The 464271-nt window shown below is 41.4% G+C and overlaps 6 protein-coding genes, 1 long non-coding RNA gene and 1 pseudogene across 33 annotated transcripts; 4 read left to right on the top strand and 4 right to left on the bottom strand.

Moving 5' to 3' along the window:
• The first annotated feature begins 22856 nt into the window (after nt 1-22856).
• On the top strand, nt 22857-140563 carry RHBDD1 (rhomboid domain containing 1). 4 transcript variants are annotated; one of them, XM_035006988.1, is made up of 7 exons: nt 22857-23023; nt 48472-48980; nt 50235-50367; nt 83602-83690; nt 87039-87095; nt 93796-93939; nt 104686-106245. In XM_035006988.1, exons 2-7 carry the CDS (start codon nt 48548-48550, stop codon nt 104775-104777), a joined length of 948 nt encoding a protein of 315 aa, XP_034862879.1. In that variant the 5' UTR covers nt 22857-23023; nt 48472-48547; the 3' UTR covers nt 104778-106245. The 4 variants fall into 4 exon arrangements, with proteins under 4 accessions (XP_034862879.1, XP_034862878.1, XP_034862880.1 ...); XM_035006987.1 differs by lacking the exon at nt 104686-106245 and adding an exon at nt 140251-140563 and having other exon boundaries at nt 22858-23023; XM_035006989.1 differs by lacking the exon at nt 104686-106245 and adding an exon at nt 111645-112706 and having other exon boundaries at nt 22858-23023.
• An 11004-nt stretch (nt 140564-151567) lies between these two features.
• On the bottom strand, nt 151568-272771 carry COL4A4 (collagen type IV alpha 4 chain). Its single transcript, XM_035006986.1, has 49 exons — nt 272543-272771; nt 270743-270860; nt 255852-256004; nt 254676-254718; nt 250667-250744; nt 234778-234912; nt 232973-233017; nt 232202-232318; nt 228845-228913; nt 224194-224229; nt 222773-222835; nt 222397-222432; nt 222138-222179; nt 218158-218238; nt 217292-217345; nt 216966-217025; nt 216049-216093; nt 215660-215713; nt 214826-214895; nt 214178-214282; nt 210515-210679; nt 208327-208416; nt 207100-207263; nt 201892-201964; nt 200822-200928; nt 198972-199155; nt 197488-197556; nt 196477-196584; nt 195771-195989; nt 193808-193969; nt 192358-192528; nt 191633-191776; nt 189430-189537; nt 188106-188287; nt 187209-187272; nt 183234-183308; nt 179012-179119; nt 178299-178406; nt 172184-172255; nt 170903-171031; nt 170699-170812; nt 169396-169551; nt 167167-167274; nt 166082-166090; nt 163025-163150; nt 156778-156894; nt 154809-154997; nt 152762-153048; nt 151568-152406 (listed from the first exon to the last, which is right to left on the bottom strand). Exons 3-49 carry the CDS (start codon nt 255911-255913, stop codon nt 152143-152145), a joined length of 5067 nt encoding a protein of 1688 aa, XP_034862877.1. The 5' UTR covers nt 255914-256004; nt 270743-270860; nt 272543-272771; the 3' UTR covers nt 151568-152142.
• Nucleotides 160604-161330, top strand: LOC118011982 (60S ribosomal protein L31-like). The gene has a single exon (XM_035006991.1). It carries the CDS (start codon nt 160925-160927, stop codon nt 161300-161302), a length of 378 nt encoding a protein of 125 aa, XP_034862882.1. The 5' UTR covers nt 160604-160924; the 3' UTR covers nt 161303-161330.
• Nucleotides 272772-273115: 344 nt separating the features above from the next.
• COL4A3 (collagen type IV alpha 3 chain) lies at nt 273116-401412 on the top strand. Its single transcript, XM_035006985.1, has 52 exons — nt 273116-273353; nt 336556-336612; nt 338645-338734; nt 341919-341963; nt 342613-342657; nt 343396-343458; nt 344130-344183; nt 345397-345423; nt 345968-346042; nt 348181-348243; nt 348401-348436; nt 350536-350577; nt 350794-350871; nt 352580-352642; nt 353040-353099; nt 354548-354592; nt 355097-355150; nt 356092-356133; nt 358190-358274; nt 359496-359531; nt 361731-361895; nt 364716-364808; nt 365511-365606; nt 367798-367868; nt 368691-368873; nt 371010-371178; nt 372815-372907; nt 373561-373665; nt 375713-375810; nt 376345-376495; nt 376845-376958; nt 377921-378088; nt 379535-379624; nt 379924-380058; nt 380772-380870; nt 382060-382149; nt 382480-382619; nt 383076-383202; nt 384451-384531; nt 384862-384960; nt 385192-385239; nt 388254-388439; nt 389085-389215; nt 391808-391880; nt 394142-394213; nt 394301-394426; nt 395244-395342; nt 397435-397647; nt 398281-398458; nt 398809-398923; nt 400309-400481; nt 401275-401412. The coding sequence occupies exons 1-52, from the start codon at nt 273267-273269 to the stop codon at nt 401357-401359; spliced, it is 5013 nt and encodes a 1670-aa protein (XP_034862876.1). The 5' UTR covers nt 273116-273266; the 3' UTR covers nt 401360-401412.
• Nucleotides 345600-408527, bottom strand: LOC118011979. Its single transcript, XR_004679581.1, has 6 exons — nt 408431-408527; nt 398249-398329; nt 396832-396973; nt 388235-388458; nt 347260-347330; nt 345600-345774 (listed from the first exon to the last, which is right to left on the bottom strand). It is a non-coding gene; the product is annotated as an uncharacterized LOC118011979 (long non-coding RNA).
• A 131-nt stretch (nt 408528-408658) lies between these two features.
• On the top strand, nt 408659-440684 carry MFF (mitochondrial fission factor). 24 transcript variants are annotated; one of them, XM_035006967.1, is made up of 14 exons: nt 408659-408828; nt 412115-412226; nt 412986-413163; nt 413875-413949; nt 414079-414299; nt 415244-415413; nt 421546-421634; nt 424234-424308; nt 425566-425643; nt 428998-429156; nt 432491-432523; nt 434086-434145; nt 436934-437018; nt 439834-439972. In XM_035006967.1, the coding sequence occupies exons 5-14, from the start codon at nt 414119-414121 to the stop codon at nt 439963-439965; spliced, it is 1062 nt and encodes a 353-aa protein (XP_034862858.1). In that variant the 5' UTR covers nt 408659-408828; nt 412115-412226; nt 412986-413163; nt 413875-413949; nt 414079-414118; the 3' UTR covers nt 439966-439972. The 24 variants fall into 24 exon arrangements, with proteins under 24 accessions (XP_034862858.1, XP_034862857.1, XP_034862853.1 ...); XM_035006966.1 differs by having other exon boundaries at nt 413875-414001; XM_035006962.1 differs by lacking the exon at nt 413875-413949 and adding an exon at nt 409733-409856.
• A 6485-nt stretch (nt 440685-447169) lies between these two features.
• Nucleotides 447170-458332, bottom strand: TM4SF20 (transmembrane 4 L six family member 20). The gene is made up of 4 exons (XM_035006580.1): nt 458150-458332; nt 452891-452956; nt 449235-449386; nt 447170-447517 (listed from the first exon to the last, which is right to left on the bottom strand). The coding sequence occupies exons 1-4, from the start codon at nt 458330-458332 to the stop codon at nt 447229-447231; spliced, it is 690 nt and encodes a 229-aa protein (XP_034862471.1). The 3' UTR covers nt 447170-447228.
• A 346-nt stretch (nt 458333-458678) lies between these two features.
• Nucleotides 458679-459738, bottom strand: LOC118012633 (annotated as a pseudogene).
• Nucleotides 459739-464271: the final 4533 nt, after the last annotated feature.

The following is a 464271-nucleotide window of genomic DNA, read 5'->3' as shown; positions in this document are numbered from 1 at the left end:
CTTCTTCTTCTTCTTCTTCTTCTTCTTCTTCTTCTTCTTCTTCTTCTCCTCCTCCTCCTCCTCCTCCTCCTCCTCCTCCTCCTCCTCCTTCTTCTTTTTGAAGTAATTCCTCAAACTGAGGATGGCTCATGATTTCAAGGTCCTTTACTTAAAAACAAACACAGGGATGCCTGGGTGGCCCAGTCGGTTAAGCGTCTGCCTTCGGCTCAGGTCATGATCCCAGGGTCCTGGGATCGAGCACCGCATCGGGCTCCCTGCTCAGCAGGGAGTCTGCTTCTCCTTCTCCCCTCCTCCCCCTGCTCCTGCTCTCTCTCTCTCTCAAATAAATAAATAAAATCTTTAAAAAAACAAAAACAAAAACCACAACTACACAACTGATTAGAAGCTTAGGAATATGTGTGTACCAGGAACATGTGAGTTAATTTGAACTCAAGACATTTGTAATTACATCAATGCCTCTGGTGTTGCCAGAGGGTCAGCCACATCAGAATCACCTGGGTGCTTCTTAAATGTGCAGCTTTTTCTATCCCACCCCGACTCTACGAAATCGGATGCTGTCTAGGTTAATGTGTACTTCCTCCATTGAGTTTTACGTGTGCTAAGATTTGAAAACGACTCATCAGCTTATACCTAAAACCATATATTTTAAATGAAAATATTATATGAAATACATAAGGACTCACCTTTGGTCAATAGTTTTATTCTGAAATACTCTACTGCAGTGACTTAAAAAAATTTTTTTTTTGGTAAAGATTTATTTATTTATTAGAGCGAGAGAGCAGGGGAGGAGAGAAATCTAAACAAACTCCAGGCTGAGCACAGAGCCTGACATGGAGCTCGATCCCACAATGCCAAGATCACGACCCCAGCCGAAACCAAGAGTTGGCCAACTAACTGACTGCACTACCTAGGTGCCCCGTGACTTGAAAACTTTTGACCATGACCCCCGGTTAAAAATATTTACAAACACATTGTACATCAAGCCCTGTACAAATGCAGGCAAGCAACTGAAATACAACCTACCCTTATGCCTTGCAGTGCACTCGGATCTTTTTACTCCTATCTCTCTCCTTCGCATGCTCTTCTTCTTTTAATGTTTGCTAAGACCCACTAAGTTAGTTTCCGAGCACATTAAGGTGTCACGATCTGCAGTTCGGCTCACTACATGAGTATTTCTGAATTCAAAAGCAAAACAACCACCACCTCTAGTTCCTTGGTTGTGCTAACCATCAAGTCTCTTAAGGAGGAAAGGCACATGTACTTCTGATGGATTCTAGTTCATTTAAATTATACTATTTTTAGTATGAACCAAATATGATTTTTCCACTACTTTTTTTCTTAAGCTGAAGCCAATCTGTACCTGCTAAGCAATGAAATCTGCTACACTCAAATTTTCCATCTATTTTAACAATGGAAATCTAAATACAGGTAAAAGGCAAATTAAGAACACAAAGTAATTCAATTACTATTTTCTTGAACATTACAAATGTTTATTATCAGTTCCCAATTTTATTCTCTTGTAATATTGAGTTAATGTCATTTACCTTGCACTGTGTATAAAGTATTTGGGGGAGAGAGGTGAAGTAGACATAAATGCATGTAAAATATACTCATATACATTTATATTTTATTTTCCACCAGTGTTTGGATTGAGGTTATATAGGAAAGGGACTGTCCTTTTTTGTAAAGGAGATGTATTTAAAAATGAATTACTTATTAGTAATTTAAATTGGTCTTATCAACATTAATTTCATTAAACTAGTTAAAATGTTAAATGTCATTTTGTACCCAACTTACCAAACATAAATTTCTCCAAGTACTAGGAAATTCCATTTTGAAGGGCTAATTTTCATTCATTCACTCAACAAATATTTATTGAACATTTACTATCTGTCAGTCACTATTTCAAGTGCTTGAGGTACAGCACAAACAAAGCAGATAGGTATCTGCTCTCAAGGAACTTATATTCTAGTAAGGGAAGACAAATGGCCATAAAACTAAACATCCTAAATGATTAGAACATCTAGTATGTTAGAAGGTGATAAGTGCCATGGAAAAAAAATTAAATCAAGATTAGGAGGTTTGGGAGTGCTGGTAGTAGTAGAGGGTTGCAATTATAAGTAGATGGTCTACCCAGGTACGTCTCATTCAAGAAGGTAACATTGAGACCCAACAAAGGTGAGCTAATAGCCAACTGGAACATGGTGAAGTGTTTATGCAGAGGAAGTAGCCAGTGCAAAAGGCCCAAGTTTTGGAACATGTTCGCCACATTCAAGGAAACGGTGAGGAAGGAAGAGTTGCTGTGGCCAAGCAGGGGAAGGGAGAATAGGAAGAAGAGAGATTCAAGACAGCACAGTAGATGAAATCATAAAAGATCATGTGGGTCATTTTAAGGACTTTGGTTTTTACGCTGAAGGAGATGGAAGCCACTGGAGGGTGTTTCACAGAGCATGGGCAGAATCTGACTTATATTTCAAAGACCCATTCTGCTGGTTCTGTTGGGAACAGACTGTCAGGGGAGAGGGGACAGGAATGAAGGCAGAGGTGGGGAGACCTGTTAAATGGCTATTGCAGAAATCTAATCAAGAGGTGGAAATTCAGCTGGCAGTGGAGATGGAAGGAAGTGGTCAAATTCTGAATATATTTTGAAGGTGGAGTCAGCAGGATTTGCAGGTAGTTTGGATGTGACATGAGAGAAAAAGGCCTTTTTAATCTGTGCATCCAGAAAGGTAAAGTTTCCATGAGCTGAGGTAGTGTGTCAGTTTTCTATTAGCGGGTTAACAAACTGCTTCAAAGGAAGTCTCTTAAAATGTCAACCGTTTCATTATGCTCTAGGATTCTGTGGGTCAGGAATTCAGTCAGGGCTCTGTGAGGTTGGCTGCCTCTGTTCCATGATGTCTAGGACCCTGGATAAGATGGAATGACTAGTTGGGGGCAAATTGAATGGCTGGAGCCTGGAATCATCTGAAAGTGTCTTCACTCCTATGTTGGGCACTTGGATTGGGATGACTGAAAGTCTAGGTCAATCAGAGTCCTTACACCTGCTCTCAACATGTGGCTAGAGCTTCTCTCAGCATGAAGGCTAAATTCCAAAGGATCAAGGCTGCAGATGGAGCACCCCAAGAGCAAACATGCAGAGAGGGGTATTCCAAGAGAATCAGGCAGAAGTCGTGTAGCCTTTTATGACCTCATCTCAGAGATCATAGAGCTTCACTTCTGTATGTACTCTGTTGGTCGAAGCAGTCACCAACCCCTGCCAGATTAAAGGGGAGGGAACCTGGACCATATTTCTTCCTGGGAGGAATAACAAAGAATTTGTAGCCATTTTTTTTTAAGTACCACAGATTAGATGACTGTGGGTAAACAGGTACAGGGATGATTGGAAGATCAGGAAGATTCAGTTCCTGATTGAAGAGAATGTTGATTTTCGGATGCTTGTTGAACCCGTAAGTGGAGATATCAAGTAGGCATTTGTATATATATAAGGTTGCCGTTGAAAAGACTGGTCTGGGCAGAAGATGTAAATGTGAAGGTTGTCAGCATATGTGGAATTGAAAGCCCATGATACTGGACAAGACCATCAAGAGACAGAAAGTAGAGAACAGAATAGTGCAGAGGAACCAGCAAAGGAGACTGAGAAGAGCAACTATTACGGTTGTTCTCTTTAAGGAGAAGGGAAGGTACTGTATCAGGGAGAAGAAACTATTGAGTCAGTTGCTGCTGATGGTCTAATCAGAGTAAACCTTGGAATTGGCACAGGCTTTAGCCTTATTGTATTTGTGTTATATATGAGCATTGACCTCAGGTGCACACAACATGCTTGGGGTATGATTTGATTCTTCAGGGAAATCACTAGTGTTCAACCCACTCCTCACATGTATATAGTACAGTAAATGTATATAATAAAATCTGTAGGGCTTACATGGATAATTATGGCAACACATTTCATATTTCCTAAATAACTCTAACTTGAAAAATTGCCATGAGGATAAAGGTATTGGTATGTTTGATGCTATATTAGATAATTCTCAACAAGGACTTTTACCTTCTTATCTTTGAAATCTAGACTTCTAGACATTTCTTAAAATTCAGACAGAAGGAGGGAAGGGGGAAGGGTGATGAGGGAGAGAGAGCCATAGAAAAAATTTCCAAGAGAATATGTCCTAATTTTTTTTACCAAACTTTTAAATAATATTTTTAGATGAAAGCTTATTTCTAGAAATTTACTTCTAGATTAATCAAATTTTACTGATTAAAAAATTTCCCAAACAAATGATAGCTCTCCCCTTTATCTTGAATTACTGTTAAAGATTAATGGAAAGTAATGCAGTGCATCCAAAAGGCAAATATTAATACTAGCACTTAATTTTAAGCTGGAAAAATAAGAAATAAAATCTTATGTAAAATAAATCTATACCAACAATATAATTATGTAAGATAAAAATGACTGTGTCATCGATAGGCACACTATTTACCAGAATAGAAACCATACCTCTTAGAATCTTTATAGAACTACAAAATATACTTAAACACAGTTTTGTGAATTGTGAGACTTTATTATGATTTTAGTTCTGCAATTTCCCCACCATAGCATAAAAGTAAAAATAAAGAAAATCCATGTAATTTGTTATATGTCCGCTGTGAATGACAGTTGACCCATCCTTCCTCTACCCAATGATGATCTGCTGACTCCCCCATGTGACCTTGCTTATGCAGACATTTGCACAGATGACCATACTTCCCACAAAATTGCTTGCTCTCTTTCTGTTTGGACAAGGTTGATCATGGTTTCTTTGTTGGTTACTGAGAGTATTTAAAAATTAACAAAACAAAAATATTTTCTTATCTCTCTCAACAGCTTCTTCACTTTCTTATTCCCTTTTCCTCCTCCTATCACATTTCAATGGATTTTGAAACAGTGCACTATGTGGTAGTTCAGGACCACGGAGAGCGTGACCAAGGGGGGCGCTTCCAAAATACCCTAGTCATGTAGGTGGAAGAAGAGATGATTCTGGAATTGTTGCTGGACATCTTTCACTTAAAGGACACTATTATAAAGAATAACAGTGAAATTCCGACTCCCTGATATTTAGGAGGAATGATTTCTCTGGACTTTCTACCAGCTTTCTAAATGTCTCATTTGAATTCCATCTAAGGAGAAGATACCAAAAGTATGGATAGCCAGAAGTTGCCAGTGTAAAACATCTTTTGAAGTTTCGTGTTTATACTTTGCTACATTTTCACATTTCTTTTCTTTTTTTTTTAAAGATTTTATTTATTTATTTGACAGAGAGAGAGAGATCACAAGTAGGCAGACAGGCAGGCAGAGGGAGTGGGAGAAGCAGGCTCCCTGCTGAGCACAGAGCCGGATGTGGGGCTCGATCCCAGGACTCTGGGATCATGACCTGAGCCGAAGGCAGATGCTTAACCATCTGAGCCACCCAGGCGTCCCCATTTCACATTATGAGACCCACCAGCCTACCATTGAAGAAAATTAAATCATACAGAGATTCACAGAGTTGTAATTGAATAGTTAGAGCCATGTGTGCAGGGTCTGCTCCCAGGTCTCTAGAACTGCTCTAGAACCTGCAACTCATCTTTCAAATCTGTGAACTACTTAGAATCCATTCAGTTATTATCCTCCCCTGTCTTTTAATTTTCCTTAATCTAGTTTCCCTTGAGTTTTCTTACTTGCAACTGGATATGTCCTACTAATGCAGATAGGCAAGATTTAGATAGACAAATGAGAAAAGGGATAATTCTAGGCTAGGAGCAAAGAAGATTACAGGAAAGGAGGTAGGAATGTAGCTTGGGGTTTTCTGGGATAGTGAGAAAATTGGTTTAAGAATATTGAGTGTTTTTTAAATAGCTTCTTTATACTAAACTGAGTAGGAGTATGAATTCTTTCAGCCTTTTCAGAAGGCAGTTGAACAAGAGCTATCCAAGTTTCAAATGCATATACCATTTGATCCAGCAATTCTACTTCTAGAAATGAATTCTAAAAAATAAATATGTAAGGATATTCATCAAAATGTTCTTTTGTCATAGAAAATAACTGAAAACAACATACATGTCCATCAGTAGAAAATTTGTTAAATTTACATATTGAAATACCACATCGCTGTTGAAGATAATTCAGTAGATCTATAAGTGCCATTATGGAATCATCCTTACAGGGAAAAAAAAAAGGTAAGATGCAAGCTGTATAATAAATGCTATCATGTATTTTTTTTAAAAGAGCACATGTATATTTTCATACAGAAAAATTCTAGAAGGGCAAATAAGAAATCTTAGCATGGTTTTCTCCGGAAGAAGGAATTTTTAATCCCATGTTCAAGCAATCTAAGATTTTTTGCTTGTCTTTGAAACAACATTCACATATTACTACTTGAATTAAACTACTATCACTAAATATAACAAGGGTAGAGCAATGAATTTTAATGATATATAATGGTTATTGCTTGCTTAAGAATTTCTATGTAGACATTGTTTTAAGCCCATTAATATATTATTTCATTCGATCATCACAGCAACCTTATGAAGAAGAAAACATTTCCTCAAATTGCACTTGGGGCTGCTGCAGGTAAGGGGGCAGGAGCTCTGAGAGGCATCATGCCATGATTCCAAACTGGCTCCAAAACCCTTGTGTTTATTCTTCTTTTTGCCACCCTGAACTGCCTCTGACTTTGTTGTTGTACCCCTGAGGACTTATTTCTGTGGATAAAAACTAAGTCTCCAGGGTGCCTGGGTGGCTCAGTGGGTTAAACGGCTGCGCTCTGCTCAGGTCGTGATCCTGGGGTCCTGGGATTGAACCCTGCATTGGGCTTCCCTGCTCAGCAAGGAGTCTGCTTCTCCCTCTGCCCCTCCCCCTGCTCATGTGTGCTCCCTCTCAAATAAATAAATAAAATACCTTAAAAAAAAAAAAAAACACCTAAATCTCCCTGTAGTCTATCAATGATATCCAATAAGGATTCTCTTCATAATGGCTAATTAAACAAATCACTAAATAAACTTTTCCTTCTGTACCAGGTGTGTGTGGTGTAGAGATTTTCTTAAACTGACAGCCAAGGTATACACAGCCTCATAAATTTTATTAGAGAGCAATATATAGTAATGGTGTCTCTCTCCAGCAGTGGATGACGTTCGGTTGTTTAATCAGGATAATGACGAAGTTAGACTTTCATATTGAATAGATAGCTCTTGTAGTTTTGAAGGATGGGTAGAAGAGAGGAGATTGGAGGCACAGAGGTAGTTGACATGGAAATTTCTTGGGCATCTACCCAGCACTAAGTTTCCCCATCTTTTGCCAAGAACACCCTCATATTCCATAGGTCAATTCATAGAATGACTATTAGTTTAGATCTCAGATCTGGACTGCCTTGGGTCAACTGGCTCTGCCACTTACCATCACTGTAAATGCTGACAATTCATTCAATCTCTCTCATGTTTCAAGTATCAGTAACATGGGAATAAAATAGTATTTCACTGAATCATTGTGAGGTTTTAAGCAGATAGAGCATATATTATGAGTGCTCAGTAAATATTAGTCATCATCAGCATTATTATTGTTGTCCTCAACCATGTGTTTTGAATGGGATTAGTCCCACTACTCCTCATCTCCCCCCGCCCTTCAATCCACACCCCATCGCAGAACAGAGCCTACCATAGAATGGTGAGGATCACAGAAATCCTGTCCCTAAAGAAGGGGCAAGACTTTGTCAGTTTGACACTCTTAACTTACTTTATTTTTCTTAAATATCATCAGACACATTTTATACTTATTTATTCTCAAAAAGTAGAGAATGTGTGTGATTTGTTCACTGTTGTCTTTGGGTGAGCAATAAAGAAAGGTGGCTGGGGCGCCTGGGTGGCTCAGTCACTAAGCGTCTGCCTCCCCTAAGGTCATGATCCCAGGGTCCTGGGATCGAGCCCCGCATCTGGCTCCCTGCTCCACAGGAAGCCTGCTTCTCCCTCTCCCACTCCCCTTGCTTGTGTCCCCTTTCTTGCTGTCTCTCTCTCTGTCAAATAAATAAATAAAATCTTTAAAAAAAAAAAAAAAGAAAAGAAAAGAAAAGAAAGGTGGCTGAAGAAAGCATTCCTGGAAGGGGACTATATGAACAATGGTGGGAAAATCATGAAGAAACACGGGCATTCCATGTGGGCCGGAGTAAGGAGAACATGTGGCTGGTCTATAAATGAGATCATGCGTGGAAAGTATTTAGCACCCATTAACCATCATGACAGCCACGATAAGAAGTGGCAACTACAAAGTCTTTGAGAAGAGTGTCCACTTCATTCAAGAATTGTTCAGGACATTTAGTGCCATGTCCTTGTTGTATACCAGGCACTTGATACTCAACTGTAGGACAGAATGCCATTACATATCCTTGAGTCCCACAGAGAGGACTGTGAATGCAGATCGAAGAGTTTGGGCTTATTTCATTCATAAAGAAGAGCACTGGGTATGAGAAACAGGCGAAGTGACATGAGCAGACCCAGGAAATAGAATAAAATGGGCGGGGGTAGGCTAGTAAGGAGTCCATTTCAACAGACCTAATGAGATAATGTGGGTTGGGGTTAGGTCTGTGGTGGTAGAAATGAAGAAGACGGAACAGATACAGAAAAAATCCAGAGGTGGAGACAATGGGCTTTGAAAACAGGTTGGATGTCCGGGACAATTGCGAGAGAAGTCAAAGATGACTGGAATTTTAATCCCAAGTGATTGCGAGGCTGGTGGAACATCTGATCACTTTTTTCTTTTTTAGAATGAAAGAGTCTATTACTCATAGAAAAGGCAGGATCCAGAAGTCAACAGGTTTGCGCCAGTTCCCTATCCCCCCAAGTCCACCAGGGGAACACAGGTGGTTGAGATGGAGGCTGCACATAAAGGGGCGGTTGGGACAGGAGAAGAGCCCAGGCCCCCAGCCCAGCAAGCAGCCAACAAGCCACCCTCCCATCCTTGCTGTCCCCTGGAGTGGGCAGTTAGGGCAGTCATGCGCACATTGACCTCTGTGGTTGCCTGTGTGACCAGCTACAGAAACTGCTCAGCATCAGCAATTGGAGAAGCCTGCAGGCTGACCACTCAGAATTTTTTGAGACTTCTTCCTGCCGGTGGTGGATGCCCTCCCAACACCATTATTTAAAGTGCATGCATTGGATTACTTGTTAGGTTTAACTGGCTTGAATTTATTTTCTTTTCTTGGCCCAAACTCAACCAAATTAATTTTTTCTTCCCACGATCCTTATTCATGAACTCTAATTGTTAGTTACTTTGAGGGCATTGGCTGTCTTCATGTAATTTCCCATACACATAATGTAATTATGTGACGAATTAATTTCTGCAATGGGCACAGTTGAAATTATTTTTCTAATTTCTAAAATCACATTTTATCATGAACAATTTCCTAGAATCTGCCTTCTGGAATCCCACTTCTCATCCAGTTTGGGGATTCTCTTTTCTAAAATAAAGATCTGCATATCAGATAATACAGTTACTATACATTTCATCCAAGCTTTAAAAAGGCATTGGGTATTTTACTTTTTAACTCCTCTAGGTAACACAGAACTCTTTTGGAAATTTTTATATTGTATTAATCAAAGCATATCAAGGTTGATCGATTCCAAGACCATGAGCTTTACCTACATAATAGAAAGCAAAATTAAAAATTAGAACTTGCAATTTCTATTCCACTCCATTAATTCTAGTTGAAGTTATTTCTGCCAAGTGTGTTCTGTGGAAGAAAAAGCTTATTTGAAGACTCGTCACTCTATCTGTCCCTCTTCTTTATCCCAGTTGCTCAACAAACGGAAGCCTGAGTTTTCCATAAGTTCTTCAAAGTATAATTTCCAGGATTCTGGCATCCAAAGGTTAATTTTTATGTCTCTCTAAGTTATATTCACGGGTTCTTGAGACATTAAAATAAAAGGTCAATCCTTTGGGGTGAGGGGAATAGAAAATAAAAGAGGCTATTTATAGTTTTAAGTTCTTTTTATAAATTGTTCCTGCTCTGTGTCTCTAGTTTGTGAGGGGATGCTGATGGCTTATCTATTAGTGTGCAGGTGGGGTGGCCTTTGTCAATGCGTCTGGCTTCAGCTAGGAGGTGAATTCGATAACATTATGCTGACTTGCAGGCTACAAAGCCTCTGATGAAGGGTCATCACATCTGATGCCTGATTTTATGTCTGTAACTAACCTTCTTTTCACCTTCTTCCCCATGGACTTCTTAACTTAGTATTTCTAAAGATATTATACAGGGCCATCTTGCTGACTTAGAGGAGGCAGTGACAAATTTAATGTTACTTCACCTCTGCAAGGGTGAATTCAAGACCCATCACTGTGTCCGGGATCCTAATAGCATATTTGAATATTCTGAACTGCAAGGCTGGTTGCGTTAACTAGAATAGCATGGAAATGATGGGAAAAGACAAGCTGTACAAGAAATTATCAGTTTATCTTCTGGAGAAGGTTACCTTGGAGGCCAAAAATTTCTTTCGTCTAACAATGGGTGGAATGCTTTAAGAAGCAGCTTATTTATAGTCTCAGCTAAGTGATGAATAATCTCTTAAACTGGGCCTCACACCCAGGTTCTGTTGTCGACAGGGTATGAACACCAGATAGAAAACACAGGTCCAATACCTTTTCCTGATCTCAATGTTTTTAAAAGACAACTTGCATTTTGGTTCACTTTTCAGTGAAACAAAATAACAATTTACATTTCAATTGTGGTTTTCCCTAGACACTAAAATGTGTAGTTCATTGAACGTGTCAGTCTATCAGCATTTTCTGCAGCTAATGTTTCCAGTGTCTAAAATGGTGTCACTCTGACACTTTCATGATACTATTTTCATCCTGGATAAGAATGCACAATGAGATATATACTCCTTATAATATGTTTACTTCCTGAATTTAAGAGCAGGTGAGGTCAGCAGTCATATTATTTGACAATGGGCTCATTTGGTCAATGTCATCAAATAATTTTCTAAGAGCTAAAAATTAGTCAAATTACTGGCTTACCTAAAATGCCTAGTGGGTTAAAGTAAGTGATTGTTTGGTTCAGTCACAGACAGCGTGCCTAGTTGACAATGTTGTAATTAATACATTATAATAGTCAATCAAAAATTACTTACTGGGCACCGATCAGGTACATTACACTGATACTCAGTAGGGAGCCAAGAGGAAATAACCCACTAAGACATTAGCTAAATGAAGACATATACTGAGCAACCATAAACAGCAAACTAATGAGGTAGACATTTGTCATTATGAAGTATCAACCTGTAACTTTGGAATTGAATGACCCAAAAGCACAGACGTGTTCTGGATCACCCAACCAAACAGGGATCCAAAGGATCCCTTTAAATCAGAGCTGTCCCTGCCTGGAAGAATAGAGAAGATACAGTCGTGTGGGCTGGCAGGGAAGTGACCACACAGCCTGCAAATTCTCAAAGTGGGAAAACTCCATTAATGGCTGTTAGAATCATCTGGGGATTGAGGTGCTTGCACAGATTTATAGGAGCCACCTGAGACCTAATTAGTGTAAATCCAGCATGCGCATTTCAAATAAGCTCTTTAGTTAATTCCGAAGGAAGTGGTGTATAGTTCACGTATCAAGAAACACACAGTATGGTTTCATATAGCATGCTAGGCCTACACCATCTTTCCTGTTTGTTTTGGTAAAGTATAACTCAAGTGCATTTTTAATGTTATCTAAAGGCTAGTAAAGAGATAAAAGAACTCAGAACCATGAGATCATTTTCAGGTATTCTTTCTATTACTATTTGCCTTATTTCCTTAAATCAGAGGTGGTAACCTGGTAGCTTGTTGACCAGATGTGGTCCAGGGTGGTTTTATAAATTGGCCCAAATAGCATTTTTAAAATTAATTGTCAACATTAAATATTAGAAGATGATCCATTAAAATTTGAAATTCTAATCTCTCTTTAAAAATCAAATGATCTGAAAGCACTGAGCCCCAATTCCCAAATGGCCTCAGTCAGCAAAAATGGAAAAGCAGCTGCCCCTTTGGATGGCCAGTTTGCCATAGTCCCATGGCTCCAGATCATCTCCCTGACTCCATGGCCAAGTGTCAGGTGCCATTTATCACCATCATGTGTCAGGTTCTTTCCTCCACCCAGCCCGCTTGACTCTGTATCACCTGCCTACCTCCTCCAGGCACTGGAGTTTGCAACCTCTGTCTGAAGAGTACTTCAAAACCAATTGCTTTTGAGCAGTATTTGATGATGAAGACAGATATTCCACGTTCCGACTTGTTCTAGTGCCTTCCCCTGGGATGGCGAGACTATGCTCCTGGGCAGAATCTGGGCTAATTCATTTAAAGATTGCCCATTAATCAAAAGAAGGTCTAATCTAACTCAAGTCTTTCTAAGAGGTTACACAATTTGCCACATCTAATAGATGTGCATATTTTATTTTGTGAATATTTTTTGACAGCCAAAAGAAAGGCACTGCTAATAGAGACCGTTGGTTTATAGGAAATGCAGTTGGTTAGAATCATTTACCAAAAAATAAATTAAGTAATTTTAAAAACTACTTTTAAAAACTCACCTTAAATCAATCACATGTGGTTAAAAGCCCAAAAATATTCAGTAAGCAACCTGTTTTATATTTCTTCCATAAAAATATAGTTAAAATATGTCATATTATTTCTCAGTAGGGACTTCAAAATTAAACAATATGTTGCCTTTGCCCAAGATTAAATATAACCTGGCACTGGAAAAATCAGCCTTTCTTTCATTACTTTTTGTCCCTTGATCATGTGCACTGAAAATAAGTTTCAAGAAAATTCAAGGTAAAAACCTGTTAATAAAATAACAAGTCGAGGTTTAAGTAAGAAAACTACTTAAGCTGGTATTTTTCTCCTACAAATCAGGTCCCCCTTGTAGCTAGGGCAACTGAAGATTTGTGGACGAACTCATGGTGATTTAGGTTTAGGTGCCGAGTCTCCCACTTTCTGTCTTTGTGAACTTGTATCAGTCATTTTGTTTCAGAGCTTCGAGTCTATAAAAGGAGAGAATAGTCCTACTTCAGAGACTTACTAGAAGGAGAAATGAAGTTTGATGAGTGAAGTGCATGGCCCAGGTTCAATAAATGATAGCCTTTATTTTAATCAGTGATTCTTTTTCTGATACCGACTAAACAGTATTTCCGAAGGCCTGGGAAAAACTCCCCCGAAAAGTCACTAGTCAACCCTTGTTTCAATTTGTCTCTTAAGGAGTTTGTTCACGCCACAAAAGGAAAAGGCGAATGAATATATTATCTATGACAGAGCGTTGTTTAGGCTAAGACCTAGTCATCACTCCCAAGACTCATGCTGATTCTTCCGTTAATCACGAGCATATTCAAAAGAAGGCCACAGAGAAGTAAGTATTTGTTTTAAAGATTAACTTTTAATTTTTGGAAGTTAGATCAGAAAAGCTATTAACACAAATGGAAAAAGGAGCTGGTGGAAAGTTAGCTGTTGTTCCAGAGAACAGCGTTGAAGAAATGGGGCCTGTTAGCTGGCCCAGGAAGGTGGGTACCCAGCACCCCCAGCCTCAGTCAGAACTTTTCTGCTCTTCTTCTAGCCTTTTCCTCCTCAAAGCAGAAAACTGAGTATGAATAATGGAAAGGCTGATATTACAGTTAATTTTTTCTTGAACCCTTAACTATGTGCCAGTCACTGAGCTATACATTTCACATGCCTTATTTCCGTTAACCCTGGAAGGAATTCTTGCCCCAGGTAAGAGGTTGGTCAGATCACTGAGGCCTTTGGCCAGGGCTGGGACTGAAGTCTGGTTTGTCTGAATTCAAGCTACTTATGAATGCAATAATGATTACTAGTGTTTTCTGTATTTTTTTAAAGGCAGTGAAAGAATTTTTGGTATTTTTTCCTGTTACATTAAAAATAATCAGTTTATTCTTTGAGTTGGTTTTGCAGTTGTTGACTTTGCTTATATATTTTTCTTTTTTCCCCCTATGACTTAAAGGCTCTCAATAGATACAAATGTTTTAAATTTATGCTGATTTATTTTTCGAGTTATGCATTATCTATAACTTAGATTTCTTTGTCCAGAGCTCTAATTGCCTCCCATCATAACACAAGACATATTTATTAAGTAATTGTGAGTTGTACTAAGTTTATTGACTGCTTCTTGGTTCTATTTTCTTCATTCTAAAATATAGCAAAACTATATGTTTTATTCCTTTTACTTCACTATTAAAGTTTTAGTTAAACTCGTGTGCATTTTTAAGTGTTGAAAATTATGGTGATTTTTTTTTATTATTATTATTTTTTTAGATTTTATTTATTTTGATAGAGAGAGACACAGCGAGAGCAGGAACACAAGCAGGGGGAGTGGGAGAGGGAGAAGCAGGCTTCCCGCTGAGCAGGGAGCCCGATGTGGGGCTCGATCCCAGGACCCTGGGATCATGACCTGAGCCGAAGGCAGACGCTTAACGACTGAGCCACCCAGGCGCCCTATGGTGATTTTTAATCTGTATCTTAAAACTTTCCTTTGGCTCAGCAACTTTTACTTTTAGTCACATTTTATATTTTTTGGCTACTTTGATTTTTTTTTCTAGCATGCTGTTTATTTTTTTCTTCTGCATCTTAGAATCTTAAAATATTTAAGCTGAAGGAGAACTGAAGTAACTTCATGTGATTCCCTCGTCTTACAGTGGAGAAAATGAAGTTTCAGAGGCTCCACATAGCTAACTCAAGGCCTCATAACAGCAGCAGAGCTGAAACCATATTCTGTGCACTTTCCAATTTTTGTTGCTTTCTTGCTTATTCTGAGTCAGAAACATTAGAAACAAAAACCTGGGGGCTCCTGGGTGGCCCAGTCCGTTGAGCGTCTGACTCTTGGTTTCTGCTCAGGTCGTGATCTCAGGGTCCTGAGATGGAGCCCCACATCTGGCTCCACGCTCAGTGTGGAGTCTGCTTAAGGCTCTCTCTTTCTCTCTCCCCCTCTGCCCCTCGCCACACTCAAATAAATAAATCTTTAAAAAATTAAAAAAAAAAAAAGAAACAAAAACCTGTATCAGGCCTTCAAATAGCTTTAAAGGTTTATATAATAATAATTTCTACCACAGGCTGTTAGACCCATACCCACCCCCACTTTGCCCCATCCTTGATATCTTGTTCCTTATGGATTATATTACAGTCATTCAATCAATTAATTTTAAGGTTCTGGGCTATTAGTCAAATGAATTAAATTTTGTTGGAATGTTTGTTCTTTTGTGCACATGTAGAAAGAAGTTTAGGAGTCATGTTGGCAGTTCAGCCCAAAGGGTCAATTTGCATTTTATTTTTTTTAAATCCAGGTTGTGCTCTACTTAATAGTCAAATGTATGGTCTAGAATAGAATGGATGGCAACATTTCCTCACAACTGGGCCTCATGGCACTTGGGTGGTTTGCAGTGTAAAATGGATAGAATAGTGTGCTAGATTGACCCTGCAAATTTAAGATTAATAACCTTTTCTTAGAAAGCAAATCTTGTTCTAGGAAATGCATACAGAAGCAAAGGACCATCTTATCTGCAATTTACATTAAAACAATTGAGAAAAATTGTGTGTGTACATATATTAATATACTAATATTAATTTATATATAAAGACAGGGAGCGGAAGAGAGAGAAACAAATGTTAACACTTAGGACATTTTGTGTACAACTTTTCTATAAAGTCTGCAATTATTTCAAAATAAATAAAAAAGTAATTGACAACATAAAACCTTGTATGATCTGATATCCACTTAATGGCTGGCACACTTATAATTTAAGAAAAATAAACAATTACCTGTAAAAAACCTTTTCTGCTTACATATATATAGTTAATGTTCTCAGACAAATGACAGTCTTTACTTAGGTGGTTAGTGCTCAAAAACACATATCCCCTGGGAAAGACATGCTTTGATTGGAAATCAGTTGTGTTAAAACACAAAAAGACAAATCTAAATGAGGTAAAGTGGAGCTCTCTGTCATTATAGGTGATATTGAGAACTCCTCCCACCCCGTGCTCTGCCCCGTGGTTTCTATTTTTCCTAGCCTATTGTAATACATTGGGTAGAACCTTAGCAATAATTTTGCAAGTTTTTCAACTACGTCTTTGGTCCCTGGATCCCTCCATCTGAGATCCCTCCGTGTCCAGTTCCCCCTGCCCCAGGCACTACCCAGGACTGCCATGTGCTGGTGGACAGGTGACCCATTGACCTTTCACTGACATTCATTCTCTTCTAAGTGTTCCCTCAACAGTGCTCCATTTTAAACGTTATGTTTGAGTGTGGTTGGAAAGGCCTTTTAGAAGTGATTTTCATTATCAGCAAGCAGTGGTTGAGGTAAAGCTGTGTGTACGTGGGTGTGGACAGGCTTATTATGTGTCCAGGGTAAGTCCTGAAATCACTTGGGCTACAGGCAAATGGGAAGTTGGCCCAGATACCTGAGTCACCTACTACTGCTATGATCATAGCCTCATTTCCCATATTTTTTTTTTTAAGATTTTTTATTTATTTATTTGAGAGAGAGAGACACAGCAAGAGAGGGAACACAAGCAGGGAGAGTGGGAGAGGGAGAAGCAGGCTTCCTGCCGAGCAGGGAGCCCAGTACGGGCTCTATCCCAGGACCCTGGGATCATGACCTGAGCCGAAGGTAGACGCTTAAGGACTGAGCCATCCAGGCGCCCTCGTTTCCCATATTTTGATGCAAATTCCTTTTTGGATATTTTTTTTTCCCCTAGCAAGAAAATTAACAGCTCTTCCTTTTCTAAGAATTCGTTATCTAAGTTTCTCATAAAGTACATGTTCCGTATTCATGATACATTCTGCCAGATTTGAGGAGATGTGGTTTAGGGAGTCTCCTGTGAGGTCCCAGATAGCACATAGAAAATATGATTTGGCAGATCGGAGTCAAACCATTCATTGTAGTCATGGAAGCATCAGAATTTTAGCTGATATTAAAACAGAAAGGCATTTGCAGATGTAATAGAAAAATACTAAACTGTTAAAAATAATTATTAAAATAGATTATTTAGGATTTATTATTTGAAAGAAACAGGGACTTTCAAACAATATTCTCTACTATCCTGTAAACATAAAAACAATGGGACAACTGTAAACCCAATTTAATTTTTAGATAATCATGAGTGAAAACAAGATTAAGGAAGATCTATCCAAAAACAATAGAAAAACTACTTTTCAAAGTAGAAAAATATGGAAAATTGAAAGAAACACAATCATTCAAAATAATTCCGAAATGGATAGTGAATGGTTGTTATTTCCATTTTTAACAGTTTAGATAATTAATGAAACAATGAAAACTTTAAGCATGTATACGAATAAAAACAAAATTACCTCTTACATAGATGATTCTGCATCTAGTGGCATACAGTACTGGATATTTAATATTTAGAAGTAAAAATAATAGAAAGTTTGAGCCATCATTCCCTTTACCCACTAGGTATGTGAGCTTTGATATATTACTTAGACTCTCTGACCCTCTGTTTCCTCATTTTTATTTTATTATTCTATTTTTTAAGATTTATTTATTTATTTTAGAAAGAGCAAGCATGCACTATTGGGGGGAAAGGTAGGGGGAGAGGGAGAGAATCTCAAGCAGACCCCCGCTGAGTACGGAGCCTGACATGGGGTCGACCTCAGGACTCTGAGATCATGACCTGAGCTGAAACCGAGAGTGGGACACTCAACCTACTGAGCCACCCAGGTTCCCCTCCTCATTTTTAAAAGAGAGGTGAGGTGCCTGGCACACGGCAGACGCTCAACAAATGGTAGCTAATAGTAGTTATAATGACAGTGAACATGTATTGAATATTTGTGTAACAGGCACTTTGGTAAGACCTCAAAATGTACTAACTTACATAAGAAGTGGGGGTCATAGTGGTGGTAAAAGTGAGATTTTGTAGGATGTTAGAGGATTAAGAAAACAATTTTACAATTTACCAAAATAATATTGAGTTGTACAAAATCAAAATCTGTATCTGAAGGTCTTAGCAGGAGTAGGTCAAGGGTTGAGTTAAAGTTCAAAGTATCTTTTTTTTTTTAGATTTTATTTATTTATTTATTAGAGAGAGAAAGAGGGAAAGTAGGGGGAATGGGCTGAGGGGAGAGGGACAAGCAGACTCCGTGCTGACTGCTGAGCCAGACACAGGGCTCAATCCCACGACTCAGAGATCATGACTTCAGCCAAAACCAAGAATCCAATGCCCAACCACTCAACCAACTGAGCCACCCACGTGCCCCAAAGTTCAGGGTATCTTGAGATAGTCATGCTAAAGGTGCTTTAAAGAGTACTCAGCCTCCAGCTCTCCCGCTGAAGCACTGTCATTCCTGGTGCTGAGATGATGATGGTCTCCAACCATTTCCAGATCTCCTAAGAGTCCAAGTCTCAAGAGAGAACCTTTGACTAACAGATTCCATGTTATATTACTGTTCTCTAGTGGTTACTGGGGTAGGGACAAGGAAATTTAGGTTTATTTATCTTCTATGATGGGAGGGGATTACTTCTTAGACAAAAATTTAGACAATACATGAGGAGAGAATGAAGTTTTATTGGTTTAATGCCCCAATACAAGAAATAAAATTATCTGTTTATGGTACGATTGGAATCAGGAAGAGGTTGATCTAGGGGCAGGAGTTTAAGCATTAAATTGTAAGTTTTAAAATACCTGCAGAGTAACATGAATGATTTTAGTGTTATCACAACTCTTCTCAGTCACAGTAGACTAATTGAGAGTTGATTAGTGAAAATTCATATGCAATTATAATAATGTCCATAATAATGTCAGGATAATTAACCATCACAGGTCTACTGCAAGTCCATTGCTATTTGTGGTTTTAGTATACCTTATTACCACCAGAACTTTTCTCACTGGCTGTAGAATAAACTCAATCATGATAGATCCTTAATTCTATATTCTTCCTTTAAGCCAATAAAAAACCATTTGAATTCTAAAGCACACATTTCCATATAAAGACTCAAAGACAAGATCATTATAAGAATTTCTAAAACATGTTAATTGACTGCATAAAAATGCATTATTAATGGGTTTTTTTTAAGTAAGATTTAACATTCTCTATCTTACATCCATATTCTATAGCTAACCTTTCCTGTTATTCTCCAAAATTCTCCATTCCCTTTAGTCCAGTATATACATTGTAATGCTCATATACCAAGAATATTGGACATCATGGACACCTTTTTCATCTGTTACTACTGATCAAAATAATACCCTGGTTCAAATAATACATATAGCATACACCACCCTAGTGATTCCTCACAATATTGTTCTTACTTTATTGTTTCCTTTTTGGCCGAGAATGCTCCATTTCATTCATGCTCATGGGTCCAATGCTACTTCTGTATCAAGGATACTATTCAAATGTCAACTCCGCAAAGCACTCCCTCATCTCTCCAACTCCTATTAATATTCTCTTCCTCTGAAGTCCCAAATCAATTGCACTAAACATAAAGAACAGTTAGCTCTTGGGACACATGTGTGGCTCAGTTGGTTAAGTGTCTGCCTTTGGTTCAGGTCATGATCTCAAGGTCCTGGGATCAAGCCCCACATCTGGCTCCCTGCTCAGTGGGGAGTCTGCTTCTCCCTCTGCCCCTTGCCCCATTCTCTCTCTCGCTCAAATAAATATAATCTTAAAAAAATCTTTAAAAAGTTAGCTCTATCTGGCTTCATTGAAATTTACGTAGATCCCTTGGCTCCTTTTTAGGACTAGACTTTCCTAGAGTATGGCATCCATATCTGATTGGTATCCCCTGACTCAAGAATTATGCTGTGAACATGGCATGTGGATGGGTAGGCCCTGGGTAGTTTGCCATGCTCCTCCTTTATTAGGCCTTGTGGATGACTGGCCACACGTGTCCACAGACTGGTTATCTTTTCTCTTTAAACAGCTTTGTTGAGATGGAATTTACATACCATAAAATTCACCCATTGTGTGTGTATAGTGTCCCTATGTAATTTTTAATACATTTGTAGAGCTGGGAAACCATCTTCACGATCCAGTTTTAGAACATTTCCATCATCCCTCACAGTTCCCTCCTGTCCATTTAGTTAACCTGACTCCCACCTCCAGTCCCAAGCAACCACTGATCTGTTTCATGTCTGTATAGATTTGCATTTTCTGGGAATTTCATATGAATGGAATTCTACAATACATAGTTTTTAGGGTCTGCTTTCTCTCAATTAGCATACTGTTTTTGAGGTTCATGAATGTTGTAGGAATAATCAGTAGCTTGTATCTTTTTTATTGCTTTATCCAATCAACAGTGGATAAGCATTTGGATTGTTTGCAGGTTTTGGTTATTATGAATAATAGCGCTGTGACATTTGCATTCAAGTCTTTTGTGGACATATGTTTCATTTCTCTTGGGCAGATTCTTAACTATGGAATTGCTGGGTTGTATCGTAGTGTATGTTTAACTTTTTAAAATAGACCTAGGTTGTTAATAGATCTGTTAGGGGTTGAATTGCATCACCCAAAAAGACATGTTGAAGTCCTAACCCCTAGTACCTCAAAATGTATCCTTATTTGGAAATGAGGTCATTGCAGATGTAATTAGTCAAGGTGAGGTCATTCTGGAGTAGGACTGGCTCTTAATCCTCTATTAGTAGTGTCCTAATAAGAAGAGGATAGAAAAATTTTAAAAATTATTTAAAAAAAATAATCCAGTTGTTATTTGCTCATGGTGTTGTTGCTTGATGTCCTCTCTCCTTCAGGCCAGGTTTTGAAAGCTGAAAATGACTAATCTGCCTTCCTGCCAGCAGCAATCCTACATTTATGAACTGTATAAATGTTGTTACCACAACTTCTCTATTTGTATGCAAGGACCACATTTTAGGAACATTCATTTACGTCAAATGGCTTAATCCCAGGTATTGTTGCTCTCTTACAAACCTTTGATAAAATTAGAAAATTGTTCAGATTAGATGGGTCTTGAATATCATACACTATGTGCATAATGCTGCTTTTTCTCATGATTAAGATAATGAATACTTCGAGTGTTTAGGAATCATCCTACAAAGTAATGTAACAACTGCATAAATTTAATGTTAAAGGTCTTCTTCTGGCACTGATTCTTTGTTATTTGTTCTATTATTTGCTATTAAAGCCCTGCCTCAGTGAAAGGATGTGCGACTGCCTCATGTTAAAGATGTACACTTATTATCTAAGTGATGTTTGCCAATTTAAATAGGACTTGAGTATACAACATGCTGATTTCAATAGGAATTTTAAAAAGTTCTGGTCTACTGAATGAATCATATAGGACAAAAAAGGTCATTTCTTAAAAGGTAGACTTCTTCCGTCCTCTTAAATGTCTATGAAATTTATCACAGATAATATGTGAAATGGAATCTAATTGCCTAAGTATATTCTTAACCTCTATATATGACATTTTTGAGATTACTGTATTGAGACTTCTTGACTTGTGGCTCCCTTAAAATTACTTCTGTATTTGATGGATTAAGATAAGAACAAGAAAAATGATGCAATTATAGAAAGGTGCAAGGGGTGCGAGAGAATGGAAGATAGGATTAGTATTAATTGAATTGATGCATATGATCATGGATCAGAAGGATAAACGGAGACCTCTTCTTTCTGAAGAATTACCTTTTTTCCCCTTAGAAAAGTCTACAAAATACTTCTATAGGCAATTCATCTACTCCACATCCCCCTTCAGTTGACTTTCTAGGAATGCAGTTTCTCATTGTGGGCAAGCTTTCCGATCAGCATATTGTTTTCAGAAGAAAGAGGTAACTTGTAAGGCTCAAAGAATAACTTGCAATTTCCTAAGAATCCTTCCTGTCACTTGAAAATCTGTTATATTCCCCTGCCCCCTGTACATGAGCCAAATTTTCATCTAAATTCCAAACTCCAAAATAAACATTTCCGTGAAGAGTGCTTGCAATAAACAAAACAAAAGACAATCAAAACTCTTCCGATTTAGGCAGTTTCTAGGTAGCCGCGCTAAACACAGCTGCCACAACTTCCAATAAACACAGAACAGGATACCACCACCTGCATTTGGAGCCCTCCTTGAAAAATGCGTGTCTTCCTCCCAGTCATGAGAACATTCCATTCCAGCCAGTATGGTAGCTTCTGCATATTGCAGAAATAAATAACAGCATTACTGCATTTAACTCAACCCGACTCCTACAACTAACCCTAAAACTCGTTCCACAGTAGAAGCAGAACCCCTAATTGAAAGAGCATCAAAGGATACTTCCATCGAAATACTTCACACCCGAAGCCTTTAAATGGGCAAACAGACTAATAAAGGCCGGCTCCAACCTAAGCTTCGGGGAGTGAGCAGCACGCCCGTGACCTTGTTTGGGTGGCCGCCTTTCTAACTGCGGGCTCGGCCAACCGGAAGGCCGCTCGCCTGCCGTCTGCGCCTAAGCCGCGAAGGTGGGGGGAGCCTCTGCCTCTCCCCCCAGCACTTCACAGCCAGTGTCCGACTCCGCCACGCAGAAGCAGGACCCCACGGCAGGGATGAGCCAGTTCCTCTGCCGCCACCAGGCCCACTCGCCGCCTGTCCCCACGTCCAGTCCCTGGAAAGCAGGTCGCGCCTTTGCTTCACGTGTGAGGAGGCGATCACCAGTTATTTATGGCAGGAAGGAATATTATCCTCGTGTCACTCGGAGCCGGGGGGAGGAGTCGAGGGTGCAAGGCCCCCACACGGCTGTCTGTGGTGAACCCCCACCTTCCGCGGGACCCTCGTAACCTGCCCCGAGGAACCGCCATAGCACGCGGGGGGGGGGAGGAGGGGGAAGAGCGCGAGCGCGCAACTGAGCATGCGCGGAAGGAGACTGGCCCTCTTGCTTTACGTCCCCCTCCACCCCCCGCCCTGCCGGCCCTGCTGCGCGAGCCGCGTCGCCCTCGCTCTCTTCTCCCCGCCCCGCAGGCCCCGGGGACCAGGAGCGCTGGGTATCTGGCGCCCGTGCGAGATGACGCACATGCGCGCGAAGACGTGGGGACGCAGGCGGGCCGTAGAGAGCGTGAGTTTCCGCGTCTGTTTGGCACCCCGTGCGTCGTCTGTGCTGCGGGGTGTCTCTCGCCCTTTTCCCAGGGCCGCGGCGCGGGGCGCTGAGGGGATGCGGGGCGCCAGTCGGCACTTCCGGGGCCGGGCTGGGGGCCGGGCTGGGGGCGCGCTTCCGCGCTCCGGGCACCCTGGTCAAGTCCGGGAGCCCGTGGGTGCTTCCCGCAGCGAGTCGCCCTGGGGTCCCATCGTCTGCACAGCGGCCTCTTCTTGGGGCTGACCGCCCCGGGAGCTACGTGCTAGGAGGATGGGGTTGGCTCTGTGGGAGTTTGAAAAGACTCCTTCGGAAAGCAGGAAGTTGAAAGTGACGTTGCGTCAGCAACAACTTGCAGTTTCAGGCGCCGGAGGGGTAACTTTGTTTCTATGAACAAGTGTGTGGCGAACACAATCCTCACTAGTGGTATTTCTCTTAATAGGGGATAGGAAGTCCGCATGTGGATTTAACCCTTTTTCTAGTCACACCTTAAAAAGCCTGTCCAAAAATGGATCACATGCTTCATTTTTCCAAACTGCATAAACTTTTGAAGACTCAGGATTGCTATTAGAAGGAATTTCTGCATTGTCATGATTCAGTCATCGAGTTGTGTAGGTCTTTTTGCAGGACACTCAGAGGCAGCTGGATTTTGCTGCTTTTAGTCTTAAAAGTCTAATGTCTCACATTTATGTCGCTTTTTTTTTTTTTTTTTGCCAGCTCCAATAAAGTATAAATTTAAAGACTTATAATTTGCTGCTCACATGGCAGCTTGGGGAAGCAAGTAATTTTACAAAGAAGAATAGCAATACACTCCTAATCGTCCCAGGACTACTAGCATCAGCATCACCTGGGAACTTGTTGGAGATGCAAATTTTGGGGTCTTATCCCAGACTTAACCAGAAATCTATTTTAACAAGATTTGCAGTTAATCCACTGCACGTGGGTGCTAATGTGAATATTGCTGTCGTGATAAAGAGGAGAAGTCACAGAATGGAATGTGAAACCAGGTGAAGCCTTTCCTAGGTGTAAGACCTTGGGATCCGTTAAAGGTTTCTTCGTAGGGCTGTAAATATTCAGTGTGAAAAAGCAGGGAAGATAAGTTTAACACTAACACATGTAAGAAAACACTCAAAGATGAGATGTTATTTAATAGCTTGTTAGAACTGCATAAAGTTAACTACTTAGATCGTGCTGAAAGGATTTTCATGGTGTTCAGTTTGAGTTGAAGTTCCTGAATATTATGACCATGGCTTAGAGGGCATTTTATTTATTTCTGGATTCTAATTATAGTCTATATAGTCAAGATTGTTGGATGCAGGATATTCTGTTGAAAGTTATAGCAGTATGTTCTAATACCAGTGCTATTGGGGCTGCAGTATTTTTTTTTTTTTTACAGGTTGGTTGGTTGGTTGGTTTTTAAAATATGCCCCATGCCCAATGTGGGTCTTGAACTCACCACCGAAGATCAAGAGTTGCAGGCTCTACCGACTGAGCCAGCCAGGGCCCCTGGAACTGTAGTATTTTTTTTTTTTTTTAAGATTTTATTTATTTATTTGACAGAGAGACAGCGAGAGAGGGAACACAAGCAGGGGGAGTGGGAGAGGGAGAAGCAGGCTTCCCGCGGAGCAGAGAGCCCGATGCGGGGCTCGATTCCAGGACCCTGGGATCATGACCTGAGCCAAAGGCAGACGCTTAAGGACTGAGCCACCAGGCGCCCCTCCTGGAACTGTAGTATTTTTAAGAATGAGATAAGTAATTGTGTTAAAGAGTAGCTTTTAATTCTTTGGCCTTTTGGTCTTTTCAGCTTGATTATACCTTCTCTTGATCCAGAACTTGGTAAACAAGTTGGGTGGATAACCAGAGATAAGCCTTAGCCATAGAGCTGAGGGGTGTTAATGACTTGCATGCAGAAGCCTACGCTGAAGATGTTTCTGCCCTTATCTTTCTTTCCCATGTGTCATGTAGATCCAGGAAGTGGAGGAGGCCTCATGGTAACTACTCCCTATACCCCTGTTTCCTGGAAGCATCACAGGAGCTAAGTTAGCTGTGCCCTTCACCTGCTGTTTTTTTTTTGGATTGTCAGTTGCAGGGTTTACTTACAACTTTTCCCTTCCCTTTTCCCGGGGGTGGGGGGTGGGGGGGGTGTATTTTGGATTTGAAGCAGTTGCCATAAAACCTAGACTCATTCAATTTTGAGAAGGATCAGTGCCACACCATGGCTAAACAACATGTCACTTTGATTAGAGCACACTGTTCCTGAGCCACACCATGGCTCTTAGATACTGTGGGTGAGAGTTTTCGGATAAACATGAGTCACTTTGGATATCTGCTTCTGTAATAAATTTGTTAATACTACCACTAAATTAACACTGTCCCATCATGAAACATTCATTTTTCAAAGGCCCTAAACAATTTTCTTGTTCTCTGTGTTAAAGAGGCAGATCTATGGCAGTGGTTTTGGTCAGACCTTGTTTTGAACCCTGCCTATACTACTTACTGAGTTCGTTAAACAGATTAACATCCTCTCGGCCTTAATTCTCTCTTTTGTAGAGTAGGAGTCATGGTGTGTGCCTATCTCAGGACATTGAATTAACTGAAAGTGCAAAGCATGTCTACCATGTGAAGGCAGAGAGACCCAATAAATGCTGCATTTGGACAGGGGGAAAAAAGGTAGTTATCACCCCAAACCTAACTTTACCTCATTCATTTCCTCATACTATTTTTATAAATGAGGTAATTTTGTTATTACCTAACTGCACTGCTTTTCTTTTTAAATGCTAAAATCCTGGAGAGTCAAAGCTTTCACGTTGAGAGAAAGCAAACACATGGAAAAAATTAAAACTCTAAAACCTGGTAGAAAAACACTATCTTCAGTTTTATCACTGTAACAGAACAAATTCCATAAAATTGTTTTGGGTGTTTATTGGAAGGTCAAGGTCAGGGGATGATTAATATTTAAGTATCTTCAGTTAGTTAACCAGGACAGTCCACTATAGGGGGGACACTATGTTCCAGGAGGTGGAACCTCACTGAATATATGCACTGTGCATTTATCTTCCATTAAAAAAAAAAAATTATCTCCTGTTTTTATGTATATATATTATATAGATGAGCATGGAAAATACTTGAAAGGAGTCATACCAGGTCATAGTTTTGTTTACTTGGCAATGTATTATAATATGGAGATGGGGATAAATAATCTGTACATTTATGTAAAGTTACATGGGTGCATGTATATATAAACATCCTTTAAAAAAAAGATTTATTTATTTTAGAGAGAGAGAGAGCATAAGCAGGAGAGGGGAGAATCTCAAGCAGTCTCCATGCTGGGTGTGGAGCCTGATGCTGGGCTCCATCTCATGACCCTGAGATCACGACCTGAGCCAAAACCAAGAGTCGGATGCTCAACCGACTATACCACCCAGGTGCCCCTAAACATTTTTTTTTAATTTATTTTTAAGATTTTGTTTATTTATTTGAGAGAGAAAGCACGAGCGACTGGGGGAGGGGCAGAGGGAGAGGGAGAGAGAATCCAGGAGACTCCATGCTGAGTAGGGAGCCCAACACAGCTGGATTTCACAATCAGGAGATCATGACCTGAACAGAACTCAAGAGTCGGACACTTAACTGAGTCACCCATGCGCCCCTAAACATTCTTTTAAAAAAACATTTAAAAGATAAATAAAAGCCATTTAAAAGATAGAAATGATGCTTTAAGAAGATAGATTTCCTTTTATGCTTTAGGTCTAGTCACATAAGCAGTGGTCCTTAGATTTTTTTTTTTTTTAAGCAGGGAACCCTTTTTAGCAGAATCTTACCCAAAAAGCTCAGGAGCTGAGAGGCTTTAAGAGAGGTTGAAGGGCACAGTTCTGCTTGCTGGTGCTCATCTTGAACTTTTTGCAGTGATACTCCAAGGCATGTCCCCAGAACCCTGGAGTCCAGGGCACTGGGTATGAAACTCTTCATCTGTGGGATAGAAATCGTCAAGAGACAGTTATATCTAAAAAGTCATGGCATTAAGAATTATTGTGAGTGGGATTCACAAACTTGTTCTGAAGACAATTCCCAGGATTTTCGGCAATGTCAAATGTATGTGTAACTTCTCATGCAGAGGAGTGAGTGGTTATTTAAAAAAAAAAAAAAAGGAAAGGAAAAAATCCAGTCTTCAATATGACCCATTTTTTTACAAAAAAGAGGAGTTCTATGAATGCTTTTTGAGAAATCATCTCAGGGGTTTTTTTTGATCCCTCTAAGCCATGACAGCTGTATCACTGTTAAAACTATTTAATATTTTAACTGGATATTGTTTAGCATTATAGATGACTCAAGGAAAAAGAAACAAGAGGTCAATGGAAATATATTACCTGTGTTTATTGTCCCTCTGTTTTTTTGTTGTATGAAAGCAGCTGGTTTGCAATTTGTATGGTAAAGGGTTTTTCTTAAAGAGTTAATTTTTAGTTAATAGTGAGCTTTCATAAGAAAAATAATCTCAAACGCTATTTGTAAGGTTGTTATTAATAGGGGTAGTAGTAATATCACATTTGTCTTTTTTCACACATTGAGCAGGGTTTCCTGGTGACAGCTGGAGTGTGGGGGAGGGGGAGTCACTTTCAGTCAGCCTGCTGCTCGGTGCAACATCATGATGGCCATAGTTCAAAGCCTGTGGGATAATTTTGGCTGTATTCAGAGAATAAAATGTGTCAAATTTCTGGGAAGCAATGGATAGGGCAGAAGAGCCATATAAGAGCCCTTTGGGATCTAGATGATAGTCAACTAACAATGTGTGCGTTCAGGTTTGCTTGTTGGTGTTATTTTACCATCTAGTTTCTTGGACATTGTTACATGCACATCATAATTATAAAGCAATAAAGTCTAGTTCCATGGGGGGAAAGGCTCATTACTTTATGGAGAGGAAGGGAGATTGGAAAACAAACTTTGGGAGTGTGCTACGTGCTTTCACATAATGTGCTATTTCATTTATTCTTCACAATGACTCCAGTAAGTAAGTAGAATTTTTCTCATCTCTGGATAAAGAAGCAGAAGCTCAGCAGGATTGATTATATGATTTGCCTAAGGCCACATACTAGTAAACGATGGCATCCATATTTGACCCCAAATCTGGCTTCAGCTCCAGGAATGTTCTCATTATACCAACAGCTGTTTCTGCATGGTGTAAACTTGCTTATGCATTTTTAATCCAAAGTCACAATATCAGGATAGTTATGAATGAAATTTAATACATATTACAATGACTTCAACCTTATAAATAATATATAGGGGAGTGTGTATGTGTCTGTGTAGGGTCTGTGTGTGTTGGCAGCTACTTCTAATTTTGGATTTTTTTTTTCCCTTGAGGGATTCTCTTGGGCAACACTGAAAGAAACTTTGCTACATTTTTTTATGTTACAAATACTAGCAATTTGCAGTCATGTGGTTGTAATGAATCAGTTTGATTCTAAGTTGGAACCAATGTAGGAATAAATATTGTGCATACTTCCCACCTAGTCCCTTCCTTTCTACCAAAGTGTTCAAGATTTACTCGTTTCTTTCAAGGTATGTTAATTTTGTATTAATAAGGGACCTTTTGGCTTTCCAAATTTTTAGCTTATAGCTATTATGTCCACCAAGTGATGACTTAAATCCTTTTATTTTTGTGAGATTACTCGCCTGCTTTTGATTATGAGTTTCACAGATCATTTCATCTCCTTCTGCATTGCCTACAGGATAATGGCTGCTCAGTATTTTCATTCTTTATCCCACACCCCATACAAAACCTTAAAACTTATTTTGCTATTGTCTAAACATTCCGTGCACCTTTATATGCATTCCTGTTTTCGTTATCACACCATAATGTCTCTGTTTGTATTTCTGCTCTCTAGGCTTCTAGGCTGTGGTTGCCTGAAAGGACAGTACCTCTCCCTTCATAGGCATTCCTGTTTATTAAATGAAAGAATACAGACAGTGAGATATAAAATTATCTGCTTAATGCTTTTACTGCTATAGTTTCACATTCATTGATTTTCTTCTCCGGGGCTTATAATTAGAGAAATGTGATGAATTACAGGATGGTGGAACAAAGGGGTAAACCCACAGAAAAGCATGCAGGATAATTCCATGATCTTTCTTTTTTTTAAAAGATTTTATTTATCTGACAGAGACAGAACACAAGCAGGGCGAGTGGGAGAGGGAGAAGCAGGCTTCCCACTGAGCAGGGAGCCCGATGAGGGGCTCTATCCCAGGACCCTGGAACCATGACCTGAGCCAAAGACAGATGCTTAATGACTGAGCCACTCAGGCGCCCCTCCATGATCTTTCTTAATAGCCTTTAAGAAGGCTATCAGGTTGAAGGAACCTCTTACTCAATTTCTTTCCTCCTTCTTTCCTTTCCTTTTTTTTTTTTTGTAGGTGAATCTAAATGATTCATTGTCTCAAAGTCTAGTCAGAAGTGTTCAAGTGACAACATTTTATTAAGTGTAGAGAGTAATCTTATTTTCAATGAAGAACAAAGGCAAGGAGTATGTTTTGAAAATCAGTAATTAGATGTATTCTTTTAAAAACCTTGTATAAACAAAAGACAAATTTTAGATCATACATTTTTCCTTCTGTGATTACATTTTTCATCCAGTGTCCAAGTTTAGACACTTAGTTTATGGCTTTAAGAGGACTTTGCCTTATTTATGCAGAAGTTGGCTCTTGTGCTCCCATCCTTAGCTGGGTGCGCTCTTCTTTCTCTGGTGATAGCATGGCCATAGCAGACCTTTGCTACCACTTATATAAACAGCATGTTTTGGTTCTCCCATGAGCTCGAGTGCTGTACCAGGAGACAATGAGAGTTAGTAATGCTTGATATAGACTAGAATCTGCTTGCCAGCCCTTTGCAAGTGTAGTGGTTTGGGTAGTGTTTTGAAAACAAAGGAAAGTAGGTTAACTGTGGTATCGGGATAGCTTATTCAAGAACAAGAGATTTACTGGAAGTCTGTGGATAAGCTCAGGGAATAGACAGAAAACCAAACAACCAAGCCTTGGTAAAGGGTAATAGCTAGGTGAGCTCTCAAGGGTTGGGTAGACTTGGTGGACTTGGACAATACTTTAAGTTTAAAGCTCTGTCCACTCCAGATGTTGTTGGTCTTAGTGTCTCTGCACAAGTTTTAGATTCCAGGGAGAGAGTTATTATGTCAGCTCTGGTCACTATCACCCTTGAGTCAGTGTGGGAAAGGGCACCTTTGATTGTTGGTCCCTCCCAGGACCATATCCAGTGAGGGTGGGAGGCAGCTTCCTGTTCCTGCAAGAATGAGGTATTGTTGCTGCTGGGCAGGCCAAAACTCCAAACTGCCCCCACCACCCAGTGATTAATGGACGTACTGTGTGCTTTGTGGGAACATGAACAGCATCTCTGAAGTCAGCCATGTTCATCTCCCTCTTGACTAGTTCTTGTGCTGGGAGGATTTCAGTCACATACATAATTCCCTAACAGTTCTTACACAGAGATTCAGTGGGGGGATGGCTATCATTTTTTTCATTGACTTTAGGCAGATAAACGAAGAAATCTGGTGTGGAGCAAAGGTGAGCATGGAATTGCTCGAATCCTCCTGAAGGGAGTGATGGTGGTTGCTGGCATTGCTGCTCCACGTGTGTCTCCTGGTTAAGGGCCTACGTCTGAATGGCTGTCAGTCGGAGAACTTTAATGAGCCCTCATTACACTAAGACGTGTAGTCTGAGAGAAGGAACTGGCTTATGATTGATACTGGAAATCATAAGTGCTGATGGATCAGAATTGGAGTTGACACTAATTGTCATGGAGCAAAAGTCAAGATTATATACAAAATCCAGTAGTTTCATTTTTACCTGTATAAAGATAATCTAATCATTTCTGTTAAGACTGTAACACTTTAAAAAGGTGGAAAAAAATAAAAACTTTGTCATCTGATTTAGAGACTTTTTTAATCCTAAAATGGAGGCTCATTAAATTCTCAAATTATCAGATAATGTTGACATAAACTCTGGTTTGAGACTTTATTATAAAATTTATTTTAATTAAAAAATGATTTCTGCTTTCATATACATTCCACATACCCCATCATATTGTTTTTAAAATGTATGTATACTTGAATCATATGCAGTTTAAAAATAATGGATCACAGAAAGCCCAGAAAAATGATAATTGGTTACTAAGTTGTAAAAATACTTTAAAGCTATTTAGAATCTTTAATCTTCAGTCTTATTTTAGTTTGTTTACATGGATAAAAACACTATTATTTCCCAACTTACAATTTTATATATGTAATCTTATTTAATCCTTGCAAAACCAAACGAGCCTGCCTCATGTCCTTTTGCAGGTGAGAAACTGGCAAACAAATTTCTAAGGCATATTGTAGAATTTTTAGCAAAGACCATGCCCTTAACTACTGTCCTATACTGCATACGTTAATATTGCTGCCCCCATATATCTTTTTGACAAAAAGCATTGGGACATTTCTCTTCCCAAAGCCTATCTGTTTACCCTGTTTCCTGACAACTTCTTTATGTTCGGAAACTGTTCAGATGTGTTGTTATTAGCCATCACCTTGAGCTTGTGTTTGCTGTGAATGTTCCTTCATTGCAGCAATATGCCCTGTGAAGCCTTTTGTCCTTTGTGTCTTCTTAGAGTAGCCTGACAGCCTTTCATGTTGAGCTCAGCAAGATTGCTTTTCATTTAACAAAGATGAGTGTTGCTTTCTAGGTGAAAAATAATTAAATGGTTTTAAAAGATGTATTTGATTAACTGGAAGCTGATGTGTGTAAATTAATTATACCTGTAATGATGTCACAGCCTTGTCTTTTGTTATTAACCAGGTAATTGACCAGAAGTTTGGAAGCTTATTGTAACTGACAGTTAGTGGTTTGACCTTGTATGCTGTCTAGAAGTGAAACATGCACAATGCATGTAAATGCAGTTTTTTTCATTGAGCTGCGTGTATTGTCAGAGCATCTGATCTTGCGTTCTTAGTTTTACTCTTCCCTCTTTGCTGAAATTGGTACACTCAAACTATATATTATACTGATTTCTCTGACGAAAAGCATCTGGCCAAACACAAGTGTGGTCTATGTCCTTGAGTAATTATAATCAGAGATAAACATGGCACATTAAGGAAATGTGGTCAAGTAAACAACTGCCAAAATTAAAGGAATCTTGATTTTAAATTCCCCACGTGAAGGAAGGTAAAACAACTTTTGGTAGAGAAGACATAAAGGGGAAAGGTAAGGGCATATTTGATAGGTTGAGAGAGAGAGTTTGTCCCCTCTTACTCTAATTTGTCTGAGAAAGGTCAGGGCACATGGTATTCTAAATCTTTGAGTGATGGGAGCCTCTAGCTTCGGTGAGTTTGGTTAAAAGATAGGATTGTAGGAGTGAAACGGAGTGAAGTGTGGTAATAATGACTGACAAGCAGCAGTTCTTAAGTTAGCCATCCTGCCTCCCATACACTTTACACTAGCGTTATAGCAGCTCTGCTACGATGAGACATAGGCATTCCTGAAATCACCATGCTGTGCAAAATCATGCAGTAAAACCACAGAGTTTATGGTGCAGATGGTGGCAGGAGCAAAACACTCACAAAACTTTGTCAGTGGCTGGGCGCCTGGTGGCTCAGTTGGTTAAGCGACTGCCTTCGGCTCAGGTCATGATCCTGGAGTCCCGGGATCGAGTTCCGCATCGGGCTCCCTGCTCAGCAGGGGGTCTGCTTCTCCCTCTGACCCTCCCCCCCCATGCTCTCTCTCTCTCTCATTCTCTCTCTCTCAAATAAATAAAATAAAATCTTTAAAAAAAAAAAAAACTTTGTCAGTGGTACATTTAAAAAAAAAAATGGTAGCACAGTTACACATGTTAAGTGGTTAAGACATACAAAAATACTACAATAAATACGGCATGTTGCTTTCCAAAAATCCTGAACTGTGCAAGTGAAAGTGGTTGTCAGGGGATTGCAATTTATAAATTATTGTCAAGTGGTAGAGTAAGGATTATCTGGAATTGGGAGGCAAGTTGTAATTGCAGATGTGAATGGGTGTAACTCCTAAAATACTCTCTGAACTTAGGTAGCTGGTAGATGTTTGAGGTGTGTGAGTATGTGCATTTGGTGAATTTCTTTGTAGTTTGCTTCAGCTGGGTGCAGTGTTCTGCTTTCATCTAATGCTTTTTGCAGATGAAATCACACATAATCAAATGGGAAATTTGCATTATGCTTCAGTTGTTCCCTGATATATTAATTGCATTTGAACAAATTTGCTTGTTACAAAACAAGCACTATAGCAGAACTGACCAGACTAGTTAACTTACACTTCTCTAATACAGTTCAAGCATTTATGGTCACAGCACATGCATGCTGTTTCCTTTCTTAGAAATATCTTCCCTCCTTTTATCTTTCAAAGCCTGGTGCAGGCGAGGAAGTTTCATTAAGGTATTCTCTGAATTGGATTGACTTAACATTTCTATAATTAGCACATATTTGTACATTTGCCTATTTCCAAAAAGTGTTGGGTTTAGAAATGACACAAGACACAAGTAAAGGGGGGATAAACAACCAAATGGCTAAGTGGTTCTTAGCAGAAGAAAGCATATCCATTTATTAGGAGAAATTAAGTTTTTTCTAGCTCTGATGGGATTTTGCACAAGGAATAGTAAGTTTGATTGTATAATGTGAAGTTGATTCCTATGTGGCAGTCCCTTGGGGGAGATCGATGTCAAGGCTTCAAATAATATGAAGGTGCATTTCTATAAGAGTCATTCTTCAAAGGCAAAGTGACATGATGTGACCATGCAGCTTTTGAAGATTTGGTAAAACACAGGGCTATAAGTTGGGATAGTGATCCTTTATTCCAGCAATTCTTAAAAGGTAGAAAAGATATTTTTGCTTCTACATGACTTCATTCCCAGATTAAACCTTACTTTGTAGGATAGGACTGCGGGTGTGTGTGTGTGAAAGAATGCCAAGCAGGGTGCATTTCACTGCCCCTCCCCCCCGACCCACCTTTCCAGAGGCCTTCCCAGCAAGGTGCCTGGCCCTGGTGGGAGAAAGAGAAGGCATGGAGGCTTTTGTTCCTCAGCTTCTCTGTTTGTATAGCATGTATATTCCAAAATGAGAAAAAATGACATTTGGGTTATTGTTACTTTTTTGTTTTTAACTTGATTCTTAAATTGATTTTTTTCTTGTTTCTTTTGGCTCTGACTGTGATAATTTCCAAAAGAGGTGGGGTATTTGAATGTTACTTTGTACTACTCTCTTAAATATAGATACACAAATTGACTTGTATCAAGAAAACAATTAGATTTGATAGAGTAAAAGTTTTCTGTAGTAAGATTTTCTGTGTTTGAAATATTTTCAAAATACATATACATTTTGACATGTTTAGTGGAAGTCACCAACTGCCCTTTCTTGGGAAAGACTATTCTTCAGGCTGAGGTTATGCCCTTCCTAATTTTTTTGGTGGTTAAAGTATCATATCTCTTATTAAAAGACAGTGGGGTGACTTCCTGTTTCAGCTCTGACATGTGTAGAGTTTAGAAGTTGTTACCCTGGTCCTCACAACAGGACAAAGGCTGAACAACCTGAAAATCAAGACTTCTTAGATACATCAGAGAACTGAGGACATAGGCAAACTCACTCCCAAATCTGAAGAGGCTTATATCGAGAATCATAGACAAATTTGTGTAGGGGAGGAAAAATTTCTGTTCCCTTCTGTGCTCCTGGGTTCTCCAGTTGTAGCCCTGTAAACCTGACTGACAAAACACAGATCAACAAAAGAAAAACAACTTTATTAGCATTTGGGGGTACACAGAGATGAATAACACAAAGGGATGGTTAGAACTTGGGCTTATATAGCATCTTAACAAAAGAATAGTACTTTTTTGGAGAAGTGACAAGACTAAAAGGACTTTGAGTTTCTATAGGAGGCATATATGTGGGGGAACTAATGGAAGATACAGACTAGTTAGTAAAGTTTGTTATGTAGATTCCACAGGTGGCAGATCAAAGGTTTGTCCCTAGTGATTAACTTTTGTCCTTCCTGGTAGATAGGGACGGGAACACCTATAAATTCATGTCCTGCTGTTAGGTAAATGAGAGGGCAAGGACCTTTACTTATATCTGCTTCTTCTCAGTTGCCTTCAGCTCAGAAAAAATGTTTATGCCAAGTGACATATATTGGTGGCATATTCTGCTACCCTGCGATTAGCTTACCTGGATCTGGGTCCACTGAAGGTAGTAACTAGTAGGACCATTTAAGTGGTAATTTCAGTGACTTTCTGGAGCCTAAGTGTAGGCTACTTTGAGAGTTAAAAACACTCAACTTTTCTGCAGAGACAAACCTGACTCATAACTTCATTTGAAAAACAGGGACTCTGGAGCTAGATTTTATTGTGGTTAAAATTTCTGCTCGTCTATAAAATGGGGAAATAATAATAATAATACCTGTTTAATAAAGTTTAGAGGACTGAATGAGACACGTGAAATAACAAAACTAAGACAATTTAGTAATGAGTTTGGTATCTTTATCCAAAGGAAAACAATCCATGGATTTGGGGGCAGGGGATATAATACTCAACAAGCAGTGGATCACTCTTCCCTGGGGATTTTGGGCAAGAGAGAATGGTATAGGATATTAGAAGAGGCAATGTGGAAACAGGGTATGGTTGGCTAGGGGGTAAGGGATTTCCTTATGAGGCTGGCAGGTCCTGTTTTCTAGAGTAAGATGAGCTACCTAAAACCAAAAATGGAGGATTGGTATTAGTGTTTAGATTTCCTTGACAGTGAGGCCTTTCTTGTAAGTATAGACTGACTATGGTTTAGGTTTGTGATATGGGCTGGGCCATTGGTACGGCCTCCATCTGTGGGTCTAGATCTATGAATTAACTTTATCAGATAATAGCACACATGTCAGGCTTGAGAGCAGTACTACCAAAGATGAACTAGTAATATGTGTGTGTAATTGTAGCCAGTGATTTGACTTTTCTTTTAGACCTGTATTTTAGAAAAACTATCAATCAGTAGAAAATGAGTATTTCTGTTTTAAGTCATTAAAACAATAGCTAAGATTTAATGAGTGTTTACTGTGTGCTTGACATTATTTTAAGCACTTTGATGTTTTCAGTCATTTAGTATGTACAGGAATCCTAGGATCATGTTTAGCTATTGTACTTACAACCCCTTTTACGTAGCAGGAAGCTGAGGCTTAGTTTAGGTGACTTGCATAAGTTCTCACAGCACTTAATGCTAACGCCAGTCTGTGGGACCAATTTGGACTCTGGAGCGTGTGCTCTCAATCCCCAAGACACACTGAAAACATACAGTTTTCAGAGAAAATGATAATAGTTTCTGGTGACATCCTATTGACAGTGGTGGGCCATCCATTCTGAGAGCAGTGTGGGACATGAGTGCTTGGTCAGGGAGCCTGTCAGTGAGGAGCCTGGATGAGAGCTGGGCTCTGCGACTGAGGAGGAATTGAATGGGTTGGGGGTTATGGGGGGGCGGGGGAATGTGTCCTGGGTCCGGGAGTGATGCCAGCAGGGCCCTGCCCACATGCCCTTCATGCATTCTGACAGACTTGTAGCCTCCAAGACCTGCAGTTCTTTGCCTGAGTGCTTTCTCTGGCCCCTGTCACTTGCTTTGCCTGCTGTGGGAAGCCACAAGTGACAGGGACTTAAGGCAGACCCTCAGCCCTTTGGGTGATAGCACTGGGGCATATCCATACTAGCTCCCAGATTTCCCAGTGAAATTAAGCCCCAGGCACCCATCATGACGGCTTGCTTGATAATGCACACAGTTTTGGCTGTTCTGCCTTCCCTGTTTTGCTTTCCCACTCCTCCACTAGTCAGTTGGCTTCTAAATAAATTACCATAAATCCCAAGTGTGTCACCTCCAAAATAAATTACTTGCACAGAGACCCTTGTCTTAGTGTCTGCTTCTTGGTGAAGCCCAAACAATGTATAATAATACCAAAACAAACTGCTGTAATCATCAAGAGTGTGCTAATTAAATCCTCATAGCAACCCCTTTTACAGATGGGGAAACCAAGGCTTGGATTGATGAGCTAGTTTGCTCAGGGTAACTAACATAGCTAATAAACAGAACAGCTGGGTGATCTGATCTAAGGCAGCCCTCGTAACCACCGCTTTTGCTGAGCAAAGACCTAGAGACAAGCGTGACCTGATCGGAAAGTAGGCACAGAAGAGTAATAGAAAATAAGGTCAAGTACTCAGTGTTTTAAGTTTAATAATTACAGGGGCCTAAGGGGAGGGTCTCTTGCTCTGCCATTACAAAGCTGCACAAAGAGGTTCTTCCTTTTAGTGGTTGCTTGGGTTGGATTTATGAAATCAGAAGGCCCCCACATTATCTAGACTTTGGCACGTTGGTGATTTTCCCAGAGTTAGGAAAGTGCAGGGAGGAACAAGGCCTGACTGCCCTTCTCAGGGGCCACCATCCTGGTCTTGCACATGCATGTGCACGATTCTGGGCAGGTTTATAGCGAAGGGGACCTTTACACTGCCCCCCTTTCCTGATGATCTTATCCCTGAGAAATCTAAGGCAAGGTGACTTAAGAGGCCCTGTGTCTGTGTATGATTTTCTGAGCGGCCCTCCCCGATTCCACTGAAATTGTTTGAAAGCCATCCAGCAAATGGGCAGCGGTAACGGAGTAGAAGTATCTGTGTGCATAGAAGGACTCCTGCTTACTACAGAATCATGTTCTGCAAAAGCAGGGTAATTCTGTAGAACTATTTTGTGTTTCTCTAAATCTACATCCTTTATCACCCTGTGGGGGTGAAACACTGTTGCTTCTCTCATTATGTGCATGGAATAATCAGAGCAACTTTTGTTTTTTTAAGATTTATTTATTTTAGAGAGGGGAGGCAGGGAGAGGGAGAGAGAGTCTCAAGCAGACTCTGCTGAGTGTGGAGCCCGACATGACACTTGATCCCATGACCCCGAGATCCCGACCTGAGCCAAAACCAAGAGTTGGGTGCTCAACCGACTGCACCACCCAGGCGCCCCAGAGCAACTTCTTACCTCGTTTGAAACAAGAAACAGTTGTATGCACTTTGTCTTTTTCTTTCTCTGAGCCTAATTCTGCCTCGCCTATGGTAGATGGTCAGTATGTTGTTTGTTGACTGATCGCATAGGTGACTTTGTTAAAATTTAGCCTCTTCCAGGCTGAGAAGGAGTTTAACTTTCTTCTGCCAGGCCAAATGGATGGATTTCTCCCTGTGTGTGCATCTCTGTGTCTCTTTCTCCATCTGTATATCAGTCTCCGTGTTTGATGCGTGTGTTTGGGGAAGATAGATCAGTCTTATGACTAGACTCATACTTTCTGAGCTTTATGTGCCACAAAGCAGCTTGATGATCCAACTCAGCCTGAAGAAACGGCCCATTCCAGAGGTTGGTGTTCTTGGACACTCAGAACCCCAAAGCAAGGAGCAGACCTAGGCTGAGTAAAACCAGAACAGCTAGCAGAAGTTGGGGACAGAGTGCTATCTCATCAAGAATAGTTTCTCTGGTTCCTTTTATTTATTTATTTATTTATTTTTAAAGATTTTATTTATTTATTTGACAGAGAGACAGACAGAGAGGGGGGGAACACAAGCAGGGGGAGTGGGAGAGGGAGAAGCAGGCTTCCCGCCGAGCAGGGAGCCCGATGTGGGGCTCGATCCCAGGACCCTGAGATCATGACCTGAGCTGAAGGCAGTCGCTTAAACAACTGAGCCACCCAGGCGCCCCTCTCTGGTTCCTTTTAATCTTCATTATGCTTTTGACCTGAAGTTTTCAAATTGCTGGGGGGAATCCCCAGAATATTGCTCAGCATGACCAAGGCTTTGTCTTTTCCTTTCACTTTGACAAAATCCCTGGTTCCTTGGAATGTATGGTGAATCTTAATTTCCTCTATTCTGTGTAAATAAATTGGCACCCAAAGCTCTTCTGTTGTTACTGTTCTTGAAACTATTTTAAAGCATTTCCTAAATCTGAAGTTCCTTTCCTGAGTCTTTTGCCTTTATGCGAAGCCAGCTCATTGTTCCCCAAAGCAGAGACTTTTCCACAAGTTTGATGACATGTGGCCCCATGATAGAGCCAGAGGAGACAATGATCTTGATTCTCTGGTTCCTAGAAGGGCTTGGCCTAGTTCTGCAGCCTCAGCTCAAGTACTACTTCAAGAGTTATCTCTTGACCAAGATCACTGAGTCAGATGGGACAGTGGAGGAGCTCCGGGCGCTGGTAGACAGTGAGGGCAGGACAGAGACCCAGTAACCCATCAAGATAATCCATGATCACCAACACTTTCAGCCCTGGGTGAAGCCTTTTCCCATCCTCAGTCAGTCCCTAGTGAAGTAGAAAAACTTGGTTTTTGTTGTGATAGTGTTGGTGGCTTTCTGTGTTTTCTTGTTTTATCTTTTACTTCTTTGGCCTTTCTGTCCCCTTTCTTAATGGTGGGGCCGGGATGGAAGCTGATGTCTTCTTTTTAAACTTGTGTACTTTCTACTGCACCATATTCCCTCTTAGGTGAAGCTGATGGAACCTTTGCCTTAAGCACTCTGAATCTTATCACTTCCTGAATATTGTTAAGAATCCACAGGAAAGAACAGATTATCAGGTCCTGACCTGACAGTTTCTTTTGGTGATTCCATTTATTGCAGTGGGCATGTATTTCTGTGGCTCAGAGTAGATGATTGTATTATTTGAAATCACTTTCCCATCTTTAATTGAAACTACTCTTTTCATAGCTACCACCTAGCTCTGCCTCAGTTATTTTTGTGTTTATAAAATAAATTTTATTAAAATATCTGCATGCAGCGGCTCCAGAAATTCTGATGGCTCTAGAATTTCTGTATCTAAGGGTCTCAGAAGTAGAAATCTGATTGGAAGTGGGGTGCAGGTTTGGGAGCTAGTAACTAGGGGATGCCTTGAAGCTGTGTTTTATAGCAAGCATGCTGTTTTTAATTAGATTTATGTTAATTTAAGGGGGGATGATCATGAAGATTAACTTTCTCCACCAGTGGACACTGTCTCCATATTTCTGAACTATGCAAGTCTTACCCATTTTTTTTTTTCCAATCTTGCTAACATACCCTTCTGCCCTCAGCAACTTTATGGTTTAAGCCCCAGAATTTCTTCACATTGGTTTGTTTTCTAGGAATTTTACTTTAAGATGCCTTTTACTTCTTTTGAAGTGTTAAAAACATAATTGTCTCCTTATAATAATTTTTTTTAAAGAGACAATGTATTTCAGTGACCCTCATTGTTGAAAGCAATATCTGACTTAAAATGTATTGCTCTGCCTTATTGCTCTTGGTGAGATCTTTTCATAAAAGGAAGCCCTTTGCTAAATGGTTAAGTATTGAAATCTTCACACTTTTATTCACTTTTTCCTCATTATTATTTAAATTAGTTCTAATAAAATTTTACACTATGTAAGTAGCGATTGAACTAAATATTAAACATTGTTTTATTCCCTTTTCGTACTTTTAAAAAGTTCTCCCAAACTTGAGTTTACCCTCCAAGAAGCGTTTATGTGAAAGAAAAGTAGCTGGCATTTTCAGAGTTCCTAGGGTAGTGAGTTAAGTTAAAAAATATTGATTATGAAGTAGAACTTTGAACTATTTTCTGGCCTGCCTCTAGATCACAGCCTAGAATTTTCAAAGATTTTTATTTAACCACTTGCAGACCTTGGAGACATTTGGTATATGCTGTGGACGTGCAGACCTTTTAGGACAGCTTCTCATAGGAAGGGTCACAGTAGTGGGAGAGAGCACCAGATAAGCAGTTCCGCCTGGTGGGAAGGGCTGGATTTGAGTCCTAATAGTCCAGTTTATAAGCACTACCATCTTGGTTTATCTATACGAGAAAAATGGAATTTCTTTCTCTGTCTCATGGTTTCCCACCAAAACTGCTGAAAGGATTTCTATCAAATTGGGCAGTTGTGTTTGGAATGGGCAGACTTAAAATGCAAGCTATGGGATGTGTGGGAAATTTGCTTTGGCGACCTCTGGTGATGAGAGTGCCCCAAGCCTGACTGTCCATCTGTGGAGATGGCCACTAACTAAGTACCTTGGACAGAGAAAGCCGAGGGCTGAAGTTTGAACATCCCCAGAAAGTCTCGAGGGCAGAAGCTCCATTGAGCTGCTCCTCATATAGGTAGCTCTAAAGAGTATGCTTCACACAGGTACCTGGACAGTTAGGTGATTTTCTTGGCAAGTGCTGGGTAGACCAGCTAGTGGATAACATGGAACTAAGTTTGTGTTCAGACATTTGTGAGAATTATATGAAACAAATTAGATATAAATACTTTGAAAACTATAAATAAATGTGTTAGATATTAGTTATTATTGTGGAAGTATGTAAATATTATAAGACTTTGAATCCTAGGCTGAAATGCTTCAAGTTGATCAGGTATGAGGGTAAAAATTTAGTATCTGCTAACATCAATAGGGTGCTTGTTAGGTTTCAGGTACAGTCTGCATGGATGACAAGTATTAACTCATCAACAACTCTATGAGGCAAGTCTTATTATTATTTAGTATATATTTTATAAATGGGGAAACTTAGGCACAGGCTGACTGAGAATTTGACCAAGATCATACAATTCCAAGCAGTTGAGTCAGAATTTGAATGCAGGCCTTAGGCTTCGGAGTCCATGCTGTTCACTACGACACTCTTCAGTCTTATGAAGATGTTGTAGAGAATGCCATCATACATGAGAAACAAGATGGATTGGGGGCAGGGGATAATACGATGAGATTGGATTTTCAGCAAATCTAGTCAGGCATCATATAAGTGGATTGGGGGAAGAGTGTCCAGTGATAAGTGTTTGACTTTTGGTGCAATCTGTCACTGCATGGTATATGCCCTTATTAATGGTTTCTTACTTATCTGGAACATTTTGTTACTTCTTATGTTGTTTTAGTGGTCTCAAATCCCATCCCCCTCAGAGGTCAAGGATTCTGCCTTAATATTCATACTCAAGGCAGGCTATTCTAAACAACAGTTGGGCAGTGTCTTATTAAGGTATGCAAAATCTTACATTTGTTTTCATTGGGAGAGATGGTAGATGAGGGAAAAGAGGAAGGAGGAAGTCTTGTGTCTTAAAAACTCTATGTCTGGTAGCTTAAAGTCAAAACGATTTAGCCGGTTGGCATTCGGGAGATAGCCTAATGGTTATATCGAGCCATGTAAGACAATTTCTCATGTAGTTGTAATGATGAAGCATATGAGGGTGGAGAACCATTGAATGGGTTCTGAAGTCTCAGAAGCCCTCAAAAGGGAAAAGTGCTTTCAATTCCCAGTTTCTTCTGGAAGAGCCAAGTTGTGGATATTTCCGTGAGTGGGATGCAATTACTGAGAGTGTCACAATGTTCATGACTAGATCCCCATTACCTTCTTAATATAATTTGATTCCTGTTTTCATTTTTTATTCATGAAGTCAATTTTCATTCACTTGACTGTTTTCATTTCTTTGGATCTCTCTGCCTTTAATATGAAATAGGAAAACAGAGTCCTACTCTGATTCTTTGACCTTAACATTATTGTGGTTCATGAAGCCACTTAGATCCAGATGGCTAGAAGAAATTTGTCATTTATGTGCAACTTGCCATTAAACAATTATGGTACTCTGACAAAGATTCCACCCAGGACCCCCAGGACTCCCCATTTACTAATCAGCCTAGGTGGATGATGCATTCTGGTAAATTGAACATGGGGTAGTGATGTGAAGCCATACCATTCGCTGTTACACTTAATATTTATTAAGTTTTAAAAGCATAATTTACATGTTACTCATATGACTGTGTATTACATTTAACAACCATATATTGCCTATGAGCTACATAAACTTTGAAATTTCATATATCTGAAAAGAGGAAACAAATTACTTTGCAAGTGTTCAGTTAATTATTGTTTTTTGCTAAATGCAAATACATATGACACTGTACCATTTTCTTATTTTCAAAAATATTTTGGAAATGTACATTTTCTAATTGGGTTCTCTCGGGACCTAAGGAAGCTACTACCTTTTAGGACAAATAAAAGTATTCTAAGAAATTTTATTGGAAGAACAAAGAATTTTATTATTTTGTGCCAGACTAAAATGCTCCCATCTATTGGCCCTATAGTAAGAAGTAAAGAAGACAATCTTGTGTTTGGATTAGAAAAGCCATGAATGATAGGATTCCTGAGAGAGTTAGGGAGTGAGAAGAAGTAGTTGAGTCCAGTGAATTCCCAGAGAGAGTTCATTCTTAGAGAAAAAAAATGCATTGTGTTTTGTGTATATTTTGACCAAGTTAATGCAGTATTTACAATGTGCTAATTTGTTGCACAGCTCTCATAAATTAAAAAGCAGAGGATGCTTTTATGTTTAACATGATCTGCTATTTCCATAGCATTTTTGCTTTGTTTGAAGCAATAAAACATACTAACCCTCTGTTTCTTTCAAAATTTTACAGTATTTATCGTCAAATGAGTGGGCCCAAGCCTATGACCCTGCTACTGAAGTACACTCACATTCACTCTTAACATGTCCCATCCAGGGGTATGGCAGTGCTGAAATCCTGGCAGGTGAACCACAACAATTTCTTTGTGGTTCCGTCTTTCTTTCTGAAGCTTTCTTTTGACCTGAGCTTGTTAAACTGTTTCTCAGAGGGGGGGGGGGGGGGGGAGAGAGAGAGGGCATGAGTTTCTCTGTATGGTTTTGCATACCTGTCAATATGCGTGTTTATATTATATTTTAAGCAATGAAAATTTAGGCATTTGCTCAATGTCATTAGTCATTAGGAAAGTCTAAGTCAGTACCACTTCACACCTACTCAGTTTGCTAAAACGAAAAAGGTGGATAAAAACAAGCAGTGTTAAGGATGTGGGGAATACAAAATGATGCCGAAATTTGGAAAATGGTTTGGCATTTCCTCAAAGAGTTAAACATAGAGTTACCATATGACCCAGCAATTCCACTTCTAGGTATCTAAGAGAACTGAAAACGTGTGCCTACCAAAAAAATATATACATGAATATTCCTAGCAGCATTATCCATTCAAGTCAAGAAGCAGAGACAACCCAAATGTCCATCAACTGGTGAACGGATGAACACTGTTATTATCAGATGCCCCTTTGGGGATATAGGGCATTTTAACTGAAAATTGAGACATTTACCACTCTAGTAAATTCTAATGATGAAGTATTTTGTGCTTTGTAAGTAGAATTGAAAATCACTGTAATTAGATTTTTTTCCCCTTTTTATAAAACTCCTTTCTCTCCCCTTTGAGACACATTGGTTTCCCAAGTTACGATTTCAGTTTCTTTTGTTTGTTTTAGCCACTTAGCTTTTCTTATTACATACCTGTTTAATTTTTAATTTCTTATTAAAAGTAGATATGGCTATTTTTCCTTTCAATATTTCAAGAAGTCTTCCATTTCTCTCTGTCACAACTTTGATACAGTGCTATCTAGTGTGTATTACTACATAATTAAAATGCCATTTTTTAATCAAATAGTTCTGGCAAAACAACCTATTAAATACACTTTACATGGATCAGAGGTTTATTTCTGTAAAGTTGAGATAAATGTTATAAACATTCTTCTGGAACTAAAATGTAAATGGAATAGTATGCATAGTGCTATGGGGAAGGTCGCTACAATTGCAGGAAAAATACTTAGAAGATGAACAGATCGTAGTCTTTTCAGTCAGTCTTATTTATTGTATAATGTGGATATATTAAAAAATACTCATTTTGAGTCCTTGGGCAAAGAACTTGTAAGCACTGACTATATGCCAGTCATTGTACTAGGCTCTGGGTAATTAGTGGTAATCAAAACAAAGTGATTCTGCCCTTGGCCATTTCTGCTGCAATCCCGGAGCTCCTGTGTTGGGAGCACCTTGTGGAGGGAGCACCGTGACTGGGGCAGAGACCAGAGGTGGGCGGGGTAGTGGTTGTCACAAGTGTGTGGTTATGGTGAAGAGTTTGGACTTTATTCTAACTGTAATGATAGGCCATCGCAGGCTTACTGCAGGGAATCCAACTTCAGTTTTACAGGGATTATTCTGGGCGGTGGTGGAAAAATGGTTGGTGGATTGTAGGAGGATAAGCAGAGAATCCAGTTAGGGAGTTTGTTGTAATCCAGGCAAGGTATGACTGTGGCTTAGATTGGAGTAGGTCTCAAGAGCTAGAAAGAAGTAGATTGACAGAAACTGTGGACGAATTAATGAAGTGTGGTGGATGGGATGGGAGGATAGGAGGGCGATGAGGGTAGAGGACGGGTCAGGGATGTTTGCATCCTGACTTGAACAGCATCTCTGACTTGAACAGCAGGGGAGCGGGAGATTCTGTATCCTGAGATGCTGAACACAGAGGAGGAACAGAATTGGAAGGGATGGGTCCAGCGTTCAGCTTGAGGCAGGTTGAACGTGAGGGAAGGATGGGTTTATGAGCTGGGGGAGTACAGGGACTAGCCTGCTCTTCCTTGGGCTGTGGTAACTGCTTTATGGTCCGGGTACAAGTTAGAATAAATAAATCACTTCCCAAACCAAACAGGCTGAACTGGTTTCCAGCTTATAGATGAGTTGCTATAACCGATCATGCCTCTGTGGTCTCTCTTACAGCTCAGCAGTCTGAACGTTTTTATATATTTGATGAGCAGAACAAAACAACATTCATTTACAGTCAGTGCTGGCTTATTGTGATCTCTTCTCTTTGGTATTCTTAGAACCCTGCCTGCTGGGCCCACAGGGTCAAGTTACAGATGTGACCTTCGCATGGACCACATGGATTTTCTGTGACCCTGTTAGAGGCTGCATCCCTCACTTTTGAAGGCTGACTTGATAGCTTATTTGGAAGGAAAGTGAGCCGTAGAGTTGGTATGAAATATGCCCATTTATTTGTGCTACTGAACACCCCAGACTTACGTTCTATCCACACTGGTACTCTAGTGGCCTTTATTTGTAATCGTGGAGCCCAAAATATATTCTGCACTTCTCAAATTGGCTATGGTTCTGTCTGCCTTCCCATTGAGTATACATTTGTTGGGAACGTGAACCACATCATTTTATTCATCCTTTGATTTTCTATAGCCAATATTTTTTTTTTTCCAGCAAATAGAAATGGGTCATTTAGGGGCTGAGATAGTGAGGGTTTCTGTTCTTTGTGATACCTCTGCTGTCTGGCATGAAGACCGGCATGTGCTTGGCACTTGATATTTATTAAACAGATGAGTGACCTAAGGAATGGCTAAGTAGACATTTTGTGAGAAGGTGGGGGTAATTCAGTTTTCGGAAACCAAGAGATCAGACAGGCTGTATTCTTCCAATAAGATTATGCCCCTGCAACCTACTGAGAAATCAAGGGTGCAAAATAGAAATTTGGGGAGCCAAATGACAAAACGAATTTTAGAAGCCACGAGAGTAGAATTGCATGAGTGTGTGTTGAAGAGAGCAAGAATAGAGGCAGAAGGAAAAGCAGAGGAAGGGGGATTGCTGGGGGGAGAGGGGGTGTGTGGCGCTGCAGGAGAGCACAGGGTCCCAGGGAGACAGGGACCTTCACCAGCCGAAGGTGGTGGTGAGAGGGATGCTCAGGGAAAGGAACCACTGGATTTGGGCAGAAGTCAAGCAAGTGCAAAACGAGCCTGGGTGCAGTGTGAAATACTATTGAGGAAGTTCCACTATCTTTTTGTTTATACTGCTCATCACTAATGATTCCCATCGCGGTGGAGGGGGGTCATTTTTCTTAAGCAAAGACCTAATTAGTTTTGATTCTGTGCTGTGCATAGCCTGGCATCATAGGACACTATTTATACTGAGATTGAAGGGTTCATTTTGTGATTTCTTGTAAGCTGATTACTTAATGATCAAGGCCAGATTTTTCCATTGCTCCTATTATAGGTATTGAGGTTTGATATTAAAATTATTTAGGGAATGTTGCAAAAAGAGTAATTGGAGATTTGAAAATCGACTTGAATGTCAATGTGAAAAATATAGACTATTTCTCTAAAATAGCCTGGGAGCTCTTCAGTTGAGATTTTATTAAGTTCTCAAGTTCCTGAGAATGCTACAGAGCTATAATAATAAGCCCATAGCAATAAAAAAAAAAAAAAACTTGGATTGTGCTAATAACGGGGATGTACACAAACGCATACATACATTAATGTGTAATTTTTTCTTGGTCGTTTCTTAGAATGCATATGGGAAGAGGATGGGGGGAGTACCTTTGAGCCTTATTAGGATGCTACCATTTGCAAAGCTTTTTCACGTAGGTGAGATTACCTTAGAGTATTGAAAAGTGTAGCCACTGTATATTTAGCATCTGCTTCGTTCCAGACGTGTTACAGTAATCCTGGGAAGGAGGTATTATCATTTCTAGTTTAAAGTGAAGAAAGTGAAGTTCAGAGAGTTTAAGTAATTTGCCCTAGGTCTCAGAGCTTCTAAGTAGAACTGTAACCATTTTTGCCCCCAAGCTCACATACCTTCCAGTGTCCTGTCCGAATGAGAATCTTTAGGGGATCAGATAAGTCACATATTTGGTTGGGAGCCCAAGAAGCTCCACAGAGAAAAACCACTAGATGAGAACTTTTCCCAGCATCCTGACCCTAATCTCCCTCTTGACCCATATCTGCAACTGACATTTTTCTTCTTCCTTCCTGTTACTATGGAGAAGGCTGGTTCCCTCTAAGGACTTGATTCTTTTTGTGTATCTTTTGCATCTTTAGTCTGTGTCTCTTTCTTTGCCAGCTTCTTCCCATAAGCATAATCGAGGCCCCCACCAAAGCAAATACCTTCTGTATTGGTTAGTAATTGCTGCATAACATAGCACTCTAACACTTGGCAAAGCTACAGACTGATTTATTTAGCTCACTGTTCTGTGGGTCAGCAAATTAGGCTGGGCTCTGCCGGACTCAATTTTGTGACGATATAAAGCATCCTAGCCATTGATAACTGGCAATATGGAGTAGAAGATAGTAAATGCTTGCATTTTAAAACCTGCCTGTGGAAGTTTAAAAACTTTGGGGCAGACTGTATTGAATATATCAAAATTGAATATTTCTTTAAAAAAAATTAAGGGGATAAAGAATCCTGTTCATCATCTGGAGTAGAAATCATTATTAAATATTTACACACTATCTTTGTAGGGTTTTTATGAGGTTACCAGCTTATTTATAAAGAAGACAAGTCTTTTTTTCATGGCATATTTGTCAGAGAAAGCATACCCATCCATTAACTGGTCCTTTGGGATTTGGGAGAAAATTCCTATTTTAGAATGTTAAATGAGGAAGGATGGCAGCCAGCATCCTGATGTTACTCTGGAAGACACTAAAAAAAAATGTTTCTGTCAGATGGGAGGTGGGATATATATAATGTAAGCTCATCTTTAAATGAGTATGCCTTATCAGTTTATTAAGTCTTCATTGATGGATTTCCATGTGCATTTTGTGTTTTAGGTTCAGCTGCCTATATATCTTTCCCGATTCCTAAAACCTGATCACATTTTCCCAATACTGGGTTGATAACCTAACCATGCAGCGGAGATCAAGGGGAATTAACACTGGACTGATTCTGCTACTCTCTCAAATCTTCCATGTTGGGATCACCAATATTCCACCCGTCACCCTAGCAACTTTGGTTCTCAACATCTGGTTCTTTTTGAATCCTCTGAAACCGCTGTTTGAGTCCTGCCTTAGCGTGGAGAAGTGTTACCAGCAAAAAGACTGGCAGCGCTTACTGCTTTCTCCCTTTCACCATGCAGACGACTGGCATTTGTATTTCAACATGGCATCCATGCTGTGGAAAGGAATAAATCTAGAAAGAAGACTTGGAAGTAGATGGTTTGCCTACGTCATCGTCACATTCTCCCTACTCACTGGAGTTGTGTACCTGTTCTTAGAATTTGCTCTTGCAGAATTCATGGATGAACCTGGCTTCAGAAGGAACTGTGCTGTAGGTTTCTCAGGTAAGGCAGACACATTTCTAAGGGAGCATGCATGAAGACAGTAAGGGAGGTGTAACTGTTGTCATTTTATGAAACGGGGGTCCCTGTTTGGGGAGCGGACTGAATTCTGAGTGGCTAAGGATCGCTGGGGCTTGGATTTTGGAGAGAAGGATGATTGGAGCAGAGGAGGGACATAGATCTTGCTATTCTATTTTAACGCCGCATCATTCACTCTTGGACAGTTTGGACCAGGGTCTGCTGCAAGGTAGTTTTGGAGGAGATAGTTCTAGAAATACACACTGGCTCCTTAATGGTGGAAAGACCCACTGGTGTATCTGTGATAAGGAATTCTCTAGAACGATGGGTATGCCTCTCAGTAACAGCATTAAAATACACGTACGACACCTTACCATGGCACGCTCACTATGTTTAAGGGACCATGATAGTCACTCTGCCTGTATCTCGGAGGACGGAATGGCCATCGGGGCCAAAATGAGGTAGTCTAAGAGTTAGAATGTGACGGGCAGGAGGGAAATAGTGCTGGAACAGAAGGAAATCTAACTCTTCCCTCTACTTTCCCTGCCATCTGGCACCCTTTCCTTTAAGATACATCCTCGTGCAGGCAGTTGTGGGAAAGAAAGGAAACATGCCCTGCCCTCAACATGTCTTTGCATAGAGGTTCGAAAAATACACATTACTGCTATTTTTTTTCATGGACTTAAAAATCATGATGCATAGGGGCACCTGGGTGGCTCAGTCGTTAAGCGTCTGCCTTTGGCTCAGGTCATGAGCCCAGGGTCCTGGGATCAAGCCCCGCATTGGGTTCCCTGCTCGGTGGGAAGCCTGCTTCTCACTCTCCCACTCCCCTGCTTGTGTTCCCTTTCTCGCTGTGTCTCTCTCCCTCTCTGTCAAATAAATAAATAAAATATTTTAAAAAGAAATCACATAGCAAAAAATTAACAATGCTGATGTGAACAGTTAAGTGGCATTTAGTACCATTTCAGGTGTTTTATTACCATTTTACATGTATATTTTCTAGCATACTGAAAGTCAGTATGAACTTCTGCATTAAGAAACATCAAAAGAATGATTACCTTGAACATATTTGTCTTTCTACCAAAAGCTGGGTTGACTTGTAAAGAAGAGAGTGTTTCAAAACAAGAAGGGGGATTAAGTCAAATAATCATTTTTGCTTTCAGTTAGTTTTCTTTGTTAAGTGTGGATTATCTCCACATTTGGATTGTTGATATTTGTATGCTCTTTATTCTCTTCTAGGAGTTTTGTTTGCTTTGAAAGTTCTTAACAACCATTATTGCCCTGGAGGCTTTGCCAACATTTTGGGCTTTCCTGTACCCAACAGATTTGCTTGTTGGGCAGAACTTGTGGCTATTCATTTCATCTCACCAGGGTAAGTGTTTACTCCCAGAGAATACAAATGAAGAACCTGATGTTCCATGGAGAAAGAATTGCAATAATAATGAGGTGACCAGTTGGTTTTTTTTTTTTTTTTTTTGCAGTGAAGTTTATTCTTTAAGGACGGCACTGAGCTTACTTGTTTCAATGTCATTCCTGAGTTTGAATCCTGTCAACTACTGAGCCCTGTGATTTTGGTCACTGTGCCTTATCTGACGTTCAGTGCCCTTACCCTTTAAGTAGGAATAAGAGAACCCAATATACAGATTGGAGGATCTGTATCAATGAGACTATCTATTCATGAATTCTAATAATAGTAATGCAGAGAGGCACGTAGAAACCACATAATCATAAAGATAAAAAATCACAAGACACGTTGGTCCAGTGCTTTTAAGGCATCTCAGTTGTGAGGTGTCTTGGTGATAGAACTCTTTAAAAAGACTTGACTCACAACCTCAGTATGTAAAATGGATCAGTGATGCACTCTTTAAGGTTGAGAACAAGCATGGGGCCCCATTCCCTTCGCCTTACCCCCTGTGCTCTAAGCAGTACAGTGGGAGAACCATTGATCTAGATGAATCCCTTCCTTTTCGGAGGAGGACAGGAAAAGTCGTGAGGTTAAGGTACTTTCCAAACAGCTCCTGGTAGACACTAGCGTAGTAAGGTTGCAGACCTCCTGACTCCTGGTCTGGTGCTCCTGACTGGGGTGCTATGCTTTCCCACTTTGGTTCCTTTCTCTGCTTTTGTTTAGAAAAGGGAGGGTGAATTGTGCTTTTCTCCCACCTCCCACCAGTTTCCCTTCTCTTAGTCTGTATAGGCTACTGGAAGCACATGGTTTTTTGTTTATTTTTACTGTAAGCACCTAGGTACTCTTTGGAGAAGGAGGAAATTCAGGAAGATTCAGGAAGAAGTAAGGAGGTGTGTTTTTTTGTTTTGTTTTGTTTTGTATTTTTGGCCACTTTTCAGACAGCAGTTTTATTTTGCTTTTGGTTCGTGTGGGTGTGTTGGGTATTGGACTCTATTTGATAATTTTCTCTTTGTGCTGTGCCTCAGCGCAATAACCTCCAGAGAGAGTCCCTTCTCTGATGCTGACTTCCCATCATGGGCAGCCATTGGCAGCTGGTCTGCAAAAGGCAGGGATGTGACCACTGAGCACCACTCATTTGCAACTGTATTGTTACCTTGTGACAGTTCCACGAAGAAAGCCTAACAAAATCTTCAAAGTTTTCTTTGAAAAAGGGCCCAGTAATGTCTGTCCCTTGTCTGAACAGGCCTCTCTATACCTTGTCACTCACAGTTCCCTGACTTGCTTGATGTGACTTGGTTCTCTGTGTAGACGCGAGACTCTTGTTTGTGACCGCAACACCCAACATTCATATTGAAATCACTCCCTCTGATACTTGAACTTTTATTCCACGTCCATTTGAATGGCTGTGCCTTTAATATTCTCATGCAACCATTTCTGAAGACTCTCAATCATCATGCACTTTATTTTTTTTTTAGCGCCCCCCCCCCCTTCCCCTGGAAAAGGCATGGTTGCATTTTTATGTAATATGCTTATTCTGCATGGAGGGACCTGATATCCTGAGCCTGGGAATTACATGAAATTTCCTATCTTTGAAGTTTGAAAGAATAAATCTCTTTTGGTGTTTTAAGATTTGACTACTTTGAATGATAAACTTCTGATACCCAAGCATCTGCTTCTGCCTGCGTCTACATAAAGACCAAGCTAAACACTGGTCCAGGAAACTAAGAAGTGAGTGCTTCTTTGAGATGGATCTTGGAAGAATGGGAGAGACCAGGGCTCTCTTTGCTCTGCATTGTTGCTCTCCTGCTGGTTGTCAATTAGATTTGCACTGGGAAAACACTGTAAATCTTTAGAACAAAGCCCGCTTTATTGTCAGACTTAATGAGCTGCCCTCTGGGGAGAAAAAAAAAACCTGCCAAGCAAACATTTGGTGGACCTCTGTGTTTTATGAAAGCCACGGAATTAGTAATTTCCCCCAGTTACAGCGTCTTATGGAGGCAAGCCACTCCAAACAGCTGGCCGTTCGTTAGGCACTGTGAGGGGCTGGACTTGACCAGCGGAGTGAAGGAATCACACTCATAAGTGGTGCTTTCGCTTTTCACAGTCCTTGTTTGTACCTTGTTTTCCGTGATTGCTGTGCCTCACATGGTCCTTTCATTCCCTGGCGTGTCCTGGGATCCTGCTGGGGAGGGGCCTGTGTTTGAAGAAGTGTCCCTGCCCCTGAGGCGGCCCAGCAGGGACGTGTGCCGGCCCCTTCAGGAGGCTGCCTCCTTGTCCACTGGCTCTTGGTCCTTCCTGCCTCCTCCCCGTCCTGTTGATGGAAGAGAGGGGGTCTAATGCCAAGTGTTGCCTCCAACCTCTGCAGTTTCTCATATGGACCCAAGGCTATTTTAGTCCCAAACTGAAGCTCAGAGAAATGAGTGTTGCCCACCATGAGACAGCCCCTTAGTGACCCTGCTGCAGGTCAGTGGTCACGTGTGAAGGAGCTGGGCCCGCCTGCTAGCCATGGGACCTAAGGGAACTCCTGCAGCCTCTCTGAGCCTCATTTTCCTCCTCTGCCCATTGGGAATATTACTTGCTTTCTCTGTTTGCTAAGTCTGTTTTAAGGAGTCCAAGAGGTGGTCTAAATGAGGGTGTTTATAAATTATAAAGTACTTCACTCATCATTTTTATTATGAGATAAGTCACTGGGAGTGTGTAGTGTCCCTGAAATGAATCCTACTTCTTTTTATTCCTAAAATCAATAAAGTAAGTCAAACAGAATTTTGTTTGCTTCAGTTCTGTCTCTCCCCTGCCCCGTTGTTCCTGCTTGACTTTTCCGCCCAGAATGGCAGTTAGCAGTCTAAAAATTCCCTTGGGCTACTCATAAACACAAATTAAGCAGGCCATGGCTGCATTTAGACCCTGGGAGATTCTTCCGTGTAATATGGCTGTTCTGAAAACATTAGCCCCTGGGCTTTGGTACTGCTTCACTGCTAATGTCTGATGAGAGGAATTACTCTGACTCTGAAAAACTTCTTGGTTAGATTGACCAAGTGAAAGAAAAATAGATTTAATACATTTTTTTACTTATTTCAGTTTTTTAACTGTAAAAATTTTCAAACATAAAGAGAAGTTGCTAAACCATTTGAAAGTAAGTTGCAAACATGAGGCTAACTTCACCCCTAAGAACTTCTAGCGTGTGTCTCCTAAAAATATATTGCTTTATATAAACACATTACTGTTGTCATATTGAAGAAAATTAACAGGAGTTCCCCCAGTGTTGTTTAGTGATTAGTTTAGATTTAAAATTCCCCGTTTTTCAAACATCTTTTGTAACTGTTGTGCTTTTTGGGGGGAGGGGGGTAGAGATGTAAGAGGATTAGGATATAGTTAAAGTTCGCACATTTGATTACATTTTTTTGTTCCCTTTTACTCTAAGGCAGTCCTTCTACCTTTTTATTTTCCTATGACATTGAGAAATAACTCATGGGATAGTTGTGAAGAGACTAGATTTTGTAGAATGTTCCAACTTCTAGATTTCTTGTTTACTTGTAGGGTTACTTAACTCCTTCCTTTAGCCCCTGCATTTCTGTAAACTGGGAGGTAGGTACAGAGGTTTACTTACATTCAGATTAAACTGGGTTGTTGGCAAGAATACTTCATAGGGGTGATGCCATAAGCCTACCCAAGACCATATTGCATCATGACAGGAAGGACATGATGCCTGATTGTCCCTCTATTAGGAATTCTAAATTTGATCAATTAGGATAGTCTCCGTTGTGAGGATACATCTGTCCCTTTGCAACTTAGTAATCTGTGGGGTGATAATTGGACATCATGCAGATAGCTTGTTAATAACCTTCTATCTTTTCAGTATATGTTAGGGGGAGCTATGAAGAATGATTTTCTAAATCTATCATTCCTTCTACATTTATTAGGTGGGGTTAATCCAGGGTTAGAGGTTAAGACCCAGAGGCAAGGGATTGAGGAAGATGAGTGTTCTGTCAAGGGAAGATCTGATTTTGGTAGGCTTGAAGCTATTCAGTTTTGTGGGTTCTTTTTAAGAAAAAAAAAAAAATACAAAATTGGAAACAAAAGTAAGAATTTTAAATGACAATACAAAGCACAACAATTTATAAATTTTAAAGAGCTGACAAATACCATAAACATTATAAAATCCCTAAAAGTAATGTAATATTCTGTTAACTCCCTGGCAGGCCTTTATAATATTTTCCCCCAGGTTTGGCTGAGTGCTTTTGATCTCTTCTTCATCTGACAGTAATTTGGCAATAACATTTCTGTAGAGAGAATAGCATGGTGTATCAAAATTAATTTTTTATCGGAAGTTTAGGAGAACTTTTACAGCTTTTGTAAATTTTTAGCATTGTTTTCTGATTTGGAAAAAATCTCCATCAAAGCGTTTTTACATAGAAGCTATAAAATTTCAGGGCTTTTCAAGATTATTTGTGCAGTGACCAATATCTAGTGTACTTTGAATGATTTGAGTGTTGTCCCTGATCTTCAGTGGCATGGTAGGAGATTCACGTTTTCTTCACTGATACTAATACTTTGTGCCAAATCAACAAGAAATTTAAATATTAAAGCTCTTCATTAATTGGATTACCAGAACTCTTAAGAGCCTATTTATTCCTTCAGTTTACAGCTTTTGATTTGATTTGAAAATATTTTTGAAAGCTACAAACACAGGAATTTCAATAAAGTTGATTTTGCATGATTCTCAAAAAAGAAGCAGAAAATGGATGGCGCATTTATGATTGCAAACGCTGCGTTACTGAGTAGATTCCTGGCAGAAGAGAGTTTCTGTTTCATGGCTGTTTTTACTGTATATTAGTGGGAACTGAATTCCCCCATTTATAGTTCTACATGTTTGGTGATCGGGAGAACTTTCCAGACACTGGGCTCTGACACTACATTGGTGGTGCTCCCTGCCCCAGGACACTTGAGAGTGCCGAAGGACTTCTGCCCCTTGGCCTCCTGTTACAATTCAGGTTAAAGATGCAGAGTGGGCCTTAAGAGGATTTCCTGAAGCCATTACTCTGCACCGAAATGACCATGAACCTTGTAAATAAACCCCACAGAATCCCAACTAAATGTAGGTTCAACTCAGCTTCCCTTTAGCTGAATCCAGAAAATGTCTATGGCCACACCAGTGCCACCTGACAAAGGAAGTGTTGGAGTACACAGAGATAGCAGTTTTAACCAGTGTGGTTAAGATATCCCACTTTCACAATTCTGCAAAAGTATATGACCCTATGAACACATTGCTGGGACCTCTCTCATGCTCTGAAGGATCCCTGGCAAGTGAGAGGCCTATTGCTCCGTGAGTGTCTTGGCAAATTCACCTGTGGATTCTGTTGAAAGGGTTGTCCCAGTGATGCATATGGGGAAGGGAAGGGAACTGGAAAGGTCTAGACATGGTGGACAAATGGAGGGGTTAAGACCTAGGAGGTTTTGTCAAGTTTGGAATTGAGAGAGCTTTGAGAATAGGAATTGGCAGTCAGAAGACAGGATGTTAGGGACGCCTGGGTGGCTCAGTCGGTTAAGCGTCTGCCTTCGGCTCAGGTCATGATCCCAGGGTCCTGGGATCAAGTCCTGCATCGGGCTCCCTGCTCCGTGGGGAGCCTGCTTCTCCTTCTGCCTCTGTCTCTCTCTCTGTCTCTCATGAATAAATAAAAAAAAGACAGGATGTTGGAGTTTTTACTGGTATGTCTGTGTAGGTGTGAAACTGGAGAAATGGTGGCTCATTGGACTCAAAGAGCTTAAGAGATGGTAGGGTTCAGGTGTTGGCTGGATTATCTACATGAGCAATGATATCACCCGGGGTAATTATAGGAGATAGGGTAGAGATGAAGATAGTGAGATTATTCCAAATCCTCCATGGATGTCAGGAAATGATACTAGAGACAAATAGCAGACAACGTCTGTATTAGGCTCCTATTGTTGCTGTAACAAATTACCCCAAATGTGGTGACTTATAATAACAGAAATTTATGCTTTCATGATTTCTGAAATTAAGTGTCCAAAATCAGTAACACTGGGCTGAAATCAGGGTGTTGGCAGGGCTATACTTTCTCTGGAGGCTCTGGAGGATATCCATTCCTTATCTCTTTCAGCTTCTTGTGGCTGCTGGCGTTACTTGGCTTGTGGGCACATCACCCAAAAGCCACCAAAATCACATTGCCTTCTCCTCTTCTACCTGTGTCCAATTTCCCTCTGTCTCCCTCTTATAAAGACACTTGGAATTGCATTTAGGACTCACCCTGATAATGCACCATAATCACCCCATCTCAGAGTCTTTAACTTAGATGAGGACGTGGATATATTTCAAGGAGTCATTATTTGGCCTACCACACCATCAAAGATGGGTAGAGAAGGTGGTGAAGACCCAAACTCAAAATACCGACCAAAAGTGTCTGGGCCTCTGGGAGTGCATCTCCTTTTCCTTTCTTTGGCATACCCTTTATTCTTTTCTCCTGTGAATTCCTGGATATCCTTCAAAACCCAAATCAAATGATAACCTGTTCTGTGCTGCTTTCCTGGATTCCTCCAGGCAGAGTTAATTCTTTATTTTTGTTCCAATAGTGTTTGTAGATTTCTCTACCATAAGCACTTTCTTCATTATAATTTATCCTTTTCTTTTCCTTCTTCTCTAAGCGAGGAGCTTCTTGAGACTAAGCATCTTTCCTTACTCATCTTTGTATCTTCCTCATCCGCCTGACACATAGTAGGCACTGAGTAAATATTTATGGTTGAATGAACATAAGTTCACTGTGAATGGGCGTCATCCAGTCCATGGAGGGACTGAATAGAACAAAAAGGTGGAGGGAGGTTGAAGTCTTCTCTTTCTATCTGTCTATTTGGACTGAGACATCAGCCTTCTCTTGCCCTTCGACTGGGACTCACACCGTTGGGGTTCCTGGTCCTCAGGCCTTCAGACACAGATTGGAATTTACACCATTGGATTTCCTGCATCTCCAACCTGCAAATGGCAGATCACAGGACTTCTAAGCTTCCATAATCATGTGAGCCAACTCCTTATGATAAATTTATATATAAATTACATGTAAATATAAATACATACGTTATATATACAATAGCTAAATATGTTATATATCCACCCATCCTATTGGGGTGTTTCTCTGGAGAACCCTAGTATAGGCATTGAAGGGACCTGTAGTTTCTGCGGTTACTTTTGGTCTGAAATCTTCTGATGGATTCCTTTGTGACATATGTCAAATATTTTAATTTTATTACTTTTTCAGTTGATAAGGTGGACCAATATCTCATTGTTTTAGAACTTGGTATCTCATTCAGTTGTACGGAGGGAGTAATCTTGAGCAATTTTGAATTAAATTTTGAGTAAGAACAGATTTATTTCTCTTGTGCCTTTGCTTTTGGGGTTCTTGTTAAATATTGACCTGAATCAATGTGCTATCCCTCGCTGTCCCCCCGCACAACTTCACAATTTAGTGAAAGAAACACATACCAACAACTAACTGAAACAAAGCAGAAGGCAGAAATTTTAGTTCAATAAAAGCACAGGAACAAAAAAGGATAATTAACTCCAATTTGAGAAATCTTTAGATTTGGTGGTAGGAGTCTAACTTAAATGTTGACCTAGACTAGAGAAGAAACCAGAGACCAGAACTAGTGCAGGGGCTGAGAGAAAAGAACAGGAGGGAACACATGGGGGAGAGGTTGCTGAGGCCAATTCGATGGTCCCTGGGGCATAATCATCATGACTTTCCTGTATGGGGGACTTCCTACCTGCCAAGTACCTTTGTAAGCTCTGTATCTATTATCTCTTGTATTTCTTCACTTACTTTGCGAGGGAGGAGTAATTACTTCTCTCAGCAGATAAGGAAACTGAGGCATGAACATTTTTAAATACCTTATTAAAGTTAGTCAAATAGGGGCGCCTGGGTGGCTCAGCGGTTAAGCATCTGCCTTCGGCCCAGGTCATGATCCCAGGGTCCTGGGATCAAGCCCCGAGTCAGGCTCCCTGCTCAGTGGGGAGTCTGCTTCTCCCTCTGCCCCTAGCCCTGTGTGTGCTCTCTCTCACTCTGTGCTCTCTCTCTCTCTCTCTCAAATTAAATAAATAAATAAATATAAATAAATAAATAAAGTTAGTCAAATACCAGGTAATAAATGGGATAGTCAATGAAGTTAAGCTTCAGCAATCAGGTCTGTGAATTCAACCTCTAAACCAGTGGTTCTTAAACTTTTTGGTCATTAGAGAAACTTAAGGTCTTAAAAATTATTGGTGACCCCAAAGGACTTTGGTTTATGTGGATTACATCTATCAATTTTGACCATACTGGAAATTAAAACTGAGAATCTTTTTAAAAATTAATATTCATAATAATTCACTTAAAATCATAACCTCAATTACTAGTAATAATTCATTTAAAATAATAGTAAGCCTAACCCAATATATGTCCACATAAATAATATTTTTTATGGAAAGTAAGTGTATTTCCTACACCGCAAAAGGGGAAATGAATGGCAATAAAAATTTTTTGCAAAACTCACTGATGATTAGCTTAATAGAAAAAAATCTGACTCCTGTATTTGTTTCCCCAGTTAATCTGTTGAGCTATATCATTTTGGTGAAAGACAGTTTGGCCTCACACAGATGTATGCTTAGAAAGATTAGGAGGGAGCATTTGAATAGCCTTTTCAGATAATTGTGGATACTCTTCTTTGTACCATACAAAAACTTGGCTAGTGGTACTTTCTTAAAGGCTAACAGGTCCACGGAACACACTTTGAGAACTGCTGCTGTAAGCGCTCATGCTGCCTCTCTAGTCACGTGAAGGTTTCATAGCTTGTATGAAAGGAAAAGTGGTGGCATAGAACCTGGGCAACTAGAATCTTTTCCAGGGATGCTTCATGCAGTCAGAGATGGGAGAGGGAGGGACGCTGTGGGGTGTGTGAAAATATACATAACCACTGAAACTGCTCAGTAACACTGTCAAGGTGAGCAGTTAACTCTTTGTCCAAAGGAGAATGGCTACTTGTCCCTCTTATCCTGGAGACTGACTATAAAATCTGCCTGTGTTCTATGTGGGACAGAATCCCTTAGACTGCATGGAACGTCCATGCTACACTGAGTTCTCTTCTTCCATCTGCTTACAGTTTGTGGTAAGTTGCTTCTGGCATATTTGTCTAAAACACAACATATGGGTTTTTTTTTTCCCCCCAGTAGTACTGAGATGGGGAACACAAAGGAAGAGGACAGTGATCAGCTTGGCTATGTTGCATTTTAAATGCCATTTGACACCCATGTGGATCTACGTACGTGGTAGACTGTTGGTTCTCTGCCTGGGAGTTAGGAGTGAGGTTGGGGAAGAACTGTTTAGAACATGACTATGACACCATCTACTGTCCCATGTCCTTCTAGAACTTGACCCCTCCACCATCACGAGGAGGGGTCCAGTTCACCTCCCCATGAATTGGATGGTTTGTGACCCAGTGTAATCAGTAGATGGCTGCAAAGGGGCCTCATTACTTCCAAGGCAACATGTTTCTTGCTTGGTGAGCTGAAATACTTGGCCCTGGGGTCCATGTAGGAAGTCCAGCTCCCCTGATTGCATCATGAAGAGGTGGCGTGTGCCATGGGAGTGGATGGCCTTTAGAGACAGCCGTGGATCCACCTAGCCTCAATGTTATGGAGCAGAGACTGTCCACCCCTCCGTGGTCTTTCTAAATTCCTGAATGTGAGTCAAAGAAAATGCTTGTGTTATGCCACGGCATTTGGGCAGATATGCTCCGCAGAACCTGTCATGACAATAATGAGTTGGATGAAAAGGGGGAAAGTAGAATGAAGAACAGTGAGTACAGAGGACAGTATTTGGGGAGTGGCAGAGGTTGGAGGGGAAGCAAAGGACAGAGGTGTGGGGCAAATCCATGCCCAGATGCTGGGCTGCCCTGAGTCATAGCAACCTTGGCCAGCAATAATGGGGCTTTAAAAGCAGTGGTTTTCAACTGTGGGTTCTAACCCTTTAAGAGACCCTGAAATCAGTTTAGTTGGTTACAGCTGGTATACAGAAAGAAAAGAAGGAAGTGGGAGGTGGGGGGAGGACTAGAGATATTAGTGTTGGATACAGTAAGAATAAGTATTATATCCAGGAACCCTAGCTGTATGTGTATGTGAGCTAGTTCAAATCTAAAACGTATCTTTATTGTGGGACCCTGTACAAATTTCAAGAGATACTGCTTAAACTAGAGCGAAATGTGTATGTTTAGGAACAGTGTCATTCATTGTCCTCAGCGGTAATGAACTGCCAGGACATTGGTGGCAATGAGAAGAACAGGCTGTGATCACAGATTTTTACTAATTTATTGTCTTTAATTAGAATGAGTATTATTTGTTCACGAGGCTTGGTAAAGGCTGTACCAGCTCTCAGGATAGTTCTCTGTATAGAAATATGTGCTAACAGATTTGGAGTTCACCTAAACCAAACCTGCTAATCACAGTTGTTCAGTCATAAACAACATTATTAATAAAATCCTTTGAAAATCGAAGGAGGGGGGTTATTTAGAGCAAAGCAGAAAATGAGGTAGAAGAGTTAACACTTTTTCCCAAATGAAAGCATAACATTCCTTTCTAAACTGTTTAAATGTGGAAATATTTCCAAGAGCTTAGTAGAAAATAAAACAAAACCCAAATGGCTATAGGGTCAAAATATACATTGGGGGGGAGGTTTGTATAAACAAGCAAGTGACAAATAAGTAATTCCAGTGATACCCAAATTAATCGTGCTAGGGAGAGAAAGCTCCTTCAGACATGGCCTGATGGATGAGCCTGAGAAGGAACTGTGGTCCCTTTAGGGTTGGGGCGGTGTTTTGGCAGCTCATTGAGAGGAGAGAGGGATTCATGTTTTTCAAGGGTGGGTTAAGTTGTTTTTCAAGAACTTATGCCAATTTCTTATATCATTTTTGTCTGCAATTGACCTGCATTCGGGATCATTATTTAAAACATAAACTTTTTTAGTAGGTCTAATATAATGTTGCCAGGTTGTTTCGTGTGTGTTTGTGTTTATGTATGTACATGTATATGTGTGCATGTACAAATCTGTTTATTCATTGTCCAGGATGAGCATTTTCTGAAGTGTTGGTGTTCTGTTTATAATACATACTCACAACTTTCGTTTGTTTCTACTGGGCTGTTGCATTTTTCTAATAAGCTTGGATGACAAATGTTTATAGCATTGTTACTCACCTTCTGTTTTATTTCATGGAAACATGTTTTCACAGCCTATTAAGGAGAGCAGTTTGAATCAACATTCCAGGACTATTCTGAGCAGATTTTGTGAAGTAGGGGAAATTTTTCTTCTGCATTCCTTGGATGTCCATTTATACACTTCCTCCCTCCCCTCTTTATAGGCTCCCATAAATGAAAGTTATATGAATCATATAAAAGAGTTAGTTAATTTGTCTGTCTCCCAGGAGGGCTTATATTTGAACAGAACTCAAGGTGAGAGCAATACTTAACCAAAGCAATGATTCCCTGGAGTTAGATTTTATGAGAAGAGAATGAGAAATTTTGAGGCAGGGAACTTTCCCTGCCTCTAGAATTGGAACTCCTTGAGGGGAAGGGGGTGTATAAATCATCTCTCTGGCTCTGGAGTCCAAGCCTGTGGACAGCAGGGAGACCCAGTCCTGCCCTGGACCACTTGGACAGAGTGAACTTTGAGCTGCATAGGAGACTTGGGGAGAACAGAAAAGACAATTTCATCTGACTACTGAGTTTTCTTTAGTTATTCTTTTCTAAGAGATCTGTATAACGATTTCTTTTAAAAATTGGTTAAATTACATAAATAATTGAACTGAAAAACAGCAGCTAAGTGGAAGTGTGACCTAATTTCTCAGTTGCTAATCTTCCAATTATCTGCATACTCATTGTAGAAAAGTTGAAAATATGTCAACATATGATGAAGAAAACAGATTGCCCGTGGTCCCTCACCCTGAGAAAACTACTCTTAGCATTCATTCTATCACACACCACTGCCCTCATACACAATTATGTTTCCCACTTAATTCCTGTAACTTGTAAGCACAGTTTCTTCAAAAGCCTTGGTTTTAATGGCTGTGTCAGGATTCCTGTTGTGGTTCCTTGAGTCTGTTTTCTCATTCACTAATTTTACATACTAATTTTACTACCTAATCATTCAAATTACAAGTGAGGATGTCTGTCAGCGCATTATTTGCAAGTCTTGGCTCCCAGGCCTGAAGACGTCCTCGGAATCGATTCCCAGAAATACAGTCAGTGAGCTCAGGCTTTGACTTACTTTCATGGCTTTTTATACATATTACCAACTTGCTTTCTGTTAAGTTTGTTCTGGTTGATAGTCCACTGACAGCCTACGAAGGGGCCCACTTCCTGGCCAGCCTGAATAGTCTCTTTGGTGGTTTTTTTTTTTTGAAATTTGATATATAACAAAAATTATTCCATTGCTATTATTTACAACAGTTTTTTTTATTAGTGAACTAGGACAATGCATCATTTCCTTTTCCTTTTCAGTAAGCTGTGTTTTGTTGTGTGTGATTTGTCTGTGTCCCTTACATTGTTTTTAAGAAGTTGTATTATTGAATACCATGTAGTTCTTATTAGATTATACTGAGAGACCTTAAGTACCCAGTACAATCTTATGTTCTATAAATAATAACAGAGACAGTGGTTTGTTGTTTTTTTTTTTTTTAAGATTTGTTTGTTTAGAGAGCATGAGTTGGAGGGAGGAGCAGAGGGAGAGGGAGAGAGAATCTCAAGCAGATTCCATGGTGAGCTCAGAACCCGACTCAGTGTTCGATCGCACAACCCCAAGACCATGACCTGAGCCGAGATCAAGAGTTGGACGCTTAACCGACTGAGCCACCCAGGTGCCCCCGTAGACAGTGTTTATGGGGACTTTTTTTCTTGCTGATATTAATGGTTGAAGATATTTTCTAAACTATAGCTAAGAACAGAAACTTCTTTACTACAAAAATAAATGATATATGATGGAGTGTTTTGGAAGACTGAAGACAGGTTTTATTTACTTATATATCTTAAATAAATTTTATTTTTTAGAATGTCCTTAGATTTGCAGAAAAATTGTGAAGCTCTATAGAAAGTTCTCATATAATCCATACCCATTTTCACCCATTTGACATCTTAACATTAGTATAGTACATTTCTTATAATTAATGAGCTAGTATTGACACATTATTAACTAAAGTCTGTACTTTATTCATACTTTCCTAAGGTCCTTTTTGCATTCCAGAATCTCATCTGGGATGCCATATAACATTTAGCCTTCATATCTGCTTAGATCCCTGTGTCAGTGTCAACGGCCATGACAAGATACCATAGATGGTGGCTTAAACAACAGAAATTTATATTCTTACAGTTCTAGAGGCTAGACCCCCAAGATGAAGATGGTAGCATGACCAGTCTCTGGTGCAGAATCTCTTCCTGGCCTGTGGATGATTACCTTCTCACTGTGTCCTCACATGGTAGGGAGAGAGAACAAGAGAGGGACGCAGGCTTAATCTTTGGTCTCTTGTCCTCTAAGGGCGCCGATGCCAGCATGAGGGCCCCACCCTCGTGACCTCATCCAAACGGACTACCTCCAAAAGGCCTCATCTCCAAATACTATCACTTGGAGAGTTAGGGCTTCAACATAGGAATTTGGGTGGAGACAAAATTCAGTCCATAGTAGCTTCTCTTGGCTGTGATAGTTTTTTTTTTTTTTTTTAATTTTTAGTGAGTAGTTGTAAAATATTATTCCTAAATGTCTGTGTGTATAAGCATTAACTTCCTTTTATTTGCCCTCATGTGATTCAGAAGCTGTGTTCAGCTAGCCACTAACATGACTTCTAAGCAAGTTTTAATTTAGGTGTATGAACCCATATTGTTTTCTGTAATTGGACAATCTTGCTGTAGTTCCATTTTAAAATGGGGAGGGGAGTATGAGAAATTTCCCTCCCAACCAGAGTGCACCAGAATAGAAGCTGCCTGCTGTCTGTAAATTAGACCTTGCTTGGGGCCTTCTTTACCCAATTGGCTGGCTCAGAATAACAGAGAAGAGCAGTAGGTAGAAATAAGGAGGCAGCTGGTTTTCCAGTTGAACATAGAGTTGTCTGGAATAAGGCTCACTACCCAGGTTAAAACTAATTGGCCATCATGCTGTGATGTAACTGTGGGTGTGTGGATGGAGGCACCCACCAAATCTTAAGTAACTAGACTTGTTAATGATCAATTCTGGTGACTTGGTGACAGGTGCAAGACATGGGTTCACGGTGTTGGATGTCTCAGGTAATAATGACTGGGGGTTGTTTTAAAAAGGTATTTTTAAAAATTGAAAAGTTATATATTCTGTGCTCAAAGGTGATATCAATAAGTTCATCTTATTAAATTGAAGAGCTCTGTGTAATGTGTCTTATCGAAAAGGGATATTTTTTAATCTCAGAAGTTGATTACCAAATGTAGCAATTATTTTGACTTGATTTTCATTTTACTAGTATTTTTTCATTAAAAAAATAATGAACTCTGTGAAGCACATCTATTTCCCTTTGGAGTATTTGGAATGCACTTTGGGCTGTTTGGAATTTTTTTTTCAGGAGTCACTGTTGGAAATAAATGTTATACAATTAAGTATTCACTCTCAACTAATAAGCTGATAAATCACATCTCTGGAGATTTCTGATATATTTACTGAATTCCCTTTCTGTATAGGAAGGGATGTTTTTAAATAGAAAGTTCTTTATATTTGCTAATTTCTTTCTTCCACTTCTGCAGTCTTAAGTGATTTTTAGTTAAAAGTCATGGGAGTTAAATAGGCAAGAGGACTGTTTTCCATTTACATTCAGGTTTGGTTCAAATTATGCAAAATGAAGGCAGTCAGTGCTATGAATTGAAATCATTAGTGCATCAATTATTCTGTGATAACCAGCTGAGAACAGGCTGCAGCCTCCTTCCATTTAAAAGTTGGCTTCTCATTAGCTTATGTGAGAGATAAAATAATTTGATTCTAATTTATCTCTCTTTAAATGAACATTGTTCCCCTCTGAATTCAAGAGGAGAGCATTTTAATTTTGTAGTCATTTATAACACAGGTCAAATAAACAAGTTTTATTTCTAGCAATATATGTCGCCTCTGTTATTTATATCAGCATAGTTCTTTGATTCTAAGACACACTTTTTTTTTTTCTACACCTTTTTAGGACCAAATAGGCTACAAACATAATAAAGATACCATCAAAAATCAGTAGGGAAAATAGAGTTATTTAGCAAATGGTACTTGAAAAATTAACTACTTGGAAGAAACTAAAGTTAGAGCTTTACCTCACTACACTTCAAAACAAATTTCTTATAGATTATGTTTAGACTATTTTAAAAACATGTAAAAAATATCTAAGACTATGGGAAGGAAGTTTTTCAGTTCTTGAGTTGGGAGAAAATTTCTAAGCATAAATGCAATGAACATAATCTCAAATGAAGGCAAAGCAACACATTTTTCTCTGGATCCTAATAGGTTATATGGTAAAATAAAAGGTAAAAAGGGCATAAATTAGGAAAAAGAGGGTCACTTTTGTGATGAATAATACTACAAGAAAAATATAGGCAAATTGAAAAAGTTCATCAACAGTTGACAGAAAAAAACATCAGTGGCTAATAATTGTATGCCATGAACATTGTTAATCAAATAAAGGCAAATTACAATAATAAGCTATTTTACTAATTAAATTAATGAGATTAAATAATTATCACTGTTGTTGAGGATTTGGTGAAATGGGAGTATACATAAACTTCTGATGGGATTCCATATTGGTACAAACTTTCTGAAAAGTAATCTGATGATCTGTATCAAGAGCTGTAAAAAGTTTATACCCTTTAATTCAGTAACTGTCCATCTAGGAACCTGCCCAAATTATAAATAACCAGAAATACAGAAAAAGATCAGTAGAAGTATACTTATTGTCATGAAGTATTGGAAACCACTTAAATGTCCAATAACAGGTAAATAATTTAATAAATCATGATGCAATAGAATATTATACAGCCATTAAAATGGTATGTTCAGAGGTTATTTTAATGGAATTAAATATTGGAAATATTAGAATTAAATTTGAAAATCTGTGAGATAAGGGTAGAAAGTAGAATGCAATGTATTATGTGTAATATGATTTCAATTTTTTTCCTAAAGAATAGTCACAGAAGGGACTAAAAAAAACCTGTAAGAATAGGATTAATGTTTAATTCAAGGTTATGGAATTGTTTATCATTTTTTCTTTTATCTTTTTTCCTAAATTCTCTATAGTGAACATGTATTATTTACAGTAGAGAAAAGGAGTTATTAAGATATAAATATATAATAGCATATTTTCATGAGTATCTTCATATTGTCATCAATCTTAACTTGCTGGTCTCCTGTAAGTTCCAGGAGGGCAAGAATATCATCTGTCTATCCCATTCACAGCTTATCCTCAGTGTCTGAGTTGGTGCCTAGCACATCACAGTTACTCAGTAAATGTGTTTGTAGAATAAAGCCAGAGTGTAGGGTGGCTGGCCCGATTAAAGACAAAAGGCAAAGTGTAAATAGCCAGGTAATTGCCCCATGTCCAGAAGTGTAGGATGGGTAGTAAAGAAAAGTCAGATCGAAAATCTGAGTACAGAGCTGGAAGGCAAAGTCTAGGATTCAAACAAGAGAAGGGAAAATAGGCTTCAGAAGACTGAAAAGGCAGCTCAACACCCATGCGAGAATGGATGAAGTGCCCTGCCTCATCCCACATGGAGACTGCAGATGCCTGCATGAGATGGACAGGCGTTGTCCATGAGCCTACCAGGGCGCCTTCAGTCAGCTCTGGAAACAGGGAGATTTCATAGGCCATATTCTGTGATCACAAAGTAATAATAAAGACTTAAAAAACTAAATATGAGCCAAAGGAATATACAATCCCAACAATCCTAATCACTTGGAAATTTAAATAACTCCCTGATTTAAGAGGAAATTAAAAAAAGAACTTTATGAATGAACAGTTAAGAACACTCCATATCAAATCCAGGGGCTGTGGCAAATTCTGAAGTGGTTTTTTTTTTATAATACAGCAAGAAAGTTTACAGAGTAAATAACTTAAACCCTCAATTTAAGAAGCTACGAATGGAACAAATAAAATGTTAGAGGAAGGTAAAGATGGAAGCAAAATTTAATAAACCAAAAAGGGAAAGTATGATAGAATTGATCGTTGAGGAGTCTTGTCTTTGAAAAGACAAATCAAGTAGGCAAGCCTGTGGCAGGTTTGACTAAGAGAATTAGAATTAGCTGAAACAGCAGATATGAAAAAGGAAATGGAAGCATTGGTGTGGAGGAAGCTAGCTCAACTTCTGGAAGGACGTATGTTTGAGGGGAAATATCTTCTCCTGGTTTAAGAGGTCACCGGGTTTCTGGCGGCGCCTGGGTGGCTCAGTTGTTAAGCGTCTGCCTTCGGCTCAGGTCATGATCCCAGGGTCCTGGGATCGAGCCCCACATCGGGCTCCCTGCTCAGCGGGAAGCCTGCTTCTCCCTCTCCCACTCCCCCTGCTTGTGTTCCCTCTCTCCTCGTCTCTCTCTCTGTCAAATAAATAAAATCTTTAAAAAAAAAAAAGAGATCACCGGGTTTCTGTGTGTATGTTTTCATTAAAGTTTTGGACTGGTATTATTAAAGCCAGATTTTCTAAGAGAGAGAACATGGAGATTTTGTGATCCAAGGAATATTTCATATATGATTTGTTAAGTCTTTGAGTTTCTCTGATGTATTCCAACCGCTACATCACTGTTGCATCCAAAGCCATAGAGTTGATGAGCTCTTACCGAGAGAACACTCATTTGTAGAGTCCGTTTACCCAGGACTCCCGACCCTGTAACTATGGAGGGAGGATTTCCCAGTGTAACTGACATTGTGCAGATTTTGATGAACCAGTTAATTTTACTTTAAGGGTGGTATAGTTTCACTGGATAATATATACTGAGTGATTTGAATTCTGAACGAAGGGCCACATTCCCCCCCATTTCTCTCAAGTGATTTTGTGAAGTGTGATACACCGGTGGGTAAAAATCTCTTAAGACTTGTTAACGAAAGACAGTGTGTACAGAATCTGCTTTTCTAGCACATATTTTTATAGATGTTGAAAATGCTGTTGTCAAACAGTATTTTAAAAACTGTCAGGTGTGTGTGTGTTTTTCAAATGAGTTTTAAATAATTCAGTACTTATGTGGGCGGCAGAAAAATGACTTTATAAACTTGCAATGCTCTTTTGTACTGAATATACAAATAGAGTATATAAATTAAAAATGAACACTATCCTATCCATCTTTTTACTAATAACCAGTGTAGTAGTGATAGAAATTTGCTGTTACTAATGTTTTGGGGTTTTTTTCCCCCCCAAAAAAACCCCCACAGAAAATGGAGGGTTTAAGGTGATTTCTTAAAGTCATTTCAGCATAGACACTACATGTGTGCATATGGAGAATAGGTTTCTTTTTTTTTTTTTTTAAGATTTTATTTATTTATTTGACAAGGGAGAGAGAGACAGCGAGAGAGGGAACACAATCAGGGGGAGTGGGAGACGGAGAAGCAGGTTTCCTGCCGAGCAGGGAGCCCGATGAGGGGCTCCATCCCAGGACTCTGGGATCATGACCTGAGCCGAAGGCAGACGCTCAACGACTGAGCCACCCAGGTGCCCCGAGAAATAGGTTTCTGAAAGCAAGCCTTGTCTAGTTTATCTAACTTGATGGTGACTCATGGCAGCCTCTCTCCCTTTGTTTCCCTCCTGTGAGCTGCTGAATGAGGAAGGATAGAGTAGACAGGGAGGATGGTTTGCTTAGAAGAGCCCCCTCCTTCAAGAGTCTAATTGTGTGAAAAAGTAGGGGTCATAGATTATTATGAATCTTAGCCACATTTCTCATAGACTCATTACTCAAAACTTACTTTTCTCCTGATCTTCCTGTCCCCAGTTTCTTTTTCTAAGGAGTGACAAAGCCAACCTTGTTTATGTGAAAAGGCTGGATGGAATGCACAGTACTTGCCAATAAAGAATTGTGGCTTTTCTGAAGGCAGAACAATTTTCTTCATTGTCATCATTATGAGTGTTACTTGGTTTCATTTTCTTCAGTTGAGTATTTTGTGCTAGTCATAATCGTATTATTCATGTTCAGGAATTATCAAATCTCTGAGATTCTCAGAGTTAGGAATTAGATCACTTTCATGGCAAAAGATTGAAGGTGTATTTTCAGGGCTTGGGAGCCAACTGAGTCATAGCCACAGAAAATGGAGGGTTATGGTTAGATAGTAGACACAGGAATGGTGAGAACACCTGTCTTGGAACGGTAAATTGAACGCTTTTTGCATTGTAGCAGTCATTTTAAAGATTTGATGAAAGAAACAGTAGAAGTTCATTTAAAATTCATAAATTCCACTCCAGCTTCTCTGCGTACACTGCCGGTGATTGCTCTCAGGCTTCTCGAGCACGCTGATTATACGCTGTTTGACACACATCATTTGTAATGTATTTCAAGTGCCACAGACTGACTTGTCCCACGTATTTAGTCTGGAAGGATTCATCAGCGCTGTTGTTCCCGATACGGGTGGAGGTAGACTGTCTGCTTAATGAGAGGGGTGTTCTGCATGCGCTCCATATTATTCCAAGATCTTCCTCAGAGGGCTTCGTCTTTAATGATGGCTCAAGTCTGGGTTTCATAAATTTTTGCATGTTAATTGCAGTTGAGTTTTCTTAAGGTCCTGCTCAGGATCAGTGGTAAAAAGAAGACTGGATGGGGAATGGGCAGCAAAAGATCTTAGAAAATAGTAAAGGAGATTAAAATCACCTGGTGAAATAGAACTTTCAGTAGATTTGAAGAAGGTGCAGACTCTTTTTTGAAAAAGATCATTGAGGAATGCAACTTAGAAATCAGAGTAGATTGATTGATTTTTGGGGGACGTGCCTTGAGGGTCAAAACGTGACCCATAGTATCGCTAGACTTAAATCACATGAACAGTTATCTGGTTCCTAGTCATACTTTTGGAGTCTCATTCCGTGTTCCTCATTGCATATTATACATCCTAGTTAAACTTTCTTAGATGTACGGTGTCTAAGGCAACGTCAAGCAGAAGGTGTATTCATCAGCGAGGGCATCCTGGGTATGGATCCATTCTTGAGACCGCCTTTCTGCACACATTTATTGACTGCCGCTCCCACTTTCTCCTGGCTCTCCATTTCATAACCTTGGCCCTTGGTTTTACTTCTCTAAATCTCAGTTCATCATCTGTGAAATGGGACCAATAATAGTACCTGTCTAATGGACTTTCTGGGAGAATTAAAAAGATACCTTGGGGAAAGCCCTGAGCTCAGTGTCTGGCTCCTCGAAAGAGCTACCCCCACTTCAGTGCCCCTGAGTTGTCTTCTGTGGCTGCAGGAAGAATAACTGAAGCTAGTCCGAGCATATCAAAGTCTTCCAGAGCTATGTGAGTCCCGCAACCCCCTTGGAAGTATGTGCTAACAACTTACTGAATAAAATATCTATGAATTTCAAAGAGCTCCTTCATAGAAATAGCAAATAGCGTTTCTCAGTTAAAAAAGTGAGATGTTTGAATTTTTTTCTCACATTTTGCTTGATACCTACAATATGTCAGGCATTATATGGAATACTTTTATATGTATTTTCTCTATTAATCCTTTCAATGTCATTATTATTATCTCCTGCACATGAGGAATGGAGCTGTATCTAATATAAGGGTGTAGGTTCTGAGAATTAGTTCAGTGACATGAACGTCTGGGTTAATAATTCTTCAATGTGGTGACATTCTTTTGACTCTGTTATTAGGATCATCAAGTCCTCCATTCCACCTGGAGTCTTAGCTTACACTGGAAATGAGATAGTGTATCGCAGAATTCCCCTTCAGACTTTGAGATCTGTTGGTTCTACATTGCCTCTGTCATCTTTGGACACGTTCATTGCGATTCTCTAGTTATAGTTCAGAGAAGCCTGGCTCAAACTAACTTGATCAAAGGAAAGGACCTCTGTTGGCTTACATAACTAAAATTTCCAGTGCTGCAGGTCAGTGTTTTAGAGACATGAGATATGATGGAATTTGGGTGTGCAAGCAAGGGCATCAGGATTTTGTCTCTTCCTGTGTTGGCTTCTGTGTTAGTTATTTATTGCTCTGTAATAAATGCTAGGTGTAGTGACTTAAGCGAACACACTTTTTATCTCATGGTGTTTGTGGGGCAGGAGGCTAGGAATGGTTTATCTGGGTCTCTGGCTGCCCGATTTCTCACAAGACTGCAACAAAGGTGTCAGCCGGCACTAAGGTCTCATCTGAAGGCTTCACCTGGGAAGGATCAAGCTATGTGGTTGATCAAAGAACATAGTTCCTTGTGGGTTGTTGGATTAAGAGCTTTGCTGTCACCTGTCAGCCAGGGGCAACCTCAGTCCCTTGCCACTGGAATCTCTCCAAAGGTTAGCTCAGAGTATGGAAGTTTCCTTCATTAAAGTCAGCAAAAAAAGAGTCTGCTAGTTAGGTAGAAGTTATAATCTTACGTAACACAGTAGTGGAAGTGGCATTCTGTATGCTGTTTTGGAGAAAGTCACAGGTCCCACCCATGTGCAGGAAGAGAGGATTGTAAAAGGTTTGAATACCAGGAATCAGGGATCATCAGGGCCCATCTTAGAATCTGTCTACCACAACTTCATTCTTCACATGCAGAAGCTCTCCCACATGGTGGCAGAGTTGACCACAGGCTCCTGTCTTGCATCATCTTAGGGTGAGTGGCAATTCTAGAGAAAATAGAGTAGCATATCTCTCAGCTTCCATATATGTACCTGGAACCTACCAGTTGGGATTCTTGGCTGAACACATTAGAAATCAGCTCCGGCACACTTAACCACAAAAGGACTAATTGGAAGGCTGTCGTTTTCTAGAATTGCTGAGAATACTGAAGCACTGGGCTGGAAACACCTGAGAGAACTAGATGGACCCTGGACGCTGCTTCACTGGCCTCTTGTCACTAGATTCTCAAGATTCAATGCAAGGTGTATCTCACTGGCCAAGTAGAGGCCCCCTGCCTGTGGATGAGCTGCGAGGAAGAGCGATGAGGGGTATCTACCTGCCTTGGACCTCCGTTGGAGGGGGGACTGTTTCTTTGACTGTGGTAGTGCTCTCAGACGAGCTCATATGGGTCTCACGGCTTCCACAGATGTTCAGCCTAGCAGCTTGCATCGCGTACACAGTCTCCTCTCCTAGGCTATTTTCAGAACTGTGTCGCTGGTGGAACCGTGCTCCTGTGCCTTCTAGGCATCCCAGCAGAGCTGCTGTGGGAGCCATCTGGGATAGCAGTGGCACGCCCAGGTCTCTGAGTCAGACAGGAGGTGGGGCATCCAGACTCAGAATTTTGATTCAGTCCAGATTTAACCACAAGTAGAGTTTGATTTTTCTGAAATTGTAGGCTAACTTTAGGATCCAGTTTTGTGTCCGTCTTTGTGTTGGATCTACGGATCTGGGGATTACCTTAACTCTACTGTTGTCATCTTTGGCCATGTATATATGACTTTCTTGGGTATGTATGTGGGTACACTCGCTGAATCATCAGGTTTTTATAAGTCCGAAGAACTTGTAGATCTTTTGAAGTCAGCTCACATGCTTCCTTGCATGAATTTCCGAAGTTATACTTACTCTCTTGCAGCATTACAGCAGACTATATTACGACCAACTTACCAAGAAGGGAAACAGATGTCACTTCTATGGGGTAATTTGCAGGGTAGAGAGTGTTGCCGATACTCAAAATGTTTTTCTTATTGGCCTGTTATGGCAGCTGTACTCTCACCATTAGAATTTGAACTTTGGCTTAAGATCAGGAGACCTCAACACATTAACATCGCCTAGGGAATTAACAAAACCAGAAAATAACCAAACAAAATGACGTCAGGGTCCTACTTCTAGAGCAGTTTTGAAGAATTTCTGGGGGTGGAGTCCAAGGAGCTGTAACTTTTAAAATCTCTTTAAGAGAGTCTCATGTCCAGCCAAGGCTGAGAAACAGTGGCTCTAGACCCCCTGCTGGCAAGGGCAGCCCATCTACTTGTGTTACGGTGGCTAGAAAGAACGTGTAAAAGTCATTTCCATGGTTCACAGTTGAGATCATTCCCTGCCGCCCTTTCTTCCTTGTGTCTCCCTGTGATGACCCCTGTTAGTCGAGGTCACTTTTGCCAGTCTCTTCCTGCAGTCTGAGAGCCCTGCTAGCAAAGGGCCATGGGATTCTCAGGTATCCATGCTGCTTCTGCAAACCCCTCCATAAGGCTGAGCTCACAGGAACATCTATTTGCTTCATAACAGTAGGACATGTTAAAATCAGGCTATAAACAATCCAACTTCTCTTTCATTTTATATTTACTTTCTGGAGGTGATGTGCAAATAATCATTCATGTGGTATCCAGAAATATTTTTGTCTATAGTAATAGCAGATGGCAGAGCATTTTTCACGTGCCAAGTTGCATTCACTCTACCACAGTGCAATGTGGAAGTGATCATGGCCTCTTTCAAATATTCTAACTCCCCATGTGCCTTTCAGTCGGTGGGAAGTTTTCTTGCATATCAGTTCAATATGTTGTAGATTTACTTGGAATCGTTGGAATCTGTGCATAGTGTAGTCACATGGGAAGTACTTTGGAAAGAAATATTTTTGAGGCCTAATGAGTAAAGGTCATCAATTCAACAAACATTTAATAAGCATTTACTCTGTGCTAAGCCCGTGGTTTTCCACTGGGATAGGTGGCTTAGTCCCCAGGAAGGAGTTTGGAAATTTGCTGGGTTGTGTTTTGTTATCATAATGATTAGCGGGGGTGCTAATCATTGGGGCATTTGATACGGAGGGGCCAGAGGTCCTAACTGCCCTACACCGTGCGGGACAGTCCCCTACAAAAATGATCCTACGTAACTCCCCTGCCCCCACATCTGTCGAGAGAACATTTATGTAGGTGAACAATCTGTTTATGATTATCCAAGCCTAAAACCTAATTGTGCTTTTCATATAAACACAAGATTTGTGTTTTGTTTTTTTTTGTTCTTTTGTTTTTTGTTTTTCTTGGCATGGATTTAATATACAATGACTTTTTCCAGGAAAATTGTAAATTGAATTGTAAATGTAACTTAAGGGAAAATTATACTTCGCTCTTTTTGGAATCAAAAGTTATTTTCCCTCACATAAAATCATGTCACTGATGGAACCCTGCATATGGTCTTTGAGTCACAGAAAGCCCATCTGTATCTGCCTGCAATTATTAATCCTACCTTCATGCAGATTCCTTACATTGGGGCCAGCAAAGGACCATTTTCTGTGTCTTCTGGTGGTGATATGTGTAAAATCGTTCCTATTATTTCATTCTATCACTTGTGAAATTTTTTCCTTATATTACAGCCAGGGCATTATGTTGAGTTGAGATTGTGTTTGTGTATGTGTCTGTGTTTTAAAAAGTATGTGTTTGTTTGTAAATTCCATTTCAAGAAAACAGAGGGAGCATTACAAACTGTTGGGGCTTAAGGGGGCATTGGCTCTGATAAGGTTGAGAGCCATTAGATTATGCAGCAGGGCGACAGCAGATAAATCAGCAGACAAGGAAAGGCCTGGATGCCAGGCAAATGCAGAGGATACTTTGCAGGAGCCAGAGGAGCAGCCCTACCCTGTCCTGCGGGAACGCACTGGCCAGGAGTGTGATTAGGGAGGCCGTTTTGCTAGGGCTTAGCTGGGTGAAGTGGAGGGCAAAGGGAATATTACTAACCAAGTCAAGAAGGGTGAAAGCAATGGCTCAAGCTTGGCGTGCAATAGGGCTGGGGGCTGGCAGTAGAGAGTGGAGCCTTGGAGGCAGACAGAGGCACATGGAAGATGCAATAAGCCTCGCTTGTATTTTATTCTGGAAACACTGGGGAGCTACCAAGAGGCTTATGGATTGGGAGGAGGCTTGCTTGTTAGAGAGAATGCTTGTCACAGAGGTGAACCTGAACGGGGCTGGAGCAGGGCACGGGGGACTGAGCCAGGGAGAGGCCTGAGCTAAGGCGGTGGCCTCTGGGAGAGCCAGGGAAGGTGCACATTAGTCCTGAAGCTGTGTCAGACCCAGGATTCAGTCCCAGGTGGTCTAACTCCAGTTCTGTGTTCTCAGACACTTGCCTGGATTACCTGAGGGGCTAGGGTGTGTGTGGGATGGTGCAGAGCAGGCGGAGAGACTTTTGGCACGTGATAGCTACTGAACAGTGAATATGGGAAATGAGGGGCAGGGAGGTCTAGGATGTGTCTGGTCATGTGAAGTGTCTGGCAGGGAAAGGAACACAAGCCTCCCTTCTGGAATTGCATTGACTCTTTCACGTCCGTGCCCCAATTAAGTGTGTGTGTGTGTGTGTTGGGGAGGGGATGGTGGCTCATTTATTTCGCGTGTAAAATAAAACTTACCTATTGCTTTCAATTTATTTGGCACACCTTTCATTTCGTTTTGAAAATCTGAGTAACCACAACAGACTCTTAAGAAACTTAGTAATACTGCCGAACTACAGATTTCATCTGGAGTGCTATTTAAAAACACTTGCTGGTGCCAAATGGGGGAAAGCATTCTTCACGATTTACCCTAACAACAACGAAAATATTTAGATTTATCCACCACACTGATGAGAGTAATACTGTTTTTTAAATGAGGGCCTTGCCCAATTTCTGTGCCCTTTATATTTGAAAAATAATAATGCAGTCATTAAAACAGTATTATAAGAAGTTTGGAAAATAGAGGGATGTTACTCCCCCACCACACACACACATTATCTGTTGCTGTTTTAATGTATTTCCTTTAAATCTTATTTTTAGGGGCTCCTGGGTGGCTCAGTGGGTTAAGCTTCTGTCTTCAGCTCAGGCCATGATCCTGGGGTCCTAGGATCGAGCCCTGTGTCGGGCTCCCTGCTCAACGGGAAGCCTGCTTCTCCCTCTCTCTCTGCCTATCACTCACCCTGCTTGTGCTCTCTCTCTGTCAAATGAATAAACTTAAAAAAAATCTTTTAAAAAGTAATCTTATTTTTTAGGTATATGTATATTTGTATGTGTATAATGTGTTTTATGTTATATTCATAAAGATATAGTGTATACAGATAGTCCAGAAATCCAATAAAGTGAGATATGAGAGCAATATTTTGAACCATCGTTCCCCTCAGTTTCTAACTTAGTACCCAGCTACCTACTGAATATGATACTAGGTGTCTTTGCTTAGTTGTCTTGCAGGTATCTCTCCATAAACACATCAATACCGAGCCTTGAATTCTCCGCACCCGGTCCTCTCCTCTTCCCAGTCTCCCCCATCCCAGTAATGGGTTCCACTATCCATCTTGTTGCACAAGCCAGCGGCCTAGATTTCTCCCCTTCCCACACCCCCCACATGGAGTCCTTCTGCAATTGCGTTCTCTTCTCTCTGCTGCCAGAATACACTCCGCCCCACTCACTTCTCTCCACCTCTGCTGTGCCCACCTCCTTTCAGCTGCCATCATTCTCCATCTGAGCTACATTAGCCTGCTTACTGGTCTGTTCCACTGGCCATTCTTGCCTCTCTAGAGTCTGCTCTCCCCGCGGTTGGAATAGAGCATTTTTAAAATTCTCCCATTTAAAATTCCTCTACGGCCTCCCACTGTACTTAGGAAACAACCCGAATTCTTCCCCATGCACGTAGGCCTATAGGATCTGGCTCTTGCCCATATTTCCAAATTCATCTCAGGCCGTAGGATGTCCTTATGCTACCTCACGGTGCTCCAGTCACCTGAAAGATACCAGGTTCTTCCCAGCCTCACAGCTTTTCCCTGCAGGAACCTCCCCCCTGCCTTGGGGCATGCAAGCTCCAAATGCTATGGGTGTCACTTTATTTTTCTTTTTAATTTTATTTATTTATTTGAGAGAGAGAGCGCGAGCACGGGCAGGGGGGGAGGAGCAGAGGGAGAAGGAGAAGCAGACTCCCTGATGAGCAGGGAGCCCGATGCGGGGCTCGATCCCAGGACCCTGAGATCATGACCTGAGCCGAAGGCAGACGCTTAACCGACTGAGCCACCTAGGCGTCCCATATGGATGTCACTTTAAATGTCACTTAAGGAGCCATCCCAGACCACTCTAGGAAAAGTAGACTCACTTCCTTATACTTAGCACAATTTGCAGTTAGGGAAAGAGAGAGAGAGAGAGAGAGAGTGTGTGTGTGTGTGTGTGTGTGTGCATGCACACACACATGCTCCCACCAGCTTGTAAGCTCCATGAGGCAGTGACCATGTTTGTCTTATTTATGCAGTAACCAGTCAGTAAATATTTGATGAATGAATGAATGCTACCTTCTTGAACCAGCTCATGAAATTCTCTTGCTGCCAGGCTGAGGGGCATGGAATTGAGAGCGAAGGAATGGCTAGGCATCATCTATTCTCTCAGAGGCTCTTTTGTAGAAGAGGCTTTTTCTCCCTTTGCAATACCCTTGTTTTTCTCCAGATCGTGTTTGTCTGGGACTCAAGTAAATGTCAGTGGTCAGCTCCCAGCCCTAGGCCGGAGGTTGGTGCCATGTTTAATAAATCAACATGGATATTAGAGGTTGCATGGCCAATATTGCAGTGCCTCCCTTGAGAGGGAATATAATATTGGAAGGGGGAATAGTTTTTACTTCTGCAGCCCAAGGTGGCAGGAGGGGGGTGTGCCAGGGAATGTGGTAAAGAGAAAGAACATATAGACCCAAGTGTCTCCCACATTGCCATTGCCAAAGACACACAGTGGCATAGTGGTTGGAGCAAGCATCCAAGACAGAAACCAGACAATTTAAGATCAGTTTATGTTGGGAAGAAGCAATCCTATCAAGGTCTTTCCGAGTGGCATGACTGTTCAAAGTCTGAAAACTTCTTGCCACATCTTCTTGTTGTAATGCCAGTTTATTAAGACCATTTATTAAGATCCCCAAACAATGCAGAACTTCTGATCAGTGCAGTCCCTGCCTGGTATTAACTGCTTGTAATTTACAGGAGGAAATTATGGGACATATGATATGATAGACCACTCCTAGCTGACTGCTTCCTCCCTTACCTTGTTCTCTTGCCTTGTCTAACATTGTATCTCCATCAAACTCTGTAATCCTTAATGAGGTCATTTGCTCTGCATACACCATGAGATTATGTCTCAGAGTCATACATTTTCTGCTTTCTGAGCTATGCCTGAGATGGAAGCTTCTTCAGCTGTGGAAGGAATTTGCCATTTACCAGAGGAGGACCTTTATAGCTTGTCACAGCTTTCAATCATAGCTTTAGCTTTTGATTCTTTAACAGTGGCACATGGGAGCAGGAACATTTTGCATAACCACTTAGCTCAACCTTCCAAGTCGCCTCTGAAAGGAGTGAGGGAGCAGTTTATGCCGGCATGATAGGAAAGAACACTCTGTACTGGTGTTAATAATATCTGCATATAGTTTGCATAACTGAAATCCACAATCATCTTCTTTCCAGCCTTATTGAAATATATTTGACATGTAACACACAATAATATCTATAATATCTTCATCTTAGTTTTGCTTCAGAATTACTTTTCTACCATCCCTGTCCCTTACAAGTAATGTGTACCAACATTGGTTTGATTTTAACTTTCCATTTTTTTCTTTTAGTTTTTTTTTTTTTTTCCCCTACAAACACGAATTGAGCCCCCATTCTGTGTCTGTGCTACATCTCTGGAGGTCCAGAGAACAAAAAATAATGGCTGAAGGTTTTTCAGAGTTGTAGAAAAACATGAGACCTCAGATGGAAAAATCATGGCGAATCTCAAGGAGGGTAAATAAAATAAATCTACAACTGGAGTGACTTGGCATAATGACAGTGTACCCAAAATAAATAGAAAATCTTAAAAGCCCAGAGAAAAGACAGATGAAGGACTGTGCAGCTTACATTTCTTAGCTGGAGCCGTTGATCCTATGCCTATCATTCGAGTAGGAGACTGAAATAAAGACCTTTTCAGACATACAGAGAATGGCAGAATTTTTTACCCTCAGACTTAAACTAGAAGAATGACTAACAGGCAGACTTTCGCAGGAAGGAAATTGAATCCAGGAGTAAGTTACGCTATTACAGAACAGTGGTGCCTCAGACAGATTGGGCTCATTAATAACCATCTAAACAAAATGGCTGCCTCTGTCTTAGGATTTGAGGACAAACAAGATGTTTTTCCAACTGAGTGTATAAGTACTTAGACTTGGCACTGAGGTTTAGAATTCCTGTGTTTGTGATGAATGATTTTCACTTCAGGCAAGGGTCTGGAATTCAAGCCATCCATGAACATCTTAAAATTATAGGTGACATATTTTGTGCATGTGTAATTTTTCTGCAGACGGGATTCATGGCTTTCATCAGGCACTTAAAGGGGCTTAGAACCTGAGCAAGCTTAAGAACTACTGGATCAAGAAACTGTCCCCTATTGAAATGAAATTACATTGGTACCTGCCCCGAAGTTGAGAAATGATGACCTGAATTTGAATAAGGATCTCTGCAGCACTCTTGAGACCCCAGACAAATGATATTTCTTCTCCCTGTAGTCCATCTGTGCAGTGCACAACCTATGTGTCTGTACATGGCCGTGATGTGTCTTACAAATCACAGTAAGGGTTTGATTATAGCTCTTAGGATTTCTGAAGGGAGTCAGTATTGAGCTATCAGAAGAAATAAAGCTTCTAAGTGACCACTTTGGGGATGTAATCATAGGTTTAGTGCTGCTGTTTTGTTAATGGAGAGCATGTTTTGTGTAACACATTGTCCAGGTATGCGGGATGGGGAGGGTGTTGTGTTCAATCACTCTCTCTCCTGATGAGATTTGATGCTAAAACAACTATTAATGGGTGACCTTGCATAACTTGTGTTTTTATAATACAACTGTAATGTATGCTAGAAATGTGCATTTTGTATGTAATTTTAATTCCACCTCTCCACTCCTTCAGTAGTTACTTGTTGAGTGCTAGTGTCAGGCTGTTTACTGCACAAGTAAGGTCATGGGTATAGGGTTGAATATGGTGGTGCTGTCCCTGAGGATTACTTTGAATTAGGATGGAGGGTGGCAGGCCGTCACCAAATCCTCAGTCCCGGTCTAAGACCCAGTCAGGTCCAGAGAAAGCCGTGTTGCCGAGAGCCTGACGCGTGGGGATCAGCCCGTGGGCGTAACTCCGAACAGAGCAGCGCGCACACTTGGAGGACAGCAGTGGGCTGTCCCAGACCGCCAAACAATTAGGTTATAACTCAACCATGGGCCTCCTCAGACAGCACAGACATCAAAACGTCTGCTTTATGTGTAGAGTGATGATCACAGTAAGACGATCTGCTTCTGAAGCCGTTAACGGTCTTCCTCCAAAGCCCAGGCAGGGGCCTCCTTGTGGCTCTGCAGCACCCCAGGCAGGGATGAAGCATCCTAGCGCTGGGACGGGGGCTCCCTGTCCTGCTGGGAAGGAGACAGTCTCCAGTTCCATTTCCTCTGTCAGGACACAGGTGTCTCTTCGAGGGCCCAGGAGGTGGTTTGTCAAATGCTTAACAAAGGTATGGAGAAAGTTGATATGCCTCTTAAAATGGGCCTGGATTTCCTTCTTCATTGGCGGCATCTCCCTTTTTTTGTGTGTCATGTTGGGAAATTCTCAGTTTGAGTTGATCAGATCATAATCTCTTCTTATTTTAGAAGAAAAACACCCATAGAGAGCTTAAATGTAGGGATAAGGACAGCTAGGGTTTTGAGATGGGGCTTTTGTGAAAATTTGGAATTTGGGTGATAATGTAGTCTGGTCTCTGGCCAGCCAGCTTTCCATCCCTGGTTATTCGCAATTATATTAGGACAATTAGATTCTAACTCAAACTTCTGCAAACTCATTTAGAGAGATAAGAAATTCATTTCACTGTATTGTACTCTAAATTGTAAATGAGGCTCAGGACTGGTTGTTTAATAGGTTGGGGTTTTAAATTGAAATTTTCTCCCATGTTATTTTATGTCTATATGATTCACCGTAAAGATTGGTTTAAAAAGTTTAAAAATGTTGATGCCGTTTTGTTCTCTTCAGTTAAATCGAGGTTACTATTTTTAAAAAATTGATTCTGGCTTCTTCTTTCTATCCCTCAAACTACCACTTTCTTTGCCATTCCTAGCACTATTTGAAGAGTTTTATGTAGCCTAAAAATAGAGTAAAATAAGCACAATTTTATTTTTTTTGGAAAAGCTAAAGAAAAGCATAGTTCATGCTATTCTTCCCTGAAAAATGGGAGCCCAAGCGTCTGATCCCATGTTTTTATTATCAGGTTACACATACTTTGAGGTAAATCTATGTGATGAAAGTAATAGCTCTCTTGACCGTGTGCGTGAAGCGTGTATGTGCATATGCATGCAAGCACACATGCTGTCACTTGCCATGTGTGTGGACGTTTGCAAGAGCTTGTTTGAGCAACAGTGGGTTTGAATTGGCTGATGGAATGAACAGCAGTGCCTTCCTGTCCATAGAAGGCTGCCTCTCGTCTTTTCTCTAAAGTGTTTCATTGTCTGTTCTTTTCCTGGAAGCCAACAGGTCTTTTTGCTAGCTCCATGACAGGGAGAATGACTCGTGGCTGTCTTGCTTGTGCTTCTCCAGGGTCTTTGCCGCAGGGAGAGGGGAAGTGTGTTGGCTCTGATTCTAGGTCTCCTGGTGAGGCAGGTGGGGGTGAGGGGGCAGAACATCAGCCCCGAGCTCCATCACTGCCATGGCTCCGTGTGTGCTCTGAGTTGAAGATGTAATGGGTTTAGCTTGCCTTCTGGTCCTGGGACACTCGGATCACTCATTTAACCCACATTCGAGTGTCTGTCCTGTGCCAGGCACAGCCCGAGGAGTGTGCAACACATGAGTGAAAACCCAAGATTCACTGTACTCCTGGAGCTTACATCAGCTCCTTAATAACTTTCGGTTGCCCCCACTTCTGGAGTGAGGGTCATTTCCCCAAGCTGTGGAAGTATTCGTGCACTTGACCTTTTTTGTTTTTGCTTTTAGCTCCTAATGTAGCATAACAGATGAGTAAGAAGACATCATTGCTGCCCTCAGGGAATTTGTAAGAGAGAGACAGACATGCCAGCGTGTAAATGCGTCACGACCCAGCAGGCCGAATACAGGCTATAGGAAATGCAGAGGCAATGACTGGGGGAAGGTGGAAGGAAAGAGGGACATGATCTTTGTGATAGGGGTGCCTGCCATTCAGCTCAGCCTTGTGGTCACCTGCGAGCACATGGGGGTCTGGCAGTGGGCCGAGGAGATGGGCTTAGTGGGCTATGAGGGTGGAGGGGAGGGACGAGCAAGGCCAAGTGCCCAGAGGCCACGACTGTAAGCAGATGGGTCAGAGTGTCCCCGGTTGGTGGTGACATGACATCCCCACTGTTCTAGAACAGCTGACGGCCGTGTGAGATGCACTGAGAGCAAGAGCTGGGGGCAGGGAGATGGCGAGATGATTTTCTTTCATTTATTCTTTTACTCATTCAACAAAGACTTAGCTGGGGCTTGCCTTGAATTTATAAGCTTGAGTTGCCAAGCTTAGATGCTACTTTAAGAGGAATGGAGCCAATTTAATGCCCTAACTCATCTTTCAAGCTAGAAGTTTACAGCTTTGTTTCTTTTTGATGAGTGACCAAAAGGTACCTACGAAGACAACTTCAGGGGGACGGGTGTGGACATTCTAGTCTCTCTCCTCTGCTGGGTTTCTCCTGCTCTTTGCCTCACTCGTCAGCGGTGAATAAAAATGCAGCAGTCTGCTCTACTACACGGATAGCTAGTGGGCCTCACAGTGGCTGCATAATTCAAGATGTAATTCAGAGAAAACTGGTTTCATTTATGTTTTGAGATAAGAGCCACAGAGAAAAACTGGAAGAAACAGAATGTGTTGTCTTGACCAAACACTTCCATTGCTCTGGAAGGAGCCAGCCCACTTCTCTTGGCCAAGGAAGGACACTGCATCTTAAACACGTGGTGGTTGTTATTCATTGTACCTTTTTTTTTAAGGTAGGAAACGTTCTTTGGACGGCGTTAAATGCCGCACAGCATAAAGGACGTGATACGGAACAAAGCCTGCAGACTGTGACAAATTGACATGCCCCGGACTAATGAGAAGACGGAGTGTATCTACTCAGAGGCAGAACAAATACTCACAAAGGGTCTCCTTCTCTCCTAGGACTTCCTTCGCTGGGCATCTGGCCGGGATTCTTGTTGGACTAATGTACACTCACGGGCCTCTGAAGAAAATCATGAAAAAATGTGCAGGTACAGAACAAAAACACCTTTGGCCTGACAACGGGCTGGAAGTTCATCTTAATTTTAACGGAAACAGAGGCAACCCGAGGTTTCCCTGTGGTTCCGCTTAGGAATTCCCTAATAGGCTCTTTTTAAACCAAGAGGCAAAACAGCTGGTGCAGTTCCTCATACTGCTCCAAAGAAAAGGCAGCAAACCCAAATTGTAAACCTGAAGCTTTCTTAAGAGACAAAGAGCAGTATGTTTACCTTCAGCAGTAACGGCACTCACAGAAAACCGCAATTTTCTTGAAAATACAGAGAACTAAAGTGGGTTTAAAATGATGCATTCTTCTGTAGTATTCCACGAATTAATATATGTGCAAGGCAGAGTTAAAAAAGAAAAACAAATCTGTACTGAAGTGCAAGGCCAGTACTTGAAAGAAGTCAGAATGACCATTAGGTTCTCGGCAGGCAAGATGAATATTCATGCATGGCTAGAGCAAGTCTCCTATTGCTTGAAGCATGTCTCCTGCTTTTAAAAGTTTTGTTGTTGGCTGTTTTGTTTTGTTTGGCTTTTTTCCCTGTCAAATTGATGCTCAATGAAAATACTTTATTTAGAAATATATGAATTTCGGGCGCCTGGGTGGCTCAGATGGTTAAGCGTCTGCCTTCGGCTCAGGTCATGATCCCAGGGTCCTGGGGTCGAGTCCCGCATCGGGCTCCCTGCTCCTTGGGAGCCTGCTTCTCCCTCTGCTTCTCTCTCTCTCTCTCATGAATAAATAAATAAATCTTTAAAAAAAAAAAAAAGAAATACATGAATTTTTTAGCCCTCTTAATTTAATATGCTATACTGGCTTTGACTTATAGGAAAACTATTTTGCAAACACTTGTTTTATAGACCATATGAGTTCCAATATTTCATCTTTTATTCATGGGAAATCTTCTGAGACTATTTTACCTTTCCTTGAACCATAAATAATTTGTTTTCACAGTTTGTGCCGGCGACTGGTATTCTTGAGGACTATATAATATTCATGATATTAGAAAGCTTTCCAGGCACTGTGCTGCCATCTTTATTAGTGGGTTGTGTTCACTTTCAGATGATTTTTACAGGCTCTGTTGCCTCTAAACACATTCCCATTTTCCTACCTTTGCTTATTACTGTGTTTTCAATGTGTGTGCTTGGAGGAGGCAGCGGGAACTGCATTTATTGAAAATGTCCAGTTCCATTATATTTTTGATACAACTTAATTGTGGAAATCTAGTAATGAGCTTTGTTGCCCAAATGCTCTCTTTTCGAATAAAGGAAAGGAAATGATTCTTGGGAGTTTAATGTTCTCTTTCATTTTCTATGTGTGTCTGAAGTTGAAGTGGTCTGTAAAGCCTTCTGCAGACATTTTATGGAATTTAGGGGAGTATTTTGATTTTAAAGAGGATTTCCCCCACAATTACACCATTTACACTCTTAGCTTTCCTTCTTAAATTAACCTTGCCTACCTTCTATGGAGACTTACTTTTTACATCGTGTCCTTTTCAAAGTAATCCAATAGAAAATTGGACATGAAAAGTCGAAACAAACACTCAGTGCTATTTACAAATAGCCCGAAATCTCTCTGCCTTTTTTTTTTTTCTTTTCTTTTCCGGGGAAGCCTGAGAAAGTTCTAGAGTGACCTGAGAATTGAGGCAACACAGGAAGCCTGTGGAAAAGAGCCAAGTGTACCAAGCTGTTGTCTGACAGCTCCTGTAGAAAAGCAGCATTACGCTGAGGGTGTGCTTCTTGCACCCACTGTCTGTCCCTTCAGCAGAGCTGAATTGACGGTCGGTCGTACTGCCCTTCTAGGGACAGAGGAAGAAGAGTAAGAACCATGGCTCCTCTAACAGTCTTGTTGGGGGCAAGTCCTCTGGATAGCCAGAGCATCTCTGCTGGGATGGGGCCTCAAAGCCCAAGCTCAGCACCTCAGAAGGCAAAGACCCTCTTAGGTCAACAGAAACTTCTCAGGAACTGCAGAAAGAATTGAAGAGTTTCAAGGTTCCCCACATTCTGTTCCCTAGAGGGCTAGCCCCAAACAAAAGGGAGTTTATTTATTTATTTATTTTTTAAGATTTTATTTATTTATTTGAGAGAGAATGAGAGAGAGCACATGAGAGGGGGGAGGGTCAGAGGGAGAAGCAGACTCCCTGCTGAGCAGGGAGCCCGGTGCGGGACTCGATCCCGGGACTCCAGAATCATGACCTGAGCCGAAGGCAGTCGCTTAACCAACTGAGCCACCCAGGTGCCCAAAAGGGAGTTTATTTTAACAGTTGTTTAGAAATCATTTGAAGTGACTTGGCTTTGTTATAAAGAACCTCCTAACTGTTGGAAGGATTATCAGTTACTTATGGCTGTTTTGTTCCATTGGTTGATGTGTCTGTTCTTATGCCAGGGCCATACTGTTTTGATTACTATGGCTTTGTAATACAGATTGAAGTAGGGAAGTGTTAGGACGGCTGCTATCAGAAAGACAGGAAATAAGCAATGGTGAGGATTTGGAGAAAGGGAAACCCTTGTGTACTGTTGGTGAGAATGTAAATTGGCACAACCATTGTGGGACACAGTATGGAGGTTCCTCAAAGACTTAGGACGACCTTATGGTATAGCAGTCCTACTTCTGAGTATATATTCAAAGGGAAATGAAATCAGTGTCTCAAAGAGAGATTCGCACTCCCAGGTTCATTACAGCATTATTCAGAATAGCCAAGAGAGGGTGAATGTCCATCAGATAAATGGATAAAGAAGATGTGGAGAGAGAGAGAGTGTGTGTGTGTGTGTGTATGATGGACTTACTCAGCTATAAAAATGAAAGAAATCCTATCGTTTGTGACAAAATGGATGAACCCAGAAGACATCATGCTAAGTGAAATAAGAGAAAGACAAATACTAAATGATCGTGCTTATATGTGGAATCTAAAAAAGGTGAGCTCTAGAATCAGAGGGTACAACAGTGGTTCCCAGGGGCCGGGGACATGGGAGAAATGGGGAGATGTTGGTCAAAGGGTACACATTTCTAGTTATAAGATGAATAAATTATGGGGGTCTAATGTACAGTATAGTGACTACAGTTAATAATATGGTCTTGCATACTTGAAATTTACTGAGAGTAGATCTTATGTTTACACACGCACAATATGGTAACTATGTAAGGTAATAGGGTATTAACTTGATTGTTGTAATCATTTCATATGTGTGTGTATATCACATCATCATGAGATACACTTTTTAAGGATTCATGTTACACAACCTGAATACATGCGGTTTTTTATTTGTCAGTCAGACTTCAATAAAGCTGGGGTGGGGGAGTCCTTAGGGCTACAATTAAAATGTCTGTTTCCTTCATTTAGGCATTTTTTCCTTCAATATGCATTATTACGGACATCAGGACCACTTTAATAGTTCAGGTAAGCACTTATTTGATTTAATGCATTCTATCTTCAAAACTCCTGGTGTTTGCCGCCATCGAGCTGTGAAGGGTAATACCAGCTTGGCTGCTGTGGAGTCGTCTGCACTTACATACTCATGCCACTACCATGCCTGGAAGCTAGATGGAGCCAGACCCCAGGGAGATATTTGGGTGAACTGGTAGAGAAGGCCAGGGAAGGAGGTCACTCTCGCCTGAAGGTATTGTATGATTGGTATGAGGTCTCTCAACTATGGTAAGATTCAGACTAGACCTGGGTCCCTTGATGCTCAGTCTGCAAGTCCAGACTGCCTGCTGAGTGTTAGAAGTCAGTTTCTGATCTACGATTCTCCACATTCCACCCCACCTACACATTCAGGAAGAATCACGCCTAACCTCCGAGGCTAAGATAGGCATTCCTCTAAGAGTTGATGCCATGTGACTTAAAGAAGAGAATATATTTTTTCTAGATGTCTTTGCAAATATGTAGAAGGGACTTCCTGTTCAAGCATCTGCCCTGTTTTAGACGAAGGCCCTTACATTCCATGCTGGGGAGGCTGCCCTCCAGTTCCCAGGGCCAGTTCCAGCAGGTAGGAGTTAGAAAAGCCGTAGGCTATGGAAGTCTGGGTGTCTTTTATAGTCATTCCATTGGAGGACTGTTTGATCCCTCTAGCGCTTGTTTTTAAGTCCTTTAAGGTGGGTCTAAAGTAACTTTTATTCTAGGGTTAATTCTGTGCTGCTATTGAGGTATCACTTTTCTGGGATCTCTCCTAAATGGGCTCTCTGTTCTGGTTGGTTGAAAAGCGAAGGTCTCCCAGCCCCACCCAAGCTCCTAGAATTGTTCAGCTCATAGCTCTTTGTCATTCTTTGTCTGGTCCTGTGGCACTTCACTCACACATGTGTGGCTTAATAATTCAGCAACATCTCCAGGCAACCCCTGCAGATTTCTGAAGGTCTTTCTGTACACTTAGTTTTCTCCTTTGCTATTCTCTGCCCTGCAAATTTCAGCTCTGCTCTAGGAGTCTGTTGCATCTGCTGTGTCCCCTGTCCCTATACCACAGTCTAGAAAGTACCTCCAGGCTCCTTTTCCTTTCTCTCAACATTCAAAATCTTGTATTGCCTGTTAGACGATGTCTGAAAACGTTTGTTTCATATATGTTCTCCAGTTTTCTAGCTGATTATGGTGGAAGGGCTAGTTCAGTCCCAGTTACTCCTTCTGGCAGAGGTAGAAGTCTAGTTCTGCAGTATTAGCAGTGTTCAGCCTGAGAGGGAGGAGTAGTGCAGGTTAGTGCAGGTTATTCAGAGGAAGTGGAGGGCAGGGTCTTGAATGAGTAAGTAGAAGTTAAGGAAAGCAATGGGGAAGAAAGGGCTTTTCAGGCTTTTATTAAAGGGCCTGTTTGAGATTATCCAGAATGTGCTGGAGTGCTACTGAAGGATTTAATCAGTGGAGTAATACTATTGGAGTTACATTCAAGCTCTGTTTTTTATGTAGTTATAAAGGCTTGGATCATGATTATCAATCCTGGCTATATATATGAATCTCCTGAGGATTTTTTTTTCTTTAATATATTCATGCCTTGAATTCATCCCAAACCAATTAAATTAGAATGAGGGTAGAGACAGGAACTTGGACTTTTTTTTTTTCCAAAGCTTCCCAGGTGATTTTAATGAGATCAAGAACAGAGGCCTAGATGATGGGGTTTACCTAGACCTGGGGGCCACAGAAGTGAATACTGTTGATGCCCAAGAAAAGCCTCACTTCTGAGGCTTTTGCCTCTGCCAATCTGAATGATTAAAACACTAGAAATGTGGTCTTGGTGCAGGAGAGGAATGGTTGTTGGACAGTGCCAGCTCACCTAAAGAGAAGGGTGATGATTAGTTATTGACTAAGCTGATAAATACACTCATTTTGAAGAGTGTCCATTCCTTTTTGTTGTTGGTCCTGGACACCAAGCTTACACTGACTTAAGTATAAGAGCTTTATTGGCCTACGTGACTAGGAAGAGGTGAGTTGGACAGGAAGACCATATTGGTTCTCTCTCCCATTGTGATTTCTCACTTCTTATTGACTTGATTTTCTCCACTTCACAGGGAACATGGCCCCTAACACCTGGAAGTTGGTAGAGGATAAAGGGCTTTTCGCCTGGTTGATTTATTAAATCCCCAAAAGTAACAGAAATGTTCCTCTGGACAAAGAGAAAAAGAACATAACTGTGCACATACATGCCTTAAACTGTTGTAGATTCCCTAGTCCTAACGTCTTATGTGACAACAAGGAAACTGAAGTTTGGAAATGTTAAGTCATTTGGCTAACATCATACAAATAGTGATAAAACAGGGAACAAAAATGCAACTCACTGATTCCTAGCCTCTGCTTTTTATATATTACAGGGATAGGAGATGGCCATTCTCCTGATTTATCCTTACGAAATAGGACAGTTCCCCTTACTGTCTTTTAGACTTTCCTTTTTTTTTTTTTTTTTTGCATTTATTTAAAAAAAAAGGAAAAAGGGAAACATCTTTTCCTCCTCCGTGTGGAAGAGGCATAAGCCTAGCAGGCACAGACCATAGAATTAAAGGCAAAAATAAAAGCCCCTTTTACCTTTCTCTCTTATCCCCTGTAAGATTACCATATTTATATTCCTTCCTCTGAAGTGACTGGATTTCTTCAAAAGCAGAGCTACATAAGGACAGGTGGCCCTGCTAATGTTCATCTAGGGAACTTGTATGAGAGCATATGTATCTCTTACAAGTAATGATTTATTCTTAATATGGCCGTCCTTAGCTGGAAGAGTCTTTATAGGTCAAAGAACCTCATGAATGTTTAAAAAGCTGTTACCAATTTTTCTAATCTTGGTGGTGTTTCTTGATCTCTTTTGCCATGAAATCCTGGTATGTGTATAAGGAACAGATGGAGTAGTTAATAGAATAATGATAACCAGAATTTCTTTTACTACAGAGCCAAAGTATATAGCTACAAAAGAATATTAAACTGCTGTTCATTGCAGGATATAATTAAACTTACTTATCCTAAGTGTTTGATTGTTGGGTTTTTCCAACCGTGTTTATTATGAAGATTTAAAAATATCTGATTGGGCCAGAGGAACAGCTGAAGAAAATTTTTTGTCCTAGGAAACCTTCTCATTATAATAGATATTGATAGGAGTTTTGATCTTCTTGATGATTTATGACTGATGATATAGAACTTTTAACCACACTAGTCTTTTTGACTTAACACGGTGAAGCTTTCCCTTTTTTCCCCCCATGTTTTGTCTGACAAGTACCAAATTAGATTTTATAATATTCAGATGTTTAGAGTTGTAGACCTTATTTCATTAAGGTCATGCTGTGTTGTTTTTTAAATAAGAAATAACATGAAGAAAAGTTTTTCTGTGTCAAGAAAATATTGCCTCAAATTATAGCGAATTTACCTGGCAGTTGAAACTCTATAGATGTATGCAGTATTTCTGATATCTGTATAGATGGGTATTCAGAGCTTTGGGGTTATTTTGGGTTCTGAGTGAGCTGAACATTTTCGAGGGTAGATAGGTAGAAGTCCTGCTTAGACCCTTCTATAATAGAATGACTTTCCACAGGGGTTTGAAAGTGGTAATTGGCACTCTTAGGGAATTAGGCAGTCTCTCTGTTCAGGGATTGCTGAAGCATACCATGGTGTTCAGCGACTTTTCCATAAGTATTCTGTTATGTTTTGGAATGGTTGCCCCTTTCTTTTGTTCTTTGTGAAGTAGACATATTGATTGTATTTTAACCATTTGCCCTTATAATAAAGGTTTTTCGTTGTTGTTGTTTTGGTGGGAAATCTAGAAAGCAGTATTTGTAACAGTGCCATAGTCTTCTTTACTCTCAGGATACGAAACTTGCTGGTGGGTGTTCCCCAACATAGCAGTGGAAGCTAACTTTTTTTTCATGGGTCTGTTGAGTAGAGACCAATTTGAGGAAGGTTGTTGATTTTTAAATTGGAATCCAGATCCAACTTCAGTCCTACACTAGTGTGAGGATTTGGGAAATTTACTTATATCCTTCCCCTGTTACAAATATCATGATGTTAATATTCTGACATGAGAAACAGGAGAGAGAATGTGGAAGTTGGGTTATTGGAGGTATTTAGTAAATTCCCACTAATTTTTACTACTTCGGGAGCAAGCCTTGTCAGAATCAGTCCCCCAAATCCTGAACAATTTTATTTAATGTTTATTTAAATCACTCACTTTGTGACTTTCAAGGACATTGTAAAATATTACCAAAAAAGAAGAGTGTTGTAATAATCAGTAAGAATGGGCAAGGGCTCTGAATAGACTGCTGTCCAAAGAAAGATGTACAAATGACCAATAAACCTGTGAAAAGATGCTCCATCTCATTAGTCATCCAAACCATAATGAGGTACCACTTACACCTACTAGGATGGCTATAATTACAAAGATAGATAGTAAATGGAGAAATCTGAACCCATTAACATAGCTTTGTGGAAATGTAAAATGGTACAACTTTGGAAAACATTCTGGCAGTTCCAAATGGTTAAACATAGAAGTTCCATATGACCCAGGAATTCCACTCTTGGTTATGGACCCAAGAGAAATGAAAACATATGTCCATACAAAAACTTGTCCATGAAGGTTTATAGCAGCATTATTCACAAGAGTCCAAAGGTGGAAATAACCCAAATGTCTTATCAATTGATGGATGCTATATAATCATGCAATGGAATATTATTTGGCCACAAAAAGGAGTGAAGTACTGAATCATGCTACAACATGGACGAACCTTGAAAATGTTATGTAAAATGAAATAAGCCAGACACAAAACACCACGTGTTCTATGATCCCATTTATATAATTGTCCAGAATAGGCATAGATAGCTATAGAGACAGAAGATAGATTAGTGGTTACTTAGGGCTGGGAGGGATGGGGGATGATAGCTAAAGGGTACAGTTTTCTTTTGGGGGGTGATGAAAATGTTCTAACATTGATTGTGGTGAGGGCAGAACTCTATGAATATATACTAAAAGCCATTGAACTGTACACTTTAAATTGATGGATTATATAGTATGTCAATTATGTCTCATTAAGGCTGCTCTAAAAACATAACCAATAGACACATATAACATGACAGATATTTATTATAAATGTGTATAGTTACATTAGATTATCAGCTGAAACTAGATCAGTGTGTTTTATTATCATTTCATTGTTTATATGAAAATACTTTTGGAGTACCTGAAAATTCTTATGGGAAGGAGTTAAACTGTTTCCTTTTTAATCTTGCATTTTATTTATAACCAGCACAAAAGTAAACTTTAAAATAGCCTCAGGACAGGGGCGCCTAGGTGGCTCAGTTGGTTAAGCAGCTGCCTTCAGCTCAGGTCATGATCCCAGGGTCCTGGGATTGAGCTCCACGTCCAGCTCCCTGCTCAGCGGAGAGCCTGCTTCTCCCTCTCCCTCTGCCTGCCACTCTGCCTACTTGTGCTCTCTATCTCTCTGTCAAATAAATAAATAAATAAATAATCTTAAAAAAAAATAAAATAGCCTCAGGACTAATTATCAAATATTCTGAATATTAAATCTTAATTAACCAGATTCTGCTGTATACTGTTCCTCTTTTTGGTCTTGTTATGTGTGTGTGTGTGTGTGTGTGTTTTCCTTTAGTCTTAAAGCAATAAGAAATTTAGACTCAGGTGTGTACTCTGTTGATGATATGGAGACCTATGACACATGACTCAAAGGGTAGGAATGTTCATCAACAACAAAAAGCACATTAATTAACTATTTGAAAACTCATCCCCAAAGGATATGATAATGGAAGAAAAGAAGGAATAAAGCTAAACAGACTCTTCTCTCTCATTACACCAGAATTAGACTGGTAATCTTTTGGGGGAAAAGATTCTCTTCCAAACAAACTACATAAAAGTGGGCAGTTAAAGAAGATGTAAGGAGTAAACTCAAACCAACTTGAAAAGATTGGTGGAAACACCTTGCAAAAGTGAACTCTGCTCTGTAATTGACCTTCATTAATGGTATATGTAAGTCTGATACTTAAAACATTATTTAGTGAGCAGGTTGTTTCTTCTCTCATTTTATCTAGCAACCAATTTCTTGAAAGTGCTATTAATAGAAACTATGTTCTTTGACATAAAATTATAATTATAGAGACATCGCCTTGTATATCTCAATGTAGTTATTACTGTCCAAAGTATCACACCCAGCACAGAAATCCTGCAGTATCTGCATTAAATGTTAATCTGCCTCTCATAGTATGGAGCCACCAGACAGAAATGCTTGATCAACTATTATTTCAACCATTCCCTTGACCCTAGTCAGGACTTTACAAAAAATACTCCAAGTAGTGTATAGCTCTAAACTGCAAGAATCCACTCCAGATGAAAATAGCTCATACCAGCCCCTCTCCAGTACCCCTCAGACCTTCTAAATTAGTATCTTCTTCCTCTTCAGCTCACAAGGACTCACACATGTCCAGTCCCACGCTGGGCACTGTTGGTGCAACAGTGATAAAACTGTCATTGCCCACGGTCATGGAGGAATTCTCCATTTGTCATCTTTTCTTATTTTGATTATTACTATACTCAGCATGATGACAGATTATTTTATTGTGTTTGCTTACAAATGGGAAGAATGGCAAGAACAGTACACAGCCGTGCTCTATAACCTTTCCCTTGTGCCTGTAGGCTACTCCAGGTATCAAGATTATTACCCATATGGCCAGCCAGGTTACTCTGAAGACATACCCAGGAACTATGATGCATACACAGCAGGACTGAGTGAGGAGGAACAGCTAGAGAGAGCATTAAGAGCCAGCCTCTGGGACCGAGGTAGGAATTTTGCGCCCTTCACTTATTTTAAAGCATACCTCACATGGTGAGATGGTCTGAAGAAGGACTATTTGTAGCAAATTAAACTTTAAATAGTTTATAAAAAGGATATGTAGATGAAAAAAAATGTGTGCAGATTGTGATTACAAAGAATGGGGTGTGATGCCATATTCCCAGCAACCTAAGCTAATAAGGTGCCAGACTATGTATGTATTGTTAAAGTTGTTCTTTTTTAGGCCTGCTGCGCTCCTCAGTGCCTTGGCATTAAAGTTAAGAAACTTAAAAAAAAAAAAATCTTAGGTGTGTGAAAAAAGGAGTTTACTTTGGACTTCGTATCTACAAAGCAGGCTGTATGTCACTGTGTATATCAAAGTGTTGCCCGCAAACCTTCCCCAAAGTCACATGGACAGCTTGGTAGGAATTCAAACTTAGGGTTCTACTCCAGACCTACTGAACCGATCTCTTTGGGGGCAGAGCCTAGGAATTTGTATCTTCAACAGGCCTTCCAGAAGATTCTTTTATAGACTGATATATGAAAACCACTGTATTTATCGTGCCATCTTTGGCATGGGGTTGACTTACTACTGTTATTCTTGTTTTAGTAGTGACAAAAAAACCATCCATTCGTTCAGTAAGCATTTATGAAGGTCTTACTATGTTTTGCGGTCTGCGTTAGGTACCATAGGGAATACAGACAGGTAAAAGATGTACTCTCCCTCAAAAAGTTCACAATCTCAGGTAGAGGAGTTGCCTGCTAGATGCATGGACATCTAGATGCATGGACAGTGGACAGGTAAGCATAGTATCGGGTGCTCAGGTGAGAGCGCTCAGCTACGGGAGGCCCAGGCTAATTGCTAGATCCAGGGAGAAGGGGTGAGCTCTTCCTTCACTAGACCTACCAGACTCTCACAGAAGACTCAGACCTTCAAGAATGTGTCACATTTACAGAGATGTGGGGAGAGTCAGTATCACACAGACAGGAAGTAAGGATGTGGTCAGCCAGCCCTCACTTTGGAACGGAGCCTTAAGAGAAGAAGGGGAAGAAGAGTGGGGAGCGAGGCTTCGGCCTGATCACAGAGGTCCTAGAATCAAGTAAGCCAGGTGGAAAATGGACCTGGTATGTCCTGTAAGTGCTGGTAGGGTCCTGCATCGGGAGTGATGTGACCAGAGCTGTGCTTTATGAATCTGGCAACAGTGATTCCACAGACAAGGACTGAGCACCTGTGGGGGGCACCGGGCATTATGCTAGATGGTAGGAATGCATACATTATGGCAACCTGGCCTCTGACTTTAGAGAACACAGTCCAGAGCAGCAGCGTCCTGGAGGTAGAATGACAACAGCAGTCTGAACAAGGAATAAAAGCCCAAATGAGGAAGGGGGCAGGGGCGTGGTGGGGAATGGAGAGGAAGAGATAAGTCAGTATTCCTTGGGTAAAGAGTATCAGAATTATGGTATATAAGTCATCTATTACTACGTAACGAATCACCCTGACATGGCTGAAACCAATAAACATTTCTTCTTGCTCTTGAGCATATGGGTCCGCTGGCCAAGCTTACAGGATCTTGGCCTGGCCCGTGTGCTAAGGGGTCTGCAGGGGGTCGCGTGGAGCTGGCTGCTCTGGGATGACCCCACTGACTTGCCTCACTGACTGTCATTGGAGGTGATGGTGGAGGTGAGGCCGCACGCCCCACCTCGTCCAGCAGGCTGGCCCAGGCTCATCTGCCAGGCCTCAGGCCAAGGGTTCCAGGAGAGTAGAGACAAGCAAGCCTTGTGCTGCTGCCACGCCAATGCCACTGGATTTTGCTGCTAAACAAGTGACCGCCCAGACCCATGGGATTCAGAAACACACTCCGCCTCCTCATGGCAGGAGCTGCAAAGAGTATGGCTAGAAGGAAAAGTAGAGAATTAGGGCCATGCTCGTGGTCACTGTATCGCATATACTCAGTGGTTTAATAGTATCATGATCGCAAGCAGCCTGCCTTAGCCTTCCTAAATTTGGGGAGTAGGGCCCCAGAGCCTGTACTAAAATAAATTTTCGTGGTTTTATTCCTATGCACACAGCAGTTTAATCACTACTAGGTGAGACAGGGAATATTACGGGACAAGTAAGGTTGGAGTAAATCTACTGAGCATGGACTTTGTACCAAGCTTCATTTAGGACCCCAAAGGGACAGTGGGAGGGAATTTTTTGAGGTGATGTAACTATTCTGTATCTTGATTATTGTGGTGGCTGCGAAACTCTGTGTTTGTCAGAACTCACCTACCTGTATATCACAAAGACCTGAATTTTCCTATCAAGAAATTTTAAAGAGGTAAATAAGAATTAATAAGGAACCCAATGAAATAACTGGTAGTCCTGCAAAGACCATCAAGGACTACAAAAACCATCACTTAGAAGGTTATTGAGAGACAGAACAGTGATAATGTATCACCTCATGGTGAAAGTGCTAATAACAAAGGGAAAGATGTCCCTTTGCAAGGGAGAGATTTGGCAGGTCGCCACCTAAATGCCGTGATCAAGCTCAGCGGTATTATCAGTGAGCTGGCCTGTTGCGTGTCTCCTGGTACGATGCAGTCTGAGGAACATAGCATCAGGTTCTTGCTATAAGTGTTTAACCTGACTCTGAGTCTTCCAGTGTAAGCGTCAACATACTGGAAACACATGGGATAGAGGAACAAGCTGAGTAACACCATGGAGAAATAATCAGACAAAATATGGGATTTCTGCAATTCAGTGAGACTGGTCTCCTGGAGGGGAAAAAAAAATCCATGTCAAAAAGAAAAAAACAGGGTGTGGTTTTTATTAAAAGGACATAACAACCAAACATAACATGAAAACCTTGGAAAACTGACTATAAAAACATTTTTTTATAAAACGGGAATTTTGTATTTGGGTAGATATTAGAAGTTTTTAGGGAAGTAATCGGACTTTCTTGGATGTGATAATGGTGTTGCGGATAAGTAGCGGAATGTCCCTTATTCTTGGGAGATACACACTGAAGTATTTAGAAGCAAAATAATGTGATGTCTGCAACCTACTTTGGAAGGTCAGCCAAGGCAACCCTGTCCTGTCTCTCTCACCAGCCTATGCACAAGTACTGTATTCAAATAAATATGGAAAACGCCGCAAAACTGTGAACATATAGCAAACTATACCCCGTTAAAGATCCAGAATATCACTGGTATACTAACGATTCTAATTAGTTCTGCAATTAGGAAACCAATTTATTAAATTAATGTTTTCTAAGAGCATATGGAACTAGTTCCAAGAAAACTGACCTAAGGAGACGTCGTGAAGTGTATTATATAGTAACAGGTGGCAAGAGAGAAATTAGCTTTACAAATTGTTTATATTAATTTCAGTTTTATTTTCTTTAAAACACTTTGTGATTGCCTTATTAAGAACAAGAAACCAAAGAGACATTGTTTTAAAGACCTTAAAAATTTTTTTCCCTATTCTTATTTTTTTTATTTATTTTTTTTATTCTTATGTTAATCCCCATACATTACATCATTAGTTTTAGATGAAGTGTTCCATGATTCATTGTTTGTGCATAACACCCAGTGCTCCATGCAGAATGTGCCCTCCTCAATACCCACCACCAGGCTAACCCATCCTCCCACCCCCCTCCCCTCCAGAACCCTGTTTGTTTTTCAGAGTCCATCGTCTCTCATGGTTCGTCTACCCCTCCGATTTCCCCCGCTTCATTCTTCCCCTCCCGCTACCTTCTTCTTCTTCTTTTTTTTTTTTCTTAACATATATTGCATTATTTGTTTCAGAGGTACAGATCTGAGATTCAACAGTCTTGCACAATTCACAGTGCTTACCAGAGCACATACCCTCCCCAGTGTCTATCACCCAGTCACCCCATCCTTCCCACCCCACCCCCCACTCCAGCAACCCTCAATTTGTTTCCTGCAATTAAGAATTCCTCATATCAGTGAGATCATATGATACATTAAAGACCTTAATATTTTTTAGCCTTTTTTTCCCTATGGAAAAAATACTTGGTTTGAGTTTTATTTTATAAAATTCTGACCATATATACATACTATTCTGTACCTTACTTGCTTTCATTCAGTGTTATTTTGTAATCAGATTTTCATACCACTAAATGTTTTGAACGTACAGGTCCTCCGTGTATTATCTTAGATTTATACCTAAGTATGTTTTTTGGAGGGGGAGGTGTGCTATTGTAAATAGTAGTTTTTTAAAAAAATTCTATATGTTGAGATTATTACATATTTTTTCTTCTTTTTATTAGTGTTCAGTGGAGTGTGACCTAGGTGAGCAAGTGCTCCCATACCTCTTTAGACCTCTGTTTAGTTAGTTGTCTGACTGCTTCAACTCGTGATGGGTTGAGAAAAAGTTACTAATTTGCAGATTGTCTCACATTTATGTTTATTATAAGATAGGAGTGATGCTCTTCCTAGCTTTCTATACCCCAAAGGGAAGCTGGAAACATTCCTTATTCTTCATTGGGGTTTGAATCTGTCATTCTTAGTACATTTATTTACTACCTTTTTTTTGTTTTAAGTAAAGAAGATCTTTCCCTTATGAAGTAGGTAGAATCTATAGTCCTTTTTTAAACGCCTGGATAAATGCTTAATTTTTTCTCTTTGATTTCTAGTTTTCAGAGTAAGAAGTTAGTGTAATAGAGTAACACTGAGACTTCCGAGGGCCAACTAATAGAAATTCATTTGGTAGAATGCCAGTCCAGCAAGAAACATCCAGAGCCAATTAGTTTCAAACTGTTCTTTAGTTAAATATATTGGAGGAGTAAATTAAAGAATCAAGGTAGCACCTTTTTAAGTTCAGAATTTGCTGTTTTCATGGTCCCCACCAGTACCTGGCCGTACAGGTCCAGAAGCTCATGCCGGAAATAGTAATACCAAAGTAGCCTTTGTAGGAGAAATCTCGAAATCCCTATTATTTCAAGGAACATGCACGTTTACTATTATCATCAGAAATCTTGTCTTGTTCTGTTGGCAGTCTCTGCTTTTATAAGCAAGTCCAAGAGGCAGCTGATACCACAATAATAGAAAAATTCTGGAAAAGAGCCATCCCTTTCTTTGAGTCAAAAGGCAGATGCCAAGTAGGAACATTAGCTCATTGCATTTTCCTCTCCCCACTCCCCCACATCCTCCCATGTATAATTTGTGCCTTTTTTTTTTTTTTAAATAGCCTGCCACCAAGTTCAGCCAGTGGCTGGGTACAAAGCTGTGTCCTTCTCAGCTCCTATCTGCCAGCCTGGAGCATGTGTATTGGTCAAAGCTGGAAATCCTTACTGGCAAGTGGCATAACGTGTGCTGATTTTCTTAGACTCCTCTGCAAGGCAAATGGACACAGTCACACTTTGGCTCTCTCGTGAAAATCAAGCAGCTCTGTCTCCCCGCACCCCCTCCCCACACTGTACAGTTGGGGTTGCTGGTTAGCCATATGTGAAACTATGGTGGAATGGACTACAGAGGTCTTGGCTCCAGAATGAAACTAGTTGCTGCTTTGTCTCTCAGTCTTTGGATGTGAAATTACCAGGGAAGCCATTTTGGGAAAAAAGAAATATTTAGGTTCCAAATTAATATCGTGCTTTTGTTGTTAACAGATGATTTGACAGAATCTTTGAGTCTTGTTTATAAGCATCATGTGTTTATAGGGACCAATTGAGACACATTTTAGGTAAAGAAAGAGAACTACTGTACATTCTTCCTTTTACTGAAGCTACACAAACGTATATAAGAGCAGCATTTGTCTTGTTTCTTTATTGTGTGGACATTTTTGAGAAAAATGAAATGCATTATGTTCGTTCTTTTTATCTTTCCCGGTGTGGTACAAAGGGAAAATGATGGGAATGTCAGTGGCCTGCATTCAGTCCTGGCTTATTAATGAACTTAGCTTTACTTGAGGTGTGAATGACTGAGTCTAATCAGACCTTTGTTTTATTATCATTTTTTTATAGTAAAGAGTTGAATTGGGTACTCTCTTCCTTTTCCATTATTCTGTGGTAATGGACTGAGAAGGAGGGGTATAGCAAGAAAGAGGTGGAGGCACTGGGAACCATCAGGAATATTGGCGTGTGGCACGTAGATCTCAGGGCTCACGGATGGAAGACCGTTTCAGGAATATAAATTGACACAGCTATTGACAGCAGATCTCAACTGATCCATACGTAGATTACGAGGTGGTATCTTATTCGGTTGCACAATTATATGGTCCTTCCTTGGCCCAGTGCAGGCATAATGCAGTTGGACCGTTTTTTAACATAAGCAAATGTTCGTGGCTGGCCTGCTTGGCTTCGAAGAGGCATTGGAGGCCAGGACAGAGATGTGCAGCTAATTCTGTGTGACCGCTTCACTTTTTTTTTTTTTTTAAAGTAAATTGCTGTGTTTTCCCCTAGGAAAAGTTTCTATGTAATGAAAAAGTACCATCTGCCAGATTGTCTAAAAGCAGTTTCATTGCAGAACACTTCCTTTGGATTATGATTCTCACTTGCTACTCTGTGTTGGAGATACTCACTTCAGTGAGTGAAGTTTCATATTCGAGACTGTGTCTGGATGTCAAATTGTACACATAAAGAAACATAAGTATATGAGTTTTAAAATCTGTGAAACAACATGTGAATATCCCAGCCAGGGAGAAAAATAATAAAATGAGTGGGACAGAGTTCTGTGTAGGTCCCTATTGTAAAGGAGCCCGCTTCTCTTGAGATCCCAAATTTTAAAATATTAACCATAGCCTGCCGTTACTGGAATAACAAAATAGAAATAAAGATACATGAAATTTAAACATATTTGGGAACTTGACAGTAATGGTTATATGTATATTTATAATTTTTCCTCTGCTACCCTCCCACAATCACCATTTATTGAAAGCATTATTCAGATGCTAATGAGTAGATTTAACAATAAAAGTATAAACACAACACTAATGAAATAATTCCACCCACCCATGTCCCCGCCATCCTCCCCACACTTGGAGACTGCTTTTGGGCTACCAAATCTTAACGGTTTCAGAAATATTACCTTGCACACTCATGTTGCTCAGATCATCAATTCATTCTGTTACTCAGCAAATCTGCATTTGAGCCTCTTGTGTCAGATCCTGTTAAGCATTGTAGGCTACAGAAAGGAATAAATCCTGTTCTATCAGACCAAAAATATTATTCTTTTTGCTGAACAATAGGAGATTTAAGTGACTTACTTCACTTCAGCGAACCAATATATTAGATTCACGAAAGAGATATAGTAACTCTTGAAATATTTTTAAGAGAGAGCGACAGAGAAAGAGAGCACCAGTGGGGAGAGGGGCAGGGAAGGGGCAGAGAGAGAATCTTAGGCAGGCTCCCACTGGGCCTGCCCAGGGCTCAATCTCAGGACCTTGAGATCATGCCTGAGCCAAAATCAAGAGTCGGACACTTAACCAAGTGAGTCACCCAGGTGCCCCTAGTAACTTTGAAAATGAGTTGATCACTTTACTTAATCCATCTGTGAAATATTTCAGCAACCATGATTCCCTAAGTTATATAAGAATTTTATAGACTATCAAGTTTACTAATACAATGATTTGTATACTCAAGCTCTCTATACAGTTTTTAATCTCAGAAGTAATTGACGTGTATATTCAGTCTTTCATAAAATCAAATAATTGCAGAAAACAATTTAGGCCTAAGAAACTCTTGTTGTTTCTACAGAAGTGTATTAATTTGGAAAAGAGATATCATAGAGTGCTTTAAAATTACAGTGGATCTTACGTTCTTATTAATCAAACAATTAAGGGTATGAGGAAGTTTCTAATCCTGCGTATTTATACTAAAATATAAAACAAAACAGTTTTTTTTTTGAGCTGAAGGCTCAGACTTTGTTACATAGACTCAGTAGTTGATATTTTCAGTGAATCGGATTTTATTTTCTTTTTATTTGAGCCTTTATAATTCCTCTTTCAGCATTATAATTACACATCAAAAGTATATATAATATTTTGCATGATTGTGCCTTAATATTCCATCTTCATCTGTGAGTTGAACTACAACACCAGTCATGAGTTTGGGGTCTGTAAAGAGCCACATCGTTGAGCATATTAAGCACATGACTTCAGTTTAAATCTTGGGGAGGATGTGTTGTTGTGATACTTTGCTTAATTTATTTAAATTATTTTTAAAGTCAGTGACGAAGAATGAGACAAAGCAGCACCATTTTCAAATGTAACTGTGATATGCTGGCAGTGAGCATGACCTTAGAGGTCATCATATCTGACACCTGCTTTCCCCCAATGAGGAAACAGACTCAGAGAAGCCCTTCACCATCTAAATACATGTCTGTGAGCTTGGCCTCGGTTACTGTTGACAGTGTCCTGCCCTGGGGACGCAGGTGTAAAGTAGGCAGGTGTGAGGAGCTTGGAAGTCAGGACCTCCCTAGAAGGTGCGAGATTGAACCCACATTTCTAGGGCTCCTATGAGGCCACCCTAGAGCTGAACCCCTGCGTGAGCCTTCTGTTCTTGACCCCAGACAGACTTTCAGCTTTCCCCTGTCGCCAGGGGCAGAGTCCACCTGGCCTTCCAGGGAAGGGGGAGATGGGTGAGGAAGTGTGACAGGTGGCTCTCATGTATGTGTGCTAACACCAGTTAAGATGTGCACCGTCATTGCTGTGTGGGTCTGCTTTTGTTTTGCCGTGGGAGGGGACAGCACTCAACTCCTTTTCTGGAAGTTCTACCTGAATTCCAGATGTCCTAAGGTAGATGGTGCTGAGGACCTGAGACAGGTGATGACGGGTACCTGAGCTCATCTATCATGGTCTTTTATGATTTGGGCAGCATTTGTCATTCTAGTTATAAAAAGCAATATATATTCACTATGGAAAATACAAATAAGAAAAGAAGACAAAAAAATAATCCATAACCCCACCACCCAGAGAAAAACCACATAACATTTGAGGTGTATCCTTGCAGCTATCCATAATATGGGCGCCCAAAAGAAAGCACCGCAAATGCTTTGGTGAAATTATTTCCAAGTCAACAAGAATTAAGTGCCTGTCCATGGTGCTGGGAAGGTTCACATACCCACACTGCGCTACGAAATAAGCATTTGTAGTTAGCTTCGTTTTTCAGATTGTGAAGAGGTGGCACAGAGAAGTTAAATGATTTGCCCAGGGTCACATTCTAAGTTGTAAACAACAGACAAGGAGGCCAGACTTCTCTGTTCCTAGTTGGGACACTTTTGTATCATACAACAGACCCTTTTTAGAAGAAGCTTTTCTAGGCTGCCGCCGAATTGTCAGTTACAGTAGAGACTGCTCTCCATGTAGTCAGGACGGTACTGAGCTGGAGTTTTGTTTGTGCTCTGGGAGGTGGATTGGCTGTTGTGATCTTCCCGAATTCAGAATTCTGAGAACTGAGATGGGTGTGGCTGCTCAGGAACAGTCTGGGCTACATTTAGAAAGACTATTATTTCTAGAATAACAAGGACATTTCTCTTACTGTGGTCCTCACCTGTCCATAAATGATTGGCTAAGTTCTTTTGTTTGGTTGGTTTTTACACAAGAAAACTGCATCTCAGGTACCTTATAGGACACACACACCAAAAAAAAAAAAAAAATGCTTACTGTACACAATCATAAATCATCTGCTTGGCTGTCATTCATTTCTACAAAAATTTGTAGCATATGAGCATGAAAATATTTTTAATACAGACACATTAGTGACATTTTAATTAAAGATATTTGTATCGTTCATTTAAATAGGGCTCTATTTTTGTTCAGTAGCTTTCCTTTTTGAAGAGAAATGATTCAGAACAAAAAAGAATGTGTGCTCACATTAAGTGTGGCTGAAGACATCAGAATTTTACATCAGGCTGTTACACATTTCTCCCGCTCCTTGTGAGTGGGAATTATTCCCGAGAGAATTTCTAATGCTGTCTGCTCTGCCTCTCAAAATCCTCTGGCTCAGAGTCGTGCAGTCTTCTATCCATTTTGTTGTGTTGTGTTGCTAGTAAGAAAAATCAAGAGTCATATGTTGATTTCCATTTATTAGAGAATCACAAATAGCTTTCACAGTGGTCTAGTTTCATCACATGGCAGTTCTCCAAGGGTCCAGAACTATTTATAATTCTGTTGTACTTAGTTATGGAGAGCCAGATGTGAGAATCATGCATAATATGTATTTATATATCTTCATGAATCTCAATTAGGGACCAGAAATCTTCCTGTGTCACATCTCTGTTATTTAAATCTATTTTTATTATAACACAGGACTGAAATTGTGCAATGTTATGAAGATTACTATAAATATTAAGCTGATTAAAATTACATTGAAATCATCTGCTTTGGAAAAATTGCAAATGGCCTAATCATGCCACGATAAGGGACAGAGTAATAAATCATGATGTAGAATAATACTCAGCCATTAAAAAGACAGAGAGGCAGGTTCACGGTGTATCAGATGAGAAGCAGGGATATAAGCAGTATTCTTAGTAAAAACCCATTTATTTTTGGAAGACCTAGTAAATGTGCTGTAAAAAAGATTGGGATAATATTTAACAAAATGCCAATTATCCTTATTTCTCAAGAATAAGATTATGGTGACTTTTATTTTCTTGTTTTGGCTTAACTCCATTTTCTAAAATTTCTGCAAAATCATGTGGAACCTTTAGAAGGAGAAACATTATTATATGAATAATAATTCATTATTAAAATGAATCTATGCATTGCTAAAAATATTCAGTATTAGCCATGCCTTCTCTGATGTTCTCTCCAGGCCCCATTCTGTTGAAGGCATCAGGTTGCTGCAGAAAAATTCAGACACCTCTATGTCATGCATTCATGCTCCCAACCTCTGCGGGCTCCTGATGGGCAGTCAGAGTGATGGGGGAGACTGAGAAGAGCCCAGTGAGATCCTGTCTCCCCTTTTCCTTTTTGCTTATCTCTTTTCCTTCTCCTCTCTATTCTGAACCTTCCAAGCTAAAGTTATCCATACCCTGCAGACAAGAAGGCCTGCTGCTCCTGTCATCAGTAGCTAGCTCCCCTGCCTACTGTAGTGATTTCCTTCTTAAGGTCCCAGGACACACTGGATTCCTAGTTTGTGGCTGCTTTAGCACACAGGTTAGGAACCATGGCACCAGGCAGTTCCATTTTACCTGACAGTATGTATATGAAATGTAAAGTTTCGTACATTTTATGGAGAGTGGTCCTTTCCTATCTGTTCCGCTTCATCTGAGTGAAAGGTTGTGTGGTAGTTGGAACGCAGAGGTTTGGGTCACCAGGGAGAGGAGAAGTATGGCGTGCTTTCTGTGGAAGAGCATTTTTGGGGGCGCCTGGGTGGCTCAGTTGGTTAAGCGACTGCCTTCGGCTCAGGTCATGATCCTGGAGTCCCGGGATCGAGTCCCGCATCGGGCTCCCTGCTCGGCGGGGGGTCTGCTTCCCCCTCTGCCCTCTTCCCTCTCATGCTCTCTGTCTCTCATTCTCTCTCTCTCTCAAATAAATAAATAAAAATCTTAAAAAAAAAAAAAGAGCATTTTTGTATTGCAAAATACAGTTTTGTGTTACCAGAAAACAGTATGGGCTGACTCTTGAATCACTGCATTTAGAATTCTTTACAAATCAACCTAAACCACCCAAAGCCCAGTAGTTTTTAATTTTCAGCTCAGTGAGACTAAAAAGAAACAGTTTGCTTTTGGCTACAGTGATGCTGAAAGAAAACAAAATGCAGCTAGTCCTTCGACATTAAGGGAGATAAAGTGTTTAATAAGTGTCTTCTAGAAGAAGTGACATCTGTATAGAACACCTGCTGTCTTCATTACAACTTTAAATAAGCTGCGTCTCTGGGGGTTCGCAGGGCCCTTCTTTTGGCACACGCTGCGGTGACAAAGATAAATTCTAAACCCCCAGTAATTTGCTGTTGTGTAGAGGATGCTTTTTGGTGAGACAGTTGGGGGTGCAGAGGGGACTAAGCCCCTGACTTAGATAACTCAGGCCAGCAAGGCCCATTTTGAGCATAATTTTGACACGATGACGGTTGTCAAGTTACAACATTTCCTAGCCCTTGGTAGCCCTGATGATTTGCTAATTATCATGTTAATGTTTTCCGTATCACAGAAACATGTAGACCATTCTTCTTGGTATGTGGGCATCTGTTCAGTGGAATTCTGGATTTCTTTGTATGCTGTGAGGAAGGGACCTGAGGTGTGCCTACACTGATGGCGTGTTTCTGCTCTGATTTTACTCATTATGGTCCCCTGCATATAGGGACAGGTGGGTGGATGTGAAAGAGCTTCACGGGAGAGCCTTTCTCCGGAGGAGATTACATTTTGGCAGATTACAATCGAACCAAAAATGATTTCCATCAGCAAAGGTTGTGAAAAACCATGTGGCCCCGGAAAAATAGCATTTAACCAGCAATGTGGTTCATCTTATTAGCCCGAGGAGAAAATAACTCCCCACCAAATTCTACTCGATTATAGATAAGATTGTTTAAAGCCCAAATCAAAAACATCTGCTGTTTTTTTAGCTGCATGAAACTAAAGCTTTGTCCCCCAAAGCAGCAGCTGTTTGTACAGATGCTGTGTACCCTGTGTCTCTTAGACCTTGACACCGTGCGAGGGGGACATCTTCAGAGTTAATGAGCAATTAGGACATTCTTTCCTGTCAATTACCTGGCCGAATAATGAGATCAAATGAGCGCTGTCCTTAAAATCACCCAGACTTGTATTTTCTAAAAAGCATGCCTTGCTCTGCTCTTTGCAGTTCCATGAACAGAGAAACAACTCCTTAACGTGAAAATAACTTAAAAATTGCACCTACAGCAAACAGAAGACAGAGTCATACAGAGAGGATGCCATTCACTCAAGACTCAGAATTCAGGGATCTTCCTCCGGAGTAGTGACGTCATAACATCTGCCGTCACCTTACGTGTCATAAAGTTCAGCAGATGGAACACGTGGGTAGTGAGCATCCTTTCTCATATGAATGGCTGTATCGTATCTAAGTTGGGGGTGATCTGGGTTATGGACCCTAAGTTTCAATTAGTGGGTTCCAGACCATGGCCCATCTAAGGATTATGGTTGTTCCCCTGAAAGTGATGAGTCGTGAAGGGTTTGAACCAAGAGGGGAACAGAGAAAATGGATGAAGACCCCGAGCTGAGAGGATGGCCCATTGGAAAAACCAAGTTGTCTGGGCCTGCAAGATATTTTTCACGTGGAGCCCCCAAGTGGCGAGCTAGGTGGGAATCCACTTGTGAAAGGTCCTGTACGTGGTGTTTAAGGGTTTTGTAGCTGGCCCTGGGGATGGTGGAAGCCAGGGAGAGTTTTAAGTAGGGGAGCAATAAGAGCAAATACGGATTTGAAGGTCACTGTGCTGTGTGTGAGGATCGGGTTGCAGGGGGAGAGATGGAGTTTAAGTGAGTCCTGGCATACCAGGCACCATTGTAAGTGACCTGCATCTGTGTGTATACGTGCGTGTGCGTGTGCACGTGTTGATCCAACAACAATGAGGTGAGTTTTACTATTTACCGATTCCAGAGAAGACGAAACCAAACGGATGCTGACTGAGGTCACACAACTAGTAGGCGGTAGATGTGAGCCCAAACAGTCTTGGCTCCAGAGTCTCTGGACTCAGTCACTGTTACTTTCCCTCTCGTACTGTATTGGTAGGGTTGTCATCACCATATTTTAATTAATAATAATAGTACTAGTATTCTATGAAATGCTACTAGTACTTTACTAGCTTAGTGAATTCTTTTTTTGTATTCATACTCATTCCTATTGGAATGAAATTTTAGAAATTTTAGTGAATTAGAGCTGTGTAAATTATTCATCAAAAAGTTTCAGATTAAGTTTTCCAAAGAGAGGTTAATGTATGTCTTCTTGGCCCACTTTAAGCTTTGTATGGGAATGTGTGTGGCAGATTTCATGGTTGAGTCTTTTCAGGGCCTGCAGTGGATACATGTGAGAGTCCAGGGGATATGAAATCCCAAAATGTTTTCCAACCCACAGGTAACATCAGCTAACTGTAGATGGAATCTCCCAATTCAGTGGAAAGACAGGAAAGGCAATATTAAGAATAAAGGAGAGTGGACTTTTCTGAAAGATACAGCTCACCGTCAGCAAGGAGAACTGAATATATTCCTAACTGTGGTGACCTCACTTGGTTTCTGAAAACAGAATAACCATTGTTGTCCCGTGTGTTTCCGTAAGTGAATGGTGACCGTGGGTGCATCCAAGGATTGTAATTCAAGAAAGACCAAACATACAGTTGACTAGTATTTAAGTAACTAGAGGAGATGGTTTAGAGATTTTGGTGGTGCTTAGCTGCCCTTCTGTTAGAATCACATTGGGACCTTTTTAAAATTACGAGTCGGGATCCACAGCTGGTGGGGTTGGCCTGAGGGAGTGTGCACAGAGATTCTTTGTAATCTTGCCCAGTCTTCAGGTGGAGAGATCCTTGAAGACCAAGGTGAGAGGTTCCCATTAATCTCTGCATCGCTCCTTAAGGAGCTCTAACAGAAGGCAGTGAGCGCTTTCGTTTTTTTAAGTTGGAGGTACAGATAATACCACCCATTTCAATAGTACCTAGATTTCTAAATTCTTTATATATACTTTTTAGAATGTATGGAAAACGCATATTGTGCCACATAGGGGCGAGATAACTCCCCTTGTTCCCCCAAAATGAAGATGAAGACCACATTTCCTGCCTTCAGAGAACTTGGTCAAGAGGGAGAAAGAGGAAGGGTGTATGGAGGGAGGGAAGTACTAAGGCATCAGCAAAAATAGCTCTTATTTAGGTGAAACCATTGTTAGTAAAAGAGAAGAGGGAAGGCTGGTTGGGAATGTTTAGGGATGTGAAGGATGGAAGAAAGGGTGGTACATGGTTTCTTGACATGTCTCCATGACAAAAAAAAACGAAAAAACAAAACAAAAAAACAAATATTAAGCCCGTCTTATATCACATACCAATTCTTATTGGAAATCTTGCAATTAAGAAATTATAACATGTTTGGTTTTTGTTTATTTTATTCTCCAGACTTAAATATTACTGAACAATGCAGTGGATTTTAGTGATTATTGCTCGTAGTCCTTCTTTGTATTATTATTTTGCCTTTTAACATGTTTCTTCTTAGAGGAATGAAATTTACAGGCCTTTTCATGGTTAGGGAAGTTGCAGTTCACGAGATCACCAATTAGAGATGATTCTAACCTGACGGGTCTGCTGTGCCATTTAAAGAGTTCAGCTAACACTCCCAGCAACTGCAGAACTGTTCGTCTGTGGGCCCCGTGGCAGTGGTTTGGCCTTATGAGAATCACCCAGAGTTCTTGTTAACATAGTGCTTCCTGGGATTCTAAGTCTGTAAGTGCGTTAGGAATGGCCTGGTCCTAACCACCTTGGCAATGTGTACCCTGGGGAAAAAGGTTGTTATTGGCTAGAGCTTCATGGCTTATCTATCCTGGGGCTTGTCCTGGAATCCACATCATTACACTCCCCTCTTAGAGCTGTTTCTACTCTATCATGCAAGTTCATTTTTAAGCATAATGTGCAATCAAAAAAAAAAAAAAGAGTTCTTTGATGTGCAATAATGCACATTCTAACCATTACTAAAGATTCTCCACTACCTTAGAGGATTGTCAGGAGGATCCTTTGGTGCCTGTTTTGCTTCGAAAGCAATTAGTGAGCAACTAGAGTAGAGGTGGGAAGATATATCCTTAAAATAAGTTTTAACAGGTTCCAGTGGTTAGTGTGGATCAGCTTCCTTTTTAATATCTTTAGGAACTTCTGTGGATTTTCTGTTATCTTGCATTTAACAAATAACCTTGTGAAATGATCCAGAACATTCTCCAACTAGATGTTCTCTTCATATAGTATTTTGATGCTATAAACTTTTGACCCGATTGGTTTTAAGGTATTGCACGATGTTTAGACAAGATTAGGTGTCAAACTTACCACATTTTATTAGTTGTCTAGTTTTATATGTTTTATTTATTTATTTTTTTAGTTTTATATGTTTTATACAGAAATAGATTTTCAATTGAAATCAATTGTAGTACCGACATCTTGCGATATTCGGAAATAGAAAACCTTTGGACTAGGAGAGATCTTAGCAGATAGATGCCCTCTTCAGTCATTTCTGGACCACTCCCTGCAGCACTGGTGAGATAGGCCATCTTACACTGTCAGAAATAGGAGTCCCTGGAAGGACCTTGTCAAATAAAACACAGAATGATTCGCCTTTTGTGGGCTGGTGCCAAGTTGGTACTTAAGGGAATTAAAAGTGAAACGATTAACTGACCCTAATTTAACATTTTATGGCATTTTATGGTAGTTATCAGGTAAAGTTTAGCCAACCAGCCAGAACAAGCTTTTGCCTATCAAGAATTGGATTACTATTTTTTTAAAGATTTTATTTATTTGCCAGAGAGAGAGAGAGAGGTTGAGAGAGAGAGAGAGCACAAGCAGTGGGGAGGGGCAGAGGGAGGGGGAGGGTTAGAGAGGGAGAAGCAGACTTCCCACTAATCAGGGAGCCTGATGTGGGTGGGGCTCGATCCCAGGACCCTGGGACCATGACCTGAGCCGAAAGCAGATGCTTAACCGCCAGAGCCACCCAGGCGCCCCTGATTACTATTTTTTATATGTAAAGGGAAAAAGGAAAAAGGAAGCAGAAAGAGCTTAGTGTCTGTATACCCCTCAGTCTGTGGTGAAGCTCTTTGCAGCCTTACTTTCCCACCTCAACACAGTCTGGGTCTGGGCTTTGCAGTCAGTCAGGCCCCCAGTTGGAATCCCAGCTGTCCCTCCTTCACCAATGAGCAGGGTCATTAAGGGATTTATGGAGATTTGGTGGCTAGGGAGTTAAGCCGTGCTCAAGGCCCGTGGTGGTGGCTGCCACCTGAGACATGGATGAAGGACACACGGCACAGAAGGCACTCACTCTAGCACCTCTTCTTGCCACTTCGCTTTCCTTTCTTCTTTGCCACATGTTTTCTCTCTCCACTTATCTTAGATCACTTACCGAAACCTTTCTTTTGGCATCCATTTCGATTTCCGAGATTTCTCCCAAAAGGTAATAATGGTAATGAACACTTAAGGCACTAACATTTAGCAAGCCTCTTACAGACCACGCAGAGCATGTACATTACATGCTTTTTTTTTTTTTTTTCCGTTTACTATTCACGAGAACTTCCAAGACAGGCACAGTTGAGGCTCAGAAATTAAATGTAATAGAGTCAAGGTATGAATCGAGACCTGTCTGACTCCAGAGCTCTTCATCACTGTGCAGGTCACTCTACAGATCTCCTTCCAGGAGTCTTCACTTCTGTCTCTGCCCCCATCCCGGATGGCGAGTGTTATGAAAACAGTAAGAGCTAGTACATGCTTCACCTGGGTGCTGCTCGAAGCCCCTTGCGTGTATGGCCTCATTAGAAGCTCACCACAACTCTGGACAAGCTTGGGCTCTAGTCCCATTTTTCAGGTGAGAAAACCAAGGCACAGAGAGGCTAAGTAACTTGTCTGCTTACCCGGGGTCACACAGAGTTAAAAGTGGTGTTCCAACTCTGGTTCTTTGTCCCCCAGCTGTCTTTCCCCTCTGTCTCAAGCAGTTCTTAAAACTTATTTTACAGTAGGTCTGACAACTCAGAGAAGAGACAGGAGCTCCCTCCTGCCTACCTTAACCATCCTGGCTATGCTTTCCAGTTTTCAGTAACGTGCACATTCTTTCCTTATCCTTGCCACAGTCCTTCCAAAGGAGTGATGTATCAGCTATTTCATCTAGAGGCTACACGGAGACTAATGCCTAAGCAAAGAAGAACAAACAGCAAATTCGTTAACTAGGAACCTACTTACAGTCCATTCCCAAGGCTCATTGTGTAGCCGGTGCCTCCACATCATTTAGAGCTGCTAATAAATGAAAGTCTTTGCATCTTTCCAAGTGTCTTGATATTTACAAGCCTCGTATTTTACCATAGGAAGCAGCCTCAACAAGCATATTCATGTGTTGACAGTTCTAATTAATATAAGTAATTAGTCCTGACAGTGGAACCGTGAAAAGAAGACCCATTCATAAATTTGCTAATTATGTTACTCTGCTCAGACTTTAATCGTGGCCTGGTCTTTCATCATTTCTATATATGGGCAAAAGGCTGTCTTACTAAATTCTTCCAACTTTCACATTTACTTCTGGTAAAGGAATTTTGTCAAGATGAATTTATCATTAGAACTTAACTCTCCAGCACGCGGGAAGTAAACGAGAGGATGGGAAAGCAAGGCAAGGAAGGAGGGAGAAGTCAAGTGCATCCATAGGCTTTCTTACTATCTAAACCTTGTGCCTTTTTGTGTACTTGTTTTGATGCCTTTTCCAAAAACTAAGTTGGTTTTGTTTAGGCCATTGGGATGTTTCTGGGACAGAAAATTTGAAGATAGTTACCTTGATCCCATAGTTGAGCCCTCTTCTGTCTGTTGTAAATGGCCTGCATTTTCAAGGAGCTTTGCTCTGGAGCAGGCTGTCTTTAGCAGTATTGACCTTTTGGGCTGGATAGTCCCTTGTTGAGGTGGCAGGGGGCTGTCCTGTGCATCATAGAATATTGAGTAGTACATGGTCCCACCCACTGGATGGAGTGCACCTGCCCGCCTAGTTGTGACAGCCAAAAATATCTCCAGACCTTGTCGACAGTCTCCTGGGGGGCACAGTCACCCCTAGTTGAGAACCACTGCAGTAGAGAGAAGCTTTAAAAAAGAAATCAGGTAGAAGTTGTATTTAGGACACTTGCCTAGAAAGATTTATTTATTTATTTTAGAGAGCACAAGCAGGAGGGGCAGAGGGAGAGAATCCCAAGCAGACTCCACACTGAGCACAGAGCCCAACGTGGGGCTCAATCCCAGGACGTGAGAGTTGAAACCAAGAGTTGGACGCTCAACCAGCTGTACCACCCAGGCGTTCTTCTCCCAAGGCTTCAGTTTCTGTTTGCATGCCAGCAACTTCCAAATTTATCCCCTCAGACCAGAGGAAGCTCTTTTTGAGCTTCTGAAATTACATATAACACACTCAAGGACATTCCAAATGCAGCACGTACAAAACCAAATTCATAATACCTTTCTACCTCCGTGACTTATTCCTCATCAAGTGTTGTCAGTAACCAGGTCCTGTTGGTGCTAATTCAAAACATGGCTCACGTTCTTCCAGTTCTTCCCACATGCACTAGTCTGAGCCAGTGCTGTCTGCCCAGAAGGTAGGTGAAGATAGAGAGGTAAAAAAGCCAGATCACGTAGGGCCTTTTAGGCCAGTCTAAGCACTTTAGTTTTCCTGACATGAGACCATGAGAGGGTTTTGAGCAGCAGAGTAACATAATTTAACTTTTTTAAAGGATCACCTGGGCTGCTGTGTTGACAATGGTCTGTAGAGCAGCGTAGTGGGTTGAGTGGTGACTCCCAAAAGACCCCATCAGAATGTGACCGTATCTTAAGTGTCTTTGCAGATGTAACTAAGGTAACGATCTCAAGATGGTGGACCCTAAACCCAATGGCAGATCAGTCCAAGCAAGCGGGGACCACAGCTCCCATCAGACAGCTGCCCTGGAGGAGATGCAAAGAGGTCAGCTTCTGGGTACATTTTGAAGGTGGTGCAGAAGGATTTTTTGACAGAATAGTTGTGATGGTAAGAAAGGAGAGAGAGGGGACTGAGGTTTTGGCTCAGGGCACTGGAAAGTTGGAATTTCCATTAACCTGAACATGCAGAGAGAACAGATCTGTGGGGAAAAAACAGAGTTCAGTCTTGGGCCTGGAGAGAGTGAGAGGCTTATGAGAGCTACACGCAGGGATGGTGAGGAGGTGGTTTGTAAGAGGCCAGATGATAGGTGTGGTCTGGAAATATGTTTGCAAGTCCTCAGCATGGCATAAATGGTATTTAAACTCATAAAACTGGATGGAATCTCCAAAGAGGTGAGTGTAAATAGAGAAGACGATCGAGGACCGAGTGCCTGCGCTCCGACATGAAGTTTGTAGAGAAAAGAAGGTACCAGCAAAGGAGAGTGAGAAGAAGGAGCCAGCAATGTGGGGAGAAAATGGAGAAGAAGAGAGGGTGGCTCCTTGAAGATAAATCCAGGAGGAAGGAGCGCTCAGCTGTGCCAGATGGCCCTCGTAGTCCTTGTGGGATGACAGCTGAGAAATGGGCCCTGGATTCAGGAAGGCCAAGGTCAGCAAGGGCCTTGACAAGAGCTCCTTAGGAAATGAACAGTGGCTGGTGCTATAGATTCTGCTTTTGTCTCTTGTTCCATCGGAGTTAGAACAGGGGTCCTGTGCTTTTAAAGGCTCGAGTTTCTTAACCCCCACCTCTATCCCCGATAACTAATGAAAAGGAACCTGATACCTGACATCAGTTGCATTACTGCCACTGGATCCCCCAGCCTTAGCTGGTGTTCAATAAGGAAACCCCTGATGTTACTCCTCCTGGAGCTACAGGAATGGTCCATGTGAGAAGAAGCTTCATCACAAAGCGGTTTTTGCCTTTGACTTGGACCATCTGGCCTTGTGCTTTTCATTGTAAGGTTAATACATGCAATTGGTCTTTTCTCTGCCTACAGTACCTGACTATATATGGAAAGGGTCTTCTAGGGGGCTTGTCAGTAACTGAGAGCAGCACTGTCCAACAGGACTTCCTGCAGTGATGGACATGGTCTGTGTCCTCGGTGTCCAGTCGATTAGCCACTAGCTACTTGTGCTGAGCCCTGGGAATGTACAGCAGTTCTCCCTTATCCTTGTACATTCCGTACATTCCAAGGCCCCCCATGGGCGTCTGGGACCGCAGATACTACTGAACCCTGCATAAACGACGTTTTTTCCTATACATACATACCTATGATAAAGTTTAATTTAGAAATTAGGCTCAGTACGAGATGAACAACAATAGTAAAATAGAATGATTGTGACAATAGACTATAATAAGAAACTAAGTGAATGTGGTCTCTGTCTCTCTCAAAATACCTTGTACTCACCCTTCTTGTGATGATGTGAGCTGATAAGATGACTACGGGATGAGGTGAAGTGAAGGGAATGACGTAGCCTTGGGCTGCTGTTGATCTCGTGATGATACATGGTTCACAGCGGAAAGCAAAACCACGGACTACTACTGTAGTCAATACAGCTGAGAAACTGAATTTTTAGTTTACTTCATTTGAATTCACTTAAGTGTAAATAGCCATGTGTGGCTAGTGGCCACTGGACTAGTGCAGATCTAGAGCACGGTTTCTCAAAACGCGTCCTAGGGAACCCGTTAGAAATACAAATTCTGGGACACCACCCCAGACCTGCTGAATGCCCCACTAAGCAGAATGCCCCATCCGCAGAGTTCCTGAATTAGCAGGGCTGGGATGGGGGTCTGAGAATTTGCTTTGCTGACAAGTTCCCAGATGATGCTCTGATGCTGGTCTGGAAATCACCTTGAGGCCGTGATCTAGAAGATGGATCACCTGTTTATGAGGTCCCCAGATCCCCCAAAACGAATCCCATGAATGCCACATAACTAATATTTGAAGTCAGGACATCCCAAATGTACCCTCTGCACTCCCTGAAAATCTTTCTAGCTGTTTTCTCATGAGCTAGTAACAACGAGTTTCTGGCTCACAGAAGGGCTCCTGAGTATTTGTTGAATTAATAAAGAGATGTATATCCTTAGCCTGGGTAAAGTGTCTGAAGTTGAGATCCCTTATTCCTGCCTGCCTGTGACTTCCTGTATGGGGTCGCTTGTTGGCATTCATGATAACCTGCTAGTCTGTTTCCACTTCTGTGATCCATAATTCCGCAACTTGTTTTAGGAGAAGCCATTGTCGGTATAATTTTTTACTGTGTATTTTGATAAATTTTAATTGCTATAATGCTAAGAAGGCAATTTTTGATAAGCATCGTATGGCCCCTGCAGGGGGCTCATTTGGAAACGTGTCTTTTTTTGTTGTCACATCGACAGGGTAGAAGGAGAAAGGTTGTAATCATCGTTCAGTGCCGCAGGCCCAGGAATGTTAACTGTCCTGCGTGCAGAGGATTGTCCTGTCCGGCAAGGAGAAACCAGTAACCGGTTTGTAGGTGACAGAAATCTCCCCTTGGTGAAATCACCTGTAAGGCTGTGACCCTCCTTTGCTTGTCCTTCCCCGTGAGCATCTTGTCATCAGGTTTACTTGTTTCACAGGAGGAGGAGGCACTCTCTTCTGCTCTTGCATTACATAATTTAATTCTTCCGTGAATATTTATTCATACTTAAGGCTAAGTACTGTGTGGCTTACAGAGAGGCCCGAGACCTGGGCCTGCCTGCAAAGAACTTACAGTACTAGCAATGAGCTAGAGAAATGGCTTAAGAATTATATAAATGACAGGAACATCATTTAGAGGGAGAAACAACCAGTGGGAGACACGTATTAGGAGATTCATTGCAAGGAATTGGCTTATGCACTGGAGGGCGCTGAACAGGGTAGTCTGAAATATATAGGGCATGCCTGCAGGGCGGGCAGGCCGAAGCTGCCATCCACAAGTGGGATTTCTTCTTTTTCAAGGAAACCTGAGCTCTGGTCTTAGGGCCGTTCTGGATTATGCCCACCCAGGTTATCTAGAATAATCTCCCTTAAAGTCACCTGGTTATGGACTTTAATCATATCTATTGAATACCTTCACAACGGCACCCCAGTTGGGGTTTGATGGGGTAACTACAGACCACAGCTGAGCCCTGTTGACACATTAAAAAATAGACCATCACACTTAGAGGCTGAGTGTTCAAGGATCCTATCTTGACAGGTGTGGCATTTGTTCCAGTCCTTAAAGAGTGGAGATTCTAGGACTCAGGGATAAAGGGAGGAGGCATTCTAGAGAGCACCACTATTAAATATTAATAAAAATGAACAGGGGCGCCTGGGTGGCTCTGTCCATTGAGCGCCTGACTCTGTGGCTCAGGTCATGGTCTCAGGGTCGTGGGATCGAGCCCCACATCGGGCTCCACACCCATCGTGGAGCCTGCTCGAGATTCTCTCTCTCCCTCCCTCTGCCCTTCCCCACCCCCCGCACCCTCTCCCTTTCTCTCTCTTTCTAAAAAAATAAAAATAAAAATGGACAATAAAAGATACCAAGACAGGAATGTACAATTGGTGTTGCTACATTGGCTAGTAGGTGCTCTAGGACCTTCCTGTGAACCTGATCTCCGTTTGCTCACTTAAGGGTCGAATGCTCATCATGACTGTCCCCTAGGATGGAATGAGATGATACTTGAAGGTACATTTTGGAATCAGTAAACACTACGGATGCTAAGGTAGTTTATAGTGATGATGGAGTATTTGCATGTGAAGTTCGGTTAAAAAAAAAATGTCTGAGCAGGTAAAACAGTGCCTGATTATTGTGGACTTTGCCTAAAATTTGCAGCTTTAACTCAGGGGGAAGAAAGGTATTCTCAAAAGTTTGTTCTAAATGGACTGAAAGGAAATAAAAACATTTCTGTGTACGTAGCTGCACCTCATTGTCGAAAAGACACAGACGCCATTTGCTCTGGGCCTAAGACGACTCAACATTTTTTTTTACAGAAGCGGACCTCTGTTTTTGACACGATATTGGGGATGAAGAAGAGTCATTTATTATAAACTTATTAAATACTTTGCCTAAATAGGGAAAAAGAATTAAACCATTTCCAAGAAAGTTGTTCCAAGTTTCTTAGGTAATGGCTGATGGAGCCAATTGACTCAGTCACCAGAGAGAATTCCAGAAAGGGATGCTCCAGTGAGTGCAGTTTGACACGCTGCTTTTTTTTCTCCTTTTTCCAGAGCTGTGCTCTGCAAACCAAGCTAATTTTGCCAAGCAAGTCCCCCCCCCCCCATTGTTCAAGCCATATACATTTTGAAGGAAATTTAATCCATATGTTCCCGAGTCACTTATGCCTAAGTCATTAAAATGTTATTTTGTAAATGTGATTTCATGTTTGAAGTCGTAGTAAAGAATTTTTAGGAGATCTTCCCTCTTCATCGCGCTAAATTTTTCTTGGTTTGTTTTCTTGTTTTACTTAAACACACTGCCCCTCATCTTAACACACCCTGTGGTGAGCCACAAAGGGAGTCATGAAGCCAGAAGGAGGGTCTAGTCTAACACGTCTGAAGCCACCAGTTTTCTCTTCACACGAGTTGATAAATGTTGTCATTTATCCTTCAGTGTTTTCTGTTGTGTCCTGGGCTGCTTTTAACCTGGTCGTATCCCACCCCTGCTCTCTCCCATGCTGCTCCCCGAACGGGTGCCCACGAAAAAGAAGAGGGAAAAGAAGAAAGGAAAATAATAGAGCCAGACTGCCTCCTAGGGTCTGCTTCTCCGCTGTGCCACGTGATCATTTCTTCCCAAAATGGAGTTCATTTTCCCCTTTTACCTACTAGCATTGCCAGCTGGGAGGATTTAGGTGTTTCATAAAATGTCTACAAAAGAGAGAAGTAAAATTGAATTCAGGAGCAGCCTATGGCTTTTCATTCTTAGGGCAAGTAAATAGTGGTGCCTGCTTAGGGCTGAAGCTAATTGGTTTCATGTTTTTTCCAAAAAGTTTGTTTTTTTTTTTCAACCTCTGTCTCTTTGGAGTCCCGTGATACGGACCAAGATCTGTCTGTGCATGAAGCATCCTGGTTTATGTGTGTCTATCCATCGTGAACATCTTTTTAGGGTTAGTAGAGATGTGTCCATCCTGAGACCCAGTCCTTCAGAGGCAGCAGGTGCAGCGTCAAACATAGTAAGAGACATTTACCACCCAGGGGTCCCCAGATTTCAGGGGGTAACAATTTGACTTCTCATCAGTTTGAACTTGTGAAATACTTCCCCGTCTTGTTTGTTTGTTTGTTTGTTTGTTTTTATTTCGGTCCTCAAAACTGCCATGAAGGCTGTGGTTTCTGGGTCGGTTGTTTTTTCATAAGGGAATTAAGGTTCAGAGAAGTTACTTTCTCAGCTCTTTCACAAGGGGATGGTGGCTGTTGGTGTGTGCCTAAGACCCCACTCGACTATGAGCTCCGTGAGAGCAGAGATGTCTGTCCATCATGTGGGGATGTTTGAAGACTTTGTGGGCTTTTATTTTTGGAAGTCCTACCTTATAGCATGTCAAACATATTAAAACATATGACTGTGGGACTTTTTTTAATCCGAAGGTGACTCTTCATCTTTCTTCAAAGCTCTAGGATCTGGTAGCGAGTGACCTATTGAACATGGTGGAAAGCTAGAGAGAGAGAGCTCCTTTCTTATGAAAGAAAGAAATACAAAGGGACTAAATGAGGAGGGGTGAGGCTAGGATTATCTAAAAAGCCATCCTTTTCTTACTCAGACCTGATTTCACCCTAGAAAAGGGGTCCATGATTATGTGGATGGACAGTGGGAGTACTTGCTCCTCACAAACCTCTTTGGAGGCCACCAGAGTATACATGAACTAAACTCAAAAGCCTGCAAAGCTGGTGGATGGGCTGAGTTTCTGGATTAAGGCAGAAATGGTGCAACTTGCCCTCCATCCATGAAAATTCTTTGGGATTCTGTCATTCAGCAAATACTCATTGGCCACTTGCACTAGCAACACCACAGTGACCAGGACAGACTTGTCCAGAGGGTCTGTCTCTCCACACTGGATCAAGCTCTTGCTCCTCAGGGTACCTTTTTTGAAGTATATTTGACATGTCTTGCTTTTTTATTGCTCATTTTTTGCACATGCACAAGTGACCTTGTGTATTCCTGAATCCTTCTGTATATAAGCGAAAGCTAGAATGGGGAAGGAAGCCTATCGCATAAAAATTGGGCGTGTAAAAGTTCAGTTTCTCCACTGCTAAATTAGTCTTCTGTATTTCTTTTCAAATCTCTTAGTAGACCTGGCCTGCAGAATAAGAAGATGCAGAGCCCTTCTTGAGTTTATACTGGGCCTTCTGGCACTGCCCTTCCTCATGGCGGTTCCTCCCTGAACTCCAACCCAGAGACTCTTGTTCACTTTCAGTATTTCCTTTCTGCATGCATGTATATACCTATATGGTTCTTAAGTGACCTTTTCCTAAACTCATTGAGGGCATTTAATTTGTGGCAGGAATCCCAAAGCATATTCTCACCAGAGAAAGAACGAGATTTGCCTGCCATCAATTTAAGGATAAGTGGGTACCTGAGGGGAGACGTCTGGCCTCTTTGTCTAAGGAAATTGGGAAGGTGGTATTTTCATATTCCCTTTTCTACTCTGCTTCCTCATATTATTTGCAATAGCATACCCAAAACTATCCCCATTGGAAGACTGGTATTTATTTATTTAGAGTAAAACTCCATGGCCTTGGGTGTATTTCCCAAGCAATTCCTAGATGTCACCTCTCCTATTGACTCTTTCGTCCCTGCCCAGTCCCCTTCAGCAAGAACTTCTCTAATATGTTATATTCGAGTTGTTCTCTTTTTAGAGAAGATGGTAAATTAGACCACGAGGAAACAAGCCTGCAAGTTCTAGAGATCATCGTTCTCGAAAATGTCTTTCATGACTGTCACCATTATTGTCTTAAGGAGTGAAAACCAAATTAGAAGAATGTAGAGCTCCTTCATTCATGGACAAAATTGCCACTGATTGTATCCCCCTCCAGAATTTCTGTGAGCCTTAGAACATCTCTACCGTCAACAGAGCCTTTGGTCCTAAAATCATAATCCTGACCATTGACCCTCCTAGCTGCTCCCTCTTGAGAGTCCCATCTTTGTTCAGGTACTAGATTGGCCGCCGGGCATGTGCTGGACTTGTGGGTTTGCGGGGTGTGTGGTGGGGCTGCCTCACAGCCTTGCCACACTTTGGCATCCTTACCCAGGAGCCTACACCTTGACGAGTGACCAGAGTCAAAGATTCCTTTTACACGGCACTGGGTGTAACAATTTGAATAAATAGTTAGGATTCCGACTGTCATGTTTGCCCAGCACTCAAAAGTTCTGAACATACTTTGCTGTCAAATATAGGTCTGAAGTTTGGTTTGAAATTAGCTGCGCTGTTTGCTCGCTATTGAACCAGGTGGGAGGAGCAGTTCGTTGAGGAACACAGAACTCTTTGATGGGAGGTTCACTGCCCACCAACTGCATGTTTGAGTATTTGTGGCCTGACATCAAAGAGAAGTTCTAACAGAGTCGGGTTATGTGTTATGTGAGCAAGGCCAGCAATGCCCTGTGGCCGGCTGAGCCATCAGAATGACCCCTTTTGCTGGAAACCTGGTTGCAGCACATATATTGTTTGAGTGCTGACTCGGAGGCATGTCTGTAGTCCGTAAGAATGAGGAGGGCGAGGTTCTAGTTCCAGAGTTATGCAGTTTAGCTGAGGGAGCTGGGAAAGTTTCTTAGCTTTTGTGAACTCTGTTTCAGGATCTGTAAGACAAGGGGGTGTCTAGGTGGCCTCGTTAGCTTTAGAAATTCTCTATACGTTTAATACTGGTTTTCATGCACTTTAGGTCTCATGGATGTGAACATATGTACTCATTTAAACCATATAGCCGTATTCATCTTAGGTTAAATGGGCTCCTCAAGAGAAGAAACTGTACCTTATTCGTCCTTAATCTAGAATGGTGCCTGACCCCCAGTTGGTGTTTTCAGTTAATGTTGGTCATATAAATTAAGGAAAGAGGGGAGAGGCAAGTTGCTAAAATTTCAGACTGCCTCAGAAACTTTGGTAGAATTAGAAATTACGAGCGCTAAACCAAAATAAAGGAGGTTAGGGGGATGAAAATGAGAAAACTAGCTGTGTTCTCTCTTGGCTGTCACTGGCTGGTAAGGCACACTCCTTCTGTCCATCACTGCGAGAGGGTCACGTCACATGATGCACGTTCAGTCCTTCACTCTGCACCGGACGCCTGGAAGACACACAGCAGAATGTCAGCTCTCATCGTAGGAAGAAGGCAGTGAGTTTTCTCGTTAGCTAAAGATTATCAAACGAGGTGGGTCACCACTCAAAAGAACTGAAATGTGAGAGCACGTTTCCTTCCCACCAAATTTTACTAGACTTAACATTTGGCTCACAGGATCTTTTCAGGGTCAGTCCCCAGAAGGGCAGGTCTCTGGGCACTGCGGTGAGGGTGGAACTCAAATGTGGTTCAGCTGAGCCAGGACCTGACCCCGTGGTGTTGTGTGAGCGTTGCCTTTTTCGAGTCCCGATGATCCAGGTGGAGACTTCTGTCTGGTCTCTTGTTCATTAATGAAGATGTTCAGAAGAGACATGTGGCCATTTGATTCTTCTAGTTGGTTGAAAAATAAATTACGAGTTTACCCTGGAAGTGATTTGCAAAGGCTACCCGTTAGTGACTGGTACCCCTCACTGAGGGCAGTGTGGTGGTGACCCATCTGGAGCCAAGGGTGTTGTCCTGTAATTGGAGCTTGCTCCTGTAAGGTGCCTGGCCTCACACGTAGGTGACCAGGTGCCTTCTTTACCATTTCAGGCCATGTATCTCTTCTAGGCTGTGTTCCCACGGCACACATGAGGCCTGGGCCCACATATGGACCAGCAGCAGCGCTGGCTGCCCCAGCTCATTCAGTGCCGTGACCCCGCGGAGGGCGTGGGGAGAGTCGGGTCTCCCGGTGGTGCTAAGAAAATTGTGTTTTTAAAGCTTCCAGTACGTTCCTTCCCTTTAGTCAGCAGTTCCATTTCTAACATTTGAGCTTTCAGACCTGAGCTCATGTGGGGTCTCCCAAGGTTTAACGTGGTGCCCGGAGGATAAAGGAGCATAAAGAGAGACTCTTTCTGACAGGACTGTGTCGGACACCTGTGGAGTAGATGCCCTTGAGGCCCTCCCTCAGGAACAGTTTGCTTGCCTTCCTCAGAGTGGTCAGCCCCTCGAGGAAGGGCCCTTCCTCCTGGAGCGAGCCAGTTCTCAGTTTTCCTGACATGTTCTCATTTCCCCTGGAGCCCTCAGAAGCCAGGCCAGTCCCACCTAGATAACAGAAACTGTTGGTTAGTCTCTCTCTCTCTTTTTTTTAAGAATTTACTTACTTATTTAAGAGAGAGAGAGAGAATGTGAGCATGAGTGGGGGGAGGGGCAGAAGGAGAGGGACAAGCAGACTCCCCACTGAGTGGAAAACCCAACATGGGGCTCAGTCCCAGGACCCTGAGATCATGACCTTGAGCCGAAGGCAGACACTTAACCACCTGAGCCACCTAGGCTCTTGATGAAAGGGGGTGGTTTGGGAAGTCTGCTTGGATGCAAAGACACTGTCCAGTGTTGTCTAGTGCAGAAGGGCATGGAAATGGGTATATTTCTACACAAACAAGGAACCCTTGAAAATCTGTTAGTCTTGGAATTTTCAATGACAATCTAAACATAGTCTTAGATACTGCTTTTTACGGGCACATTAGAAGTTGTGGTGATGCTTATAGAAACTACATATGATTTAGGGAATAGTTGAAAAGAGATGTTACACATAAGCCAAGTTTCGCCATTGCTGACGGGAAGCGAGAGCTGAAAACGTCCCCCTGTGGGCTCTGCTGAGCGTGTCCGGCTGCAGGAGTCAGCTGACTGAACCCGGGGCGCTGTGTTCCGTCTCTAGGTCTGAGCAACGGAGAAAATACGAGAGCAGTCACACTAGTGGGCTCGGTTTAAAATAGTCAACCTTTCCATCTCCACTGGCATGGCCGACCTGCCTGGTTACAAGTCTCAGTTTTTTGTTTGGAGACTAAACGCAGTGTGGATTGGAACAAGGATGAAACCTCCCAAGTCTTTGGCACGAGGGATGCTGTGAAGGTGTGACAGGACTGGCCGCTGTCCCTTCAGGGCCAGCCCAAACATAGCTTGCAGGCAGGGCCTTTGGGGGCAGCTGGTACCCTCCACTCATCCTGGATCTTTGACATTAACCCCCCCACCCTCCATCCAGAAACACCATTAGACAAGAGAAACGAGGATGCCAAGTCACCGACTTCCTAACTCCAGCCACTGTGGCGAACAGCGACAGTGATGATTTGTTGTGAATTGCTAAGATGTGTGAGCCCGACCCACACCCACCCCACCCTCACCCCTACCCCCTCCACTTCTCTGATCATGGCATCCTCACTGATGCAGAATGTGCTCAGGCTGAGTGCCACCTCCACTTAAGCTCTTCTAGAACATTCTTCTCCCTGAAAGGAAGTGAAAAGAAACAGTCTGAATTCATAGATCAGGTTACTATATCACTTTGGGGGGAGGGGGGCGGTGAGAAAAGAGGATCAGGAGTAGTCGCCTGGTACTTAGGGGTTGCTTTGGTACAGGAACTGCAGGTCCGGAACTCCAAGCAGCCTGCGGTGGGGTGGCTGGAGCGTGGACTTCTGGCCTGGGGCAGGCGGGCAGTGGCGATAAGCCTCATTGCCCCCAGTGCTGTTCTTGTGATTTTGATTCCACCCGGCAGTATTGCATATATAAAACTTGCAGCTTCATTCATCCTGCCCCTCCCCCCCTTAAAGAGGCATGTAAGAGGCCCCAAACCAGTAGGGCCCTGGCGAGAGGCCTCACATTTGGTACAAGACGCAGGTTCCGACAAACTGCACTCGGAAAACAAGCGGCTGCTCTCCTGAGGCCCCCATCCTTGGGGAAAAGCGACTTTTGTGGGCATTTGGGTCCATGCCTTTGTTTTCAAAATGAGGCACTGAGGCCCAGTGAGGCGAAGGGACTGTCACGAGAATTTGTGTCTCTGGTTTCTCAGTTTGGACTTATGTCTGCCCTTCGGTTTTTGCTCCTTCCGTTTCATTTTGCATTCAGTAGAGCCTTGCCTTTAGGACTGCCTCCTCTTTTTCTCTGTAAACATTCATATGAAGTATATTTGCTTTGCTTTTCAGCCTTGTCTGCCCTCCGTGTGTCCAAAATAGCCAGCTGGAATTCATGAGAATGTTATGTCTTCAGATGTTTATAATCTGAAAGAATCCCTTATGGGTTGTTTTTTTTGTTTTTTTTGGTTTTTTTTTTATATATAATAAAACTACTTGGATGTCAGTATTTTATGTTGGAAAGGCGAGCCAAGTTCACAATGCAGCAATTACAATGCAATGCATTATGTATAATTTGTAGCACGCCCGCCCCAGGAGCGATGGTAAACCGTGAAATGCCGTCCCAGCCCCACAGCATAATTAGCAGGATCAAACGCTGTGTAGAGAGAAGCACAATAGTTGTCGGCCGAGGTCAGTAAAAGTGAGGAAAAGTTCTGATAAAAGCGGTACACCCCAAATTAGATAAAGAGCAGCCCCTAAATCAGGCTGCAAATATGTCAAAAGCCTTCCCTGCTAATTGAAGAAACCTTTTGAGGTTTAACAGCTCATAAATTTGCACTGGGAATGCCCTATTGTTCTGAGGTTATAAGTCTTGTCTTTGAAATTTAACAGTTGTACTTTTATATTGCATTCCTTCAAGAGTACCATTGTAAACATGAAGGGTTTGCATTTTAACATAAATTTGAACAATGTGGTTTTAAAAGGGTTCACCACATCAAAGGGAGGCTGTTTGGGCATGTTTTATAAATTCTTTTTTTCTACAGTATTTAAAGCTGCAAATGACTCATAGAAGTATGTTCCATTTATATCAGTCATGTTGGTATAATGTCCTCATCGGGGCTTTTTACTGTCCTTATTTTTTCTAACGTAAGAGCATCTGAAAACAGGTCTAGGCCTTTTGCCAAGTCAGTTGCCCTTAATCTACTATCTTCAGACCCATAGAAACAATTCTGGAAATGTGGTTATACTTGGTCTAAATAGCAACGAATTCTGTGCCTTTCATGGTCATCTTTTTTTTTTTTCTTAACTCAAAATATCCAGTGTATCAACTTGCAATTTCTTCCTTTTTCATGTACCAATTATGGCCCCTCCCGTGCCCTCATAGCCTCCCATTTTAAAAAAAACCCACTAATTTTTTGCTGAGCCACTGGTTAGAGTGAAGAAAGTTGGATGTTAAAGGGAAAGATGTGGGTGCTGGTTTCCAGAGCAGCCTGGTGGTATACAGAGAACAGCAGGCTTAGATCCAACCCCTGGTGTCCAGGCCACATTATTTGCTGACTATGAGACCTCAGGAAATCGCACACCTTCTGGAGCCTCGGTTTGGCCATCTGTAAAATGAGGACAGTAGTTACTCCTCTACCCGTCCCTGCCTCCCTCTCTCTCATTCGTGCATCCATTCGTTCATTTAATCACCCCTGGAGAGAGAATGTGAACACAGCCCCTCACTCCTCTTAACCCGCAGAGCTCACAGCCCAGTGAGGACATACATTACTGAACTAATGAGTCCTGTCAAATTACTAATAGCAGCCTCCTGTGCTTTGAAGGAAGGGGACGTGCTCCTGTGAGAGCAGAGGGCAGAGGACCTCCTCACTGAGAGTTCCAGGGAATGCAGTCCCTTTCCTGAGGATCCAGTATTTGCTGGGGAAGGGATAAGCGGTGAGTGGGAGGTGATGGAAGGCAGGCGTCCTGGGCTAGGTACAAATTTTGATGTTTATACTTAAATAAAAGGAAGCCCTTGGCAGGCAGAGGATGAACTTGATGAGGTGTGTGTTTTCCAAAAGCTCTCCCACAAACTGTGTGGGGAATGGCCCATAGGAAGACCAGAGAGAATGTGGGGGGATCATTTAGGGGCTGAGACACCAGTCCAGGCTCACAAAACAGGTGGCTCAGGCTGGGTTGGGAAGAAATGGACGAGTTCGGGAAATGTTCAGGTTAAAATGCCAGGATTTGGTGGTGTGTCCCAGAGGGGCAGCGAGGAAGAGGGAGGTGTCCAGGATGACTAGGGTCTGGGTATGTGTGACTCACTGGCTGTGGGGTGGGGACATTCCCCGGATGGGGCAGCCTGGAAAGGGGGGTCATTAGTAAAATAATAGGCACCACTTACCCTTGATTGTTTGGGGCCAGGCACTGACATCCTTTGATTCGTTCATTTCTGAGCACATCTATGCTGCACAGATAAGAAAATCAAGGGTCAGGGAGGAGAGTAACTTGACCAAGGACACAGAACAGGGAGCAGAGGTGGTATTCAAACTGCAGTCTGTCTGGCTCCAGAAATCATTCCCTCCCACTGTCCCCTACCAGAGCCAGGTAAACCACCAGTGTCTGCTCCAGGTGTGACAAGGGAGCTGTGGGTTACGTAGGATGAAACGCCTAGAAGAGAAAATAAGACAGCTGGGCGGTAAGAACAGACCTGGCTCCTGGTCCTGCATGAACTGGAAAACAATTTACCCTCTCTGGGCTTCTGTCTCCCATCTCCGAAATGAGCCGATTGGATGCCACCATCCCGAGTGACACCCCCCCCCCCCGCTCTGAAAACCTGGGATTTTTAGGATGGTCTGGACGCATCTCACACAGACTCTCCTGCCCACACTTGATCGAATCTTCAGAGCTTCCTCCTTAAAGCCATGGACAGGCCTTCCAGGAGGAGCTTTTAATCTGGCTGTAGCACACACGGCCCACACTTCCAAAAAGGCTCAGAAAGCAACATAATCCTTTCCTTCATTGAAATCATCCGTTTTCCAAGATAAGCCAAGTTTTAGGCTCCGAACTTGGCACTCAAAGTTCCAAAAATTTAGTCCCGAGGTCTCCCTTAATGTTCATAAAGTAAGTTTTATTTTACTAGAAATTATTAACAGACCTGTAAGAATAAGTCACTGTTTGTTGTTACTGAGTACCTCTCAAGAGCAGAGGCCATTTAGAACCCTTTCTGAGCAGTTCTAGGTCAGTTCAAGGCAGTTCGAGCCAGGCTGTTTCAGGGGGTGAGAACAGTCTGAGAAAGCCCCCAGGTCTTCCCGAGGCTGGGAGGGGAGGGCTTGTTTATGAGAGATGCTCCTGTCACGGTGTGTGTGTGTGTGTGTGTGTGTGTGTGTCTCCAGATACACTCGCCCACGCAGAAGCAGGTGCATGCGCAAACACACACACTAATGGGGCACAAGATCAGAATGGGGTGTGGGTAGCAGTGAGCTAACCAGACCTAAAAGAACACACAAAAAGTGGCAGTTAGGCCCAGGGTTGGCCTAAATACCATCGAATGCAGAAGCAAGCATGGTTTTAAAATGACCGTCATACTTGTGGGATAGTTGATCACATCCCAGAAATCCATAAGCAGCACAGTTCAAGGTGGAGAATTTCTCGGCTCTGGGGCGCAGAGAACAAGGCTCCTGCTGGTTTGTGTCTTTCCCCCGATGGCCTCTCTCGCCCGCCTATCTCCTGGGGCTGATCCGCTGGGAAAGGCTCGAAGCTTGTGCTGTCCTCCCCTTCCCTGGTATGGATGCCTTGGTAAGAGGAGCTTACCGGTTTTCAGAGCCACCAGCCATCACCATTGAGAATTCACGGCTATCATACTTTCGACAAGGGTGCCTCATCCTTCTTTCCCTTATTTCCACCTCCTCCCTCTCCTGCCCTTTTTTTTTTTCTTTAAACCATCGGGGCACAGTACTCACTGTTTCATCTGCTTGTGGCAGGGTGCAGAGCTTGTTTCCTGGGGAGGCCCTCCGCCTGCCCCCCCCCCCCACGCCCCATGGACGTGGCCTGCTCTGTGGTGGGGTTTCTTAGAGCAATCTGACTGCAGGCGGCGTTCAGCTTTTGTGAGAGCTCTAAACCACGATGTTCCCCATGGCCATCAACAGTGTCAGGGACGGTTTCCTAGGTCAGGGATTGTTTTTCAATTCTGTGTTGGTATCAGTATCTCTGGACATGCGGTTATGCACGAATCAGGCCTATGGTATTTGAAAAGCAGAAATAATTGGAATTTTTAAAGTGTTTAAGATGCATTCAGCTGGGATGTACGTAATCCATCTCCTATCTTGGCCTGCTTCTGGCTACTGAATGTTCTCTAAAGTATGGTGAGCCCCAGAGCCCAGGAAAACTTCAGGAATTTCATAGAGGAAACAGGCTGAATTGTGTTCTGAAGCCTTGGGGTGTGTGGCCTCCCCTCACCTGTTCCTCACCTATGAACATCTCAGGGTTTGGGAGCTGGCTAGCGGCCCAGGCCAGAAACCAAGATCCCCAGACCTTGAAATTCCCTACCTGCCACCATTTATCTTCGTTTCTCTCGGTGCCCTCTGGCCCCGCTGTTCTGGCTGGGTCATCCTGACCCCCTCTCTGCTCAGCGCCAATGGATAGAACATCAGTTGGTTCTTTGCCCATTCACCAGACATTTGTGATGCACGCACCATGTACCAGGCATCAGGGACCCAGACGTGAACCACTTTGTTCCGAGGACTGGGGGAGGGATGGTGGGCCAGTTTCCGCAACTCTGATGTTACGACTCATAGAATCTCCCGGGCAGTACTATAATGGTATTTGTCATATTCTTCAGGAGAGCTGGGTTATGCTGATATCTTACACATCATCCAGGATTGAGCACAAACATCCCATGAAACCAGCAGCATCTCCGGCTCATGAAAAATGTGACCAAAGACCTCCTTGTACGAAACCAGTCGCCATGCTGGTGCTGATGGTCAAGGCCAAACGACCCCCCCACCCCACCCCACCCCACCGCCCAAAACACATTTTGGCATTCTTTTGATCCAGGTTTCTCCAGGTGGGGCCAGCAGCTCACTGTAGGTGCTTGAAGGAAAAAAATGCAGATTCCTGTGCCCCAGCACAGACATTGGCCTGGCATTTCCCAAGTTACAACCTAGAATCTGCCTCTCACCTAGCTCCTCCACATCCAGGTTTGGGACTTCCTGTTCTAGATCCAGTATCTGGCCTTTAGTGCTTCAACACGCCATGTTTCTTGCAGGACTGGGTGACAGGGAAGCGTTGGGTAGCTGTGGGGCCTGGTACCTGTGGCCACCGAGCCTAGGAGTCAGCTGTCCCAACCCCCGTGCCTCCCCAGGCCCCGCAGCCTCATTCCTCCTGACACGCAGGTACCTGCCCTGGTTGTCCAGGACGACCTGGATTTGACCCCCGAGTGGTCGCTGTCAGCAGAGGTTTCCAACCTAGGTTCCCTTGTCCCTTTCCAAAGTTCTCCTCACACTGGCTCTCCATATTCTTTTCCTTATTCCTTGATTTCTTGGGATGACGTTTATTTGTATTTTCATGCCCAAAGGCTAAACAGTGTTTTTCAGAAGATTGAGGTTTTTTGAGTGAAATATTGTCTAATTTTAAATGGTCTGTGATTTCAAAAATCAATGAAAACATTATTGGAAGCCTTTGCTTAAAGAGCTGGAACTTGAGCTGTCTCTGATTTGGAATTCAAGGCAGAGGGAGTGAAAAAAAAATGAAATAGGTCTACATGTCATCCAAAATGCTTCTCTGTACCTCTGTGTGAACAGGGGCTTTGAAAGCCAGAATAAAAAACAATAGCATTGGGGACTTTGTTGTTTCTGAGTGAAGGACCTCTCCCTGAGCATGAAAGGGGGTGGACTATGCACCTGGCATCTTACCCCTTGGATCCGGGGAGCTGCGGGCCAGGCGGTTATGGACCCACCACCTCAGGCTGGGCCTCAGCCACCAGGAAGCACATCTCCGCCTCCCTCAGATCGCTGAGGGCTGCCCAGCAGCCGAGAACGCCAGACCACCAGTTACCAGCTGCCAATTTCCAAGACCCCTTCATGGCCCCTCTGGGCCGTGGCTGGCCAGGATGGCAGCTAAGTGTCTAGGGTCATAGTCTAAGGAATTAAAAACATCCTCCAGGGAGGAACCATCGATGCTGGAGTTCTTTGCAGACTTCCAGAACTCAGAGAATACTCCGTTTATAAATCCTGGTCCTGCACACTCTGAACCACCGCATCAGGCACAGGCAAGAAGGACCCCGAAGGCCCTTCTTGATCTCACTTCCTTCCTCCTGATATTCTGCTGGGGCGGTACGAGGAGAAGGGGCAGAAGGAAAGAGGATCAGGGGCAGGTATAAATGGAGGCTTGGGTGAAAATGTGGACCTGTAAGCAGAACCGCTTTGATTAGGTTTTAAAATAAATCGTTTCTAGCATCACTGCATCCAAGATTGCCTTATTACCACAGATTGTATCTTGTATCTGTTTATCTTTTCTAATTTGGAGTTGGGGTGAAATAGATCATTGCAATAAAAAGCACTCTGGGATGCAAGACAGCAAGAGTAGATTCTGAGTTTAGAGCTGGTTAAAATATGTCTCCACATGCACGTCCGTACCCGGGTCTAACCCTCTGAGTGCCCCGTCAGTGCCCTCTGCTCTTGAAGAAGTCTGATGGGACCTAGAAGCTGCTAGATGCTGGCAAATAATCCCCGCGTTTCAGACCATCGAGACAATAAACAACTCCTTCATGTTCAGTGCAGCAGCTTCTGTAGAGCCCATCTGTTTCAAAATAACCCCGATTCTGCTTACGATGCGGAATGCTTTGTGGACTGGAATTTGCCCTAGTTTTCGTCAGCCGACTCCGTGTCACAGGCCTCTGGGTCCACCTGCTGGCAAGTGTAAAAACAGGACCGAAACCCGGGGTTGGAAGAGAAATCCAAGCTGTAGCTCCGTGGTTCCCCAGAGCTAGTGCAGGTCAGAATCACCTGGGAGCTCATTAGAAATACAGTGACCTGGGTTCCACGCCAAGCCGACGGAACTGGAAACTCTCAAAACAGCTGGTGCGGCGATTTGCACACTTGCATCAGTATGAGAAAAGCACAGCGGTTCAGGGACCTGCAGCCTGGGGACAAAGCCTGCTGGAAGTCCCCATGCCTGCTCCTCCCATTTTATCCTGGTAATGCTTGGTGGCGAGAGTCAATGCTTCATTCCCTCAGAACTCATCAAAAAAGTTTAAAAGTGGAGGAATCTGGCAAACACGACTGAACCAAGTGCTCAAGGTTACATACATGACGTGTGATTAGTCGTGTTGATAGCGGGAACCCCAGATATGATCACGGAAAGGGTGCCTCACCTCTGTGGCCTTCTTCCTAAGACCCATAACCCCAGTCCAGACATGAAGAAAAACATCAGACAAACCAAACTGAGGGCCATTCCTAAAGGCTTCCTGGCCCATACTCCCCGAGATCATCAAGGTCATAGGAAGCAAGAAAAGATGGGAGAAGCTTCCACAGACCAGAAGGGGCTAAGGGGACATGGCCAACTAAATGTGCCATTGGATCCTAGTACGGAGAAAGAAAATTCGTGGAAAAACTGGTAATATCCAGATGAAGTCTAGAATTCAGATAATAGTCATTCACCTATCCCTGGAAATGAGTCCTTAGTTTTGACAACCATACCATGGTGGTGTTAGATGTTAACATTAGTGGAATTGAATTGTCTGTATTATTTTTGTAACTTTTCTGCAAATCTAAAATTATTCCAAAATAAAAAGTTTACTAAAAGTTAAAATGTCAGAGCAGAGGGGCACTGAAATAGACCAGCTGAGTTGGAGGACATTGCCAAGGAGCACAGCATGGCCCATTGTGCGCTCAGCTGCCGGAGGTCACAGCCAGGCTGGCCACCGGGGGCAGGCCGGGTCCTCCAGCGTAGCGGCCCAGGCTGGGGACAACAGAGGAGGAGGCTGTGGCCCGTGTGGCCTGTTGCGCTCTCCCATCTTAGGCCAACCAGATGTCTCACTGGGAACCACACAAGTCTCGGAATCTCTGTGCAGAGGGTGAAATGTCTAGTCCAGCACCATCAAGGCACAGATGAGCGCGAAGCCTGGGGAGGAGAAGTGACTTGTCCAGGGTTCTGGCGGAGTCAGGATGTAAACCTACGTCTGGTGAGGTGTGCTCTTCTTCCACAGCACTTCTCAGTGATTAGATACACCTCTTACAACAGAATCCCTTGGGTGCTCATTAAAATGCAGCTTCCGGGGCGCCTGGGTGGCTCAGATGGTTAAGCGTCTGCCTTCGGCTCAGGTCATGATCTCAGGGCCCTGGGATCGAGCCCCGCATCGGGCTCCTGGCTCAGCGGGGAGCCTGCTTCTCCCTCTCCCTCTGCCTGTCTCCCTGCTCATGCTCTCTCTCTCTGTGTATCTCTGTGTCTCAAATGAATAAATAAAATCTTAAAAAAAAAAAAATGCAGCTTCCTAGGTTTCCTGCCAGCCCTTCCCCCACGGGTGAGCTTCTGCCCGAAAGATAAAAGGCCAGAGGGTCAGAGCTGACCCAGGGCTGAGGAGCCCGGAGACTGGTGCAGATAGCCATTTGGACCTGGGGAATCCTTCATGCCTCTGAGAGTTCCTGGAGCGGGGTCCAGCAGAGAGGCGGGCTGGGTGGGTGTGTTCAATATCTGCCCTCATTCTGAAGACCAGTCAGCACGGGCCCTGAAGCTTCTGAGAGGACTGTGGAATTCTCATTTCCCGAAGAGTGGGCCTCTTTTTTTCTAGCATTGTCCACACTCGTGTATGTATGTATGTGTTTGACCAGAACCCCTTCCTCCCTTGCAGATGGGAAGTTCTACCTTCAGTTTCCTTTTTTCTGTTGTAAAGTGTGTGCTCAAATCTGTGTCTCAGGACGAGGCCCACATTTGGTTTCTGTCATCCCAGGCAGACACATAGGGTCCCTCATATGTACCAGACAAGGAGAATACAGAAGTGAGAGCCAGCCTCTGTCCCCAGGGAGCACTGTGTCTGGCTTTCCAAGATTTGCGTGTGTTTGTCCAGCGAATATCCCTGGATGATTTTGAATTGAAAAAAAAAAAAAAAAATTCAGTCCCAAAGTACATGGATATTCTCAGAGATAGTCAACCTCTTCAGTTCCCAAAATCAGCAGGTAGGATGGGTAAACTGAGACACCTCCAGATTGCTGACCAAATGGCATTTTGTTTTAGATCAAGGGAAATATGAAACATTCCAAAGCATCATTAAATGTATGTAAAAGGTGTTTGAAAACCATTGCTACCGTCATGAAAACCCATCTTGCTCAAGTATGAAGGTGGCGATGGAATTTTCAAAGGTTTTAAGACAGATGGATTTTAAAAAGAGGAAAGTCTTTTAGTATTAAAATTCACATTCATTCATTAAAAAAAAAAGGCAATCCAAGTGTCTGTCAGTAGATGAATGGATAAAGAAGATGTGGTCTCATATACAGTGGAGCGTTCCTCAGCCATAAAAGAAAGGATGAGATCTTGCCATTTGCACCACATGGATGAACCTAGAGGGCATGATGCTCAGTGAAGTAAGTCAGAGAAAAGCAAATGCCATATGATTTTACATACATGTGGAATCTGAAAAATAAATGAATAAACAAGCAAAAAGCAGAAACAGACCCATGAATACAGAGAACAAACTGATGGTTGCCGGAGGGGAGGGACGGGGAGGATGGGATGGGCAAAATGGGTAAATGGGATTGGGAGATCCAAGCTTCCCGTTCTGGAAGGAACACATCATGGTGATAAAAGGCACAACCTAAGGAATATAGTCACTGGTATGCTAGCATGGTGACAGATGGTTGCTTCACTCTGGTGAGCCTAGCATCATGCACAGCATTGTTGAATCGCTGTGTGGTGCACTTGAAACTGGTGTAACATTGCGCGTCAACTAGACTCTAATTAAAAAGAAAAGCCTCGTGTTCCAGTGATTGCTGACTACAGGTGGACACTCAGCCTCTCCTTCCTCCCATGCTGCTCCTCCAGCATAGTGAGGGAGAAAGTGCACCAAGAACTATTTCTGCAAGAAGTTATAAACTGTTCTCTGTTAAAAAAAAAAAAAAAAACTTGATAGGGAACTACCAAGGCTGCCCTTGAGCCCTGGGCCTGTTGCTAAAACTACATGCGTCATCAAAGGAAACCCTAATCCCAGATCCCTCCAATTACCCAAGAAAGGTTACTGCTGGCCGCGAGCCCTATCTACGGCAGAAGGCAAACTTCAGATCCTGCCTCCAAGTCATGATTAAAGCAATAGTATTGTTTAGGTTTACAGAGTCTGGTTTGGGATTAAGGAAGACAACTCACACACCTCAAATCTGGAGCAGAGTAGAAAGGGATCCATCTGGGTTTGAGTCTTGACTCAGCCACTCACTGCCTGACTATGGGTCCTTGGCAAGGTACTTGAAATCTTTAAACCTCAGTTCCTCTGTCTGTAAATAGATGAGGAAGTTCTTACTTGGAGGGGTAAGTAGAGTAAAAACCACATAGAGCAATATGGATCACAAACAAAACAAAATGAAGCCACTCACAAAGGTTGCATATTATATGAACCCATTTAGGCCAAAAATAGACAAAGGAATCCACACCGTTGGAAATCAGGATAGTGGGTATTGTTGAGTGTGGAGCCATGACTAGAAGGGTACACGTAGAGGTTTGTGAATGCTGGAAATGTTCTGTATCTTGATCTGGATATTGGTGCCACATGTTGAGTTCATGAAAATTAATTAAGCTGTGCACTTGTTTAAAAGTAAAGAGACTAAGCAGGGTGAGCATTTAGCAATGGTCCAGCAGACATCCCTTGTCTCTGGAACTTTCTCTTTGTTCTAGAGGTCAGACCATACATTGTCTATACTGCAAGAAAACAGACACAGTAGACCCAATATTTTAGGTTACTTGAATTGCTAACTGGGTAATACTCTATTTATTTTAAGTTCATTGTAGCCATAAAGATTTCCCAAATTAACTGACTTGAGATCAGAGAGAAAAGGACAACAGGTAACGTTGTAGCAACTGAGTGGGTCTCCATTTCAAAGCTTCTACTTTTGAGATTCCAGATACTATTATTTCAGAACAAAGAAATATCCCCACTGTGGCTGACTTGATTGGTTGAGGAGTAGAAATGGGATTATTTTCTCTCTCAGGTCACTTCTAAATGTTACCTTTCCTGTAAACTGTAACAAAGCTTCCCTTTGTATGGAGTTAGGAGGTTTTAGGTGAATTTCAAACTCCTTTTAAAGAGATAGATGGATAGAGAGATGTTACAATTAGTGACTCAAAAGTAAAGTGGTCTTATGAATATCTCCCCTTTTCAAAGAATGTCTTGCCAAATTGTTGGACTTGGAATTTCTTCCACCTTTTTGGTCTTTGTCAGTTAATGACTTAGCAACCATCCTTTCAGAAGGCATTGTGGGAGCTTTGTAATTCATGGAATTCTAATAAAGTAACCTTCTTAAAAGAGAGAATGTGGGTCCCATGCTTCTGCCCTCATTTGACAGTAGAAATCCCTGAGAACACTGGTGATTTATTTGGAGGTTTCCTGGTTAAAAAAAAAAAAAAAGTGATTGCCTCTTTAGCTTCCTAATACAAGGGAATGATATGCTATCCTGTGACTCACATCAGTATGATTTCACTGAATGGTATAGAGTGCTCATCAGATCATGGGCCAGGTCTGTGAATACCAGCAAATTAAACATCTCTATTTACAGGGCTGGCGGACAGGAGGGAAAATGGCTATCAACTCTTGGTGCTCTTTTTAGCAATTCTTATCTGGATGAAATTGCTTCTCCCTTTGATGTAAAATGCAGAGGTTACTGCATTATACATAAGGGTAGAGAACTGAAAATTTTTCCATCAAGAACCACGAATCAGTAAATCTTATGATCGCACTTCTGGTGCTATAATTGAGCTAAATCGACTTAAAATGGGCACTGTTCCTGAGGTTCTTTGAAGCATGCTCACCGTTTCTTTGAGTTACATTGAGGACTGACCTCCATTTACAGGGACGCGGAGGCAAGGCTCATAAATACTAATATTCTGTACCAGGTTCACCGGAGCAGGGCTGTCGCAGCCAGGCCTGTAAATGTTCAGTGCATGCTCTTTAACTCGGCAGAGAGAAGGAGGTCTTGGCTGGGCCACCAGCTTTCCCAGTGACTGCAAGGCTCCTCCGTGTTACAAAAGCTGCTGCGAACGGGAGGCTATTCATCATTACCTTTTGTCGGTATCTGTTTCTTAGAAAGCACATCTTCAGTAAGCAGCAACTCCACATTTTGTACGAAACCCTGCCAAATGGGCTTCAGACAGAATTGGGCTCTGTCTTCTGAGCAGTCACTGTTTTTGTCATTTTATTTTGTATCTTCTACCGAGTTAGTTCATGATGCTAACGAGTAGACATCTGACACATGATTCATGATGATGTTAGAGATGAAAAATGATAACATCCAGCCCTCATCAGGCGCTCACTGCATGCCTGGCGCTCAGCTAAGCATTTCATGAGCAACATTTCTCTTCTTGCCTCTCAACAATCCAGGGAAGGAATTCCTCTTTAGTCCTTTTTTATAGATAGGGAAACTAAAACCAAATGTAGGTAACCAGTCTGCTTCAGGATGTGCAGTTAAAAGTAGAGGGGTTGGGATTTAGTCCCAGGTGATGGGACCACACCGTGCTGAGAGGGACCCAGCAATCACCTTGCTGCGCAGCCTCCCCTCACACATGAGCCCCCACCCCCGCCCCCGCCCAAGAAGCTGCAGAACAGAGACTTGCCTGGGCTCTACCCTCTGGTTCCAGGTAGGGCTGGAAGCATTGCCTGATGCCCTCCCAGCACTTTCCCATGACGCCCCCGGGGAGCGGATTGCGTCTCCTCCTACCACCCAGCAGAGGCCTGTCCACATCTTTTCCAAGTGCTTAATAAATGTAAGTACATATCAAAACCACTTCTAAGACCCTTTGAGAAATGCCTGCAGAGCATCCTGGAGGCTGCGGAGGGAAGTGATAGATCATGTGACACAACTGAAAACTATAGAAACAGAGAAGCGCATTTAAAAGTGAGTGAATAGCAGGGGATTGGAAGACAGAGCTTAGCTGAGACTTGAATGGGACAGCAGAGGCCTCGTCCCCAGGGTGGCACTGACTGAAAGTAACGACGTGACAAATGGTGTCATCTTTCATGACTGACATCAAATGTGTTACTGTCTCCAAAACAGCAAAGATTAATTTACACTTGAGAACTTTCCAAAAAAATTAAGCACTGGGATTAAGGACAGTGTAGTGTTCAGAGCCTGAAATGAAGCAAATAAGGCATTCTTCAGAGAGTGGGGTGGCTTTGATGATACCAGAAACACTGAGTTTGAAGGATTTTAAATACCCACAACATCAGGCCTGATTACAAATCAGGTGTTGTGGTTGTGTTACTGTTAGAACCAGGGCCCTATGCTGGTTCTGGAAAGCCAGGAACTTAAGGGGACCCATGTGGGAACGTTGTAGTCGTGTCTGTGATGACAGCAGAGTCCTGCCGAGTCGACAGCTTTCAGCTGGATCTCCTCTTTCCAGATCGCATGAGCTCTGCACATACCCATCTAGGTTTGGGCAGGAGCGCACGGGATGGCAAAATGCCAGAGGTGATGACAACGATGTGGGGTCGTGGGGACAGTGGGTGGGAGCCCCAGGTGCAAGATTTGGCTGCCGCTTGGGCCGGCTTCATGGCCTCATGTATGTCCCTAACGCTCTCTGAGCCTCAGCTCCCTCGTCTGTAAACTTGGGATCACAAAATTGGGAGTGCGAGCTGACTGACCTAGGGCACCTTAAAAGGGCTCTGTGAGCAAGAGTGATCATTGCTCCTTGATGTGGTTATTGGCTTCAATACGTGGCACTTCCCTTGGCTCAGCCCCATTCTCCCCAAATGCCCTGTGAGCGGGTCCGAAGTGCATGTGTGCAGGCTGCTCATTTTGAGAGCTGGACCCAGGAGCCTTCACAGTCCGCAGCTCTAAGTCCCTCCCTCCATGGAAATGTTCATTCTCGGGCTTTCTCTTGCAACACTGTGATTCACTTTGGGAGTCTGAGCACTCCTGCAGCTTCCACGGGCTTGTGGCCCGTAGCCCAGACTCAACATGCCACATCGAGCTTGCCTCTGGCTCTGCCCACAGCTCTCCCTCCCAACACAGGGCTCGATCTCACCACCCTGAGATCACAACCTGAGCCAAAATCAAGAGTTCAGATGCTTAAGCGATTGAGCCACCCAGGTGCCCCTTTCTGTAATTTCAAGGCATTTGCCTCTTTGTTAAAAGAGAAATTCCTTTTTAAATATATACAGTCAAAACCGTATCCAGTTAAACTTCAGTCTTAATAGTATTCATAAACTCTTTATGGTGAAAGTCTTATAAGCCCGTTCTGTGTTTGAATATCATCTTTAATGAAGGTTGATGAATCGACATAGGTTACACTGTCCCAAAAACTCTTGGAGGAGAGTGTAGCCAGCAGGAGTGAGCATGGGGCCAGGCCTGCCCAGCTCACGTGTGGGTTCCTGGGCCAGAAAGGCTGCAGGGTTTCTGGGGGGTACTTCTCCCATGGTCTCCAAAAGAAAGGAGAACCAAACAAGGGTAAGTGTTAGGGAAGCAACAGAATGAAAGCAGGGTTACCTTTTGCCTGCCTTTTAAAAAATTTCTTGTCTTCTGACCTCTGAAGTTCCAGTGGTGGACTGAGCAGACTGATTTTTTTATCAATTTTTTTTTTTTATCCATTGTAACTGACATACAACATCATGTAAACGTAAGGCATGTACGTGCTGGTTTAATACATTTGTACATTGCGGTATGATTACTACAGGGGTGTCAACCAGGACTTGTACATGTCACATACTTACCAGCTCCTTTTTTGTGTTGAAAACAGTTGATCTAGTCTCCTAGCAACCTCGAAGTTTGTAATACCGTATTCTTGACTGTAATCACAGTGTTGTGCATTAGATCTCCAGATCTTATCTACGAGTTACAAGTTTGTGCCCTTAAACAGAAGCTCCCCAACACCTCCTCCCACAGCCCCGGGGAGCTGCCATTCCACTCTCTGCTTTCCCATGCTCGGTTTTTCCAGTTCCACGTGTAGGTGATGTCCTACGGTGTTTGTCTTCCTTTGGGAGAAGGCTGACTTAGTTTCCTGGGCTTTCTCTAACATTTTTTTCACCACAGTGTTTCTTAACAATCATCCTATCAAAACCTATGACCTGGGAACGTCTTTGAAAAGGCACTGCTCTTGGAGAATGAGCAGAAAACCCTTTCCAGGAAAGGTGTCCATGGTCCTTCGTGTGATTTTCAGATGTTACGCCTGCATTTTTGTCTGCCTGCCCAGATACTGGCCATCACAGTAACAGGGCCGCCGCTCTGTGGCCCCTGGTATTCTGTGGTGCGTGTGCGCTTCAAGCACACGTGATTCTGGCTGGCTGGGCTGGGCGTGGGGGGCTGCAGGAGGCCGCGGGGCAGAGGGAGGAAAAGGGAGGACCTGGCGCTGAGGAAGAGACCCCAAACTGTACTTGGTGGGGAAGTTAGAAACAGCAAGGAGTTACCTCTGGGCATAAATAAATAAGCCCTGGGGACCTTGTAGACATTAGATGATGTCAGTTACAAAGCATGATGGAAAAAATAAATAAAAGTGGGGAGTTTTCTCAAGAATCTTCGAAATGAGTGGATTAGATTCGTAGACTGGACCACACCAAAAATATTTACTTGATGTTGAAACTGAGTATTGACAGCAGAGGTTGAAATATGTTTATGTTTCTGCTTCGTGCTAAAATAAAGACACCCAGGCCATCAGTCTTTCCTCCCCCTTGAAATCCTCGGACACAGGGCCCTGTAAATGCCAGAACGATGGATGAGCAGCGCTTGGCGTTTTTCCCCTGTGCTTTCCCCCGACAGGAACCAGCCCGCCGAGCCCCCCGCCCTACGGGTTCCATCTCTCAGCAGAAGAAGAAATGAGAAGGCAGCGGCTGCGCAGATTTGACCACCAGTGAGGGGTCCAGTTGCGGGATTACTGGCCACGTGGTTCGTCCCCCGAGCCCTGACTCTGCACCGAAGCCGAGCGCAGCCTGCTCTGCCGTCGGCCCGCCGTCCCATGGCCCCCGTGGGTCTCCGCGCACGGCCGCCTTGACTTGCCTTGAAACCAGCGTCTGGGTGCAGCTCACAGCTGTCGGGGAGTGGCCCTTCTCCTGCCCCCCCCCCCCCCCCCGCCCTCCGCCCCACACGCCGAGGGCGGTTCCACCTCGCAGCCACCAGCCGCCTCCACTCGCCTCTCGCCTGCTGCTCCCTCCGCGGTGCCCCTGCCTCGTTCGGTCCACGAAGACCGTGACTTTCACCAGCCTGGAAGATCAGCGCCCCCGACCCCCGCCGTGCCCGGCGCGCCCCGGCTCGACCTGGCAGGAAGTGAGAAGCCGTCCCTGGGCCTCCTGACGCGCTGCCCTGGTGACCTCCCGGGAACACAAGGTGGCCACCGTAGCAGGACGTTGTGTGGTCACCCCTGCCCAAGCGCCCCGGCTCCTGCGCCCCTACGTCTGGGTGGCGCTCACCGCGCCCTCTCTCCGTTCGTCCGTGGCCCTGCCTTTACGGTTTGGCTGAAAAAGCTTGGGTAAGATCTCAGGTGGGGAGGCCACCCACACACTCCGTTAGAAGCCAGGTGGCACCGACATTTGGGGCTCGCACCAGCCCCTCCGGTGACAGGACGGGTTCCCAGAGCTGTGACATGTGTTAGTGAAGCAGCCAGCAGGTGCGACGGGCAGAGGAAAGCAGACTCGTCTGGTGCGCTGGTCACTGAGAAATCCCTCCGGAGGAGGTATTTTTTCCTCATAAAAAGTGCCTTTTAAATGGCCACGGGAACAGCCACTTGTCCTGTCCAGGCCCAGGACCCCTGCAGCATCAGCCCACAGGCCGTCCAGGTCACTCCTAGCGCTTGGGTTCCATGAATAAAAAGACAAAGTCCGATATCTCTGCTGTCTTACTGTCACTGAGATACTTGTGTTTAAAGAGCATTGGAAGCAGAAAAGGATCCTCCTATTTTCATTTATATTCCTAGCATTTATATCTAGTTTTCTGATAATGAAAGTAATATATATGCCTTCTATATGCACAAAGCAAACACCTGAAGGAATTATGCCCATACATTAACTAAAGTTATCTTTGGGGGTAGAGCACATAGGATTTTGCTTTCTGGTTTTTTACAGTTTTATATTGCAGTCTTTTTTCAAGTGTGTGTATTTGTATGTATGTGTATTGCATTTGCAATCAGGACAACTGATTTATGTAACAATAAAGCAAGAACTATATAATCAGGAAAATACACTTAATAAGTACTATGTTGGCACTGAGAAGATTCACAATATAAAAACTACAAATAAATACATGTACCGTATTAAAATCAGCTGTATTCTCACCATTTGTAGGTACCCAGGGTTAACATTTTGGGGGCACGACTTTCTCATCTTTGTACACGTTTGACAAACTTGGAGCATACCAGCCATGCGGTTTCGTATCCACTTTCTCATCTGAATTGATCTGGGAGAGGCTCTGACACCTGCATGCAGATGAGCTAAGAAAACCCTCAGGTCCTGGGGGCCGTTCTGACCTGGACAGGGATACCTGAGCTCCAGGGGTTCATTTATAATCGATGTGAAGCTACACGCAGCTTGTTTGTAATAATGAGTCGTGTCTGTGAGTCTGGCTGCCTTAAACAGGTTAAAACGTTCAAGTTAAATGTCATTCCTCTCACTCCCAAACTCTCCGGATTTCTCTCCCAGTTCCCCCAGTTCTTACACTGTCTTCTCTGATGTCTTGCCCTGTTACTGTTTGTGCACAGCTACGCAAAAGCGTGACTTCTGCCCGGGGAGCGTGGACTGCGAATGGCTCAGGGACAAGGACTGTGTCTTATCTTGCTGCACTGTCCCTCTCTCCCCTGCCACCAGGAGCCCTGGCTCCTGGGACGCACTCCCTGAATGTTTTCCCAAACTGTTCTTTTTATGACATTCAAGTCCAACCTCTGTCTCTGGAAGTATTTTTCTTAACGGCTGTTGAGTCTGGTAGTAATAGCTCCTTGCTCCGTTCCTAAACAAATAGATGCAAAGACACCGGAATTGGATTTTGAATGGTATAAGTGCTATAACCTTCTTTATTTATGGAGTGGAACATCACTCAACTTCAGAGATGTGGGAAAGGTTGTCTTAGTTACAAATACAAACCAAATATCTCAGCGCAACAACGAAGGTGTTCTGGAAATCATTATAATTACTTTGTTGCTGATAGACTGGCCTGTGACCAATGCTTACTATTTTCAGTGTCCATCTTATTTTTCTTTCCTGCGATAAGGAATCCCCACAGTTTGTGTCAACGAACTGGAATTGGGCGGAGGAAGACGAACAAAAGCAAGTGTATTAGACGAATTACCTCTAAGAGAGAATAAGCATTTCGGGCTCTTTTTAAAATTTGGTTGGTAGTTTGGTTAATAGCAATTTCCTGACTGTCTATTAAGCATCCAGTCGCCATACTTTGGTTCTGATCAGCCCCCTTAGGAGACCTCTCAATTCAGAATCTTTCTGAAGCTGAGGGAACGGTTACAGTGGCTTATAATGATCTTGAGTGCACTGCCTATGATTCCAAAGTCCTCCATTGCTAGCTCGGGCTCCTCCATTCCTTTGAGCCGTGTGCTGCCGGGGCATGGGCCTGCAGTGAGTGGCAGGGTTTGGTAGGAGCAGGGCCAGCCTACGTATCTAACACCCGTTCTGCCACTGCGGGAGCGGGTATAGAAGAGATGAGACCCGCCACCTAGAACAGCCCGTAAGACAGGGTGTGGCAGCCCTGGCCTCCTCGTTCCCAGGGTTTGTGCCTCTTGAGAGGTTCAGTATTCAGTAAAGAATTGTATTGTTGGTCATTTTTATCAAACCTTGTATATACAGCTCTTCCTTTCTCTTCCTATGAGGTATTGCAATCCTTTCCTGGTTTTTTGGTTTTGGTTTTGGTTTTTGCCCCACTCTTGCATCTTAGAACCACAGACTCTCTACTTAGAGGAACTTAACATGTCCCAATTCATTGCTCTACTTGATACTTAAAATACCTCTTCACTCAGCTCTACCAGCTCTGCTAGCTCATCTTCCAAAATTGACCCTTGTGCTGAGCACTCATCTCCATACCCTTTATTGTCTCTTTTGGCCAAAGCACGAAGATCAAACTCAACAGCCAAGCTTTAGACCTCATTCCCAGTTATCTGTAACAGAGTCTGCACTTCTGCTCACGGGTCTCCCCGTCTAAGGCATGAGCTTTCCTGACCCTGTGACTTAACTGTGACGTGCTTTGACGTCTCTCTCAGCCCATCCAGACCTCCCCATCCTGCCCCCAGATACCACAGCCCAGAATGATCTACTGCTCTTGTTGGCTGCTGGTCATAGTTTCCACAGCCTCTTGGAACTGCTAGGTATCCTGCAGTGAGAGAATTTTTCTCTCTAGATTGTAAGCTTCATGAGGGCAGGGACCATGGCCGATTCTGTGTATCTCCTCACAGTACCTCAAGCAATGCTCTGTCTGGAATTCAGAACCAATAAATGCCTGTGGATTGAAACAGAAACTCATTGATACCATCAACAGTGGCACATATAAAAAGATATGCATGTTGCTAATTGATACTGTTGTGGTTTTTTGGTGTTTTCTTGAATCCCATCAAGGAAGGAATAACTTGAAGGAGAGGATTTGCCCCTAGAAAGAATTTCAGGCTTTTCCCAGGCTTCGTAAGGTAGCTCGCTTACTGATCAGAAGGTGGGGAGGGATCACCACCCTCATGAGTCTGTCCGAAGACACACCCCACGTCACGGCACAACATTCAAGATCCCAGTACATCCAAAAAACGTCACTGAGCCCTCTGTGTGTGTACCAACAAATCGGGTTATTATACTTTGCAGGAATGCTTTTGATGTGTCCATATTAACCTTTTTTCTTTTTATTGTAGTTAGGGGGAGGGGAGAGTGATCTTGACATCTTGTTCAGATGACAGAAATGAACTGGCCAATTTGAACGTGTGATTTATGCTTTATCAGCAAAAACTAGAACATGGCCAGTAGAAATCATTAAATTTGGTAGTAATACATATTGGTGCTTGGGAAGAGACTGGGATGATCAATAGTATCGTGTGGCTTAAAGAGGCTCTTGGTATCTGGGGCACACACAAGCAGAACCCAAGAAACAGCACCCCACCGCATGGCTCCCTGTAAACACAACTGATGCAGGTCCCTTTCCTAAACATTGGAACAAGCTGTTCACCCACTGGCCGAGCTTCCTGCCAGGAAGTGGCGAAGTTGTTTCTCTCAATTTATTCCCTCCTGAATACCCAGTGTAGTGTCTGGAGGCAAGTGTTAAAAGCAAGAACAAATCAAAGTATGTGACTTCATAGATTCTTGGTATTTATTTGAGGTCCTTAAAAGTTATTGTCTGACTTTAACCTTGAACTGTGGTCTCTTTGTAAGATCCCCCCCCCCCCCATCAATAATTTAAAAATATCCTGCACGTCCTTAGTAGTAGCAGATGATTCTTAAGACAACTGAACAAGGTCTTGAGGATCTCATTAAAGAATAGCACCAGGGCCAACTTTCCGGCTATTCAGACTGTGGGCCCTGGGCCAGCACATCCAGCAGCACCTAGAACTCCCTGGAAATTCTGACTCCTGTTGCCAGACCAAGTGAATCATAATCTGCATTTTAATAGGTCCCACGTGTGCATGAGTGGATAAAGACGATGTGGTATACATTTACAACGGGATATTATTCAGCCATGAGAAAGGAGCAAATCCTGCCATTTGTGACAACAAGGATGGACCTTGAGGACATTATGCTAAGTGAAATAAGACAAATACTCCATGATCTCTCTTATGTGTGGAATCTTAGAAAAAGAAAAAAAAATCCAACCCCGAAACAGAATAGAATGGCGGTTACCAGGGGGTGGGGAGAATGGGGAGATGATGACAGAAGCTTTCAGTTACAAGATGAATGACTTCTGGGTATCTTAACAGCACGGTGACTGTAGTTAATAACACTGTATTGTATACTTGAAATTTGCTAAGAAAGTGGGTCTTAATGGTTCTCATCCCCAGGGAAAAATAATGAGACTATGGAGGTAGAAGGGGGGGGGGGGAGAAAGAAAAAACTGGTCTCAAGTAGTTTATAGGCACCAAAATCCTTCTCAGATTTCAGCGTGCACAAATGCATTTGAAGATGATCACCGGGGGGGGGGTGGGGGGGGCGCCTGGGTGGCTCAGTCGGCGAAGCGTCAGACTCCTGGTTTCGGCTCAGGTCGTGATCTCAGGGTCGTGGGATCGAGCCCGTGTCGGGCTCTGTGCTCAGTGTGGAGTCTGCTTGTCCCTCCCCTGCTCCTCCCCCCGTTCTCTCTCTCCTAAATAAATAAAACCTTTAAAAAGCGAGAGAGATGGTCATCCGTTATCTGCTAGGATTGTGACAACCATCCTGTCCGAGAACCAGGCACCTTGTTTTCATCCGGGATCCTGAGGCTCCAAGGGGTGAGGCGAGGGACCCCGGGCTCAGCAGCCAGGACCTGGCAACGCCCCCTTTCTGTTGTGCGGAGCAGGAGAGAGAGGGCTTGGTCTCAGCAGAAGGGAGCCCGAGGGGAAGAACGCACTTGCAGCCCACATACCACCTCCCTCTTGCACGCAAGGCACCAATCACAAGTACTTGTGCGCGGAGCTGTGGGGTCCGAAGCGGACCGGCCTGATGTACTCCAGATGCGCAAGGTGCCGGTTACTCCTGGTTTACTGTGAGAGCAGCATAAACGGTGGATCCAGCCTGCACACGTGCTCACAGGTTGGTGATCCCCGGTATCGTGTGTATCGCAAAGCAGAGGGGCTACTTGGCGACCCAAGCTTTTTATTCATTTTTAAAATTGCCTTGCTTTTTCCAGATAAAGAGATGAAAATGATTACTGGTTGAGAATTGCACAGTTAGCTGATAAAATCATAAAGCCTAGGTATTTTATCATTGAGGGTGCAAGCCCAGAATAATGCGTCACAGAAAGTGCCTTGCTGGCAAACAGGAGAATGAAAACAGCTAAGTTGGCTGGTGCCACAGTGACCCAGCCTCCAGGGAAGGACCTCCAGATACTTATTTCTCCAACTCAGAGAAGTTCTCCTGAATGGCTGAACTGGAATGGACATCCAGGGGCTCCAGAGGCCTGGCCAGTTTTCAGCAGACCCTGAGATACAGTGGGCCTTTCGGGCTCCCCCCAGATCACTCTGCCCTCATTGGTTCCCCCCACCTCCCTCCCTCCAAGGACAGTTGAAGACCGTCTCCACATCGAGCTGGGCAGACTGCCTAAGGACTGGGACTTTCCAGTGATAGCAACAGTTCACAGTGACATCTACATGAGACCCTTCATTTACTAGCCAACCTACAAATGGGGAAGCTTCTGGGAGGTGATGGTTTAACAGGTAAGAGCACAATCTTTAGTGACAGACCAGAGTTCATGTTCCCCTGGGTGCTGACTGTGACCTTGAGCAAGTTACTTATTCTCCCTAAACTTCAGTCTTCTTGTCTGTAAAATAGGATCGTTGGGACGTTGGGGGGAGCACATACAACAGGGTTAATACAGCTCCTGTCATTTAGCAGGTGCTCAAGAAATGCTAGATACTGTTCTTTCTCCATGAAAAGTTATTGACTATCAATGCCTAACCCCTAACTTCCAGTTACGATGGTTATCAGTGAGAGTACCTTACATTTTTTTCTCTTTGTAGTTGTATCTCTAACTTTTAATCCTCAGGACAACCCTGTGAAGCAGGTGGTCTCATTCTCCTTCAACTAGTAGGACAACTGAGGTCCGCAGGGTCTGAGCCCCCGGGCTACTACCCACACAACTCAGACCCTTTGGCCCTGAGACCTGGTTCCTTGTCCATCACCCACCCTGTCACTGTGTGCGGCAAACACTTCCCAGAGCCTCCAAATCCCATCCTTTCCTCAAAGGGGGCACTTCCTACACTCTGCCCATGCTCTTCCCCCCTACAGTCTATACCTTGACCATGTAACCCATTCTCCCCACTAAGCCAACTCCAAAACGAGCCACAGTAGGAGTGAGGTACATCAGAAAGTAAACTGACTCTAGCTTGAAAGAAAATAATGCACCAGATAAAACAGCTGTTTTGGGAGGCCATCACAGAATTTTATATATAATGAACAATATTATAACTTATAATACAACCAAGATTTAGGTGACAATAGCAGACCAGGTATCTTGCAAGTGTTACATCGTTAAAAATCTTTATACTTTACAACCATAGGTTAGAGAGAGGGATGCAATTTATTGGACACATCTCACATTTTTTCCTATGAACCATTAAATATTTAAGCACCATAAAATTCAAGCATTTCACATGGATGTGGCAGCCAGCCTTGGCGGTTTAAAATGCATTATGCAGAGTCTCTGGCAGATAATAACAGTGACAATTGCAGAGTACTGATTTTTAATGTCAATTGTTTTGTCCCCTGCAGAACTTCCTGATAATGTCCCTGTAGGAAATTGTGATTTTGTGTGTGCATGGGGGGGGGGGGGGGGGCAGGTTACAGTAACTTTGAGAATTGAAATAAAATAACATTCCCAAAGACATGAAGAATTGCCAGGTATAATAATTCTAATCAGTAATTTATATGCCCTGTAAGAATCATAATATAATTCTACTACAGAGAAAAACCCAAGAAATGTTTTTTCATATTAAATTGTTTTAAATAGAAGATGTGACCAGAATAAATGCACAATGATTGTTATGTGCTAGACGTATAATCTAACTTAATTTTCGATGTAAGAGTAGGTGTTATGTCCCATTTTATAAATGAGGAAAATGGGGTTCAGAGAGCAGGTGTAACTCACCCCGGGTGACACAGCGGGGAAGTGACAGAACCAGCTTCAAACCAACTCCAAAGTCCACATTTTCCCACTATTCCTGCAGTCGTACAAAATAAAAGTAAAAATTATCAAATTCGTTTGGCGAGCTGATCGAAACAAATCTAATGCAATTTCCTGGAATGCACAGAATGGTTTGCTTTATTATAATCTACAAGAGGCTCAAAATAAAATCTGATACAATCCAGTTTTAGTGGACCATTCCGTTGACTCTTTTGCTAAGCACAGAAAACACGTATACAAGCTTCGTCGATGTGGTCTTGTACTAGGAAGCTCTCACGTGATGAGGGAGGGAGTACAGGTTAGGGCATGAGTTTAGTCTTGTCACATTTCAGTGAAGAGCCTTCTCTCAGCCAAATCTCAAGGATCTTATCCTTTCTGAAATTTCAGTTTTGGAAAAGTAAGCTGTATTTCAGGAGGGGGTAAGGGTTACCGCTTATCAGTTGGCTGTCTGTCAGTAACTGTTAAGAGGAGATGGTGGGTGTGCAGATCTGTGGGCGCATTCACATATTTTGAAGTAAGAAATGGTTTATACTTGTTACCGTTTTGTCCACGAGAGCCCTACATGCACCTAACGCCTAATGGTACTTATTGAACTGTCACTGAAAGCAGAATTATCAGTAATGCACTCAGCTCTGTGTAGGCACTGGGTGTACAGTTGAGTGAAGCTTGGCCCTGCCCTCCAGGGGCCTGCACTGGACCAGAGAGCATGGAGGAAGTGTGAGCAGACCTTACCAGGGTGAAGAGGGGGCATGGGAGAGTGGCCAGGCCCATCTGTTGCCCTGGGAGCAGTGGAAGGGAGTCCGAGTCTCCCTGGGGAAATTCGCACCCACCTCTCCCCTCCAGCTCATTCCCTCTGTCAAGAAGCTGTTGCATTCCAGGGGACTTCCCTGAGCGGGGACGTCACTGGGAGAAAGAGCAGGAGCCGGGTCACAGAGCTGGGAACAGGCCTCTGGGGTGTGTGCACAGGAGAGCTGCGGGCAGCCTGTCACCCCACCGGAAGTCACTTGGACCTCACAGGCACAGGAGACGTTGAACGATTTTTTAAGCCCAAAAAAAACAAGAACAAGTTTGCATCTTGGAGGAACCACTGGGATTTGAAAAGTGGAGGTGTCAGTTGGGAGCTGTTTACCATCAAAAGTATGGGGGAAAGACAAAGGCTGCGTTAAGGCACTGAGACCAGAGGGGAAGGTGGCAATCCACAGGAAGTGGTCTCTGAATTTCAGTCTGGGAAATATGAGAGGACAAGGAATGAGCCACCCACCACCGGCAGCACAGAGACCTGGGTACCTGGACACCTGTATGGATGGGGCTCCACTCACTGAGAACAAGAACCCAGGAGGAAACATCCCGTCCTCCCCCCGTGACCCAGAGCAATGCCCACTGGACAGTGTATATGCTTTCTAACCAAGGGGCTTCCTGGGAAGGAAATTTTGATAAGGATCATCACCAGTCATGGATTAGCCACCACTAAACTTTGTTCATCCTTCACAGAGAAAGGACATTTCAAAGTACCAGGTGAAGAAAGCAGAGTCTTCTAATCTGAGGAGTTATCTGTTCCACAGTTTTGCCCTTTAGACCAGTTACAATAATTTTCCAAAATTGGAAGGCAACAATTGTGCAGCATTTAGAGAGGGGTTCTTGCAATATCAGTATTTTGGACAGTCTCAAACACAATCCCAGGCTCACCGTGAGTAAATTGTCCACTTAATTCAGCCTGTGTTTTAAGATGTATCTGGCAAGCTTACTAAGATAATATTCTAATGTGCATAAAATACTTCAGCAAGCAAGGTACGTCTCTAACGTTCTATTTCTCACCCTTATCTCTTCCCAGAAAATGTTCTCAGACCAAATTCATGAATGAACAAGATGAAATTTTAGAAGGCTTGACATTTGGTAACACATAACAAAACTTGGGAAACAGAAAAGTGTAATAATTATAAACGAGGTTGAAATTGGCTTAATTTCAGGTGCTCAAAAATACGTAACATGCCATAGCACGATTAAAAACAATCAATAAATGGGTCAAATGAACTAGGAAATACTCTGTTTTCATCTTAAAATGTACATTTTTTTTCTTTTTACTGGAAAGTATTAAAATAAATTGCCATCCCGGGAGTAGCCCATAACAAGGCTCATTTGAAATATGTTCTACATATAAGAGCTCATTGCTAATCAATGTTTGGCAAGGAAAACATCTTATAAACAAAATTTTATTACGTTTTTCTTCTCTCACTTATTTTTAAGCGCATTGAAACTAAGCACGAAAATGAGTGTCACTTGCTCATGAGAAATTTCTTTAGTTTTTTTCTAAAATGACGTGTTTTTAAATAAGGAAGGCAGGTTTCCTCCAATTAATTTCCAACAAGGCTTCTGACTTTTAGGATTAGACCACTGAATCCCTATCAGAATAGGAAATGTATCTTTTGCTATTCAGAAAACTACTCATTCTAAATTGACATATCTTCTAAACTTTTATAGAAAATATTAATACCAAATGTCAAACTGCTGCCTTGGTAGGATACTGACAAAATATAGAGGAATTTTTTAAAATTGGAAAAACAAGATGCTTCTGTAAAAACCAGTAACAGGCACATAAAATTCAAATTGTAGGTTGTTTTTATTTTTTATTTTTTTCTAAAATAGCACCATATCTTCCTGGCGGGGTGACCATGACTTAAATGAATCTTCTTACCTAAGTTTAATTAAGCCGGCCCTTAATTTTCTCCCAAGTGCATAATGATAGCTCTGTCACTTCCCGGTATGAAATGCCATTATGTTTTGGAGGAAAAGCGTCCGTGGCAGGCTTCGTTCGAGGCAGCTCTGCAGGCGCTCCTGGGGAGGGGAGCAGGATGCTTTGTGTGAGCTGGTGCGTCTGAGTGAGCCCCATGTGGCTTCAGTCCCATTAGCGCGCACACACCGAAGACTAGCTGGACCCCGACTGGGCAAATGCCGTCTGTTTGGAAGTTCACTGCAATGGGGAGTCCATTTTTGTGAATCACTGCCTTAATATTCATTAATAGCTCTAAGGCTCTTAATCCCTTATTGAATATAATTTTTTCCATAAATGCTACTTTTCAAAAAGGGTTGCCAAAGTAGGCATTTCCATTCTCTGAAAAATGCAGAAGAGAACACGTTTTATGTTCCTCTGTGATGTATTTATGCTAATGTAGCATCTCCGGAATCCAGCCACTGGGGTCCTTCCTGGCATAATGATTCATTCTGCTTTGAAATGAACTGTTAACACTGGCTGTGTGGGTTTTTTCTTTCTTTCTTCCTTCCTTTCTTCTTCTTCTTCTTCTTCTTTTTTTTTTTTTTTTTACATCTTCTTGGGTCACAGTTTCACAATTATTTAAAGTGCATGGGGAAACAGATTACAGAAGAAATCATTTTGAGATGTTGGAAATCTCTACTTTCTAGTTTCATTTGTCGGCCTATTTTTTTTTTTTTTCCTATAAAAATCCATCCGGAAGCCCACTGTATTACAGAGTAATTGACTTCAATTGTTTGAGGTGCTATTAACCAATGAGTGAAGTTCTCAGTAATGTAATTTGTAATCTGGCCTTTATCATCTCTTTGCCTTCCTGTGAATTAGCATCATTTTAAATAAAGCTGGCTCTTCCATCATCCTCAAAAACATAAGGATATCTGGGTTTCATCAAGATTGGTAGGTCCAAACAAATCCATACGAGGAGCATTTGCTTAATCTGCCCCGAACAGAGGAAGGGATGAGAGGTCAGTGGGAAAAACCACATACACGGAAGGGGCAGCTGAACCCGGAGTCTGAAATGAGCACCATTAATCTCTTAGCGCAGCCTGGGCCCCCCGGGGGCCCCGAGGAAGTTTCTCCTGGCCACATGTTGGCCAGCTGTGGGTTCTCTAGCTGTGCTTCATGCACACCTGGCACCTGCTGATCCTCTGGCGCTGGGCCTGGCTCTCTTTTAAGGTGTCTGGCGAGGGCGCGGAGGAAAACTGCAAGTCAGGTCTCACTGTCGTCAGCCAGAAGCTATACTCGTTTGCAAAAAAGTGGCAAGTTCCCTGCCTGCCTTGGCATTCGAGGAACGGTGCGGCTCGGAAATCTTCCAGACAGCTGCCAGGGGACATGAGGGCCTGCCCTCCTCCCTGGTCCCCGGCCCCTGTGTGCTGCCAGGACAAGACAGAGTTAGGGCTCAGACACGGGCAGACGACCCCAGGCCCAGTCCGTGCCACGTGGAGGGCTCCCAGGAATAGCTGACTAGGATCCCCCGAGGAAAGGAGTGGGGGACACAAAATGAAACCACTTTCTCTGGGGGGACTGAGACAAATCCAAAGTCTACACCCTCGCAGAACCACAAAAACCAACCAACCAACCAACCCGGATGGGCAGTAAGCAGGAACGGCCCCGCATCTGGACAGGCTAGGGTTTGGGGTGGGCTTACGACCCCACGTCCTAGTGCCGTCTGCCCCTCCGCAGAGCTCCCGGAGTCCCCGGGGGGCACGGGGGGCCTGCAGGGCTCACCATCAGGAACGAGTACCCGATCCACAGGCTCCTCCAGGTCCGCGGGCACGGGGGGATGGACTGGTCCTGGCTGTGCAGAGCCACCACGGGCGCCGGGGCCTCGCACACGGCACAGCGGCTGATGTAGGGGCGGATCTCCTCCTCCGACAGCGGCGTCCCGGGCAGCGGCGCGGCGCTCGCCAGCCAGTAGGACCGGTCGTTCCTCTGGCCGTAGTGGCACACTTGGTGGATGTTGCAGTAGGCGAAGGGCAGCGTGCTAAACATGGGGAGGCAAGACCCTGCCAGCCCTTGGGAGGGAACACGAGGCAAGGTGGTGGGCGAGGCGCCAGGCCGGCGGTGCGCAGGGACCTTGCCCGCGCGCGCCCTCCGCAGCCACGCGTCCCGCCGCCCAGATGCACCTGCCAAAGCCCGCTTCTGTGGCAGGCGGGGAGCGCAGGGTACGCGCCGACCGTTCTGCCACCTCCCTGGCCCCGGGGCCAGCCCTCATCCACTCATCCACTCCTCATTCCCTCGGGAACCGAACCGAGCAATGGGCCAGCCGCTGGAGGGGTGCGGTTAGTCCAGCTCTGTCTCCGCAAAGCTCACGCCCTGGCTCGGCTGGGGAGACGGCGGGGCATTGGGGCCAGCCCTAGGAGTGAGAAGGCAGGCGCACGGGGACTTGGGAGAGGATACCCGGAAGAATGAATCTATGCTAGGGCCTGAAATACGACCGGGATTTGGCCAGGTTTGAAGATGGTGACTCTTCAGAGGAGGAGACAGAGCAGGAGAGAGGGCCAGAGGTGAGGGAGTGTGGAGCTCAAAGAAATCAAAGGAATTCCGGGGGGCGAGGGGTGGGGGGACGTCTGTGTGTCTGTGTGTCTGTGTGTCTCAGGGGGTCCAGAGAGAAGTCAGACCAGAGGCTGCGGGTTTTGTCTGTCTTGTAAGGAGCTTAGATTTTACCCCAGGGCTCTGCAGAGCTTTGTGAGGAGGCTCTGGCTAGACCGCGGTGGGAGGAGACGGATGGAACAGAGGCCAGGCAAGGGGGTGGCGAGGAGGCGAGAAGTCCAAGAGCCAAAATACTAAACATTACTTCTTCCTTCCCCCTGACCCCAGGCCCTCTACTAGGAAGGTCCACGGCTAAGCCCAACGGGGAACGACCTGTAAGCAACTGCCACAGCTAGGCCTGAGCTCCTGCCCACCCCTGCTAACAGCAGGGGTCATAGCCCAGTGAGGGCAGTGAGGAGGTTCCCCCTCCATCAGCGCCCCCTGCTGTCATGTCCCTCCTGCGCCCACTACCCAACCATCACCATCTGGGTGAGACAGCGTTTGCCAGCACCTGGGTAAACTGACTCAAAATCAGTCCTTGCAGCTTACAAATCTACTAATGAAAATGGACAAGTGGGGCGCCTGAGTGGCTCGGTCAGTTAAGCGTCTGACTTGGTTTCAGCTCAGGTCCTGGTCTCAGGGTCCTGGGATCAACCCATATCAGGCTCCTGGCTCCGCGGGGAGTCAGCTTGAGTTTCTCTCCCTCTGCCCCTCGCCTGACTCCCATGTGTGCCTGCGCATACTCTCTCAAATAAATAAGAAAACAGACAAGCAGCAGCAAGGGATGACTCCCAGAATCAAGTTCTATAATTTAAAAAACCAGCTGGAGTGGGGCGGGGAGCTAGTACCAGCTAATTGCACATCATCTAACGGCCCCCGGCCGCTGTGGATGCGCCATTTGACATGTAAACACAGGAACTGACCATGGCCTGATTAAATAATGTACTTTGGGAGGTAAAAACTACACTTTATATAAGAGTTAAATTTAACCTGCTGAGGAAGGATCATTTTTTAAAAATGAGTCAGTAGCCAGCTGATAACTACTGTAGCCAGATTGAGCTGCTCTGGTGCCCCACAGGATCGCTGCTTTCATAGAATTCACTGGCAATTAGCATGATTGTTTCAAAAGAAAAAACTCCACGGGAGAGGAGTGATCCCTGAAGATGTTGATGAGTCTGTAAAAGTAACCCAAAAGCTGTCCTCCTAAGTGATGGACGTGGATGACCACGTGCTCCACACATACCAAGGTCTTGATTGTGCGCCTTCTCCTGTCCTTCCAGGTATAAGAGGCTGTAGCCCGTCCAGAGCCTGGGCATGCCCGCGGGGCAGGCGGGTTCGCCATCCGTCTGACTGTGGAGAACCAGGAGGAAGCCACTGAGGTATCCAGGCCCAAACCCTTTGGGCCCAGGGTCCCCAATGGGCCCAGGAGGGCCTGGAGGAATAAAGAAAAAAAAATGGAGGCAGGTTAAGGGGGTTGCTTTAACAAGCACTTCTGAGCACCTCCGTTCTGAGCACTCAGGGAGCAGAGAGGAGCATGACAGGGCCGGTCTCAGGAATGGCCCCTGACAGGACTGCAATATATACAAACAACTCACTCAGCAAGTATTTATTCCAAGCATCTCCCAGGTGGTCAGATTAATTTAGCATAAAAACAGATGCGGGAGGGGAGGTGAAGGGGGGATGGGTTAAATGGCTGATGGGGATTAAGGAGGGCACTTGTTGGGAAGAGCCCTGGGTGTTACACATAAGTGATGGATCACTAACTTCTACTCCTGAAACTAATGTTACACTGTATGTTAACCAGCTGGGATTTAAATAAACACTTGAAACTACAAAAAACAAAACAAAAAGAAAACACTGAACAGACAAAACTCCCAGCCCTCCTAGAGCTTACATTCTACTTGAACAAGAGAAATGACAAACCATAAAATGTGTTAGGAAGTGATAAATGCTGAGCAGAAAAAGATGGGGTGGTGTCACCCCTGCCGTGTGACCTCCCAGATATGTGTGACCTTCTCAGACTGGACTGGGAGCCTGGTGATTGTCAAAGCGGGTCTTCCTTATCCCTCCCAGACCTCTCCCACAGTTCTGGCATATCCAGGGGATTGGGACCCACATGCACCACTTGGACCTTCTTTTGGGAGGCAGGGAGGAGGAAGGAAGCCCTAGTTCCGGCATTCTTGCCGGCAGGTGGGAATTGAGTAGCTCTGCACGATGCGAGCAGGGTCTGTCTCCTGTGGCATGTCTAAGGGGCTGGCCCACTGAAGGAAGCCAATGGCTACTTCTAATTGCCAAGAGCCAAGGAGAAACCAAAAGTTGTTTATTTTTTTAAAAACTCATTTCTGGAAGATTGGCAGGCTCTCCCCATCTATACTGTAAACCAGAGGTTACAACATGGTAGCTTGTACCCTGGATCTGGCCTGATCCCCTGTTCCGTTTGACCAGTCCAGACTGCACGGCGGGGGTCTTGGACTTGGAAAGCAGAGCATAGGCAGCATGGAACTCTCCCCTCTACACACAGCAGTTGGCTGAGGCTGAGCTGTAGGCTCCGTTTTGTTACAGACATCACCGGCCCCCTTCACTCCTCATTAACAACCTGGGAGATCCTCCGCGAAGATGAGACTGTACCTGGGAGTCTTGGGGTCCCCAGCATCCAGCAATGTTACCTGGCGCGTTACATTTCAAATTACTATTCTGTCATGTCTTACCTCTCTCCTCACGCAATGCCTACTCCCCAATTTTTTTCTTAAGAAGGAGCCTTGTATTCTATATAAATGCATCCACAGTTGTGCAATAAGATGAAGGGAACTCAGAAAACTGAGGCCAAGTGATTCGGCCAGTCGTGGCGGGTGAGAACGCCCCTGCCACCCTCATCTTCCTCACGGCCTCTCAGTAGCGATCACACACAATGCCAGGCTTGCCTTGGGAAAGGCTGAGTCTTTTATGGTAATGCATAGTGGTTTGGGGAAATACTAAACGGGGGAAGAAGGCCTGGACTCATCTTTTTGGTGGTTGAGGATCAGTCAGAACGTGGGGGATTCATCCTGTTCCACTCTTGCTGCTTCTGCCTCCCTGATACCTGGTGAGTCCACATCTAAGGCAAATGCTTTTAATAGGATCAGTTTGGAAAGCCGCTTGAGAGGCCAGGGATCTCATACACAGTTCCCAGATCTATGGTGTCAATGAAAAGAAGAGAAGCTGAAAATTTTTACCTGGTACTCCAGGGCAGCCGGCTTCTCCCGCGTCCCCTTTGCTTCCAGGAGGCCCAGGGGACCCTGGGGGTCCATCCTCACCCCTCCTGCCATCCGGCCCAGACTCTCCTTTGCACCCTGCATGAGAGTTCACGACGGCATTGGTGAGAATGGCAGGACACGGGCTAGCCCTTCCGGCCCGGGGCTCCCCCTTCGGACTGCACTGCATTCGCTCACGTCGTCTTCCCAGATACATGGAGTTGGGATTGTCCTATGTCGGCTTGGTGGTGGGGTCATTAGGCTCTGAGAGATCAAGCCATTTGCTTAAGTAAAAGCCAGTCATGGGCAGAGCCAGGATTTGGAGCTAGACCAGGGAGATGTTGGAAGACAGGTCTTCACGCTTCTTCGTATTCTTGTATATTTAATTTTTTTTATATCGAACATATCTGATGTCTATAATTCAATATTAGCCTTATTAATGATTTTTTTAAGAAAGCTGAGTGGAGGAATAAGTAAAACTTAATAGGATTCATTGGGAGTCAAGTTACATTTGGAGCAAGATAAGAGCAGCAGTTTTTTAAAATAATAATTGAGGGTTCACAAGGTGGGAGGTACCAGCCTTTACGTGGATTAGCCAATTTGGTCTTCTCAACAGCCACATGACCAGGCGCTCTCGTATGCCAGCCTGCCAGTGGGGAGACTGAGGGTCAGGAAGGTGACAGAGCTGGTCCTGCGGGTTGAGGAACCGCGCCCAGGCAGGCTTCATGACAAGCTGCGGAGCTCAGGTGCCCCCTGGAGGACGTAAACTGGGGGCCTGGCAGCAGTCACACGGATACTCGAGGGGTTCAATGTTTGGTTCCTTATGTCCGAGGCATCAAATCATTAGCCACAATCTCCTCTCATGAGTAGCAGATAGGGTCCTTGGCTGTGGAGGAGTGTTTTGCCATTAGCCTGAATTCCCTGCATTACTAGCCCCCCAAGGGTTCTGGTTTCTACCTGTTCTTCGCTCTCCCTTTCCCGCTCTCTCTGTTCTATCTTTCTCTCTGCCACGAATTAGCCTAAAACGAACCATGAAGTCAGAGAGGGCTCACGTTTTCACTCTTGGACTTGTTCTTCAAGGGAGTGGGGAGCTACCTGAGGGTTGAGAGCGGGGGACTGGATGCTCAGGTGATCAGCTGGATGTCCCACTCGGTTTCCTGTCTCCCACAGAACCCCCTCTTACAGCCATTTGAAATGCATGCCCCTCCAAACCTCAGTGCTTTTGAAATCCTGTTCTAATATTTCCTGCTTGAGAGTGTCCCATGCAAACCTCCTCTGTCCCCACCACCAGCCAGTCCGTCCCCTCCACATCCCATGCTGGTATCCCCAGTATGCCTGGCTTTTGGGGTACTGTCATTTCTCTTTCCGCTTCCTTGGGTTTTAAACAAATTCTCTTGGATTGTCATGCAGTTCCTGGACTGCATTCTGTCCATGATCATCATTCAGGAGGTGAGAAAGGAAACCTCTCCCTCTCCCCATCTGGGTGAGAGACGCCCTCTCCTTTCCAGTAACTGGGCAGAAACCTCTTTCCGGGTGGGGCTGCTGTGCGCTGGCTGGCATATTCCGTGCCACCAGCTTCAAAGGGAACATCAGTTACTTCGGAAGGAACACAGGGCCCTGATGGTGAGCTCAGAGCATTCTTTTATCTCTCCCACCCCACGAGATGATTGCAACATGGGGCCACTGTGCTATTCTGGAAAGGGCTGCCCAAGTGTTGACAAGCCAACAAATGGTCTGATCATTGAAAAGGCCACAGGCATCTTCCTGAAATATCAACGTGCGGCAGGATCACTGTCGATCTGGAGAAAGAGCTCCCCCACAAGATGTTGAGATATAGGCTTTGTTCCCTTTGGAGAAATTGTCAGGCAATTTCCAGAGGTAGGAAGGAAGGCCTTTTTAACCGAGTTGTGTGCCTACGTCTTTCCCTATGTGGACTTGTTCTCCACTTGGAACTTGTTTCAAGGACTAGAGCTACATCTAAAAGCCCTCCAGTGTTTGATGGATTACCTCCTCGGAGAGCGTCACATGTTGACTTGAAGATTAAACACACTCTAACAGGATGTGGGGATGTCCATTAGGCGGTAACAGTTCAAACCGATATGGAAACCACCTTTGTGTTCATCCCAGGAAGCCCCAGCCTTTGAGGGCCCCCCGGGGAAGGAAAAGTTATAGATCAAAGAGACGTGCGAGCAGAAAAACTGGAGGCCTTCCATGGTGGAGGACTCTTAACAGAAACAAATTATATTTAGTGTGGCTGTTACCCACTCACCCTGGGCAGCAAAGAGCCAGAACTTTGTTTTTTTCTGTATAGATCTCGGCTACAGCACCAGGTTACAAAATCAGCTTAGCAATGAAAGAGGTTCGGAAGGGAAAACAAGAAGAAGCCAACAACGTCATCTGAAGTGGAGGTGGTCCTTCCCAGTGGCAGCTGATCCTTCGCAACCGACCTCGGGGGCAGCACATACGACCCCCAACACCAAGCTGAAAGAATCACCTTCAGGAGAGGACAGATGACGAGCCACATGCCCTGAAGATGACCCAAGTCAGCCAGGGTTCAGCCACTTTGGACCCTCAGGATAGACTTACTGCTTTTCAGCAACTGGACAGTGTGGCCAATGTATCCAGGGTGGCCAGCAGAAACAGGCAGGGGAAGGGGGCCAAGGAATATACTGCAGGCAAAGAGGGTCCTTTACAGCAAGAGCTGGAGGCCCATGTCAGAGAAGAGGGAGCCAAAAGGGAACACTGGCATGGGAGTGGGTGCTTGGGGGGAGGGCAGAAAGGAGCTCCAGGGAAGCTGAGCCATGGAGCAGCGTAGCACCGCTATGAGACCAATGGGTGGCACCTTGCGGGAAGGGCTGTGCAATTGTCTTTTTTTTTTTTAACATAACTGTCATATTTTGTGGCGCAACGGTGGCCTCAGGTGCCCCCACTGCCAGCAGGCAGGGTCAGTGACATCAATAAGGAGAGGGCACAGAAAGCCAGAGAAGACCTTCTGAGGCCACCTGCAACCAGATAAGCTCATCCGACCCCAAGTTGGGCAGAACGAGAGATGACTCACAGGTGATCACTCGCAGCTGGGCCCATGTAGGGTCGCCTGTCAGTGCTCTTTCAGAAACCCACAGTCTATGGACAGAGAATCCTGAATGTGCCCAAGATAACTATTTGCCCTTTTGTTTTTTTCTTCTCAGTCACTTTCTTTGGTTCTTTTCCAAAGCCACCGCAATGGGTGAGCCCAACCGCCCAACTGGTCTCAACTGGTATTGGGGGCAGCAGCGGGTCATCTGGGGAGCTTTTCCAAAACACTGATCCTCGGGGTCTGCCTCCTTCTGCATCCCATTGGTCTGGGAGGAGGCATCGCTCTCGTTTCCAGCCCCTCCATAGCGAGGACTGAGTCCCTAGGGATGGCGTCGCTCTTAGCTGACTCTTTTAAGGACAGCACTCATGTAATATGGTTAGGGTTTCTCAAACTTGAATATACATATAAATATTCTGGGATCTTGTTAAAATGCAGATTTTAACTTGGTAGGTCTGTGCCTGAGTGGCTACTGGTCCTTGGCCCACACTTTGAGTAGCAAGGATGCAGCTGACCTACCCCACCTGTGCCCCCGCCATCTCCCTGTTGGAAAGTCTGGTTCCTCAAAGCCCCGTCTCCCCTTATAGGCTCTGTTCAAAGGCCGGCTCTTGCCTCGGTCTCAGCAGTCCTGCAGCCCTCCACACTAAAGTTCACCTCTCCGGTCCCATTGTCCTCAGGCCTTTGCCAGAAACTCCTCGAAAACAGAAACTATGAACTCCCATTATTTAGAATTACTTATGTTCGGCTAGCTATTTCTGCCATGAGGTTGTGAGGCACTGGAGGGGGAAAAACACATCTTACTCATGTTTGTATTGCCCACAACACCTAGTACCATACTTTCTAAAGAGCACAGAGGATCTGGAAGTATTTACTGAAATAAATTTGCAGAACCCCAGTACTGGCCATATCGTCTACTTGAAAGTAGATTTTTTTAAAGGGGTGTGTATATATGTGTGTGGGGGGGTCCCAGCCCTCAGTTGCAACTGTATACATAACAAGGGGGTTGGTTTGAAAAGTAGGTTGAGTGGCTTCCTTTCCAACTGGGGCCCCGGCAGAATGGCTCCCGCGAAGAAGGGTGGCGAGAAGAAGAAGGGCCGTTCTGCCATCAACAAGGCAGTGACCAGAGAATACACCATCAACATTCACAAGCACATCCATGGAGTGGGTTTCAGGAAGCGTGCCCCTCGGGCACTCAAAGAGATCCAGAAATTTGTCATGAAGGAGATGGGGGCTCCAGATGAGCGCATTGACACCAGGCTCAACAAAGCTGTCTGGGCCAAAGGAATAAGGAATGTTCCATACCGTATCCCTATGCGGTTGTCCAGAAAACATAACGAGGAGGAAGATTCACCAAACAAGCTCTACACACTGGTTACCTATGTACCTGTCTCCACTTTCAAAAATCTACAGACAGTTAATGTGGATGAGAACTAATCACTGATTGTCAAATAAAGGTATAAAACCACACACACACACAAAAAAAGTAGGTTGAGTGACGAGTGATTCTGACGGACGCAGAGCTTGATCCACGCAGTGAGTGACAAAGACCTATGCTCACTTCCCAGTGTCCCCCACGCTGTTAATGGAAGTTGCTCCAAGTGACACCCAATTAACTTAGTGCATAAACACAGATGCAGTGCAGCAAACACAAACAAACCAAAACCACTACCACTATGAGGGAGGCTCCAGGTTCTGGACGCTACCCAACAACTTCTCAGACGCCAACAGAGGGGATATCTTTTGGGCCCTTAGCTATTTGGCTTTGGATAACACACACACACACAAACAGGTGATGCAAAACTCAAGTTCTATTTCCAATTCCTTTGTCCCCAAACCAGAAAGAGCCAAGGCCACACCTGGGCAGTGGGAAGCCAGGAGAGAGAATGGCCTCCTGCCTCCTTGGGTAGTTTGCACACAGGCTATCTAGAATCCCGGGCACTGCCAATTGGTCTGAAGAGATCAGTGACCTTGAGCTGCCAGCCTGGACTCCCTAATTTCTTTGTCAGTGACCAGTGTGATGGGGATCTGTGAAGAGAAAATAAAGCATCTGGAAGATAGTTTTTAAAGGAATGGTTTGTGAGTGAAATAAGTCAAACAGAGAAAGACATGTATCATATGATCTCACTGATATGAGGAATTCTTAATCGCAGGAAACAAACTGAGTGTTGTTGGAGGGGGGGTGGTAGGAGGGATGGGGTGACTGGGTGATGGACACTGGGGAGGGTGTGTGCTCTGGTAAGCGCTGTGAATTTTGCAAGACTGTTGAATCTCAGATCTGTACCTCTGAAACAAATAATGCAATATATGTTAAGAAAAAAAAAAAAGAAGAAGAAGAAGGTAGCAGGAGGGGAAGAATGAAGCGGGGGAAATCGGAGGGGTAGACGAACCATGAGAGACGATGGACTCTGAAAAACAAACAGGGTTCTGGAGGGGAGGGGGGTGGGAGGATGGGTTAGCCTGGTGGTGGGTATTGAGGAGGGCACGTTCTGCATGGAGCACTGGGTGTTATGCACAAACAATGAATCATGGAACACTTCATCTAAAACTAATGATGTAATGTATGGGGATTAACATAAGAATAAAATTTAAAAAAATAAAATAAAATAAAAATTAAAGGAATGGTTTGGTCAGAGTGCTTAAATAAGGATCCTGCTACCCTGACAATGAGCAATGAGCAAATCAATTAAATGAACACGCCGGTCATGACCATAATTTAGAACGACCCTTCCCCTTTCGCTGTCCTTCCTCCAAGCGAGACACTTCCTTCCTCCCCCCTTCTCCGAGGCTGTTTCTGCTCCACTGAGTCTCAATTCAAGTGTTTGTAATTCAAAATCCAGTCAACAGCTACTAATGACTATTAATAGAGCATCTACTCTGTCCTACAAGAGGCTTCAAACCTTGTGCCCCAAAGCTGCCCACGTAAGAGAGATTCAAGCAGGAGCCCAACATAAAACTAGTAGGCTTGTGCCGATCCAGTGAGGACATGAGCAAACCTTGGAAGAAATGTAGAAAAATGTGTAAGAGGAAGGAGATTACATTGCTTCCTACTCACGAGGTGTTTAGGCTCCATGCTAAAAACTACATAGCAAGACACCTAGACTTTCCTTCCAACAGCATCTGATGCAGATAAGTGAACAACCAGTGTGAGCCTCATACCTGGTCCTGGAGGCCCTCTTGCTCCAGGGACCCCCATGGCTCCTTCTGGTCCTCTTGGGCCTGGTACCCCGGGAAGCCCAGGGATTCGGGGGCAGGACTCCACATCGGCAGGTGGCCCTGGTTCACCTGAAATTGCAATCACCACTTGTGTGACAGATTCCAACCTTACAAACAAGCTCCTTCTGTCCCCTCCAGAGTGCTCAACAGCCCAAAATAAGCTCCATGAAAACGGGACTTCTGTTCACTGGGGGGCGCGTGAGAAACTTCCAGAAAGCACTGTGTTAAATACACGACTGAGTGAGTGAGTGAGTGAGTGAGTGAATGGGATCTCAGAGGAAGCCAAACAAGAACAGAATAGTGAAGGCTGGTTGGGGCAGCAATAGTTTGGTGACCTTCACTGGATTTCCGACCTTTGGGCGCCGGTCACAGGTAGCAGTGGGAGAGCTCCCCGGATGACTCCATCATCAGCCAGGGCTCCCTCACTGTTCAGCGCTAAGAAGCTCTAGTTCTGACTTTAGCGCATCACAATCATCTGGCCAGCTGGTCAGAGCCCAGAGTTTCTGAGCACATAGGTCTGGGCTAGTGTAACATGTTCCCGGGTGAGGCTAACGGTGCTGATCTGCAGATCTTATTGGAGAATCACTGCTCTAAAGATTTGCGTGTTTTTCCTTCCTGGTTATGTTCACATCTTTAAGATATTTTTTCCTAAAGCTTCATTCAGTCACCCTGCAAATACTCCACAAGGGAAAAGAAATCATAATAACACTAACCAATAATGATAACAGCTAACACTTCTTGAATGCCTTATCATGTGCGAGGTCCCGTGCTAAGTGCTTTACAATGAAAGGCTCCCAACAAGCCTGTGCGTGTATGCGCCGCTATTATTAGAGTATTACAGGTAAGAAAACCCAGGCTCAGGTAAATAAGTGACATATCTAAGGTCACACAGCTAACACATGGCAGAGTCTAGATTAAATCAAAGATGGCCTGGGTCTAAACCTGTAGCTGTAACCAGGACACCATAAGGCCTACAGAACACTTCACATCTGCGTGATGAATTCCAAGAAATACAACATATTTTAAAAACACACTGCTTATCAGTTGTGGTTTTGTTAAAATTCATGCAAATGTGCAAAATAAGTGTAAGAACAGCAGTGATTCGGCAGCAAGAAAACCGTAGAAAATCTGGCCATAGTGACAACGCAGGTGACCCAGTAGTTAGTATGTCTGTGCAAAACAGACTTGAACCCAGGGCACCCGTGTGGCTCAGTTGGTTGAGCGTCCGGCTCTTGATTTCAGCTCAGGTCATGATTTCAGGGTCCTGAGATCAAGTGCCGCATCTGGCTCCGCGCTCAGTGCGGAGCCTGCCTGAGGATTCTCTCTCTCTCTCTCCCTCTCCTTCTGCCCCTCCTCCAGCTCATGCTCTCTCTCTTGCTCTCAAATAAATAAATAAATCTTTAAAAAAAAAAACAGACTTGAACCCTTGTCAGCTGTTTGGAATTTAATCTCTTATAAAATATTGTATAAAACCACATGTGTATTTTTACAGTACATACAGTTTAACGTAAAATGTGGCTTTTCCACTCTCGGTGACTTGAGGGAGATGCATATGAATATTTCCTATTTTCCCTGAATCACCTTGTGGATTCTGGTGGAGCGAAGGAAGCAGGTAAGGGAACGGGGGGTGGGGGGGTGGGGGGAGGGTAGGCATTTGGCTGGTGCTTCATAGTTAGGATTCTAATGTTATCTTCAAATGAGTTTATACATGCAAACACAGAGAGACACGAAAAGGACGGAAATGGAAACATTAAATATGAAACTGTAATTTTTATTTTTATCTTTTAAAAGATTTTATTTATTTATTTGGCAGAGAGAGAGCGTACGCACGAGCAGGGGGAGTGGCAGGCAGAGGGAGAAGCAGGCTCCCCACCCAGCAAAGAGCCTGATGCGGGACTCCATCCCAGGACCCCAGGATCATGACCTGAGCCGAAGGCAGACACTTACCCAACTGAGCCACCCAGGCATCCTGCGACTGTAATTTTTAAATAGAAACATTTAAAAGAGTAGGATTCTTTTTAAATTCTGATTTTGCTTTACTTTTTAATAAACCAGAAGCTGAATGAAAGGGGCCAAAGTGTCTCTTGTGTAAGGACCCTGCATTCAGGGCAAATTTTCATTAGGGTTAATAAAGAGATGCCTGGAAAGAACAAAAATGTGTACACTCACTGAGTTTCTTTTTTTCTTTTAAGAAACTCTTTTTAGTCTCTTTGGAAACCCCAGACATGAAATAATATGTTGTTTCTGCATTGTGGTGAACACTTAGTTGAAAAGAATAACAGCATTTTCCTTGTAACACGCAAACACATTTGTTCCTTGGAAATGGACTTCGATGTTATGGGAAAACCTTGTCACAGCCCCTTACTGGGTGTGAAGGACCCATCTTTTCAGGTTGTTGATACTACTTGTCTTAGGGATGTTCTGTGTATTTCTATTGTAGAATTTATAAAAGAAACTTATATGGGTATGTGCTGGAGCATTTGACAGAGAAAGCACTCACACTCTGCACCTGAATTGAAATTATGTAAGCTGAGCGTCTACTCTGCCCTGACAACCTATAATGAGACTCGGCTTTAGAATGCTCTAATATGTGGTTACCATATCTGTAATGAGGAAGCGAGGGCACTGACACCTCATATAATTACAGCATCCCATCTATGAAAATGTAACAAAGTATAACTCACAAGTACAGTGAGAAAGGCCAGTATAGAAATAAGTAGAAGCCAGGGGTGCCTGGGTGGCTCAGTTGGTTAAGTGACTGCCTTCGGCTCAGGTCATGATCCTGGAGTCCCGGGATCGAGTCCCGCATCGGGCTCCCTGCTCGGCGGGGAGCCTGCTTCTCCCTCGGACCCTCCCCCCTCTCATGTGCTCTCTTTCTCATTCTCTCTGTCTCAAATAAATAAATAAAATCTTTAAAAAAAATTTAAAAAATTAAAAAAAAAAAAGAAAGAAGTAGAAGCCAGATGTAGAGGAAATTACGGATTTTATAGCAGCACTTACCTCTGGGACCTGGAGCGATCCAAAGTCAAAAAGTGAAGCCATGCAACGATTTTCATATGGTGGAAAGAGATTTTGAATTTGTCAGTTAGGACAAAGGTGACATGGGTTATTTGAGAATATACATAATAACCTGAGGATGGCATCAATGATGAGCAAAATGACAGCATCTTATTTACATAACTAAGTCCACATCAATGTTACTGACAAGAACAGCTCTGATTTAATAATAGAGCTTTCACATCTAGAAAAATGTGAAATGAAGCTCTCTTGTACAATATAAAATGAATTGATTTCTTATAGCAAATATACCCTAATTTTACATATATAGAAATTCCGTTCTATAGGCAGGCTTCTGAAAATTTCGTATTATTTAGCCAAGGTTTATAGGTTATGCACAGAAAGGAAATATGAGATGAATCCAAGTATAAGCTATTTGTCATGTTGTTCTGTGATCCATCGTAAAGCGGTGCAATTTATTTATTCTTTGGACTAAAGCACTAATTTAGGAGATTGCAAAATATTCCGAACTGACATCACATTACCGTAATATTGGTTTAGGATCTCAAAAGATATTATTTCTGCCAATCTCAAATACGCATGTCTGTTTGCCCTCCCAAATTTTCCTTGGCCTATTTTGATCCTATGTTGAAAACATGCTGTCGACTGAGCTTAAATTGAATAGCCTTTTTGTCTTTGTAGGAACTAATGTGTTTTACAAAAAAAGTTAAATAAAACATCTAGGAAAATCAGTGGGAATTCAGGGAGAGAAATGAATATGGTCCTCACATACAGTAATCAAATCAGCCTTTGCCTCTTGTGTGAGGGAAACACAGATTTATTTAACTTAGAAATGTTTCTGTAAAATCAGCTCCTAATTTGCAAACTTACTCATTCTAATAATAAATATTAGTTTACCAAACATAAGATTGTGTAGTGAGGCCTGAAATAAATACAGCTTAACTCTTAGAAATTGCAGGCAATTTTGAGAATAAATTACTTGCTTCAAGTCGACCCTCACAGTAAAGATTGAAACAAAAGGCTGTCTGTAGGCTGCTGGGTGAGATCATTAGGCATTAGGAGCTTACCTGGAAGACCGGGTTGCCCTTGCCTGCCTGGAATGCCAGGTAAACCCTTCTCCCCGGGGAGCCCAGGAAGTCCTTGTGGCCCCTGCAGCCCTGGGAATCCTATTGGTCCTAAAAGGAACATAAAGACAGGGGCACTGGAATGGAGCAATATCAAGACAATGACAGTCAGGTGGACCGAACTCAGAGATTCACCCCAACAAAATTCAGGGCAAAGTCAGCCTTAGAATCCAGATGAGCCTCTCACTTTTTCTGTAAAGCTAAGAGCTGCCTCTGTCTGAAGGAAAAACAAGAGTCCGTCAAAAGGAGTAAGGAAAATGGTTTCATGATCAAGACAGGACTAAAATAGAATGAAAAGCCCGGTCATCCTGAACTTTCTCTGGAGACAGAGGACTGGGAGTGAAGGGAAAATAGGGGATGGGCTTGGCCACGTGGGACGATGTGCCTCCTGGCCCTGAGCTCCTGCCTCTCTTCCTCACAATCTCCTGTTTCAGCCCCGCCAGCCACTCAGCGCCTCATGCGTGAGGTTCCTTCTCTTCTTCTATGCCTACTAAGCCTCACTTCCTCGGGGAAACCCTCTCTGGGGCCCCAACCCAACTCCATTTGCTCTTGATGTGCTGTCATAGAAGAGTGTCCCTTACTCGGAGCACCTGCCTCAGTTTATATTGATGGATCCTTTAGTGTGAATGTCTGTCTTCCCCAATGACACTCTACACTGAGTATGAGTGGGGACTGTTTAAACCTGCTCACTGTTAAATTCCTGTAGGTACCTAATAAATGTTTGTGGACTAGATCAAATATTGCCCACTGTTTAAGTCTGAAAATGTAAAATGAAGAAAATCCCTCCTCCTTTCCACAGTTAAACACTCTTTGGACCATACGCCCACAGGAATGGGAGTTAAGAAGCATGCTTAGTGGTTTCATCAATATTTCTAAGTCGTTGTATATCCTTTTGTTGGTAACTGTTACTTATACTGCATAATATTTTCCCAATCCTGAAGAATATTTCCAGGTGGAGGTTCATTCTCTAGAGTAGCAACTGGGAAGGAGTGTCTATTTGGGAAAGGAACAAGGTTATATAGCTAGCCTCTTCCTTCCCTTTGGTGACCAGCATGCTTGCCTGTTTATCCAATTCTGGGGTTCAATAATTGGAAGCCCACATACCTGCAGGTATAAGCCACATTCTCTAAAATTGATTTTATTGCTAATAAAGTTGAAGAGGGTTGTTGTGTACTGTTGTGCAGGTTGTGCACTGCACCATTACAGGGATGCCATTTGCACTGTTGTCATGGCAGCCTTGTGGTAATTCTGATCTTCATTTTGCCCTAATCTTTTGCTTTATTTCACATTCGGTTCAGAAGTCAGGCAGAGTGCCAGTTATTGGGCTGACTTTGACAGTTGCTTCTCTATCCAGCTTCCTTATCTATGACATAAGGAAAAAATGATAACCATTATTGGTCCCTTTTCAACAAAAAAGTTCTATGAACTGAATAATTCTCTGAAACCTGGTGACCAAAAGCTAACATCCCCAAATATTAGCAGTTAGGTAAAAGTGAATTAAAAAATATTTTGGCTTTAAAAATTGGGGGAATCCAATAATGGAGACTCTCTCGTGAAAATAAGAGAGCAAGGTCAGCAGTCTAAAATCGAACTGTCCACTACAGAAGCCATGAACAGCAATGTGGCTACTCAACACTTGGAATCAGCGCGTCCAAACTGGGGTGTCCTGTACGCTGAGACACGAACCAGACTTCAAAGCTGGGGAGGAGGAGTGTCTTAGCTGGGAGAGGGACTAGGTTGTACCAACAGCCCTGGTCGTTGCACTTGTAATTTATGTCAATGATGATATGATAACGCAGTAATATTTGAATATATTCTGTTAAAGGAAATATGAAAGTTCATGTCGCTTATTTCTTTTTACTTTTTCAAATGGGGCTACCATGCCTTTTCATTACATGCATAGTTTGTGTTCTATTTCTGCTGTTGGTTCTGGTCTAGAAGATTATCAAGTATGTTATTAGGGGCTGAAGATGAACTTGTGTTTCTTCTTTTCACTCGTCCAACTGTTCCCCAAACTTGAGGACTCTTTGGGAAATTCAGGGCACTTAAGAAATGCAGTGACTACATCCATAGGAAATGAAGTTACCTCCCAGGGGTGCAGAAACCCAGACCCTGAAGGGCAAGATAACAAGAGTCTTCGGGCACTACTTAAGGAACAATGTGCATTCCTACCTTTCTGGCCATCTTTTCCATCACATCCTGGGAAGCCTTTGTGTCCTAGAGGGCCGGGTGGGCCCGGGGTACCAGGAGGCCCCGGCAGACCACAGTCTCCTGGTTCCCCTTTCAGAAGGTCGACACTCCCAGGGGGGCCTGGGGGCCCGGGCACTCCTGACCACAGGGAGGAGGCAAAAAACTTCTTTCAGTCAAAGACAAATGTGACTGCGGGCTACCTGAGAGCTCCTTAAGAAAAGTAACTGAATGCAAGCAAGTGATGGAGGGAATCAGAAGAATAAAAAAGTCAACAATATCAGAAGCAAAACGGGGATTGTCTCACGGAGCCCCCAAGCTGGGAGACGGTGTAAATGGTGTTAGTAACTGTTAGACAAATGAGCCTACAGAAAGCCTTCCTTCCCTTCCAAGCCAGCCCTTTTGGAAGCAGGGGTTTATGGCTTTTCTTTGCATTGTCATCCCCCTGCTTTAATATGATAGGTAGAAGGATGGATGGATGGGCGAACAGACACATAGATGACAGGCTTTTGAGAAAAATCTGGCTGATGGAAAAGGAATATTCACTCAATTAAATATTTAATCCTCTTTGAAAACAGGGGTCTACACCCAGGAAGTGAGTCCAAACTCTACTCCTACTTAGCTTCTACACTGCCTAGGGTATTTTTGAGCATTTTAATTTTTCCCAGCGTCAAATAGAATCCCATAATCTTTTAGCCCACCCTGACCAAAATCCTAAAGCTGTAAAGGCAGGGGGGGTTGGGTCTGTCTGAAGGAGCGCTAGGAGCTATTAGCAACATGATTGTCTGCCCTTTGCAAAAGCCCCAGCCCCAGCCGGCTCCGGTCAGACCCCACTCTGGGAAATACTGCCTTGCTGGACTTCGTCCCTGCCAAGTGCCGAGAGGAACGACATGTACCGGGAGCCGCACTTGAAGAGACTCTGCTTCTGTGTGTGCCAGGCCTGGGCACAGTCACACTGGCCGGGGGCGTGGTGGTTCTCATGGCTGGTGCCAGAGACCACCGGGCAGCGTGAGATTCCCTCCGGCCGGAGGCTTCTGCACCCTCGTGCTCAGCACCATGCTGGCGCCTGGAGAGCCCCGCTGAGGGTCAGAGCGCGTCCCCAGAGAGCCCCGGCCCAGGCTGGGCCTGACAGCCCCGCAGCGCCCACACTCCCCGCCTTCCCCATCCGCCCGCCTGGCGGGGCTGCTAAGGGGCTTCAGCTCTGCCATTCTCCGGTCCGACGTCCCTCCGGAGCTGGCGGCATCTAAGGAAGGGAGGGTCACCATCCTTTGCCAGGATTTTCTCATACCTCTTGGACCGTCGGGGCCAGGAGGTCCCTGATCTCCGGGGGGACCTGGGTCAGGAATGTCCCCTTTAGGAGCTCTTCCTGCGGCACCTGCAGGACCAGGGGATCCAGGTCTCCCTGGGGAGGGACGTGTTCAGATGTCAGCCTCCTCACGTTTGGAAGGTTCTGATTTAGTTATTAAGAGGGGCAAAGCATGCTGCGTCTTACCTGGGGGGCCGGGGGCACCTCTTCCTCCAGAAAGGCCTGGGGGAGAAATTCCCGGGCTCCCGGGGTCTCCCGTCTCCCCTTTCAGCCCGGGTACGCCCACTGGACCAGGTGGGCCCACGTCGTGCAAACCTTGGCGAGGGAAACAGCATTAGTACTTCGTCTTCTCCCTGTTTGTCCCTGTTGTGGCCCCTGGAAAAGAACTGCTTCCAGACGGGGTGACAGGGGCCCAGCGGTCGGTGCTGAGTCCGACCACCTGCTGCAGTGGTGGCCCCAGGGCTGAAAACTCTCCCTGGGTCGGCCGTTACGTACCCTCTTACGCCCCACCACACCGCAGGTCAGCCGTGGGCTTATTTTATGGTTATTTCCCCCGTTGAAACAAAACCGAAAAAACAACAGCGTATCAACGTTCCAACCTCTACCCCGGAGTGAAACCAAATGAGATCCAGCCATAAGGAATTATGAATACAATGGTTTGAAATTTAAGGTGGAAACTGGCATGTAAATAACCATTGCGGAGTTCACACTGAAACGGGAGAACATCACTGGTTTCTTGGGGGAGGCACACATTTTATCAGGCTCTGTGGAGGAGCCTCTAAAATGAATCCAATGTGATCTAAATTAATTCTTGGCCTTCCACACTGTATCAAGAGTCTGTCTCTCTCCAGCAATTGCATCCAACCCTCTGCCCAAACACCCTCAAACCTCCATGTCTGAGTCCATCTGCCCTGTCTGGTTGTGGGCTGTTTTTCTGAGACACTTAAGCAACAAACGAGCACTATATTAAGATACCAGAACAAGCTCCAATGCAGTTGTTGATGATTAGCCTGTTTGGGATAGCGAAGATAACAGCGACTTGCTCAGGTCATTTGTTTAAGCAGCAGCCCATTGGGGGCGCAAAAAGTACTCATTAGACCCACGTGGTCGTACTTGCCATCACTACACTGAACACCAAAAAGACAAAACCTCCCAACTATCTGTTATTGGTAACATTTAAAATTCGAGTTCCACCTAGGCAATTATTCAGGATATTTTCAGCAGAGAGATAATCCCAAGCAACATCAACAGAAGTCACTGGTAACCATCTATTCCTTCTTAAATTGGGTTTTCTCAGGGGTCCTTTTTAGAGAAGTCGTCTTCAGTACTAGGAACAGTCCAATACTGTGTCTCTCAGGTAAGCCAATTTCTTAGTTCGGCACCCCAAATCCTGTGTAGTGAAGGAATACCACCAGCATCTGAGGCTGCTGACGGCAGTTCAATCTTTTGCAAAGGATTTTCTCTTACCTGAAGTGCCTTTGGCTCCTTTCTGACCCTTTAAGCCATGCAAGCCATTCAGACCGGGTGACCCGGAGGGACCTGAAACACATCACAGGCCTGTGACCCACCAGGGAAGATCCAGTGTTGAAGTTCACCGGCCATCGGGCCCAGGCACGCCCAGGGGACGACTCGCTGATGGCCACCGGCAGACTGTCCAGGCGGGAGCCATGAGGTCGCACTGTCTAGATGTCATTATCAAGGCTAAATCCGTGCCAGTGGTTATTACTTAACACATTCATTTGATGGACATTTTCTGCAAGACAGCTTAACACATTTCTTTGGTTTTACCACACTTCTCTTGGTTTATGACCATCTCTCTCTATCCAGATACAGTCTAGAATTACTGAATCTTGGTGTAGGAAGGGACCTTTGGTTCTAGGACAATGAACTCATCCTAGACGAGAGAAAAGAGATTGGACTAGAGCAAACCCAGGCCTCCTTCCTCCCAGGCTCAGAACCTGTCCACTCCACCATGGTCTGTAGATACTAATTTCTTCAGGATCTAGTCAGGTAAATGTAGTAAGACAATAAGGACAGGTGGAGTCTGTGACAAACTGGGGAATACATGACCTACCTAACTTTTCTTCAAGTACCGTACTACTCAGAAAGAAGAAGCTTGCAGGGCAACTTTGGTTGGTGCTATTTCTTTGCCACTACTTCTTTCAAAACAAACCACTCTGATATCTCTTTATTGAAACTAAATTTATTTCATAACGATCACTGAAAATTCCTGTCTCTGTAATTAGGTATGATCTCTTTCTGCCAGGCATCAGTGTAGTCCTCCAAGGAGATATCTACCAGCCTGACTTCACATGAACACTGAACACCTATCAATCTATAGATTCATAAATATATAAATGTTTAAAGTATCTATAATACATTTATATTATAACATATAGATATATAAGTGTATAGATTTATAGGGAGGGAGTAGAGGAAGGAAACAAGGGATAGACAGAGGGAGGAAAGGAAGAAGGCAGACGACTGAGACGTACAGAACATTTCCGGGAGCTGAGCCCTCTGCCAGGTGATTCATACATGTCTTGTCTCACTGATTTGGGGGAAAGAATCTTCTCCCCAGCCCCTGGCCAAACGTGGTGACCTTCCAAATTCATTGGTGGATCTTTATTGGAGGCTGAGAGCCAGCCAGCCCCTCACTCAGTTTAGGGCCACATTCCTGTCCTTTGCAATCATAATGCCTTAGCAAACATCAAATGGCCCTCAGCTACCCCATGATACCTACACAGAGCTCCCCGATGCCCTTCTGCTGGTGCCTATCCCACACCATGCCACAAGCAAGTCTTTGGGTGACTGGATTACTTGGGTAAATTAATTGAGTGCAAGATAAAGTCTTATTAGTCATCCCATGCCCCCATTTAGCATGTCTCCTGACACACAGTTGGTGTTCAATATGTGTTGGTTGAATGGGTGAGTGGATGCATGAATGAGTGAGTGAGAAAATTTACCACAGGGAAGGCTGGGACGTGAATGGGTGGAGAGAAAGCTGTGGGAGGGAGGGGGTACAATGTCTATTTGCACATTACATGGTCTTTGGTAGATTTATGGGAGGAATAAGATTTGATTAAGTTAGAGGCATCCATTTGTGTATAAATAATTTAAGTGCTAATTATTATCTACTCATTAATGCAAGTCCTCTGTGGGCTTCTTATTAAAAGAGAGAACACTAAGCTAGTTCCACTCTATTTATTATCAGTACTTGAAATGGACATTATTCTATTTTTAAACTCAAACTTTAGATTGGTGCAAATGAGCCATATTCTCTCATCCCCACCCCACCCCCCAAAAAATGGGAATGCACCCTTATTTTTCCTAAAGCTCTTATTTCCTAACCACTTTTCACAGTTCTGGCTGAGTTTATTTTTCAATCCTCTTTCCTCTTAATGAGCCAACCTTTCAAGTCTGCACCAAAAGCACACACAGACCTTCTTCATCTGCCAAATCTGGATATTTATTGCAATCTATCTGAAATGATAATAAATTTTTTGAGAACACTTTGCTATTTCAATGTGTTTTGATCTCCAGCTGGAGCCACCAAGATTGATGGCTTGGGGGACTTAGCTGGGGTGGAATGTCTCAGCTTCTGCCAACTCTCCATTGTCCCATCAACGCATCCAGATCCCGGGCTGTCACAGGCCCAGGCCCTCACCATTGTTGAACTGGCCGACCCTTATCTGACCCAATGTTATCTTTCTAAATCGAATGCAGCTACATCTGGGTAGGATTTTAAGGGCAATTTTTCCTTTTTACTGAAAGCTTTTTATCAATCCCATCTCTAAATCAGAAAGTTGTTCATGCATAAAATATATACAGTGCAGATGAGAGGCAATTAGGCTAACAAAGCACATTCCTTGGTAATGAGGATTTTTTATTCACCTCTCTGGCCGTCCTCCTGCTTAACACCCTTCACGTAAGGCTGCACCTCCCTATGCTCATGGGACAGCACGTGCTCCCCCCAGTCAGAGAATCAAAACTCCTGCCCCAGCCCTAAGGGGAATCACAGCCTCCATCCCAGTTAGCCAGCCCACTCAGAGACTGGGTTCTCACTGAGGTTTTCTTTTGTTCTAAAGCCTGAAAATGCTACTCTATCCCCGGTGGCCTTTGTACAGGTTTATACTTTAAATGGGGTGACCATCTCGTCCCTGTGCATGGGGGACTTGCCCAGTTCTGGCATCCTGAGGCACCCCTCCATCCCAGGCAAACCCGGACAGCTGGTCACCCGAACGTGAAAGCCAATGGGAAAGGGACCCACGTAACTACAGGTAATGGCCGAACACAGTTGAAAACATATCAAAACAGATTCTGAAATAAGATATATATGATTTTTGGTTCAGAAACTACATGAGTGCCTACTGAGGAGAGGCACAAGAGCATAAAGACATGGTCTCCTAAGCCCCAGAGCTTCTGTCCCCAAATGTCCTCGGTGACAGCTGCTGACAAGACAATGGAGAGCACGAGAGAAGCAGTCCCTGACCTGACAGAACAAATGGGCAATTACTTCAGGAGCGGTAAGTGCTGTGGGGGCAGGGCTGGAAGGACACTCCTCTCAATGGAGAAGAGGGGAGAACATTCCCATGACTTCCACAGCTGTAACATGCATGGCATTTCTTTCCAGATAAACGACATTTCTAGGTGCCTTTATTTCTGAGGAAACATTTCACTTGCCACCAGCCAAAACACCCCAATCCACATCGTTATGGTTGTTGCCATGGAGCAGACAGTTGTCTTTAGGTTTTCATTATTCCAATCTCATGAACGCCTAACGAGGAACCGAGTGTCTTCCCTTTAGAGGGCATATGTGCTTGAACTTAATTTAAATCTACAAATCAAGCCCTTTTTAGCATATGTTTAAGTTAGAGTTTAAATCTGCCTGAACACAAGCAGGACTCAGGATCCACGTGGCTGTTCCAGCAGAACAAACAACTTTGGAGTTCAACAGCTGGTTTGTTCAAACAAGATAATCAGTCCCCTTGACTTATTTAGAACATACTTCAAATATTTAGTTTCTCAGATCAAAGTGTTTCTGCTGGAGTACAGTTCATTTTTATATCAGCATGATAAACTGCAACAATGGATTTATATTGTGGACGTTTTTGTTTTCAGGAATGTATTCACGGTTTGGTCGGGTTGGGTTGGGTTTTTAAAGACTGGTTGTTCATTGGGCAGTTTGCAGAGACACAGTGTCCCTGAGTGGCCAGGAAGCGCCACTGCTGCGTCCGTCTGTGTGCCGGGGTGAGTATTTGGGGTGACAGAGTCGCTGCCTCACCTTCTCGTGACAAACTCATTATTTTATAGCACAGAACTCCAATGTGGTTGGAGATTATTTTTCGAGTAATTCTGTTACTCAGTCAATGTCATTGGCTATTAGTTTTTAAATAACATATCATAGTGAGGGCGCCTGGGTGGCTCAGTTGGTTAAGCGACTGCCTTCGGCTCAGGTCATGATCCTGGAGTCCCTGGATCGAGTCCCGCATCGGGCTCCCTGCTCAGCGGGGAGTCTGCTTCTCCCTCTGACCCTCCTCCTTCTCGTGCTCTCTGTCTCTCATTCTCTCTCTCTCAAATAAATAAATAAAATCTTTAAAATAAAATAAATAAATGGTGGATTGGGGGCGCCTGGGTGGCTCAGTCGGTTAAGCGACTGCCTTCGGCTCAGGTCTTGATCCTGGAGTCCCGGGATCGAGTCCCGCATCGGGCTCCCTGCTCGGCGGGGAGTCTGCTTCTCCCTCTGACCCTCCTCCTTCTCATGCTCTCTGTCTCTCATTCGCTCTCTCAAATAAATTAATAAAATCTTAAAAAAAAAAAACATATCATAGTGAAATTATGTGATAAATGCGAACTAATTCAAGGGCAGGACAAATCAACAACAGCAACCTGAGCCCAGTGATTTTAGTCAAACTGAGTGTCTATTGTTATGGCACTGAGAGGTTTGAAAATCCTTGCTATTTTTATTAAACTAGGAGGGTGAGATGAAGGGGAAATGCAGTAGGAGTGGTTAATAATGGAAAAGTTTTCTTTTGGGTTTTTACCAATTTCATCGTCCAGACACGCGAAAAAGTGTCCGAGGACACCCCACCAAGGCCACAGGGATTTTCCAGGGACAGCAAACAGCCACAATCACTAGATAAACTTTTAACATTAAAAAAATTACGGCATTGCTTGAAATCCTAAATTTATCACAAATCACTGGACTTTGCATTAAATGTCAATGAAGAGGGAGAAGAACAGTACAAAGATGTCTTGTTTAGTTATGGGAACCAGAAGCCAAGTAATATTTGGCCACATGGAAATACATAAGTACCAGCACTCCAAAATAAAGGGCCTCCCTCTCTGCAGAATACTGCCATGTCACACATACCACACTACTGCGTGTTGGAAAACAAACATGATTTGAAAGCTATTTGGTGAGGGGAGCGATGAAAGCGTGGAAAATTTTAATTTGGATTTTCAAAACAATAAAACAATGAAGCCCAAAGGAGGGGTTTCCAACTCTTCCGAGTGGAGGTAATTTCCATTTGGCCAAAATTTAGTACATGGATGAGTCACCTAGCAGAAGCTAAGGGGAGGAAGGAGGAGAGAGAGGAGCTTAGTTATAGAAATCTACTAAGTAAGGCTTGACCCTTCGTCTGCTTATTCAAGTGAAGACCCTCAACTTCATAGCTATTAGCTCAGTTGTCCATTCTTCTACTTATCCAGTCCTCTATTAATTTATTCACAAACTTAAAAATACTTACAATAACCATCCAGGAGATTTACTGGGTATCCACTGGGTGCCAAGGATACAAAAATCATATTCTACTTGGTGAGAAAGACCTCTAAACATACAAATGTGTAGGACATAGGTGCCACGCTAGAAGTATATACAAAGTACCCAGGAAAAACATTTTTTTTTTCTAAAATGGGAAAAAATGGACTGAAGAGGAGTAAGGACTATGGAGGAATGGAGGGGCATGAAGTTCTGTTAACAACAAATAAATATGACGTACGATAGGATATATGGTATTATTGTAACCAAACTTATAACCAGTTTACTATTACCCATAAAGACCAAAAATTCAACCAGGAAAAAATGTTTTTTTAATCTAACAAAGATAAAGAATATTGGTAACTCCTTCTCCATAGCATTTTTATTCTTTTCCTTCCACTTATCACAATTGGTAAATGTAGATTTATTTACACGTATGTTTTTAATACGTCTCCACGACTACACTGTGAGATCCCTGAAGGCAAGAACAAGGTCTATTCTCTTCAGAATTGTACACCTAGTGTCTAACACACAATTTGGAACATAAGAGGAGCTTAACTATCCAAGGAGACAGTAAGTGAAGAGGCCTGAACATTATGGAAAACACTGGGGGAAATGCTCTCAACAAAGGCAGCACCATATTTTGGTAGAAGGCAAGTGGAGAGCCTAGATGAGCTGCCTGAAGCTCTGAGTGAGAAAGAAGAGGAAGGAGTTGATGGGCATGTGGGAAAGAGTAAGGAGCCATGACCAACAGAGGTGACATGCAGCGCAAGAAAGGCGCTGTTGATTTGCCCTCATGGGTGGGGTTTCCTTTCCACTCACCTTTTATTCCTGGAAGACCTGATGCCCCTGGATCTCCCATCATGCCTCTTGGCCCAGGATCCCCTGTTTCTCCTGGAGGTCCCTGCAGCCCAGGCACCCCTTGATTACCTGAGGATGAGAGAGGGAGGTTCTGCAGACACCCACATGAGATAGGAGTTACCTTAATGGGGAAGGTCATCTGTGCTCTTAACAGATGGGTAATTGGGAACATTGTCATCACTTTTTTCCCCTAGACCTCCTAACTCTACAGAGAAAAGCACACTTAACCTCAGACGCAGCAAATCACTTTGGAATGATTACCGCTGCCATTTATAATTTTAAACTTTCACTATATTCTGAATCGGCAAGACGAGGAGCCATTAACATGTTGTGCTGTCAATGTGATATGTGTCTTAAGTCTAAAGGAGAAAAGAAAACCAGCATCTGAGTCGCAGGGGGATTAAGGAGGGATGGAAAGGAGCTTTTATCTGTCAGCCCCTCACTTTGCGCCTGGCACCTTGCTAGGCTCTTAACAGGTGTTGTCTTGGTTTACTCCCAGACCAACCCACTGGGATTGGACTAGCTCCACCCTATGGGTGAGGAACAGTAAGTGTGAGTGACTTGTCCAAAGTCACAGATCTGGGAAGTGGCAGAGTCTAAGCGAAGGTTGGCTCTTTCGGATAACCTAGAAGATAGATGAGTGCTCTGGAAATTTCCAGGCTCCTTTCAAATACCTGGACACCCTGGTGGTCCGGAGGTACCAGGTAGTCCTGGACTTCCTGGTGATCCTGTGGGCCCTTGAACACCGGGCAAGCCCTGCTCCCCGGGTGCTCCAGGATGTCCTAAAGAAAGAAGAATCAAACATCTGAGTAATTGTGGATTGGCCTTTGAGGCGGGGCATCTATAAAACCTCCAACTTCAGCACCTGACATTATTTTCTAGTAGTACTTGTTTACTTGTTGAAAAGATAACACTAAGGAAGAATACAAAACACCTTTAATCCTACCACCTTAATACAATTTCTCATGTGTATAACAATGTGCAAATAAGACCCACAAGTTTATATTCTGATTTTTTAAATTAGCATCATATTATAAGTAATTTTCCAAATTTGCTATTATTTTCTTCTTCTTCTTCTCCTCCTCCTCCTCCTTCTTCTTCTTCTTCTTATTAAAGTAGGCTCCATGCCCAGCGTGGAGTCCAACACAGGGCTTGAATTCACAACCCTGAGACCAAGACCTGAGCTGAGATCAAGAGTCAAATGTTTAACCAACTGAGCCACCCAGGCACCCCTCTAATTGTTGTTTTGAAATGACCAGCTGATAGCTTATTGGGTTAATCTTAATTAAATTAATTAACCTAATTTTCTCTTACTATTAGCCATTCAAGTTATTTCTCTTTGCTGTTATGCATAATGATCTTTATATATTTTTAATCCATTTTTCTCAAATTATTTCCTTAGGAAAAATTCCTAGGCATAGAATTTCTAGGTTATATTTTGGCTCATTTTTATGCATTTTAAGCTGCTGAAGTATTTTAAAGTAAATCACAGGCATCATGGAATTCCATCCCTAAATACCTCAGGAGGTATGCCTGAAAAAACCATTTTTCTACATGGCCAAAATAACATCATCGCAGCCAAGAAAATTAATACCAATTGTTAATATCATCCCGTACTCATTCCATACTTGAGTTCCCCCACTTGGGCCCTTAATGTCCTTCACAGCTGGTTTCTCCACACTGACTCTCATTCCAGAAACACACATTGCGTCTGCTGGCTACATCCCTTAAGTCAAAGGAAACAATCTACTACAGTCTCTATCTCAGGACAGAGACTTGCTGACGAGAACAGTTCAGCTGCTGTTTAGTCTTTCAGAATAGACCATTCTGTTCTCGACAGAGGTGGCCAGGTGGTTTGGGTAAGTGCTGCCCGAATGCACACCACTGCGTGTAACTGGTTACAGCAACTGTAAGTGCCTGCCCTGTGCTCACTGGGGACTTGTGAGTTTGTTGGTTTGTTTTCCTGCTAATTCAGTAAGAAGAAAATAACTCAGACTTCCTTTAGTTACATTTCTTTGATTACTACAGAAGATGACTATTTCCCCTTGTTTATTTACAATGTATTACTTTGATACAATTCAGATTTACAGGATAACCCAATAGTCCATACTGAAATTAGCCAGTTGAATCTGCAAATAAAATATATGCCTCTGGATTTACAAACCCGTGGTGGGAGGCACAGTCATTATTTATTAGAACACACATGAAACAAGCCTGTGTTAGTCTATACCTGGTCCCTGATCAGCTTTAAGATCTATGAGCCTCACTGTGTGTTATTTTATTTATCCTGAAAACATTCCTGCAGTAAAGGTACAACAGTGTTATTCTCATTTCCAAATGGAAAGACTGAGGCTTGCCTCCCCAGTTGCACCTGTGTTAAGAACAGAGCTTCTGAGTTAATCTGTGCCGAATTTTCTCGCTGAATTGAATGGGGTGATGGGGGGGTAGAACTAAACCCAGTACAATCATTTAAAATCCCCTGAGACAGGCAGCAGCTCTATGCCTTCTCGTTGGGCTCATTCAAACTCAATCAACGCAGCTTTTCCCAGTCAATGGAACTTGTGTATTTAGGTAAACTCTGTGCTGGTGAATAACATATGATGTAATTTGGAAATTTTAAGCTAAAGCTATGGCATATGAGAAAGGGAACAGATTAAATGGTGATAACTGCAGGACACCAGGGAAATTAGGCTAAGGCAAATTTTCTTGAAAAAGTTAGCCTAAATGTAAAATAACTCAGATTTATAATTTTTCACTTAAAATACTAGGTAATACCAAGGCTTCCATTTTGGACTAGTTTCAGCTTATAAAATCTTACTGTCTTAATGGTTTACATAAAAATATCAGTAAAGGTGGAATTTTCAGTTTACCCCCTGCTTTCAAGGAATCTTATCTGATCCTCAGAACAATCCTATAATTATGCATGGGGCCAGTTTACAGGTGAGGAAACTGAGCTCAAAGATGATAAGCAACCTGCCCAAGACCACATGGACAGTAATAATGGAGACTGACTTTGAACCACTGGTTTCCCTTCTTAAGGCTTCTTTCTCACTCTGGTACTTATTATGAACCCCCATAATGTTAAGCTCAAAACTATTTTCCCCTCCAAATGTACACTTCAGCTGCATACTTTGGTTAAAATACTGTATTATCTATATCTATTTGACCATGTCAGAGGGAAAAGACCAATATGAAAGAGAGTGGGAAAGTTCTTGCCATTGTAATAGCTTGTTTTTCTGTTGGACTTCATTTTAGCAATCTTATGGCATAAAAACAAACAAAAATTTCATATAATAGGGCGCCTGGGTGGCTCAGTTGGTTAAGCGACTGCCTTCAGCTCAGGTCATGATCCTGGAGTCCTGGGATGGAGTCCCACATCGGGCTTCCTGCTCAGCAGGGAGTCTGCTTCTCCCTCTGACCCTCCTCCCTCTCCTGCTGTCTGTTCTCATTCCCTCTCTCAAGTAAATAAATAAAATCTTAAAAAAAAAATTTCAGATAATACTTCTGCTCATATATTCTTTCTGTTGTATGTAATGAAACATGACTAATGTCGAAGACAATTTTAAGATAATGCACAAAACGATGGGCACCTGGGTGGCTCAGTCAGTTGGGTGGCTGACTCTTGATTTCAGCTCAGGTCATGATCTCAGGGTCCTGGGATCCAGCCCCGAGTTGGGCTCCAAGCCCAGTGGGCAGTCTGCCTGAGATTCTCTCTCTCTCCCTCTCCCTCTGCCCCTCCTCCCACTCTCCCTCTGCCCCTCCTCCCACTCTCCCTCTCTCTCTCAAATACATAAATTTTAAAAATGCACAAAACTATTAATAGGAGATATTTTAACTTACAAGGGATGCATCGAAACCTATCCACTACTAGCTGAATGAGATCGTGCATACTTCCTTCACCTATCATTTGTGGATGGCATTTGCTCTTTCCATGCAATGAATATTCCTGTGCATGTATCTTTATACATTTGTCTGATAATTGACTTCAGATAAATTCTTACAAGTAAAATTACTAAGCTAAAAGGCATGTATATTTCATCAACGATGGGTCATGTACTGTAGCCCAGCCACAGCCTTGAGCGGAAGGCAAAAGATCACAGGTACATCGTAATCCGTTCTGAGGGATTACATGTCAATCATCACTGATAAAGTACCGTTTTGAATAATTTAGATTCATTGTTGGTGGCGAAATTTTACTTTTTTTTTTTTTTGGTTTGGTTTTTAGTAAATTAGATATTTAGTAAATGAGATATTCAAAGATAGCTCAACGATGGCACTCCTCACTGGCATTCACATATGATTTTCTGAGTAGGAAAGAAAGGGCAGGAATGACAACCTGAGGCTGTGGTCAGTGCGAATGGTTACTGCCAATGTATCATTTATAATTCTAGAGATTGTGAAATAGTTCAGCTTTTGGTTGCTTGCCGTAATCATTTCTGACCATGTCAAAATCTGGGCATGCCAAGGGGAGTGGATTGTTATGTCAACATCACAGGTCATGTGAGCCATGGTGGAAAAAGCCTGAGAATCCCTGGGATATAATCCTGATGTCCTTCTGGGCCAAGGATGTGGTGGCAGCATTTATACATAATCCTTCAGGATGTACCTTAGTGTGTAAAGGGGGGAAGAAAATACCGATAGAAGTATTGCCAGCTAGGAGTATAAAGTAATTGCTCTATTTTTCAAACTAAATTTATTCTGTTTTGTTTTGTTTGCTTGCTTTTTAAGTAGGCTCCATGCCCAATGTGGAGCCCAACATGGAGCCCAACATGGAGCCCAAGTTCATGACCCTGAGCTGAAGACCTGGGTGAGACCAAGACGCAGACGCTCAACTGACTGAGCCATCCAGTCGCCCCTATTCGTTTTTGTTTTAATAAGAAAAACATGTGGCTATACCTGGACATCCAAGGCTACCTGGTTCACCCTTTGGACCAGGTGAGCCAAACTGACTTGCAGGGTCACCTTTGTCTCCTGTAAGTGATAAAATGCACATAACATTATTTAAGATAATTTAATTTTGTTTCATACACATGACTTAATAACTGTCATATTTGTCTTTATAATTTATCTTCAAATATTACAGAAGAGTTTTTGAAAAAATGCTTTTTTTCTATATAAAAACAAATGGAAACATAGAGGCAAGATGTGATCTAAACACACACACACACCATTTTTATAGTTCATAACAATCATAAGAAACTACAGATCTTAATAAGTTTGAGTTTTTAAGTTCCCAAAAATAGTTTCAAATTTAGGTATCTATTTAACAGATTATTTGGTACTGATTGACTATATTCTTATATGGTGTTTTAGAAACAAAAAGCAGAAATTGCCCCTGTTTTAGCTGCTGTAATCACATTTTATGCTCTCTGCAAGGAAGTTCAACTCAGCGTCCTTGTAAAAACAAAATTAAAAGGCACACTTTATTGATGACTTCACAAGAGACCACACATTCGCAGGCCACGGCAGGCAATGGTTCCCATGGTACCACAGGGCTGTGCCACACTGGGGCTGTGCTCTTCCCGACACAGGGCTTCTAGCTGGGGGCCAGTTATAAACGGAGGTCTCAGAATGGTGTGGCAGGGACGGGCAAGGCAACAGATGGGGTTATAAGAGAGAGTAAGAGTCAATTAGGTATGATTTATAATATCTTCCTACCCACACCCCTTTCAAAGGGGTCCCACCCACATCTGTGGAAGTTTCTCTTCCACCTGACCCTGCTCATAGTTGTGGCTTTGAGGGATAGAAATCTGGTCCATCTCGGGTCAGCGAGTCTTTCCTTGAGAAGTTGGGATAAAAAGCAAGAGTTTGAGGTCATTGGTTATTGAGGCAGCGACCAAAAGGATCATCACGATGTCATTAGCATGATGCTTCAATGCAGAGCATGTTTGCAATCCAGACATATCCAGAAAGATCCAGAAAGGATACTGGTGATGAAGTCAGTTGGCAGGTAAGTAAAAGCCAGCCCATAAAGAAAAACAGAACGGTCTCAAGAGAGAAACCATGGGTTGCCTAAGGGCTGGGTTTCATTAGCCTTATGGTGGGCTTCATGAGACCACTTTTACTCCAGGGACCACAAGTGCATTTCAGTTCCTTGCAAACATGGCCAGATACAAGAATTAAGAACATAAGAAGAAGTAGGCTTGTACTTTGAGAGAGGCAAAGGGACTATAATAAATGCATAGGGAATTAGAAGAGGACTGAGTTTTAAATCATGAAGCTATAAAATGTCAACTCAAATATGAGAACTTCCCTACTTGTAACTATTTCTGAGGAAAATATATCGATTATTCCTTCTGAAAAAATAAGTTGCACAGTTCATTTTTTCTTATAGCAGTTATCCTATTACTTATGGAGTGTCTCTCAAAATGCAAAGCATTTTGTGGTAAGGGAGGAGATTTTTAGGTGGTTCATTAATTACTCTTTTATAGTTCATTGTACTTTTTTTTAAAGATTTTATTTTTAAGTAATCTCTACACCCAACATGGGGCTTAAACTTACAACCCTGAGATCAAGAGTCACATGCTATTCTGACTGAGCCAACCAGGTGCCCCTACTCCTTTATATTTTAAAGTTATTCATTTTCATCCGTATAAAGTAAAACATAACTGCTCATCAAACCTGTGAATTCACAGATAGTGAGGTTAAAGCTAAGGTTAAAACAGTGAATCATATTTAAATAGATTTAAAGAAAAATATTAACCCACTGGTATACAAGGACAGTAACAATGTTAAAGAGTTTACATAAGGGGCTCCTCCTGGGTGGCTCAGTGGTTAAGCGTCTGCCTTCGGCTCAGGTCATGATCCCAGGGTCCTGGGATCGAGCCCCCCATCGGGCTCCCTGCTCAGTGGGGAGCCTGCTTCTCCCTCTCCCACTCTCCCTGCTTGTGTTCCCTCTCTCACTGTGTCTCTCTCTGTCAAATAAATAAATAAAATCTTAAAAAAAAAAAAAGTTTAAGTAAACATCACAATTTAAGATATCCTGATTTTTGTTTGCTTGTTTGTCTGAATAAAAGTTAAATGAAACCTCTAAGAATATTTTTATCCACAGGTAACTTTGTGTTTCTGTTTCCCTACAAATCTGATTAAGGTAGAATGTCAGCTGTGTTATGAGGCAGCATTGTTTTTGGCACAAGTTAAACCAAGACTATGAAGCCAAACCTAACCTGTAGCTTTCTGTAAATAACTTCTTAATGAAACACAGCCACACCCCTTGTTTGCATATTGTCTGGCTGCTTTCATGCACAGTTGAGTAGCTGCAATAGAGCCCACAGAGCTGAAAATATCTGTGATCTGACCCCTTGAAAAAACACACTTGCTGACCCTTGGCTTACGGTAAAAATAACCCAACTGAAAATTAAATGTGGCCCAGAAATTCTTAAGTGATGTATTAACACCTGGAGGGAAGTCATGGCTCTGGCCTTCTCTGTGTCCTGTGACTCTTATCACTGGGAACCTAAAAGCCCTATCTACAGAGTCTTTAGAAGAGACATTATCTCCTATGGGGCAGGAGGCTTCCAAGCCAAGGCAGACGCTGCCCACAATGTGGATCTGGTCTCCTTGTACTTGAGCTGCCACATGGGGAGCTTCAGTCACCACACAGACTGCTCAAGGACCCCCACTGAGGAGAAAGACCTCTGTGCTCGCAAGCATGCTGTTCTCTACCTGCTACCCTCGGATCTGAATGACAAACGTGGATGATTTGGGTCTTGAGTGTTTGACTGTCTAACAGAGTCTAAGAAGAACCCCTTGGTTAGTACCCAAAATATATCAAGAACTTACAAAACCCCCATAATGAATAATTCATTAGAATCCAAAATATATCAAAACCCTTACAATGCCCCCCAAAACGAATAATCCAATTTAAAAATGGGAAGAAGACAAGAACAGACATTTTTCCAAAGAAGACATCCAGGCAGCCAACAGATACATGAAAAGATGCTCAACATCACTCATCATCAGGGAAATGCAAATCAAAACTACAATGAGATATCACCTCGCACCTGTCAGAATGGCTAAAATGAACAAGTCAGGAAATGACAGATGTTGGCGGGGATGTGGAGAAAGGGGAACCCTCTTACACTCTTGGTGGGAATGCAAACTGGTGCAGCCACTCTGGAAAACAGTGTGGAGGTTCCTCAAAAAGTTAAAAATAGAACTACCCTATGATCCAGCAATCACACTACTAGGTATTTACCCCCAAAATACACTACTAATTCAAAGGGATACATGCAACCCGATGTTTATAGCAGCATTATCTACAATAACCAAACTATGGAAACAGTCCAAGCATCTAGCATTTCATGAATGGATAAAGAAGATGTGGTATATATATATACAATGGAATATTATTCAGCCATAAAAAGAATAAAATCTTGCCATTTGCAACGACATGGATGGAGCTAAAGGATATTATGCTAAGTGAAATAAGTCAGTCAGAGAAAGACAAATACCATATGATTTCACTTATATGTGGAATTTAAGAAACAAATGAGCAAAGGGGAAAAAGAGAGAGAAGGGGGGCAAACCAAGAAACAGCGTCTCACCTATAGAGAACAATCTGCTGGTTACCAGAAAGGAGGTGGGTGGGAGGATGGGTGAAAAAGGTAATGGGGATGAAGGAGGGCACTTGTGACGAGCACTGGGTGATATATGGAAGTGTTGAATCACTATATTATACACCTGAAGCTAATATTACACTATATGTTAACTAACTGGAATTTAAATAAAAACTTAAAAAATAAAAAGTAAAAAAGAAGCCCTTTGATGTTGCAGTTTGTTGGATATACTTTAATTTTCATACCAAATGTGCATGCTCACAATATTACAGACATGAACTTGGTGGATGGCTGCTGTATGTCCAAAGCATACCTTTAGGTCCTCTCATTCCATCAATTCCTGAACGTCCGGGGGACCCTGGAGAACCTGGCTCACCCTGACAGTGTAACAAAAGACTTTAATTTGGTTTCAAATACAAATGACAAATTCATAACATTATCCAGTTATAATCTTCCATAACCCATTTCCATATGTTTGCAGTGGTAAAGAAAATCAGAAATGCATTGCAGCATACTAATACATGTGTCTAGCTTTTTAAAAGTGACTAAAACTCCAGAATTAGAGGTACCAACAGGTAGCATGATTACAAAACAGTAAATGTATCACATAATTTGAATTTTAAGATTTGATTGAGCAAATTAATACCAAATAAAATATTGTTAGAAGACTTTTTTTTTTTTACCAAAAACTTGAAAAATCTATTTGATTCCAAAAGATGGGTAGCAAATTATATCCATCTTCTAGAAGTTGTGATGTAGTCTATGACACATATTGTACTTCCTGGCTTCTCAGTGGGGGTATTTTACTCATGGTTTTGAAGACCAAATGTATTTACAGCAAAATCTGTGATATCTGCAACCAGACAGGAAGGTTTAGACACTGGAATTTGGGTTATTTTTCAGAGGATTCTTTACTCTGATAAACCAGTAGTCACGAGGAAAGTTTCTGTGGAGCTGTTTAAACTAGGCTTGGGGGGGTAGGGTAGTACATGGAGTAAGTGACTCTGTCATCTGTCATGGGAAAACAGGCATGAGCCCTGCTTAGAAATTATAGTCACATCATGGCCTTCCAGAAGCTTCCATTCTTTTCGCTTACATTCTAAAAGCCAGTCAAAGAGCAATGATGTACATTGGCAAATTATGACTCCTATGGGCATCCGAGAGCAAAAGGGTTGTATTATTTCTGTCCTCCCCAACCAAAGCCACTTACCTGGTCACCTGGAAATCCCGGAAAACCAATAATCCCTCTTGGCCCAGGGGAGCCTGGGGGGCCTGGGGAGCCAGGAAGCCCTGGCTGCCCAGTTCTACCAGGCTCCCCTCTGTGAAATCCGGCTGCTCCGTGTCTTCCCGGCTCTCCTTTCCTCCCCTGCATCCCAGGATCGCCTTTATCACCTGGTGGGGTTACAAGTGTGACAAACCTCTTCAAGGAAATCCTGGGTGGAGCAGTCGTGAGGCTGAGAGTTTGGGTCCTCTATTTAGGAGATGAAGCCCAAGGTTTTGGGGAGTCCTGGTTCCTGCCCTAAGCCCCATGGTGATGGTTTTGGGCTTCAGTGACCTCACTGGGAAAGAAGCGCCCATGAATTGACTCAGGGAGGAATGAAGGGACTCCAAGGGAGGAATGAGCCTGCAGGGTCATCCATCTGCTTTGTCACACATTCATCTCACAAATGAAGAACTTACCTAGCTCAGTTAAAAAACAGTCGCCCCCTAACAACTAGTTAAGGAGAGAGCCAAGACAAGAGCCCGGGCCTCACGCAGATTAACCTGAACTTGGGGGGCAGGAGAATACAAATGTGGTGCCCAAAATCCTTGCCATATGCTGTTTCTGGGGAGCACAGGCATTGGGGTGCTTGTTAGAAAGGAAGAGTGGGGCCTGCCCCAGATGTGCCAATCCAGAATCTGCATTTCCACAAGAGCCCCAGGGGTTCGTGGGCATGCTGAAGATGGAGAAGCATGGGTCAAAACGACCTGGACAGTCATCACTGTGTTACTTGTTTTAATACCAGTCACCACAACTGGGGGTACTGGGAAGCTGGAACTGGTATTAGATGTACAATCTTAGGACTGATCCTAGTTTGGAATATCCAGACCTATACATACGTATGAACTTTAACTAAGTTCTGGCATGGAAAAGCCAAAGAAAAATGCAACATGAGGTTAATCTGTGTATATTTGTATCTAAAAAAAGTGACCTTGGGGTGCCTGGGTGGCTCAGTTGTTAAGCGTCTGCCTTCAGCTCAGGTCATGATCCCAGGGTCCTGGGATCGAGCCCTGCAACGGGCTCCCTGCTCCGCGGGAAGCCTGCTTCTCCCTCTCCCACTCCCCCTGCTTGTGTTCCCTCTCTCGCTGTGTCTCTCTCTGTCAAATAAATAAATAAAATCTTAAAATAAAATAAAATAAAATAAAATAATTTAAAAAGTGACCTTCTCCAATCTCAGCATTATTAGGAAAGCTGCCGCTTATGCATGCTTCTTTGAATGATCTAGAAAGGCCAACTCATTTGATACAGTTAAAAAGAATGAGCTTTTACCTACCTTCTTCTCCTGGGAATCCACCATCTCCTGGAGGTCCGGGTTCCCCAGTTTTCCCCTTTTGGGAAATGATAGCCATCTCTCCTTCATCTCCTGGGGGTCCTCTCTCCCCTTCAGATATTAATTATGAAAGAGAAGAACAAACAGAAGCACCACACACGTGATTTTTCTGTTACGACACTTCAGGTCCAGTTTGCAAATCCACATTTCATTTCCTAAACCATATTTATGTTTACAGCTTGCACAATATCACAATGGATTTCCCAAAGGAAGGGCCGCACCTTTTTACATCCCCCTCCCAGTGTGTCCAGCAACAGGGTCTGGGGTACAGGCAGTGATCAGTGGATACTTGCTAAATTCAGCCAAATGGGTCTCCAAGTCTTAGGTGAAAACAGATAAGCTTGAAAAGTTCCAAATCTGAAATATGTCTCTTCATCCAGTAAAACGTGAACTGCCCATCTCATATTTTACAGTTCCCTGCCTTTCCCTTCCTAGCCACCCTCTATTATTTTCCTTACATTAAAAGAACACTTATTTCAACTTGCTTCTCCACATAGAGAATTCTGAAAGGTAGGACGAATATACGGTATTTCTACCTGATTTTCATAAACATTGTCCAGTTGTAGAAAGAAGTGTGCTCAAGTGGGCTCATACCAGCATGGTGAGAGCCAATTACTAACAAGCCAAGAATTTTGTAAACCAGTTATTAAAGTGCTGGCAGCTTTAAATCAGCCACGGTGGGAGTATTTCTACCACGGGAGCAAACACCAATCAGGGCATTTTTTTAAAAAGTTTTTATTTAAATTCCAGTTAGTTAACAGTGTAATATCAGTTTCTTAAATTTGCTTTATTTGGGGGACCATAATAGCATAGCAAACATCACTTAATCTAAGCTAGCTAAGAGTGACTCTGATCCCTTGATTCTTTTATAAAAAAATTTACAGGCTAGTAAAACAAAAATAAGAGTAGAATCAATCCACTAAGAAGTAAAAGTAATTTAAATTATATAGGAGGCTATTTACCCAAAGGGCTTTAAGGACAAAAAGACTTGTTTCTCAAATTGTCAAGCATTCATTCTCAAAACTGGAAATGAGATTTTACCTTCACTCACTATGGCCTCCTAGCTAAGTGGTAAAAGTAAATATGTAACAGGGATGGACACAGAACATTTACACCAGTAATCTAGAAATTTTTATTTTTTAATAGTAAGGACAACTATTTTTTTAAGATTTTATTTATTTGAAAACTTTCATTTTTTTAAAGATTTATTATTTATTTTAGAGAGAGAGCATGAGCAGGCAGAGGGGCAGAGGGAGAGGGAGAGAATCTCAAACAGGACCCCCTTACCCCTCACTGAACCTGGAGCCTGACACAGGGCTGGGTCTCAGGACCCCGAGATCATGACCGAAGCCAAAATCAAGAGTCGGACACTTAACCGACTGAGCCACCAGGGCGCCCTGAAAACTCTTCCTTTAAAGGAAGCTGGGGAGGCGGAACTCATGGCTCAGATGAAAGTGGACTTACTCTATTTCAGAGGTCAGCAAGTTACAACCTGAGAGCCAAATCCCACCTGTGACCAGTTTACGTATAATCCGTGAGCTATGGTTTTTACATGTTTAAATTATTAGGGGATGGAACTCAAAATGGGAATAAATAACATTTTGTGGCATGTGAAATAAATGAAGCTCAAATTTCAGTGTCCATGAAGAAAATTCGATTGGAACGTAAGTTATGTCAGCATGTTTCCAGGCAATGTCTGCCTGCTTCCAGGCTGCAGAAGCTGAGCTGAATGGTTTCAACAGGGACCACAGGGGCCTGTAATATTTACTATCTGGCTCTTTACCAAAAGAAAGTATTTTTTTTTTTTACAAAAAAAAAAAAAGAAAGAAAAGATCGAAACAGAGACTGGGGCCTCACCCCCTTCCCAACTGGTGAGAAGGTTCTTTTCAACCCAATAGCCATATATCAAAGCACTTGTTATCTTTTCTATTAATAGAGCAATTCATTTATCAGTTATATGCAATAAGACTGAAAGGTTGGAAAATGAATTTGGTTTAAGATTCTAAAACAAACACCAGCAATCCAAAAGGAAGAGGAATCCAAGCTGCAGGATAGTCCCATTTATTTTTCAAAGACCATCTCTATACGTTCTGATCAAATACCAAAACCACCAATGTGGCATCATCGTGCTGTCAAGTGCATTTACCTTTGGCACCTTTCACCCCACGGTCTCCGAGGAAGCCAGGCCGACCGTCTTCTCCCGGGTCCCCCTTACGGCCAGCACGTCCCTCGGGGCCAGGCTTTCCTCTTTGCCCCGGAAAACCGGGGAAGCCAGGCAGCCCCTGGGATCCTGATGAAATGAGAACACGAATTTGTAGAAAGACATTTTAAAGGCTAGCATGCTTCCTAGGTTTGCGTTCCTTGTCGTCGGCACGGAGATTTGCCCTCCCTCGGACCTCAGTTTGTACCGAAGGTGAACGACCACTATCAGCCCCACCACATGTATTGGCTGTGCTCGCCTACTCAGCTTTCCACCCCATAGGGCTGAAGTGGGAGCCTTTATGTTTCTAAGTCCTGATCTCATGACGCTTTAAGATGTGGCGGGGGGGACGTGGGGCTGGCGAGTGGGGGCTCATCCGATGTGGAAGTACATTAGCCCTGACCCAACACCTGATCTGCTCTACCTACTGTGTTGTGGGTTCTGTGGGCTTAATCTCCCTACCCACCTTGTCCCATTTACATATGCCAAAACATTCTGCCACTGGAAATAAAAATATAGGGGATAAGAAGAAGGGAGCTGTCACTAAGAGAAGGACCATATCAGGCTGAACTAACAGTAATTCAATAGTATGATCGTATGTAATAGTCTTCACTTGGCAGTGGATTTCAAGTTTATAAAATAGGGGTAAATAATGGAAAAGTGCTACCCACCCTTTGGGCCTGGAAGACCAGGCAGTCCATCATCCCCTGAAGGGCCTGGGACACCTGGGAGTCCTAAGGGACCATGTGCCCCTGACCGTCCTGGAACTCCTGGGAGGCCCTTCATTCCAGATGGACCAGGAGGCCCCATATCCCCTCGCTGTCCTTTCCAACCTGGGGCACCTGAGAAAAAACACAAGGACAACAACATGTGAAGATCGAACACTGGCTTCACACACGGGCAGGAAAAAAAGTTCCCGATAGCTTAAATTGTGTATCCGTTCCTATGAAACAAACAATGTTTATCAGCTAAACCACAGTGGCAATTCTCCATCAGTCTCAGAACGTCTTTTTCTGGCTGCTATAAAAGGAAAGGCAGATTACTTGAATAAATATTTCCCAGTAGCGATACACGAATACTATAAAGAGCATTTTAAAAATGGAAAATGGGGAAGGGTGAAGAACAAAAATATTATTTGTATTTACTCTTGAAACCAATGGAAGTAAACTTTCCAGATGTTTCCTGCAGCTCTGGCCAAGTAAACTTGGTCAGATTATTCACCAGAGAGAACTGTAGAAATCACAGCAACATCATCTACTTTTTACTGATGCTAGAAATAAAGCTGTAGTGGCAGGGTTTGCCCCAATCTCATTTTGATCCATTCAGAGGGCATCTTGCTGCCATTTTTGGGTAAATGCAATAGGATTTAAATAATAGGTGAAATGAAGATCACACTGGAAACAGCCCTCTAGCACCTTGGGTTGAGACACACTTCTTCCTGGGTCTCTTGAGCCCCTACGTGTCTTGCTGGGTGCACCAAAAATACAAGGTCCTGGCCGCTCTTTATGGGCTAGAACTGGGCTAGCTCTCAAGCCTGCGTGTGTTGCCCACGGATGACACAGCACCTGCCCCAGCATAAGGAGCAGGCTGTCCTGCCCGCGGCTAGGAAGCAGCAGCTCCCCAGGCTCCGTGCTCCCTGCAGATCCTGGGACCCACTGTGCATGCAATGCAACATCTCCAAGCCCCACTTCGGTGTCCCCGTGAGACTAGGGTGACAAGGGGAAATGACCCGAACCACCAGGAAGCGCATGCCACTTGCCATTCTAAACAGATTTTTTTTTTTTTAAGATTTTATTTATTTATTTGACAGGGAGAGACACAGCGAGAGAGGAAACACAAGCAGGGGGAGCGGGAGAGAGAGAGAAGCAGGCTTCCTGCGGAGCAGGGAGCCTGATGCAGGGCTCGATCCCAGGACGCTGGGATCATGACCTGAGCCGAAGGCAGACGCTTAACGACTGAGCCACCCAGGTGCCCCGCCATTCTAGAACAGGAAAGTCCTTCATCTCTGCTGCAGGGTCTTGGTTGTGCTGGTCCGTAAAAGAGCAGCAGGTGGGCTCATTCCTCCGGAAGTAGGGTCAAGTCCCAGACTCTTCACAGGGCTTGGTGCATGCTCACACTTACCTGGCTGGCCTGGAGCCCCAGGGACTCCCGGTGGTCCTGCTATCCCTGGGGCGCCTCCTTTGCAGGACTGACCAGGTGGACCTGGGATTCCTGGAAACCCAGCACTTCCCTCTGTGCCTCTGGGGCCTTTGAGACCTGGGAATCCCGGCCTGCCAGCTGGCCCTGAAATGATACAATGCACTCCTGACACTCTTGGTATGAAACTAGGGAGTCAGCCTGCCGCAACAGGGGCATGCATAGCAATACCAGAAACAAGCATTTCCATCCAGCTCAGGGCTCAAACGAGTGAAGTCTCTCAAAGGATTTTCTTATCCTGGATGGTAGTGAGTTCCAAATGAATGGGAAAACCATGCATTACTAATAGAGTTACTTGTTATGGTTACGTAGGCAACAAAGAAGTTGCTTGGGCAAATTTAAACACCATGAAGTTCTTCTTGATTTTAATTAACCTCTCACATTACACCAAATCTCCACAGTGCTTACACACCCAGTTTGCAGTTTATGGATGTGCTTTTTGTAAGCTATTTCATCCCTTAAACTCTTAAATTTCTATATATTGGAAAGGCAGAGTAATAATTTTCAGGAAAGAAAATCAATCCCCCCACCATCCCATGCCCTAACCTAAAAATCTATTCTATTTTTCCACGTTTTCAATATACTTCTGTTCATAAGTTTACATCTTTTAAGTAGTAATCACAGCGCATAATTGTTGGATTATTTCACATCACATATTAATCTGCAAATGTTTTCAATTTTGTTATAATCTTTATAATTTTAGTTGAGATAACTTTAGTTGAAAATAGCTGAATGGTATTCCTTTGAGTGTGTGTGTGTGTATTACTTAACTCTCTTTATTGTTCCCATTTGTTCATCTACTGTGGATAATACAAGAGTATTTTCACAATAACCTTTATTTTCTGCTGAACACTTTCCTTAGATACATTGTCATAAGTGAGAGAGTAGGATTACTAAGTCAAAATATTTTTCATTGACTCACAGAATGTATTCTCCTGTTACTTTCCAACTAATTGGGGTTTTGTATATGAATATTTTGACTTACCAACTACAGAGTAAGTAAGCTCCCTGGTGACAGAGAAAGTGACTTAATCCCCTGCCCTCCATTTCCCTGTACTATGATACTATTGTGGATACCTAATAAATACTGGCCCATCTACTGTTCGAAAAGAACCAGAACAGTGTTTGTAAAAGTCTGGTCTGGGGTCCACTCTTGGTCACCATCACCCAAGGGGCTGGACTGCTGGGACCCAGCCAATTCTGATGTAATGAATCAAAATTCCTGAGACTGGGGCCCCAAAGATGATGATTTTAAGGATCCTTACCCAGGGTTACTGTTAAATACATTAAAGACTTGTACTGAGGATCCTGAGGAATCCTTAGTGATTTTGGAAACAGACGTAAGTCAGTGCCAGGACCATCCTCCCACCTTCCTCACCTGCTGCCCCTGCTGGAATGAAAGTGCCTCCATCCTGTCACCTGTCCAAATAACACAGTGTGCCTGCCAGGGCCCAGCCCACAGCCAGCCTCCCTGAACACCATCGCACACTGCTCTGCCCCCCTGAGCTGCCCCTCTTGCAGCCTGTCTTCTTTCAACCTGGCCTTGGCAGTGGGCAGGTGACCCGGTGCCTGCTCCTTGGGCGTTTACAGTGCTCACACGCTATCCTGAGTCCGAAGCAGACAGATGTCCAGTAGCTGCTGAATCAACCCGAATGGACTGAGCCACAGTGAGCTGCCCTGAATTTGAAAACAACCCATAAAATATAAAGACAACGCTACAGATGCAAGTTCCTTGAAATGTGACCAGTGCTCATTTAGAAGGGAAGATGCTTAGGGGGGAAATCTTGCATTCTAGATTTCTATGGCTAGATAGTCTAAATACTCTTCAGTGACCTGTTCCAGAGCTGAGCCAGCTTTATGGACCACAGGGACAGAGCGGCCCTCATACCTGAAAAGCCTGGACGTCCCGGGTCACCTCTGTGTCCTTTTGACCCTGGCACTCCTGAAAGACCTCTCTTGCCTGGGGCACCTGGTTGGCCATAGGCAGTGTCTCCCATGACTCCTTTCTGACCATTTGCTCCACGAGAACCAGGTGAGCCTGGGGGCCCGAGAACGGAGGACCCCTTTCCACCTCCAAAACCTGGATCGCCCATGTCACCACGAAACCCTATTGAACAGAATAGTTTAAATTTTTAAATGTACAAATATAGAACCAATACAAATGGAAGGCTACTACTTTGATAAAAACACATTTTTTAAAAATACAAGAGTATTAACTAAAATTAAGAATAACTTACTAGGCAATGTTGCTTTGCCACCTTTTGTAAGAAAATACATTGTGATTTTGTATCTCCTAGAAGCCAACGATGTTTCCCTCATTGCTTTCATTCACTGACAGTCTGTCTGGACTGAGCAGTTTCTATCAAATAATAGACCAATAATAGGCTGGAACTCACGCTTCAGGTGGAAGGAGCCCTGAGAATTTACAAAATTACCAGCACCTAAAAGTTATCAAAACATAGCTAAGAGCTTAAGGTTTCAAGAAAAAACATCCCCCCCCCCCCATTATGTAGGGCTCCCTGGGCCGTCTGCTTACTAAGCTCATTGAGTGTAGGAGGCATATACACATTCTTAAATGAAAAACACTTATTTACCAGGTGGACCAGGTATTTCTGATATTCCTGGTTTGCCACGCTGACCTTTTTGCCCATCCAAACACCTCAACCCCGGAGTGCCCCGAGGACCTGGAAATCCCTTTGGTCCTAAATAATAATAACAAAACACAGGCTCAATAAAACACAAATCAAATGAGAACAAAATCAAGTGATTTAAAAAGAATCTACACTGTCCTTTTCAGAGTATTTCTACTTTATGTAAGTAAGAGAGTGATTTTGTTAAAGCACTTTCTCAGAAGCCATACTTTAAAGGATTCTCCCTGAAAGCCTTTGAGACATATATCACCACTCCGATGAATCTTTTGGTGCCTTCCCTTGCTCCGTCTCAACACAAATATTCGAGCAAACCTCCTCCTTGTAGGAGGAAGGAGACGGCAGCCAGCGTGTGGCCTGCTAAGAAACCACCAGGATAAAGGCCAAAATCTATTTCCCTGCACCTTACTATATTGCCCTCAAAGGAAGTATAGGCTAGAAGCACCTGCAAAAGGAATCGAGATTTTTTTTTTTTTTTTTAAACGTTCTGTGATTTCTTGCTGGAAGTTCTCTCAGCTAAAATAACTTTAAAGGAGGTGTAACCGCCAAGTTAAAATTTGAGTGTTCACATCCCTGAGGCTTGGAAAGAAGAATAGAGTAAAACTTACAATCACTAAGCACATTATCATTTTTCACTCTTGGGGCATAAGAAAAGAAAGAAGGTACAGTTTTAAAATTCTCAAAGGGCAGACATTTCTACTGATATGTGATCACATCAAGGTAAATTTTGTTGCGTAGAAATTAAAAAAATAAATCAAACAACCCCACCTAGAGTATGTCCAAACCAGTAGACTTGAGCCCCAGTGTGACTTACCACAAATGCTGTTTTCCCAGAGTCCCTCAAAACCTGATGATAATTATCCTCACTAGTTGCCAGATGATTAACTATCGGTTCATCTGTCACCAGTTCCTTTACTCTGGGGAATGTGTAAAACAGCAATTTCTCATTGATCCTACCTGGAGGCCCATCAAATCCTGGGGGTCCTGGCCTCCCAGGGTAAGTGACGTTACAAGAAATTGTATCGCCTGGAATGAAAACAAACAAACAAACAAAGCGGCATTCACACAACCGATAACCCCACGTAAAGTGAATCTCAATGATAACTCAATCAAGATATTTTTTCATATAGTATATGTGGATTTCAAGGGAGAAGAAGACTCCCAAGTGTTCTCAGATCATCTGAACTATCTTTATTCTGAATTTCTAAAAGATGGGTCCTGAAATCTGAGCTTCAACTGTCAGACAGCTATGAACATAAGGGGAATAAGAAAAATCCCAAGAAGTTTCAGTTTTAATAGCCCAGAAAAAAAAAATAATGTTCTGACAGGCCCAATGACACCCAATACAGTGGAATCGGAAGACCTAGCAAATCCTGATGTAGGAGCGACATCGAACAGTGAGCTCAGAGGACTGGACTCCTGGTTTGGGGGTGGGAGGCCTGTGTAGATGAGGACACTCGGTGAGGTATTAATGCCAGTAGCCATTTCCGGAGGGCCTGCCATGGATCTGGGCCTTCACATGTATCGTCTCTTGGTTTTGTTAATGACTCTGCACTGTGGTCACTGTCATCCCCCCATTTTCGCTGGTGAAGACAGGAAGACTCCAAAGCTTGGGCCTCTTGGTTCCCTCCCCCTTTGAAATGGAATATTTCTCTTTTATAAGAGAACAAATGGATTATAATGTATTGCTTCATATGCTCTCAAATCAAAAATGTATCAACTGAATAAAAATAATGTTAGATTCTGATGGGTCCAGAACCATAACCTTAAGCCTTATTGAGGACCAAATTATTGCCTATGTTTTCAAAGCAAGAACCAACGATACTATCTCAGTTCTAACACCTTCACAATTAATAATGTAGCCCAAGGCATATGTACATATTACAAAGGAAAAAAATCTTAAATAAATCTTTCTGCAGCCTTTCCAAAAGCTTTCCACTCTAATACTGCAAGTCACTTTACTGTTTAAATTCAGATAACTGTCAAATATATTTGAAATCCCTTCTTTGTTTTTCTTCCTAGAAGGCTTACACATGGGTTTTCAAGGACAATGATGTATTTTTAAAATGAAATATTAGTGTTTTTTATTAAGATACACCACACTGTCTCAAAAGACTGTAAACAAATAGGTATTTTGAATATGTATGTAAATTTAATACAGATTGCACGAGTTGGTACTGAGAAATGAATGAAAGGCATTTTTGGTATGCCAGACAAATACAGCAACAAAGACATTTTAGTATTTTAAGAATTTGTTTTAAATATTGATTGTGCTATAATGTTTTTATTTGTTAGACAACAATCAAGGTTTGAACAGCAGCTAGAAGGAATGTTATTTAGCGGTTCTAGCCATAGCTATAATAACTTTGCCCAGGAGAGAGGATCACTTTAGCTTCCATTATTTCCCTTGCCATTCTGTAACACAAAACATTCAAAATTACCTTTCTGACCCTTCAAGCCCTCGAGGCCCCTCTCGCCAGGGTGGCCTGGAGCTCCTGGTGGCCCTCTCTCTCCTGGTGGGCCGGGAAATCCCAGACCTGGTTGTCCCCTAGGTCCTGCTCTGCCCGGGAGGCCCGGCGGTCCAGGAGACCCTTCATCACCTGGTAATGCGTCTTCATGATCCCCCTGGGAATGTTTGCATCATGAGTCAGTTAGCAATCTTTGCTAGTCCATGAGTTCAAAGCAGTCATTGTCATAAGCTATAGAAACACATAGAAAAACCTCATAATTCTAGGAGACTCAATAGCAAACATAATTTTAAATGATTAACTCAGCTTCTTATTCATATTTTACATAAATATTTACAAACACTTATATGCTGGTGGGGGGGTTGAGCCTCAAATACAGAAAGCCATGTGTGTGTTATATATTAAATACACTTGAGAAATTTTATGTGAGAACAACTCTCTGATACCAAAGTAATGAAATACAGAAATATATAATTTGAGGGAGGTAGAAGGCTTACAAATTGAACAAATAAGTTCTTATGTATTTGAAATTGTTGTCCTGTATTCTTATGAGGAGACACAGGGATAGACTCTACCACCCTCCACATCTGCAGGCCAAGGGCTGACAAACAGTTTCTGCTCCCGCTTAAGAATTTGACCTTTGCTTAACCGTCTAGTTTTGTTCCTCAGGCAACTTCATAAAAGCAGGGTGTCAAGTACATCACAAGGCAGCATTGCTTATGGTAAAATCAATCCCCGCTGCAAAGCTTGCACCTGGTCTGGAAAACTAGAAAGATCTTTGTGGAGCCCTTGTTGGGGCTTCCTCGAGCAGTGGTTCCTGGAACTGGCAAGTTCCCCGTGGGGTCCCCGCAAACTGTGCTCCAGTGGAGAAGCCTCTCAAGCCCCGGCTACCACCGCGTCTGCCGCATGTGGGGCTCATCTCATTCACTCCAAAGGAATGAACAGTTTCCAGGACTCTCACGGACAAGGAAGGCCTGCTGCTCTCAGTGGCAGGGAGCATGTCTAACAGAAGCAGCACGTGTGTTGGTGTAAGACAGACTGGGGTTTTCACTCTAGTTTAGCCTACTTGATAGGTAGGTGACCTAGAGTAACATACCCTTAGCCTCCATTTCTGATGGTAAAATCTGGGAGCAAATTGCTCTTCAGAAGACTGATGATATGCACGAAACACCTCGTTCAGTTCTTGTGACATTGCAAGCAATCAAAAATGCCTCATGTACCCAAGATATTTTAAGTTCTTAGCACTGGATCATGTCTCATAGTCTTTTCTTATGACCTGCGTTACCTACACATGGTCTCCACCCAAAACGTGTTTGAAAAATGCAGAAATATCACTTGTCAGTGGGATTTCCCATCAGCCAATATGTAAAAATTCAGGGGATTTGCACTAGTTGACCCTCCCTTGCTTACGACCTCCCCTCATGTGCCTCTTCATCTGGGGACAGAACTGAAGGTCATTTTCAGGACCTGTGTTCTATCCTCCGTCCTATAGAGTTAACTGAACAGGCCTGAGGTCACTGGGGGCTTCGTGGATGTGAGGGCCCCTGAAACAGATACACAACATGAGAATGATACAAAGACCGAAGACAGGACAGGGAGTCTTGCTATATAACTAAACCATTACTCAGGATTTCAGACCATCTGCAATTATGTCACACCTTTTATAACAATCATCTTTTCGTGGCAGTCACTAGAAGGCAACTCTGATTTCTAGCACGTTGGCACTTGACTGCATTATAGTTTTAAATTGAGAAGGGGAAAACAGAAGCTTCATGGCCATATAAGAAAAGGAAATTCAGTAGCCAAAGAAGAATGATACATACTGGGGGGCCTGGATCCCCCTTTTTTCCAGGAAGTCCATCCTGACCATGTTGTCCCTCTTGTCCTGGAAATCCTGGGAGCCCATCAAGACCTCTTTCTCCTTTCTGCCCTGGAAACAAAGGCCAAAAGATATTCAAGCCTTCTCAGCAGTGGGTGAAGTAGAAGGAAACACAGGACAAAGATAAAAACAATGACCTTGCCTCTGTGTGGGCTGGTAGAGACGCCTCGGAGTGTCTCAGTCGACTACAGTCACGCAAAGACAACCATGCAAAAGTCGGAGAGAATGACAATTGCCAAACCCACTGACTCTCTTATTTGCCAGGGAGGCTGTGTGGGGAGGCACCAGTCACAACAGCATCTGTCCCTGCTTGTATGGCACCAAATATGGTGCCCCATCCCCTGGCAGTGGTGAATGGGGGTGGGGCAGTCTGTGGTTGTGCACTGCCCCCAGCCTAGTCCACTTCTTCTTGATTTTTTTTTTTCAAACTAGAACTGAGAAGGTAGAGCTCTCTTTCTTTTTGTAACAACTTGGAGCTTTTGGCAGGAAGGGCAGCATACCCACAGGCCAGGAAAAGCTAGTCTTGGGGAGAAATGCAGATGGTGTAATGAAAGATGCAAAATGCAGGAAGAAATCTCCTGGATCCAGCCGTACCAGTGCGAACCCTACATCTATTGCTTCAAATTTTGTTTGGGTGAGTCAATAAATTACTTTCTTTCTCTAAAATGACTTCAAGCTGGGTTTCTGTCTTGACCAAAATAGTCTTGATTAATACAGGATGCTCTAATGCACTGGATAAACAGTAGGCAAGTCAAAGGTGGTCTTGTGTCAAACCCAGATTCACAATAAGGAGGACTCGAATATGTTTTTTATGTTTTCAAATAAGGGATAGAGGATTTGAGGCTCAACATTCTCACAAGAAATGGGAGGGGCAAGGAATATATTTTAAGCAATCTCAACAATCCTGAATCTTCTTAGAGAACTGATCTGTGGTCACAAGGGAAATGAATGCAAGAGGATGGTTCCTGTATCATTCATTGAATGGCAGGGAGCTACGTGATTGACTAGGCTCACCTTTCACTCTTGATACAACCACGTCACCCTTTTCTCCTTTGCTGCCAGGTGGTCCCGAGGCACCATGTTTCCCCTTGGTGAAAATAAGAGGAACACATCAGTTTAATTTTGATGAGGTAAAAGTTATTCATGTACATCTAATCTCTCTCTTCTTTCCTTCTAAATCACCTGTTCTAGATTCTGGTTTGGTACTCTTAGTATCATTCTCTTCCTTGCCCTCTAACATGGGTCCTACCTTACAAAACGGAGGCTCTTGATCTACATTTAAAAGTTTGTGGATTCTGGAAAAGGTCTGTACCAGATTCAACAGAAATGTATACCAATATCAATTCCCTGGTATGGGCAGTTACTATGGTTACGTATGCTATCATGGGGGAAGCTGAATGAAGGGTCCATGGGAACTCTCTGCATGATTGTGCAACCTCTTTGGGTCAAAAATGAAATTTATCTCAAAATAAAATCTTTAACTGTCTTGGGCATTTTAATGTAGAGTGTAGAGGAAAGAGGAGGAGGGTAGGTTAACCACAAGAGCTGCCACTAAAGCTGAAGGGAGAGGTTTAGCAACAAGTGTGTGATATTGCGGGAAGTTGATGAGCAAGAGGAGGGAAAATAAGAACCTTTGTTATAGTTCATATATTTCCTCTCTATAGCAAGTAAACAGCTAATTTTGGCCAATGGGCTCATCATCTTTTGACCTCAACATTGCTCTGAGACTTGACTATTTGGGTCATGGTTTTTATAAGCATTATGTATTATTAAATATTAATCCATGTCAAAAACCTGGAAACCTACCATCAGTATATTAGAGTGGCCAAGCATCATAGTAAACACAGCTACAGGAACACCATACATAGCTTAAGGTTACTCATCCCATGATCTCAAAAATCAAGAAACTCTAAATCAAGAATTTAGACGGAGGTGAAAATGACTGAGCAAACAATTCTTCTCTCACAGAGATGCCACCTTGTCTTATTTTCATACAGTCTAACAACATGTTCATGCAAGCTTAATTACCTTCTTGACGGGCACTTTACAAGCAGTTAACTACAAAGAGAAGAAGGTGCCAGTAGAGATAAGCATAATGGCAGTATTAAGCAGTAAGAATGAAGAAGAAGCCAAAACTCTACGCAACAGGCTTAAAAACCCAAATGGCAAAAATGTGTGGGAGCCATTTGATGTAGAGAAAAAGCATTTCCACGTACCCCCTCGAAGCCCCCAGAAGCATCACTATAGTATAGCATACTGTGTAAGAATGTTTATGAGGCACCAAAAAGGTGGGTGGAACAAATTTCCAAGTAGAAATAGCTGGATTAGACAGGAAAGGAACTTTAGAAATTATAACGTGCTAATATGGGTTGAATGTTGCTTTAATTCTTAATTTTCCTGTATATGCTATGTCATAAGTGACAACCAGACAGGGCCAAAGTATAGAGATACAGTATTCAGTCCAAGAGGCAGATAATGATAATGTCCTTCTGATAAACTATCAACACATAAAACCATTCACTGAGCTTGTGAACCAAGTCCGCTCCAGAAGGCCAATGCCGGTGGAGTGCTCCTGGGAGTCTGAGCAGTTTGTTAGTTAGCACGTCGGAGATTTAGAATGTACTCTCAATTGCTCTAATGCTCTGCAGATACAGAATTTTAAGCACTAGAGTCAGATCACAGACTTAGGTGAGCTAGTAAGGAAAAAAAGTGATAGCCAGCACTTGTTTTGGAATTCACTAAAGAGACATTTACTGAGAACCTAAAGTGCCAGGCTTTACTTGGACACAACAGATAATGGCAGGTAAGGGATTCAGATGAGAGGTCCAAACTCGAGATACAAACACTGGCTTTGCCAGGTTTTTCGTGATATTTCGTGCACAGAGTAGATGGATCTGTTTTGAAATGGTTCGCATCCGCTGACCGTTATAAGTGACTCGAGTTGAGGAACAACCTTTCAGCTACTTGGCTGCTCAGAACAAAGTCACTGCCCCATAGGACACTCCTCTGAAGGCTAGACACTGCCCACCTGTCCCATCGTTATTGAAGAGCCTTCATCCCGGGATGACCTGGAGCCTAACCATCAGCCCCAATGTGCTCTTTTCCATTTTCCCCAGGGAATGCCATGAAAATAGGGCTCCAGGCTGAAAGCCTTAAGTGAGGGTGACAGTTAGGCTCTCCTTGTACCACCCTTGACACCCGTGCAAAGCAAATGGTAGGTTTCCAGGTTTTTGACATGGATTAATATTCAATAATACACATTACAAGGACACAACAGATAACAGCAGACCATCTTGCCTTCATGGCGCTTAGATTCTTAGTGAAACAAATGTTGAATCTAAAAGATTCTTGGGCCAAAGGTTCCCAGCAGCTGTGGGATCAAGAGCTACCTGTCACTGTTCTAAGATCTGAGATCACTAAATACATGTGTTAATACAACCACAACATCTCAGCAGCAATCAAAGAACCCCTCTCTGCCAGGCATGTACTGGTTGTTTAAAACATGGTCTACATTAGGGACTTTAGCCACAGAGGCTGAGGGGCCATGCCTACCAAAGGAAGCAGATGGACGGACTGCGTGGGGACATGAGCACCCAGCCCTACTCCCACAGGCATGGCCACCTCTCAGCTCCTGGAAACTGTAGGAATGCACTGACCCTGTGTTAATGAACTTCCAATCTCTCAAGGGTAGCCATAAATCTTATTAATAATACAAAAACAAACACCATGGAGGCAAAATCAATATGCCAGTGGATCAGATTTAGCCCACGTCAGTTGGTGACCTTTGGTTTGCTCTGCAACTCACTGGGGGCACTGACCCTGGTTGTTCACTGGTGTGTATACCTTACAGTCCTCAAAATATACTGCTGAATTGAATCCTTACCAAGAAACCTGTAAGACAGGTGTCATTATATCCATATTACAAATGAGGCACTAAGCTCAAGAAGACCGTAGAGCTCACCAATGTCATAGTTGGGATGTGAAGGTGGGTCCACGTGCCCCTATGGCCCCGTGCTTTGCACTATAGCATCTTGGTGGGAAACCCCCATCCTCAGACTATGGTGATAAATACAAAGCACTGGTCTAACCACAGAAAAAATTGCAAAGAATCTAAACCTACTTTTCTTTTTTCTACTCTCCTACCCATCTGTGGCTGCTGAGGCCAGGGACCAGATGCTGAGAGAGGACATGTCAGGGGAAGTGAGAGCACCCACAATGATCACCCATGGCTCCTCTGTGCTCTCTCCTTCTACCCATTCTTCTCCCTCCACCATTTTTCCTTTCATGGTGCCCATGCTATGGACCTAGTCCCTCACTATGACCACCCTGTGATGAATTTAATGCAGAGAAGTCGTATGGACAGAATCAGACACAGAAAAAGGACGTTAGAAATAGAACCTCCCCAAAGAGGTGAGCCCTAGAGCAAATGAATTGCAGAAAGCTCAGCCAGGACAACCCTGGATGAACTAGTCATTCACACTAAAAGATGTTAGCCCTGAGAAGCAACTCAAGAGGAAGCCACAGAAATATTTTAGAGCCAGTATACTCTTCATTAAGAAGATTAAGTACCAACATAAAAAAATGACTATGCTAAAATATTGAATTAAAAAAGCAGCAATAAAATACAAAGTACTTAACAGCTGCAGCCATGTTCATTCAACATGCATTAAGGAATTAGCTTCTTGCTGAGTGGACTTTGCCAGGGTGCTTTGCATGGGTGTCAAGGGTGGTACAAGGAGAGCCTAACTGTCACCCTCACTTAAGGCTTTCAGCCTGGAGCCCTATTTTCATGGCATTCCCTGGGGAAAATGGAAAAGAGCACATTGGGGCTGATGGTTAGGCTCCAGGTCATCCTGGGATGAAGGCTCTTCAATAACGATGGGTCAGGTGGGCAGTGTCTAGCCTTCAGAGGAGTGTCCTATGGGGCAGTGACTTTGTTCTGAGCAGCCAAGTAGCTGAAAGGTTGTTCCTCAACTCAAGTCACTTATAACGGTCAGCGGATGCGAACCATTTCAAAACAGATCCACCTACTCTGTGCACGAAATATCACGAAAAACCTGGCAAAGCCAGTGTTTGTATCTCGAGTTTGGACCTCTCATCTGAATCCCTTACTTGAATATCATCTCACTACCTACTCAACACCTCGACTGGTCTAACAGGCACCTCAATTTTTTTTTTTTTAAAGATTTTATTTATTTGACAGAGAGAAACACAGCGAAAGAGGGAACACAAGCAGGGGGAGTGGGAGAGGGAGAAGCAGGCCTCCCGCCGAGCAGAGAGCCTGATGCGGGGCTCAATCCCAGGATGCTGGGATCATGACCTGAGCAGAAGGCAGACGCTTAACGACTGAGCCACCCAGGTGCCCCAACAGGCACCTCAAATTTAAGACGTTACCAATAATACTGCTTCCTTCCCCCCCATTGCACATCGACGCCTCACACTGTCTTCCCCATTTGGGCCTCAGCCTTTACTTTTCTTCTAATATCCCGTGTCTAGCCTAACAGCCCATCTAGTAGCAGTGTCCTCAAAACATCTTGAGAATCTGATCACTTCTCGGCATACCCAGCACCAACATGTTAATCTGTCTACCATCACATTTCACCAAGATTACTGTAATCATCATCCAGCTCATCTCCCCACTTCTTCCCTTGTCCCCTGTGATCTGTTCTTACCAGCGCTATCAGAGTGATCCATTTGAAGCTAATGTCAGATTATGTCTCTCTCTTCTTAAAACTTTCCACTGTCTGTTCCATGCCATCCAGAGCAAAAGCTCAAATCCAACCCACCTACCAAACCCCGTGCTCCACAGCCCCTCCTAACCTCCAGCCACTCCCCTGAGTTCATCTCCTCCAGCTCTGCCCCTCAAGCCACACTAGATGGTGATGGCCTTTATCATCATCATCCATAAACACTCATCTATTTGTTACATAGTGTGTCTCCACCCAACCCCTGGAGTCCCCAGGAGGGCAGAGACTGTGTTCTGCTCCTTATTGTATCCCCAGCACCTAGAACGGCACCTGGAACATAGTAGGTGTTCAATAAATATTAGTTTGATGAATGAATGAATATAGATGATTTTTTGGGTCATTAATATACATATATATATAGGTTCAAGACATAAAATATATATATCATACCATACATCAGAAAGAAGGTCAGTTGAATTTTATCTCTATCTGTCTCTTCCAACTAGAAAGTTTGTTACTGATAAGAGCTACTCACTGGTGGTCCTGGAGATCCTTCAGCTCCAGGAGGGCCTGGGTGACCTTTCTCTCCAAGCCACCCAGGGAGCCCCAAGTCTCCCTTACTACCCTGCCTCCCAGGAAGTCCCGGAGGTCCTGGTGGGCCCACGGGACCGGGCTCACAGGCACAGAGCCCCGTGTTTCCTAGACAGAGGATAAAAGGCAGCTTTGTCATATCTCCTGCACAAAACCCCAAAAAGCCTTTACTAAACAAAACCAGAAATGAAATAACAAAAGGTTCTGATAATGTGTGACGTGGGGGCATGGGGCACTGTGCAAGGGCTCCTAGGCATGGTCTGTGTGGGGCAGATATATCATTTTTAGACAAATGGGGTGTTTGGGGTCTTAAGAAACCCATCCTGACAAACTCTAGGGGGAAAGTTGATATCCAACTCTACCAAAGAAACTTTAAAAAAGCGATCTTATTTTTTAAAGTGTGAAAATCTTTTATTTAGTTTCTACTGAAGAAACAGAAAAAAAAATGGGTTGGAGCATAAACTCTAAACAAATAAACTAATACGTGAAAAAGGACTATTGAGTGCATTGCGTATTATAATTGATAATTCACTACAATGCATTTTCTAATCATTGGGACTTTCAGTCTAAAAGAAATGCCTTTAGGATAGTCGAACTTAGCTGTGTTTATGCTCTCATACCCACCTATCTCAGATGGTCAAAAAGGCATTAAACAACCTTTAGGGTGGAGAAACCTAAAGCCAGAGACATTTGATGAGTCTGGGAAATATGGGCCCACAGACAGAAAGGGAAATAAAAGATCCATACTATCCTATCTCTGCTTTTTCAAGGAATAAAAAGGACCTCATGAAAAAAGTCACCACTCTGAGGCAAATTTCACAGCAGGCAAGTGTCCCCTTTAGACTCTCAGATAGAAGGACTTGATTTTGTGATATGCAACTAATGAATCATTGATCACTACATCAAAAACTAATGATATACTACTATATGCTGGCTAATTGAATTTAAATAGAAATAAATAAATAAAATTTTAAAAAAGAAACGAAAAGAAGGACTTGACTTCTGGTAAGTTCTAATCACCTCATAAGCACATAATGAAAAGGAATGCTCATAGGGGTAAATAAGGCATATAACGCATCAAAGTGAAATGGCGCATTGCTCACATCATAAATGCCCCCAACCCTCCATATGCTGCTGTCTTCTGGAAATCCTACCTTTGATGCATACTTGCCTTTTTCTCCTTTTGAGCCTCTTCTTCCTGGAGGACCCACTTTGCCTTTTATTCCTTGTGGTCCAGGGTGTCCAACACTACAATATATAACTTTACAGTAGGGAAGGGGGGCGAGAGAATCACATAGTCTCTGTGAATGTCTTCTAGAGAACAAGTGGGAGTGTCTCTTGCACTCCCATCTTCCTCTCAAGCCCACCTTGTTTCCACTCCTTCCCCATGATTCTTTCTCTCTGATAGAGAGAGATCCTACTCTCAATCCCAACTTAGTGGGTGGCAGAGCAAGGCAACGGACAACAAAACAAACAAACCAAACCAAACCAACAACCAACAAAACAAACAAAATAACTGTATGACAAGGATCTTTTTCTCCTCCAATTATGAATAATTACCAAATTAAAGAAAGCATAACACATAGCTCATAAAAATATAAATCTAGAGACATCTGATTAAAGGTGACATTAAACACAAACAATAAATTCCTTATCCTTCCCAAATCCCAGTAACATAGCAAATAGTACAGGAATATTATAAAAATGCATAAGCCTGCAGGACAAAGAAAACAACAGCAAAAAAATATGAGAGAACCTAGCAGACCCTGAAAAGCTGACATCTAAGCAGGCTGTGGGGAAAGGCAAAAAAGAGCACAATTTACATGAGAAATCTCTCCCAGACTTCAGGAATTGGTACCTTTTTTTTTGAAAGAGAGAGAAAGAGAGCATGTGCATGGGAGCAGGGGAGGGAGGAGCAGAGAGAAAGGGAGAGAGAGAATCTTCAGGAGACTCCATGCCCCGCACAGAGCCCGATGCAGGGTTCAATCTCATGACCCTGAGATCATGACCTGAGCTGAAATCAAGAGTTGGATACTTAACTGACTGAGCCACCCAGGTGCCCCAGGAATTGGTACCTTGAAGTAGAATAACAGTGATGCCTCAATCCGAATGACTGGTTAAAGAAACAGTTCAATCTTAAGATCTCCTTCTCAAAAATTACAGCAGTAACCGTGACCCCTCAGAACTGGAGGTAACCAACAACATAGCAAGAAGAAAACTTTGAAGTAAACTATAAAATTTAAAAAATAGATGAAAGAGGGCATTTCATCCCTAAAACATGAACAGATGGCTACAAAAGAAAACATTAAAACAATAGCAACAACAAAACCCTTAGAAATTAAAAAAAGTTATTGTCAAAGCAGAAATTGAAAAATTCTGGAGCAGAGTTGTAAGAGGGAGTTGGGGAAGTCTACTAGAAAGTGTTACAGAAAAATATAAAGGTGAAGAAGAATAAGGATGAGAGAAAGAGACACATAGGGTGGATTCTCTAACAGGCAAATGTATAGAGTCCAGAAGGAGAAAACTGAAGATATGAAGTATCTTCAGAGAAACACTTGAAGAAATTTTTATTTTATTTTATTATTTTATTTTTTAAATTTTATTTTATATGTTGTTAGTCACCACCTGGGTTGCCCAGAGCCCCAGGGCTACAGGGACCTCCGGGATCAGATGATCTGATCATCTTCTATGGAAGGAAGTCAAAAGATTAGGCTCAAACTCAAGAATGAAAAAAATAGTGGGGCACCTGGGAGGCTCCGTTGGTTAAGCGACTGACTCTTGATTTCGACTCAGGTCAGGATCTCAGGGTCATGACATTGAGCCCCACAGGGGGCTCCATTCTGGGCACGGAACCTGCTTAGGATTCTCTCTTTCGCCCTCTGCCCCCCCCCAAAAAAAATTAAGAAATAGCAATACAAGTACATTGAAGGTCACTAGAAAGTCAAATAACAGAAAATCCAACTACTTGTGTGAAAATAATGTCCCCTGGGGAGGAAGGAACAGGAGAAGGGTTGCCTGGGATGGCAGTTCTTCATAACAGGCTTCATAGAACTGTTTGATTCTCAAGCAGTCCATCTGTACCTCTGATAAAAATTAAAACTACACTTAAAAAATAAAAATCATATTCACTTACAAAATTTCATAATTCACACTTAAATGTTCAACCAAATATTTTCATATGCTGTAGCTGATATGATATCTAACATCAGTCTACTTTTTAGTATTATTAATAATACTAACTTGGCTCATGAAATATTAGATAATTTTTAAAAATATTTAGAAAGTCACATTTTCTGCATGACACTGCAAATATCACATGCAACATAAATGCCAATGAATGTGAACGAGGAGCACTTTACCATCTGATCCCGGAGGTCCCTGCAGCCCTGGGGCTCCGGGCAACCCGGGTGGTCCCGGGTTCCCTGGCTTTCCTGGACTGGATTCAGCTCTCCCAGGGATACCAGCTTCCCCTGGAAATCCCGGATGACCAGGAAGCCCTCTTGGCCCAGGAGGTCCCATCACGCCTCCAAGAGAAATCAAGAATTAAAACCACATATATCTCTCAGAGTAAACTCTTGTTTAGAAGAAATGAAAATCAGTACATTCTTCCTTAGGCTGTAAATACTTTTAAAGGGGAAAAAAAAAGTACTTCAAAATGACTTAATATCCCAGCCATAAAAATACCTTACCTTCTTTGAAATAAGCACACAAATGGAAACAGGTTTGAGGAATCAGATTTTCTTACTTTTCCCCTATTATTTAGGGTTATTGGGGGAAAATACATATTATTTAATTAAAAATACTATTTTTCAATCTTTCCACTTTGATAATTTGGTTAAAAATAATCCTGAATGAACATATTAGCACATGTAGTAAATAAAAATACAGACTCATGTATCATCTATGTGAGACATAGAATACCGTACCTTTCATAGCAACCTAGGTTGGTGGGGAGGCAGAGAGGCGCTGGATTTGAACCCAGCCTCTGTCTCTCCAGCCACATGTACTTAAGTAAGTTACTGAACTTCTCTAACCATCTGTATTTACCTCAGAGGCTTGTTATGAGGAATAAATAAAATAATTCACGTAAGGACCTTAGTGCAATAGCTGGTAATTGCACATGCTCAAGGAATGCTGAGATGCTCAGTGTGTTCAGAGGTCAGAGTGTGTCAAAGCTAAATCCTGCTTTCCTGTGGCATCCAACCCCCTTGCTGGGGACTTTGGCTAAAGACAGCTCGAAGCCTTCCTATGAGAGTGACCACTTCTCACAGCTCCTTCTTCCTGAGCATGAATCTCCCAGTGGAAGACCGTAGTTTTCAAAGATGGCCACCATGGTAGCTCTTCTCCCTCACACTGTTGTAGGAGCTTGACGCTCTCCTAGCAAAAGGTGACATGTCCCCTTCCCCTTGAATGTGACAGCTTTTCGTGATTGTTTGGACTAATGAAGTTCAACAAGAGTGACACTATATATATAAGGTCAAGGTTAGGTCATTAAAGATGATTCAGCTTCTGTCTTGTGAGCCGAAATGCTTGGGATTGCAGGCCTGAGCCACCATGGAAGCAATATCATTGCTCTAAAGCCACCATGCTATAAGGACGCCTAAATAAGTACAGAGCAGGATGGAGAGGCCATGAGACTACACGAAAGGTAGAGGACAGAGATGCCCAGCCAGTCCTCACGTTCTGGTTCCGGCCATTACGTGGCTGCCACCATAGGAACATCTCTATCTAGAATTGGTCAGCTTAGCCCTTCCTGAACTCTTGAACCACAGAGTGAGGGGTAATAAGCTGGTTGTTGTTTTAAGCCACTAAGGTTTGGGTAGTTTTTTCAGCAATAGACAACTGAAACCCTGTCAGTAATCAGTAAGTGGCACTCTAGCCAAATTAGCAGCATTCATTATTGTGTGCATGTGCTGGGTCTTTACATACACTTTCAAACGTTATCCTTACTCCTCAAACAACCTTGCAAAAAGTTTGTACCTTATAGATAAGGCACAGAAAATTTAGGCCACACATGAGTAATAATAATAGCTAACATTCTAAGAACTGTATACATATTACTTCTTTCAACCCTAACGAGAACTGCCCTCTGAGGATGAGAAAACTGAGGCACAGAGAGGTTTAGTAAATGCCCAAGATCACACAGTTTGTATGTAGTAGAACATGGAATGTTTTTAGTCCATAGTGTAAATGCATATCTATTTCAGTATACTACGTGAAGTGGGGCAAGGCTGGGATTCAGTCACAGGTATCTAACTCCAAACTCCTGCTTATCTCATGGTAAATACTTTAGATGATTATAAAATATGTATAATAAAGGCTATAGACATTGGTGTACTTAAATGAAATGTGCTCCTGTGGACTTGGCTGCCATCTTGTCTTCATGTCATTCCTAAGACCTGTCTCCAAACCCCTACGGTCATTGGATGGACCTGGACGCTACCTGGTATCTTGTCCCGGTGCCATGGAAAATCCTCAACCACCTTTCAACAGGGAAAATGGGTTACAGTGTCTGGCATAGAGCAGCCCTGACCACCCATGAAATCAATTAAGTTGTGGCCAGCATTAAAAATTTTTTTTCAAAAGAAAAAAGTGGCACAGAAAATATAATATGTCATACACAAAAAGGTATTATTTTGTGAAATTTGTGTTTCTTTTTTTCTTTTGAAATTTGTATTTTAATCGTATGTGTATGTGGACACACGTATATGTGCGCAATGCAATATAAATGCAATATAATATAAAATGTATTTTTTATAATGGATTGTAGTCAAAATCTGAAAGCCACTGGGTTAGTTCTTTTTAAAAATCTTGTGGAAGTAAGTCTTTCTATTACATTCGGTTTTCAGTCCGCTAGAGATATGTGTTGCTTACTCCCACTGGGTTTTTATTTCAATCTGTTGGAACCCCTATTTTATTATGAACAAGCCCGAAAGGAGATATCTAAGACCAGGTGCTAATGATTCCTGACCAGCTGAGTACTCTCTCTATGACTTTTATAGTCCTTGGTCAATTAAGCCAAGGCCACAGTATCTACAGTTAAGTCAACTAAACAAAGCTTTGCCCCCCTTTGTAGTGGGTTATCAGATCCCACAAAGTGGAAGCTGGAATCGGGGATAGTTAAAGAACTTGGTAGTTAACAGATGAATCTCAGGAAACTTCTTACTCCTTCTCAGTAAATATAACAAGAGACACAGACTGGATAAAATTGTATCTATTCAAGACTCTCTCTTCACATGTTAAATCAGTTCTCCTGAGTTCACAGAATGCAAATATCCTCTAAACTTCTATTCCTAATCTTACTTGGGAATATCAGTTAGCACAGCACTTGAAGGAGTTCAAAGTCCTCTATCAACAGGATTCTTTCCCAGGCTCTTTCTCCACTATTACCACGAGTTCTAAGGTGTTTTTGCTTGGTTTGTTTGTTTTTGGAGGGGATGCAGATTTGGGGGGGCGGGGAGGTGAGGACTTTTGTTTTGGTTTTGGTTTCTTAACAAGGCTGAATCACATTTCATTTTTTAAATTATTTAATTAATTTTTACATTTTTAAATTCATAATCTGATTTGCGCCTTTCACATAGGAGAGGAACTCAATTTTAACGAACAGATGTCGACAGGGAGAGCCTTCCAAGAGGGTTTTAAGACCTGAAAAAACATTCTACCCTGGCACCCATTTCCAAATCTTATCTGCCTGTGACAATCTTACGGGATGCTTCTTACCCACACATATTCCTCACCTCCCCACTGCCCCGAGGTGCAGCTGAGGAGCCTGGCTTTCTTCCAAGGAAGCCACTCATTGGTTTGAGTTCAGTGGCTCTTAAGTCCAGCTGTCCATTAGAAATAGGAGGTGCTTTTATAATAGCAGACACCTAGATCCACGTCCCAGAGAGCCCAACATGCTTGGCCTGGGGGCCGGGACAGTCATGAGTTTTTCTGAAACGCTCCTAGTTGATCTCAGTATCAGCTAGAGTTGAGGATGAGGATGTAGGAAACCTGGCCTGTAAGAGCCAGTGGAGTTCTACCTGCACAGTCCTCCCCTGGTGGACCGGAGGGGCCGGGAGGACCAGGTGGTCCAACAGACCCCGTTTCTCCGTAGCGGCCAGGGTGCCCCGGATCCCCTGGAGGGCCTGCCCAAAACAACAACACATGTCAATGTAATAACTATATACATACATTTTAAAATTCACACACAATTACTTCTTGTAAGACTTGGTTGAGCACAACTAAGAGACTGTTCTTGCGATTTCTCCCGACATTTAAAAAAAAAATGCAGGATCTCAAACTAGAACCCCCTTCTTCAGCTGCCCCTGCTCTGCAAGCACATGAACTGGGGGAAGCACTGTCTCTCTCAGTGATATGGGTCACTTTTTTCTTGGAAGCAGCATCTCAGTAGGTCTTAATCAAATGGTTTAGCAATTAAAAAACCCCTACTTTTGTAAAGGTGAGGTAACAGTTTCTGCATCCTAAAATCACATTTGGAGTCGTATGCCCATAGAGATGATTCAGATGCACCTATCTACTGGCACCTGTAAATTATATATTCTTGCTAAAATTAATGTACTTAGCATACCAGGTATGCAATGTACAGAAATACTGGGCCAGACTCTTCTGTCAGGGCACCCAAATCCCATTTCCTAATAATTTATGAAGGAACCAAACTGAACACAAACCTTTGAGTGGAAGAGATGGAGTTACCAAAACCCCTGGTGGTCCTGGGTACCCACGGTCTCCGGGATCCCCCTGAAATCATTCATTCATATGCTTTTCTTAGAAATATTAGTATTTTTCTCATGCTGCCCATAACTATTGGAAGGAACAAGAGTGCATTCATATAAGAAATGAAGATTATAGGCTGACTGGAAACATGAATGGTTCATGGAGTTCTGGGATAACAAAGGCATCCAGCCTCCCACCTACAAGCAGAAGATGACCAACTGACAAAACTCTCACAAAAGAAAAAAAAATTAATTCCCAAAAAACGATTTCGTGCTCATAAATTAGATACCTCTGAAACCATGAAGTTTCTTTAGATGTCCTATGAGCATTCACGTTGAACTTGGCACTCTAGGACAAATAGTCTATTCACCTATAAAACCTGAATCTACATCTTATTTTAACAGCAAATACTGTCACCCTCAACTGTGTCCCCTTACTGCCACCATGGCTTGTCCTGAGCAAATGCTGGATGTGAGGTCACAGAGGTACAAAGGAAAGACAAAAAAAATGCACTAGAAAAAGTCAGGAGCTCTCCACTGCTCCATCTGATTATAATCCTCATGGAATTCTTGAAACTTCTGTTACTATTCACCTTCAAAAGGTTGAACACTTTCTCAAATGCAAAACATAATCATTACAACATGCACTGGAATAATACATATACAATTAATTCTGTCTCTTTTAAAAGTTATGTTTTTGAATGATTCAAGTATTTTTTAAAAGGAATTAGTTAACATAAGGGATACAGAATTTTACCAGGCTGTACTCAAATACACCTGCCTTTTTACCTTTGGGCCAAGAAATCCAAATGATCCAGGCTCTCCAAATAGTCCTGGTTCCCCCTACAAATAACCACAAACATGCCTTTAAAAGAAAAATCTGACTGGGTGACAAATTATCTCATTCTTGTTTAATTTGAATGACACATACTCACTGAGATTCTGTGCAAAATCTTAACACTGCTTTTGGGTTGTATCAGACAGTTTTGGGTTGTATCAGACAGTTTTGGGTGTTAGTTTTTGCATCTACAGCTAGATTCTGCAATTTGCAAAATAAATGTGTCTCCTTTTCCAATTAGTGTGTGCGTACTTGCATGCCCTAGTACAACTTTTGAATACACTGAATTGCATTTTTGAATAAAAATGTACTTATCATCTCTATAATTGTGTGCATTTACCTTTAATCCCGGAAAACCTGGAGATCCATAGGAACCGGGATCACCCTAATAAATTCACAAAAATCAACACAAGCAGAATCAAATCCAAGTGCTTGAAACCAGTTCAATGCATTATTTTTCATCTTATGAAACTGCTTTATGGATATTTCAACTCGTCTGCAAAGGTAGCTGAATAAAAGGAAATACATATAAAATAGAGTCTGTTTCTTTTTAACATTTGCTATTTCAACCGATCTTCAGTTTTACTTTAAAAATTCATGTCCTTGCCAGTGATTTAAAGTAAGAACATATTTTTGTTGTTGTTGTTCTTGTGTTTTAACTTATTTACCCTAATGCTTGCACTGGGCTAAATATTTTTGGAATCATTGCAATTTGTGTAGAAATTAATAGGCACTCTGTGCATTACCAGCAAAAAAATTACCATGGAAGCCAATGTCATCCCATTAACTACTGAATCTGGAGCCAAATAAACTCAGGGCCCTTGCCCATGGGGGCTCTGGCCTCTAGAGTGACCCTATCAATGGTGACCCCATTAGTGGCATGTTTGGTGATGTTTGAGTCCTGATGCCCCAAGATCAGTACCCTCTTTTATCAAGTAGGCTTAAATGAACAATTCCAAGCTGCTATCACAGTGACACTGAGCCCCAGTTGTGGAAGGAAATGCCACGATCCTGTTACTTCCCACCAATTCTATCTTCCGCTTGCCCATTTTATCTAAATGATGTCACTGGAAGGGATGTCTTGTTGGGACATTTAGCTATGACATAATTTTTGTCCAAAATGTGTTGTTCCTATTTGAGAAAATCTCTACTTTTGAGTTGTTAGAAATATAGATCTAGTTTTGTAAAAATGTGAGAGAGGAAGGCCTCCAACTCACTGATGTTAGGGGCAGCCTGAATGGCATGAACGATCCTTACCCGAGGTCCTGAGAACCCAGGGATACCCTTCTCTCCTTTTGCCCCAATTCCAGGTTCTCCCTTAAAAGAGATGACAACATTTGGAGGTGTTCAAGCAACAATATTTCAGCAACATGGAATGCAAACACAAAATGAGAGATAAAAATTCTTGCCAGCAGCTTAACAAAAACAACCACCTTAGAAGAGATGCCCTACGGAATCAGGATAAAATAGTGAAAACTTCGAGTAACATATATTAGCATTAAAGCAATGATAAAGACCATGCAAAAAAATTTTTAATTAAGATATCGTATCATCAAATAAAAAAGGGTATTTTAATAAACTACCTTGGGTCCCGGTGGTCCTGGAGGTCCAGTCATGCCAGGCATTCCTTTTATGCCCTAAAAATCACACTGAATATAATCAGGCTCTTATTATTTAACTCTTATTATTTAACATAGTGAATGCCATGTCTTTCAGAAATTCTCTCTTTCAAGAAACATTTTACTAATTTTTAAAATAAAGGATTACTCTTCAGTTGTTGCTAGTTAGCGACTAAGGTCCAGGTGCATTTATAAAGCTGACACAATTCAGGCCAGCTCTGGGTGAGAGCTGTAGCTTTGTGGGGTGCAGGGGGTGTGACCACCACGGAGCCAGGGCAGCAGATCCAAGCTGGGAATGTCGTCCTCGAGAGGAGTGGCTCATTTTGATCAAATTAGTGGAATTTAATCCAGTAACTGAAAATTGACAACAGAATCTTCAGGTGGCATCAGTAACATCCGTACTGCAGGCTGGCAGAGGACGTGATATTCGCCAGGAGTCTATTTCGTGCCCAGTACTATGCACCTGCTACCTTTTCAATCATCAAAACATCAAGCCCATATGTAATAACAACTGGGCTTCGTGTGGTCCTTTCAGCCCATATATCAAATACAGTGTCAATGGGGGACACTGGGGGACATGTCATGGTTTAGCAGCCCACGCTAGGTCTGTGATTCAGCAACTGAATAAACTTGAGAATACAGGTAACTTTTCTAAGCCTTATTCTTCACGTCTGTACAATGGGACTACTAGCAGTACCAATCTGCTGAGGTTGCTTTGGGATTAATGCAGCGATGCCTGCAGGTGCCCAGCACTTTGCTGGCACAGGGGCATGTTCGGGAAATGCTGGCTGTTACTACTTTATCCAGGAAACATATGGATTGGCAATTACCTTTTCTCCTTTATACAGACAAGAATCAGGTGGCTGTACCAATAAGGTGGGTCCAGGAGAACCCTGCTGGCCAACTTCACCCTTTCAAAAAAATCAAGATAGTAGGAATTTCATATTAACTTTATTTTGAAATAAGATTTGAAGTGAAGATTTTCACCCACGTATCATGATATAATGCATGCAATCCCGTGTGTCATGGATTTAAAATATAAATCATGGCCAATAACGTCATGTAATTTGAAGTATTTATTGTTTTTTATAAGTAATGATATTTATCATTAAAAATAAGTTTCAAAAACAAAAGTGATTCCTAATCCTACCGTCAGGAATCTCTATTAAAACTTTGGTATAGGGGTGCCTGGGTGGCTCAGTCGTTAAGCGTCTGCCTTCGGCTCAGGTCATGATCCCAGGGTCCTGGGATCGAGCCCCGCATCGGGCTCCCTGCTCCGCGGGAAGCCTGCTTCTCCCTCTCCCGCTCCCCCTGCTTGTGTTCCCTCCCTCACTGTGTCTCTCTCTGTCAAATAAATAAATAAAACCTTTAAAAAAAAAAAAAAACTTTGGTATAGGGCGCCTGGGTGGCTCAGTTGGTTAAGCGTCTGCCTTTGGCTCGGGTCATGATCTCAGGGTCCTGGGATCGAGCCCCGCATTGGGCTCCCTGCTCAGCGGGGAGCCTGCTTCTCCCTCTGCCTGCCGCTCCCCACTGCTTGTGCTCGCTCTCTCTCAAATAAATAAAATCTTTAAAATAAATAAAAAATAAAACTTTGGTATAAATCTTTGTGATGTGTGTGCTTGTGTGGATGTGTCTATAAACATACATGTATGCAAATAATGTACATATGTATATACATGTATATGTAACCAAATGAGATGTTAAATACAATTTAAAATATAATCAGAATGCTATATAACATATGTAAAAATAATTTAAAATACACAGTATGGTTTTTATTTTTATATTTTTTAAAGTTTTAAATTTTAAAATAATTTTATGTTTGTCTTTTATAATACTATTTTTTGCACATTTTCCAATTAGATTAGAAATTTTTCAAAAACCTGATTTTTAGTGCCTATCATAAGAATATGCTATCATTTATTAAGCCATTCCACTCTGGTTAGATTTAGGTTATCTCTTTTTTTTAAGATTTATTTATTTTAGAGAGAGAGAGTGAGCAAGTGCTCACACAAGCAGAGGGTGGGGAGAATCTCCAGCAGACTCCCTGCTGAGTGCGGAGTCTGACATGGGGCTCGATCTCACCACCCTGAGATCATGACCTGAGCCAAAATCAAGAGTCAGATGCTTAACCAACTGAGCCACCCAGGCGCCCCAGATTTAGGTTATTTCTAATTTGTTTTCAATAATATGTTTAAACTCTCTGTATAAAGTAATTAGCCAAAAGTTGTCATTTATGTCATTAGAAACGTTACTCTCTTGGGAATAAAATGTCGCTTGAATTGGGTTTGTCATAAATAAGCATAAATTCTCACCCTTAATTAGCAGATAACTATTTTTTACTTTTTGGACTGTATCTACTATTCTGCACTGAGACACAGTTAAGAGCAGGTGATAGAGCCGGTCACCTGGGTTTGCAAACCAGGCCCTGACTGACTGCTATTTCGGACAAATTCCTTAAAATCTCTCTTAGCCTTTTTTCCTTGATTCCTCTGAATCTCACTTTCCTTCTCCGTGAAATGGGGGTTATATTGCCGCCTACTTCAAAGTATTCTATTTCATTAAATAGATAATGCACATAAAATGCTTAGTACTTACTACGCTGAGTGGAACAAAGAAGATTCTCAAATATATGATTATTAAGCCATTAATGTTTTTGGTAAGTGGGATTTGGGGAAGAAGAATACTATTTCCAGCGTAAATGAAGTAAGACAGCCTGCACTTCAATGCCTACCTATCCCCTGGAAACTACAGAAGAAGCGGGTTAGGGACGCTGGCTTCTTTTTGTCGCTGTACCCCAGGACCTAACACAGTGTTGTTGTAACGGCTGTTGTGAAGACGTCTGTTACGTGAACGAATGATTGAACAAACGCTTAAACGATGCGTACACAAGTGAGTAACGTGCACTGGTAAACACAACCGTTCTTATTCTTGCCGCTGTAATGAGCCTGACCGAAACCCATAACGGCTGACAAGCAAGGGAGCCTCTTCAAAATGTTGGTCATGCCACTATTTTTCACATTGAAAAAGTACCAGACATTCATTTAATCAGAAGTGCAAGGAACATAAATCATGAAGAACAAAATGTAGACGACCCATAATCGCATCACCTAGGACAAACCAGCAGCAACCGCTTGGGGTAGCGTTTCGTGGGCAAACATGTTCTTGCCCATCTGAGAGTCCTGCATCAAAATTTCAAAATGATGTCTTCCTTTAGCAGATAATCCAAAAGAATGAAAATAAGCCTATTTTGTATCATCTGAATGGCCGCCTCATAGCCAAACATTTCCACATGATTCTATGGCCTGAATTTGCGACAGCATCTGATTGCACTGGTGCTGAGGTCCCAAAACCAGCATAGCCTGCCTCGCTCCACAAGGCGGAGAGTCTCAAGCCGGGCTGCATGAGCCTCTGGGGCTTCGACAAGCACATTCTCAGGGGTCCACGACTTCCCAAGTCTGAAAAACCTTGTTGTAGTGTGTTTCCTTTCAGTCATTTCTCTAAGTCAGTGGTTTTTAAGGTGAGGGGGTAAGCAACTGGACATACTACTCCCCCCAGGGACATCTGGCAAGGTCGTGACACATTTTAGGTTGTCACCCCTGGGGAGGAAGGGTTGTTTCAGGCATCTAGTGGGTAGAAGCCAGGGATGCAGCTAACTGTCCTACCCTACAATGCACAGGACAGCCTCCACAACAAGGAAATAGCAGTGTCGACATTGTAAAATCCTGCTCTAAGTGTCTATTTTTTTTTTTAAAGATTTTATTTATTCATTTGACAGAGAGAGAGACACAGCGAGAGAGGGAACACAAGCAGGAGGAGTGGGAGAGGGAGAAGCAGGCTTCCCACCGAGCAGGGAGCCCGATGCGGGGCTCGATCCCAGGATCCTGAGATCACGACCTGAGTCGAAGGCAGACGCTTAACGACTGAGCCACCCAGGCGCCCCTCTAAGTGTCTATTTTAATGTCTCGTGTTGTTTTTACAAAATTGAGCTTCTACTTTTGTAACCTGTGCTTTCTGATCAACATTATACCATAGGCACATCTGCACATCGTGACGTCTTCCAATATATTTCAGGCAATCGAGTCATTTTGTTCAACGGCTGTACCATAACTTACCCAACCGCACTGGGACTCCACGCAAGTGGGATCAGGTCTGTCTTACTAACTCCCCACGTCCAGCACCAGTCCTGGCTTGGCACAGAGTAGACGTTCAATATCTCCTTGCCCACAGTTGTGGCATGAGCCACTTGCCAATCGGTAGCCATTCAGATTGTTTGCAGATGAGCTGCCATCTTAAAATACCTCTCTAAAGCTTACCTTTGCTAAGTTTCCTGCCTCAGCAGAAAGGACTGTGGGTGTGAGGGAGGGAGGGAAGGGACGGTGAGGATGGGTGTGAGGTGGGAGGGAGTGGGAGACTATCGCTAAATGCTTTTGTTTGCAGGTATTTATACTTTTATTTATGGGCGGAGTTTAGGATTCTGAGGAAATTTGTGAAATTAAGCCACACAAACCAGTAATTAAACAAACTGTCCCTGCGATATACTAAATTATCAGAAATGTTCAATCTCTTTTTGCTAGGGTAAAATGCGTCATATACATTAACTTGAATTTAGTGTTAAATTTTGTCAGAACACTCATTTTACGGTCAAGGGTAATGGCGCCATAATAATTCAGCAAAAAAATTCTCGGCCATAAAATTGGGCAGCAACTGGATAATGAACACAATTTAAGTGATAATCAAAACAGCCTCTGCCACCTGGGCAGCTCATGCATTTTAGCACCTGCTCCTCTGGGTGAAAGGGGATTCTTACCGGGTCTCCCATTTGCCCCTTGACTCCCACGCCAGGATTACCCTGGGAAACAAAAGGAAAAAAAAAATGTAATTGCTTTTGAATATTAAAAAGGTAATTATAAACAAGTAAGACTCTGGTTAAGCAATTAATTGAAGTTTACAAAGTATTTGGGGAAGTCTACTAAGGGAAAGACATAATTCAGACAGAGCTCAGCGGTCACTTAGCTCATTGGACACGGACAGTCTCTATTTGTTGCATGTTACTCATGACCACCCACCTTCAAGCCCGGTCTCCCAGGATGGCCTGGAGCACCCTAAATCAAGGGCAAAAATGCACAAATCAATTTATCAGTCACAGAAATCACAATGTGTCAGCGTTGGTTGCCCCAAGTTCCTCTTTAGGAAACCCTGAATTTTAAGACATGCCTGCTGGACTGCCCCTCACAGCTGGGCTCCTTGTTGCCCTGGGGACCCATGCTTCACGATAAACTCACCCTGGTGATGGGGGGTGTATGTGGATTCATCAGTGATAACCTCTCAAATGACCCACCTGCGCCCCACCCATGGCTGCAATTTGCCTTTTTTGTTTGTTTGTTTAATTTAAACATCCAGGCCAGGTTTTTAGAGGGACAGAACGAGCAGTGCTCTACTTACGGCTAACCCGGGCTCTCCCGGATGTCCCATTGGGCCCGCCGGTCCTCTTGCCCCCCTCAATCCCTAAACATGAGAACAGTCAGTGCATTGGTTACCAAAACTCAAACTCATCGTTCACAGCAAAACCTACGTGGAATCCCAAGTGGATAAAAACCTCCAAAGAAATCACGGTCACAGACACACCTGCCCTGTAGCAGGAGCACCTTCACCGCAGTTGACACGGCCATTAAAAGGTCCATGATAGCAGCACTCCGGCAGGTGTGACCAACTCCTATGTTTAGGATTGAATTAAGACCGAGAAATCAATCTACTTGTTTGCAAATAAATCTTGTAATAGCAAAAGTAGAGCACAAAAACTTGTTACCAGCTATTCCTAAATTGCATAAATGTTACAACTTTGACATACATCGGGATGTTTTTTAAAATATTCATATTAATTAATAATTGATTTTAAAATACGAATGTATTTATACTCTTCGTTATGTTTTTAAAAGATGTCGCATCAGATTAATGTGAACAGAAATGCCCCCAATTCAAGATTAATGCCCCAATTCAGCCACCACTTTCTGTAACACATAGGTTGTAGCATAATTCCACACAAATTCACAAGGAGGGGTTATAGCTGTGCGTTCCTAGAAGTGTGGAGAGAGGCTCTCTGTTCTCCCGCCAAACCTGCCCACATCAAATAATTTGCGAGTATGCAAGAAATTACTCTCTCTAGGAGGATAAATTGGTATTTATTTTAACAGTGACACGAAAGTATCTCATCGATTACATCAATTACCCTCGCTTCAGGGATAGCGAGGAAAGTAATGTGGGAGAGTAATCCTGTCTACAGCCAGAAGTTACCAAGCAAAAATTATATATATTAATCAGTTTGGAGGCAAACTACTTTCAATTTTAATCTTGTGAACACTGGTTCATTAATTGCAAACACTAATATAATCACTGAATTACAAATTTCAGGGAGATAAAGATGAAGCAAAAAATTAAATGCAACACACACTTACTGATTCAGCAGGCAGAATAGTACAGAGAAAATCATTTCTACTTGACCTGTATTATTTAGGTAGACTTGAGGGAACCTTAGCTTCCCAAATATTAAGAGACTGTATGTCCCCGAATAATGACAAATGATCATTAAAAGACAGAAGAGGAAGGTAAGTAGAAGCTTGCTGAGACTCCAGGACAGTTCCACGGGCCTGGGACCTGTGTGGCCACATAGGGGCTCATGCCTGATTTAACGCTCTTCTGGCACTACCTTGAAATTCTTAATAATTTTTGAGCAAGAGATCTACCCTTTGATTTTGCACCGGTGTGCTCTGTAAATGATGCAGCTGGTCCTGCTAGGATGCAAACAGTGCGGACCACAGGCTGACCGAGGAGCAAAGAGAAGCACAGGGCCTGCTTGGGAGACTTACCGGCAAGCCAGGAGGTCCTGGGTCCCCTCTGTCGCCCTGCAATAGGAACGATGCACTGCTTTAGAAGAGCGACACCACTTTCCTAAAACACACATGACGTAAAAGGAGGAGTCCACACAGGAATTATTTGGACTGTCCGTGCAGGCTGTTCGATTGTCCGGCATTGACACCCGTGGAGGGCTCTGTGGAGAGGACTTTCCGTGTCCATTCCTAACCCCAGAATCCTGCTTCTACTTGGCTGAAACCAAAGATTGCTCGAGTCGTGATGACATGGAGTCAAGGTGAGACTTTCATCTTTCCATTTACAATCTAAATTCTCAATCCAGTGGTCCCATTTGATCACAGTTTAACTGTCTCTGGTCTAACTGCCAGAACTTGCCTCCCCTAATAGACACTTTGCTGCTTTTTATCCCCCTAGAGTAGATGTAAAGGGAATTCTTGTGGAAATTCTCTTGCACCAGCCTCTGTGCGCATCTACAGTGCTTTAAAGAACCAAAGGGTATTTCAGAGGGACAGGTCTATGATTCAACAGTCTTACACAATTCATATATGTTAAAAAAAAAAAAAAAGAAGATGGTAGGAAGGAAAAAATGAAGGGAGGAAATCGGAGGGGGAGATGAACCATGAGAGACTATGGACTCTGAGAAACAAACTGAGGGTTCTAGAGGGGAGGGGAGTGGGGGGATGTGTTAGCCCAGTGATGGGTATTAAGGAGGGCACGTTCTGCATGGAGCACTGGGTGTTATGCACAAACAATAAATCATGGAACACTACATCAAAAACTAATGATGTAATGTATGGTGATTAACATAACAAAAAAGTAAAAATAAAAGTAGCTGGAAAAAAAAGAATCAAAGGGTGTATATTCTCTTGAATATAGCTTCTTTTTTTTTTTTTAAAGATTTTATTTATTTATTCATGAAGAGATAGAGAGAGAGAAAGGCAGAGGGAGAAGCAGGCTCCCTGCGGAACGGGGAGCCCGATGCGGGACTCGATCCCAGGACCCTGGGATCATGACCTGAGCTGAAGGCAGACGCTTAACCGACTGAGCCACCCAGGTGTCCCTAGCTTCTTTTTAAATATAAAATATATGATAAATCTACATAAGATAAGAGTTAGCATTTTAGCCCTTTTGAAGTGTACAATTCTGCGGTGTGAAGTACACTCACACTGTTGTGCAACCATCACATTCTTCCATCTCCAGAACATTTTCCTCTTCCCTGGTGGAAACTGGAGCCATTAAATACATTTCCCCTCCCCCTGGCTCCTAGCAAGCACCATTCTACTCTTGGTCTCTGTGAATGTGACTACTCTAGGAACCTCATATAAGTGGAATCATACATTATCTGTCCTTTTGTGACTGGCTTATGTCACTTAGCATGATGACCTCCAGGCTTCATCCACATTATAGCAGGTGTCACGATTCCCATCCTTTTGAAGGCTGAATAATACTGGGTTGTATGTATAGATCCCATTCTGTTTATCCATTCATCCAACAATGGGCACTTGAGTTGCTTCCACCTCTTGGCTATTGTGAATAATGCTACTAGGAACATGGGTGTACAAATATCTGTTTGAGACCCTGCTTTCATTTCTTTTGGGTATATACCTGGAAATGGAATTGCTGGATCATAAGGTAATTCTACATTTAATTTTTTGAGGAGCCATCATACCATTTTCCAGAGCAGCGGTACCAATGCCATTCCCACCAGCAATGCAGAAGAGCTCAGATTTCTCCCTATAATTGTCAACACTTTGGATTTTCTGGGTTTTTTTAAATAACCATCCAAATGGCTGTGAAGTAGATATGAGCTCTTAAAAGTACTGGTTCTCTAAGGTTATTGATCTGCAGACCTTTTTTTTTTGTTTTTTAGAGAGGGAGAGAGCAGGGATAGGGGCAGAGGGAGCAGGAGAGAGGATCTTAAGTGGGGCTCAATCTCACAACTCTGAGATCATGACTGGAGCCAAAATCAAGAGTCAGACACTTAACCAACTGAGCCTCCCAGGTGCCCCTCTGCAGACCATTTTTATTTGGGATCTTCTGTTTCTCTTTAAGATGAGGAATTCTCTATATCCACTTCTCCTTCTATCTCACTTATTCTTTCTTGCACTATTGCAAAAAAAATACGCATCATGACTAAAATTGTTCAGAATAGCTAAAATTAACAACCCAGGAAACAACAGATGTTGATGAGGAGGTGGAAAAAGGGGAATCTTCTTGCACTGTTGATGGGAATGCAAACTGGTGCAGCCACTCTGGAAAACAGTATGGAGGTTCCTCAAAAAGTTAAAAAGAGAGCTACTGTATGACCCAGCAATTGCAGTAGTAGACATTTATCCAAAGGATACAAACATAGTGATTTAAAGGGGCACCTGCACCCCAATGTTCATAGCAGCAATGTTCACAATAGCCAAAATATGGAACAAGCCCAGATGTCCATCGACAGATGAATGGATAAAGAAGATGTGGTATATACACACAATGGAATATTACTCAGCCATCAGAAAGAATGAAATCTTGCCATCTGCAACGACATGGATGGAACTAGAGGGTATTATGCTAAGCGAAATGAGAAAGACAAATACCATATGATTTCACTCATATGTGGAATTTAATAAATAAAACAGATGAACATAGGGGAGGAAAGAAAAATAAAATAAGGTGAAATCAAAGAGGGAGGCCAACCATAAGAGACTCTTACTATGGGAACAAACTGAGCGTTGCCGAAGGGGAGGTAGGTGGGGGGAAGGGATAATTGGGTGATGGGCATTAAGGAGGGAACTTGATGTAATGAGCACTGGGTATTATATGCAACTAATGAATCACTAAATTCTACCCCTGAAACTAATAAAATACTTTATGTCAACTATACTGAATTTAAATTTTAAAAACTCATCATGACTATTATTGTACAGTGCATTATAGTTGACGTGTTTTCATATAAATTATTACAATGGATCATCAGCACTGAGAGGAAGGCAGGGTAGATATTACTTTATTTTCCTTTACAAATAAGGAAAATGAGGCTCAGAGAGGTTGAGGGGGTTGCCCAAAGTCACAGTGGTTGGTAAGGGTCAGTTTACTCCTTCTAATACACCATACTGGTTCCTAGAATGACCCTGCTTTTGATGCTAAGCTTAACATATCATTTAAGCCATAAACAAAAGCATAGTTCCTGCCGCTTAACAAGTGTGAATAGGCTCAGAGGTCACAAATGAATACTGTGAGCTCACTAAAGGAATCACCACTCAGGTGAAACTTAGGGTCTAACAGCAGAAATTTAAGTTTTATCTAACTGTTGTAGAATATTCTTCCTTAAGAGAAATGACCATGTTTTGCAAATGTACCATATTTTTCCTCTTGATTTATATCTACTGATCTTCTCCTTATTCAGGGTACTCATACTAGAGATATAGGTGGTCATTCAAGAGTTTATTTCTGAATGTTTGTCTATCATTGTATACAAAAACACGAAAGCATTTAATTTACCCAGGAGAGTGCTAGAAGGTTTCCATAATTTTCAAGTTCAAAAGTGGGGACTTCTCTTATCCTGGATGGTAAGTATTATCATTACAACATTCTATCTACAAATAAATCAGTGCTTCTCAGCTGGGGTGATTTTTCTTCCCAGGGCACATTTGGTAATATCTGGAGATATTATTTGGGGGGGGGATACTATTGGCATCTAGTAGGTAAAGGCAGGGATACTGTTCAACATCCTACAATGCACAGGGTCAGCACCCACAACGAATGACTATCTGGCCCCAGATGCCAATAGTACCAAGACTGAGAAGCCCTGAAATAACTGTATCTGTCACACTTTGCAAGAACAGTTAGGAGATACTGGAATTTACAGCCAGAGCAATTAAAGCCAAGTACCTTCACACAAGAAGTATGGTGCCATCGAGAGAGGCAGGGTAATGATAAAAACAGTGTGCTCCTGGGCGCCTGGGTGGCTCAGCTGGTTTAGCGACTGCCTTCAGCTCAGGTCATGATCCTGGAGTCCCGGGATCGAGTCCCGCATCGGGCTCCCTGCTCAGCGGGGAGCCTGCTTCTCCCTCTGACCCTCCACCCTCTCATGCTCTCTCTATCTCAGTCTCTCTCTCAAATAAATAAATAAAATCTTTAAAATAAAATAAAAATAAAATAAATAAATGGTGGATTGGGGGCGCCTGGGTGGCTCAGCTGGTTGAGCGACTGCCTTCGGCTCGGGTCATGATCCTGGAGTCCCTGGATCGAGTCCCGCATCGGGCTTCCTGCTCGGCAGGGAGTCTGCTTCTCCCTCTGACCCTCCCCCTTCTCATGCTCTCTCTCTCTTAAATAAATAAAATCATGGGGCACCTGGGTGGCTCAGTTGGTTAAGCGACTGCCTTCGGCTCAGGTCATGGTCCTGGAGTCCCAGGATCGAGTCCCACATCGGGCTCCCTGCTCAGCGAGGAGCCTGCTTCTCCCTCTGACCCTCCCCCCTCTCATGTGCTCTCTGTCTCTCTCATTCTCTCTCTCTCAAATAAATAAATAAAATCTTAAAACAAAAAAAAAAAACAGTGTGCTCCATGACACTTCAAAAGAGATATGTCCATGTGTTTCCTGGCTGGGTTTACCTAGATGGAAAAATAATTTTTTTCAACCCACCATAACCATAAATCTTACCTGAATACCTTTAATGGCACCTAAAATGAACACTGAATTTCCTTTTTCTCCACTTTCCCCAGGAAGGCCCTGAAAATAAAATATTCACTTAAGAGGGGGAAAAAAGCATATTACTATTTCAGCATTTTCTTTTTTGTATGAAATATTACCAGTAAAATACCATTATAGTCATGTTTTACTAGTGGGGATTTCTTTTTTCTCTTCATTATTGCTATCATCCTAAGGTTCTCATACATATTTATTCAATATTCAGTTAAGATCTATTAATGAATCTCCAAAGACAGAGTATCTATTAATATACACATATGTTATAAATATATAATATATGTAAGTGTTACATTATATAATAATATACATAGCCATTTACTAATTATTCAACAGGAAAATTACATTTTTCCTCAAACACAATAATTCATATGTATTATTCTTACAAGTAAATAATTTTGCAATTGTCAGTTAATAATTTATGCCCTAGACATCGTGTTTTAAAAATTGATTTTATTCATTTCAGTTGTTGTGTTCAAAATAGAGCCTCTGTATTCTTGTTAAGATTAACTTTTAAAAACGTATCTTCTTTTTGGAAGGTTTTTGTAAGCAGCTGCAAGCTTACTGAGAGTATTTTTAAAAAGTGAATGAAATAACTCAATATATTCCTTTTTCCCCCAAAGATTGCCTACTGGATATCTTAACATATCTTAACTTGGTTATCACATAAGAATTCTACCATCTTCATGTATCAAGCTCCCGCGCAGGACATGCAGATTTCAAAGTTAATCCCTTCTGGAAAAGTCTTGACTTTTCCTGTGCTTCCAATGGGAGACACTTAAGGCTTTTATGGTAAGTTACAGCAACTGTTTCCCTTGAGAAATCAGATGGGCCTACACAGGCAGTCCTTGCTTCACGCAGTTCCAATATGCATGAGTTTTAGTTCCACAGTTAAGTTAAATAGCACCAGTCCTCCAACAAAAGGGTTCAAATTTCAGTTACCACCTTCTATTAACTGAGTAACTACACCACTAGCTCATCGGCATAGATAAGTAACAGATGGGAATCATGATCCCTGGTCCCATCACTCTTTTCAGTCTGTTAATGATTGATCATTGCACATCTGTGAGTCAGTAGGCGCAAACGCATGCGCACGCACGCACACACACAAGCAAAGTGTGTAGTTGTGTTCCCTCCTTATCTCCCAGTGATAAACCCAAATGATATTTCATGAAAATAGACCCCACCGCAAGAGGCAATTGGCCATCAAAGATGAGAATAAGTGAGGGAATGAAAAATGATACAGCTGGCAGTAAAATTCAGACAGAATGTAAGTGGAGTCTTAGAAGAAATAACTGAGCAATCGTGGAATGTTGAAACTCCTGAGCCAGAGGGACTCCATGAAGACAAAGTTCTCAACACAAAAAAGGGAAATGGCTGGGACAAAAAGGTTAAAGATTGCCAGAGGACATGGCGCCGGCTCAAGACCCTCATCGCAAAGGGACTCTGAGATACAGTTCACAGCACTAAAAGCTGATCCAAACTCAGAAAAAGTATGACAGTTCACCAGAGCACAGAAAGACGTATTCACTTCATTATTGTAAGTTACACGGCCAGAAGGCACTGTTCAAAACACTCTTGGTAAGTGTTTTCAAAGACCTGAGACACTTCGATTCTCACTGTGTATGTTTTAAATGACAGTGTACTAAATCAATATTAGTTTTTTTTTAAATTTTCCCTATGTATTTATAACTCACATGAAGAGAGTTTTTAATATTTTAACAAAACGTATTAGAGGTCATGGAACAATACTACTTTTTCCCATTGGATGTTAAGGTTGCTTGTGTGGGGCCAGCTTGCATGGTCGTTCTTCATGCCTCACACTACTGGGCAAAGTGAGGACCGATTGTAAATGAAATGGGCCAAGGGGAAGAAAGCTGCTTTGCGAAGACACCATTATGGCAAACTTCAGTATCGTGGTCACCATGGCACGCTGTGGGAAAGCTAAAATCGAGAACTCCTCCTCTTCTGAACATTCATGGACACTCAGCAGAATGGGGTTTGACCCAATTTGAAGATCTTAAGAAACGTGCATTCACCAGACTGCACTTGAGCCTTCAAATGGCTGAGTTTGAAAACAAAGGGTGGTTGAGAAGCTTAACTACAGAAGATGGTTGTTGTTCTTCCTTGGTATTAAAGAAAGATGTAAATTTGGAAATTGTTTTTGAGTTCTGTGTTCAGGTGAGTCACACTAGAATTGAGAGCAAATGGAAAACCCATGAGGAGAAAGCAGGATGATTACAGTGGTGATGATAAGAAAACCTTTTAGAAGGAATCTTGGGAAATAGTATTTACAGGGAAGTGGAAAGGCTCCCGAAGTCTCAGAAAACCAGTTTTAAAAGGCCAAATCATCTCCAATCTTTATGTGAGAAAAAGGAAAAGAGAGAGAAAGGGAATATCAGGGGTACAGGAAAGAATAGTTCTTGCTAAATTCATATTTAAATAAAAGTCCACATTTCTGAATAAAAAAATACCTAAAAGCAGTAACGTTTTCTGAAGTGCTGGATATTGTCAACTGTTTCTAAACATCCATTCAAACACCTTCCCTTTTTCTTATTGCATAATGGGGATGAGAAAGCTAAAACTACATCTTCCAGACCCCTTTGCAGCTGAAATGGGACTTAGGGCCCACCGAGGAGATGCGCTTATGAGATTTGGAAGGCAGAAGTAAGGAAGACATCCTCTTCCTGTATTGTCGTTACTGCCAAGCAGGTAAGGTTAGAAACTTGAGTGTTTGTTTGCTGGTGTCTGGACATGGGGGTGGGAGGCAGTGGTCATGTGCAGGAAAGCCTCCTGGCTGCTGGATCTCAGCTAAGTGCAAGCCCTTGGAATCACAGTCCAGCAGTGGTCCCTGAATTCCACTCCTCCAACCTTTCCAATATGTGTCAAATTCCCTCTATGAAATGCCTTCCTGTTTGAAATACCTAGTGGGTTTATGAGTCTGCTGTGAACCCTGAGTGATAAACAATGGAAGTTTTGCTTACTGACCTCCCCGCTCCTTCCCTTACTATCCATTGTCCGCACGACAGCCTAGAGCATCTTAATGGAACATCAATCAGATCATACTGCTTCCTTCCTTGTAACCCACCCGTGCCTTCCCATGGCATGTAGAGAAACTCCTCCCACAGTGTGCAAGGCCCAAGAGCTCTGGGTCTTGCACACCTCTCTGTCTTCACCCTCCAGCCACCCCCATTTGTTCACCATGCTCCCAGCACACTTGTATGAACACTGTTTCTTGAACACATCAAGCTTGTGCCCCTTGTAGAGCCCTTCACTTAAGATTCCCCTTAGGATGAGCTGTGGGGGTCTTACTGGGGGGCCTCCTGGGCCAGGAACTCCTCTCTCTCCTGGAAACCCTGGATCACCTCGTGAACCATTATAGCCGTGCATGCCAGGCTTGCCTCTGGATCCAGGAGGCCCTGGGTGCCCCTGTAAGAAAATAGCTGATGAGTGAGGTGTTTTTGCAAGAATACTGTAACACAAAGTTTCTGCAATATGGGTAACCAAATTATGGCAACTTTGACTCACGTGTTATTGAATTTGTGAAACTTCCTTCCCACCCACAAGTACTATGTAGCGCATTAAAAATACAGATAAAATTTAATATAGCCCAACTGAAATTAATTTAGTTTGGAATATTCTGAGAGATTTGGGAGAGCACCTTTTTAAAAATCCTTAGACTCTAATGGATTATAAAGCCCTTGAAACACCTTTCTCTCCTTTCATTTGGTTTTCATATTAGAAACGAGAGATTAAGCCCCCTTCCTCCGTTAAAACTAACCAGCAAATAAAAACTTTCACTATGAGTATACATTTATTTCTAGAACATGGCAAGTGCATGTAGCTTAGATTTTGGAATGTTTTTCTCTAATCTGTTTGAAAACCTTGCTTTTCAAGTAGTGTTTTGGTCTCAAAGTTATTACACAACATTAAAATGCAAGCATCCTTCCATGTACTACCAGGAGAAAATAAAGAAGAGTTTGCCAAATAAATATACATAGTGAGAGATAAAATGTGATTTTAAGGGCTTTGATGAGTGCTTTTCCTTTTAAAAAAAAATGGAAAAAATTTAAGGATACTTACAGGTATGCCATCCAAACCTGGAAATCCAGGAACACCAGTTGGACCCTAACATCCCGGAAAACAAAGATACAAAAGTTACTAAAGTATTAGATTAACAGACTGATTTACTTGAAAACATAAATAATTAATAACTCATTTTTAAAAAAACTCTTAGCAGTTGTCATTTATTTTTTACATTAATTAACTTTTTTAAAAAAGATTTATTTATTTATTTTAGAGAAAGGAGGCGGGCAGAGGGAGAGACAGAATCCCAAGCCAACTCCTCCCTGAGCGCAGAGCACAACACAGGGCTCATTCTCAGAACCCTGAGATCGTGACCTGAGCTGAAACCAAGAGTCGGACGCTTAACTAACTGAGCCCCCCGGGTGCCTCTTTTTACATTAATTAACTTAAATGCCAATATTTGAAAAAACCTTTTGTACTTTTCTTTTTGTACTTAGGAAGCCAACTTGGCATTCAAAGAAAACATTCGATACCCTATATGCCAGAAATTCAACTTCTCAGAATCTGTCTCTCCAAGAGAAATAAACTCTTAAATTTAACACAGGTAATTTACAGGATTGCCTTTGCACCCAGCACAACACAAAGTTGGGATAGGATATCAACAGGGAATAAACTATAGTTTTATCTATATTGTGGCATATTGTGCAGTATTTTTGAGAGAATAAGTTTAATCTACATAAATTGATATGGAATGATCTCTAAGCCATATGGTTGACTAAAAAAAGAAAGGCTTAGCATGATAAATATATCACTTAGGTTTTTAGGAAAGCCATGAAAGAATACAACCCTTCATTGCGTACACTCATGTATTTGAGTGCATAGAAAAGTCTAGAAAGACATGCTTCTTTGGAAAAGAGTTAGGGAATGAGGGCTGATTACGGAAGAGAAGTTTAGACTTAATTTATTATAAGGTGCTAGTACGGGCTACTTGTGATTATAAAAAAAAATCTGGCATGCATTTGTAATGACATGGATGGAACTAGAGGGTATTATGCTAAGCGAAATAAGTCAATCAGAGAAAGTCATGTATCATATGATCTCACTGATATAAGGAATTCTTAATCTTATGAAACAAACTGAGGGTTGCTGGAGTGGTGGGAGTTGGGAGGGATGGGGTGGCTGGGTGATAAGACATTGGGGAGGGTATGTGCTATGGTGAACACTTAAGACTGATGAATCACAGACCTGTACCTCTGAAACAAATAATACATTATATGTTAAAAAAAAAAAAAAAGAAGAAGAAGAAGAAGATAGCAGGAAGGGAAAAATGAAGGGGGGGAATCGGAGGGGGAGATGAACCATGAGAGACTATGGACTCTGAGAAACAAACGGAGGGTTCTAGAGGGGAGGGGGGTGGGGCGATGGGTTAGCCTGGTGATGAGTATTAAAAGGGCACATATTGGGGCGCCTAAGTGGCTCAGATGGTTAAGCGTCTGCCTTCGGCTCAGGTCATGATCCCAGGGTCCTGGGATCGAGTCCCGCATCAGGCTCCCTGCTCCTTGGGAGCCTGCTTCTCCCTCTGCCTCTCTCTCTCTCTCCCTCTGTCTCTCATGAATAAATAAATAAAATCTTTACAAAAAAAAAAGGGGGCACATATTGAATGGAGCACTGGGTGTTATATGCAAACAATGAATCATGAAACACTACATCAAAAACTAATGATGTAATGTATGGTAATTAACATAACATAATAAAATAAAATTTAAAAAAAGAAATACAAACTTTATGTTGGAAAAAAAAAATCAGGCATGGTAGCGCTGGTGAGTTGTTAGTAAGAATTTCTCACTTAAGAAGAGTCTTACCTTATCACCTTTGTCACCTGCTGCCCCAGGAGGACCACTGTCACCTCTCATCCCTTTCTCTCCTGGAATGCCAATGGGTCCCGGCAGTCCCAGGGGTCCAATAGGACCTTGTGGCCCCAGTGGTCCTGGTTGACCCTAAGAAGGAAGATTAAAAAGGCAGAGGGCTGGCTGATTCTTAAGTACTGTCTTCTAACACAAACATGCTCACTTGGCTGACAAAAGACTGGAAAATTAGAGTTTGAGCAAATACTAATAATAAAAGCACAAATGATCTATTAATCACAAAAATAAGAAACATCAACCTTGCCCTTTTCAATCTGAATTAAAGCATACAATAAGCTTGAATTATTCCATGTCTATACACACACACACACACACACACGTACATACAACTTGGTTATAGTTCTACTACTTTCATTCTGTCGATGACATTTATAAATCTTGAGCTGTTTAGCAAAGCAAGGAACTTGCAAAACAAAGCAAGAAAAAAAATCAAAATGTCATTATGATTATGTTAGTGACACAAATCAAGAGTGGAGAAATATGCCAGATCTTTTTTAAAATTTCATATGGCTAATGGTTTTTCTGTCCTTTTAGTGGAAAACGTTTCTTTTTTTTAGCTGCTTTTTACCTAATATCTATTTCTTAATTTGGAAGTAGACTCTCCATGTCAATTTATATTTGTGCAATCTGACTTTCCATGAATGAAAGGGTCACCTCTTACTTTAGGTGAAGAAGTTTCATGAGCTCAGTTCTCCCCCTGAACCCACAGTGGGTACATTTCCAGTACAAACATGAGAAACTCTCTGCTCCCTTGTTGCCTGTCCTCCATTGCATTTAGATGGGCTGATGCACCACATGGACATTGAGTTATTGCCCACTAGAAGCAGCTTTGAGTCTCACCGCTCTCTCTATTCTGGAGTAGGGAAGACTGGCCTCAGAGGAACACGCTCCCTGGCCCCCCTACGATTTGCTCTCTTCTCTGTTCCAGGCTCCCTTCTCTCTCTCCACAGTCTGTACACTCATGGTTCCCTCTAGGACTGAAATTTTAAATATCATGGGTTCAAACAGCACCACTTATATATCTCAGCACAGACCTCTCTAACTTCCAGAAGACTGAGCATAACCAGCTGCCTCCTTGACATCTTCTTGGATATAATGATACCTCCAACTTAAAAAAAGATCCAAAATGGAATTCTTGATTTTCCTCCGAAATTTAATCCACTGTCAACCTTCCTGAACTACCCATTTAATCCAGCCAGAATCCTGGAGTCATCTTGATATTCTTCTTTCCGGTTCCTTCATACAATGGAACACCACACAGCCTGTCTTAGCCTGGGTGCCCCAGAAGCAAAGCATAGGACAAGGAGTCAATGCAAACCATTTGTTTGAGAATCAAAGGAGATAGGGTAAGGAAGCGGGGACGTAACACAGAAAAGGGAAGACCCCTGTATGGTGATTAACATAACAATTAAAAAATTAAAGAAAAGGGAAGGCCCGCAATCAGGGTGCAGAATCAAGCCAGTCACTGAGACAGTTAGAGACCATGGGAACAAGCCCCAAATGAAAAACCTTATGCACCTGGGGCACTTTCTGTTTGCTGTATTGTTAAACCGCTTCTCTTACAGAGCAGAACCAGGACCCAGCTCCATACACAACCTCGATTGAAAACAGGCTCCACCAACCTGAAGCCCCGGCTCCAAAAGCACCAGTAAGCTGCCTGAATTGCCTGCCAATATCAACCAATCAGGATGAGGCCCTGCCAACCAATCAGGACGAGGCTCTGCCAACCAATCAGGACGAGGCCTTGCCAACCAATCAGAACTAGGCCCTTGCTAACCAATCAGATAGAGGCATTTTTTCCCCCTTTCCCTCATTAGCATCGTGAACTGGAACTTTCTCCAGATAAGCGAGGCCTCCCTGTTGCTCATTGCTTGCAGAGGTCAGCCTAACCACGCTCTCTGTTGGTGCTGAGTCTCCCTTCAGTTCAAGCGGCAGCCACAAGAAAGCCTTGCCTGGGCCTTTGATTTTGGGGTCCAGCCTCGTTTCTGTTGTCGGGCCCAAGAATCCGACTCTAGTAACATTACCGGTGGGTCACTGGAATACACCCCAGATCAGGCACTCGGGGAATCAGGGTAGAATACACAACCTCAGTGTGATCCCATCCAAGAGCGAGGGAGCTGCGGTGTTTAGCTTCTCGCTGGAGGACCACGGTGGTGGGTGCAGAGTGCCTGCTGCCAAGCGGGCAAATGGGGCTCTGAGAGCACCCGCAGAGAGACGCAGAGACTGGCAGCTGGAGACCCCCAGGGCACAGAGCAGAGCACAGACGTAACAGACCTGATGGAAATGTGGAAGGCCTGAACATCAAAGAGAGCAAGCAAGGCTTTCTGAGCTGACACAGATCACCCTCACAATGCTCATGAGGAAGACAGTGACTGAACATCCAGGCTCTGCAGTCAGGCCCCTGCGTTTGAAGCCCAGGCCCACTAGCTGTGTGACCTTGGGCATGTTTCTTACCCTCTCTGTTCCTCAGCTTCTTTCTCTGTCAGTGGCTGGTGAACATAAAAAGAATAATGCATGGCATATGTTTATGGCATAGTGCCTGGCACAACAATGCTAACTATTGTTATTATTATATTTATAATATTATTATAATTACTATAGGAACTATTTAGTTCATTGTTCAAAGGGGGGGAAAACAAGCTGCATGTCATATCCCACCTGTAGAGAAACAAATGGACAGACATCTTCTCTAAATGCATGTTTATAAAGGAATATTTCTTGAAGGATATACAAGAAATAGCATTTTGTCATGCCCCAGGAGGGAAAATGCAAGCCAGGGCAATGTTACCACTTACCAACAGCAAATGCAACCTTAAAAGACTAACATTTCTCTTTCACCATGAAGTCACCGACTCAACAATTATCAACAACCTTTAACACCTGCCTAAACTTCACAAATCAAAATCGTACTTCATTTGAATCTGCCCTTCTCTTCATGCTTTTTCATCATCATCATAACAGCTACTATTTATTGAGTATCCATAAAAATACTAAAAGCTTAGAATTTTCAAGGAAGCTTAAATGTATAAATATGTATTACAAAACCGACAACAATAAAATATGAAATGTAATTATATAGGCACAAATCATTTGGGGGCATTTTGAGGGCATATCAATTTAAATATTGCACAAATTGTAAACAACAATGTAAAAGAATAAATAATGACTTCAACTACTTTTTTTAAACCTATGTTAATTGCTCTTAGTAAGATTTCCTGAATATAAGCCTCAGGAAATTAACGGCTTTTCCTTAAGTTTGGGAATTTATCTTTTCATCTTACAGGTAATTTACCAAAAAAACCTCCTAAATTATCTTTTGTGAATGCTGTACTTTACAATAATGTAACATTTAGAAACAACAAAATGTACATTTAAACATAAAAGGGTAAGTGAGAAAGAGACAGCCAATTAACTGCCTATAAATCTCTTTAATGTGCTTCATTCTGGACATACAGGGCCAGATCCAGTGAGCTAATGGAACTTTGGGGAGAATAAAAAAAAAAAAGGAGTGGAAATGTACAAATGGTGGTAAGAAAGATAAAACGCCACTCAGTATAGAAATGATAGAAATGGGTTCTGATTTGAGAAGGTGCCATCTAAAATGCTTTTAAAATAAAATAAAACAAGGAATGGTTATTTGCATTATTCAACTCTGGACCCCATGCCCTTCCTCCTCCCTTGCCCTGATCTGTTACACTGACTTCCTTGCCTTCTCTGAATAAGCTCTGTTCTTTCACAGACTTGGCGTCCTGTCCCAGAATTGTCCCTCCCACTCCCAAGGTCATCTCTCAGTGTTCGCATGGAAAGACTCCCCAACCTCCTGCCCTCCCCTCACACACCCTTCAGAACTAGATGGCTCTCCAAGATGCTTCTATAATAACATCCTCGCCTATTACAGTGACCATCTCTTTATCCCCCAACCCCACAAATGCTAACCATGAGCTCCTGCAGGGCACAGGCTATATGCCCAAGGCTTTGATGGTAGGAAGGACAATAAATACTTAAGAAAATAATACGAACAGTGAAACAGTCAATGATTCCACATTGAGGTGAGCAGAGCACACAGCCCCACATCATGAACAATGGCTCTGACCGCAATGATATCGTAACTTCTCGTTGAGAGAGAACACAGGCATTGTCATACCTTCATTTCAACCATATTAAATGGTAAATATAACCCCTACTTTGCAGGTGGAAAAACTAGCATAAAATATTAAATGCCAACTTATTTACAACCACTGGGGAAACCTGTGGTTTGTTTTATAGTTAGTGCTAGGTTTTTTTTTGCATATTAACAGGTAATTCATTATAGGATAGATTTTTTAAAGAAATACACTAAACCTTGTATCACAATATTAAATCTGTCAGAAAGCTGCTCATGAAATTTTTCCAAACACCAGTCTTAGAAATAGTCATTGCTAGTTCATCCGGTTTGAGTAAATAATTTATCCACAGTAATATAGAGAATAATGCCAATCTCCTTAAACTATTTCATATTTAAAAGTAGGTCAGTTTTAAAAAAACTGTAACATAGGGGCACCTGGGCGGCTCAGTTGTTAAGCATCTGCCTTCGGCTCAGGTCATGATCCCAGGGTCCTGGGATGGAGCCCTACATCGGGCTCCCTGCTCCGCGGGAAGCCTGCTTCTCCCTCTCCCACTCCCCCTGCTTGTGTTCCCTCTCTCGCTGTGTCTCTCTCTGTCAAATAAATAAAATCTTAAAAAAAAAAAAAAACTGTAACATACAAGTAAATATTTGAGCTTACTCATTTATAAGGCTATAATGGAATTAAATTCAGGATGAACAGACATAAATAACAAGCCCATAGGAGATATTTCTGTAACTAGAGAATCATTAAATAATCAAAAGAATTTTGCATCTTTAAAAAAGAATTTTAAAGAAATATTTTGCTCCTAACTATGCACTGTCCACCTATGAACAATAACATGACATACAGTGGATTGCTCTACACTGGATTCAGGCTAGCAAAAAGGAAAAAAGAAATGCACACTAGTGGAATGAATGACTGACTTTCAGATGTAGTTTCCCTGATCTTTCTTTCCTTCTTCCCTTTCCTTTCCTTTCTCTTTCTTTCTTTTTTTCTTTTCTTTTGTTTTCTCCTTTTTTTCTTTTCTTTTTTTGCTACTGGGTGCACAGAATTGCCTCTTTGGCTTATGACTTTCAGCGAGAGCGAAATCAGAAAAGATTCACTGAATCCAGAAATGACAGTCATCTTGGCAGCTGAGGAACCTGTGGAAAGCCCTGTGATGTCCCACAGGTCATCCCCTCCGTCCTCCTCGAAGCCCACGCTGACACCATGTCATTGGACCTGCCCTACTTGCCTCCCTCCTGAGGCTGCAGAAGCAGTAGGCTCCCAGGCCAGCTGTACAAATAGAGGATCACGGTGATCAGAGAGGAGAGAGAGTCACCCAGCCCTCTGGGGCCAGGGCATTCCTTCAGGATTCTGTCACTTGTGAATCATCTATATCAGGCACGGCTCTTGAGCAGGGCTAAGATCAAATCATTTTTATTTCACAACTTGGTAGAACAGACGAACAGATGAGAAAATATGTACCTTTTTAAAACCAAAATCTTCAACTCAGCCTCTGGGCTGCCACTGATGTGCTTGCCCCCAGGGACCAAACCCTTTGGGGAATGACAAAAATCTAAGAAACCCTTTGTCATTTTAGCAGTATGAGGCTTGGGAGAAATAACTACAGAGAGACAACTGCAAATATATATCCATTCACACTTTGTCTGTGACAGCTCTCTGTTCCTTCCCAACCAGAAGCTGAATCAGTGCGAAGAAGTATAAATGTACGTTTGTTCCCTCCTTCATTCATTAATGAATGAACAAATGACTATGAAAGATGCTTTTATTATACTAATTATGCACACATTCCCAAATCACCCTTGGTCTCTAAGACCATGAGAGTGATCATCAAAGTGTCCAGGAAGGGAAGGAATTTATTTATGGAGTTTGGTTGTGTGCCCACCACTCCCCAGACCTTGTCATTGCCTTGTCCATTGCCTCCAGCCTTGTCTTATTTTAAACTTAAAAGAAAATTATCTTAATGTACTCTATGTTCTTTTGTAAAGTTTCTTTAGGAAACAGCAGTATTCATCAAATTAATTAAAGACCTCTCTTTTTGTCGTTCTCAAATCCAATGTTCTAATCCTATCCTGTAGGTCCAACTGTTTTCTAGATGCCTTCTTGAACCTTCCTCCTCCGTTAATTCACACTCATCACGTCAGAAGCTGAGTGCATCACTCCCAGACTGGCTTCCCTGCTCTCCTCTTCCCAGACCCCAGCAGATGGCAACTTTTTTCCTTCCATCATGTAAGCTCACCACACGGCTGTCAGCTCTCCCCTGCTTTCCATGTCCACCCTGCAGCCAAGGCCACCCTTCCTGCCTTGACTTAAATCTCATGCGTCTGTCTTACTGTCACCCCCCTGCGGAGACTCCCTGTCCTGGTCTTGTCATCTCGCGTGGGTTACCCAAGCACCAGCCGCCCTCCCTTCCTTCACTCTGGGCTTCTACCCACTTCTACAGACAACTGCCAACTCCTCCTCAGTCTTCTCTTGCCCCCGTCACTGCTTTCATCACCCCCTGTAATGGGGACAGTCTGCCCTTCTCCACCGCAGCCAAACCTACTCCCTGTCATTTGCTCACCTACGCCTTCTGCTCCAATCACACGTGTGCCTTCTGTAGCTCAGATTCGACCTTCCTCCAACCAAAACCATCCTGGTGGTGGTGGAGCAATGGTACTTGTTCTAGGCACTGACACAGCGCTGTGCATTCGTCTCATGGAATCCTTACATCCATAAAGCAGGAGGCCACCCTGTAGCTACTTTTCTGTCTCCCAGATGAGGAAACTGAGGCTCAGAGAGATGAAGCAGGTGACCAGAGGCCACTGGACTATCACCTAGGGGAGCAGAGATTCAGACTCAGGTCCTCAGACTCCAGTTGCTGCTTCTCTCTTTACCCCAATCCTGATCGATCTCACTCTTGTACTCTTCTGCCCACCCTAAAATAACACCTAACTAGACTGATGACCTATTTTTCACTATTATTTCATGCATGTTACTTTAATTAATATCCGCTTGGGGTGATGTATTCTGATAAGCTTTTGGGGGTCAGGGATCTGTGTACATTTTATTACCACTCCAGAACCGTGGCCACTGCCTTGCACGATATACATTCTAAACATGAACTCATGGACTACTGAATGGATTAAGACTTTATAATTAAAATGAACAATTCAGTGGCACCCCCTCCTGCCTTTTTCACGCTTGGCTGTAATTCAAAGATTCACCCACTAGGTGACACTGTAACATCACTTAAAGCCTCGACAAGGACTCCATGCATAGCGTAGATCCTTTAAATAAGTGCCCCCAGGGTCTTCCCCTATAATGGGAAAAACTGCTAGATATCATGAAGGGTTTTAAAAATAAATAATAAAAAGGTGTTATTCATGGAGTAGACAGTCAAAGGAGACTGGACTGCAGTGGCGGGGTATTTTCTCGTACCTTAAGATCACCTCTCTTGTTAATAAGAGGATAAACTGGTCCATTAAGCCTGGAGTAGCACTGACTCAGGATTTCCAGCTGTGTTCTTAAGAGGCTGCGTGGTGCAGTGGAAAGAACACTGCTCTGAGAACCAGAAGATAGGGCTTTGCCGCTGAGCCATAAATAAAGTCACCTCTTGAACCTGGGTATTGAAGAATGGTTTCCCCATTTTTAAAAACGGTGTAAGAGCAGCCCAACATCATACAGCTGCTGTGGGAACTGAACGAGGCAGTGTGGAGAGCTCTTGGTAGCCTCCCTGAGGAGCTGGAACCAACTGACCCCCACTCTATTCTCCCGGTGTCCCCGCCCCTTGTCCTCTCCGTATGTTTTTTCCTGTGTCTTCTGTGCCCATCCCCTTCCTCCTACTGGGAGAAGCCCCTTGGAGCTCCACAGGGCTGCCCTGGCCTCTTCTCACTTTCTCTTGGGCAAACTTGACCTTTTCCATGGAGTTAATGGCATCTAATGCTGAACAACCAACCCTTCCACGTCCCTCCCTAGCCCAGACTTCTCTGTGGAGCCCTGGCCATATTCAGTTGACCTCCAGCTCCACAAATCCAAAACGGGACTTGTAGACCCATGATCATGCCCTCGAATGTGCTCCTCAGTCATACATCACTGCCTGTACAGCTGTTCACACCCCCCCACCTACTTGCACTGTCCCCCTCGTTCCTATCAATCCTGCCTCCCAAATATTCCTGCCACCCATCTGCTTCTCCTACCTCTTCGCGCACCTCCCTTGCTAAGCAACCTCACCTCCCACCTGGGGACTGCAGTAGCCCCCTGACAGGTTTCCCCTAACACCGCCCCCCACGCACACTCACCATATTCTCCAAACAGCAGCCTGAATGATCTTTTTATAACCTATGTCCAACACGCTTCCACCCTTCTCTGAATCCTTCAGAGCCTTCCTATTACAGACAGGAGGACCTGTGCCTGCCTTTCCCACTGCACCTCATGTCCCTTGCTCCCTCACCTACTACAACCAAACCTTTCTGGCTACTTTTTGGTTGCTCAAACATGCCAGCCCGTCTCCTTCTCACTTCAGGACCCGAACAGAGGCCGTTCTCTCAGCGCAGACCCTTGCACAATGGGTTGAATGGTGGCCACAAAAAGAAAGGATTTGCGGATGTTGCCTTGGATGGCAAAAGAGGTGCTAAAGTTAAGGACCTTGAGAGGAGGGCTTGATCTTGGATCATCCGATGGGTCCTCAATGCCATTACATGTACCCTTATAGGAGGGACACAGAGGAAGATTTGTCACAGATACACAGAGGAGAAGGCGGTGTGAAGGCAGGCAGAGATTGGAGCAACATGGGCACAAGCCAAGGGATGCTGGTAGCCACAGAAGCTGGAGGAGGCAGTGAACGGGGCCTCCCCTCTTGCCTGTGGAGGGAGTAAGGCAACAGCAACCCCTTGCTCGTGCACTTCTGGCTCCAGAACTTGCGAGAAGATAAACTTCTGTGGTTTTAAGCCACCAAGCATGTGGTAATTTGTTATGGCTGCCCTAGGAACTGTCGGGACATGCTTCCGGGCCATCACTAGGTGGCCTCTGACTCCATTGCGGTCTCCGCCTGCCCCGCCCCACCCCCCACACAGGCTCCCATATAAAACTGAATTAGGGCATCAGGTTATCCCAGGGAGAGAGCAAGGATCTCTGTCAGTTCTTACCTTGATGCACCCCAAGCTCCTAACGGTGCCTGGCACTCCTCAGGCACCCAGAAATAATGGCCAAAAGGTGAATCTCTGTCCCTTCTGCTGGTCTCTGAGCTCCAGGCCACAGGACCTTTTTTTTATCATCAAAGCCTCATGATGGCAGGCACAGGGCAAATGCTCAATGACTATGAATGAATGGGACAAATGAATGGCCATCTGCTGAATGAATTGCAGATAAGCTCCTATGACAGAGGAGTGAAAAAATTAGCACCTTTGAGACATGGCTGTTTCCCTGTGGATTTCTTGGCAACTTACTGAAAATGGTATTTGAAAGAAGAAATCTACTTTTACCTTCTTTGTAATTCGGCATTTTAATTAATTTAGTCAGATGTTACCCTCGCACTGGAGAGGTTTTCTAGAGCTACAAATACTGCTTCCCATTTTCCTGTGGGGAATATGGCCTGCTTTGGGAAGCACCTGTATTCTAGCCCTTATTTCTCACCAACAACAAGGCTGTCTCCCCTTTGGTAATGACCTTGATCCTCTCAAGTTCAGCGTAGTCCCACATTTGCTGAGCTCTGCGGCCACCCAGCCTCAGTTCACGCTGGGTCGCAGAGCTCAGCAGTCTTCGTTGCTATGGAATTGAACTCCACATGAGGAGGCCAAAGGCTCTGCTGCAAATCACTGGCAATTTAATGAGGTGACTGATCAGGGCAGATACGCCAAAACCTACCTTCAGACCCACTCTGCCACTAGGATTCCCCGGTGAGATTCTGCACCCCTGGCCTGTTTGGAAAAACAACATGTTCTACAACACTGTAGGCAAATATAAGCTGGTTTTCTCTCCTGCCTTCTCCAACACAAATGCTAGATTTAGAGAGAGCTCTGTCAGCATACTGAAAGCCATGTTAGTTAGTTGGAGTCATTCTTGTGTATGAACACGAGCTGCCACTGCAACTTCTACCACTATGATTATTAATGGGCCAAATAGTATGAAATGATAGGCATGTATCCTCCCTCTCCCCACTTGGTTTCCCACGCCCTGTTCAGAAATACTCCCTCCAGCACCTATGACTGAAGATCCATTCTTTTCACGTCTGCAAATTTTTCATTCTTCAGAAATCAAGGTTACTATTCCTGACAGGGGAACACTTTAACAAGCAAAGCCGAAGTTGTAAACAGCTGGTGAGCTAAATTGTACTGGGAAATTTGTTTCATAGGCACTATGTTTTCTCCAATTCTGGGTCCTGATGCCTTTACGTGACAAATGCACTGTCCGGCTCCCCACAGTCCCCAAGGCCAACGTCCCTTCCCGGGGCCCCTCACTCAGGTTACCTGCTGTCCCCTGAAAACCCCTGAGACTTCCCTCAGGCACGGCATCATTTCTCAGAGAATTCTCCAACAGAGACAAAATGAGCTAGGGAGTGCATTCTTGGAGGAGAAAGATGTGGAAGGAAGAGAAGAAAGCAGAACCAAAAATCTAAGAGGTGGGTGACAGATCAAATTTGTCAGTTGTCCATGGAATCGGCTTACACCGAAATATAACATAAGTGACTTATGTGAGCTTTGGGACCTAAAAATAATTGCTCTGTACCATTTATCAGGCCACAGTTATAGAGTGTACTAGAATACAGCTGTGTGAGGGATAGAGTTCTAGAACTTTGTGTGCAAATAATTTAATGGTGAAAAATGTTAATAATTAAAATCCCCAAGCAAATTCCATTTTTATCACGGAATGCAGGCTCTTAGGAGTGTGAGGGACAAATGAATGAGATTGTGGGGAAAAATACTTGTACATTTTTTAATGATTTAAAATTCCCACATGAACCACTGATTTGCTAATGTGTGATTTTAGCTTTCAAACCACAAAAACTAAGACAGGTCTTGAGTTTTAAGTTATTTGACCCCTTGTATAAAAACCACCAAATTATAAAGTTCTTAATACAACAGTTAACAGTTCAACAGCTGCTAGACTCCCTTGAATGAAAACAATATGGATATATATTTTTTATTCTGGAAAAAGCTGTAGAAAGTGTCTTTAGTATCCTGCTAGTTACTAAAGTGGAACTTATAAAAGGTCCCATCCTAGTCTATAAAGACACAATTTTCCCTGCATAGAGGCAGCCATCAAAAACATGAAGATTCCTCCACTGAAATTAGTAAAGAAAACTTTAAAATCTTGCCCAATGCCACCTCATTCATATCCTTAAAGAGGGACCACCATGAGGTTAGGGGAGATGTTAGGGCATCGTTGCAAAATATTTTGGAAGCCCATTATATAGCTGTTATATGTAAAAGGCCATGCCCACATCACAGAACCTGAAGCTGTTAGGGCCTGGAGGGACAGGACCAGCCCCATAGTACAGACCCTTACTTCCCAGCTGAGACTCTGAACCGGAAAGAAGCCACAGGCGTTCCAATCTCCCACCCTCTACCTGGAGCTAAAGGGTCCTGATTGCTGCCACTGCTCTAAGTACTTATTTCTGGCCCTACCTGAAGCCACAAGGGAATATTTTTTAAAGATTTTATTTATTTATTTTGAGAGAGAGCACAAGCAGGGGGAGGGGCAAAGGCAGAGGGAGAAGCAGGCTCCCCACTGAGCAGGGAGCTCGATGAGGGACTCGATCCCAGGACCCCGGGATCATGACCTGAGCTGAAGGCAAAGGGCTTAACCGACTGAGACACCCAGGGGTCCCGCCACAGGGGAATTTGAATTTACTTGAGATTATGCGTTTAATAACAGGTTTAAACGATGTGTGTGGGTGGGGGGGGGGAGGACGGAAGTGAGGGGCTCCCTGCTAACTCTGCTCCCTCCTGCAGATATGGTAGGTGTCCCTGCAGGCACGCTCCAGGCTCCCAACCCTGCCCAGGCTGGAGTCTGGTTTTAATGTATTGGTTCATGACTAAGAGCCTTTTATGTGCCATCTACCGTGATCATCTCGAAGTAGTACAAGAAATGGACCCCCAGTTCTTAAGGGATCAAACACAAGTAAGCAGCTTCGATTCTAGAGTGTCCACTGTGGACCTGGAGCCAACATCAACATTGTATATGTGTCCATACAAGCACCTTGAAGGAGCGCATGCTTACGATCTCAGCAAGAGGGTCAGGGGCATCCACGCTCACACCCAAACAGACCTACAGGCCCGGGTATGAGCAGTACGAGGGAAGGGAACAGGGTCCCCAACAGGGGCATTGGCACTGGCTGGGAGGAGTTGGAGGGGACGCCTTGGGAGGGCTGGGGTCTCCACCGAGCTCCCCTGGGGAGGGCAGGAAAGACAGAGGCTGAGTGCAAGTGGGAAGACAGGCCGGAAAAGGGTAGGCGGGTGAGATTATGCCCAAGGGAGAGTGAGCGGTGCAACCGATGCAGCTTGGCGGGCGGGGGGGGGGGGGGGGCAAAGGGGAAGCAGCAGGGGTCGCTGGTGGAAACACGCGGGGAAGCTAGACCGGGGCCTCCAGGGTCCACCGATGCGGCTGAACTTCACTGTCAGAACTGAAGGCACCCGTCCTGGGTTCCCTGCCTTCGACACACCCCAGCGCCACCTCAAACTCCCGCGCGGGTCCCCAGTTCCAACCCTAACCCCAGTCCTTCCAGGGGCGCGGCGCCGGCCTGGCTTCCCAGCAGTTGCTGCAGACACGGGCTTGAACTACTCACTCAGGCATTCACCCCTAGAAGGGGAGTCATTTCCTTCTGAGGAATGCCTGCCTGTGCCACTCACAGGCTCCTCGACCCTGCGGGATTCGGCATAGCCCTGTTTCTCCAGTCCCCCTTGAGCTGTCACTGCAGCCCCAGAGATGGTATGTGAGTTGGCCGGCTGCTGAGCACTTGCGAGCACCCACCCCCCACCCCACCTCCCAGTTCTGCACAAGCCGAGCTCCCCAACTCCCGGCCCGAGATCGAAATCGCTGCCGGCAACTCGCAGCCTTCGCGTGGGAGCCCTCTGTCTCCGAAAGGGCAGAGGTGGACGGGTGTCGTGCATCTGCCCTCGCTGACCACCCAGGAACAGGGACACCGACGGCAGAGTGCGGCCCAGCCCCTGAGCCCTCGCCACCCCTGGCACCCGACACTGCGCTATGGGACGCAAGGTGCATTGCTTGTGACTGCCGAACACACACCCCAGGAAACAGGACAGAAAGGACTCATGGTGTAAATACGGGCAAGCCGAGGCTCGGGTGCGCACAAAGTTCACAAAGTTAGGACGAAAGGCTGGTGTTCCAATCTGAGTGACGTCATCTTCTCGTGAAGGTGGGCCAAACGCTGAAACTGAAGTCCGATACCAGGGTGAGGCTCCCGCCTCTTCCACACACTAGCAATTGGAAATTCAGGTTCCTTGTATGGAAAGAGGACGGTATTTGTCGCAGCAGCCTCAGAGCTGTGGTGGGATTAGAGCAGGGTTTCCCGACCTCAGCACGGTTGGCTTTTGGAGACGAGTAAGTTTATGGTGTGGGGGCGGCCAGTGCATGGTAGGTGCTGAGCACCTCCCCTGGCCTGTAGCCCCTAGACACCAAGAGCGCCCCCGCCACCCAGCTGTGATGGCCAGAAACACGTCTCTAGACATCGCCCAATGTCCCCACTAAAAATGACTCTCAGCCTCATTTAAATCAGAGCTTTATCCAAGCAACTGTTCCTCTTTGTTCTGTGGTGCCCCCATCCCCTTCCTCTCACAAAGCTGATCGATCCATTTTTCTTGGGTCTTAAACTCAAAGGGTCTTAATATTTAGATGCCCTGGTTTCTTTTCCTTCTCATTTATACGATCTTGGTATGTTTATATTAAAAAAATTCACACAGAGGCCAGGCTTTTCCCCCCTGAATAATGTGTACATTTATATAAAAAAAAGTTAAAGCACTTCTTAGATTGCTAGCTTTAGGCATCCTTACTTTTTAAAAGAATTTTTATTGAGATATGATTGACACATAACACCATGTTAGTTTCAGGTATACAGCATCAAAATCTGTTATGTGTGTATATTGCAAAACGATGACCACGAATTGTTTCGTTAGCATCTATCATCACACAAACTACTGGTTTTCTTTCTCTTGGGACGAGAACTATTAAGATCTACTCTCAGCAACTTTCTAATATACAAAACAGTATTATGAACTATAGTCACCATGCTCTGCAGTACATTCCCAGGACTTACTATTTTAAAACTAGAAGGTTGCCCCTTTTGTTTTTAAATTATATCATGAAGGCAGCTTAAAAAAGCTCAAGATAAATTCTGAGCACCAAAGTTTTTGAAGTACTAAAGAAACAAAGCAGCTTAAGCAGAAAGGGACTTGCCATAGCAGAAGCTCAATAAGGTAGCTGCCTTCAGGGAGAGAGCCGAACAGAGGGGCCTCTGGCAGATTGCACATGTATTGTGTGCAGATAAAGTGAAGCTATGGGGAAAATACACGGTCCCTTCTTTTAGGAGATGTTTTGCGTCCTTGTAGACTGATCTTTACTGAATTGTGCTTTTTGAGCATCACGCCCTATAGGATCGATGTGGACTCGTTCCAACAGAATCATTGATCTGACTCCAAAAAAACCGTCTGAAGTTTCTGAAGCATGTTCTTTTCTTGTAAGATCGTGGGAGTATTTTTAGTCAAAGGAATTGTTTGATCTAATGCTCTAGCCCAAATGAGTTAGTGGGCTGCCGACTGCTACTGTCAGAATGTAAGGGAGAGGTCCACAAATATTCCAATGACCTGATACACAGTAGCCGAGAGGCCTCTTGTGCATCGCAGGACAGAGAATCTTGTGTAGTCACCCAGAGGGCCATCCCGGGTGGACTTGATCAAGACACTGCACCTCTCTGAGCTTTGATCTTCTGCCCCACAAAGTCGGCATGATGAGATGGTAAGAGAGCTGTTGCGAGGAGCCAGAGAGCTAAAGCATTTTCAGAACACAGAACAGCGCCTGACACATGAGAAGCACACAATCAATGTAGCTATCACTTCAACTATAGAACACTATCCCGCGTGATTTCAATAGGCGTTATCCAAAAAAGGGTCTTGTAGTCAAATGTCCGGATATACCACTTTAAATAAGGTTAAACAAGCCTTCTTTCTCCACTCGCTGCGGTACTTCTCAGAGCCTTTAAAATGCTGATATACAACCTGAGTTTCAAGATGGTGGTGACCCAGTACGGACCATTTGACACGAGGACCCCTTTTGCATAAAGCAGTTCACAAGACTAGTGTCATAGAAAACACTGGACGAATCATGGCTTGCACTTCCAAGCATGACACGTAGCGTAATATAATTGGGATCTCTTATCAGGATATACAGAACTTTAACTGTGAAACATATAAACACTGACAATTACCAGAACATGCTAAGAATCTGGGGCTACTTAATATTAAGCATTCACAATGGCTCAAATTTCAGTATGCTGTCCATGTTTATCTTTTTAAAAAATGTTATTGTGGTAAGGACACCTAATATGAGATCTACCCTCTCCCCCAATTTTTAAGTGAACATTACATCATTGTTGATTGTAGGAAGATGTTGTACAGCAGATCTCTAGGGCTTATTCATCTTGCACAACTGAAACTTTATGCCCTTTGATTAGCAACTCCCCATATCTCCCTCCCACTGGCCATGCTGATTTTTACATCACTTACCCGAGACCCTTTTTCATGAAAGCACTGGCACACTGAGCAATCTCTTCCTCCGCAAGGACCCACAAACTTCTTTCCACTCTGGAAAGTGAAGCATCTGGTTTAGTAAAGCAGTATTCCTCACTTAGCTGAGTACCTGATGTGTACTTTCTAACGAGCACCTTGGTTTCCCTAACCCACGAGAATTCCACAGTGTACTTTGACCTTTGGATCTGCAAAAAAAAAAGGCTAACGTTGATATATAAAAAGGCAAAGAACTTACACTGTGGCTTGATAAGAGGGCAGATGATTATGCAAGCAAAATAAAAGTTCATGTGAGCTAGCATTAAAAAGAAAAAAAAAAAAAAAGCCTACTTCTGAAGCCACTTTTCATTGGCCAGAATCTTCTGCAATGTCTCTCTTCTACCAAGACATCACTTACTAAGTTGTGGATCATCTTAGAGTGTAAACTATATGGTTAGGAAAATCATAAGTACACAATGCTGTCTCACTTAAATATAAATTCAGTTGCTTTTCAGGACCTTCTTGCTTCCCCTCCAAGACCACCGAGTCCTTCCTGGTCACTGCTTGAATCACAGCCTTGAACTTCACGTGACAACTCTTTCCAGGAAGTTGCTGAAACTCTAAGATGGTTCTTCTAATGTGCCTCTCAACCAGAAAGCTCCTGAACTTGAATCCTTTGGGCCCCTTCTCCACTTCTCCCTAACTTCTCTCCAACATTCTCTTTAAAGAGTTACTCCACACTCGCATATTTTCTTAACACACACACACACACACACACACACACACACACATGCCTTTTGGGAAGAATCAGCCCCTTGTTCTCACAAATCCTCATGGTCTGTATCCAGAGTCATCTGTCACTTCGGTACAAAAGCATAATCCCAGAGTAACTATTTCCATAAGTAGACACCTTAACAACAAAACAGCCACCATGACGCACCTGCGCTGACAATGGACACTGAGCATTCCTTCAGAGCCTGGGGCTGTGGGTTGGGAGGGAGGGGGTAGCAAAAGCAGCTCCAGGTGCTAGGAGCTGAGAACATGGATAGGAATATCAGAAGGGCACCAGGGATAAATTTGGCCTAGTTCATGATCTTGCCTGGTCCAGCCCTCACTGCAATGCTTAGGTATTAACCACACATCTCTATGATTGACAGAGCTTTTACACTCAAGGCTGTAAATTTAAGCCTTTACGCCAAAGTATGACAGGGAACATAAAACATTCGAACCAATAGTTATAGTTCTGATGGAAGACCTCTATACATACATACACACCTATGTGCATAAGTATAAATGTAAATTACATCTGACTATGTGTACATATGAATACACACATGTACACATACACATGTATACGAATATGTGTATGGGAGGGAAAAGAGTCTATCCAAATTTTTTTTTTCAATCACATAATTTAGACCTCTTTTTTCTAGAAAAATATGCTCAGATGCAATAAAAAAAATCTTTAAATTAAGCATTAATAAAAAAACATTATTATAAACAAAACTCCTTAGGGTCATTGAAAGTATATAAGAATGTGAACCTTGACAAGAGTTAAGTTAAAAAAATGTATTTGAAGTTTCAGAAATATATGCCTCTTGAGTTTTGAGTCACATTGTTATCTATGAATGCAGAAACATCAAGTTCAAAACCCTGATAAGGTGAAAAAAAATGAAATGCCCAGGTCCGGGACAGCATGAAAACACTTAAAATAACTAGTCTGAACACTTGGGTTCACTTAAGGTTGGGATTCATTACTATGTGTTCAGTGAGATATCAAAACAACCAGATAAAGAAGGTCGTTGATTAGCTGGCTTGATAATAAAGGCAAGTTTGTTTTTTGTTTTGTTTTGTTTTGTTTTGTTTTGTTTTTTACTTAATTGTGCCAAGCATCACAGAGATGTTTGCAGCAAAATTACATTTCAGGAAAGAATCAGTTTAAGATAAATTAGCAGATTATAATAAAGAAACAGAAATAGTCACATATAAAGCTTTGACTAGTACTGATAAGAGAAAAAGGCAAGAGGTAATTTTAGTCTCTGAAGTTCTTCTACATTAGACATTTCTCAATAAATGCCACCTTAAAAGGGGTAGGCATTTGTAATGGAAGAAGCTGTTCCTCAAAAACAGATCATATAAACCCATTTGACAAAGATAATGACCTTATCTTAGACAAGGAAATATTCAAAGTATAAACCATATTCACCAGCAATACACTGGCATTCTCAAAAACTAATGTTACTACTCCTCAAAGAGGAAACCAGAAAAATACCCATCCGTTTTTATCTCAGATATTTTTAAACAAACGTATGTTGAATAAAAAGTTTAAGAAGTTCTTAATTTCTAGATTAATAACCAGTCCTACAGGTCTACCTCGATTTTTTTTGAAAAACATTTGCACATAATTAAAAATTCAAATAGGGCAAAAGTATAATGGAAAAAGAAATTGTCTTTTCCAACCCAGGCTCCCTGTTCCCTCACCGAGAGGTAGTCACTGTTCTCACTCAGGGTCTGGATAGCTATGAGCATGCTCACGCCATGATCACATACGAGCACGTACATGCACACGCACATACATGTACATGCACGCACATGCAGACACACACACATGTGCTCACATGTACACCCAGGCACACATACACACACACACACATGCACTCTTTGGTGATTTTCGTCTTGTTTTATTTTTACCCAAATGGCATATTTCTCTGTACCTTTCTGTTTTCTCTTAATCAGACACCTTCACAGTCATTCCAGGTTAACAGAACAGCTCTCCATCGGATGAAGTACAATAGCTTGTTTAACTAGTTCTTCTTGATGGGTGTTTAGCTATCTCCCTTCTTTTGTTACTGAACACTCCCCTGCAACCAGTATTCTTGTGCATTTTCTTTATGCCCAAGTCAGTATAAATACGTATGATAAATTCCAAAACGGGAAATCCCTGTGTCAACAGGATTGACAGCAATTTGGGTGGATAATGCCAAGTTGCCTTCCATAGGTACTGCATTGATTTACATCACTACCTTTAAAACCCAACTATAGTATAAGCTACTTTTTGTGAGAAATCTTTAAAACCTCTGCATAGTACAATTTGCTAAGAGGATCCAGGCTAGAACAGTCTGGTTCAAGAATTATATTCACTCATATGGAACATAAGAAACAAAGGCAGTGAAATTTAAGACTCTCTAGACTCTTATAATGGGAGAAAAAAAAAGAATATAATACAGAAAATAAACTTGGAAGAATCAGGTAAAAAAAAATCCAGGCATATATATTTCAATGTGTTTCCATTCATTATTTCAGATGATGCTCTTAAATGCATGTGAACTAAGTGAAGCAAGTCTGACTATCCCTAATTGGGGAGAGCTTCTCATTCCTTGACATGTGTGCTTTCTGTTCCTGACTGGTAGGAAAAGGAGAATAGAAGGCGACTTTCTATTTTGATTTGCTTTGAAAAGACCTATGTTATTAACTTACATAATACAGAAATTGGATTGGGTAAATCCAAGCTAGAGAGGATGGACAGATGCAGATGTGCTCAATAGTGATTGAACCAGTTCCGTTGTCTCAAGGTCTACCCGTGTTACAGGCGGTCTGTGGTGTAATTTCCCAGAAATGTCTGGGGTTGGGTTTAATAACTCAGATTCCTCAGTGAGGAAGCAGGAGATTTTATTACAGAATATTCTAGGCTTATCTTTCTCCAGAGTTAAAATGTTCACATTTAATCTTATATTTCTTGATTTAATCTTGAAGTGGCCCAACTGCTTCCTGCCCCTCTCCAAAAAAAAGATTTTAACAAAAGATTATGTTATCAAATAAAGAAATCTCCAATACCTGGGTAATTTTTAAGGAGTCTTGACTGTAAAATAGAAAAGAAATCCCAGAGTTCACCTAATCCAACCCTTCATTTTGCAGATAAGAAAACTGAGTCCCACAGAGTGGCTTGCTTGAAACAAAAAGGTTTATAACGAGAGTAATGCATGCAGTCAGAGCTAATTAATGTACTTACCCCATATACATGTTGTACAGAAAAGAGGATAAGTATAAGTGACCTATGAAACAGCAAAAATGCAGATTAATTTAAACTGTTCATTTTCATGCAAAACAAACTAAAAAGAGAAAGAACAAAGGAATAAATCCCAGAAAGCTTCTTTTTATTTCTAATAGGCCGCTGTCATCAGTGACAAGATAAATGTTATCCCCTCTCTGGCTGTCATCATTACCTTCCCTCTTGCTAATCAGTCAAGAAGTACTCACAGCCCTTTAATGGGATCCTCACTGTGCCTGGGACCCTGGGGACACTCTGAAGGCGAGACCCAGATGGGTAGCTGAGGGAAGGGAGACGACTCTCTGAATGAAATGCAGAGGAGTGAGGGAAGGAGGCAGCTGTGTTCAGAGACAGTGCAAAGACCAGTGTACCCTGAATGACATTAAGTGAACCAGCTGGAAGGAGGGAGGAGGGAAGAAAACCTATCTGGACTGGGGAGATGGTTTGGAAGGGAAGGAAAATAATATGAACGAGTTAGGGAAGAGTTAAGTAGTTCAGATGGTCTCTTCCATCTTCAGAGCCAGCAATGGCCAGTCGAGTCTGTCTATCCCTCTGACCTCTGCTTCCATTGTCCCATCTCCTTCTTTGCCTCTCACTCTCCTTCCCCCTCTTTCACTTTTAAGGATCCTTGTGATTATACTGGGCCCACCCAGATAATGCAGAATAATCTCCCCAAGGTCAGCTGATGAGCAAACTTAATGTCATCCACAAGCATAATTCCCTGTTGCCATGTAACAGAACATATTCTCAGGATCCAGGGATTAAGATGTGGACCTCCTCAGGGGCTGTTATTTTGCCTACCATACCCCTGAAGCGCCCTGTCCTAACTCTGCTAGTTAGAGGGCCCCTGCTGCTCTGGACATTAGGAAGGATTTGCTCTTCAAACCTAGTAATAGAGCAAGAATCCACAGCCTTTAGATGAGTGTCTTTTCCATTGGTGATGATGGGAGTGTAATTCAAGGAGAGTATTGGTGTTTAATAAAAATGAATCACAAAAAAAAAGCAGTCATAACGCACAGATTTCTGGAACAATTTGGCTTTTTGACACATGAAACATTCAGACAATTCATAACTATAAAACCAACGTTTAGGAAAAATTATTGAATAAAAGCAAGTGATCACACTAAGCACACTCACCAGGGATCTGCGGCCAAGGGCTTGATCCACCTGAATGAGCACCTTATTGACGCCATGTGCATGGATTACTTCAAGTCTTGGTACTTAAAAAAAATTCTGTCAGGTTTCTCTTCTCTTCCAGAAGACTCTGACTTATAAGAGAGGTTCTATGCCCTGGGTTTAAAGTTTATATATATTAAATATAAGTATATCTCTTAAAACACAACATGCATTATAATGTTGAAAACAATGACTTTCATCATTCATAGTAACGGAAATATTTCCTAAAAGGGGAATTCAATTTTTTTATAAGAATCTTAGTGATGATTAAACTGAATAAATATCAATTTCATTCTTAGAAATAAAAATAATTTCCAGTTATGTCATAAATATATTTTTGAGAAATGAAAGAGAGGTGTATATAATGCTCATATAAAAGTTATTGTCTCATTTTGTTATGTGGTATTTTCTACTACATAACATTTGCCCTTGAAAATCCAAGTTAAAATTCACTTGAGTTTTTTTGTTTTTGTTTTTTACTTTTTGAAACTAGGAAAGGAACCCTTTAGTATAGAAAGACACACTTTGCACACAAACAGCAAATACATATAAAAATATTTTTATATAAAATGGTACCACTGCTATGGAAAACATTTTGGCAGTTCCTCAAAAAGTAAACACAGAATTACCATATGATCTAGCAATTCCACTCCTAGGTATATACCATGAGAAGTGACACTACGTTCATGCATAAACTTGTATATAAATAATCATAGCAGCCAAAAATGTCCAAACGTCCATCAACTGATGAATGGGCAAGCAAAATGTGCTACATCCACACAATGGATTTGGCCATAAAAATGAATGAAGTACTGATACATAGATGAACCTTGAAAACATTATATTAAGTGAAAGAAGTCACATATTACATGGTATCATGTATATGAAAAACCCAGAATAGGCAAATCCATGAAGACAGAAAATAGAGTAGTAATTGTCAGGGGTTGGAGGAGGAGAGAATTGGGAGGTACCGGGTTTCTTCTTGAGGTGATGGAATGTTCTGGAATTAGCGGTAATGGTTGTGCAACATTATGAATATACTAAAAACCACTGAATTATAAACTTTAAAAGGGTTCAAACAGTGAATTTTATTTTGTGAACTTTATCTCAATAAAAGAAAGAAAAAAGAATTTGACTCCAAGCACTCTGTATCTTTGATAAAAGATCTCTGGCTTAAAGGAATGTCTTGAAATTGAAGTGTCTTGAAATTGAAATGCCTCATCTTAAAAACTCTGGCTTCTCTGAAGACCTGTACCAATGAGAATTGGGTAGAGAGAGGAAAACTGGGAGTGTTGGAGCTATTTTTAAATTTCTGGATAAAATCTGGATAAACTAACTCAATGCTGTATTTACGGGAGACTAGTTCTCCAAGTAGGTGGTAGAACCACCTTCCATGATACAGTTTGAAAATCAAGTAGAAGCAGAATCACTCTGAGTGCCCAGATCATTTTCTATCCCCAAATCCATCGTTTTAAATACTTTTTGAAGCTGCATTCTGGGAGCAAGTCTCAATAAAACAAATTATTGATTTGGAAGGAATACACATACTGGCTTGAATCATTCAAAAGGTACTCGTTATTTTAAACAAATAGGAAACAGTCAAAAATTAAAGAAAACCAGGGACATTTGCATTTAACCCCCAAACAGACACATGATGCAATTAATCTCCACACATATTGTGATAAGGGGTGTACAAAAAGGGATTTTATTAAAATAGAGTGTTGTTGTGGTCACTTTCAGAACAAGAAGTGTTAGGGCCTGATCATGGCCCTAACACTTAGGAGTTTCTCAATACATTTTGTAATTGAATGGCTGGCCAGCTGGATGCATGGTTGGGTGGACAGATGGACCAATCCGCAGAAAACTAACTAGTCTCTCATGAGTGAAAGGACCTTGCTGATTGGGAGCCGTCAATGCATCCTCATCATTATGCACTTAGTAAGCCCTGTGACAATAGGGATTTTGTCTTTTTTTATTCACAGTTATCCCCAGTGCTATAATAGTGCCTGGAATACATTTAGTGCTTTATATATATAATGTGTTGGATGAATGAATTTACAGAAGATACTTTGGGACCTTTAGAATGTGAATCAAATATATTTAATAGAGGATATAAGATAAGGCCAATACACATGGGTTGGTAGAGGAAAGGAGAAAGAGGGAGATGGAAAGAAGGATCATACAGCCTTGGGGGAAGTGGAGAGAGAGTGATGCTGATTACATCCGGGACCCTCTGCTAAGAGTGCTGTGCACATCAAGTCACTTACTTCACCACAATTTAGTAAGGAAAGTATTGATTCTGTTGTAAAAAAAAAAAACAAAAAACAAATTAGGTCCATTTAAGTAATTGGTGCAAAATCACAGAGCTAATAAGTGGTAGAATTGGAATTTTTTGATTCCAATATGTATCTCTTCTCCCAGTAGACACCTAAGCATGGCAGCCTGCAGATGTCCGCTCTCATACTCCCCTAGGAATGGTTTTTAAATTATGCACACCCCCTCTTCTTTTTTTACAAGTTAACCTCTAAAAACTTTCATTTTCTCTTTAAATAGTTGCAAAGTATAATTTGGAACATTGTACATGGTGACCTAGAAAATAACAACAGTTGCAGCACTATTTTTTTAAAATTTTTAAAAGATTGATCGATTGATTGACTTGAGAGAGAGCAAGAGAGAGAGAGAATGAGTGGGAGAGGGCAGAGGGAGAGGAAGAGAGAATCTCAAGGAGAATCCCCACTTAGCACAGAGCCCAACACAGGGCTCAAGCTTATGATCCTGAGATTATGACCTGAGCTGGACACTCAATAGTCAAGAGTTGGATGCTCAACCGACTGAGCCACCCAGGTGCCCTACAGCACTATTTTAGATGTAGCTAATGGACCATCATAACCATCATAAGGATGGTTCTCACCACCATCAGTTTAAAATTCATGCACACAAGTTCTTTAACAGCTAGAAATTTTATATCATTTTTCTTCTTGAATTCATATTTCCATTCCACTCCCCTACATATCATAGTGCAATATATTTTTATACTTGAAAATCTTATATTGATCACCCTACCATACTTCTCTGCAACAAAAATATGTATATAAATTACTTTTTATTTTCTATGATCACAAATCTCTAAGTCCTAAATTTTTTTCACCTGAATTTATTTGTCATTATGATGAGAAGTAGTATATAATCCACCAAAACCAAGTAAATTTAAATTTTGATAAATAATTATTCAACACATTACAAATGAAATTTTACTGGAAATGTAGTTGACAATGAATGAATTGGGCTTTTTGGTTTCTCAAATAGTTTATTTAGCCCAGATCAATAAGGAGATCTGGTCAAGAAATGATCAAGCAACTGTCCTGCTTCCATTTTAGTGTCTTAAAACTGTAAATTCTAATAAACCTATTCACAGAAAAAAACAAGTTGTGAATGGAAGGAATTTGTTCTATATATCACTCAATGCTTTGAACTTCTCCTGAGTTGTATACCAAAAGCAATATAGAATTCATCATCAAGAATCATTTTGAGTGATCTATCTGATAAGTCTTCCTCAATTGCGATGAAAGCAAAAAGTTGGGAACCACCTGGCCCTGGGATGTGGAGTCTGAGAGGTAGAGTGCTCTCTGTTCTTAGCACCTGCGTTTACACTGCCGTGTCTGGCCTGCAAACAGTTCTTGTCTTCGGGGCAAAGCAGGGTGGTAACATCTGGGATGCCTGGGGGTGGGGTTGTGCTTCTCTGGTGTAAAGTAGCAAAAGGAAAATTATGAAGGGGTTGGTTAGAACCTGAATCAAAGGCCCATCTTCAGATTGAAAAATTCTAAGAACGAGTATCTATAGCAGTTGAGAATCTAAAAATTGATTCCTTTACTTAATTTTCCAAGATGCCTACACAACTGTTAGGAATCTATTTGTGTCCCGAGGTGTATGTACCTCATCTTGAAGATCTCTGCTCTAGATGAGCTGCTAAAGGTAAAAAACAAAAACAAACAAACAAAAAACCTGCCATGTTCACTGTTTGACCTGGAGCAAGCCTTGGATGACCATGTGCTTATCCCGCATGACTGTCGAGCCCAAAACTAGCCATGAAGAAGTCATGGAGAATTTATAACTGTTCTCCTGTCTAAGTTGCACCAAGAGCTGAGCAGAGGGCCCATCTCATTATCAGCTGGACACCATGAACATCGGTGTGCACTGTGCCCTACGGTTCACATAGGAAATCCACAGCAATCTGAGAGGATTTTCTTTGCTGCAATTGCCTGTGTTAAGAGCATAAAAACTTTTGTCTCAACCAAGCTGTTGACTGCACCAAACAAACAAAAATACTCTCGCTCAGAACACTGTCCTTCTAATCTACCTTCTCACAAATACATGGCTGTCATTCCATGGGATTGGACTCACTGACCAAGGCGGTGAATTTCCAATGGAGTCTATCATTAGTACATTAAAAAAAAGCTTTAACAACCCAAAGGGCTGTGCCACTAAAAGGTATGCAAATAGCAGCTTTGGGAGAGTGCCTACCCAGGAAACTTCTGCCAAAGTTCTACACCTTTCAAAGCACATGCTTTGTTTGGCCAACTGTTATTCTCAGGAAGGGAGCATTCTCCCTAAGCTACTGCGTCAGGACCCACTCAGGCCCCACCTTCAGCCCAGCTAAGCAAGGGTGCGGCCAGATTTTCATCACCCAGCCACAGCGCAGAGGAGGAGAACCACTGGACCCGAAGGCAGCCAGACCCTGACCTGGACCTAGAACTCTGACTCAGGGCTGGGGAGGATGGTGCAAGAAGATAATCTGGATCAGTCCTCTTGGAGCTGAAATTAGGAAAGAGAGGAAAGGGGGGATAAAGGAGTAAGGAGGCGTCAGGAGATACATCTGAGGTACAGTCAGCCACTCGAAGGCTGGGACAGGTCAAGGTGAAGGACAAGCCTGAATTCAGAGGAAACAGATATTCTCAGTAATCATAAAATGCTGTTTTTAAGAGAAGAAAATGCAAAAGGAGAAAGACGGAGTGTCTATGATGAGAGAATGAAAGACTAGCTCATTCCTAAGAGCTGCCCCATTTCTGATGCAAGCTTAGAGCTTATTCCCTTTACCTGAGTAAACTGACCTGTCCAGCCAAATCTGATGAAAAGCATTGCCCCATCCCCGCAGCTGGTCCCAAGGCTATGACACCCCAACGGAAGCTCTCTTGGAGGTTCTGCCAGAGGTGGAACATAAGCACTCTGGACCTTCGACACAGGTTTCACTCCACAACCCAAGTAAGGTGCCCAGGCTCTTTCCCAGCCTCTACTTATTTCAGTCATTTCTAGCATGTATATTCAGTAAATGTCATCAGCTTCTCTTCCTCTACCTCCCTGGGCTGGTTCTTCTTTTTCTTCACTCCTTTATGAAAGTTCCTGGACTCCAATTCCCCTGGGATTCCTTATGAGTCTCCACTTGATATTTTCCAAATACTATGTCTGGGAACAAGATCTGAGATCTTCCAAATCATTATTTCTACTATGAGGAATTTGTTTTCTCTGAAACCCAATCTTGAAAAGAAATACATCCTGCTTGGGTTCTCATCGATTGGGGGATGGGGCAGGCAATGGTCAAGATTAGAGGACCAGATTGCAGGAGACTGAGTATTAAAATCTTCCAGTCACAAAAAGGTAGTATAAGTACAATGTCTTTTTTCTTTCCAAGTAACATTAAGTCTTTGACCTCTTCTTAATAATAACATTTTTGTTCTTTCAGTGAAATAAATTCCTATTAACTTAATGTCTACATGTTCTTTCCTTTGACCTTCTGACACTGAGCTATCTGAAGACTATCTTTCCAAGGCAAAAAAAAATTTTTTTGTGGTCTGAACACCTGTTTGAATATACCTTTATCTTTTCCAAATAGAATGCCTGAAGGCTCATCTTTGCAAAGAAATAAGCAAAAGGCCTCAAAAGATAGAAGGAAAGTGCTTCCAGGAGAAGAATGACATGCTCTGTCCACCTTGGTGGCTGGATATCTCCCTTTGAGGTTTACACTTTCCCTGTTAAGAGATGATCTGACCTTTCCTCAACATTCAAGCTGATTATTTGGTTTTGGTCCTTTGAAAATCCCATATTCTTAGATTGACTCTACCTTCAGACTTTCAAAGAGTTCAGGTTGGTTTGAGCTTTTTAGCAAAAACAGTCAATCTCAACAAATATCACAAGGTATTTAAAGCAGGTCATGAATCTGGGTGGTCCATGGACCACTGGAATGTGGTTGCAGCTCCATGTGTTCTCTGAGAAGCAACATGGGAAAACTTTGAGAACTACTCAAGTAAATTCTTGAGAATGACTCAGTTCCAACTTGACCAGAATGTTGTTGGATTATGACCAAGCCCACCCCCACCTTGCCCCCCCCACCCCGACCCTCCAGGTTCAGTTGAATTGTTTGAGAGTGCTATGGAGTCTTTAGTTGACCTTGGAGTTCAGTTTGCTAGTCCAGAGCCAATTGGACCATATCTCAGCTAACCTACTACTCTGCCAACATAGGCTTTTATTATCATTTTCTCATTGAGAACTCCTCTGAATATCAACAGAAAAGTTGACAATAACCATAATAATGTCACCACTTGGAAACCACATGGAGGTGATATATGTTCCAAAAATATACAATTGATTTTCAAAACCAGATGGTCCCTTTACCTCTAAGTTAAGAATGACATTCTTTTTAAAGATTTTTATTTTTTATTTTTATTTATTTGACAGAGAGAGAGACAGCAAGAGAGGGAACACAAGCAGGGGGAGTGGGAGAGGGAGAAACAGGCTTCCCGCTGAGCAGGGAGCCCGATGTGGGACTCGATCCCAGGACCCCGGGATCATGACCTGAGCTGAAGGCAGACGCTTAATGACTGAGCCACCCAGGCGCCCAAGAATGACATTCTTGACTCAGAATGCTGTATGTCTCTTGCCAAAAACAGTAATCCCCCAGGCTGTTCTTGGTCTGTGATTTTCCCCTCGGGGCAGGACTGGGATGACTCTGTATGAATTCTCTGGAACTTTCAGACCTCTGGGAACTGCCTTTGTGTTGAGCTCTGGAAGTAACACCTTACGATCCCAGCAGGCAGGGCCCACTGTGAGGCTAATGTCTACCTTCAGTGACTTCTCCCCTCCTCCACAGATACAGTCTGCCTTCTACTCCTGGTACCATGTGCTCTCATGTTAGGGATAAAAACAGGCTCTGGAGTTAGAAAGACTTGTGTTTAGATCTTGATCACTTAGCAGCAGAACCCCAAGCAAATATGTAACTCCTCTTAACCCCTGACTTCTCAGCATGTGAAATTACAGGAGTCTAAATTAGCACCCAGCATAATGCCTGGCACAGTGGCTCAAGAAATGTTTGTTTCCTTCCTTCCTAATTCCTTGTAGGAGCAAAAGAGCTCCCATATAGACTATATTAGAAAAAGGTTAGAAAATTGGGAACTAGAGCAAGCCTGGAAAGAACTCAGAGAGAGGGCAAGATTGATCTGAGGAGGCAGGAAGATCTGGGGAAATGAAAAGAGGAATAAGCTATGAGAGTCCCTCCTGAAGTACCTTTTAAACACGAGGAGAGAGAAATTATGGAGGGGGATGAATCTTCGGTTAGCACGCACCGAGTCAACATAAATTGACTCTTAGAGGACACCAGGAAAAGGTTGGCATTTGGTGTCACCAACCAGAAAACCAGCCCCTTCTGTGGTAACTGCTGCAGCTCTCCCCACCCCCACCCCATTACACACACTCTTCTTAGACCTCCTTCTCTTCTTCTGCCTTCCTTTCCTTCCTCCTCTTCATCATCACCATCGTCACCACCATCCCCACCACAAGGAAGTATAATGAGCGGCATCTCCAGAGGGCCACCTAGGTGCTAAGCACAGCTAAGGGCTTAACTCAGTGCTGCAGCCTCCACAGTCACCCTATGAGGTAAGTAATATGATTACAAGTAAGTCACACGGGCAGTAAGTGGCACACGCAGGATTCAAACGCCAAAGCTTTCCCTATTGACTATTACACTACACAACTCCAAAGTTCATGAAAATTCCTGGGTGAGCTTCAGGGATGCGTGTCCAGGAAGAACGACTCTAGCCCCCAACATAGCTACAACAAGGACACTCAGTGCTGAATGCAGTGGTGCACTAGGACCCAAAGACATTCGTTTCCTGTGAATCCCAGGAAACTTGAATTCTTGTGGGAATGTCTTAATGTCTGGAAACTGCTATAGGATGGTTGGAGATCTTAAAAGTCACCATTTCTAACTAGAATGTAGAGAAGTCAAATATCCAAGCATCTAAGGTGGTTGCGTAGGCCAAAAAAGAAGGAGAGTTCACCAAAGTGTCCAAACGAACTTGAAAGTTAAACAAAAATACTGGGGTGAGCATGCAATTGGTTCCAAAATAGGAGGAAAGCTTTGTCTTGGTGAGAAGGAGCACAGTATTCATGAAACTCTTAGGCCTTTTCTGAGGAAAGCTTAACTACCTCCTTTTCCTCTGGCTGCGTTTGCATCTTCTGCCGAGTGTCCATCTGTCTTGCTTCTGCCAGGAGTTGGCTCCTAGAAACTCAGGATCTCCTACTGGGTCTCCCCTTTGGGCAAGTCCTGGAGCTAGACTCCTCTAGGAATGCTTCTGCCACTCTAGAACCTAAGAAACATCTTAAGGGCATCCCTCAAACCTGGGCTTCAGAGCTAGGCCATCCTATAATCTGCTACAGACCATAAGAACACATTCAGTGTTTCACTGTGGACATTACACATCAGTAAATAACAGTGCAAAGCCAAGGCAATGTGCTGGGTATTGGATGAGGATGTCATGCGGGCAGAGTGGCCAAGACAATCAACAGCCGGAAGTTTCGCAAAATCATACAGAATTCCACTGTTAAAGTAAGACTGTCTCCCTGTTCTAAAATTTGAAAGTGAGATTTTTTGAAACTTCAGAAATTAAAGATAGGAAGAGGTCTATACTTCTTAGAACAAAAATATCAAGCATATAGAAAATAAAATAATACATAGAATCTTGATTATATATGAAAATAACAAGATTTGTAAATTCAAATCCACTAAAAATATAATAATGTTTAAAATTTGAAGTGATTTTCACTTAACTTGCCCAGCATTAACCAAAAAATTTTTTCTGGAGTCAATTCCATATATTTTTGGTACAACATAAATAAATACCTATGACTTTGTTCATCCAAGAAATATCTAGCAATCTCCCATTTGGTATCAAATACCATGCTAGGCACTGTAGATACAAAAATGAATTTGATTTACCTGAAATAATAAAATATTACTTTTAAGGGGATTGGGAAAAGTTAAAGACATATATTGTAATCACTAAAGTAACCACTAAAAACAATGCAAAAAGATGTAACTAGAAGCCAAAGAAAAATTAAGATGGAATACTAAAAATGAATAACACAAAAGAATGGCAAAAAGAAGGAAAGGGACAAAAAATAGATGAGACAGATAGAAAAGAAATGGAGAAATGGCAGACCTAAATATAGCCATATCAGGGCGCCTGAGTGGCTTAGTCACTAAGCGTCTGACTTCGGCTCAGGTCATGATCCCCGGGGTCCTGATCAAGCCCCACATCGGGCTCCCTGCTCCGCGGGAAGCCTGTTTCTCCCTCTCCCACTCCCCCTGCTTGTGTTCCCTCTCTCGCTGTGTCTCTCTTGGTCAAATAAATAAATAAAATCTTTTTTAAAAATATGGCCACATCAACTGCTTTACATGAAAACAGACTAGAAATTCCTATTAAAAGGCAAAGACTGTCATACTGGATTAAAAAAAAAAAAAAGCCAACTACGTGCTGTAAGATGTACACTTTAAATAAAAAGACACAAATAGACTGCAAGCAAAGGCTAGGAAAAGATATCCATACAAACAGTACACATAAGACAGACAGACTGGCTTTGCCAACAGCACATAAAATAGATTTGAATACACAATTATGATCAAAAAGTTAATATACCAGAAAGCTATATAAATATTATAAATATATGGGCTTCATAGCAGAACACCAAAATACCTGAAGTAAGAACTGAAAAACTAAAAGAAGAAATAAATAAATTCTCAAACATAGTTGGAGACTAATGCTTCTCTTGGTAACTCATAGAACAAGGTAGAAAATATTAGTCAAGATACAGAAGATCTGAACAACACCATCAACCACCTTGCCCTAATTTATATACATATATATAAACACTACACTCAACAACTGCAAAATATATATTCTTTCTAAATGGATGTTGTGTGTTCACCAAGACAGACCATACACTGGACTATAAAACAAGTCTCTAGATTTCAAAAGACTGAAATCTTGCAGAGAATTGAATCAGAACTCAACCATAAACCACCTAGGAAATTCCCAAATATTTGGAAATCAACACACTCCAAATAACCCATGGGTCAAAGACAATATTTTGAACCGAATGATAAACAGCATATCAAAATGTATGGGATACAACTTACCGAGCCCAGAGAAAGAAAATATAGCTATAAGTGTTCATAGTAGGAAAGAAGAAAAGTCTAAAATCAATGATCTAAGCCCCTATTTAGAAAACTAGGAAAAGAAGAATAAATTAATCCTGAAGTAAAGGCTAAGGAATCATGAAGGTAGAAAAGGAACTCAGTAAAAGAGAAAGCACTCAAGCAATAGAGAAAAATGAAAGAAATTCTAAGTTAGTTCTTCAGTTTTTTGAAAGGGCAAATAAAATGGATCTACTTGAGAAATTACCCATGTCAGAAATGACAAAGGGGAAAACATTACAGATCTACAGGTATTAAAATGATCATTACAGAATCTTCTGAACACTTATATACCAATAAATTTGACAATGTACAAAAAATGAACACATTTCATGAAAGATGAATATTATCAAAACTGACACAGGAAGCAATAGAAAATCTGTATAGCCTATATCAATTAAATTCATGATTAATTAATTGAGTCATTCAAAACCTTCGACAAGGAAAGCTCCAGGGTCAGCTGGCTTCACTAGTGAATTCTATCAAATATTTAAGGAAGAAATGATACTAATTCTTCACATAATCTTATAGAAGACAGAAGAGAGAATGCTGGACAACTCATTTTATGAGGCTAGTATTACTCAGATACCAAACAGGCAAGGATATTACAAGAAATCTACAGATTGATATCCCTCATGAACATAGACACAACTCTCCTTAGCACAACATTAGCTAATCAAATCCACATATATGTAGTTCAAATTACCTAGGATATCATAAGCTATTTTTTAAAATAACAACAAAGTTGGAAAACTTACATACCCTGATTTCAAGATTTGCTCTAAAGCTATAGTAATAAAGAAATGCAGTATTGGTGAAAGAAGAGACATGTCCATCAGGGGAACAAACAAACAAAAGACCCAGGGGCACCTGGGTGGCTCAGCTGGTTAAGCATCTGCCTTCGGCTCAGGTCATGATCTCAGGGTCCTGGGATTGAATCCCACATCGTTCTCCCAGCTCAGCAGGGAGCCTGCTTCTCCCTCTCCCTTTGCCCCCACTCATGCTTTCTCTTGCTCACCTCTCTCAAATAAATAAATAAAATCTTAAAAAAAAAAAAAAGAAAGACCCAAATATAGATGATTAATTGGTTTTCTATGAAGGTGCTAAGACAATTTAGTGGAGAAAGAGAAATCTTTTCAGTGAATGGTGCTGGAACAACTGGATAACAATACAGAAAGGAAAATTTAAAATAGATCCTTGCTTCACACCATACTCCTAAATTAACTTAAAATGGATCATTGACTTAAACCATAAAAATACTACCAAAGAAGAAAACATAGGTGAAATCTTTGTAACCTTAGCGTAAGTGAAGATTACTCAGATAACAAGAAAAGCACAAACCAAATAAGAAAACATTGATAAATTAGGCTTCATTAAAAGAAAAATGTCTGCTTTAAAAAGACACCAATAAAGAAATGAAAAGATGAGCCAGAGAACGGGAGAAAATATTCATAGTAAATATATCTGGCAAGGATATTGTATCCAGAATATATAAATAACTATTATAACTCAACAGTAAGAAGAGAAACAATCAATGTTTTTTTTAAATGGGGAATACATTTGAACAGTCACATCACAAAGGAAGTTCTATGAATGGTTAATAAGTACATGAAAAGATATTTAACATCATTAGTTATCAGGCAAATGAAAAGCACACCAACATACCACTGTATAACTATTACAATAAAATTAAAAACATTGAGGATACCAAAAGAATGCACCACAAATATATGGAGAAACTGGAACTCCCATACATTGCCGATGAGAATGTAGAACGATACAACTCCATTGGAAAACGGTTTCTTTTATAATTAAACATACATCTAGCCATTTCACTTCTAGGTATATATTCAAGAGAATGGAAACAGGTGTCCACACAAAGCCTTATACAAAAATATTCAGAGCAGCTTTATTTATAATAGTCCCCAAACTGGAAACAAATCACATGTCCAACCACTGGTAAATGACATTTAAAAAGCTGCTATCCATACAATGGAACCCGACTCAGCAGTAGAAACAAACCACTGTTATACACAACATGGATGGGTTTCAGCATCATTCCGCTGAGTCAAAGAAGCCAGACACAGAAGGGCACATACTGTTTGATTCCAGGTATGTAAAATTCTAAAAAACACCGAGTAATCTACAGTGACAGAAAGCAGATCCATGTTTGCCTGGGAACAGGATTAAAGAGAGATGGACTACCAAGGGGCAAGAAATGAGAGAAAAGCTCTGTATCATGATCTGTATCATGGTTTCACAGGATGAATGCATCTTGGATTGTGTACTTTAAATAGGTACTGTTCTTGGCACAGAAATTACAGTGCAGTAAATTAATTTTTGTGCTGCATTTATTATGTTAAAAAAAATCACCCTCTGTCCCTGCCCTCTAAGGCCTTGTAATCTAGAAAAGTAACATACAGTACAAAAAGTTGATTTGGGACCACCCTATTCTATTCTAAGTAGTGTGAAATTAGCTGTAAAGTAGACAAAGAAGGGTTTCTGGATGCTTTAAAATAAGCAAGCAGGGTGATGTAAGTGATAGGCATTACTAACATTCACCAAATATTTCCGGCTCTCTTTCCAGGCACGTGGTAGACTTCATTTCCCCATCACTTACAAAATGAAGTGTGGCCAATGAAATGTGAGTGTATAAGTAGTATGTACTAGAGCAGCTTCTGATTTGGCACATTCTCTTTCCCTTCTGAAGAGATCAGAGAATATGTCGCATGGGAATTTCGAGGAGGTTCCTGAGTGACTATGATAGGCAGAGCATCTTCCCCTTCCTTACCTCCCCACACTCAGTGATGAAAATGTAAGGAAAATGGGGAGAAAAAAATCTTATTACCGTAAGCCTCTGAAATTTGGAGACTGCTTATAAGTGCTCTAAGAGTAAGCTGTCCTTTTCCACACAACGTGCTATTTTAGGTAGAGCTCTGACAATGTTTTAGGAGATGAGTTGCAGAGAGAACTTGCAGGGGACGAGCTAGAAAGCTACCGCCATCCTTAGACGATGAGCGCAGCATGAGGCCATGTGAATCCTGAGGGAATTGGTTACATCATTCAACTTCCTTCATTCAACAACAGTAAAGAACTCCAAAAAGACCCCTGCCCTCATGGGGCTTCCACTCCCATGTAGGGAAGCAAATGCTATGCATTTAAGCACTGTGTAGAAGACAGACATGATATTGAGATTTTGAAAAAGGAGCAAAATAATAATATCGAGCTTGTCAGAGGCAATGGCCACTTCGCTTGGTTCAAAAACCCTCATCTGCCATCACTGTAAAACGTAGAGGTCTCTGTGTCCTTTGTACAGACAAAAAGAACCATCCCCACTTTACTTTTGCTTTATTACATTGGATGGGGTAACTGGGTGATGGGTATTAAGGAGGGCAGGTGATGTGATGAGCACTGGGTGTTATACGCAACTAATGAATCATTGAACATTATATCAAAAACTAGTGATGTACTAAAAAAAATAAAGACAAATTGAAAAAAAAAAAAACAAAATAAAAATAGAAAAATAAAGAAACAACAGTGGAAAAATCAACTCTCTTGACCCCAAGCCTATTTTTTAAAAAATCAAGAATTCCGGTTTACTAATACCACCTAGTGAGTGTACCAAACATTTTGTGTGTGTGACTATTCTTTTTTATTTATATTTATGTATAGTTGACCTAGAATGTTATATTAGTTTCAAGTATACATCACTGTACCAAAGGGAATGTATGCATGCGGGGGGGTGGGGAGTGCGGTGAGGAATGGGAGGTGAAATTTGGCTTTTAGACAAGCCACTTCTCAAAGTTTAATGTGAGGAGGATCAGCTGGAGACCTTGGTGAATGCAGGCTCTGAATCAATGGGTCTGGGGTGGTACCTGAGACTCCGCATTTCTAACCAGCTCTCCAGGATGCCAAAGCTACTGCTCCCAGGAATGCCAAGTAACAAGGTTCTAGATGCCTTAGTAGTTGGTTGACCTCAAGGGAGCAGGTGGGGTATGTTTGGCTATCACCCCTTTCCTACTGAGCTGAGAAGAGCATCTCCATCTTGTGCCACCATTTCTCATTAGGTTCCCCCACTTTTCCTTTATGCAACTGGAGAATCAGATCCCAAGATAAGATTATTTTGTGAAGACCCTGGACAGGGGGCTTCTAATGCATTACTGCACTGGATTCCTGCAACTCCTGGCGGTGGGTGCTATGATTATGGCCCATTTTACAGAAGAGAAGACCCCAGACCAGAGAGGTTAGCTCATACTAGTAAGTGTGCAAAGGATTCAAAATCCATCGGCTACCCCAGAGACCAAGCTCTTCGCCACTGCTTCCTCCTTACCGTGTTTACATCACAGGGTTCTTTCCTGCTCTGTTGCAGCGTCAGAAGTGACTTGCCATTGACTGCTGCCTCCCAGTTCAAAGTTAATAAAGCCAAGTCTGATCTTCTGTCAAAATGACTTGGTTTCAGGAAAAAGCAATTAAAAACCAAAATTGAGAGATCTTCTGGAATTTGGCAAAAATAAAAAATATTTAGCACTAGCATTGAGGGGTTTTCTTCCTTTTTTTCCTCTAGGAAGTAATGCCAGGTCTTGCAATATTATCACACTTGGAATTCTTGGACACTTCTATTTCATCAACCGAGCACCTGATGTCCTATCTAACAAGAGTGACAAGACAAGTTTCCATAAGAGGTTTCCCTGTCAATAGGGAGAAGCTACTACATCCCACACTGCAATATTTGTGGCCTGAACACACCTAAGTCTTAATAGAGAGTTTAATATATGTCCTTTTGATTTTCCCACAAAGGAGAGGCCCTAATTCAATTCAGCTAACTGAAATATGCATGTAAAACGGTAGGTCTCAAACTTGGCTGCAAATGGGAATCTCCAGGGAACTTCTAAACACACCTGAGTCCTACCATTGGAAGATCTGGTGTGATGGGTTTGGGATGAATTGGGTATCGGGGTTTTTAGAGGTTCCTTAGGAGATTCTAATGCATAGCCACAGTCAACAATCGCTGGCATGAAAAACAGAGGGAAGACAGTAAAATTCACTCATCCAAAAAGGGGGGGAGTTGTCTTCATTCACTGTCAGGGTTTTGCCTACCTACATAGCTACGTAGGTCTAATATAGTAATAGACCCTATTCTAATTGCGAGCAAGTGGTTCTCCACAATCAGTGACCAAAGCACATATTTCACACATGGTACTTGATGACCAACTACTGCAGATTGGTCCTTAAGGTGGAGATGGAATTCAGGTGGTCTGTGAACTTGTATGGCAACAAAAAGTACAGTCTCTTTTCACTAACCTTTCCTGGAAGTTCAGCATTTCATGCAGTTATGAATATAGGCAACAAACTACAATCGTTTTGGCAGCTCTTGAGAGGGCACCTGTTGGTGTTTCCACGTCACATTTTAGTTTTGCTGTCACCACTAGTTTGCGATTACAGGTGTTGGACAGATCTGTTGTTAGCTGCAGGTATTTAGTGCGATAATAATGTCGCACATCTGTCACGATATCATGACTTTAATACACTGATACCTGTATTCCAGTAAAACTGATTCTGATTTAATTCTGTGATTTTGTGTATTTAATGACATGATTCCGAAAAGGGGTCTAAATGTTTCCCCAGGGCCAACGTGGTCAGTGGCACAAGAAAGGGCAGGAGCCCTGCTCTGAAAATAGCGCCCTAACAAGCCAGGTCCTGCGCCGCCGCGAAGGGCACCCTCAGGAGGGAGGCACCCTGAACAGAGTTGGCGTTTGGTTTCCTCTGAATTTCCGCAGATAAGATTTACCCTGAAAAGCCAGTTCAGCGCAGCAGAGAATAGGATGAGCTTTCTCTTTCCCCTCGGCTGCCTCTTGCTTTTGGCATTCCGGAGTGCCCAGACTGCCAGGCTGATAACTCGAGCCTCCAAATTCATCAAAACACAGCGCCCAGTTCAAGCCCGGGCACAGAAGCCCGGGAGCCGGACAAGCTCTCCCCTGGTGACCCCGGGACCCCAAGTCCCCAGCCCCGCGCGCCACCCCGCGCGCCCCACCCTCAGTTGCCACGCTTCCTCCACTGCCCACCCCCCACCCCCACCCCGGACAGGTGCCCAGGGACAGCGATTGCCCAGACTGGGTGGTGGGCGCCTTACCTCGGAGCCACCCTCGGCGCCGGAAGCCGCCTGGTCGCAGCGCGCGCGGCGCCGCACCTCCTGGCTCCGCCGCGCCCAGACCCACGCGCGCCGCGGCGGCCGGGTCTCGGCGCTCCCACCGCCCAGGGCGGCGGCTGCGAGTCCGCGGCGGGTTGAGAAGCCGAGAGCGGCGCGATGGCACCGCCGCGGGAGCCGGCAGCAGGCTGGGCCGCTCGAGTGCGGCCGCCCGGCGCGCCGGCCGCTTAATCTGGGCACCGCCGCTGGCCACTCCCCCCCGCCCCGCTCAGCCGCCTCCCCAGCGCACACCCCCAAACTCCCCACCTCCGACCCGCGCCCCCCGGCCCCGCCTCGGCCCCGGGACCTTGGGAGCATCCTCTCCGAACCCCTCACCCTGGATCCGCGCCCACCTGCCCCGCAGCGCACAGTTGTTGTTTTTTTTTCCTCGCCCGCTGGGCACGATGCCCAGGTCGGAGGGACATGGCCTGGTGAGTTGAAGGGGGGGCGCGAGGGCGGGACCTGAGCCACTTCTCCCCTCCCTTGGAGTCACAGTCAAAAACAGTGGGGAGGGACGGACGGCGTGGCTGAGCCCTACAAAACCCGCCCCGGGCGGGCTGGCGAGGCGAGCTTCACAGCCAGGCTCCCCAGCCCGCGTCGCGCCAGGGACGCGGTGGCCGCAGAGCCCGCGGGTCACTGGACGCGCCGGGGCTCTGAGCGGGCGCCCACCATGAGCCCCCGGACGGCGCCCAGGCCGCCCGCGCTGCTACTGCCGCTCCTCCTGGTGCTCCTGGCGGCGGCGCCCACGACAGGCAAGGTGAGCGACGGGCGGCGCGACGCCCAGCCCCTCGTCCCGGGAACGCGCGGGGCTCAGGCCTTGAGCCCCTGCCCGGTGCGTGCGTGACTTTGGGCTCCACGCCGGTGCCTGGGCGGGCGGCTTGGGGATGCGTGCAGGCCGGCATGCCCGGGGAACAGGTGGAATGCGCTGGAGGAAGGCCGGTGGGAGAGGAGAGGAGCAAGCCTGTCTGGTTCCCTCTGAGTCAGGGATCCTGGGGAAAGGCCTCCAGAGGTAGAAGATGATAGATGGACAGATGGACGGATGGACGGATGGACGGATGGATGGATGGATGGATGGATGGATGGTAGATAGATAGATGATAGATAGTAGATAGATACAGACGTAGGTCTGGGATAATGGCTAAGGATGAGAACACCAGCTACAGAGACATGCTATGTCATACTGGTGAATCAGAGCAGGCAGCATAGCCTGGCAGAAAGCATGGAGGGCTGGGGGAGTCCCAGCCCTGACATTTCCTAGATGTCACCTCACACTGAACTCTGACCTCTCTGGGGCTCGGTTTCCCCCTTGTCAAAACTCAGACTCCAGTGTTCCATCACTATTGTTGGGAAAAGCTAATGCCATCACTGAAAACTTATTAGCACCTTAGAAATAAAACTCATGTTAGGATGAATTAAGCAATCTGTCACTTTGATTTTGATTCATAATTTGAAAGATCCCAGACTCATTTAAATGCACTCCATATTTCTTATTCTTTGCAAAGATAAATTGGGTGTCCCCCAAACTATTACAACTCCTAGTTGACTTACTTGATTTGAACTTGTGAGAGTAAAATTTAACTTGTCAGATGAGTCTGTTATTTATACACTTAAAAAGTTAATGTGGGTAATAGTGTAGCATAAGTTTCATTTCCAAAGATGAGCAGTTTTACAACTTCATGATTGAGACTATAATTGGAAGTCAACAGTCACACAAATATGTGTTATGACCATATGTAATCTAAGTACTTTTTCTTTTAAATTAAGACATGAAAGATGAAGCTAAAACCCTCTTTGAGCATCCTTATTCTTCTCCCCCTTCCCATCTAAACAAAGGTCATCCACTCACCACTTCATGTTTCTTTCTGGACATTTTCTATGCATTTAGGTACACACAAATAGACCCACAAACAACATATGGTTGTGTTGGTGTTTTTTTAACATAATCGATACCATGTTATATGCATCCTTTTGCAACCTATGGATCTGTCCATGTTAGTATGTGAGATACAATCACCTCTTTTTCTTTTTGCCCTGTTGCATGATTTTCCACAGTATACGAATATGCCAAAGTCAATTGAACCATCCCCCTGTCAATTTACATTTAGGTTACTGAGTGTTTTACGTTCTAAGGGATTTTGTAATCCATGTAATCTCTTCATGTAGCTGGTTCCAACAAAAATGCCCTTTGCATAGACTAGGAATGCCCAACTCAATACTTCTGGGTATGGTATATTAAACTCATCCAAGTCGGTGTAGATTATCTACCAACTTTAATCCAAGAGCAAGTAAATACAACAAGCAAAAAACCTAAAGAAAGTATATGTTGTGGGAAGGCCAGAGCAGAGGTCCTGAGCAGGGTTTGCACATCCTTCTAGACTCCAAAGAAGAGGAGAGGTAGGGGAAGTGTTGGGAAATGAGGGGTACATAAAGATCAGCCTGGAAAAGTGATGCTCTGTGATCATACAAACTCTAATTATGCCAATTTTTAATTATATGGTCATATTCCCTTATTACTTTTTACATGTAACTTTTTTTTTTTTTGGTCTTGAGTTTGGCCAAATCTTGATGCCTTCTTGCTGATAATACAATTAACCCATTGTATTATTTTTATCATTGCTTGAAGCAAGTTCTTGTTAAAATTGATGAGAATGATCATTTCCATTGCACCAGCTGAATTATATAAAAATTGTCATTAGAAACCATGAAATGTGTGTAGAAAAAAGGAATCATAAGTTAACCGGTCACTGGTCGAGAGGATGCCAGCATGCCTCCCTCCACAAGGTAACTCTGGTGCTGGACAGGGCACTTGACCTCTCTGAGCCTCAGGTTTCTCCTCTGTAAAATGAGGGAGTTGAAAGCCCTGGAGGGGCCAGCAGGTGAGATAATGAATGAGTCAGGCTGTGGGGTGGGGGGCCGTCTTCAGGGCCAACCATTTGTTGGCATTCTAGAATTCAGGCTCAGCAATGCCAGAATCCCTGCTTTCTTCAGGAGAGAAGGGGGGTGGGATGAGGAGTGGATGGATCCAGTTTCTATTAGAAATCTCTCAAACTCTAGATGTTAGCAAATAAGTCAAAACTTTGCAAAACACACAGTGGTTTTTTTGTGTTTTTTTTTGTTTTTTGTTTTTTTGTAAAGTGCTGAACAAACACAGGGCCAAATAATGTACACGTGCAGGCTAAATTTAGCCTTTGGGCCATCGTATCTATCATCTTGGGGCTGCGCCCCTTAAGAACATATTTTGCTTTCCATTTCTGCAATTGTACTTTAGCAATTTCTCAAACCAGGGAGGTAGTAGTGGTGTTGACCCCACATTCTGAGTTCAGACAGGGTGGAACTGTCCACCCACACAATTTGTTCTGAAGTCCCGTCAGTGAAATCCCTCTGTGGTGCCAGGCCTGGCTGCTCAGTGCATCCTCAGGTTTATTGCTATTCCCAGGCCCAGCTGGTCAACCTGAAACTGGGAAGCGTATTGCTTGTTGCCTCAGGCCATAGATCGGCTAGAGGGAGCTCCTTCTCTGATAGCTGCAGAAGGTGAAGTTCATGTCTGAAACATGGCTTCTACTTCCTCTTTTTGCCTTAAAATTCCAGACAGAGCAGAAATGCAGCAAGCAACTATCAGAAGCTGAGTAACAGCTACATTTTAGGGAAGATGCTTTCTCGACTGATTTCATTTTAAATTTTAAGAAAAAGTAAGTTGAACTGGGAAACGTTCCAAACAAACAAAAAGTAACGTAACAGCAACATTAAGTTACATAAGAGTAACATCTCTCCCTTTAGGGAAAACAGTATATGAATACAAAAAGTCATACACACATTCTTTGCCCCCTCTTTTGTGCATGGTTTTGTATTTACACACACTGTGTGTGTGTGCGTGTGTGTGTGTTAGTCACAGTGAAAAATAAATACTATTGTTTTGTGGTCCTTCAAATGCAATGAATGGTTTCACATTAATAGGTACCTTTTGGAGCTTGCTTGCATCAATCAATATAACGGTTTTGGATTTCATCCATGTTGATACATATAGATGTGATTCATGCACATACATATGGATGTAAATAAAGCACAGTTTATTTTTCCATCCCCCTAAACACAGGAAGTTTGTTTCCATGGTCTTGTTTCGGGAAGTTGGAATGTAACATCTTTGTATAGGTGCCATTGTGACAACTAGATTGTGAATTCCTACACAGGATTCAAAGAGGGCTATGCGAGAAAGCATATTTTAAATTGTATTAGGAATTGTGAAATGGACTCCAAAAGAGTTGCACCTGTTTCCCTACATCCTCAGCAAAATTTGGTGTGTTTAGATGTTCATGAGTACAAAATAGGATCCTGTTTTGACTAGTGAGTTTGTGGATCTTTTCATGTTTTAATTGGCAGTTTAGATTTACCTCCGGGTGAATTGCATGGACAACCCTTTGCCTATCGATCTCTTGTGGCCTTGCCCTTTTCGTTGCTAATAATTAGGAGTTATTTATATATTTGGATGCCAAACTTTTGCCATTTAAGTGTGCAGCAAAGATTTCATTCCATTCTCTGGTTTATCTTTTCATTTAGTTACTGGTGCCTTAACATACAATTTTTTTTTTCACTAGACTCTCAAACCAATCCATGTTTTCTTGATATTTTGTGTTTTGTGTCTTGTTGAAGTAATCCTTTTCTTCCCCAAGAGTATAAAAATGTTCTCTGACCTTAAAAAAAAAAAGAAAGTTTTACGATTTAACTCTTTTACATTTGGGACTCTTAATCCTGGAATTGTTTTTCTACTTAAGGAATATGATTTTATCTTTTTCCATATAGATGACAAATTGTTCCAACATTATTTATTAAACAATGCATTCTTTCCCTCAGGGCTTTGCCTTGTTATATCTGCAAACATGTGTACCAATCACTCATTCATATATAGGTCTGCTTATTCATTTATGGGTCCGTTTATTTAGGGCTTTCACTTCTCACTATGTTTTAGAGTTTTCTGTTTCTTTAATTTTTCAGATATTTTCAGTACAATTGTAAATTTTTTTTTTCAAAATTTAATAGCCTAACTATCAAAGATATAGCAAACTGGTTGAATTTTGTATTTTGACTTTACATAAGCAACTTTGAATCTTTCAAATGCATTTGAGGCTAAAAACCTTCCCCCAAATACTGCTTTAACTACACACACACATTTTAACAAGCACTATTTTAGCATAATTATGTTCAGAATCCTTTCTAATTGATTTCTTCACCCTATGGGTTATTTAGATACTTATTTCTTAATTTCCAAACATAGGGAGATTTTTCTAGTTAATCTTTTTTTTATGAAATTATGATAGAGATGATATTCTGGCTTCAAAGATAGATATATATATCTCAATTAGGTCAAGATTTTTTAATCATGTTATTAAAATTACCTGTGCCCATGTATTTCTTATGTATCTTACTCAGTGGATATTTAATCTGAGAGTCTATATTTTTCATCAAATCTTCAAAATTCTCAGATATCCCCTTTTTATACTTCTCCTTTCCCGCTATCTCTACTCCTGGCATTCTTAGGATGCATCCTGGACTTTCTCGTCTTCTCCTCCAATTCTCCTAACTTCTTATAACGGAGACCTTTCATATGCCACTCGGATCCTCTGGGCCCCACCTTGCTCGTGGGCTATGGCCACTGACTTACCCCAGCTGCCAGCTTGACCACAGACTTTGCACATGAAACAGTCTATGGTTTCTCTAGACTCCACTCATGGCTCCCTGTTGTCCTTTAGATGGAGGGTATTAACCCCTGTGGGGCACATCTTTAACCCGTGGGTGATGGGAGCCATTGCATAACTTCTCTTCTCCTCACAGAAGAACTTGGTTAGAAGTGCAGAGGTTCACCCAGCCTCTCCATGAGACCAATCCTCAGATGGACTTGAGACCCAGGGGTAGCATATCCAGCTTCTGTCCCAGGCGCTGCTTCTCCCACGTCTATGAAGCTGCCTCACATCTTTCTTTCAATTTCTAATTCTCTCTTCTGCTGTTTGTAAGTTTCAGTAGCTTGTTCAATCTATTGTAATTTTCAGTAATGAAAAAGAACTCTGGATGCAACCGTTCAACTGGGTTTATAACCCCAGATCTATTCATTACCAGCTTCTACATTTTTTGTCTCAATTTTTTTTATCTTAAAATGGAAGTAAGAGACAGAGCTCAGGATTTTATGAGGATTCAGTGATTTGATACACATAACACATACTTTACCATGCCTGTCACAGAGTAATCATTCAATAAATGTTAACTATAATTATTTTTATTCATTAAATTTTAATTTCAGTGACTACTCTAGGAGTCCTTTTTGGAGTCTAAGTCTGTCTGGGGTTGGGTTTTCTGTTTTGTTTTGTTTTGTTTTTTTGCCTTTTTTTTTTATAGATTTCCCCCTCCATCTTATGCTTTTAATCATTTTACACATACTCATTTTATACCCAATCCCCTTCTCATTGTTTTTCTATGATTTCTATGTGTCTTCTATTATCACCCATGGGGAGACCATGTGAATGAGAAGTTTAGGGAAATAAAAGCCTCCTCTGTCATCACTCAGCCTGCCCCACCCCCTCCATTCACCTCATTGCTCACAGATTGGAGCTGTTCTGCCCTGGGAGGAAAAAAAAGAACAAAGTAGTTCTGTGGCTCCCAGAAGAATTTTTTCCCATTAGAATAGACTTACATCGTAATGGTTTGGGAGGATGGAGGGCCCCAAACATGTTTCCTTTTGTCTTCTCAGGGCCGCCCTCCTCCAGACCCTCCCACTGCCCATTTCCTCCAAACATTCTGACTTCCATTAGATGAGGTGGGGGTCAAGGCCAACAACAGCAAAGCCACCAGCTTTCTCTCTCAGCCTCCTCAACCTCTCTGAGGCGGGCCTTCCTCCTTGAGCATTTCTCTGGGCTTATAGTAACTAGTTTGCTTTCAGACATGATCCTTGGAAAAACTGAATTAAATGAAATCTGTCTTTGCATTTCCCTTATAAAATTTCCCTGTTATGGAGAGCACAGCCTTAACTGTCTAGTGTTAACTATGAGTAAGGGTAACTTTGTCAAATATTGCAATTGATGAAAACCCTCAAATTCAGTGTCCGATTCCAACAACAGAGCTGTCTGGCTTGCAAATGCCCTGTGGTCCTTCATCCGTGTGCATCTGACCATACTCATGCTGTGGCCTTCAGCCAAAAAGCGTCCATCCACTATGGAGTAAAAGATTTTCCAAGATCAGTGAAAGCACATGGTGCCCAGAGTGTTTTTGTTCTACAAAGTATATATCTGGCCCCCGCCTAGACTTTTTAATCATAACAGACTTTCACTGTAAGTTATTTATTTCACCTCTGTTTTCAGTTTCAGAAAATAAGGAAACTGAGATCATATCAACTTCTTAACAGAATAGACATTTTCCCTCTCAGGCCTCCCACCGTGGCCTTGACCAGTTACATAATCCCTCTGAGATGTCTTCATCTCTAAAAATCAGATAAGAAAGCCTCTCACTCTGAGTTCTATGTTTATCTCCCAAGGTATCATCGCTGGCTCTTGTCTTCTGAAAGCACCCATGTCAGTCTTTTCAGCCTTCCTGGGCTTCCTTGTGCATCTGCCAGCTAAGACCTCTGGCTTCAGATACATTTTCTAGCCAAGACTGAAGGAAAGTATATTGGTTCTATCATTTTTCCACCTTACATGGTTTCATAAGTTCAGATAAATGAACATCGGTGTCCACATTATGCAATAGAAAAACGTGAGGCATACCGATGAGCCACATATGTAATTTTAAGTTTCTCAGTAGCCACATTAAAAAATAAAAAGAAACAGGTAAAATTAACTTGAATATATTTCACTTACGCCAACACATCCATAACTTTATCATTTCAACATGTAATCACTAGTAAAAACACTAGTAGATATTTTACAATCTTTTTTTCATATTAAGTTTTCAAAATCTGCTATCTATTTTGCCTTTCTAGAACATCCTACTTCAGAGTATCTACACTTCAAGTGTCTACAGCCCCGTGGGGCTACCATCTTCGATAGCTCAGACCCATATATGTGGTGTCCAGATATGAGAGGGAGATGTTGTCCATAAGGTCATATCTCTGAATGGAACACATTTTGTTTGCTGATTTGCCATAGGAAATAAGCACGTTGTCAAGATGACAAACTTCAGTTAAAGACAATAAATCAGCATGGATTGTGCCTAAGTATCTGTGCAACTTTTTCTCCAGAAAGTTAAGATGGTTGACCTTGGCTACAATGCTTAAAATTGCACAAATTACTTTGTATACTTTTAGTCATATTGCTCCAGTATCAAAATATGAGTAAGTTGTGTACCTGAGGAGTTGAAAGAACATCACAAAACAGTGATCATTTGGCAAAAGGAAAGGAGAAAAGGAGAAATATATTGGAAACCAACTTGCCTTTCATCTTAAACTATAAACTAAGTTATCACTACAACTTAGCCAGGCAAGAGGTTTAGTGTTCCTTTAAGCAAGTTACTTCCAAAAGAATCTCTGCTTTTCTTAAAGTAATAGTTATATATAACTATAGTACCATATTTATTGCAGATAAACTACTCACCAGGACCCACAGCTCTTGTCATCTAGCTACAATTATTTTATTATTATTATTAAAAGCAGGAAGGAGATAATAGGACAGGGACATAGGCATGTGGGCTAGGTACTGGAGATTCACTGATGAAGAGTCTGCATCCCTGGCCATGGTGGAGTTGGGTGTCCAGGGGAATAGGGGAGAGAGACAGCAGCTCAGTAAACAAATGTATAACCGTAGATTGGGGTACCTGCTAGGAGAGAATAATGTGGTGATGGAGGAGAGCATTTACCTTAGCTAGAGGTCCTTGGGGAAAACCTTTCTGACGAAATGACTCACAGCCTTATATGGAGACTGAGGAATGTGGGAAGCACTGAGGAATGTGATTCAGGCCAAGGCCTCTCAAGAGTGAAGAGAGGTGAGATGCTTCTGATGTTATGGCTCCTGGGTTGTCAAAGAATAAAACCAAGACCAACAGAAGTTTTAGAAAAAGAAAAAGAAAATGCTGAGTTTATTTACTCACCATGAGGGAATACATATACTGGGTATTTTACTAGAGGTGGGGCAGGGGATGGGAAGCAGGGAGGCAGGGTGCTCCAGAGGGGGGCAGGTTCATGGTGGTTGTGCTAATTAAGCAGGGGAATTGCTCCCTGGGTAAGCTGAAATAAATCCACAGGATAGCATGTGGGTGATCATCCTATAATTTTAATGTTTGCACTTAACAAATTAATATTTTAACAAAAAAGAGACAATATAGTATATTTATGCTATTCACAAGACAGTTGTTGCATTAATAATGGATGAGTAATGAATTCACACTGTAACTTGGTAACGGGCCCACATGTAAAGAGATGTGATGAAAATGTTCTTTCCTTCTTGTTGATGTGTCTCTGTCATCCTCGCTTCAACCTCACTGGGACGGGTTTGAATTTGCCAAATGTGGCTGTGAGGCCCAGGGCCAGAAGCTAAAGCTGGGCCAAAGAGCCCTTGTCCTAGCTGACAGGTCCCGGGCCAGAGAGCATTCCAAGCCAGGGAAGAATGAAACCCAGCGAAGGCTCTCCCAGAGGAGGTGAAGAACTCCTCACTCATAGGACCCACAGCACCAGCTTCCTCTCCTGGTGGGTGCTAGTTAGGAAGGCAGAATGTCATGTTGAGCCCTTCCCCAAGCCCACCCCAACTAAAATCTGCATACTGATCAGTTCCCCAGAAGATTCCATTCCTGGGTACATTATCATCTGAGAACTGTGCCAGCCTTGGTAAGGACTCTAAAGGGTCCCTCAAGGTGCAGGGGGATGGCACTGGGGCGTTTCAAAAGAATTGTCACATGATCTCTATTTTAAAGACTTGTATGACTGACACACAGAGAGGGTTGACTGTTCTCCTTGGGAACCGAGCCTAGGTAAAAGAGAGGTGACAGAGCAGGAAGCAAATCTTGGTGGTGCTTTTTTTTTTTTTTTGGATTCTGTTGGCTTTGCAGTCAGAGAGGAATGGAGGAGAAAAGTCTAGATCAACACAGCAGTTGCTCAATGTGTCCCTGTTAATTGATTCAGTGCAATTAACTTGATAATGATTCATGCAATGAGAGAGGGTTAAAAATCCAGTTGGGTGCCCTGTACATACAATGTCAGGCTATCAAACAAATACTTCCACACATCACTGTAGGTAGTATATATGTGTATGTGTGTTTTCTTAAAGTGGAAATTATAAAAAATTTTATAAAAGGAATTGATAAGGAGTTGTTTGAAAAAAGAAAGAAGAGGATTTAAAAAAAAAAAAGAAAAAAAAGGGAGAGAATGTGATCAGGCAGGGGAGTAGAAAAAAACCATACACTAGAGATTTAGGGTATATTTTGATCTGTAAATACACATTTAAGGAGTATTTGGTAATCTCATATTTTGGTATTACTGCAATAAGATAACTTTTTTAAAAAAAGTGTAATCCTCAGAGCTATTTAAAATGTAATTGTATAAAGATCTTTTATTTTTCTGACAGTAGTTTTGGGGTAAGTTAGGAATTTTCCATTTTTAATCTTTAAGATTGATGTTTGTTAATTAGATCATATCTCCAACTTCATTTCTTAGGGAAGTGATCCCAATGTTTAAAAAGGAGTTCAAGTGTATTTAGAAACCTTGGGAGATTTGTCATTAGGTAGACAAAACAGTCAGGTCACTGGATTTTTTTCCCACCAGGGTATTTTGTTGTTACATGAATTTCTCAAGGAAAAAGTTCTACAAGTGGAAAGTTGAGAAATCTGCAATATTTTCCCTTGAATCAAGTGTCAAAGTATGTCTGGAGAGACCTGAAACAAAAGGTTAATATTCATTTTCCTTGTTTAACTAGATGATAGGATGATTTTATTCTGTTTATTTGTGTATGATATTGGCAAAGCTGAAGCATTCACATGCTGGCTTTAAAAAAAGGTTTCCTGTGGACGGGAGTGATTGACTGCTTTTCTCTGGGACTCACTGAGGAGTGGGGCCCGAGTTCTCGGCTCCTCCGGGGTGGAGATTGGGAGGTTGCCCTTTCACTCTCGTCCTCCAAAGCTGTACGGAAAGCTTGCAGGGAACAAAAGCTCCGGAGAGCAAACCCAAGCAGATTACTTAGCCCCGGACAGGGCAAGGGCGGGGCAATTCCGCCTCCGGCAAAGACATTTGGGAACCACGGCAACAGGCCCCTCCCCCAGAAGATCAGCGAGAACAGCTGGCCAAGACCAAGTTTACCGATCAATGAGAACAGCAGAACTCCAGCGCTAGGGGAATACTGCACATAGAATTCATGGCTTTTTTACCATGATTCTTTTGTGTTTCAAAGTTAATTTTTTTTTAACTGTCTTTTTTCTTTTTTTTTTTTTTGAATTTTTCTTTTTCCCTTTTTCAACCAACATCTTATCAATCCCTTTTTTAAAAAACATTTTTATTTTTCATTTTTAGAGTCATATTCTATCCCTTAATAGGAGTTACCCATATTTTTGGCATATATATATAAGTTGTTCTCTCTTTAAAATTTTGAGATAGTTTCTTCTAACAGATCAAAATATACCCTAAATCTCTAGTGTATGGTTTTTTTCTACTCCCCTGCCTGATCACATTCTCTCCCTTTTTTTTCTTTTTTTTTAAATCCTCTTCTTTCTTTTTTCAAACAACTTCTTATCAATTCCTTTTATAAAATTTTTTATAATTTCCATCTTTACAATCATATTCCATCCCTTCATCATATCAACCCTTATTTTTGTACATATATAAGTTTTTCTTTCTTTAAAATTTTGGGAGGCACTTTCTTCTAAAAGACCAAAATACACCCAAAATCTAGTGTATGGCACTGATCTATATACCAGCCTGATCATATTTGATCACATTCTGTTTTTGTTTTGTTTTGTTCTGTTCTGTTTTTGTTTGTTTTTATCTTTATCTTTATCTTTATCTTTTTCTCTTTTTTTCTTTTTCTTTTTTCTCTCTTTCCCTTTCTTATCCCACTGTTTCAGGTCTTTTCTGATTTGTTTAGAGTATATTTTCTGGGGACGTTGTTACCCTGCTAGCATTTTGTTCTCTCATTAATCCATTATCCTCTGCACAAAATGACAAGATGGAAAAAATCACCTCAACAAAAAGAACAAGAGGTAGTACCGACTGCCAGGGACCTACTCAATACGGACGTTAGTACGATGTCAGATCTAGAGTTCAGAATCATCACTTTAAAGATACTAGCTGGGCTTGAAAAAAGCATGGAAGTTATTAGAGAAACGCTTTCTGGAGAAGTAAAAGAACTAAAATCTAACCAAGTCGAAATCAAAAAGGCTATTAATGAGGTGCAATCAAATATGGGGGCGCTAACTGCTAGGATAAATGAGGCAGAAGAGAGAATCAGTGATATAGAAGACCAAATGATGGAAAATAAAGAAGCTGAGAAAAAGAGAGATAAACAACTACTGGATCACGAGGGCAGAATTTGAGAGATAAGCGATACCATAAGACGAAACAACATTAGAATAATTGGGATCCCAGAAGAAGAAGAAGAAAGAGAGAGAGGGGCAGAAGGTATAATGGAGCAAATTATAGCAGAGAACTTCCCTAATTTGGGGAAGGAAACAGGCATCAAAATCCAGGAAGCACAGAGAACCCCTCTCAAAATCAATAAAAATAGGTCAACACCCCGACATCTAATAGTAAAACTTACAAGTCTCAGAGACAAAGAGAAAATCCTGAAAGCAGCTCAGGAGAAGAGATATGTAACCTACAATGGTAGAAACATTAGATTGGCAACAGACCTATCCACAGAGACCTGGCAGGCCAGAAAGGACTGGCAGGATATATTCAGAGCACTAAACGGAAAAAATATGCAGCCAAGAATACTATATCCAGCTAGGCTGTCATTGAAAATTGAAGGAGAGATAAAAAGCTTCCAGGACAAACAAAAACGAAAGGAATTTGCAAACACGAAACCAGCCCTACAAGAAATCTTGAAAGGGGTCCTCTAAGCAAAGAGAGAGCCTAAAAGCAACATAGACCAGAAAGGAACATAGACAATATACAGTAACAGTCACCTTACAGGCAATACAATGGCACTAAATTCCTATCTTTCAATAGGATGTACCCTGATTGTAAATGGACTAAATGTCCCAATCAAAAGACAGAGGCTATCAGATTGGATTTAAAAACAAGACCCATCGATATGCTGTCTGCAAGAGACTCATTTTAGAACCAAAGACACCCCCAGATTTAAAGTGAGGACCATTTACCATGCTAATGGACACCAAAAGAAAGCTGAGGTGGCAATCCTTATATCAGACAAATTAGATTTTAAACCAAAGACTGTAATAAGAGATGAGGAAAGACACTATATCATACTTGAAGGATCTATCCAACAAGAAGATCTAACAATTGTAAATATCTATTCCCATAACATGGGAGCAGCCAATTATATAAGGTAATTAATAACAAAAGCAAAGAAACACATTGACAACAATACAATAATAGTGGGGGACTTTAACACCCCCCTCACTGAAATGGACAGATTGTCTAAGCAAAAGATCACAAAGGAAATAAAGACTTTAAATGACACACTGGACCAAATGGACTTCACAGACATATTCAGAACATTCCATCCCAAAGCAACGGAATACACATTCTTCTCTAGTGCCCATGGAACATTCTCCAGAATAGATCACATCCTAGGTCACAAATCAGGTCTCAACCAGTACCAAAAGATTGGGATCATTCCCTGCCTATTTTCAGACCACAATGCTTTGAAACTAGAACTCAATCACAAGAGGAAAGTTGGAAAGAACTCAAATACATGGAGGCTAAAGAGCATCCTACTGAAGAATGAATGGGTCAACCAGGAAATTAAAGAAGAATTAAAAAAATTCATGGAAACCAATGAAAATGAAAACACAACTATTCAAAATCTTTGGGATGCAGCAAAGGCAGTCCTAAGAGGAAAGTATATAGTAATACAAGCCTTTCTCAAGAAACAAGAAAGGTCTCAAGTACACAACCTAACCCTACACCTAAAGGAGCTGGAGAAAGAACAGCAAATAAAGCCTAAACCCAGCAGGAGAAGAGAAATAATAAAGATCAGAGCAGAAATCAATGAAATAAAAACTAAAAGAACAGTAGAACAGATCAATGAAACTAGGAGCTGGTTCTTTGAAAGAATTAACAAGATTGATAAACCCCTGGCCAGACTTATCAAAAAGAAAAGAGAAATGACCCAAATCAACAAAATCATGAATGAAAGAGGAGAGATCACAACCAACACCAAAGAAATACAAACAATTATAAGAACATATTATGAGCAACTCTATGCCAGCAAATTAGATAACCTGGAAGAAATGGATGCATTCCTAGAGATGTATCAACTACCAAAACTGAACCAGGAAGAAATAGAAAACCTGAACAGACCTATAACCACTAAGGAAATTGAAGCAGTCATCAAAAATCTCCCAAAAAACAAAAGCCCAGGGCCAGATGGCTTCCCAGGGGAATTCTACCAAACATTTCAAGAAGAATTAATACCTATTCTTCTGAAACTGTTCCAAGAAATAGAAATGGGAGGAAAACTTCCAAACTCATTTTATGAGGCCAGCATTACCTTGATCCCAAAACCAGACAAAGACCCCATCAAAAAGGAGAATTACAGACCAATATCCCTGATGAACATGGATGCAAAAATTCTCACCAAAATACTAGCCAATAGGATCCAACAGTACATTAAAAGGATTATTCACCATGACCAAGTGGGATTTATCCCTGGGCTGCAAGGTTGGTTCAACATCCTTAAATCAATCAACATGATATAATACATTAACAAAAGAAAGAACAAGAATCATATGATCCCCTCAATAGATGCAGAAAAAGCATTTGACAAAGTACAGCATCCTTTCTTGATCAAAACTCTTCAGAGTATAGGCATAGAGGGTACATACCTCAATATCATAAAAGCCATCTATGAAAAACCTACAGCGAATAATCATTCTCAATGGGGAAAAACTGAGAGCTTTCCCCCTAAGGTCAGGAACGCGTCAGGGATGTGGAAAACCCCAAAGACTCCACCCCAAAACTGCTAGAACTCATACAGGAATTCAGTAAAGTGGCAGGATATAAAATCAATGCACAGAAGTCAGTGGCATTCCTATACACCAAGAACAAGAGAGAAGAAAGAGGAATTTTAAGGAGTCGATCCCATTTACAATTGCACCCAAAACCATAAGATACCTAGGAATAAATCTAACCGAAGAGGCAAAGGATCTGTACTCAGAAAACTAAAAAATACTCATGAAAGAAATTGAGGAAGACACAAAGAAATGGAAAAACGTTCCATGCTCATGGATTGGAAGAACAAATATTGTGAAGATGTCAATGCTACCTAGAGCAATCTACACATTCAATGCAATCCCCATCAAAATACCATCCACTTTTTTCAAAGAAATGGAACAAATAGTCCTAAAATTTGTATGGAACCAGAAAAGACCCCGCATAGCCAGAGGGAATGTTGAAAAAGAAAAGCAAAGCTGGCAGCATCACAATTCCAGACTTCCAGCTCTATTACAAAGCTGTCATCATCAAGACAGTATGGTACTGGCACAAAAACAGGCACATAGATCAATGGAACAGAATAGAGAGCCCAGAAATGGACCCTCAACTCTATGGTCAACTAATCTTTGACAAAGCAGGAAAGAATGTCCAATGGAAAAAAGACAGTCTCTTCAACAAATGGTGTTGGAACCATTGGATAGCCACATGCAGAAGAATGAAACTGGACCATTTCCTTACACCACACACAAAAATAGACTCCAAATGGTTGAAAGACCTCAATATGAGACAGGAGTCCATCAAAATCCTAAAGGAGAACACAGGCAGCAACCTCTTCAACCTCAGTCGCAGCAACTTCTTCCTAGAAACATCGCCAAAGGCAAGGGAAGCAAGGGCAAAAATGAACTATTGGGACTTCATCAAGATAAAAAGCTTTTGCAAAGCAAAGGAAACAGTCAACAAAACCAAAAGACAACCGACAGAATGGGAGAAGATATTTGCAAATGACATATCAGATAAAGGGCTAGTATCCAAAATCTATAAAGAACTCATCAAACTCAACACCCAAAGAACAAAGAATCCAGTCAAGAAATGGGCAGAAGACATGAACAGACATTTTTCCAAATAAGACATCCAAATGGCCAACAGACACATGAAAAAGTGTTCAATATCACTCGGCATCAGGGAAATCCAAATCAAAACCTCAATGAGATACCACCTCACACCAGTCAGAATGGCTAAAATTAACAAGTCAGGAAATGACAGATGTTGGCGGGGATGCGGAGAAAGGGGAACCCTCCTACACTATTGGTGGGAATGCAAGCTGGTGCAGCCACTCTGGAAAACAGTATGGAGGTTCCTCAAAAAGTTGAAAATAGAGCTGCCATATGACCCAGCAATTGCATTACTGGGTATTTACCCCAAAGATACAAAAGTAGGGATCCGAAAGGGTACGTGCACCCCAATGTTTATAGCAGCAATGTCCACAATAGCCAAACTGTGGAAAGAGCCAAGATGTCCATCGACAGATGAATGGATAAAGAAGAAGTGGTATATATATACAATGGAATATTATGCAGTCATCAAAAGGAATGAGATCTTGCCATTTGCAACGACGTGGATGGAACTGGAGGGTATTATGCTGAGCGAAATAAGTCAAACAGAGAAAGACATGTATCATATGACCTCACTGATATGAGGAATTCTTTTTTTTTTATTCTTATGTTAATCCCCATACATTACATCATTAGTTTTAGATGAAGTGTTCCATGATTGATATGAGGAATTCTTAATCTCAGGAAACAAACAGGGTTGCTGGAGTGGGGGGTGGGGTGGGAGGGATGGGGTGACTGGGTGATAGACACTGGGGAGGGTATGTGCTCTGGTAAGCACTGTGAATTGTGCAAGACTGTTGAATCTCAGATCTGTATCTCTGAAACAAATAATGCAATATATGTCAAGAAAAAAAAAAGAAGAAGGTAGCAGGAGGGGAAGAATGAAGTGGGGGAAATCGGAGGGGTAGACGAACCATGAGAGACGATGGACTCTGAAAAACAAACTGAGGGTTCTAGAGGGGAAGGGGGTGGGAGGATGGGTTAGCCTGGTGATGGGTATTGAGGAAGGCACGTTCTGCATGGAGCACTGGGTGTTATGCACAAACAATGAATCATGGAACACTACATTTAAAACTAATGATGTAATGTATGGGGATTAACGTAACAATAAAAAATTTAAAAAAAAAAACAAAGTCAAAAAAAAAAAAAAGGTTTCCTGTGTTGTACAAAATCTGGAAAACATTTAAAAGTACCAAAAGAAATTTAAAAATAGAAATGATCCATAATCATATTACCCATAGAAGATTACTGTTTTCTATTCCCTACCAGATTATTATTTTTTTATTCTACTTTTTTCATGTAACAGTGGACTGTGAAGATTTTCTGAGTTATTAATTATTACAAATATCATCTCTAAATGTCTACAGAGCACTTCATTGTAGATTGGTACCATAACTTATTTAGGTAATACCCTTCTGTTGAATTTTGGGGGTATTTCCAAGTGTTTAGAAATAAAGCTACAGTGGAACTCCTTGAAGACTAACACTTACTAAACTCATATTTTAAATAATTGTGTATATAGATGCTTTCTTATCAGATGTCTGGTTTTGTGAATTTCTGAATAAGATGGCAAGGTAGTATCATTCCTGATTAACAGGTAGGAGTCTGAAACAAGAGAACCCATCAAATTCATGGAGGAAGTAGGTTTAGAATTAGGTTATTTGGGTTTTTTAGTAGGACTCTGTCTTACCAAAACTTCCCAGATGATTGAAAAGGAGTACCAGATATCACTTTATTCATTATTTAAATAACTATGCACTATTTGAAATAAGATTGGTTTTTAAAAGCCTTTGGTTATTCAGAAAGAATGATTTCTGAGACTTTTATCCCGTTACAATCAAAACATCAATGCAATACTTTTATTTACTGAAGTGTTATTTGTCTCTGCAGTCTAGAAAGAGTTTATCCTATTTCCATGTTGCTTCCCCTACTGATCCCCTGGAAGACAAGTGTTCTATCTTATGCCTCTTTTTGGTTTCAGCTCTTGGCATGACAGCTCTTGGCATGACTATTAGTAGTCCTCAATGAAGGTTTATGGAATTGGACCAACATTTTATTTTAAACAGTAAAACTAAAAAGGCAATAAAGAATTAGTAGATTCTTGAGTCCTTGGCACAAGAATAAAAACAAAACATTATTCTTCAGGTGAAATGTTGCATGCATCACCCATTAATTCAGCTAGATGCTGGGAACAAAGGTAGATAAAGCCAACATGGTCCCTCCCGCCCTCACAGAGAATACCCCCAAATGAGGGCTTTAGATAAGTACACAGACAATAACAATAAAATCAGATATGCTATAACAGGCCAAATACAGAAAAGCAAAATTTGACTGGAGTTGAAAAGGAAGAATAAAGATCGGTTAAATGTCCAGAACAGTGGACATGTGGGCTTTATTATGTAACGGCAATAAATCGTGTAACGACAACGGAGCCAGAAAGTAGTAAGGTTTCAGTGGCTTGAAAACGCAGCTCATCTTCAAAGTAAAGCACTTAAAAATGTTGTAATGAGTGCAGAAAGCAGCATGTAGAGTTACTAGCTGTCCTCCTACCTGCTTCCAGCCTCCACCCCCACCAGAGCCCTCGTTAGCATTCAGTTAGCAGAGCCCCAGAGTTTACACACATGGGCGGGATTCTCTTTATTTCGCCATGTTAGGCAAAAGCAATCCTGCAATCCCTTCCAAAAAGTGAAAAAAAAAAAAAAAAACTAACTGAGAACAGTACGGTATCTGAAATCTCATGAGATAAGGATCCTATGGGTTGGAAGCCACACGACATGCCCATGCAAGCGCCAACACTCTCTAATGCCCACATCCTCTGGAGAGGACCACCAAGAGGTGGATTGATCTAGCACTGCATGTGCCCATGGCTGTGCCCATGGAACCTTCAGAGCTTCTACTCACTGTGACCTGCTCAGGCCTTTCAGAGATATAGCATTCAGAGCACACGTGACTCGAAGGAGCAGCAACCCCAGACCCCAGGAGACCAGTCATGGAGACAAGGATATCTGAGACACCCCACCATCCAAGAGTCACTGTTGGGACAGTTGGGGCAAGTCCCTTGAATTCCAAGGCTCTCCATTGCCTCAATCATGAAATGTGGCAGATAAAACCCATCCCTTCTATCTCCAGAAATCATTTAACTAAACACATTTTGCATTCTACAAATGCCAAGTAGTATTGAGACAGGAATGAATTTCAATATCAGAAAAGCAATAGTCCAAAGTTTCTTAAACTCATTTAATTCTCCTGTTACTTTGTGACTCAGTATCAACTTCCTGGAATGTATTAAGGAGTTTCTTATTTTCAAAAATATTATTCAGTGCATTCTTTGCTGCTGGTATTTTCTAATAACGTTATTTGGAAACATCAGCAGAAATGGCATCCTCCCTGAGCACTGTCCCCATTAAAAAATGAACAGTGTGTTTACCTTACACCACCCCATGTAAATACTAATGCTAAAACTCATCTGGTGATTTCATCACTTTCATGGTGACTTTCCAAACACCTCGCCTAAAATACCTGTTAATTACAGAGATAATGCTGGGGAACATTTGATAGTCATAATTTGGTCCTTTCTTATCTTTCAAATATAGGGTTTTTTTGGCATGAATTTAGAAGAGATGGAACCAGTCTTGGCACACAGCCTCCTTCAGATCCCATTAATGTGTAATGGGCAGCAATAGTGTAAATTCACTTGGTGCACATTCACTGAACACCTTAAGTACAGTGCACTATGGTAGGGAAACTCTTGGAATATCCTCTAAACAGCATGGCTCCTTGGGAAGGTTGATGATGAGGCTGCTGGAACTAATTATCAGACTAAGTGAAAATATTTTTTCTATGTTGATCTTTTTTTCCCAACAATAAAAGTAATCTATGCCCCATTTGTGAACATTCAAGATACATAGATAAGTATATTTTTAAAAAGCTCTCCTAGTCAAAGAACCCAGGAGTAGCCAGTGTTAATCTTTTGTTATATTTGTATAAAAATGAGATCGTATAGTATAAGGTATTTTGTATCCTGCTTTTTTGACATTATATTATTATTTTTCACATCATTAAACATCTAAAAATGATTCCATACTATTCCATCATGTTTATATACCATGATTAGGTTTATGTAACCTAAATTTTTGATATTATAAACAAAACTATGATGAATTCTTGCCCATGTACCTTTTTGTAATAGACTTTTATAGTAAAATTATTAATTAGATCAACTGGTATAATTTTTTCTCTTTTTTTATACCACAAATTCTACTTGTCAAATGATAGACATAGTTTTAATACTGGTAAGTAGGAAGAAAAAAAATCAGTCCAAATCCTATCATGTAAATATAACTAGAGATAATATTTTGATATATACTCTATTGTCTTTTTTTACTTAATCCAAAATATGATTTGGTGTATGACCTGAGCCAAGGATCTAAATTTTTAAAATTTCCCAAACTAGTCAATTTTCCCAACATTAGTTTTATAATAATTTACCTGTTCCCCCATTGACTTCTTGTGATCTCAGCTCTGCTCAAAAATGAACCAAAAGAATATCTTGAATAGAGCCAGGATTTTCTTAGAACACAGAGCTGATGATGAGATGCATGGCTAATGGCCACAAATAAAATATGGGGTTTACCAGTTATTTTCTTTGTTATAGACCTAGAGTCAGTGTAGCATTAGATAGATTTAAAGACTCTTGCCTCAATCAATTTACCATTTCTCAGTGCCCCTTCATCCCTCACTCTTAGCTCTGCATCTGGAAGGGGGTAGGCTTGTTACAGAACCGGAACCTGGACTGGATCACCTGACGGAAGAACCAAGCGGCACCTGGAGGTCTTGGAGAATAGGAGGTTTATTTAAGGCCGGCGGAGTCAGAGGAGAGTTGTCTCCAAAGATCTGAGCCCCAAGAACAAACAAAGGGGGCAATTTATACACTTCTGCTTCTGCCTACTGGGCACTTTTGGCACGTGTGTGAAGCGGGGCAGGGAGAAGAACGCCGAAGAGCCCTGGGGCAAGGACTGGGACTCTCTCACTGGCTCAGTTGGCCATCTTAGTACACAGATTTTCCTTCTCAGACTCAAAGACCCCCACTAGTCATCACCATAGGACATCCCATTGGTTTTAGATCATTCCAGTCATTTGGAGAAAATGGACCATTTCCAATCAATATGCCTAAGAGCAATATTTTTTTCTCTCCCAACGCCATTCCATCTACCCCATCTCCTCTTGCTTCTCTCACCCATTTTTACGACTTCCCAGCAGGTGACATTTGGGCCTAGAATCTCTTAGACTTTTTTCTAGGTTTTTGAAGGCCAATCTGGCTTAAACCATGCATCGAAATCAAATTGATTTCCTTATGACAAGCTGAGCAGTAACTTAATCATACAATCTCAGGAAATTGTATAATGGCTGCATTGTAACCTCAGAAGCAAATATGGTTGCAGAAAAAAAATGCAATAAAGGAAAACCTTAAGACCCATAAAGGAGGTAAAGGAAAACTGTTGGAAATTTTGACCTATTGCAACAAAATACCACCTGGACCCCTCTTGAACCTCATCACATATACTACTCAGGAACCTTTTATTTAAGGTTGGCATGAATGCAATGCGTTTAACATTTTCTGATGTAAAAACAGAAGACTAATACCAATTACTCTTAACATCCACCCACTAACATACTGTAAATGATTTACTTGGGAATCTATTTCCATACAGTTCACCTTCAGAAAGTAGCAGTCAGAAAAGTTTCACAAAAGCCAGACTTGTTTCACATGTGAAACTGCTGTGCTTTTTCATTTGGATAAATCACTGACTTGGGCTAAATAGAGGGGGCTCTTTGTTGTTGTTATTATAAGCTTTTCTTGGCCTAGAATTTTCCTGTTTATTCACTATGAAGAAGAGCAGTGCTTTGTGTTTCTAACATTGGAGTGGTAGTTCCTAATTCTACAGGCACGTTGAAGGTGATGGTGTTCATCAGAACCACCACAATGAGCCACGGCCAAGAGGTGATCTCCAGTGGTCTGTATCTGGGGCCTTCTGGAGAAGTACAACTGAACAGAGTTACGCATTAGAATAAAATCAAGGGATTCTTAATTCCAATCATATTTTCTCCCTGAATTCTCAAATCCATCATTTCTCACCATTTTTACTAGGAGAACCTTTTCCCTGGGCAAAACATTTTCACAAACTTATTTGAGAAGATAGAAAGTCAGTCCTTACATAACTCACTTCACCAAGAATTAGCTGTGTGTCCCTGGCTAACTTTGTTGAGCTTTGTTTTTCTTATTTGTAAAAAGGGGATAAAAATATGCGTGTATAGGTTCATATATATCATAATGATTAAATACGATAATGTCTATAAAAGCTTAGCGCCATGCCTGGCATGTTAGGAACTCAGTTAAGTATTGCTGGTAGTGAGTGGTGATATTTGGCAGTATTTGACCAAACCATCATCTGGGTTTTTACCTACTAGAACCCAGCAGTCAAAAGTCTTTCAGTTTACTTTCCAGTCTCTTGTGAAACACCTGGGAGATCAGGTGGGATATTCATTTTTAAAAACGGGATTCTGATGGTATTTGTTTTAATTTTTTATTTCAGTTTACCAACAGGAATAAACATAAATTAAATTAGAATTGTTCCTCATGGCATTGTACTCACTGACATTGGATTTTTGAAAGGTCTGACTTTTGAACATACGTGAAGTCATTTCTATGTAAATAGATTTTCAAGGGTTCTGCATTTCCAAAGGAAGTACAGTGGTTCTGTTTGTTTGCTTGCTTGCTTTGCCATTTTTAAAAAGATTTGGAAGTACATATATAAACAGCTTGAATTGTTCTGCTTAAAATAAGCATTTGGGGCCAGAGAGTCCGGGATAATAGTGACCAGCATAAAAACAGGGTGAATCTGGGGGATTTCTGGAGAAACTGATGATCCAGGAACATCTGAATGTTCCAAGCAGAGACCAGAGCAAAGAAGTGTGTGGGAATAAGGGCAACACAAATCAGAAGGCTCGTTGGAATTCATTTGACTTCAGACTTTAGGTCAGGCCAGGTAGAAGATTGACTCAAACTTAGTGGTTATCAGACTTGGCCAGAAGGACCTAAACAGAGAGGAGACAGTGTGTCCCAGGTCAATAGGCAGGGCAGGCGGATGGAAACCAGGTGACCCCAGAAAACAAAGTGCAGTGGACATCTGCTCTTTTTTCCTGACCTCTCCCCTGTCCCTCTCTGGTGGTAGCATGTTGATTTTACTTTAGGGAACTATCATCCCTTCATTGCCAAGGGCGTGGGCACATGACCTAAGCTGAGCCAGTAAGTGCCCTCCCCCAGGAATTTGGATCTTCAACCGAAAATGCAAGGAGCTTATTTATCCTGACAGCAGTGCCCTGAAAAACTTTCTGTTAGTTTTTGTACCTTGATCCTCACAACAGCCCTGAGGCTGGTCTTTTCTGAGGCCTGTTTGTTTAACTTTTCTTCAACTTCTGTGTGCTGCCCCATGTCATTCCAACAAATTCCTCTTTTATCATTGAATTAGCCTAAATAATTTCTGTTGCTTGCCACCAAAGAACCCTGGCAAGGATCCAGGAATCCAGACACCAGTCTGGCCAGCAGAACTGGTGGGTCAGCAACCTTCTCCCCTAGCCAAGAAGCCTCTTATATTAACATGTGAGGAGAGAGTTCCCCTCAGGAGCAACAAATTCAGGCCAGCAAGTGCACATGGGTGAACTCTTGCTAGAAAACTGGTCTGGCAGTTACCCAAGATGGACTAGGGGAATGTGAGAACTGAGTTAATGGTTAATCATTGCTTATCACCAAATTATGAGGCACTGTCCATTTTGAATGCCTCTAGTAGGAGCACCAGCCCAGGTAAAAATCAAGATTGACTCAATCAATGTATAGAAGAAATGATAGCTATTAAACTATTATCTCTTCCCAGAAGATGTAACTTGGACTAGCTACTTGACTTAGACCTTTGCCGAGATAAGCTTGCTCGCCAGCTTAGTTGTAGCCCTCTGCCTTGCTCATCCAGGCCTCTCGAGAAGTTATGGTCCTTGCCTTTTGTACCAAGAAGGATCTTGTCAAGATTTTTGCTGCACTCTATCTTTTGGTATTCATTTCTAAGTCTACTGTCATGAAATATGTGTTTTCACTTTGTGCCTTTTCTTCACCAGCAATATTTGTGGGTTTTTTAGCTGTTTTCAATAATTCAACTTGAACACATTTCAAGTTCATAGACAGAACCATACAAACCAAATAAAGCATTTTAAGTACATACAAAAATCTAATCCTGTTTTCTTCATTATGCACATTTTGGAAAAATTCTCTCTAAACTGGTGTACGCATTCTTGACCCTTACTCTGCATAGCTGCCTCACTGAACTTTTGACAGCAGGTTGAATTTGTTTTTTAGAAGTGGATTTGGTCAACCAAATTGTAAAAAATCAAGAGCTTCTGGCCAAGTGCAAGGTTCAGTTGATTACTGATTAAATGAAGAATGGGTCGCTTGAGGTGATTTGCCACAGGGCTCTCAGTGATCACCCCAGGTAGGTAGTACATGGTGCTGTTAGTCAGTATACAAAGATCACATAAAATCTCCATATGGACTGGCTGACTTCTAGCTGTCCGAGGGAAAGACCAGTCCTACAAGTTGTCTTTGCTCTTGTATATCCGGCAAATCAGTAGTTACTACTGGAGGAGCGATATAAATGTAAGTTTAAGATACTGTGTTCATCTTCAAATATAAAAGGAATAGATTTCATTTCATGTGTCATATTCATCCAGGTTAACTTAACAATACAGTTGGATTGGATATATATTCACAGTTGGATTTTTGAATATATGTTTGCCTGGAGCCTTTTATACATATTTTGCCCTGTTGAGACCAGAGGGGTGAGGCCCTAGTGCATGGATAATTATGATCCCCACAGAAAAGGGTGAATAATCTGTCAGTTGACAGGAAAGAAGTAAAAGGAGAAGTGAAATTCAGAAGGAAAGCCTTAGACCAGTTCTCAAACTTCAGTCTGTGTATTAGTCCTGTGTGGAGCTTATTCTAGGATGCAGATTTCCTGACAAAATCCTCATGGTGTGGCCTGGGAATCTTCCCTTGTCACATCTCAGATGATTCTGGTACAAGGGGTCCTTCAAGCTCTCTTGTAGAAACACTGCCTCACACTGATGGGAGAGAGGAATGCCTGCCTCTCTCTAGACCTCCTCCTCCGGCCACTGAAAAAGTTCCCACAGTTAAACAAAGTCGAACAAGTCAGCCTCTCCTACGGAGAGTCTGCTCTACATTGGGCAGGGAGGACTCTAGCAAAATAGGAGAGTGGACCGTACGCTGTAAATCATTGTGGCTGGCTGTGTGTTACTTACTCCTTTGGTGAAGATTTTGGGGGGAGGGAGAAGGGAATATTCGATATGATTTTTGCTCTATGTTCAGGGCTCTACTGTATCTCCATCATACTGCTGTTAGAATTGACCGAGATCAGGGATATTACACAGTAATAAGTCAAACAATGTTGGCTCTTTTGATAGTGAGGTTGGTTGACGATGACTGTCGGCAGTGATAACCATGATGACGACATGGTCTCTGCTGTCCTACTAAGAATTAAGAGCAGAATGTGGTATCGACCCCTCTCCCCCAAGCTAGTTATTTATGTTGGTATCAATGCTTCTAGTCTCTTCGCTAGCACAGCTGGGAGCTCACGGTGAGAGACCTTACAAGGGGAATTTGACTTTGATTGACCCCAAAACGAAGCTACAAAGTCAAGCCACTTCTTCCTGCAAGGAGATTCTTCCTCTCTACCAATGTAGGATGATCCCGAGTTGGGTTTTATAAGGGAGCAAGCAGGCTCCCCTATTTGTAGATTTTAATATGATTGGTATGTCATGGGAGGAGTGTAGACCATACATTTTTGAGAGGTATTCTATAAGATGAAATGTCCTTGTTTCAGGACACAGGAGAAGAATAGGAGAGGTTCTCTTCCTAATTCTTTTTCATAAGTCAGCTTTCAGAATCATATTAATAATTATCTTATAGATTCACTTTGCCACATATTTACGTTAATTGTTTGGTTGTGTGTTGGACAATGAAATGTATATGCATCTATGTACACACTGTGTAGCAATTAGACTTTGTTGTGTGAAGGTTGAAGAAAAATACAATTAATTTAGTTGGAAAAAAAACTAGTGTTTGGTCATCATTGTAATTTACTATATAAAACAGATGCATTTTAGAAAAGGCTCCAGGCAAACATATATTCAAAAATCCAACTGTATTGTTAAGTTAACCTTTATCTTCAAAGAGGTTTTGAACACATCAAGAAATAAGCATTTAAGAATCAGCCTCCTGTTTAGTATTTACTGTATCTTTAGCACACTTGGCAGGAAAATTAAATAATACATCGACACTAGCAATGCAGAGCCAAAATGTAGAGAAAATGAAGAAAATTTAGTTCTTGACAATGTCATACATTTAGGTGCTTGTCAATAGGACAGAAAATCCCACCTGGAACAACTAGTTAGAAACTACTTGGAACTCCTCTCACTGAAGGTTTTCTCATTTATTAGGCATTTCCCAGGTATTTTCAGTACACATGGCCAAACTGCAGGTGTCTGGCAATGCATTTCTTCTATCTTGTAATCCAGATGCCATGTTTTTAAAAGTTCAGAACACCTTACTCAGGATAACAGAGTAATTCCCCATCTTCTTCATGAATCAGGGATCGCAGAAACCATTCAGATATTGAGTTAACAAGATGCCAAATGGATTCTTCTGCAAACTGAGAAAATTGGAGGAAGGATGGGAGTTAGGATGGGGGAATGATGGCGATCACACCACTCTAACTGGGATGAGATTGGTGAATCTGGCAAGGCTTTTGCACTAATGGGCTTTGAATGGTGTGGCCACGCCAAGGAGAAAGTATGGCTGCAGGGAACCGTTGTGTAGAACCCACATGAGTCTGCGAGCTGTTTTGAATATCTCTGTCTGGAGGAGGCTTTTTTGATGGGGAACAGAGATTCTTCTGATATCTCAAGAAAGACATTTTTTGTAGGTATACACACCTACCAATAAGAGAAATAGGCATCTAAGTCTTGAGGCAGGTCTCATGGATAATGGAAGTTACTGTAGGAAGATGCAGGTTTAGTGACCAAGTTATCTCATTGTCCCTGCATCAGCAGCAACTCAGTAGAAGTTTCTGTCTCTTTCATTCCTGCCCCAGCTAACCAACCAGCTCATTCCCTACCTTGTGTGTGTCCTATCTCATGGTTTCTGTTTATTCACATCTTCTGCCAGAGTGGCTCCCTTTCCCCTTCTCTCTGTTGGTCTGGGCATCCGCTCCCACTACCAAACACCTAATTCCCCACTTCAGAGAGAATCTTATTCATCCAGCTAATCATACCATCTTTGCCTGGATATAGCTTTTGGTTCAGGGCATAGCACAGGACAATGGACTCACCTACTTCAGTCCACTCGGCCGTGTCCAAGGATTCAGTCCATAATAAACTCTCAAACAACAATCCCTATCATTTTGCTTTTATGGGGTCTTCATGAGGACAGTGTCCCCAGATTACTTCTTTTTAAAAACTGAAGTAAATATTTAATAAAGCCAGATATTATCTGATTGTTCTGCTCTATTAGAAAAGTATTTTAAGCCCAAATCTAACAACTTTCCTTTATAGGCTTCTTTCTCACTGAGTTGTTAAGGGACTTTATTTATTTCTCTTAAATCACTTTCAGTATTAACATGGGAATTTTTTTAGCACCTGGAGTTAAAAAGTGATAACTCTTTGGACATTGTACCCTTTCTCTAGGAGATTTTCAGTCCGATTCTGTTCATAAGCAGGCATTTAACACTGAAAAAGGGATCCCAAATAGCCTTTTCAAAGCTCAGTGATCCATTGTGAGACATTGGCTTAACACAAAATACTTTTACATAACCCAAGCCACCAAGAGGGATATCCGGGCGGCTATTTTTAAAGCCCTCTCCCCTACAGCATCTCACGTAACAGAGTTACAGCAGTTTGCTTAGAAAATTGGCACAGGTTTTGCAATTCATGAAATGAAAACCCAAATGAAATGTTTTTAACTTCTTTAAAACTGGAACCACTTTTACTTAGTGTGCTACAATGCCAAAAAACTAACTTTCAGGATTAGACACACATATATGTATGCACAATATACTATATAGATATAGATAGTATTATGTATTTGGTTTACCATATGAATAATCTTCTAATTAATTCATTCAACAAGTATTTTTGGAACTCTTATTGTGCACCAGGCGCTGTGTTACAGCTGGGGACCAAAGAGTGAGGAAGGTGGGCCTGACCTCACAGAGCTTCCAGGCTAGTAAGAGCGGGGCAATAGACCCGTAGGGTGGTGGTAGAGAAGGCTTCCCCAAGAAAGTGAGATCCATGCTGAGCCCTGAAAGATGAGGAAAAGCCAGCCAGGAAGGATGGGAGAGAAGAATCTTCCAGTAGAGAGAACAATCCATACTGGACTACGGCTTCCTATCTAAGGGCCAGAGAAAGGGCCAATGTGCCTGGATGTGGAGAGATAGGGGAGGAAGGAGAAAGGAGGTTGGAGAGGTGGGTAGGACTCTATCGCACCAGATCATGGTTAAGGAGTTTGAACTTGATCCTGAGAGTAATGGCAAGCACAGGAAGGTCTCAAACAGGACAGAGATAACGATCAGATTTATGCTTTGGAAACAGCACGTTGGCTGTGGTGTGGGGAATGGACTGGAGGCAGGGAGAAACTGAGGCATGGTAGTGACGCAGGTACAAGATGGAGGTGGTCTGAAAGAGGATAAGAGTCAAGAGGGTGGAAGGAAGCAAGCAGATTTGTGAGGTTGTTTAGGTCTAATCCATATGATGGTAGATGGATGGCTCTCCATCTACCCAAAGTCAGCATCAAAGCCCTGGCCTCAACTAAGGACTTGTGCTACATCATATTATAAATTAGTGTAAGGGGCTTATCTGTTTTACCATATTAGTATGCATTCCTTTTATCAAGTAAGAATGAAATAACCCAGAGTTTCAATTAGCAGCCCTGTAATTGTAAGCAACCTAAAACCCTATACAAAATGGCACAAACGGGGGCACTTACCTGGCTCAGTCGGTGGAGCATGTGACTCTTGATCTCAGGGTCATGAGTTTGAGCCCCACATTGGGTCTGGAGATTACTAAAATAAAAACAGCACACACAAAGAAGAGTCTGTTTTTTTGTTTTTTTGTTTTTTTTTTAATGGCATAAACAATAAAAAGAATATTTTTTGTTCCCATAACTTAAAAATCCAGTGGCCAGGAGAGTTTCAGGTGAGGCTGGACCCACTGGCTCAATGATATCATCAAAGATGGTTTCTTTCGCTCCTGTTCTTTATATGATGTCTGGTTCATCCTAAGGTTGCCTTCCATCACAGCCTCCACAGTATACTTCCATGTTTGTGTCATGACTACCATGAAGAGAAACCATCTCCACCAGTTATCCCCCCCCCAAACTGCAAGTTTCATTGCCCAGAAACACTCAGGGAACTTTTTTGGAGTCCCATGCTCTGGACTAGAGAGAAAGAGGTGCTCTAACTAAGAGGAAGGAGAAGAATGTCAAGAATAGGGAAAGAAACCAAGTATCCATTACATTTCAGTAAATTTCTCTTTGCATCTTAACTGAAGTTCGCTGTTGTAAATGAGTTGAAATAGTTCACCAAACAAGGATATTTTGAAATAAATTTTCATCTTTTAGTGCCAGGGGCATGCAGGTCCCCGTAAAGCTAGGAGCATGCTCAAGAGAGGGGTGCTTCTCCCTCCCCGGTGCCCTGGGCCATCTGCACTGTGACCCACTTACTTTCTCTGCTGGTTCTGCAGACACACCTTGAATCTCATCTTTTGCAGATCCTGATACTCTTTTAAAACTTGGACATAAAATGATGCTCTCCTAGCAGTCTATATCCATTCCTGAATAACTAAAACTGAAATACTGTTGCAGTCTAAAGCAAACACATAAATCGATACATGTATTTTATGTGTTATTTAAGAACATACATAATTTTATTATTTCAGAACTAAATATGTAACAGATGAGGGACTTTCTGTATTCTCTGTAATAAGGCTAAGATTTATAATGATTAATTAATAATAAAATGTGTGATTTTCAATGGTAAAAGTAATGTGTGCTTAATGAAAGAAAATGTGCAAAATTCTGAAAATTTGAAAGGAAAAAGTCAGTCGTAGTTTCACTATTTAAAGACAATATCATTAATGTTTTTAGTATTTTCCATTAGCATTTTTATTATGTGTAGGATATTTACAAATATAGATGTAAAGATATTGTGTATACAATTCTATGGTCTTTTTTTTCTTACAAAAATAGACTCTAAACAATATTTATGTGGTCTTGTAAACATTTTTTAAGATTCCATCTTTCTTGGCTGCTTCTCTCTTAGTGAACACTCAGGACATTCCAAATTTTTTATTACTGTAAATAATGCTGCTATAATCATATTTGCATATGGCACTCTGCTTCCGATTTAGGATTCTGTTCTCTGTATAAATTCCCAGAAATGGAATTGTTACATCAAAAGATGTGAATGTTTAAGATTCTCGATACATACAAAAGACCCATTTACTGAATTCAAATATTACGGGGAAAAAAGTGAGAAGGCAGGAAATACAATCAGCTTTATGAAAGTGTTTTGAAAAACACTCCACAAAATCACTCTGCATCAGTAATACAAAAAATGTCGAACGGCTCCATCCAAGAAGCATTTATGAAGCACCCCTGGTGGCCAGGCCCATATCGAGGATTCAAAGCAAAATGTGCCAAGGGGCCGCAGTAGATTACAGTGACTCAGCAAAACAGTTATCAAATTTCAAAGTCAGCCTAATAACTCATCTTGGAGACAGATGTGGCTAAAATTTTACACCCTTGGCTTCAACTTCAAGAAATTTCCATGTAATTCTAATAGAAATCGACTGTGAAATCTCACATAACCTTTAATGGAAACCGCTTTCTTATTTGGGTAATTGCAAAGCCTAAAAATAAAGTTTTTTTCATAATCCATTTCTGAAACACTAAGAACAGTAAGAATCTCGAATGATGCTAATTCTCTCTTTTTTTTCCTTACAAAGCACAAAGACATTGGAATAAGTTTGATCATTTCTTCAAGGGCATTGCCCTTATCAAAAACAGGGCAATAAGAGTCATGGAGAGTTAAAAAAAAAAAATCATCGAAAGAAAGAAATTTTTATTTGCTTACGTTTCTCTGTGAGTGTGTCATTTCTCCATTCACTGAAGCACACCATTTAGAAGAAAGAATTAGGTTGCTTTAAATTCAAGTACTCATTTTAATTTCTCTGGTTATAGGATGAAAAGTAAGCCACAGGGCGCCTGGGTGGCTCAGTCGGTTAAGCGACTGCCTTCGGCTCAGGTCATGATCCTGGAGTCCCGGGATCGAGTCCCGCATCGGGCTCCCTGCTCGGCGGGGAGTCTGCTTTGCCCTCTGACCCTATCCCCTCTCATCTGTTCTCTCTCACTCTCTCTCTCTCAAATAAATAAATAAAATCTTAAAAAAAAAAAAGAAAGAAAGAAAAGTAAGCCACAGAGTATAAATACTAAGTTACATTATACCATTTGTAGGCAAAATGTATTTGAAAGACAAATGGTTAGTCAATCCCCTTATTCCGGGTGCTGGCAACCTCTCATCTATGTCTCAATTTCCTCTTGCTACATACATCTCAGCTTATTGTGGGGATGAAATGATATAGCAGGTGTGAATATGTCCCTCTTGTCTTGGGGTTGATGATGGAACTGCAAAAACTCTTTGAAAGTAGTTGTACCTGTCACTGGAAAGAGACTACATGATAGTCCTCTTCTGTGACAAAAATCCTCAATCTCTGAAAGTGTCCCTTTTCCTGGGACTTTGCTGTGTGTGTGTGTGTGCGCGTGTGTGTGTGTGTGTGTGGAGTTGGGGTTGGGGGAGGAGGGAGAAGTGGCCTGGAAGAAGAGGATACAGATGTGTCCTCTGTGTGGGTGAAAGTGAAGAGTGAATAAAAGATCTTTGATAAATCAAGTTGACCAAAATAAGGAAGAGTTTAGAGCGATGTTTCTTAAATTTTCTATAGTGAAGGAACAGTTTCGTTTTGTGGTTTACTTTCCATTTTATCTTGGAACATTACTATTATAAAATATGGTGAAAATGAATTATAAGCAAGTGGAATAGGAAATATATAAAATATAAGCCCAAACATTTTGTTTTAGATTCAACCGGCATTGTTAGCTCTGTCAAATTGCTCTAAACTTTCTAAATCCTTACTGCCCAGTTCTATATTTATTTAATTATGAGCAGGTTTAGAAACTAAGACCCATGCTTTGAATTGCACGGGTTTAGAGGGCCTGAGTAATGCAATTAATAATTAATCTGATATGCAAACTATTACCTGAATACAAAAATACATCTTTTCCAGTGCTCATAAAATGTTTATAAAAAATTGACCATAATTTACCACAAAGAAAACCTGATGGAATCCCACAAATTCCACAAATAGAGTAAGAATCAAAATGCTCACCATGCAATAAAATTATAAACAAATAAAATTAGAATCAAACATCAACAAAAACTCTTAGCTTAAGGAAGAAGTCAAGATCACAATGGCATGATATTTAAATAACTATTGATAATGAGAAGATGAGGAATAAAATCCTATGGGATGTATTCAAATGTCCTCTGAGGAAAATGCATAGCTATTGTGTCAGTCAATGTCCCAACAAGACACATGCGGCACATTCAAAAGCAGATGATTTGAGCAGAGTTTATTTATGGATGCCCTGTTTACAAATTGAGGTCCAGGGAAACATAGCAGCCAAGGTGTTCCCCCCTCTGCTTCCTTTCCTGGGACCCAGGAATACAGTGGTACTGAGCTGGTCATTAAACGGAGGGGTGCAGGGAACACAGATAGAGGGGTCATTTCTTGCTCGAGTTTGGAATTGATTTATGGTGGTTAAGGCAACCAGGCAGGGAGGGAGCCAGGACAATGAAGACCCTAACCTCATCTGATCCCTCCCTCCCTCCATCTCTGTCCAAATACTTGACATCTCAGGAACCGCTTGTGGTGGAGCTGGGCTGTGGACCTCACAGTCAACCTCCCAGGACCAGGAGCAGGCCTGGAAGGAGGTCCAGAGTTACCTGCCCATGCTGTAAAATCACATTCTTCACAAAATAAAGAAAACACATGTAGTATGCCATCAACTGAAAAGGCTTCTTTAAAAATTCAAATATACAAAACTAAATCAGAAGGGGGAAAATCAACTAAAAACATCGAAGTGAGTCTCAGTGAAAATAGAAAAACTGTAAATTCATAAATACGATACCTAGGTTGTTGGCAAATAGTTGGAAGTAGGAAAATATGAGCTCATCTAATTTTTAAAAAATAGAAAAATCATTGATATACAAAATGAGGTGTGGAAATAATGACACAAGTGAAAGTAAAAATAGTTTGTTCTATGCTAATAAATTTGAAACGTAGATGAATTGGGGTGATTTTCAATTAGAATATATATTATCAAAATTGAGAATTTTATAAGAGAATTATTAAAACTATTAAGAGAATAATTAAGAGAATTAATAGAATTAGCCAATAATATTGAAAGAAATAATAAAGTTCTCTAATAATTACCCTCTAAGGAAACTCTTACCCCAAAGTTGTCACAAGTGAATGTTTCTCCATTTCAGGAAGTAGTTAAGCTTCAGGCTATTAAATGGTCCCAGTACATAAAACAAAACAACAGGTGTCCTAATTTTTTGTTTCTATTTTTGTGACTTTACAAACCACCATAAATCAATTCCAAACTTGAGCAAGATATTGCAGAAAAAGTAACAGGAGTGTTAATCCTGTAAGTGTCCCAATGAAAAAGTCCTGAATAAAACATTGGCAAAATAAAATAAAGTAAGAAAATTAAAAACAGTACAGTATTTTAAAAAAATAATAAAACACCAAGAACAAGTCATATCATTACAGAAATGAAAAATTATTTAATACTTTTCTTTATAAACTGACCATTTTTAGGGGCACATAGGTGGCTTAGTCAGTTAAGCGTCTGCCTTTGGCTCAGGTCATGATCCCAGGGTCCTGGGATCGAGTCCCGCATCGGGCTCCCTGCTCATTGGGGGAGTCTGCTTCTCCCTCTCCCTCTGCCCCTCTCCCCCACTCATGCTCTCTCTCCCTCTCTTAAATAAATAAATAAAATCTTTAAAAATCAATGAATAAATTGGCCACGTTTATGGGTCAAAAAAGAAAAACATAACCTTTTCCCTATAGATACTAGAAAGCATTTGAAAAACTTCGGGTCATTTCTCCATTTCTCACAACACACACACACACACACACACACAAAACTTGGAAGAGTAGATGTAAGTGGATAATTATAATAGCTAACACTTACAGAGCCTACCTACTGTGTGCCAGGCATGGTGGTAAGCATTCCACCCTGTTAATTAGAATGCTCCTATACTCCCATGAAAGAGGTTACAATTATTCTATTTTACTAATGGGGAAATGGCAGAGACAGGTGAAGTGTTGAGAGTGGTGAATGGTAAAGTGGCCTGGCATTCTGGCTCCAGAACCCTGGGTGTGAGCACTCCAATATTCTGCCTTCTCCATGTCCTCTGTAAATATGGAAATCATTTTTATGCCCAAGTGAACAATAGTCAAAATGCCAAATGTCTTGGAAATAGCCCCTGTTTCAAAAAGAAAAAAAGAAAGAAAGAAAGAAAGAAAGAAAGAAAGAAAGAAAGAAAGAAAGAAAGAAAGAAAGAAAGAAAGAAAGGAAGGAAGGAAATAGCCCCTGTTTTCCTCTTACCTGTGTATTAGTGAGGCCCACTCGTTGGATTGTTGCATTTTTCTCTTGGTTAGAATAGATTTTATTCAGTTCTTAGCTATCTATGTGGGTCATCTTCTGTAAGTGATAGTGGGGGCAGATATCTTCATTTTGTAACCCCTCATGGCATTGAAACCAAAGTCTGGAACTGAGATGTTTGTTTCCTGAATCAAGCTTTAATCAAGCAAACTTGGATTGGTGAATGGCTATCAGAGTTTGATTAGAAGTAGGTACTTAACCTCAAATGTTGATTTTTTTTTTTAATTATCACAATGCTTGTTTAAAAATTTAACTATAACATATCACTGGACCTAGAAGGTATTATGCTAAGTGAAATAAGTCAAACAGAGAAAGACAAGTATACCATATGATTTCACTTACCTGGGGAATCTCAAAACAAAACAAACAGAAACAGACATAAATACAGAAAACTGATGATTGCCAGTGAGGAGGGGAGGTGGCAGGATGGGTAAAACAGGTGAAAGGAATTAAGAGGTAAAAATCTCCAGTTAATAAAATAAGTAACTCATGGGAATGAAAAGTACAGCCTCAGGAATAGAGTCAATAACATCGTAATAACTTTGTAAGGTGAAGATGGTAGGCCTATCCTGGTGAGCATTTCATAATGTACGTGTCAAATCACTATGCTGTGCACTGGAAATGAATATAATATTTTATGTCAACTATACTTCAATTAAAAATTTTTTAAAGAAACAAAACGTCTATAAAAAAAGAAAAAATATATATAATGTATCATTTATGAAGAACATGAACTGTTACATCAATTAAGTACTAAACTGTTTCAAATGAGCTAAGGAGAATTGAATATGGTTACAAACGTATTATTTCTTATTACTTTAAATGAAGCACGTGAAATATATACATTATGCTATGGTGAGCACTGTGAATTGTGCAGGACTGTTGAATCACAGATCTGTACCTCTGAAACAAATAATACAATATATGTTAAAAAACAAAAAAGAAGAAGAAGATAGCAAGAGGGTAAGAATGAAGGGGGGGAAATTGGAGGGGGAAACGAACCATGAGAGACGATGAACTCTGAAAAACAAACTGAGAGTTCTAGAGGGGAGGGGGTGTGGGGATGGGTTAGCCTGGTGATGGGTATTGAGGAGGGCACGTTCTGCATGGAGCACTGGGTGTTATACGCAAACAATGAATCATGGAACACTACATCAAAAACTAATGATGTAATGTATGGTGATTAACATAACAATAAAAATTTAAAAAAGAAATATATACATTAATTTTTGAGACAAATAAATTTTTGTTTCTTATTTTCTTTCAAAAATATATTCATTTAACAAAAACTCCAGGCCATGTGCTAGTGCTGGGGATTTGAAGAACAATGAGCCCAGGTAATTCCTATCAGAGTGGTAGATTAGAAGTTTCCAAACTACTTATAGAACTGCTATAGTGAGGTAAGCATTCAAAGAGAGAAGAGCTCTAGGGGCCTGGTTGAAGGTTCTTGGGAAGTAGAAGGAGAGGGAGAAAGAGAAGGTGGGGAGAAGGAGGGGGAGAAATAGTCCATATTTATGAAAGCCCCTCCTCTTCTTTTTCCATTTTAGAGTAATTACATATATTGAAGGCAATGTAGGGTTTTTAGCAGGGAATCAACATAGCCTTATATTCCAAAGAGGGTATAAAGGGTGGGGGGAAAGAAAATTGACTGAAAATCCTAGGAACTGGAGTGGTCCTACTGAACCCAAGGAATCAAAGCAAGGGCCTGGGACGTTAGAGCCCACCCTGTCCTAGCATCCCATTGCTGCACGCAGGCTGGCCCACCAGTGGGGATATGGCTTTGGACAAATGACTTACGTCTCTGAAAATTTAGGCATGTTCACAGAAGATCCAAAATAGCGTTCAGCACACTTGAAAATAAGATGACTAAACTGAGGGGCTATTTTAATATTTTCCTTGTATGTAAAAGGTTATCTCTGTTTGTTGGTTTGGTTTACAGTGGAGAGTACCATTTGTTTTTACTCTTAGCTAAGAACAGAATAGAGAAGATGAGTTCAGGAATAAAAATTGAGGCTCGGCACAGAGAAGCACATTACCCATAAGTGAAGACCAATCAGCATGGCAAGGGGGCATTTCAAAATAAACATCTTCAGAAGTTTATCACAAGAAAAATTCTGTGTTCCTCTGGAGGATTTACCTTGGTAATTGCAAACTCAGTAGTTTTATAGCAGTTAGTTACTAATTTCCTTGTCTATCCTCCCCCCCCCCCCCTTTGTGTTGTTTCTATCACTGATACAACTTGGAAATTTTTGCCTGTGGAAATTCCTACCCCTGGCACACCATCATTCTAGAAAGAAAAAAATAAAAAGTATTTTAGAGATTTAAATATAACCAGATAATCAATGCCCTGTTGTAGTTCGTTTTGGTTCGGTCTACAACTATAACTGGATCAAAACAGATCTAAGGGGTTTATCTCTAATCTGAAGCATTCCAAAGAGATTGATTTGAAACTTCCCTAAACTCTCTGAAAGTACTCAGCCGGAGAAATGGCTCAGGGTCAGGCTTAATCCCCTGCTTCAGTGTTCCTGAATTGTTTGTTGCCCACAAGGCAGGACAACAATCCTTGGCATCAGAATCACCTGGGGGAAAGTAAATATGCAAATTCCTGGGCCCAGCCCAGATTCACTGAATCATTCAGAATGAGGACTGGTTGTAGGGAGCAGAAGTTCAGAAGGGCTTGTACTTTTGCCCTGTTTCCTGGGTAATTCTTGTGCACAGAAAAATGTTAAAAACAAAACAAAAAAAACTAGAAAGATGGGTCATGCCTTCAATGATTTTTAGGGTAGGTAAGTTGAGGTAAGTGCTTATCTTTACATAGTATATGTTAATTAGTAAATTACATTGCATGTTTATGCACAGCCTTCAAGATATCCCATTGTGTAGGCAGAGCAGTTTGACCTTGGCATAGAATGCTGGAAGTAGAAGGTGCTATTAGAGGTGGCTTTGACCAGTCTAAGGAAGCTGAGGATCAGGAGTGAAGCCTTTTCCAGGTGCGCAAGGCTAAATACTGGCAGAGCCGACTGTGGGATGAGTCCTCTCACCCTACCATCTTAAGACATTTCTTTTTGGGGCGCCTGGGTGGCTCAGTCATTAAGCGTCTGCCTTCGGCTCAGGTCATGATCCCAGGGTCCTGGGATCGAGCCCCGCATCGGGCTCCCTGCTCGGCAGGGAAGCCTGCTTCTCCCTCTCCCGCTCCCCCTGTTTGTGTTCCCTCCCTCACTGTGTCTCTCTCTCTGTCAAATAAATAAATAAAACCTTTAAAAAAAAAAGACATTTCTTTTTGTGATCTGGATATTCATGGGAAGAGAAAGAGCAGAAACAGTTTCGTATCTTTACGTAGTATATATATGTATATATAGTTCCAGGCAGAGGCTGTTTTTTCTTTTTTTCCTTGTCTTTAATGTAAAGCTACTTTCCATTAGAATACTGGATTCAGGCATTCCCAGAGTCCTTCCCAGGTTCCAGCAGTCCCAGGCACCCTCTTCTCTCCACGGTCTCAGCACTCCTTCCACATAGCGTTTCAACCATTGATTGTTCTCTCGTTCATTCTTCTCCCTCTTCTGTTCTACATCTTTGGCTCCTTGGAGGCTGACCCACCATGGGATTTTTTCATGGTTCCAAACATAGCTATGGCACACCATAGGTACTTAAAGAATGCATGTGGATTTAATAGTTGCCCATTTTTAGAAAATAAGAAAGGCGATGGTGGACGTTTCTAGTTTACACAGGTGCTAGGACTTAAAAAACTGCTCAGACTCGCAAAATCATTGATAGCAGGCCCTTTGTCTGGGTAGGAGAGGAAAATCTTTTTTTTTTTTTTTTTAAAGATTTTATTTATTTATTTATTTGAGACAGAGAGGATGAGAGAGAGCACATGAGAGGGGGGAGGGTCAGAGGGAGAAGCAGACTCCCTGCCGAGCAGGGAGCCCGATGCGGGACTCCAGGATCATGACCTGAGCCGAAGGCAGTCGCTTAACCAACTGAGCCACCCAGGCGCCCAGGAGAGGAAAATCTTTTCCTCCACCCTCTTAGGTTGAATGCCAGAGGCTTGTGAATTAAACTGACAAAAGATAGATGAACAGAAGAATAGCATACAGCTTTTATGTGATGGTAATATTTTTATATGCACAGGAACCTCACAGAAAAGAATCGACTTGGGGCTTAAATACTATTTTAACAAAGGGCAATAAATTATGGAGAAGTGACTGACAGGGAAAAGGGGGTTGAGGCTTGTGAGTGATAAATATGTGAGGGAAACTAATGGTAGATAAGAGTTATTTATTAAAGTTTATTTATGCTGACTCGTCTCAATACTGTCTCTGTCTCTGGTGGTAAGGGTTTTTCTCCTCTTCCTGGTATGGGGGAGTGGAGAACACCTTCTCAAGGGGAATGCATGCGTTGCTTTGAGGCAGATCAAGGGAGGACAGGGAGCAGCGCATCATGTACCCTCTATCTCTTTTGTTCTCAGTTGCCTTCACCTCAAAATAATCCTTATACCAAAGTGGCATATTTTGAGGTGGCATATTCTGATCCCCTTCAGCAACACACATAGAGCTAAAATGTTTACAGTCTAGACTGTTAATTTTAGAAACCTATGCACACTCAAAAGCAGCGTTCTCTAAGAGAACTAAAAGAACATCTTAGTTCTCTGTGCTTTGCACTTGTAAATTTGTCTCTTTAATCAGGTACATGACATTAATTCACAATAATGATTACGACTTCAGTTTTCAACTGCAAAGGTAACATCTCTGCATATTTTTTACTTGGTTTTGTTTTGCATTTTTTTCTAAAGTTCTATTATAGGGATTTTCAACCTTGCAGGAAATTTGAAAGAATTTTTCCCTTACATTTACTTAAACTTAGGTTAGAAATTGTATTTTTCACATTTAATTTTAATGTGAAAATCACAGTGTCTTGCTTGTTTTTTAGAATAGTTTTGCTTGAACAAATACATTTTATAAAGTTGGATTGAGATGTCATCTTGATGAATCTGTATTCTAGAACCAAACATCCCCCAAAAGAAAGAAACAAGAGAGGGACACCTGGATGGCTCAGTTGATTGGGCAGCCAACTCTTAATTTTGGCTCAAGTTATGATCTTGGGGTCCTGGGATTGAGCCCTGCATCAGGCTCCGCGGTCACCAGGGAGTCTGCTTGAGATTCTCTCTCTCCCTCTCCCTCTGCCCCTCGCCCTGCTCATGCACTCTCTCCCTTTCTAAAATGAATAAATAAATCTTAAAAAAAAAAAAGAAAGAACCAAGAGAATAAAAGTTGAACAAATTTGACTTAGCATCTGTGTAAATACCAAGGGAATATTTTCTGTGAAAAAAAAAATCTTCCTATTTACAAATTCATGAATAGTTTTAAGACAGGAAATATTTCCACTGAGAAGGAATAAAAAAATTTCCTTGTTGGTAAAATGTTAACAGTAATATAATAGGAGCAACACATCTGAGTAGGATCAAAAAGCAAAATCAAAAATAAGAGAAAAGAAAGGAAGGAAGGAAGGAAAAGAAAAAGAAAGAGAAAGGAAGGAAGAAAGAGAACCCAACCTATTTGGGGTTGGAAAGCAAATTGTCACATCCCAGACTCACATTGTATTTGGGATATCCTCTCCCTCAGTGGTTTCAGCTGAAGTCTGAAGACACAAAAAGAAGAATGGAAGCAGAGTATTAGTTTCCAGTTGACCTTGATTTCAATAGACGTGAAATCCAAGGTGTGGGGTCCTGTGTTTAAAGAAACAAATAGTTCATTCTCAAAACTGAGAAATACTTGCTGTTACTACTGGCACCAGAGAGAAACAACTGTAAAATAGAAAGGATTCTAAATGGAACACGCGATTTAAAACCATCAATGAGACTCAAGCACTCCAGTTGGATATATTTCTCCAATTGAAATGAATGACTTGCGTCTATTGGAATCAGATTACCAGGCTCATTTTGTCCAAAGCACCCTCTAATTCCAAATGAGGCATTGGTCTAGTTTGCCATTACTTGTTTTGACAGATCCTTCAGACCCCATGGGATGATGTATTATTAACTAAAAGAAACTGTGGTATACTCTAAATACCAACCCTTAACCATTAACCTGAGCGCTGATGACAAAGGACTTCAAGATTTGCCAGTGCACTAAGCCCTATTTAGCAGTTTGATTTCAAGGTTGGTTAACAGCATAAAAATCCAGGTGCAGAATTCTTTTCCAGAATTATTGTAGTATGGTGTACTACTAAATAAAGTTTCATTGGACCTTGATGTTTCGATTGCAGGGTAACATTTTAGTGTTTCAATAGCAGGGCATTCAAAGTGCTAGCTTGCCTGAGCTATGTAGTTCACCTGTGTTCAGACAACTGCGTAATTTATACTTGTCTGTATTTTCTTTGTGGTTATTCCCATGTTTTTTCATGTTTCATTGTCCTTCCTGTCAAATGTTACAATTTTTGCTATATGTATTTCTTAAAGCACTAACTTCTTTAACAATGGCATCTTTCTTTAGCACCTGAAGTTTGCTGTCTGTATTAGACCGAGGATATCGGTTTACTAGTATTAAAAGAAAAAAAAAAGAGCCCTATATGACAGTCCATTTTTATCTCCTAGTTCATTTTATTTTCAGCATTCTCCACACATATTTTCTACATATCAAGCACATTCCCCCAGAACATAAGCTTGAGTGGGTGTGGAATGTTTGCTGCTGGATCTCCAGCACTTAGACCAGTGCCAGGCACATAGTAAGGACTTAATAAATATTCACTGACTTATATTCACTTTTAAATGGAAGCTGGGTATGCAGTACTGGAAAAATGATAAGATCTTTGGCAGTGTGGAGCTTGCCTTCTTCATGAGAGCAGCAGTTTACAGCATGCATATCATTGGGTGTCATCTTGATAGCACGTAGTAGATCTAGACTACCTGGATTCAAATCCAGTTTCCATTATTTACTAGCTGGGTGACCTTGGGAAAATCACTTAGTTTCTCGGTGCCTTGATTTTCTTTTATCTGTAATATGTTGTAAGGATTAAATGAATTTTAAAAATAGCACCCTTAGAGCAATATCTGGGCACGTGAGTATTCAGTAAATCTAAGGTATTATTTTTAGATGCCCTGGTGCTATGCTTATTGCTCTCTTTTCTTCTCTTGCTTCTATTTCTCTCCATCTTTCCTCTTACCTCCTTTTTTGTTCTTTCTCCCCTTCTCCTCCCTCCTCTCCTTCACTCCAATCCTGCTAGACTCTCACAGACATTACTTAATCCACTATACATGAAGGGGCCCATGCAAATGATGGCTCAAAAATACAGAATTTTGTAGCTTCTGGAGACAGGCTCACAGAATTCCTTGTTTGTGCTTTCCTTTTGAATGCCTCTTTCTTAGCTTAATCCTGTTACCCAACAATTGCCCAGCTGGACACAGGACCAAGAATCCAGGGATTTTCCAATTTTATCCCCAGACTTGCCTCAACCACCCTTTTTCTCTTAAGTTGTTTATGTAGCTTCCCTGCTTAATCAGGGAAATGTTTAATGAAGGAAACTATGACATTCCCTCACTGTGTCTGGATCCTCAGAACAAAAATGTGTGGTGTCAAGTGTGTTTGTGAATGTATACACACATGAACACAAATCTTAAAAATCAAAATCGTTTTTGATATTTCCAGTGTGCTTGACTAATGACCGGTTGTATGCAGGGGCAGGCACACGGTGCGAAGAGTGTGTAGGCGTGCAGCAGCAGGTGATGAAAAAAAGGATTCGTATGTCCTCTTGGTTCACCTTTAAAATGTGTAAATGAAAATGATGGACAGATTCAATTATATTCCACATAAGAAACAGAAGTTTCTTTAGGCAGAAATGTAGATTTGGTTACTTAACGAACATTGTATAAAACTTCATGTGTTACCTTGAAATGTAAAGGTCTGATGTATTTTCTTTTATTTCACTGTTTTAACCAGTCGAATCCATATATTGGAGTGAAAACACAACAATAAAATTCTGTTGTTCTAGATTAGCAATATCTGCAGTAGCACAAACATATGATATTCCTTTTAACAGAGAATTTATTTTCAAAGCCTTAGGACCTACAGTGTTTTCATTATATTCCATAATTACAGAACTGATGTTTTTTTAAGATTTTATTTATTTCAGAGAGAGAGAGAGAGAGAGTGCAAGTATGAGTGGGGGGAGGGGCAGAGGGAGAAGCAGGCTTCTCCCTGAGCAGCGCCCCACCCCCCCCTCCAATGCAGGGCTCCATCCCAGGACCCTGGGATGGTGACCTGAGCAGAAGGCAGATGCTTAACCGACTGAGCCACCCAGGAGCCTCAGAATTGGTGTTTTATGTTGGAAATTACTTTTACCATTGCAAATAATCCCAGAGATGTATACATTTTTTGAAAATATTAATTTATATCTGAGATTACTATCAACTGAAATTAAAATAACATGGAAGCAAGTAAATTATTTTTTGAATATTTATCAATGATGTTACTATGTTCCATCTCATAATTGAAACTCATACTAGTACACAATTCAATACAAGAAATATTTTTTGAAATCTCATTCAAAATGCTCTCTTGTGAGTTACATGAGCTTTAAATATTACCAAGATAAGTCTCCACTTTGGAGGAACTTTCATTTGATGAAGTAGAATAGGACAAGGACCTAGGTAACTAAATAAAACAGCAAGATGCCAAATGTCATAAGAGAACTGTCTTGGTAAGTTACCCCACCGTATCTGGGGCGATCAGGAACTACTCAGCAGAGGCTCTAGGGCAGATGTTCTCCCCCTGGACTTCCAATGGAAATCATCTGGGCAGCTTTAAAAAATATGACAACTGAGTTCAGCCTCCAGAAATCCTGATTCAGTTGGTCTGGAGTGTATTCTGGGACTTCACAGGTTTTTCGGAGCTCCCTGGGCAATTCTAATGTGCAATCAATTCGATTTGGGGGTCTAAAGAATGAGTAGGATTTTGATAGATTGGGAAGGGGACCAGGCAGAGGACAGGAATAATAAGAGAAGATGAGAGAGCAGAAGAAAGAGGACCAGGAAGGTAGCAAAAGAGAGTCAATGTGGGAACAATAGGAATAAAGGAATTGTCTGGATCCTTCTAGTCACACCATGAGTTTCACCTGAGAACTTGCTAGAAATGCAGACTCTCAGGCCCCACTCCAGACTCACTGAATCAGAATCTGCATTTTAACAAGCCCCCGGGTGATTTGTATGCACGCTGAGGTCAAGCTAGATCACAGATTAATAATACTGATGACAAACACTGACACTATGGTGTTCGGCAGTATGGGTTATCATCTCTGCTAAGCTTCCTATGAACCCAGAAGGAAGGGTTCTTTATCACCACCCCATTTTCCAAATGAGGAAACTGAAAACTCAGGAAGTTTTGGTACCTTGTTCACCTAGAAAGTAGTGGAACAGGGATTCAAGCACTAGACTCCTATTTCAGTATAAAGAATACAAAATAAACTCCCTGGTGTGTGCATGCTTTAATATATAGGATATTATCAGGATATTATTGATCTATCACAACTGTGTTCCCTTCCCACAATCTCCTGGCCACCAAATGCGATCTGGAATTTCATGTTATTTTTTTTTTTTCTTTACAGTTTCACTATATATATACATATATATGTGTGTGTGTGTATATATAGATAGATAGATATCTAGATTTATATAGATGGATATATAGATTTATATAGATATAGATATAGTGTATATATAGATAGATATACACACATATATGTATGTATTTCTAAATAAATATATAAATATACATATATATTTTTCCATTCTCCCTTGAAGCATATGTGGAGATTTTCTATCTTCACTATTACAAACAATAGTGTGCTGAACACGTTTGTACGTCTCTCCTGGTGCACTTGTGTCAGGTTTTCTCTAGAGAATATTCTAGAAGGCTGTGGGATACAGTATGCACATATTTATCTTGATTAGGAAATGCTATGTTCATGTTGGAAAACAGCTTATAGTGTGTCCTGCGGGATATGAGTTTCAGTTTCTCTTGATCTTCACCAATGGTTGGTGCTGTAGGACTTAATTTTTGCCATTCTGCAGCCCACTTTTAATTTTCACTAAAATGGTGTGCATGAAGTCATACCTGAGTTTGGATTAAACTTGCAGTTTTTCTGATCACTGAAGGTGTTGAGCACGTTTGTGTATGTTTATGGTCTGTTTTTGTTCCCCCATCTGTGAAATAACTGGTCATATCTGTTATCCATTGTTTTGTCTTTTTCTTATTGATTCCTAAGATACTAATTCTTTGTTGGTGATATATACTGCACATACCTTATCACAGTTTATGACTTATCTTTTCATTGTCTTTATGTGATCTTTTGAAAAACAGAAGTTTTTTCACTTTAATATGGTAGAATGTATTAGTCTTTTCATTGACAGTGTGCTTTTGCATCATGTTTAAGATACATTTCCCTACCCTGAAGTCATAAAGAAATACTCTTAAATGTTCTTCAAAAAGTTTAAACATTTTGTCTTTTTCATTTCAATCCTTAGTCCATTTGGCATTGGCCCTTTGCAAAGTACGAGTTGGAGAAACTTTGCATTGTTTTCTAGATGGATGACCAATTGACTCAGCACCATTAATTGCATGTCTATCCTTTCCCCAGAGATCTGCTTTGCTGGCTCAGTCATATGTAAGGTTTTGATATATGGCAGATGCAAGGGCGCCTGGGTGGCTCAGTTGGTTGAGCATCTGACTCTTGGTTTTAGTTTAGGTCATGATCTCAGGGTCATGTGATCGAGCTCAGTGAGGAGTCTGCTTGAGCTTCTGTTTCTCCCTTGCCCTCTGTCCCCCTCCTCTTGTGCATGCTCTCTATCTTTCTCTCTCTAAAATAAATCAATAAATTTAAAAATACATGTATATAATATATAACACATATATATGGCATATATATAACATATATATGGCAGGTCTATTTCTTGGTTCTTTATGTTGTTCCATCTCTACACCAACACCACAGTGTATTCATTCCTAAAGCTTTGGATAATAAGTCTTGAAATCTCGAAGCATCCTCCCTCCCTGGTTCTTTTATTCAGATATATTTTGCCTATTATGGGCCCATTTCCCTTCCATATATGTTTTAGAATGGTGTTTCCAATTTTTTGTGGCTCTCGGTCATCCCCAGTGCATATTGCTACTGTCTTTATGTTAAAGGAACATTCTCAGTTCTTACTGTGGGGCTTCAGATGTCAGGCAACAGCCTGGGTGAACATCCATGACTTATAAGGTCCTGGGGAAGGTAGCTGAGAGGTTTCAGAGTCAAGACCAACATTGCCCTTATATACTATAAACCTGTTTAAAGTAAAACCCAAGACCCTTGCCCTAGAGATGGTTCTTGACTCCATCAGAAGGGCCACAGCCATTCATAAACAAACCTGTTTGGGTTAAACTTTTGGGTTTAATATTTAGAAAGTTGTAAACATCATCATGTCTTCCCTTCATCCTGACCCAGATTGGCTTCTTCCAAAGCAAATCAAGGTCACAGTGCTATTCTCTGCATGCTGTGCAAATTAAATTAGGTTTGCTAGGATTTCTTAAATAGCTACAGTGTAGCACAAAACACAAACTTGAATTAAATGACAAAGAGACCATGTGTGTAAGTGGATGGAGACCCAGAGAGGGTCTTCAACCAGCCCAAAGTCATACAGTCTGAAAAGTTACTCAAGTATTTTTGCCTTCTGTCCAGTTCCAAATCTTTCTCCTCTACATTGGGGGTCAGCAAACTTTTTCTGGAGAGTCAAATAGTAAATATTTAGGCTTGTGAGGCAAGAGGCAATGTCCTCAACATTCTGAGCAACTGTTCTCCTGGAAAGGCTAATAGTCTTTTTACATCTGAAGATGTAAAACCATTCTTAGCCTGAGGTCCAGACAAAAATAGTGGACAAGATGTGCCCCACAGGCTGTATTCTTCCCCCACCCCCCTGCTCTAATCCACACCTCAGGGATGAAAACTCTTGTTTCTGCCCTTTTGGTGATAAGGAGCACATGAAAACAAAGTCAAAGCCCCAAAGTAACAAAGATTCTGATTGTGTGTTCCAAGCAAGCACAGGTGAAACACTGTCCCCAGACAGAAACTTAGTTCTGTACTCTATATATTTGAGCATCCATTCTGAAGATGGCTTAAGTCATTTGGAATCTGGTTCATTTTAACTTCCACACATTGAGAAGTCTGTATGCCTCAGGGACTCATTGGTACCAAACCACAAAATTAGGAAAAGAAATTGATGTGAGATTTCTTGATCATCTGGTAAAATGTCCTGCATGTGTATTACAATCCCTTAAATATGCACAAGGGGACAACAGGGTTATTAATATATATCATACTTTTCCTTCATTTGAAGATTAAAAGGTTGTATTGAGTAATTCTTAGAGTTTCTTCAAACCCAAGTATATTATAACTACGAGCATATAGACATGCCAATAGTATTTCTACTGTTCTATTGGAGATGTCTTCTTTGATGGGGATTATTTTGTTTGTATTTTCTGTGGCTTAGACAAAAGTTGTTTGTCTCTCACACATTTTAAAGGAAGATGTGTTTTCACGACAGCTTAACGTCAGAAACTCTTCTCTGTTTCTTGCTGTAAATCCGGATCCCTATAGAGTGTGCCCAGGGTTGTGTCTTTTTTCATTTTTTATTCCTTAAGCCGGAGTCTATAAAAACACTTGACAATCCTATCTCTAGGCATACAACTAGCTTTCCATTCTTCAAATACCTGTTCATTCTTATAGGCACTGGCTGTGTAAGGTGAAAAACATTTCAAAGATTTGTGTGTAGAGAACTTGAGACTCACTGCTGAGTCCTTTGAAATATGGTTGCTAGGTATGTTCACTTCCTTCCCATTTATTCATATTCTGAAGAGGCTTTTTGTAAACTCATAGGGCTCTATAGTCTGGCTGTCTCCTTTAAGAACTTTCTTATCACATCATTACCTACAAAGGACGCTATTTATCAACTCCACAAAAATGAAAAGTGTACCTGAGAATATTTTTCAGACTGACTCATTCTTGAATGTCTGAAACTTTTATTGGGTTTGTTTGTTTGTTTGTTTAATTGGCTTAGAATGTAGGATTGAAATGAGAAAGTAACATAAACTAAACCTAAAATAGACTTTTCTCAGCAAAGCATTTTTGTTTTTCATTTTTTGGAAGGGTCACCAATCTACCATTCCCTCATCATTATTATGATTTCCTTTAAAAAAAAAATGAAAATGTTATTATTGTTTTTTCTTCCTGATTGTGAAATAATGTAGATGCCAAAGTTGTAAGATAATTCAAGGAAGTAAAAAGTCAAATTTGAAAGACACCTTAATTCCACCACTAGAAAGAACCATTTTTTAAAAAGATTTTATTTATTTGAGAGAGAGAGAGAGAGAGGAGAGGGGCATCGGGAGAGAATCCTCAAGCAGACTCCTTATTCAGCGCAGAGCCCAATGCGGGCCTCGATCCCAGGACCCCTAGATCACAACCTGAGCCAAAGTGAGATGCTTAACAGACTGAGCCACCCAGGTGCCCCAGAGATAACCATTTTTAACTTTTCTATGTATATACTTCCAGACATACTTCTGTGCATACACATGTGTTTCATACAAAACTATGATCATACTGTTTAGCAGTATATTTTCTTCACTTAGTGTCATATCTTCTCTCCAAGGTAATACACCTGGATCTGCCTCATCTTTCTAGACATCTCCATAATATTCCACTGTATTGATATGCCATAATGTACGCAACTGAGTCCTTAGGAAATCTTGTCTGTCTTATGGGCACATTTATATTCCCTCAGCTTTTCCTAGCATCGTATGTGTGGGTATGCATCTCATGACCTTGGCTTTCAATGACAGATGTTTTGATATTAAAAATTTAATTATGGGGTGCATGGGTGGCTCAGTCGGTTAAGCGTCTGACTTCAGCTCAGGTCATGATCTCAGGGTCCTGGGATTGAGTCCCACATTGGGCTCCACACTCAGTGGGGAGTCTGCTTCTCCCGCCCCTTCTCTCTCTGCCCCTTCTCCTGCTAGTGCTCACGCTCTCTCTCTCAAATAAATAAATAAATAAGATCTTTTAAAAAATTGAATGATGACAAAACAAGTAAGAGGGTAGTTACATGTTGCAGCATGGATGAACCTTGAGGGCATTATGCTCATTACATACGCCAAAAGACAAATAATGCATGATTCCACTTATATGGAGTACCTAGAGTAGTCAAATTCATAGAGAAAGAAGGAATGGTAGTAGTTACAGACTGGGGGGAAGGGAAATGGGGAGTTGTTTAATGGGAACAGAATTTCAATTTTGCGAAATGAAAAGAATTCTGGAGATGGGTCACACAACAATGCAAATGTACTTAACACTATTGAACTGCACACATAAAAATGGTTATGATTAATTTTATGTTATGAATATGTACCACAAAAAGTTTTGTAAATAAGCGGATGTTTAAATATGACTGTATATATTTTATTGTAACTATTTACTTATTCATTATATAAACACATCGTTACCTAACGATTTCAATTATCTAAAGATAAACAAAAACCAGAACAATGCTACAAATCTCCTGAACTTTGTTTATCACTGAGGCCCTCAAACTTTACCCAGAGTCTCTTTATTCTGAATTTATAAGCAATTCTACCAAACTTTAGTTACCTGAGTTCTTAATTAATAGCATGTATGAAACAGTTAGAAATGTGGGGAGAGGTACAGACAGCTACAGGCAGGAAGTCAAGAGTAGAAAGAAGGAAAAGCAGAATGCCTAATGAAAAGAGCCTCCCTCAAAAGAGAAAGAAAAGCATATTTAACAACTGAAACCATATACCATCCTGCAATCAAATGATATAGATGCAAATGTCTCCATATATGCAATAGCATCACTCAACAAATATTTCTTCATCATCAGTTGGGTGCCAAGAATCCACTGGGGCACAAAAATGTTGACAGGGACAGCAATAATGTTTAGAAAGGGAAGATTATGCCACTTACAGTCTATTTACAAAGGCAAAAGACCATGAAATACAATGACAGTTGATCAAAGATTGGGTACTTCAGGGGTAAACTTCAGTTATCTAGAAATTGTATTTCTTAGAATGTTTCATGTTTCCCAACAGCCTTGGGTCCAAATGAGACTCTTGTTCAACAATCGTATATGGATTAGTGACTTTATCTATTTACGCTGATTTCAACCAACTTTTGTAAACAAGCCATTTGTAAGCATGTTATTCACCAAGCAACAGGTGTGCACATTATGAAGTCATATTTGCTGGTTTTAAACATTTGCAATGACTTCATTTTAATCACCCTGTTTTCTTGGCTATAGCTCTATTTTATTTGGGTATTTGTGCCAATAACTGCAGTTCGTAGGTTTGGGTTATAGAAAAACCTGACACAGGACAGAAAAAAATAATGCTGGGTATACCATCACTACATAATGGTTAATTTAGGGGGCTTCCTCTCTTTTTCTAGGAACATTGCAAATTGTGAGAATCATCTGTATGTTATCTAGGAGTTTATTTACCACATGAAGATTCAGAAATAAAATGTGTGGTTTTAGCTAGTGGATTCAGTAGTAGAGATAATGACTCAGAAGAAATGTGCTCATACAGAATCCTTGGCTGCCATAGTCTCTGATGGGACCTAAGTATTTTTCTTTGGAGATAAAGTATTAAAATTTAGAGGCCTGGGAGTACCTGGGTGGCTCAGTTGGTTAAGCATCTGCCTTCAGCTCAGGTCATGATCCCAAGGTCCTGGGATCGAGCCCCACGCATCGGGTTCCCTGCTCAGTGGGGAGTCTGCTTCTCCCTCTTCCTCTGCCCCTTGCCCTGCTTGTGCACCCTCTCTCTTGCTCTCACTCAAATAAATAAATAAAAATCCTTAAAAAAAATTTAGAGGCCTGAAAGTTAAACATTATTTGGGACATTACTGGCTTTGCTCATTCCATGGTGCAGAATGTTCCTGCAAACAAGACCATGCTTGCTTGTGGGAGGGCTGAAGATACTCTCAACCCTGCTGTGATATTCATATTCAAACTTCCAGAATTAATGACTTTTGAAATACCTGAATGTGACTGAATACCAACATTGTATAAAGACTACGCACAACACCCGTGCCTGCTGCTGCCATGAGCCCTAGCTACCAAAGTCTTATCAAAGGATAGCTGCACCATTGTCTATGTGTGTGTATGCACATGCATGTGTGTGCGTGTGTGTGTGTGTATAATTCTTTTGAATTTGCCAGAATGGCTAAACCTTTCCTTAGTGTTTTCTAAATACAGTTGCACATTTGAAAAGATGTCATGTAAAAGTCAAAGCTCTGCATTTTTCTATTGGGATATGATACTGATTACATCTCTGTCTTAAGAAAACTAATTTAAATATGCTTTTGTTGTTCTTTCTGTAGTCTTCTTTCCAAAACTAACAGTGAAGCAAGCTATCTAGATGCCTGCTCTGTTGATCCAAGTCCAACAATCAAATTCTATTTTAGCAACAACAAACACTATTTTTAATATGAAGAGCAAAGCAGATACTGGGGAAGTGTGAAAATACAATCATCTTCATAGAGCTCCAAAAGATATCCGATGCTTAACGTTTAGAGATTTAGTGACCTAGATCTCAATTGCTTTGAATTCTAAATTTTTATTTTTGCCTACTTTTCCTTTTTATTCTAAAATAGGGAATTAATAAAAAACTCCGTTTTTCATATTCTTTTGTATCCTTCCAAAACAGATGTCACCATCGTGCAGAATTTCCCTCCTATAGATCTAAAATAAAAGCACGGAATGAAGTTTCTGTCCCCTGACCCATTATTTCTACCTGATCTTTGCCTTTTCCGCTCACTGTGCTTTGAGGCTCATGCCCTTTACCTTTTCTTGGTCCCTCCTACTTCTAATACTACACTGTTCCAGCTAGAACATTTCTTTTTTCCGAGTGCAGATCCTAAGGACTCTGGATAATTCTCCCCTGGCTTTCTCATCTACCTGCTCCTATGATTTTTATTTACTTGGCATTAGTCGTCTGGATGAGAAGAAAAAATTCAGTCAATCATTAAAAATGTCTAAAATATCCAAATGTTTGTTTTTCTGGAGACATAGCTTACACTTTCTTATTTATTTTTGTATGATGTCTCACTCCAGCTGTCATCATCATATTTATATGCTTATCTCTCCATAGTCTGTTTTCAGTCCCATGGAGCACTGTATTAGTCTTGACATGTGCCCAGTTTCACTTTTAACTTTGTTTGGTTGCTTTAATAATAGTTATCTATCTTATATAGTTATATAAATTATGCTTACCAACTTGATGTATTTAGTACCCGGTAATCTATTTTTTCATAGGGTCAATATTTATTGAACATCTACTATTAGCCACTATAACTCCAATGTTATGTAGGAGTATCCTGTCCTTTGAGATTTAAAACTACTTGAAATTCTTTGAATACCATCTCAAATCCATGGGAAATCCAAATTCTGCCCAAGATTTCTGCAAAGTCCCTGGGACCTGCATTCTCTTGGTAGCTTCTCCTGATTTCCTGTACTTGCTGAAGACTGAATCTCACCAACACCTCAATTTCCACAATTATTCTTTCACTTGTAGAGCAGAGCAGGGCAGTGTCCTGCTTGTTCAGTTTTCCCAGGATAAGGCAGTTTTTTTACAGAACAAACTTTATTGAAGATTCAGAGACAAGACAGGGGACTTCAACCATATTTGTAAAGTGCTCTTTCTTAGGCTGGGGCGTAGGTGACATTTCTCTTTATACCTTTCCATATATATCCCATATTTATGGACCCCCGCACCCCCACCACTCAGGTTCGTCTTGAGGGCCTCGTTTTTTAATCAAACAAGCCCGGATGTCACGTGACACAGCTAAGCCAAATTTCCCCCCTGGGAGTACAGCTCTCTTCCTCCCCTGCTCTGTAAACTCTCCCCTCTCCTAGGAAAATAGAGATGACTATGTTCATAGTCATATGAACTATGACTGGTTCTTTTTTTTTTTTTTAAAGACTTTTTATTTATTTATTTGACAGAGAGAGGGAACACAAGCAGGGGGAGTGGGAGAGGGAGAAGCAGACTCCCAGCCGAACAGGGAGCCCGATGCGGGGCTCCATCCCAGGACCCTGGGATCATGACCTGAGCCGAAGGCAGACGCTTAATGACTGAGCCACCCAGGCGCCCCGAACTATGACTGGCTCTTATGAGAAGCTTTGTTAGATGATGAAAAAACAAATAATTACAATGCAATTAGATATGTGTTATAAGAGCAGTTATGCACAAAACAGAGGAGAGAACAAGTAACTACCTAGAGGATTTAGGGAGGTAGTCTTCTGGAAAGAGGTAACCTTTGAACTGCTCCAGAATGAGCACAACTTAGCCAAGCAGAGTAAGGGGCATTGAGAAGTGGGCATTCAGGCCAAAGGACCATGTGGAAAATCCCAGGAATGCGAAAGAGAGCTCGGGGTGACCAGTGGCCTCCGAGCCTGAGGAAATAGGGGGACCAGAATACAAAGAGCCTCGTACGTCACGCTGATGAGTCTAGACTGGCACTGCCAGCCGTAAGGAATGAACGAACAATTTCAATCAGGGGAGTGACATAATACAATCTGGGAAATTTATTTATGGTTGATAACTAATCCTAACTTCTATTTTTGAAAAGAAATACTGTTTCCTTATTTCATAAATACCACAGATGTAAGTGTAATAGTTTTCCAGATGAGTCTCCGTTTCTGTTTAATGCTCAAAAGGTAAAGTTGATTCTCCAAGTGTGGTCTGAGGAATCCCTGCAACCCAGTCTCCGGGGCTATTCTCTAGACTTGGGGTCCGGGAAAAATTAAGACTACTAAGGGCTCCAGATAATTTTTGTTTACTAGTGGTTGAGAACCACTATCCTAACTTTCAGTTGGAATACCATGAAACTAAACGGAGAGATTTTTCTTGATCACAATTTGATTTGAACTACTGCCATCAAAAAAGCATGTTAATCATAACAAATGCAACCAAACACCCCAAACATTTCTATAGTTTGTTTTAAAAAGCAGATTCGGGATATCAGATTCTCTCCTTATACTTTGTAGAGATTTTATGTTTGTGATTTGTTGGCTTATGTCCTGCCCCAATCAAAGTGTTAGGTAGACAGCATTTACTGTCCTCCAGGCTTAGGGAGAAGACAGTTTCACGATAGTGGCCAGCGTGAGCCAGGAATGGAGCCCCAACCCAATTCAGCCATAAAGAATTATTCTTCTCTAATGTGGGCACAGCTGAGACAAAGCCCACAGGTTTGTGGGCCCTACCTCTCCAATCTAGCCTGGGCAGTGGGCAGGAGAACTAGCATGTATAATGGCCTCTCTGCTTAGAGAAGTTTGCCAGTCTCCCTAAAATGTAGTCAGCTCCTCTGCCCAAGAGCAAAGGAGAGGTTCTGAGCTCCACATAAAATTTGGACCAACCTTGGACTCAGTATGAGACAGATAAACCCTAAGGCCTCTTACAGTCTTAATAACATATGACTTAGAACAACAGAGAGTGTAAGTCCCCCACCCTACCACTAGCAAGTGGTAGGTCAGGCAACCTCCAGGACTGACCTTCATCGGCAGAGCATCAGCTGAAGGTGTCTTCATCAAGTGATTGAATCATTTTTCTTTAAAATTTTCCTATGTTTATTTTTACTGTGTTTTTTTTCTACCAGGAAGTCAAAGCTAGATTGGTGATTTTCCAAATTGGAGAAAAACATCATTGAAGATGAACTTAGAATGCTTCTTAGGTTGAGAAAACAATACGTTATTAGACTTCAAATATGAAATTAACAGGAAATTTTCTGTTTTTGAGATGAACTTTCTTTTTTATTGTGAATTTTGAGCAGAGTAAAAAAATACAGATAGTAAATAATAATAATAAAATACTTGTAGTATCAAAAGACCTGGAACAAAAGCAAAGTCCCCGTCCAGCCTACCCTCCCCCAAATCCCCCTCCAAAGAGGCAAACGCTTTTAAATCTTCCAGCTATTTCTTCCACTTATTTACTTCCGTATTTCTGAAAAACAGGTTCATAAGAGTTATTTTAACACTATTGACTTGCAGCTCAATAGGTGAGGACACTTCTGTGACCTACAACCCTCCTTTTCCTCAAATGTTCCCAACATGCTTAGATCAAAACTTTTGGTTAAATCAGCAGTATATGGTTTTAGAAAGTATGTTCATTGCTAAGCCACTGCTTTTCATGTTTGTGAACTTTCTTGGACAAACTTTTGTTTTTCCTGAAGCTTTTTTAAATTTTCTAGTCACACTTGTCAGACAGTTTTCTTGATGTCCCCCAGGGGCTGCCAGCCTCTGGCTCCAGTCTAAGTTATTTATACCATGGTCATCCTGAGACACTCATTCTGAGTTAGATCCTCACTCCTAGATCCCAGGTCTTCCCCTTTCTTGACCTAATTTGTTTTTTTGGTGGAGCACATCCTCTGGTAGTTAACCATGGAAGTATGCCTGGATGGTAATATTTTTGCTTCATTATGGACCTGAAAATAATCTGTGTCTCCTCAAACTTAATGTATCATTTGGTGAGTATAAAAGTCTACATTGAAAATCAATTTCACCCCAGAATTCTGAAAGCCTCATGCCATATCTCCTTCATAGTATTGCGGTTGACACATCCAAAGCCGTTTTGACTCCAAGATCTTTGTATATGACTGTTTCTTCTTGTTGTTGTTTCCTTCTAGAATCTTCTCATTGTCCCCAGTGTTCTTCTGGGATGCTTTGATAATGTGCCTCAGATGTGTGTATTTGTAAGAGGGGGACATTCAGTGGGCCCTATCAATTAAAACATTTATTTTCTTTACTGAGAAAATCATTTATTATATTATTTCTTTAATAATTTCCTCCAATTTTCTCTCCATGGCCTTTTTGAAACTCCATTTGGTCAGATACTGGACATCCTGAATTGATCCTCAAAACTTCTGCACTTTTTTTTTCTTATTGTTCACCCCTTTTTCTTTTGCCCTATTTTCTGAGAAGATTTTTGAACTTTTCTTTTATCATTTCCAGCAAACTTTTAATTTTAGTTGGACCCCTGTATTATTTACTACTACCTAATTGATTATCCCCCCATTTTTCAGTTTAAAACAGCAAACATTTATCATCTCATACATTCTTTGAGGGTCAGGAATCCTGAGTAGGAGTCTGGGTGATGCTGTCTCCAGGTCCCTCGTGGGGTTCAGAAGCTGTAGGCTGGGGCAATAGTCATCTAAGTCTTGACAGAGTTGGAAGAGTAGCTTGCAAGATAGCTCATTCACAGGATTGTTGCCAGAGGCCTCAGTTCCTCAATACATGGGCCTCTTCATAATGCTCCTTGACTTGACATGGCAGCTGGCTTCCTCAAAGCAAGTAACCCAAGACAGAGCAGATAGCACAATGTTATTTTTATGACTTAGTCTCAGAGTGACATAGCATCACACTTGTCCTATTCTATTGGTCCTACAGACCAACCCTGGTTCAATATGGGATGGGACTACGAAACTGCATGAATGCCCGGAGGAGGGATCACTGGGGGCCATGTTGGAGACTGGCTACCACAGTTCTGTATTCCAATTTTTGTTGTTTCTTTTTTCTTTCTCCTCTGTGTGTGCCCACCCTTTTGGAATGGCCCCTGTTGGGAATACTTCATGACCCCAATCCAAATAATTTTAAAATGGTGTTTCTTGGCTCATGTTCCCTATTATGCACAGGAGCCAAATTCCAAACCACCACAGTTGGCTTCTAGACTCAGTCCAAACATGGGATGACTCAGTCCCCCCCACTGCTTTGTGTTGTCATTGAATGTTGCTCACCAGAAATATTTATCTTGTTTTTGAGTTTGTCTTTTTTATTTTCTGGTTTTGTGTCTTATCTTTTATTGGAACAGAGGATATGTGTCAAAGTATTTACAAATGTAATGGTCCAGTTGATGTGACGCTTTCACTGGCCACCCAGGTTCCAACAGTTGACACTTTTCATCTGTTTTTTTCTGCTCACCTGTTTTTCTCATCTTGTGAGTTGGTACTCTTTTTTATTCTTTATCCCTCATCTTATTCTGGTTTTCTCACACACACACACACACGCACACACACAAGAGGACAAATGCAAAAGTATTTAAACAACTATCTTTCTGGATTAATGTTTTTCTTTTACAGATTTTATTTATTTATTTGACAGAGAGAGAGACAGCAAGAGAGGGAACGCAAGCAGGGGGAGTGCGAGAGGGAGAATCAGGCTTCCAGCTGAGCAGGGAGCCTGATAAGGGGCTAGATCCCAAGACCCTGTGATCATGACCTGAGCCAAAGACAGACGCTTAATGACTGAGCCACCCAGGCGCCCCTGGATTAACTTTTACATACATAAGTGAGCCTGTTTTTTTTTCTCCTTATTATTCAAAATAATATTGCTACCCAAGTAGTGTCCATATTTTCAGATAGTATCACATCAGAGTCTTCCCAAAAATCCAAAGAAGGCTTCCATTTGGAAAACTGGCCTAGTCGTAAGGGTGACCTTCAGCTTCTTATATTCCTTTTAGGTTACCTTTAGGTTCACAGATAGAAAATGGATTTTCCCTTGAAATGCCTTATATTTATGTGATGAAGTGCAAGGTTTCTAAACACTTCTAGCAACTCTCCCAGAACCCAAAGCTGAAAAATGTAAAACTTTGAAAATCCCGGAAGTGGTGAAAGCACATGATCATCCTCCACATGGACAAGAGCTCAGGGCTGCTTCTCCAGATTTCTCCCATCGGAAGTACCATCCCTGGAGAGATCAACAAGAACTCTGACATGCCTGGTTCGAATGTCCTTCTTCACTGGTTGTTCACATGAAAAAGGAATAGATGAGTTTTATATACAAGCTACTTTTTTAAACAAGTAATAGTATCAAAGATATTTTCTGAAAGACCTGGTCCTACATACAGGCAAACCAAGCAGGCAAGCTAAGGGGTCGCATCTGCCCCAACATGTGTCTCACCTGTCAGTCTGGAGTTTGAATTTTCTACCACTTGGGGCATTTATGCACACTGTGTGTGTGTGTGTGTGTGTGTGTTAAGAGGCATTTATCAGTAAAAAAATGTGTCAGTTACAGGGCATATTTTTAAAAATTAGTTCACTAGTGTGCATTACACTGTATGAGATTAGCTTGCTGATACCTCTCAGAGGGAAAACCGTAGTAGTAAACAAAGCAGATAGTGGTTGACCAGAAGGATTGTGGATGGAAGAGGGGAGACAGTTGTGACTAGTTCAGTGCTTCCCAAAGCCATGCCTGTGTTGGACAGTGTAGACTTTCACCAGACCAAGGGAAATGAGAAAAGTAAGAACAGCTTAGATATTGCTTATGAAGTAAAAGTTATTTATTTTCACTTTAAAGGAGCACCTTGTAGTCCATGAGCACTTATTTGCTTGCTTCCTTTACAGTGTTTTAATTTGCTTTTTCTTGGGGCACCTTGGTGGCGCAGTTGGTTAAGTGCCCGACCCTTGTTTTTGGCTGGGGTCATGATCAGGGTCATGATTGGGGTTGTGATTGGGGTTGTGAGATCAAGCCCTGAGTCAGGTTGCACTGCAGGCTCAGTGCTGACTGGGCTTAAGACTCTCTCTGTCCCTCCCCCTTTCGGGCAAAAACCCTTGCATGCTCACTTTCCCTCTCTCTAAAATGAATAGGGGAATCTAAAAAAAATCTTGTTTTTTTCTTATGGAATGATGATAGTAGATGATAGATTTGCTGTTGGCTCATGGGTGGGAGGGTAGATTTGCTTGTTTGTGTTTGAAGATAGCCATTGCCCTTACATATCAAAATATAAATAAAACAATCCACTGTTGGTCTCCATTAAATTTTTTTATTTTGTTGCCCTGTGAAGTTCAAAATATAAGGAACTTTTAGATTAGACGATCTTCTGGATTCTTCTCACCCATAATTTGCATCACCTGGGCCCTCCCTGCCAACAACCCTTAGACTGAAGTGTCGTAGGAAGAAGGGGAGGAACATAAGGGAGGGAAAAGGGGGAAGAGAGAGATTCCTGTGTGCCATTCTGGTAATTTTCACACGTCACAAAATATTATTTTTCTTTTTCTTTTTTTCCAACTATTTGAAAATACAAAAATCATTCTTAGCTCAAAAGTAGTGCAAAAACAGACTGCAGACTGGATTTGGCCTGTGGGTTGCAGCATGCCAACTCCTGATTTATACTGCAAAGTCCATGAACTACCACGTTATGTTCATCACTGGGATTTTACATCCCATTGTTGGGGGCACAGCGGCAGTGTGAGGGGAAGAGATACATCTGAGTCCCTCCCCCAATGCCTCAGTAGCCCACAAAGCCAGCCGATAATTAAATACAGCACAGTGCTTAAGAATATGGCTGTGGGTCAAACCACCTGGATTCATATCCCCCAGCTCCATTCACAACGACCTCTAGCCTCCAACATCCAGTTTTCTTAGCTATAAGGTGGAGTTAATTCTAGTACCTACCTCACAGAATTGTTATCGGGTGTAAATGAGGCCGTGCATGAGGCAGGGAGCCTGAGCAGTGCCCTATGCAGTCACTGCTCAAAAAATGTTAACTATCGGGGCGCCTGGGTGGCTCAGTCGGTTAAGCATCTGCCTTCAGTTCAGGTCATGATCTCTGGGTCCCAGAATTGAGCCCCATGTCAGGCTCCCTGCTCAGCGGGGAGTCTGCTTCTCCCTCTCCCTCTGCCTGTGCTCTCTCTCTCTATCAAACAAATACATAAAATCTTAAAAAAAATGTTAACTACTGAAATCATCATAGGATGGATCCAAGTTCATTTCCTCTACAGCATCCTTATCATGGGATCCTTCAGAGTCTATTAATCTTAAATGAATGGTGAAGGCCTCTTAGACCTGCTAGACTCAAAACATTTTAGGACAAGAAAAAAAAAAAAAAAAAAAACCTGGAGTTAACGATTATAAATCCCACTCACTGCCTTACACGAGATGGATGGAACTTTCTTACCGATTTGTTCCCAAATGTACCAGAGACCTCTGATTGCCCCCTTCTTTGTCAGAGCCAGTAATGTGCATGCTTGCTGTCGTCCAGAAAAACAAAAACGGGTGGCTGATTTAGATGTCTAGACTAGTGGTGTCTCCCTGGACAGGGCTTGAAAGATAGGAAGTGGCATCTCCAGTGAGATTTCTGCGATACCCAAGTGGGGCGACAGCGGCTCTGGGTGGGGAAGAAGGGGCCACCGCGAGCACAGCGCATGGGTGTCATTCCCCTTTACTGGAGGGCATGCTGCCAAGGCTCACGGTCAGTTGCTTAAGGCAGACACGGGATGGAGGGGCCCTGCGAAGAGCAGTTCATGGAGTCTGTCTGGCTCAGTCAGCCACACTTGGTCAGCTCTTTTCACACACAAAAACGTTCGCCTCAGGCTATTGGCTGGGCAAAGGATCAATAATCATAATGCAGAATCAACAGACCTGCTCAGTAGAGTGTTAACCAGCTTTGAATGCTGCCAACTTCCCCTTACCCTAAACTAGGCCAGGCTGGGCGTGGGGGAGGAGAGGCTAGGGGACAGGCAGGAAACTAGAATATGTCACCCCAAATATGTCTCTCTGACATAAAAATTATTTTGAACTGAAAGCAACAATGAAGCAGTAAATGCAGAGGAGGCTTTTTATTTTGTTGCATTTTTTTTTTAAAGATTTTATTTATTTATTTGAGAGAGAGAGAATGAGAGACAGAGAGCATGAGAGGGAGGAAGGTCAGAGGGAGAAGCAGACTCCCTGCCGAGCAGGGAGCCCGATGCGGGACTTGATCCCGGGACTCCAGGATCATGACCTGAGCCGAAGGCAGTCGTTTAACCAACTGAGCCACCCAGGCGCCCCTGTTGCATATTTTTAAAGGGGCATATTTTTCAACTTCTCGGAGGGTTTAAAATTTTCCAAAAAAAACCTTTTCAGTCCAAGCAACTAACAACTAATTAGCCTGGTGTTAATTTTAACTTGTATTAAAATAACCAAGGCTTTTAGTTTCATTTTTTTGCCACTTCATCGATAGTTGTGCATAATTCATGCGTAAAGAAAATATCCCAGTCACAGTAGAGCAAAACAATAGCAATATGATTCATATGTCTTGAAATTCCAGGTCCAAATTGGCTGTAAAAAAATTACCAGTTTTCCATCTACCCATTGATCTATTTAATCAATCCACAAGCATTGGTTGAGGATATATTATACATCAGGGTTACTGATGTGAATTAGACTAAAATTCCTTCCCTCCTAGGGCTTACAGGCACCAGGGAAAATATACATTAAACATAGGAGCAAATAAGAAAGAGGACCTGATGTCATTTGGGGGCGAACATTTGTTCAAGCTAACATTGAAAGATTCTCAGTAACGAACAGCAAACATGGCTTTTACTCCAAGAAATAAAATAAGGCCTGTCTCATGACCTCCATGTACCTTCTCAGAGGTTAGAGGATTGGTAATTTACTTCCTCTTACCCGTGGTCCTGAGAGTCTCAGAGAGTGCTGTGTTGTGTCTGGGAGGCAGAAGGGTCAGAGATGCTCATTGTCCACTTGAAACCGTGGCCCGCCACCACCACGTGAACTCGAGCATTGGGTCCTCGCGTGGGTGGCACTTCCTTGCCCAATATCTAGTGCTCTTGGGTGTAGGACTCAGACTCCTTTCTGAAGCCCCGCTGCCCCCTCCAAATGCTGTGTGGGAGCAGCGTGCTTGTCCCTCCAACCCTTGGGGCCAACTGTCAGCAGGTACTTAAACCAGAAACAAAAACTACGGCTCTTGTCTTCAGGCAGCTTTTGCTTTCCCAAAAGTGAGGGACAGAAAAGCCTGGTTACTTGCTTGGGATGACAGGAAAAAAGACATCGCAAACAAAAACAGATGTGCAAATTAGTGTGTCAAATGATCTAGTGTTCGGAAACATTTAGAGGATTAGCTCTAGCTTGCAGACTCAGATTTTGGGTGATAGCTTAGACTAGTGGAATCAGAATCACCCAGAGGGCCCATTAAAACAGAATACTGAGACCCACCCCCAGGGTTTGTGATTTAGTGTGTCTGGGGTGGGCCGATAGTTTGCATTTCTGACAAGTTTACAGGTGACGTGGATGCTGCTGATCAGGGGATCCCCACTTTGAGAACTATTGCTTTAGTAGAGTATGTGTGAATATGTGATTGAAATGAACATAAAAGTTGAAAAATCTAGAAAGACAAGATTAAATATATTATGTCAAGGTATGACTTAATGACCCCAAACATCTAGGAGGAAAATCAGAAAAATCTAGTCTTCTAAAAAGTATCAAATATCCAATACTTGGAAAGAATATAGATTTTCCTTTTCAGTCAATCACTTTCCATTCATACAAATTGTGAGGTATGTACAAACGCGGTGTTTGAAAATTACTATACACTTCCCTTCCTTGAAAGGTGGCATAGCCTAGTGCTCTAGGCTAAGAAAATATATTTAATTAAAGATATTTTTGCTTGAGCATTTTATTTTAATTGAACAAATAGGATCCTCCATTTTGGAAATGTCTGAAGCAATTTCTCTTTTATTTTTTCTACCAACCAGCCAGCACAGGTCCTAGACTTGCCCTGCCTTTGCTGTCAATTAATATTCTTTTCCTGTGGAAAGCAAACTCATTCTCAGTTAATATTAACCTGAAGAAAAGAATTTAAAAGGTAAATACATAAACATAGAACATGTGTCAAAACACATTTTAAATTCAGTATTTTCAACTACCTCTTTGGTCCTCTGCTGGCAGAGAAATCTTTAAAAATCAACCTTCACTAGAGTTGGCCTGTCCATAGGTTCTAAAATGTGTCAGAGTAACTGAGACAGGATAAGAGTTCTCAAGCTCACAGCTGAATTTTTGTTTTTGCTTTATACCAAGAATATGTCACTACATTAGTGAATTAGTTTGTTCTCCTTAAAGACACATAGTGGGTATTGATCATCTTTTCTCAGTCTTGAACATCATTTCAGGAAAAGAAAACCTTTGAATCACTTATAGAAGATATGACCAGTTAGGGGCGCCTGGGTGGCTCAGTCGTTGAGCGTCTGCCTTCAGCTCAGGTCATGTTCCCAGGGTCCTGGGATCGAGCCCCGCATCGGGCTCCCTGCTCTGCGGGAAGCCTGCTTCTCCCTCTCCCACTCCCCCTGCTTGTGTTCCCTCTCTCGCTCTATCTCTCTCTGTCAAATAAATAAAATCTTTAAAAAAAAAAAAAGAAAATATGACCAGTTAATATACACATACGCACATATTATATATATGATATACATATTTACATATATAATATACATATTATATATATTATGTTAAATCTAAGTTGCCAACATTAGACCACTTTCTGCTTACGGTTATGGCAATTTCATATGGTACAACTACACGTTATCCTGAAAAAAGGAAAGATGACTTCGCCTTTTCCATAAATAACTTAGAATTCCCAAATACAATAAAAATGATGCACACTCACCGGACAGTTCTCTTACGTGCAACATCTTTTCACTTCTCGGCTCTGTTTCTCTTGATTTATTATTGCCCCAGTATAGCATGGCTCCTAATAAACGGTGTTTAACGCTCAAAGAACAGAAAAATATGTTTGCTTTTGCCCTGCCAGCCAGGATTTATTAAGCTGTTTGTTTGGGTTTTTTTTTAAGATTTTATTTATTTATTTGACAGAGAGAGAGCACAAGCAGGGGGAGCAGCAGAGGGAGAGGGAGAAGCAGGCTCCCCGCCGAGCAGGGAGCCTGATGTGGGGCTGGATCCCAGGACCCTGGGACCACGACCTGAGCCGAAGGCAGACGCTTAACCGACTGAGCCACCCAGGCGCCCCTATTAAGCTGTTTTTAAACAAAACTCTTTCTTTTTCCCTTTTCCTAGGGTTGTGTCTGTAAAGACAAAGGCCCGTGCTTCTGTGATGGGATCAAAGGGGAGAAGGTAAAAAAAAATCTTAATATTGCTTCTTTCTTCTGTAGAGCTCATCCAGGAATTTGTTCTTATCAGAAAGACCCGCAGTGTGTTATTCCATTCCCCAATCCAATTTTAAAGAAATTGTATATAAACATTAACCAAAGAAAAGGAACAAAACAAAAACAAAAAACCTTCTGGTAAGTTTCAGACAACTTGTGTAAATACCGTCAGTTAAAATGTAACTCTTTCGGTCTGTAAAGAAAAAGGAGCAAGTTGGCAAAAAAGAAAGCTTATCAGAATGCCTCTCTATGTAGAAATGTGGATAAACACGGGAGAACGGAAAACAACTGGATTCACTCACTTTGACGCGGGCATTGAAATCCCAAGACCTCAAGGCCTGCAGCACTGGTGCGGGCGCGCCCCCTGGCGAAAGAATCCTGCAATAGCCCCCTGGCTGAGGCCAAAATGCAGCACCTGAAGTACTCCCGGTGTCCCCCGCTTTCTGAAAGCTCGCCTTGCGCCACTCCGCTCTTAGGAAAGACCCACGTTGCCATTCGTTTTGCTAACCAAAAGAAATCCAAAGAGGATTTTGCTTCTATGAAAACAACAACAACAAACAAACATTACCATACCAACGTAGGTTTTTCATAAAAGCAAAGTGGTGTAATTCAAACTTTCAGAAAGCGGGGATTTTACACCATTTTACACCATTTCAATATTTAGGAAAAGTTTCGTAGGAACTCTGTGCCTTCAGATAGCGGGGCAAACCTGTAGCTCCATTACAGAATTCAAGAAAAAAAAAGAACGCCACGAAATCTCATTAATTCGCTCCATTAACTTGCAATTTGTGATAATTAAGACAGAGGCCGAACTAAAGTTTTTTCTTTGTTTATCAGACCCTTTCCTCAGGGACGCTAATGAATTGCTTAACAATGTTGAAGAGTGACTAAAAATATTTTTAGAATGTATTTTTAGCTCTTTAGATAAAATAATCTGCATATAATTTATATACTAACTATATAATAATTACTCTGTTTATTTTCAGTTATTCTATAATTAACACGGACTTTGATTTAGGTTTTTCCCTAAAGCTATGAATGTAGTATATTCAGATGCAGGTTGGAAAGCCGGGATTCATTTTTGCTCTCAAGAATTTATTGAGTCCCTACTATGTGCAAGATGCTATTCTAGGATGTGTGAGAGTAACTGAGTATTGAGAGAGGACTAGCATATTCTTTTGTCTCTCTTTTTATGGAATGTGTGTGCACATAACCATGTGAAATAGCTGACTTGATCTCTTTCTAAACTTCTTTAAAATTTAATTTACCAATTGTGTAATTAAATTGACTGAATCAACCAGTGACCTTTATTATTAAAGAGTGATCCCAGGACCCATGTTCACCAGAAAATTATTTGTTGGCAGAAACATGTCACTCATGGGGCCTAAATTATTTTCACTCGCTCGTTACTAGGGGCATTCTCATAATATCATCTCTTTCTAAAAAACAATTTAGCTCACCCTTTTGTTATGCCATTCTCGATATCTCCTGCATCTCCTACACAAAGAGCAGATTGAATTACTAATTCCTGTGTAATCAAGAAAGGGCTAAAACTGATAGCCTGCATGTTGTTCTTTTCAAGCTACAAAGCAATTATGCGCACCCCCAAACACATTCTTGTGCCTTAGCCTCACTCTCTCTCCATCCCCAAGCAAACACACTGCACCAATCTCAACTTTCTCACTGGCCTTCCCCCCTCCAGTACTTGATTCCCTCTCTCTTGATCTCTGCTCTGTGTAGTGCCACCATTTGGGGAAAAGTAGTTCCTACAAGACCAAAGGCAAACACTTTCAAGCCTATAGACAAATACTAAAAGCAGGTAGCTTTCCATTTACTGTTATACTTACTGCTGAGTGTCAATTTTGTTGTTCCAATGGAAGAAAAAGATATGTCAAATGTCCTCATTAAGTTGTAAAGAAAAGAAAGCAATGGTTGTGGATATGTTTATTGCTGGACAGTGCTATTCTGTGTGTTTCTTATCCTGTGTTGGTTTTTAACAGGGGGAGAAAGGCTTTCCTGGACCTGCTGGTTATCCAGGCCAGAAGGGATTCCCTGGTCCCGAAGGCTTGCCTGGACCACAGGGACCCAAGGTATGTCAGTTTATAAGCTTGGAACATCCCCAATTCACCTAACCTTCTTTATGCCTACCCCTAGGTTGCTGGGAACCTGGAGAGAATTCGGCATCTCAGCCAATTGGTGGGTGCCATGGTGAATTACTGCTCTCCAGGCTTAGCCAGGTCCTCTCTTATCCCAAGAGATTCAAATGCTCATCACCTTGAAGTTCCCTACTCAACTTCCTCCTCCTCCTCCCTGATCCAGATAGCTTCTATACCTGCCTGTTTTCTTTCGTCTTGCATGAAAGGGTGAGTTCTTTTGGCCTTTCATTCAGGACCTGTTCTTACCCCGGTGTCCTGGTCCTGAGATTCCCACCAGAACCATGCCTCTTGGCCATTCCTTTCTTTTTTGTTGTTAGCTTTTCTCTTTTAATCCTCAAGAATGCAAATGGCCCCCCATGCTTATATAAAATTTCCTCTGGCTATTTCAGGTCCTGTAAGCAAAGGATTGCCATCCTTTCCCTGTCTTCCCTTTCTCTGTCAAGATTTTAAACACAAACAAAGTAACTAACCAGGCTAACTGTAATTCATCTCCTATTCGCTCCTCAGCCGCCATAATTTTCCTTTGATCCCCCTGCCCTGAAAACGCTCCTGCAGAAATCACCCATGACTTTTGTGTCCTTCTGCTTTGTTTCACCATGTGGATCACTCTCCTTGAAACACTTGTCTCTCTTTGTTTCTGGAATCATCCCTCCTCCGATTCTCTTCTTTCATGGGTTCCTCTTTCTCAACTCATCACACATTTTTATCCTAAAGTCCGTGATACAACAAAGGGCTTTGTTCAAATAAATACCCTAGAGGATTTGCTAAAGAACTACATAACCACTAGATGTGCTGATGGTTCTTTCCTGCTGCGGACATTAGCTAGACTTAAGCCTGGGCTCTCACGCACTCACGTGGTTGTTCCCCTGACTGCAGGCCTCCAGCAAGCTATGAACGAATGAATAAGCTATGAAAGATCATTATAATTGATCCCCACAGAGTCTTTTTAAATTTCATAAATGTGTGAACTACTTACTTGGCCATCAAAGGCAACAGTTACTGCGAATTTCTTCTGTGTCAGGCATTGGGACGTTTACTGTTGACTCTCTCAGCTACTCTTCACGTTGAACCCCAGAAATCATGACTATGGTGACTCAGTCTCTCCGTTTTAGGGATGAGGAAACTGATGCTCAGAGCACTTAAGTAACTTATCCTGTGCTCCATGGTTAAAGGTGACAAAATCAGAGTTCAAATCTGGTTTTATATGATGCCAGAATCAAACTCCCACAACCAAAGAAACTAAACCCACACCTACAGTTTCTAAGTAAACAAGCAACATGTTGTGGTATTCCAGGAATTCTACCATTTCGTGTCTGTCTGATTCATGTATGTGTAGTTTCTCCATTTCTCTTTCTTCTGACCCTAATTTTGAAAAAAAAAAAAATCATTCAGATTCTGGACATTTAGTGTCTGAATTCGGACCCATTCAGTGTCTGACCATCCCACTGCCTTATTGCAGGGCGTGGCCTAGGATAGTCCCGCTTTTCACTAATAAAATGAATTTGCCACTTCAACTCTGGGCTTGGATCAACTCATGTCAACTCCTTCCTTTTTGTTTTGTTCTTTACTCCCATTCCTCTCGTTATGCTGGCATTTCTTTAGAGAAGCCAACAATCAATTAAAATAATCATTGCAAACATATGGTGCTTATGATGGGTTATGTGATGTGGAGGTATTCCATAAAGTTAATCCAGAAAATTTGGGGGCCATGTTGTCATGGAGTTTGTATACGACAGTGTACTTTATAGATGTGGCTACAAAAGATAATTTGATCCAAGGCAGACAATTATTGCATATTAAAACCTGACCGGGCACCTGGGTGGCTCAGTCATTAAGCGTCTGCCTTCGGCTCAGGTCATGATCCCAGGGTTCTGGGATTGAGCCCCGCATTGGGCTCCCTGCTCAGTGGGAAGCCTGCTTCTCCCTCTCCCACTCCCCCTGCTTGTGTTCTGCTCTCGCTCTCTCTCTCTCTGTCAAATAAATAAATAAAATCTTAAAAAAAAAAAAAAAAAACCTGACCAAAAAGATTTTTAAGTGGGATCGAGCCCCGCATCAGGCTCCCTGCTCAGCGGGGAGCCTGCTTCTCCCTCTCCCACTTCCCCTGCTTGTGTTCCCTCTCTCGCTGTGTCTCTCTCTGTCACACAAATAAATAAAATACTAAAAAAAAAAAAAACCTGACCAAAAATATTTTTCAGGTTTAAAAATTTCCTCTCTTAATTTTAAATATTGTATGCATGAAAAGAATTACAATTTTGGGGTCTTGTGCATAACACAAATAGCATCCTGCAGAGAAGGAGAACATGGGCACGCGCCCAGGCATTCCACCTCAGTCAGCGAAGGCCAACTGTGGCCTTGACCATCCAATCTCAGAAGACTCTGTAACAACCCTTTTCTCAAAAAAAAAATCAAAAATACCAAAACATACTGAAACTCCCAGGAATGATAAAAACGGCTTTTGGACAATAGAACTTTCACAGCAAGTGGCCTGGTTCAAAAAGTCTCCATTTAAGGTTATTCTCTAAGAAACAGGGCCTCTCAACCATATTCATCATATGCCCGAAGCAAGTGTATCTCTGGTTCAGGCAGTTCTTACTTGGCTATTTATTTATTTGTGCATGCCAGGCCCATTTTGTTAATAAAGTCTTTCTCATGCACAGAAATATTGGCTGCCATTCTCATCCCCCATTGTAATTGTATCATCATCCTTATCAGACCTCTGCAGCTGTCTGGCTAATGTGGGGTTTTTACAGCAGCTCTTCTCAGACATTAATGTGAACAAGAGTTATTTTCTAATCTGGTGAAAATGTAGATTCAGAATCAATCCGTCTGAGAGGTGGGGGTGGGCCTGAGAGCCTGCGTTCCTCACAAGCTCCCAGGTGATGTTAATCCTGCAGGACCCTGGACCCCACGTTGAGCAGCGGGGCTTTGAACGAATTTCTGTTGGTCCTTTCTGATAAATGTTTTAGCTTCAATTAAGCAAACAAGCAATTTCACTGTGTTAACACTGAAATAATCACAAGAACAAAACAGTTTGGCGTGTGAATAGAATGGGGACTTTTAATTTATGGTTTCTTAGTGCCAAATAATTTCCAGTGCCTTTTTTTTTTCTTGGATCCAGGGCTCACCAGGACTCCCAGGACTCACTGGTCCCAAAGGTGTGAGGGTTAGTAGTCCAACTGGTCCATCCTGATTGTTTGATGAAAATTCTTCTTTAAAAAATAAGAACTCTGCACTGTAAAAGTTATACAAATGTCACAAAGGAGTACATTCTGTACGATACACTCTATAGATGAAGTTCAAGAACAGGTAAAAGTAATCTGTCATGGCAGAAAACAGCGGTTATTCTGTTGGGGGTGGGTATTAATGGACTGGGACAGGGTGTGAGAGAACCATGGGAGGTGGAGATGTTCCCTGTTTGGATGGGATGGTGGTGATACCAATATGTACATGTACACATATGCAAACATTCCTTAAACTGTTTGCAGAAGCTTGGGGTACTCTACTCTATGCAAATTATACCTTAAAAGTCCACCCAAAAAAGGCAAAAATAATCATCTCTTTTTAAATATTGCACTGTATGTTAACTAAAATTTAAATAAAAATTTCAAAAAAGAAGTTTGATAAATGTAAGATTTTGAAAAGTTTGTCAAACCTTTTTTGTTGTTGTTTTGTTTTGTTTTCCAAATAGTGTTTAGCCATTCCTAATTAGAGTTGCAGGATGGGGTTATCAGAATGGTAAATACTTTTATGTTTATAGGTTGAAACACTTTTAAGTGTTTTTCTTGTCACCTTCCCCTTTTCTACGTCTGTAGGGAATAACTGGATTGCCGGGATTTTCAGGTCCTCCTGGACTTCCAGTAAGTAATGGGGAAAATGTGTAAATTTTAAAAAATAAAAAGAAAGCTCATTTTAATAAAGAGGTTAAAGCAAGAGCACAAAGAAATAGGTACTGAGACATGTGCTACATGATGAAAATGTTACAGTAGAATCACATAATATATTAGAGTGTGGATTTGTAGGACACACAGGTCCAGTTGGATTTCCTAAAATCCAAGCAGAACAGAATGGAATAGAATGGAATGGGACAGAATGGGACTTGACAGTATGAGATGGGATAGAATGGGATGGGATGGAATGGACTAGAATGAATGGGATAGGATAGGATAGAATAGAATAGAATAGAATAGAATAGAATAGAATAGATGGAATAGATTAACTCTATTTAATAGTGTAGAATAATAAAATAATAGTTACCTTGTGTATACATCCTTCTTCTTTTTCCTTTCCTTTCTTCCTGTTTAAAACAGCATGTTAAGGGACTTCATTTTATATAGAAAGGTCTTCTGTTTTATCTAAAATATCTGTATCTCACTTGATAATTTTGGGTTTTGATTAGCCCATTTTATTTGCTATAATTTTTATTTAAATTATCTAAAATAACTAAATATACTATTTAACTATTTAATAGCCATTTGTATTTAAATAAGTATCTCAATTAGGCCATCTCTTCCCTCGCCTTGGGTCCTTCATGATGGCTACTTGTTCCCGGGGCCCGGGTGGTGATGCCACCTCTCTGAGACTTGCTCTGTTTTCAGGGCATCCCGGGCCATCCTGGGCCTTATGGACCTGCTGGTGTCCCAGGATGCAGTGGGCCTAAGGTATGTACTTCTCACACAGGAGATGGTTAGGAAACATTTTGCAGAATGAATCAATCAAGGGGAAGGAGGAAAGAGAAGGCACAGACTTTCCTTGAGAGACTTTTTTAGCCAGAACCATTGGTATGTGTCTTCAGGACAGAAACATGATGGTCTTCTTTCTTCTTATGGCTTGGTTTCTGATTGTCTTTTGAGGACATTCTCTCATGTTCTTCCACAGAAGGACAACTGGGGGCTCACCCTTCACCTAAGGTTGTGAGTGTATGTAAATCAGAAACGAAAGCTTGGAATGCAAAATTGGTCTTTTGAGAAAAGTGACTGAGCTTTCCAGTGTTCACTCGTGCCATTTGTTTGGTGACAGCACCCTCCTTTCCCCCAGAATGGTGGCCATGAAAGAACTAATTACTCAAGTTTCAAGGAAACAGCAATTAAAAAGTTCTTGGCACAATTATACTTTTGCCGTTTATGCACAATTTGAGAAACAGTAGATTCTAATCCTGTTTTCAATTAAGATAATGGTTGTCTGGCCTTCAGCCTCATGACCCAGTAGCCATAAGGAATTTGGGTTACTTAGTCTAGATTTACCACTGCAGGGCTGGGAGAAACAGGGAAAATATCTCAATAGGCTGTTCTAGAACAACTAAAAAGAGTAACAAGCTTTGTATGCCTTCCAGGGTGAGCAAGGGTTTCCAGGCCTTCCGGGGACACCAGGCTACCCGGGGATCCCAGTAGGTATCCATCTCTAACTCTGTATAAAGTACAAACAAGAGTCATTTACAGAATGGCTGGGTGCTGACATCCATCATGACTTTGCGGAAGTCGGGGGCCGCCGGTAGTAGACATTCAGCGCATGGGTGGGGGGATGAATGAATAAATGCATTTTGAGTTCAGGTTTGTGCTTCGAGGTTTTATTTCGCTTTTGAGACATCCAAGCAGAGATGAGTGATAGGCAGCTGGATTCACTTAGAGGAGAGGCCCCAGATGGTGGTGACACAAGGAGCGAGAGAAGGAGGGGAAAAGACCCTCAGAACAGACAAGCCCCAGCACAGGATGGCTGGGTCAAGGAGAATACACCTGTAAAGAGGAGGGGCCTCGTGGTAGAAAGAAGACCAAGAGGAGTATATTATGGAAGCCCAGGAAAGATGTTTTTGAGTAGAGGGAGTGGCTGACAGCTGACTAATGCTGCTGAGACGTCCAGTAAGATCTGAGGTCTTGTCATTGATTCTAGCAACGTCACCGTCATTGCAAGCCTTAGGAAGGGATATTTCCAGCATGGATGGAGGCAGGAGGCAGGTGGGGCACTGAGGAATGAACAGAATGGGAAGATTGCAGATGACATGAAAGAGAGACTGGTGGGGGGAGATTTTGTTTGTTTAAATGAAAGAAACTCGAGCATGTTTAAAAACCAGTGGGAATATATGTGCAATGGAATACTACTCAGCCATCAAAAAAAAATGAAATCTTGCCATTTGCAATGACATGGATGGAACTAGAGGGCATTATGCTAAGCGAAATAAGTCAATCAGAGAAAGACAATGATCGTATGATTTCACTCATATGTGGAATTTAAGAAACAAAACAGAGGAGCATAGGGGAAGGGAGGGAAAAAGAAAACAAGATGAAATCAGAGAGGGAGACAAACCATAAGAGACTCCTAATCATAGAAAACAAATTGAGGGTTGCTGGAGGGGAGGTGGTGGAGGGATGGGGTCACTGGGTGATGGACATTAAGGAGGGTACATGATGTAATGAGCACTGTGTGTTATATAAGACTGATGAATCACTGAACTCTACCTCTGAAACTAATAATACATTGTATATTGATTAATTGAATTTCAATAAAAAATTTTAAAAAACGGTGGGAAGTAGACAGTGGGAGAGGGGGCAGAACAGCAGCAAGGACCAAGCAGTGATGTTAAGTATTTGGTTTCCTTTTTATAGGGTGCTGTTGGTTTGAAAGGAGAAAAGGTAAGTCACGTGTGGCATATTATTATTGAAAATCTCTAAGTGGACATATGAAAAGATTTCTATTAAATAATGAGGTATAAGAAATTACAAATTAGGCTTCATAATTAATTCAGAAACCAATTAATAATTGGGACATGATATTTATTCCTATTCAACAACTTCTTTTAGCTCTTGTCATAAATATCTCTTAAGGAATACAATGTTTGTAAAATCCTTTTAGGGAATAGAGTCTAGGGGAAGAGAACTAACCTCAGCCTGGCGGCACCACCTTCTAGATCAAGAGTTGCCACTAATTTTGGTATCTTGAGGAATGGTTTCTCATCTTTGTGTCTTTCTTCCTTCCACAGTAAACTGTCAATTTTAGGAGATAGGAAAATCTTTTATTTCTTCAAAATGGAGTAACTACACAATCCTAAATCATTTCCCCAAGTATATATCCTGAAAAGCACTTTTATCCTTGAAGCAGTAGGACCTTGAAGAAGCATTTAAAGGAGTTTTGAAAATATAACATTAACTATGTTTAATGAAGTTCTTCATTTTCAAGGGTGCTCCTGCTGCAGAAGGTATAGAACTTGATGGAAGAGGTGACCCCGGGTTGCCAGGAGCTCCGGGATTCCAGGTATTGCACGTCAGAGAAGGTCTCATTATTCTCAGTCCTCTGGCTCTGACTCTGGCTCTCTGTCTGTCTGTCCCTCTCCTTTTTCTCCTCTCTGTCTCTGTGGACTCTGTCTTTATCTGTCTCTCCTCTTTCTCTTTTCCCCCAAATCTCTTTCTCACTCTCTTAGGAACATTTTTATGGTTTGTTTTCTGTTTTCTTTTTTGTTTCATTTTCTTTTTTTATTGAGGTATTATTGACATATGACATTATATTCATTTCAGATGTGCAAGGTAATGATGAGATATTTGTACATATTGTGGAATGATCCCCACAATAAGTCTAGTTAACCTCCGTAACCACAGTGACAAATACTCTTTTTTTTTGTGATGAGAACTTTACTTTCTTAGCAACCTTCAAATCTGGAGTACGGTATTGTTAGCTGTAGTCACTATGCTGTACCTTACACCCCCAAGAGTTATTTATTTATAACGGGAGGTTTCTACCTTTTGACCCCCTTTACCCATTTTGCCCTCCCTTCAACCCCACCTCTGACAACCACAAGAACATTTGAAGTAGACATTCATATTTCTTCTGTTGGCATTGACTTCATTTCATTCTAAAACATTCACCTCATAAGAAACCCCATGAAACTAATATAAAAGGATGATTTTGTGCTTAAGTCTTTTAATCTCTTCTTAAATCTCGATTACCCAGGCTTTCCTAAACCTAAGGAGGAATCTTCAAGGAATAGTTATGCTCCACTTATTCTGTATTTGTTGAAATCAAGGATAGGTTTATATCATACATTGAATATCATTTAAAACTATAATGTTAAATAACAGCCCTGTTTCAAATTTTGCATGACAGTAAGTAACTGGGTTTTATTTAAATGCATCTTTCTCCTGTTGAGTGGTTTACCTTCTGATCTATATGTATGTAGATCTGAGTGTGATCCCTAATGGGTAGGAAGAGACACAGCTATTTGGGGGACTGTGTATGCTTTACTTTGGGATTCAAAAGGGTCTTTTGATAAACCTAAGGCACAGGTACTAACTTCAAGGTTAATTAACCAGAAATATCTTAACTTAGTTCAGAAGTGTATGTGGAAATTTCTGGAAATTTGTCTAAGTGAGCCAAAGAGTTTGAGTGTAGGTTGTCGAACTCCCTGATGGTGAGCCATGCCAACTGAAGGTGAGCCACAAAATGACACAACGATGCAGTTAGGAGCCTTTACTGACCTTTGAGGAAAGATGCAGAACATGATGGCTCTTCATTTTTCTTGCTTAGGAAACATTTATGGGGCCTGATGCTGGAGGAAAGGGATCCAGTAAGAAGAGATTAGCAGTGCATCTGGGACATTAATGTGCCCCTTAAATGTACATTGAGTGTTGGCTAGGTACTACCAAATGCTGCTGATGAAGATATAGCAGTAGGACATTCATCTATACAAGAAATATTTATTACATCCCAATTATGTGTCAGCAGCTGTCCTAGGCTCTAGAGATACCATGGTGCATAAATTAGCCAAAAAAGGGTTAAAAAAAAATTCTTGCCCTCATGGATCTGACATTCTAGTAGGGGAAAACAGAAAAGATATAAATTAGTAAGTGCATGGTGTGTTAAATAGTAAATTTCAAGGAGGAAAATAATGCAGGGGCAGGGGAGAGGAAGTGTCCAAGTTGGAAGGAGGGTTGTGGCTTTAGATTGGATGGAGGGAAAGGATGACATTTGAGTGAAAATAAGAAAAGGGAGAAGAAGTGAGTCATAAATATGTCTGGGGAAAGAGGTTCTAGGCATAAGGAGAGCAGGTGGAAGGCCCTACCAAAGGAGCATGCTTGGCTGAGAGAGACAGACAGGCAGACAGAGAGATAGACAGAAAAGCAAAATTTTAAAAATTTAAAAACCTCCTCTAAAATAAAGCTACTGCTCTGGTCATTCTCCTGGAAATGTTGCCATCAGGATATTCCTGGCTGCCTGTTATACATGGCAACACACTTTCAGGCATCTTGTTTTTTTCTTTTTTTGTAATTAACTGCAGCCATAAATGACAGGCGTCATGTTCCTCAGGTTTCATTAAAATATTGTAATGGATTTAATTAATGGACATTGTTCTTAGGTGAGAAGTAAATTCAAACTCACTCTATTCTCTTAAATTACAGGGTTTACCAGGACTTCCAGGCTTTCCAGGACCTGTTGGTCCACCTGGCCCTCCGGGATTCTCAGTGAGTATGAAGTCATCACTGCTATAGACCCTGTAACCTAATAAATTCATTATATCGAAAAACTTTACACAGAGTTTTCGGCTTGGCACATTTTCTGCTGTAATTTTAACTTGTGGCTTTTTTTTTTTTTTTTTTTTTTACTTGTGGCTTTTTCTAGGGCTTTCCAGGAACCATGGGACCTCCAGGACCTAAGGTAGATTACAGTTCATATATCACAGCAGCCAGAACACTGAGAACAAGTTAAAAGCCAAACCTGGTCTGATTGGACACGTGGTCACTGCCTGGCCCCTCTCTAGAAGCCACAGGATTCCCGGCAGGAAAGGGAACAGGACAGGCAGCTCTGTACCCCTCACTCTCTTCTCCCTGCACTTAGTAACTTGATTCCTGATAATTCAGTTATAAGGAGCTCCCTATTAAGAAAGGGCAAGTCCGTGGGGCGCCTGGGTGGCTCAGTTGGTTGGGCGACTGCCTTCGGCTCAGGTCATGATCCTGGAGTCCTGGGATCGAGTCCCGCATCAGGCTCTCTGCTCGGCGGGGAGTCTGCTTCTCCCTCTGGCCCTATCCCCTCTCATGCTCTCTCTATCTCATTGTATCTCTCAAATAAATAAATAAAATCTTTAAAAAAAAAAAAAGGGGGCAAGTCCATAGATTTCTCATTTCCGATAATCCTACTGATCATCCAACACTTTATCCTATAAAATTTGTGGTGGCCTGCTTCCCAACACCAACCTGATCTTGATGCTAGGAAATGAAGGGTGAATATTCATGTGCTTATTAAACAGAGTCCTGCATGTCTTTCTCATGAAAAGACCGATTGCTGGTGTTGGGGAGGAAAAACTTTTCTCTATCCTCTTAGGTTCCTGAGAGGGGACATGCATATGGAACTGAAAAAAGACTGATTAACAGGAGAAGAAGGTTTATTTCATATGCATGTGGGGGCCTCACAGAAATGAAATGAAAACCCCAGAGAGGCTGTCAGGCCCAGAGGCTTGTGTAACATTTTAACAAAGGGTGATACATTTGTGGAGGAGTGACAAGACAAAGGAAAGGGGTTTTGAGCTGGTAGGGGTAGTAAATTGTGGGAAAGTAAGTATAAGGGGGAAACTAATGGAAGATGAGGGTTATTTCAGTAAGGTTTGTTGATGCAGATTTCAGTCAGTGCTGGGTCCAGAGATCAGAGTTGTCTCCTCTTCCTGGTACAGGAGAAGAGCCAGGTGACATCTTCACCAAGGGAAGATGCCTCCATGCCCTGCCCTTAGGTAGATGGAGGAGGGTAGAGAACTTTTTCTGCATTTGCTGTTACTCAATTGTCTGGAGCTCAAAATAATTCTTATGCCAAAGTGATATTTTGGGGTGGCTTATTCTGAGCCCCTTGTTTAACTAAGTAGGAAAATGTTGAGTGAGGCTGAGGCCCCTAGGAAATTAGTCCTAACACCGTATCTCTTGCTACTACCAGCTAGACTTTGTGTGTAGGGAACTTGCCAAGGTGCTTTCACAATAATTATCTCATTATTTACGTGAGTTGTCAAAGAGACAGTAAATGACAGAGCTGAGATTTAAAGTCTTTTGATTCCTCATCTTAAGCATTTGTCCTATACCTTGTGGGCTAATGGGGGGAAGATCTGTATACTCAAGAGTAAAACCTCAAGGAGGCACTTGTGATGCGCACTGGATATAGTATGGAAGTGATGAATCACTGACCTCTACTCCAGAAATCAGTATTGCACTGTATGGTAACTAACAAAATTTAAATAAATAATTTAAAAAAGGCAAGGAGGCATTGGTTGAAATGATAGATCAGCCATTGTTAGTGAGACAGACTGTTCACATTAGACATAGCTCATTTCACTAAATTACTAGTGAAGTCAGATAGCCTGAAATGTTTTCTTAGCCTCCCTATCAACTTTTGAATTTCAGAATCCAGAAGTTCAGCCACCCTTCCTTTGTATCTTTAAGACGAGAATTTAAGACTAGGGCATCAGAAAATTAGATAACCAGCCAGTGGCTGAGCCAGAAAATGTCCTCTGAGCTGGTTTCCCTTTCCCATCCCGCCACACGTCATGTCATCATTTGCCATAGAAAGTCAATCCATTAAGCTTTCTGCACTTCGTGATCTCCACTTTTGAAAGAAACGTATTGCCCCTCTCCTCCAAGAAACAGCTAAAGTAATTTTTATAATACTAACATTACCATTAAAATATAAACGTTCAGTTACAAACATTGGAACGTCAGTGGATTTAGACTCTTCATCTCCATTTTTAAAATATAATTTAGTGTTGTCTTTTCTTACAGGGTTCCATGGGCGATAAAGTGATAGGACAAAAAGGAGAGCGGGTAATTCAAATATTGTGGTTTATTTGTGGGCAAGACATTTTACGTCTCATAGCAATCATCCTGTACATCTTAGTCACTAAGTGACCCTGGAACAAACATGTTTGCTCTGTCATTTGCGCTATCTTCTTACCTAAGAACCAAAGGGGAGAGTCTTTCTCTCCAAAAAGCAAAGGTGATGTTGTTTGGTTTTGCATTCCTGAATGTGTTTGTCTTTAGGGTGTGAAAGGATTAACAGGACCCCCTGGACCACCAGGAACGGTTATTGTCACGCTAACAGGCCCAGATAACAGAACGGTAACTCTTCCATTTTATTACTCAGGTTGTATGTTCTCACTTCCGGGGTGAGGTCCTCGTGATCCCTTACCTCTTTTATAAGCTTTGCCCTCTGAGCTCTTTCAGCCAGCCTGAGCCTCTGGAGTTTATTTTTTCCTATCTTTTACTCGTGAACCAGAAAACATGAGACAGAGATCTGAGGCAAGATCAGAGGCTAGCAGCTTCCACGATTCTAGAAGGTAGAGCTTGGATCTAATTTTGCTCACCTTTTATCCTCACCCCCTCTCATTGTTCCTAACTCAGATGGGGATTTAGTGAGTATTTTTGATAAATGATAACAAAATAGGTGTATGGCTGTGATCCAACTGAATAGTAATGACCTAAAGATATCAGTGGAATGGTATTACAATCAAAGGGGACATTTTTACCTGACATTATATCCCCAAGGGCAATGTGGCCTGCATTCTTCTCCAAGGACACTGTGGCCCTGTTTTTCAAAATGAACATCTGCTTTTTGCTTCCACCATGAGGTAGCTAGAAGGACCAGGATATAGAACTGAACTGAATGCTCAGAAAAAGTGAATCACAGTATAATACCCCAAACCTAGACACAAGGTTGATCCCAGAATGTCTGGGGGGGTGGGGAAGTGAGGGGTTAATTAACAATTTTTTTGTGGATTAACTAAGAAATAAATATAAATTCTTGTTCTCTTTTAAACTTCTGATTGTTTTTAATAATAGCTTGATTGAAATGTAATTCACACACCATATAATTCACTGTTTTAAAGAATAAAACTCATGGGTTTTAGTTATAATTAATTTTAACAACATTATTCAGATATAATTTATATACCATGAAACTCACTTATTTAGTACACAATTCAGTGGCTTTTAGTGTATTTGTGGGGTTGTACAACTATTACCACATGCAATTTTAGAACATTTTCATCACCTAAAAAATAAACCCCTTAGCCTCTCCAATATAATTAATTCTTAATGATAGAAGTTTTGTTTATCAAAACAAAACTGAGAAGAGTTAAAACAAAACATGGTGAAATTTGATATGACCAAAATAATATCACTGAAGATTGGAAAAAATTGATGTAAGGAAAATAACTAAACTTCTCAGAGGTAATCAACAAAAATAAAATTAATGAAGTATAAAATTTTATTGGCTGGAAATGGACAGAAAAATAAATCTTATCTTGACAAAAACTAGATCTGGAAGATTTGACCTAGGCGAAAATCTTTGAGTTTGAAAAAAATGATGCTCCACGAGGAGACCCACACTGGAGAAAATACAGTCAATAAATGTGATAAGAACACAAACAAACCTGATTAACACAATCAAATCCTCCTTATAACATATGATCAGAAACTAATTGATCCCAATGAAAATAATTCTGTATATTTATATTAAAAATGAAAATAAGATACATTGGGAATGATTTGAATGTGGTTATTGAAAACTGATTCAGGAATTAAATTGATTTAACATATTTGGACCCAAAAGATACTTTCTTTAAAACAACAAAAGTTCATATATGGCTTCAACGGGTTCACAAGTATAAAATCTGAAATAGGAAAAATGATAATCTGTCATGTTAACAGGAGATACATAAGTAGTTTGTAGATTCAGTTTGTTGAACAGATGGAGAAAATTTTCAAGTAAAAGCGGTATAATCTTGTTTGATCTGTGTGTAATGACTTTAAATTGTTTTTGTCGCAGGATCTCAAGGGGGAAAAGGGAGACAAGGGAGCCCTGGGGAAATCCGGACCTCCTGGACCCTCAGTAGGTTCTTTAGAGTCATGCTGTTCCCTCGAAACATGAAGTAGAGCCTTAGTGTGTATTTGGATGTATGATCTACTTTAAAATCTTAATATTAGTTAAAGCATGATAATATTTCACCACAGACATCATGGAATATACTAGAATTATTTCACAGCCTCTTCTAGCTGAAATCCCTGCGAGGTTGTACACCCACCCACTGCCTCTCTCCCATCTTATGATTTATCTTCAGCATATGGTATTTTAGCATCTGTTTTTAAATGAACACTTATACATGAGATGACCCCCCATTTGAACATTTTAAAATATAACAGAATAATCAGAAGGAAAAACTTAATGACAATCGAGGTGAGTCAAAAAATCGATTCATAAAATTTGACATAACTCTCATTAATTACAGGGACCGCCTGGAGAATCTTACGAATCTCAAAAAGGTGCTCCTGGAGAGCCTGGCCTGCAGGTAAATTTGGAAACTCAGTATCGTGTGCACCCTGTATCAGTCAATGCTTAGGTCTCTTTAGAAGGCAAGTGTAAGATGCCCAATTCAAACTAGCTTGGATTTTTGTAAGTTTTTTTTAAAAGATTTAAGAAGGGGCGCCTGGGTGGCTCAGTTGGTTAAGCGACTGCCTTCGGCTCAGGTCATGATCCTGGAGTCCTGGGATCGAGTCCCGCATCGGGCTCCCTGCTCAGCAGGGAGTCTGCTTCTCCCTCTGACCCTCCCCCCTCTCATGTGCTCTCTCTCTCCTCTCATCCTCTCTCTAAAATAAATAAATAAAATCTTTAAAAAAATAATAATAATAATAAAAAATAATAATAAAAGATTTAAGAAATGAAACTTATTTGTTCAAGTATCTGAGGATTTCAAGGCTAAAACAGCCTTCGAGGACCTCAGAGCCTGAAACAAGATGGGCAGGACTCTCCCTATCGTGTCTCTTCCTCTGTGGGTATTGGCTTCGTGGTCTCCTTTGACACTGATCTTCCACATAGGCGTCAATGGGGAGGAAGAGCAGGAAGTAGCAGATGACCGCTTCAGGTTAATGGCATCCAAGAAGATAGTGTGTCTCCCTGTGTCCACTAATAACACCCCCAAGAATCGCTCTCATTGGCCCAGCTTGGTCCTATGTCTCACCCTGGAGAGACGACTGTGGCCAGGAGGGAAAGTTCCCAGGATTGGCCAGGCCAGCGGGGTGGGGGCTACTGTGACCGAGAGTCCCATGAGACCCACACAGAGTGAGGAAAGGGCAGCTCTCCACAGAAGATGGGGCGCACTGTGGCGTGGGTGCTGGGAAGACAGAAGCAACCGGGGTCCACTCACCCACCCAGCTCTCTTTTGGAAAGATTTCAACACTTATATTGTTTAAAGACTCTAAAGATTATACATCAAGAAAAGTATTTTTTTCTAAGAAAAAGTGTTCAGTCAATATGATGTTTAATTCTATCACAGAGGGTAAACATTGTAATAGTTCATCTAAAAGCCTTGTCTGTTTGGGACACTGCAATATGCCTTTATAAATATATTCAAATATTGGCACGTGTGCGGGTCAGGGAATCGCCAACATTTCAAATAAATAATTTGAGTGTGAACTCCTCCCTCTTTCTAGGTCTTTTTGTCCATTTCTCTGGTTTTTCAATTTTTCTTCCAAGCTGGGATGGGCAGTATCAAATCTCATTGAATTAGCTAATCTTACTTTCCGATCTTTCTTCCATTCACCCTCCCTAATTTCCCATTCTGACTGGCTTCTGCCTTCCTCAGCAAGAGAAGGTGTGTGATTAAATTGGTTTTTCTTCTAACAAATGGGTAGAAAGTTTCAGTCAGGCTCTCTTGCCCGAGGTCAAGAGGAAATGATCATATCATTTACGTTTTCCATATTTATTAAATTATGTATTTTTGCTTTGTTTTTGTTTTAGGGAAAACCTGGCAAAGATGGTGCCCCTGGTTTCCCCGGCACTGAGGTAAAGACATGTTTGGCCCACTGATGTTGTTGAAATGTCAGTCCCATTAGATGAAGAAGGATTTGGGGAATCACTATTAGTTATGAAGCTAGCAAAAGCATATAGCTTTTTAAACCTGTATTTGAGAATCATAGTGTTACACCCTCACTGCGAAGAGAGATCATCCGAACACATCTTATTTTATCTTTTCAAAAAGGATTTCCAGGGCGCCTGGGTGGCTCAGTCAGTTAAGTATCCGACTCTTGATTTTGGCTCAGGTCCTGATCTCAGCATTATGGGACTGAGCCCCGAAATGGGCTCCATGCTCAGCCGGGAGTCTGCTTGAAGATTCTCTCTCTCCCTCTCCCTCTTTCCCTCCCCCCACTCATGGGTGCACATGCTCTCTCTCTCTCTCAAATAAATAAATAAATCTTAAAGAAACAGGGGCGGGGAGTTCCAACTGTTCCTGCTTCCCACAGAAGAAATTGATTTGTATGTCTTCTGACCTATTCTCTTTTTCCACAGGGAGCCAAAGGCAACAGGGGCTTCCCTGGGATACGGGGTAAAGACGGCATTAAGGTGATCCCCTCTCTAACATCCTGTCTTCAGCCTTTTTAGTTGGTTGGGTTTTCCCACCCTTTCCCAGTCATGCCCTGAAAAGAGGTACAAGAGATTGCAATCAGAGTTCATTAAAGTAGCTTAGTTTTATTTGTTAAGAGGAAATGAGAGATGTGACAAATTTACTTAGACACCCAAAGGGCAGTTTTGTGGGAAAGATCTAAAACTTGTCTGTGTGGTGGAAGCTGCCTGACATCATGACCAGTGAGATTTAGTTTCTTCATGAGGAAGGAGTTGGACAAGTCCTGCAAGTGAAGGTTTCTGGTCACTGGAGGTCAAGTGTAGGCTGAACCCCATGAGTCTAGTTCTGGGTCATGACACACTCAAAGGTCATGATCAGTGAATTATGAACTGTATTCCATTTCATTTGTTGCTGACAACATGTTACAGATGTTTTCAAATATTGTCATTTCAAGTCATTGTAGGCATATGGGCAGATTCAAGATTTATCCTATACTAATATGACTTCTGGTAGAATTCTGAAAGTGCTGTCCTGATTTGGTAAGGAAGGGGGTTGGTTACAGGTTAGTTGGGACCCTGGGAATTGCACACAACCTGCAGCCTGGTTTTGCTGTGCCTGTAATCTGGGGGAGAACATGGGGATGTGAAATGCATAGGAACACCCTCTGAAGGTATTGACATGGAAGAAACACGTAAAAGCTACTAGAACAACAACCTCTTCCCAAGACCTTGATGACAGGATTCTTGTCCCAGATATGGCCCTCCAGGGAAATGACCCAAAGTCAATGTCCCTTTCATTTTAACTTGGTTTGTACATTACATGGAAATAACATGACTTTTAGCATTAATTTATTGTTTAACTGTTTTGCTTTTTAAGCATACTAAATATGTAAATACTTTGGATTAACGTCCTCATAATTTGTAACTGTCTTTCAATACAGGGGTGGAAAGGGGACATTGGCCCTCCAGGATTTCGTGGTCCAGTAAGTGTAACTAAAGACAGTATCCATGTCGGTGCGCTGGGGTGGCTCAGTGGTTAAGTGTCTGCCTTCAGCTCAGGTCATGTTCCCAGGGTCCTGGGATCAAGCCCCGCATCGGGCTCCCTGCTCCGCGGGAAGCCTGCTTCTCCCTCTCCCACTCCCCCTGTTTGTGTTCCCTCTCTCGCTGTCTCTCTCTCTCTGTCAAATAAATAAAAATAAAAAAATCTTAAAAAAAAAAAGACAGTATTCATGTCATATTTGATCAAGTCCTTCAAAGTATCAAGGAAATTTTGAATCTCTCATTAAAGATAGAGATTATGGTATTTACTTTTTTATCAAGCCAGGGAAGAAAATAGCTGTTGTCATTATTTGTCCATTGGACAATGGATAAATATTTCTATTTGGTCCTATTTGGTCTCTGGAAGGCACTAGAGATGCCCACCCTGGGCCGTGGGAAAGAAGAAACCCCTTGTCCAATCAGACATGGCCCAAACAGACCTGTGCCCTTGGGCAGAGTAGGAAGGGTGCACTGGAGGTCAGCTGGGGCACCCAGGGGAGAAGGAGCCCGCTCCACCCACTCCAGCTGGGCCCACATATGACAACCTGTATTTCCATGCACCAGAAGCTCAACCAGGGCCAGCGAAAACCAGTGACCACCACCCCCCACCCCCCAGCTCAAACTCCTCTCTCCGGCATGGACATGGATTTGATGTCTGTCAGCTCCTGACTTCAGAGTGCCCATATTCTCTATTTTGGGACCCTGTAGCTTAAGGACCCAGGCTCTGAATTCTGGTATCCCTTTCTCTCCTGCCTTTAAAAGACCGTAGTTCTCACATTCAGTGTGCTGAGCAGAGCTGCCATTTGTGATTATGCTGGTTGTATGGAAAGGTCCATGATGATAAAACCCTTGTGGGGTGGGGGTGAGAAGGTTCCATTACTGCGTTGCAGTTCTCAGACCCCTCAGGCTACCCAATTTAACTCAGTAACTGGAGGAGCATCCTGGAAATTCGCATCTTCACACAACAAGCCAATGATCCAGATGCAAGTAGTCCCAAAATACTTTTATGGAGTTGCCAGAGAGAAGAAATGGGCCATTTTGTGAAAGCACTTAGCCAGCGCTTGGCAGGTGCATGTATGTCATTATGGATTTTGTGATGGAGATTATTACATTATCATTACTGTCACTATTATGAATTATTTTTGTGATTTTATACATAACTGATTAATCACAATACCTTTGTTATCTTTTTCAAACACACCAACAAAGTAATTGGCCCCATGCAGCATATGAGAAAACAAAACAACACCCAAACTTTTATATTTCCATCTTCTTTCCTTCAGGATAAGTGTACTGAATTCTAAGCGAAATCGATTTGTCAGTTGCGCTTGAGAGAAATTCTTAGCATTCCTAGTTTGCTGTGTGTTTTTCAATTCTATATAATTCTGCAGCTTCTAGTAACTTCCTTGGAAGTTCTACTTAGGAAGCAGACGGTTAAGGAGACCAGCAGCAGGTCCACCAAGCGTGTTAGAAACAATAACCCTCAATATTATTGCAAGCCAATGGTACCCTGAAATTCAAAGAAACAATCAATGGAGCATTTTTAGATGTGTGGGTCCCAACATACTCTGAAATAAAGTTAGTCCATGAGGACAAGCGTTTTTAAAAAAAAGTGAAATAGAATATAATTTAAAAAAAAATCAGAGTTGATAATATGTCAAAATGGTAAGTCACTGCTTGTGAAACTTTAATTTCAGTATACATATCCCCACATATCTAGGTATGGATAGAACTGTGAGTGTGTGAGCTGGCTCACATCATAAAATGTATTTCTCACTGAAAGCCCATGAAATATATGATATGGTGATACCAGAAACATCAACTTTGATCTTTAAATTTACCCATCATGTATACATGACTTTATTCTTGCTAACACATCAACTTATGAATTCAGGAAAATACCATTTGGGGGTGGGGGGGAAAGGACATTGAAATATTGCATTTGGTGAGCTCACCATAAATAGCTATCCTTTCTCTTTATTTGTTTATTTTTCCTTGAAGACAGAATATTATGATTCGTACCAGGAAAAGGGAGATGAAGGACTTCCAGGCCCACCAGGGCCCAAAGGAGCTCGTGGCCCACAGGGTGAGAATAAATTTCTTCCTAAAGCATTTGCTGCCCATGTCCATGTGCTTATTTCCAGGCAATGTATAACAAACGTGCTTATAGACCTAGAATTTGCAGGGGGCAAAAGGAAGGTTTCCCAATTTTCATGGATGGTAGTATTGGTGTGTCCTAATTTTCATACTTTTATATGAAGATTCTATAGGTGCTATACCATAGAAGGTAATTAAATTCTCTTTGTGTGTGAAAACATCAAGTTCGAGTCTGACAAGAAAACACAAATGTGGCCAGAGGGCAGGAGGAGGGAGTGGGAAGAATCGGCAATCTCAGGGGGACAGAAAAGAAAAAAACAGAGACCCTGAAAAACTGTAACTTGAGAAAATCCACCCAGTCGTGACAAGAGGGGCCTGAAACCTGGGTTTCCTGACTCCTGGCACCATGAAGTGGAGTCACATCTACTCAGATGCTGTCCCTTTGGATAGACTAGAAAGGTGTAGGCCAAGAGCTCTCCTCTGTGGCCACACATCAGAGAATCCCTGGGAACTTCTAAACAATGACATGCCAAGGTCCCATCCCTGGCATTCTGATGTAACTGTCTGGAGGGGGGCCCTGGGCACCGGGAGATTGTAAAAGCTCCCCAGATTATTCTAGTGTGCAGGCAGGATCGAGAACCACCGACCTAAGGCAAATTGTTGATACAAATGAGATTTCAAAGGAGAGTTTCACTTACAAGAGTACAAATTCCCAGTGTTCTTAAATAAATGGGCAGAGAAGTATAGACACGGATATAGATTTTTTTTAATCTGGTATGTCCACTATAAATCACTCATATGTATCAGAGAATTAGAACCCCGTTGCACTGTCACGGCTAGAAGTGATCTGAGAGGTAACATCTGGACAAACCACAGGACCTGGACAGTTCCAGCTATTTGCTGTTCTTCCATCTGCACCATTCCAGCCAAGCGTCAAAAGCAGAGCAGACTCCTAGTAAATGTCTGCTGACTTGTTTGCGGGTGGTAAGGTGCCGTGATTCGCTTCTGAGTGTTAGGCATCTCAGACTAGTTTCTTCTCTGTAGTTTGTCTAAATAAGTGAAGCTTTCTAATATCTATGTGAGAGTGGAAGAGAAAGTATGAAAGTATTTATTATTAATTACGATAATGTGGTCAGCCAAGATTTCAAAAATGGGGGGAGGGAAGTATTTATGTCCTTATGAGTAATCAGTTACTGTTACGGATTTGTAGGTCCCAGCGGCTCCCCTGGGGTTCCTGGAAGTGCTGGTATGTACATGTTTCTTGGGGCACCAATAGAATGGAAAATTACGGGGGCGCCTGGGAGGCTCAGTTGGTTAAGCATCTGCCTTCGGCTCAGGTCGTGATCTCGAGGTCCTGGGATGGAGCCCCACATCAGGCTCCCTGCTCAGCGGGAAGCCTGCTTCTCCCTCTCCCTCTGCTCCTCCCCCCTGCTCATGCTCTCTCTCTCTCCAATGAATAAATAACAAATCTTAAAAAAAAAAAAAAGGAAAATCACGTTTGCATTGCTTACATAAGACAAATGTTTCATTAATTGATCTAAAAATTATTCCAGCTTCATTGTTAACTTTGTGACTCATAGCAGAAAAGGGAGTGGAAGCTGACACAAAGCGACTTAGGAATGCTCTTTTACTTCTCAGTGGTTTTAACTAAAGTGTAAGGCAAAAACTGGTGTAGGAGCAGAAGCCTTGAAGCTCAGAGGAGGCACAGAGGTAGAAAACAGTAATTTATAGTAATTAGGTTGGTTAAAAGTCGTAGTTTTCATAGTGTACCACATGTTGTGTAAGTACATAGATTGCACTTTTTTTTTTAGATTTATTTATTTATTTGAGAGACAGAGCGCGCACAAGCCGGGAGAGGGGCAGAGGGAAAGAATCGCAAACAGACTCCCTGCTGAGTGTGGAGCCCTACACGGGGCTCAATCCCACACCTTGATATCATGACCTGAGCCGATACCAAGAGTAGCTGGCTTAACCAACTGAGCAACCCAGGCAGCCCATAGATTAAACTTCTATGTGTTTATGTTTTATAAAAACACCCATGAGTCACTGGAGTGGTTGCCTCTTGAGAGACGAAGACTAGGATCAAGGACATTTAATCAAGGATTAACCTAAGTGACTTTAATTATAACTAAAATGCTGTCATGTGTCATTTTGTAGAGGAAACGAAACCATGAAAAAAATAGCAAAGATTTGATAAGCCCTGCCATTGATTACATTTTTCTCCATACCTTGTTGTATATTTAAACTATTTCATAATTTTGAAAATGAATTGAAATTAAGTGATTGCAGAACTATATGTATCTTATAATCCCACTGTAAAAAAAATAGATAAATGGATAAATATTATAGGTACCTGCATGTGCATGGAAAAATATACACCAAATTGTTAACAATGGGTATCTCTCTCTTTTTTTTTTTAAGATTTTATTTATTTATTTGACAGAGAGAAACAGAGAGAGAGAGGGAACACAAGCAGGGGGAGTGGGAGAGGGAGAAGCAGGCCTCCCACTGAGCAGGGAGCCTGATGCAGGGCTCGATCCCAGGACCCTGGGATCATGACCTGAGCCGAAGGCAGATGCTTAACGACTGAGCCACCCAGGCGCCCCAACAATGAGTATCTCTTGAAGTTGGAATACAAAAGGATATTTTAGAGATCTGGCCAAAGATTAGGGAAGAGTTCTTTCTCTCCACCAGCGCCCCCCAAGTAATGAATAGGCTCCTTTAGGAAGTAAAAATTACAAATCTCTAAAACAGATGCCAATCACAGGGATTTGCTTTTATGGCAAAATCCTTATGCTCAATAATCAGAAATAATCAGATATTACCCCTGCTGGTTCTCAGCCCTTTGGTGGTGAGGTCTTTCTTCTTTAAACTGTTTGCAAGGCATGGATTCGAGACGGGCCCTCTCCTCACATCCTTGTCACCTTAAGAGGGATAGATGAAATGGTTTTGTACCACCTGGCAAGGCTTGTCTCCCAGGAGATGCCTACCTCCCCACCATGCTCTTTTATAACTAAGATGTTTGGCAGGAATGAAGTCCAATTAGGACAGTCTCTCTTTCTCATTTCAGACACTGAAAGGTAGGTATCTTCTAGTCGCTAATGAAAAAATCCACAAAGCAGCACATATCGAAGAATTTCTCATGAGGTCCTTTTAAACAAAAAGACAACAGTGTGTCTCTAACTGTTTCAGTCCCTTGTAATAAATAAGTCCCTGTCTTACTTACCTCATGGGACTGGGACGTTCTGGGCTTCGCTGTGCCGTGAAAGTTTAACAAGGCCACAGATGAAGGAAGGAAGATATTCTTTTTGTTTTATATGCTTTCTATGCCTCTCGATTGTGTAACTTTTGTTAATAAGAATACGTTACTTTCTGCAATTAAAAAAGTAATATATATGAGTCAAGAAAACATTGAAAATGCACTAACATGATTCTTTTCTCCAAGGGTCATTGAGGCTTGGCCCCAGAGGAGCCCCTGGATCTCCAGGAGTGAAAGGAAGTAAAGGGGAACGAGGGCCCCCAGGAAAGAATGCAGTGGGGCCTCCTGGGTCCCCAGGTTGTCCTGGTTCACCAGGCCCTGTTGGGTTGCAGGGATATCCAGGACCACCAGGTAGATACCTAACGGGCCCCTATTGTGTACATTGCCCAATAACAGATGTGTGCAAATCAATGGCAATGAACCTTCCTTGCATCTTGGCCGTCAGTCTGTGTCGGTCTTAGGAGCAATCTTTCTGCTGCCGTTTCATCTGATGAGCTATCTGTGAAGACAGCTCGGGTAGAATAAGGACATAGCAGGTGCAGCAAGGCTTTAGCCTGAGCTCCCACAGAGGGCGGAGTGCGAGGCAGGGACAAGGGACAGTGAAGCAGAGAAGGAGGGATGGTTATCAGGTTGGCCTCGGCCAAGTCTGCAACTGCTTGTCTGGTCCCTGGAGAATATCTTCCTAAAAGCTACAACTTTGTGTCAGGACAATTTGTCCCAGGGGAACAAGAGGCAAGAATTTATCTACCCATTCCTATTAGTCGTGGGTCGAAGATATATCCCACAGGACCACACTAACCCCCCCCCCCCACACACACACACACTCTTCCAGGCTGTGTTAGCATGGCTCCCAGGGCATCCCATGCCCTGGCATCAGCAGGAAGACCCAGGGCAAGGAGGTGTGGGCTGGAGGTGCAGCAGGGGCATGGGGCAAGATGCTGCCAGATAAAGTGGGTCAGAGACCACACAGCTGCAGCCTAGAGGACAGGAAGTGCCTGGAGTTGTCTTCACCTCTCTAGCCCCCCACAGCCACCTAGCATTCTCTGTTGGCTGACAGGTACACAGAACCTCAGAACATATGGGTCACTCTTTGTTTCTTAAAACACCTCTCTGGAAGGTGCCTGGGAGGTCTTGTGTTTTATACTCAACCTTCCTAACAGCCCTAAGAATCTTCTGTTGTGTCAGGGATTTTGTTTTTAAGAAAGGATTTATTATTTATAGACAGTGTGATTACAAATCTGGAAGATCCAAAAGAATAATCTGGAAAACTCTTAGTGTTAATAAGATAATTCAGCTAAATGTCTGGCTATTTGAGCAATATTTGAAAAAAAAAAATAAAAGCTTCCCTTTAGGCCAATGGCTATTTAAGAAATTATCCCATTAATAAAACAATATAATGTCCAAGAACAAAAGCTGTCAAGCTCTGGTGTGAACCTATGTGGAAAACAAAGCAAAATAAAACTTAACTAAAACCTTTCATTGTGTCGGGGATTTTAACAATTTCTAGTCCTCCAAGTCTTTTTCAAGATGTAGGTTTAATGTGCTCATTTTATTGACCAGGGGCTTAATGTGCACAGCTCTTGGTGCTGATGAGTGCTGTAATCGGGCTCTGGACCCCGGGTGCCTGAGGTAATACAGCTCCCTCTGCAAGACACCATGCATCCTCTCCCCATAGAGGTGGCCCTGGTTTCCTGTCTTCTCTTACCTAAGCAACACCTGTCTGTCCATCTAGTTGCAGCTTCAACTTGAAGTCCTGCAGAATGTTTACACTGAGCCCACATCCTGTAACACCCAAGCTTATCCCGATAGTAGCGTTTCTCACATTGCCAGTCTTTGTCAGTTTCCCCTACTAGACTTCAAAGCTCTTTGAGGTCAGACACTGTGTCTGGTTTGCTCTTTTAAGCTCAGCATGTAGCACAGGGGCTGGAACATTGTAGGTACTCAAATATTTGTTGACTTAAGTATGACATGACTAGGAAAATGTGCAAGTAAATACAAATGTATAAGTATGTAAGTATACATATATGTCTACCTTAAGTATAAAACTGCCATTACATTTTACTGTTTAAAGATAACTATCCAAGTAAGAAGGGAGAAATGAAGGGGGGGAAATCGGAGGGGGAGACGAACCATGAGAGATGATGGACTCTGAGAAACAAACTGAGGGTTCTGGAGGGGAGAGGGGAGGGGGGATGGGTTAGCCCAGTGATGGGTATTAAAGAGGGCACGTTCTACATGGAGCACTGGGTGTTATACGCAAACAATGAATCGTGGAACACGACATCAAAAACTAATGATGTAATGTATGGTGATTAACATAACATAATAAAATTTTTAAAAATTAAAAATAAATAAATAAATAAATAAAAATAAAGATAACTATCCAGCCATCTTAAAGACACAGAAAACTGGGTCACAAAATGAGCATTCCTTTCAGAGTCAAGCAAACATTACCCACACCCCATTCCATCTCAATTAAATGTCTCCACTGATACCTTGTTGCTCTGAAGTTTCGAGCAGCTATAGGCATTGCTTTGAAATATTTAGTTTCATCAGCATTGCCTTCAACCTAGATTTGAAATGGCAAGACCAAAAAATCCAGTCATAGAACACAAGAGTTTAAGAGCATTAGCTGTTCATTGTAACATTATGGTAGCAGACACATGTGAAAAACTGGGAAGAGGTTTCTTGAAGAATGACAAACTCAATTGATGTGAATAAGCCATGCAGAGAAAACAGATGATACTCTACCAAAACCTTTTCACTCAATATGTATTAAGCATCTACAATATATCAGGAAGATTCAGTGTACCTGAGATAATAGAATGCGATGTGACCCTTTGCCTAAACATTCTAAAGGATAGTCTTGGAATAATTGGAAATAATTGGCTAAAATAACATAGGTTGATTTTATGATGAGAACCAACCAGATAACAACTTTCAAAGAATCACCGCACGAGTATCAAAAAATATCACATGTCTGTAGTGAGAAAGGAAAAGCTGGTCAACACACTTCAGTCTTCAATTGCAGATAACCTTCAAAAGATGCAGCCTCCAAAACAAATATGGGGGACATGCACATAGAATAATACATCTTACTGAAACACTTGCTAATTGAATAAAAAACACAAAAAGAAACAAAACACTAGTTTTGGTGTTGTCTTTTTGCAGGTGACATCGTTTTTCACAAAGGTCCACCTGGAGATGGTGGACTCCCAGGCCTTGTAGGGTTTCCAGGAATCCCGGGAGCCGATGGGCCCAAAGGTTGGTTCAATCAGTGGTGATGCTCTATGAAAGCAAGCCATTCTCATCATCATTCCTATCACTGATTCGCCCCTCGAAACAACAATGATCCCAAACTGCAGTCAGGGGTGGCTTCTTTTGCAAAAGAATTGCCTAAAAGTATTCATTTATCTGCAAATCAATCATGTATTTAGCACCCATGCAATAAATTGTGGGATATGCCTAGAATATGTGTTTTATCCTGCACTGAAGGAGAGAGGTACTGAGAGACTAGATATTTTATTCTTGATTCAGGATTTCCTCTAAGAATACTAAGAAGGTCGGATAGAAAAAGTAAGCCAATATAATACATGAACAATTTTTCAAAGATTTTGTTTATTTATTTGAGAGAGGGAGAGAGAGCACAAGCATGAGCAGGGGGAGGAGCAGAAGGCGAGGGAAAAGCGGACCCCCTGCTGAGCAGGGAGCCCAATGCAATATGGGGCTTGATCCTAAGATTCCAGGACTAGGACCTGAGCGGGGGGCAGATGCTTAACTGACTGAGCCACCCAGGTGCCCCAAGATTAATGATTTTTTATTAACATGCACAATGTCCTTGATGATTTTCACTAGCCCCCCCCCAAAATTTTTAATGTAATAAATGACTGTGTGTTTGGGAAACATCTGTCCTTTCTGCAGACTTGGTGTGGGTTTATGAGTAATGTACGCATGCTCTCATTGCAGGGGAACCTGGCCTCTTGTGCATACAATGTCCTTGTGTCCCAGGGCCCCCAGGTCTCCCAGGACTGCCAGGGTTGGACGGCATAAAAGGAATCCCAGGTACAGACATTTTACACACAAGGGTTTAGGCAAGTACAAAAGGGTCAGCTCACTGGGTGGTGAAAAAAGGTATCAGACATCTGGATGTCATGATGTGGTTTGCATGAACTTAGAGATTTTCAAAAGCATACTCTGTTAACATAAAGCAAGCCAAAATAACACAAAAACTGGCATTTCCCCCGTTCCATTTTAGTTGCTGAATTCTAGCAAACCATGGGGTTCCCCATGAATTATAGACTGGGGTTCCTCCAGGGGTAGGACTTAGGAGGGGTAAGGCAGCTATCCCACACACACACCACCTTTTTCTTCCATAAAGAAATAAGCTCTCTGATTTTTTCTTCTTAAAAGACACAACTCTCCTCAGTCTGTTTTTTTAAGGTCCCCACTTTTGGTAGAGCCAAGGGCAGATGCTCGGTTTCATTCTTTAGAAGGATGTAAGTGCAATAAATCAGCACACCGATGGGGGGCGACGGCGTGGTAAGGACTCTGGTAAACTGGAAGGCACACTGGAGGGGCCATCCCGCACCAGCTCCAGCCTATTGTTACTTTTCAACATTTTAGGCCCTGTGTTGATAGATTTTCCAATTTTTCCTGAGAAGAAAGAAATGAGGGTTTTTATCTGAAGTCTTACTTTTTTCAATATTAGCTACTAACTCCATTTTTGAGGGAAGAAACCATCTCAGAGGCCAATATTCTGAGAGCTAAGTAAAGCCCTTGTCACTTCTCCTGTCGAACTCTGTGCCAAACCAGGACCCTCCCCCACACCTGGTTTCTCCAGGCGTCACATCCCTGCTGCCCTACCTCCTCCCCTTTCCTCAGGCACAGAACTGGCCGTAGACAAAACCCTGAGGCAGAGAAAGTCTCATTAGTTGGGTTCCTCTGCCCCTCCTGCCACTCTCCTGCTCCTTCATAAATGCCTTAGTTACTCGGTAGTCTCTGCCCCCTGACTCCCTGAGATGGGCCTGAGAGGGAAGGATGGGGAGGGAAAGAGGGGACAAAGGGCTGGCGCGAGGGGCGGACTATTCCTCATGCAGCTCCTATTCAGTGCCTAAGACTCTGGGTGAAATGTCCTATTAAAACAAAAACTAAAAAGGAAGGGAAGGAGCTGGGGAGAGAGGGAGGGAGGGAAAGAATAGAAGGAAAGCAATCATTATTTCCCTACATTCCCTTTGAGTGACCTCTAGCCCAAGGGTAGAAATGCAAGTGGGCAGCTCACTGATGACCAACTAGCCGTGTTGAATTTTCCTTGGTTTCTCTACATTTGGCATACTATAGGTATAGCTCACAGAAGATATATAAACAGGAAAACCATTTGGATGAGTATCAAAAAACATACCCTGACTCAAATCTTGCAAAAAATAAAATCTGAATATACATTTGTTAACGCATTGGCTTGAGATCCATCCAAAAGACCCTCTAGAGGATCATCTTTACAGAGATATTTAAATACATATAGGAAGTATAAAATTGTACAGTAAAATGTAATTTGGCAACAGATATCCAAAGCCTCGGACAAGTTTGTGTCCATTTGGTCTTGCACTTACACTTTTAGGAATTTATTTAAATTACTGGATAACTTTGAAGTACTAAATACTTAGGGATACCTATCATAGCATTGTTTACTAGAACTAAAGTTGGGAAAAGATCTAAATTCTAAAAACAGCAGTTGGTTAAATAAATGTTGGTTGACCCACACAATATGCTACTACGCAACCCTTTAAGTGAAGCTATAAATCTGCATTTATTGACATATGATTCCAAAATACCATGTATATGTCCAGTGTGTTATGGATATAAAATTTTATGAGTCACATACATGAACATTTTAGCAAATATTGTCTTCTGGTGGTAGATTTATGGGTGATTTTTTATTCTCTTCTTGCTGAATCTGTTTTTTACAATGAGCATATGGTACTTTTATGATCAAAACAAATAAATGTTTCTCCTTAAAATTATAAAGACAAGAATTTTAGGAAGGTAAGATTTTTTTTTTAATGCCTTTTATTTTTTTTTGTTTACATCACCTCTTACTCCACTTATGTACTCCCATTCACTCCCTGCACTGGGTGTTTTAAGATACAATTGTCTTTCTTTCCTCAGAAGAAAACACCCTATTCTCTTCATATACTGCATTACCCTGGCTACTCAGAGTTGGCATTCAATGAATATTTAATAATTTACTGCTTTCCAGGAGGACAAGGGCCATCTGGCATTACAGGAAGCCCGGGGTCCCCAGGAAGTACGGGTCTTCCAGGATTTCCAGTAAGATTTCATGCTTTGGAAGCTTTAGTGTCAATTTGGGAAACACCACACTCTGGAAATACAGTTGTGCCACACAAAGGTTATCAGTTTGGTTCCTGGCAAAGAGTGCTTAATATTAGAGCATTTGATCGATACTTGACTAAAGGAATGAATGAATGATGTGTGAATGAATAAGGGAATGAAGTAATGAATTTATAATCATTTAAAACGGTATCAGAGATAGTAGGTGGATCTGTTGTTGCCTGCGGCTGAGGTTGGGAACAGGGATTGACTGCAGATGGATTTGAGGGAATTTGGGGGGGTGATGGAAAAGTTTTAACACTGGATTGCAGTGATTGTGGCATAAATTACAAATTTACTAAAAATCATTGAATTGTTTTCGTATACAGATACATCTCATGATACGTAAATTATACCTCAATAAACTTTTAGAAATTAAAATTTTTGATTATCATGGTGAATCAGAAAGTTATATAAAGATAAATATATTTAAATCAAATTATCCATAGATGCATGTTAAAATTTACCAATATTCTAACATAATCTAAATTATGATGATGTTTGTATCATATTGAATAATATTACTGGGTGTGTGGCATTGAATTGCACTAACCGTATTCTTTTCCAGTTTTGGAAGCAAACAGAGAGAAAAGAAAACCAAAAAACTTGACATTATACTTGTAGGCCAAAGAAAGTGTCTTTAAAAAAAAAAAACCCACATTCATTAAAATTGAAAAATTCTGGTTGACATTTTCTTTTTAAGATTGGCAGAAGAACAGCCCTACCCAAATGCAATGCAGCCTTGTTTCTGTACCGCCCTAGGGATTCCCAGGTGCTCTGGGGGATCCAGGACTTAAAGGAGAAAAAGGTGAAGCGTCTCAGCCTGAGGGAGAAGTGGGTGCCCCAGGGGACCCCGGGCCCAGAGGGCATCCTGGAAGAAGGGGCTTGGATGGAATTCCTGGAACTCCCGGGGTCCAAGGATCACGAGGACCCAAAGGTGAACCGGTTGGTATCAAGTAACTTTTTTCAGATTACCTTCCCTGCAACTGAAATGCTCTGAGGGGACGACATTGGGCAATTTCCATTCAGAAAATGGTTGGCCACTCAGCACAGTGGGTCCTTCCAACTGCACAATGAGGTGCCTTGGAAGGAGCAGTAATAACCCCAGCAAGTATGTATAGTATTTTGACACAGACTTGATGGTGCTTTTAGCCCAGATGAAATTCTGTGTTGATAATGACCTTGTCTCCTACACAAGTTACAATCCCTCATTTGTGTCCGGTGAGTTTATACACAAGTTCAGAAAATGATAAATAATGGAAAGTTTTGGTCAATATTTTGGGGGCAGTGTTCATTCTTTTAAAGTGAAAAAAAATACTTAAAGACCAGAATATTTAGGAGTAGCACCATCAAATAAAACAGATCAAATGTTTTGTCATCTAAAATATTTAAGCTTCTGTAGATTCTCTTTTCATGAGATAGGGATAGAATCTCTCACATGTTCACTTGAGAGATTCCTACCAGGAGCAATTTTAAATCATCATGGGATCAGAGGCTGAGCACCTCCCCCCAGTGTATTTGTGAGAAGCTTGCCAGGCATGCTGCCCAGTCAGCTCCAGGAAATACCAGGTTCTTCCAGGATTTATCAGTGTTATCCAGTTAAGAGGGTCCCGCCTTGAACAGGAAAATTTGGCAAATAAATTTGAAGATTCGTTTACACACCCTTTAGTATCAGAATATAAAGTGTGGCTCCCCGAGATATAGATGTGGTATACAGTCTTCCCAACATCTTTTTTTTTTTTTTTTAAGATTTTATTTATTCATTTGAGACTCAGAGATACAGAGAGAGGGAGAGAAAGCATGAGCAGGGAGAGAGGCAGAGGGAGAGGGAGAAGCAGGCTCCCCGCCGAGCCAGGAGCCCAATGTGGGGCTCGATCCCAGGACTCTGGGATCATGACCTGAGCCGAAGGCAGACGCTTAACCATCTGAGCCACCCAGGCGCCCCCTTCCCAACATCTTTTTGATGACAAAATATTTTCTGGCTGAGACCAGCTAGCAGCAGGTTCAGTGTTTCTCAGACACTTCTCTGGCAAAGGGGTTGGCTGTCCCAGGACAGGGGGTGGTGCAGTTATACTTTATAAAGGGACAGAGTCTAGAATTCTCTGGTCTAGTATTAAGACAGTTCACATGATGCTTCCTTTTGCATCTCACTAATTTCCTTATTAGTTCCAGTAAAAGTAAAATAAAGAAGAAAATTAAGGCGGTGATATGTTGAGTCTTATACCCTGTCATTACGGAAGAAGGAGAAAAAAAACAACACTTAGTCACCCAATGATACTGAACAATGAAAAATCAAGTCAATTTTATTATTTGGGGCCATATTGGGGAGGAAGAGGAACTTGATTATTGTGTCACATTTGACTTGTTTAAAATATACAAGCCATTTCCAAAGTTATAGCCTATGCAGTTACAAAAAAATATTTATGGAACACCTGGGTGGCTTAGTCAGTTAAGCGTCTGCCTTCAGCTCAGGTCATGATCTCAGGGTCCTGGGATCGAGTCCCGCATCGGGCTCCTTGCTCATTGGGAAGTCTGCTTCTCCCTCTGCCTACAGCTCCCCCAGCTTCTGCTCTCTCTCTCTCTCTCTCTCTCTCTGACAAATAAAATCTTTAAAAAGCCAAAAAGATATTTTATAAGAAAAAAATGCATACAGTCTATCTGTATCTGTATCTCCTTTGTGATGAAAATAGCTGGTGAAGACCAAACAAAGGTTTGCTGTGCTGGTTTTATTTTAGAAACGCGCTATTCCCATGAATGCCGCTCTAAAGCTATTTGAACTGTTGGCTGATATGAACAAAGTTTTAGGGGCTATTATATGTATAACATCCTGCTGGAGGACACCTCCAGTGGGGCTCAAGAGACTGCAAGTTCATGAAATGTTGCTGAAATCCAAAGGGCACAAAACGGCAGAAACCAGACCGCACTCTGATTTTAGTAATAATTCCCTTCAAATGCCAACTGCTTTGTAATTCAAGATTTTCTCATTGGCTGCTTATCTGGTCCTCCTCTTCATGGTAAGATTAACCTATGTAAGGAGATACTGGACTGAAGCACTATCCAAACATATTCCTATTGTCACAGGCCCTGAGAGGTGAGAAGGGGGACCAGGGTCCTCCAGGGTATCCTGGCACCCCTGGGTCCCCAGGACCTGCAGGACCACCTGGACCATCAAACTATGGACCACAGGGAGAGCCTGGTCCAAAGGGCACCCAAGGAGTTCCTGGAGCCCCTGGACCACCTGGAGAAGCCGGTTGGTTAGTTTTCTTTCCAGTCCTGTTTTCCTGTGGAGTGGGTCCATGGTTCCTAGAGCAAGTGAAGCTCCCCCAAGACTAATGAAGGCATAGAAACTTGCTTCTAATAAGTAGAATATGTCAATTCACAGACACTGGGAAAGAATATGTAGGATAGGTTAGAGAACATTCATTTTCCCTTTACTGAGTTCAGCTGAAATTTCCTGATAGTCTCTCTACATTTACTAATAGAAATATATGGGATGGGGAGCACCTGGCTGGCTCAGTTGGTGAAGTTTGAGACTCTTGATCTCGGGGTCATGAGTTTGAGCCCCATGTTGGGTGTAGAGATTACTTTAAAAAAAATCTTAAAAAAATATATGGAATGAGTGGAAGTCAGTTACAGTAAACAAAGGGGAGGCAGAAATCTATGAAATTGATCTTGAGAAGCCTCTTGTAAGTCTCAAGGGCCCACTAATGTTATTACAAATTTGTTCTTTTTGACCCATAATCCAATGGATGGTTTATAAATAAAGCTTCAAAATATCTAAGATAAATGAAGAAAGGCTTTCTGATAATAGCTCTAAAGTCCCAGTAACTTTTGGGATCCACACGTACTGAACATAGTTGGTGGATTCAGGAGGGAGCTGATCCTCAATGTTAATCTGTGGTGGAGAACATGGCAGAAGATGAGAATTGCCATGTTACTGACAGTTTTTAACAAATAATGTCCCCCTATCATTTTTTACTTCTAACATCACTTTTTAAAGGGTTAGACCCAATAAAAGAATGGCCTCTAAATCTTTTTATGGTATCCTTCATTAGTAAAAAATGTGTGCCTCCCCCCAAGTATTGATATATTTTTTAAATTGTTTACATGCATTCCTGCCCATACATGTACATAAAGCTTCTTTTATGATTATATATGTAGGTATATATAACCTCTAATATATATATATATATATATATATATATATATATAACACCTAATATATATATATATATATATATATATATATATAATTTCTAGCAAAGGACTCCATTGTCGTAAAATATATTATCAAGCTTTTCCCATCACACTACTGTAAACTTATTTTTTTCCTATAAATATATGGATCATACAAATCACTAACATGTTTTTAATGTTGGCCCCCATAGCCACATTATCTCAAATATTTATGGGCTGAGTAGGCTTTATCTTCCCAATGACACATGAAGAACTTAATCAGAGGTTAAGATATGTGCCCAAGCCACACTTCATGTTTTGTTCAGCATACTGTACTTCCTTCCCATGCAAACTAGTGGCCCAATAAATAAATATCCTACCAAATAAATATTTGCCAATGTTTAAGATGAATTCCATATTATCGATTTTTTTTTTAGAACAGCCTCTCTTTCAATAGACCAGCATTGAGGTGGGCTATTAATTAAAACAAAGCTTAGGCAGTAGTCAGTGCTTATAAATATTCTTCAACTGAATAAGAAAGTTTCAGTGGGTTAGTCATCTTTATGCCAGTTTTGAAGCCTATGAAGCAGAGACTATTATTTTCTATTTCTGGGGATATGTTTGTAAACCCCTTATATCGCATTTGTTCCCTCTGAACCAAAAAAAGCTTCAATATGCACACCAATCTTATGATCACAAACTTTCTTAAGGTCCTAAGGGAGAATTCAGTATTTCGACACCAGTCCCAGGGCCCCCAGGACCTCCAGGGCCCCCTGGCCGTGCTGGCCCCCAAGGTCCACCTGGTGAGTATCCCCTCTGCCAAGTCTGGTGCATGACATCAAATGGCAGCCTGACTGTCCTCGAAAAATATTGTCCCCTATGTAAGGAAAAACTAGATTTGTTGGTGCCAAAAGAGAGCAGAGGCCAGAGTTCTGTTAGATAACAAGCCCACAGGCAGGGGACTTGTCATTGTTCTTTGGGATTATCCAAATTATTCCCATTGGTGCCTCTGATTCCAAAAAAGAAAAAAGAATCAATATAATTACTTAAAAGGAATTCGAGAGCAGAACAATCTCCATGGATTTTTGGTGGGGGAATAAGTGATGTTTGCCAGCAGTTAATCAAGCCAGTTCCTGCAGCTTCTTCATTTGAAAATGTAACTTCTTTGCCAATATGATCTAAAACTTAACTTTGCATGCATGATGGGAGTCTTATGTAGCTCAAGATATCTAGAATATTTCTTTGTAGGAATTAAATACTATATTAAACATTATTTGTAGCTCCTAATGATTAGTCCATTGGATAAGAATGGAGAGGGAGGAAGAGTATACACTTGGGGTTATGTTAAAATTATCTCTTAATTTCCAAAAAGGCCTAGGATGACACAGAAACTTAGATTTTTGTTTCAAGACAAGATGAAGGGAAGTTTCTTATGTGGATGTGTGTGTGTTTTCAGGTGTCCCTGGATCCACAGGAAAATGTGGTGATCCAGGTCTTCCTGGGCCTGATGGTGAACCAGGAATTCCAGGAATCGGCTTCCCTGGACCCCCTGGACCTAAGGGTAAATGTACAAATTTTAAAACATAAATTTTGTTGTGGATATTTAGAAAATATAAATACAGGTCTGAATAACATAGAAAATATCCATAATGTGATATTTAAAATAATGTTTTCCACCCATCTTAAATGGGAAAAAAAAAATCTTACAATGATGTTACGCAAAAGGCAGAATTCACATATATTTACGCGTGTCATCTCAATTACGTTTTTTAAAATACACAGAAAAAGTTGAAAGAAAATTCACCAAAACGGTAGTAGTGGTTCTTTTTGAGTGTGGAGTTACGAGGAATTTTTTCTTTACTTCTTAATAAATGTCTGCACTTTTTACACTTACGCGTTTTTTTTCACTTTACACATTTCTTTTATAATTAAAAAAGAACTATTAAATCACCAATAATTGGTTTTCCTATACACTCCCCTATAAATTACAGAAGTTACTTCCTTTGGGAACAAATGCTGTTTCCCATCGAAGGGAAATCACCCCAAAGAAATCCAGATGCTGAGAACTCAAACCATAACCTAACAAATACATCAGAGTCTTGTCCAGGATGACATACTAGCCATTTCAGTCCCTGGGCTGTTGCATAGATTTGCAAATTTTTATAATCTTTTTATGTTTGTTTCAATATTATTTAAAGCGACTGTCAAACTATAATCCACTTTTTGGTACTTGATCTCCTAGATTAATATGTCATCAGTGCTTATCATGCATTAGTCCTACACAAATACAGGAATATTGATCTCAGTTTATGAATATTTGAAATGGAAAATGTAATAGCTTCAAGAATGTCTTTGACTCCAATTTCTTGGATGTCTTCCCAATGATCTCATGCAGCCTGGCCCGTATTTTTGCCTACTCCGTCTTGGACCCTGCATTAAGAAATTGTATCCTTGTTTGTAACCCTAAGGATTCACCCTCTGAAAGGAGACTGTAAATTATGGGGACCAGAAGTAGCCTAAGAAATCCTTGAAAGTTCAGACTCAAAATTTCCCAGTTGAACCTATAATAATCCCATAAACTAAGGATGAATTAAAAACTGGTCGGGGAGCCTGGGTGGCTCAGTCGTTAAGTTGACGGCCTTCGGCTCAGGTCATGATCCCAGCGTCCTGGGATCAAGACCAGCATCGGGCTCCCTGCTCAGTGGGAAGCCTGCTTCTCCCACTTTCACTCTCCTCTGCTTGTGTTCCCTCTCTCGCTGTGTGTCTCTGTCAAATAAATAAATAAAATCTTTTAAAAACTGGTCAAATTAGAGGCACAAAAGAACTCTCTGAACGCAGCCCTTCTTCACCAGGGTTTCCTCTTGCGGACCACGGAACAGAACAAATGATATGTGATTCCTTTCTAAATTCTAATATAAATATATGAGAAAGAAATTAATCCATTATGTACAATGGCATTAGAAAGTAATTCTCTTGAGAAAGGCTACCTAGGGCACCAGATATGCTTTATATCTTTTTTTTTTTAAGATTTTATTTATTTATTTGCAGAGACAGAGACAGTGAGAGAGGGAACACAAGCAGGGGGAGTGGGAGAGGGAGAAGCAGACTTCCCATGGAGCAGGGAGCCCGATGCTGGTCTTGATCCCAGGACCCTGGGATCATGACCTGAGCCGAAGGCAGACGCTCAACGACTGAGCCACATGGGCGCCCCTGGATATGCTTTTTATCTTCGTCTGGGTCATGCTTAGATAGGTTTCTGGACATGCAAATATTCATTTGGCTGTATATTCTGTGTAAAATACACTCCAAAAGAAAAAGTCAGCCAAATGGTCAACTGGGATCAGTGGAATTGCTACATCAAAATTATAGCCATTCTAAACAACGAAATGGAGAAAGTCGTTTTTTCAATTGAGGCTCTGTTTTGGAATGGGATTTTTTTTTTTTTTTTTTTTTTTGCTAATGTAGCAGTTGGCTTTTTCATCATTCAGACTTTCATAAAAACATCTCTAGCAACTTGCCCCATAAAAACATAGATAAAATAACAGAGATACTGCTCTAAATCTTTTACTAAGCATACTCCTGCAACTTGTATTATGTTTCCTCTGTAGGAGAGCAAGGTTTTCCAGGAGCAAAAGGAGCATCGGGTTGTCCAGGAGAAATGGGGAAGCCCGGGTCACCTGGAGAACCGGGTCTCCCAGGAGCCAAGGTCTTCAAGAATTAAAACTCAGATGGATGTGTGGGGATGACGGGGGGCAATCACAATCATCCAGTTAGGATCCTCTGGGTATAGGAATTATCTATATATTGGTAGATGATGAAGATATTAAATACTTTTTAACGATTCTCTGAACCATCCCTCCCTTTTAGAAAGGAAAAGTGGTGTTAGAAGACAGTTTTGCCTCCCTGTTTCCTCCCTAATCTTTAGGAACATTCAGAGTATTTAAAATGGAAGGGCTCTAAAAAAGTGTGGGTCACCGAGAAAAGCTGTCACAAATAGAGACATCTAGACTGTTTACAGACAATTTCAGTCTTCTGCAAAAGTGGCGGTTACAGAGCCTCAAGAATGGTCAAGCATAATTTTATAGAAACTCAGCAACTAGAGATGAAAAGGAAAGAATGGTAGAATGGTGGTAACTGCAAGAAGGATTATTTTCAAGTCAATAGCCCTAAAGACCAGTCAATAGCCAAGAAAGAGTTGGAGGTGTTACATAGTGAAACTAATACAATTTCTGTGCCACAGGGAGAACCAAGACTAGCCATGCCTGGAGAACCAGGAACACCAGGTTTTCCAGGAGAAAGAGGCGGTTCTGGGGAAAATGGAGAAATTGGACTCCCTGGACCTCCAGGTCTCCCTGGGATTCCAGGAACTGGAGGGCTTGATGGACCCCAAGGTATAATAGCAAGTGTGATTACTTTTCTCCATAGTGAGTTCTGCTAAAATGCAGCAAGTTGAAGGCACTCTGGGACGAAGAATTCTTCTCAGACTTCTAGTTTAACAAATACAATCTGTGGGGTCTAATTATTTTTCCATTCAACATTGCTGCCCTCCCTTTGTTTTTTTCTTTTCTTCCTCCTTCCTTCCTTCTGTCCTTTATAATGAGTGTCCTTTATAAAAGGCATATCAGTGGTATTAAATATAGGTTCAATTTAGGGGGGGAAGTTACAGGAGAAGGATCGTGATAGCAGTACTAGGACCTTGGGTTTTGGCACCTGAATATATTCCTGGCCTCTATTTTGCAGGGGATCCAGGGAAGCCTGGACCACCTGGAGAAAAAGGACCCCCAGGAAGGTGCACGGAGGGCCCCAGGGGAGCCCAAGGACTTCCAGGATTAAATGGATTGGAAGGGCAACAAGGTAAGAGGAAGGCCTTGAAAACTAGTCATTATGTGGACAGGTGACATGGAACTCCTGCTCTGTGCTTTGCTGCTTAACATGGGAACTGTCCAACAACAAGACCTGACCACTGTTCAGTGGGAAATGTTATTTTAGCAATCTAAACCTTGTCATGGATTTGTTGCAGTGAGTAGCACCTAGAGAGTAAGAGACCTGAAATTAATACAGTAAAATTGGTTTGTGTCTTGTATGCAAGACAATGTGAACACTGAAGATACATATAAACTTACATTTGCATGTATATTTATATACATATAAACTCTCAGAGAAAGTTTTATCTTTACCTCCCTAAGTATATCAAGTGGTAAATAGAATATGTAGTTAATTGCTTCCCAAGCAACATAAAATAAGGGTGTGAAATAACTCTAAATGCTGCAGGCTACGTGGCCCAGATTATGAGAAACTTATGCTATTTTGCTGGTTCTTCTCATTCAGATCTGTGAACTGAGAAAAATCCTTTAGAACTCAGCTAATGCCTATGGGCTGTCACATTGCTTTTATGTTCACAAACCAATTTTTGGCCAAGACATTAATGGCTGTAGTCGTGCTATTATTACTTCCAGAAGTATCTGGTGGCTCACGTCCACCTGTGGTTATGTCATGTATTCTGCAGGTGAAAGACTGAGCTACAGTCGTAAAGCGCAGTCCCAGGATGTGTCTGCAGGACTAGAGAATAGATCTAAATTCTACACTTTTATTACTGCATGAATCACTGAAACAGAATGTTAAAGCTAAAAGGGATCTTAGAAATTGTACAGGAGGGGATGTCAATCAATCAATCAATCAGATAAATGTGTGGTTTGTCCATAATCACACATATTTATAGCCATAAAAAATATATTTCTGGAGTTGGTGGGGAAGGCAGCTGTGTGTTCGTTCATTCATCCATCCATTCATTCATTCATTCATTTATTCATATATAGGCAGAAGAGGTGAAACAGGGCCAAAGGGAGACCCAGGTATTCCAGGCTTGGATAGGTCAGGCTTTCCTGGAGAACCTGGACCACCAGGAATGCCAGGTCATCGAGGTGAAATGGGACCACCTGGTCAAAAAGGATATCCAGGAAATCCAGGATTTTTTGGACTACCAGGTATCCTTTTTTGTGATTTTATTTTTCTTCCATCTTCTTCCACATTTTCTTTTAAGGTGGCTGTATAAATTGGACATAGGCCTAGGCTTTCGACTCTACACTCCTCTTTCAGTTAATGTAAGTGCTTCCTACTGAATTACTTGCAAGGGGTTAGAGAGCAGCGCAATGGTGGTGGTGGGATGATCACATTTCACAATTACCCAGGGTATGACAACTTTGGCTGTGCAATCCTTTTTATATGTTACTACTAAAGAACATTTGCTAGTATTTTCTTCAGAATTTTTGCATCTATATTTGTAAGGGATACTAGTCTGTCCTTTTCTTTGCTCATGGTATCTTTGTCTGATTTTGGTATCAGGGTAATGCTGGCCTTATAGAACAAGATGGGAAGTATTTCCTTCTTTTGTATTTTCTAGAAGAGTTAGTGAAGAATTGATATTCCTTAAACATTTGGTTGAATTCACCAGTGAAGTCATCTGAGTCTGGGCTTTTCTTTGTGGGAAGTCTTTACATTACCAATTCTATTTCTTGTTATAGGTCTACTCAGATCTTCTGTTTCTTCTTCAGTCAGTTATGCCTCTCTAGGAAGCTGTGCATTTTATCTAAGTCATCTGATTTGTGGGCATAGAGTTGTTCATAGTATTCTCTTATCATTCTTTTTATTTCATCACTATTTTTATAGTTTATATGTTTGGGAAGAATATTCTAGCAGTCTCCTCATGGCATAAGGACCTCACCGATCTCTCTCCTCCAGAGGAGAACCCAGAAGAACAACTTAATCTGCAAATTGTTCTTTCATTTATATATATATTTTTAAAGATCTTGTTTATTTATTTGAGAGAGAGACACAGTGAGAGAGGGAACACAAGCAGGGGGAGTGGGAGAGGGAGAAGCAGGCTTCCCGCCGAGCAGGGAGCCCGATGCGGGGTTCAATCCCAGGACACCGGGATCATGACCTGAGCTGAAGGCAGACGCTTAACGACTGAGCCACGCAGGCGCCCCGTTTCGTTTATATTATTAAGCTCCTACCACATGTCAGCACTGTACCAAGTCCTAGAGACACATCAGAGGACAAGACTCCACCTCTGAACTGGGGGAGACCATAACAAATGCATTTAAAAACTAAGTTCAACTGCTTTGAGGAAAATAAAATAAGGGACTATAACAGAAAGTCGCTGGTCGAGGACTGGGAGGAGGAAGTGCTCCCAAACTTTAACATGTTCTCCTTTCATCTGCAAATGTGATTTGCTACCAATGACCTCCACATACATAATGTAATAAAGACCGTGTACTAACCTATCTCCCAGACAAATACAGTTATTATTCTATTTACAGAAACCATTCCTTCAACCCTCTTTAGAGGTATAAGTTATTTTATTTTATGGAATATGTCGCTTCTCTCATTCTGCACAACCTGACCTGCTTTGTGTGAACTTGTTTCTACAGGTGAAAAAGGAATTATGGGGATGATGGGCTATCCGGGAAACACTGGCCCTCCTGGGCCCCCCGGGAACCCAGGCACCCCAGGACAGAGGGGTAAGTGACAGAGTATCTTCCCAGGATCAGGAGGCATGAGCAATGTTCTCTTATTTAGCAGCAAAATAAATTCTGTTTTATCCTTTGAGGGAAAAGTAGTTTCCCCGAGAGAACCATGTCTTTGATCTTGCTATTTTCTGTATTCCTTTTTCCATTTGAATGGAGCTGAATTTTCTCCCTGCCATTTTTGGCTTATCTGTCCTCTTTTGTTTTGTTTTATGGTAAGCACTGTCAACTTTTGAATCCTTACAAACTACTTCAAGAAATAAGGAACTGATGTTGCTCCTTTTGTTTTCTAGGTAGCTTTGGAATTCCAGGAGCAAAGGGTGAGAAAGGGCCCCCAGGAGCGAAGGGGGAAGAAGGAGATAAAGGACCTCGGGGGCCTTCTCAAATATCCAATTTACTGGGGGACAAAGGAGAACCAGGCCTCAAAGGTACAGCCTTCTTCTGTTTAGAATCACAACATCGGGGCTGGTTCTGAGACTAAGAATTATCCAAGAAAATCTCTGTAGTTGACAAATGAGGACAGTGAGAGCTGGTGTTTCACGTCCTGCCCACCGTCACAAAGCCAGCTGGTGGCCCCAGCCTGGATGAAAACTGGGTCTTCTATGCCTTGCACAATAATCTGTTGCCTCCTCAATGCATGACTTTTTACTTCTATGATAATTCTACGTTAATTCTGCATTTGGTCCGCTGTATTTAAATGGCTACTAGTCCATTTTATTTTATTTTTTTAAAGATCTTATTTATTTATTTGACAGAGAGAGACACAGCCGAGAGGGAGTACAAGCAGGGGGAGTGGGGGAGGGAGAAGCAGGCTTCCTGCAGAGCAGGGAGCCGAAGGCAGGCACTTAAGGACTGAGCCACTCAGGCGCCCCAGGCCACTAATTGTTAAAATGTTCATTTAAAGTGTAAATATTATCATTGCTAGTGTTATTTAAGAACCAACTTGTGCCAGGCACTGTGCTAATGCTTTATACGTATTATCTCATTTAATCCTCTTTTGGAAAAGAGCCCACATCTGCCCGTGCTCTTAACAAATATGTTACGCGGTATTACACTAACATGTCATCAAGTTTAATCAGGATGTAGAGAAGTCTGATAAAATTCTAACCTGTGTTCCCTCATACATGGTTTTTAACTTTAGGATTTGCTGGAAAGCCTGGTGAGAAAGGAAACAGAGGCATTCCAGGGTTCCCAGGTTTAAAAGGACTGGAAGGACCACCTGGACCACCAGGTCCACCAGGTATAGCTGATTTTCTGATAGAAATCTCAGGCTCTAGGAGTGGTGGGGGGGGGGGGGGGGGGATGGGGTGGCTGGATGATAGACATTAGGATTGTATGTGCTATGGTGAGCGCTGTGAATTGTGCAAGACTGTTGAATCACAGATCTGTACCTCTGAAACAAATAATACATTATATGTTAAAAAAAAAAAAAAGATAGCGGGAGGGTAAGAATGAAGGGGGGGAAATCGGAGGGGGAGATGAACCATGAGAGATTATGGACTCTGAGAAACTGAGGGTTCTAGAGGGGAGGGGGGAGGGGGGGATTGGTTAGCCTGGTGATGGGTATTAAGGAGGGCACGTTCTGCATGAGCACTGGGTGTTATACGCAAACAATGAATCATGGAACACTATATCAAAAACTAATGATGTAATGTATGGTGATTAACATAACATAATAATAATTTAAAGAAAAAAAGAAATCTCAGGCTCTAAGTGTTCCCAGATCTAAATGTAGCCAAAATGTGTCTCTTGACTTACTGGGTTGAATATGAATTTTGCTCGCACAGTGTTCCAACAGACATTTGCTTCGAAATTAAATCCAAATTAAGCTGTTTATAGTCAGCCTATATTAACTAAAAAAATATTAACTTGCACAAAGTTCCATTTTTGTACTATGAATGTTATTTTGACACTGCTGATATGTATTATGAAATACACATACTATAGTTTATCACGATATTACATATCAGAGAAGAAAATCAGATAACGATTTAGAGGTTTTCAGATCTGCCTTTTTCTTTTTTAAACAAGCTATTGATTTTGCAAAGAAAATTTTCAAACTGAATTAACATAGCCCCTTCTTCTCTATGACCACATTGGTGACAAAATATGTTACGTGGGCAATCATATTTCAGTATTGCATTTCGAAATCTATTGTTATATGGTGGCAGGAGCCCCCTCTTGTCTGCTGGCATTGGTCCTGGGATGACTGTGATGTTTGAAATCCAAGAATCTAACTTTCTCTAATTTTACCTTGTCCGGGTCCTCAGTCCCCTCCTCATTTGGAGGCAAAAAGGCACTACACCAGCACTTAAACTAGCTGGTTTGGCTGCTCAGAATTCATTCATTCATGCAAGCAACAAATATTTATTGAGCACCTACACTGTCCAGAACCGTGCAGGGCATGTGACTATTTATTTGTTCTCAAGGCCTCAGGGGAGGTCCAGGCAGCACTGGGAATCCTGGAGAACCAGGACTGCATGGCGGGCCAGGAAGAATGGGGAACATGGGGGTGCCAGGTAAGGTATAAGATCCTATTATGAGCTTAAAGCTCATGATGGCTCTCAATTCTAAATTTTCTGTATTGCTTGTTGTTTTGGTTTTCCACTTGGCAGAAAGTTGGTGTAAAACTAGATTTACTTTTAGACAATGTACTGTGTGCCCTTAGAACACAAGTGAGAACAAAATAGTCATATTGTGTAAAAATCATCCATTATAACTCCCCGATGCATTCGTGATTCTGAAAAGCCAGCTTCTTAGGAGAAAGGTGGTTTGTGCAAAAGTTAGAAGTAGAATGCTTCAAGATCCCTGTGTTGCCCCATCTTACCTGACTTCTTTCCTAATTTCAGGTCCTAAAGGACACAGGGGAACTTCGGGACTACCAGGTTTAACTGGAAGAACGGGTCTCCCAGGTGTTCACGGTCTCCGAGGAGATAAGGGAGAGCCAGGTTATTCGGCAGATACAAGGCCGGGACCACCAGGACCAAAGGTATACTGGCCACTGAAGTAGTTATGTTTTGGTGGTGGAGTGAGTCTCAGCAAGTATCAGCAAGTGTCTGGACTCAATGTGGGCAAAGGACATTGGCAATACCTCTGCGTTTTCAGGCAACTACTTGGGTTTTTTACCCTCTTTCCACAGCTCAGAATGCCTACCATATAGCTATCAGCTTATGAGCTTATCCCTCCTGTTTCAATCCCCTAGGAATGGCTCATCACTGTCCCTGCACTTGATGTGTACTGTCTTTGCATTTTGCACTGGTTCCCACAAATACCGTTGCCATCCCGTGCCTGGCCCCGATCACGGTGCTGGTACACAGCAGACACATCATACGCATTGCTAACTAAGTAACCGAATAACTAAATGCAAGCAAACATAGTTCATACTCAATTATGATCACATATCCTGCTTATATGAGGATTTTAAAGGTGTTTGACTGACTTTAAGGGAGATCCAGGATTGCCAGGTGACATGGGAAGGAAAGGAGAAAGAGGGCTACCTGGCACCCCTGGACATTCGGGGCCTACTGGAACTGAGGGAGCCCCTGGAAATCCCGGAAGTCCCGGCCATCCAGGTGAGCGAGGGCTTTATAACTCTGAAAGCCAGAAGCATGACACTTAGCATAGCCCTTACCTCCTGGAATCAGCTCTGTGAACAGGAAGCTATTTAGGTTTTTGTACTACAATTGCTTTCATTCAACTTTGATTTTCAAATTCTTAGACACTAAGGAACAGTAAATTAATCGGGGGGGGGGGGGCAATTTTTACTGATCAGCCAGTTTGGTGGGCTGACCTCTAAAATCCAGATCCTGTACAGGGCACCTGGCTGGCTCAGTTAGTAGAGCATCTAACTCTTGATCTTAGGGTGGTGAGTTCAAGCCCCATGTTGGGTGTGGAGCCTACTTAAAACAAACAACAACAACAACAACAACAACAAAACCTGATCCTATAAACAAAACTTAAATGCTGTCTCAAAGAATTCAGCCTAAAAACACAAAATGTTAGTTCATTGTCCAATCTCATGATATTTGTATTAGTTTTCTAGGGCTTCCATAACAACACAGACTGGGTGGCTAAAATAAGAGAAATTTATGTTCTCAAAGCTCTGGAGGCTGGAAGTCCGAGATCAAGGTGTCAGCAGGGTTGGTCTCTTCCAAGGCCTCTCTCCTGGGCTTGTATTGGGCATCGTCTTGCTGTGTCTTCACATGGTCTTCTCTGTGTGTCTGTGTCCTTATCAATTCTTACGAGGACACCAGGCATATGGGATCAGGGCCCACCCCAATGACCTCCTTTTAACTTAATTGCTTTTTTAAAGACCCTATCTCCAAATACAGTGATATTCTGAGGTACTGGGGTTAGAATTCAACATGTGAATTGGCGGGGGGCAACACAATTAATCCGTAACAGTGTTGCAATTTTTTTTCTGGTCTGTTTCCAGGTTGAGCGTTGGCCTTCTTAGTTGCTTATCATTTGAGTTTTTTTGTTTTGTTTTATTAAAAACAACTGCCAAGCTACTGGGTTACAGCTTACTTGAAGATACTATTTAAATGATCTTTTCAAATACTGAAAGGTTCAGTGGATTTGCTGTTAACTCCCAATTAAAGTAACAGATCTGATACTGAGTAATCCATGTGGGAGGTGCACACACACCTTTGAAAGGGATTCGACACATCTCTGCTGTGCTTCTGTGGAGAAACTGTAGCCGGGACAAAGCCTGAGGGCCAGTGTGAGCACAGGGGGTGTAAGAACTGACCACTTCAGCCATCATCGTAACCATTCATCTTGTGCTGTTCTCCTTCCTTCTTGTCTCTCTTCATTTATAGGCAAGCCGGGCCCTGATGGTGATTTGGGGTTAAAAGGCATCAAAGGCTTCCCTGGTTCTCCAGGAGTCAAAGGCCCTCCAGGTTCCATTTTTGTACTTTTGTCTATTTCCCCTTCACAAGGGAGGCACATTTTCTCCTGAGGTTGGAATCTCTGTATACCTACCTATCTGCTGCCCTTTAGAAGGTAGCTTCCAGTTACTCGGTCCCCGGACAAAAATGCAAAAACTGTGAGCTTAGATATTTATACCTATCTAACTCAAAGATCTGCCAACCCACACATTCTCACGTGATAATCCTCATGATGGTATTATTCTGTTCATAGTTTTCACTGTGAATTGAGCATCACATAACCACAGTTCTGGGAAAGGAGCACCTTTAACAGAATTCAACACATGACGTTTCTTTTCTCAGGACCTCCAGGATTGCTAGGATCTCCTGGACCAATGGGTATGAGAGGCAGCCAGGGACATGATGGAATTCCTGGTCCAGCGGGAGAAAAAGGAGAAACAGGTACTACTTGCTCATTAGCTCAGATCCCCTGGCTTTCTTTTCCATTGAATGGTTAGCGGCAGCGTAATTCTTCACGGCTCTAGAGATTCTTCTCCCACAGAACTGATGATCTTTAATGTCCAGATGTGTGGTAATTAAACTGCCTTCTAGTGCCAAAGTGAAACTGACCAAGCGGCATAGATGAAATTACCCACATATAAAATATTAACACACCAAAATTATCTCTTTCAGGTTTGCTGGGGGCACATCCAGGCCCGAGAGGGAGCCCTGGTGCTCCAGGTGAGAAGTGCTTCCTCCCTGACCCTGGCGATAGCTTCAAGAACAGAAGCTAATAGAAGTGCCTGATATATCAAATAAACTCCACATATTGAATGAAAGAAGTCCCAGTGGGAATATAGGATATTTATATTCTTGGCTGTTCAAGTAAAAATGCTTAAAAATTATTGCCATCATAACAGAGTGAGTGAATTAGAATTAGAAATGGGGATCCAGTTTTGGAATTTCCTTCTACTGAAAGTCTTTAAAAATCAAAAGATTTGCTATGTGTTCCTTCGTTGTGGTTGTTGGCATGGTTTAAATGTACCACCTCCTAAAAGGGTAGAGGAGGCGTAGCTGGCTTCTCCAGGAGCTTCCCTCCCTGCTATTCTGAGGAGGGAGGGCAGTAAAAGCAGCCATACCACGAATTCTTTCCCAGCTTGTGGGAATGGGGGTGACGCCCACCCCCAGAGCCAGCTCGTGGTTCATGCTACTTTTTTTTTTTTAATTTATTTGAGAGAGAGCACATGAGAGGGGGTAGGGTCAGAGGGAGAAGCAGACTCCCTGCTGAGCAGAGAGCTCGATGCGGGACTCCATCCTGGGACTCCAGGATCATGACCTGAGCCGAAGGCAGTCGCTTAACTGAGCCACCCAGGCGCCCCCATGCTACTTTTTATCAAGGGCTACCAATAAGTCCCTCAACACCAAACATGGCAGTTTACCAAACATGTCATTCAAAGGATATACAGGTTTTTAGGCTGCCAGACTGTGGGTCTGGATTTCTCATGCCAGTGTTTGACAAGATAAGCAGCTTCTTCAAACTTTTTCCGTGTCGTAGAGAAACCTGCCATAAGAAATATTAGATTGTTTGCACCTTCTATTGACCCTTCCCAGATGTGGGTGCTGGGGAGAGGAGTACGTTATTAGCAGAAAGGGCTCTACTTAACGAAGACCTCAGGGTACTGAGGCTTACAGGAACCAGCAAGGAGTAGCTAGGTGCTACAGAGAAGCTCAGAGGGGCAGGAACTGCCTCTTGACCTACCAGCTCAACTGCGCAAAGTCTACAAGAGCTGTCCTTTTTCATTTGTTTCTTTTTTTTTTTTTTAAAGATTTTATTTATTTATTTGAGAGAGAGAATGAGAGAGAGCACATGAGAAGGGGGAGGGTCAGAGGGAGAAGCAGACCCCCTGCTGAGCAGGGAGCCCGATGCGGGACTCGATCCCGGGACTCCAGGATCATGACCTGAGCCGAAGGCAGTCGCTTAACCAACTGAGCCACCCAGGCGCCCTCATTTGTTTCTTGATAATGACATAGTCTCTTTGGCTGAGCTCAATGTCCTCAAACCTCCCACACTCCCCCTTCCCCTAAGAGCATAAAGGCTTCTCCCAAGTCATAGATCAGTTTTAGAAATATGGTCAAAAGGAGAGTTTCTGGCCTATTTTCCTAGGCTAGGCTCAGAGTTTAACCATTTGGAATGAGAACACTTTGGCATCTATTTGGAAATAAAATTTGATGTAAAATGATCATACCTTAAGTAAAAAGGCCTTAAAAACATAACAACTAGCCTAATTATATAAGTAAATGATTATGCACCTCAATCCCCGTAGGATAACTAAATGTGGAGAAAAGTTCATTGAGACTTGGAAGGTATGAATCATTTTAATTAGTTTTAATTCTCCCAAATGCTAAAAAGAAATCATATTGTAAACAAGGAAGCATCTTCATGGGCATGGACTATATAACCTAAGACTGCATCTTGGTGCCTCCGACCATTGCCAGACCCTATCGAACAAATACAGCATTTCAGAGCTCGAAGTGAGCTGAAATCATCTACCCCCACCCCGTCTTCAAAAAGCACAAATTATAGGCATAAAAGAGCTAAAGAACATGATAGAAAAAGTCTAGATATTCAATATTCATCCATTTCATCTCATCATTGCTCTTTTTTTTAAGATTTTATTTATTTATTTGAGAGAGAGAGACAGAGATAGCAGAGACAGCAAGAGAGCATGAGCAGGGAGGAGAGGGAGAAGCAGGGAGGAGAGGAAGAAGCGGGGAGGAGAGGGAGAAGCAGGCTCCCCGCTGAGCAGGGAGCCTGACTCTGGCTCGATCCCAGGACCCTAGGATCATGACCTGAGCAGAAGGTGGATGCTTAACTGACTGAGCCACCCAGGCGCCCTGATCACTCTGTCTTCCTGCACAATAACTTCCCAAGCCTTTCCCTGTGCTAGGAGCCTCACCGTCACTTTCCGTTCTTCTCCTTCCTGTCTGTCTCCTACAAGTGTGCCATTCACTATTTCTAGAATAACCCAGAGATAGGAAAGAGGAGGGAGTGATTATTTTCAGTTCATACAACATTTCCCATTCATGAACATCAAAGCACAATTTCCTTGAAGGTTCTCCAAGATGAAAAATACTAGTAATTAAGTGGTGACCCCTTGGGTATCCTCTTTGGTAAATCCAAACCTCCAGCCACATTTGTCCCTTCCAGACTAGTGTTTGTGTTCTGGGGGGAGAAGCAACCAGCGGACAGAATAGGGATCTCAATTTTGTTGCTCCTTTGGGTGTAGCTGGGTGCTTCTTCAAATGCGCACATCAGTATCGGGAGGTTTGGCTCTGAATGCTCTCTTGAATTGTCAGTGATTAAATAATGGCATTATAATTAAAGTTCATCAGATAATAATTGGAGCATATAGTTACAGAACACTTTGGAGCTTACACTACACTTTTCCATCTGTATATCATCTCACTTGACCTTTAAAGACTGAGCTACATCAGGTATTAACCATCATTTTTTAAAATAAGAAAAGTGACACATACAACAGTAAGGTGACTTTGCCAAAATCAAAGAACTGAACTAAGGCAGAAATAAGCCTCGACTCACTTCCTGGTAGACCTATAGTTCTTTTACCAGCCTCTATTAAAAAATATTTTGTGAATCTTTAAGCACAGTGTCTCTGCATTACCAGAGTTACCCCTAAACTGTAACTCCAAGTATAAGGGCATTACAGAAACTTACCAAACCATTTTCTTTGCAGGAGCCAAAGGAGACAGGGGCGCCCCGGGCTTACCTGGCCTCCCGGGCAGGAAAGGGGCAGTGGGAGATGCGGGGCCACAGGGACCCACTGGCGTGACAGGACTCCCAGGGCCACCAGGTGTTCCTGGCACGATCATCCCTGGCCAGAAAGGAAATCGAGGCCCACCAGGCCTCAGAGGAAATCCAGGTAGAGGGTCTACTTTTATCTAAGATAAAGAATGAAAAGAGCGTTTGACAACAGAAGCTTTCAACCTTCCGCTGGTGCGACCTCGTTGCTTCTTTTTCCCTCTGCTCTTCACCTTCTCCCACCCACTCGCTCTCATTCTCGCATAGAAAGCAGCAAACTGCTGCTGGTGGTGGTGGTCTTGTTGTTTTTATTTTAATTCCAGTTAGTTACATACAATGTAATATTAGTTTCAGGTGTACAACATTGATTTAACACTTCCGTATAACACCCAGTGCTCATCAAAGCTGTTGGTGGTGTTGAGGCTTTTGGAAAATTAGTAAATACCAAAGTAACAAGCCTAAAAGAGTGAGAGAGATGTATCCCATCACCAAGATTTATGGAGTTGCTACTATGTGTTGAGGACTGTGCTGGGTGCAGATCCTGCTGTAACAGACCTTCAGGAGGGAGAAACAGTTCCTGCCTTGAGCCAGGTGCTTCCCTGGCATTATCTCATTCAGTCTTTACCACAAGCCCATCACACTCCTCAACACAAAGAACGTGCGGGGTAACAACAGGTGCAGAGTTTGCCTGTCATCCAAAAACATCACCCACAGAACCGGCCACGCTCCAGGACAGGCAATACTGACAGGCCCTTTGTAAATTCAGGTGAGACTGGTCCTCCGGGACCTCCAGGGAGCCGCGTAAGAGGCATCAAAGGAGACAAGGGACTCCTGGGCGAGCCTGGCCCCAGGGGTCTGCCCGGAACTGTAGGAGCCGAGGGGCCACCGGGTCCGCCGGTAAGTGTGGGAAATTATTTTGACTTCTTATATTCTTCTACATCAATTGCCAGGAGCAGATGTACCCAGAGGCAAAAAAAAAAAAAAAAAAAAAGATTACCATTTGTGTTGCTTCTGTGCACCTAAGGAAGAGTCGGAAAGTTCAAAGAATCTTAAGAGTTGGACAGATTTGGCCTCTAGAAGTTTGATTTGTAGGGGACCCTTTTTTTTTTTTTTAAGATTTTATTTATTTGACAGAGAAAGATTTTATTTATTTATTTGACAAGCAGGGGGAGCAGGAGAGGGAGAAGCAGTCCCTGCCTGATGCGGGGCTTGATCCCAGGACCCTGGGATCATGACCTGAGCCAAGGGCAGACGCCTAACCGACTGACCCACCCAGGCGCCCCAGGGGACTCTTTTCTATGTCATTCCTGACTTTTTCTTGTTTAGACACTGAACAATTCCAGTAATGGAATCTTTAAAAAAACACCTAAGAGTTTGGGGTCACTCTAGAGGACAACACAATTTTTCTCTATTAATAATGCTTTCAAAGTTATCTGAGCTATCCCCTGAATGTCTATTTACTTTTTCCTGTTGACATACCTTCCAGTGTTTGTAAATAGCTGCCACTTCCTTCCAGTATTTTTCTCCCCTAATAAATACCTGTGTTTTTCAAATTCAGTTTAACCCTTCATCAACCCTGCCTCTATTCTGAATATATCCTAGTTGGTCAATATCTCCCTTAAAAACACAGCCCCTGAGACAAGCACCCCCTGGGAGTAAGAACTCAGTTCCCCCATGGAGTGGTTAAAGGAGGGAAGAGTCTCACCACCTTGAACATCATCATTTTATAATCCAACCTAAAATTCCACTTGGGCTGTTCAGCTCCCATGTCACCACATTGTCACTACACAGTGAGCTTCTGGTCAGCCAGAGCCTGTGTGTATACGTGTGTGTGTGTGTGTGTGTCTGTCTGTCTGCCTCTTCCTCATAAATGGTTTCTAAGTTTCCTCCATTACTTTTAGTTCTTGTCTGTTTATTTGTGACTGGGGTGCAGAAATTTCACATTTATTTTTTATAGTTGTCATTGTGTTCAGTTAGGCTTATGCTCCCAGCCTATGAAATTCTCTGAATTTCTCACCAGACACCCCTGTTTACGTCAAATTCTGGGAGACTGATGAGGAAGTCAGAGTTATGTCATAGACGCTCTGTGTTTTCATCAGTGATGCGCAATGAGGTCCTTTAACATGGTGGCGTGTCAGGAATCATGTTCTCTTGAGTTCTCTTGGTATTTGGTTTCCAGAATCTACCTTTTTAAGACTTTTTTTTAAATGAAATATTTGCCCAGTCTTTGGTATCTCTTATGTTCTCCATGATTCTTTGAAAGTGGCAAACACTGATCCTATAATCACAGGGAAAGTCCTTCCAAGGACACTGGGCAGTGGAAAGTATTGTTTGGAAATGTGATCTCTCTTAAGTCCACTGGGCTTCGACATTTGCACTTGAAAGGTAATTCTTCCTGAAGGATGTCTAAACTGGCTCTGTGCCCTGAACAACCCTCTCCTTGCATGGAGCTGCTCCCTCCTTACCCAAGGGCTGGGCCTGCCACCAGGCCCTCCTTCCTGGTAACATGTGCCTCGGGAGAATAGGCCAGACCTCAGGAGCCTGAGAGTCCTTGACCAGGTGGTTCTATTTTCTCTCTCTTCTTTTTTCACCTCACAACACCGTATTCAAGCATTAGGACTATTCCTTCTTTTGTCTTCTTGCTCCAAAGACAGTTGGCTCAGAGGCCAGTTTTGCTATTCTTGGCATTTTGAATGACCTTCAGTTCATTGTTTCCAAGTAACAGTATCCTGTCTCAACTCATATGGACAGTGTAATAGTAGATTTAACTTACATTCTGACATGTAGCTCCTTTCTGAAGCTCTGCTCCCTTCCCCCTTCTCCTGTGGGCTTGCTTGAGTATTCCATGGCTACAAGGGCATCTAGTGTGGGCCTCATAAAGAGGGAGCATCTCCTCCTGGTCAGATCACTGTATCCTTGCCAAAAGTGCATGTCAGAGCTCCCCTGACAATCCCTTCATCCCAATCCCTAGACACTTGACTTGTCTACCACTCTGACCAGGAGTAATTTATAACTCTGCCAGCTTAGAATTAGAACAATGGTGGGTGCCACAATTCAATATTGGCCCTGCTGTGTTTGCAAAAATTACAAAGAAAAATTATAATTTTCATTCTGGCAGTCCAGTGCCTGCTCTTCCTGAAAGATCTCCAAATATTGGGCAGTTCCAATTAGGATATAGCACATTCAATTGTAATAAATACTCATACAACAGACATTAATATCCAGAAGTTGTGTTTCCTCTTGAGGGTAAGGACAGGTTTTGCTTCTGTTTTATTGACAATGCTAAGGAGAGGTCTAGGTGGTGGAAGAGCTATAGGGGGATTGGATGGATGGGAAGGTAAAAATGATGTCGGTCAATTCAGCTCATTCTGACCCAACATAATATTATATACTATTCACTTAAAAAAAAAAAAAAAGAAAAGAACGGCAGTGACTATTGTGATTTTTAAAATTTGTCTCTGGTTCTGCTCCCTTTTATCTGAAATACAGGGAGCACCAGGAAGCCCAGGTCTGCCAGGGCTCAGAGGTGATCCTGGATTCCATGGATTTCCAGGTGTGAAAGGTACTGTCTTTGTGCACTACCCTTTGGATGCAAAGACAATGATTTTGATTTATATTTTAGGGCATGGAAATGTTTACTGAACAGCTCAAGTCACCACGGACAGCTGGGGTGCAAACAGGACCTCAGTTATGAGTGAAGAAGGAAGACCACCAGCACCCAACCCCAGGGGTCTTAATAATTAAATCCATACCTTAAGAATAGAAACTATAAAAAAAATAGTTTAAAGTGGTTACCTTTGAGAATACTGATGTATGTTGGATTGGGGATGGAGAACTACATCAATATCAATAGTATTGCTTTGAATTTGCTTATTTTAACTTGTGTATGTGTTATAATTTTAAAAAGCTGAAAATCTAAATGAATATTTACTCAACTGTGAATGGGGGAGGGTGAGTAAATTTTTATATGAAGATTTAAATATTTGTTTAGGCACATGTATTAATGTTTTAATTGGAAGAGAACTGTAATTTGGGGGGTAAGTTTAAAATTTTCATGCACATAAATTTAAACTTCAGGTTTCAGAAAATAATTCTCAAGTCTTCCATAAGGATGCTATGACTTTAAATAAGGTTTTGAATATTGTATTTGTTGTCTTCACTGATTAAATCCTCTGGCATTGTTTTTGTCAGCAGGGAATCTATTACCATAGACTATGCAGGTGCTAAATAGTGAATGTGGAGCCAAAGGGAACAAAGCCACATTTTCACAAAGGAAAACCTTTTCCAGGTCCAAGAGAGGACAAGGTATAGAGTTCAAAGAGAGCCTTCTCAATGCTTTCAACTGCTGACTCTTCAAGGAGCAAGTTAGTTAAGAATAAATCAAAGCAATTGATTCTGAGGAGTCCCACTAGACATTGTGGGGAAGGGTGAACACTGGCAGGCAGCCTGAGAAATGTGCCCCACCTGTCACTCCCTACCTCTCAGAACAGAAATATCTAAGATTGGGAAAGATTATATAAAGGCTTGGGGTCCTGGATCCAGATGTGCCTCACATTTCCGCCCTCAGCCAGGAGTCTGCTTCTCCCTCTGCCCCTCCCTTTCTCCCTGCCCCTCCCCCTCCCCCTGTCCTTCTCTCCTCTCAAATAAAGAAAATCTTTTAAAAAAATTATATAAAGGCTTCACTAGAGAAAAACATTCCGGTGAAATATTTAGAGGTATTTAGATGGGAGATTCATAAAATCAGTTCTTTTGAAATATGTCCCATGAAACACCTACAGTTTTTCTTAGATTTCAGAATAACACCATCTATCAGCTGGCACTACTGACAAGTTTGTACTTTATTTGTAAATTTTTAATCCCCAAAAGGAAAAATGGTTAGGCTTCTTCTGATGTATATAAATATGGACATCTTCCTTAAGTTCTGATACCAAGTGGATAGTGTAGTTTCCAGTTAACTTTTGGTACTATAATTATTTTATTGTATTTCTTCTGCTTTTTAAAAAATATTTTATTTATTTGAAAGAGAGAGAGCACAAGCAGGGGGAGGGGTGAAGGGAGAGGGAGAGGAAGAGGGAGAAGCAGACTCCCAACTGAATGGGGAGCCTGACGATGCAGGGCTAGGTCCCAGGACCCAGGACCCAGGATCATGACCTGAGCCAAAGTCAGGCACTTGACCGAATGAGTCACCCAGGGACCCCTTGTACTTCTTCTGTGAATACCATATTTAGTATTAAAGTCTTTCTAAGTGATCAGATGTAATAGCTACAATATTTCAAGATTTTTAAAAAGAGAGTATTTCTCCAAATCAGTGATTCTTGGTAAACTTTTATTCCTGTCAAAGACTATTTGGGAGAGAAATCGTACCATTTGGAAAGTTTACATGAAAGCAGATATTCTATATGTGTTCATGAGAGTTCCTAACATAACAGGCTCTTAGTAAATCTAGAGTAATAAGCCAAGAAAACAGATGACTATAACAATCGACATAAGCACTAAAAGAGGTTTTAATGTCACTTCATACTCTAAGTCAAATATTAAATTGAATTGGTTTCTGGACTTAAAAAGTGAACTCTTAGGAATTCTTCTCCTTCTATACTAAACTACAAGATCTTAATGCCAACTTCTAGAGTATATTTTTTAATAGACATTAAACATGACTGACTGAGTCCAAATAAAATGCCAAAAGTTGTAGCCAGCATCACAGTGCCCAGCACCTCTAGTCCTAACTTCCAGTGTCTATTCTTCCGGTTGATCATAAACCTGAAGAGCTAGGGAACCCATTGTTCTAAATGAAATCAAATCACCTTTTTTTTTTTTTTTAAGGGGAGAAGGGTAATCCAGGATTTCTAGGACCAGCTGGACCTCCAGGGCAAATTGGGCCAAAAGGACCACCCGGTAAATATTATTTCCTTAGTGTTGCTCTTCATGAATAAAAGGTAACTCATCAGTGAAGTCATCATTCTCTTATGTCCATATCAATAGGTGTACGTGGAGACCCTGGCACTGTCAAGATCATCTCCCTTCCAGGAAGCCCAGGGCCACCTGGCCGTGCTGGAGGACCAGGAATGCAAGGAGAACCTGGGCCACCAGGGCCACCAGGAATTCTAGGTGTGGCACTGGCAGCATTGACATGGATTACTAGGAAGGGGTCAAACTAAAATACCTGCAAAGTGCTTTGGAAGCAAGCAATACAACTTCACAGAAAATGTTACACGTTACAGTGTTTTTTACAATCAGTTTTAGGATTGAACTTACTTTACTCTTGACCAGCAGATAAAAGATCTTTTGAATCTACTGAAAACTGTTGCGTATAGTATAAGCTTGAGGAAATAGACTTTAGGGCACTTACAGGTGTTTTTTATTAAGCTCAAGTATTATGTCTGTCTTCTCTGACACTCTCAGTCTTAGAGCTCTATTTTGAAATGATTGCCTGAATAAACCTGAGTTCTGTGTATGTACACTTTTCTCACACTTTGTACAGCACTTGGAAGAGCAGTAAATGTAAATGTATGCTTAATCTTATGAAATCTTTTCCAAGTATTGGTTTATGGAAACTGAACTAACCCCCTGTTTGGGGTTAGCACACTGTAATAGCCTTCTGAGCAGAATGGTTATGTTTAAGTTTGCCTGAATTACCTGGGATATAAAAGAGATATTACTTTGATCAGTACAAGGGCATAGCAAATTCTGGAACAGCGTCAATCAAAATGGCAACACAATTTTAAACTGCTGTTATTTCGTATGTTCCTAGTTTGTTTTTGAGGGTATAACAAGCTGGATGACCAACTGTCCCAGTTTGTCCGCAGCTCAGTTTGTAGGACTTCCATTGCTGAAACTGGGGAAGCCCCAGGGAAACTGGGATGGTTGGCTACCCTACGTTTTATCTTGTATGAACCATTCAACACAGTGTTGTTTTTTTGCCTAGGACCCTGCGGGCCAAGAGGTAAACCAGGCAAGGATGGAATACCAGGAACTCCTGGGCCAATTGGAGAAAAAGGAAACAAAGGTTGTAAAGGAGAGCAAGGTAAATATACAGCTGGTTTGTTCTCTTCACTGAATGAATGCTGTTTCAATATACAGAGAAGTCTTGTTTGAATACATGACTCTAAGAGTCATCTAGGTCTTTCAGTTTGTGTTGTTCACGTTGAAAGCCAGGAACAAAATGTTCATTTGGAAGAAGATGAAAAACGAAGAGTTACTGGAATACACCATTCTTCCTATCTCTTATCTGGGCACATGTACTCCAAATTTTTAGCCTGGGGACAAGTAGACCTAATAAAGCATGAATTCTATATTTGGAAAGGTCAGTACTGTTTTTAATTATTTATAGGAGTACTTATTTAATAATATCTACTTATAGGAGTGGCACATAAGTACAGAGTTCGAAAAAATATTATCTTGATGTGAATAGAAGAGCAACTTTGTAGCTTTATCTAGGAAAGCCATCTTTGAACTATGCTATGCCATTTGTGAATATTGAATGACTGAACAGCTCATGTGTTACAATGAAAAAGGTCCTCTTAAATATTTTAGGGTGGAGGTAAGGGTGCTGAACTTCGGGGGCAAATATGTGGGGCCTGCTGGGAACAGGATGCCGAAAATGACAAATATGTCTAGAAGGCTATGGTCGAAGGCCATTTTTGCTGGCTATACACAGGGTGTCCAGAACCAGAGGAAGCACACAGCTCTTCTTAAAATTGAAGGTGTTTATGCTGGAGATGAAACTAAATTCTATTTAGGCAAGAGATGTGCTTGCTTATGTGTACAAAGCAAAGAACAACACAGTGACCTGGTGGCAAACTGAACAAAACCAGAGTAACCTGGGGAAAAGTAACTCATGCTCCTGCTTCTGCCAAATTCCAAAGCAACCATCCTGCTAAAGCCACTGACCACAGAATCCGTGTGATGCTGTACCCCCCAAGGATTTAACTTACTGAAAAATAAAGGTGTAGATTTGCTCTCCTGTAAAAAAAAATTTAGTCTGAACATAAGCTATATATGTCAATTTGATATACCTGGATCAAAATCTACCTTCTGCAGAAGTTTCAAAAGCACTTTCTAGAAAATACCCACATATCCAAAACTTATTTTTTAGAAATGCTGATTTTGTTAAATAAAAAAAATTCTAAATGCAATTTTCCAATTTATTGACATATGACCATATCCACTATAATAAAACTGTAAAGACTAGAGACTTAAATCTTTAAAAATTCAAATACAATGCTAATAATATTAATTATGATATTAATTGCATAATCACTCATGATTTAGTATTGTCATGAGTGCACTTTAGAGCACGCTTAATCATTCAACTTTCCTTAAAATGTGTTTTCCAAAGTGGGAAAATGTAAAGCTTTTATTAGTAATTCTACTAATTAATTCTACTAATTAAAAACTTTATTGACCAAGTTTCAGAATGGGGCCCTCGCGAGAGTGAGGGTCCTACAATACAAATTGTGTTGAGAATCATTCGCAAGTAGACAGAATTAGTCCTGATGCCACAAACGCCTCACCTGGCCTCTCTCAGAAATGCAGAAGATCGTTGATCATGCATACCTGCATGGCAGCTCACCACCAGGTCCTGTCCTGCTCCTCTAATCACAATTCCTGTGCAGAGATCTGGAGGCATCTTTTGCTTGTGGCCAGTTACAGCCCCTTGGGAGTGAGGGTAGATATGGGGAAAAGTGAAGAAGGTGTATCTTCTCTATCTGATATTAAAAACATACAATTTTGGATGACTCAAGTAAGACATGAGACTTTGGTGAATTTAGGTATGACCTAATTTTTAATTTCAAAGAATAAGCCAAGATCCCGGAAAAGATAGGAATGATGGGTAGACGGAAAAATATAGAATCTTGGGGCTTTAACAAATCCTGGGGAAAGGCATCCTGATCTCAAAAATTCATCATACAATATACACAGATATTTATAAGAAGAGGCATTGTGCGATAAACTAGTCAACATTTAATATTGTTTGGCCATTTTGTAAGCCACTCTCCTTTAGGACCCCTTAAAGTGGGGCTCCACAAATATACATAAACATTGAAATTAGTACTTTGGGAAAATGAAGTTTGAGGTTTTGTTTGTATCACAACACGTATAATGTGTTTTTAAAGGACCACCTGGATCAGATGGACTGCCAGGCTTGAAGGGGAAACCTGGACACATTGGACCACGTGTAACTGCAACAATGATGAGAGGCTTTATCTTCACCAGGCATAGTCAGACCACAGCGATTCCCTCCTGTCCAGAAGGGACAGAGCCACTCTATAGCGGGTTTTCTCTTCTTTTTGTACAAGGAAATGAACAAGCCCATGGACAAGACCTGGGTAATGTCCCAGTCCTACTTTTCAGTCATTTTGTTCCACATACTGATTGTCAACTTTTATAGCATGGGGGTACTTCTCTCTCAAGTGTGAACAAGGCTGAGTACCTTACAGCACTTTTTAAAGAGAGTAAATAAAACAACATTGGCCTAATGTCTAATTTTCATTCTGGAATGTACAGCTCTGGAAGGAGCCTAGCTAATGAATGTCAGTCTAGCTCATCCTCTTCAATGCAAACAATTTTCAATCACTTAAATCATCTGTTTACTTTTTAATCTTAAAAGCAGCATCTTTTCTGAAGCTTAGTTATTAGCTATTATATATATATATGAAGAACTGGGAATACTTTGAAACAAAGACATTTTCCCAACTGACCTCGACTAGTCCGCAAGTGCTAAACTGATTAGAAAAGGTCACCTGGAGTATTAAGGGGGTGGGAGGAGAAGGAGAATTTGTTTGCTTTTATTGGATCTTTGATTTCTATCATCATAAAAACTTTTTAATAACACATTCTGCAAATAACTTTTGGGTTGTCTTATTCTTGCCATAGGTTGTTTTAATTAGCCTCTACCTAGTAATGATGCTCAAAATAATTTTAACTTACTGAAAGTGATACTCAGTCTGATGTTTCATTAGGAACTCTCGGCAGCTGTCTGCAGCGGTTTACCACAATGCCATTCTTGTTCTGTAACATCAATGATGTATGTAATTTTGCATCTCGAAATGATTATTCATACTGGCTGTCAACTCCAGCTCTGATGCCGATGGACATGGCTCCAATTACTGGCAGGGCCCTGGAGCCTTATATTAGCAGGTAAAGATCTAATCCCTTAGTTTTGTGATGGGACCAGGTGAATCGTTTCATTTGTAACGGAACGTAAGGCAGCACATCACGGTGCAGAAAGTGGTGATGCTGCCATATTCTTTTTTTTTTTTTTTAAGATTTTATTTATTTATTTGAGAGAGAGAGAGAGAGAGAGAGAGTGTGTGAGTGGGGGAGGGGCAGAGGGAGAGACAAAAATTGCATGCTGAGCTCGGACCCTGACGCGGGGCTCGATCTCCCAACCCTGAGATCATGAACTGAGCCAAAACCAATAGTCAGACACTTAACCAGCTGAGCCACCCAGATGCCCCAGCTGCCATATTCTGTATTTCACGTTACAGATGCACTGTCTGTGAAGGTCCTACGAATGCCATAGCCATTCACAGCCAAACCACTGACATTCCCTCATGTCCCAATGGCTGGATTTCTCTCTGGAAAGGATTTTCGTTTATCATGGTAAGGAGGAAAGGAACAGCAAATTCACAGTAAAGATTACCCTTAGAACCTTACATTGGACTGGGTGAAATGTGGCCCCCAAGAATGATGCTGCCTGACATTAATGTGCACAATATTCCATGGACATTTGCTTTAAAATCTGGAAACCCTGTTTACAAGTGTTCTACAGTCAACAAGTAGCCATGGGTTTGTACTATTACACCAATAAAGAGCCAAAAATGTGATTTTTGCCACCCACCAAATATATTTAACATTTGTATATGAACTTAGAGCAAGTTACTGACTGAAACCACGAAATGACCTGCTGCTCTTTTAAGTAAGTTGGTTTTTTGTAAATAATGGAGCATTTAAAAAAAATGACTCTACCCACAAATTCTAAATAAGACATTTAGGTGATGAGTAATGCCATATTAGTAATAGAATGCCTTTTTTTTTTTTTTTAATGCGGCAGCTGCTTTATATAGGTGTTCCATAACTCTTATGGAAGAGTTATGGTTGTTCCATAACTCTAATGGAAGCCCTGGAGGTAGTTCCTGTCTTCTACAGTTTCGTAAATAAAAATGAAGACCCCAGGGTCTCACAACTAGGAAGTGGTAAAGCTAGGGTTTGAACCTGAGTCTGTCTGCTCCAAACTCTTTTTGCCTTACACTATGCCCCTTTGACATTCATATGAAGATGGGGGCTAAGAGAAAAAGCCTTTTAAAGAAAGATGCCCCAGATGTTAAGTGCTAAATGAAAAAATCTATGGACTGACCATCAATGATTCTGATAGCCACACATATGTGGTTGGTGGTTATTCATATTTTGTATAGCATCAGTTATGACACATTATTCCCCCTTCTTTACTCACAGACATCCATTCATTCAACCATTAATTCAACAAGTATTTATTGAACACCTACCATGTGCCATGACTGTTCTAAGCACTAAGAAGAACACCAACAATGAACCAAAGTTCCTGCTGGTCATGGAACTTATATCTTAGTGGTGAAGGTAGACAACAAGCAAGAAGACAAAATAACCATAATGGTAATGAATTCAGATGGTGATCGCTACTCTGAAGGAAACAGGAGACTGTGAAAGGGACAAGGTCAAGGAAAGCCTCCTGGAGGTTATATTTAAGCAGACCCCTGAACTATGAGAACGAGCTAGCTGACTGAGGAAAAGGAGCATTTCAGGCAGAAGAAATAGCTTTTCCTTTCTTTTTGATGACTAATCCTCAACTTGGAAAGTACCTGGAGTATTAGCAGATCTGGGTAAAGAAGCATAAGAAGTTTATTTCATACTATTTTTTTTTCTTACTATTACAAAAAAAAAAAAAGTAGAGCATGGAAAACTTGAACACCATGCACAGAATTCTTATCCAGATATTTTTATCGTAATAGTTCACAAGTGCGGGTTCTGAGGGCGCTGGGCAAGCACTGGCCTCCCCTGGCTCCTGCCTGGAAGAATTCCGAGCCAGTCCATTTATAGAATGTCATGGAAGAGGAGTGTGCAACTACTATTCAAATTCCTACAGTTTCTGGTTGGCTTCATTAAACCCCCAAAGAATGTTCAGGTAACTATTCAAAGGCAAGTTTAATCTGATGACTCAGTTGCAGAACTATTCAGAGGTTGCCATGTTAGATTTTCATTACCTGTGTGTTGATGAACGCACATTTAAAAGAGCTCCCCGTGCCAACAAAACCCTGTTTACAAGTGTTCTACAGTCAACAAGTAGCCATGGGTTTGTACTATTACACCAATAAAGAGCCAAAAATGTGATTTTTGCCACCCACCAAATATATTTAACATTTGTATATGAACTTAGAGCAAGTTACTGACTGAAACCACGAAATGATCTGCTGCTCTTAATTTACTGTACGGCAAGACTTGTGAGTAATACAGACTATTTAAAGGGTAAGCGTGGTTTTTATTACAAAATAGAGAATCTGCAAGTTTGCATCACAGCCTATGTTTTCCTCACTGCTGCTGAAATACAACTAAATTATAAAATGTTGACATATATACCTTTCAGAAATATGCCTCCTATAATAAAGCTTAGATGAGCTACAGTATTTTTTAAGATTTTATTAATTTATTTCAGAGAGAGAGAAAGAGCACAAGCAGGGGGAGGGGCAGAGGGAGAAGCAGACTCCCCACTAAGCAGGGAGCCCCATGTGGGTGGGGCTCAATCCCAGGACCCTGTGATCATGACCAGAGCCGAAGGCAGACGCTTAACCGACTGAGCCACCCAGGCACCCCGTAGATGAGCTACAATATTTATTAATAAATCTCAAACCCAGCAAGTATTCCGTCTTTATCTATACATTGATGAGATTTTTTTGTTTGCGTTTTTGCTTTTATTTCAGAAAACCTATTCCATCAACTGTGAAAGCTGGGGAGTTAGAAAAGATAATAAGTCGCTGCCGGGTGTGCATGAAGAGAAGACAATGAAGAAATCAAAAGAAAAACAGAACTGTTATTTTTCATCCTAAATAACCAAGTAATGATGCAGAATATACATTTATTTAGGTATTTTTCTCTAACCAAACAATATGGTTCTGTGATGACTTGGTACAAAGTTTCTATTTGTTTCCCCACACAACAAAGCATTTCTTTTAAGTCAGTTCTGCCATCCTGGTATCTAAATCTGTGCTCTTGTGAAGTTTCCTAGGGCAAGGCAGCAGACTTTTCAAAAAATACCACTGAAATCCTATGCCACTTGTATCCATTGCATGATCTCAATGGCAATTGTATAAAGTCTCATGCTACAAGTTAAGAGCTATTTGGTCACTGGATGCCCAAGATTTGCCCCTTCTATTCCAGTCTTTGAAACTCAGAGAGGCTAAATGGGGTTTAGATTGTGCCACCACCCCCTTTAGCCCCTGAGACTGGATGGAGACGGGGTCAGGTGGAGTAATGGCGCCTCGTTAACTGGACTGGACTTTCAGACCTGTTCAGTAAACTAAAGCCTGAGGAAACCAGAACTGAACTAAGGTTCATGGTTATTCTAGGGCTCTTTCAGGTGTACCCAAGACTAAGGCCAAGAGAGGGTTTCCCTGAATGGTTTTGTTCATATTTTTAGAAAGATTTTTTGTTTGTCCATTGAATTCATTTCACCGCAGCAATGTAACCTGCTTGCATTCAAATTTTTACCCTTAGTGAATTAATTTTAATAGGATGATGTTACACACATACTCTGAAATGTATCTTTTTTTTTTTTAACCAGTTCACCTACCCAAATAACAAGGATACTACTTATTAGATATGTACTTTATCCCCATCCCTATAAATGTTGAGAAAACTTAAGACATTTGCTGCCTAATCAGGCTCAAAATATTTTTCCTTTGTTGTGATCCATTCATATTCCGTGTAACATGGGTATTTCCAGATTTATTCCCTGACTACTTCTCTAATTCTTTTGTAAAAAATTATGTGTTTTATATTACATAGTCTCACCAACCATGTTGAAAGAGTCCTGTAAAAATCTTAATGCACAAATTGTATAGCTTTGCAGATATAAGACTTAAGACTTGCTTTTCAGTGTGTTGATACATTCCCAAGGTTACTTAATTCAACTGAACAAGCATTTCATTTAGCACCAAGCCATGCCCCAGGCACTGTGCTAAATTACAGATAGGAAGAGGGAGAAAAAGAGACTAATGTTTCTGATCTGATATCCCAGAAAAGGTAACTAACTCACTGTTGCTGTTAAGACTCCCACATTATCTGAGCTGGCTTTCCCCCCCCTTTTCTTCCTTTGTCACTGTTCTTATATTCCATCATCATCATTCAGTAGGCCTCAATAAAGGTTTACAAAAAGATCTCTGCCCAGGGAAAGCCCAGGACATCTAGCTTCTCTTAGGCATCACGGAAGCCAAAATAGGAACAACGTTAAGAAAACATAGATCTGCAAGACACTAAGAACCACTTGAACTTGATGGTAGCGCTATTTGATGGATCTCAGAGGCCAGGTATCCTGAGGCAAAGCTCTGAAGATGCTTCCTGATCCACCCAGGTGGCGTTGGTGGTGCTGATATTTAAATTCAGGTTATTGCTTCAGTCTCAGTTGCTCTGTAAATGAAGGTGAAGGTGGGACCCCAGAGGACAGCACAGACTGTGACCTCGGTTCCCACCCTTCACTGCTCAGGTGACTGCTCTCAAGCCATTTTTACATTTAAACATTATAAAGGGCATTCTACTTAGCTTATTTACTTAGACTCACCTGATACTAAGACTTTTTTGCTCTAAAAATATCCTCCTGTCCCAGTTGTACCATAATGGCATATAGGGGCTAACTGATGGCCACAAACCCTCTATAGGACAATAGTTCTCAAAGTGTGGTCCCTGGACCAGCTGCATCTGCAGCCTCTGGGAACTTGCTACAAATGCAAATTTTAGGGCTGACCTCAGACCTACAGATTCAGAAACTCTAGGGGTAAAGCCCAGAAATCTGCATTTTCACAAGCCCTAGACGTCATTTCCGACACACTCAAAATTAAGAACAAAGTGCTGTAGGTAAACAGCCAAGAAACGATTCTACAGGCAGTTATGAGGTACAGCTGGCCATAACTACTCCATCTGTGCCTCGCTTTAAAGTCCCAAATCACAAACAACCCTAAGATCGTCTAATTTTACTAATACGTAAAAGCCCTAGATTGGTGCTAATGCCTAATTACTGGCCTCTGCTTATCCAAGCCTCCGTGTTCTCTTGCCCTCTTAGCAGTGTTTAACTTCTGAGGAAGCCAGGTGATGCTAAAGCCTTACATTCCAGTGAAGCCATATTAACAGTTGCTCAGTAATACCTTTGAGACTGAGCCTTAAAACACAGCTCTCATGCATTACTTTCCAGATGCCTATGAGTAGCTTACAATGTTATGAAGACTTAACTTTGTAGATAAAATGTAAATAACTTGTTTCTTTTCTAAATGGGGCTTCAACTTTTGAATTTCACAGTGTACTAAAATAATGGATTTCTCAGCAGTCTCTCTTTTTGCAAGGTAAACATTATTAACTTATTTATAAAAGTATTACAATAATGCTGAATTTGAATTTTATTGCTAATTTAACTTACAAAGACTTACTATGCAGCAAATGTAACTTACTGCAACTAAACTTAATTTAATGTTTACTCTATAACCAAATGAAATATATTTAAAATATATTGAATATTTTATATTATATCCTGACAACATTACAATATTGTAATGGACTAATATTTCTGTAATTATAGCTAAAATTATTTTATTGTATTGTCTAAAAATAAAATTGAAAAAATTATTTCTGGTCTTATTTTTTTCAAAGTAGAAATAATTTTTTTGAATTGTAAAAATAAATGTTCACTGTAAAAACAATAGACAATACAAAAGTTATGAAGAATATAAAAATTGCCATGATCTAACCAGTCACCCTCACCCAAAATAATTAAGGTATATGCCCTTCCAGAGTTTTTCCCTATAAATATGTTTTTGAACAAAAATAGAATAAAAACATGCTGGTTGTAACCAGTTTTTTTTTAACTTAATACTCTATGGATATTTTTTCACATCAATAGACAAGAACTAATCATTATTTACACCATAGTCCACTGCATGGATTTACAACATAAGTCAGTGAATCCCCCAATTGATGGACACTTAATTTAGTTTTATTATGGAAATACTGTACACATTTCATTTAACATTTTCCAGTTATTTCCTCAGGATCAATCTCTAGAAGGAAAATTATAGAATCAAAGGACTCACAGGATCTTAGGTCTTTGGTATACATATAAAAATGTTCTCCAGGGGCGCCTGGGTGGCTCAGTCGTTAAGCGGCTGCCTTCGGCTCAGGTCATGATCCCAGGGTCCTGGGATCGAGCCCTGCATTGGGCTTCCTGCTGGGCGGGAAGCCTGCTTCTCCCTCACCCACTCTCCCTGCTTATGCTCCCTCTCTCGCTGTGTCTCTCTCTGTCAAATAAATAAATAAAATCTTAAAAAAACAAAAAATGTTCTCCAGGAAGGTTAGAATTTCCAGCTATATCAACAATGTAAACACCCATCTCCATATGCTTTTACCAATTCTGGATATAGCTGTTCTTTTACAATTTTGCCTATCCCATTTTAATTTACAGTCTGCTCACTACCAGTGATGCTGCATATTTGTCACTTAATTAGTATTTGCTCTTTTAATTAATTAGTATTTGCTTTTTTATTTTTATTTGTATTTGCCTATTTTGTATTAGTGCCTGTTTTTTGTTTTCCTTTGGAGGGCGTAATCACATCTTTGCTCATTTTCTATTAGGGTATTTAAGAAATTTTTACAAATCAGTAAGAAAATGTATAGATTACAGAAATTATGGGTCATACATTTTGATAAATGTTTCCCATTTATAATATAAATATTCCTCATTCAAGGAAAAATATTCATAAAATTTTAAATGTAGAAAAATGGTAAAGAGGAATGCTTTTAATATACAAAATAAGAAATTTTGTAAGTAAGGAACTTTCAGGCTGTGTTAAATGCCAATCAAGATTATCAAAGGAAGAAACTGAACAGTGATCTTGGGTAATAGTTCTAAGAAGACAAAGAAGATTGTTGCTCAAATATATTAGAAATATTTTAATAATTGGGCCAAAAAATCTACATTGAAAACATTTTGAGCCAAAAAAATGTGTTAATACCTTTAAATGAACATATTTTTACTGCTGGCAAGTAGAGGGATGAACATTGTATTTGTGATCTCTCTCTCTCTCTACTTGCAAGTCTGTTTGGAAGGAAAAATTGTGATCAGTCTCTAATGGATTCTTAGCAACCTACTGATGGGGGACTTGCAGAGCCCTAACACTGCCTAGTTCACCTCATCCTATTTCCAGCTCTGCCTACTGGAAACTGAGAAACAACCAAACACAGAGGAAAAAGTAACTGATTTTGAATAACCAGGCTAAATCTAAACATCCAGATAAAATATGACCCTCTCCAGGTGTTTGTAGACTCTATAGTTTTTCTAAAAATGCTGACATTGCTCAAAACCTTTTTAAACTACTGCTTTGGAATTGGGTTTATCAGCCAAACCAGGAAGTAGGTCTCATCACTTTATACCCAAGACCTACAGCATGCTCAAGATATTTGGCTCCACAGAAGACATCCAGATGAGTAAGACATAGACCTTGGTCTCTAACATAGAACTTAATCTGGTGGCAGAAAATAAGGCAAATACATAGATTAATTATAACACTGGACAGAATAAGTGCTGTAAGAGATGACAAATAGTGATTCAAAAGTTGGAGGCCTCAGGAAATAATTATGAAAGAAGAAATTTTTAGGTGGTCCTTTTAGGGCAGTTAGGATTTCAAGAAGCAGGAGGAGGCCAGAAGCAGGATGGCATTCCAGGTAGCAGGAATATTATGGATAAGGGTAAGTAGTTAGGAAAGCACGAAGCAATCTCAGAGAATAATTAATGGTCAAGAATATATAGAGTAGGGTGCCTGGGTGGCTCAGTTGGTTAAGCGACTGCCTTTGGCTCAGGTCATGATCCTGGAGTCCCGGGATCGAGTCCCACGTCGGGCTCCCTGCTCAGCAGGGAGTCTGCTTCTCTCTCTGACCCTCCCCCCTCTCATGCTCTCTCTCTATCTCATTCTCTCTCTCAAATAAATAAATAAAATCTTAAAAAAAAAAAAGGAATATATAGAGTATAAGAACATACATGGAATTGATAGGAATATATGGAATATATGTATTCTCTGTATATGTAAACATCACATGTGCCTACACATACACAGTGGTAAATAAACTGGCATTGTAGGAGTTAGGGCCATATTAGCTAGAGTTTCAAATACCAGGTTGAACTTGTATTTCATTGGCCGGTATAAGAGCAGTGAAGATTCTGACAAGAGTAGAATGATCATATAAACAGTAACCTAGAAGACCCGGTATTTTATATACTGCCCTTGCCAGGCTATTTCATAATTTCAAGTGTTTTTAAAAATTACTGGATTGCTGTTATGGACTTCTGAATTGTAGAGAACTATAAATCATCAATTTCTTTTAAACCTGGGGCTTCAAATTTGGGATTTCACAATTTTTAAAACTAGGTTCTTTGTGGATTCAACCTCTGGTAACAATTGGAGGAGAAAAATGATTGGAGCTCGGGAGGCCAATTAAAAGGTTATCAGCCCAGATGATGGGTAGTGATTTAGCAGTGGGAACAGAACAGACAGAGAAAGTGGGCAGTTGGCATTGAGGATGGGGGCTTGAGAGACAGTGAATGAGACTTCAGAATTTTGAAACTTGATGATTGGAAAATAATCTTGCCATTAACTGAAAAAAAAAAATCAAGAGAAGGTATCTGGACTGGGAAGAAGGAGAAAATTGAGTTTGAAACCCTGTTAGGATTAAAACTCTAGAGGGGCACTTATGAAGAATTGGCTAGAACTAGTGCAAGAGGATGAGACGAAATGTATGTGCTAATTTATTTCGATTTATATGCCACCTTTTCCCCACAAAAGATTTGAGGCAGTTATGGGTGCAAAGATAGTCAGTGATGGATTGAATCCTAAACAGGAAATGTCCACATTAATGATGGAAGACCCAGCATGAAGCTGTATCACAAAAAACAAGGGGGCAGAGTTTCCAGGTAAGGGAGAGAAAAAGCCTTTTTTTTTTTTTTCTTCCGTTGAGAATCTACCAATGTTTGGTGGTTTCATGTACCACACTGACTCCTTTAACAGAACCAAATGATTCAGGAAGATTAAGGGTGATCAGAATTAAAGGAGAAGACTGGATCTGGCAACTGGTTCACAACCTTCATTTGTTCAAAACGTTTTTCGTGTGCGGAGGGGGCAGGAGTAAAACTCAAACTGCAAGTAATTGAGAAGTGGAAGGGTGTGGGAGGCAGCAGGGCGCTCATTTCCACAAGTCTTGGTTATGGATGGCTTACCCAGCTTGGTCTTTCTATCCTCCCCCAAAAGGTTGGTTTGGAATGACGCAGCATTCCTAAAATCTATCTATTCTCACAGAAGAATGGTTTGCCACTATTAAGAAGGGACCCGAGAACATAATTCTCAAAGTGCTTCCCAAATTATTTTGAAGAATGGTAACCGCTCTGGAATACCTCTAGATTCTAGAGAGGTACCTACTCATGTGAATGTCCTTGTTCGACTGCTAAAATTCAGGCATACAAAATACCCCGCGATTTGGCTTCAGTCTGTCCCAATGTTGGGGAGCATAGCACCGAGTTTCCCACGGGAAGTTAGTTAGCTGGTTAGATCCAGAGAGGGCTCTCCCGAAGCCAAACAAGGCTGCTAGCTACTGTCAAACCGAACTTCTCCTTTTCCAGCATTCTCATAGTGAGGGATTAGTGAAGCCAGTCAGGGCAGCGGTCACTGTCAAGAAGACATCTAATAATTAGAGGGCTCGACCAGTAATCAAATTTGGAGTATCACCTGCAGAGCTGGTGAAATATTCAGAGTATTAGGCCTCACGCCACAGAGATTTTGATGCAAAAGTCCTGAAAATAGTCGTTTTAACTGGCTATCGAAGGTTTACCTTGTAAACACGTGGGTCTTACAGATCACGAACTCTAGTTAAGTTCAAGCGTGAACCAAACTCAAACCACAGAAGGGTTGTTGCCTCCGGTTGGCGCGCTTTGCCCTCAACAAATATGTCCCCCTATGGCCGTCGCACTGCCCCCGCTCCTGTGCGTGAGCCTCACATCCGCCCTTCCCTGCGTCACATGACCAGGAACCCGCCTCAGCTACGGCTCCTGGCAAGGGCCAGCCCCGGCCGTTCTCGCGTCTCCGCCGGCCCGCTTTGGGCCGCTCCGGCCGCTGCTTTGCCCCGGCGCCGCAGTGCGCTCGGCCAACCGCCTCTAGGAGCGCCCAGCCGAACGCCCCGGGAGCCGGCGGGCGGCGGCCCTCGCCGCGGACCCTCCAGCGGGCCCAGGGGTGAGTGCTGATGCCTTCCCGACCCGGGACCCGCGACCCGCGGCCCGAGCCGGCCTCGGGCCTATCGCCGCGGCCGTGACCGTCCGGCCGACGGAGGGACCCGCGGTGGCCGCGGCCGGTCCATGGTGTCCCCGCGAGTCCCGACCTCCGGGCTCTGGCCTTTCCTCCTCCTCAGGACCTTGCCGCCTCCTCGGTCTCTGAGGAGAGCAGCACACGCTCCTGCGAACGTTTTGGGGCTAACCTGCCCCCACCTTTCTAGGTCGGGGTCTCATTGGGACAGTCTGGGGGAGGGGGGGGACACTGGGGGCGTCCTGAGAGCTTGAACGCGGAGCTTTGCTGGGGGTTTCCCCTCATCCTTCCCGGCCGAGGCTCTGGCCCCTTTCAGAACGACCTTGGACCAGACGCCAGCCGGCTTGACAAGTAGTTTTTTGTTTTGTTTTCTTCTTCTTTTTTTTTTTTTTTTGCTTTGTGGGAGATACGTGTGCTCGGAAAGGAAGGCGGTGCTGGAAGCCGGTCGGCGGCGGAGGCCCCGGGTCGGGTGGGTCTGTAAGCGCGCTTGCTCGCAGGTGTGGACGCTGGGAGTTAGTTGCTCCTCGATTTCCTTCCAGGAGCCGGGAAGCCGGGGGAGGAAAGCTCGGGCGCGGGTTCCGCCGAGCCTCCGACCTTCACCGGCAGGACGAGGCCCCTTGGATGGTGCAAGAACACCCCGGGCCGCGTCCTACGGCGTTAGAGCCAGGGGCGCTCTGTAGGCATGAGTACCCCTTCCACGTGGTGACCGCTCTTCACTGCGGCAGATAAGAAACGCCCCGCAGCCCTCGTTCCGCAGTGTGGAGCCCGTCGTATTCAAGGCTCCCATCCACCGAGAGACCTGACCCGAAGGACCTTAAATGCTTTCTCTCCCTAGATTGAAAGCATTTGTTTCTGTGTCCGTTTCGTCGGCTAATGAGATCCCAGAGGAAAAGCCCTCAGGAAAATGGATTTGGAAAGAATTAGGACGACTTCGTTATACTTCGTAGTCTTCTCCCCGTGTAATTAAATTATGTGTAGGACCTGCTATCTTTTTGGTTTCAAACGCTTGGGAATTGGTTTAGCTGTTCTTTCCATAAGGAAATTGTGTGTTCTATCCCTTCCTGTCCCATAGGGCTGCCTCGTTTCAGGATTACAAAGTTTAGCAGTTGCTTTCCTCCCTTCTGCTGTTGAAACTTGTTTTCTGTGGATTCATAAGCTTGTTTTAAAATTTGTGGATTTGTGGGGGTTTTTTTTTCAAGTTTCTGGTGGCTTTTCTTTCCAAACTACAATTAATCCTGCATTACTACAACCTGATTTGCTAATGCACCTATTTTTAAAGTATAGTTGCTTGAAAAGAGAACAGAAACAGGGTGACCTATATAAAAACCTTGAACTAGGTCCACACAATAAGTGATAAAGAACCGGACTTTTTTTTTTTTTTTTTTAATAATTGGAGAATTATATAAATCTTTGCAACCACAATCAATTTGACCCAAGTTGTTTCTGCGACTTCCTGGGCGATTTCTCTGGGTTCCAGTGTTCTAATATAGAAAATAAGAAAGTCAAGCTTGAATCATTTGTCCCAAATTTGGGACACTTTCCAGGAGTGGAATTTGACTTGATTCTAAATAGTATATGGATGAGGATTTTTTTCTTTTAGTTATGTTTTGGTTACATGTATTTATATATGTATGGTTTAAGGCAGTAAAAAAATAAAATACATTTAAGATGTTTAAAAGTTGAGTTAAAGAAAAACTTAAATGTAGGTTGAGAGTAAATGCACTGTGGGAATGTGGAAAAAACTATAAAATTGGTAAATTACTGGTATTTGGGAATTTGTAGGCTTAGAGATTAGAGGTCTAAAATCATCTGTGATTCTGAGAGAGATTTTGTCTCCTTAATTATATGACGGAGAATCGTGTACTGGCTGGCTAATAGATTCTAATGACAGAACCCCTGGAGTTAATATCTTAACTCCAAATGAGAAGTTTATTTTATGTATTGCCAAAAGATAATACCAAAAATGCTACAGTCTAATGAGGGAGGAAAAAAGATAGATTCTGATCTAATTAGGACAGTACAGTGTTATATCTTAGAAAAGTTCTATTTTTATTTTATTTTTTTATTTTTATTATTTATTTGACAGAGAGCGAGCGAGAGAGGGAACACAAGCAGGAGGAGTGGGAGAGGGAGAAGCAGGCTTCCCGCCGAGCAGGGAGCCGGATGTGGGGCTCGATCCCAGGACCCTGGGATCATGACCTGAGCGGTAGGCAGATGCTTAATGACTGAGCCACCCAGGCGCCCCTCTGTTTACTTTTTAAATTTAAGTAGCTCAAATAGGCTACAGGAAAATTTGGCTTTTTCTAGAGGTTGTCTTTTCAGCATCTATCTTTATGATCTAATTCTGTGATATTTTACAGGCTGACAGATTCTCATAAGATGTTGCTATAGAATGAAACTAATGAAATTTTGACCTCATGGGATGATGTATTGGTGGGAAGTCAATATGACTGAAATGCAGTAAATGGAGTGGGGAGAACAGCACATTTCAGGGAGATAGTGTTCTGGTTATTTGTGTCCTTTGTTTATTATAAAACTTCAATTTATAATGTCCCAAGACTATGATTATTTTGAGATACCTCTTTTTAATATCATATCTGAATATAAGCTTTTATTGTGCTTCATCTACACACAAGTATTGGAAGAGTTTCTCCTCTAGAAAGATGCACAAAAATTATAATAGAGATTGCCTGTGGGGACCTAGGTGGTTATAGGATAGGGTCTGGTGGGACACTGTGTTTTCTCTGAATGTTCTTGTGTGCTTTGTACCATGTGCATATATTACTGGTTCAAAATCAAATACTGACTGAAAGTTGTGAATGAAATAAATAGGAAATTAAATCAAGTATTGCATGAAAATAGCTGAATGAAAATTTAGCCAAAATGCATTTTTTCCTCCTTAATATATATCTATATACACATAAGTATTAAGATTCTTTCAAACTTAAATATTTTTCATCTGTCACATCTTTCTAAATTCAAATCAGAAATGATGACAGTTCTTTATCTTATCTTGCATTAACTAATGAATGATTGTAGGGCCCTGTCCGTGGGACTAAAATGGGTGGTAAGCTTGTTAATTTTTTCTGTGTTGTATTGGTTTCTTAATATAAGGTTGTGTATCTTTGGTGACTTACCATGTAGAGGATTTCCAGCAATGAATCCCTAATGTTGGTATCATGTAGGTTTTCAATGAGCTCCTATTTTTCTCCCCTAGGGACAAAAGTGGCTCTAAATCCAGCACAGGCACATTGAAGCGAGTTAAAGGATTTAATATGAAGCACAGAAGCAGATAGTGCCAAATAGCAAGCTGTAGTTGGTACACATTTGTGAGTAAAAATTTTGTCTTTTGAATCTATTTTCTTAGTCTTTAAACCATCTGCATGCCAGATCCTTAAAATAAAGGAAGCAATTTAGCAGTCATAATTAGCCAGTTGTCAGGGCTTAGCACTCCGAGCAACCTCCAAGAACTCTCCTAAGCATCTTACTGAGGTAGTTCAAGGGTTGTAACGCATCTCTGACATGGAGTTTAGGAGATACCCCAGGTATGACTCACCTTTATACCGTCTTTACTTTTTATTGCCCTTGATTTATATATGATATCTTTTGCTGAAAATTCAGTGTAATTTGGCTTTTGAAGCCATTTCCTTTTAAGGAAACCATTACTTATACATCAATTTTTTAGGTTACGTCAGATATATTTATTTCTGCCCTTTACATTCTCTTCGTGATTTCTTCCTTGTATTGTACTTAAGCCTTAAAAAAGAAAAGGACTTTTTCCCCTTTCAGAATATAATGATTAAAGGAGTCTTATGGCAAAATTTTTTTTTTTTTTTTTTTTACTCTGACTTCATATATTTATATACGTTTGATTATCCTGTTTGGGAAATCATAAAATAGTGACTGTGTGTAAAATCATCTTTATGAGTTTTGAGGTATAGAATAACTCTGTTTGGGAGAAATATGAGAATTGGTTTTGTAAATCAAGTCTTAGAGATAATTTTAAGTAGATATTTACTTTTATTCATGGTTTTTTTTTTAATGAATGAATTGTTGAAATACTGATTTTTATTCTTTCTTTTTTACAGCTGGAAAAGCAGTGTCCGTGTTGTTATGTACACCTCCAAAAAAGTTCAGATCTGTAGGGGAATTGTTGTATAAAGTAAACTGAACTACAGGGTAGCAGTATCTTAATAGCTATTCTAGACGTGTATTTACTGTATTAAAAATGAGTAAAAGAACAAGCAGTGACACACCCCTAGGAAGGTCAGTGACATTTTATTCAGTTGAGCTGGTACTGTAGGCTTGAGAGATAGTGGCTTTAAAGCTGATTGCCATCGGCTAACCATGCTCTTTTACACTTCTTTCAACATTTTGTATTTGGGGGTAACTTTTCTCTGCATTTTCCTGAAGCATGGATCCTTCTCTAATTTAGAAAGTTATTCAGTGCATTTGTACTGTCTTTCCCCATTAAGGCATGTTATGCTTTTTAAAAAATATACATGTAAATATGAAATTAAATACAGGTTAATGTGAAGCTTTTAATCCCATGAAACGAATGCATCCAGGAAGGATTCATTGCTACATATTCTATATTTGGTGTTCATTGCATCTCAGTCACCAGGTATACATTCAGTAAGAGAAGTTTGAATTTGTATCTTGTGATTTTTCAGGGGAATACATTTTTTAAATAAATTTAGAATTAGCCTTATTTACTTTATGAATTTGATTTTCATCATTAAAAGGTTTTATTTTTTTCATGCACGACAGCAATTCCTAATTTATTTTTATAAAATCCTAGCAGCTTTCCCTCAAATTATTAACTAGGAAATTTTAATTTAAGTTTTATTTCATTCATTTTTGATTTATAAGCTGCATGCATAGCTATGCAGAGAGAAAGGTAGTGTATATGTGTGTGCACATTTGTTTTGTGGTTATACAATAATTTAAAATTTTGCTTTTAACCAATATCCTTAGGGTGCCAGTTCAGCTGATAAGTGAGAAGGCATTATGTTGAAGAAAACATTTTCTTCAGTCTTTTACTTTTCCTTTGTACGTATTCACTACTCACAAATGAGAAGTCTCCTTTTGCGCTTCCTACAAGGTATTGTCTTCTAACTTCACTTCGTAAAGAAGACTGACATTTTAACAGTCACCCCGTCTTTAAATTTTTGCCCACAGAGTGAGTGGGGCAGCATTTCCTTCTCCCACTGCTGCTGAGATGGCGGAAATTAGTCGAATTCAGTATGAAATGGAATACACCGAAGGTATTAGTCAGCAAATGAGGGTCCCGGAGAAATTAAAGGTAGCGCCACCAAACGCCGACCTGGAACAAGGATTCCAAGAAGGAGTTCCAAACGCTAGTGTCATTATGCAGGTTCCAGAGAGGATTGTTGTAGCAGGTATTTGACACTTGTTTATGAAGTTACCTGATAAGTCTTTGTTTTATGTATTTTTATGAAAACTTCTGGGTTTTTCAAAATACTATTTAGAAAAGGGGATGGGAAATACAACTTTACATTATTTTCAAAAGTTTTATTATAATCGCCTGAAATTTCAGACAGTATTTTTTACTAATTCAACTAATTGAGACATAATTTACATACATAAAATACATGTAATTTTTAAGTGTGAAGCTTGATGAGTTTTGACAAATGCATATACTCCTGTGACCTTCTACCACAGTCTAGATATAGAACATTTTCATTACCCTGAAAGGTCTCCTTGTGCCCCATCTCCTTAAGTTCCTCCTGCCTCAATTCCAGGCAACCATAATCTCCTTTCTATAACCAGAGACTAGATTCATCTCTTCTAGAGTTTCATATAAATGGAATGATACAGTTCATACTCTTGGGTCTGGCTTTTGCTTAGTGTAATGTTTTTTGAAATTCTTTCCTGTTCTTGCTTGTATCAGTTGTTCATTCCATTTTATTGCTGAGTCCTATTCCACTATTTGCATATACCACAATTTGTTTGTGAATTCACCTACTGATGGAGATTTGGGCTGTTTTCTTGTTTGGGTCTGTTAGGAATAAAGCTTCATTAAAGTACAAGTTCTTGTAGAGATGTGTGTTTTCATATTTCTAGGAGTGGAATTGCTAGATTATACCATAAATTATGTTTAACTTTATGAAAACCTGTCAAGCTGTTTTTGAAATTGATTGTACATATTATGTTCCCATCAGTGGTGTATGAGAGTTTCCATCGCTCCACATCCTTGCCAACACTTTGTACTGTCAGTCTTTAATTTTAGTCATTGTAGGGGATGTGTAGTGGCAGATACATTTTAATAAAACCACTGTCTTTTAAAACCTCCCTCCTTTCCTTTTTATTTTTTTACTCCCAGGAAATAATGAAGACATTCCATTTTCAAGACCAGCAGATCTTGACCTTATTCAGTCAACTCCCTTTAAACCTCTGGCACTAAAAACACCACCTCGTGTACTTACACTAAGTGAAAGACCACTAGATTTTCTGGATTTAGAAAGACCTCCTCCAACCCCTCAAAATGAAGAAGTAAGTAGAGTTTTAACATCAACTGAATTTGAAATATAGACAAAAGCAAAAGGTAAAGAGGATTGAAAGCTAGAAATCCTACATTAGTAATATGTAATGAAAGCCTTCCACATGGACCATTGCTTACTATAAATTCTGGTATATAGATACCTCAAATAATTTTTTAAAATTTAAATGTTATGTTTCAGGAAAATGGAAGTTTTGTGGAAATTATTAACATTCACATGGTCTAGGAGTTATGGCCAGGGGTTATACCTTAAGCAATACTGAAAGAGTTGGGAGTTTAGCATAGAAAATTAATGCGTCACTTTGTTACAAAAGAAGTCTGGCAAACAGGGCAAAGAAAGCTCTTTTTTTCCTTGATACCACCTCGTCTCCCTGCTTGCTAAAAAGCCTAAGTTAATGTACCTTGTAACATTAATAGCCCTGTTGACCTAAATATGGCAGCTTCGACTAATGAGGTGTTAGTAGCAAAGTTCAGATCTTGCCTCTCCCATTGATTCAGGGCCAATCTTGTAAAATTTCTTTCCTGTGATGATACTTAGAGTTGCAGCTTTTACACTGTAGCTTCTGAACTTCTGTGTTGTCATGAAGCTAGTATAAGACAATGTGCAAACATGTTTTTATGATAGTGGAACTGCCTGTGTGTCATTGTTCATGTTAGTCCTTACCAACGAGGGTAAAGTATCCATATAACCCAGGGGAGTGCAGTGTCCTGGTGCCGGGGATGGCCTGTTCTTAGGTTGAAAGTTTCTGCTGAGGTAACTGAGATAATATAGGTGCCAGTTTGGACATTCTAGATATATGCTTGGTGAAAAGCACTAAATTTGAGTGTTCACATGGTGAAAAGGCACTGAGATACTTGTAGAATTGTATTTATTTAACAAACATTATTTGAGCTTTTGTGTAAGACCCTGTGTGGTGAGATAGAGTTTCCGCATGGTGGCATGAGTGAGGGAAAGACACCAACACACACAGAAGATACGAAGTTCTTAATAGCAGAGAATAATGAAAGGTATGAGTATCATCATGCGAGAGGAAAGGTATCAATCATAGCATGCTTTCAGTTAGAGGCCCTGCTTCCTGGCCCCCCAAAAGTTCCCAGTGGAAATTGCTGCTGTGGATAATAATATCTTAGAGTGAGGATTCTACCAGGGGAGAATATGCTTCGAGTTTTGTTTTCCTTTTGATCTTTCTGCTCCCACTGTTTTAGTTACTTAACTGTCTACTTGGTGAGAAGAACTGATTGAAAGCAAGTCAGGCACTTTCTTGAGTGATTACTTTCCCAGGATTGCCCTCAATAGACCTATGGGGTTTACTCCTGCAATAGTAGGAGTACATTTAGTCAAAAGTGATAAATGCCCAAAGTACATAGCACTGGAGTGAAAAACTTAGGCTGAGAATGAGACCTAATTCTGAAGGCCTACTTTGCTACTTACTAATGACATAACCTTGGGTAACTTACTTAACAATTCCAAGGCTCATCTCTAAAAGAAAGATAAGAATAATGCCAAGTGCTTAAGATTATTGTGAGAATTAACTATAATAATGTGTGTAGTGTGTTTAGCACATGTTCTAATTTATGTTAAAAGCTTGTATGTTTAAATATTATTGTTATAAAAGTTGAGATCCTGTGGCAGGAGCCAAATCCTGAGATGCAAGAGAGGCGTTTCAGACATTAGTTCCAGCTGCCTATTGAAAGGAAGGCAAAGACGATGATCTGTATTTCAAGTCCACGGAAGGGTCAGGCAGCCTTTAAGACAATCAACCTCTTGACTAGAGGAGAAAGGAAAAGAACCAGAATTCTAGTAGCTTCTAGAAGATGGATTGAAAGAGGAGGCAGTAAGGCCCTGAGTGCTGCATTGATGCTTCATTCAGATGCTAGTCAGAACCTATCAAGTGAGATCCCCTGAATCATTGACTCTGGAGTAGTCATTTTACAGCATATGCCAAGGTTTCTTAACCTCAGCACTGTTGACATTTTAGACTGGATAATTCTTTGTTGTGAAGGCTATCCTTTTGCATTGTAGAATGTTTAACAGCATTCTTGATCTTTGTGTACTAGATACCAGTGGAATCCTCCAAATCATGAAAATCAGAAATGTCTCTAATAGCTAAAAAAAGGTGGAAATAACCCCAGTGTCCATCAACTGAAGAATAGGTACACCAAATGTGGTATATTCATATAGTGGAATATTACTCAGCCATAATAAGGAATGAAGTACTTATACATTATACAACGTGCATGAACCTTGAAAACATTATGCTACATCGAAGAAGCCAGACAGAAAAGGCCATGTATTTTATGATTCCACTTACATGAAATATCCAGAATAGGCAAATCCATGGAGACAGAAAGCAGATTAGTGGTTATAAGTTCTTAATAGCAGAGAATAATGAAAGGTATGAGTATCGTCATGCGAGAGGAAAGGTATCAATCATAGCATGCTTTCAGTTAGAGGCCCTGCTTCCTGGCCCCCCAAATCCACTGGATTGAGGAAAAGGGGAATTGGGAATGACTGCTTAATCATTATAGGATTTCCTTTTGGGTGATAAAAATGTTCTGGAACTGGGTGCCTGGGTGGCTCAGTTGGTTAAGCGACTGCTTTCGTCTCAGGTCATGATCCTGGAGTCCCTGGATCGAGTCCCGCATCGGGCTCCCTGCTCTGCAGGGAGTCTGCTTCTCCCTCTGACCCTCCCCCCTCTCATGTGCTCTCTCTCTCTCTCATTCTCTCTGTCTCAAATAAATAAATAAAATCTTAAAAAAAAAAAAATGTTCTGGAACTAGGTAGAGGTGACGGTTACACATTTGAATGCGTCAAATACACTGTATTGTATAGTAGTTTAAAATGGTGAATTTTGGGCGCCTGGGTGGTTCAGTTGGTTGAGCGACTGCCTTCGGCTCAGGTCATGATCCTGGAGTCCCGGGATCGAGTCCCGCATCGGGCTCCCTGCTCGGCAGGGAGCCTGCTTCTCCCTCTGACCCTCCTCCCTCTCATGCTCTCTGTCTCTCATTCTCTCTGTCTCAAATAAATAAATAAAATCTTTAAAAAAATAAAAAATAAAATGGTGAATTTTATGTTATGTATAGTTTATCACAAAAATAAAGGAAAAATTTTCTCCATTCATTGCCAAATGTCCCCGAGGGCAAAATCATCCCTAGTTGAGAACCACTGGTCTATGGCAAGAAAGGAGACTACAAGAAGGTGGCTTATGAAGAAGGCTATAGAAATTGTTGTCTAAAATGTTGTCTGATACGAGGAATAAGTTTGCAGAAAGTAACTGCACTTGGATTCCTAAACTGGCTTGAAGAACCCAAGGGAACCCATGGAGAGGGCTTAAAGCATGATGCAGATAATCCCCTTGCATAGACAGGGTTTGTAAAATCTGGAGGCTTGGCTGGTAGAGAGGAAGTTGATGAACCCTTTCAGTATACCTAATCTGTATTTGGAAGGCAACTCTGGGACATGACCATTGCTTGATGATTCTACCCACAGGAAACTAATAAAGGAACTGAACGGTAAACTGATCTGGGTAAGAAACTGCAAAATAACCAAATCATGACAGTTCTTAGTGTTCTTAGCATTGATTAGGCAGTATAAATGAGGAGGGAGGAATTTTAAGCCTATTATCAGACACAGAAGACCCTGAGACCTACAGGAGGTTACCTGAAGCTGGGAAACTTTCTCAGCTTCAGGACTGAATACAAGTTTTTAAATGGGTAATCAGTGCTGGTCGGGTCTGAATGAATTGAATTGTCAACTAGATTTCAGTAAAGTTGGAAAAAAATAATTTTTAAAAATAAATAAAAACCTTGGATTGAAAAAACCACCACCATGACTGAACTAAAGTGTGGAAGTTTTTAAAAGATATGTTCCTTATCACCTCAGGCTGTGTCCATGCACTTTGGTATTATAGGATACAAGTTTGGTCATATCAGAAGGCATGACAAATGTATGTTTTTGTCTGAAGTTGCTTTTTCCCGCCATTATGGCAGTAGTATCAAGCTTAGTGTTCCTGGTAAGTTGTCTTTAAATCAGATTTCAGATGGTGAAAATAACAGGCTTAGGATCCTCTAGTTTCCAGGCTGTGTTGAAGTTGTAGACATAATTTGTCTTCTGTCACTTCCTGTCCTGCTTAAATCTTAGTTCTCAAAACACAACAGCAGAAATAGTAGAGAATTCATCTTGATCCCTGCAACATGGAAGAGCTGTTCTCTAGGGAAAGCGAGCACAGCTGTGCAGCAGGTAGGAAGGCAGGGATCATTGGGATTCTCACAGATCACCCCAGTACTGTTTTCTGAATCAAGTGTACTTGATTGAGGAGGTGTTAAGCTATATACATGTATATAACACCAATATATATGTGTGTACATATATGCATATATAACAATATATTGTTAAGTTATATATATATATATTTAAGTTGTATATAACTTAACACACATATATATATTGCTTTAAAGTAATTTTTATTTTTGGTTTAACTGTAAAGAGCTCTTACAGTAGGCTCCAAACTGACTCCTTTTTTGTTTCTAGAAGTGTTTTTTTTTCCTTTTGCTCAAGTGGTTAAGTGTTTCATAACCCATAACCAAATTTAAACCATGCTCTGAAATTATGTACTGTATAGTGTGGTTTTAAATTTTGTTGTCATGGAATCTGGATTTATTCTCCATTGAAGGTGCTTGTAACCTGGTAATCTACTCTCAGGTTTTTAAAAAAATCACTAGGTACTGATTTGTGTTTTTTAAAATCTTAACTTTCAAATTCCTTGGTTCACATACCAATTGTCCTTTATAGTAAAGTTTACTTTTTAAAAAAAAACGATGAAGTTGCCATGGCTATTTCTAGTTAAAAACAAAAAAACCCTAAACAGGAAAGTTAGTGATTACCATTGTTCTATTGCTCTGTAATAACCCACATTAAGTGGCTTAAAACAGAAAGGAAGAACCAAAATTTCATTTTGCTCATGGACCCCGATTCTGTGTCCGAGGAATTTGCAGCTGGCATGATGGGGAAAGCTTGTTTCTGTTTTACAACATCTGGGTCTAAGCTAGGAAGTCTCAGAGCTAGGGATGACTCTGGATGACTCTGTAGCCTGAGTCTACAATCCTCTGACGGTTTACTCCCATATCTGTTGATACTGGCTCAGTTGCTGGTGGGTGCACCTACACATGGCCTTTCCACGTGACTCGTGGGCATCGTCACATCATGGTGCCCCTGTTCCAAACATGAACGGCTTAGGGAAGATAGGCAGAAGCCTTATTGCTGTTTATGACCTAGTCTCAGAAGTCACATTGCATCATCTCTACAGCAGTCACCAGCCCAACCAACTGCAAAGGAAGGGAACATAAATCCTGTCCCTTAATGGAGAAGGTCAGTGATATACTCTGTAAGAAGAGAGCATGTGGGGTGGGAGATTGTGGCCATTTCTGGAATGCCAAAACCTTTAAGCTAGTACCAAGGCTTTTTTTGGTCTAGTTTTCAAATATCCAACCAAATCTGAATTTGTTTTAACCCCAGAAGCCTGGAACATTTATTTGTAATACTACTACATCCCATTTCCTATAATATACATGCCTTTAAAAACTGTTGTAAATTGTTCTTAATATAAATGTATTATATGAATTACAATAAATAAAAATATAATGGTACCAAGTAAGATTGATACTTAAATAGAAACCAGGGGCGCCTGGGTGGCTCAGTCGTTAAGCGTCTGCCTTCAGCTCAGGTCATGATCCCAGGGTCCTGGGATCGAACCCGCATCCGGCACCCTGCTCGGCGGGAAGCCTGCTTCTCCCTCTCCCACTCCCCCTGCTTGTGTTGCCTCTCTCGCTCTCTCTGTCAAATAAATAAATAAATAAATCTTTATAAAAAAAAAATAGAAACCAGAAGTAGTTTTTTTCAGTAGGTAAAGAAGCATTCCTAAATTTATCTGCATTATAGTAAGTAGGTGGTTTTTGTTTTGTTTTGTTTTGTTTTGTTTTAACCTGTACTCATGCTTGGCAGCAATCTTGGTTATGTTCTCTGTAAATTTTGTGACTAACCTTGGATTAAGGTTCTTTTGATGCTAAGTAGCTACTAGGCTACTAAGAATATTTTCTATTCCTCTCCCTTTCCTTGTGCCCCACAGATCCGTGCAGTTGGCAGGCTAAAAAGAGAGCGCTCTATGAGTGAAAATGCTGTTCGCCAAAACGGACAGCTGGTCAGAGCTGACTCCATGTGAGTAGAACCACTGAGCAGTGTATCTCCTTCATTAGTTTTCTCCATGTATTCTCCTTTTTCTAAATAATTCTTTTTTTTACTCCCAAATATGAAAAAAAAAAAAAAAGGGGGGGGGGAACCGTATGTGTTTCCTACCTAAGAAAAAAGTAAATAATTTGCTTTTAAGTGTTTGAAATCTATTTTACATTTACATCAATTTTACATTTTTGCAGTTATTTTTATAGCCTTAAAATATGCTGTGAGAAGTTTCCAGTAGCAATATCCTCTTTTATGTGTATGGCAGAATTCTAGAAGTATGATTTACTTATTTGGGGAATTGCTTATAAAGCATACTTAAGAGAGATTGATAAATGTAAGTGCTCAGTTCTGTGCAACCTTCAAAAATGTTTAGCATGTAGGTTGAAAAAACAAAACAAAAGGAAAACACTCTAAGTGTCTTTATTTTCAAGTTATTCAATTTGTCCTCAGATTGTGAACCAGCCCTTTCAGCTCTGCTTCTAAAGAGCCATGGTAAACAATGTAGTTTAGGCAAGTGGAATTGTTTTACTTTCCTTGGGTTATTGTTTAGCTCTCTGCCTACTGAGTCATTGAATTGTTAGATCCATTTCATCTTCCAAAAATACAAGTATGTTGTTTAAAGGGCTGTTTGTTTAAACTTTTCTTTTTTCTTTGGTTATATTATCATACTGTGATCTTAAAGCTACCCTGCTATAAGATGTTTTAGATCAGGCAGAATTTTTGGTGTTTCATTAAAATTAATGGATTTTTACAGATAAAATATCCCTTTAAAATCTAATCTGTTCAGAATTTTAAGTGTCAAATCCATTGGTGATTGTAGCTTTTTTAAATAGATGATTTAGATTGTTTATGTAAATTAATATATCTTCCTCATTACATTTTTGGTCAGTTTTCATGAACTCATTCATCATGAACCATATTTGATGCCAAGCATCCTGTTAGCTTCTCTGGGAACTGCAACAGAATCAGGAGATGGTACATCTCTCTCCGAGTTTGCAAATCTAGATAAAAGCGAAACACTTAAATGTATACACAGATAAAGTAGAGCACAGTACAATATACCATTTGTGTTAAACCACATCAAGTTCTAGTTTGGAACTGACTGAAGAATATACGGATGCAGAAGGGGCTTTGATGGGATTAGGCTCTCTCTTCTCTTGTGGTAGGTGCAAAGGAGAGCTGTAACTGCTCTGATTTCTTGGAAAATCTTGAAATGTCTCCCAAAGTAGTTCTAGTTATTCTGAAGGGTTATATAGGAAGACAGTAAGTGAAAATGAACATCTCTCTTCTAAGGAAATATCTGAAAAGTTCAACCATTAATATGACAATTTTTTATGGTAGTTATGTTTCTCTGAAGATACCTGATTGTCAGGGATGTCAGCTGGTCCATGAAATCCATTTTTCTAGAATATTTCCAGATATATTACACAAATAGTAAAAAGGCTACATAGTTGATGGCTGGGATAGCTTCTTGATATTTAGTACCTAACAGAATGATTAAGCATATGCCAGAGGGCTTTTGTTATTTTCTATTTGTAATATTTTTCAAGGTAGCAAAGGGTTCTAATAAACTTTTCTGTTATATGAAGATGTGGTTTATTATTTAGGTCTCTAATAAACTTGAAATTTCACACTAGTGAGATAAAAGCAGGACTATTTTAGTATAGCATCCCTTTTGGTTTTTAAGTAACTATCGGTAGCTGAGTTGAGTTGAAGAGAAAGGAAACAGCTTTACTATGTTTGAAAACCAGCCTAGAGAGGTATAATTTAGAGTAGATGATTAGTTCATAGGTATTTTTGTAGTTTACCAATAACCTAAGTTCCTTATGACAGAGAAGATTAACAGAGTTAACTAATGTTTGCTTTCTTTTTGTGTTTCATTTGCCTTAATGGCACTTTCTAGATGTTTAACAAAACTGAAAATCTCATGTTTTAATTTCTGGTGGTAAAAATAACATGCATATTTAACTACATTTTCACAGTGAAATTCTTATATTACCATACTTAGATTAACCATACTTTTTTACTATGTATGTTACCATGTTATGGAAAGATGCTTGACCATCTTTTTGTTAATAATGTAACCTTGCTTTTTCTTCCCCTACCACTATTAATTTTAAAATTTATAATTGAATTCATTTGTAAGCCTTCTATATGTAATTAACGTTAGGAATTTTATATAATGAGCTTTATTATATATTCAGTGTTGGTAGTGTGGTAACGAAGAAATTGTTGATGTAAAACAGCTACGTTTTACTTCCACTAATGTAGTTATTAAACTTTTGCTGTCTTTGCCTATTTTAGTCTCTTCTTTGTAATGTAAAATTAATTGTCATTGTGCATGAACCTTTGCCTGCCTCCATTTTATTTTATTCCTTGGCTTTAAGAGTAGAAGTACGTACAGACGTAAGAGCAGGAGCACTGGCCTTTGTTTTCTTAATTGCTTTCAAGAGTTAGTAGGATTGATTATTGTCCGCTATTGACACAAAAAATGAATTCTGACCAGTAGACTTGTATCTAGCTTTTTCTTTCTGTTATAAAAGCTGAATATGTAAAAGAAGCATAATTGTTATTTAAGGTGGCACAGATCAGATTCTGCCCCAAGAAATAAAATTTCAAGGTTCCAGGCACCGATTTCTGCACCAGAGTACACGTAAGATTTTATCTGCTGTGCTTTTCACAACTAGGAGTTGTTTTGATTTTGCAGGCTTGTGTTATACTAATATTTCACTAAGTAATTATCATCACATAATACCCTAATGCTCTTACTGTCTGGCTTTTCAGTACCTGGGTTTTAGGATTTCTCGAACTGTCATCATACACTTTGTTAAGGAAAAAAAAAAAAAGAAAAAGACAACTGGACCAATTAAGGAAGTTATGTATGATTTGGAGTATAGCGGTGAAAGTAAAATGGAATAATTTACACATAAGGACCAAGCATCCTTTTTTATTTTCTTTTTTTTTGCTTTCGTTGGCATATTAGTTCTCTATAGATTCAACTTAACCAGGTTTGGTGTCTGCCTTATTTTCATCCAGAAGGAGAATGGGGTTTAAGAGTGTTTGTCATTAAGTTTTTTTTTTTTTTAATTCCATAGATTAAAATAATGCTTAGAAGAATGTTTTGAGATCATTTAAACCCATTCTTTCTCTAAGTGTGACAGAACAAGGTGTGGGAGTGACTGACCTCTTGTGGGGATATTTCAGCCTGCTGTATAGGAATTCAAGAGCCAACGCAGTTCATCACAGAAGTTGATTTTTCTCTTATTCTAGTTCTCTTATTATGCTTCTAGGAACCAGGAAATTGCCTTAGACAGTGGCAAAAAATTAAAGTTTTCTATTTAAAATTTCAAGAGAGGGCGCCTGGGTGGCTCATTTGGTTAAGCGACTGCCTTCGGCTCAGGTCATGATCCTGGAGTCCCTGGATCGAGTCCCGCATTGGGCTCCCTGCTCGGCAGGGAGTCTGCTTCTCCCTCTCCCACTCCCCGTTTGTGTTCCCTCTCTCGCTGTGTCTTTCTCTGTCAAATAAATAAATAAAATCTTTAAAAAAAAAAAAAAAGAAAAGAAAAAAAGAAATATTTTAAAAAAAATTTTTTTTCAAGAGAAATGGGGCACCTGGGTGGCTCAGTTGGTTAAGCATCTGCCTTCGGCTCAGGCCATGATCTCAGGGTCCTGGGATTGAGCCCCACATCAGGCTTCCTGCTCCACAAAGAGCCTGCTTCTTCCTCTCCCGCTGCTTGCTGCTCCCCCTGCTTGTGCTCTCTCTCACTCTCTCTCAGTCTCTGTCTCTGTCAAATAAATAAAATCTTAAAAAAAAAAAAATGTTTTCAAGAGAAATGGTACAAAATTTGTGTTTCCATGAAAATTTTTTCTCCCCCTTTTCATGATTTTACTTTTACTCTTTTTTTGGAAGAGGTTGGAGCCTCACCAAAGAGGTTATACCCTCACAGTTTGAGAAACATTGTTCCTGTGAAAACCCTTGGGGAAAGAGGTACTTGACTTTGGACTGATCTTTTAATAATGACATAGTTATGCCAAATAAATTTTCATTTAAATTTTAGTTCTCACATTGGCTAGTGTTGTTTAGTTAACATTTATGTAGTAAGATTTCATATATGCATGAGGTGGATCTATTACTGATGAAATGATATGGTAAACATGAGTGCTTTCTTCAAAGTTTCCTAATCTTTTGTAAAAGAAAAAGATAAAGTTGAGATTTTGCTGTTTTATAACATTACTTAGATCAATTTATTATCAAAGTACATTTCTATTAAATTACTAATATTATAACATTTGCTTTAATAATCCCAGTGCCTTAGCAATATGTTTACTTTTTTGTTTTTCACAGTAGTTCACTTGTCAAAAGAAAAAGTCACTACACCTTGGTTGGGTGGATGAGTGGACAGAGATGAAAATCCTAAAAGCACTGTTTCCTTCCACAGCTGATGCCAGTCAGTGGTGGAAGTTCCAGCTAGCATCAGGCTGATTGCTAAAATGGGCTTATTCTTTTTTGTTCTTAAACTTATTCGAAAAAAAAAACACCTGCAAGACCACTTGAAGCTTTAAAAAAGAAAAAATTGCTAAAGTATTTATTGCTTCTAACTAGGGTAATTTTGGTCATTTGTGATTTAATCATTTGGTTCAACTGTAGATGGAAATAAATGTTAATCAAGGGCATTTAATCTATACCTATACTGCCCAAAGTGGTCAACAGTTTTAAAAATAGTTCCTGTTCTGTTTTTGGTATTTATGAAGGATTACCAAATAAATACAGAAAAGTAAGTTAAATTTCTTACTACTCTTTGGAACTTTTAACTTCTTTTGAGAAACAACCAGAAATCCAAGTGTGCTTTTGATGTTGGTTTTTGATGAAATAAATATCTTTACTAGTATTGATAAAGACTTAATTTCATCTTTTATCTTTCTACAATATTTTGTCTCATTAAGTTACAGGTGAGGAACCTGTAAGTTTTTTTCATTTGTTACCATATTCCAATTTTCATATGATCATGTGTAGAATCTTAGAATCAGCAGAGATCTTGTTGACTGTTTTCATACTCAACCTTCTGTGCATTCCCTCCTAAGAATTCTTTGCAGCTATTCTGAAATTAGTTTATGCTTGACTACTTTATAAATGACCACCTGATTTCACATGTATGGACAGGAAATACTTGCACTTTTAGAACTTTAAATAAATAGTTCCTATCACTTGTTTCTGACAAAATTATTTCTCTCAAAGGAAGTAACCCTTCTGTAATTTTTAGTGGACAAAAATCCGTCAAACTTCTGTCGTGAATTTGGATTTAGTTTATTGACATTGTTGCTCTAAGATTATAATTCTAAATGCTGATTATTATAGCCTTTAATATGTTAGTGTGTAGCTAATGTATTTACTGATGCAGAATGATGTGCGAAGTGTTCGATTTAAGCCCTAAAATGCAAAGACAAAAACTTTAATTATTAAATCAGAATATTGTACCGGTTAGTCTTTTACAACTTAAGTTAAATTTAGCCCAGTTTGTTGGCAGCTCTATCAAGAGAATGTAAGTTGGATTGTTTGATTATAGTAATGCAGAACTGGCCTTCTTATTTCTGCTTCTGGTGACATTTTTCTAACATGAATTCAGTCTGGTCTCTCACAAAGAGCAAGAACTTCAGGTTTTCCCTGTACTCCCTAAAGTGAAGGCTGAGTAGAAGGTTTGTACCTAGACTTTGTATCCCAAATAATACTGATTTCTTTTTACTCTTCTTGGATGCTCAATGTGGGTTTGGCCAAGTATCATGGGTCAGTTGTTAAATTGGCTTATATATATTCCAGAATCTCTGGACAGACATTTAGGGTAATCATCCATGAGCCTGTACCTAGAAGTTTGCATTTATCTTGACAGCAATAGGCCAAATTCCTGTGAAGAATCAGCCGTGATAAATTAATTTCTCAATATGCCAAGATATGGCTTAGATCTTTCTCTTCTAAATAGTCTTTGGAAAACATGGCTTTCGTATTTATAATACTTCTCACTTAGGATTATCAAGACATTCAAAGTTATTCACAAAATTGTGGATTTTGTTTTTAATGTTTTTAATGTTCTAGGGACTCTGGGAATAATATTAGATGTCAGCTGTCCTTTCAAAAATGATCCCACTTATGTTGTGGTTTCCAAACAAAATGCATGTTAAGTTAGAAAAGATTACACAAGTCAAAATAAAAGATTTTCCTCTTTTCAGTTGTTCACTGTCTGCTCCACTTTCATTCTTTTGGATGAAATATACAAGGATGAGTTTTAGCCTAAGGGGTTTTGCCCTGACCCTGAGAAAAAGTGTTGAGCCCACATCCCAGGGTCATGGTCCTTCTATTGCAACAAAGCCTCTTAACATGACAAACCAGATGGCCAAGTCCTGGTATCACTTAAATACCTCACACCGCTGATCATGCCCTACCATTAAGCTGCTCTGTGAAAATACACCAAGCTCAAGACTTTATGTTATAACTAAAATCGCTTCATTCAAGTATGTTTAGCTTCTATTAAGCACTGGCAGCGGAGCCAAGGAAATTGTGACTCTCGGCTTACACAGGGAAGAAAGATTAAGATTATGTCGCCAAGAAGCCCAGAAATGGTTGTTTAAGACCCATCTGGAGAATTAAGAAATCTCCTGCCTCTGTTCACTCTCTGCACAGAATTGGGAGTAGTTTTATGTTTTAGTCATTTAGCTAGAGACCATATGCTTTAAAATAATGAAGCTATCAAAATGCTTTTGTTACAGCTTCCTGAAACTTTAATTCATTTTTAATTTACACATCCTAAACTCAGCTTGCTTCATTGTCTTTCTTTGTGAAGTATTTGAAATGGCGTTTTCATGGAATCACTTTGATTCGTGTGTTTGAGCTCTGACACTGTTCTACTAGAACTCTCTGTCTGAACCTTCTCACCACCCCTAAGTCACAGTGCAGTGTTGGTTGTGAGAGGTTTGATTGACTGGATTGGAATACATACACCGAATAAAGAACGCCGCTTCTCCAAAGCTCGGGGTTGACCCCACCGCTTGCTGTAGTTCTCTTCCTGCTCCAGAGTTGTTTTTTCACATTCAGTTGGCTTAATTTGATGTGTAAGGGTACACAGTCACAGATGTTGCACTGTAGCTGCTTTTTTTTAAAAAACAATTTAATACTTTTATTAACTTGTTTGGTTTGACTGTTTTCGTAGGGGAAAGTGAAGGGTGGGAAAAGGGACAAGAAAACGAAGATAATTCTTAAAATATTAAGGGTTTGGGGAAACGGCTCAGCTGAAGTTTTATAAAAATCTGACTTGAGTGTTTTTCTCTTCATTTGCTGTGCTTGTGTGAACAGTGTGACACCATCGCCACAACAGATTCGGGTCTGTCCTCCCCCAGTGTTACCTGAAGATGGAGCTAATCTTTCCTCTGCTCGAGGCATTTTGTCGCTTATCCAGTCTTCCACCCGTAGGGCTTACCAGCAGATCTTGGATGTGCTGGATGAAAATCGCAGGTGATTGGCCATCAGTGACTCTTGCTGGCTGTAATGCATATTTTTTTGGCTCCTTGTTAGTGGACTGTGGTGTCTTCCTTTTGTGTTTGCACCTTCGTCTCTTTCCAAGATGAAGTGGTTTTAAACAACTTGCTTTGCTTTCTTTTAATTTGAAATTATTGTCCAAAATTCACATTTCACAAGATTCTGTTAGCTTCTCTTCAGTCAGGGAGAGTATTCAGTTAATAACTATATACAGGAAGTATAATGATTTTTTTCAAAGGCTTTGTTGACCTGTTCTGAGTACTTGACTCCATTGGAATATGGGGAGGCCTCCTGTTGGACTGAGTGTAGGATGTTGGACTGAAGCATACTGATTTTCTTTAGTAAGTCTTTTGATTGAAGCATTTATGATACTAATATTGTTGGATTAATGAAGCAAATCTGAGAGGACAGTATCAGTGTAGCTGCCAGGACACTTTTTTACTTTCCTTTTAGCTACGGATTTCTAGGCCTGTACTGGAAATCCCAAGTGCTGTTATCTTTTTGGAAATACTGATATTTTTCAGTATTGATAACTTCTCTCACTTTTGAACATCCCCAAGTGAAATCAGTAGTAGTACACTTAGGCTTGCTCATACAAATTCTTTTTGGCCATTATTTCAGATATTTTTTTTGCCCTTGCTTCTTCACTATATAGTGTTTTTAAAAGATAACATTTGGGGAGCTTTTTGGCATAGTGTGGGAAAGGTATAGGCAGTTTCATTTCAACTCCAAGCATTTTATCTAGTGACTCTGTGAGCCAGTGTTTGAATTTTCATGGTCATTTTAGTAGACTGTTAACTTTTGAAGAATTCCCAGTAAATTAAGCTGGCCCTTCCAGTAAACCTTGTTTCTTACCTTAGGAATTGATATGTCTTGTGGCTCGCTCTGAACAGACTTTCTTGTTGAGTGCTTTTGATCCTCATAGAAGCCTCAGAGGTTTTGCCATACTTCATGAACACTTGTCCTTACTGTTGACTGGTGTTTTTAAGCCTTCCCAGGGTTGATGCAGTGCTATCCATTTGGGCCCCAGAACTTAAAGCTGCACCAGGAAAGAGCTTAAAACAGAAAGCTCGTAGCAGGGAAAAATTATATGTACATGTATGTGTATGTATGCATGTGTGTATACATATGCATCCCCCTCCCCAAAGGTTTAGAGGACTATCTGAGAGTATTTGTATTCTGTAAGAAGCAGCATGGTTCAGAAGAAAAAGCATGGATTCAGGGGGCCAGTCAGATTCGTCATGATCCGCCCCACTGAATAGCTAGCTGCATGAGGGCTTTGGACAAATTGCTTAGCTTCTCTGGGCCTCATTTTCTTCATTTATAAATAGAGGGATAATAATAGTATTACCTAGTTTTCTAGATTCTTGTGAGGACTCTTTCCGCCCCCACCACCATCTTTATATAAGATATAGGTAATAATGGCCTCAATCAAATTCCTTATTTAGGGTCATGGCAGATGCTTCCAATGATATTGAATATGAAGTACCTGGCACTTAAGAACTGATCTTCCCAAAGGCCTATTTTCTAAAACTCCCTCCTTAAAATAGGTTTATTCTTCACCAGGTACCCTCTTCTACTTTTTAATTACGGTAGGTCCTTAGAAGAGACCAGATTATGAGGTCAAATTTTGTCATATCAAATGCTATTACAGGGAAAATATCTGAATGAGAAAGATATTTATAAATTCGATATAAATTAAGTGATTATGGCTTCACAAAACAGTCCTTCTCCGTAATGGAAAAGAATTTTGCTTCAAGTTCAAAAATACAAAATCAGAAATCTTACTATTCTAGAATTTACTTTGTATTCTTTTATTATGAAAAGCTGTTTTGAGCCCTAAATGAAATTTTCTTTATTTTTTAATGTAATGAATTGATAGCTTTAAAATCCATTTTCTGAAAAGGAATGATCTTTTCTTGTTTACCTAAATGAGATTTTTAAAATTCATGAAGTAATTGTGTTAATAATTCTTTGCTCCTGGATACACACCATTAGTTGTTACCTTGGAGCCTGGAGGGTTAGATTCTTATTAGTCTTACTGGATGCTTTCATTATTGAAAGGGTTCCTTTTTTTTTTTTTTTCCCCTCCATGATTATATTTAAATTTCTTATGATCTAAATGTTGAACAAGATTTAATCAGAATTGTAAGTACCAAATCAGTTTTTATTTCTACAAGAGAACTGTCTGGCATGACTTTGCAGATACAAGAAGTAGGAATGTGAAATTTGGATAATGTTCTACTTGCATGATTATTAAAATAATACTGCTTATAAAGTTTTAAGTGCTTTTATGTTCCTTGCTCTATATCATTTTTTTCTTTTCAATTTTATTACTCTTGGTGGTTATGCTAATGCAATATCCTATCTTTGGTCTTCTGCCCTCACATTAGGTATAGTTAAATTAAGCTAGAACTATTTGGCAGAAAGAAAGAAAGAAAAAAACTTCCTGCCTGCCTTATTATCAATGCAGATTCACAGTTGCTTGATAGAAGAACAATTTTTAGTTGACATTTTAAGGAACATTGTGGAAAGGTTTATGTACTATATTTTTGTTTTCTCCTCTTATGAGAACTTATTTGGTCTAAAACCAAGCTCCACATGGAGACAAAGCTAAATCCTTGGTACACATTAGAAAAGTTTATTTACACAGGTCAGTGCTGTGCATTTGGAAAATTGATGTATCAAAAACTTCATTGCTATTCTGTTGTGTTTAGTCCTTGGCTGCTCAGGAAATGCCCGTCTCCTGACATCTCCTAGAACTCCATATCTCATTCTCCAGTGTAAAATATTGACATTTAAAAAAAGAAACTTAATTCTCATGTAAGAACATTATTTAAATATCAACAGATTAGTCATGCTTAGCATGCTTAAGTTTTATCTTTAGAAGGAGCTTGATTATTTTTATACAGTTTTTCTTGAGCAGATTGTATTGGCTTTGAGTGAATAGAATACAAAATCATTGTGTAAATAATTGATATCTTTGCAAGTATGCATATAAATATATTACTGTTTATTCACGATAGCGGTGTCCGTTTTTTTAGTGAAGAAGCACATACTTTATTAAATCAGAGCATTTATTTACTCAAAAATGTTAATATACAAGTTGGTGCTAGAACTTGGAGAACCTTAGATCTCTTTCCCTTTTGCCACTTTAGTTACAAAACATTATTGTCGAATATATGATCAAACTTAAAAAGATTTTTTTAATGTATTAAATCATACTTACGGTAGAAAGTGGTACTTGAAGTTTCTAACTTTGCCAAATACCTGTCTAATTTACTTTTATATTATATGTGTCAATTGCCAGTGTGAGAAGACAAAATGAAATACGTTGTGAAAGGTAACTGTATTATTTTCTGGCTCTGCATTATAAAAGGGAAATCTCTGTGGTGGAATATGTTGAATATGGCAGATCCATTTGAACATACAGTATGAATTTTTTAAGAAGAGCTTTAGGTAGCACATAGCGGGTGCTTCATTTAGTTGACCATTCTCCTCCTATAAGTGTAACAAGACTGTAGTGAAGTAAGTTTTCCTAATGCCACAGAGGGAATATATGAGTAGGATGGGACGATTTAAAAACCTGTTTCAAGCATACGTGATTTCTCACTGTTCTTTATTTAGCCAGCATGATAGAAGTCTAACATGTCTCCCCTGAAAGTCTCTGAATCTCTTATCCTCTAGGCCCCAGAAATTTCTTTAAGCACCAGTAGTGCCTTTAAGGAAATGTACAAGCTAAACATTAAAACTTCCTTGTATGAATTAACTCGACAGAAAGTAGTGATTTGTATTGTAACCAAAATTCTACAGCTGTACCAACTTACAGAAAAAACTAATTCGTTTGGTATTAAATGTTTACCAAAATTAAGTATTGCCTTGATACTTCCAATTCAGGCAAAAACCTCATCAGTATTTAGAGAATGAGACATTTAAAACAGAAGGTAATAATTCTTAAAATCCTCATATGGACCCTATAGCTCAGCCTCCTTTCTCTGGTTTGTAAACGTTGCTGATTACTTTTGGGGGAATTGACCAGCAACCACAGAGAGCTTTTGTTTTCTGATATTTAAAAATGAAATTCATTGCAAAGGTTACTGCTTACCTAGGTAGAGAACGAACTGTCCTCTAGAACCAAAGTATGTACTGAAACTGATGAAAAGCCCCACAGAGTTGTCCAGTGCACCTTAGTCTTCATTCCCAGCAGCCCTATATGTCACTCCTGGTTGTCTCAGGATGAGACTCACACATGTGATTGTACTTTGTAATGTGCCATCACGTAGCCCTCAGAGCCTGTGCTCAGACCGCTCCAGCTCCAGAACCAAGGCTTACGGCTTTGCTCTCCAGAGCCGAAGTTTGAATGAGACACAGCTACGTTAAGGTATCAGGCGTGAATCAAATGAGGTGGGAGGGAAGGAATTGTGGGAAATGGGAGTTACTTGACATGTTTAGTTTTCGAGACAGGGCTGCTGTTGTCAGACGAGCAACCATGATCATGCAGGTGTTACTAACCAGTTGTTGACATGCTTCCAAAAGTGGCTAGTGATTTTCTTTTTCCAACTAGAAAAGAGAAATTAGACTTCTTAAATAGCGTTGTCCTCTGTCTTGAATTTCATAAATTAAAATATAATAGGCACCAAAGAAAACTTTTGATGTGTGTGCTGTCTTGTCACACAAGATAGATCCCTTTTGTTTTCTAGCCCATGGTGAAACATTAAATTTATGAAAATCAAAATGGAGGCCATGTGATACAAAAATTTTTAAAGTATTTGAAAGATATTATATTGTATTACGACATACAATATAATCCTATTTGACTTTTTTTGTCTTGTTTTTGCTTTTGTTTTACTGCTTCTCTGTTTCCTGATTCTGTCTTGTGCCTTCTCCCGCCAAAACCTGCCTTAGACCTGTGTTGCGTGGTGGGTCTGCTGCCACCACTTCTAATCCTCATCATGACAACGTCAGGTAAATTTTGAGACTTTGTAATTACCAGGGTAAATAGTTGACTGAATTTGTATTTTGCAGGACATAATGCATGTAGTAGCCATGCCTGTATATTATAGCTCGAACTTCCACATCCTGAGTACATCCTGTTTTTCTCTGAGAACAGCGAGCCTAGTCATTCATGACATTTGTCTACTACAGGTTGAAGAAAAATGGAATCATGGGAACATCTGAGATATTTTATTTAAATACAGTTTTAGGAGCTTACAGAGGATCATGCTGAAACACAGAAAAAGTCATTTTAAATCTTGTTTTATGTGCATCATTATAATTGTTGCCCAGGGTTCTGTCTACCATTTCCTTTTTAGTTGTTAATTGTAGTGTCACTTGCAGTGTGTGGAGAAACCTTTGTGTAAGGCGTAATCTTAAATGGGGGGAAATCCGCATTCACAGTCTAGAAAGCTCAACGTTTAAAAAAGGAATTTAGTTTGAAGAGTTTTTATCATCTGTTGATTTAAGCTTTTCCCTCTTACTTTTGCCCTTTTAGCGCTTTCATACAGGATTCCTACCCTGAGTAATTATTTCTTCCTGTCATGCACAAAGACAGATAGAATGGCACGTAGGAATTCTTAGGGTTCTAAGGTGCCAAAATCCCCATCTCCCATCTTCTGGGGAAAAGAAAATTGGTTGGTATTCACAGATACCATTACTGTCGTTTTTTCCGAGCTAATTTTATTTTAAGCAGAAATATATGCTCTGTTGCAGTAGATTTAAAACTGTCCACGTTATTTCTATGATGAGAGGACTCTGGCATGTTGATTTTTAGGCAAGAGAAGAGGGAAACATCAGTTTCTTAATAATATTGAATTCAGGTTAGAGGAATTGAAACGTGTATCCTTGGTGGTCCCTTACCACTCTGCTGACTGGTTTCTTTCACAGTATTAATTCAATCCATTGTAAGTTTACCCTTGCATATTTCCCGAAGTTAGAACTTCAGTTTGTGATCCTTTTCTCTTTCTGTGAAAGAACTTTCAGTCTGTGATCTGACTTAGCATTTTTTACAGTTTTTAGTTCTGATAAATACAGCTTTTAGTTTAAGACACGCCTTAAAGTAATTTTTTTTCTGTTGTATGTTGTTATATAGGTAAAGCCTTTTGCCATATCCTTAGATTTCTTTGCAAATGAAGATTTCCTTTACAGATGTTTAACACCTTACTTAATTCAAGATTTAAATTGAGTAATCCCTATCACTTACACTTCCTTCTCCATGTTCAGCCTAGGTCCCTTTACCTTTGAAGGCATTGCTTCCCTTCCCCCTCTCCCCCCGCCCAGTTTATATCTCATAGGTAATCTCAGAGAAATAGAAAAGTTTTATTTTGAAGATCAAGTGTAGAGAAAAGGAATCTTCAACCCTTATTTTCTCCTCTAATCCTTTAATAATTCTGTCTTAATGTTTAAGAGAATGATTAACTCAGATATTTATAAACCCATAGTCCCAGCATCTGCTCACTTAGCTCACCTTACTGATGCAGTTGCTGTCAGTCTTCCAGGATATTTAGTCTTAACAGTGAAGGAAGGGGCGGGTAATTGAGAAAGCAAGTTCATTTCACCATAAAAGGAACATTTAGAGATTGTTCTAAATTGTCTAGAGTCAGTGCACACCATCAGTCCTTGAAACTGCAACACGTATAGTTATCATCAGTGTTCAGAATGACGACACTGGCTGGGAGCACGCTGAAAAAGTATAAATTCTGTTCCACATACTTTATTAAATTTTCAACAGCATATGAAACAAGGATTTTCTGAATAGACGTGTCTTTAACATGTCTGGATGAGAACTGTAATTCTCTTCATACCCCTTTGTGTGATAATGTGCTTTCTGTAATGGGGACTTGCTTGAAAGATTAGAATATATGATCTGTGTCCCAACTCTCTATGGATTACAGAAGAGTTACTTTTTAATTCAGTTTATTTATATTCTGCTCATTCAGGAAAGTTACTGTGCCATTGCACTGAAATAACCATACAGGATTAAAATAGGATATAAACATGTGAGGTGAATTGTATGGCATGTAAATTATATGTCAGTTAAGCCTTTAATTAAAATAACCTTAAAAAGTGGAAATCCAGGCAAAGGGGAAGAATAGCATTTGTGTGTATTTGTTTCTCAGAGGTTTATTGTCATGCATTTAAAAATCAGTGCTCTTTTAGAAGTAACTGTATTTGCAAAAGAAGTATTTCTTAATGTGCTTTCTCTGGAGTTGTTCTTAGTGGCTTTCCAGTGTTATTTTATACACAGCCTCTAAATGACTTATCATTGAGCCAATTCTGGATCTGAACGTAGTGACAGGATGTACTCAGGCAATTTTATAATTGCTTCTGTGGGAGACACAGTCGAGATAGGTAATTAGAAATAAGTTAAAGAGTAGAAATGGCAAGAGAAAAGGCAGTAAGAAGAGGAGGAGAAATAAAAAATCTGTCTTATCTTTTTAGCTAGAGTTAGTGTACTTTGTGTTCCCTGCCAGTGAGTCTCAGCAGGGACTCTTGTGAAGTACATACGGACATGAGTTTGTGGAAGAATTATGCATTGTTATATCCTAGAGTGGCAGCTCTTAAATCAGTGCTCAAAATACTTGTACTTTTTCCTCTGCTTTCCTTTGTTAGTACCAATTCAGATGGTAAAATATTTTAGTAATTCATATTGTGAAATACCAGTCTTTTGAACAGTAACCCAACACACGACATAACTTGCCAGATACTCTTAGTTCTATTCTAATACTAAATTGTATTTTTATTTCTCATCTGCTAGGCATGGCATGTCACATATAGATACAACAATTGAAGGAACTTCAGACGACATGACTGTTGTAGATGCAGTTTCGTTAAGACGACAGGTATTTAACGTACCAGATAAGATGTAATCCTAAAGTACAGTCATACAATATCTTAAATGATACTTTTTTAACATTTTATCATTTTCTGTCCTATGGAACCCATGAATTGAAATATTTTATTTGTCTTGCTGTTTAATAAGCCGTAATTGACTTTTCCATTTTTTAAAAGGATTTATTTGTTTGTTTATTTATTTATTTATTTTAGAGAGAAAGAGAGCGAGTGAGCACGGGGTCGGGGGCAGTGGGAGAGAGAAACTTTAGCAGACTCCTTGCTGAGCTCGGAGCTCGACGCAAGGCTTGATCTCACGACCCTGAGATCATGACCTGAGCTGAAACCACAGGGCGGACGCTTAACTGACTGAGCCACCCAGGGGCCCTGACTTCATTTTCATTAAAGATATGTTAAAACACCATTTACATGTTTTGATCAGCATAAAACAGTATTACCAGGATGGATTGGTATAATTCTGGCCAATAACAAACAATCTTGAAGTTTTAGCAAACTGGTATAGTCATAAATTGCTTGTTTGACTTTTTGAAATGTGGAACAGTCACTTTGGGGACCTCTGTTACCCTGAGAATTCCATTTTGGAAGTCACTGCTTCCACTTCGCACAGTGTCTTTATAAACACAGTTCTTGTGTTCTATGAAAAGTCCTGTCTTGGAACTATAGTTTCATACGCACGTTTTTAATATGAGTCCCTCAGCCTCTAGAATCGCATAGACACGTACGTGTGGAGAAGGCATAGTCGGTGTTGTGACTGTGTCTGTGCCGAGGAGAGGTGAATGAAATAAGGTATTTCTAAGAGGAAGAAACTATTTTAGCATTAAGAATAAATCAGAATATCATTTTAAAGGTTTAATATAATAAAAAGATAATATGAAGCAAATATTACTTTTTTGAGTTTCACTTATTAAAACAAGTGGATGCTGTATTATAAGTTCTTACATATTTTCTTATACTTATTTACACCTTGCCTACCGAAGGAAGGGGGTTTCTTTGGCATTTGTCTTTGAATTCACCATTACACCAACAACCTTGCCTTCCTGAAAGTGTAATAAGAGCCTCAGAGTTTTAACAACATCCATTCAGTCTTTACCTTAGGGCGTGAACGAGTGGAGGACAAAGATACCAGTCATTATAAGCAAGTCACACACATTCTGTGAGAATTTGAAAGTAGTAGGAAGCCATCTGAGAAACTGAGTTTCTGAGATCAGTAACAAAACGGAGTCCCAAGAAGATTCTGCAGAATTCACATTTGTGACCCTGGCGGCTTTGGAAGCTATGCTTCTCTGGCTGTCATTGCCCTGTTGCCAACGTGCAGACTCAGCAAGCTGCACGCCGTCGGGTCCAGGCTAGGGATGAGGGACTCGCGGGCCACCTGGCTCCAAGACACACAGTGTGGTCCACGATCAGCGTGGGACATTCAAAAGCTGCCTTGGTGTTGCTACTTCTCAGATGAGCCCAGATAAAAATATTTTAACAGCTCAAGATCAATGCCGATTTTTTTCATTGACAATAAAATGGATTGTTTAGTGTAAGAACCTTATATCCCATGGGACCAAATAAGCCCTTCTCGTTGTGAATGGTTGGGAAAAGGTAATCTTTATGCGCTCCTTTTTTTATATATATATAAATGAATTGGCTGTAGGCGGAAAATGGTTGCTCAGCACTGACCAAACCTGAAGTACTTTTTCAGGTTGTTAAAATGGTTATCTCTGCACCTCTATGTCTGGTTCTGCCCATAGACTCCCATTCCTGGCTCCACCACCCCGCACCCCCAGTTTGTAGTTCTCTCAGTCCTTGAAGTGCTAAGGATTCTGCATTATGAAAATGCTCCTCCTTCAACCTCTCTGATAAAACATTAGTAATCCCTTTCGCTTTTGTAATGTGTTGTTACATAGGTGTTGCAGGTCAGACTCCTCAGAAGGCAGATTCTGGGATGACGGTTTGCACGAAGAGAGCTTCCCAGGGAGTGCTCCTGAGGCGACCACCTTCAGGGAAGGAAAGGAAGCAGGATGGGGCAAGAGGGGAGTGTTGGGCTGCAGTGTAGTCAGAACAAGGGCTGCATGTGGCCAGCCTCCTGCGGAGCTCTGAAGCCGGGTGACCATTCAGAGTTGGAATGAGGGGCTGGGCCTTTCACCCCATCACTAACTGGTTATTGATGCTGCTGCCCCAGTGAAGGAGCCTAAGCCAAGGCAGTCGTTTAGCCCGTGTGTGTGCGCTGTGCACGGTAGGGACCAACAGCCGAGGGCAGAGTGCTGTCAACCAGTGACACTCCTAGCAGCCCGAGAATTACTAGCCTTTCAGTCCCAAAGGGTCTGGGTGGCAGAGCACAGAGCCCGCTGTAATAGGTTATTTTAGGAGATCTCCCAGTCACTCAGAGTGGACGGAGAAGGCACTTAAAGCAGGTTAAAGATGAACAACTGAAGCTGAGTGACAGAAGCTTCTAGAAAGGAGCCGGAGCCCCTCATCCTTTCTGCTGTGTTAGGCCTGCCTAAATGTGTCCTTGGGTCTTTTCGATCAGAATAGCACACAATATGCAACAGTTTCCTCGCCCCACATTGAATCAAGGAAGGAAGGAAACTACACTTTTTCTGACTCAGAAATTTGGAGAAGGGAAAAGGAGAAGATTATTTCAGTGAATTTAAGCTGTCATGGGTAACATTTTTTCTACATATAGATTATTTTGCTCCCCACGAAACTTTCCATGTTTATAAGAATTCTTTTGAAAAATCATACTGCTTTATAAGAACCAAGTTGCTCCGTGCATTAAAGTTTCTCTTTTGTTTGTTGTTGTTGTTTTTCACTTAGATAATCAAACTAAATAGACGTCTACAACTTCTAGAAGAGGAGAACAAAGAGCGTGCTAAAAGAGAAATGGTCATGTATTCAATTACTGTAGCGTTCTGGCTGCTTAATAGCTGGCTCTGGTTTCGCCGCTAGAGGTAACCTCAGCTCTCAAAAATATTGTCTCAACAGCTGGAAATATAAAGAATTTGCAAACTTCTTTGTTTCTGTCTTTGCATTGTATGCCGTTTTATAGTCCATGCACTGAACATGTATTTCTTCCAGAAAGGAGGGGGGAAGGACTGATATTTGCAGAAGTGAAGGTATATTTCTCTCACTCAGCTGTAGTCACTTTTACGCAGATCTGCAGTAACAAACACCTTAAAATTCTCCCTTTGCATGTTTTGTAAATAGGCTCTTGTTTGTTTTTTTAAAGGAATTTTTGCCTCATCAGCTCACACAATTAATTCTCTGAATGGGAGAGAGAGTGCATAGGAAATGGATTTAGAGAAGTATCTGTAGAAGAAAAATAGTAGTTTATTTTGTCCTGTTTCTCAAACACTGTTAGACTGAACAGTTTTGTTAATAGACACTTTTGCATCCATGTTTCAACATTAACACTTCTGAAGTCATGGTCTGGTGTTAGATTTGATAAAGTCAAGGCACTTCATGTTTTCCAGTCACCTCCATTACAGTAATTCCTAACATTTCCAGCAGTTTATCTAATATGTGTGTAAAATGTGTGTTCTTATTTTTATTTTAGTTTTGCAGATGGTTTTCTATAAAGTATGTTTTTACTAAGTCCCTGTGTGAATGATTTAAAAAACTACAGAATAAGGTACAAATGTAGTATATTTAATAAACTGTCAACTAAAGCAATGTTTGTCGAAAAATTTTATTTCATCCTGTTGTGGTGTGAGCTGTATTTCATATCATATTACTGTGAATGAACCCGAGTCTTCCTGTCTCAGGAGGAGGTAATGCAATTAATGACTTGGCTGGTAGCAAGAACCTGCCGTGTTTCCTTTCCGATCTCCATCCTGTCAGCCTCCGGCGCTGGTAGCATTACAGGTGGTTTTCTAAGTCGTGGTATCTGCCAGGTGCTTCAGAGGAAAAGAGCTTGATTGGTGTATGCTTTTTGCATTGTAGTATTTAGCTAAGATACTAAATCTTGTGAGTTTTAAGTGTACCAATGAAACCAAATCCTGGGAGCCTTTAGCTCTCAGAATTATCCCCCCGATTTTGTATTCAGAAACAGATAGCATTTTAGTTAAATGTAGTATTCACCACACATCTTCAGTATCTCTCTGAGTGATCCTCCCAATTGCAACCACAAAAATGATAGAAATGGTGGGTAAAATTAGCACTTCTTTCGCTGGGCAGGCATGAAAAGGATTCTGCTAGGGCTAAAAATGAAATAAAAGCAGACATTCCAGGAGATAAGCAAATATGAAAGCTGTTTTCTCCTGTTAGTTTTTACCAAACCCTGGAGATCTAGAACTGTCTCCCTTAGTGGCTGTACGGAAGGCAGGAGAATACAGTCCCATGTCTTAGGCAAGGCACTAGCTGTGACAGGAGATTTCTGCATGAAGCTGGGACCCCAAAAGACTGTGCCCTCACTGAAAGGGTAAATAGGAAATCAACTTACCACCCAAAAGGGGACAATAAAGAAACGTGTCTTCGCCTTGTCACAGGTCTAAAAAATAGAAGAGCTTGAATCTCTCACTCCAAAGCCAAGCCCTGGTCTACCAGCCTCCCTCGCCTGGAAGTTATTCATCATTGTAAGAAAGTGGTTTTGGAGTTCAGAGGAACAAATTCATTCCTGGTCAGGATGGTCAAGAAACACTTGCAGATATTTGAGCTGAACATTGAAATACATACTTACACACACACACGATTTCAAAAAGCAGAGAATGAAGAAAAGATTCCTGGGACAGGGAAGGTGGGAAAAGAGTTTACAGGTAGTTACAGTGCTCAACCTAACAGGCTAGTGTCATACAACTAAGTACAGAACTCTACCTAAGGGAGTTTCTTTTTTCTCTACTTCTGGGAATACTTACTGAAACAGTGGAAGGTTATTTACAGTTTGAGGGATAATTTTAGGAAAATACATTTGCAAGAGGAATTTCCTTTCTTGCATGAATGTCTGTTTTCTAGCTTCTTCATTATGTTTGACATTGAAATTGAACTCTTTTTCTGGGCCCCAAGTTCAGAAAGGTTTAATTTACCGTGACTGCTGTTTACTTACAATGTGTTGTTGTGTCACTAAGTGGAAACTCACTTGTGCACCACACCTCTGTATTGAGCAGTTACAGCAGGGAGGCCACAAGCCCTGACCCTAAGGAACTGACAGATTCATGGAGGAGGGCGGGGGGAGGCTCATTAAAGAATTAGAGGATTATAAAAATGAGGAGGAACTTGAGATACAGGCTGAAGGATAGGGAGAGGAGAGTGTTTCGGATGGTGGACACAGCAAAAAAATGAAAGTGTAAAGATGCCACAGTGAGACTGAACATGGGGGCAGAAGTGAAAAAAAGATAAGTGAGCTTTGTAAATGACTAGATGTGGACTGTGTGTGTGTGTGTGTGTGTACCTACATGCATTTGTAAGTTTAGGTACCAGAGCAGAGATGGCATCACCCCAAAAGATCTTTAACCACCAGTGGCCCGTAGGCTTTAGCATTTAATCCATAGCAGTAGTGTCCACAAGACTAAAAGCAAAGAAATAACTTACCAGCCACTTCAGCTGATTGTGCTACTGCCACCCAACCTCTCTTGTGCCCTCTGACACGAGAGGCTTAGGTTCCTGTCTCTTCATGACCTTGTGGAGAACCAGAATCATCTCACCCGTTTCCAAGGTGATGAGAAGAGTGGTTGCACCGTCACTGATCCTTGTATTGTTCAGTCAAGTCCATGAGCGGTCATGTTCGTTTCACTTGTGTTTTGATTTTATGGCTATTAGCAGTTTGGCATTGATTCAGTAAGCATTGAGTCTCACTAAAAGCTAAGTAAAAAAGATTCATTAATTCAACAAAATATTTATAATTACCTTACTCTGTATCAGGCACTGTATTTGGCCCCGAGGATACCAGGAGTGAGTAAAAGAAACATCTCTGCAATCATGGAGCTTATGGTCTTATGGGGGGAGAGTAAAATTTAAGAAACAAGCACAAATAAAAGTGCTGTTGCCATTGTGATGAGTACTATCAACGGCAGAATGCAAAAGGAGAAAATGAAGGGAAATCTTTATTCGGTGGTTAGGGAAGGCCCCTCAGAAAAACTTGATGGTTTTGCTGAAGTCTGAAGATGAAAAGGCCTTAGCCAGAGAGATGAGATGAGTGGGGGCTGGGGACTGGGCAGAGGAGAGACCTTGCTTGCTAAGGACCAGAAGCAACCAAGGGGTTCCTCAAAAAGTTAAAGATGGACACTACAACCCAGCAATTGCACTGCTAGGTGTTTATCCAAAGGATACAAAATAGTGATTCGAAGGGTACCTGCACCCCAGTGTTTATAGCAGTAATGTCCACAATAGCCAAAGTATGGAAAGAGTGCAGATGTCTGTCGACTGATGAATGGATAAAGAAGATGTGGGATGGATGGATGGGTGGATGGGTGGATACATACATACAATGGAATAGTATTCTGTACTCTGACAACTATAGAACACCTAAGAAAGAAACTGAAGAAGACACAAAGAAATGGAAAAACATTTCATGCTCCTGGATTGGAAGAACAAATATCTATAAATGTCTGTACTACCCGAAGCAATCTACACATTTAATGCAATCCCTATCAAAATAACACCAGCATTTTTCACAGAGATAGAACAAACAATTCTAAAATTTGTATGAAACCAGAAAAGACCTCGAATAGCCAAAGTAATGTTGAAAAAGAAAACCAAAGCTGGGGGCATCACAATTCCAGACTTTAAGCTGTATTACAAAGCTGTAATCATCAAGACAGTCTGGTACTGGCACAAAAACAGACACATAGATCAGTGGAACAGAATAGAGAGCCCAGAAATGGACCCTCAACTCTATGGTCAACTAACCTTCGACAAAGCAGGAAGGAATATCTAGCGGAAAAAAGGCCGTCTCTTCAACAAATGGTGTTGGGAAAATTGGACAGCCACAAGCAAAAGAATGAAACTGGACCATTTCCTTACACCGCACACAAAAATAGACTCAAAATGGATGAAAGACCTAAACGTGAGACAGGAATTCATCAAAATCCTAGAGGAGAACACAGGCAGCAACCTCTTCGACCTCAGCCACGGCAACTCCTTAACACATCTCCAGAGGCAAGGGAAACAAAAGCAAAAATGAACTATTGGAAGTCAGCAGGATAAAAAGCTTCTGCACAGCAAAGGAAACAATCAACAAAACTAAATGGCAACCAACAGAATGAGAGAAGGTATTTGCAAATGACGTTGGATAAAGGTCTAGTATCCAGAATCTATAAAGAACTTACCAGACCTAACACCCCAAAAATAAAAAATCCAGTTAAAAACTAGACGACAGGAACAGACATTTCTCCAAAGAAGACATACAACTATGGCTAACAGACACATGAAAAAATGCTCAACATCACTCGGCATCAGGGCAATACAAATCAAAACCTCAATGAGAGACCACCTCACACCAGTCAGAATGGCTAAAATTAGCAACTCAGGAAACAGCAGATGTTGGCGGGGATGCGGAGAAAGGGGAACCCTCCCACACTGTTGGTGGGAATGCAAGCTGGTGCAGCCACTCTGGAAAACAGGTTCCTCAAAAAGTTAAAAATAGAACTACCCTATGACCCAGCAATTGCACTATTAGGTATTCACCCAAAGGATATAAAAATACTAATTCAGAGGGGCACGTGCACCCCAATGTTTATAGCAGTATTATCTACAATAGCCAAAATACAGAAAGAGCTCAAATGTCCATCAACAGATGAATGGATAAAGAAGATGTGGTATATACATACAATGGAATATTACTCAGGCATCAAAAAGGATGAGATCTTGCCAGTTGCAGCGACATGGATGGAACTAGAAGGTATTATGCTAAGCTAAATAAATCAGAGAAAGACAAATAGCATAAGATTTCACTCATGTGGGATTTAAGAAACAAAACAGATGAACATAGAAGAAGGGAGGAAAAATAGAATAAAAATAGAGTGGGAGGCAAACCAAAGGAGATTTTTAACTATAGGGAACAAACTGAGGGTTGCTGGAGGGGAGGGGGCGGGGAGATGGGGTAACTGGGTGGTGGGCATTAAGGAGGGCACGTGATGTAATGAGCACTGGGTGTTCTATGCAATTGATGAATCACTAAATTCTACCTCTGAAACTAATAATACACTTATACATTAACTCGAATTTAAATAAAATTTTTTAAAAGAGCTGATGAATAAATGGATGAGAAGGACGTGGTTCCTGTTCTCTCACATTTTCTGGTAGTAGTGGACACACAAACATTTATGTTACATTGTGACAGGTATGATAACAGTGGTCTGTGTAAGTGCTAACTTAGTTTGTTGGAATCCTGCACCCTGGGAAAGCTTTCTCAAGTGAGAGACACTGAAGCTAGACCTCAAGGATAAATAGGCCTATAAAGGAGTATAGGAAGGTCTTTATACAGCAAATGGATTCAGCAAAAAATGCCTCTGTGTCCTTGATGTTACTAATTTTGAGGGGAGTGGCTATATAGGTATTGAAAATTATTTCTAGAACTTAAGCCCAGAAAACATAAACAATTGAAATAAAATGCAGGAATGATCACATTCAGAAAATTGGATTTTCAGGGCGCCTGGGTGGCTCAGTTGGTTAAGCAACTGCCTTCAGCTCAGGTCATGATCCTGGAGTCCCTGGATTGAGTCCCGCATCGGGCTCCCTGCTCGGCAGGGAGTCTGCTTCTCCCTCTGACCCTCCCCCCTCTCATGTGCTCTCTCTCATTCTCTCTCTCTCAAATAAATAAATAAAATCTTTTAAAAAAAATCTTTAAAATCTTTAAAAAAAAATTGGATTTTCAGTTTTGTCTGTTTTATAAAACATTTTAATATGGAAAATGCATGGTTTTGTTACCCTGTCTTTTAAAGATTGGCATGTGTAGAAAGCAGCTTTGGAAAGGCTGGCTTTTTTGTTTCGAGGCATTTATTTTTTTTAATTGTGGAAGAATGCAAACAGGAAAATAGAAGAGTGTAATGGATTGCCATATACCTGTCACCTAAATACAACATTTTTCCATAGCTTCATTTTTTGAGTGAAGTATTTTAAAAACATACTTCCCCCCAAACACAGAAATACACATTTCTTTAAAAATAAGAACATTTTCCTGTGTAACCATAAAGCCATTGTCAGGACTAAAAATGTTAACAGTAATTCTTTGATATGACTTAAACCAATCTCCTTCCTTCCCTCCCTCCCTCCCTCCCTCCCTCTTTCCCTCCTTCCCTCCTTCCCTTCTTCCCTCCTTCCCTCCTTCCTTCCTTCCTTCCTTCCCCTGTCTGTTTAAGTAGGCTCTACGCCCAACATGGGGCTTGAACTCATGACCCAGAAATCAAGAGTCAAAAACTCCACTGACTGAGCCAGCCAGGCATCCCCCTAAACCAATCCTTGTACAAGTCTCCCCAGTTATCCCCCAATGAAATGAGTCTACAGAACACCTTTCATTGAATCCTGTCTCTTTGTTCTCTTAATCTGGATTAATTCCCTCAGCCCGCCCCACCTTTTATTTTTCCTATATATTTTCTTGTTGAAAACGGGGCTATTGTCTGCTTACTGCCCCACCTTTTGGATTTGTCTATGTCCTCTTCCCCAGATTGCCTATAAGCTGGAAATTAGGTCTAAAACCATTCAGGTTATCTGTTTATTCTTTTTTTTTTTTTAAGTATAAAGAAATACCATAAAGAAGTTCCATATTTTCACTTCCAGGATAACTTCTGTTCCTTCCTGTCCTCTCTTCCTCCCCGTCTTCCTTCTCCTTTCCCCCTCCCTCCCTTCTCCCTCCACACACAAGAATATAGAATTACAAAATTTGAATATTACAGAAGTACCAAAAGATACAAAACAAATTGAAAACTCCTCTCCACCTTTCCCCAAAGTCAACCACTGATGATTGTTTTTGCTTGAATACATGAAAGGCTGATTTTTTTTTAATCACCTCAAAGATGATTTTTGGTGTAAAGAGACTCATACGGCTTTCTAGACAGTGTTCCATTTTTGAAATTCTACAAGAGTGTCTTTTTTTTTTTTAAGATTTTATTTATTTATTTGAGAGAGCACAAACCAGAGGGAGGAGAAGGCTCCCCGCTGAGCAGCACCCCTCCCCCCAGGATCAAGACCTAAGCCACCCAGGCGCCCCAAAGAATGTCTTTTAAATGCAATTCTCAAATGATTCAAAACTGCTAATATTTCCATTTTATTACCACGAAACTATACAATTCTACTTCTCCGCTTAGTGACTCCACACAGACAGCCAAGGAAACCGATGACCATCTGACTGAGCCCAAACAGGAGCTCCAGAATCCCCACAAGTAGTAGGCCTAAAAACACTGAGAAATGGATCACCCTGTCTTTGTTTTCTTTAGAATTGAAGTGCAAGGTATATTTTCTCCAGTCACTGGCCATGAAGCCATCGATGGTGAGATTACTGAAATCAGTAGGAGCGAGGCAAGACTCACTAAAGAACCACTGCAGATTGAAGGATTCTGGATGAATGTCACTGAAATGAAAGAAACGATATAAGATTTTCAGGAATATCACTTACCATGAAAAGAATGCATCATCGTGCCCAGAAAAGGGCAAGTATACTAAAACAGCAAGTCCTTTGAAATACTGTGCCCAGAAGCTATAGCTAAGATCTGGGTTTCTGATCATCTATCCATATACTCTGACAGCTACAAAACTTTTATTGAGTATCTGTCCATCCTCTAACCAGCATTTCTATAGTACCTACTCTTGGGTTGAACCATGTGAAATTTTCTATGTCAGAAATGGTCGAATATTCTTAATCTCACATGATTCAACCTAATTATACAGGCGGTCCTCTACTTGCTAAAGACAGGTAAATTAAGGAGCCCCCCCCCCCCGCCCTTGCATGGAACTCAATTCTTAGTACAAAACTGCAGTGTTGCATCTGCTCTTAAACTGGCTATACAACTTTTACTGACAAAAGGCATGTTAAAAAATGTCTGATTAAAGGAATTTGTACCCATTGTAACAAGGTATGGAAAATGAGAGACTTCTAGCCCAAACACCGTCTGCCCTAAGATGATTTTCCCCCCGGTTTTTCTAGAGTAAGGCTAAGTATTCTTAGAGAGTTTGCATTTCTGGATACCAACAACTGACATTTATCCTGGGAAGACAACAGTATCTTCAACACATGGAATGGGAGTATGCTTTTTGCAGTTTGCCGCAAGCATAGGATCCGTCTTGTAACTGCGTTACTATGTCTCCCCAGTTGCAGTGGCTCTTATCTCCAGAGCTTAGCCTGGTGCCTGGTGAGTTATTCTCTCCTAAGGACCAAATGTGTAGAGCATCTGTGCTTGAAATGTCTTATTTTAAACTATAGATCTACTAGGAAAGGGATTTTTTTTTTTAATTTTGAGTCACAACAACTGCAGCATGCAAATTTTGAGAGATTTTTCTTTCTTAAGGTAGCAAGAGAAAAGGAGGGGGATTTTTTTTTTTTCATGTAATTATAAAAGCGAATTCTGGTTCTTATCCAAACTGAGCAACATACAGATAACCAAGAGTCAGATTGTTTTTTTCTTCCAGTTTTACAGATTGTGCCTAGATTCAGGCACAGAACCATGTGACAAGTCTGAAATGAGCCACTTACAAGTAACTCCTCAATACTGTCACTATATGAGTTAACCTTGATCCATTCCCATGCCTGCAGTATATTTATAGTACTTCTGCATGAATCCATCAACTGCTTTTGTTTCTTTTAGAGCTTATAAGTAAGGCTCTAGATTTTATGTATTGCGTTTTTATTCCATTTTTTTAAATTATAAAGGTAACACATGATTAGGACTGAGAACCTGAGTTAGTTCGGAAGTGTAGAAATTTAGTGCTCCCTTCACTTCCCCAGGGCGTCCCCCGTGGCCATTCTTCAAGGATAAAAGTTAAGTTTCTGGTGTATATTTCTAGAAATTCTTTAGACACAGACACACACGCAGCCATGGGATAAGCCATCTGAGTCAAGTACTCCTTTTGGACAAGATTCCTGCCCTTCCTGCCCGCCCCCCCCCAAACCATTCTGAGTGTTTCCTCCATTTCTGTGGGATTGTACCAAGTGTCATTAAGGTGCTAAATCCCTAAGAACCTGTGTTCCACTCATTCCATCAAAGCACAGCATGGCTCCGTGTCAGCACCACACTATTCTCATGGAACTAGCTGCAGCATGTAAGACAATCTGTGAAAATCAGGATACTCACGTCAAGTTATTGAATGAAAATTCACAACTGGAAGTGCTGTTCTCTTGAGAGTTACAAATGAGAGGACCTTCCGAGAGAGCCCGGATAGATACCAACATGCAATACACAGCACCAATGACCGTGATTACATTCAGAAGTGATGACAGAAGCATCTGGAAAATAAAGGAGGAGATTTGGCACACGTTCTTACGTGTTCCTGGTCTGTTTCGAGACTCAGCAGCAGGTGCAGGCTTCTGATCAACTGCTGCTGGTCTCCAGTGCCCCCGTGGTCCTAGGTCTTAAGATCTCCATTTGATTAGGTCTGAATTATCAAAGAACAAGGAGGGCAAAGTCTCTGCCATTTGATTAGACTTATTAAAAGATTGTTGGGCTTGCTACTGTCTCCAGAAAATCTGCACCTTTATATACCTGAGTCTTGTCTGTTTCGAGAGACCACTCACATCTGGTACCTCCTCCCCATTCTGTGTACTTCCTACTCCACAGAACCTGGACTAGATCCTAACCACCCACATTTTGGTGTCTGATCTTCTGACTCCCAACTCTTTCATCCAGATTTGGCCCTGATGCTGTGAGTGGCTAGTGGTCCCCATTCTGCAGGGATCAATCAATAGTGTAGTGTTAAGCGGAGTTTCTCAACCTCAGCACTGCTGACATTGGGCATTTTGTTTTGGGGCCTTTCCTGTATATTCTGGGATGTTTGGCAGCATCCCTGGTCTCTACCCACTAGATACCAGTAGCAGTCCCTCCACCCCTCCAAACTGTTGACAACCAAATGTGTCCCGGACACTGCTGAATGTCCCTCTGGGGGGCAGAACTGCCCCTGATGGAGAACTATATTGTGTTAGGGAGAAAGATTGTAAGCCTTTAAGCACCTTTCATTTCATGAAAGAGAGTCAGAGAAAGCAGAAAAAAAGCATGGAATTTGCCAGTAGGAAATGTTATGGCCCAAGTGAATGTTGGTATATGTGTATGCTTTCCAAAAAAAAGCTCTATGTTGCTTCAGTGAAGTTGTTAGTCAATGATAATTATGACTTAAAATCTGCAGAGATGAAGGAATACTTGTCCTTTTCCTTGGATGCAATAATACTACCACTTCCAGAGGGTTTAGGAGACCTGGCTTAAATGAGTAGGCAGAAGAAGTGGCTTCCTTATGTACCTTATGCATGTTGTGGGATATTGGGCTTTACATATATTATCTCATTTAACCCTTTCAATAACCCCAAGAGATAGATACTATTATTCCCACTTTATGGATGAGAAAAATATAATTCAGGGAGGTTGGCAAACTTGTCAGAATCTCACAGCTGAGAAATGCTAGTGCTCAGATTTTAATCACTACACCAGAATTCATCGAGCTGAAAGCGCAGAATGATGGACTTGGGGTCTAATTCAAATCCAGATTCTTCCACGCTACTGTGGACTGTGCCAGTTAATTTGCTCATCAAGAAGTGCACTATTTATATTTTGGTCATTTATTATTTCTAACTTCTTATCACTACAAAGGGGCCTGGCTTTAGAACTGATCCTGTGGGGGTTCATGTAAATGACTCCGCAAAACCAAAGCATGTGGAAACAAAACCAAGAATTGGACAAAGGGAAGGAGCAAGGAACAGTTAAAGTACAGGAAATAGTTGGAACAGTTAATACAGGAGATAAACCTTAGTGACCCCATCTTCCACCTTAAGATCTAGCCTTTATCACCTTTATGATGTCTTGGTCTTTTCTAGACTTGGAAGATACATAATATGACTTAAACATCAGTCTCTCCATGACTGCCACAAAGTGAGAAAAGTGCCTAGGAACACTTTATTGCGTATAATCAATATAAGCTGGAAATTTTAAATAAATAGCCAGCACCTCTATTATTAATAGAGCATGAGCTGTATTATATAGCACCCCCCGCCCTTGGCACTCCAGAGTTCCTGTAGCTCCTTGGCACATAATAATCTGTAATGTTGCTGAAGCATGAATTCCAATGATTTTCAAGGTTGGTATGGGGAAGAAAATCCTGCTGAGTTAAGCCCCACACCTGCATGAAAAGGTGTCTTGCTTATTTTCAACATACGGCCCTCCAAGGACAGAAAAAACCTAAGTGATCGTTGAAAAGATGACTTGTCATTAAAGACATGTGGGGGAAAAAGATTCTTAATGGAAATACGATTTGAGACAAAAATTTAGGGAAGTGTTCTGATATTTTAGAGTTCAGGGATTAGAAATATCTCAAGATGTCTTTCTCAAGAATGTAAGTAGAATATAGAAGTAAGACAAAGTCAAACTGCAAATTATAATTTAAAAAGAAAAGTGCCAGAGAGGGGAAACTGAAAACTAAATTTATTGATATTAGTTATCATAGTTATCATTAGTTATCTTAGTGGTTTTGAGAGAATTAAATAAGGTTGTAGAGTTGGAAGTGTTCTGAGCATAGTAACAGAAGGTTAAATATTCACTTCCTTTACTTTTAACTTAGTTATAATTTTATACATAATGGGTGCACAGTAAAAGTTTGGTGTTTAAGTCATACCGTGTATCTTCCAAGTATCTATGGTGTATCAGGAACAAAGATGGACTATCAACAATTAGCAAAGTAATTATAATCCTAGATAAATATCAAATGTCAGAAAAGGGTAATTTTTAAAAATATAAATATGTAATACAGATATAAATATGCACGCTTTTAAACACTGGGTCTCCCCCCTGGGGTTGCATTGGAATCACCTGGGGTGCTTTTGAAAAATACTGAATCTCTGGGGGCCACCAGGCATTGATATTTTTAAGATCATTCTGGGTGATTCTAATGTTCTCCTAAGGCTGAGCACCATCGTTTTCAAACCTCAAGCTCAGCCAGGAATATTTACTATGACTGCTTGTTTATTGATCTACCCCCCGCCCTTAGAGAATTATTAGAGTCCTCAGTGTTACTTAATAACAATGGCCATGGCATAAATAGTGTAAAGATTGTGAATTTTGGAGTCTGATAGATTTGGATAAAAATTCACCTACTTACCAGCTGCACTACCCTGGCAAATTATTTGCTTTCTCTGAGGATCAATTTCTCAGCCAATGAAACAGAGACCATAATATTTCCCACTTAGCGGTTTTGAGAGAATTAAATAAGGTTGTAGAGTTGGAAGTGTTCTGAGCATAGTAACAGAAGGTTAACAAATACTCACTTCCTTCACTTTTAACTTAGTTACAATTTTATACATAATGGGTGCACAGTAAATGTTTGAAAAAAATAACCATTGTCTCCTTTAACTGGATAAGGACAAATTATTCTGATCCTAGCAAAGCCATCTTTCATAGAATTGAGGGTACACTTTCCCGAAGTCTTTATACACATCACGAAAATAACAAGTATTCAAGAATTATGAAACTGATTACAGCTCTGGGTGTGCCTTCCAAATCTCCTTTCTCTGAAAACCTTTAGGTAGTGAAACTGGAGATTGAGGAAAGGTCTGAAGACTGACTCCAAAGCTAAATTCTTATGGGGACAAAAAGAAAAAAGAAAAACTTCACACTTTCCATAATATCATGGAATCGTTGTAAATTGCACGTTTCTATGGCTGTGGTCCTGCCACTGCCTGGGCAGATACTGATGACTCATCAGTCACCAACTCTTCTTGTGCTCTGGCTCCGGGGGATGGCACCATACTCACTCCAGTTCTGTTGTTGCAGCTCGCTCTTTTTCTTGCTGCCAAGGACATTGTTGTTGCTGGAATGGCCTGGAAATCACATCAACAGGAACGATGAATGTGATTGCTTCTCATCAGATGGAAAAAGCACTCATCACCACCTCCCACAGTTGTGGGAAATCAGGGCTCAAGAGAACAAAAGGGGAAATTTGGCAATATCCCTTGATCTCCTGCACTTTGGGATCCCCATTTCAACCACAAAGATTAAAGTGGGGGAGGGCTGGGACCTCTCAGGATAACAGCTTCAAACTCTTCCATCTACATTCTTACTCTCATCTTTAGAGAGACTTGGATTTTAAATGGATTAGAATGAGTTAGTTATTCATTGTTTTGGAAGGAATGTTTCTGAAAGAATTGTTTGCACCATCCAAAATTCTTTTTTTTTCTTTTTTCTTTCTTCCTCTTCCTTTTTTTTTTTTTTAAGTTACTATAATCTATGACCACTTACCCAATTTCCCAAAAACTGTATAAATTAATCTGGCAAGCATCCAGAAAAGGAATTGTTTGGTTGGCAGTTGGGAACTAAGAATTCTGTCCCCACCCTCTCCCACTGCCTAACTTCCCTCCTACCCCCTGATTTTGGGAAAATTTTTTGGGAAAAAATTTCCCAACCCCTGGTTTAGAGAGGGTCACCACCATCTCGCCCGTCACCAAGCTTATGACCGGAGAATTATTTTTGGTTCCACGTTCTCCTTTCTGCTCATGGATCCATGAAAGGTCGTGAGCTCACTTTTTGGGAATCCTGCATATAGAGCCTTCTATGTCAAGGGAGAGGCACATTGCTGAGGAAAACTGTGAGAAATGATGCCTCATTCTCAGGATTAGGTTTCAATTTTGAGTAATATCTAGTCAGTAGCCATGACTAGAAATTCTTACTGGAAAAAGTTTTGTATCATTGAAGAGTGAAATGTAAATCATTTCCTTCCACTGTAGAAATTTTAGCCGTGAGCTTTTTCTGCTCTCTCAGTACTACTTCCCTAAAGCAGTTCTCTCTTCTTCTTCCCACTCTTGTTTTCTAATGTTTTATTGAGTTCTAACAACAGGCCAGGTACTGTTGTAGGTGTTGAACATGGTTCAGTTCATTCCAGCCTCATAACAATCCCATGAGGTAGGCGCTAGTATTACTCCCAGTTTTACCAAGGAAAAAACTGAGACACAGCAAGTTTGAGTTACTGACCTTAGAAAGTGGATGAGTGGGGATCCAAAGCTAGGCATTTGGGGTCCAGAGCCCAGACTTTCAACCATGACTCTACACTGGCCAATTCTGACAGTTCTCTCTTCCTCCAGAGAGTCTATTCATTCTCATCCTTCCCCCCCCGCCCCCGCCGCCCCCACACCACCACCTGATTCATCTCATCGTCCTCCTTACTGCTCTTTCCCTGATGCTTCTTTTCAAGCCCACATCCACCTTTGTTCTTTTAGAACAGGTCTAAGATCTGCAGCTTACAAGGCAGCTTCCCTGACAAACTTCACCCCGTTCTGACCGTGTGCTGACTCCATGTCACTTGTAGAGAAGAGTATTGTTATCAAGTTTTGCTTATATAGTGCCTTGAACACCAACACTCTTATAATTCAGGGGGCACAGGTATGTATGACAACCCAGCCACTCTGGGGCATAGCTTGAGAGCCCAGAAGAAAAGGAAAAATAAATTTTAGCTTCCAAATAGGTGTTAGCATTCATGGGCTAAGCTTCCTTTGTTGTACTCATAAGCTATACTATCTTCTGAATTTAAGGAACAAATAATTTAGAACAGAAACTGGCAAACTGTGGCCCACCATCTCTTTTTTTTATAAATAAAGTTTTATTTGAATACAACCATGCCCATTCACTTAATTGTGCATGGCTGTTTCCACACATCAATGGTACAGTTGAATAGTTGAGAGAGAGACTGGATTGCAAAGCTGCAAATACTCACTATCTGGCTCTTTATAGAAAAAATTTCCCAACCCCTGATTTAGAAATGTAATGAGTCCGTTAAAGGTGGAACAACATTAAGCTACAGCTTAAATGGATAAATCATTCCATTTTCCTTATTGATGTAAATAAAACTTTAACTTTCTGGAGGATTAATTTATCTCAGAAATGCTGAACATTTACTTTTGTAGTTCTTCTCCCTTGCAAAGGTGTTTTATAAAGTAATAATGGCTTGCAATATATGAATCCTCACCCAGTTGACTTCATGACATCTTAACACATCTTTATTCCATCATTATAGGTAACGTGATAATTCACTGTATTTCAACCATTTTGTCCATTCAAAGTTTTGGAAGTTGGAGGGGCTCTTTATAAGATGGACAATAAAATGTGATTTTATTTTATTTTTTTTAAGTCATTTCTATACCCACCATGGGGCTCGAACCCACAACCTAGAGATCAAGTTGCACCCTCCACCGACTGAGACAGGCACCCCTGGACAGTAAAATATGAAAGTATGTGTGTGCATATGTAACTGAATTATAATAAATCTTCCAGATAATCTCCTGTGAAAATGAGTAATTAGGAAAATACTCTTTCTCTTCAATTCTTAAGCACGCTTGAATGCATGAGTTTTTGTGAAATTAAAAATCTTGACATTTGTTTTTATAAAAAAGTATACTACTTTTGTTGAACAATACTTGTTCATTTTTTTTAATAGAAACCCATACTTTTATCCAGCTTTAGAAGTAAGGTAGTAAACAATTTTACAAATGAAGTAATAGAAAGCTTTTAGATCATTAAAACTCGGACAGAATGCAACTTTTGGGATTTTTCTAAGTACTTGAACATGAGAGTAACACACAAAGCCGTAGTTCATCATAAATATAAAAACTACATTTTGAGAATTCTTGCTGTACATAATATCTTCTAATTTGGTTAACGTTCAACAATTTGTTAAGACTTTAGTAACTGATAAATTATCGTTATGTAATAAGCACACTCAATGAATAAGCATGATTAAGATCGGACTTCCAACTGATCTCACATAAAAATAAAGTGTCCTTTATATTTTTTAGAGGAAACATTTCAAGTCTTTCTTTTTAGTACCTGGAAAAAAAAAAACATGTATTGATTTTTCTACTTAGCAGACAATGATTGTAGATAATTATGTAATATCTACTCTTAGTCATGGTTTCAAAGGATGAAAATGTTCACTTCTCTTTTCACTAAATCATAAAACCATAAAATGAATGTGTATTTTATGAAGTAATCAATAATGAATTCCATAGTTATTATTAGCCACTTCCTGCAAAATCCCCTGCTTTTGAAGAAAATTTAAAATGCCGCAGCAATTTTAGAAAGATTTCAAGAGCTATGACAAGAGTACTCTCACAGGTAGTGAATGCTTCCTTATTAACTTTTCTGCATGTTTACAAGTATATGAAGAGTTCAATATTTTGAATGATTCCCTTTGAAAAAGATGTTCTTTCACATTCTATTTATAGCCAAGGAGCATGAAGATGTATCTGTACTCAGCCCTTCTATCACTTACCAGTCTGCTTGTGAGCCTAGTCTATAGTTTGAGGCTCAGTCTATAAAACGCCTATTGAAATTTTCAGGTAGTTTGCTGCCTTGATGACCTTCTACGGTACTGCGTAATAGAGATCCCGCATGTGATTCCGGGTCTTCATTAATATTTACTGAGGATGATAAAGTAAACCTAGTCCTAGAACCAAGAAGTCCAGATTTTCTGGAACTGTTTTGCAGATTTATTTCACCTTTCTATGCTTCTGTTTCCTGGCCACTTAAATTTATGGATTAGGTTATGGATTTTATCTTTCCCCTCTGTCAACTGGAGACAGCTGTTGAGGATTATGGTGCTAATACTGGTGGAAAACAGAGCTTTGGAATCAGATAAATCTGGAATTGAGTTTCACACCTACTATGCGCCTTGTTAACAGTCCTAACCTTCTGTTTGCTGATCTGTTAAAATACAAATGGTAATATCTGCTTAGCCAGATTATTAGATGAAATGAGATAGTGTAAACCCAGTAGCTGGCACTTAAGAGTACTCTCTGTGCGCCCTTCTCTGTCTTCACCCCCTCCCCTTCCTCCCCTCCCCCCACCAACATAAACACACATGGAATGTAGGTGTGTACAATCACCAACTCAGGCTCCATTAATGCAAGCAAGAAATTGTTTTTAACTGAGACAGGTTTTGTAGTAGAGCCAATTTATAGTTAAAAAGACGTGACTTATTCTAAATGGATTGTTTTAACTGAGGTACTTTTGGGGCCTCGTGGAAATTGCCCTCATTGGTTAGACTTGGTGAGCTGCTCCTGTCTTTTGGTCTAAGCAAGATGCAAGGAAGCTCATGCTATTTAAGTGGAGAGAAGCTTCTAGAAGGGCAGAAAGCAGACACAAGGATTGGCAGTTGCATCAGGGCTGAGCACTGTTGATCACTTTCTCTCAGCCTGGAAGGGAACTCTCAGGGTTGTTTGAAGAAACAGCCCCTCTGCCTAAAGCAAGGTGAATAGATTGCTCACGATGTTAGAGGGAAAGAAACCATCGACTTTTGGGGAATGCTTCCTAAAATGGCTTTTTGGGGCCAATGTGGTCTCAAATCCAGTGTGCCAGCCAAAGGACAATTTTTTTTTTTCTCATTAAACTTTTGTTTTAATGGGTCTCAAAATTCTGTGACAGATTTTTGGTCAAGTTGTTTTCATTAAAAAGTACTGATTTTAAAAACAAATAACTTTGTGTAAGGACAAATTTTTATCTAAAGTTTAACATGTAATGACCCAAGAGCGTTTTCATAAAGTCTGGGCTAAGACCAGCAGCGGTAACTCATCACCACTGAAATGCACACAGGTTCAAACAAAAGCTCATTTCTCGGACATTAACCAGACTCCCTTAGGTACCACTTACCACTCCCGTATTCCTGGAGTGAATACTTAGAGACTAGTATTGGCAAAGGAAAGCTGAGGGAAGGGATTCAAAACACCTTGAACACTAACTTTAAAGCTTAGAAGAACGGCATAACACCTGTGAAGAAATAGGATAGGTAACAATCCAACCAACTTTTATAAAATTATTAATTTTTTTGCCCAAACTCCCTAGTCCATACCACAGTTTATTTAAATTGTCATTCTTCACTGATGAGGGTATAAATTAATACCATTCCACTGCTCCTGACAGTATCCTGAGCCAAGACATAGTCCACTGTAAAGCTGAAAGATGGTGTTTAGGATTTTGGTAAAATAGGCAGTCCTTTCTCCAAATCAAGCCAAATAAATGTTACTCACCATCAGACCTGCTCCTATAATCCCTGGGAACAACCACTCAAAGCAAGAGATGGGGTTGTGAAAAAATTGGCCTCCATCCACAAAGTTGACAATTAGAGGGATTGCATTGAGAACTATTCCCAATAGAAGTAGAACAAGCAAGCTGAATCCATTGCAGGATGTCCACCCTTCACAGCAGGTCATGGTCACCCCCTGGTTCAGTGAGAAACCCTTGTCAAAGTGGCTCCTGGCATGGCACTGTCTTGCCTTTTATCCTGAGCCTTCTGGTTAGAGTCTAGAACTTATGAAAAATAACTGCAGGAAGTTCAGAGTCCATCCAGTAGGGCAGGGCAGGGCATTATTATGAGAACTGTTACAGGAAGTAAGTTGGATTTCTTTTTTTTTTTTTTCAGTTTGTTATATATTTATTAACAACAACTATTTATAGTTTATAAAAAAATTGCCCTGATATACACAAAAATTTCCTGATAATGGTTATTAAAAACAGCTACTCCCACCCACTCCCCTTGTGTCCACCTCAATAGTCAATCTACACTGGCTTAATCTGGAAATGTAATCCAGTAAGACTGAAGACAAAACACTTCAGGTCCTGGGCAAGATAATAAAATACCTGTAAGCCTTCTGGACCCTTGGATTGAGTGACATCAATAAGACAGCCAATTTTTGATGTTGTTAAAGAAACGTGTTCATCTCCAATGACAATTTCAAACTCCTGCCAGCCCACCCTATCAGGAGGAGGCCACAGAGCATCATCCTTTCTGGTTATCATGCTGCCAACAATTATTCTCCTCAATATCTCCATCGCACTTTGATGTACATAAGCCCGATCATGACATCATTTGTGTAATTGCAATAGATGACACATCTCGATTTCTCATCAGGTGGGAACTGAAACTACAGGAATCTGAGGTCAAACTTGCCCTTGTGACCCACGTAATAATGCAGATAAAGGTCACTCTCCCTGGCTCCATAGGGGAAGGAAGGTGGGGAAAAAAAGCTGTAGTTTCTGTTAGATACATTTATGCAAGAAAATAAAGAGATGAAAACTAAAAAAAAAAAAAAAAGGAAAAAAGGAGAAAAAGGATGGGTTTAGGATATGTTTCCTTAATTTACATTTTACTAGTATGCCTTATAAAAAGTAAAAACAAGAATATCCATTTTATAAAAAGTATGTTTTCCTGTTGTATTGATATTATTACCACCTATGGAAGTTCCTTATTTTGAAAATGTTCAATAAGAAAATGAACATATATGAAACAGAAAATAATTTTCTCTGCTGCAAATGTTCTTGATTCGTCAAAACGTTAGGGCTCGGTTTCAGACTGTATTCTCACATACACAAAATTAAGAAATTTTTTTGATTTCATATTTTTCCAGTCTTATAGACGAATCCATTTAGATGTGGCCTGTCCAAGGCTAGTGGGAGTTTCCGTTAACACTGGAAAACTGACAGTATTCAAGTATGGAAACCAGAATGAAATGGGAATAGGAGAAAGATGGAGGGGCAGATAGATTATCATGTCTTACTTTCTTCGAACCTTGAGCACTTACTTGGTTATGCCCAGTATATTTCTGGCCTCTGGCTTCATGTTGTCTCCCTACTAGTTTGTGAGTGCCTCAAGAAAAGTTTCCATCAGTTGGGATAGGCTTTTAAACACCAAAGTTCTCACTCATGCTAACTGGCCATCGTAGATCAACAAGAGGGCTCTGTTTATGGTTGTTACTGAGAGATTCAGGGGCACAAACCACTTCTATCCCAGCTTTCACAATTGTGGAGGCAGAATAAAAAGATGTGGTGAGCCACATACTGGGTCTGAACGTTTTTTTGTCCAAAAGAGATCCACATCGTGTCTTTTCACATTTTCTTGGCCCAATGGTCACTCAGTTATGCTTGAGTTCAAGTGCGTGATGAAATACAAACTGATGTGTGTCCAGAAGAGAGTCAAACATAGGCCGCTCTAATACCTTCCATGCCTGCCTTCTGTAATCCCCTTTCCAGCCCTGAGCATGGTTTCAGCAGATGCTATTGGGAATGATGAATGGATGGAGGGGTGAATGCAGAAGTGGGGTCGGTCATGGTCTTGGAGAGGAGCATGCCAACCTATAAAAGCAGGAGGGCACATTGCGTGTGTTCCATGGGGCGACCCTGAAACATTAGTTCCAGTTTCCCGTTCCAAACAGATTAAGAATACCCCATCCATCAAAAATAAAAATAAAAAATTATAAAATTAAATTTAAAAAAATATCCACCTGTCACCATAGCATGCCACTGATAATGACGGAAGGAACCCCCAGTACAGACCATGCTACAGCATCACAGAGAGAAAGGGGATACGTCCATTATATGATTTGTATACTTCTGCATGGTTGAGGAATCTAGAATAACTTCATATTTGTTTTATAAAAATTAACAATTAAAAACTGCCATCCTGGGGGCACCTGGGTGGCTCAGTCGGTTAATGTTTGACTCTTGATATCAGCTCAGGTCTTGATCTCAGGGTCCTAAGTTCAAGCCCCACATTGGGCTCTGCACCAGGCATAGAGTCTTCTTAAAAAAACAAAACAAAACAACAACAAAACTACCACCCCGTTGAATTCTACAAATTATATGACTACGGAAATATTATGGAATTATAATTATATATAAGTGAATTATATATTTATTACTGAGATGACTACATGGGAAGAGGTAGTTACTTATTTTCAGATGTGGACTTCACAATTTCAAATCCTTTCCCATCTTCATAAGGAGCTGAATTAAAGAACTGTTTAGGGGGCGCCTGGGTGGCTCATTGGTTAAGCGACTGCCTTCGGCTCAGGTCATGATCCTGGAGTCCCGGGATCGAGTCCCACATCGGGCTCCCTGCTCGGCAGGGAGTCTGCTTCTCCCTCTGACCCTCCCCTCTCTCATGCTCTCTGTCTCATTCTCTCTCTCAAATAAATAAATAAAATCTTTTTTAAAAATAAATAAATAAATAAATAAATAAATAAATAAATAAATAAATAACTGTTTAGGTACTAGTTTATTCATAGGGACCTGAACTTGTTAGACTCTACCTGACTTCGAGACTCTAAGACCAAAACTAAGTAGCATGCTTTGCTAGTGGCCATAACAAAACTTACTTCTGCTTGGGTTTGGTACTCTTTACACTTGTGGCTAAAAGTAGGTATTTGAAAAACCGTGTAAAAATGTAGAAGTATAGGGGCGCCTGGGTGGCTCAGTCGTTAAGCGTCTGCCTTCGGCTCAGGTCATGATCCCAGGGTCCTGGGATCGAGCCCCTCATCTGGCTCCCTGCTCGGCGGGAAGCCTGCTTCTCCCTCTCCCGCTCCCCCTGCTTGTGTTCCCTCTCTCACTATGTCTCTCACTGTCAAATAAATAAACAAAATCTTTTTTAAAAATGTAGTAATATAGTCTGTATTATTAAGGGAAAGATATTTAGGGATAAAGCAGAAAAGGGAATCTGCTTATAAAAGAAGAGAAGGAGCAGAGCAGACAACTTTTAAGGTACCTTTCTGACCCATATGCCTCCTTCTGTAAAAACAATCCCCACAAGTTACATGAGTAGACCCTCTATATCTCATTTGTATTATGGAACTTTGCTCCCCTGCTCATTGCTAATCCCGGTAGATATAGGAGTTTAGCTCTTCCAATCTCTCCCAGGAGTTTAGAATTGAAAAAGATACTAGTTATTCTCTGCTATGCATGAAATGGGAAGACATGCTTATCAGTTAGGTTTAGGCTTTAGTTGCATGTAAAAAGAAATTCAAGATAACAATGGCTTAAGTAAGACAGAAGTTAGCTCTTCACAAGAAGTCTGAAGGTAGGTACTCAAGAGCCTGAATAATAGCTCCACTTCCTCAGAGATCCTTCCAGCTTATAGAACCACCTTCTCTTTGATCCCTTCATTCTCATGCTCGAAATACGGCAGCCATAGCTCTAATCATATCTGTTCTCCACTCAGAAGGATAAAGGAAGAGAAAGGCCCACCTTCTTCCTTTTAAAGAGCCATCTCATTGGCTAGAATGTAGCCATGCAACACCATTTGGCTGCAAGGGAGTCTGGGGATTAAGTAATATTTATTTCAAGTGATTTGTGCCCAGTTAAAATTGGGTAGGAGGGTAGGAGACAGAGGGTACTGGGAGGGCAATTAGCAGTCTCTAGAGGTCATATAAATTCATGAGCTATCCCAGGGGAAAAGGAGAAATCAGTCTGCAGAAAAGAAAGGAGAGGAGGAAGAGAAGATGCAGATGTGTAGAAAGAAGTGAAAGACCACGGGGTTTTAGAGGGAGACAGAGAACGAGTAGCTGCCTGGCTTCTCGAAGGCTTTCTTCTTGATTCCTACCCTATGAAGACTGATTGTAGGTTCTGTCTTTGTTTTCTGTCAGATGCCTCTATATTATAACCAATTACCCCTTCTACACTATTTTAAATGGATTTCTATTTTTTTACAACGCCCCCCCCCAAAAAAAAGCTAAAACCGAATGTTACAAAAATCAAGGATAGAAAAGAACAGAAATAATTTCTCACATGCCCTGCTGGAGCAAAAGAGTTCAGAACAAGGAAGGATTCTATTAAGATGGGCAGGGAGCTAGAATTCCTCCCGGCTTTGGAGGGTGGCTAGAATTTGACACAAAACAATGGTCAGGGGGCATTTCCTGTACTAGTGTCAGTTGCAGAAAACCAAAAGTCTTAGAAATATAACTGGGAAATTATGTGTACAAATTACTGGGAGGTTTGGAGGGGCAGGTTCTAGGCTAGCTTCCAGAAATGCCTCCCAGGACATGACCGCTGTTGTACCTGCGGTAGTCAGAAGGGAGAGAAATCAAGAAGCACCCTCTGGAATAATTCAGTTCAAGCATATACCACTAAAGCTACAGCCTAGGAAGTTCATGGGATGCTTTAGGAAAGAATACCTTTGGAGGGAATGTTGTTGGATGTGAAATTGGGAGGGGGTCATGATGTATTAGGAAAATGCACTGGGGGTGGGGGGTAGGAGTCAGTCCCCTCCAGATGTTTGGCTTGTGCAGGTCCCTCTAGCTTCATGTGACTTCCTCACAAATAATTTCTTCTGGCCTAATGTTGCCATTATGTGGTCATTCCCCTGATCTTATATCATATTCCACATTTCATTGAGAACATTATTCACTGAAAATAAACATTATTAATTTAATGGGATCCGATTTTAGTCCACAATCAACATGAACCTTGGCATTCATCTTCCTAAAATGCTCAGCTCTGCCCAAGGTTCAACTCGGAGCCATAAATAGGAAGTAGACAAGACCTTGCTCTCTCCACTTTTCTACCTCAGAAGAAAGAAGAATATTCATCTGAGAGGAGGACATGGATTAGGATGAAGGGGAAAGTAGGAACACACATGTGATTCTTTTAGAATCTTGCATCTTCTCTATGGCAGAGCGGTAATAAAAGCTGCCAGGAAAATTTCTGAGTAGCAATTCTAATAGAGTCATTTGTTATGTATCAGCAGCAAATGACCATGAATGAAATGATAGTGAGTTGTCTTGCCTGTGGAGGTAGTTTCCATACAGTTTCTAATCCAGTGACCGTCATCATTTAGACATAGAGTATTTGACCTTGTGGTTTTGTGCACATAGAAGCACATATGACAATTGTCTAGAGTCATGAAAACTTATAAGTCATTGGAGTGTTAGATGAAGCATAGCTCATCCTTCAGCAAATACTTACTGAGAATCTACTGTGTAGGCTCTGTTCTCAGCAAATGGGATGAATCAGTGAACAAACCCAACAGAGATCCCTGCCCCACAAAGCTTCCACACTCATGGGTAGAAACAAAACATAAATATAATGGATAAATATTGAGTACATTAGAAAGTGGTAAGTTCCAGGGTGCCTGGGTGCCTCAGTTCGTTGAATGTCTGCCTTCACCTCCAGTCGTGATCCCGGGGTCCTGGGACCGAGTCCCATGTCTGGCTCCTTGCTTGGCAGGGAGCCTGCTTCTCCCTCGGCCTGCCATTCCCCCTGCTTGTGCTCATTCTCTCTCTCTGATAAATAAATAAATAAAATCTTTGAGAGAAGAAAGAAAGAAAGAAAGAAAGAAAGAAAGAAAGAAAGAAAGAAAGAAAGAAAGAAAGAAAGAAAGAAA

The sequence above is a fragment of the Mirounga leonina genome, unplaced genomic scaffold, assembly GCF_011800145.1.
Source record: "Mirounga leonina isolate KUSES-001 unplaced genomic scaffold, KU_Mleo_1.0 Mir_151, whole genome shotgun sequence".
Taxonomy (NCBI): domain Eukaryota; kingdom Metazoa; phylum Chordata; class Mammalia; order Carnivora; family Phocidae; genus Mirounga; species Mirounga leonina.
Note: the sequence above shows the minus strand (reverse complement) of the source record. Positions and strands in the feature narration are given on the sequence as shown.

Coding starts and splice junctions, on each gene's coding strand:
- RHBDD1 (XM_035006987.1), top strand. CDS start 48,548: ATGCAGCGGAGATCAAGGGGAATTAACACTGGACTGATTCTGCTACTC. Junction 87,096..93,795: donor GGACCACTTTAATAGTTCAG/GTAAGCACTTAT, acceptor TTGTGCCTGTAG/GCTACTCCAGGTATCAAGAT. Junction 93,940..140,250: donor AGCCAGCCTCTGGGACCGAG/GTAGGAATTTTG, acceptor TTCCCCCGACAG/GAACCAGCCCGCCGAGCCCC.
- LOC118011982 (XM_035006991.1), top strand. CDS start 160,925: ATGGCTCCCGCGAAGAAGGGTGGCGAGAAGAAGAAGGGCCGTTCTGCC.
- COL4A4 (XM_035006986.1), bottom strand. CDS start 255,913: ATGCACATGGCGTCAATAAGGTGCTCATTCAGGTGGATCAAGCCCTTG. Junction 234,913..250,666: donor TTCATGAAAAAGGGTCTCGG/GTAAGTGATGTA, acceptor CTTCCTTCTTAG/GGTCAACCAGGACCACTGGG. Junction 189,538..191,632: donor TGGGGTGAAAGGTGCCAAAG/GTAAATGCACTT, acceptor TAATATCTGAAG/GGGAGAGAGGACCCCCAGGA.
- COL4A3 (XM_035006985.1), top strand. CDS start 273,267: ATGAGCCCCCGGACGGCGCCCAGGCCGCCCGCGCTGCTACTGCCGCTC. Junction 391,881..394,141: donor TGGATTTCCAGGTGTGAAAG/GTACTGTCTTTG, acceptor TTTTTTTTTAAG/GGGAGAAGGGTAATCCAGGA. Junction 394,427..395,243: donor AGGGCCACCAGGAATTCTAG/GTGTGGCACTGG, acceptor TTTTTTGCCTAG/GACCCTGCGGGCCAAGAGGT.
- MFF (XM_035006963.1), top strand. CDS start 413,126: ATGAGTAAAAGAACAAGCAGTGACACACCCCTAGGAAG. Junction 415,414..421,545: donor CAACCCCTCAAAATGAAGAA/GTAAGTAGAGTT, acceptor TGTGCCCCACAG/ATCCGTGCAGTTGGCAGGCT. Junction 425,644..428,997: donor GAAAACCCTTGGGGAAAGAG/GTACTTGACTTT, acceptor TTGTGTGAACAG/TGTGACACCATCGCCACAAC.
- TM4SF20 (XM_035006580.1), bottom strand. CDS start 458,332: ATGACCTGCTGTGAAGGGTGGACATCCTGCAATGGATTCAGCTTGCTT. Junction 452,957..458,149: donor TTATAGGAGCAGGTCTGATG/GTGAGTAACATT, acceptor TGTGATTTCCAG/GCCATTCCAGCAACAACAAT. Junction 449,387..452,890: donor GCTGCAACAACAGAACTGGA/GTGAGTATGGTG, acceptor TTTATTTTCCAG/ATGCTTCTGTCATCACTTCT.